Consider the following 555,364-nt stretch of genomic DNA (forward strand, 5'->3'; position numbering starts at 1 on the left):
TGCTCATGGAGGTACAGAAAAATATTCAAGAACTCAGAAACTAATTTAAGACAGAGATTCAATCATTAAGAAATTCCGTATCTGAAATGAGACATACAATGGACGGATTTAAAAGCAAATCAGATGTAGTAGAAGAGATGGTAAATAGAATAGAAATTAGAAAAGAAGAATACAAAGAATCTGAGGTACAGAGAGAAAAAAGGATCCTAAGAATGAAAGAATATTGAGAAAACTGTGTCACCAATCCAATTGGAAAAATATCCGCATTATAGGGGTACCAGAAGAAGAGAGAGACAAGAGGGGATAGAAAGTGTCATTGAGGAGGTAATTGCTGAAAATTTCCCCATCTGGGGAAGGAAATGGTCTCTCAGGCCATGGAGGTGCACAGATCTCCCAACACAAGGGACCCAAGGAAGGCAACACCAAGACATATAGTAATTAAAATGGCAAAGATCAAGGATAAAGACAGACTTCTAAAAGCAGCTACGGAGAGAAAAAAAATCACATACAAAGGAAAGCCCATCAGGCTATCATCAGACTTTGCAACAGAAACCTTACAGGCCAGAAGGGAGGGGCATGATACATTTAATGCAATGAAGCAGAAGGGCCTGGAACCAAAAATACTCTACCCGGCAAGGTTATCATTTAAATTTGAAGGAAGGATTAAACAATTTTCAGATAAGCAAAAGCTGAGAGAATTTACCCCAAACAAACCACCTCTACAGTGCATTCTGGAGGGACTCCTATAGATGGAAGTATTCCTAAGGCTAAATAGATGTCACCCAAGGATAGACAAAGAGTACAGAATATGATTCATAACATACAAAGAATGAAGAAGGAAGAAAAAGGAGGAAAACAAAATCTTTAAGTTGTGTTTGTAATAGCATACAAAGTGAGTTAAATTAGACTGTTAGATAGTAATGGAATTACACTCGAACCTTTGGTAACCATGAGTCTAAAGCCTGCAATGGCAATAAATACATACCAATCGATATTCACCCTAAATGTAAATGGTCTGAATGCACCAATTAAAAAGACATAGAGTCACTCAATGGATAAAAAAACAAGATTAATCTATATGCTCCCTACAAAAGACTCACTTCAAACCCAAAGACATACACAGACTGAAAGTGAAGGGATGGAAAAAGATACTTCATGCAAATAATAGGGAGAAAAAAAGCAGGAGTTGCAGTACTTGTACCAGACAAAATAGACTTCAAAACAAAGAAAGTCACAAGAGACAAAGAAGGACATTACATAATGATAAAGGGGTCAGTCCAACAAGAGGATATAATCATTATAAATATATATGCACATAACACAGAATCACCTACATATGTGAAATGAACACTAACACAATTAAAAGGGGAAATGGAATGCAATGCATTCATTTTACAAGACCCCAGCACACCACTCACTCCAAAGGACAGATCAACCAGACAGAAAATAAGTAAAGCAACACAGGCACTGAACAATGTATTAGAACAAGTGGACCTAACGGAAATCTACAGCACACTCCATCCAAAAGCAACAGGATACACATTCTTCTGAAGTCCACATGAAACATTTTCAAGAATAGATCATATACTAGGCCACAAAAACAGCCTCAGTAAATTCAAAAAGATTGAAATTGTACCAACCAGCTTCTCAGATCACAAAGTTATGAACCTAGAAATAAATTACACAAAGAAAATGAAAAAGCCCACGAACACATGCAGGCTTAATAACATGCTCCTAAATAACCAATGGATCAATGACCAAATAAAAACAAGGATCAAGCAATATATGGAGACAAATGACAACAATAATTCAACAACGCAAAATTTGTGGGATGCAGCGAAGCCATGTTAAGAGGAAAATACATAGCAATACAGGCCTTCCTCAGGAAAGAGGAACAATCCCAAATGAACAGTCTAAACTCACAATTAACGAAACTAGAAAAGGAAGAACAAGTGAGGCCTAAAGTCAGTAGAAGGAGGGACATAATAAAGATTAAAGCAGAAACAAAGAAAATCGAGAAGAATAAAACAATAGAAAGAATCAATGAAAGCAGAAGCTGGTTCTTTGAGAAAATAAACAAAATAGATAAATCCCTAGCCAGACTTATCAAGAAAAAAAGAGTGTCTACACACATAAACAGGATCAGAAATGAGAAAGTAAAAATCACTACGGGCACCACAGAAATACAAATAATTATGAAAGAATACTATGAAAAATTATATGCTAATAAACTGGATAACCTAGAAGAAATGGACAACTTCCTAGAAAAATACAACCTTCCAAGGCTGACCCAGAAAGAAACAGAAAATCTGAACAGACCAATCACCAGCAACAAAATTGAACTGGTAATCAAAAAACTACCTAAGAATAAAACTTCTGTACCAGATGGTTTCACTGCTGAATTTTATCAGCCATTTAGTGAAGACCTAATACCCATCCTCCTTAAAGTTTTCCAAAAAGTAGAAGAGGAGGGAAAACTCCCAAACTCATTGTATGAGGCCAGCATCACTCTAGTACCAAAACCAGGCAAAGACACCACAAAAAAAAAGAAAATTACAGACCAATATCCCTGATGAACATAGATGCAGAAATACTCAATAAAATATTAGCAAACCAAATTAAAAAATACACCAAAAGGATTATCCATCATAATCAAGTGGGATTCATCCCAGGGATGCAAGGATGTTACAACATTCGAAAATCCATCAACATCATCCACCACATCAACAAAAAGGACAAAAGCCACATGCTCATCTCCATGATGCTGAAAAAACATTCGACAAAATTCAACATCCACTCATGATAAAAACTCTCAAAAAAATGGGTATAGAGGGCAAGTACCTCAACATAATAGAGGCCATATATGACAAACCCACAGCCAACATCATACTTAGCAGCAAGAAGCTGAAAGCTTTTCCTTTAAGATTGGCAACAAGGATATCCACTCTCCCCACTTTCACTCAACATAGTTCTAGGGGTCCTAGCCACAGCAATCAGACAACACATGGAAATAAAAGGCATCCAGATTGGCAAGGAAGAAGTCAAACTGTCCCTGTTTGCAGATGACATGATATTGTACATAAAAAACCCTAAAGAATCCACTCCAAAACTACTAGATCTAATATCTGAATACAACAAAGTTGCAGGATACAAAATTAATACACAGAAATCTGTGGCATTCCTACACACTAACGATGAACTAGCAGAAAGGGAAATTGGGAAAACAATTCCATTCACAATTACATCAAAAAGAATAAAATACCTAGAAATAAACCTAAGCAATGAAGTGAAAGAAAGTACAAGACGCTCATGAGAGAAATTAAAGAAGACGCCAATAAATGGAAACACATCCCATGCTCATAGATAGAAAGAATTAATATTGTCAAAATGGCCACCCTGCCTAAAGCAATCTAGAGATTCAATGCAATCCCTATTAAGATACCCACAGCATTCTTCAGTGAACTAGAGCAAATAGTTCTAAAATTCATATGGTACCACAAAAGACTCCAAATATCCAAAGCCATCCTGAGAAGGAAGAATAAAGTGGGGGGAATTATGCTCCCTCACTTCAAGCTCTAGTACAAAGCCACAGTAATCAAGACAATTTGGTATTGGCATAAGAACAGACCCATAGACGAGTGGAACAGAATTGAGAGTCCCAGTGGGGAAATGACAGCCTCTTCAACAGCTGGTGCTGGCAAACTGGACAGCTACGTGTAAGAGAATGAAACTGGATCACTGTCTAACCCCATACACAAAAGTAAACTCGAAATGGATCAAAGACCTGAATATAAGTCATGAAACCATAAAACTCTTAGAAAAAAACTTAGGCAAAAATCTCTTGGACATAAACATGAGCAACTTCTTCATGAACATATCTCCCTGGGCAAGGGAAACAAAAGCAAAAATGAACAAGTGGGACTATATCAAGCTGAAAAGCTTCTGTACAGCAAAGGACACCACCAATAGAACAAAAAGACATCCTATAGTATGGGAGAATATATTAATATATCACAGGTCTGATAAGGGGCTGACATCCAAATTATATAAAGAGCTCACACACCTCAACAAACAAAAAGTAAATAAGCCAATTAAAAAATGGGCACAGGATCTGAACAGACACTTCTCTAAAGAAGAAATTCAGATGGCCAATAGGCACATGAAAAGATGCTCCACATCGCTAATCATCAGAGAAATGCAAGTTAAAACCACAATGAGGTATCACCTCACACCAGTAAGGATGGCCACCATCCAAAAGACAAACAATAACAAGTGTTGGCGAGGTTGTGGAGAAAGGGGAACCCTCCTACACTGCTGGTGGGAATGTAAACTAGTTCAACCATTGTGGAAAGCAGTATGGAGGTTCCTCAAAAAATTCAAAATAGAAATACCATTTGAGGCAGAAATTCCACTCCTAGGAATTGACCCTAAGAATGCAGCAGCCCAGTTTGAAAAAGACAGATGCACCCCTATGTTTATTGAGCACTATTTACAGTAGCCAAGAAATGGAAGCAACCTAAGTGTCCATCAGTAGATGCATGGATAAAGAAGATGTGGCACATACACACAATGGAATATTACTCAGCCATAAGATGAAAACAAATCCTACCATTTGCAACAACACGGATGGAGCTAGAGGGTATTATGCTCAGTGAAATAAGCCAGGTGGAGAAAAACAAGTACCAAATGATCTCACTCATCTGTGGAGTATAAGAACGAAGCAAAAACTGAAGGAACATAACAGCAGCAGAATCACAGAACCCAAGAATGGACTGACAGTTACCAAAGGGAAAGGGACTGGGGAGGAGGGGTGGGAAGGGAGGGATAAGGGGGAAAAGGGACACTATGATTAGCACACATAATATAGTGGGGGGATATGGGGAGGGCTGTACAACACAGAGAAGAACAGCCGTGATTCTACAGCATCTTACTATGCTGATGGACAGTGACTGTAATGGGGTATGTGGTGGGGACTTGGTGAAGGGGGGAGCCTAGTAAACATAATGTTGCTCATGTAATTATACATCAACGATACCAAAATAAAAATAAATAAATAATCCTAGGAAATATCTAAGGAGTAAAAATAAATAAAAATAAAAAATAACAATGAAACACTGGGTGGAGTGACGTTACAGAATGCACTTGAGGGCTAAGCCGACAGATGACCGAAAGGGAAATAAAGGGGAGGGAAAGCCTGAGATAGACCAGAGTGGTGGGAGCTGTGCCACGCCTCCAGGTGGTCTCGTACACATGTGATGGATTCCTGAAAGGGAGGGGGGTTGGAAAAACATTTGTAGAAATGATGGCTAAACATTTTCCAAATTTTATGAAGACTATAAACTCACAGATCCAATAATCAGTGACCCCCAAGCACATGTGACAGGAAGAAAGCCACAGCAAGGCACATCATGATCAAATGATGAAGGGAAATACTGAAGGTGTCCGGAGGGAAGAGAAGACAGTGCATGCTATGCACAAAGCAGCTAAGATAAGGATGAGGGCAGATTCATCATAGAAATGAAACAAGCTAGAGTGTGACGAAGCTACATCTTTAAAGTGCAGGGGGGAAAAATCAACCTAGAATTCTATACTCAGTGGAGATATCTCTCACAAACGCAGGTCAGATAGACTTGAGATACACAAAAGCTAAAGATTTATCACCAGCTAACCCACACTACAAGAATGCTGAAGAAAGTCCTACAGAGAGAAGAAAGTGACAGCAGATAAAAATCTAGATCTCCACAAAGAAAAGTGTGGAAATTGTAACTGAGTTGGGGTAAATGTGAAGACTGTTTCTTATTGCTTAAAAGATAATCAACTGATTATTTAAAAAATGACAATATACATTGGATTTATAACATAGGTAGAAGTAAAATGTGTAACTAGATAGCACAGGGGCCAGGAGGGGGAAATGGAAAGTTCTTACAGTATATGGGAAGTGGCAAAAGTCACCGGAAGGTGGAATGTGATAAATTAAAGATATGTACTATAAACAGTAAAGAAACTATTTAAATAGTCCAAGAGTTATAGCTAATAAGGCAGCAAGGAAATCATAAAAATTCTCAACAAATCCAAAAGCAAGCAGAAAAAGAAGGCAAGGGGAACAAGAAACAATGGTGCTCATAGGAGGCAGACAGCAAGGCAGGTCAGAGCCCAAGCATGTCACTAGTCATATTAAATGTAAATGACCTAAACACTCCAATTAAAAGAGATCATCAGCTTGTATAAAATAGGACCCAATTATATGCTGCCTACAACAAACCCATCTTAAATAGAAAGACTTACGTTTTAAGTAAAAGGACAGGAAAGGATATGCAGTATAAACACTAAAGAAAGCTGGGTGCCTATATTTATATTAGACAAAGTAGATTTCTGAGCAAGAAGTATTGCCAGAGATTGAGGGGGTTGTTTAAAAGAAGGTTAAACTTATAACAAAGGCTGTGTCAAGACCAGGCCCTGGTAGAGAACAAACGAAGCCTTGACATATGGGATGGGGACATCTGTGTGAATGTCCCCGAATATCTTACATTTCCAGGCCCCCAGTCCCAAGACCTGAAGAAGTGATGCTGATAGATAAGATCTCCTCCTTGAAAAGACACAGTGGCCTTCCCTCTCCAGACCACTTACGACACCTTTGGGGGCTGTCCCCCCCATCATACCACAAGGCCTGTGGCCTGAGTCGAAGTCACAGCCTGACCTAGCAGAGTGCTGCTGTGGGCCTGAAAAGGGGACAGCATCGAATTCCAAAGGAGCTGTGCAGTGGATTGAAGCGCGCTCTTCAGAAGATATGTCCGGGAGGCAGACACTGCCCTGAAATGTGAGGCTCCGTGTCCCAGCAGGTGGACCGCATGGGTCCAGGAACCAACAGATGGGCGTGACCCGCAGGACCCACGGGGATCTTGGGATCCTCCTCCCTGAAGCTCCAGGGAAGGTCCTGGACACAGGGACACAGGTGCAGCCCCACTGAGCTGAAGGCCACAACCACTGCCAGGGCACTGTGGCTGCTGTGCTTAGGACCCAGAAGAAGCTGCACATGGAAGGGGAAAAGGGACCGTGTCTGTAGAAAGCCTGAGGGCTGTTGCCCACCTTCACTTGGAAGACAGAAAATGTTCCTAATCAGCTGGTTCTGTACAAGGAGGTTTCCCGGAAAATGGTGAAAATGCCTCTTATGGATTGAACTGTGTCCTCCCCAAAAAGACATGTTAGAGTCCTAACCCCCAGCACATCTGAATATGACCTTCCTTATTTGGAAATAGGGTCATTGTAGATGTAATTAGTTAAGATGAGGTCACACTGGAGTAGGTTGGACCTTTGATCCCATAGGACTGGTGTCTTTATAAGGAGAAAAGACACCCAAGACAGAGACACAGAAGGAACACCGTGTGACCATGGAGGCAGAGATGGAGTGACGTGACTGCCATCCCAGGGACAGCAAGGGTGGCTGGCACCAGCAGAGGTTAGGAGAGAGACCCGGAACCAATTCTCTGCTGCAGAAGCTCCAGAAGGACTTGACCCTGGTGACTGACACCTGATTTCAGATTTCTGGCCTCCAGGGCTGTAAGAAAATGAATCCCTGTTACTTTAATCTACCCCATCTGTGGCACTTTGTCACAGCGGCCCTAGGAGGGCAACACAGTGCCAGGCGGCTTCTCTTAGTCATGAATTACATCGCAAGGGATGGATGAGCTAAAGAGAGAGCTGTTAAACTTCTTAGAATTTAGAGAAAATACTTCCAACCTAGAACTTATTAGGTTAAAAAGTGAAACATTTTTTTCATTTCTAGTCTCCCCAGCTTGCAAAAATTTCTCAGAGTAAGACAGGGCCTCTGGGCAAAGATCCCAGTCAGAGCCCCACCAGTGGAATGTATTCTCAGGGTGAGAGTGAGTTAAGGATGCGACTGTAGGACTTCTCAGTCAGACCACCAGAAGACGCGAAGCCATATCTCCTAGACCCTCCCAGCTGGACAAAAGGGCTTCTGAGGAGCTGGGGGACACTGTTGACAGCACCCTGTCTTGCTGCTGAAGCAGTGGAGCTTGCCCTGAAGAGAGCCCTGGGTATGAATCTAGTTTAATGGAGTTAGTTTATTATTTGATACATAGAAACCTACATGGTTTTTAAAGGAGCCGTACAAACTTGACCAAAAGAGACAGAGATTATTCAGAATGAGACAAGAACTCTGGGCTTCAAAATTTCTGGAGGCAGGAAGCAGGTCCAAAACCTGGGCCTTTCCTTTAGGAAGGGGAGGATGACTGGGGAGAGAGCCAGGAAGCTAGAGGGTGGGGTCAAGAGCCTCCGGGGACAGCCAGCCAGGAACACTGCCGAAGGGCTTGGACGGTCTCCAGTCTGGTCCGGGGGTGATCCTGCTCCAGTGCGCGCTGCTCTTGGCCATAATCACTGCACACCTTCTCTTCTCTTTCTTTAAAGAAGGCTGTATTTGGATTTTACCAGTTTTTCTACTAACATCTTCTTTCAGTTCCAGCAACCGGTTCAAGGTACCACATTGCACTTGGCCGTCTTATCTCCTTAGTTTCCTGGGGTCTGTGGCGGTTTCTCCGTCTCCTTTCCTCATGACCTGGACAGTTTTGAGGAGTACTGGCTGATTTTGTAGAATGTCTCTCAGCCGGGGTTTGTCTGGTGTTCTGTTGTGGTTGGCCTGGGCCTCTAGGTTTGGGGAGGAGACCACAGAGGTGACATGATCTTCCCGGGCCTCATGGCAGAGGCACATGATGTCCCTGTGACTGTCACTGGTGGTGTTAACCTCAGGCTCTTGGGTTAAGATGGTGTCTGCCATGTTTTTCTACTGTAAAGTTGCTATTTTTCCATACTCTACTCTTTGGACTACATGTTGCACAGGCATGTCTGGTTATTCAGGAATACAGTGTTTAATTTTCACATATTTGTAGGTTTTCCAACTTCCTTTCTGTTACTGATTTCTAATTCCAAATTTTTTGTTAATTCTAATTTGTGGTCAGAGAACATGCTCCGTATGATTTAAATCCTTCTAAGCTGACTGAGACTTGTTTTATGAACTAACATATAGTCTATTCTGGAGAATGTTCCATACACCCCTGAGAGCAATATATGTAACCCTGTTGCTGGATGGAGTGTTCTCTCAAAGTCTGTTAGATCTGGTTGGACTATCATGTCATTCAAATATTCAATTTCTTGTTGATTTTCTTGTCTAATTGTTTTATCTACTACGGTGAGCAGTGTACTAAAGTCTACAAATAATATAGCTGAATTATCCCTTTCTCTCTTCAATTCTGTTGGTTGTTAGCTGCATGTATTTTAGGACTCAGTTATTAAGTGCATATATGTTTAGAATAGTCATATATTATGTGGATTAACCCTTCAATTATAATGTCTCATTAATGTACATTGTATGTGTAAGGAAACAGCTCATAGGTCTCTGCACTGAGAACCCACACAGGGGGACTGCGGCTGAAGAGGGACACCCAAGGGACCTCGTCTGTACCTGGACCTGACTTAGATGCGAGGTCCTGGGCTTCAGGTCTGAGCCCGTGCTGAGCCCATGCTGAGACGGAGTATCCGTGGTCTTGGGAGGGGCTGTGGGGCAGACTGTGGCAGGCTGCTTACATTCAGAGCCGCTGTGGCCCTCCTGGTGTTCACGCACTTGGTACGCCCCTTCCACACTGACTCAGCTTGGCCGTATGACCTGCTGGGCTGTCAGGATATTAGTCGGGGGTGGTCCACTGGGGCTCTTCTTCCTGTAAAAGTCTCTTGAAAACCAGCAGCAAGACAGTCTGTTCGATGAGGAGACACCACTTGGAAAGAGGTGCTGGAGAATGGGGGTCAGTTTGGATATCTGGACCCAGCTGAGGTCCCAGCAGCCACATGAGCGCCTGGAGCCGTACACGTGGAGAGGACCCACCCTGCCCAGCCCGACCCACAGGGTCATGAGAACAATCATTGCTGCTTCAAGCCCTGAGGTTGAGGCTGGTTGGTTTCACAGCAGCAGAGACAGGAAGCCCCTTGTCCTGCACCCCGCCCGTCTTCAGTGTCTGCCTTCCTAGTGTGTATCCCACTGTCCAAAATTACAGTCACTCCCTTGCCACCCACACTCTTACCATGTTTTTTGGGCCAAGCCTCACTCCTTGTTAGATGAAATGATCTGTCAACTTCATACCTGCATCCAAGCAGATAAGCTTTGCTAGAGAAAAATAGAAAACGACACTCACTCCCCATTCTTGGGTTGCTGCTCCGCCTCTTCCCTGATGCTGTTCCCATAGGGATACCCCCACCCCAGGTAAGCCCCCATCTCCCTGGACATGGGAATCTCCCCTGTAGTTTTCCAGTCCCCATTCCTTTGCAGGCCTGTCCTCGGCCCACCGCTCTGTGTCAGGGCCGGGGCTCCCCCTGTGCTCTTCTCTGCCCACTGTATGCCAGGGGACATCAGTACCTTGGCCTGACATTCCTCTCATCGAAGGCTCCAGATCTGTGCTTCCTGCCCCTACCCCTTCTTCCCACTGCCTCCCTGCCTTCTCAAGATCTTCTGGACTCATAGGTCCTAAATCCTCAGTCTCTCTTCCCCGTGACCCCCAGAAGCCCTGACTCACCTTGAATTACTCCCTTTCCAGCCTGCATCCAGCCTGCGAGCAAATCCTGTGGCCTCAAAATGTGGCTCAGACTTGCCCACGATTCCCCCAAACCCACCCCCCCACAGGGTCCCGGCTGCGTTTCTGTCCCTGAACAGCGACTGCAGCCTCTTGGCCTTTGTCCACTCCCTCCCCAGGTCACAGTGCGTCTCTGCCCAGACCTCCCAGTGGTCTCCTGCTCTTCCCACGGAAGAGAACCTTACAGCTTCTGTCTCCCCCTTGTCTTCTCTGCCACCGCCAGGCAGGCAAGTCTCCTGCAGCTTCTCAGGCACATCCATCTTGGTCTGCTCCGTGCCCCCCACACTTCCTGTCCCCCTGCCCAGAATGACCATCTGACCCCACCTCCTTGTGTCAGCTCAAATGCTGCATCTCCCCAGGCCTAGCTAGAGGGACCCCAGCCCACCTCCAAGCCGCTGTGGCAGTGTGAGGAGGGGCAATCTGTGTCTCCCTTACACTGTACTGACAGCTTCAGGACAGGGACTTTGCCGGCCTGAGTGAAACTTAACCCCCAACTCAAAGCTTTGCCAACCAATCTGAGTAGCCTCCTGGGACTCCGGGGGCTGGCAGGCCCTTCTAGCCCCTGTCCGAAACTCGCAGGCAGCTTAGGCACCCCAAGCCTGGCTCAGCCACAAGGCACTAATCCAGCCAGCCTAGTCCCATGGCCCACACCCCACACTGCTCACCTCCCTCCACTACGTAGTCCTCCAACCTGTCCCAACTCTGCCACCGCCAGATTCTGCTCACCTTCTCAAGCCTATTCCCCTGGTAGAGCCTGGGCACTGCCACTCTGGGGACAACTTGGGCCCCATCTTCTGGGGAGCAAGGGTTCCCTGCATTTGTGCCATGAATGACAATTGTACCCTGAGATTGCTTAAAGCAACTCCAGCAGCCTGTGGGCCCTGATCCAGAGACAGGCGATAATGCTGGTGTGGTCACTGGGACTGGCCAGCCTTGGGATCGGGAGATGACCAGTGGGTGGCTCTGAGCCATGGTTTCCAGCAGGCCCAGCTTCATGGCATGACTGGGGTGGTCACACAGGGCCCCAAGCTCAGAAGGGCCCTCACTTGGTTGAATGCCCGATTATCACCATCTGGAAATTTCAAATAACTCTTAAAGAAGGGGTTCTGTATTGTCATTTTGCATGGGACCCTGCTAATAATGCAGCTGGTCCTGGTTCCAGGGACATTCAGCTAACAAAATGCCCTAAAGCCTGGGTCATTAGCATGGCCCAGAGGGAAAATGCTGACTGGAAGAGCCAGGTGCACAGTGCCAGGCACCACTCCCGGGTCCCCATGGCCCACTGCCTTCTCTGCTCACACTGCAGCTCCCAGCACCCAGGAGATGAGGACGCTCACAGAAGAGGACAGAACAGGACTGGGGTTCCAGCAGGCACGCAGAGCAAGCTCGAGAGTCCCCCCAGAGGTCCTTGAGCTCCCTGGGAGCTCTGCAGCAGCAGCTTTGGGGAGAGTCTGATCGGGACGCACCCCCCAGTACAGGGCTTGACCTGAGGCTGCCCTGCATCTGACTGGTGCAGGACCAGGAACAGGCACCCGAGCCAGACGGGGCCAGATTCGGGTTCCTGGATTCCACTCACTGGTCAGCACTTCCTAGGCCAGGTGAGCAGCTGCTGACCAAGACAGGCAGTTTGTGCTCCACGTGTCCCGTGATGGAGCCACCCTCCTAGAGGCCTGGCTGCTTGTTACCCTCGCTCCTACTGCTACCCCCAATCTTCTACCCCAAACTCCCAGGTTAGCTCCCTGAGGCCCTGGGAAGTGTGCCCTGCGGAGCGCGCTCCTCCCACCCCCAGGAATCTACCCGTCTGGGAGCAACAAGCAGCTTTATTGAGAGGCAGGCCAGTGGTCAGGGGTGGGTGGAAGGAAGATGGAGGGTAAGGGAGAGTGCTGGCCTCGGCTGAGGTGCCGGTCCCGGGGTCACACGTCCAGGTCGGACTGAGAGCCCGGCTCGCCGTAGGCGCGGGTCTTGCGCAGCACGATGCCCGGGCTGAAGGCGGCCCCCGGCGGCCGGTGGCGGACCACATGCCGGTACGACGCGGCCTGGCAGTCGAAGTAGTTAATGTTGAGCTTCCGGGCGATCTGACGGCCCAAGTATTCCATTTGCTTTGGGAACGGCTGCAATCAGTTGTCGCCTGGACAGGCCTCCCGTCCCCGTGCCAGACCCGCAAGTCAGGCCCTGCGTGAAAGCCCGAGACCTGGACCGCGAGCATCGCCCACTGCCTGCGAGATGGCCGCACCCCAGGACCCTTTGAACCAAGGAGGGGTGGGGAGCGCGTCTGGGTCTCCGGGGCCGGACCCACCTCGTAGCGCTCTGACAGGTGTACCAGCACCAGAGGCTCCAGTTTGTGGCCAGACAGAACCAGCTGAAAGAAGCACTTTCCGTACGCTGGCGACAGGCGTGCGACTCAGGCGGGGGTCCCGGGGCGGGGCCAGGGTCGGACGGGACCAGGGGCGGGGAACTCCGGGCGCGGGGCTGGGCAGTGCCGGTCTCTCCCCGCTCCCGAGTGGCCTCCCCAGCACAACCCCGGGGGTCGGCAGCCCGCCCCGGTCGTCACCGTCGGAGCTGAGCGCCAGGCGCACGTAGACCAGGTGCAGGGGGCCCCGACACACGGTGCGGCCCTGGATGGAGAAGTGGTACATGCCGCGCGTGTGGTTCAGCACCAGGCGGCGCCGCGGCAGCGACGAGATCACGAGCCACAGGCCCACGCCCATGCCGTACGCGGGGAACGCCCATGTCTCCTGCTTGTGCACCTGCGGGCGCCGCGGGCACCTTCTGAGCGGCGGCGCGGCCGGGGGCGGGACCTTGACGGCGGGTCGGGTCCCCAGGGGAGGAGGGCCGTGGGGGGCGGGCCCAGAAACCCAGACCTGGCTCACGAGGCCGAGGCTGACGAGGAAGAGGCAGGCGACGAAGAGCAGCGTCCCCTTCCACAGCGTGTCCAGGTAGTACTCGAGCACGAAGACTGGGGGCGGCGCGCCGGAGACGCGTGAGGACCGCCGGCCCCGCTCGCCGCCCGGGTGGGCAGGGCTCGGGCTTGGCCGGAGCGGCCCGGCCCGCTTTCCCGCCCGGCCCCGCCCCCCGGCCCGGCCCCGCCCCCGGCCCCGCCCGGCCCGCCTCGTTCAGGGCCCCGGCACCTGCGGCGCTTCGCGCGCACCTTGAGGCTGCTGCTGCGTGAATGGGTAGGAGCTGTTGCTCCTGAGGCGCTTGGCCAGGTGACGCTCGGTGCAGAGGAGCCCTGGGGCCCAGAGCTGGAAGCCGCCGGAGGTCATGGGCAGGCTGCCGATCCCGCCCTTGGGGGCCCGATCAGGCGCAGGCGGTCAGCTGGGTCTCTGATGTCACCGCCCACTGCCCAGAGTTGCGGTCGTACTTGAGATACGAAGCCTCCAGGGTTGCGGTCCAAGAAGGAGCAGGAGCTTCGGGGGACCGCGCCCACGTTCTAGAAGCTCTGTGCGGGAGCGGGGGGTTGGTTCTGGAAGGCGCCGTTCTGTTGACTACCCTTCTCTGGGGACGCCCCTGGCCCGGTGAGCGTGCACTTCCTGGCCAGTACCACCCCACTGGAGATCTCCTGTGGGGCCTGGTTCCTAGTCCTTGCCTGAAAGGTGGGGTGGCGGGACCCCCAGGTCTAAGCTGGGGAGAAAGCTGTCATGCAGGCACCCCACACCAAACCCCGTGACCGAGCAGGGCCTCCCTATCGCACCTCTGACCCGGCCAGAGCCTTATGTGCAGCATGGACAGCTCACCTGTGTTCCCGGGTGTGGGGCAAGCCGTGAGCAGGAAAGGCGAAGGGCAACTCGGGAGCTCTCGGGGGCCACCCTCACCCCCATGGAGGCTCTGGGCCAGCTCCAGCCCTGGATGGCACTATCAGGTACAATCCCTGTCCCCTCACCCCAACCCCAAGGACCACACAGTTCTTAAAAAAACGTTTTATTGTACCAAAATGTTCAAACATCCAAAACTGGGTAAGGGGGCAGGGCTGGCTGGCTGAGGGGTCTGGGGCATACACCACCTAGCTGGGGCAGGGGAGGCTGGTGAGCAGCTGTTCCAGGCACCACTGGACTTCGTTCTGGCCACGGTAGGCCCGCTTCAGGCCCCGGGGAAGGCAGCGGCAGGATTCCAGGTTGAGGTACAGCAGGCCTGGGCAGCTGCTGACCACAGAGCTGTGGGGGCAGGGCAGGCCATGAGGAGTTGAGCCACTGGATCCCAAAAGACACAGGCCTCCTCAAGGCTGAGCCAGGTGAGGGAACTCGCCAGATGCTGTGACTGGCTCTGCCACCCAGAGCCACTGAGGCCCAAGCCCAGTACCCTTCCTCTCTCCAAAACCAATCCCAACGGTATGCACTCCCCTTTCAGAGCCAGGAAGTCGGAGAGCCAGGCAGGACAAGGACGCAAGCCCTACTGGCTCCAGGGGACTGGGGAAGTGGTGCTGACCTGACCGTGCTTGGTGTAACCCGGGTGCCCCTGAGGTTGAGTGAGCACAGGGCTGAGTGTGAGCCCCCAGGGGTGCCTGAGAAGGCAGCGAGGGCCTGTTCCAGGTCCTTCTCGATGAAGCCCTGACCACTCAAGTCCAGTTCCCGCAGAGTGTGGCACCACTTCCAGGTCAACAGGGGACTGCCCTCTTTGGAGAGAGTCAGCCGGTCTGACGTGCCATAGAGGCCCAGGTGAAGCTGCTCCAGCTCTGGAGGTGAGAGGAGCAAGCATGAGCTGTAGGGTGGGCCAGGGTCCCCACATCCCACCTGCCCAGCCACCACCCAGGGAGAGCTAACCCTGACATGGCAGATCATGCAGGACAGCAGGAGTGATGCGAGCACAGCCGCGAAGATCCAGCAGGCGCAGGTTAGGAGAGCCGTGGAGCAGGCGGCCCAGGGTCTCATTGCTCACAAAGTTGCAGGTGGAACTGGCAAGGCAGAGCTCCTCGAGGCTGGGGAAGCCTGGGCCAGGGGTCACCACTCGCCCAGAAGGCTTGGGCAGCCACATCAGGTTCAGTAGTCGCAGTACCTGGGAACAAAGCCCAGGCTGCAGATGGGGAAGGGAGTGACAGGTGGGCAAGGTGGGGCGTCTGATACCTGCAGCTGGGGACAGCCTTTCTGCAGAGCCTCTACAGGCAACTGAAGGGGCGTGCTGTTTCGGCTGATACCAGTGCTCACCTCCAGGACCTGGAGCTGGGGGCAGCAGCTGCCCTGCAGAGGTGGGGTGAACACAGAGTCAATGGCCTGGCAGTCACTGGCTCGGCATCCAGCTCTGATCTTGCCTGTCACCAACCTACCAGCAGTGTACCCAAGATGGCTGTTGTCTGGGAGCTGTAGGTCAGCCACAGCTTGCGCATTCGGGGCCCCACCTCCTCCAAGAAGCTCACCACAGCTGTGGACTCCACCTGGGGACCCAGCACAAGGGCACCTGTCGTCTCGGCCCAAGCTTCTTCAGGGCTCCCGGGGACGCAGGGCTCACCATGGAGTGCTGTAGATCCAGGCTGTGAAGCTGGGGGCAGGCTTTGGCCAGCATGACCAGAGTGTCAGGGGTCACACCGTGGCAACTGGAAAGCTTGAGGAAGGTAAGCCGAGGACAGGACTCGCTGACCAGCTGTGGACGACAGAGGGCCAGCAAGGGTTCTAAGAGGGCCAGCTGCGGTCCACAGGGAAGAAAGCCGATGGCCGGCCCCATCCTCGCTGTGCTGCCTCAGTTACACCCTTTCCACCCACGCCAGGCCTTCCCGGGTGCTCCCGCCTGATACTTCCCTGCTGTCGGAGACGACAGAAAAAGAGAACCGGGCAGGCACCCCCATGGGGCAGCGCTGGGCTCCATGGCACCTGGCCCGCTCCCTGGAAGTACTGGGCGACCCGAGTGTCATGGCTGGTGTGCAGGGCAGCCGTGAGCTCTCACCTTCAACACGGGCTGTACCTGGGACTTCCAGTGGGTCAGGGTCAGCCTCTGGAGCTGTGAGAACCTGGGCCGACAGACAGCAGAGGCGAAGCTGCACAGTGGTCCCACGCTGCCCCCTCGGTCAGTGTCCTCCCCACCCATCGCTTAGGCTCAGGGAGACAGGAAGGGGCCCTTGGCCATCCACACACCACATGGATGGAGTGAGGGGATAAGGAAGAGGGTCCTTACCGATTGGGTATAAACCACGCCAGGGACGCAAGGAGGTTCTTCTCCGCCTTGGCCCCTCCCTTGGGGGGTCGGCCAGCCAGCGGGGGCGACAGGGTCACTGTGTGCCAGAGGGTGGGCTGGGAGGCGGCCTCGCGCCAGCGGCGGCACACGCGCGCGGCCCTGGGAGAAAAACCTCTGCTGAGGGGTCAGGCCTTTCGTGGCGGGTGCCCTGCCACCGGCCGCTGCTATGGGGCCCTCTAAGAGGACGGACCTGCGTCCGCAAGTCTCACAACGCTGCGGACACCTTTCCCAAAGGCGGGCCTCTGGGGCACCAACTGGACCCTCAGGGCCTGAGCTCTCCCGCTAGCGGGTGTGCGCGCTCAGACGTTTTCGCCCTCTGCTCCCGCCTCGGCCAGCCGTGGGCAACAGGTCAGTCGGCCTGAGCCACGCCGCGGCGTCTGATGGGCCTGGGGTACCTGCCGAGGAAGGGCATGGGCCCATCGGCCGCCACTAGCTGACCGAAAATTTGCAGCAGGATTTCCAAGGGGATGCGGTCGCCCCAGCCGGGGTCGCGCTCCTTCTGAGGCGCAGGCGCGGGCCTGGTCTTGGCCGCCGCTGCGCGGGGCCCGGGGCGCAGCGGCCGCTGAGCGCGGCGGGCGACGCGCCTCTGCGCGCGGGTGCGGACCGGTCCCGGGCCGGGCAGCACGAGCAGCGCGCTGTCCGAATGCAGCAGGTGGTACCCTGAGCCGCTGGGCGCCAGCCGGTCCCACCACCAGTCCTCGGCCGACCGGGCCCACGCCCCGGGCGGCGACGTGCCTCGGAACCTGCGGCCGGCCCGCCGGGTTGCGCCGGGAGCCATGGCCGACTGCTCGCGGCGGGGGCCGCCCCGGCGGAGCGGAAGGGGCGGTGCCGGAGGCGGAAGGGGCGGGACCTCCCCTCCCCCACCGCGTCGGCCCCGCGCTCGCCTCCAGGGGCGGGGCTTCTGGCGGCGGGCCTTGTGGTGGGCGGCCCCGCGCCCCACTTCCCCGAGCGGGCTGGTGAGTTGGAGTGCCCGCTGCGGCGCGGCAGCGATCTCATGCCCCTCCGGCGCTGGGCTGGGCCGGACGCGGTGCCCTCAGTCGGGGAGGGGCGGGTGCTGGGCCGGGAACCCCGGGAGGCCCGTCGCCGCCCCCCTGACGCACGAGGGGCGGCGCCGGGGCTGCCCCTCCAGCCAGTGCCCGGCTGGGCTCTGACCGACGGTCCTGCTTCTCGCTGAAGTCTCGGACTCCCAGGTGGGCGCAGCAGCCTCAGAAGTGTGCGAGGCCCATGAGAGGTGCCCCTGTCCCCGGGTCCGGGTCCCTATGTCTGTTTTGGGGTGAGGGTGGTGCTGGTCTCGGCAACTCAGGCCCGAAGAGCCGAACCCTCTTGCAGCATCCTCCCCCGGAGCCGGGGCGCCTGCTTCTCCGACTGCTGGCCTGGCTGTGCTTCTGGGTATGCTGCTGGCCCCCCATCCCACGGCACCCTCCGTGTCCCTGGTCTTGGCAAGCTGGCCGTCTTCTGGCTCCACTTCCGTGTCCTTTCCTCGTGATCCCGCATGTCTATCTGTTCAAGCTAGAAGAGGTCTTCAGATCCCAGAAGACGGCAAGTGTCTTCTGCACATTTAGGTGGCGATAAAGGAGCTGTCGGTGGCCTTCGCCCCGTCCTGAGGGGCCCAGTCTTGGGCTGAATGGCAGCACCCCCGTTGGGCTGTCTGGTGCTGACCCACGTGCTGGTCGCTCTCTTTGGCATGGGCTCGTGGGCTGCCATCAACGGGATCTGGGTACAGCTGCCAGTGGTGGTGAAGGACCTTCCCGAGGGTGAGTGGGAGTGTGCAGGGAGGCGGGGCAGGTGGGCCCAGAAGGTGAGCTGCAGCTGCAGTTTGTCCCCTGCATCCTGCCCCTGACGTGGTCTCTTCCCTTCCCCACAGGCTGGAGTCTCCCCTCGTACCTCACTGTGCTTGTGGCACTGGGCAACCTGGGTCTGCTGGTGGTGACCCTGTGGAGGCGCCTGGCTCCGGGCAAGGGCGAGCGGGCCCCCATTCAGGTGGTACAGGCGCTGAGTGTGTTGGGCACAGCCCTGCTGGCCCTGCTGTGGCACCGTGTGGCCCCCGTGGCAGGGCAGCCTCACTCTGTGGCCTTCCTAGTGCTTGCCTTGGTGCTGGCGCTGGCCAGCTGTGTTTCGAATGTCACTTTCCTCCCCTTCCTGAGCCACCTGCCACCTCCCTTCCTGAGGTCCTTTTTTCTGGGCCAGGGCCTCAGCGCCCTGCTGCCCTGTGTGCTGGCCCTGGTGCAGGGCGTGGGCCGCCTCGAGTGCCCACCAGCCCCCACCAGTGGCCCCCCCGGGCCCCCCCATGACTTCCCAGAACGTTTTCCTGCCAGCACCTTCTTCTGGGCACTGACCGCCCTTCTGGTAACTTCAGCAGCCGCCTTCCAGGGTCTCTTGCTTTTGCCATCACCACCGTCCTTACCCGCGTCGAGCCCAGGGCCTGGCCCGCGGCCAGGAGCCCCAGGAGTGGAGGAGGAGGAGGAAGAGGCCTTGCCACTGCAGGAGCCGCCTAGCCAGGCAGCAGATGCCACCCCTGGCCCAGACCCTGGGGTCCATCGGCTCCTCTCCGCCCACAGTGTCGGCCTGCTGGGCCTGCTGGCCATCACCAATGCACTGACCAATGGCGTGTTGCCTGCTGTGCAGAGCTTTTCCTGCCTGCCCTACGGGCGCCTGGCCTACCACTTGGCCGTGGTGCTGGGCAGCGCTGCCAACCCCCTCGCCTGCTTCCTGGCCATGGGCGTACTGTGCAGGTGCACAAAGGATCCCAGGCCACTTGAGGGGTGGGACTTAGGGATGGGGGCCAGGCCCTGGTACAGCCAGCCCTGAGCTCCTGCTCCCCCCTCACAGGTCTTTGGCAGGACTGGTCAGTCTCTCTGTGCTGGGTATTCTCTTTGGGGCCTACCTGATAGCACTGGCAATCCTGAGCCCCTGCCCACCCTTGGTGGGTACCACTGTAGGCGTGGTCCTTGTGGTAAGTGCCCTGGGAACACTGGAGGAAAGAGTGGCAGTTGCAGGGTGGGGCTTGCCCTAGAGCAGGGGGCATCTCATGCTCAGCCAGCTGTTATGTCCACTCTTCCAGGTGCTGTCATGGGTGCTGTGTCTGGGTGTGTTTTCATATGTAAAGGTGGCCGCCAGCTCCCTTCTGCATGGTGGGGGCCGGCCAGCATTGCTGGCAGCTGGTGTGGCTATCCAGGTGGGCTCCCTGCTTGGGGCTGTCGCCATGTTCCCTCCCACCAGCATCTATCATGTGTTCCGCAGTGGGAAGGACTGTGTGGATCCATGTGGCCCCTAAGCCTGGGCAGGTGAGGGCAGGGTGAGGTCCCCACCTCAGGCTGGGGCTGCCACACAGCCCCCAGGCCCGAGGCCCAGGGAGGCCCTCCGCACGCACAGGTACACTCATGGACACCTGCACACTCCACAGAGGCCCTGGCACTCAGGCCAGGTGGGGACCAGAGCCAGGGCCTGGCTGGGGCTGTGGACTTGACCCTTGCCCCGGAACCTATGTGGGATTTGCAAAATAAAGCAGTTTTATTCCATGAGTCGGAGTTGTTAATCCTGGAAGTACATTACCCTGTATAGATAGACCTCCCTTGAGCTGGATTGGTGGCCTCCAGTGGGGACCTGCCACCCCTAGGCTGCTCTCATAGACCCTGGTGTTATTCCATGAGTCCAGGACTCCTGCCCCCACTTATTGCTTCTTCCTCTAGAGAATGGCTGGAGTCTGGGCCAAGGACCCCACAGACTGCCATGGCCAGAGACAGCATGGTGTCTGTCCAACGGCAGCCTGTCCAGGATCACCAGCTGATGGCGGGGCCTCCTCCCCGCAGGGTCACTGCCCCACAAGCACCCCAAGGCCGTGTGGTGGGCTGAGTCAGCTGGGCGTGAGGGTCAGGCAGAACAGGCTGTCTTGTGGGTGGGTACTGCCAGGGGATTTACACCAGGGCCTTGTTGCAAGATCTGGGCACAGAAGATGCTCAGCAAGTGGGACTCTGAAGAGGCTCGGGGGTAGGTTTCCAGGAAGTCTCAGGAACCTTCTGCTCAAGAGTGTTCCCCACTCCCCAGAGCCACCAGCGTCTACTTTGCAGCTCCTTCCACAATCAAAGGCCCCAACCCTTTATTCAGGCAGACGTGGTAGCAGCTGCCTTTTCTTTGGGCTGCTGGCTGATGGCTGGGGGCCTTGGGAAGACCATGCCTGCCCCGACCCCGGGGCAGCAGTCAGGGCCTCTGTGGGGAGCAGGGCCTCAGAACCAACCACGGCCTGTCTGGCTCTCGTGCTTCAAGGCCTGGAGGACCAGAATGAGTGCCTGAGCCAGGCAGGTGGGCTGGGAGGACTTGAGCAAATTATTCAGTTGGAGACTGCAGTGGGCTGGGGCTTCCACCACATCTTGGCCTCCTGGGTCCCCAGGGGAGGCAGGGCACCTAAGCTGTGGTTCAGTGTGACTGGCCTGTCACCATGACCCTTTTCTCAGACAAGAGGCCCTGCCTCTGCAGGGGGCCCTGTCCGCAGAGACCAGGGGGTGTGGGTGCTGAGAGAAGTGGCTTCTGCCCCACTGCCAGTCCCTTCCTGGCATTGTTCTGGTCTCCAGATGCCTTTTTTGAACTTCAGAAGTTGCCTGTCCTTGATTTGGCCTGCATGTGGGCCTTTGAAGGCCTTGTCTTCCTCCCCCTTCATCCTCCCACCTTGGCAGGACCAGCTGAGCAGGAAGGAGCTCCCGACGACAGGGAAGGAATGCAGGCCTTGATCACGGTGCCTCTGGTCTGGGCCTCCATCAAGCATCCAATGGGCCATGGTCCCAACTGGCTTGGACACAGCCCAGCTCTGAGGACGGGAAGCCACCTGCCATACCCTAGCTTCCCAGGGTGCTGACTGGGGGGTGGGGTTTGGAGCCCAGGGGCTGCTGGACTTGGTTGCCTGCCTTTTGGGGTTGGTGGCTGCTCTTGGTGGTGGTGAGTGGAGAGATTCAGGGGGCAAGGAATAGGGGTGGGGTGCGTGGTGTGGCATGGGCTTCATGCCTTCCCCCCACTTTGACATTCATCCGCCATTGGCATCCTCCACCAGGCCCACCTTAAGGTGCAGCTGGTAGAGCCACGTCCCAGGTCCCACCTGCCGCCCCCTCTTCCAACAGGTGATGCCGGGAGGCATCATAGACCCTCTGCTCTGCCCCGTGTGTGTGTGTGTGTGTCAGGTATGCCAGGCCTGAGGGCCACAGAGGAGCAAGGGGGCACATGGCCCGGAGCCCAGGGTAGGGGGCCAGGGCAGGAGGGGGGCGCTCTGAGGAAGCCACTGCCCTTTGAACTCACCAGGAACTTTCTATCAGTGCCCCGCAGGAAGCAAGGCCAGGCAAGATGACAAGGGGAGGAAGAAGCTCAGGCCAAGTCCTGGAGAGCTGCCCACCCGGCACACCCTCCCTCGAGGCTGAGGCCAGTCGCCAGGCCCTGGGCACTCCTCAGGAGGTAGGCAGCCCACCACACCAGGCCCCTCAGAGCTGAGCCTGCTCCTGTACCTTGTCAGGGCTGTTAAGAGGCTCACAGCCTTGCCCAAGGGTCTCAGATCTGGTGCTGGGAGAATTTGAAGGAAACCCCAAAAGTGAGGCAGTGGTCAAATCAGGGCCTAGGCCACCTGGCTGTCCCCAGCAGGCAGTCCCCTGGGTGAGAGTAAGCTTGAGCCACAAGGCCCACCACCAGGAGCTGGCACTCCAGTGCCTCAAAACCAGAGAAAGGCTAGCCAGGGTGTGCCATGTGGCATTTCCCAGGTGTGTGGCTACTTCCCTGAGCCAGAGCACAAGTCTGAGTGCTGGGACAAGGCTCACCTGGCTGTGGCTGAATGGCAAGGTAGAGGCTTCACTTTCCTTCAGTCCTGGGGTTCTCAGCCCTGCAGAGTCTGAAGGCAGGTGTGCGTTCAGTGTGGCCGAAGGCATGGTGACACCCGGTAAAAGAATGGTGTCCCTCTCCAACTGCACCTGCTCAGAGTACCCCCTGCCTGGCCTGGGAGCACAGGACAGTGGTCCTTTAGGGGCCCCCTCCTCTCCATTTGAGCAGACCTTCTAGCTTCTCTGACACCAGAAAATGGGGGTGGGAACAGCAGGCCCCAAGCCAGGGATGGATGCAGGTCATCAGTGACCCCCACGTCAGCCACCTGGGCCATGCCCACCCTTAGAGCACCTGCTGCCAACCTCCATGGGGCCACCTAGGCATCCCCCACCCCAAGCACTGGCCTCGTTCTTTCCACTGTGCCTTCCAGGGGGCTTGAATGCCACTAGTGCTGTGGTGGGGTGTTCATTCTAGGAGTCCCTGTCCCCTCTCTGGGACCGGGGTGGTGACCCAGGTGATCCAGTCATGGTTTCCATCTTCCTGCCCGTGGTGACTGAACTGGGGAGCAATGCCTGTGTGGGGCAAATCAGGGGCCACCATGATATCCATTTGGGGGTATCGGCCATCCCAAGAGCTATAAACACCACCCTGACTGTTCAGGAGCACCCGAGAGTGAGGGCACCCAGAGGCAAGCAGAACAAGAGGTGGAGAGAGGCAGAGCCCTGACAACATCTTAGGGTCCCCCAGACCCAGCTGCGTCTGAAGCTAGACCCCGGGGACTTCCAAGTTCTGTGGGCCCACAACCCCTTGCTTGTTTAAGCAAAGGTAAGTTGGTTTCTGTCTGTCGCAGCTGAGGGAGTGGTGAGGACCTCTCTCATCCCCTCCCAGAAGTACCTGTGACAGCTCATGCCTTTGGACACAGGCCACTGGTCCATCTTCCCCTGCCTGGGGGAGAGTCAGTCATTCTCTTGGTGACTATCTGTCACACACCCTGTGACCCCTCTCTTCCTAGATTCCACCTCTAGATCCTTAGCAGGTGCTCCCCCAATGGCTCCTGAGCCGCAGGGAGAGTTCTCTGGGTGTCTGACCCCCCAGAAGAACAGAGAGCCAAGCCAGGTGGAAGCAGGCAGCACCATCCTCAGCTGACCAGCCAGACAGGGCCCTTGGGGTGTGTCGGGAGCCGGTCCGAACCGCCAGCCTGATGACACAGTGCGGGCAGTCGGAGGGCAGGGGCTGCACTGTGGCCTTCCCAGGGGAGTACCCCGACACCCCTCCTGCTCAAAATGCCCCTCCTAATAAATGTGCTTATTTCGGTTTCAATTCAAGCTGCCCTTTCAGGGAAGAGGCCATATCCAATTCCCCCTGAAAATTTTAGATACTGGCCCTAAAGGAAACTGGAAAAAACCACCACTGCCCTTGTGACCACCCCCGATGATGGGAGAGTGAGACCCCATGAGAACTGGACCCAAGTTTATGGGGGGAAAAGATACGGAAAATTTACCTGGGTTGAGGTTCCTTCCCCCGCCACTACATGGCCTCCAAATAATGTACTCAATGATTAATGGCAACAGGTGGGTACAGAGAACAAATGCTATTCTTTGGCTAGCCCGCCAAAGAACAACCTGGCAAACTGTAAAACAAATGAGAACGGGGCATTACCTAACTCCAGATCAGAAAAATCTCCACTGTAAGTCTTACTGAAAAACGGGTCCAAGGCGCAGTCCATAAAATTTGTCCCTGCCCGCCAAAAGGTCATCATGTCCTTTTAGAGACAGCCTCTTTTTTTCCTACCAGAGATGAAGAATGGGAGTATAACTATGAAAGAATGAGGGCCCTACATAAAAACAATAGAATAGTGAGCTTTAGACAGTCATCTGTAAGGAAACCAGGAGTCTGGCACCTACCTGACCTTTGTGAGATTTTCTGTGGCCACAATAACTAAAAACCAAGCTTACTTAGAGACAAGTTAACAGCTAAGACCTGCCAAACGATGTAATCTCATTCTCCAAACTCATGTAACCGTGCTATGTGTCAATTAAATGATTCATATCTGTACTTTATGTAATCAAAGAGTATAAAACAAGCTGCTACTTGTCATTAGAGGCCAGGCTCAGCTTTGGCCAGTGTCCGTGTGCTCACTCATCCGTTCAGTTGCCGACACCGTCCATCCTTCAGGGACTCCTGGACTCCCTGGAGCTGGACTCCGGCAGAGGTGCTCTCAGGGGGAGTCCAGGGGTCCCCAAGGGGCGGGGGCTCAGGACAAGCTGCAGTCGAGGAGCCGGGCAGCTGTCCCGTGGAGTCCTTGGTGTGAACGGGGCTGGGCCGCCGTGTCAAGTGGTGGCCTGGCTGGCTGGGTGGCTCTTCTAAGAGGTGGTGGTATGGGGCCTGGTCCAGGGCTTTCAGCACGACGAACATCAAGTTTCTCTATTCTTCTGAATCAAGAGCCACCGTCTTCCTCCCCAGCCCACCCGCCGAGCCAGAAGTCAGCCCAGCTCAGCCACCACTGGACACCCCCCTCGTCCCCCCATCTCCTTGGATTTACTAGAGGCCCAAGGGCTCTGGGTGGGTGGGGTGGGAGGTGGTCTTGGGAGGTGCAGTTGCCGTCAGAACTGGGACCAGTTAAGTGGAGAGTCTGAGGGTCAGGAGACCCAGGAACCCGGAGGGACTGGGGCCTAAAGACTGGCGGGATGAGCGGTGCAGGTCCTGGAGTAAGTGGAGACGGGCGTGGGGTCTGGGAAGGTCACCTGGGGCTGAGCAGAACAGGGTTCCTAGCGGGTCTGGGAATCCTGGGGACTGGAAGCCTGGTCACTTGGGGATGGGACCTGGGATCTAAAGCAAGTCCAAGACCTAACAAGCAGAGTGGATTACTGGTGTCTCTAAGGAAAGCTCTGTGCTATTTGGAGCACACCACTCCAGGATCTAATGTATGAGGTCGGTTCCTGTCATTGTCTTTAAGCTATTTTACAACTTTGTATTTGTAGATGACGGATAGCAATGTAAACAATTCTTTTCTGTAGACCTGAAAATGAATTCCAACCCCTGGAGGTTTGATTGATTTCCTCCCCAAGTCATAGAAAAAGCCAGTTTTGCATCCATTTGTAATTTAATTTCAATATTCCTTTTTCTGTATAGATTTGTGATCCTTAGTCTTCTCTGAAGCAGCTGTAACATTCCTGGATTGGTCATTAATTAATGACTCAAATAAAATCTTGGGACATGTGTTCATGTACAAGGAATACTCAAAACTAGCAGCTGATTTCTCATTGGAAATCATGCAGACAGAGGTGGTAGGATGACATATTCAAAGTGCTGAAAGAAAACAACTGTTGATCAAGAATTCTATATTCAGGAACACTATCCTTCAAATATGAAGGAGAAATTAAGGCATTCCTAAATAAATTAAAAAGTGAGAAAATTTGTCACTAACAGATCTTCCCTATATGAAATACTAAAGGTAATAAATACTTAAATCCATATAAAGAAATAAGGAGCACTATAAAGGTAACTACACAGATAAACACAAAATTCAGTATTAATGCATTTATTTATTTGTGACTTTTTATTTTCCTATAAGATTAAAAATATAACTGCATTAAAGCAATAAGCTATGTTGATGGATTTATAACATAAGAACATAGAGTTTGTATGACAACAATAGCAGAAAGAAAGGATAGAATGGAGATATAAGGAGTGAATATATAAGAGCAAAGTTTTTGTGTATTATTGAAATTAGGGTGGTATTAATATGAACAAGAATGCTATAAATTAGATGTTACATTTAATTCCAGGGAAATCACTAAGAAAATAAATAAAAAATATATAGCATGAGAAATGACAAGGAAATTAAAATGGTATAGTGGAAAGTATCTATTCAGCACTGAAGGCAGTAATGGAGGAACAAAAACATGCAAGACACGTAAGAATGGCAGATGTGAATCTTACCTAATCAGTCATTACATTGAATTTAAATGGACTTAACTCCAATCAAAAGGCAGAGAGATTGACAGTGTAGACTTAAAAAATAAAACATGATCTAATTTTATGCTGTCTATAAAAGGCATTTTAGATTAAAAAATACAATTAGATTAAAAGTTAAAGGATGTAAAAGGAGACTCCACACAAACAGTAACAGAAAGAGCTGGAGTCAAAGCAAACAAAATAGACTTAAGGGTAAAAATTGTAACTAAAGACAAAGAAGGACATTTTAAAATGATTGAAGGGTTAATCCACATAATATATGACTATTCTAAACATATATGCACTTAATAACTGAGTCCTAAAATACATGCAGCTAACAACCTACAGAATTGAAGAGAGAAATGGATAATTCAGCTATATTATTTGTAGACTTTAGTACACTGCTCACCGTAGTAGATAAAACAATTAGACAAGAAAATCAACAAGAAATTGAATATTTGAATGACATGATAGTCCAACCAGATCTAACAGACTTTGAGAGAACACTCCATCCAGCAACAGGGTTACATATATTGCTCTCAGGGGTATATGGAACATTCTCCAGAATAGACTATATGTTAGTTCATAAAACAAGTCTCAGTCAGCTTAGAAGGATTTAAATCATACGGAGCATGTTCTCTGACCACAAATTAGAATTAACAAAAAATTAGGAATTAGAAATCAGTAACAGAAAGGAAGTTGGAAAACCTACAAATATGTGAAAATTAAACACTGTATTCCTGAATAACCAATGGGCCAGATAAAAAATCACAAGGGAAATTAGAAAACACTTCAAGGTGAGTGAAATGAATACACCACATACCAAAACCTACAGGATGCGGCAAAAGCAATGTTTAGAGGGAAATTTATAACAATAAACTCCTATATTTAAAAAGAAAAAATTCTTAAAAACCTTAACTTCCACTTTAAGAAATCAGAAAAAGAAGAGCAAACTAAACCCAAAACAAGCATAAAGAAGGACATGATCAAGATGAGAGCATAAAAAAAATCAAATACAGACTACAAAGTCAGTAGAGAAAATCAACAGTTGGTTTGAAGATATGTTTTAAATTGACTAACCTTTACCTAGACTGACCATGAAAAACAGACAGGATTCAAGTTACTGAAATCAGGAGTGAAAGAGGGGACATTGCTACTGACCTTAAAGAAATCAAAAGGATTGTAAGGGAATATTTACAATTGTATGCCAAAAGATTAGATAACTTAGATTAAATGGACAAATTTCAAGAAAGTCATAAAGAACTAGAACTGATTCAAGAAGAAATAGGGAATTGGAATAGACTGATATTAAATGAAGAGATTGAGTAAGTAATCTAAAAACTTCTTGCAAATAAATTTCTATTCACAGATGACTTCACTGGTGAATTCTAGCAAACATTTAAAGAATTAACACAATTTCTTCACTTACAAAAAATAGAAGAAGAGGGAACATTTCTCAACTCATTCTATGAGGCCATGTTACTCTTTCACCAAAATCAGACAAACTCATCACAAGAAATGAAAACTCCAGACCAATATTCCTTATGAACATAAATACAAATATTCTCCACAAAATATTAGCAAACTGAATGCAGCAGGATCTAATAAGGAGTATATACTCTGAACCGGTGGGATTTATCCCATGAAGGAAAAGTTGGTTTAAGATATGAAAATTAATCAATATAGTACACCATATCAATAAAATGAGATAAAACCACATCTACCTCAACAGACTCAGAAAAAAAGCATTCAGCAAAACCATCACCTTTCATGGAAGAAAAAAACCTCAACAAACTAGGATTAGAAGAGAAATTCCTCAACCTGATTGATAAAAGGCACCCATGAAAAAACCATAACTACCATTACATTCGATGGGAAAAGACCAAAAGATTTCCCCATAAGATCAGGAACACGATAAAGATGTTTGCCTTCTCCTTCTATTCAACATTGTAATGGGGGTCCTGGCCAGGGTGGTAAGGTGGGAAAAATAAATAAAAATGCATCCCGATTGGAAAAGAAGAGGTAAGTTATCCTCTCTTCTCAGATGACATAATTCAGTGTATAGAAAATCATAAGGAATCCACAAAAAAATATTAGAACAGGAACTTGTTACAAAACTTGGTTGAAAAAAATCAGAGAAGACTTAAGGAAATGGAAATATATCCCATGCTCATGGATCAGAAGACTTAACATTGTTAGTAGGGCAGTACTCCCCAAACTGACCTACAGATGCAAGCAATCCCTAACAAAATTCTACCCTGGCCTTTTTGCAGAAATTAAGAAGCCGATCCTAATATTCATTACTAAAGGCAAGAGACCAGAGTAGTCAAAACAGTATTTAAAAAGAATAAAGTTAGAGAAATCACTCGCACTTCACAATTACAAAACTTACTACAAAACTATACTAATCAAGACACAGTGATCCTGGGGACTGACACCAGAACAGTCACATAGATCAGTGCAATAGGACTGAAAGTTCAGAACGGAATTCTTACATTTATGGTTAATTGATTTTTGACAAAGTGCTGAGACAATATTGAAAGAGTAATCTTTTATACAACTAGATATCCACTCACAAAAAAATGAAGTTGGATCCCTACATCACACCATATACAAAAATCATCTCAGTATGGATCATTGATTTAAATTTAAGAAATTGTTAGAGGAAAACATAGGAATAAATCTTTCCAACCTAAAAGCATGAGCAAGAAAGGGAAAAATAGGTAAATTGGACTTTATCAAAATTAAAAATTTTTGTACTTCAAAGGATACTATCAAGAAAGTGAAAGGACAATCAATAAAACAAGAGAATATATTTGTGAATCATCTGTCTGATAAGGGACTTGTACCCAGAATCTACAAAGAACTCTTACAGGTCTAATAGCCCAATTTAAAAATAGTAAATAACTACATAGATATATAACTAAATGGGTAAAATAACTATTAAAAAAAGATGTTCAGCAGGTGGAGAAAGACACGTATCAAATGATTTCACTCATCTGTGGAGTATAAAAACAAAGAAAAAACTGAAGGAACAAAACAGCAGCGGACTCACAGACACCAAGGGTGGACTAACAGTTACCAAAGGGAAAGGGACTGCGGAGGATGGGTGGGAAGGGAGGGAGAAGGGGGAAAAGGGGCATTACGATCCGTACACATAAGGTAGGGGGTGGGGGGCCACGGGGAAGGCAGTATAACACACAGAAGACAAGTAGTGATTCTATAGCATCTTACTACACTGATGGACAGTGACTGTAATGGGGTGTGTCGGGGGGACTTGATAATAGGGGGAGTCTAGTAACCATAATGTTCAAGTAATTGTACATTAATGATATAAAAAAAAAAGATGCTCAGCATCACTAACAGAAAATAGTTTGGCAATTTCTCAAAATGCCTAATGCAGAGCTTCTATGTGCTGCAGGAATTCCAGCCCTAGGTACAATCAACTGGGTTTTAATACATTAGCAGAGCTGAGCAACTATCACTATTATCTTACTTCTAGAACATTCATCATCCCCAGAAGAAGCCTCATCCCCATTAGCCATCATCACCCCTCCCCCCTCCCCCAGCTCCTGGCAACCGTGAATCCACTTTCTGACTCTAAGGACTTGCCTGTTGTAAACATTCCGTATGAATGGAATCACACACTATGTGGCTTTCTGTGATTAATGTCTTTCACTTTGCACATTGTCAGGGCTCATCCATGTTGTAGCATTTATCAGTACTTCATTCCCTTTTGTTGCCCAATAATATTTCATTGTATGGGTAGGTCACATTTTATTTATTTACTTATTGATTGATAGACAATTGGTTTGTTTCCATTCTTTGGTATCATGACTACTGCTGCTATGAGCATTTGTATACAATTCTTTGTGTAGACATGTGTTTCCATTTCACCTGAGAGTGGAATTACTGGGTCATGTGGTGACTGTATATTCAACATCATGAGGAGCCGCTAGGCTGCTTTCCAAAGGGTCACCAATGAGGGTCCCACCTTCTCTCAGGATGCCTTTTATATCTAAAACCATCTCAGAGATTTCCCAGGGGTTTGTTTCATGTGCTGTTACTGTAGAGAGTCCAGCCAGAAGGGATGCTCAGTCTTCCCTAGGTCAAATTTGTACAGGCAAAATGGTGGTTAATATATACATTCTATAAATCACCATCTCCAAGAGAGGTCCCTAGAGATCTGTCAGTGTCTGCACAGTCCCACAGTGCGTTCTGACCTTGAAAGATTGACCAAAACTCATGCAATAGTTCTGTTGCATTTTCTGCATTGTTGGAGTCCTGCTGGTGCTTTGTGGGACAGTCTTCGGTAGTAGGGGTATCATGTCCTGCCAAAGCATCAGTTATTATTTAAATGTCAGCTCTGCCCTTTCTGACTTCTCTAATTTGAATCTTGCATTTTATAGACCAAGGTGTTCACCCTGGGATACACATCAGACCCACTAGTGGAATTTTACCAAAATATAGATGTCAGCCCTGCTCCAGACTTGCTGAATTGCTTTATTGCTATTTTTGGTATACTTTGGTGTATTTTGGCACTCAATGTATATTGTGCCTCAGGATTATTATGTTATATATCAAAATTGTTTCTACTGTAAAAATTAACATCCATATTTATACATCAGATGTTACATTCAGTGTCTTCTCTGAGGACAGGTTAAAACATTGTCCTTAAAGACGTATTGTCTGGTTTTTTAAGTTGGTTTACTATCTTTGCTTTGCACATCACAGAAACAGCTGCTTTTCTTTGTCAGTTGCATTTTTCTTTTGCGCCCTCACCAGACTTGTGGAAATGCTGGCTAGTAAATTAGCTACACCCAGAGCCTCTGTCGCCTGTTTCGCCTGAGGATCTGCAATCATCCACAGGTGGGAGATGGTGTGTCCACCAAAGGCAGCCCCAGAGCCCCTAGAAAAGGTTGGAACCAGGCCCTTCAAACTGTGATCTTGGCCACAGCTTCTGCTGGCATCACCCCAACGGCCTTAGGCCGCTTCTGGGGCTAAGGCCGCATTTTCCGCCTCTCTTGAAAAAGAAGATGGTTCCATGGACTATTTACCCCAAACCCAGCAGACCAGGAACTGATTATAGGACGATGTTGTTGCCAGGCAGCTGCATCTGGGGGGGGTCTCTCCCTGCGCACGAGGTAAAACCTCCACCTGGGTCGGGGAGGATTCTTGACTGACTGGGAACAATTCTTAACCAGGATGGACAAGTGTAAGGAAGGAAGGAATCCATTAAAGTGAGAGCAGCAGTGAGTGGCAGCACCACGCAGGCAGCAGAGAGTGAGGAGGAGCAGGGGAGGGAGAGGGAAGCCCACCGAGCTCCTGCCCAGCACAGGGCGGATCTCCTGCCAACTCCGGAAGCCGGGGTCACCTGGCATCTGGTTTCCACTTGGATCTGCACAGCGTGGGGACTAGCCCCTACTGCCCCAGGATTTGGGGGAGCTGTGGGGCATGGGATGGAGTGAAATTATATTCTGGGTACTTCCCAAAGCAAAGAAAGGGTATTTCCAGGCAGGCCACTAAGGAGCATGACCGTACAGCTGCAGCCCTGCCTGGGTCACCCGGTGACGGGAACCTGCAGGCCCAGATCAGAGATGTCAGTGACCCTTCCCTGCTTGTCTCAAGTAGGAGAGAGAGACTGAGACTTGTGCTTAAGTCTAGAAAATTGAATGAAATAGCAGAACAACAAAGACGCCACCGGGAGAGCGCAGAGACAAAGCGCAGTGAGTGAGCAGCAAGGCTTCGTTTAAGGCGAACTATACACTGAAAGAGGGGATCAGACACACTCGAGGGCTGAGGAAATCCTTAAAAAGCATGTAAGGCCTTTTAAGGGTTTCAAGAATGGGGCAGAGGACCAGAGGTGGGAGTGGGACCTACATGCGGTCTTAATGTAGGGCAGGGACAGGGGACAAGCATCATGATCGATTTTTCAAAAAAGCCGAGATATAAATGGCATACGAAGAACAGGAGGGGCTCTGTCTTAAGGCCAAGATTCCATTTTAAAAATCCGGGAGTGAGGAAGTAAGATTCCTAACATGTTCCTCTGTAATCAGCCAGCAGCCTATCTTAAGGCAGGGCAAGCAGTCGTAACTGTCATGCCCCCAGTGCTTGAGGGTGACCACCGTCCTGGAGAGGAACAGGATCCGTGACTTCCTTGTGTTAAGCTCACTGACTGTGGATGAGGGCATAGAGTCCCTCACTGGAGAGGCATCACGAGACCACAGGTCACGCCTGCAGCCCCCCCACTCTGCCCCGCTGCCCACTGCCGCATTCTTGGAAACCTTAAAAGACAGAATCCCCAACCTTTCGGTGCACCTTCTCTCTGAGGCTGCCCACACGCCCCTTCCATCGAATGTGTATTTTTCATATTTTATTAAGGTATCATTGATATACATTCTTATGAAGGTTTCACAAGAAAACCAATGTGGTTACTACATTCACCCTTATTATCGAGTCCCCCCCATACCTCATTGCAGTCAGTGTCCATCAGTGTAGTAAGGTGCACAGAGTCCCTATTTGTCTTCTCTGAGCTACACTGCCTTCCCCGTGACCCCACACACACCATGTGCACCAATCATGACACCCCTCAATCCCCTTCTCCCTCCCTCCCCACCTGCCCTCCCCCACCCCTTCCCCTTTGGTAACTGCTAGTCCCTTCTTGGATTCTGTGAGTCTGCTGCTGTTTTGTTCCTTCAGTTCTGCTTCGTTGTTACACTCCACAAATGAGGGAAATCATTTGGTATTTGTCTTTCTCTGCCCGGCTTATTTCACTGAGCATAATACCCTCTAGCTCCATCCATGTTGTTGCAAATGGTAGGATTTGTTTCTTTCTTATGACTGAATAATATCCCATTGTGTATATGTACCAGCTCTTCTTTATCCATTTATCTACTGATGGACACTTAGGTTGCTTCCATATCCTGGCTATTGTAAATAGTACTGTGATAAACATAGGGGTGCATATGTCTTTTTGAATCTGAGAACTTGTTTTCTTTGGGCAAATTCCTAGGAGTGGAATTCCCAGGTCAAATGGTATTTTTATTTTTAGTTTTTTTGAGGAATCTCCGTATTGCTTTCCACAATGGTTGAACTAATTTACATTCCCACCAGCAGTGTAGGAGGGTTCCCCTGAGTGTGTACTTTTTAAATAAAGCCTTCTCACTGCAACTTCCTGTGTCTTATCTGTGCGCTCTTCCAGTGGTGAGCGTCTTTGCTATTTCATTCTGTTTCCAAGTCTGTGCTCTGTCTCCACTTCACTCCTAATAAGCAGGGAAGGGCAGCTGAGAGCTCAGAACAGGGCCTGCAAGTTCCCGCCGCCTGGGTGACCCGGACAGAACTGCAGCAGTGTGACCTGCTCTTAGTAGCCTGCCTGAAAATCTACTTTCTTTGGGAAATTCTCAGAACATAATCTCACTCCATCCTGTGCTCTGCAACTCCCCCAAATCCTGGGGTGGTAGGGACAGCAGGCGACCCTGGCTTCAGGAGTCGGCAAGGGAATCTGCTCTAGGCTGAACAGGAGCTCAACAAACTTTCTCTCCTTACCCTCTGCACCTCCCTGTTTTCAGCCACCTGGAGGGCCACTGCTGTATGCTACCACTCTCACTTTGATGGATTCCTTCCTTACCTATCCTCGTCTGACCCGTTTGTGAATTCTTCCTTGATCAGAATCAAGAGCCCCCGCTTGGGCTGAGTTCTCACCAAGCACAAAGGGAGATCTCAGGTTGGACTGCCCAGCAACAGGCTCGTGACGTCCGTTTCTGGTGAGCAACATCATGTCGTCACCCGTCCAGTCAGTCCTCCAGAGACACTGTCAGAGAAACTTAGCACAAGGAATTTCCTGAACCTGTTCCCCCAGACGGTGTTTACCCTCAAGCTGTGGGGACACATCATTGCCGGGAGCCATGCTACTCAAGCTGTGTAGCGAAGCTCAGGCTGGAGGAAGACCCCCCATAAGGCAGGGGCCTTCGCAGCTGGCTCCCTCTATTACCCACCTTGATTTTGTTATTTTCCATTATACTACTGGCTTTGTTTTTGCTTGCATTGTTGCCAAAGACTAAGCTAACTTCTGCTAAGCAGCACGGAAAAGATGAGAACATAAGTTTCCCAGGAGCTTTTCAGGACGGTGCTCCTGAAGAATGGAACACGCAGGGGCCCAGTGGCGGTCTTGGCATAAAGTACCAAAACCTGCTGTTAGTCAAACATTGACCACCCCATTTCCACTGAGATTGCCCCCCTTGTTTACAGTGCTAGTGAAACTAGTGATGGAAAGTTTTACAGAAATAGAGTCATGAGAAAATATTGAATAGAATAACCCTGTTGACAATTAATCGTCTCATGTTTTCTTCCGTCTAGTACTTCTATAGTTTGTTTTTCTTCTTTCCTAGTTACGACCCTTTACTAGAATTTGTGCCTCATACGTGAAATTAACAAGTACCATAATTCTCCAGAAAGTAAAGATACCTCAAGACAAGTGCTGGGCCTGGAAGCCACAGAGCATAAATCTGCCAAGAAGTAAAAAACTAACATTTTCAAAGAACATTACTTCTCTCTCACTTACCAGCTTTACATCTCCCCGTATGGCCCCGGAAGACGGCTGGTTAGCCAGAGACGGGTAAGATTCCTCAAGGGAGGGACAACCTAAGACAGGCACAGTCGCAGGGGGGCCATCAGATGAGAAAAAGGGGGCCAACAGAGGCGAGGCTCAGAACCTCACCCCCCCAGTTTTGAGAGAAATCTTCTACACCTGTGGATGTTTTGTTGCCCTTGTTCAGCTTGGATTAAGACCTGGTCTGTAGGCACAAACCTGATCATATACACCTGCCTTCTTACAGTTCTAAATCATGCTTTATATTTATATCTTGCATTTACCTACTACATCAACATTTTATTAGATTCATATATAAAGTATAAAAATCAAATGAATAATCATACACCATATTTGACATGATTGTTTATAGTTTAAGGTTTGTAGTAAAACAGAAATAGTTTCTATGATATGAATGCCCTTGCATTGTTCCCCATGTAAGAACTTGTTTAGTCCCTGCAGTAGTGGAGCCATGGGGACCTGTGTAGCATATGTCAGGGAGATTTTGGTATCCACACAGGAGAAAGAGAAATGTAGATAAGAAGGGAAAATTTAGTTTGCTGCCTACTGTGCCCTATAAAGGGGTATATGGTGAACATATGAGTTTATGATTTTAAATTAATTATAAATTTATTAAAGCCTCTAAGAATATTTTTGTGGGAAAGAATCCTAGCTAACTGTGGCACTAGGTGACCTGTATTTCACCCTGAGCTGATAGACTCCATAGTCATTGCTACATACTGCACGCTCCTACAGTCACATGCACTACTTAGAAACTGCATTGCACAGAAACATAAAACGCAATAGAGTACATGTTGATAGGAAAAGTTTTGGTCAAGGAACAGAAAAACAATCAGCTGTCTAACGCTTGACCAACCACGAATAGATTAGAAAGGAAAAGAAAGAAAAAAGCTTGCCTATACTTATTAACCAACTGCCTATACTAATGAATCATCAGAACAATAAAAAATAATCATATCCTTGGGCAAAATGGTATAAATAAGGCTGTCATCGACACTTTGTCGAGAGACCACCTCCATCTGACTCCGTGTCCTGTCTCTCCAGGCGCCGACTCCATGCTGCACCTTCGGGCATCCCACCCCTAGGCTGGAGCTGGACTTCCGCACATCATTCAAGACTGCTTGCCCTGCCTAAGACAGAATCGGTTGTTGGCTAATTACCATAAAATACTTTAGAAATCTCATCTCCTAACTCCCTGGTTTTTAAAATGGAACCTTAGCTTTAAGATGGGGTCCCTCCTGTCCTTACTATACTGTTTGTATCTTGGCATTTTTCATCATAGGCAGGAAAAATAATCACGATGCTTGTCGCATGTCCCTGCCCTGCCTCAGTGTGAGCAGAAGGACGGGTCACTATGGTCATCTGTGTGAATGCTCTGATGTTGTCAATGTCCTATTTCCTGGGAACATGAAGAGGCCCTTCCTTTCTCCCCAAGGTATGTGACCGTACCAATTCAGTAGATGCTGTGTGTACTGAAATGCTGACCTTTTGAAATGACAAAGGTTCCCACCAACTCACCTCCCTGACCCTGAACTTCAGAGACTCTTAATGAGCGTCCTTACTGTTCATGGCACTACAGATATTTGCACAGGTTCAGTAAGAGTCTATTCTCTTTTTTACTAAGATGTAATTGGAAAAATTGGTTATGTGCCTGAGGCCTTGTGAAAGTGTTGCTCATTAACCACGTGATGATCATCTCCTTTTAGTGAACCTGGGTTGGCTTTATGGAGTCAGTGCCAGTAAAACCCTCCTTGCATTGCAGATTCTGGACCTTACAGAGGTCAGGAAGGTCTCTTCCTAGCAGGTCCCGGAAAGCAGAAATTCACACAGATTATATGTACTGTGTTTATCATATTGGGATAGAAAATAATAGAACTTTAGAAAGCTTTTGAAAGTCCAACCTGAGATATCCTATGAAAACTTCTAGCAAAGCAAACTTACAGTGGTGTGTTTGGTATAAGAACACTTGCTAGATCCAAGAATACTCTACCTGGCAAGATTATCATTTAAATTTGAAGGAGGGATTAAACAATTTTCAGATAAGAAAAGCTGAGAGAATTTACCTCCCACAAACCACCTCTACAGGGCATTTTGGAGGGACTGTTATAGATGGAAGTATCCCTAAGGCTAAATAGATGTCACCAGAGGAAATAAAACCACAGCAAAGAAAGTAGAACAATTAATTACTAAACAGAAGCAAAATCAAATCAACTAGCCCCAAAGTCAATCAAGGGACAGACAAAGAGTACAGAATATGATACCTAATATACAAAGTATGGAGGACTAAGAAAAAGGAGGAAAAATAAAAAGAACCTTTAGGTTGTATTTATAACCTCTGCATACAAAGTGAGTTAAATTAGACTGTCAGATAGTAAGGGACTTACACTTGAATCACTGGTAACCATGACTCTAAAGCCTGAAGTGACAATAAGTACATGCCTACTGATAATTACCCTAAATGTAAATGGTCTGAATGCACCAATCAAAAGACATACAGTCACTGAATGGATAAAAAAAACAAGACCCAATTATATGCTGCCTACAAGAGACTCACTTCAAACCAAAAGACATACACAGACTGAAAGTGAAGGGATGGAAAAAGATATTTCATGCAACTAATAGGGAGAAAAAAGCAGGAGCTGCACTACTTGTATCAGACAAAATAGACTTCAAAACAAAGAAAGTAACAATAGACAAAGAAGGACATTACATAATGATAAAGGGGTCAGTTCAACAAGAGGATATAACCATTATAAATCCAACACAAGATCAGCTACAAATGAGAAACAAACACTAACAGAATTAAAGGGGGAAATAGAATGCAATGCATTCATTCTAGGAGACTTCAAGACACCACTCACTCCAGAGGACACAGCAGCCAGAAAGAAAATAAGTAAAGTGACAGAGGCACTAAACAATGTGGTAGAACAGATGGACCTAACAGACATCTACAGAACACTCCATCTAAAAGCAACAGGATACACATTCTTCTCAAGTGCACATGGAACATTTTCAAGAACAGATCATATACTAGGCCACAAAAAGAGCCTCAGTAAATTCAAAAAGAGTGCAATTGTACCAACCAGCTTCTCAGATCACAAAGGTATGAAACTAGAACTAAATTACACAAAGAAAACGATAAGGCCCACAAACACATGAAGGCTTCACAACATGCTCCTAAATAATCAATGGATCAATGACCAAATAAAAACAGAGATCAAGCAATATATGGAGAAAAATGACAACAATAATTCAACACCACAAAATCTGTGGGATGCAGCAAATGCCATGCTAAGAGTGAAATATACTGTAACACAGGCCTACCTCAGGAAAGAAGAACAATCCCATATGAACAGTCTAAACTCACAATTAACAAAACTAGAAAAAGAAGAACAAATGAGGCCCAAAGTCAGAAGAAGGAGAGACATAATAAAGATTAGAGCATAAATAAATAAAACTGAGAAGAATAAAACAATAGAAAGAATCAATGAAACCAGAAGCTGGTTCCTTGAGAAAATAAACAAAATAGATAAACTCCTACCCAGACTATTCAAGAAAAAAAGAGAGTCTACACACATAAATAGAATCAGAAATGAGAAAGGAGAAATCACTATGGACACCACAGAAATACAAAGAATTATGAGAGAATACTATGAAAAATTATATGCTAACAAACTGAATAACCTAGAATGGCCAACTTTCTAGAAAAATACAACCTTCCAAGACTGACCCAGGAAGAAACAGTAAATCTGAATAGACCAATCACCAGCAATGAAATTGAATTGGTAATCAAAAAAGCTACCTAAGAACAAAACCCCTGGATCAGATGGTTTCACTGCTGAATTTTATCAAACATTTAGTGAAGCCCTAATACCCATACTCCTTAGTTTTCCAAAAAGTAGAGGAGGAGAGAATACTCCCAAATTCATTCTACAAGGCCAACATCACTCTAATACCAAAACCAGGCAAAGACACCACAAAAAAAGAAAATTACAGAGCAATATCCCTGATGAACATAGATACAAAAATACTCAACAAAATATTAGCAAACCAAATTCAAAAATACATCAAAAAGATAATCCATGATCAAGTAGGATTCATTCCAGGGATGCAAGGATGATACAACATTTTCGAAAATCCATCAACATCATCCACTACATCAACAAAAAGAAGGACAGAAACCACATGATCATCTCCATAGATGCTGAAAAAGCATTTGACAAAATTCAACATCCATTCATGATAAAAACTCTCAACAAAGTGGGTATGGAGGGCAAGTAGCTCAACATAATCAAGGCCATATATGACAAACCCACAGTCAACATCATACTTAACACAGAGAAGCTGAAAGCTTTTCCCCTAAGATCAGGAACAAGACAAGAATGCCCACTCTCCCCACTTTTATTCAACATTGTTCTGGAGGTCCTAGCCATGGCAATCAGACAACACGAATAAATAAAAGGCATTCAGATTGGCAAGGAAGACGTTAAACAGTCCCTGTTTGTAGATGACATGATATTGTACATAAAAAACCTTAAAGAATCCACTCCAAAACTACTAGATCTAATATCTGAACTCAGCAAAGTTGCAGGATACAAAATTAATACACAGAAATCTGTGGCATTCCTATACACTTAACAATGAACTAGCAGAGAGAGAAATCAGGAAAACAATTCCATTCACAACTGCATCAAAACGAATAAAATACCTAGGAATAAACCTAACCAAGTAAGTGAAAGACCTATACTCTGAAAACTACAAGACACTCATGAGAGAAATTAAAGAAGATACCAATAAATGGAAACACATTCCATGCTCATGGATAGGAAGAATTAATATTGTCAAAATGGCCACCATGCCTAAAGCAATCTAGAGATTCAATGCAATCCCTATCAAGATACCAACAGCATTTTTCAACAACCTAGAGCAAATAGTTCTAAAATTCATATGGAATCACAATAGACCCCGAATAGCCAAAGCAATCCTGAGAAGGAAGAACATGGGTGGGGGGGATTAACGCTCCCCAACTTCAAGCTCTACTGCAAAGCCACAGTAATCAAGACAATTTGGTACTGGCACAAGAACAGAGCCACAGACCAGTGGAACAGATTAGAGAGCCCTGATATAAACTCAAGCATATATGGTCAGTTAATATACAATAAAGGAGCCATGGACATACAATGGGGAAATGACAGCCTCTTCAACAGATGGTGTTAGCAAAACTGGGCAGCTACATGTAGGAGAATGAAACTGGATCACTGTCTAACCCCAAACACAAAAGTAAACTCGAAATGGATCAAAGACCTGAATGTAAGTCATGAAACCATAAAACTCTAAGAAGAAAATATAGGCAAAAATCTCTTGAATATAAACATAAGCAACTTTTTCCTGAATGCATCTCCTCAGACAAGGGAAACAAAATAAAATATGAACAAATGGGTCTACATCATCCTAAAAAGCTTCTGTACAGCAAAGGACACCATCTGCAAAACAGAAAGGCATCCTACAATGTGGGAGAATATATTTGTAAATAACATATCCGACAAGGGGTAACATCCAAAATATATAAAGAACTCACACGCCTCAACACCCAAAAAGCAAATAACCCTATTAAAAAATGGGCAGAGGACATGAACAGACACTTCTCCAAAGAAATTCAGATGGCCAACAGGCACATGAAAAGATGCTCCACATTGATAATCATCAGAGAAATGCAAATTAAAACCACAATGAGATATCACCTCACACCAGTTAGGATGGCCAATATCCTAAACACAAACAACAACAAATGCTGGCAAGGATGTGGAGAAAGAGGAACCCTCCTACACTGCTGGTGCGAATGTAAATTAATTCAACCATTGCGGAAAGCAATATGGAGGTTCTTCAAAAAACTCAAAATAGAAAAAAGCATTTGATCCAGGAATTCCACTCCTAGGAATTTACCCTAAGAATGTAGGATCCCATTTTCAAAAAGACATATGCACCCCTATGCTTATCGCAGCACTATTTACAATAGCCAAGAAATGTAAGCATCCTAAGTGTCAATCAGTAGATGAATGGATAAAGAAGATGTGGTACATATACACAATGGGGTATTATTCAGCCATAAGAAGAAAACAAATAATACCATTTGCAACAACATGGATGGAGCTAGAGGGGATTATGCTCAGTGAAATAAGCCAGGCGGAGAAAGACAAGTATGAAATGATTTCACTCATCTGTGGAGTATAAGAACAAAGGAAAACTGAAGGAACAAAACAGCAGCAGAATCACAGAACCCAAGGATGGACTAACAGTTACCAAAGAGAAAGGGACCTGGGAGGATCGGTGGGAAGGGAGGGACAAGGGGGGAAAGGGGGCATTTGGATTATCACACATAATGTAGTGGGGGGACATGGGGAGGGCTGTACGACACAGAGAAGACAGGAGTGATTCTACAGCATCTTACTACCCCAATGGACAGAGACGGTAATGGGGTGTGTGGTGTGGACTTGATAATGGGGGGAGTCTAGTAACCACAGTGTTGCTCATGTGATTGTATATTAATGATACCAAAAAAAAAAAGAACACCTGCTGTGCCCATGTAAGTAACCAGAGCACGCTTACCGAGATAAGCCTCATTGTATGGCCTGGCGTGATCTTTATTTGAGACTTTCCTTTTTAGTAATAAGGATTGGGGGAGATACTAATGAATATTTTAAATTTCGGAATAAACACAATGTATTGCTGGTATTTCCAATGGAAATTGTTGGGGGCCGCCTTCCATGTTACCTGATTCTGGCTCCCTCGGACCCCGCCTTTCACCCTCCTCGAGGCTCTCACAGCTCTGCAGGCCGCAGGTGGCCGACAGCAATGCAAACATTTCCTCTTCATAGATTTGCAAATAAACTAAGTCTAGTGGAGATTCAATTTTTTTTTCTTCCCTGGAAAAAGCCAATCTCCAATCTCCATCTATTTTTAAATTCATTTCAGCCTTCCTTTACTCTATATAAATTTGTGGTTTTGGAACTTCTCTTTTGAACTTACAATCACTTTCCCTGCTCTCTCTTTAGTTACTAGGTTGAATAAACCTTTATCACACTACTATTTTTCTGGGGCTGCTGGAACAAATTACCACAAACTTGGTAGCTTACAAGGACAAAAATGTATTCTATCACAGTGCTAGAGGCCAAGTCTGAAATCAAGGTGTTGGCAGGGTTTTTCCTTCTAGAGGCTCCTCGGGGGAATCTGTTCCTAGGCTCTCCCTTGACCCTGGTGATGCCAGCCATCATCAGTGCCGCTGGGCTCGTGGCCCCACTGCTCCCTCTCTGCTGGTATCTCCACATGGGCTTCTCTGTGTCTCGGATCTCCTCCCTTCTCTTATAAGTGAAGCCATGCAGGTGTTCCCCTCCTCAAGCCCCTCAGACTTCTCAGTAACAAATCAAGGGGAATCTGAGTCCCTCCATGGTATGTGGACTGGCAGAGATTCAGTGAGGAGAAGTTGTAACAAGGATGCCAGTCCTTGGATTTAGGGCCCATTCTCATCTAGGATGCGCTCATCTAGAGAACCTTAGTTTAATTACATCTGTAACAACTCTGCTTGCAAAGAAAGTCATCACACAACTCAGAGTCTGCGACCTAGATGTCTCTTCTCGCGGGAGGTATTGCTCGGCCGTCACACACACACATGGACTGTGTCTGGGGTTTGAGTGGAACAGGGGTAGTGGTCACTTGGGGAAGGTGTTCTTTGTGCTCTGGGGCCCAGCAGTCCTAGTTTTGGGGAATTGACTCCACACAGCACCACCAGTGGCAGGTACCCCCGTTCATCCCGGGGCCTTTGTATGCAGTGACATGCAGAAGGGGCCCCGCAGCTTGGGACAGCTCAGGCCCATCCTCTGACCTTTGTTGTGAACACAGGATAGACCTTATTCCTTTATTCGTTTGGGGACTGGGACATGACTACATCTTGTTTCCAGAGAGTGGACAGGAAAGCCATCCTCCCACCCCTGTCCCCTGCAACAGGACACTGGTGGCCCAGGCTTCCAGCAGTGTGGTGCCTGAGCTCTCGTGATCCAGCTCCTCCTAGCTTTGCTGTTGTCACTCCTCACACGCTGGAGGTGTCCACATTGGCTACACTGTCTCTGGGACCTGTTTCCTTAAACAATACGGAGCAGGTGGGGAGGCTGAATGTGTGCGACTGGGCACATTTCAGAAAGCCTGGCAATGGGAGGGGTTTAAGATGTGCTGTGTCAGGCCCTGGCCTGGACACCACGGGCACTGCACTGAAAACAAGAAGCCAAGGCCCTGTCTTGGCAATGTGGGCAGAAAACCTGGGAGAGCTGCTGTCTGCATTTGTTGAGGGTGTGGAGCCCCGAATCTGTTACACTGGGGAGGAGGGAACACGATTCTGGGTAAGGCACGCTGCAGCAGAAGAGGCCTGGGGTGCTGTTAGATAGTCGGAGACCCTGGGATAGTTGCAATGAGCAGGTACCCCTGGGCTGACCGGTGCGCAAGGAGAGGCCATGCAGGAGGAGGCGGGGCCGTGCGGGAGGGCGAGAAGCCTGTACTTTACTCAGAAGGAAGGTTTCTTTCTCCCCGACAACAGCCCAGCCGATAAGCAGCAAAAACACTGACAAGCCCTTCTCCTCCATGAGGGGGGCCGCCTCTTTCTTTTTTCTCTGGACTTGCCAATAATTTTGCACTAATTTGTCCCACGTTGTAAGCTTCTGTTACTCCCAAATAAACCCATTTTTGCTGCTAAAATAGCTGACAGTTTTATTTGTAAGGTTCACGGGGAACCAGGAGAGTGCGGAGCCATGACTGCCAGAGGAGAACACCCGCAGCCAATGGTGCCACTGGCGGGTGAACGGAAGGAGGAGAGGCCTGCGAAGGAGAGGCCGTCCGCCCTGCCTAGGCAGGGATACCCTTCGCTGTCCTGCCGCCTCTGCTCACCTTCAGGGCGGCATGCAGCCCTGTCCCGCAGCAGCGGGCACACCCGGGCGCTCAAGGGCATTGCAAGGGGCGAGGCGCTACATTAGCTCCCGAGTTACAACCTCATTTTGCAGCGAGGAAAGCAGGACCCGAAAGCTAAAAATCCACCCTCACCTGCGCAGGTCCTTGGCTCCAGCACGCTCCGCGCTGGCGCCCCTGGGGCCCGGTCCCTCTCCGCTTCCGCCCGTGCAGTTCCTGGGACCCGAGTGCTGACTCCCCGAGCTCCCATCCGGGCGGGAGAGGCCCCGCCTCGCGCCCCGGCCCCCGCAGCCCCGAGACTGCGCTGCCCCAGCCAGGGAGCTAGGCCGCGGAGGGCCGCCAGGGGGCGCGGCACGCCCCGGACGAGGCCCTCCGGTTCCGGCCCCGCCGGCGTGCGCGCGTGCGCACTGCGCCCCCCGCCGGGCCTGCGCACTGCGCAAAGCGGGATCGGAGCCGCGGCAGGAGGATGTGGCGACCGGTGAGCCTCCTGCCGACGCGGCCCCGCGCCCCTTCCCCGCCGGCCGCCCGCCCGGAACCCTCAGGGCCCTCGTGGGAGCCCGTCCCAGCCCTCAGACACCCTGGGTTCCGACGCCCTCGTAGGCCCCGGGCCCCGAAGAAGCCCCCCAGGGACACCGCCCGCCGCGCAGCGCGCCCGCTCCTCTCAGGGGCAGGTGCGCCGCGGGCAGCCTCGCCTCGGCGGCGGCCCGTCCCCGCTCCCTGGGCCGGAGGACGCCCTGCCTACCCCGTTTCCTGCGCCGTGCCTGCCTACACCCCTCTCCGCTGCACCCTCGGCCGGCGCCCCGTCTTTCCTTTCATCTGCCCCCTCGGGAGCCCTTTTCCCCTCTGGTCACCAGCCCGCCCCGGATCCCTCTGCCTCTGAGGAGGCGAGAGGACCTTGGGGGTGCTGCGGGCGGCAGTCTGGGGGGCTCTGACCCCCGTTCTGCCCGGAAAGCCCCCCTCCCTCAGGCCTTCCCCGACGCCGTGCCCGCCTTGGCCCCGCGGCGGCGGCTGGCTTCGCAGCCTGGTTCTCGGCCGGGCCTCCCGGGCTGCTGCGTATCTGCCCTGAGGAGCGGCACCCTTCCAACTGGGTATCCTGATCGTTGACCCAGGTCCTACCCGCCCCCCAACAACCTGGCTCTTTCCTCAAAGGATTCAGCGGCATTTCCAACGTGGAATTTTCTGTACAGCCTGTACTTTTCTAGTAAGCTCAGCCTTGTAGGCTTAGGTATTAATAGTACAGACGAATTTCCACGCACTGCTGGGACCCGCAGTGAGCAGTTCCCTTGCATGAGGGCGCCTTATGGGCCGGAACAACAGCAGTGTGGGCCCGTGAGTCAGCCTTTGGTGCAGCGCTTTACGGTCCACAGACCTTTCGCAGGTTCAGGTCACCTAATTTCCCGGACAGCCCTAGGAGTGGGTGGGCGGTGGCGTGGGGCCCGCAGGCTTCTGACTGGTGACTGGTGCTGAGGGTCACAGACTCTTGGAAGAGAAAAGGGCAGGGCATTCATGGTCCTCCGAGCACCTCCGCCTCCTCGCCAGGAGAACCTCTCTGCACTCTGGTTTCCTCCCCCAGTGAGGTGCGGAGAGCCGCTGGCTGCCCGGGTTCCTGCTAGCCTGGTGTGGTCTTCGTTTCCGGCCTCATCCTGAGGTTCTGCCGTCGCTTCTCACGTGGCTGGCTTGTCTGCAGCAGCCCTTCGTCTCTCTCTCTCACCATTCGCTGTGTCCGATCTGCAGGGCGCTAGAGAAACAGACGGCCCAGCTTGTGCCTGAACCGTGAGCACACAGGCTCGTGCTCTGTGTTCAGGGGCACACTTTTGTGAGCTTTGTACTACCTGTTTGAGTGTCAATCCTTGGAGCTCTTTTTTGCTTCTTTATAGGTTGCTGGCTGAGCCCCGGATGGGTGCTCTGTTTCTGCAGGCAAACTGCACCCACGCCAAGAGAGCACAAGAGTTTGGGGTGGAGGAGGCTCATCTTGTCCAAACTGGAAGGCTTTGGGTGGGAGGCTGTTGGGACAAGTGTAAGCCTCGACTGTCCCAGGCAACATGAGCCGGGTGGTCGTCTTGGGGAGGCACCGGTGTGTGGGAGCATCTCACACAGCCCTGTCTGTGCCGTTTCCTGCCACGCTCCGGTGCTCCGGTATGGTTTGCGTTATATGGGATGTGGTGGAAATCACCCTGGACTGGTTCCTGGGAGGTCTGGCTACAGGCTCTGCCCCATGTTTATAGCTGTGTGACCTCTTCGGCCTTCAGAGATGTCTCCTGTGTGATGTCGATGGTTTGAAGAGCATGGCGTCCCAAACTGGCCGGAAGGGCCCAGGCGCCTGCACAGCCCTGTGTGCCCCGGCAGGGCCTCTGGGGCTGTTGGCACATGGCCTCGTCCTCGGGGTCCTGCCCAGGGCAGGGCTGCTGCTGGGGCCGCCGCCCTCTCCTGCCTCACTGCTGCCTTCCACCTGTGGCTCGGCTGACTTCCTCACTTGAGCCATGTGGTGTTCTAGTTCGTTCTGTGCTTTAGCCACTGTTTCGCAATTCAGTAAGCATTGGAGTTTCTGCTGCTTCTAGCAAGCACGGGATGCTAGTTCCTGGAAGAACAGAGATGATTGAGAGGTGGGCCATGCTCAGTCTAAGGGAGTCTGTAAACTGACAGTCCCATGCCTGTGCAGTAAGGGCTGTGGGACAGACATGTACAAGGTGCAGAGGTGGGGAGGGGCAGTGGCAAGACAGGAGCGGTGGTGAATTGGTGGGCGGAGGGTGTTCCTCATTCCAGGCAGGACGGCTGCCTGGAGAGCAGCCTGGGTCTGGCGCTGTGGTCCGCCAGAGGGATCTGTGTCAGTGGCGTGTGAACAAGGAGGTAGTGCCGGGAGACGAGTGGAGGGTGACCAGATAAACCTATGCCATGGTGGCTCCTCAGAGAACTGTTTCTGGGGCTGTGGTCAGCGGTGGTCACCCTTGTGGCCTTGCACCCTCTGAGCCTGTGTACACGAGGGCACTCAGCACCTCGTGGACTGTGGTCTTCAGCTTACCCCCCAGACCCCCTGACAGTGGGGTGGCATCAGGAGGTGGGGCACTGCCAGGGCCTCATGCTTTAGTATAAAATGATTCAGATATAGCATGCTCCTCCATAAAGGTTTTCATATGAAAATGATATTTAAAGTTGCTGGTGCATACTCACTAACCCTTGCATATCAGTGACTCCCCAGGACAATGTGCTCTGTCCTGGGCTGTCAGGACCCCTCCATGGGGGTGGGGGGAAGGTGTCTCACTGCAGCCACTATGGGACTGGAAAGGGAGTTGACTGAGACGCAGCCCGCCTTGGGTCCTGGCTGTGCCAGCAGTTCCATCTGGGGGTCATGTGTGGGGTCTTTTGAGAGGCAGGTGCACAAAGAAGTTGTACCCACAAAATGCCAGGCCCTGAATGAGGTGCTCCGTTTTCAGCTTTGCAAGGTGGGCACTGTCATGTCCATTTCACACATGAAAGGTGTCCGAGGAGTGGAGCCCCCAGGCACAGGGGAAGGGCATGGGGCAAGCAGACCAGGCCAGTCTCCTCCAGCATGGGGCTCAGCATTCAGCTGGGTCGGCCCTGCCCCATCTGTATATTCTGTGTTGTTCCACTGGGCCACCAGAAAACCTGAGCGGCCCCTGAGGGCTGGTGCCTGGCCAGCATCACACAGACTTCTCTGAGGGTGAGTCCTGAGTCCCCACTCTGTGTGCTCCCCCGAGCCTCCCTAGTGGACCTTGGGCCTCCTCCAGCTGGCAGGACCGCGGGGCTGAGCTCTGTCTCTCTGTCATACCAGTGTGGCCCTCACGGGGGTGTGGGCAGCCCCTGCTCTGGGAGTGGGTGCGCCTGGGCTCCTGCGTGTTGCCCCCTCCTCTTGCTTCAGCTCAGGGACTCATGGCCTCTGCATGGCGAGGCCCTTGCTGTTCCTGCCATTAACTGGCACACCCACTGGAGTAACTCCTAGACCTCCTTTCCTCCTGAGTGCTAATGGCGTGGGATAATCACTGCCCACCAGCTTCAGCCATGTCCCTCCTTCACCACAGGGAATCAGGGAACCCACTGGAGCTGCGAGCACACATGCCCGTCCACTCTGCCGGTACCCTCCCGCTCCATTAGCCACAAGGCATTCCTGCACGGCCTGTGTAGAACCCAGCTCTGGGCTTCTTCCTGTTGGCAGTGGTCTCTCTCATCTTCCAGTCCATTTTTATTCCTTCGGTAAAACCAGGAGGAAGCTGACAGTCTTCTAAGAGGAATAGTTCAGTTCAGCCCTACCAGCAAGTACGCACTTGGTGTCAGACGGGGAGGGCCTGGAGGAGCAGGGCTGTCGGGAGGACGGCAAGGGCACTGGGGACCGGTGGACAGTGTGGCGCGCCTGGGGGAGGGCGGCCTCAGTGGTACCTCCACCAAGCCTGCACCGCAGCATCACTGCGCCCCGTGGGCTGACGGCCCCTCCCAGAGCCCTGCCAGTGCCAGCTGACCTGCGTTCCAGTAGTGCTGTAGTCCCTGCTCTGCAGACAGAAACTGAGTCACAGGGCGGGAGCAGCTCACCCATACTGCACAGCTGGCAAGTGCTGGGGCCGGACCCCAGCTCCGGTCCCACAAGTCTGGGTCTGGAGTCTGCGCCAGGTTCCAGCCTGGGCTCTACCCAGCCTCTGGGGTGGGTTGTCCCTGGACCATTTGCAAGTGAGCCAATATAGTAGACGTTGTGATAATCCCTAAACTCGCCCACTCACTCCCCACAACAGGACACGTTCACACAGCCGGGGTAATTTCACGGTGTCTGAAATACTAACAGTCATGCCCTGAGTCCGATCCACACTCTGGCTTGCCTGCAGGCCCAGCAGTGCTGTGAAGGCTCTTCCTGTCAGGCCGAGGCCGCCTGGGCTGCGCTCTGAGCTTGGTGTTGAGTCTGTCCAGCCTCTGGGCTGTGATACTCCTACTTTTTTTCTTTTTAAACCTCTTGTCATGAAAAGTTGCAAATATTTGCAGAAGTAGAATTGATAGGACGGTGCCTAGCTCCAGCAGTTCCCACCTCGGATCCAAAACGACTGTTTGGAGGTTGCCCCACACTCTGGCCCTGTTTGGTGGGGTGTTCTCAGGGTCACAGTCATGGATGTCAACCCCCTGGGGCAGGCCGCTGGCAGCTGTTGTCAGCTCTCAGTCAGTGGCTTGTGGTCTTGCTGGGAAGGCCAGAACCACGGCTGAACCCTCACTGGCCAGAGAGGCGGGCAGCGCGGTCCCCAGCCCTCAGGTGCCAGCCTCGGGGTCATCTCACATGTTCCAAGTCTACATGGCTCCATCACCCAGGCCCCTCCCTGGGCCTCAGCTGTCTGGACACCTGCCCCTGCCTCCTCCTGGGCTGATTGCTCCTTTCCTGGAGGAAAACTCAGGGGCCCCTTGGGATGCCCCGACTGGTTCCAGCTCACTTTATTGCCCACCTGTTTCTTTCTGGGCAGCCCCTTCCCCACCTCTGAGCACTTACTGTTTTCTAGCCACACAAGCCTGTCACCCTCTCAGAAATGCCCTGTCGTCTCCTGGCTTCAGGCCTTTACTGACGCCATGTCCTCTGCTCAGAAGACCCTCCCCAGTGTCTGCGTGGAAGTCCCATCCAAGCCAGCTCTCAGGACCCCTCCTTCGCTCATACCCCAAGCTGCCCGGCTGCCCCTTGGCTCTGCCTGCTTCCGTCTGTGGCCCCTGGTCACACGCTGGGCCTTTTGGGGAGAATCTGTAGTAGATGTGGAATCGGGTGATGAGTATGGTGGGGGGTGTGGAGACCTCCTTGGAGAGAAGACAGGCCAGATGAAGCCTGGCAGTTTCATCTGGGGGCAGGGGACACTGCAGCAACAGGCAGGGCCCTTCCTCCCAACACACCTGCTGTCGTCACAAGCCCTTGTGGAATGTAAGGTCGGAGGTGGTCGGGGTCTCAGCCTGGAACCGTCCATCCTGCAGGCACTTAATGTTCTAAGCAGCTGTGGCCACAAGCTGGTTCTCAGGGCTGCCTCCGCTGTTGTGTGTGCCATGCTTGTGGCCTGTCAGCCTGTGCTGCTTTGGGGCACAGAACGCCTAAGCGCCCTAGGTCCCATCTGCCCCCTGCTCGTCCTTGGCTCCTTTCCCGCCTCCGCGGGGCCCTCCTTGAGGATCCGCACTCACTGGGCAGCTGCGTCAGCCGGGTTCTCACTGGCGCCTGCTGCCCTCTTGGGACGCCAGGTCACGGACCTTCTCCGCAGACTCCTGCTGCTGGCAGGCCTTGAGAGAGTTTTCAGGGCTGTGTGCTTTGGCCGGAAAGTGAATGGGAAGTGAGTTCCTTACTCAGCTCAGGGTTCAAAAGAATAATGTTAGTATCTATGCTGTGGGTTATGACTTACTATGCACAGTTTTTTTCCCTAAAAACTGAGAATACAGAGTTGGGAATTTTGCTGTTCAAGAACTCTTAAAACCTCCAAATTCAAATAAGTGGGAGACTGTTAATCCCACTCCTAGGACACCAAATGCAATGGTGTTTCTTTCCTATATGTATAACAGTAACATTCTGCAGAGCAGTAAGACTTGTGTAACTGCGTTTGGGTTCCCAGACCTGAGTCTTGTGTGTGAGTCTGTGGGTGGGGGTCTTCCTACACACACACCAAGCAGTTCTCAAACACGAGCAGGGTATCCAAGAACTCACCTCTGACCCTTTTTGCCTGGAGGAGACGGCACCAGATTCCCCAGGTTAAGGGCTCTGTCCTGCGAGACTTTCCTCCACCCCTGACTCCAGGCACAGTTCCCTGTGCTTCTGACCTTACCAGCTGCAGACTGGAGGCTCCCACGACCTCCCTGTTAGGTTTGGTTAATGTACTAGAGTGGCTCACAGACCTCAGGAAAACACATTTACCAGTTTAGTAAAGGATATCATAAAGGATACAGGTTAAGCCCAGTGAAGAGATGCACAGCGCAAGGCCCCCAATGAAGGAGCTCCTGACCCCCTGGGGCCTGGCTGGGTGGCTCGTGGAGGTCCTCCTGTTCCCGGAGCCTAGAAGCTCCGTCAGGATCCAGGCGGGCAGAGAGATCAGCTCCTCGGGGGTGTTTGTGAGGGCTTCAGTCAGTCATTGTCGTGATTGACTTAATTATTGGCCATAATGATTCAGCCTCCAGCCTTGGCGGGGGACGGGGTGAGGGGGATCCTAAAGTCTCATTAACATGACAAGACACCCATTTCACCTTTAAGACTGCAGTGCTTTCAGGAACTGTGGGTGAGAACCAAATATACCTGGGAAATACATATTTGGTCATGAATGACCAAATATGAATTTCTTATGACTCAAATCACCGAGATCAGAGGGAACAGTATAGTAAAAAAAAAAGAGATCGGGAGACCAAGGTTGCTGGTGGGCGGAGCAGAGCCATGTGCTGTCGCTGCAGGGAGGTGCCGCCTCGGCAGGGTCTCCGTAGCTCTGAGACTCTGGGCTCCCACCTGGTCTTCCCTGCCCCCTTCTCCAGGTGGCAGCTTCCCAGGTCCCCACCTCTGCGGCTACGTACGTGGAAGTCCTGTGTGTTCACTTGCTTTCCAAACAGCAGCCCACACATACGGGCTGTTTCTCCTGCGTTGCGTCTTCTGGCTCAGAGTCTGAGATACTCTTTCTGACTGTGTGATGAAGCATTCTTGACACCAGTTCTGAACTGCGAGGGTCTTCCTGAGGCTTCTGGCCAGTGGTCGGAGCAGCAGGCAGGGACTGTCGGGACCTTCAAGGGCGGGTCGTTTTAGCAGTAGCCCCCTGTGAACTGTGTGCAGTCTTCTCCACATGGTCCTTTGACCCCAGCCTTGCTCTTGAGAGGTGGAATCATTGCATCCCAGAGTCAAATACATGGGCCCACCCCGTGCATGCCCCTGGAAGTGCTGGCATTCCTGGGGAGCATATCAGGGTGCAGGTAGCAGGAGGCACAGCTTGCCCCCCAGCATCAGGCTTGTGTGATGTCAGCTTGGCAGAAGGCCAGGCGTGCCCGTGTTGCCTGACCCTGTGCCATTTGCTCACTTTGCAGTCACAGCTTTGCCGCTTACACTGCGCTCTGCTGCAGAGCGGGATGAAACCGTGGCTGCTGCCTGCCGCCCTCTCCAGGAGACACCTGAGGGCCCTGCCTGTGAGAGGGTGAGTTCTCGTTAGCCATGGGGCCCTGTGGGCACATGCCTCTCACCAGGTAGGGATGGACAGCCTCCGCTGTGGGCCTGACACTGGATCTTTTTTGTAGCCCCACCCCAAGATGGGGTGCGTTGGCTCCTGGTGTGGTGCCCTGGGACCCACAGCCGTCAAGGTCCTGCCCTGGGATGAGTCCCAGGGATGGCTGCCTGCAGGCCCCAAGGAAAACAGGAAGGGTTCAGAGTGAAGGGGTTGGGGCCAGAACAGGAGGTGAGAGCAGCATGAGGTGCAGGGGGGGCTCCAGGCGGGAGGCCAGACAGGCTGGCAGAACAGCAGGTGAGCTGCTGAGCATGCGGGCTGCTCGATGTGGGGCAGACACGTGGTGCTTGTTGGGTGCCCTGGGTTCCCTGTTTTGAGCCCTCCCTCATTCAGTATGTGTCACGTGCTACCCTTTGTCTGCAGTCCGGTTGGGCTGTCAGCAGGGTGGACCGCAGCTGTGGCTCTGTGTAGTGTGTGTGCCCTGTGGCTTGAGGACACAGCCCTGCCCTTTACCCACCCGCCTCCTGTCCAGTGCCCTGTACACATAGAGGGGAGACAGCAGAGCCCCAAACTCTCTGCTGGACACAACTCTCCTTGGGGCAGTGGGGGCAGGAAAGAGGAGGGGAGGCAGCTGCTCCGGTGGCCACAGTGCTGACCTGAGGTAACCTGCAGAGGCTCATGGCCCAGCTGCGGGTCCCTGGGCTGTGGGAGCACACGCAAGCCCGCAGGACAGAGGTGGCAGGTGAAAGGTGACCTGGGGGTGCACCTCCGTCTCCCTCCAGGTCCTGGAGACCCCGGCCCCTGTGGAGGAAGGCCCTCTCCGCCACAGTGATGGGGATGCCCCTGCTCCTCGGCATCCGCTATTTCACGGCGGAGCCTCAGGAGAAGAGGCGGATGCGGCTCATGGCAGACGGCATCGGGCGCTTCAGCAGGCAGGAGGGGCTGGGGAGGGCGGGGCTGCAGGGCCCACTACGGGGTGACAGGTACACGTGGTACAGTGTGGGTGAGCCCCCACAGGCCCTGCAGATCCTCCTTGGCCTGTGGGGCGAAGGGGCTGCAGGGGCCCAATACCACCCCTACCTCACACTCTGCTGGCTGGTGGGCAGACGAACAGCTGCCTCCCCTCCTCCTTCCCACCCACACTGCCCGAAGGAGAGTTGTGTCCAGCAGAGTTTGGGGCTCTGTTGGGGGGCTGCCGTCTCCCCTCCATGTGTACAGGGCACTGGACAGGGTGCGGGTGGCAGCTGATCCTTCACATCCAGGGTGCCCTCATGAAAGGCCCTATCTCCTGGTATGGGACCCTGGGCAGTAGGCCGGCCTTCCTCTTGAAACATTCCACCAGGGATTCTTGCTCTTGGTCAGGTCTAGGAATTCCCACAAAGTCCTAAGAACCAGCTCTTGGCATTGAGTGAATTTCACTTTACCCAGACCTACTGTTGGGCTCGGGGGTGCATGTGATTGCCTGGGGAAGGGGTCCCCATACACCCTGGAGGGGGTGTCCCACTCTGAGCACCCGCAGCCCCTTCTAGGTCAGCTACTCAAGGACAGGTGCAGGATAGCCAAGGTTGTCAGGCACTTAGCCGGAAGGTTCACAGTTCATGCCAGCGACGGCTGCAGACAGGTGGGTAGCTCAGTGCTTGCCTGCCTCCTGCCGTGAGGACACGGCAGACCCGCTCCCCCCTCAGCTCACCGGAGCTGGCTGCAGCCCTGCACTGCCTCCCTGGGTGGCCAGCCAATGGCCTGCCCAGAGTGCTGGGTCGCCTTTATGGCAGGTTCCGGGCAGTGGCCAGTCCCCATAGTCCTGAGGTTGAAGAGGGCAGAGCCTGGGAGTTGGCTGTCTTCCCTCCTGCGGCCGTGCACTGTGTGGGGACCGCACAGCCTGGGTCCAGAATGCACCCAGCATATCTGGGCCTGTCTCATCTTTCACCTCACATGTGGTGCTGTTCCCCAGTGTCAGATGCCCCAGCAGCAGGGCATCCCTCCTGGGAAAATGTATCTTCACAGTTCGCTCTCAGAGACTGAGCTGGGTCAGAGGCAGTGGGGCTAGAACTATTATTTCCCCAGCAGTTTGCACCTTCTCTTTAGCTCCAGACCCTGACAGTTGCCAGGACAGGCACGCCCAGTGGAGCTTCCCGGGCTGCGTGCTGGGTGGCTGCAGGGCCTCTGCGGACTTGGGGGCATACAGTGCATCCTGGACAAGGGGCAGCGTACGTGCCAGAGCTGAAGGAGCAGGGGCAGGTAGGGGGTCAGGACCAGCTCGCCACAAGAAGAGTCGGGAGCTTGCTCTGTAGCAGGAGAACAGACGTCAGGGTGTGCCATGTGCCCAGATGCTCAGAGACGGGGCTTGTGGGAGTCTGCACCAGGGCCCCTGTTTCTTACCCCCCACCACTTACTCAACTTTTTAACTTTTTAAAATCCTTTGGGCTTTGCTTTCTCTCTTTTTTTTTTTTTTGTGGACACAATTACCAATGTCCAGAAGAGCTGGAAGAATAATACGAATAACTTTTTTCTTCTCAAAATATTTGCAGTTGTCAACAAGCTCCTTCATCCTGAAACTTTTAGTGTGCCTCCTAACCCAGGGCACTGCCCTCCAAGCACAGGCAGGGGGCCGACACGTGGCCCTTCAACCCGAGCAGGTGCTAGGTAACCACCTTCCAGCACAGGGCGCTACCCAGGGGCCATCTCTGATCTCCCCCAGTCTGGAACAGGCCCTCCGCTTCCTTGGCACTCATGGCTGAAAGAGGCTGGGACATGGCCCTCAGGCCCCGTGTCTGCCCAGGACATCCGACGCCAGCTGCAGTGTGGAGTCCCCACAGCCTCCCTCAGGCTGATGGCCCCAGGATGGCTCACAGACCTCAGAAACATGCTGTGCTGCGATCGCAGCATTAAGATGGCAAAAGGAGACAGCAGAACCAGGCTGAGGATGCAGCAGGGCGACGTCCAGGAGGGCCCAGAGGGCCTGAGATGTGTTATCGCCCTGCCATGAGTGTCACAGGACGTTGGGATCGTCCCCCCGAGCTTCGGTGTCACACTCATCACACAGGCACCGTCAACTAAATCGTTCACACTGTGATCAGATTCAGTCTCCAGCCCCATCCCTTCCTTGGTGGGGCTGTCCCGGCTCGGAGCCCCCAGCTCTGGTCACATGGCTGTCTGAGCCCCTTGCTGAAACTCTGTGGGCTTGGAGGCCAGCAGCGGGACAAAGGCCAGGCGCCTCTTTGGGTGAAGTTGATTCTTCATGACACAGTAACTCTGGTGCATTTGGAGGCTTACAGACCAGTAATATTGTACAGCAAGGGTCAGCAAAACTGGGCGGGTGAAGCTTATAAGTAGAGCTTTCTTGGAAAGGCAGCCACACCCACATGCTTTCACCGTGACAGCAGAGTGGAGACCAGAGGGCCCCAAAACATAAAGTACTTACTGTGCGATCTTGTAAAGGAAAAGTGGACTGACTCCTGGGTAAATGGTCCCTTGATTTGGTTTGTTCCGTGACTAGTTGCATCTTGGCAAGAACAGCCCAGGAGGGGTGCCGCGTCCTGGTTTGTCCCGGGCATGGGATTGCGGCCTGTCTGCTCAGCCTCACTGGGTCTCCTGCCTCTGACCTGGGCCAGAGTCTGCCTGCCCCTCAGGGTACTTACCGGTCGGTCTCCTGCCGTAGGGGTTTCTCGCCTCCCTGTTCACTCTCGTGTTCATCTGGCCTCACGGCTCTTGTTCCACGGCTCACCATCTGCTCGTGTTGCTGCTCTTCTGCCACTAAGACCAACCGTTCCAGGCTGGCTGGTGGGAGCCCCTTCAACCTGACTTCTGTGACCATTTTCTTTTCTCTTTTTTACGTTTCTGTTGTTTTAAACCACTAAGTTTGTGGAAATTTGTAATGGCAGTCCTAGGAACCCAATATAGATGTCTGTTGGATAGCATTGAGATGTTGAAATGACAAGTGAATTTGGATTTTGGGGAAAAGATCTGTACTGGAGATACAAAATTGTAAGACCTTAGTAGAGGTTATGTTTAAAGCAGTGAGAGTGGTTGAGATCCCCAGGGAGAAAATGTGTCAAGAAGAGAACAGGTGTGACCATTTTCTTTTATCTGCAACATTTCATTCTAAAACCTTCTAAGCACACACTGGGGTTGGGAAGGCTGCACAGTGAGCCTAGTTCTTGCTATCAATATTTTCACGTCCTTTTGATGGGTCTCCACTTCTTGAGCATTTTACTCGGTCTGGTACTATTGGACGCCCCGGGCCCATTTCCTCTCTCCCAGCCGTGCACTGGCCCCTCCCCAGGGAACCTAGGTCCTCAGGGCCCACGAGGGCCCACCATGCCACCACCTTGGGCTGCCCGCTCCTGGGCCCTCCAGTGGACGGGCTGGGGATGTGCAAGGTCTGTCTGCAGCTGTGGGTGCTTGGCCTTGGCTCACGCAGTGCACCCCACTTCCAGCACAGGACCATTCTCGTCCTCTCCTGTGCTTGTGACTCCCTACTCCGGCTGGGGGAAACCTGGCTCCCTTGTCTTTAGTGACTCACTCCATGAGTGACCCTGGGTGTAGCTGTCACCCCCACCACCCTCACTGTGGCCCCTTTGAGACCTTGTACTGGCTTTTGGAAGGAGGGAAGCCCTCCACTGTGTCTCCAGGGAGCACCATGCTTGCCTGGCCGTCCGCACATGCCCTTCTTCACAGACAACGCTGTGGGCTGTGCGGGGCTGAGGTGAGTGGGACACAGCTGGTTGTGGAGGCTGGCTTGTCAAGCACCAGGCATGGGCTCCTCGTTGCTCTAAGATGTCCCCCTGGGCTGCTGGCTGGCATATGCCCAGCCAGTGCTTCTCGCCTTTTTTTTTTTTTAACATTTTTGTGGGGGTTTTTTGGTATCATTAATCTACAATTACATGAAGAAAATTATGTTTACTAGGCTCCCCCCTTCACCAAATTCTTCTCGCCTTTTAATTCTGGCCCTCCTGTAGTGGCAGGGAGAGGCTTGGCCTGGCCCCGTGGCTCCGTGCCTCGCAGGGGCTTCTGTCACGAGGAAGAGACCCACACCCCTCTCATAAAGGTCCAGGCCAGGGCCTGGGGTCTGCAGCACTGGAGGCCTGGATTCCAGTCCTGGGTTCTTCTGTCCACAGCCTGGGGTGTGGGGCAGTGGGTGAGGACCCGGACCTGCCACCAGAAGGGGATGCAGAGGACCATACCCTCGGCTGGAGAGCTTGGGAGCCCCAGCTCGGGGACCAGCTGTCTGGGTGTCCCCATCCCGTGTGTGGAGCAGGACCCCGTTTAGGGGGGAGCCTGGAGCGAGGGCGTGTCCTCAGGCACTGCAGCCGGCTCTGCTGCCCATCACAGCTCTGCTAGGTTTCGGATGGACTTTGTTTTATAATGAACGCTACAAAAGGATGAAAAAGAAACCATGCCTGGGTGTTTGGGCCTGAGGCCTCCATCCTGCTCTGGCCCCCCATCTGGCTTGGGCACCCACTGGTACCTGTTCAGGGACTGAGGGGTGACGTGGATACAGGCTGCCTGTGCTGCTGTCCAGGAGCTGAGACTGACCCGCTGGCAATCCTGTCCCAAGAGCAAGGAGGCTGGACCAGAGTTGGTCCTCTGCCCCGACCGTGTGCACCTGACTGGCAGAGGCTGGCAGGGGCGGGCTAGGCACAGTGGTGTGTGGGACTGAGAGCCTGAGGGGGGCTGAGGGCGGCCTCTGCCGGCAGGTCTCTGAGGATTGGCCTTCAGATTTCGCTGGACTACTGGTGGTGCACAAACATCGTCCTGCGAGGGGTGGCAGAGGTTTGTCTTGCATCCTGGGCCCCAGCCAGGCCTGTCTGCAGTGTGGGGGTGGGGAATGCCCTGGAGGTGGGTGTTGGGAACCTGAGGAGGCACCCACCCACCCTGCCCTCCCCTCTATGCCTGTGGTCAGAGTAGCCCAGGGTACTTGGAGGTGATGTCTGCATGTCACCAGCGGGCAGCTGATGCCCTCGTGGCCGGGGCCATCAGCAACGGGGGCCTCTATGTGAAGCTGGGCCAGGGGCTCTGCTCCTTCAACCACTTGCTGCCGCCTGAGTATGTCAGGACACTGCGTGTGCTGGAAGACAAGGCCCTCAAGCGCGGCTTCCAGGAGGTGAGCTCTGGAGCACCAAGGCTGGGAGCTGGGCCTTGGCTGTGGGCCCTGCCCCTCCAAGAACCCTCTCCTGCCAGGTGGACGAGCTGTTCCTTGAAGACTTCCAGGCCCCGCCACAGGAGCTCTTCCAGGAGTTTGACTACCAGCCCATAGCCGCTGCGAGCCTGGCCCAGGTGCACCGAGCCAAACTGCATGACGGCACTGCCGTGGCTGTGAAGGTAGGTAGGCCTCCCTGCGCTGTGGGGGTCTGTGGGGCGGCCCAGCCCCCTGAACAGCCCCAACGCAGGTGCAGTACATCGACCTGCGAGATCGCTTCCACGGGGATATCCACACTCTGGAACTCCTGCTCCAGCTCGTGGAGCTCATGCACCCCAGCTTTGGCTTCAGCTGGGTCCTCCAGGTACCCACAGCCCACATCTGGGGCGTTCTGCAGGTGCCAGGGTGGGCTGGACCCCGGCCTGAACCCCAGCTGCTCCTCTGGCCCCCAGGACCTGAAGGGGACCCTGGCCCAGGAGCTGGACTTCGAGAATGAGGGCCAGAATGCTGAGCGCTGTGCGCGGGAGCTGCGGCACTTCCGTTACATCGTGGTCCCCCGCGTGCACTGGGGCGTGTCCAGCAAGGTGGGCTGGGACACCTCATAGGTAGGGGTGCACGGGCCTGCAGAGCTCAGCATTCTTGCTCTCTCCCAGCGTGTGCTGACAGCCGAATTCTGCGAAGGCTGCAAGGTCAACGATATGGAGGCCATCCAGACCATGGGGCTGGCAGTGCAAGATGTGAGTGGGGCACGGGTGTGGGGCATGGGTGCTGAGTGCCCGGGGGTAATGATGCTGTGGGCCTCCTCCCCCAGGTAGCAGAGAAGCTGATCCAGGCTTTTGCAGAGCAGATATTTTACACTGGCTTCATCCATTCTGACCCCCACCCAGGCAATGGTAGGAAAGGCCCTGGGGAGGTGGGTAGGGACCAGGCCCGCGCAGCAGTGCCGACACAGCGCGAACTGATGCCATGTCCCCAGTTCTGGTGCGGAAAGGCCCGGATGGGAGGGCACAGCTGGTGCTGCTGGACCACGGGCTCTACCAGTTCCTGGATGAAAAGTAAGCAGGGGGCTGGAGGATGCTGGCCCTGCTGGCTCCGTGTGCTGGGCTCACTGCTGGACCCCACAGAGACAGGTCAGCCCTGTGCCAGCTGTGGCGGGCCATCATACTGAGGGATGACACGGCGATGAAGGCGCATGCAGCCGCACTTGGGGTGCAAGGTGAGGCCGGCGGGTGCGGGTGTGGGACATGCGGGGCATGTGGCCCTGGCTCAGGCCCCCCCAGACTACCTCCTGTTCTCTGAGGTGCTCATGCAGCGGCCAGTGCGCCTGGGGCAGCTGTGGCGCTCACACCTGCTGAGCCGTGAGGAGGCTGCCTACATGCAGGATATGGCGCGGGGCCACTTCGAGGACATCATGGCCGTGCTCAAGGCGCTGCCGCGGCCCATGCTGCTGGTGCTGCGCAACATCAACACTGTGCGCGCCATCAACACGGCCCTCGGCACCCCCGTTGACCGCTACTTCCTCATGGCCAAGAGGTGGGTGCTGGCGGGGTGGGGGGTGGGCCTGGGGGTGTGGCAGGGCCAGGACAGGTGATGGTGTCTCTGGGCAGTGCGGTCGGGGCCTGGAGCCGCCTGGCCAGTGCAGCATACCAGAGCGTCTACAGCACCAGCCTCCTGCGCCATGTCCGGGCCACCTGGGAGATGTTCAAGTTTGAAGTTGCCCTGAGGTGAGTGGGTGGGGGCGGGGCCGGTGGGCATGTGACTGCGGGTCCTTGCCCCACTAACCTGCAGCCCCTCGGCCCCCACTCCAGGCTGGAGACCCTGGCCATGCGGCTCACCACCTTTCTGGTTCGCATCTTGGTGCCCCTGGGCCTCCTGCCCGAGGCCGAGGGCCTGTACCAGTACCTGGAGACCTAGGGAGCCCCTGGGCAGGAGGGCCATTGGAGCACACCCGCCTGGAGGTGTGGACACCCCAAGACCTCGGCACTGGAGCAACTGCGGCCTGGTGGTGGGGAGACGCGCACAGTCAGGCCGAGAGGCCCACAATGACCACAAGCTCTTCTTATATCAAACATCTTTTTTCTTGTGTTTTGTACAAAAGGGGGCTGGGGGGAGCAGCGACAGCTTCCACAGGTCTAGAAGTGGGCAGTGACTCGGTCAGTCTCCAAGAGGTCATCCAGGATCTGTGCGGGGAGGGGGCTGGTGAGTGGGAGCGGCTGTGGAGGGCAGTGGGGTGGGGATGGGGCAGGCCAGTGGCACTCACGATGTCTGGTGTGGTGCCAATCTTCTTGGCCAGCTCGCTGCGCTCCATGGTGCTCAGGTACAAGTAGCGGTTGAGCAGCTCCCCGTCCAGGACGTTCCGGACGGCGTTCTGCAGGATGCGCCGGTCCACGTGGAGCATCCTGGGGGAAGCACGTGTGCACAGTTCAAGGTCAGGGCAGACCCAGGGGTGGGCAGGGAAGCAAGCAGAGGTGTGCTCACCGGAAGGCACGGGGGTTGAGGCCAGCGTGGTGGGGCAGCATAGTGGTTAGCGCGTTCTGCAGCATCAGCAGCCGCCGGTAGGTCTTCTCCTGCATGGGCAGCAGGAGCCCAATGCCGCCGTCCAGGGTGGCTAGGGAGGGGCAGCGTGAGCACCAGGCTGGCCATGCCACATGCCCACCCACATCCAGCTCTGCACTCACCGAACCACGTGATATGCTTGTTCTCCCACACAACTGACTTCTTGCTGGGCCCCTCGGCAGCTCCCCGGCATGGGGTCCTCCAGAAAGTGTTCACATGGGCACCCACATGGAAGTCAGCTCGGCGCAACAGGCGCATGCCCCCGAAGCTCTCCTTGGCTGGGCAGGAAGAACTGCGGTCACTGCCCGCCCAGCCTCCTGACCAGCAAGGAGGGCACGGGTAACACTCACCTTCTGGCAGGTACATGTACACCATGAGGTTGCGGTCACGGTCAGACACTGGGGGGAGCAGAGCCTAGAGTCAGCACCCACCCGGAGGCCCCAGGAACCTGCCCCAGGGCCTATGCTCACCCAGGAAGCCCAGCTGGGCATTGTCCACCATGAAGTCCACACTGTACACCTCCAGGGGCTTGGCGTCCCGGGACACGAGGCTCAGCGTCTTGCTGTCCTCCTGGTAGCGCAGCAGCGAGATGCTCTTCATGACGTCTGCAGCCAGGATGAAGTTCTTGACGCTGATCATCTGGTGGATGTAGAGCTGAGTGTCGATGAAGGCCATGCCCGTCAGCTCACTGGCCCGCAGGCTCCACAGGAAGATCTTCTGGCCAATGGCTGACACCAGGTGGCCGTTGCAATGGCACAGGGCGGTCACTGGCCCCTTCTGCTCCTTCTCATACAGGACCTTGAACTTGTTCTTGGTCAGGGGCTGGCCAGGCTCTGGCACCACCTCAATCACATCCATGATCAGGATCTGCCAGGGAGAGTGGGTGATGCTTGGGGATGGCACTGGGCTGCTGGGCACTGCCCACCCCCTCACAAGCCCCTTACCCGCCCACGGCACGTGACCTCCTCCCCCTGCATGAGGCAGGTCCCTGCAGCCACGTAGCCCTTGAGGCCGGACACAGTCTCCTCGCTGCGCAGTGACACCGTCTTCATGCACGTCACGTGCTCCCACTCCTCCAGCTCGATCCTGTGTGAGGCCAGTCAGGGTGCGAGCTGGGCTGGCCGCCGGCCCTCGCCCCCCACCCCACAGCCCCGGCCTCACCTGGCGTTGGGGACAGCCTCCCAGCTGACTGGGGAGATGAGCTGGATGGAGAAGGCCTCCTGCTGGGGATGGACGTACCGGTCATCTGCAGGGACAAAGGGGCAATGGGTCAGGGCAGGGGGGGCCCCAAGAATGGGCCCAGCTTGGGGTGGCTCACCTCTCTCAATGGTCTCAAACTCCTTCTCCTCGCCCGTCATGCGAGGGATGCGGGTGCACGGCGTGTTGGCGCTGGTGGCCACAGCATACACCTGGGGGGTGGTGGAGGGGCATCACATGCCAGGCATGGGACCAGAGAGGGTCCCTGGTCTGGAGATGGAGGGGCAGGGGGCAGCAGACCTTGGACTCCACGTGGTAAGCCACATAGTGGGCTGTGCAGCGCAGCGGGATCTTCCTGACGGGCCACGGGGCATCATAGGACAAGTAGGCAGGCAGGACACTGATCCTCAGCTCACCCTGGAGGCAGATGCAGGAACCAGTGAGGCACGGCACCCGCTGCAGGGGGCAGGCGAACCCAGGCCTCTGCGGGCTCCCTGGGGTCAGCTCTCAGTGCCGCTGCAGCAGGGGCATGCAAGGGCTGCTGGTCCAGTGGGGCCCTGGAAGGGCCACAGGTGCTGCCCCGTGCTTCACAGGCTTCCCACCCCTGATATCCTGGGCTCCTAGGCCTGGGGCACTGGTACCACGGCCGAGCCAGGGCAAGCAGGGGCCTAACCCAGAGGGCACTGGAGGCGGCAGGCAATGGGCTGCACATGCTGGCCATACCAGGGTCTGCACCGAGGGTGAGGCCCTGCCAGCCGGCTGTGTGCTCCACCCAGCCCTCGGCTCCCATGCCTCAGAAGTACAGCCGTGTTAGGATCACAAGTCTTCAGGGTGGCCCAGGGGCCACTGCTGGCATTTTGGGGACAGGGATGCAGACAAAGGCTGAGAGGGTAAGCACTTTGCCCAGTCACACAGCCCTAAGGGGCAGAGCTGGGGTCCAAGCCAGCAGAGTGGCCATCACCCCGGCTTCCCAGGGGCACATGCTCAGGGATTACAGTCCCCACTGCTGACTGCCCCATCCTCCCAATCTTCCCAGCAGTTAAGCTCCCAGTTTCACCTCCCGGCCTTGAGCCCCAACACCCTCTGAACACCCCCTGGCCCTCCAGGTGGAGCCTCAGATGTAGAGGGCCTCATTTCTGGGGCCCCCACACCTCCTGCCCTCGGCAGCCTTGGCGAGTGCGGGAGGGCATCGGGCTGGACCGTGGGTGGGCAGTACCGGCTTCGAAGGCTCCCTACCTGTCTGTTGAAGTACAGGAAGCCACGGGGGCAGTTGACATTGTGGAACGGGGCAAAGGAGTCAATGGGGCCATCGATGCCCATGGGATGCAGCCTAAGGGCGCCCCGACCAGTCACCAGGAGCCAGTGGGGTGAGGGGCCGCAGATGAACACCTAAGGGCAAGCCCTGTGAGGAGGCCACTGGGGCCCGGCCCCCTTCCCCACCCCGGGCCCCTGGGAAGCCACGAGCCTACCCCTGAATAGCCATAAATGTCCTCGAAGTAGCGGAACCGCGCCACTCGGCTCCGGGCTCCAGCCCCCTCCTCGGTGCTGCCGCCTTCTGCCTTCTTCTTGGACAGCTTTGGCTTCTTCTCCCGGAAGTTGATGTTGTGGGGAACCTGGGGGTGCTGCTGTGAGGGCCGGGGCCTGCCCCCACCCTGCTCTGCGCCGGCCCCACACCCAGCTCGGCCGGCCACCGTACCTTCTTGAAGCGGACTTTGAGGTTTCCCTGGCCAAGCTGCGAGTCGTGGGGGAAGGCCTCATAGATGAGCAGCTCCTGGTCCACATGCACCTGGCGGCAGTGGGTGGTCAGACGAAAGGGGCAGCAGTGCAGGGCCCCCACCAGGGGAGGGCCGGGACTCACCAGAAGGTAGGGCCGGCTCTGGCGGCTCCCTAGCGCCACCAGCAGCACCTCCTTGACGAGGGGCAGCTCGCCCTGGCGCGTGGCCTCCTCCTTCCGGGCCTCGCCCTGCGTGGTGGGCTGCCCGAAGGAGCTGTCCACCAGGACGCGCTGCCCCACGGGGAAGTTCTTCACCAGGAACACCAGCCGCCAGTCGGGGAGCTGGTAGACCTGGGGCGGGGGGTGGAGGTGAGCTGCGGGGCGGGGACCGGGGCTGGGGGGGCGGGGTGGGGGCGGGGGCGCCACCCACCTCCATGGCGCCGTTCTCCCGCACCAGCAGGCACCAGTGCGTGGGCTCCGCCCGGAAGGGCGTGGGGTCCCTGTCCGCGGGGGGCTGGCTGCTCCTGCGGGGCTCCTCCTTGCTGGGACTGAACAGGGAGCCCGAGTCCCCGTACAGCATCTCCTCCTCATCATCCACTGTAGGGCTGGGACGGCAAACGCGTCACGGGCAGCCTGCCGCAGCAACCCTCGCCCATCCGCGCACCGGCCCCACGCACCTGGTCTCCGAGCCCTGGCCCTCCGCCTCGGCTCCACCGCGGCCCCCCAGCTCGTCCCGGGCGCCGCCCAGGCGGCTCTCCGTGGTGAACATGCCGCTAAGGTCGCGGTACACGCAGAGCGTGATCACCTTGGACTGCTGCGGGCAGAGGAGGGGCGGGGCGAGCAGGGGGCGGGGCTCAAGGAGGGGCGGGGCTCGTGGTGGGGGCTCAGCGCACAGGGGAGGGAAGAGGGGCTTGCTTACGTGGTGCAGCGCCGGCTTGTGCAGCGCCAGGCGGTGGTGGCGTCCCCCGTATGAGTCACTCTTGAGCAGGAACATGGCGACCTGGCCCTCAGCACTCATTATGACCACGTAGGGGTCCGCCACCGCGCACTGCACGATGGGGGAGCCCAAGTCCACAGGGATGAAGTGCAGCTGGTTCACTGCAGACCCGGGATGATCAGCGCTGTGGGGTCGGCACGCATCCCCGGCTCCCCTCCCCTCCAACAGGACCCCACTTAGCTTGGCCAGCCCTGCCCACCTCCTTCCAACAGGCGGATGCCCAGTGGTGACACTTGCACGATGTAGCGACTGTCCCCGATGTTGCCAGCAAAGACCGTGGGGCCCTGTGTGGCGAAGCCACTGGTGTCCAGCTCCATGATCTCCTGCCCTGTCTGCAGGATCTGTGGGTGGCAGAGGATGAGGTGCACCGCGTACAGGGGGAACCCCGCCCTGGCGGCCAACCCGCCCCTCACCATGGTAGAGTCCTCCCGGCTCAGAATAAGGAACCCGTGTCTTCGTCCATCATCATCTCCTTCAGCGGCGCTGGGCTCCTGCTCTGCCCCCTCCCCCTTGGGGGTCTCTTCCTGTGGAGACAGAAGATTAGGAATCCCACCACCCGGCCAGAGGTGCTTGGAGAGTGAGGGGGAGCCCCTCCCCCTGGACAGACCCCACAGGCCAGACAACAAGCTTGTAAACATCCCTGCTGAATCAGCACCACAGAGGCCTGTCCTGGGCCCGCTGCCTCCAGGCGACCCACATGCACAGTCCAGGCAGAGAGCAGCCAGTCCCCGCGGCCTCACCAGTCCAGGGCACACCTACCTGCTCCTTACGCACAGAGGCAATAACTGTCCACATGTCATAGCAGCCAGGAAGTTCAAAGGTCGTCACCACTTGGGGCCGGATGCTCTTCTGGAATGACGATGGGGGTGTCAGCCTACCCAGGTCCCACCAGGAAGTGCCACCCCCACCGGCCCCCACGCACCTGCAGCACAGACAGGGCCCCATTCTTCCCGTAGCCGGAGCACACCACAATCTCCAGGTCTGGCTCCGGGCTGTTCTGAAACTGCACGGGGCTGGGGGTGACAACAGGATCCCACCTCTGCGCCTCGCCACCCCACCCCACCCCACCCTGCCCCTCAGAGCACCTCTTCAGAGAGGAAGGCAGGCTCGCCCATGGCTGCATTAGCACAGGGTCCGATGTTGAGGATGCTGTCACATACCTGCAGGCAGAGCACTGGTCAGGTGGGCCGCAAGGTGGGGGCCCCCCCATGCCCAGCCTCACCTCAAAGGAGTAAGTGGCCAGCTGTGTGCCTGACTGGGCCTCGCTGCCATACACCTCGATCTCATCCACCTCATCCTGCGGCACTGACTTGCCCCCTGCAGCACATGGAGAGCCTGTCTGAGCCCAACCTGGTGGCCAGCCCAACCTCACAGGCCGGCCTGGCCCTCCCCGTCCAGTCCTGGCCGCTGGCCCTCACCTGACCAGCCCACTGTGGCCTCCACCCGCTTCTTCTTGGAGGGGGGTTCCTCCTGTGAACAGGAGGGGACAGTGAGCGGCCCTGAACCACCCGTGTACAAGGGGGCAGTGTCCCAAAGGCCGCAGCACCCACCTTGTCTGCAGCTTCCCGGACGGCACTGGCTGGGGGCTCCTGCAGCTTCTCCGTGTACTTGAGGAGGAGGGAGTTGCCCAGGCGAGAGCCGAGGAACAGGTACCCGAGCTCCATGGTGACCATCTGAAGGAAGGCGGGCAGTGAGTGAGGGGTCAGGCACAGGGCGAAGGCCAGGCCCCACCCGACCCAAGTCCCAACTCACACTGGTGGTGAGGACGCTGGCGGCAGCCTTATCGAAGTGGAAGGCCCGGACACTGCGCATGCCATCGGTGACAAGGGTCAGCACGTAACTGCCGGCAAGGGGGACACTGAGCTGGGGACAGCGCCACAGGGCTTTGGGAGAACACACTGAGGGGGACAGGGCTCACTGAAGGGTGGGGAGACTCACATCTCACCGCCCTTGAGGGAGATGACCATCTTGTCGTACGAGATAAAGGCTGCCTGGGCGCAGTCAAGGGTGATCCGCACACCCTCCTGGGTGCCTATGAGGGGGACAGTCAGACAGACTTGGCAGCCCCCGCCCTCAGCCCTGCTGCAGCCTCCCTCCCGCTCCCCCCTTCCCCACCGCCACCTCCCACTCACGCAGGGGGAAGGCGGTAGTCCCGGCAGTGAGGCCGTTGAGAGCCACGCCGTACGGGGGCACGCTCTGGTTCAGGTACAGCAGTGAATTGACAGCGAAGATCACCACCCCACCTGGAGGCAGACACGCTGGTGGGCCGGGCTCAGAGCCTCCACACTACCACCCCGACCCACACAGCCCTCACCTATGGGTTTGGGCACAGCCAGGGCCTGGGTGCAGTCGAAGGGCAGGCTGGTGAGAGACCAGATGACGGGATGGACCTTCTGTGTGATGTTCAGTGAAATGGCTACGATGGAGCACGTGTCCTGCCGCACAGCCACCCGCCTAGACCACAGTGGGGGTTAGACTAGGGGGAGCCGCAGCACCCCAGGGGCTGGTGACCACCCCAGACCCCCTGTTCCGGAGCAGTCCCCTCAGCGGGACCTCACCCAGGCCAGGTCTGGTTGGGCTCAAACAGGATGAGCAGGGTGGGCTCATAGTAGCCGTGTAGGAACTGCAGGTCCACAATGTTGAGGAGCTTCTCATCAAGGGCCCGCACGTCAATGATGTAGCTGGGCAGGAAGCTGGACCTCTGCCTGGGGGCAGTGGGCTTCAGCAAATGGAGGTGGAGTTGGCAGGGACTCGGGTTCAGGCAGCCCCTCCTGCCCCAGCACTCACCCCTCGCCTACGAGCCCCTCGTGCTCCTCGGCCAGGCTCTCTCTGCGGAAGGGCAGGACCACCAGCCGCGAGCCGTAGATGAGCATGGCTGCACAGCGCCCGTCAGGGTCCACCCGCACCCTCGGTGTGTGCACGTTCTGCACGAACCCGTCCTGGGGACAGGGGGGCATCAGGGAGGCCCAGGGACAGGAGATCCCAAGGGAAGAGGGCAATGGGCTGGGCAGAGGGAGTGGGGCATGGCCCTACCCGCAGCTCAGGCTCCTCGAAGTAGTGCAGAGACAGGGTCTTCAGGTCGTGGGTGCCCGGGTCATACTCCACCACTGACAGCTGGGGGTGGCAAGTCAGAACTGTGTCCTGCCCATCAGCCCTGCCAGCACTTCCCCCAAACCCACCGCTGTGCACCAGGACCTCCCACCTGGCCTTCTGTACCCACTCCCCACCTGCAAGCCCGCTGCCCACCTTGGCATCCTTGAAGCTCAGAAGCAGGGCATCCCGCTTGGCACCTGCCAGCTGCACACTGGCCATGGACATGACGTTGCCAAAGAAGGAGAAGGAAGCCACCAGCTCCAGCTTTTCCCGGTGCTCCCGGTGGGCCTTCCCCTCTGGAGAGAGGCCAGTGGGTACAGGTCTGGACCCTGGGCCCCAGCCACCCACACCCCCACACCCACGGTGAGGGCAGCCATCCGTGTGCTCACCTGCGCTCCTGTCATTCTTGGTTAGCGCCTGGAAGAGGGAAGAGGGAGGTGAAGGGCTACACTGCTGCCACTGGACACCTAGACCCCACCTTATGGAGGGACAGTGGGAGACCACCACCCAGAGCTGGCCTTGCTACCAGGAGCTCTGGCTGAACCCTCACCACAGCGGGGACCATGCTACCAGGAACTTCTGGAGACAACTATGCACCCCCAACCTGATATACACAGACTTCCCCTGGGTCCCCAAGCTGGCCACAGGCCTCCTTCTCAAGAAGCCTCCTCACAGCCTCCCCAGCATCCCACCCCAACATTGGGGGCACTCAGGGCTAGAGGCTGGACAGAAGCTCCTCATGCACCCCCAAATCCACATGGCTGTGCCCCGACTCACCCTGGGGCCCAGCCATGACATGGGCAACTCCTTACAAGATGCATTTCCAGCCTGAGCCAAGGGCTGCCACCAGCTGCCAACTACAAGTGACCAGGAGGGGACTGTGAAAGAGGAGCCCTTGGCTCTGCTGACACCCAGGGTGTGTGCCCTCCTGAGCCCAAGCTGAGCACGCTGATGTGGAGGGCTGCGACCCTCGCCCTGCCAATGCCCTGTTGGTACATTCCCTACAGCAGTGGGGTGTCTGGACTGCATTATATAAACTGCAGGCCTAGCTTCTGCACCACACAGAGGGCTGGTGGTTGCCATCTGGCCAAGAGCAGTCACTCATTTTCCTTTGACAGAAAAAAAAGGGCTACAAGTTGCATTGCCTTTCCATGATGACAAGAAGCTGTTTTTCGCTACTAAGTAGTTATTTAAAGCAAACTAACCAAACTAACAAATGCATTTATATGCCATCCCTTCACAAAGCAAAGTTTAAGTAATAAATAAAAAAGCTCATTTTTGACAATACGTTTGTGCCATGGGGAAAGTATACTGGGAAGAGCTGTGGACAAAGGCCATGTAATTAACCCCACACAGAAAAAGGCATTTTATACACCTATTCCCTATTTCACAGCAACAAAACTCCAGACCCAGAGGACTTCATCAGCAAATTCCACCAAATGTGTCAGAAATAATGACAAACCTCAAAAACACTAAGCAAAGCCAAAATGAAACCGAAAACCCCACTGCTTGGGCTGATGGCAACTCAAACAGCATAGGCATCTCCATTCCCAACAGAGCAAAGACATGTGGGCAGGAAGTTACCCCAAACACATCAAAACATCTGCAAATGAGTCCAGCGACCTATGGGCTGGAAACTATACACAACCAAATGGGGTTATCCCAGGAGTGAACAATCAGTCTGCCACATGAACACCATCACTAAATTTGTCATGCCATCAAAATTAAGAAGAGGCATATGTTCTCTCAATTGATATAAAAAAGCACATGAGGATTCAAGATGGCAGCGTGAGAGGTGACACGGAGAATTCCTCCCAAAACCACAGTTAGAAAATGTAGTTAAATGACACAACTAGCCCTAAAACAGCAACCGGAAAGACGGCTGCGCCAGGCCGCGCGCGGACCTCGGGAACAGGGCCGACCTCACGGAGCAGGTGACGGACCGAAGCCTCGATCCTGCGGGACCCGAGCCCCGCCCCCGCCCCGCCCCCCCGGCGGGAGGAAGAGAAGCGGGGCGGGGCGGGGAGGGGGTGGGGCCCGGGGCTGCGGAGCACCCGGCGCTGGCGGTCGGCTCTGGGAGCAGAACCCCACACTGTGCGGTTGGGAGGAGGGGAGCCCCGCCGGCCGCTCGGGGACAAGGGAGAGGCGGGCGGCCTGGGAGGCGCCCCAGCGGGGGGGGGGGGGGGGTGGGGGGGGCTGAGGGGGCGGGGCTTGCACGGGGCCTGCTGTGCAGGGGGGGGGGGGCAGGGCTGCACGAGGTTGTGCGGGCGCCCCTGCCCCGCTGGTTGGGAGCCTCAGGCGCTGCATCCCCCCGGCTCGCTGCTCAGCTCCGAGGCCCCCCGTGACCCGCAGCCTGCCGAGCCTCCCTCCTACCCGCCGCACCGGCTCGCACACCTGCAGTCAGGGCGCTGGCATCAGGCCCCGCCCACGACAGCTGGAGACGCGGAGCACAGAGGCTCACACCTGGGTGCTCGGCCCACGGGCTCCGGCACCGGAGACGGCACCGCAGCCGGGAACCAGGAAACAGCTCTCTCCTCCCCCAGGCACCAGCTCCGCTCCCCTGCGACCCCCAACCTCCCTCCCCTGCGACCCCCAACCTCCCTCCCCTGCGACCCCCAACCTCCCTCCAGGGGCTGAGCAGCTCCAGAGACTGGAGCCTCTGGGCACTAGAGGGCACCACACAGAAATATGAAACGTCGAAACAACATGGTTCAGACCAAAATCTGACAAACCCCAAAAAAGGGCCAAAGGAAACTGAACTCACCAATCTTTCTGAGAGTTCAAAATAAAATTCATAAACATGCTCATGGAGGTACAGAAAAATATTCAAGAACTCAGAAACTAATTTAACACAGAGATTCAATCATTAAGAAATTCCATATCTGAAATGAAACATACAATGGAGAGATTTAAAAGCAGATTAGATATAGTAGAAGAGATGGTAAATGGAATAGAAATTAGAAAAGAGGAATACAAAGAAACTGAGGCACAGAGAGAAAAAAGGATCTCTAGGAATTAAAGAATATTGAGAGAACTGTGCGACCAATCCAAACGGAACAATATTTGCATTATAGGGGTACCAGAAGAAGAGAGAGACAAGAGGGGATAGAAAGTGTCACTGAGGAGGTAATTGCTGAAAACTTCTCCAATCTGGGGAAGAAAATGGTCTCTCAAGCCATGGAGGTGCACAGATCTCCCAACACAAAGGACCCAAGGAAGACAACAATAAGACATATAGTAATTGAAATGGCAAAGATCAAAGATAAACACAGACTTTTAAAAGCAGAGAGAGAAATAAGATCACATACAAAGGAAAGCCCATCGGGCTATCATCAGACTTCTCAGCAGAAACCTTACAGGCCAGAAGGGAGGGGCATGATGTGTTTAATGCCATGAAGCAGAAGGGCCTGGATCCAAGAATACTCTACCCGGCAAGGTTATCATTTAAATTTGAAGGAGGGATTAAACAATTTTCAGATAAGCAAAAGCTGAGAGAATTTACCCCAAACAAACCACCTCTACAGTGCATTCTGGAGGGACTCCTATAGATGGAAGTATTCCTAAGGCTAAATAGATGTCACCCAAGGGATAGACAAAGAGTACAGAATATGATTCATAACATACAAAGAATGAAGAAGGAAGAAAAAGGAGGAAAACAAAATCTTTAAGTTGTGTTTGTAATAGCATACAAAGTGAGTTAAATTAGACTGTTAGATAGTAAGGGAATTACACTCGAACCTTTGGTAACCACGAGTCTAAAGCCTGCAATGGCAAAAAATACATACCAATCGATATTCACCCTAAATGTAAGTGGTCTGAATGCACCAATTAAAAAGACATAGAGTCACTCAATGGATAAAAAAACAAGATTAATCTATATGCTCCCTACAAAAGACTCACTTCAAACCCAAAGACATACACAGACTGAAAGTGAAGGGATGGAAAAAGATAATTCATGCAACTAACAGGGAGAAAAAAGCAGAAGTTGCAGTACTTGTATCAGACATAATAGACTTCAAAACAAAGAAAGTCACAAGAGACAAAGAAGGACATTACATAACAATAAAGGGGTCAGTCCAACAAGATATAACTATTATAAATATCTATGCACCCAACACAGGATCACCAACATATGTAAAACAAATACTAACAGAATTAAAGGGGGAAACAGAATGCAATGCATTCATTTTAGGAGACTTCAACACACCACTCACTCCATAGGACAGATCAACCAGACAGAAAATAAGTAAAGAGACAGAGGCACTGAACAAAGTATTAGAACAGATGGACCTAACGGACATCTGCAGAACTCTACACCCAAAAGCAGCAGGATACACAATTCTTCTCAAGTGCACCTGGAACATTTTCAAGAATAGACCATACTCTAGGCCACAAAAAAGAACCTCAATAAATCCAAAAAGACTGAAATTGTACCAATCAGCTTCTCAGATCACAAAGATATGAAACTAGAAATTAATTACACAAAGAAAATGAAAAAGCCCACAAACACATGGAGGCTTAATAACATGCTCCTAAATAATCAATGGATCAAACACTTGAATGTAAGTCATGAAACCATAAAACACTTAGAAAAAAATATAGGCAAAAATCTACTGGACATAAAACATGAGCAAATTCTTCATGAACATATCTCCCCAGCAAGGGAAACAAAAGCAAAAATGAACAAGTGGGGCTATATCAAACGAAAAAGCTTTTGTACAGCAAAGGTTACCATCAGTAGAACAAAAAGACATCTTACAGTATGGGAGAATATATTCATAAATGACATATCTGCTAAGAGGTTGACATCCAAATTATATAAAGAGCTCACGCACCCCAACAAACTAAAAGCAAATAAGCCAATTAAAAAATGGGCAGAGGAGCTGAACAGACACTTCTCCAAAGAAGAAATTCAGATGGCTAACAGACACATGAAAAGATGCTCCACATCGCTAGTCATCAGAGAAATGCAAATTAAAACCACAATGAGATATCACCTCACACCAGTCAGGATGGCCACCATCCAAAAGACAAACAGCAACAAATGTTGGTGAGGTTGCGGAGAAAGGGGAACCCTCCTTCACTGCTGGTGGGAATGTAAACTAGTTCAACCATTGTGGAAAGCAGTATGGAGGTTCCTCAAAACACTAAAAATAGAAATACCATTTGACCCAAGAATTCCTCTCCTAGGAATTTACCCTAAGAATGCAGCAGCCCAGTTTGAAAAAGACATACGCACTCCAATGTTTATCGAGCACTATTTACAATAGCCAAGATATGGAAGCAACCTAAGTGTCCATCAGTAGATGAATGGATAAAGAAGATGTGGTACATATACACAATGGAATATTACTCAGCCATAAGAAGAAAACAGATCCTACAACAATTTGCAACAACATGGATGGAGCTAGAGGGTATTATGCTCAGTGAAATAAGCCAGGTGGAGAAAGACAAGTACCAAATGATTTCCCTCATCTGTGTTGTGTAACAATCAAGAAAACTGAAGAAACAAAACAGCAGCAGAATCACAGAACCCAAGAAGGGACTAGCAGTTACCAAAGGGGAGGGATGAGGGAGGGTGGGTGGGAAGGGAGGGAGAAGGGGATTGTGGGGTATAATAATTAGTTCATATGGTGTGGGGGGGGTCATGGGGAAGACAGTGCAGCACAGAGAAGACAAGTAGTGACTCTGTGGCATCTCACTACACTGATGGGCAGTGACTGCAGTGGGGCATGGGGGTGGACTCGATAATAAGGGTGAGTGTAGTAACCACATTGTTTTTCTTGTGAAACCTTCAAAAGAGTGTGTATCAATGATACCTTAATAAAAAAAAATTAAAAAAAAATAAAAGCACTTGATAAAATTCTGGATCATTCATGAGTTGCCCTCTGTGATCAGGACCAGCCCAGGACACCTGTTCTTCCTTGCCTGGTACAAGGTCAAATACACAGACCAACTGAACTCTGTATACATGCAAGACACAGAGTGTGAAAATCTTAAAAGATTTTAAGACATGGGAATGTAGTCACATGATCTGACATGATGCTGGAATCCGGGGAGGCAGGAGGGAGGGAAGGGGTAGAATGAGTAACAAAACTGATGAAAAGCCTCAATCTACAAATTCAAGGTCAGTAAATCCCAGAGCAGGATAAATACAAGGAAAACCACAACCAAGCACATCACAACCTGAAGACAGAAAACCAAAGACAAAAATTTTAATAGCAGCCAGAGGAAAAAAGAGACGCCATCTTCATCAAAGCTGACTTTCAACAGAACCATTCAAGCTGGAGACAGCGGAATAACGCCTTCAGGGTGCTGAAAGGAAAAAGTCAGTCTAGAATCCTAAGGCCAGTGAAAATATCCCTTGAAAAGGAAGTTGAAATAAAGACATTTCTCAGACAAATGAAAGTAGGGCAAAATTACTGCTGAGAGAAATTCTGCAGGAGCTACTGAAGAGCCACGTAACAGGAAAGGTCAGAATCCACAAGCCTGTGACGTACAGATGAATAAGGGAAAAGGAGTTTCCTGACAGTCAAAAGCCCGTTACTAAATGTAGAAGAAAGGCTAGGATCAAAATTGATCCTAACACAAATGATCGATGGATGCTGACACTACAAGATGGGAGTTTGAGGGATCAGACAGTATTTACACCCAGTCTCAAAGTAAGTCCCACAAGCTGCTTATCTGTTACCAAAGAAAGAACAGTAATGTTACGATGGGAAGCCTAGCCTATCACCTCGCCCGAGCCATCCAAGCCGGCACCAGTGATACCACCGGAACATCGACGTGCCACTTTTGCTACAAAGGACATCATTCAGACAAACGGACCTGATCTGGCTGGTCTGGCCAGTGTGGCCTTAGATCAGGGCCACTGCAGATTCAGAGCCCTGTTCTGGGGTTCTGAGCACAGTGTGCTCACCTCCAGGAGCTAAGTGTGTCTCCAGGTTCGGGAAAAAGGTGAAGGAAGAATGCAGCCACCACAGAAGGTTCTCCTGGGACTCAGGGTGAAGGCAGGAGCTCTGGACTACTCTTGAAACTTTTGTGTGAGTCTGAAATTACGTAAAAGTGAAATGCTAAAACCACCACAACGTACTTCAGGAGGCCTTATAACATATGTGGAAGTAAAACGGGGGGAAGGCGGTAAACAGGGCTCCAGAGCTTGGGGCTCGTGGGGGTAGAGAGTCAGCTGTAGTGAGTCAAGGAGGCCTGTGTGATCACTACTGTTACTAACTGGAAAATAATACAGAATGGGTAACTGAAGATCAATAGAGAGGATAAAATTAATAAAAAATACCTGCTTAATCCAAAACAAAACAGAGAAGGGAAAAGGCGGCACGGAGGAGCAGGAAGACACAGCCAGCCAGGGCTCCGACCCGGTGCCCAGGCAGCCACAGCAGGGGTGGCAGACACCCCATCAGACAAAACCTTCACGATAATAACACCCGGCTATTTGCTACTGAGACATTTTAAATATAAGGACACAAAGTTTAAAAAGACATTCGATGCAAGGACTTAACAAAAAACAAGAAAAAAGAAAGCTGGGGAAACCATGGTACTGTTGGACAAAGCAGACCTTCGGCCAGAAAGTATAAAATAAAAGGGACATTTCATGACAAAAAGTTCAGTTCAAAAGTAAAATATTTTTCTAAATTTGTCCTGCATGTACCTAACAAGGCAGCTTGAAAATACACACATACACACAAAACTCTTTTTGACAATCCTGCAGGGCAGGAGTCCCATCTTGTTCATCTTCAAAATCAGCTCAGTCGTTCCTGACTTCGGCTCTTTGGTATAAATTTGAGAATCAGATTAAATCTAACGAGAAACCTCTGAGCGGAAGGACGGTGGGTTCACAGGCCAATCTGGAGGGGCTGACACCTCGGCACAGAGACCCCACCCATGGCTGCAGCACATTTTCTGTCTCCTTGGGGCTTCTACTTGCGTCCATAAGGTCTATATGCTTTCCTCCCAAAGGGCACAGGGGCGGCCTTTCCCTGCCCTGGGGGGTGCGCTCCATAGCCCCTCAGCTTTTTGCAGAGTGGATGCCATACCTCTTACTCAGCCACCCTTGCTTCCTGCCTCCCCCAGAGAACTAGGAACCAGCTACACTGCCCACAGCTGGGCCGGCTGTCTGCTTCTGCGCCCTGTGCCTTCCCTCCCACCCCAGGAGTGAGCCATTCACTACTGCACCTGCCTGCCCTTGCACTGGACTCCTTCAGGAGATTCAAGATGACTTCAAGAGGGGGCCCACCACCCTTATGTTGAATCTGGGTTGGGGGCTGCCCCGAAGGGCAGGCTGTGATGGAAGGGGCACGATGCCCCCAGGGTCTGGCCCTTGTGACAACTGGCACCTTCCCCTTCAGTCTCCTGAGCTGGAGTAAGAAGCCCAACTACCTCAAGGCCACTAAGCTGCCAGGAAAACCAAGCCAGCCACGTAGGGAGAAAGAGGCAGAGGCAGCGAGACATGCCCAGCTTGCCTCTGGCCCTTCAAGTCACTTGGTTGGGGCCCAAACCTCACAGAGCCAAGGCCAGGCATCCTCATGGGCTCAACTGCGCCATCCCAACTGCCCACGGGCCCACAGATGCACGCGACCATGGCACAGGCTGTTGTCTGCTCCCAACACTCGGGCACACTCCAGGACCCCACTCCAGCCCCCCATCACCCCCACTGCAGCACCACACACTCTACTCTCCAGCACGGGAGCTGGTGAACCTTCCTGGAAGGACTAGAGAGCAAATACCTGACAGGCTTTGCAGCAGCATCTGACCTACTGAGCATCTGTTGGGATTTTTGGCAACTCTTTTCAGATGTAAAAAGCCTGCTTAGATCTCTGCCTAGAGCAGCTGGTGGGGCCAAGCCCTTCCTACTGGCTCGCAGATTGGCGCTCTCTCACTCTGAAGAAATTCTCTTTCCCTGTCATTTACAGGAAAAAGGAAAGAAAGAACAGTAATGGTACCATGGGAAGCCTAGCCTGTCACCTTACCCAAGCCATCCGAACTCACTTTTGTTTGGCATGAATCTTCCTCAGAGAGCTACATTCACTGCCACTAATGCTCCTGCGCTGGGCTCTGAAGCTGGCAGGCCTCATCCCTGCCCACCACCTGACTGCTGCCAAAAGTCACCAAGGGCCTCCGGACCTCAGGCCTCTCCTGGGGCTCGGCAGCGTGGCACCAGCCTCAGGACCCGCCCTCAGTGCACCACTGCCTTCCCGTGGCTGCCGGAACCCTCTCTGGCCTCCCTCAGGCTGCTCCAGCCGCCACCCTCCAACCCTTCAATGGTTGCTCCTCTTTTCCCCCGGAACTCCTAAGGTCCAGATGGCCATCATGTGGGTGACCCCAACCAGCTTCAACATCTGAACACCACCCACAGGCTGAAGACCTCAAATTTAGCTCTAGCCTAGACTCCACTGCTCAACTCCAGACTCCTGCCTCCAACCCCTCAACATCACCACCAGCTGCAGAATCGGCACCTCCACACCCCTGCAGCGGCCAGTGTCCAAGATGGTCCCCACAACTCCTGCCACCCAGAGCTCACGCCCGCACAGTCCCTTCCTGCTGCACAGAGCACAGCACAAGCACAGTGTGTCACTTCCGGAATAGTTTCAAAAAGACACCACGGCTTCTGTCTTGGTGGTCTCTCTCAGCCCTTACGATGGGGCAGGCTGCCCTGCGGAGAAGCCCATGCGGTGAGGAATGGAGGCCAACTTCCAGCAGCCATGAGAGTGAGTTAGAGCAGAAACCCCAACCCCAACGGGGCCTTCAGAGGAAGACAGCCCTGGCCACCACCTAACCACACATCATGAGAGCCCTGGCCGGGGGCCACCCAGCGGAGCTACTCCCAGCCTCCTGACCCTCAGACACTGAGACTTGCCTGCTGCTTTAAGCTTATAAGTTTTAACAAGTACTAATACTATGTCCCACATGTGCTCCTGACCCCTTTCCCCATCCCGACAGCCTTCTCCATGTCAGAAAGCAGCACCTTCAGGTGTTAGGCCAGAACACAGGCCCTGGCAAACCCTTGGTATTGCCCTAGCGCCTCTGCTCTTCACACCCACGCCCCATCTGTCGCAGCCTGCCTGCCTCCCAGCAGCCTCCACAGTCTCTTTCCAACACAGCAGCCAGAGTGACCCTTGTAAAATACAGGTCAGGTCAGCTCACTCTTCTGCCAAAATCCTACCCATTGCCAGAGTCAGGGCTCAATTCCTACAATGGCCCAAAAAGCCAACAAACTGATTACCACCCCCAAACCCCACCCCACCCCTTACCTGACCCTCTGTTCTCACCTCCTCACTCCCCTCTCCCTTGAGGCCTCTTGGCTGGCCCTTGAAAACCAGTCCCTACTGCCTGGAACCTCTTTGGTGGACCTCCTCACCTAATGAGATCTCACCTTCCCCAGGAGGCCGGGACCCTGCGTCTGGTTCCCGGCACCCCCGTCCTGCTCTTTCGCTCTCCGTGACTTTCACCTATAGCACATGATTTTATTGGCTGTGTGTGGCCTGTCACCCAGCACAACATGAGCACCATTAGAGTAAGTCTAGCTATAGTGCTCAGCAACATCTGTCAAGATGCCTATAAAGAACACTTAATAAATGTCTACTGAAGACAAATGAGGGAGTTCCAGGAGACTGTGAGCTCGTTTGTTAAAAAGGAAAAACGTAAAAACTTCCAAATTGTCTCTAAAAGTTGACTGCCTCAAGGAAGTGGGAACTTTATAGTAAGCTGGGGCTGAAAAACCAGTCTCAGATGTAGTAAACAGTAAAGATTTTATTTGCAAGATACCTTTCCCAATTTTGGCTGAAATTTTGACCAAAGCCAAATTTGCCCTCAAAACTGGCTTAAAATAGTATTTTTAATGACACATAGCCAGTCACAAAGCTCACTACACCGTCCCATCCATTCCCATTCTGCGCTTTACCACACGTGTTAGCACCCATATGCCACACAAACACGCACACCGTCCTGAGGCAGGTGCCCAGCAAAGCTCGCCACCTATGGCTGGCTCTCTGACCCCATCTCCCCATTGCATCAGCCCCTGTGCAAAATCCCTCTGTGACCCTTCCTGCTCTGTGGACGATCCAAACGCAGCCTGCTTTTCTCCCCACCCCTCTTCCAATGTACCCCAGTCCATTGCTGCATGCCCTCCCCACCCTCAATCGCTTCTGGCCTGTGCTCAGGATACCGCTTCTACCTGGAACAACCTCCACTCCCCGACCTGTGCCTCGCTGAGTCTTAATCCCCCTTCCAGAACAGATAAGCCACCTCTGGCAAGAGGGCTTCCTGGACCAACTGCCGCCCTTCCAACCGCCAAAGCACCCCTATTTCCTACTGATGGGTTCATCACACTTTCTTAAAACTCTTGCTAGCGGCCCCCAAACTAAACTCGGCCTCGTTCCTTTTGCCGGGAATGTTCTTCCCCGACAAAATCCCACCTTGCTTCAGGAAGGACCTCCTGACCAGCCAGCTGGAGGCACACTCCTCCCTCATTCCCTCCGTTCCCTCAGCTGCACTTGTTGCAGCCACAAGTGTGCCCCCAAGTGTGCATTATTTAGTGGATAATCTCATGCCCCCAGTTACTTGTAGGTTTGTTCAGCACTGTACCCCTACTACCTAGCACACAGTGTTCATACCATTTGCTGGAAAAAAAAAAAAAGGCAAGAGAGATGCGTCGGACAGGCCGCCATGCCCAGCATGAGGAGACCAGGGCAGTGAGGAGGGCGGGCTCCGGAGGGCCCACCGGGCTCGTCTGCCTTTGCCTCTCGGCCTGTACCTGGGCGCCCACTCCAGCCCGCAGTGAGAGACCGGAGGGGGGCGGCTGCACCCCGGCGCGGCCCGGGCCTACCTCGGCGTCGCGGTTGAGCCGGTACACGTAGAGCTGCGAGGTCCCTGCCACCACGAGGTTGCGCTCGCTGTTACTGAAGAAGTTGCAGTACATGGAGAACTCGAGGCCGGTGGGCGGGTGCGCCTGTTTGTACACGGCGTACATGGCGCCAAGCCCGAGCTGCGCGGGGCCGGAAGACAACCGGGTGAGCTGGGAGCCCGCGCACGACCGCCGCACACCTGGCAGTTGGAGCCGGCCCGCGGGGGACGCGCACGGCGGTGAACACGGCCCGGCCGGGCCCGGAAACTGAGCGCTGAGGTTCCGGGCCTCTGCGCCTGCGCAGCGCCGCCGCGCCGGAGCGGCTGCTGGAGCCACAGCGGCCCCTGGTGGCCCGGGTGGCGGGGCTGGGGCGCCGCGGAGGGTCTTGGCCCGGAAACCCTGAGAGGGAGGCGCAGCGTGGGGCCGCAGGAAGGGGCGCCCAGACACAAACCCGCCAAGTTATGCTCCGGGCGAGTGCCGCTGTGGACGCCCGGCTGGTCCGGGGGTCGCAAGAGTTTCCCCGAGAGATGATGGGCCCTGTGTTTGCTCAGCGTTCCTCCGCAGAGCGACCCCCAGCACCGAAACGCGCGCACTGAGGACACGCGGCCCCCGCGGGTACTGGGGCCACGTGTCTGCCAGCCCCTCTTAGAAGTGAGCTCCCAGGGCGGGCAGCATCCCTCACTGCTCCCTTCCCAGGTGGACCCAGTTGCCCACTTGGAGGACCCTGGAGTTAGGGGAACGGAACAAGTGCCATGCCACTTGCCAATGGGTTTCAGCCCCGGGCAAGGTCACTATGGATTCAATGTGACCAAAGAAATTGACAGCAAAACGTTCTTGGGGTGAAAGGGTTATACCCAACTTTATTTCCAGGTGACAGGTCAGTCACTAGAATCCCATTCGCTCAGAGCAAGTCTGTATGCAGCAAGCCGGTCTCTGTCTCTGGGACTCTCTGCCTGCACAGCCGTCCTCTAGGCCTCTGTCCTTGACACTGCCACCACTCCAGCCTCTGCTCCGCTCTCCTACAGCCTTGCAGCCGTGCCACCGTATGGCTCCCAGAGCACTGGGCCAAGCTCTTTATATAGAATCAACAGCCATGCACTGCCCACAGGTGTGCAGCGGGCCAGTCAACCAGGGCCAGGTGAGAATCCTGGCCACAGGAACTCTCTCATTTTATCCACACCATTGTAAAATATTTTTTCTGTCTACCAGCACAGGCCTAGTTTATTCTTTAACATGGTCTTCCTACTTCCAGTTACATTTGTCAATTAAGTAACATTGTATCCAGGTGTGGAAAAAGTGAAGTTACCTACAGCCAGAATTCTCACCTGGCCTTGGTCAGCTTACTCACTACACACGTGTGGGCAATACATTGTTACTGGCTCGTGCTCTGGGCTGCATGGCTATACAGCTGCACAGCTGCAGGAGAGCAGAGGCTGGAGTGGTATCAGCGCCCAGGACAGAGACTGAGACGGCTGCAGGGGCAGAGAGGCCCAGAGGCAGAGACCAGCTTGCTGCCTGCAGACTCACTCTGAGTGGACAGGATTGACCTGCCACGGTGGGAATAAAGTTGGGCATGCACCCTTTTGAGACAGGGACCGTGGGTTTAGGCAGAGTAGGGTGAGAGCCTCCAGAAAAAAGCAAAGCAACATAATTACAGTCAGAACAATGTAACAATGTGCAAAGAAGTCCCTATGGAAACTCTGTGTTAAGTATTACCCAAAGTCAGAATCACACTAATTCTCCAGGGTAAAGATGATACCAGGTAAAGACTAGGAATATAAACATTCTTCAGTGAATTCAGTTAAAACTTAAAAGGCCAGGAGCAACTTGGCCTGGAATATTTAAATGTTCCCCAGATAAAGAAAAGTACCTCAGCATAACCCATGACTTCATTGTATCAATTAGTTCATGACATTGTGAAATTTACCTTAGCCTGCTAAAAGGCCCAGCTTATTTTTTTATTTTTATTTTTTGGTATCATTAATCTACAATTACATGAAGAACATTGTTTTCTAGGCTCCCCCCTTCACCAAGTCCCCCCCATATACCCCTTCAGAGTCACTGTCCATCAGCATAGTAAGATGCTATAAAATCACTACTTGTCTTCTCTGTGTTGCCCAGCCCTCCCCTTCCCCCCACCACATTATACATGCTAATCGTAAGGCCCCCTTTCTTCTTCCCCGCTCTTCTCCCTCCCTTCCCACCCCTCCTCCCCAGTCCCTTTCCCTTTGGTAACTGTTAGTCCATTCTTGGGTTCTGTGATTCTGCAGCTGTTTTGTTCCTTCAGTTTTCCTTTGTTCTTATACTCCACATATGAGTGAAATCATTTGGTACTCGTCTTTCTCCACCTGGCTTATTTCACTGAGCATAATACCCTCTAGCTCCATCCATGTTGTTGCAAATGGTAGGATCTGTTTTTTCTTATGGCTGCGTAATATTCCATTGTGTATATGTACCACATCTTCTTTATCCATTCATCTTCTGATGGACATTTAGTTTGCTTCCATATCTTGGCTATTGTAAATAGGGCAGCAATAAACATAGGGATGCATCTGTCTTTTTCAAACTGGAGTGCTGCATTCTTAGGGTAAATTCCTAGAAGTGGAATTCCTGGGTCAAAATGGTATTTCTATTTTGAGCATTTTGAGGAACCTCCATACTGCTTTCCACAATGGTTGAGCTAATTTACATTCCCACCAGCAGTGTAGGAGGGTTCCCCTTTCTCCACAACCTCGCCAACATTTGTTGTTGTTTGTCTTTTCGATGATGGCCATCCTTACTGGTTTGAGGTGATATCTCATTGTGGTTTTAATTTGCATTTCTTGATGACAAGCGATGTGGAGCATCTTTTCATGTGTCTGTTGGCCATCTGAATTTCTTCTTTAGAGAACTAATGGGCTCCTCTGCCCATTTTTTAATTGGATTATTTGCTTTTTGTTTGTTGAGGTGTGTAAGCTCTTTATATATTTTGGATGTCAACCCTTCATTGGATCTGTCATTTATGAATATGTTCTCCCATACTGTAGGATACCTTTTGGTTCTATTGATGGTGTCCTTTGCTGTACAGAAGCTTTTTAGCTTGATATAGTCCCACTTGATCATTTTTGCTTTTGTTTCTCTTACCCATAGAGTTATGTTCATGAAGAAGTCACTCATGTTTATGTCCATGAGATTTTTGCCTATGTTTTTTTCTAAGAGTTTTATGGTTTCATGACTTACATTCAGGTCTTTGATCCATTTCGAATTTACTTTTGTGTATAGGGTTAGACAGTGATCCAGTTTCATTCTCTTACATGTAGCTGTCCAGTTTTGCCAGCACCATCTGTTGAAGAGACTGTCATTTCCCCATTGTATGTCCATGGCCCCTTTATTGAATATTAATTGGCCATATATGTTTGGGTTAATGTCTGGAGTCTCTGTTCTGTTCCACTGGTCTGTGGCTCTGTTCTTGTGCCAGTACCAAATTGTCTTGATTACTGTGGCTTTGTAGTAGAGCTTGAAGTTGGGGAGCGAGATACACGCCCCCGACTTTATTCTTCCTTCTGAGGATTGCTTTGGCTATTCAGGGTCTTTGGTGTTTCCATATGAATTTTTGAACTATTTGTTCCAGTTCATTGAAGAATGCTGTTGGTAATTTGATAGGGATTGCATCGAATCTGTATATTGCTTTGGGCAGGATGGCCATTTTGACAATATTAATTCTTCCTAGCCAGGAGCATGGGATGAATTTCCATTTGTTAGTGACCCCTTTAATTTCTCTTAAGAGTGTCTTGTAGTTTTCAGGGTATAGGTCTTTCACTTCCTTGGTTAGGTTTATTCCTAGGTATTTTATTCTTTTTGATGCAATTGTGAATGGAATTGTTTTCCTGATTTCTCTTTCTATTAGTTCATTGTTAGCGTATAGGAAAGCCACAGATTTCTGTGTGTTCATTTTGTATCCTGCAACTTGGCTGAATTCTGATTTAGTTCTAGTAGTTTTGGAGTGGAGTCTTTAGGGTTGTTTATGTACAATATCATGTAATCTGCAAATAGTGACAGTTTGACTTCTTCTTTACCAATATGAATTCCTTGTATTTCTTTGTTTTGTCTAATTGCCGTGGCTAGGACCTCCAGTACTATGTTGAGTAACAGTGGGGAGAGTGGGCATCCCTGTCTTGTTCCTGATCTCAGAGGAAAAGCTTTTAGCCTCTCGCTGTTCAGTATGATGTTGGCTGTGGGTTTATTACATATGGCCTTAATTATGTTGAGGTACTTGCCCTCTATACCCATTTTGTTGAGAGTTTTTATCATGAATGGATGTTGAATTTTGTTGAATGCTTTTTCAGCATCTATGGAGATTATCATGTGGTTTTTGTCCTTTTTGTTGATGTGGTGGATGATGTTGATGAATTTTCGAAAGTTGTAGCATCCTTGCACCCCTGGGATGAATCCCACTTGGTCATGGTGTATGATCCTCTTGATGTATTTTTGAATTCGGTTTGCTAATATTTTGTTGAGTACTTTTGCATCTACGTTTTTCAGAGATATTGGTCTGTAGTTTTCTTTTTTGGTGGGGTCTTTGCCTGGTTTTGGTATTAGGGTGATGTTGGCTTCATAGAATGAGTTTGGGAGTATTCCCTCCTCTTCTATTTTTTGGAAAACTTTAAGGAGAATGGGTATTATGTCTTCTCTGTATGTCTGATAAAATTCTGAGGTAAATCCATCTGTCCCAGGGGTTTTGTTCTTGGGTAGTTTTTTGATTACCATTTCAATTTCGTTGCTGATAATTGGTCTGTTTAGATTTTATGTTTCTTTCTGGGTCAGTGTTGGAAGGTTGTATTTTTCTAGGAAGTTGTCCATTTCTCCTAAGTTTTCCAGCTTGTTAGCATATAGGTTTTCATAGTATTCTCTAATAATTCTTTGTATTTCTGTGGGGTCCATCGTGATTTTTCCTTTCTCGTTTCTGATTCTGTTTATGTGTGTTGACCAACTTATTTTTAACTGTACCTATGTGCTGTTTTTCCTTCTCTAATCCTAATCAAGTAATCTGCAACCTGAGTAAAAGATTGATTTGGTAAGCAAGCCCAACTATAAACACCCCAGGAAGTCAAGAAGTAAGATTCTTACACACCCTTTAGCAAACAGGCAACAGCCCAGCCCACCTTTGGGGCAGGACAGGGAGTCTTCATTGGTGTGCTCCCAGGGGGAAGCTGCTATCCTGAGCAGGAATCAGAGGAGCAAATTTCTTCTGTTACTCATCAAAAATGAGCATTCTGGGACCACTCAACAAGTCGGCACCGCTAGCCCTTTACACCCATTCCTGAAAATTCTCAACTGCCTATCAATCCCCTTGACAACACACCATCCCAGGCTCTCTTGTCCCCTCCTGGTGTGAGCCGGGAGCTGTGTCCTCTCACTTTATCTCTAAATAAAAATCTCTGGTGCTCCTACCTTGAGTGTTTGCAAAGTTCATCCTTTGACTCCGTGAATAAGAACCCCGGTATCACTTTCACCCCAAGAACGTTCTACTGTCATTTTTTCGGTCTCATTGAATCCATACTGAACTTGTCTGGGGTGGAAACCCATTGGCCAGATAGGGCCACACACTTTAGAGTTAGCGACATGGACATGAAGTTAGACAGCCCTAACTCCAAGCCTGTTTTTCATGAGAGAGAAATAAGCCCTCGTCTGTGTAAGTATTGCTGGTTGTTTTGTTTTTTCTGCTATAAGTAAACAAGTTTGATCCTTATTGGAGGCCAGGTCCATCCGCTGCCCACAGAACCTGGCCAAATTCTGACTCTGCTCCCCAGGCAGGGCCTCCACGTTAGAGGAGGGGAGTAGGACCCGGCTGCACGGAGGTCCCTGAGCACAACTATCCAGACCTGGGGAGAGAGCTGCTTTCCCACTCATTGGCCTTTCTTGGCGGGAGACCTTCCCTCCCAGCGAGGCAAGCAGACCTCCGAAGACAAAAAATGTCTTTATTGAAGCGGGGTGGTGGGGCATGGAGGAGAGAGACTCTCGAAGGCCTGGTGCTCTCTGGGCTCCGGGCTGCAGGGTCAGGTGTGGCTGGTGGGTCCGAAGACCTGAGGGAGCTGAGCCAGGAGCCAGTCAAGAGTCCGAGAAGCCCCGGAGGCTGTCAAAGGGCGATGCTGTCCTCATACAGCGCCAGCAGCAGCAGGACGGTCCAGCCGCCCAGCAGGCCCGCGTTGTGCAGCAGGAAGAGGAGCCAAGGCCTCCGATCCCTCACGTTCAGCATAGCCGGGAGCTGAGGAGGAGGTGGGCGCTGGGTCAGCGGCCAGCTCAGCGCCCCTGCTCAGCTTCCCGTCTGGGTAGCCCCCGCCCGGCCTCGGCCCTGACCAAGTCACAGAGCGCCACGTAGAGGAAAAGGCCAGTGGCTACCGCCAGGATCCAGGCCTCGCTGTCCTCGCCGACGCCGACTGCGAGCGCCACGTAGAGGCCGGCGAAGGCGGTGAGCGCCGAGGCCAAGTTCAGCTGCAGCGCCCGGCGCACCGACAGCCCGGCGTGCAGCAGGGCCGCGAAGTCCCCTGCGGCGGGCGGGGCGCGTTCAGGCCGCAGGGACCCGCTCCTCCCCAGCCTGCCTGCCGCACAGACTCCGCCCCCGGGGCCCCGCCCCCAGCCGACCACGCCCCGGAGGCCCCGCCCCCAGGCCGATCTCGTCCCTCGCGGCTCACCCAGCTCGTGCGGCACCTCGTGGCAGAACACTGCCAGAGAGGTGGCCAGCCCGGTTTTCCAGGAGGCCGTGAAGGCGGCGCCCACAGCTAGCCCGTCGGCGAAGTTGTGCACGGCGTCGCCCAGCGTGACCGTGTAGGGCAGCAGCCTCAGCTCTGCAGGCAAGACGGGCGACGATCGGCATAGGCCTGCGCCCGCGCCTCCGAGCCCGGCCCGACCCAGACCCTTCCCTGGGCCCCCTGAGGGCTCACCTGGGCTCCGTCTCCGGGGCTCCGGGGTCAGCAGCTCTGGACTCTCCTCCGCTACCTGGAGGGGGGTTCACGTGGAAGAAGGGGCAGAAGTCCTGGAGGGGACCGGGAGTGAAGGCACAGGAAGGGGTCCTGGGAGGGGGGCTTCGCCTGGGGTGGGGACGTCGGGGTGGGGCCGACTCACCAGGTCTGCGCGCGAGCCCTCGTGGGACTGCTTGGGCGTCAGGAGCTCACTGGGAGCTAACTGCAGGGACACGCCGTGGCTGTGGCTGCTGTGACTGTGGCCGCCGCGGCTGCAAGGCCCGTCCTTTGGGTCCTGCAAGGACAACGACTCAGGCCCACTGGGCCTCCACCCCAACCACCCACTGCGTCAGCTCCCAGATGCCTGACCTCGGGGTCCGGGGGCAGCAGGAGGTTGACGAGGGTCTCAAACAGGAAGAAGGTGTAAAGGCCTCCAAGCATGACCATGAGGCGCCATGTGGGCTGTGAGCCAGTGCTGTCGCCGCTGTGGATGTGCAGACCCAGCACCTGTGGGGGCACAGGGCACGGGACCAGGTGCCTTAGGGCCTCCTCAAGGTCAGAGATGGTAAGGGGTGGGGAAGGGCCCCCGGAGCACAGGCCTGGAGGAAGGACCAGGTGGGGGAGTTCCTGGTGGGGAAGGGAGAGTGGGGGCTGGGGCCTGACCTTGGGTGTCAAGTGCAGGAGGGCATCACCCGTGAGCGCGCCCACGGCCAAGCTCAGGAAGGCCTGGAGGACATAGTGGGTGACAGCACTGCAGCTGGCGCAGGTCAGAAGCAGGAGGCCAAAAATGGCAGAGAGACAGATGAGCAGTGTGGCCAGCGAGCCATACAGGTACTCTGTCGGGGTGGGGTGGCGGGTGAGAGCCTCCCTCTCAGTTTCAGCCCCAGCTCCTGCTTCCCAGGGCCAGGCCTCTGGTCACAACAACCCTCGAAGCCACATCCTCTTTCCTTCCAGGCCCCCCATTTCCCTGTGACCCTTCTACTCTGATGCCTGTCGTAACCCAGCTCTCCCCACCCCTCCCCCAACCCAGTGGTCACCCCCTCCTCCTTGTGTGGCCCCACCTCCATGACCCCGGAGCCCCTGGGCACTTCCAGGCCAGCACTCCAGGGAGGCGGGCACTCACTCTCTGCTTGGCTGAGCTGGTCCTGGGTGGGGGACCTGGGCCGGGGGCGGCAGGCCCCACTCAGTTGCTGCTGGAGCAGGGAAGGGCTCAGTCGGGCCCAGGCCTCCTGGGTCACCCCAGCCTGCTCAGACAGCCCATATATAGCCATCACGTCCCTGGCACTCAGGCATACCTGGGTGGTGACAGGATGGGGCGGGTCAGAAACTTGAGCAGACCTGTGGGACCCCACCACTTCCCAGGACTATGGCGCATGGGCTGCTCACTGTGTCCCACACGCTGGAGCTGCCGTTAGGGGTGGCGAGGAACACAGGGCCCTGGTGGTCGGCCCCCTTTCCCGCATCACTGTGGTCACCGTGTTCACCATGGGTCTCACCACCCACCCCCAGGTGCTGCATCAAGGCCTCCAGCTCTGGCAGAGAGGACAGAATCGCAGGTGTCTGTGGGCCCAGCCCTGCCCTCACCAGGGCACTCCCCACCCTGTGGCCTAGCCCAGGCCTCACCAGCCAGCGTGATGTTGGGAGTCTCACTGCTGTGCTGCTGGAACACAAAGTCCACAAAGTACTGGGGGCTCGGCAGGGCGCGGAAGCACGACCCGCTCCTCACATGGTCCAGCAGGGCAGCCAGCACAGGGCCAGCTCTTCCGGGAGCCCCTGCCCTCGCTGCCTCCTCCAGCAGCTGAGGCAGGTCCACACAGGCCTGGGGGAGGAGCTGGGCCTCAGCCTTACCTGCAATGTGGCCTTCTTGCCCTCCATCACTGCCATTGCCCTTAGTGCCCCCTAGATGCCACTGACCCAAGGATCTGTCCCAACAGGACCCCAGACCAGCCTCCTCAGAGCCCCCACCTTTTCCAGCTTGCCTAAGACCTGGGCTGGCCCCTCTACCATGAGGGCCTCTCCCTGGGGTCATAGCCCTTCCCTTCCTGGGCTCCTCCCTCGGGCCCCAGGAGTATTTCCAGCCCCATCCCTGCCGAAGGGCCTTCCTGGTACCCCCAGTCCCCACCCCATTCGATGTTGAGCTTCCATCTGTGGTCCCCCAGCCTAGTCCAGCCTCCCAGGTGTGTTCCCAGGGGCCTGGGGGTGTCCTGAGGAGGCTCTACGGGATGTTCTGTTCTGCATCCTGCCTAACCCCCTAACTGGTCTCCCCTATCCTCACATCCCCCACTGCCCCCAGCCCTCACCTTTTTTGCAGTGGGTGGACCAGCAGCCCGGGCCAGAATCCTCTGCATCAGCCTGCTCAGGCCTCGGGTCAGGGCCTCAGGGCCTTCCAGCAGGGCCAGGAGGCGGTCAGCACGGGAGGCCCAGCGCCCAGCCCGGATGTCTGCACATGTGCCTTCAGGGTCGCTGAGGTAGATGGCGGCAGCGGCACTGAGGCGGGCAATGTGCCTGGGCTCTAGGACTGACCCCAGGGGTGTTCCTGGCCTATCAGGCCTGCCCAGGGCCAGGGCCTCATCCACAGACAGGCACTGTGAGCAGAGACAGGTACAGAGACCAGGTGCCCACGGTGGGGGAGCTATCCACTTCCCTGTAGGGCCCCCCACACTGATCGCTGCTCTCCTCCCCGCCCCCCGAGCTGCTCCCCTGCCAGCTGCTCTCACACACCCACTCGCCACACCCCCTCTCCATCACAGATATGCACACGCACAGGGGTCCTGGGCAGTGTGTCCCCCATCCCAGGATCGTTTCTTCCTGGGACCTCTGACAGTTTGATGGCCTGGGGGGCTAAAGAGGGAGGCAGCCCTGGAATCCTGGAGCTATGTGTCCCCTCGAGCCCAGGGTGGACACGGCGTAGAGGATGGTGGGCCTGGGCCTGCCTACCAGCCTGCGGGAAGGGCCAAGGTGCTCGGCCACCCGGCCTTGGCCCGCCTCCTGGAGTTTGCCCAGGGCCCTTTGCTGCCGGCCTCGGGGTGGAGCAGCTGGGGCTGAGGGACCCGGGTGGGGCCATTACCTTTCCACACGGCCCGCCGGCACAGTGCACACGGGCCACCAGTGTATTTAACAGGCCGCGCAGCACCTCACGGTCCAGAGCGCCCTGGCCTGAGGACAGCAAGGTCAGCAGCTGGGCAGGCTGGGCCCCGATCCCAGTCACCACCAGCATGGTCAGCAGCAGCCCTAGCTCACGTGGGCCCAGGATTGCCATGCTGAGACCCCCACGCGCTCGGTGGCCCGGGGAGGCTGTGCACACAAGAGGAGACTGCAGGCCGCTGGCCGCCTGGGACCGGACTGGGGCTGGGCTGGGGCCCGCCTGGCGGGCCAGCACAGGGATCTCTCCCAGGTATTTCCTGCAGGGCTCTGTGATTGGCTGCAGAGACATCGCAGGTTAACCATTCCAGCAGCGGATCCTCCCCACAACAAGGAGCAGCTGCCTGTGGGGGGCGAGGGCTGGGCCCCTTCCCCTGGATGGGGCGGCCTGGGTATCCACTAGCCTGCCTGCTGCCCCCAGAACTGTGGGGCAGGGCCACCCCATCTGCTTCCCCAAGGGCTGGGGTGTTGCCCCTGCAGCCCTCTCTCTAGGGGCTGTCCTCAATGAAGGGAGCCTGAGGCAGGGTGCACAGAAGTCCCCACAGTCCCACAAGGGCCCCATCCCCGACTTTCCACCTCCGCACACACCCCTGCCCCCCTCGTCCCAACCCCTTCCCTGCATGGCCTCCCTGGCTCAAGCAGCTTCGGTACAGGTGCACTGACACACACACGTGCGCACACACACGGTGCACACACACACCCACACCCCTTGGAGGTCCCAGTTGGAGGTGGAGGTACAGAGCCCTCTCCTCCTGGGTCCTGGACTGTGGTCTCTGAATTGGAGGCACATTGGAATCCAAGTGGAATCATGTCCTTCCTCTCCAAACCCTCCAGGGAAAATTCCCCAGGAAATGGCCAAAGCCCCAAGGACAAATGGAAGCTTGTGCCCTCTGCCTGCCCACCTACCTAGCAAGGGGGTCTTCAGCTCTGTAGGCAAGATCCCTGGGGCAGGACCCTGAGCTCTAGGCCCAAGGCAGTGGGGGAGGGCTGTGGCTCCCAGCCTTGCACCCCCAGCCTCACACCAGCCGCCCCCCCCCCCCCAGTTCCCTCTCTGGACTTTGAACCTTAACCTTGTCTCTGCCTGGTTGGCAATCTGGAGGAAGAGGCAGGCCCCGGAGCTGCAGGCCTTAGGGGAGTCTTGCCTTGAAGAGGGTCTGGGTGGGTGCCCCCCACAAATCTGGCTCAGTGGCCCCTGACGTTGGGCCCTGTTGGGTGTAGTTAGGACGAGGGAGTGGGGAGGAATATCTCCAGAGTTCCTGGGAGTCTAGTCCGGAGGCCTCTGTCCCCGAGCCTGTGGCAGCCAGCTGGGACAGGGCATCAGGCTGAGGACGGTGTCCTGGGCCTGAGGTCAAGCTCCTCCCCTGCTCTGCCCGCACACATGCTGGATGGCACCACGGTGTCCTGAGAGTCCCGGGGAGGGGCGGCGGCAGGAGGCACCCGCTGGGGGTTCAGGTGATTCCTGGCCCCTGGGTCAATGCGGAGGGAAACTGGAGAGATTTCAGGCACTTCTCACACAGTTCCAAAGACTATAAGCCCAAACTGGCCTTTTTCTGTCCCCACTGTGTTGGGCAGAAAGACAGATACGAGTGGGAGGAAAAGAGGGTGGGGTCCACCAAGAACGCGGAGTCAATCAGATAAAGCCAGAGAGCCATAAGGGACTCGGAGTGAACGCCCTTTGTAAGGTGAGTCCATTCGCTCTCTCTGAGTCAGGGCTGACCTTGAGACCCGCTCCAGCTGTCTCAGGTGAGATGGGGCAGGGACACGGGACAAACATCACGATCAATTTTCCTAAAAATGCCGAAATATAAACAGCATAATAAGAACAGGAGGGACTTATCTTAAGGCTAAGATTCCATTTTAAAAGAGACTTGGGAAGTGAGATTCCTGGCATACTCTTTGGTAGTCAGCCAGCAGCCTACCTTGAGGCAGGGCAAGCGGTCCTGACTGATGGGTTCCCGGGGCTCGGGGGCAGCCGCTGCCTTGGAGAACAGGAAGTTCATCCTGCAGAATCACCTAGAGGACCGACGACAGATGACGGCCTGCTGTCTCTCACTGGAGACCGACATCAGGAGATGGCCTGACCAGCCTGTGCCCCAACCCCTTCCCTTCATCCCATCCCTGAAAGCCTCGAAAGACCGAATCCCCAGCCCTGCAGGGCGCCTCCTCTCCGAGGCTGCCCCTCACTCCCCTTTCTTGGAGCTGTATTTTTAAAAGACTTTTTGCTGCTCAACTTACTGCGTTTTGTCTCCGGCTCTCCCAGTCGTGTCCCTGTCATTTTGCCATTTCATTTTGTTTTCCAGACTTTAAGCCCACGCCTTTGCTCTCTCGGTCCCACCTCAGGTGAGTGGGAGCGGCTCCTGCGAGCTCTGCTTTGACCCTGCAGGTTCCCCTCAGTGAGCCCCTCCTTCCTGTCTGCTTCATTCGAGTAAACTTGCCTTTGTCTGCCTTGACTCTGGCTGGTTCCTCCCTTGGAGCGGATTCAAATAAAACTTTGGCTCCACTTCACTACTGTATCTCTGCCCTTCAAATCTTTGTTGCAGCGGGACAAGGACCAAGGGGAAAACTAACCCCCCAACAATTGCACCAGGATCACTGGGCTAGCTAGAGCTGGAGCCTGGGGCCCCTGCTCCCTCAGGCCACCCGCTGCTCAAGGACCTCAGCCCAGCCATCCAGCCCAGCCCTTCCAGGTCCCCAGACCTGCTTGAGCCCTTGAAGGCCGGCAGTGTGGCTGGCACTCCCCTGGACAGTCCCTTGTACCTCAGCGGTGGCCCACATTCCTCTAGTGCTTGTCCCCTACCTCTCCCAGCTGACAATCCCCTTCCTAGCCCAGAGCAGCCAGAGAGCATCAGCGCCCTCCCACATCTGCCGGCTCCTCGCCTAGGGCCCCTCCCTCTCCAGCACCCCTGGGCCCTACCTGCTCCATTCCGTCATCCCACAAGAGCATTGTAATAGCTTATGTCTTAAAGGCCCATGTGCACAACAGCATTATTCACAATAGCCAAAAGGCAGAAACAGCCCGAGTGTCCATCAGTTGGTTGACTGTGATGCCAGAGTTCTCGTTTGCAGAGTCAAAGAATGAACTTAGCAAACAGTCAAGGTAGGAGAGCCAGGGAGAGGCTTTAATTAGAAATAAAATGAGAGGACAAAGCTCCTGGCTCAGGACAGGAGGGGACAAGAGAGCCCGGGATGGTGCGTTGTCTAGGGGATTTATAGGCAGTTGAGGATTTTTGGGAATTGAGCGCTTAGGGTGTGGACTTGTGCCACCTGCCCTGCCCTCAAGGTGGGCTGGGTTGTTGTCTGTTTGCTAGGGTTGTTTACAGTGAAGTCACAGGTTATGCTGAGACACCTTTATCTGCAGAACACTCAAACATTCCAGGCCAAGTTGCTCCTGGCCTTTCAACCTTTAACTGATCTCACTGAAAATGTCTATATTCCTAGTCTAGTATCTTTACCCTAGAGAATTAGTGTGACCTTGACTTTGCATAATGCTGAACATAGAGTTTCGATAGGGACTTTACATTGTTACATTCTTTTCTTTGACTGTAAATATCTTGCCTTGCTTCTTCCGGAGGTCCTCACCCTACTCTGTCTAAGCCCAGGGTCCCTGTCTCAATTGGATAAAATGTGGTCCATCCATATGATGGGACATTCTTCAGGCTTAAAGAGGAAGGGAATTCTGTGATGTGCTACCACGTGGACCAACCCTGAGGGCAGGAGGCTATGTGAAATAAACCGAACTCTAAAGGGCAAATAGCGTCTGATCCCATTCATGGGAGGTCCCCAGAGGAGTCAGATCCATGGAGACAGAAAGTGGATGGGGTGCCAGGGGCTGGGGGAGGGGTGGGGAGTCGGGTATGATGGGGGCACAGGTTCAGTTTGAGGAGATGGTAAAGGCCTGGAAATGGATGTGTGGATGCACATTGTATATGCACTTGATACCACTGAACTTCAAAATGTTTCAAATGGCAAGTTTTAGGTTGTATACATTTTATTGCAATAAAAAAAAATAAAAACAGGCTACAACAACCCTCACTGGTTCTATTCCATTTCACTGCCCTTAGCGGCAGGACTTGTGGGCTCTTGCAACAGCAGCCGCTCCCTAGCCTCCCTGCAGCCGCACCTCCCACCAGCCCCTCAGGGGCACCGGGAGCCCCTCAGACCAGACCCGGCTGCGCCTCTCTTCATGCCGGTCCGCCCAGCCGCACAGCTCCTCCGCTGCCTGGAGCCCCTCCTTCGGCCCCTTTCCTGGTCTGTCTCCAGCCGTCAAGTGTGGCAGCACCAGTCCTCGGACCTCAGGTGGAATTCCTGGCACCCAGCTTAGCCTTTCTGCCTGGAGTCACGGAACCTTCCTCCTGCACACTCCCTCTAGAACTCCGGCCTCTGGTGTCCCGCCCTCTCCTGGACAGTTCCGGGACTGAGAGACAAGTCCACTGTCCTGGGCAGCAGCTCTGGCCACACCCACACTGAGCACCGCTCTCCTGCGGGCATCCACATTTCAACAGGGGTTTCCAGGCCTGTCCAGCTGCTCAGGAGCCAAGCCTGGGCATAGTCCTGGAGTTCTTACTCCTTGCATCCAGCCCGGCAGCAAACACACAGCACAACGCTCGGCACGATCCACACCCCGGACCTGAAGGTCCCTGCTTAGCCCCTGGCTGGCCCTGGCCCCCCACACCAGGTGCCCTGTATCTGTCTTTCCCTCGTAGAACACACAGTGGGGGAATGTCTCTGTTCCAAGCCCCGCACTGGCGTCCGGGACTCGAGATCTTGCGCCCCTCAGCAGAGCTCATTTACTCCTCCTGGTCCTTCTGTTCAGTGTCAGCGGAGACCGTGACCTTGGCTACCCACGTGAAAGGCACCTCCCCCCTTGTGGCCTCCAATCTCATCATTGCCATCTGAAATACTGCACCCCTTTACTTCATTGCCTCTAGACACCATAGATATTGAGAAGCACCACTAAGAGAAAACTACAATAAACTGGCAGTGTCCCTTATCCCAATGCCAGTTGCTAAAATATGAAATATGCTGGGATCTGCAGCCCTGGTCTTGGGGTTTGATGCCTGCCCATGAGGACGTGCGTGTGACGGCCACAGAGCACCATCTTCAGTGCCAACAGCAGTCTGCCTCATAAATACCGGTAAACGAACCACTGCCAGCATTTGCATAGCACATCCCCCCTGCAGCCTGTTGCTATGAGGCCTTGGGTAAGGCTGGCCCAGGAGGTCCCTGTAGAGTTCATCTGCTACACCTTGGTCCCTGTCAAGGGGCATCCTTGGCATTGGGCAGGAGTACAACCTGCTGCCCACCCTCGAGTTATCTATCTACTGGGGCTCCAGGGAGCCACTGTACAAGGACAGGGCCCTGATGCGAAGGTCTGAAGCCCTGTGCTGGCCTGCAGTGTCCTCCAGGGCAGCGAGATGCAGGTGAGCTGCAGTCACACCTCCGAGCCTGGGCAGCAGAGGCACCTGCACCCAGCCAGCTGGGCACCCAAGCTGCCCAGGAATCCCATGAAAGGTGGGGGAGGTGTGAGCCTCCTCTGCAGTGAGGATTGAGCCACACCTGGCCCAGGTGGAGGCTCACACAGGCAGTGCCCCCAGAGGCTGCTGCCCCTAAACTGGCACTTAGGCCCAGAGGCATGCAGATATGCAGGGCTGGTGCTGGGGAGAATACAGGAGCAGGGAGGTCAGAAAGCATCTTTATTGTGGGGAGGGAGGGGATTACAGGGTCACGACACCATAGACAGACACACAGACAGGCTGCTATGGACAGCAAGACACATGCAGACCGTGCAGGGGCCAACATCCGAGGAAGCAGGAGGGCTGCTGTGGGAGGCTCCTCCCCAAGCCCAGCCTGGGCAGGGACCACGGGACTCAGGCGTGCAGGAACCGGTTGAAGGCATTGTAGGCCGACTCCAGGTCAAAGAGCATCTGGCGCACCTGGGAGTCGTCCAGCTCGTCAGATGCAGACATGCCGCTCAGCGTCTGCAGCCTGTGGGACACAGGGCCAGGCGCGAGGGGAGGAGCAGCAGCCGGGGCCAGAAGGGCCAGGGCTGCGGGCCTTCGGGGACACACTCACCACTGGCTGACCGTTTGGCGGCCCTCAAAGTCAGGGGGCAGGTGGCTCATACGGTGCATGGTCTCCATCAGCTCCCGCAGGTCAGGCTGGATCTGCAGAAGTGACACAGGGAGGGATCTGGGGCCCCTGCCCCTGCACCCCCCCATGCCCTCCCAGCACCTGTGCTCAGCCTCCCGCCCTGCCTGGGAGATGCACCTCATCCATGGCACGGATCTCCAAGCGCAGCTTGTCCATCACCGTGATGAAGAGCTGGGGGCGAATGTGTGCATGAGGCGACCTAGACCCAGGGGGCCGAGGGTGGGAGCCGCCTTGCCACCCACAGGCCTGATTCCTCTGGGAGGCCGAGCTCAGGTCAGCCCTGCCCAGGCCCCCTCTGGCCTCAGGAACCCGCTCTTCGTCCTCAGCCTCCCCACTCTACAACTTCGCTGTCCAGCAGTCACTCAGACCTCACCCCCACTCCTGAAGCCCTCTCCCTGCAGCTTAGCCCCCGGGGCAGCGAGCTGCTGTTGTTCATGGCCCTGCTTTGACTGGGCCTCCTAGGCATAGCCTATGTGGGTCTCAGGCTGGAGAGGAGCCTGGGGGGCTTCCTGGATGCAGCCAAGGGGGAAAGGTCTGCTCACCCCTCTTGTTCCCAGCTACAGGGGTCCCCCACCCCGAGTCTCAGTGCTGCGCAGCCCTGGAGACCCCAGGGCTCTGCACGTGTGGCCAGTGGTTGGCATTAGCTCCCCTGACGCCCCCCAGGACCCTGGGGCCATGGGGGCGCACCGAGACGACGTCGGCGATGCAGCGGTTGAGGTTGCCCTTGTCATCCTTGATAGTGATGGGCCGGTCCTCCTTGATCCTCTCCATGGCCAATGGGCAGTCCAGCTGAGAACAGGACGGTGCAGGGACCGGGCCTCACAGGGCAGCCCTGTGCCGGACAGGCCCACCGCAGCGGCACCCACACCTCCCACGTCCCGCCCCCTCAGAGTGCAGGGGCCAGCTCTCTCACACGGAACTTGCGGCAGAATTCATCAATGGAGCTGATCTCTGAGCCCTGAACCTGCCGGAAGGCGGCTTTGTACTGCACCAGGAGGCGGGAGCAGGCTGCAGTGTACCTAGGGAGAGGGCCAGGCTGATGCCCTCCCCTCCCTCGGCCCATCCAGACCAGGCAGCACCCATAGAGGGCTGGACGACAGGGCGAAGATGGACCTTCAGGGGCCAAAGTTTCCCTTCAGGTGTATGTGAGGAAAGAACTCTGGACGAGAATGAGTTGGGGGTGTGTGTGGGTGGGGGGGTGGCCAAAATATGTCCACCACATGTGGCCAGGCCTGGGCCATGCAGACTGGCCCCAAGTCCAATATTGGGCTGAGGCCTGCCTGGCCCCACCTGCCCTCTCCTGGAACACATTAGCTGTGCCTACACACCAGCAGTTCACGGTCCTATGCGGCAGGCCTGCTGCACTGAACAAAGGCCTCATGTACCTCCTGGGGGCCAGCCAGGCCTGGTCAGCAGCGTCTCACAGACAGACCCAACCTTCCTGCTTGCCTTCTGAAGATAATAACCTAGGACCAGGTTGGCGGACATGCGTGTACCCCAGCACATTTCAGTACCGCTGCTGGGACTTCCTGGTTGAGCCAGCACCGAGGCCACTAGTACCCAGGGGTGCCCTCCTTGCGCCAGGTGGGCATCCTCAGCCTGATGCGGGAGGTAGAGGCCCACATGGGCCGCCCAGCTTGGGCCTCAGACCTGCTCTTGCTTCCTACTAAGCACCCAGGTCCTGGAAGGAAGAAACAAGCTTCCAAGGACAGGTGTCTTGGAGTTCGGGCACAGGGACAGCAAGCTCACTCATTGGGCGTGACACAGTCCTTGATGTACGCCTTCTCCAGGGCCTGCATCGTCTTCACGACTGCAAACAGCTCTGCCATGTTGTCATACCTGGAAAACACGTCCATCAGGACACGGCCGCCAAAGGCGGGAAAGCAGAGGCCCCAGGGCCCAGGGCACCAGTCCTACTGGTGTGGCTAAGGCAAAGCTCCTCACCTGGCTGCCTCCTACCCTACTCCAGGTGGAGGCTTCTGGGGAACGTTTCCCCAACTTGACCCCACATACTCCTGACCTCAATGGGGGTGGGTCTGGGGGTTGGAGGAGGCTGCTCAGGGGAGGTGGGTTGGGTGGGCACAGGTATGTGTGTTGGGGGTGGGCAGCCTGCTGGTTGGACTTACTTCTCCCGTTCCCGTGCATTCTTGTACAGCTTCACTTCCTGTTGGAGAGGGGCGCAGTGTGTCAGCTAAAAGCAGCAGGTGGCTACCAGGTCCTGGAGACACTCACACCGGTATTTACTGCTAGCCAGTGCTGGCCAGGGAGTGTCTGTCACTCACCTCATACAGCTCCGGCTTGTTCCCAGGGGCTGCAACAGAGCAGGCAGAGAGCTGGCAGGCTGGCCGCAAGGATGGCCCCAAGTGGGCCTGGCCACCTATCCTGAGCACAGCCTCATTCCAACACCCTTCCAGAGTCCCCCTGTGTTAAATCCCAAAGAGCCCCGAGGAAACTGGAGGATGGGGATTCCAATCTTGACTCCCCCCATCAGTTTGTCAGGGGCTGAGCAGAGGGCATGGCTTGGGCCACGGAGCTCTGTGCCAGGCCTGGTCCCCCATGTCACTGCAGTTCCTTGGCTGCCTCGTTGCAGCGGGGCGACCACACCTTCCTTACAGCGCAAACATTTGTTATGTGCTTCATCACCCTTCCTTGGTTTGGTGACTCTGGGATGCCCAGGACCCCTGAAGTTCTGATCACACTAAAGCTGTCTGTGTCCAGCTGGCCCCTCCTGGGGCAGGTCTCTGGGGTCCCATGATAGACTACACCAGACCCTGGCCTATGGAGCAGACGCTTACAGACCCCCAGCCCCCAATGTCCAGCCACCACTCCCATCAGCCTCTGCAGAGAGGCTGAGAGCCTGGGCCCTCTGGGTCCCTGCCCAGCTTGGGCAGCACTCACCTCCCATGCCTGGAGTGACTGGGATCCCGTGAAACATCCTGTGGGCTCTGGTCGCAGCAGAGACTGGGGAGCAGAGCCGGGGTCGGCTCAGAGGTGCCCTCCAACACTCCTGAGTGCTGAGGTCGTGGAGAGCGTCCTCACCTTCCACAGAGACAGGTGAGAAACAGCATGAAGGACACAAGGCACTGCGGGCAGTGCAGGGGGACACCGGCCCTGCCCTGGAAGATGTCAGGAGGAAGCAGGTGCAGATAAGCACCTGAGGAGAGCGGACCCACGGCAAGGGGCGGTTTGTCAGGGCCGCTCTGAGCCAGGCACTCGGGAGGAAGAACAGGTGGCAGCTGTCACACATTCCACCTGGGGAGGAACGTTTGGGTAAAAGGAATAGCACACATAACATGAGGCCTGAATATAGGAACAAATTTCGAGGAGCAGACAAGCCTGGGACATAGTCAATGGGCTTCGAGTGAGGGGCATCCTTGGGAATGAAGATGGAGGGTAGGCGGGACACATATACAACATTGAAAGGTCAGGAGGAAGAGTCAGGGTTTATACTAACGTACTAATGCAGCAAGAGCTGTCCGAGGGCTGAAGGCTCTTGGGGCTCCCAGCTGGATAGGGGGCTGAGGAAGCAGGAAACCCCTGGGAGGGTCCTGCCCAGTCAGGAAGCAGATGCAATGGCTGGCCCAGCTCAAGACACACTTTGGAGGTGGAAACCACCAAACCAATAAAAGATTTGAAGTGGAGTGAAGATGAACAAGGAATCAAAATGACAGCCCTGTTTACCAGCCAAAGAACCATGACGTGAGATGGAGCAGAACAGCGGGGGGCAGGCTTGGAGGGCAGGCGCGCGCTCTGGTTCCCATGTGGTGGTGTGAGAGGCTCCCTGGGTGTGCAAGGAGGGGCGCGGAGGCGGCTGGCGGTCAGACGGGGCTCAGGCCGGCAGCGCTGGGCAGGGACACCCACCGCAGGGAGGGACGGTGTAAACAAGGGCTTCAGGGGCGGAGACAAAAGCGAACGCAGCCCGGGCTGCGGCCTGGAGCGGCCCAGCGTGTGCAGCTCGGGGAGGGGAGGTGGGATACGAGCCGCGAAAGGGCAGGTTAGACAGCCGATCTCCGCAAGGGAGGGGCTGCATCTGAACGGAGGAGTCGCAGGAGCCCAGGGGCGGGGCACGGAGGGGCGGAGGCGTGCCGAGCCCCAGTGCGCGGAAACGAGGAAGGAGTCGCTCCTACAGCGGAATCCCATTTAGCCACGAAAACGCACGCGCCCTGGCTGCCGGCGGAGACACGGCTGGGCCTCACAAGGCGGCATCGGGCCGGAAAGCCGGTTTCTAGAGGACGCCGCTGTCAGGCCACTGCCGGCCCGGGCGAGCAGTGGGGTCCGCGCCACCTGGGGCTCCCGCCGCGCTCGGAGGCGTCAGGGCCAGGAAGGCGGCTCCGGAACCCCAGGGCGAGTGAGGGGCCCGGGCACGAAGTGCCCCTGCAGCGTGGCGACACCCGCGGGCCTAGGCCAGAGCCGCCTGTTCCCACCCGGCCAGTTCCTGCCCGCCCCCCAGCCCGGAGTACCTGGGCGGGATCGGTCGGTCCCGGAGATGGCGGCCCCGCGTGCCGTCCGCGCCTGCGCGCGCCCTCCCCCGCGTGCCGTCCGCGCCTGCGCGCGCTCTCCCCGCCCGCTCACCAGGGAGTTTAATGCAAACACGGCCGCGGCGGCCCTGGTCTGGGAGCGGACGCAATGCCGTGGGTGCGGCTTGCGAGGGGGTAGAGGACCCCGGAACGAAAAGGCTTCATTCTCACACCGCCCACCTCTAAGTGGCCAGATCTGCCTGCAATTCCAGCGGGCTGTTTCCCTACAGCAAAGCAAACCTTTGGCGTCAGGCGGCGGCAGCGGCTTTGTTTATTAGGGGCTTGGGCGGCAGGCAGAGGGCAGGGGGCAGGGGGCAGGGGCGGGCCGCCCTCACAGGCGCCTGAAGAAGAGCTTGGGACCTCGCTCCAGTGTGCACGCGCCCGGGACTGGCTGGCTGCCCAGCATCTGGTGCAGGGTGTCGCGGTCCTCGGCAGAGAGGTGCCTGTTGCACAGCTGCAGCTCCTGCAGCTGCGTGGTGATCTTGCTCCATAGATCCAAGCCCAGGGGGCTCCGGACAGCACAGCCTGCAGAGGGGCGGCAAGAGCAGGCTTCAGGAAGCCGCTCTCAGCAAGCGGAGCCAGGGGAGCCCTGAGGAGCCAGTGCTGTTCAGGAGGTCCCGTGGGGCTCTCAAGCCTGTGTTTTTCTCTTCACCAATGGGACCCTCAGGACAACACGCTTTCTCTGAGGCCCCAAGGGCTGCAGCAAGGTGCACAACAAAACCCCAGGAGAGGCCTAATGACGCTCTAGGAAGGAACATATTGTCCCCAAGGGGCGGCCTGGGATGGTGAGCAACATTCCCTGGTGGTGGTGGGGCAGGAGGGATGCTGAGTAAAATAAATGCTGCCCCTGAACAGTGTTTATGATGGTATCTGGGTCTCTCCATCCATAAAATGGACACAATCGAGCTGCCTGTGAATCTCAGGACACTAGGCTGTCAAAGGCTTGCTCCTCAGAGAGTGCCCAGTAGGCTCAGCACTCGAGGGAGCTTGTGAAGGTGCAGATGCCAGGAAGCCCATTAGTCTGCTTTCAGGAGGTCTTCCTGGAGGAGCCAGCATAGCCCGTGGGGCAGAGGACGAGGAGCAGGAAGAACCCGGGGACTCCCATGTGCCTGCCGACGCCCAGCCCTTATCCTCACGGAGGCAAAGCCTAATGCTCTCCTGCCAGAGACCCCAGCTAGGTGGTCAGTCACCAAATGCCACCTCCCCAGAGGACAGTCAGCTTTGGTGGGGTACTGTGCCTAGGTGGAGCCAGAAGAACAAGTTAAGTCAAGCCACCGGCAGGGAAGTGTCAGAGCAGCCCCTGCCAGGAAGTGGGAAGATCCCTAGTGGCAGCGTTTGCCATCCTGACCTTGAGCTCTCTTGCGCGTGGCAATGACTAAGTCTCTGTGGAAGAGGATCACCTGCCGTGGTCTCCCTTCAAGGGGTAGGTGGAACAGACCAGAGGCAGAGACCCCATGCTCCTGCCTCATCATTTCAGGAGATGGGGGTTCAACCCACCCTTGCTGTCCGACTTGTGGCAGCAACACCCCTTTAGAGGCACCTGGGACTCAGGTCCCTAAGGAGAGAGCTGTATCACCAGCCCTGGCATGACATTTGTGGCCATGACACCTGGCGCTCACCTGACAAGCCAAGGAAGCGGAGGCCTCGAGGTCGTGCCTGGAGGGCAGACAGCAGCTCCTCCAGGCCGGCACTGCTGATCTCGGGGTTGGCAGACAGATCCAGCGAGACAAGAGAGGAGCAGAAAGAGAGGCATCTGAGACGAGGGGAGAAGAGGAGGGGGTCAGTGTCCAGGGAGGGGAGACCCTCAGCCCAGGGAAAGCTGCACCAGACAAACCCACACCTCTGCCTAGGTATTGCCAGGGGCCAGGACCACAGTGGCCGGGCCTGGGTATGCCTGCCTGGCTTGGGTGCCCCTCAGGAGCCAGCTGAGAGTCATGAGAGCAGTGGCTCTAGTGTGGGCTCCACAAAGGGTGAGAGGAAGGGACACATTGGAGGGAAAAGCTCACAAGAGCCAGGGGGCATGGGGAGGAAAATACGGAGGACTGCTAAGTTGGAAGGCAGGGAAGAAGCTGGAGGGAGCCCCATTTTGGGTCTCACTTGGGGAAGGAGCTGGCACCACCTCCAGGGCCCTTCCTTGCCTGAGCCAGCGTCCCCAGCCTCCCGGGCCTGGGGATGAGAGCCCTGCTGACTGGAGACGCGGGCGTTACCTGCTCAAGCCCCTTGCCGCCTCGTCGCCCAAGTGGTTCGCAGACAGGCTCAGGTGCACCAAAGCACAGCCTTCCTAGAGACAGCAGAGGCCCAAGTGGGGCTGGACGAGTGAAGCACCTGCTCTCTCTGCTTCTAACAGGTGGCCCCACACCCAGGCCAGACAGCCTTCTCCCTTGGGAATAAGGGGCATAGACTGCCTGACCCCCAAGGGGTTAGAAAGGAAGAGTGTCCCCAGAATCTGAAGGAAATGCCTCTTCCAGGCAGAAGCCACACTCAGCACACAGCAAGGCCCCGGCTCTGCCTGGAAGAGCCGCAAGAGGGCACTGGAGGCCTGGACACAAGGGGTGCATCCTGGGTCCCAAGTGCTTTTCATGCTGGCCAGGAATTCAGTCCATGGCGGGCTGATCTATAGAAAGCTTGCTCTACAGCGGCCCTCTTCCCCACCCTCTGCGTGCACCCTAGGCTTCAGCAGTAGGACCTCTGGCTTGGATGGTACCCACGTACCTTGGTCAGGTATCTGACCACAGGCTCCACAAGGCCTGAGTCACTCTTGCTGGCTGCCACAGAGCTGAGTTCCAGGTGTAGGAGGTTGTGGGTGGGCAGGCTCTGCAGGACCCGGGTTAAGGTGGTGGCACCCAGGATGTTGTAAGACAGGGACAGTGTCTTCAGGCACTTGGCTTCTGCCACCAGTGGCCAAAACTTCTGTTAGCCCCACACGGCCATCACCCAAGCCCTGCTAGAGTCCTGGGCCCCAAACCCTCATGATTCCTCTGGGGAAGCTGTCTGGAAAACTATCATCCCTGAGATTTTGTGCACATGGAAGACAAGGTAGGTCTTGCCTAGGTCTCCCAGTTTCCCTGGGTCCTCTGCCTGCTGCCATCTGAGGCAGGCCCTGGGCTGGGATGGCCCTGCCTGGTGGCGGGGGCTAGGGAGCACTCAGCTGTCCCAACCCCAGACCCCTCCCCTGCTGCTGCTCTTAGAGCCCTGGGCCCATTTCCTAGCCACCACCTCTGCAGAAAGTCCCCCTAAAGGATCCCCCAGTTCCCTTATTGACACCACAGGCTCTCTGCAGCCCTGGCGGGCTTATGACAGAACTGTCTTGGGCATATGGAACTCAGACCCAGTGAAAACAGTGGGGTAGGTCTCTGGCCTACAGTGTGGCTGGGCGGGGGTGTACCCTGTGGGGACACCTCTGAGCCCAGGCAGGTCCAGCTCCCACACATCACCTGCGTCATCCCAGAAGCCAGGCCTGACACCCAGGACCCCTCCTGCTCAAGGCTGAGCCCCTGGACACATACTCTGAGGGCGACTGGAACCCTGGGGCCAGGGAACAGACATGCCCATCAGCTCACCTTGGAAGGCGCTGCCCAGGGTCACCTGGTGGCTCAGGAAGCTGCGGCCTAAGCCACAGGCCTGGAGGTGCAGAGTGCTGAGCACAGGGCAGGCCCGCAGGATGGAGGCCAGGGCCTGGTCACAGCCATCCCCAAGGGGGTTCATGCTTAAGTCCAGGACTTCCAAGTTCTGTGGAAGACAACGGGTCCCCCCAGGATCTTGTCCCCTTCCCATCCCAGAGCTCTGCCCTGCACCTCCCCACCCAGTGGCAGGCTGAATTCAAAGGTTGTGACATTGCCCTGCTGCTTCCTCGTGTCTCTACCTGCAGGGCAGCCTGACCCAGGAGGCCTGCCGCAAGGTGCTGTAGGCCTTCAGGGCCCAGGTGATTGGAGGAGAGGTCAAGGAGGACCAGGCTGGGCATGGTGCCCAGGGCAGCCAGCAGCTCAGTAACACATCCATCTCCCAGCCGGTTCCCTGCAAGGCGCAGCTCCCGCAGCGCTGCATGCAACTTGAGGGCCCGCAGCAGGGGGCTGAGCTGGGCCTGGCGCAGGGCCAGGGAGCAGGCGCTGAACGACGGGCCCAAGCCCTGGCGCTCCATGGCCCGCAGCACCTGCTGGTGCTCCGCTAAAGGAGGGATATGGCGTCACCAGGGCTGGGGCCTCCCTGTTCTGCCCTGTGATCCCAGGGGCAAAGCGGGCCACCCCTCCTCACTCACTGGAGTGCTGCGGAGCCCACTCCCACAGCCTGGAGACCCAGCGCCACGTGAGTCCCTGTGCACGGCTCGTGGGTAGTGCTGACCCATCTCTGCTGCATCAGGCCCTCCCCAGCAGGGCCCTAACTCCCACCAGCCACCCATCTCACAGTCCACGGCCAGCTTCCCTGGCAGAGCCCAGCCATGCAGACTGCCTACCCGGGGCCCAGCGTCTGAGGCTCTGCTGGCTCTATGCTGTGCCCCCTGCACGTGGAACCATCTTCTACCCACCGCCCTGGGAGGAAAACCCCAGGAAAGTATGGCAGGACTGGGTCTTGGCTGATACCCAGGGTCCTGGGAGAGGCCTGGGGACCTGGGAGTGGCGTGGGCAGGGGACGTGTGCACCCGGCTCCCCTGCCCAGGCCACTGTGGGCTCTCCAGACCCTCACCTTGCTCCAGGCTCTGGCAGGCCCTGCGGTAGCGGTCGGTCAGCGGGGGCAGGTCCCACGAGGCCACCTCAGCCAGCACCTAGAAGGCAGCGCTGGTGAGCAGCCCCAGGAAGCACACCGCGCTCAGGGCCGCAGCTCTGGCCGCTCACCTCCTCGTTGCTCCGCAGGACATCAAGGATGGGGTCCTGCGGGGCCAACAGGGCCCCCTCCTTTCGCAGGGTGAGCCTTGGCATCAGTCCACAGGCCTGGTGGTAGCGCTGGGCAGCCTGGTTGGCCAACCACGCCACAGAGTGGGCCTCCTTGCTGTGGGGACAGACGGCACACTGAGCCCAGGGCTGGCCAGTCCCCACGCACGCCAAGGGAAGGCCTCCAGGGCCCCACCGCCCTTGCTGCGGCTCCACAGCTGCCTCATCTGGCTCCTCCTCTTCCCCTCCCTCTGCGCAGGACACGCCGAGCCCCCTGCCACCCAGCACATCTCCTGCTCCTGAGTTGTTGCTCGGGGCCACAGGGCCTGACCTGACCACTCTGGGAGTCCTGCCTGTCCGTGTGCAGGGCACCCTTGCCTTGGCCTGCAGCCTTGCCCCAGCTACCAGGCCTTCTGGCCAGCAGGAATGAGACAAAACCCAAGTGAGCCCTTCTCACATGGACCACCTGAAGTGCAAACAAGGGGGTCCTCACAGGAGGGAGCTGGGGCCAGGAAGGCAGGTGGAAGCTTACCTGTGTGGGACAGGGACTAGGAAAAGATTATCCTCTACCCGCACTCGCACCCGGATGGGAGGGGGCAGGGCTGGGCCCTGGTGGGGGGACAGGCTGTGTCAGGAAGAATAGCCTCCCACCCTCACTGCCCCCCCGGCAAACCCAGCCAGGGAGCCGGCTCTGCTCCAGGTGCACACACCTACCAAGGACTGGCCTGCCGAAGGGCTCTCCCTGCTGGGCCCCAAGGGCCTGGGGATGTCAGGGCTCCGTGGGGGCTCTGTGGCTGACCTGAAGTCTCTACCTGCCCTGGCCAAACCACTCCAACTCTTGAGATGGGGCAGCTGGCTCTGCCTGGCCCGGGCCTGAGGCCCGACAGTGCTGCTGCTGCTTGACCCCAAGGCCCTGTGCCTGGTGCTGTGGCCCCTGCCTTGGGGGCAGGGCGGGTGGCTGTGCACCACGTGTGAGTCGTCCTCCAGCCAGTCATCAGTCAGGCTCTGCTCAGAAATGAGTGCCGCCTGGGCAGTGGGGCTCTCGACTGGGTCCTGAGGGGGACCAGGCTCCAGGCAGTAGCTCTGGGCACTGCCCACACTGTGGGCAGTACAGTCTGCACTCCCTGCGGCTGCCTCTCTGTCACTGGTGGAGCCAAATGCCCAGGACTTGGCTTGTGGGGCAGAACGCCGGGGCCTCTTCTGGGTTGGCTGTGGGGTGCCCGTGCTGTCCCCGCCCTCTGAACCGCTACTGGGCAGTTTGTGCCTGCCCTTCCGTGGCCTGGCCACAGCTGGTGCTGCTTGCCCCGGGGAGACCCTGGCAGGGGCCTGGGACACCTCGGGGGTTCCTGGGCAGGGGCTCAAAGGAGGAGAGGTCTCAGCATCAAACAGATGGCCACTTGGGAGGCCCTGGAGAGCCAGGGAGCTGTGGGGAGCTGTGGGGAAAAAGGGTCCACTGTGAGGCAGGGCCCGGTACCCCCAGCAGCCTCACCAAGGCCTTGGAACCAGGGCCTGGGCGTCCCTAGGCCAATGTCATCTCCGGAGGCAGGAGGCCCATGCTTGCCTTGGCCGGAGGAGGCTGCCCGGAGCAGCTCTGCCATGGTGCTGGCCTTCTCACGGGTCTCGCTGTCCAGATCCTTGCGGTACAGCCTCACCCACTGCTGCAGTGTCTCCAGCGGGCTGTGGCCCTGTGTGGCACCCAGCTGAGCAGGGCCGGCAGGAGCACCCGCCACAGCAGCCCACACCCACTGTGTACACGTCCTCACTCACCTTCGCGGTTCGGAGGCCGACAGATGCCCCCCGCTCAAGGAGCAGCTCAGCGACCTCGAAGTGGCCACAGTTGAGGGCATCATGCAGGGGGGTTATGCCCTCACAGCCCTGGCCGCCCGGATCGTCAACCACAGCCCCCCTGTCCAGCAGGAAGCGAACAATGTCTGCAGGCAAGGAATGTGCATCAGCCCCCAGAGCTGTCGTCAGACCTTCCCTCAGTGTGTGCCAGCAGCCCCCCTGCCCTTGCTCACCCAGATGCCCATAGTTGCAGGCCTCGTGCAGGGGAGTCCAGCCACAGTAGTCCCGGGGGCTCAGCGGGTGGCCCTGTAGCCAAGGATGGAAGGAGCCTGGGCTTGCCCCGAGGCTCTGAGGCTTGAGGAGGGCCAGGGCCTCAGTCCCAGAACCCAGAGCAGGCCCCGAGGGTTTGTCCCCTGACCCTGGCCTAAGTCCAACCACTGGGCGAAGCGTTTCCAGAAGGCCCCTGCAGGGACTTGTGCGGGGCCAGCAGCCACGGGTGTGCCCTCCAGCCCCCATGCCCTGCCATGTCTCCCTGGGGCAGACAGTGTACCCATCAGAGAGCCCCTGCTATAGCCTGCAGGCTGGCAGGAACAGGGCAGCAGGCCCACCTGCCTCACGAGATCCTGGACGCGACCCAGATGGCCCTCGATGCAGGCTCGGTGCAGCAGGGTCTCCCCAACGTCATTGCGCCGGTTCCACTGTGGGCAATCACCCCAGGACAGGGAGCAGAGGTGTGAGGGGACCAGGCAACACTGGGGGGCACGAGAGGGAGACACACGCCCGCCCCACCGTCCTCACCTTACTTACCCTCTGCTGACCCAAGCAGCCCCGCAGCTCCTCCTCCTCCAGCTGCTGGGACCGGCCATCAGCCTCTTCCTCTGGAACAGAGGCAAGCCCACCGTTCCAGGTGAGCCAGGCTCCCTGCCTGGCCCCCAGGCTCCCCTGACGTAACAGCTCGGAAAGGGAGGGCCCGGTGCTGGCTCCTAATCCACTCCCACCCAGGGTCTCTGCCCACGGGGGATGCAGTGCTGACCTTTCTGACCACCTGTCGTCCACTGAGCACTGGCCTCTCATCCTGCACTCATACTGCACACATGCGCGCCCACCCAACCTCCTGCCTGCTCCATGTCCAGCCCCTCTGCACCTCCACTGCTGCCCTCTGCTCCCTCCTACACCACTGGCCTTTTCTAGAATCTTCTTCCTCATGGGCTCCTCTTACTCTGGCTGTGTTGGACGGCATCGCCTGATGTTCCTGCCTCCCCTACCCTGTGGCTCCCTGCACCCACACACCAGCCATACTCAGGCTGACGCTGCTTTAGGGCACAGCTGGGCCTTCCCACAACCCCTGGCCACTCACCTAGAAGTTCTAGAGGCCCTCCAAGTTCAAAATCGAACCTGTTCCTTCTGGCCTCAGGGAGACCACTCAGCCAGAATGCGTTGACTCCGTAGGCCCACCCGCCTCCCTGGCCCTGCTACCAAGGTGGCAGCAGTACAAACCCACCCAACCTCTCCCACTCCACCTTCCATGAGGCTGGCCATGCCCGCCTCGGGAAAACCTGCCCTGGCTGGAGGAGATGCCGAGTGCCTGTTCATGGAGGCCAACATGCCCGCCTCCACTCCCACCCTGCCTGCCCACTGCTCCACTTTAGGATGCTATTTCCCCAGGTCAGGCCCCATGCCACCCCCATAGCAGACATCGCCAGCCTCTGTCACCAGCCCCTCCAGGAAGGGTTACAGGACCACCTCGTGTTCCCTGCATGCAACTCCCTCTGTCTGCCTCACCGTCACTGGTGACCCTTCCTGTGCAGGGGCTGCCTCTTCCTGCCCCAAGGCCACGAGGGCCCGGGCCCCAGCCCGAGCCCTGGGCCAGCACAGGGAAGGCTTCACGGAGAAAACTCCAGGGCCAGCCAAGGCAGCATCAGGCCTCACCACTCTCCGAGAGCTCCACCTCACTGGCCTCTGGGGCGCCCTCCGTGCCCTCCTCGCCCTCCTCATCCTCCTCCTCTTCCGCCTCAGCCACACTCAGCTCCTGCAGTTTGGCTTCCGTGTCAGGGGCCTCCTGGGGCTGCAGCCTCAGCTGGACGGCATGGAGGTGCTGAAGGACCCGCCTCTGAGAAGCAGGGACGCTGACTCAGGGAAGGCCTGGGCACCAGCAGTCCTGAGCGGGAATGGCCTTGGGGAGCAGGGAGGGCAGGCAGGCTGCAGGGAGGTGCGCTTGGGGATCCCAGAGCGGGTGAGGGTGGGGGGTGGGCTCCTGTACCTGCAGCTGCCTCTGCTGAGCCTGCTGAGCACAGCTGAGAGCCTTCTGGAAGCATGGCGCCAACAGCTCGTAGGCATCGCCAGCCTCCTCACGGGACAGTGCGATATTCAACCAAGTCTTGGCCTCCTGGAGCAGGAGGGGAGAGGAACTCAGCGGCTGCCGCCTGCTGCACTGAGCGGACCACAGCCTCTCAGAAGCTCACTCCTGCTGCTCACGCAACACAGAGGGGCAGGCCCAGTGCAGGAAGCACAGAGCTCTGCATGCTAGGGAGTCCAGCTGTCCCTGCTGCTCACCTCCAGGACATCACCGCCACGCAGCCGTAGCTCCTGTTTATAGTGGTGCACAGCTCGGCGGTGGTCCTTCATGTCTCCCGAGGTGGCAGCCAGGGATACATGGATGACAGCCAGCTCAGGTCCTGGCCTGCTGAGCAGCTCTGCAAAATGCAGCTGGGGAGGCAGCAGCCGTGAGGCCAGTCCAGAGTGGCACCACCTCTCTCCTCCCACGCCAGCTGGACATGCACCTGCTTCTGGTAGGCCTCAGCTGCCTTGGGGAAGTCGCCTGCCTTGGAGAACAAGTCCCCTAGCTGTTCACAGATGCCCATGGCGCCCTGGGGGTCACCGCCTTCAGACTCCTCCAGCTGCTGCTGCAGCCGGACCACCGCCAGCACTGCCAGAAAGAGAACTGTGCAAGGGTGGCACAGGACAGCACTCTGACCCGGCTCTACCACCTGTGAGCCAAGTGTCCTCAGGAGGGCCAGCCACCCTCCCTGGGCCTCGGCTCACCTGCCAGTAAGGGGGTGGTACCCTGTGGGGCTGTGGCAAAAATCAGACAAACTCATAACAAAGCAGTGCCTGCCTCACAGCAAGAGGGGACCATGGCTGGATGCTACTTGTCAGTCTTCCAGGCCCCATGCACTGACCACTCCATCCCGAGAGGGAGGGACAGCTCCTCAGGTCCCTTTTCAGGCTCACCATACTTGAGGGTCTGGCATACTGCCACCTTCTGCAAAGGCTTCTGGGAGCCCAGCCTGTAGGCCTTCTTCAGGACTCTTTTGGCAGCCAAGAAATCCCCCAGGTCTTGGAGGACCTGGGGGCAAGGGCAGGTGAGGCTTGCAGACCCTAAGGCCTGAGCCCCCGGGGCAAGCCCAGGTAGCTGAGGGCACACCTGCGAGATGAGCACGCAGCACTCGCTCTCCATGCAGTCCCTCCTTAGGACGCGCGCGCACTCCCGGGCCCCCTCCAGACAGCGCATGGCCTGGGAGTGCCGCCCTTGGCGCCAGTGGATGGCACCCAGGTTGTAACGGGCACGGAACAGGTCTTCATAGAGGTGGTTCTGCCTGTAGGAGGTGACAGGCACTCGGTATACCTGCAGCACTCCTGCTCTAGGACAGCACAAACATGTACCCAACATGCTGGTGGGCAGCTGCTAATGCTACTCTGGGTCCCAGCCCCACAAGCCAGCCTGTGCCTCCCCCAGCCAGTGGCACAGAGCACCTCTGCTAATGGGAAATGACAGGGGCAGGGGGCACCCTCTCAAAATGCCCTTGGGAGCTGCCCACCCCAAGCAAGTGCCTCCTGGGGTGGAGCTAGGCCTTACTCAGCGAGAAAGATGCTCTTCCTGAAGTAGTCATTGCACAGGTCCACCTGCTGCAGACTCTCAAAAGTAAGGCCCAGGTTTAGGTAGAGCCGTGCCCTCATCTCACTCAGCTCTCGCTTGGCCAATGTCCCTAGAAAATGCCCCAGCAGATGCTTGGTGCCGCATCCCCACCTGAGATCTCCAGCTTCAGGCTGTCCAGCTTCTTTCCCATCCCCCCTTCCACCTCTCACTGTGGGTGCCAGGGATCCTGCTGCAAAGCATACAGGAGTGAAGAGCAATGACAAGGCATGGCTGCAGAGGACATGGGCCACAGGTCCCTTTGGGGGGACTTCTAAGGACATATGTCAGCTTCACAAAGTGGGGGCGCCCAGGCAGGTGGGACCCACCACACAGGCAGGTCAGGAGGCAGCCGTGGGGTATCAGGCCCCTGAGGGCACTCACCCTGCAGCTTCTCGTCCACGATAGCCAAGCTCTTCTCAAAGGCGGTCTGTGCCTGCAGCAATGCCTCCTGTGACTGCTGGTGATCATGGATGTCCAGGTGGGTGCGGCCAATGGTGGCCCAGGCCCTCTGCACCTCGATGTGGTTGGACAGAGAACAGGCCAGCTCCAGGTAGCAGTGCTGGTGCTGGGTGCAGAGAAATGGCCCCAGTGAAGCAATCCCCACTTCAAGCAAACGCCACATGCTCCTCCAACTTCAGGGGGTCCCCACCCTTGCCCAGGAGAGCTCCCCCAAACCCCCAGGGCAGGCCAAAGCCAGGCCTTGCACCCCCCCATCTCCTCTAGCCAGAAGCCTGAGCAATGGAGACTGAGCATCCCTCCTCAGAAAGAGAGCCCCACGAGGCGTGGGTCTAGGAGGGCTGGTGTAGCAAGGGTGGGCCCAGGCCGGATCTCCACCCACCTGCAGGGCAGCGGGGTAGTCCTGCAACTCCGCCAGCCGCTCTCCGACCTTGCGGTGGGCCACTGCGCGGCCGAGGGCGTCGCCGGCGCTTTCCAGGAGCTGCAGTTCCTGCTGATGCTCCCGCAGGGCCTCCGCGTACTGGCCTGGGCGAGCGGGCGCCGCAGGCTTCAGCCCGGGCGACCGTCCAGCCGGCTACGGCCGCTAGGGCGAGCGGACAGCGGCCGCCAGGCGGGGCGCTCAGCAAGGTCCCCTTACCCGCACCCACTCCCCGGGACCCCACCCTGAGTCGGGGGCGGAGCACGTACCATGGCTGGCCAGGAGCTCCCCGAGCTGGTGGCAGGAGGCGGCCTCCTCCCGCAGGTGCCCGCTCCTCTGGGCCTTGGCCTTAGCCTTGGCCAGCTCTGCAGAGAGGGATGGGGCCGGGAAGCTGAGCCCTCCGCCGGGGCGAGCCAGACCCGCTTCCGGCCCCCACGCGCGCCTTAGGGACTCACGGCGAAGTTCGCGCTCCAGGATTGCGTTGGGCCGCGGCGCGCGGGGATCCGGACTTCCCGCGCTCTCGGGAGCCCCGGCGCTACGCCCCCCGGCCCCGCCCCCGGGCTGCATGGGCCGCGGAGCATCCTGGGGAGTGTAGTCCAGTCGCCCGGGGTATCCTGGGAACTGTAGTGTGACGGGCGGGCGCCTAACCGGACTCATGCGGCCTCGCGGAGGGCGGCCATGTGGAGTCGAGCCTCTGGGGCTCCCGCCGCGTCCTGTCACTGACCCCTCGCACACAACCTTCCTGCACGTGCGGCTCTACCAGAGGGACGCACCGCCCTCACATGAGGCGAAGACGGTGTCTGGACGCACACGCCCGAGCAGCCGGGGGATTAAGGAGCCCTCGCGCCCTCCCGCAGACCTGCGGAACAGCTCGGATGCCGCCGCGCGGTCCCCACACACGGGGACTCAACCCCCGGTGCTATCGGGGGAAATGAGCAAAGTGCTGCTCCCTCCTTGTGCTTGCCGATTGTTCTTCTGGAAAACTCACTGTATGCGCCTTTAAAACTGCCAAACCATTGTGTGCTGAAAGGAAAGGAGTAGGATGGGGGCTTGGAGCACTGTGACCCGGATTTCTCACCTGCAGGATAGTCCGGTGGACGCCTGGGTGTGTGGACTTGGTGAATCCAGGCCCCAGACCTCTAAATGCTTGCGCTGCCCCCCACCACCTTGAGAACAAACACCTGTCACCTTGGAGCTCTCAGTCTCATAGCACCCCAGCCCTGGGCCCCTCGCGCCTCAGAGAGACCTGGAAGGAGCGGGAGAGGTCACGTTTATTTTCACTTTTTATTAAAGTATTATCGATCTACACTATTATGAAGGTTTCACATGAAAAACCAATGCAGTTACTACATTCACCCGTTATCATGTCCCCCCCATACCCCGTTGCAGTCACTGCCCATCAGTGTAGTGAGATGCCACAGAGTCACTATTTGCCTTCCCTGAGCTGCACTGTCTTCCCTGTGACTCCCCCCACACCATGTGCACCAATCATGACACCCCTCAATCCCCTTCTCCCTCCCTCCCCACCCGCCCTCCCCCACCCCTCCCCCCTGGTAACCACTAGTCCCTTCTTGGAGTCTGTGAGTCTGCTGCTGTTCTGTTCCTTCGGTTTTGCTCCATTGTTATACTCCACAAAGGAGGGAAATCATTTGGTACTTGTCTTTCTCCGCCCGGCTTATTTCACTGAGCATAATACCCTCCAACTCCATCCATGTTGTTGCAATTTGTAGGATTTGTTTCTTTCTTGTGACTGAATAGTATTCCATTGGGTATATTGTAAGATAAATTTTAACCAAAATAAGCAGGTGAGGAGAGGCAACAAAGGGACAGGCGGTTTATTTGAGTGCAATCCCGGGCGAGGCTCACCAGTCTGCACTGGGACAGGCTGGAGAAGCCGCACTCAGCAGGGCAGGCAGCGAGTTTTTAAAGAAGGCAGGGGGAGGCGGAGCTTAGATTTACAGCGGCGCGAGGATTGGCCAGCCCAAGGCACATTTTTCGGGTTGGGAGGGGGCAGCAGCCGGGGACTTTGGCACATCATCAGTGTCCGATCTGCTCACCTCTCCCCCCAGTGCCTCCAACCTTACATTCCAGCCTTTTGGTTATAATGGGCGCTGACTCAATCTGGCTACTTCTGGCTGAGGAGGGGCAGCGCAGGTAGCGTTGAGGCTGGTGGGAGGCCAGAGGCGGCTTGGAGGGAAGGCACGAGTACTGATGTACCCACATGGTCGTGTGCACTTCTACTGTCCGACCTCTCTATCGGTGGCTGGAAGTTCTAGCAGATATGTCGTCTTCGAATCTCAGGACAGATATATCTAGCATGATCACCGAGGTTTTGCCCCGTCTAGTACTGCAGTCCGGACAATGAGACAGACTGAGGCTTGTTCATAGCAGGCAGCCTGGGTGAGAGAATGGAAAGATGAGCATTGGGCGGGACAAGGGGGTATCTTTCTTAGGAGTGAGAAGGTAGGTAGGGGAGGTGGTGGTGGTGGTGGGGGACTTGAGATAAGAGAGTATAAGGGTTAGGGATGACCGGGTGAAGAGGGACTACAGCTTCATTGATTATCTGCAGGTCTTGAACAAGCTGGTAGGCCCTCAATGGCTTCTTGACTGGAAGGATTGGAGTGTTACAGGGAGAAGTAGTTGGTACCAGAAGCATTTGGGAAAGAAGATAGTTGATGATAGGTAGGATGCTCTTGCGATGGGCTTGGGAAATAGGAAATTGGGGTCTAGAAGGAGAGGAGCATGGGTCTTTGAGGCAGATGAGGACTGGAGCATGATGGCTCGACACTACAGGAGTAGAGGTGTCTCAGACTATCGGGTTAATGCCAGTCGATGGTACAGGAGGGTCTGTGGAGGCCTCAGGGCTACAACTTATATTGGCTAAGATGATGAGTGAGCTCAGTTGGGGATGACTAAGAGGCAGGGAGATAGAGGCACCACGCTTGGAGAGGAGATCTCTCCCTAACAAAGGGAAGGGACAGGATGGGATGACTAGAAATGAGTGGGTAAGGAGATGGCTCTCAAACGTGTAGGCTACAGGACCTGTCCCTAGAGGCTTAGAGGGGGTTCCCGTGACACCCACAACCGAGACCTGGGAAGGATGTAAACACCCGTAAAAGGAAGGTAAAACAGAGTAGGCAGCCTCCATGTCCACCAAAAAGGAGACGGACTTACCTGCTACCCACAGCGTGGCCCTGGGCTTGGCAAGGGTGATAGGGGTGTTCGCGTTTAGGCATCTTCAGTCTTCGAGTAGGCCCAGCAGGTCTGGAGGGGAGTCCCTCAGGGGGGCCTGCCTCCCACGAGACTCTGTCGTGGGGGGATGACTTTCCCCAACTGGGCACTCTACTTTCCAATGACCTCTCTTACCACAAACTGGGCAGGATTTAGTCGGCTTGTTGGTTGGATTGGGGTATTTCTTTGCCCAGTGGCCTTCTTGGCCACACCGGAAGCTCACGAGCTCCGGACTGATCTTTGGTATGATGAGACCCCTGTCCTGCTGGCCGCAGGGCCGCTTCAAAGGCTTGGGTTCGGGACACTGTCCTCCTCTCATGTTCTTCATCACGGGTATTAAAGACTTTAAAGGCCATGGTTACCAGGTCACGGAGTGGAGTCTGGGGTCTCTCTTTTGCCTTTTTAATTTACGTCTTATGTAACTAATACTTGTTCTGGTGAAATCTAGTTCTTTACTAGTTTAGGAGTAATAAAACAGTGACTATAAATGACAAAAGACTTACAAATGACAATGGTCAAAGATCTGATGAGAGCTTACTGTAAGACAGCTGACATAAGGAAATTTGGATATTTCTTTAACACAAAACATTCAGTAACAAAGTTTAGCATTATTCTCTTTGACAGTGCTTTCTAGGTAATTAAGCAGATAATTTTATATCAGATAAGCCAAACTGGCTTAATTCTTTCTCTAATGAGAAAAAAAAAAAGCTAAATTGGCTAAATACTTTCTCTAATGAGAAAAAATTCTTCTGACATGTTCCAGGGGCCCTCTGGAAAATATCAGAGTTAACTAGAGGTAAAAGCACCTTTTTGAATTTGATTTTGGGAAGCTGTTAAAGTTTTTTTTAAGGTATTTGTCTACATAGAATCATAAGTTACTATGAAACAATACTTATCTTTTTAACTAGAATGACAAAATATTTTGAAGGCAAATACAGGTTACACAGTTATTAGCAAAGCTTAGCTTTTATTTTTTTCATAATAAGATCTCATTATCTTAAATATTCAGACAACTCATTGAGACTTTAAGCATGATAACCTGTTTTGATAAAACAATTAGAGAACTTTGCAATCTTTCAACATTGAGAGCAGACTAACAGTTAAGAAAACTTTGTCTTTTTAACTGAAAACAAAATTCTAATTTTGCTGTGTACTTGATACTGAGACTTTAATTTTATGTAGCATGGCCATATTAAATTCTTCCACAACTTTTCTACAACTTTCTTTTTACATTGTGTTCTCCCTCTTAAATAAATAGCTGTACTTTAGAACAATTACCTTCTTTTACCCTCAACAAAACGAATTTCCATTCTTTATGCTTTCTCTTATTAAAACACATCTTTTTAGCAAGTAGAGATGTTTTCTTCTTTAAGTAGCTTTAATTAGACCTCAAAACCGTTAGGAACTTTAATTTTCAGTGAACACTGAGAAGTGGGCTACTGTAAAGCATTGCACTAGCATTCTTTAGATTAACAAATTCATGAACACACTTTATAATTGTTGACAGCATGTGCTTTACAGCATAATCTCTAAGCACAAAATACGTCTACTTAACTTAGCAAAACTTTAAGATTCTAGGTCACTACAAAAATTTTCAGGCTGCGGGCGGGCAGGCAGGCACACACACTGCAACACACAACCACTAAGGTGTTCACTTGCTACGCCCAGCTCACCCACTCCCAACAACCACGCCAGACCACTTACAAAACGGCGGGTGTGGGGAGGGGGGCAGGGTCGGGAGGGCAAGGAGGCAGGTCCGTGCTGGGAGGGGCCCTGGCCGTGGCTTCCGGAGCCGGAGGGCGGGAGGGGCGGGTTCCGGGCGGGGAAGGGGGGGGGGAAGGGGGAAGGAGAGGGGGAGGCGGGGGGTGCAGCCACCGGGAGAGGAGAGGAGCAGGACGGCGGCGTGGCGGGGAGTGCAGGACTCTAGGATGGCCGCCACACGGGGGAGGGCAAAGAACTTACAGATGGTGGCGGAGGGGTGGGGGGAGCGGGCTGAGGGAGGCGGGAGACCGAGGGCCTCCGGCGGATCTGAGAAGGAGGAAGGACCGGGCAGAGTAGGAGGCTGACAGTCCTTGACTGGAGATCGGGCCGGGGGAACCTGAGTCGCTGAACACTTAGCGTGAAGGTCTGGGCGGGAGCGCAAAGTCCAAGAAGCCTGCACACGCGGGATTTCACCCCACGCTCCGCTTCGGTGGCAATAATTAGTCAAGTCGGTGAGGAGGCCAAAATCGAAAGTTCCCTCAGGGGGCCAGTGAGATTGGTCGTCCAAGGGATACTGAGGCCCGGCCTCAGAGCAAAGGAAGACCAGCTTCCGTTTGGGGACTTCCCGGGACAAACGGAGCAGCCAGATTAGAAATGGGACCCCGCAGCGGGGTCTGAGCCTCTGCTTTCGAGGGCTGGTTCCCCATGTCTGCGCCACTCCCCAACTGATCCCGCTGAGAGGAGCGCCCAGCGTCCCAAGAGCGCCAAGTCAGGGGGGACGGCCTGGGGCCTGGGGTAGGGACGTCTCCCCCGCCGCAGGGCCAGGGGCGGGTATCCCGGATGCCCACAGCGGATGGGCTGGATGCCCCACCTGGACGTAGCTATGATTTCGGACGGACCAGGTGAAACGGAGTTAGGAAGGGAAGCAGACCTGGGGAAACGGAGGGACTCACCGGAAAATAGTCCACGCGGAGGAGAGCAGGCTGAGGTCCCGGATAGGGGAAGGAGGGGGCGGGGCTGCTGATGGCTGGTTGGGGCCCTGCGCTCAAGCCCCTTCCCGGGTTTTTTGGCACCAAATGTAAGATAAATTTTAACTGAAATAAGCAGGTGATGAGAGGCAACAAAGGGCCAGGCACTTTATTTGAGTGCAACCCCGGGCAAGGCTCACCAGTCTGCACTGGGACAGGCTGGAGAAGTCGGGCTCAGCAGGGCAGGCAGCGAGTTTTTAAAGAAGGCAGGGGGAGGCGGAGCTTAGATTTACAGCGGTGTGAGGATTGGCCAGCCCAAGGCACATTTTTCGGGTTGGGAGGGGGCAGCAGCCCGGGACTTTGGCACATCGTCATCGTCAGTGTCCGGCATGCTCACCCCTCCCTCCAGTGCCTCCAACCTTACATATATGTATCACCTCTTCTTTATCCATTTATCTACTGATGGACACCTATGTTGCTTCCATATCTTAGCTATTGTAAATAGTGCTGCAATAAATATAGGGGTGCATATGTCTTTTTGAATCTGAGAAATTACTCTTTGGGTAAATTCTTAAGAGTTGAATTGCCGGGTCAAATGGTATTTATACTTTTAGTTTTTTGAGGAACCCCCATATTGCTTTGCACAATGGTTGAACTAGCTTACATTCCCACCAGCATTTGTTGTTGTGTTGTTCAGTGCCTGTCTCCTTGCTTATTTTCTGGCTGGTTGATCTGTCCTTTGGAGTGCGTGCAGTGTTGAAGTCTCCTAAAGTGAATGTATTGCATTATATTTCCCCCTTCAATTCTATTAGTATTTGTTTCACATATGTAGGTGATCCTGTGATGGGTGCATATATATTTATAATGGTTATATCCTCTTGTTGGACTGAGCCCTTTATCATTATGTAATGTCCTTCTTTGTCTCTTGTGACTTTCTTTGTTTTGAAGTCTGTTTTGTCTGATACAAGTACTGCAACTCCTGCTTTTTTCTCCCTATTAGTTGCATGAATTATCTTTTCCATCCCTTTATTTTCAGTCTGTGTATGTCCTTGGGTTTGAAGTGAGTCTCTTGTAGGCAGCATATAGATGGGTCTTGTTTTTTTTACCCATTCAGTGACTCTGTGTCTTTTGATTGGTGCATTGAGATCATTTACATTTAGGGTAATTATTGATAAACATGTACTTATTGCCACTGCAGGCTTTAGATTCGTGGTTACCAAAAGTTCAAGGGTAACTTCCTTACTATCTAACCGTCTAACTTAACTCACTTAGTATGCTATTACAAACACAATCTAAAAGTTCTTTTTTTCTCTCTTCTTCATTCTTTATATATTATGTGTCATATTCTGTACTCTTTGTCTACCCTTGACTGACTGAGGATAGTTAATTTAATTTTGCATCTGCTTAACAATTGTTCTACTCTCTTTACTGTGGTTTTATTTCCTCTGGTGACAGCCTATTTAGCCTTAGGAACACTTCCATCTATAGCAGTCCCTCCAAAATACACTGTAGAGATGGTTTGTGGGAGGTAAATTCTCTCAGCTTTTGCTTATCTGAAAATTATTTAATGCCTCCTTCAAATTTAAATGATAATCTTTCTGGGTAGAGTATTTTTGTTTCGAGGCCCTTCTACTACATTGCATCAAATATCTCATGTCACTCCCTTCTGGCATGTACGGTTTCTGCTGAGAAATCTGATGATAGCCTGATGGGTTTTTCTTTGTATGTGATCTTTTTTCTATCTCTGGATGCTTTTAATTGTCTGCCCTTATCCTTGATCTGTGACATCTTAAACCTCCACGGACTGAGAGACTATCTCCTTCCCCAGATTGGAGAAGTTTTCAGCTATTACCTCCTCAATGACACTTTCTGTCCCTTTTTCTCTCTCCTTCTGGTACCCCTATAATGCAAATATTATTCCATTTGGATTGGTCGCACAGTTCTCTCAATATTCTTTCATTCCTAGAGATCCTTTTTTCTCTCTGTGCCTCAGTTTCTTCGTATTCATCTTCTCTAATTTCTATTCCATTTAGCATCTCCTCCACTATATCTACTTTTAAATCCCTCCATTGTATGTTTCATTTCTGATACTGTATTTTGTAATGATTGGATCTCCATCCAGAATTACTCCCTGAGTTCTTGAGTATTTTTCTGTACCTCCATGAGCATGTGTATGATTTTTATTTTGAAATCTCTTTCAGGATGGTTGATGTGTTTGGTTTCATTTGACCCTTTTTCTGGTGTTTGTGGGATTTTGGTTTGAACCAGGTTCCTTTGATGTTTCATATTTGTATGTGGCACCCTCTAGTGTCCAGAAGCTCTACTCTCTGGAGCTGCTCAGACCCTGAAACCATGTTGGGGGTTTCAGGGGTGTGACATTGGTGCCTGGGGGAAGGAAAGAGCTTCTTCCTGCTTCCCAGCTGCTGTGCCTGCCTCAACTGCCAGAGCCAGTGGCCAAGCACACAGGTGTAAGCCTCTATGCTGTGCATTTTTAGCTGCCATAGGCTGGGCTTCTCTCTGGCTGGCCTGACACCAGGGCAGTGGCTGCCAGTTTGTGAGTCAGTGCAGGCTGACATGGAGGAAGGCTCAGCAGGCTGCATATCATGTTGGGAGGCTTTGTAGCTGTGTAACCAGCCAGGGGGGATGAAGTGCCTGAAGCTCCTGAAAGTTCCCAACCTGCTGGGCAGAATGCACCTGTACAATTTTGTCCACTTGTCCTTTCTCCTGAGCAGTAAGCTCTGTGCCATCCTTGCCCCTTTAGCAGCCCTCTCGCTATTAGGAAGTCTCTCAGACTGCCCTTCTTTCTTTTGTCCCAGAGCAGCTGAATGTGGATTCCTGTTTTCCAGAAGCAGCTGGAATCTCAGTCTCTCCAGGTATTCTGCATGTCTTACCTCTCCAATCCCACCAGTCTCCAGAGCAGCATGCAATGTAGGTTCGTGCTCCCAGAGCAGATCTCCACGGCTGGGTGTTCAGCAGGCCCAGGCCTCCACTCCCTCCCTGCTCTGTTTCTCTTCCTCCTGCTGGTGAGCTGGGGTGGGGGAAGGGCTTGGGTCCCACCGGGCCACAGCTTTGCCGGGTCACGGCCTGCAGACTACCCTGTTCCGAGAGGTCTGTTCTTTCCCCCAGGTGTATGCAGTTTGGCACAGCCTTCTTTCCTGTTGTTCTCTCAGAATTAGTTGTATTAATTATAATTTTGTATTATATGTGGTTTCAGGAGGAGGTCTGTCTCACCTCCCACACTGCCATCTTTAATCCAGGACACATTTATTTTCTATGGAAATCGAAACCAAGCCAGTGGGATAAACCCCTCAGCCAGCATATGGACCTCTAGGCCTGTGTGGGAGGGAGTGAAGTGGAGGGCAGATGGGTCCCTGGGCCCAACTACGACTGTCTGGCCACAGGTTAGGGCAAGGCCAAGCCTGAGAAGCTGCAGGAAGCAGGAAGTTGGGCCCCAAGGACCCTCCTCTTCTCCTCAGGGGTGTAGTGCTCTGCTGGGCCCCCAGGTGGGCCAGGGGCAGGACAAGGAGGCCCTGAAGCCAAGGCGGCACAGGTGGGATGGGGGAGCCATGGACATAGAGATTGGCTCAGCTGAACAGGCGGCACCTCCCTGGAGCTGCTGGGAAGACCGTGACCAGGCACCCCTCCAGTAGCAGCATTCGCAGGACAGCCCAGAACAGTTTCCCTTCAGAGTGGAGCCAGCTTCTCTATGCCTGTTTCCCCACTCATCAGACTGGGATGTGTATACGAAGCAGTGCACAGTAGGGGCTGGAGGACCAGAAGGGGCAGTAGTTGACGCCTGGCCGGGCTAGTAGAGCTCAGGGAAACCCTTCCATGGAACTGTCTTCACATAAGTAAACACAGACAAAACATGGTTTGGAATTTTTTAAAAACTGTAGTTACATACAGAAAACATCCAACGAGAATGCAGACCACAAAAGTGACATGTAAGTAATTTCCGACAGTGGTAAAAACACCTCTCACTTTGTTCTTTAAAAAATTACTTTTATTGTGTTTGTCAATTTCACTTTGGGCAAGCTGAGGGATGCAGTGCCCATGTTGGAGATGGCAGAGGTGTGCCCCATGTCTGCTGGAGTGGCACTCTCACTCTTCCCGGCCAGGACGCCAAGATGGCACAGAGGCCTGCAGACAGACTACTGGTGTCTTCTAACAACATGAATGGCACATCCCCCAGTAAATCAGTGACACCAGTGACACACTGCAAGTTCTGTAGTGTCAGTTCCCAGCAGTGGCCAAGAGGCACCATACTCTCCCTGGGTGCCTGCTCTACCAGGCTGCAAGGCTCAGCTGTGGAGGTGACTGTCACGGGGCAGGGGCAGTGCTGGGGTTGGTGACCCTGGGATATATCAGCTGTCTTCTTGGGCCCTTCCACGTGGCTGGCCCTAGTACAGCAGAGCCCAGCCCCTCCTGTACCCCATTCCCCATACACAAGGTGGCCGGCCCCCAGACTGAGGAGGCATGTCTGAAGGCGCTCAGTCAACAGTAGTTTGCCCATCATGGCCTCTGGCAGCCACATACCTTCCCCTGAGGCCTCCCACCATGCTCCACCCCAGGAGAGCTGCCAGCGGCTCGCCTCTCTGCTGATACAGTCTCTCACACACACACCCAAACACAGGTGGACCTGGCAAGACCACCCCCGCCTCAGCTCCCCTCCCATGCTCACTTTGAAATCTAAAAACTCTACAGAGAGGGGTCTGTTCTCGAGAGATGCTGAAACGCAGTGCAGTGCCATCCCCAGCACACAGGAGACCCAACATGACTACATGGATGATGTTGTCCTCTGTGCCCAGCAAGCAGGGGGCAGCCCCTGCAGGCAGTGGGACTCACACAAGGGTGTGCCCCAAGGATGTGCTGGGGACTGGGGGGTCTTCCGTGGGCAGCAGGAAAACTAGGTGCAGCACCTTGGGGCCAGGCAGTCAGCCTTGCAGGAGGTGGTGGTCTGTGAGCCCCATGCCCTAGGCTGGGAACAGGAAGCCAGCCTTCTCAGAGCAATTTGGGAGATGTCCTGGGAGAGAGCTGGCTCAGATGGCCACCTCAGCCACCAGGTACGGGGTGAGGCTTGCACTCTATCCTACAGCTCATCTATCTTTCTCAGCCCCAACTTGAGGGCCAGGAGAGGGAGGAGCCCCCAAAGACAGGCCAGGACTGCAGCTCTACACTCGCAGTGCCCAGCTGCGGGGCCTGGACAACACATGACCCGGCCTGTGCACGGGGCAGTGCAGTTGGGGCATGAGTGCAGGGAACAGTTCTTTGGCATTGAAGCAATGGAAAGCTATCACAGAAGAGCTGTGTCCTCAGCAAAGGAAGGGGACTGAGCTCTCCCTTTCCCAGCAGCTCGAGGCCCCCAGGGCCTGCTCACTGCAGCCTCAGGGCCTGGGCAGAGCCCATCTCTGCAGATGAAAAACTACACTGCCCAAGGGCTGACCTTCTAGGCAGGCCCTGGATGCAGACCAGCAGCCATTCCCTGAGAGCAGCATGGGGCAGCCAGCCCACCCAATCCCTCAGCCAGCCAGGCCCGGTCTCCACCAGTGGGTCCCAGAGCTTTCCTCACAGGCTGGGGACACTGCACTTCTTAAGATGATTAAAGACAATAGATTCTCTTGCTAAATTTGCGTAACTTACAGAAGAGCCTATGAAGAGTTTTTTTCCCTGGGAAGAGAGAATTTCACCCTGCATTCCGAAACACCTGCTGAGCCTGGTGGCAGAGTCCTGCCTTCCTGGAGTGGCTGAGGGAGTGCAATGGGGCTGCAGCCAGACCCCCAACTGCCCGCTCTCCTGCCCAGGCCTACGACAGAAGGGACAGTGTCTCCAAGTCTCTCTTGGGGAGGAGGGGTGCATGGGGGTGCAGTAACAGGGACCAGTGGGCTCTGACCCCTAGGCCAAACCAAAGCCCCCATGCTGTCCAGTCACAACCATGCCTTCCCCTCGAACAAAACAGAAAGTAGGAAACAAGGGTGCCTTTTTAATTGCAATTACATATGCTGTCTTAGGTCAGCAAGCTCCCCTGAGCCCCGGCCCAGGGGCCCTGCACAGCCCAGAGCCAGCAGTGTGCCTCACTGCCCAGTACAGGCTGGGGCACGGCTGCTGTGCTTCGACCTGCTGCGTCCCCGAGGGGCTGCCATCTCCTCTGCAGGTGACCCAGCCTCTGGGGCACAGGACAGGGGAGGCGGGCGAGCGCGAAGTGGCAAGTGCTCCCACCTCTGCACTCACATGCAGACTTCGCCAGTGTTTGCTTTCGTTCCTCCTCCTCCTTTGCTAAAACGGTCAGGGAGCACTGCGAGGCCACTGCTGGGCAGGCATGGGCAGCACGGCGGTGCCCCCTACTTCTGTATCTGGAACAGGAAGAGCCGCAGGTTGATGTTCTTGGCGGCCAGCAGCTTGTTGCACTCCACGGAGTCAACGATGGGCAGCGGCACATAGTCCGTCTCGTTGCTCTCGTTGGTGAAGACGAAGTGGTAGATGACGGGGCTGATCTTCACGTCATCATAAGGGCCCTTGAGCAGCAGGAAGGAGCACTCGAGGGGCGCCGTGACCTTGCTCTTGAGGAGAAGCTGGAAGGAGAGGGTGCGCTTGCACGACAGGTTGGGGTTGCGCTCTGAGTCGTTGACGCGTGCCTTCAGGACCCAGGTCTGGTTCAGCACTGTGAACCGCGGCGTCTCGTAGTACAAGCGCGTGATGAAGTCGTCCGTGCGGTACGGCCGGAACTGGACCTCTGTGGAGACAGGCCGGGAAGAGCCAGCAGTCAGTGTGGGCAGGGCCGGGGGGTGGCGCCTTCCCTGCGGCCGAGGACACGGGCTCAGCCGGGAGGAAGGCAACTTACCAGGAGGACACTGCGTGCTCTACTTGTCACAAGGCAAATCAAACGCAATTATGGCAAATGGAGGCGCACACAAGCTTTGGGGAAACAACTACAAACAGAAGTAACACGCATTAGCTGCAGGGAGTCGAGGCTGCGAGGTGGGCGCTAGCCCCGCCCCTGCTGGCCTCCCGCCCCGCCCCCAGGGCCCCGCCCAGGCAGAGAGAGGCCCCACCCCAGGGGCGTTGGGTAAGCAGACACAGACGATGCAGATCTGAGTAACAAGTGTACTTTATTGGTTCCGATACAGAGCTGCTGGAAAGCCGGTGAGCGCCGGGCTAGCACGTGGCACTGGAGCCTGCACGGGACCTCCAGGCGGAGCGGCGGCGTGTGGCCCAGTGCTGGGCTCTGACGGCTGTCTCTGCAGGGCCCACCAGTCAGTGGGTGGCTCTGCCGGTCACACAGTCCTCTCAGCACAGCCTGGGGTCCATGGCCAGCAAGTCCCTCCACAGAGGAGGCCAGTCCTTCCTGCACGGACGGGGCTTCCTGCCCAGCCACCAGTCACAATGCTTTGGCCTGCCGGGACCCTTGAGGCCTGGCCTAGGCTATTTGTGCCACAGCACCCACCAGCGTGGCTGAAGCTGACACTAACCAGAGGCCATGGCCTTCTGCTGCTGAGGCCCTGGGGCCCTCAGCCTCTTGGGCCTGAGCAGGCCCACACCTAGCCAGGCCCAGTCCAGGCAGCATGGTGTGACTGGCTGCCCATGACCGCCCTTGGCACTCTAAGCTGGCCTCCTGGCGTGGGCTGGGTAGTAGAGGGCTGGAGTCTCCCTGAGGCCCCAGCATCAACAGGTGCTTCTCGCTGTTCTGTGTCTGGACCAGGCTCTGGCCTGGCGCCTGCTCCCGAGCATGTCCAAAGGCAGTGGCAGTGGCCAGGAGAGCCCACAAGATGCAGCAGGCCTGGGTGTGGTCCAGCTTGCCCATCCCTGGGCATCCACTCCCAGCTCTGCATTTTGAGCTGGAGACCCTCAGCTCATTCTGGAGCCCTGGCTCTGAGCATCTTCTTGCTGGCCTAGGAGGCCTGTGGCCAGTGCAGTGGCCACCTGCAGGCAGAACCCAACACGGCAAGTACTCTTGCCCCTGCCTCTGCAGGATAGGCCCCCAGCTCCCAGGCTCCCCAAGACACACCCACCTTCTGGTTAGTCCCCAACTGTCCCAAGGCTGTGCAGCCCCACACGGGACAACACCTTGCTAGAATGGGCCAGGGTGGGGAGGACAAGTGGGAGGGGCCTTTGTGAGAGCCATGCAAATGCCCCCAGGGTCCTGCCCCGGTCCCCCCGCTGCTCAGCCCCCTGCCCATCTTCTCCCCCAAGGCATCCTCCCATTTGCCAGGAGCTTGTCCAGAGCCCAGCCATCCGGCGCAGCCTGTACCTGTTGTTCCCCAGACTCCCAGCCATGGGCCCCCCAGCCTATGTGGCATGCAGTGGGTGGCAGGGCACCTCACCTGTGTAGCCGATCTTCTCAAAGCTGAGTAGGCTGAAGATGCTGTTGTAGAGCTGCATCTCCTTGCGGTGGCTCTGGTCCATCTCGTCCAGGATCTCCATCAGCTCGTTTCCTGTCTTGGTCGGGTGAGCACACGCGGACTCATGCACTGTCAGCTCATGGAAGGGGCCATGCCACGGGCAGCCGATACGCTTGTACTTGCACTGGGTCACCCTGGGGCAGAGGCAAGCACCCCAGTCATGGACTGCACTCCAGGGAAGAGGGCTGTGCCCAGCCCTGATTATACAGGAACTACTCTCTGAAGAACATACTTGCTGTGTGCCGGCCTCAAGGAAGGTGTGTGAGATGGAGAGAAAAGCTGCTGCAAATGCACGTGATGCCTACATCCACTGCTATAGGGTCTCTCCTGCTTGGCAACAGGGGCTAGAGACCATAGTCCTGAACTCTGCACAGCTTCACTCCAGATGAGGTGTGGTGGCCAGGCCCCACAGGCAGGCAGCTGTGACCACCAGCTGGGGCTGGGCTGGGATGCCAGTGCAACCTCACATCAAACCCCCAGAGGACCTGGGCTGGCCATGCTTTCCTGGGCCCCAGATGCCAAGGACAGTGTCTTAAGAGGCCACCACTCAGCTACAGAGAACCCTGGAGAGCTAGGGTGATGTTCAGATTCCACTGGGTACAGATCCAAGCCCCCCACCTCTCGTGGGGCCTCCTACCCACCCTGACTCCAGGGTCTGGGCCCTGAGCAGCTTCATGCTGGCCAAGCCCTGCAAGATTATTGCTGGGCTGTGCGAGCAGAACTGGAGCTCAGGCCACGTGTACCAGATAGACAGTCCTGCACACTGGGGCCTCACCCGAACAAGGGTGGCTTCCAGCCCCACCCTGGGCCTCACAGGGGCAGCCAAGCATCCAGCAGGTAGGCAGCCCAGGCAGTTACCTGTCCTGGCACTCCTCTTTCTGGTGCCTCTCCAGGAGGGAGCGGGGAAACTGACGCAGGCAGAAGCCACACTCCGACGGCAGCTCACTCACAGCTTTCTCCACAGCCAGGTTGCGGCAGCAGAGGCTCTTACTGATCTCGCAACGACAGTTGGGGCACGTGGCTTGCTCCTCCTTCAGCCGGGCATCTGCTAGTAGGTGGATAAAACAGCCAGCGCACATCAAGTGACCGTTAGTACACTGCGAAGAAGGAAAGGGAGATGAAGCTCACAGATCTGCGGGACTTGCACACACGCACGTGCCTGCCTGCCTTGCTGGCTCCAGTTCAGGCCAGGTTGGCCGTCTCGAGGGGCTCCAGCTGTAGGAGGGGAGGGTGCCAGCAAAGAGGGACAGGCGTGCTAGTGTTTGAGGGTCACTGCTCAGGAGATGGGCCTTTTCCCCAGAGCACTGCAAAGACAGCCAACTGGGTTCCTGTGAAGAGGTGGGCATCTTGAAAGTGGCCCTCGGTGGTGCAGAGGTTACAGATCTTCACTGAAGGAGGCCCACTGGCAGTGACTGCTTAGGCCACACTGGGGCTTGGAGCCTGGCCTTTTCTTGTCCCAGGGGCCAGGGACTATCCCAGAAGTCCTCTACAGGGCCTGACCTCATGATGCCTTTAGGATTACAGGTGTTTGACTGAGGCATTGCACTGAGCCAGCAGCTGTGCAGTGGGGCAGTTGCTACTGCTGCCCTGTGCTGAGGCAGGTGCATCCTCTTCCTGGCTTTCAGAAGGGCCATACATGCTGGGAGTTGGGGGCCTGGCTCAGATCGACCCTGGTCCAGCCCCTCCATTCCAGCTTTCCTTGGCCAGCACAAACGAGAAGGCAGCTGCCAACCACCAGTGAGGCTGGAGTCTCCAAAATCTGCTCGCACAGAGCTGTGGAAGGTGGGGAAGTCAAGCTGGTCCAGGACAAGGGTGCACTGACATTATGTGGCTGGGGGAGGCAGGCTCAGGGGCTGCAGGCCAGCCATGTTGCTGAGTTGGGTCACTAAGAGCCATGTCCTCTCCGTTTCTGAACCTGAAGATCTTAAGTCAAGATGCTGCCCATCAGCAACCTGCCTCTCCCACTGGGGGAGGTTCTTGCACCTGCAGAAGGTGGGCTGCCAGCTCAACTCCTATCTTGGGTCTCTCGCTGGTTCTATACACCCCCCTTATAGCACTCACTTGGTGCCCTTGATGGGCTGTGCATCTGGCCCTCCAGGGGCTCAAAGTGTTGGGAGAGGAGAGGCCTACACAGGAACCCAGAGGAATGACAGCAAAGACAAGCTGTCTCCTCGAGTCAGACAGAGGTTCCCAAGCCTGGCCCACATGGCAGGGGCAAATGAGGTGGTGAGGAGGGGCAGGTGCAGTGGTCCCAGAGCCCATGGAATCTTAGGGGCAAGTGGAGGGCCTAGGATGGCTTTGCATGCAGGGCTTGCCAACAGCTAACTGGATTCCCATTTGGACACACTCTCCCATAGCCTAGTGAGTGGGCGGGTAGGGCTTTCACAGCCACAGTCGCCTCCAGTGGCTAGCCTGGGCTTGCCAGCCATGGGAAATGTCCAGAAAGCATTGGGCCGCAGACTTCCATTGTGGTCCAGGACCCTTTGAGGGTGGGATGCAGAGGCTGGCTCAGTCTCCCAGGCTCACTGCCTGGCCATGCCTGTAACACGCTGGGTCCTTAGAAAAGCCAGCTTCCATCCTATCACTTCAGGAGTCTGGGCATCCTGGGCTGAGGAGCTGCGGGAGGCTGAGTGCGCTCTTCATTCCCATGAACCAGGCCTGAGGTCTGGTGAGTGATGGGATCTATGTGCTGAGGACCAACAGTGGGGGTGGGAATCGGGGACAAAAGCTTCATCCATGGAATCCATGGAATCCATGTCCACACACACACACCAGAATACCTGCACTCAAATATCAACTAAGTCACGTCAAAAGTTATGGCGTGCAAGATGAAGGGGGGCTGGCTGGGATCAGGCTTGGAGGCACAGGACCTGGCAGGGAGGGGCAGGCCAGCACCAGCTCAGTACTGGCTGGGCATGGGGAGTGAGCCTGGTCCCAGGATGGGTCAGGATGAGCTGAAGCCTGCCCAGATGGAGAAGAGTGGAAAAGAGCAAGTCCTCTCCACCTTCCAGGGATCAGTAGAGAAGCCAGAAATACAGTGAGGGAAGGCAGGGGGCACAGTTGAGATGGGTGCTGCACCCCATGGGAGGCACAGACCAGGGTCTGAGGGCACACCTCCAATCACAGCCTCCTCAAGGGCCTGAGCCTGTCAGAGGCCCAACTTCATCATACCACGGCCCCAGTGAGAGATCACAGCTTCCAGAGAGCTGGGAGGGAAGCAGCATATGCTGGCCTGACTGCTTGTTCACGGGGCGGGATAGACGCTCAGGGTGCTGAAGCCAGGCCAAACTGTGCAGCAGCATCACACTTGGTAAAGCCCTCACTGCTGCCCAGCACCACCAGTGAGGAGGCCCCTGGGCCACTGTGTGTGCACATCTGTACTTCCAGAGGCCTCCACGTGAGGGGCTGCCTGGGCAGGCCCAGCTCGCAGTCTCCCCCAGGCCCAATGGGCTACACAGAGCAGCCACAGCACTCCACTAGGTCCCGACCAGTGGAACTTCCTTTCTGTCTCTGGCGGACCTAGCCGGGAGTGTGGGCCTGAGGGTGAGAGGCTCGAGATGGAGCCTGGGATCTCCTGAAGGGCACCAAGGCAGCTAAGTGTGTGACTGACCTCCCAGCACCTCCCGGAAAGCCCACTGCCATACAGCAGAGGGGTGACCTACAGCCTCTCCTAGTGGGCCTCTCCTTAGAGCCCGGGGCTGCAGGAACACCTAAGCTCCCAGGGAGGCTCTTGGTCTCAGAGCCTCCAGACCCAACCCAGGCTCAGGTGAGTTACAGTACCATGGGGAGGTGGTGCTAACCCTACCCTGCCCTGGGCCTTGGAGGGAAGCCTGCAAGATCTGGGGAGAAGTGGGTCACTGCCCAACAGCTCAACTTGACTCAGAACTCACTGAGCCAGCAAAATGCTCCAGAGCACTGCTGGCCTGGCCAGGGAGAAGGTGATGTCCCCAAGGGACATTCTCTGGGTGGATACCAGGTGGGTGGCCCAGGCCCAGCCTACACCCAGCCCTGGAAGTCTGTCCAAACAGGGCAGTCACTATGCAAAAGCCCTCCCCACCATTCAGGTCCCCTTGGCCTCCCAAGCAAGATCCTGACTCCTGGTCGCAGGGCAGCATAAACAGCCTCCCCATGACCAGGTTAGACTGCACCTGCCCCAGTTGGCCTGCCCAGAATCCAGACCCCAGAGGACTCCGAACAGAGCTGTCTGCATATTGAGCCTCCGAGGAACAGTACCAGCTAGGGCAGGTGAGAATGGCCCACTCGACAGGCTTGGGCCAAGCTCCCAAGAACCTGGGCACCCCAAAAAACAGCTCCTGCAGTGCCCAGGCCAGGCTGCCCTCCAATCACCTGCCAGGAATACCCTGGTGGAAGGAAGGGGTAAGGAGAGGGCCCCACAACTGGGATGGCATTACAGGGCCTCTCCAGGGATAGATACTGGCTTAGACCTTGGCCCACAGGTCACCAGCAGCATGACCTTTGGCTGGTCACTTCACTCTCTAGGCCTCAGTTTCCTCAGGCACAAAGGGCAGTAACAGGACTGGCCTCATGGTGTGCTAAAGAGATGGGAGGGACAACACATAGGGTACTGTGCCTCAGCCCCCAGCACATGGTGGACACAGGAAATGCCTGCCAAGTGGTCAATGCAAGGCAGAGTCTGGCTGGCCCCTCAAAGGGCCCCTGCCTGTAATTTTAGCAAAAGCACCTCCCTCATCCCTGGGGTCCCCAGCTGGACCCAGGTAGTGGCCCATCCCAAGTCCTTCTTCAGGTGGCCCAGCAGTGAGCATTTGCACCTGCTGCCATTGCCCAACAGCCCCTCCCTCTGCCCAGTCACAGGCAGCTCCCCTGCACCCTGGCTGCACACGCCTGGGGCCCCCAGCTGAGCCAGGCTCTCTCCTGGGCTGAGGGGGAACTGAATGGACTGTCCAAACTCACAAGCAGGAGCTCTGATCTCCAGGCCTTGGGCTGTAAGCAGGTGTTAGAAAATGCCCCCTCCAAACATCTGAGAGGCAAGCCTTGGCCAGTAAGACTTACAGGCCCTTTTTCAAGCCTGGAATGCACAGTCCCCTCAAACTCTCAGGTTACCCCATACTCCACTCTTTCCCAGTCAGAGGTCTCCCCTCACCAGGCCCAGCAGAACCTCAGGGCACCCCACAACCTTGCACGTTCAGCCTTAAGCCTGCTTAACAGAGGCCTGGAAGGAATCACACAGTGTCCAAGGCACACAGCTATTTCAGGTGAGGTCAGGACTCCAACCTTCCACCAGGTTTCAGGTTTGAAGTCCTGGGCCAGTGGCTCCTGATATCATGCCAACCTCAAAGCCAAGACTTGAGTGGGAACTAGTCAGTCTCCACTAGTTCCCACTCCTGACCGGAGGGTCAGGCTGTTGCTCAAAACCTAAATGGTGCCTGAATGAAGTAAGTCAGATGACAAACTACAACCACGAAACCGTAACTTCTTACCCAGCTGCCCAGATACTTTCTCCTCCCTCTGCCCTTATTTTGGACTCCTAAGCAGAATATTTTCAAAGCTCTTTTTTGCTACCTTTCTCACCTCAGAGCACAAGCCAGCAGTCCAGGAGCAGGGCAAGGTGGTCGGTCACAGGCCATTTGGGTGGGTGGCCCCATTGAGGATTCCTTAAACATTCTGAACAGAGCCTGCAGCACCAGACATGCTGACAGCCACTGAGACAGAGGGCTTGGAGGCTCCTCAAGGCCCATGTCCACACTGGCCTGGGCCCAGGCAGAGACGCAGCCACCCCTGCTTCCTGGACCTTTTACCAATTTGACTGCCAATCAGGTAACCAGTCCCCATGAGCCAGGGCCTAAGCTGAATCCTGGCAGAGACAGGAGACCTTCCTGGGGGGTGGCGAGGAGGCGGGGGAGGTACAGCAAGACACAACCACCCCTTCTGCAGGGAAGACTTTGGCAAATGCCCTAGTCAGGTGAGGAGGGATCGACACCTGTAGGGTGGATAGAAGATGGGTACAGCAGGCACCGCCTTGGTGTGGTCCTTGAGGCGGAGGGAGGGCAAAGCAGGGGAGCATGCACTCAGGTGGAAGGGGCACTGGGGTAACAGGCTAGAGGAGCTGGGTTGCTGCCAACAGGGCCCAGGTGGCCAGTTGGGGCCCCATCCTGTGACAGAGAACCCCTAACTACTACTTTACCCTGATGGGGGTCACAGGGAACTCTTCTGGCTGAGAGCCCAGTAAGGGCGGGAACACTGCACAGCCCCTCTTCCCAGACGGTAGTCACGGCTCTGGGTCTCAGCTGATGCAGTAAGGTCAAGGCTAGGTCCGTCTTAGGGGGTACACGTTGGGCTTCGTGTGAACAGCTGAGGGACAGCCCAGGAGGGAGGTCAAGGATCACAGCTCCAGGAAACACCAAGGCTGTTTCCCCAGAATAGGTACTACTGTGGGCAGAGGGGCAGTGTCACAATGCCCTGGGGCTACAGGGCTGCTTCCAGCGCAGGTACCCACAGGTGCTGCATGTCACCCACTCATGCACAGATGTCCCTGCTGCATCCCCAGCCCCGTCCCCACCTTGGAGCCTGCTCAAGACTCTGGAAGGTGACAGCACACCTTGTCAGGTACCAATCACCAAGAACACACCTAGCACCCACACAGAGAACACTGAATCTGCCGTCTCTCTACCTGTTCTGGCCCTGACCTGACCTAACGCAGGCCATGGAGAAAGCCATGTGCATGAGTGCCTTGGTCTGACACTGGAACAAGTTTCCCAAGCAAGGGTGTGAAGTGAAGGGTGGGGTAGCCAGACCTATTCGTCATGGTCTGACTCGGGGGCAGGCAGATAACCCCATGGTGCGGTCCATGATTGCTCAAGATGTACCCTCACTATCACCAAGGCTTCCCTGGCAGCACTGAGGTAGGGTCCAGTGGCTGGAGAGCGAGCTCTCAAGTCACCATGTACCCAGCCAACCCCAGAGGCCCATGGAGTTGTCCTCTGCAGCCCCAGTGCCAGGCATAGCACATAGGCCTCAGCATGGCACCTATTCTCATCACCCCAGAACTGGGCACCATCTGAGACAGACCACAGATGCAAGGTGTGGCTGGTGCCTGTCCCAGTCATGTGTTCTGGTAGATTCAGGGAAAATGTCAGTAGGATCAGAGAGCAGAACACACCATATGCCACTAGCCCACAGAAGACAGTGAGTCAACACAGCTCACCAAAAGTGGCCAGCAGAAGCAGAGGGGCTGAGAATAGGCCAAGAGGTGATGGCCACCGGTGGGCCCCAACCAGGGACACAAAAGGTGTCTATGCCTGTTTCCAGGCAGTGCATATGGGGCCATGCCATCTGTGACCAGACTCTCATGGGGACAAACCCAGCTCTGATGCCCACCAGGCAATGGCTAGGCCTCCGATCCCTGCCCTCAATGTCCCCATCCAGGGTTGCTGTGAGGGTGAAGCAGGACACGGAACACAGCAGAGAGCTACCAAGAAGCCTTCCCTCCTTCCGCAGGCCCCTCATTCCCTAGCCTCAGCATGGGCATTGCTGTGCAACCATGCGCCCACACCTCTCCATCCATGGCAGGTCTAGAAGCCAAAGTGAGTTCTGACCTGTGGCAGGGCTCTAGTCAACCCTTCTAGAGCCAAGGGTTCTTCCACTGATCACATATTCTAGAGCTTTCTCCAGGCCTCTCTACATGAGAGAGAAAACAACTCCTTACCAAGGCCCAGCTGTCACTTGAGAAGAATGGAGACAGGGCGGGAGGCCAGGGGTCAGCATCAGTGGGTTCTCCTTGCTTAGTGGGCCTGTTCCCAGGGCAGCCACTGAGCAGAGCCCACCAGGCTGAGGGAAGGGCTAGGGCCAGGGAGGCCCCAGAGCCTTCACCTCACTCCCCATCACAGCTGCTCAGCTGCCTCTGGCCTGCCCTGGACAGAGCCCTGCGCCCAACATAGTGTGGGCCGGTTTGAACCAGCCAGGCTTGGCGACTGGGTCACCAGCAGCTCTGGCCAGAGGCAGAGCAGCAGTTCTCATGCTGAGTGGCCAGAATCCAGCACCACTGTGGCTGATCATGACGTCGGGTTTAGCTCCAGACAACTAACAGGAGGGTAGATGAGGAGACCCCCCCGAATTCCCCTGGCACTTCCCCACCATTGGCTTGGCTTCTTGGGTTCTTGTTCAAGGCCCAAGAAAAGATGAGCTCTTCTACCTGGTTGTGGGCAACAAAAAAAGGGCCAAAGGACAAGTCCTGAAGGGCACCCCGAAATCTGAGGGGGTTATGAGAAGCAATCTCCAGTTGGCACTGGGCAAGGAGATCTGCAGTATTTCTGAGCTTGGGCCTCTAGCCAGGACCTTCCCAAAGTCTAGGAGGGTAGGTTGAGAGCCAGTGCCCTTTCCCCAAAGAACTCAGCCCTCTTCCCTGCCAATGCCTTTCCTTCCCTCTCTCTGTCACCTGGGCATACTAGGAACCACCCAAACAGTCTCACTCCCGCGCAGGAAGGATTTGAAGATCCAAGGTGTGAGGAAATGGCAACCCAGGCTAACCCCGCACTGCTTATGACAAAAATGACAGCCTCACCCATGGCCCCCAGTTTGAGAAGCAGGGGGAAAAAGCCCCACCAGCCAAGTCCCGTTCCTGTAAGTGCAAAGAAAGGTAATAAAGAATCTGTCTCATTCCTCAAAGGGGCTCTTGGGGGAGGAGGATCAGAGGAGGGAGGGTTGAGGTGGAGAAAGGCAGAGAGACAAAGGAGAAAGCAGGACACTACACACTGCCTCTCCGGCTACAGCGTGACCCGGTCGCTGCGCGGTCCGCATGTAAGACCCATCTGGGCCAGGTACCCTCTCTAATCGTCCTGAACTGGTTACGGGCACTGGGTCCAACCACCATGCTAGACCTTCAGATGGGAGGACGGCGGACAGGCCTCCTGGCGCACTGGTGGCCTAGGAAGCGGGTCTGGTGTGGGTGAGGGGTGAGGCGGGAGCCTAGGCTGGGGAACAGCATGTCCAGAGGCCTGGGTTTGGACTGGCGCTGGAGAAGAGACCCAGACTGTAGCCTGGTGTGGGCAGTTCATCCAGACCAGAAACGAGGGGAAGGCATAGCGATTCTTCTACTCAGAAGAGGGGGCATGAGGACATGTGTGTGCGTGGGGGGGGTGGGGGGGGTGGGGGGTGGCTGCCAAAAGGGTAGAAAAGGAGCTCTTTAGTGAAATACCAGGGTTCCCGGGGCTCAGGAATGAGGGGAGCAAGTTCTGCGATGGGGTCGGAGGAAAAGGGCATCTGTCACTAGTTTTCTCTGCGGTCAGCGGGAGACGGTGGCACGGGGAGTGCAGAAGGGGCAACGAAGGAAGCTGAAGAGAAGAAACATCTAAGCGGGAAATAACAATTCAGACAGAAAAACAGCACAAGTAAGATGTTGTAAGCATTAAATAAAATCCTGACAGGAGAATAAGGACTTTCGGAACGGGCGCCGGACTCCCTACCGCTGGGCCCGAGGCTCGGGGCTCTGGCCTGGCCTCCGAGGAGACGCGGTGAACGGGGGGCCGGCCGCGGCGGGGCTGGAGCCGGGCCGGGTCGGGGTCGGGCCGGCGGCCCTACCTGGTACACGGAGGCCTTGGGCAGGTCCAGGCAGACGGTGCAGCACAGCACCGAGTAGAGCCGCTCCTCCAGCTTCCCGCTGCCCGCCGCTGCCGCCGCCGCCTCGGCCGCCTCGGCCGCCCGCAGCCGCTTCTTGGGCGGCGCGTCGGGGTCGCCGGCCGCCTCCTGCAGCTGCCGGACGCCGGCCAGGCCCGCCTCGTCCGGGAGCCCGGGCCCCGCCGCCTCGCCCAGCGCCGCCGCCGCTGGTCCCGCGGCCGCCCCGACCCCGACCCCGACCCCGACCCCGGCCGGCACGGCGCCGGCGGGCCCCGCGGCCGGGACTCCCCCGCCGGCCTCCTCGGCGCCGGACATCACAGCCGGCCGGCCTGGCGGGCAGATGCCGGCACGCTCCCGCGGCTGGAAGTTAGGGGCACCGCCGCGCGCTCCCACCGCCCTCTCGCTGCCGCCGCGACCCCACAGCCCCGCTCCCAAGCTGCCGCCTCAGTTGGTCCAGCCCGAAAGTCGCCCCACAGCCGCTGAGGGCACCGACCCCGGCACGGCCGCCATCTTTGTTTTCTCTGCGTGCTCCCACCTCCCATTGCCCCGCCCCCTTTCTTCCAGTCACGTGAGCTGCGAGGGGCCAATGGGAACACCCCTCAGGATAAGACGTATCAAAGGTCAGACCCAATGGGTGCGCGAAGGCGCCTGAAAGCCCGCCCCTGCAGAAAGTGGGCAGGAAGGGGCGGGCCCAGGGCACCCCGCCGCGTGTCGTTGCGGGGCGCGCCTTGGAGCGGGGAAGTTCTGGCTACTGGGTGAGCGCGTTGCTTCCGGTGGGTATAGGGCGTGGCCCGCAAGCCTCGAGTCACCGGGGACAGGAGTCAACAGTGGATTCCCACGTTGGCATACCTGTGCCTGTAGCTGGACACTCGGGCTTGGGTCGCGAAGCTCCGAGAAGCCGTGCCTGCCATCCCTCCTCTCCCTGTTGGGTAGGACCATATCGCTTCCTTAAGACTAGCACAGGGACTCCCCAAAGGAGGACCACGGATCCTGACTAGCCCACTGCTCTGCCCAATCCTATTTCCTAACCTTGGAATTGGGAGGTGAAGAGATGTCCATTGAGGAAACTGACGGTCTTAAGGCCTTGCCTTGCACAGGCGGGAGGGCAAAAGGTAGTGGTCAGGTCGGCACTGGGGTGAGGATGTGAATTTCTGGGAACAGCTCTGGTATGGCCCTCTTCTGCCCCCACCCGCAGGCAGCACCCCCTGAAGATCACTGCCCCAGAAAGCCACCTGCCAGGCCATACAAATTCCACCATGTTCCAGGAGAGCAAGGCTCCAGGACTATCCCTTCTCAGTCCAGGGGCCTTCCTGGCAAGGTTACCAGCAGGAAGCCAAGCTGGGTGAGACCCTGAGCTGGTTCTAACACATCCTCTTTCTTTGTTCAAGGAAACCAGCTGCTGCCCTGGGAACCTTAGGAAGCTCACAGGAGAACCCAATCACTCTCAAGAATGGGCAGATTCCACATTCCCGTTGAATCCCTAAGCTTTATTGGAGGCCAAGCCTCTGGATCCGCAACCATGGCCTGCCCAGAATCAGTCCCCAATGTGCCTGGGACCTTGTCCCCTTCATTCTGGTCTAGGCCAAGTTCCCACACTCACCCAGAGGAAGGGCAGTGCCCATCCAGTCACCCTGCAGCAAGCCCACTTTGGGAGGTAGCAGAGTGTATCTTTAGGGAAGGAGGCCTCAGGAGCAGACCTGTGGGAGGGGGAGGTGGTAGCCAGGACAGAGCCCTGCTTTGCTGTCTCTGACCATCACTCCCACTGCAGGCGCTGTGTGTGCAGGGCTTGGTGGTAGGCCCAACTGCCGGCGGCCAGGGCCCAGCAACAGACATCCTCCTTTGGCAGCAGCAGGAACTTGTCCTCCTCCAGCCGGCTTAGAAGGCCTGCAGCACCCAGCATCGCACCCCCCCACATTCCATAAGTGTTGGTAGTGAAAACGGCCACAATGAGGATGGTCACTGCGACCACCAGTACTACTGCCTGACCAGCTACAGAGCGGCCCTCGGCACCCAGGTGGTCACCAGCCACTGCCAGCACCATGCCTCCTCCCAGGAGTAGGTTGGCTGAGGAGCTGTCCCCATTCACCCAATGGAAATCGAAGGCTAGAAGAGGCAGGCCGATGACAGTGGCCACCCAGACTGCAGCAAGACAGTTTTCATCTGTGGCCAGCCCTGGGGCCAGCATGGTGGCTGCGGCCAAAGCCTGTAGCAGGAAGCCAGCAGCAGCCCCTCGACTTGTCTGTCAGGGGAAAGGAAGAGATGTAGTTAAAAGAGGCCTAGAACCTGCCTTTAAGCAGGGATGGTTCTGGTGGTCTCACAGAAGCCTGACCCCAAACACATCTCCCACCACCCTCTCTCTGATCTAGGACACTGGCTAGGTCCTTGGGGTTTGGGAGTGGGATACACCCCTGCCCGGCCCCGGGGTACTCACCTGGACAGTGCTCAAGGCTGCATGCAGAGACACCACTCCCAGCACCAGGTGAGAGAGGGCTGTGCTCCACTCACTCCACAGTTTGGGAGCCATGGTACCTCGGGGGCTTAGTGAACGTGGTGACCGAAAGGGGATCCTCAACTTTGGAAAGGAAGAAAAAACGCAGAAGCTAGCAACCTGGAGCCCTAAGGGTAGCTTTCTGGGATTCCCACGTTCCAGAGCTCCATTGCTTCCATTTCTGAGTGTTCGGATAGGCTCATTCGAAACTTCCCGGAGCTCTCAGGCCACTGGACTCAACTATGCGTAAGAAAAACTTAATTCGTCCGGGAAAAGAAGGGAGAAAGCGGCGCGGGGCCTGGGCTGGGTGGTCGTGAAGCCCTGAGGCCCTGGAACCCAAGTCTGGCGCGAGGCATGGGGGAGATGGGCACAGGGTGCGCGGAGGGCCCTCAGCCTGGTCCCTTTGCTAGGGAAGGCGCTGTCCTCGGAAGCCGCCTAGGATGATGCGCCTGGACCCTCCCGAAGGCCGAACTGCGCGACCCCGACGCAGCGCAAGCAGGAGGCCCGAGTCCGGCCCCGCGCCGCCTCCCGCCCAGCCCCGCCACGGCGCGGAACAACGAGAGGAGCGGAGGCTAGAGCGGCCGGGGCGGGGCCTGGTTGGAAGGCGCTCTGAGAGTGGAGTTGAGATCGTTAGAGAGGAGGCGTGTCGGGAGGCGGGGCCTCTGTCCGAGGACCGGGTCGAGTTTTTTCAGGGGTTTGGAGGAGTGTGTGGTGAGGGGTGGGGTTGTGGCTCCGAGGAAAGCGCTGAGGGAAGGGGCCAGAAGTAGCGTTTGGCTGTAAGGGGTGGACCCTGGGGCGGGGCTGTGAGGGGAGGGCCCGGGGAGGTGCCTATTACGGGAGGGGCATTGCACATCCCTGGGTGGACGGCAATGAGGGGTGAGAACCACGGAGGCCGGAGAAGAGGGCTGAGGGGTTCCTAGGAGTGGGGTGCGGCGACCGTGGGCGCCTTCATCAGGGGTCTCCGTGAAGTAGGGGTGAAGTCGCGGGGCGGGTGTCCAGGTGCGGCGCCGGGCATGCCAGTCTCAAGCACTCCTCTGGCGCGCGTGCCTTCCGCCCGCGGGAACCTGACCGTGGGGGCGGCCGCCCCGAGCATGCGCACCGGCTCTGCGACGGGCGCGGGGACGTGGGGCGGCGCGTAGCGGGGCCTTCTGCCGCCCCGCGCTCCCATGTACGCCTTCTACTCGCTGCTCATTTACATCTTCTACAGCCTCTTCCGCAGGGATGGCGGGGCTGTGGCGGCCGCTGACCCTGGGGACCCCGCCCAGGTGAGCGGAGGCGGGCGTAGCACGGCCGGCGAGCCCCTCCCTTGAGCGAATCCTGCAGGCCCGCGCTGCGTACGTCCCCAGGGCGCTGACTCTGGGGAGAGGGGCTGTGCATGAGGATCCCGTCTCTGTTCTGGTGTTGGAGGCAGAGACCTCAGCCCCAATCCTTTTGACCCATTCCCAGGGGGAAGGAGCTTCACAGGCTGCCTGCCTTCTCCTCAGGAGCCCCCCCTGTTCCCTTCCTAGAGCACCCGCTGCAAGCCCGGGGGTCGCCGCCGCCCCGAGCAGCCCGCGGCAGAACTGTGGACCAAGCTGACTAGCCTGGTCGGTAGGTGCTGTTGTGTCAGGAGCGATGCTTCCCCGGGGCCACGAGGGAACCCTGCCGTCCGAAAGGAGGGAGGGACCCGGCAGGTGTCTTCTGGTGGCCTAGCCTCCAACACGTGACCCGTGCGCCTGCCCCCCACCACTTGGCCTCACAGGCTGCCCCGAATCTGAGGATGGGCCCGGAGGGGGAGCCGAGGGCCGCCCAGCCGGGGTCACCCTGGAGGAAGCTCTGGTGCGTCTTGCTGAGTTCCTCTCAGTCCAGCTGGGGGCGGAAGAGAGCTTAGAGAGTCCTCCCGACCTGAGCAAGGTGAGCAGGCTGAGGTTCCTTGTCCGGCAGTCCTGGTCTCCGCGTCCGTGTGCCCTCCTTAGCCTCCTCTGCCCTGATTCTCATCTGCTTTACAGTCTGGTGATGTTCCCCCACTGCTGACCGTGACGGGTCAGCTCTTGGCCCTCTTGGCATGGATTCGGAATCCGAGGGGGAGGCAGGCAGCCTTGAGGGTGCAGACCCCCGCTGCCACTGGTGCGTAAGGTGTATTTGGGGAGGGAGTGAAATTCCCCAGATTCTCAGCGATCTGGAGTGCCAGGCCTCAAGCCCAGCCGTGCCCCCAAGGTGCCCCCTTTTTAGGCTGGACTTTGTCAGTGCTAACTAGGTCTGTCCCACCCTAGGACTTTCATCCCAAGAAGAAAGCCCTTCCTTTTCACTGATGGATGAGGCCCAGGGGCAGCAGCCCCTCCAGTTGGAGGAGGACCAGAGGGCTTGGCAGAGGCTGGAGCAGCTCATCCTTGGACAGGTGAGGAGCTCTACAGGCCGCAGACTCTAGGATGGCACTGGAGAGGTGCTCCACTGTGCCCCTCCCTCCTTTCCAGATGGAAGAGCTGAAGCAGCAGCTAGAAGTGCAGGAGGAGGAGCTGGGCCGACTGCGCCTTGGTGTGGTGAGGCCGCTGGGGACGGGGGCGGAGGGTGTGAGGGGCCCAGGCTTCCAGGTAAGTCCTGAGGCTTCCTTCCCTGCCAGGGGGCGACAGACTCAGAAAAGAGGCTTCAGTGTCTAACCTTGGAGAACGAAGCCCTGAAACAGAGCCTGAGCCTCACTCGGGACCTCCTGCTGCACTGGGGCCCTGGCCCCCTCACCAGGGCCCCCCAGGTATCCTGCTTCTTAGGTACTACTGTCCCTGCAGTCTGGGGGCCCTTGCCCAGGCCTCAGGATCCAATGCTTGCCAGAACAGAGGCCCAGGGCTTGCTCCGACCTTTCAGGGCCAGGGCCCAGGACTGTGGACAGGCTCTGGAACAGTCCGTACAAGTCAGCCCCATCAGAGACTGACCCCCATGGGAGAATCCCTCCACCCTGCCCCATGGTGGGCTCTTTCAGTCACCCACCCCAGGAAAGTCGAGGGACCTGGGAAAATAATCTCGAATGTAATCGGGAGGCATGAGTTTATGACCAGCTCTGCCTGCCCTTCTCCACTTGATTTTACTGCCTGTGAAATGGGGCCAGTGGAGTACCCCTCCCTGACTTCCCTCCTGGCTCCTGTAGGAGGAGACAGAGGCACTGGTGGTGCTCCAGGGCCAGCTTCAGGAGGCTCAGGACACCACAGAAGCCCTTCAAGTCCAGGTGGGCACTGGGCCCAGGGGCCAGGAAGGTTGGTGCACTGGGAGGGAGGCATCTGCGGAAGGGCCTGGTAAGTGCCTTTTTCCTCAGTGACAGGGATGGGGTTGGTGGGGGCAGCTGGGGGTGCAGGAGATGCAGCTCCAGGGTCTTCAGGGGGCCCTCCGGCAGCTCCAGCAGGAGACTGAGCAGAAGTGCAGAAGAGAGCTGCAGGAGCTGCATGGGCAACTGGCAGGTAAGGCCGTGGCCAGGGGGCTCATGGGAAGGCTGGCCACAGGGTCTTGGACTCTCCCTCACAACAGCCTTCCCCGGTCAGGACTTCGGGCACGCACGGCCAGCCTGCGTCAGGGTTGTGGAGACCTCCGAGGACTGGTCAGCACCTTAACCCAGAGCTGCCAGGGTTCCCTGAGCGAGGCCCAGGGCCAGGTCAGGACCACCCCCTCTCTTCAGTAGCACTGCTCTGAGGCAGCCCAGTCTCTGTTCTTGCCTTGGGGGAACCCCTGTTCTTCCTCCTTTCCCAGCCCCAGGGAGTTGTTTATTCTCATGAAGATTGTAGGGTCTGGAACCAAAACAGGTTGTGTGACCCCTGGGTATGATCTCAACTGCCAGGTTTCATTTCTGTCCTATGCAAGGAGGGGTGATAAGCCTTGCCCAGAAGTCCAGAGGAGATAGATAATGTCTTTAGCTGTAGTCCTCCTCAAATTCCAGGGCTCCAACCTAGGTGTACTGAATGACATCTCCAGGGACCCGAATCCACTGAAAGTTGTGGTTTACCACAGTCGGGTGGCTGCGTGGTGGCTCCGTACTGCCCTCAGCACCCCACCCCACCCCCAGGTCCTCTGCTCACTCCACCACTGCCTTCCTCACATCTCTGTTCCCCCAGGTATCCTGGGCCCTAGGCGCACTGTCTGCGGGAAGGGCTGGGACTCAGCCCCCTGAGGAGCAGCAGGGGCCCCCAGCTGGATGCCCAGGGCGGCTGCTGGAGCTCAAGGGTATGATATGCTTAGGGGGCAGTGGGTTGGGGTGGAGAGGCTGCAGGAACTGGAACCTCTCCATGCTCAGGGCCTGGGGGAGCCCACTAACCTGATTTTCACCCCAGGAAATATCCGTGTGTTGTGTCGGCTAAAGCCAGGGACATACTCCAGCCTGCTGAGCTCAGAGCCTGGCCCCGGGGGCACCGTTACCACCTGCTATAGAGGGCACCAGCGTCACTTCCGCTTGGACTGGGTTTTCCCTCCAAACGCCAGCCAGGAGGAGGTGATGCTCTGCCCTAGTGTCTGTGACCCTCCCTCAGGGTCTCCTGGAGTCCAGGAGAGGCTCTGGTTCCCCTTCCCTGTCTGCTGCCCTCCAGGAGGGAGAGTGGCTGGACTCCAGCAGGGAAGAGAAGGGAGCCAGAGGGCCTGGGAGGCGGGACTCGCAGCCTAGCTGGGTAGCTCCTTTCCTTCCAGGGTTCTCCCTCTGCATCCTCCCACCAAACTGCAGGCCCAGGGGAAACAGGTCTGTGGTTTAGACGGGAAGGTTGACATTTTCAAAATAATTTTTTACCAGGAAACTAAGGAGAATGAGCCTGTCTGAGGGGAGGGCCACTGCTCATGCAGCGCTGGCTGCAGAGCACCACTGGGGGTGCTGTATGGTGGGGACAGTGCTGGGGCCTTCGTCCCCTAGGCTGCACTGGCTGTGGGCTCCCTCGGTCCAGCATCCAGAGAGGGCTAACTGGGAGGGTAGCACCCCTCCTTGCTTTGTGGCCAGGAGGGTTGTGGGGGGCGGGTAGAGGGGAGCAGGCAAGCTTCCAGTCTCAGCGCTCTCCCTCTGCCCTGTGCAGACCCTGCTCCCTTCCCTCTCCCCTTTCCTCCACCTCAGACCCCCACCTCCCAGCTTCCTGGCAGCGAGAACTTCCAAACCTCAGGAAATGGAAGCTCAGATGTGGGAGGGGGTTAGAAAGGGGTAGAGTTGCCTCAGACAATGTCATGTGCCTGGTAGTGACTAGGGCTCCCTCCCCAACTTCTTGGGGCACCACAGCTCTTTCCCACCTATTCCTCTGTAGTCCCTGGCTGCAGCCCTGCACAGGGCTCCTGTGCTGCCTTCTGGGCAGCCCTCCGAGTCGGTCCTTTACAGCAGAACATTGAGCAGAAGAGCCAGGGATATCTGTCGCCTACTGCCCTGTGTCCCCTTCTCTGCAGCAGCATCACCACAGGCCCCTCACCAGTGCTCCCGGGGCTTCTTCCAGTTACGGAATCTTAGTGGTCTCACTGGCAATGCTGGATTCTACCCTCACTTCAAGCAGAACTGACAGCTCGTTCAGTTACTGGCCATGAAGGCTTCTGGGCAGGAAAGCTGGCCATGCCAGAAGGCTGCTCCTGGTGTTCACTTGCTAGCAGGATGAGTCCCAGCCCTGAGTTCCCATGAACTTGGGGGGGCACTATCCACCCTGCACACCCACGGACCCCTTCTGGACTCATCCTTTGTGTGCCAGGCACAGCTCTAGCCCCCAGTACACTGTCTCTCTTAACCCTTCCAGCAGGTGCCACCATAGTTCGTGCCACAGAGGGAAAACCTCTTCCCTGAAAGGACGATGAGACTTGCTCCCAGTCTCAGCCCAGAGTCTGGGCTCCTGTCTGTCACTCCCATCCTCCACTACTCCACATCACCTGCCCCCTCCGGTCACATCCCTTCCCTTCTTTGCTTGCCAAGTGGTTGTGAATGCCACCTTCTCCAGGGAGCCTCCTCTATTGGGAGATCCACCCTTCCACCTGCTCCTGCTCCGCTGACTATCCTCCCAGGGAATCAAGCTGTGTGCACACCTTACCCCAGGTCCTGGGGCTCAGGACTCCTCCCTCTCCTAGGTCTTCAGGGAGTTGGAGCCTGCTGTGCTGTCCTGCCTCCAAGGCTACAGTGTCTGCATTTTCACCTACGGTCAGACAGGGACCGGGAAGACCTACAGCATGGAGGTGGGAAGTGGGTGGACTCTGGGTGGCTCATGGGTCCAGGCTTTGGTATGTGAGCCCGATGTGGCACCCCACCCCATCTCCAGGGCCCACCTGAGGACCCCGGCATAGCTCCTCGGGCACTGCAGTCACTGTTCCGGGAGATGGGGACGGGAGGGCAGCACTGCGTGACCCTCAGCATGGTGGAGATCTACAATGAGGCTGTCAGGTCAGAGCCGCAGAGCTGCTTCCTCCATGCCTCCAGTCCCAGCCCCTGCCCCTAAATACCCTGAACCAAATCCTCTCCTTTCTCACCAGAGACCTCCTGGCCCCGGGGCCTCCTGAGCGTCTGGCTGTGAGGCAGGGCCCAGGAGGCCATGGGGGGATCCAGGTGGCAGGCCTCACCTCCTGGGATGTGCCCAATCTGGAGACACTGTACCAGGTAAGGCTGCCCAGTGGTACCTGCAGCCCCCTCCAAGGCCCTGCCCAGTGTTCCTACCTGTGGCATGGCCCCTGCAGGAGGCAGCCCTCTTGCCCCTCCCTCCAGATGCTGAGCCTGGGGAGGAGCAACAGGACCACTGCCACGACAGCCATGAACCAGCACAGCTCCCGCTCTCACGCTCTGGTTACCCTGACGCTGCATGCAGCAGCCCCACCACGGGGCCCAGGCACTGCAGGTACCAGGGCCCAGACCCGGGTCCTGTGGGAGGCCTCACCACACTCAAGTCCAGGGTTTTCCTCCACATCGGGTTTGCTCACCCCTGCAGGCACGCTTCACTTGGTGGACCTGGCAGGATCTGAGCGAGCCTGGAAGGCAGGGGCGGCTGGCCCGTCGCGAGGAGAGCAGGAAGGCGCCCAGCGTCTGCGGGAAGCCCGGACCATCAACCGCTCACTGCTGGCACTAGGAGGGGTGATGGCTGCGCTGCGGGCCCGGCGGCCCCACGTGCCTTTCCGCGATTCACAGCTCACACGCCTGTTGCAGCCAGCGCTGGGCCCCGGCGCCACTGCGGTTCTTCTGCTACAGGTGGGCTCTGGCGTGGGGCTTGGGGCGTGGTGCAGAGCCCTGGGAGGCAGGCTTGCATGCCAGGCACCGCCCACTCAGGTCCTGCCCACCAGTGTTGCACCCCTGCAGATCTCCACCAGGCCCGAGGATCTTGGTGAGACCGTGTGCTCCCTCAAGTTTGCCGAGCGAGTGGGTCAAGTGGAGCTGGGCCCAGCCCGGCGCCGCACAGCCCCGCGCTCGGGGACACCCTCCTCCCTCAGCACTGACACACCACTCACAGGGACTTCCTGCACTCCCACGCCATCCCCCGGTGGACCCCCAAGTCCTGGCCCAGACAGTGGCTCCATCTTGGCCTTTGCACCCCAGGAGGACCTGCCACTGTAGCCCTGCCCAAGGAGCCTTGGGTGGCGCCTCTGCAGGCAGAGGCAGCAAAGTCCCTACAAGTCTCCACAACCCCCAGAGTTGCGCCTACCCCACCACTGGTCCTGCAAGGAGTGTTAGGTCTGGGGAAATGATTCCCCCAGCTCCCACCTTATCACCATTTGCTGTTATCAGCACACAGCAGGGGATCCCAGAGCCCAGGGAGGGAGGCAGACCCTGGTCTGGCCAAGTGGTTACCAGTCAGTCTTGCCAACAAAAATCAGACTCGGCTAGTCAAAACGTTGTCGGTTCCTTTACTATCTATCTTCCTTGCTACCACCACCAAAACCCAAGTAGGTTTCCTACTCCCTATCCCTCTTCCCCAAAACGGTGCTACCTTCTAACAGTTGAGGGAAGACAGGACTTCAGTCACCATTAGGTTCTCCCTCCCCCAGCCTGCAGTGAGGGAGGGGAGGTGACATGGTGATGGATGGCTGGCTGGCTGGCTGGACGGACAGAGGGCCAGGAAAGGTGGAACCAGAAAAGGGACAGGAAGGGCTACTCTAAGCAGAGCCCCACTCTTCCCTGCCTTGCCTCTGGGGCTGAAGAGAAGCATGACTGACCACCAGGGCCAGGGTGGTACCCAACTGGACCACAGTCTTTAATGGGGTAGTCCAATAAACTGTGGGCTCCAGCATGGCTGGTGCCTGATGTCTCAAGACTACTGTGGCCACAGACACTTCTTGGTCCTCTTGGCCTTGGTTTCCCCTCAACAAGCCAGTGGTGGCAGGAGAGGGTGGGAGAGGAAAGCAGCCCTTGCTCCGGGGTCTCACAGGCTGTACCAAGAGAACATCCAGCCTGGGGTGGAGGCAGCCAGGTCCCGGGGTCGGCTAACCCACACATCATAGATGCTCTTGTTGGGTGGCACTCCCTGGAAGAGAGCATCTAGATCCCAGGGCAGCCCTGGGGGGCCATGGGTTTCAGGGGTCACCCCCCAGTAGGCTGGGCTGTTGGCAGGTGGGCACTGGGGGCAGGAATTGGGTGGGAGTGGGGCCAAGGGCATTGCCACATTGGGAGTATAGATGGGCAAGTAGGAGGTGGGCAGCTGTCCCCAAAGTGAGGCCCTGTGATTCCCACCGGACAGACCCCCAGGGTCTGGGGTACCCTGCAGTAAGTGAAGGGGCCAGGTTCGTGGCTCAGAAGTGAGGGGCGAGGGCCTGTTAGTTCCCCCTTGGGAACTCTCCCCTTCCATTCTCATGGGTGCAGCAAGGGGATGGAGGGGCCACAGAGGCCTTTCAGAGGGCAGGGGTGGTGTGTGCACCACCTCCTCTCCGCTGTGTACTGATGGACCTGGGCTGCTCCGTGGCGCCCCCTCCCCTGGGTCCCCCAGCAGAGACTTAATGCTGAAGCCTTCGCTGAGCTGTGGCTGGGGGCTGGGAGGTCGGTAAGGCCAACCGTGCAGCACATAGGGGCCCAGGTCCTTGACGAAAGCCCCCCGCGCACCCCTGCTCTGCCAGCGTCGGCACAGGGCTGTGTTCTGCAGCCGAAGCGCCTCGGCTGGGATCAGGCTCACGTCAACCGCCCAGAAGTTGCCCTTGGCCTGGGGCTTCGCAGGATCCTTGGGCACCTGGGGGGGTGGGTAGAGGGCAGGCTTAGATTGGGCCGCCCAACCCCAGATGCTCGGGAGTTCCTTCCCGGTGCTCAGACCCTCGCCCTGCCCCACCTTTCGGAAGCACCGGTTGGAGGAGAGGTTATGACGGATAGAGTCTTTCCAGCCCTCGTAGTCGTCCCTGAAGAAGGGGAACACGGCCTGGACCTGACGGATGATCTGAAACCACGGGGCGGCCGGCCGGGGCCATGAGCAGGGGCGCGGAGGGGGCGGCGGCACCCCTCCCCCACAGCCCGGCCGAGGGGTGGCCGGCGCCGCCGTCCCCAGGACACCTCTGCGCCCAAGGCTGAAGGGGAGACCTCACGGGCAAGGGTCCCGCCTGTGCACCTCGGCTATCTCCCCGTTGCGTCCAGGCCGGGCCTGGTCCCACTGGCATAACCGCGTCGGGCAGGGTCGGGGTGGAGGCTGGGGCCTGAACCTGGGAGTAGGTGGGGATGGGTCCGGGGAAAGGTCCGACGACCGAGTGTGAGGAGCGGGGGACCCTCTCACCTGGGCCAGCTTCAGCCTGCGGGAGGGCGCGGCCTGGATGACCAGGGCAATCATGGCCAAGTAAGTGTAGGGGGGCTTGTCATGCCGCAGGTATCTCTTCTTCCTCCTCCTTGGGGGCTGGGAGGGCGACTCCGCCCTGGGAAGTCCCAGCCGTGGGTTGCTGCACGGCCCCATGCAGGGTAGACGGGCAACGTGGGCAGGGGCCTGGCCCGGTGGAGGGCGCGAGGCAGTGGGCAGTGTGGCGAGGTAGGGCCGGGGCCTGAGGCCGGGCGGGGGGAGGCTGGTCGGGCCCTTTATCATTCGAATGGAAGGGGGAGGGGAGAGAAGGCCCAGAGAGGGAGGAATACGGCGGTGGGGGAGGGGAGCGGCCGAGGGCTGCCACAATTAGCTGGATTCGGTTAATCTGGAAGGGAGGGGCCGGGAAGATTCCAGTGGGGGCTGCCGGCGGCCACCTAGGCCTCTCTCCTCCCTCCTGGGCTGCCTGTGAGCCGAAAGGAAGAGCCCCTGGAAGGGACCCATGACCCAGGGTTACTTTATCCCGTCCGTCTGGGCTAGGTCTCAGACTCCCATTTAACAGACGGGGGAGTGATTTGCTCAAGATGAGCTGCGAAGGGCCTGCCTAGAGTTCAAGGCTGAGTAACTAGTAGGACCTGGGTGGTCTGGGAAGGCTTCCTGGAGAAAACCTCAGGAACAAAAGACAGGCACAGTTGATTCAAGGGATTTTCCCAGGGGCTGCTGCAGGACTCCACTGAGCATCCCAGGCCCTGGAGGCCACTTTCCTCCCCTCCTTGGTGCCTGTCAGCAGTGGTTTCTGGGGACAACCAGCCCTTATTCATTGTGCATCTCGCTGGCAGTGGGTGAGCCGACCTGCCTGGTCCCAGAGGTCTTCCTGGAGGTAAGCTTGCTTCCCTCTCCTCTAAGGGTCCTCTGGGCCTGGATGCTCTGGGATCTGTCCCCTCAGAGGATGCCTCTTGTTCCTCTGGAACACTTGGACAGTTCCCCTGGGTGGGTATATGCTGTAGGGGTTTACTGGACACCTCTCAGGGCCAGGCCCTGAGGATACAACCCCATGGTTGATGCCTGCCCACGGGAGCCTGCAATGACCACCTGGCTTCACCCTGGGAGGGAGAGAGTGCAGGTATGTTGTGTGTGGGGGCACAGGAAAGCCTTCCCAGGCAGTCACAAGCCCCTGTGGCTTAGTCTAGAAGTAGGGAGATGCTCCCTAGGTGGGTCAGGGCTGGCCTGAGGGGAGGGAGAACACTTTAGGGGAGGGAGTAGAGGCTTAGGTTAGGGAGGCTTGAGGGATCTGCACTCCCTGTTCAGGCCTGGCAGGAGCCTCTGAGGACTTCAGGAAGCACAGGGCCTGACCCAAAGGTATGGTCCTAGAAAAATGCTGATAGCTGCCCCGAGTTTCACCAGTCCTCCTAACTCCCAGACCCCCTTCTGTCCCCTCATCTTCCCTCAGGCCACCTGATCTGTGGCTCTGCCCCTCAAAGTCAATCAAGGCCTTGCTCTGTTCCCTACCCCAGAGCCCAGGTCCCTCCCCTCTCCAAACCTGGCTGTTTTCCTCAAGGGGGTATTAGGCCCAGGGCACTAGTGGTAGTGGTTGGCGCTAGTACCAGGACCCCAGACCCAAAGGCTAGAGGGACGTACTTTGTATCACTTTACTTGGAGAATTCAACTTTTCTTTAACATTGCCCCTCTCAAAGACACACATTATATACCCTTAAAGGGTTGAAATACGCAGTGGGTGCCTAGCTCGCACAGATGCACTGAGGGAAGGGGTGGGTGATGGGTGCACTAGAGGAGAAAGCCTGGGGCTTAGATGGATGATGTAGTGGACACCTTAGATGGATGATGTAGTGGACACTACGTTGTTACCCCCGCCGTCCCAGACTCTCTTCAGACTTCTCCTGGACTCCTCATATGCTACCTCAACTCCTTTCTGTTCCCAGGGCTCTAGGGGAGGGGGACCTTGTGTCTCATCAGGCTATTACTGCCTGTGGCCTCCTAGCCCCACTAGGTCAGCAAAGAGATCATTCCTGTGTCTTTTTAAGTCACCATCTCTTCTCCATTGATCCCCTACCTTGCTTCCAGGATAAAGCCCAGCTTCTTGGTTTGGCATTCAAAGTTCCTTGTGTGCTGACTACTCATCTCTAACCACACTTTCCCTCAGGCCCAACTAACACTACCTCAGCTGCTTCCAATTGCCCAATTCACCAAGTCCTTCCACTTTGGGCCTGCTGTTCTCTACTCCCATGATGCCTCTGCTTCGTCGGGTGAACTCAGACCCCTCCTTAAAGCGCCAACATAGGCCAAGCCCCCAGGATCCATTTGAGTACTTGCCCTTACTGCACCACCCGCGCTGAGGATGCAACGGAGCGGTTCGCAAGGGACAGTCCTCAGCGGTCCACTAGTCACTCAGGGTCCACTACCCCGGCTCCGGGAGTTTGGCCCCGCCCCCGAGCGGTTCGGCCCCGCCCCGAGAAGCTAGGCCCCGCCCCCGGCTCCCACGGGGCGCCGCGGCTTCCGGCTCTGGCTTGCGAGGGCCGGAAGTGTAGCGTTGCCATGGCGAGGACCGAGCGATGGGTCCGCCCCCGCGACGCCGGGAGGAGCGCCGGGCAGAGTGACCTGCAGACTGGATCTGATCGGCTGCGCGGCGGCAGCCTGCGCGAGGCGGAAGGTGAGGTGCGAGCTTCGCGGCCTGTGGCTGTAAAGGAGGCCAGGCCGGGCCGGGGGTTGTGGAGGGAGGAGGCCGGGGTTGGGGGGCAGAGAAGGCCGGCCAGGGGCTGTGGGGGAAGAGATCGGGCCCGGGTTTGGGGGCGAGGAGGCTGAGCTCGTGGGAGGGGGAGGGGAAGCCGGGCCGGAGGAGGTGGGTGAAGAGGCAAAGTAGAGCGGAGAGAAAAAAAAGGAAGATAAAGCGGGCTGAGAGGGAGACGAGAGAGGAGGCCTTAGAGTCTTAAGGAAATGTATCTGGCCGGCACACAGAGAGGCTGCACTAGGGCAGAATTTTGTCCAGGCCCCTCTTGGGCGCTGGTGGGTGAGGCCCAGGGCAGTGGGTCCTCAGGATCAGGAAGAGTTTCTAGAAGTGGCAGCTTGCGAAGGTCACCATCGAGGCCTTTCACATTTTACCCATACGTGCAGTTTCCTTTCTTGCGACTTGCTGCTCAGGTAGGCAGCACTAGAACTGTGTCCATTTTCAGCCAAGGCAGTTCAGGCCCACAGAGAAGTGAACTGCCCCAGCTTTATGTGGCTTTGGAGTTAGGCCAGAGGAGAAACTGTAGCCGCTCTGGGGCAAGTTCCTTAAGCTTTCAGGGGTTCAAGTGACCTCCCTTGTAGCGTGGGGATCCTGGGCCCCACCGCACGCTGGCACTAGGGGGAGAGATGTTAGCTAGTGTGTTCGAAGTGTTGGCCCTGTGCTGGTGCAGGAGGCTCTCCAGGCCTGGGAAGGGTGTCCATGACTGGTTTGAGCCCCTTGCTGTCATGGAGCAGAAGCTGAGGCTACTGTGGGATTGATTCCCATGGGTGTAAAGAGGAATGGCTGTATGGAGTCATTCCAGGTTAGGGAAGCAAGAGAAAGGCTAACCCTCCCAAAGCTCTAGGCCTTCCTTTTCTTCCTGGATCCCTAACATTGGGGTGGAGGTGGGGGCACAACACTGCTCTTCTCAGTCCCTGTCTTGGCATAGCAGTGAGCCCTTCTGGGCATCTTTGCATCCCAGGTGCATCCATGGCGGGATCGAGGTGTCCTGGGGTGTGAAGGGGCCTCGGTGCCCCTGGTCACGTCACCTAGTTCACCTCAGGGGCACCAAGGGGAGCCCCAGCATGGGGCGCTGGCTGCCTGAAGGAGCCTGCATGAAGGCATCGCCTTGTGATGGATGTGTGGCACTCGGCTGCCAGTTGCTTGCCCCTGTCCCCAAGCTCTTGCTCAGAACTGGGATGGGGAGCTGCAGCAGGTTCTCCTTCCCTCCTGATGCCCAGATGGATTTCCTCTGTTGGATGAGTGAGCCTCTCTCCTGGTTCTCCACTGGCCTATCCTGGCCTCATCCCTCACCTGCCTGGGGTGTGCCTGGACTCTGCTTTCCCCAGGAAGTTGCCAGGGCTGGCAGGCACCCAGAAAGGGGGCTTCTGTATTTGTGGGCTCAACGTTGGGGTCTGTGTTCCAGAGATTCTGAATCTCTGGTCATCCCCAATACCCTGTCTCCACTGTGTAGTCTCAGGTGGCCCTGCAGTGCTCCAGCACACCATCTCTGCCCCAATAGCACCCTGTCCCAGCACCACTGCTTCAGTCCACCTGTCAGCCATAGCAAGACATATGAGTGGCAGTCCCAGGCTCCTCTGTCACCTCCAGGCTCTCTCAAAACTTCTTCCTAAACACCCCTGATCCTAGCACTTTGCGTCCATCTCTTCCATCACATAGCTTGCCTCTGTGGCTCCTCACTCCCCTTGGGGTTACAGAGTCGCTCATGGCTGCTTCTTGGCTGTGTCTCAGTCTTCTTCCTTCTCAGCTTACCTAGAAGTGATTGATCTGAAGCACAACTTCATCCTTGTACTCTCCTTGAAATCCTTCCTCACAGAATCCAGAACATCACTTGCCTGCCTGTCTTCACAGACTAGTCCCCACCCTCTGCCTCCTGACCACTTTTCCACTCATGTCATCTTGCCACCAGACAACCCCTGGCCTGGGTGGTGATGGAGGGGGAGGGTGAACCTCTGCCCACCCTTCCAAGCTCTGTGGCCTCAGGCCAAGCCTCGCCAGCACAGCAGGCCGAGAAGGAGGAGGCAAGTCAAGCTCCCCAGACGCCCAGCGAGAGGGTCTCCTGGTGGAGGAATGCGGCTTCTGGTCTCTCTGTGAGGGCCGGTGTGGTCTGATGATGGATGTCAGATTCTGGGCTCTGTCCTTTGGCGGCTGTGACACGTAAAGATTTGGACAAACTGCTGCTGGCAGACAAGCACAGGGGATGTGGGGCCATGGAGAACAGGGCCTGCAGACGAGTCTTCAAAGTAGTTTCTGTGTGAAGGAGAGGGGTGTGTGTGGAAGGTGGAGAGATTGGAGTCGGTGTGAACGGTGAGGTCAGTGGAGATCCAGAGGCTGTGGACTCAGGCAGAGAACTGACTGACAGCTTCTGGGCCCCTTGTAGAGAAGGGCCTGTCGTGCCATCTACAGATGAGGAAGCAGAGGTAAAAGGTGACCGGTCCCTTCTGCTCAGTGCACTTTGCACCCAGAGTTGGTCCCCAAGCCCAGCTCCCAGCCACTGTGGGACCTGCTGCGGGAGGCTCCTGAGGTGCAGGAAGCAGGCCAGTGCCCAGCTGGAAGAGGTGGGCAGATGTTTGGGGAGATGGCAAGGTAAGCGGAGGCCAGGCCATGCAGGGTTTAGAGGCCACAGTAAGACTTCAGGGTTGTATACCTTTATTTTTTTACATCACACTCTATTGAAGTATAATTTACATACAATAAAATGCACTTATTTTGTGTACAGTTAGGTAGGTTTTGGTAGATATACTTGTTCTTGTAAACACCACCAAAATCCAGTTGTGGGGCATTTTGGTCACCCCCATAGTTCCCCCTTTCCCTCTGTGGTCAGTCCCCCCCTCTGCCTGGCCCCCAGGCAACTATTGATCTGCTTTCTATTTCTATGGATTTGGTGTTTCCTGTCTTAGAATTTCACGCAAGTGGAATCCTGTGGAACGAACACTTTCTTGTCTGACTTCTTTCACCAGACAGGGTGTTTTGGAAACTCAGGTAGTTGCCTGTATCAGTGTTCACTCGTTCTTGATGAGTGGTTTTGTGTCCTATCACGTGGATACACCACCAGTTAATCTGTACATGTACCTGCTAATGGACATTTTGGTTCTTTCCAGTTTTGGCTATTATGAATAAAGCTGTTATGAACAGTCATTGTACAAGATTTTGTGTGGACATAAGCTTTATTAATTTTTACGTTGAAATGAAAGAAATGATAGGCTGAAGTATGTGCTTAGCTTTATAAGACAGTGCCAAACTACTTTCCAGAATGGTTGTATCATTTTATATTCCCGGTTGTTCTGAGTTCTCTTTAAGTCAATCTTGTCACCCTTCTAAAGTTTAGCCATTCTCAAGGGTATGTAGTAGTAGCTCATTGTGACTTTAATTTGCATTTTCCTAATGATGAATAATATTGAGCACCTTTTTTTAATTTTTTAAATTTTGTTATCATTAATCTACAATTACATGAAGAACATTATATTTACTAGGCCCCCCTCTTCACCAAGTTCCCCCACACACATCCCAATACAGTCACTGTCCATCAGCATAGTAAGATGCTGTAGAATCACTACTTGTCTTCACTGTGTTGCACAGCCCTCCGATACCCCCCCTATATTATACATGCTAATTGTAATGCCCCCTTTCTTTTTCCCTGCCTTTATGCCTCCCTTCCCACCCATCCTCCCCAGTCCCTTTCCCTTTGGTAACTGTTAGTCCATTCTTGAGTTCTGTGATTCTGCTGCTGTTTTGTTCCTTCAGTTTTTCTTTGTTCTTATACTCCACATATGAGTGAAATCATTTGGTACTTGTCTTTCTCCACCTGGCTTATTTCACTGAGCATAATACCCTCTAGCTCCATCCATGTCGTTGCAAATGGTAAGATTTGTTTTCTTCTTATGGCTGAATAATACTCCGTTGTGTATATGTACCACATCTTCTTTATCCATTCACCTACTGATGGACACTTAGGTTGCTTCCATTTCTTGGTTATTGTAAATAGTGCTGCGATAAACACAGGGGTGCATCTGTCTTTTTCAAACTGGGCTGCTGCATTCTTAGGGTAAATTCCTACAAGTGGAATTCCTGGGTCAAATGGTATGTCTATTTTGAGCTTTTTGAGGAACCTCTGTACTGCTTTCCACAATGGTTGAACTAATTTATATTCCCACCAAGCAGTGTAGGAGGGTTCCCCTTTCTCCACAACCTTGCCAACACTTGTTATTGTTTGTCTTTTGGATGGTGGCCATCCTAACTGGTGTGAGGTGATATCTCATTGTGGTTTTAATTTGCATTTCCCTGATGACTAGCGATGTGGAGCATCTTTTCATGTGCCTGTTGGCCATCTGTATTTCTTCTTTGGAGAATTGTCTGTTCAGCTTCTCTGCCCGTTTTTGTATTGGCTTATTTGCTTTTTGTTTGTTGAGGTGCATCAGCTCTTTATATAATTTGGATGTCAACCCCTTATCAGATCTGTCATTTATGAATATATTCTCCCATACTGTAGGGTGCCTTTTGGTTCTATTGATGGTATCCTTTGCTGTACAGAAGCTTTTCAGCTTGATATAGTCCCACATGTTCATTTTTGCTGTTGTTTTCCTTGCCCGGGGAGATATGTTCATGAAGAAATCACTCATATTTATGTCCAAGAGGTTTTTGCCTATGTTTTTTTCTAGGAGTTTTATGGTTTCATGACTTACATTCAGGTCTTTGATCCATTTCAAATTTACTTTTGTGTATGGGGTTAGACAATGATCCAGTTTCATTCTCTTACATGTAGCTGTCCAGCTTTGCCAGCACCATCTGTTGAAGAGACTGTCATTTCCCCATTGTATGTCCATGGCTCCTTTATCGTATATTAATTAAACATATATGTTTTGGTTAATGTCTGGAGTCTGTTCTGTTCCACTGGTCTGTGGCTCTGTTCTTGTGCCAGTACCAAATTATCTTGATTACTGTGGCTTTGTAGTAAAGCTTGAAGTTGGGGAGTGAGATCCCCCCCACTTTATTCTTCCTTCTCAGGATTGCTTTGGTTATTCAGGGTCTTTGGTGTTTCCATATGAATTTTTGAACTATTTGTTCCAGTTCATTGAAGAATGCTGTTGGTAATTTGATAGGGATTGCATCAAATCTGTATTTTGCTTTGGGCAGGATGGCCATTTTGACGATATTAATTCTTCCTAGCCAGGAGCATGGGATGAGTTTCCATTTGCTAGTGTCCTCTTTAATTTCTCTTTTTAAGAGTGTCTTATAGTTTTCAGGGTAGAGGTCTTTCACTTCTTTGGTTAGGTTTATTCCTAGGTGTTTTATTCTTTTTGATGCCATTGTGAATGGAATTGTTTTCCTGATTTCTCTTTCTATTAGTTCATTGTTAGTGTATAGGAAAGCCACAGATTTCTGTGTGTTAATTTTGTATCCTGCAACTTTGCTATATTCTGGTATCAGTTCTAGTAGTTTTGGAGTGGAGTCTTTAGGGTTTTTATGTACAATATCATGTCATCTGCAAATAGTGACAGTTTAACTTTTTCTTTACCTATTTGGATTGGTTGTATTTCTTTGTTTTGTCTAATTGCCGTGGCTAGGACCTCCAGTACTATGTTAAATAGCAGTGGGGAGAGTGGGCATCCCTGTCTTGTTCCTGATCGCAGAGGAAAAGCTTTCAGCTTCTTGCTGTTCAGTATGATGTTGGCTGTGGGCTTATCATATATGGCCTTCATTATGTTGAGGTACTTGCCCTCTATACCCATTTTGCTGAGAGTTTTTATCATGAATGGATGTTGAATTTTGTCAAATGCTTTTTCAGCATCTATGGAGATGAGCATGTGGTTTTTGTCTTTCTTTTTGTTTATGTGGTGGATGATGTTGATGGATTTTCGAATGTTGTACCATCCTCACATCCCTAGGATGAGTCTCACTTGGTCATGGTGTATGATCCTTTTGATGTATTTTTGAATTCGGTTTGCTAATATTTTGTTGAGTATTTTTGCATCTACATTCATCAGGCATATTGGTCTGTAATTTTCTTTTTTGGTGGGGTCTTTCCCTGGTTTTGGTATTAGGGAAATGTTGGCTTCATAGAATGAGTTTGGGAGTATTCCCTCCTCTTCTATTTTTTGGAAAACTTTAAAGAGAATGGGTATTATGTCTTCTCTGTATGTCTGATAAAATTCTGAGGTAAATCCATCTGACCCGGGGGTTTTGTTCCTGGGTAGTTTTTTTTTTTACCACTTCAATTTCTTTGCTGGTAATTGGTTTATTTAGATTTTGTGTTTCTTCCTTGGTCAGTCTTGAAAGGTTGTAGTTTTCTAAGAAGTTGTCCATTTCTTCAAGGTTTTGCAGCTTGTTAGCATATAGATTTTCGTAATATTCTGTAATAATTCTTTGTATTTCTATGGGGTCCATGATGATTTTTCCTTTCTTGTTTCTGATTCTGTTGATGTGTGTTGATTCTCTTTTTCTCTTAATAAGTCTTGCTAGAGGCTTATCTATTTTGTTTATTTTCTCAAAGAACCAGCTCTTGGCTTCACTGATTTTTTTCTATTGTTTTATTCTTCTCAGTTTTGTTTATTTCTTCTCTGATCTTTATTATGTCCCTCCTTCTGCTGACTTTAGGCCTTATTTTTTCTTCCTTTTCCAATTTCGATAATTGTGATATTAGACTATTCATTTAGGGCTGTTCTTCTTAAATATGCCTGGATTGCTATATACTTTCCTCTTAAAACTGCTTTTGCTGTGTCCCACAGAAGTTGGGGCTTTGTGCTGTTGTTGTCATTTGTTTCCATATATTTCTTGATCTCTATTTTAATTTGGTCGTTGATCCATTGATTATTTAGGAGCATGTTGTTAAGCCTCCAGGTGTTTGTGGGCCTTTTTGGTTTCTTTGTACAATTTAGTTCTAGTTTTCTTCCTTTGTGGTCTGAAAAGTTGGTTGATAGAATTTCAATCTTTTTGAATTTACTGAGGCTCTTTTTGTGGCCTAGTATGTGGTCTATTCTGGAGAATGTTCCATGTGCACTTGAGAAGAATGTGTATCCTGTTGCTTTTGTATGTAGAGTTCTGTAAATGTCTATTAGGTCTATCTGTTCTAGTGTGTTGTTCAGTGCCTCTGTGTCCTTACTTATTTTCTGTCTGGTGGGTCTATCCTTTGGAGTGCATGGTGTGTTGAAGTCTCCTAAAATGAATACATTGCATTCTATTTCCTCCTTTAGTTCTGTTAGTATTTGTTTCACATATGCTGGTGCTCCTGTGTTGGGTGTGTGTATATATATATAATAGTTATATCCTCTTGTTGGAGTGACCCCTTTATCAGTATGTAATGTCCTTCTTTATCTCTTGTTACTTACTTTGTTTTAAAGTCTATTTTGTCTGATACTAGTACTGCAACCCCTGCTTTTCCCTCCCTGTTGTTTGCATGGAATATCTTTTTCCATCCCTTGACTTTTAGTCTGTGCATGTCTTTGGGTTTGAGGTGAGTCTCTTATAAGCAGTATAGAGATGGGTCTTGCTTTTTTATCCATTCTGTTACTCTGTGTCTTTTGATTGGTGCATTCAGTCCATTTACATTTAGGGTGATTATTGAAAGATATGTACTTATTGCCATTGCAGGCTTTAGATTCGTGGTTACCAAAGGTTCAAGGTTAGCTTCTTTACTATCTTACTGTCTACCTTAACTCGCTTATTGAGCTGTTATATACACTGTCTGGTGATTCTTTATTTCTCTCCCTTCTTATTCCTCCTCCTCCATTCTTTATAGGTTGGGATTTTTATTCTGTGCTCTTTTGTGTTTCCTTTAACTGCTTTTGTGGGTAGTTGATTTTATTTTTTGTCTTTAGTTAGTAGTTGGTTGGTTAGCTTTCTTTGCTGTGATTTTATTTTCTCTGGTTACATCTGTTTAGCCTTAGGAGTGCTCCCATCTAGAGCAGTCCCTCTAAAATATCCTGTAGAGGTGGTTTGTGGGAGCCAAATTTCCTCAACTTTTGCTTGTCTGGGAATTGTTTAATCCCTCCTTCATATTTAAATGATAATCGTGCTGGATACAATATTCTTGGTTCAAGGCCGTTCTGTTTCTTTGCATTAAATATATCATGCCATTCTCTTCTGGCCTATAAGGTTTCTGTTGAAAAGTCTGATGATAGATGATAGCCTGATGGGTTTTCCTTAGTAGGTGACCTTTTTCCTCTCTCTAGCTGCCTTTAAAACTCTGTCCTTGTTCTTGATCTTTGCCGTTTTAATTATTATGTGTCTTGGTGTTGTCCTCCTTGGGTCCCTTCTGTTGGGAGTTCTGTGTACTTCTGTGGTCTGAACGAGTATTTCCTCCCCCAGTTTGGGGAAGTTTTCAGCAATTATTTCTTCAAATACACTTTCTATCCCTTTTTCTCTCACTTCTTCTTCTGGTACCCCTATAATGCAGATATTGTTCCTTTTGTATTGGTCACACAGTTCTTTTAATATTGTTTCATTCCTGGCAATCCTTTTATCTCTCTCTGCATCAGCTTCTCTGCGTTCCTGTTCTCTGGTTTCTATTCCATCAGTGACCTCTTGCATCTCATCCATTCTGCTTTTAAGTCCTTCCGGAGATTGTTTTATTTCTGTAGTCTCCCTGTCTACTTTGTCCGTTAGGTCTTGTATTTTTCTCTGCAGCTCCATCAGCATGGTTATGACCTTTATTTTGAATTCTTCTTCATGGAGATTGGTTAGATCTATCTCCCCAGATTCCTTCTCAGGGGAGACTGTCTGGGTTAATCTGGTCTGTAGCAAATTCTTCTGCCTCCTCATGGCGATAGAGGTAGTTGTGGGGAGCTGGCGCATGTGTTGGCTGGGAGAACGTCGTTTCTTGCTTGTTTGTGGCCTTCCTCTCCTTGGAGAACGGCGACCCCTAGTGGCTTGTGCTGGGCAGCTGCATGCAGAGGGAGTCTGATTCTTGCCCAGCTGCTATGGAGTTTAGCTCCGAGGTTGCTGTGGGTGTGGCCTGCCTTGGGCTGCTGCTCCACTATGGTGGAGTGGCATTGGAGGGGAAACGGGTAGAGGCTGTTTATCGCTTTGAGGGATCTCCAAGCTGCCCTGCTGCCCAGGGGGTTAGAGTGCCCAGAGTTCTCCGGGAATCCCAGCTGCTGGGCTAAGTGTCCTGGGATGCTTCCGTCCAGCTGTGGGGTCCCTGTCCCTTTAAATCTTTCAAAAAGCACTCACTTTTCTTTGTCCCTGGGGCGCCAGCTGCGGGGACCCACTCACTGGTCTTACTGTCCTGTTTCCCTGGTATCCAGCACACCATGCGCTGTGTGTCTGCACTCCAGTGCGGATGGCTGGGGCTGGGTGATTAGCAGTCCTGGGCTCCCTCTCCCTCCCGGCTCCAGCTCCTCTCCACCCGCCGGGCGCTGGGGGGAGAGGCGCTCGGGTCCCGCGGGGCTGGGGCTTGTATCTTACCCCCTTTGTGAGGCGCTGGGTTCTCGCAGGTGTGGATGTAGCCTGGCTGTTGTCCTTTATCTTCTGGTCTCTCTTTTAGGGATAGTTGTATTTGTTGTATATTTTCAAAAATATATGTGGTTTTGGGAGGAGATTTCCACTGCTCTACTCACGCCGCCATCTTGGCTCCGCCCCCCTATTGAGCACCTTTTTATGTGCTTATTTTAGTTTATTTGTATAGCTTCTTTTATGAAGTATCTGTTCAAATCTTTTGCCCTTAAAAAAAAAATTGGTTGTTTATCTTATCAAGTTTAAAGAGTTCTTTATATATTGAGGATATATTTAGGACTGGCAAGTCCTTTGCCAGATATATGTACTACAAATGTGTTCTCACAGTCTGTGGCTTGGCTTTTAATTTTTTTACCAGTATCTTGAATGGCAGACACTTAATTTTAATGAAATCTGATTTGTGAGTTTTTTCCCTTTATGGTTTGTGCCGTCTTTTATGGCATGGATAGAGGTCAAGGATCATTGTCTTCCATATGGATAGCCAGTTGTTGTAGCACCATTTTTTAAATTGGTATACACCATTATATTGGTTTCAGGTGTACAACATAGCGATTCAATGATTATATACATTACTAAATGCTCACCATGGGAAGTGTTGTTACCCTCTGTCACTATACCAATATATTACAGTATTAATAGGCTATATTTCCTATACTGTACTTATATTCTTTAACTAATTTATTTATAATTTGAAGTTTGTCCTTCTTTATCCCCTTCACCTTTTTCACCTGTCACCCATCCCTGTTCCCAGTGGTAACCAACAGTCTGTTGTGTGTGTTTATAAGTCTGTTTCTTTGTTGTTTGTTTTGTTTTTTAGAATCCACATAGTGAAATCATATGGTATTTGTCTTTCCCTGACTTACTTCACTTAGTATAATACCTAATAGGTCCTTCCAAGTTGCTGCAATTGGTAAGATTTCATTCTTTTTTATGGCTGAGCAATATTCTATTGTATAAATGTACCACATCTTCTTTATCTATTGATGGACACTTAGGTTGCTTCCATATCTTGGCTACATTGGGGTTTGTATATATTTTAGAATTAGTGATTTTGTTTTCTTGAGGTAAATTCCCAGAAGTGGGATTGTTGGGTTGTATGGTATTTCTATTTTTAATTTTTTGAGAAGCCTCTGTACTGCTTTCCGTAGTGGCCGCACCAGTTTACAGTCCCACCAACCATGTGCAAGGGTTACCTTTTCTCCACATTCTTGCACTTGTTATTTATTGTCTTGTTGATATTAAACATGACTGGTATGAGGGGACATCTCATTGTGGTTTCAGTTTGTGTTTCCCTGATGTTTAGTGTATTTTCATGTGCCTGTTGGCATCTGTGTGTCTTCTTTGAAATACTGTCTATTCAGGTCCTCTCCCCATTTTTAAATCAGATTTTTTTTATGGTATTGAGTTATATGAGTTCTTTATATATTTTGGATATTAGCCCATTGTAAGATATATCATTTGCAAATATATTCTCTCATACAATAGGTTGTCTTTTCATTTTGTTCATGGTTTTCTTTGCTCTGCAGAAGCTTTTTAGTTTGATGTGGTTCCACTTGTTTATTTTTGCTTGTTTCCCTTGCCTGGAGGAACATACCTAAAAAGAAATGACTGATTCTGATGTTAAAGAGCTTATGCTTTCTGTTCTTTTCTAATTTTATGGTTCCAGGTCTTATATTAGCCATTTAATCCATTGAGAGCTTATTTTCGTATATGGTGTAAGACAGGTCCAGTTCCATTCTTTTGCATGCTGCTGTCCAGTTTTCTCAGCACTATTTATTGAAGAGACCGTCTTTTCTCCTTTGTATATTCTTGCCTCCTTTGTTATAGATTAATTGGCCATATAAGTATGTTTTATATCTGGGCTCTCTACTCTGTTCCATTGATCTGTGGGTCTGTTCTTGGGCTGGTGCCATACTATTGTTTTTTTTAACAAGAGAACAAGTCCATGCTCTACTTTTCAATGAGTTTTAATCCTTCAGGGATATAGCATTACACAGATCCTGTGTCGAGTGCCTTAGCAGGAAGGTTGTTTTGAAAGTTGGCACAAACCATCCACTGTTTTCATGAGCACAAGTTACCTTTTTCCACTGGTTTTGTTTTGTTTGCCACCAGGAGTCCCTGTACTGTTTTTTGCTTTGTGCACATAAGCACATCCCTTGACTACACAGAATTCAGTTTCATTGGGAGCATGCACCCCTTCAATTTTAAGAAGAGCTCTGTGCTCTCTCTGGTTCTAGGGACCCACCTACAGCCAGCAGAACTGGCCTTGGCCCACAACCTTCCAGACACATTTTTGGTTTAGAAGTCCTGTTCCCAGCAGACTCCACAGGCTCCAGGATGGCAGAAAGACTGCCAGGCTGGTTTGATTACTAAAGATTTGTAGTATAGTTCGAAATCTGGGAGCGTAATACATCCAGCTTTCTTCTTCTTTCTCAAGATTACTTTGGCTATTCAGAGACTTCTGTGGTAACATACAAATTTTAGGATTATTTGCTCTCGCCCTGTAAAAAATACCATTGGTATTTTGCTGGTGATTGTATTGAATCTGTAGATTGCAGTAGAATGGCTATCTTAACACTATTAATTCTTTCTATTTATGAGCATGGAATATCTTTCCATTTGTGTAATCTTTCATTTCTTTCATCACTGTCATACAGTTTTCAGAGTACAGGTCTTTCACCTTCTTGGTTAAATTTATTTCTAGGTATTTTATTCTTTTTGATACAATTGTAAATGGGATTGATTTCTTAATTTCTTTTTCTGTTATTATTTATATATATAAATCAATAAATTTATGTACATTGATTTTGTATTCTGTGACTTTACTGAATTCACTTATTAATTCTAATAGTTTTTTGGCTCAGCTCCATTTTTTGAAGACCATCCTCTCTCCATTGAATAACCTTGACATCTTTGTTGAAAATCAACCAATAGTCTATGTGTGGGTCTGTTTCTGGATTCTCTATTCTCTTCATTGATCTTAGGATAATATTCCTTAGGATTTATTTGATTATTGTAGCTTTATAGGGTAAATTCTCCAACTTAGTTTCTCTTTTTCAAATCATTTGGCTCTTCAAGATATTATGCAGTTCTATATAAATTTTAGAATTAAAATGGTCAATTTCTAAAGAAAGGCTTCCTGGGATTTTGATTGGTATTGTATTGAAGCTATAGATCTATTGGGGGGAGAACTGACATTTTAACAATATAGAGCATGGTATATTTCTTCATTTATTTAGGTCTCAGTATTAATTATCTATTGCTGTATAACAAATTACCCTAAAAACATAGTGGCTTAAAACAAGAAACATTTGTTACCTTTCGGTTGCTATGGATCAGGAATTCAAAAGTGGCTTAGCTGGGTGGTTCTGGTTCAAGGTCTCACGTGGTTGTAGTGAGGACAGTCAGCCAGGGCTGCATCCTCTGAGGGATAGACTGGGGCTGGAGTATCAGCTTACAAAGTGGTGCCTTCACATGGCTGTTGGCAAGAGGCATCAGTTCCTCACATAGAGAGGAGCCTTTCCATTGACTGCTTAAGTGTCTCAAAACATTGCAACTAATTTCATCCAGCACCAGCAACCCAAGAGAGAGCTAGCAAAAGGCTGCAATACCTTTTATGACTGAGTCTCTGAAGTTACACATTGTCATTTCTGCTTTTTTAATTTGTTTTTTAGAAGTGACTAAGTCTAACCCATACTCAAAGGGGATGGGATTAAGCACTGCCTTTTGAAGGGGGTGTCAAAGTATTATATCCTTTGTGATACTAATTTTGTACATTATTAACATCTCAAATTTTCCGATTTTTTGTTGTCAGTACACAAATACACAATTAATTTTGACATACTGTCCTTGTGTCCTACAACCTTGCTGAATATTCGTACTTATTCTAGTAGCCCAATTGTAGATTCCTAAGGATTTCTGTATGTCTTGTTTTTCTACATGCCTTCTGCATCTAAAGAGTTTTAATCTTCCTTTCTTTGCTGTATGCTTTTTCTTTCTGCTTTAGTGCACTGGCTAGGACCTCTAGTGCAGTGTTGGATAGGAGTGGTGTGGGTAGATATCCTTACCTTGTTCCCAATCCTAGAGGGAAAGTGTTCATTCTTTTCCCATTAGATGTGATTTAACTGTAGGTTTTTTGGAGATATTCTTTATCAGGATGAGGAATCCTCCTTCTGTTGTGAATTTGCCAAGTTTTTTTTTTTCCAATCATGAATGGATGTTGAATTTTGCCAAATGTTTTTTCTGCTTCTGTTGATTTGATTGTATTTTAAAAAATGGTAAACTGTACTGATTTTGCAAATGTTAAACCAACCTTGCATTCCTGGAGTAAACTCCTCTTGGTCATGACATATTACTCTCCTTATATATTGCTGGATTCAATTTGATAATATTTTTATTTACTTTTAATTTTGCTCACCTTAAAAGTAAAACTGTTAGTTACTATACCAGCAAAAATGGGTTTATCCTCTATCAGCAGAGAATTGTAATTCAGGACACTCAAGCTACAGCAAAACCACAGGCAAGTCCTAAAGAGCAGAGGAAAGGAGGCTCCTTTATAGAGAAAGAGGGAGGTGGGGGGTGGGTGTTCTAGGCAAAAGCCCACTGGGGGAAACTGGGAATCCCATTTGTCATGGCTCCTCATTGACTGAACTGTAGCAGTCTCTTGTTGGCTAGTCTGTTGCTGGGTGAGGCAGAACCTCTTCCTTCTTCCTGGAGTAAAGTGGCTCAAGCAATATGATTTTCTTCACCAGAGACCTGAGATTTATGGGGTGGTGGTGGGGTGGGGTTGGGGGAGTTGGGCATGAGAGAACTCCTGCTGGCATCTGCAGTCCATGTCAGTGAGGTTTTTCTTTACTAATTTTCCCAATTTTTTTTTTTTTTTTTTTTTTTTTTTGAGAGGGCATCTCTCATATTTATTGATCAAATGGTTGTTAACAACAATAAAATTCAGTATAGGGGGGTCAATGCTCAATGTACAATCATTAATCCATCTCAAGCCTAATTCTCGTCAGTCTCCAATCTTCTGAAGCATAACGAACAAGTTCTTACATGGTGAACGAATTCTTACAGAGTGAATAAATTCTTACATGGTGAACAGTACAAGGGCATTCATCACAGAAACTTTCGGTTTTGATCATGCAATATGACCTATAAACCATCAGGTCAAATATGAATATTCATTTGATTTTTGTACTTGATTTATATGTTGATCCCCCATTTCTCCTATTATTATTATTATTTTTATTTTTAATAAAATGCTGAAGTGGTAGGTAGATGCAAGATAAAGGTAGAAAACATAGTTTAGTGCTGTAAGAAGGCAAATATAGATGATCAGATGATCAAGTGTGTGCCTATGGACTAAGTATTAATCCAGGCTAGACAAGGGCAGCAAGACATCCACGGATGCAGAAGATTTCTCTCAAAGCAGGGGGGGTGAGGTTCTGAGCCTCACCTCTGTTGATCCCCAAATTCTCACCTGATGGCCCCCCTGCGACTGTGCCTGTCTTAGGTTGTTCCTCCCTTGAGGAATCTTACCCGTCTCTGGCTAACCAGTCATCTTCCGGGGCCATACAGGGAAATGTAAAGTTGGTAAGTGAGAGAGAAGCCATATTGTTTGCAAAGGTTAGCTTTTTACTTCTTTGCAGATTTATGCCCTGTGGCTTCTATGCCCAGCACTTGTCTCGAGGTATCTTTACCACCTGGAGGAATTATGATACTCGGTAAATTCGATATGAGGCACGAATTCTATTTAAGGTTTGTAATTAGGAAGGAAGAAGAAAAGCTATAGATGTAGCATATGAAGGAAACTTGGGAGGATTGATTATTTCTTTGACATATCTTCTTGTATAGTACCTTAAGTATGTATAGGTTTTAAACTACTAACTAATTTGCACACACATATTAACATAATAGGAATACGGTGACATAAACAAAGCAAATCTATAATTACCAGCCATCTCCAGTGAAGCCAAGAAAACCATTTAGGCACCCTAGGCATTTGTGAAAATTTATCTATGATATGATGGATATTGTCCAACTGTACTTGAACCATCAGACAAATTAAAGCAGCCCATTTCTGGGATCTGTTCACATCCCATATGTTCTTTTAACCATAGATAGTCTATAGTCATGAGATTTTGGGGTGCTACAACTTGCACCCCTCCCAACTCCTGGTTGAGTTCCAACAGTACAGATCCAGTCAAATTCGTTGTCTCACTGTATGCACATGCCAGCCTAGACATCTCCCTCCTCCTTCTTATGGCAAGTCCAGGAGACGGTGGGCTGGATGCAGCCACAACCGCAGCATCGTCCGGATCCCTGTGGAGGCTTTTTGATGATCATCCCCCGGCACGAGTCCTCCAGAGAGTGCTGATGCCGGAAGCTCCTCCTCATATCGTATCTTAGTTCATTTTCTGGGTATCCAAGCTAGGCCTTGATCTTCTGCGTAGAAACAAACAGACCCTTTGCCCACACTTTGACATGCCCTCTATACCACTGTGCAGAACTCATTGGAGGTCAGCACACAGTAACTGCTTTTTTTTTTTTTTTTTAATTAAGAGAAAGGAATATTATCAGAAAAGAGTACCTCCATAGCTGATCATCTGACACCCTTTAAGTGATCAACATTAAGGATATTTAAAGCATGCGTTGATCTTTGATTTACCAATAGTTTTATCCTGTTAAGGAGTAATCCCCCTTTTCTTTCTTTCTTTCTTTTTTTTTTTTAAATTTTTAATCTACACTTACCTGAAGAATACTATGTTTACTATGCTCTCCCCTATATCAGGTCCCCCCTAACAACCACATTACGGTTACTGTCCATCAGCTTAGCAAAATGTGGTAGAGTCACTACTTGTCCTCTCTGTGTTGTGCAGCCCACCCTCCCCTTTCTCCCTCCCCCCCATGCATGCTAATCTTAATACCCCCCTTCTTCTTCCCCCCCCTTATCCCTCCCTGCCCACCCATCCTCCCCAGTTCCTTTCCCTTTGGTACCTGTTAGTCCATTTTTGGGTTCTGTAATTCTGCTGCTGTTTTGTTCCTTCAGTTTTTCCTTTGTTCCTATACTCCTCAGATGAGTGAAATCATTTGGTATTTCTCTTTCTCCGCTTGGCTTATTTCACTGAGCATAATACTCTCCAGCTCCATCCATGTTGCTGCAAATGGTTGGATTTTTCCACTTCTTATGGCTGAGTAGTATTCCATTGTGTATATGTACCACATCTTCTTTATCCATTCATCTACAGATGGACATTTAGGTTGCTTCCAATTCTTGGCTATTGTAAATAGTGCTGCGATAAACATAGGAGTGCATCTGTCTTTCTCAAACTTGATTGCTGCGTTCTTAGGGTAAATTCCTAGGAGTGGAATTCCTGGGTCAAATGGTAGGTCTGTTTTGAGCATTTTGATGCACCTCCATACTACTTTCCACAATGGTTGAACTAATTTACATTCCCACCAGCAGTGTAGGAGGGTTCCCCTTTCTCCACAGCCTCGCCAACATTTGTTGTTGTTTGTCTTTTGGATGGCAGCTATCCTTACTGGTGTGAGGTGATACCTCATTGTAGTTTTAATTTGCATTTCTCTGATAATTAGCGATGTGGAGCATCTTTTCATGTGTCTCTTGGCCATCTGTATTTCTTTTTTGGAGAACTGTCTGTTCAGTTCCTCTGCCCATTTTTTAATTGGGTTATTTGTTTTTTGTTTGTTGAGGCGTGTGAGCTCTTTATATATTCTGGACGTCAAGCCTTTATCAGATCTGTCATTTTCAAATATATTCTCCCATACTGTAGGGTTCCTTTTTGTTCTATTGATGGTGTCTTTCGCTGTACAGAAGCTTTTCAGCTTAATGTAGTCCCACTTGCTCATTTTTGCTGTTGTTTTCCTTGCCCGGGGAGATATGTTCAAGAAGAGATCACTCATGTTTATATCTAAGAGGTTTTTGCCTATGTTTTTTTCCAAGAGTTTAATGGTTTCGTGACTTACATTCAGGTCTTTGATCCATTTTGAGTGTACCTTTGTATATGGGGTTAGACAATGGTCCAGTTTCATTCTCCTACATGTAGCTGTCCAGTTTTGCCAGCACCATCTGTTGAAGAGACTGTCATTTGGCCATTGTATGTCCATGGCTCCTTTATCAAATATTAATTGACCATATATGTTTGGGTTAATTTCTGGGGTCTCTAATCTGTTCCACTGGTCTGTGGCTCTGTTCTTGTGCCAGTACCAAATTGTCTTGATTACTATGGCTTTGTAGTAGAGCTTGAAGTTGGGGAGTGAGATCCCCCCTACTTTATTCTTCTTTTTCAGGATTGCTTTGGCTATTCGGGGTCTTTGGTGTTTCCATATGAATTTTTGAATTATTTGTTCCAATTCATTGAAGAATGTTGCTGGTAATTTGAGAGGGATTGCATCAAATCTGTATATTGCTTTGGGCAGGATGGCCATTTTGACTATATTAATTCTTCCTAGCCATGAGCATGGGATGAGTTTCCATTTATTAGTGTCCCCTTTAATTTCTCTTAAGAGTGACTTGTAGTTTTCAGAGTATAAGTCTTTCACTTCCTTGGTTAGGTTTATTCCTAGGTATTTTATTCTTTTTGATGCAATGGTGAATGGAATTGTTTTCCTGATTTCTCTTTCTATTGATTCGTTGTTAGTGTATAGGAAAGCTACAGATTTCTGTGTGTTGATTTTGTATCCTGCAACTTTGCTGTATTCCGATATCAGTTCTAGTAGTTTTGGAGTGGAGTCTTTAGGGTTTTTTATGTACAGTATCATATCATCTGCAAATAGTGACAGTTTAACTTCTTCTTTACCAATCTGGATTCCTTGTATTTCTTTGTTTTGTCTGATTGCCGTGGCTAGGACCTCCAGTACTATGTTAAATAACAGTGGGGAGAGTGGGCATCCCTGTCTGGTTCCCGATCTCAGTGGAAATGCTTTCAGCTTCTCGCTGTTCAGTATAATGCTGGCTGTGGGTTTATCATATATGGCCTTTATTATGTTGAGGTACTTGCCCTCTATTCCCATTTTGCTGAGAGTTTTTATCATGAATGGATGTTGAATTTTGTCAAATGTTTTTTCAGCATCTATGGAGATGATCATGTGGTTTTTGTCTTTCTTTTTGTTGATGTGGTGGATGATGTTGATGGATTTTCGAATGTTGTACCATCCTTGCATCCCTGGGATGAACCCCACTTGGTCATGGTGTATGATCCTTTTGATATACTGTTGAATTCTGTTTGCTAATATTTTATTGAGTATTTTTGCATCTACATTCATCAGGGATATTGGTCTGTAATTTTCTTTTTTGGTTGGGTCTTTTCCTGGTTTTGGTATTAGGGTGATGTTGGCTTCATAGAATGAGTTTGGGAGTATTCCCTCTTCTTCTATTTTGTGGAACACTTTAAGGAGAATGGGTATTATGTCTTCTCTGTGTGTCTGATAAAATTCCGAGGTAAATCCGTCCGGCCCCGGGGTTTTGTTCTTGGGTAGTTTTTTGATTACTGTTTCAATTTCTTTGCTTGTAATTGGTTTGTTTAACTTTTGTGTTTCTTCCTTGGTCAGTCTTGGGAGGTTGTATTTTTCTAGGAAGTTGTCCATTTCTTCTAGGTTTTCCAGCTTGTTGGCATATAGGTTTTCATAGTAGTCTTTAATAATTCTTTGTATTTCTGTGGAGTCTGTCGTGATTTTTCCATTCTCATTTCTGATTATGTTGATTTGTGTTGACTCTCTTTTTCTCTTAATAAGTTGGGCTAGAGGCTTATCTATTTTGTTTATTTTCTCAAAGAACCAGCTCTTGGTTTCGTTGATTTTTGCTATTGTTTTATTCTTCTCAATTTTGTTTATTTCTTCTCTGATCTTTATTATGTCCCTCCTTCTGCTGACCTTAGGCCTCATTTGTTCTTCTTTTTCCAGTTTTAATAGTTGTGATGTTAGACTATTCATTTGGGATTGTTCTTCCTTCTTCAAGTGTGCCTGGATTGCTATATACTTTCCTCTTAAGACTGCTTTCGCTGCATCCCACAGAAGTTGGGGCTTAGTGTTGTTGTTGTCATTTGTTTCTATATATTCCTTGATCTCTATTTTGATTTGTTCATTGATCCATTGATTATTTAGTAGCATGTTGTTAAGCCTCCATGTGTTTGTGAGCCTTTTTGTTTTCTTTGTAGAATTTATTTCTACTTTCATACCTTTGTGGTCTGAAAAATTGGTTGGTAGAATTTCAATATTGTGGAATTTACTGAGGCTCTTTTTGTGAGCTAGTATGTGGTCTATTCTGGAGAATGTTCCATGTGCACTTGAGAAGAATGTATATCCTGTTGCTTTTGGATGTAAAGTTCTATAGATGTCTATTAGGTCCATCTGTTCTAGTGTGTTGTTCAGTGCCTGTGTGTCTTTACTTATTTTCTGCCCGGTGGATCTATCCTTTGGGGTGAGTGGTGTGTTGAAGTCTCCTACAATGAATGCATTGCAGTCTATTTCCCTCTTTAGTTCTGTTAGTATTTGCTTCACATATGCTGGTGCTCCTGTATTGGGTGCATATATATTTAGAATGGTTATATCCTCTTGTTGGACTAAGCCCTTTATCATTATGTAGTGGCCTTCTTTATCTCTTGTTACTTTCTTTGTTTTGAAGTCTATTTTGTCTGATATTAGTACTGCAACCCCTGCTTTCTTCTCACTGTTGTTTGCCTGAAATATGTTTTTCCATCCCTTGACTTTTAGTCTATGCTTATCTTTGGGTTTAAGGTGAGTTTCTTGTAAGCAGCATATAGATGGGTCTTGCTTTTTTATCCATTCTATTACTCTATGTCTTTTGATTGGTGCATTAAGTCCATTTACATTTAGGGTGACTATTGAAAGATATGTACTTATTGCCATTGCAGGCTTTAGATTCGTGGTTACCAAAGGTTCAAGGTTAGCTTCTTTAGTATCTTACTGCCTAACTTAGCTCGCTTATTGAGCTGTTATATACACTGTCTGGAGAGTCTTTTCTTCTCTCCCTTCTTATTCCTCCTCCTCCATTCTTCATATGTTGTGTGTTTTGTTCTGTGCTCTTTTTAGGGGTGCTCCCATCTAGAGCAGTCCCTGTAGGATGCCCTGTAGAGGTGGTTTGTGGGAAGCAAATTCCCTCAGCTTTTGCTTGTCTGGGAATTGTTTGATCCCACCATCATATTTAAATGATAGTCGTGCTGGATACAGTATCCTTGGTTCAAGGCCCTTCTGTTTCATTGCATTAAGTATATCATGCCATTCTCTTCTGGCCTGTAGGGTTTCTGTTGAGAAGTCTGATGTTAGCCTGATTGGTTTTCCTTTATAGGTGACCTTTTTCTCTCTAGCTGCCTTTAAAACTCTTTCCTTGTCCTTGATCCTTGCCATTTTAATTATTATGTGTCTTGGTGTTGTCCTCCTTGGATCCTTTCTGTTGGGGGTTCTGTATAATTCCATGGTCTGTTCGATTATTTCCTCCCCCAGTTTGGGGAAGTTTTCAGCAATTATTTCTTCAAAGACCCTTTCTATCCCTTTTCCTCTTTCTTCCTCTTCTGGTATCCCTATAATACGAATGTTTTTCCTTTTGTATTGGTCACATATTTCTCTTAGTGTTGTTTCATTCCTGGAGATCCTTTTATCTCTCTCTATGTCAGCTTCTATACGTTCCTGTTCTCTGGCTTCTATTCCTTCAATGGCCTCTTGCATCTTATCCATTCTGCTTATAAATCCTTCCAGGGATTGTTTCACTTCTGTGATCTCTTTCCTGACATCTGTGATCTCCTTCCGGACTTCATCCCACTGCTCTTGCATTTTTCTCTGCATCTCATCCCATTGCTCTTGCATTTTTTTCTGCATCTCTGTCAGCATGTTCATGATTTTTATTTTGAATTCTTTTTCAGGAAGACTAGTTAGGTCTGTCTCCTTCTCAGGTGTTGTCTCTGTGATCTTTGTCTGCCTGTAGTTTTGCCTTTTCATGGTGAGAAAGATAGTTTGCAGAGCTGGTACACGTGACCGCTGGAAGAGCTTCCCTTCTTGTTGGTTTGTAGCCTTTTCCTGGGAGAATAGCGACCTCTAGTGGCTTGTGCTGGGCAGCTGTGCGCAGACAGGGCTTCTGCTTCCTGCCCAGTTGCTTTGGGGTTTATCTCCGCTGTTGCTGTGGGCTTGGCCTGGCTGGGGCTGTTCCTCCAAAATGGTGGAGCCCCGTTGGAGGGGGAGCAGCCAGGAGACTATTTATCTCCGTAAGGGGCCTCTGTGCTCCCTGCTTCCCAGGGGGTTAGAGTGCCCAGAGATCCCCAGATTCCCTGCTTCTGGTCTAATTGACCTGTCCTGCCCCTTTAAGATTTCCAAAAAGCACTCTCCAAACCAAAACAACAGCAGCAACAATGAGAGAGGGAACAGAAACAAAGAGAAAAATAAAAAGGAAAAAACAAGCGATTTTTTTTTTTTTTTTTTTTTTTGTCCTCAGGTGCCGGTCCCAGGCACCCGCTCACTGGTCCTGCTGCCCTGTCTCCCTAGCACCAGGGTCCCTGTCCTTTCAAGGCTTCCAAAAAGCACCCACCCACCGGTCCCACAGGGAAGGAACGCTCAATATTCTTTGTCCTCAGGCACTGGTCCCACGCACCCGCTCACCAGTCCCGCCGCCCTGCCTCCCTAGCACCGGGGTCCCTGTCCCTTCAAGGCTTCCAAAAAGCACTCGGCAAAAAGAGAGAAAAAAAAGGGGAAAAACGCGATTTCTTCCGTCCTCAGGTGCTGGTCTCAGGCACCCACCCACCGGTCCCACAGGGAAAAATGCGGGATATTCTTTGTCCTCAGGTGCCGGTCCCAGGCACCCGCTCACCAGTCCCGCCGCCCTGCCTCCCTAGCACCGGGATCCCTGTCCCTTTTAGGCTTCCAAAAAGCACTCGCAGAAAAGAGAAAAAAAAAAGGGGAAAAACACGCGATTTCCTCTGCCCTCAAGTGCCGGTCTCAGGCACCCGCCCACCGGTCCCGCAGGGAAAAACGGGGGATATTCTTTGTCCTCAGGCGCCGGTCCCAGCCACCCGCTCACCAGTCCCGCCACCGTGCCTCCCTAGCACTGGGGTCCCCGTCCCTTCAAGGCTTCCAAAAAGCGCTCGCCAAAAAGAGAAAAAAAAAGAAAAAAGGGGAAAAACGCGCGACCTCCTCCGTCCTCAGGCACCGGTCTCAGGCACCCGCCCCCAGGTCTCGCAGGGAGAAACGCGGGATATTCTTTGTCCTCCGGCGCCGTTCCCAGGCACCTCCTCACCGGTCCCGCCACCCTGCCTCCCCAGCAACGGGGGCCCGTCCCTCTAAGGCTTCCAAAAAGCGCTCGCCAAAAAAAAAAAAAAAAAAAAAAAACTGCTCCGGTTTCTCTCCACCCGCCGGGAGCCGGGGGGAGGGGCGCTCGGGTCCCGCCGGGCTGGGGCTTGTATCTTACCCCCTTCACAAGGCGCTGGGTTCTTGCAGGTGTGGATGTGGTCTGGATGTTGTCCTGTGTCCTGTGGTCTCTATTTTAGGAAGATTTTTCTTTGTTATATTTTCATAGCTCTATGTGTTTTTGGGAGGAGATTTCCACTGCTCTACTCATGCCGCCATCTTGGCTCCGCCCCCCAATTTTCCCAATTTTTTAACGTATAGTTGACAATATTAGTGTCGGGTGCACAGCATAGTGATTCAACATTTTCCTTAGTAGGTGACCTTTTTCCTCTCTCTAGCTGCCTTTAAAACTCTGTCCTTGTCCTTGATCTTTGCCATTTTAATTATTATGCATCTTGGTGTTGTCCTCCTTGGGTCCTTTCTGTTGGAAGTTCTGTACACTTCCATGGTCTGATTGATTATTTCCTCCCCCAGTTTGGGGACGTTTTCAGCAATTATTTCTTCAAATATACTTTCTATCCCTTTTTCTCTCTCTTCTTCTTCTGGTACCCCTATAATGCGGCTATTGTTCCTTTTGGATTGGTCACACAGTTCTCTTAATATTGTTTCATTCCTGGAGATCCTTTTATCTCTCTCTGCGTCAGCTTCTGTGTGTTCCTGTTCTCTGGTTTCTATTCCATCAGTGGCCTCTTGCATCTTATCCATTCTGTTTATAAATCTGTCCAGTGATTGTTTCATTTCTGTAATGTCCTTCCGGACATCGTCCCATAGCTCTTGCATATTTCTCTGCAGCTCCATCAGCATGGTTATGAGCTTTATTTTTAATTCTTTTTCAGGGAGACTGGTTAGGTCTATCTCCTTCTCAGGGTTTGCCTCTGTGATCTTGGTCTGTATCAATTTCTTCTGCCTTTTCATGGCGATAGATATATTTGTGGGGAGCTGGCACGTGTGTTGGGTAAGAGAAAGTCCCTTCTTGCCAGTTTGTGGCCTTCCTCTCCTGGGAGAACAGCGGTCTCTAGCGGCTTGTGCTGTGTAGCTGCGTGCAGACCGGGCTTCTGATCTTGCCCGGCCGCTATGGAGTTTATTTAGCTCTGCAGTTGCTGTGGGCATGGCCTGCCTCAGGCTGCTGCTCCAATATGGCAGAGCCATGTTGGAGGGGGAACAGGCGGGAGGCTGTTCAACACGGTGAGGGGCCTCCGAGCTGTGCTGCAGGGGTTTGGGCGCCCAGAGTTCCCCGGGATTCGCAGCTGCTGGGCTGTGTCCTGTGGCACTTCCGTCCAGCTGTGGGGTCCTTGTCCCTCCAAGACTTTCAAAAAGCAGTTGCTTTTCTTTGTCCCGGGTGTGCCAGCTGCGGGGACCTGCTCACAGGTCTTACCTGTTTCCCTAGTATCCAGCACCCCACGCATGCACTGTGTCTGTGCTCTGGTGTGGATGGCTAGGGCTGGGTGATTAGCAGTCCTGGGCTCCCTCCCCCTCCCGCTCTGGCTCCTCTCCTCCTGCCCGGAGCTGGGGGGAGGGGCGATCGGGTCCCTCCGGGCCGGGGCTTGTATCTTACCCCCTTCGCGAGGCGCTGGGTTCCCGTGGGTGTGGATGTAGTCTGGTTGTTGTCCTGTGTCTTCTGGTCTCTCTTTTAGGATTAGTTGTATTTGTTGTATTTTCAAAAATATATATGGTTTTGGGAGGAGATTTCTGCTGCTCTACTCATGCCGCCATCTTGGTTCTCTCCTTCACTGAAGAAAGGCATTCTTTCATTCTTAGAGATCCTTTTCTCTCTCTGCCTCAGCTTCTTTGTATTCCTCTTCTCTAGTTTCTATTTCATTTATCGTCTCCTCCACCATATCCAATCTGCTTTTAATTCCCTCAGTTGTGCTGTTCAACGATTGGATCTCAGACCGGAATTCATTCCTGAGTTCTTGAATATCTTTCCATACCTCCATTAGCATGTTGATGATTTTATTTTGAAGTCCCTTTCAGGAAGAGTCATGAGGTCTAGTGTCCAGAAGCTCTACTCTCTGGAGCTGCTCAGCCCCTGAAGCAATGTCGGGGGTCGCATGGGAGTGGTATTGGTGCCTGGAAGGAGGAAAGAGCTGTTTCCTGCTTCCTGGTGGCCATGCCTGTCTCCACTGCCTGAACCAGTGGGCCGAGCACACAGGTATAAGCCTCTGTATTTTGCGTTTGTAGTTGCTGTAGACAGATCTTCCCTCTGGCTGGCCTAACACTAGGGTAAGGCTTGCCGGTTTGCGAGCCAGGTGGGGCTTGCTGGGAGAAAGGCGCAGTAGGCTGCCTATTGCAGAGGGGGTGCCTGGAGTTGTGTAGCCAGCCAGGGAGCTGGAGCACCTGGAAATCGTGAAAGCTCCCAACCTGCTGGGCAGAGTGCACTCAGTCATTTTGTCTACCTGTCCTTTCTCCTGAGCAGTAAGCTCTGTGCAATCCTTGCCTGTTTAGCAGCCCTCTTGCTAAGGGCTTCCTTGTTAGGACGTCTCTCAGCCTGCCTGCCTTTCTTTTGTCCCAGAGCAGCCGGGTATGGATCCCTGCTTTCCACAAGCGGCTGGAATCTCAGTCTCTCCAGGCATTCTGCCTGTATTAGCTTTCCAACCCCCTAATCACAAGAGTATCATGAAAGCACCATGCAGTGTAGGTTTGTGCTCCCACAGCAGGTCTCCGGAGCTAGGTGTTCAGCAGGCCCAGGCCTCCACTCCCTCCCTGCTCCGTTTCTCTTCCTCCTGCTGGTGAGCTGGGGTGGGGGAGGGTTTGGGTCCTGCTGGGCCACAGCTTTGGTTCGTTACCCTGTTCCATGAGGTTTATTCTTTTTTCCAGGTGTGTGCAGTTTGGTGCAGCCCTCTTTCCTATTGCTCTTTCAGGATTAGTCATATTAATTATATTTTCGTATTATATGTGGTCTTAGGAGGAAGCCTCTGTCTCACCTCTCATGGCCCCATATTTAATCCTCTCTCCCAGGTATCAAATTTTATAAAAAAAATTTTATTGAATTAATAATGGAGATACTTCTTTAAATGTGTCAAGTTACTGTCTAGAAATAATGAACATTGACCCTGGCCTTCATACCATATGCAAAAAGTAATTTGATTTGAATCACAGCCTTAAATATAAAAGCTAAAACCATAAGGAATACAAAAATTATAAAAGAATATCTTTGTGTCCTTGGAATAGGTAATATATTTCATAGGAAGGACACAAAAATACTAATCATAACAGGAAAAAAAATGATACCTTGGACTTAATCAAAATTTAGAACTTTTTTCCAGCTTTCTTGAGATAAAAAAGATAAATAACATTATATAAGTTTAAGGTGTAAATGTTATGACACATGTATATATTATGAAATGTTTATCATAGTAAAGTTAGTTAATACATCCTTCACCTTATAGATACAAAAAAAAAAGAAGAGAAAGGGCAGAGAGATGTGGCCTTGAGGAGCTGGGTGGGCACCCCTCCCCTCTGCCCTCTGCTATAAGCAGAATAGTCGTCCCACCAGCCTGATAGGGCTGGTCTCTGAAACAACGTTCTGACGCTGTGCCAGGCAATGGTCATGTGACAGCTGACCTGTTCTACTCCCGAGTGATCCTGGTGGGCCTCCATTAATGCCTGTGTCATGAGCACAGAGCAAAGCCTCAAGGAGCCTGACATCACCACTTGGGTACACAGCCCAGGACCCAGTTGGCCAGCTGTTCTGAGAATGCCCTCCATAGCAGTGTCCCCTGGAACAGGTTCAGTTAAGGATCTCAGCACATTCCTGTGGGGGCAGCACCTGAAGTGGGATGAACAGTGGAGGGCGTGGGGTCTGTGGATACCCCCATGGCAGTACGAGGTGGTCCCTGTGGCTCTACACCTTCCCCATCACCTGGCCTCTGTCCCATTGGGACTGCACCAGTGTGTGTAGAGTTTCATGTGTTTCCCTGGTGACGAAGGACCTGGAGTGCCTTCCTGTGTGTTTATTGATGTGAAGTGGCTATTCTTTGACCCATTTTCTTGTGCTGTTGAGTAGTTCTTTTCATGTCAATTGCTGTGTATTGCCAGTACCATTTCCCACTCTATGGCTTGCCTTTTCACTCTTTGGATTTTTAAACTTTGAGATCATTGTAGATTCAAATAACAGTTATAAGAAATCGTTTAGAGAGACCCCTTGCAAAATGCCCCAGCTCCCTGGAGGTCTATAACTGTAGTATAGAATCTCTTCTGGGACACTGACATCGACACACTCCACTGATCTTTTCAGATTTCAGTTTTCCATGCACGTGAGTGTGTGTGCACAATTGGTCTTATCACACATACAGATTTGTGTGACCACTGCAGTCAGGGTGTAGAACAGCTCCATGGCAAGGAATGGCCACCTCCTCGGGGCAGCAGGGTCTTAGAAGGGCCCTGCCCCCCATGCCTAAACTGTTACTGTTTCAAGAATGTTGTCTAAATGGAGTCACATCATGTGTGACTGTTAGAGATGAGAGCCACCCAGGGTGTGCGTGTCCATAATTGTTTCCTTATTTTTTTTTTTGCCAAGGAGTGTTCCATTGTGTGAGTGTACCAGAGTTTAGTTAACCATTCACCCATTGAATGACATTTGGGCTGTTTCCAGTTTGGGGCTATTATGAATAAAATTGCTGTGAAATTCATGTGCAGCTTTTTATGTGAACTTGAACTTTCATTTCTCTGGGGTGAATGTCAAAGAATGCAGCTGCTGCATCGTATTGTAAACATGTGTCAGCTTTTTTAAGGAACTGCCAAACTGTTTTCCAGACTGGCTGTACCATGTACTTTCCTGCCATCCATGTGTGAGGCCCATTTTCTTCAGGTCCTTGCCATTCTGATGGGTGTGCAGTGGTCTCTCGCTGTGGAATAGTTGGCATTTCCCTAATGGCTAACACTGTTGAGCATCTTTTCATGGGCTTTTTTGCCAACTGTACATCCTCTTCAGTGAAATGTCTATTCATGTCTTTTGTCCATTTTCTAATTAGATTATTTTCTTCTAAACCCTGAGTTTTGAGGGTTCTCTATGTTTGCTGGGCAGAAGTTTTGGCTGGGGCTCTAGTTTACAAATATGTACTACATACAGTCTTTTTGCTTTCTTCACAGGGTCTTTAGCAGAAAAAAACTCTTAATTTCAATTAGTTCTAATTTGTCATTTATGGACTGTGCTTTTGGTGTCATCTTTGTAGAAGTTGTCTTGCTTCACCCTTTCCATTCGGATGTCCTGATATGCTCCAGGCTGGGGATCAAGAGAAGATTTTTTTACATGTGGCTATCTGACCCAGCATCATTTATTAAAAACTGCTTTTCTACTGCTCTGTAGTGTCATAAATTGAGTGTCGCACATACATGGGTTTGTTTCTGGACTTTATTCTCTTCCACGGTAATACCTCAGGGTCTTACTTACCAAACTTCATTACAGATCTTGATGTTTAATAGTGTGAGTGCAGTTGACCTTGACCAGCTTAGGGATTAGGAGTACTGACCCCCCCCCCACCGTCAGGCAGGAGGTCACGTGTAACTGCTGACTCCCCCAAGATTTTACTAAGTTAATACTGTTGACAAGAAGCCTTACCGATAACATGTACAATTGACTAACACATATCTTGTATATGTATTATGTACTGTATTCTTACAGTAAAGCTAGAGAAAAGATGACTGTGCAAGTCAAACCTGTGCTATTCAAGGGTCACCTGTGCCCAATGCTTGTGCTTTTCTAGGAGTGCCCTATTCTTGGCCTTTTGCATTTTATATAAAACAGGGAATTAATTTGTGAGTTTCAAATATAACTGCTGGGATTGCATTGAATGTAAGATGGATATTTGGGAGAAATCGCACGTTTGCAGTTCTGAGCCTTTGGACCCAGGAGCCTGACGTGCTAGGTGTGCGCCCAGTCGTCTCTCATCCCCGACTAGGGTTCTGTGGCTTTCTGTGCCGAGGTCTTGCACATTTTTGTTAGATTTAGTTTTAGACACTGATGCTTTTGGATACTGTATTATAATAAATGGTATAATTAATAATTTTTCATTTTCTGATTGGTACTGGCATTTATAAATATAATTTATTTTTATACATTAACCTTGTATTTAATGTGCTCCATTTTTATATTACTTCTAATAGATTTTCTATAGGATATTTCAGGTTTTTACCACATATATGTCATTTGTAAATAATGAGGTTCTTCTACCCTTCCTATCCTTATTCCTTTTATTTCCTTTTCTTGCCCAATTGCATTGCCTAGAACCTTTAGTACAGTATGAATAGAACTAGTGACAGCAGACACCCTTGTCTCATCCAGTAGGGTTTGCTGTTGTTTTGAAATAGGTTGAGATGACCGCCATGCTGATGGGAAGGGTCTGGAGGAGGGAGAGAGGGATCCTGGAGGGGCTGGGGCACAGGTGGGCATGGGTCTCTGTGCTGTGGGATGGAGCATTGTGGCAGGTGGGTTCAGTGGCAGGCACATGGGTTGTTTGAGGAGTGGCTGCCCTTTTCTTATGGCTTCTGTCTTCTCAGAAAAGATACCCGCAGCTGAGTGTGAGGATGAAGGAGAAGGGGCAAGGAAGCTGGAAGATTCTGGAAGCATTAGGGCCATCAGTGGGGCCTGCTTGTCTGAGTGTGGTCCTCAGTCAGCAGCCCTGCTGGTACAACCAGTCAGGTGGCATGCTGGGCTGGGGTTTTCCACCAAGCAGTGTGGCAGGAGGGCCATAGAGTGCTGATGACTGCTAGTGGCTTGAAGCGGAGCCCCCACAGTGCCCTGCGTGGGGGCTCTGGGGTGCTGGAGTCAGGGTTGCAGGACAATCTGGGAAGGGGTGGCGGCCAGAGGGCTGGTGGTGAATTGAAGCGCCAGGGTGGGCGTGGGGAGGAGTACTGGTGGTGACAGGGTGGGGGGCATAACTGGGGCAGATAATGAGGTCATTGTCAGGAAGAAGGGGTCAAGACTGAGGGGCAGGGAGTTGAAGGGTGGTCCGGGAGAATAGAGTCCAGCAGGAATGCAGACCTGACACAGGAGGGAGGGCAACGCCCACAGCAGGGGTGGGGAGGGCCGGCGGTGCAGCTGATGGCTCCTGGCAGCCGGACTCAGAGAGCGGGGAGGGGGCTGCCTGCCTCCATGAGGAACAGGGTGTGGGTGCCCCACTTCAAGGCCAGGGGGCCCAGGTGGGGAGAGAGAAAGCAGCCCCCAGGGAAGGCTGGCTGGACGGGAGCAGGGGGCAGGGGAGCCGGGTTTGGCTGAGTGAAGGCCAGCGGGACGGGGTTGAGGACGGGGGTGGGGGGGTGGTCGTTGCTGATGACTGGCTCCAGGGGAGGGTTTCAGGATTGGGGGCTGGAGAGCATGGGCTGGAGCCCCCTCCTCTGTGCTGCCTCTCTGGTTAAGCCCGTCTCTTGTCCCCCTCCCGCTTGAGCCGAGGCTCTCAGGAGATGGGTCCCCACATCCTCACCCACAGGGGCTCCTCCCTCCACAGGGACTGTTGCTGAGTCAGCAGTGGTCATCTAATTCCTTTTCTTTTAAAAAGAAAAAAAGTTGTTCTTTTGAGAAAGGTCACCCACATCGCCCTGCCTGCAGGGCAATATCTTAGGCTAGCTGTGGGATTTAAGGCATCCACGATGCCTTGGGCACATCCTTTAGGAGTGGGACCCTGTAGCTTTCCAGGCGGGCCTTCCATTTGCACCTCTGCTGGCCGCTCGCTCCGGATGTGCTCTCCTGGGCGGCCTGGCCCCAGCCTTCCCTGGACACTGCTTGGTGACATGCTAAGGCATCCATGGATGCTGTAAACCCCACAGCTAGTCTCAGGGCCTGCCTTCCTGTGTGTGCCCCTCCCCTGACATCTGATACCCTGTCTGCTCTCATCTTGTCACCCCTGTCCTGTCCTGTCCAGGACCCTCTGGGTGGTTGTGCAGGTCCCAGCCTCTCTCCTGCAACCTCTTTACACCCCACCCCCAGATTTGTCTGAAAGCAGCTCCCACCGCTTAATGGGCAGAGACCAGCTCCTCGGCCAGACACAGAAGACGCCCCAGGAGCCACCCACGCTGCTATCTGTAGCCCTGTCCTTTCAGGTCCACCTGGCAACCAGCAGGTGCGCTCCCGCCTGCCGTCCCCCAACAGTTTAAAGTTGTTTTGAACAGGTTTATCTTCACGTGTTCTCAAAGTCAAACAGCAGAAATGACCCAGAGCACTTGTCCCCCACCCAACTGCCTCTCTTCTTCACCCTGCTCGTGACCTCTGTTCATCATGTCTTGTCTATTTTTGTTATGTTTCTAATGTAGATATAAATGTTCTTATTTCTATTTCTTTTCTATCATATGCAGGTTTCATTTTTCCTTTTTTTTACCGAGCAAACACTACTTCTTCCCGCTCTTGCCTTCGTAGTGCAGGAGAGGCTTCCTCTCCAGGCCTATTGAGTGAGGCCCCTTTTATGGTCAAGTGCTCTGTGTCACGAGGGCTGCCGCAACCAGGAGCTGATGGGGGCGCTGGGGGACCGGGCGGCAAGGTGTGTGCCCTGGCAATGGCACTGTGTGTTCACATGGTGTCACAGAGGTGAGGGTGCTTGTGGCAGCATCCCAGGTCTCCTCCCATGGTCTCTGTGCCCGTGGGGTGGGCTGCCTGCCCGCCTGCGGCAGTGCTTGGCCCCAGCCTCCCTGTCCTCGCTGCCGCACCTCCTCAGCCCACCCTGCCCACTGCCAGCTCTCAAGCTCTGTTCAGAGCCTGTGGGGAGCAGGCGAGGCCCTGCCATGGGCTTACAGCAGGGCCGCTTCCTCGCTTGTCTGGGCACAGAACTGCCCCCAGGGTCCCCTGTGCCCCACCACTGATGCACATCCTGTTCCTCTGCTGTTCCCACCTATCCCCTGTCCCCACCCCAAGAGCAAAGCTAGGTCAAGCAGGGAGCCAGGAGGGAGGTGTGCTGGCCAAGTGACCAGAGCACGCACACAGCGGAGTGCCCATCGGGACACATCGGAGGGCAGGCGGGGCTGCTCTTCATGGTCTTGTCCTCTACTTGGTGTGTCTGAGGATCTCTGGGCATCTAGCTCCTCCCTGACTGGACGGTGCTGGCCACAGGGCCCCTGGGCCTCAGCTGGTCGTGCTCCCTGACTGTGCCTGGCCTTGCCTCCTCAGCCCGTCACAGACACCCAGGGTCCTGTTGCAGGGTCCAGGTGTGGCTGAGGAGACAGCAGGGGCCATGCCCTCTAGTGGAAGAGACAGGATGAGACACAGGGCCAGCCGGGGAAGCCTCCCGGGCTTGGAGCCATGGGGGGACTGGAGTCTTCCAAGGGGAGCCAAGCCGGGTGGGGGCTGGGTGCCCTTGCTGCCCCATGATCTCAGGTCACAGTCCTTGCCCTCATGCCCTCTCTGTTTGTGCAAAGAAACAAGCATCTGTATCCATCCTCAACACCTGGGCAGTGTCACCTCCACCCTGGGCTTTCGGTGACCAAGTCACAGCCCTGGCCCTTGGCAGATAGATGGCCTCATCTTGCTGCTGTGCAGGATGGTAATGCACACATCATTTTCCCAGGGTGAGGGGCACCCAGCTGCCCAGCTTTCACTATTGTGGACAGACAACAGATAAAGCAGTCTTTGGATTGCAAGTTGTAGTAACCCACTCCAACAAGCCAAGCAGGATAGGACCTACAGCCCCAGAATCAGGGGAAAGGTGTGCCCTGGGCCTGATACAGGGGGGCTCCCCAGCCTCCATCCCCTCTCCCTCAGCATTCCTCTGAGACCCCTTCATCCCTTCCTCCCTCTCTGAACATGGCATGGCCTCTCTGGGTGAGGAGGTGGTACTTACCGCTCCTCGCAGGCTCTGGGCTTCTGCCACACCATCTCTGATTCTCACACAGATCCTGAGGTGGACATGAGAGGCAGTGTTGTGAAGTGGGTCACAGGACTCCAGGTCCAGGCATGGCCTCAGCTTCCCCATGTGGAAAATGGGGGTAATGATGGGACCTACTGGCGGAGAGCTGTGGTAGGCGTTATGGAAGGCTGCTGAGACCCTCAGGCCAGCATGGCTCTGTCCGGGCCTGGATGGGGTCTGGGCATGGGTTCCTGTCCCCAAAACCAGGTGTCCAGTACTGCACAGTTGCTGCGGTCCTTCCCCGGGCCTCTCCTGATCTCAGTTCCGCACTCCATGCAGCTTGCTTGGGCACGGAGCCAAGACCTGGGAAAAACTGCCAGGTTATCTGTTTGATATTCCAGGGAGGCTTGGGGCAGATTTGTGCACCAAGGCAGAGCTGCCCTGCTCAGCCCGCCTTGTTCTGGGTGTGGTGTGGTGGCCGTTCGGACAGACTCCACTGAACGCCTTGTCCTTCCTGGCTCAGCCAAAGGGCAAGTCTTCTAGCTCCGGTGGACTGTCCCTGGGCTGAGTGGCTGGGAGAAGGTGACCGACTGAGGCTCTGGGGGGTAGCAGGAGGATCCAGGGGGCCAGGGGCTTGGAAGTTCAAGGCTCAGTCTGGGAGGAGCCAGGCACAAGACACTGTCATGCCCCCTCGACGGAGGCTCTGCCAGATGGCGGCGCCCCCTGCCGCAGGTCTCTGGGACTCCCTGGGCCCCCTCAGGCTCAGCTTGGGTACAGAAGAGGCAGTCAGGGCTGCCCACGGTGACGGAGACCGCCCCGAGGAGACCGGGGCCTCAGGAAGGCGGACCCACGAGAGTCGGGGGCTGAGGACCCTCGTAAGCTGCCACAGCCCAGGCCAGGACACTGGCTTCTCTGTGCGCTGCCCAGGGCACTGGGGGCCCTCTCTTCCCGCCGCAGCCAGAGGGCAGGGCTGGTGGAGAGGCGTGTTGAGGTTCTGGGTCCTGCTGTGTGGTGGACTTTCACAGACGGCCTTCAGGATGCGTAAGCCAAGAGCAGCATGTACTCAGTTTGAAAAGCTGGTTGCTATTTTAGGTTGTTTTCTGTAGAATGTAGGCATCGGAATCTCTTCTATAAAATGACGAGGTGGATGGCATCTCCTAAACCCCATCAACCCAAGGAAGATCAGTTGTGGCTGTGCAGTCGGCACCCATCCGGGGAGGTGAAGCCAGTCCCTGAGACTCTAGGAGCCCACTCTGCTGGGGAGCCTTGGCCCTTGGGGGATCCTCCTCCCTATGGGAGAATAACAGGGGTTCCTTTCCCATGGCTGGAGACTGGGGGCCTGGCAGAGTAGGCTGTTGGGGTCAGCTCCCTGGCAGGCCCAGGTGATGGCAGAGAGGTGGAGGTCCCACCCTGTAGCCATGTGTGTATGAGGGCAGTTTGCCAGCTGGTGGAGGGGCATGAGGGGCAGGAGCTGTGAGCAGTCAGTGCATGGAGAGGGCTGCCGTGGGGGCGAGGTCCGTGCCATGCCGCAGGTATGGTCTGGGACCCACCCCCACCCTCGTGGATGGGGAGCTGGCGGGCTGCCTGTAGGACCTGGCTCCTGGCCTGTCTCATGACGGGGGAGCTGTCTTTCAGAGGGCAAAGCTGGGCTCAGGCTCCCCAGACGGGAAGTCTGGGCAGCTCATGTGTGCCCCGGCAGTTTGCATAGGTGGCCAGCTGGGAGCAGGCTGCCCAGAGCAGGAGTGCTGCCTAGAAAGCTCTTCACTGGGGCCTCCTGGTCCCCTGTCCCATCCCCAGGCTCGCAGGGAGGACCCTGCTGGAGCAAAGTCCAGAGCAGGTCAGACTTGTGAAAGGCGGCTCCCAGGTACGCTGGCTGTCCCCGAGCAGGGCTGATTTGATGTGGCCCGAGTCAGTTCCTTCCAGAAGGAAGGGGGCACTCACTGAGACGTCCAAGTGCAGGTCTGGGTCTGTATCTAGATGGTCACAGGGCCTGGCCGAGTGAAAATTGGGACTCCTGGTGGGCACCTGTGTTAGAGTACAGCCAGGGCCATTCCTGAGGTTAGTGCCCCTGCCGGGCCGCCCGCCTGCCTGTCTGTCCCGATAGATCTCAAGCTCGGCAGGCCTCCTGTGCTTTTGTCTGCATGACAGGGGCTTTTACTGCAGCCCAGTGTGGCTGGGCATTGACGGGCCTGGGCTAGGGAGCCTGGCGAGGAGGAAGCCCAGGTGTTGACTGGTGAGGAGCTGGGGTGCTGGTCAGGACAGGCTGTGCTCTCGGCCCTCAGAAGCTGAGGGGGGAGCCCGAGGCTCAGGAGGCAGGACCTGTCCAAAGGAAGGCTGTAGCCTCCCCAGTCCTTGCAGGGGCTCTGGGGGTGTCCGAGAAGGTGACCTTGCCTGACCCAGCCTGGAGGCGAACAGGTCAGCAGTGCTGTGGGAACCAGGACCTCAGGATGCTGCAGGGAGCACCCCCCAGGGGCCAGCCCCTGGTTCTGAGGGCAGCTTCATGGGGAGGCTGCTGCCAGCCTGGACGGCCCTTTGTGGGGACGCTGATTTGTCAGCCAGAGTTGGGCAGACCAAGCCTCTGCCAGCACTGTGGACTAGCAGGGCTCCCTGCAGGCCGAGGGTGGGGCTCACACAGGGCAGGGCCCTGGTCGCACCTGCCCACTTGCTCCGCCCCCGGGAGCCAGCCTTGAGGTGTTTCCTGTTCCCCTACAGGCCAGTGGGAGCTGCCTGCTTCCTGTTGCTTGATCAGCATCTCCTCTGAAGGAGAGGTCCTTCTGAAGACACAGTGGCCAGGCCTGCTGCTTGTAGAGTCTGAGCCCCAGGCACTGAGGTCCAGGTCCCCAGGACTGAGCACATGCCCTGCCCTGGCCTCTTTGGTCACGGAACCCGCCCTCTGGCTACACCTGATCCTTAGCACCAATGCACTGACCCTGGAAAACAGACAGGACAGGGGAGGGGGGACCAGACCAGGCCATGGCTGCTCCCAGGGTCCCTCAAGCTCCTGAGGCCTGAAGGTGAGGGGGGCTTCTAGGGTCCCAGGGGCCTCTGCCCATTGCCCTGTTCTCTCTTCCCCCTTGGCAAGGTGCCAGGAAGCTGCGACTTTGTTATCTGGGTAATTGCTTCAGACCCTGGACTGAGCTGCCCAGGTCCCAGGCTGCTTCCCATAGGCTGTGCACCCTGACCCCAAGAAGGAGTGAGGCCCTGCCCATTGAGTGGCTGAGGTGCCAGGGCTCCTGGGAGGCGAGCCACAGGCACCTTCTCTACACTGTCCTTTCTGCATGGGGCTCCTGCCCTTCAGGGCTGCCTGGGCCTGGTCACAGCATGGGGCCTCTTGACCCAGCCTTGCCAGGGGCAGAGGGAACTGACCTTTAGGGAGGGGATGCCCCCAAGGGTGCCAGTCCAGCGAGCTGCCCCACCCTTCAGGCCCAGCCTAGACCCCGTACTCCCTCACCTGGTGTCCCGGGCAGCCCCCCTGGTAGGCAGCCCCCACCATGGCTGAGCACCTAGAGCTGCTGGCAGAGATGCCTGTAGTGGGCCGGATGAGCACACAGGAGCGGCTGAAGCATGCCCAGAAGCGACGCGCCCAGCAGGTGAAGATGTGGGCCCAGGCTGAGAAGAGCCACAGGGAGAGGCCACGGAAGGAGGTAGCGGGTGGCGTGCCGCGGAAGCGGGTCCTCTTCCCTCCCAGTGTCACCCTTCTGGAAGCTGCTGCCCGAAATGACCTGGAGGAAGGTGAGTGTGGCTGCGTCCCAGGGCAGTGCACGGCTGGCAGCCCTGTCCCCTGGTGCAGGTGTCTTGAGACCTCCCAAGGGAGCAGCCCCTTCTTACAGAGGCCTGGGGTCTGGCCTGGCTTCCTCAGCCATAGGCCCCAAGTGGCGGGCAGTGCACACAGGGTCCTGCTGTAGAGGGGATGCTGATGGGGGTAAGGCAGGAGCACGGCACAGGCCCACAGGAGCTGGAGAAGTTCCAGGGGCTGGGCTCAGGTGGGCTGGGGGTGGCCTGCAGGCTTCGTTGCCTCTTGCCAGGGTGCTGGGCGATGCTCAGGGGAAGGCTGACCACCGTGTGGGTCCTGGGTTCCCACCTCTGTAAGGTTGGACAGTGATGCCCACCTCAGCAGGTTAGTGCTCAGGAAACTGGGCTCCCCACACAGGCTGGCCCCCTTGATGCCCATCCTGGGCTCTGCCTCGGGCCACTTCTCCATCAGAACCTCCCAGATGCAGTGACAGGCCTGGGCGCATGGGGTGAGCAGTGCCTGCAGGCAGAGCAGGTAGGGGCGTGGTGGGTGTTCCCCAGGCCAGGGCACGAGAGTGTGCGAAGGAGGGTGTGCCCCTGCTGCCTGCTGAGCACAGCCTGGGAGGGCCGGGCCACGGGAAGGTCCCAGGTGACCTTGGTGAGAACCTGGGCCCGCATGGGAGGCTGAAGAGGCGTGGACAGGGGTCGGTTGTTCTCCTGGGGAAGTCCTGGAGGGGCAGGTTGGGGACACTGCAGGGTGCAGGGGGCCTGCTGAGGGGGTGCCAGCACCCGGGCGAGAACGGGAGCATTTGAGGCCCAGTGGGGACCTCCCCCCCACAGGAGGGCCGCTTTGGGAGGGACGGGTCCTGCCAGGGCTGGGAGCAGGGGCTGCTGTGTGTGCCCCTGAGTTCCGGCGGTCCTCCTGTTCCTGTACTGCTGCTTCCTCGCCATTTCCTGCTCTCCTGGGTGCAGCCTGGTGGTCAGCCCCGTACCCTTAGGCACTGGGACTTGACCAGGACAGTGCTGGCCGTGGTGGAACCTTTATCCCTGCATCCTGACCACACCTCCCCACTTCTTCCAGTCCGTCAGTTCCTCGAGAGTGGGGCTAGCCCTGACCTGTGCAATGAGGATGGCCTGACGGCCCTGCACCAGGTCAGCGTGCTGGGGGTGGCTGGGAGTGGCAAGGATCTCGAGCCCAGGCTCTGGAGCTCAGGTGCATGGTCCGCAGAGCTGCATCGATGACTTCCGGGAGATGGCGCGGCAGCTCCTGGAGGCCGGGGCCACGGTCAACGCCTGTGACAGTGAGTGCTGGACGCCCCTGCACGCTGCGGCCACCTGTGGCCACCTGCACTTGGTGGAGCTGCTCATTACCAGGTAGGGCCTGCTGGGAGCAGGTGTGGCCAGAGTGGGCATCTTTGTTGGGGAGAGTGGTAGCTGGGACCCAGGGTGGGCAGGCCCTTCCTCGAAGATGGTAGTTCATCCTGAGAGACATAGCCCAGGTGTGTCCTGTGCGGGAAGTGCCCTTGGCCTTTTAGCCTCTTGTGTGCCCACCTAACTTGGCTGCTGGAGATCAGGGCCTGGGCAAGGGCCGAAGATGCTGAGACCCCTAGGGAACAGGCATGTGCTCGGGCCAGTGTGGCCTCCTGCCTGCCAGGCTCCTGGCCTGGGTGTGTCCTCCTGTCTAGTGCCATGAGGCGTTTTGGAGCTCCTCGAGGGCAGGCCTTGACCTCCAGCTCAGAGAAATGCCATTCTGGTCAGCAGTGAGGGTGGAATCAACAAGAAGGACAGGGTACCTGAGCATAGGTGGGGCCTTTAACAAGGAGGACCAGGGCAGGGCTCCTGAGCAGCCACCTTGGTAAACATGGAGGACCATTGGCTTCACGAGGATCCAGGGGTCCTCTCCATGGCCTCTCCCCTCTGACCCTACTAGTAGGACACATGGTCAGGGGCTCTATCTGTCCTTGGAGTGGTCCAGGTGTGGATGGTGGGCATGCAGGTGGGTGGCAGTCCCCCCACCTCACATAAATGCCTTAGAGTGGTTGGGGTGGGTATGCAGCATTCGGGGCAGCTGGGGGGTATGCACAGGCAGCCCCTAGCCCCACTCCACTCCTCCACAGTGGGTACCCACCCTTGTGTTCTAGGCTCCCCTTCAGCCCCCTCTGGCCCCCATTACCCCTGCTGTGCTCCTGCCTCAGCCCTGATCTCTGGGGCCCTCAGAGTCCCAGCACCCACTCCTGGCAGGTGGGCCTACTGGTAATGGTCATGGGAGCAGGAATGAGGAGCTCAGACACTGGTGGAGACTGCAGGATGGCCTGCCTGGCATGAGAACAGCCCAGGGCTGAGGGGCAGCTAGACAGGTCCAAGGGCATCAGGCTGGGCCTCCTCCATATCAGCCCCACGCTGTCCTGGAGGGCAGCCCTAGGCTGAGGGCCTCTGAGAGGGTACTGCGGGTTTCCGTGGGTGGGAGGAGGAGAAGGGTCCTGTGGCCAGCAACACCCCACCCGTAACTCGCTGCAGTGGTGCTGACCTCCTGGCGGTCAACACTGATGGGAACATGCCCTATGACCTGTGTGAGGACGAGCAAACGCTGGACTGCCTAGAGACAGCCATGGCCAACCGTGGTGAGTGCAACCCCATCATCCACCAGGGGTGGTGCCAGGGCTGCCAGTTCTGAGCCTGCTGCCCTGCAGGCATTACCCAGGACAGCATCGAGGGGGCCCGGGCCTTGCCAGAGCTGCACATGCTGGACGACATCCGGAGCCTTCTGCGAGCAGGGGCTGACCTCGATGCACCCCAGGACCATGGGGCCACGCTGGTGAGGATGGGGCCCCTGGGGTGCGGGCAGGGGAGGCCGCTGCTGCTGGAGAGGCACTGGGCCTGGGACTCAGGGCTGGGTGGTTTGCCCACAGCTACACATCGCTGCCGCCAGTGGGTTTAGCGAGGCGGCTGCCCTGCTGTTGGAACACCGGGCCAGTCTCAGTGCCAAGGACTGCGATGGCTGGGAGCCCCTGCACGTTGCCGCCTACTGGGGCCAGGTGAGTGGGGGTGGGGGTAGCCGGGGTGCAGGTGGCCCGTGGCTTCCAAGCCTTCAGCAGCAGCCCAGGCCCCTGGCCCACAGGTGCACCTGGTGGAGATGCTCGTGGCCCACGGGGCGGACCTGGACGGGAAGTCCCTGATGGATGAGACGCCTCTTGGTGAGCTGGGGGCTGCCTGCGCCTGGTGGAGGGGATAGGTTAGGAAAGTGTCCGTGGCCCCACCCATTTCTCCTCAGACCTGTGCGGGGATGAGGAAGTGCGGGCCAAGCTGCTGGAGCTGAAGCACAAGCATGACGCACTCGTGCGTGCCCAGGGCCGCCAGCGCTCTCTGCTGCGCCGCCGCACGTCCAGTGCAGGGAGCCGCGGGTGAGCTCCAAGTGGGCTGCCCAGGGCCCTGCTGGCTGCCCCACCCTCAGCCTCTCTAGCTGTGTCCCCGCCCTGCTGGCTGCCCCACCTCCAACCATCAGGCTTGGCCTGTCCTGCCGGCTCTGCCCCTGGCATCGCCTGCCCTGCTGACGTTGGCTGGCAGGCCCAGGTGCCTGCAGGAGTTCAGGGCAGAGCACAGGGCAGGCAGCGCCCTTCCTCCCACCCTCCCTGCCCTTCCCTAGGAAGGTGGTGAGAAGGGTGAGCTTGAGCCAGCGCACCAGCCTGTACCGCAGGGAGCATGCCCAGGAGGCCATCGTGTGGCAGCAGCCGCCACCCACCAGCCCGGAGCCCCCGGAGGAGGATGAGGACGGCCAAACTGACACGGAGCTGGGCCCGCCGCCCGCGGAGGTGGGCTGGAGCTCTGCATGCACTGGGGGGCGCACGTCTCCGCTGCACCGGCCCTTCACCTGCTTCCTGGGCTGTTGCCCCATGGTGCTCAGCCGCTGCCCCCACCATCGTGTGTCCCTTGACTACCGCACAGCCCAGGGCCCGAGGCCAGAGAGGGCCCTCCTGATGGCCTCTGGGGCCTGTACTCCCCCAACAGGAGGAGGACCCTGAGGTGGCTTGGCCACACAACGGCAGAGTGGCAGCCCCCCCGGGGTGGCACCTGTACTCCAAGCGGCTGGATCGCAGTGTTTCCTACCAGCTGGGCCCCCTGGAGAGCACCATCCCTGAAGCCCTGGCCCCGGCTAAGGCCTGCCACACCCTGGCGGATCTCAAGCGTCAGCGAGCTGCTGCTAAGCTGCATCGTCCCCCACATGAGGCCGACCAGCCTGTGGACACTGAGACCCCCCAGCCAGAGAGCAGCCCCAGGGCCGGCAGAGACCCACCCCCGCTCAAGCTCGCAGCTCCTCCGGGGGAGCCTCCCCCAGAGAGGAGGCCATGCTGCCGGCTCACGTGAGACATGAGCCACACAGGACCACGAGGTCTGCCACAGGCTGCCTCAGGCCTCCACTCTGGGGACCCCATATGTGTCCTGGTACTGCTGTGGGTGGGCAGTCAGCTTCCCTGTTCAGGACGCCAGCCCCCTGGCTCAGGGATGAACATGTGGCAGAAGCCATACCTGAGCGGCTTGGCTGCGAGACCAGTTCATGCTGTGACTGTTGATAAAGGGCTGTTCTGCCACCTGCCTTGTTGTCTGTTGGCCGGGCCACTGTCCCCGTGGTGGGGAGCTGTCATGTTGCTGGGCCTGGGTGTGTCTGTCCTTGCGAGCACCTGCCTGAAGCCCGGAGGTGCACGCTGGGGCTTGCTTATGGCAGCCCAGCCCCTGCGTGGGAGTGCGGCCCCCCCAGCCTCTTGGCTGCCCCTTTGTGACTCTGTGCTTTCCTGAGGACAGCAGGGAGTTTGCAAGGACACTCCTTGTGGGGGCAGGGATCCTGGCTGGGAAAGGGGGAGTGTTTTCCGCAAGGCTGTTGGGCCAGAGCCAGGAGGACACACTGGCCCGAGGCCTCAGAACCTCCGTGGGGGTGGTGATGGGGGCGGGCCGCCTGTTCCTGGCATGCAGCCCTGATCCTGGGGCCTGGCTGCCAGCTTCCGCCTGGGCTGGCAAAGGGGGCCAGCAGTTGGCCACTTAGGAGGCTCTGAGCTGGTTGGACATGGTGGGTCAGGGTGACAGGGAGGGGCCCCTCAGGGTCCTCACGTGGTAGGGCTGAGGGCGCTGCCAGCTCATCTGTCCATGGCAGTTGCTGGGTGGCATGGGCCTGGGTCACTGCCTACCTGCCTGGGACCCGGTTGGCCCAGTGTGCATGGGGCCTGCCCACCCGAGCATCTGGTTGGAGGGGTGTCGGCAGGACCGAGGGAAGGCCGGGGTCAGCTGCTGGTTAAATTTAGTGTGTGGGGCAGGGCACTGCCCAAGCTCCACCTGTTACCACGACTCCACTTAAGCCCTGCTGCCAGGGAGGCGGGGGCTGGCTCCTTCTGGGGTCAGGCTCATATCAACTGTGCCCCAGAGCCAGAAGGGCAGGCCTTTTCCCCTGGGGGACGAGGTGGCAGCAGAGTCAAGAGGTGCAAGGTGAGACAGGCCAGCTGTTGGGGCTCTGGCTGCTTCCTCTCCAGCAAGGGTAGCGGAGCCCAGGTCCCCTCAGGCCGACCAGCAGCCTGCAGCCCAGCTGGAGGGCTGACTCTTCGACCCTCAGGCTAAGATGCCTGCTGTTGGGCAGCCTTGGGCATGGCCTATCAGTTTCTTGCAGGGCCTGGTAGGTGGGGCCCTGAGGGCTTATCACGGCTTGCCTTCCACTCTCTCCACCAATCAAGAACAGCAGGGAAGGGGCGCTTAGTCACCCTGTCTGTGGGCCCAAGGGCAGCTCCAGGCTGGCATGATGAAAGGGCGGGACAACAGCCCAATGCTGTGGAGGGCCCTCAAGGGCCCTCCCTCTCCCTTCCCCCCTCCCCCCACCGTACCCCAGTCCAGAGACTCTGGCCTCGGCACCACCGACTGGGGGCCAAGGTCCAAGCACAGGGCTCTTGCAGCCTCCAGCCGGCTAGGACGTGGCCACCAGCCCAGGAGGGGCCCTGTGCCTTGCTCCCCTCCCCCGACACCTCCAGGATTCCCCAGGCCTGGCTCAGTTACCTGGGAGACAGGCTGCTGGCCCGAGCAAAGGTGGGGGTCCCAAGAGGTTTAGGCCGCAGCCAAGCCCTTCTGCGGTAGACCTTCTCCCTCAGAGCTGTTCCGCCGCTCTGCCTTCAGGGTGCTCAGCCCACCTCCCCTCCCCCAGGCCCTGGTCCTCCGGGCTTCTTAAACCTTCTGTCTGTCCCTACCCGCTCCGTGGGTCTCTTGCTCCCGGTCATGGGGACACTGGGCGGCACTGGGCCTTGCCCCAAGCCCCGCCTGCCTCCTCACCCACTCCCTCTGCCTCCCTGGGGCAGAACTGTGCCCAGATGGGTGGGGCGGGATGGCAACCCCAACCACCTCTCTAGCCTTTTCTGTCCCTTTCAGTGGGGCCAGCAGGCTGCAGCAGAGAAAGTGCCCTCGCACCTACATCCCCGACCCAGACTCCCCGGGCCCCACGCAGCTCTGCAGAAGCCTGGACCCGGCGCCCCTCCTCCCTCTTCTGTACCCTGCCACCTCCTGAGCCTCCCTACTGCCTGGTCCGAGCAGGATCATGGCCTTGAAGGCAGGTGGCCGCAGCCCTGCTGCTGTGAATGGACTGCAGGAGAAGGTGCTGACACTGGATACTATGAACCCGTGTATTCAGAGAGTGGAATACGCAGTGCGCGGCCCCATTGTGCTGCGCGCCCTGGAACTGGAGCAGGAGCTCCGACAGGTACAGTCCTGGGCCCCACGGTGCTCTCCAGCTTCACCTGGGCCCCTGAGGCGGCCCCGTGACCAGGGAGGCCCGATCACAAGGGAGTGGTAAGGCCCACCTGCCCCTCCCTCCCAGGGCGTGAAGAAGCCCTTCACTGAGGTCATCCGCGCCAACATCGGGGATGCTCAGGCCATGGGGCAGAAGCCCATCACATTCCTGCGCCAGGTGAGGCTTGGCACTGCCCTGGCGCCCCTCCCCGGTCAGCCCTCGTGCCCTGGCCTCGGCATTCCCTCCTCCCCTCAGGTCTTGGCGCTCTGCGTCCACCCAGACCTTCTCAACAGCCCCGATTTCCCCGAGGATGCCAAGAGAAGGGCGGAGCGCATCTTGCAGGCCTGCGGGGGCCACAGTCTGGGTAAGTGCCGGCGCCAGAACCGGCCCAGGCCCCGGGGAGGAGCGAGGCCCCGGGGAGAAGGGACCAGCCCGCTGGAAGGGGCGGGTCTCTTCCGGAGGGCGGTGCGGGGACCTCACGTGTCCTCCCTCCCTCCGCCCCGCCCGCGGCCCAGGGTCCTACAGCGTCAGTTCCGGCGTCCGGCTGATCCGCGAGGATGTCGCGCGGTACGTCGAGCGCCGCGACGGAGGCATTCCCGCCGACCCCGACAACATCTTTCTGTCCACCGGGGCGAGCGACGCCATCGTGGTAGGCTGGGGCCGGGCCGGACGGCACCGCGGTTCTCCGTGCGCCGCTGGTCGTGCCGCGCTTGTCCTGGCCCCGCCAACCTCGCCTCCAATCCCGCCCGCAGACCGTGCTGAGGTTGCTGGTGGCCGGCGAGGGTCGCGCGCGCACGGGCGTGCTCATCCCCATCCCTCAGTACCCGCTCTACTCCGCCACGCTGGCCGAGCTCGGCGCCGTGCAGGTGGACTACTACCTGGACGAGGAGCGCGCCTGGGCGCTCGATGTGGCCGAGCTGCGGCGCGCGCTGCACCAGGCCCGCGACCACTGCCGCCCGCGCGCGCTCTGCGTTATCAACCCCGGCAACCCCACGGGTGCGCACCGCCCCCACCCCCGCCCCGCCTCGCGCCCCCACCCTGCCACGCCGCGGTCAGCTCGCCCCCACCGCGGTGCGCGCAGGGGGCGATGCGCGCCTTCTGCTGACCCCGGCCGTGCCCCGTCCCCTGCGCCCCAGGGCAGGTGCAGCCCCGCGAGTGCATCGAGGCCGTGATTCGCTTCGCCTTCGAGGAGAGGCTCTTCCTGATGGCTGATGAGGTGCTGGCAGGGGCGCGCATGGGGGTGGGGAGAGGGGGGCGGCAGTGGGTGACGTCGCTCGCCCCTCCAGGTGTATCAGGACAACGTGTACGCCGAGGGCTCGCAGTTCCACTCGTTCAAGAAGGTGCTCGCGGAGATGGGGCCGCCCTACGCGGCGCGGCAGGAACTTGCCTCCTTCCACTCGGTGTCTAAAGGATACATGGGCGAGTGCGTGCGCGCTGGGCGGGCGGGGCTCGCGGACCCCAGCCACGGCCCAGATTCCCCTTCCCGACCCTACCTTCACGTCCGCCCTCGCCTGGCAGGTGCGGGTTCCGTGGCGGCTACGTGGAAGTGGTGAACATGGACGCCGCGGTCCAGCAGCAGATGCAGAAACTGATGAGCGTGCGGCTGTGCCCGCCGGTGCCGGGCCAGGTTCTGCTCCACACGGTGGTCAGCCCGCCTGCACCGTCCGACCCCTCCTACGCGCAGTTCCAGGCGGTGAGCGGGAGGGGCCGAGGGGGTCGGGGGCTGCGGGCTGCTGCGCTCTCGGCCCCGCCTGACCAGCCCTCCCTCCGCGGCCGCAGGAGAAGCAAGCGGTGCTGGCTAACCTGGCGGCCAAGGCCAAGCTCACGGAACAGGTCTTCAACGAGAGTCCTGGCATCCGCTGCAACCCGGTGCAGGGAGCCATGTACTCCTTCCCGCGCATGCAGCTGCCCCCGCGTGCGGTGCAGCGTGCTCAGGTCTGCGCCCAAGGGGGCAGGCGGGGGTCCGATGGCCCGGGCCTGAGCCGCCCTGACCACCCTGCCCTGCCCGCAGGAGCTGGGCATGGCTCCTGACATGTTCTTCTGCATACGCCTTCTGGAGGAGACCGGCATCTGCGTGGTGCCCGGAAGCGGCTTCGGGCAGCGGGAAGGCACCTACCACTTCCGGTGAGGCCCAGCCCATGTGCAACCCCCTTCCAGCCCCCACTCCCTTGGTTTACTACCCGTCTCCCTTTTAGGATGACCATTCTGCCCCCCATGGAAAAGCTGCGGCCCCTGCTGGAGAAGCTGAGCCAGTTTCACGCTAAGTTCACCCACGAGTACTCCTGAGGCTCCGTGCTGGAGGACTGACGGGGTCTGGGGCCCTGGGGTGTCCCTGGGGCCCTCTGGACTTGCTACTGCTGCCTGTGGGGCTGGGCCCCTTCCTCTCTGCAGGCCTTAATAAAGCTGTGAGACAGCCTGAGTGCTCAGAGGCTGTGCACATACTGTGTGTACCCCCACCCCGACCCTTTTTATACACTCCTGCCTTTCTGTGCTGGTCATCCGTGCAGGACAGGGGACCCAGCCCTGGGGAGCGGTCAAGGAGGCTTCTAGAGAAGGCGACTTTTCTGCAGATGTAGTGCCCACTGGTGGGCTGGGTGTCTGCTGTGGTTTCTGGTTTTGGGGCCCAGACTGACAAACATTTAGTAACAATTAGGAAGAGTAAGGGGTTGTACCTCGTTGGTGAACCCCGAATTTTTAGGGGTGGGATGGGGCTGGACAAAGAAACATGGGCACAGGGCTCCAGGGTGGCCCCATCCAGGAAAAGCCTTTCCTAAGGAAGACAGGAAAGTATGTCTCGTCTTTGGTCCTCTTCCTGTACTGCCCACCTCTTCCCTGGCAGCATGGTCACCATGAGTTGGCTGGGTGGGTGGGCAGCACAGGACACAGCCTGAAGCAGGGCTCAAGGAGGAAGTCCTGGCTTCCCAACTGGCTGCGCCTGGAGCAGGGATGGGGAGCACATAGGTCTCACTTGGCCCATGTTGAGTTGTGTGGTGAATGTGTGACACCCTTGGGTGCAAATGCAGTCCCTGGGCTGGGAGGCAGTTAGATGGGAGGTCCCCTTCCTATCTGGGGCACTTGAGGGCAGATGCAGGGAGAATGCAGGTGAGATGCCAGGAAGAGGCCCTTGGGGACAGATGGGCTGGAGGACCCACGGCTGGGGGCTGTGTCCTTGCTGGTGGAACTGCCTCCTGCTGAAGCCATCCAGGCCAGGCTGCCTGTCACCGTGGTGGGGCTGCTGTTGTCGATGGACCTGGGTGCAGCTGTGCAGGATGTGGCCCTGGCCATGCAGCTCCTGGAGCTGACGGAGCTGGGGGTAGGCAATACCGTGCAGGTGGTCGCTTAAGAGCTAGGGGTGAGCTTCCAGACCTTGTGCCCACCCTGTCCTGGCCCCTGCTCTTTCTGCTTCTGGCTGTCACCCACTGGCTCACTGCTGCCCTGCCCTGGGCTTCACCTGCCTTGCAACAACTGCCCCCCTACACTCTGCACCTCCTGCAGGGCCTGCTGGCTAGTCCTGGGACCTTGTGGACAGTGGGCTTTGTGTTCATTTACAAGCTGGGTGAGTGAGGCCTTGAGTCAGGCAACAGGAGGGATGGGGTTGGGGCAACTCCAGGTGGGGCCACAGGAGTGCTGGAACCGGGGTGGGGGTGCTGCCATCTTTCTGGGTTCTGCGCTTGGACCTGATCTCTGGTCCTCCAGCTCCAGAGCCACACCCCTCTGTGTGGGTCTCTCTGAACCTTGACTAACGCCCAGTCCCAGCTCCTGTGGCCCAGGACAGAGGCAGGGCAGGGGCCGGAGGGTTAGTGTGCGAGGGCCTCCGAGAAGGGAGGCAGGCTGCACCTGCTCACTCTCCCCACAGGTGAGCAGGGTGCCAGCAGCCTGTTCCCACCCCTCCTGGTGGACCAGCGCATCTCCACTTGAGATGGCACTGTGGAAGTGTGCCGTGGCCTGCTCTATTGCCAGCTCGTTCCTGGGCCCTCCTGCTAGCAAGGCACCAGTGAGCCCTCCCCACCTGTCCACCCCTCAATCTGTCCCACACCTCCTGACCTGCCTGATCTCCTCACCCCAGAAAGCCACTGTCCCTGCTGAAGTCAATGCTTCAGTTCCATCTTGGGGACCTGGCCTGCCAGCTAGCCCTCTTCTTTCAACTGGATGCCCCTGGGGGCCGACTGGGCCCTGGTACAGTCCTGAGAGGTGAGGGGCTGGCCACAGGGGGTGAGGAGCCCAGAGTCCTGGGCCCTGCTGACTTTGGCCCTCCCAAGGGCAGCCTAACTGAGCCTGTGTCTCCAGCACTTCCTGGGGGGCCTGGTCACAACTGCCACCTTTACTTTGATGTTGCGTTGCAGTCAACTGGCACCCAGTGAGTGCCCTGCAGGTGACAGGGCATGGTGGGGACACTGAGGGGCTGCAGGGACGGGGTCCAAGAAGTCCTGGCCTGATTCCTCCTACCCTCCCAGGCCATACACTACAGCCTCCAGTCCACTCTGGAACTGCCGGGGAAGCTGCTGCTGGGCATGCCCGCTGGAGCCCTGGCAGACAGCCTGGGGCTGCACCTCTGCTTCCTCCTCTTTCTGGCACTCTCAGCCATGCCTGCTCTGCACCATGGCCTGGCTGTGTCTGTCTGGGATGTGTGGCACACAAGGCTGTTCTCAGACTGCCTGCCGGGGGCCACCCTGCCAGAGAAGAGGATCCTAAGAATGACCTGAGCATCTTTTATTCTGTATTTTGGGGCTTCCTTGCCCCTACACTGTCGGTGGTGAGTCACCTTTCTGGCAACTGATGCCCCCTTTGCCTTCAGGAGCAACTACACCTGGCCCTCCACACTGTGGCCATGCAGCCCCTGCTCACACCCACCCTCCCATGTAGGGCAGGTCAGCGGCCCCACAGCAGGATCTCCTCCGTGGCCAAGTGCATCAGGGCCGGGAAGCTCAGATGCAGGTACTTCCTCCAGAAGCGCCGGTCCCGCCCATACACCTGGGCTGGGTAGCGAGGGCTTCCTGCAGTGCAGCAGGAGGTACAGCCCTGAGGACTCTCAGCCAGTCAGGCCCCCCACCCTACCTGCATCAGGGCCAAGCCTCCCAGGCCCTTACCAATGCCATGAAAGACACGGGCCACAGCCCTGCCTGAAAACTGCTGCTCTGGCCATGTGGACAGGAGGCGGCGGATGTCCTGGCGGACCTTGTCCTCCCAGGCCTGGAGCTGCAGGTGGGGGCGCGTCAGGCCAACATGAGCTTCCATGGCACCGTATTCCACGTGGCCCACCATGGTGCAGGGAAGGAGGCAGGGTGTGCGTGCAAGCATGTTGCTGCCTAGCTTCACCCCAGACCCACGTCCCACCCGTGACCCCCCAGGAGGAGCTGGCACTCACCCCGACCTCTCCTGGCTCTGGCCCCTGCTCGTCCTCCATGGCCCCCAGCCCCTCTTCCTCCCTGAAGTAGTGGCTGAGCAGGGCCTTGAGCCTGGCACTGCGCTCTTCGTCTGGCTGCTCCAAACAAGGCCCACAGCTGGGGAAAGCCACGCTGTGGTGGGACGGGCATGTCAGAGGGGGCATGGGGAGGACAGGGGCCAGGGCCCGCCCATCCTCTCCAATACCTGTGAAAGGCACCGTAAGTCTGGCGCAGGTAGGCTAGAGCCTCCCGCTCGCGGGCCTGCACACGGCTGTACAGGAAGTGGCAGATCTCGTCCTTTTCCTGGGCTGTCAGGTCCCCAGGGCTGTGCAGGTGGAAGGCCAGCTCTCTGAACTCCACCAGCACCCCCGAACCCTGGGGCATGCCTGCCAGAGAACTCATCAGACACAAGCAGGCGGTGGGTGGGTGGGTGGCAGGCAGGGTTGGTGTAGGCGCACCTGTCCTGGGCTTTGGGCCCCACTGCAGTTGGTGGAGGGCCTGCCGCACACGGGCCAGCTCCCAGCCCATGGAGTCCGCCAGCTCAACCACATCAAACTCCACAGAGCAGCTTCCCCCTGCTGTGTCCTCAGGTGGCTGCCGGGCCAGGCATACAGCCAGGGGGGGACACCTATGCCAGGGGAAGAGACACGTGATTGGCAGCCCCAGTCCTCTTTCTCTGCCTCCAGCCTGGGGTGGGGTGTGCTTACCTGCTAGCCAGGGCATGGAGCTGGCCAGGGCCCCTGGGGCAGTGCAAGTGGCAGTGGGAGTGGGTGGGTGCCAGCAGTGCCAGCCAACGCTTGGGGTGCAGCTCAAGGTAGCACAGCAGGGTTTCAATGGCTGGGGGACAGAGCAGGACTTAGAAGACATAGGAGTGTGGGGTGCCCCCATGCCCGTCCCCAGCTCCTTACCCTCCTCAGGCATGTCCAGGGCCTGCACCAGCAGCTGCACTGGGAGTGCCCGCTTGTGGCCAGGGCACCGCACCATGTGCTCGTTGTGGGCCTGGGCCTCCCCTGGGGACATGACCTCAGCAGAAGGCTTTCCTTGGCTCTTGTCCCCCTCGGGCTTTGGGGGACGCTGGGTGCAGGTACAGGGCGGGAACAAGTGCTGCACCAGCGTCTTCACAGCCCAGAAGTCAGTGGCATTAGTGTGCACGTGTCTGCGCAGCTCCCGCAGGTCCTCACCCTGCAGCGAGCAGCTGTTAGTGTGCGCCCTGGCTTGGGTGGGCTTGGGGCTCTGGCAGGCGGGCACCAACCTGAGGCTGCAGGAAGAGGTGGCAGTGCGCAGGCTGCTGGTCCCGCCCAGCCCGGCCCACGGCCTGTACGTAGCTCTCGAAGCTGGGAGGCAGCCCCAGGTGCAGCACTGCCCGCACATCTGGCAGGTCCAGTCCCATGCCGAGGGCTGCTGTGGCTACCACAGCACGCACCCGACCCTCCGTGAAGGCCTTCCACACCCGCCGCCGCTCCCGGCTGCACAAGCCGGCGTGGTAGGCTTCAGCCACAGCCTTGGGGACTTGGCCTGCAGGAAGATGAAGATGGTGGGGGTATGGCAGGTGGGAATGAGGGTGCACGCAGGCCCACCCCACCTCACCTCTGGGGCCTGAGCCCTGGACCATAGGCAGGCAGGTGCAAAGCAGTGCAGCGATGCGCTCCGTGTCCTCTCGTCTATTGCAGTAGATGATGACAGAGTTCAGGGCATGAAAACGGTTGCTCTGCAGCAGTGTCACCAAAGCCTGGTGGGGGACAGTGGTCAGTGCGGACAATAGAAAGACAGAGCTTCTTCTGGGTCTGGTGTGCACACCTGCCTGGTCTGGGTCCCTGTCCATGGACACAGAGAGGTGCAGGTTGCTGGGGATGATGACTGAATCCCTGAGGACAGATTCCTCAGCCACACCCAGGTGCTGAGCCACGTCTCGGGAGGTGCTGCGTGTGGCAGTGGCTGTGAGGCCCAGGAAGCAGTGCACGCCCGCGTGTTCCCGTAGCACCTATGTGGGAGGCAGTGGTGAGTACACCCTCCCACCACCCCTGCCTGCTCAGCTACACCCTGAACAAGGCTCACCTTGCAGATGCGGAGGTAGCAAGGCCGGAAGTTGTGAGACCACTGAGAGAGGCAGTGGGCCTCATCGATGCAGGCGAAGGCGACTGGGGGCAGCCGAGACAGGCAGGCGGAGGCCCCAGCCCCAAGCAGCGCCTCGGGGGCCAGCATCAGCACCTGCACCTGGGCCGCCCAAGCCTGAGGAGGGCCGAGTCAGGGGCACCACCCAAGGGCCTGCCTGCCACCCCAGCCCAGCCCGCCGCCCAGCCCCTTCACCTTTCTCAGGGCAGAGTCTCGCTGCTGTCTGGCCATGCCTGAGTGGATGCAGGCCGCCTTCAGGCATGGGGGCAGGCCAGACACCTGCAGGCGAGGGAGCACAGCGCGCTGCAGGCGACGCGGCCCTGGTTCTTCCTCAAATGCTTCTCAGAGTTGCTCAGACCACCAGCTACCACTGTTTCCACCCCAAGCCCTCCAGGGAGAAAAATACCCAGATCCTGGGTTCTACAGCTAAGGACTGAGAGCCACCTGTGGATCTCAGCTCAGGGGCAGCGGCACACAGGCTCCAGGGGCGAAGGCCCTTGCTTCTGGCACCGATGTGCATGGGGGTGGGCCTGGGTTTGGCCAGCCTTGTCGCTGCTGCCTTTGGGCCACTGCCAGGCTTGGGGCTGCAGACAGAGCTGGTGAGCTGAGAAGCGCAGAGCTCAGCAGCTCCAGGGTGGGCCTGGCTAATAATTAGCATCCCAAAGAGATTAGAGAAGCCCGGGGCAGTTCTTCCTGGCCACCCACCTGGTTGTCCATGAGTGACAGGAGAGGAGAAACCACAAGTGTAAGGCAGGGGCTTCGCCGGGCGTAGAGCAGTGCCGGGAGCTGGTAACACAGCGACTTGCCAGCGCCAGTGGGCAGCACCAGTAGTGTGGACACACCTGGGTGGGAAAGAGGCTCAGTAGTGCCTCTGTGGGGCTGGGCCCCCTTTTTGCCTCCGACGCAAGCTCACCAGACAGGATCTGCATGACCACATGCTCCTGCCTCGGCCGGAAGGATCGGTGCCCCAGCTGCTCCAGTGCCTGGAAAACCTCAGCTGGTGTCTCTGTGGACACAGGTTTTGGTCAACATGGCCCCAAACTGATCCTCAGTAAAGGCTCTGGGCTGATAGGCATCTGCTCACCTACCACCTGCCCCGAGGGTCCCAGAGGGTAGAGTGGCAGCACTCTGTGGGGTGGGCAGGGCGCCTGGGATACACGCTGCTCCATAGGCACCATCTGCTCAGGCCCAGCAGGCTCTGTGCCTTCCTCAGCCACTGGGAGCAGACAGGAGAGAGGGCAGTGAACCCCAGGCAGGGCTGGTCTCATTCCAGCAAGGCCACTGGCTGTAACTTCCTCTCCACACCATCACTCACCAAGGAGTTGGCAGTAGGCGGTGCCCCCACTCTGGGCTACTTCCTCCAACGTGGGCAGGGTCTGCACGGTATCCTCATTCTTACCACCCACCTTTTGGGCAGCAAGGACAGATTCTAGGCCAGAAGTAAGGTTAGTAAGGCCTTTCGTTTGAGCCACAAATGCCCTTCCTGAAAGACTGCAATGCCCGCCCCAAGCAGTGCTGGCCCAATCTCCCATCCAAGGCAGAGGCCTCACCGGGGTGGGGGCACTGGGATGCCCAGTGGCCGTGCTGCCCACAACAGAGGCAAGAATCCTTAACTGTGGCTCTGGGCTGACCACCCGCAAAACACTTCGCTTTCTTCTGCCACTTCTGCTTCCACACCTGAGGGGCCACAAAGGGTCACAGGACAGGAGGCAGGAGGGATGAGGGGAGTGCCTGCCCCCATCTCACCTGCTTGCGGAGGAGCCTGCCATGCAGGGCCTGGCCCCGCACGTAGCGTTTGTGCTTCATGCTGAGCCGCACGTAATTACCCCCTCTCCCGATGGCTGGCCTGGAAGGGATGCACAGTTGGGCCATGTCCAAAGCCCTCCCCCCGGGTTCAACTCAAGGCGACCCCGCTGGGAGGCTGAAGCTGTGGTACCTGGGGGCTGTGGGGCTGCTGGGAGGCTGTGCCTGCCTGGGATCCCCTGGACAGCCTTCTGCATGTGCCATGGCCCCTGCTCTCTTAGATGGGTGTCCCACTTGGTTGCCATCCTGCTGGTCCTGTGCAAGGCTCCCTTCTACCTCCTCACGCTGTCTCTGCTTCTTGTCTTGACTGTTGCCATGCTGGGGACTCCCTACACTGACTCCAGCTGCCTGTAGGGCTGGAACCTCTAGGCCCCATAAAGGTGCCTGAGGGCCCATGCTGGGCCCAGGGATGGTTGGGACACCTGAAGTCGGAGGCTGCAACTCCTCTGCACCCAGGCCAAGCTGGCAGTCCTTAGAAGCCCCCAGAAAATCAGAGGCCCTGTCATGACACCGCTGCAGCCAGCCGGGGTCTAGGGAGCCCAGCTGCAGGCTCAGGGACTCCCGCAGTTGCTGGAGCCGACCTGGCTTCAGCTGGGGCCTGGGAGGCTGGGGGGCCACCGCACTGGCTTCTTCTGGAGAGCTGGGGACAGCCTCTGCACCTGGTGGTCCTGGGGAGGCCATCTTGGACAAGAGTCTTCGCGGAGGTCGGGGTATGCGCCCCATGGGTGGTCCAGCCTGGGGTGGGGGGGGGGAGCAGACCAGCAAGCAGAAACTGGGACCTCTGGGCTGCAGCGGACTCTGACACCGCCGGTCTCCACCTCGACGGCGAGGCAAGGTGAGACCAGGTGGGAACAGAGGGAGCTGAGAACACAGGCTGGGTCTGAACTCTTCTCAAGGGCTGTGTCCTCCTGGTCGATGCTGGAACTGGGAGTGTGTGCGCAGGGGTGGGGAGGGTAACAGGAAGGGGTGTCTGATGATCCTGTCCCTGGGGTGACGGCAGCTCTGAACCCACTGTGGACATGCAGCCTGCCCAGCCTCACGCTTACCTGCAAGGTGCCCTTTAGATTGGCCTTAAGCCTCAGGCCATAGTCCTGGACAGATTCCTGGGGACTCGGCCCTGGGTGAGGACGGGGACTCCGAGTCGCAGCCCGATTCAGGTGAGACCCCCAGCAGCTGGACTCCGGCACCTGCAGGAGACAGTGGGGTCCCAGGCCAGGAAAAGGCTGGTGTGCCGGACGGAGGGGTCTCCAGTCCCGCTTCCACCCTGCCCAGTGGTCTCCACAAGTTCTGAGCCTCACGGAGACTTGGCCACGCCACGACTCCTCGTGGAGGCTGGGTGTCGGGGCTCGGATACCTCCGCCGCCGCCGCGGAAAGCGACTTTTCGGGGCCGCGGAGCCCGACGTCGCCGGCCTTGCCCAAGGCCTCTTTCAGGGCGCGGTATTCCCGGTAGAGCGCTGGGGGCCGGGAAAAGGGGTCAGCGTCGGATGGGCTCGCTGCACCTCCGCCGCTGCCTCCGTCCCGCGCCCTCGCGCTTACCGCGGGTCTCCTCGGGCGCGGCCTCCACGTCCTCCTGAGAAAGGACAGCGTCAGCCAGGGGCCGCACCCTCAGCTCCCCGCTCCCGGACAGCCCGCACCTGGCCTGGCCGACGCCCGCGCCTCCGCTGGAAAGCGCGCTCCCACGCCTGCAGTCGAGCTCGGACGTCCCGCAGCCGCTCCATGGCGGGCGCAGGCCGAGACCCGCGCCCCGCGAATCTCCCGCCCCGAGGGCGACGCCAGCTGCCAGCCAATGGGGGTGCTCGGCGGGGCTGCGCGGCGGCCGCTCTGCCGGGACAGCCAATCCGCGGAGCCCTAGCGGGGCGGCCAATGGGGGGCGCAAACGTCATTGCGGTGCGCGGCGGCGCTGGGCGGGACGCAGCGGGCGGCGAGGCGGAGCCGGAGGCGGCGGCGGCGGTGGCGGCCGTGGCGGCAGTTGGGCCGGTGGTCGCGGGCCGTCGCTGGGGAATCCAGTGGCGCGGTGAGCGTCGCGGCCCTGCGTGGCCGCGAGTAGCGGGTGCGTGCGCTCGGGGCGGCGCCGCCCGGGAGGCGGGGGCGGGACCCCGGGCAGTGCGGCTGCAAGTGGGAAAGGACTAGGAGCCCGTGCTGGGCTGAGCGACCTCCGGCCCCGAGGGGCAACACGGCGGCTTCGAGGGGCAGACCCGCCCGAGCGGCGGAGGGCGTCAGGTTGAGCGCTTCGCGCGGCTCGTGGCCGGGAGCAGCCGGGCGGGGGCGTCCTCAGGGAAGCGCCGGGAGCCGCGGCGGGCTGGCGGCAAGGGGGCGGCGGCCACCGCAGAGGCTCCTTCCACGGGGACCACAGTGGCTGCTTCCGTTTCCTCTCGTGAAAGGTGCTCGGTGGTCTGTCCTGTCACAGCGAGGTACGGATCTTCCTCGAGAGATTTGTCCCCAGGCAGAGCGAGGCCGAGGGTTGGCGTCCAGGGATTCTCAGGAACCCGTGCCTCGAGGACTTATGTATAAGCCCGCAAAAGCTGGGGCTCTGGGGCCACGCTGGCCGCCCTTCCCCGAGCTCATCACCCAAGTTGTGACCCTGGTCGAGCAAGGCCTTGGTCTTAGTTTTCTAAGGTTTCAGGGGGATGATGGAAAGCAGTTTGGAGGATGTGTCTGGCACACAGTCTGCTAACTGTCGTTGCTGCTGAACTCAGCAGCAGAACTGACACCGAGGTACCCCGTGGCCTCAGGCATCTTCTGTGTCCCCATTTCGGCTTAGGTGGCCCTTCAGCAGCTGCCTCTGTCTAACAATCCCTGGCCCAGGGCCTTTGGAATTCCGAGGGTCTGAGACCTGGTCTCAATATGGTTCTCCAGGGAACACGGAGGTGTTTATAGACAGGTGGCAAGAACCTCGGTGGGTGAGGTTTGCTCTCTCCGTTTGTGTAAATCTCCAGGGTCTCCATGCTTGGCAGTATTTCTGGATGATAGTAGGATTGGGAATCTTGTTGAGATCTTTGGTTACTCATGCAGAGTCAATGTTCCCTGGGTTCCAGTCCCTTTTACGTGACTTTGTGTTTATTAAGTTACATTTGTGCTTGTAATCCCTCTGCCGTGCGGAATCCAAGGCAGCCTGCCAGAGCCCCTCAGGAAGGTGGAGGAGAGAGAGATGTTCATCACCTGCCTCTGTCTGGCCCCCTGGGAGTAACCACCACCTCTAGTGCTTGTGTGTTGGGGAGGGGCCTCTACTTTGCTCTGCTTTTGAGAACAGGAGTATGTTTGCTAAGAGGTTTTATGATTTGAGAGGCCTGAGGTATAAGTGACAGGGCTCTTGCAGAGCAACAGCCATCAAAAGCACACCCAGTCAAGCCTGTCACCTCTGGCGCTGTGCCGTTTATGTACTGCTTGGTGGTCTTTTCCTCTAAAGAAGCCCCTATACTTCCAGAGGGCAGTGACTGAAGATTGGCCTTGTTTCCCTTTCCTGGCTGCCCAGTCAATTGTTAGGCACCTAGCACTTGCTCTTCAAGTGCCATTGTCCTCTACTCGGTACCAGCTCTGTGCCAAGCACCATGCTAGGCGTCCCCACTGCCAGTACATGGAATGGGCTTTGGCTAGGCAGTGGCCTGGGGTCTGCTGTCCTCACTGAAGGGGCCTTCCCTTGCAGGTGGCCTCCCAGACGGCCCAGCGCCATGCACACGCTTATGTTCCTGAGCACACGGCAGGTGCTCCAGTGCCAACCAGCTGCCTGCCAGGCCCTGCCCCTGTTGCCCCGAGAGCTGTTTCCCCTGCTGTTCAAGGTGGCCTTCATGGACAAGAAGACTGTCGTGCTGCGTGAGCTGGTACACACATGGCCCTTCCCGCTGCTCAGCTTCCAGCAGCTGCTGCAGGAGTGTGCTCACTGCAGCCGAGCCCTGCTGCAGGAGCGGCCCAGCACAGAGAGCATGCAGGCTGTGATCCTGGGACTGACAACCCGGCTCCACACCCCAGAGACTGAGGCCAATTCGCAGTCCCTCTGCAGGTATGGGCTCACCCGAGGGGTCCTCAGGCTTAAGGGGGTGCAAAGAGGGTCCCCCAAGAGGTTTCAAGCTAGTGCAGGAATGGGCACATTGCTGCTGTCCCAGGGTGGCTGGGAGTGGGTGTGTGGGCTGTGCTCCCTTGCCTCCTGCCTCAGCCCACCTGTGCTCCCAGGAAGCATGCACTGCGGGTACTGGACATGACGGGCCTCCTGGATGATGGTGTGGAGCAGGACCCTGGCACCATGAGCATGTGGGACTGCACGGCAGCTGTGGCCCGCACTTGCATTGCACAGCAGCAGGGCAGGACTGTGGAGTCCCAGGTGGCTCCTGTGCCTGTGGAGGTGCGTGTGGATCTGCGGGTAAACCGGGCATCCTACGCGTTCCTGCGGGAAGCTCTCCGCAGCAGTGTGGGCAGTCCGCTGCGGCTCTGCTGCCGGGACCTGCGGGCTGAGGACCTGCCCATGCGCAACACAGTGGCCCTGCTTCAGCTTCTGGACGCGGGCTGCCTGCGCCGTGTGGACCTGCGCTTCAACAACTTGGGTCTGCGCGGCCTGTCCGTCATTATTCCGCACGTGGCCCGCTTCCAGCGCCTGGCCAGCCTGCGGTTGCACTATGTGCATGGGGACTCGAGGCAGCCCTCTGTGGATGGCGAGGACAACTTCCGTTACTTCTTGGCCCAGATGGGCCGCTTCACCTGTTTGCGGGAGCTCAGTATGGGCTCATCTCTCCTCTCAGGGCGGCTGGACCAGCTGCTCAGGTGAGGGGCCCCCACGACTGCCCTGTCCCTTCCCTGACCCTGCCTGTTTGTGACTCCTTGTGTCCTCTACAGCACTCTGCAGAGCCCCCTGGAGAGTCTGGAGTTGGCTTTCTGTGCCCTGCTGCCTGAAGACCTGTGCTTCCTGGCACGGAGCCCCCATGCTGTTCACCTCAAGAAGTTGGACCTGAGTGGCAACGACCTGTCTGGCAGCCAGCTGGAGCCCTTTAAGGGTCTGCTGCAGGTGGCAGCAGCCACGCTGCTGCACCTTGAACTGACTGAGTGCCAGCTTGCTGATACCCAACTGCTAGCCACACTCCCTGTGCTGACCCGATGTGCCAGCCTCCGCTACCTCGGTCTCTATGGCAACCCACTGTCCATGGCAGGCCTCAGGGAACTCTTGCGGGACTCGGTGGTGCAGGCTGAGCTGCGCACAGTGGTGCACCCCTTCCCTGTGGATTGCTATGAGGGCCTGCCCTGGCCACCGCCTGCTTCTGTCCTGCTGGAGGCCTCCATCAACGAGGAGAAGTTTGCCCGTGTGGAGGCTGAGTTGCACCAGCTGCTGTTGGCGTCAGGCCGTGCGCATGTGCTCTGGACGACAGATGTCTATGGGCGCCTGGCAGCAGACTTTTTCAGCCTGTGACATCCAGGCTCTGGCTGAGAGACAGGTGCCCTGGCTGGGGTCCAGGAGGCCCCCTCCCTGCCTTGGATAGACATCTGTCACTGGGACCCTGGTGGAGGCCTAGAGGCCTGACACAAAGGCACTGGTCTCTGATTCCCTTGCTCCTGGGTGCAATTTGAGCCTTTCCATGCTTTTTGCAGCTCTGTGTGCAGATTGCCTTGCACCTGCTCCCGTGACTGGCTGAGTGTTTGTGGACCTGGGGGCTGGATTACAGGCCTGCTTGGTTTAGCTGCACTTGGTCCTGTTTGGAATGTTACTGGGGCTCCAGCTGTGAGCTGAGAGGTTGTCCTCTCTGGGCTCTTCTCAAGAGCAGACTGCTGTGGGGTTGAAGCTGGGTCCCCATGCACCCAAGGGCCTCACAGTTCTCCCTTCTCTGGCACCAGGGGACCAGCTGTCGTTGGCTGGGCTTTGGGGTCAGAGGGTGTCATTAAGGTACAATGTGCAGTGTGTTTGGAACTTAAATTTGTGGCTGTTTTTTCTGTCCTAATTGGTCAGAATAACTTATCCCTGCCTCTGCTGTCTCTCCCAGCATGACCACTGGGCAGCAGCAATTTTCCAGTCTGTTGCCCCTTCTGCTTCCCTAGGTGCCTCCACCAGCTTGGCAGCCCATGTGGGCACCTCTGCAGTCGGTGGTTCCTTCACCCTGGGGAGGCCTATCATCCTCCAGCGCGGTGGGGCCAGGGTCAGGCCCTGCAGAGCCAGAGGTTGGGTGATTCTGGAAGGGGTCGTTTCTAGAGGGCCTCACTGGGGGTGTTGGGAGCCTCTCTGGTCACCCTCCGTTCGCACCCGAGGGCTTCTCTTTGAGGAGCGGAGGTTCCGCAGGAGCCTGCTCACCAACCCTGGGCCCCACACACGTCTCGCCGCACACTACGCAGCTTCCACCCTTTACTGGTTGCGCCGGCGCATGCGCGAGGCGAGTCCACGGGACGTACGTCATCAGCTCGCGCCGCGCGCCTTGCCCCCGCCCCTCAGCCGCGGATCTTATAGTCGGCGGGCGGCTGCAGCGGAAGCTCCTGCGCAAGCCCGGGCGCCCCGCCCTCGGCCACCTCCACCGGGCCCTCGGCGAAGAGTGGTTTGGAGCGATCGATGACGAACATCTCGTGGCCCCTCTCGTCGCGAAGCTCCTCGAGCTGCGCGAAGGTGCAGGGCCCGTCCGAGTAGTCGTTGACGAACAGCGCGCCCTCTCCCGGCGGCCCCGGCGACTTTTTCCGCCTGCGCCGCCGGCGGCAGATCAGGGCCGCCAGCAGCAGCGCCGTGAGCGCCAGCAGCGCGATGGCCGCCGCCACGACTGTCTGCGTGGCCAGGCCCAGGGCGCGGAAGGCCATGCTGCCCGCTTCGTGCAGGATCTCGTGGCTGACAGTGCCGGCGGCCGGGGCCGGCGGAGGCGCCGACTGCAGCCGCTGCTGTTGGGACAGGTTGACCAGAAGCTGGAAGGGCACGCGGGCGGCGCCGCCGGCGTTGGAGGCCTCGCACTCGTACCTGCCAGCGTGGGCGAGGGTGATGTTCGTGAGGAAGAGCATGCCGCTGCCCGTGTCGGAGGCCGCATGCCCACCCGGGCCTGGTGACCCGCCTTCTGGCCGGGCCTGGCCCAGCGGCTGCCTCTCGCGGGGCTGGGCCATCTTTCTCCAAGTCACCAGGGGCTGTGGATACCCGGAAGCCTGGCAGGCAACCCGCAGGTCCTCACCCAGGTTGGCTGTCATCTCCAGCGGCTCCACATGCACGGAGGGCGGGATGCAGATGAGGCTACTGCCAGATACATCCAGGAGACTCTGAAGTGCCAAGCGCGGGGGCTCTGCACACGTGATCTTCCTGTCCCTAGAGCTGAGCAGCCGCTGGCCCCTCTCCTTGATCCAGGCTCCCAGCCAGTGCAGGGCACAGTCGCAACGCCACGGGTTCTCTGTGGACAGAGCAGTGGTGGGTAGGTGGCTCAGGAGAGGCCCCAGAACAGCTGGACAGTTGAGACTCTGTTGGCCAGAGCACTTCCCACAGAACTGGGGAACCTTGCCACCCATTCTCCGACCGAAAGCTCCTTGGAATTTGAGCACGCTCTCATACCGCCCTTTTAGTTCTGTGAAGGCACATTCCAGTTGACTTCACTGATCTCTTAAAGCCCCTGTTCCTCTGAAGTCTCTCCTTACAAGTCCCACTACTTTAGGGGAGCCTGGGTGTCACATAGACATCCCACAAGAACTAAAACCTTGCAAATCTTGCTGGCCTTGTTTTCAGATGCTGTCACTTGGAAATGACCCCCGTACCCAACTTCCGACCCTGACCTGGTCTCATCTTTCCAGTGTTTGCCGACCTGCCGTCTGATGGGTCCAAAATATTCAAGCCCCTCACCTGTCTGTTCTGTTCAGGAACTTCTACCTTTTCTGTGTTTCTCAGACAGGGTCCCTGAGATATGCCCCTACCAGCCTGACCCCTAACAGCCTTCCACCATGGCTGCCGGTGGTGGCATGGCCCTCCAGACCACTGCCGGATCGACTTGCAACTCAGAGTCACTGTCATTAAAGCCCCCTCTATGCCTGGGCCTGCTTGGTACTGACACCGCTGTGGCAAAGGAAGATACCTTTACGTTAGTCCCCTTGTCCCCAGAAAGAGGTACCTGTGAGGTGCAGGACCTGCAGGCTGGCCAGAGGCTGCAGGGCCTCATGGCTGATGGTACCCAGCTGGTTCCTGCTGAGGTCCAGCAGTGCTAGTGAGGAAAGCCCAGCCAGGGCATGGTCCTCCAGCAGCTCAATGCTGTTCTCCTGAAGGTGCAGCTCCTGCAGTCGCTGAAGCAGGGGTAGGTCATTAGAGAAAGGGGCCCTGGGAGACAGGCCCCATCTTACCAGGCTAGACTGGGTTGACCCTTTCACTTCAGCCAGGCAGGGCAGCTGGAGGTACAAGAAGGCCCCTTCCCTTCTTACCAACCCCGCCTCCCTGCTCCCTCACCCTCACCGGCAGGTGCAGGAAGGTGAAATCCAGCAGCCGCACCAGCTGGTTGCCAGCCAAGTAGAGGGCACGCAGCTGGGCCAGACCGGCAAAAGCGCCGACACGCAGGCCCCGCAGCCTGTTGCCAGTGAGCGCCAACTCGAGTAGACGCGACTGCGCGTGGAAGGTGCCTGACTCCAGGGCACGTAGGCTGTTGTTGTGCAGGTAGAGACGGCGCAGGGTGGCGAGGGGCGACAGGACGCCGGGCTCTAGGTGTGCGATGGTGTTGTCTTGCAGGAAAAGCGTCTGTGGACCGGAGGGAGTGCATTTACCCCACTGAGGGAGACTCCCTCTTAACTAGGGGGCAGCAGCACCCACCAGGACGCTCACACACGTCCCTCCGTGTCGCGGGCACCCCATCCCGTGGCCGGCGGCCCCACGTCGTGCCCACCTGCGTCCCAGGAGGGATTCCGGGCGGGACGACGCGCAGCCGCAGCGCGCCGCACTCCACCGTGGCGCTGTAGCAGCGGCAGGCAGCCGGGCAGCCGGCGGCGCGGGGCGGGAGACCGGGCAGCGCCAGCAGCGCCAGCAGCAGCAGCGGGGACGCCGCCGGGGCCATCTCTCGCGGGACTGGCCGCAGACCGCGGAGCCGCGGCCTCTTCGCAGTCTGGCCCCAGATGGGATGTGCCTCCTGAAACACAGGGTGGCGGGCTGCCCCTAACATTTCAGAGCCAGCAAAGAGCATAGAGCGAGGCCAGAATTCTGCGCCTAATTTTTGAAAAGTTACAAATCAGTTCAAGAAATTGACAGATAAAACGTTGGCTTTCTTCCTTTACAAGAGAAAGATCTGGGGCATCCGGTTCCAACTTAGAATTTCTGATGTTCTCTGAGTCTTGCTACCCAGGCCACGCGGGGAGAGCCAACCCCACTTCACTCCCTTCTTCCATCGCATCTCTCCCTGGCACTGTGAGGGGCTTCCTGCTATTGAACATGGCTTTCTGGATTCCATTGCCCTCTACACCCTAGCAACCAGCCACTCCTTGAGAAACGGTGCAAGGTATAGGCTTGGGAACGTGTGGGTGGTGAGGCCCAGGGCCTGGTTACCCAAGCATGGGTTAGAAGGGGAAGAGTAGCCTCTGGGAAGACATGTTCCCTTGTCCACATGGACCCCTGCCCCCGTGGAGGCTGGCATGAGCCCTTGTAAGGCCCAGAGCAGAAGTCCCTTCTGTGCCCACAAGGCCTAAGGTCCCATGCTGCCAGTGTCCCGGTCCTCACCTGACCTTGACCCAGCATTAACTCTAGTCTTTCCACCCCTAGAAATCATGCTCTGTCTCCACGCTGGACTTGCTGTTGTGACACCTGTTGATGGGGGACATGGGCAGAACTGGTCTCCCAGCCACAGGAAAATGAAGGCATGGCTTTGTCCAGCTACTACCCCAGCCCTCCTAGGGGCAGGTATGGGTGGAACAGCTTTACTAGAATTAGGGCTTCTACTCAGAGAGATCTGAAAACTTGTCAGAGACTTGGGGGATGAGACAATAGGAAAATCAGTTCAGAAGCCACGGGCCTGTTTTCCATGCTGGCTCCCAGAAAGGGGCCTGTCTTTGGGAGTAGGTGGAGCCCTGGAATGGCTAGGGTGCGAAAGAGGGGCCTTGGGCTGCAACTGGGTTTTAAGTGTAGTTTACCAAGTGGGCTATGGGAACAGCTGCCTTGACTGCAAAGGAACATGTAATGTATTAGGGGTTTATATACTTGCAGCCGTGATCCTGGAGAAATGGGAAAGCTTGGGTCTAGTTAACAGGCACGAGACCAGTTTTAAAGGTGGAGACCAGGACTGAAATGTCAGCCAGTCTGGCGCCAGGGATGGCAGAACTGAGGATGTGCTGTCTCCAGCTCCACCTCAAATGTTCCCCACTCTTAACACCTACCTGTTCACTAGGTCTCCCCTGCTAGCAACTGTGAGTCAGGTGGAAAGGTACTAATTGGCTTTGGTGTTTAGATATTGTTCTAAGTTGTAACTCACATGATTATTTAAAGCACTAGAGATACGCAGGCACAGCAAAAGTTTAATGGAATAGATCTGACCCAGGCAGAGGCAGTTCCCTGGTGTCTCAGGATGCATGAACTCCAAGAAGCTGGGGGCATTCTCTGGGTTCCTGGGATCCATTTTCCTGAGCAAAAGGGCTGGCCCAGGGCTCCCCCACCCATCCTCCAGGCAGCAACGCCTCTCAAGTAGAGAGGTTCTTGGCCTTCTCAGGCCTCAAGGCACTGCTGTTCACACGGATGCCCCTAGATGCTGATCTGTGTAGAAGGGCCCAGCTTGGCCTGGGATGCGAGGGGAAGCAAGCCCAGGAATTCTTTCACCCTTCGGACAACCCTCTAATCCGGCTGGGCAGGGGGTGGGGCGTCACACACAGGATTCGGCGACTGCTGTCACTGCCTAGGGCGCGCATCTGTGCGGGGCTTGAGGGGAGAGGAAAGAAACCCTGTGACCCCCTCGGGTGCCTCCATCCCCCGCGACGTCCCCTGTACCCCCCCTCCAGAGCGCCCCCTCCCGGGCAGGGCCTGGTCCCCACCCGGTCGGCCCCCACTGCCACCCATCGTCCGCTGACCTTGGGCCGGGCGCCCCCTCACCTGACGCTCCCGCGGCGCGGCTCCCCGCTGAGCCTGCGGCGGGCGGGGACGGGACGAGGGGCGCCACTCGCGCACGCGCACTGGGGCCCCGCGCCTCCCCCTGTCCACCCAGGCCTGGCGCCGCGAACGCGGGCCGAATCTGAGGACGCCTCAGAACCCGGGTGTGGAGAGAGAGGGTCCCGCTACCTGTCCCTCCCCGCAGGAGGGGCTCAGGCCGCTGTAGCACCACGGACAGCGCCGGGAAGGCGGGGCCGCGGCGCCCTCCTCTGCGCACGCGCACTCGGCCGGTGCGCGGCTCTCCGGGTGGGGCGTGCGCAGCGACTCGGGCCGGAAGCACCGAGGCGCCGGGGGCGGTGCCCGTCCTCCCGCTGCTCAGAGTGGCGGGGCGGCTAGCAGAAGCGGGGTCAGATCCATGGTAAGGGCGAGGCGGCGGCCTTGCCAGCACACGTGCGAGGGCAGCCCCGGAGCGCCGGGCGCGTACTCGAAGCAGGCGCTGAGCTCAAAGGCCAGGGCGGATCGCACCAGGCCTACGCCGCCCGCGCGCTCTGGCGCCGGGTGGTAGAGGCGCCCATTGGCGGCAAGAGGCAGCAGCCGCGCCGGTTCAAAGGGTACGGCCAGGGCCTCGCCGCCGCCGCAGTAAGAGAGGAGCGGGGGCCACGGGCCCGCGGCCAGAAGGTGCGTGAAGACCACGGGCCGGTCTTCGCAGCGCAGGAAGTTGCGCTCCTTGCCGCAGAGTGAGAGGAAGGGGAAGGAGGTCTCGTAGCGCCCGCTGCGGTTGGGTCTCAGGCGAGAGAAGAAGGTGACCAGGAACTGCGGGTCTAGGAGGGCAAAGAGCTTGGCTGTTCACCATGCCGGGCTCCCGAGGCCCTGCTTCCCTAGGTAGGAGGCTCGCCCTGGCTTCAATCGAGGCAGTAGGGCTCTTGGAAGCAGGACTCCCACTTTTGTTACAGGCCGCCCGCCAGGGCTTTCCAGAAGGAAAGTGGAGGAGGAGGGCGCAGCAGTACCTTTGAAGCAGGTGGTGAAGTTCTTCATTTTGGAGTCATCCAGGAAAAGCTGCAGACAGAAGAGCAGGCCGTGGCCCTAAGTTCCGGCTGGGAACCCGACAGAACTGGCCTCAGGGCAGGGAGGCAGGAGTGGGCCTGTGTTTGCTTTCCTTGCTCGTCTTGTGCACACCACGTGCAGAAAAGCATGGAAGGTCAACCTGGGGCCCCTGCTGACTACGCCGCACCCTGGGCGGTGCTTCCTCGTGCACAGGTTCCCGGGCTGGCGTCCCTTTCCCGCGCCTCTTTTCTCTTCCTTTTAAGTTTCTAATCGTATGTGCCATCTCTGCAGAGGCTACCTGACTCGTTCTTTCTATATATGTTGGTTGCCCCTGCCAGGGCTTCCAAAACTGGCTTGGCGGCGAGTAGCTGGGGGCCGCAGGGCGGGGCAGGACTTGGGGATGCAGAGTGCGCGGGGAGCAGCCACTTGTTTGAGGCTGGTCGCTGGGAACCTCTCGGGCTGGGACCGAGCTCCCTTATCTCCAGCGTGCCACTCGTTTATCACGGTCAGGTTCACTTACCTTAGACCCAGTCCCCCGCTTCAGGCCCTCAAACCACAGGTGTTTGTCCTCCCCCGCCCCTGTGGGGTCCCGGCCCCACCCCCACCCATCTTATAGCCCCGCCCCATCGCGGGCACCTCCATCCGGCCCCGCCCTCTCGGGGACGCCCAGCCTCTGGCCCAGCCCGACTCGCGTAGGCCCGGCTCCCGGCCAACCTGGCCCTGATGATCCACGTAGTAAAAGTACTCCCGCGTCCGGGGCTCCGGGCTCTGGCCCTGCGTGTAGGAGACGTCTCCGTTCCCACCGCAGGCTCGAGACCCGCGGAATGGCGCTAAGGCCAGGGCCCGGGCCCTGAGCGATCCACACGGCGGCCACATCCTCCCGTTGTGCCGGAAGCGGCCGTGCGGTCACGCGGGGATGGCGCGCGCGAACACGCGCCCCCGGATGGCCGCGGTTTCGCGCTTTGGGTTCCGGCGGCCGTCGCGCTGCTCGCCCGGTTGACCACGCCCGCTTCTCTAACCCTGGGTAGCCCCGCGCCCTGGGCCCGCCCTGCTGTGCGATAGGGGAATGCTGATGTGAGACGGAAACAGGCGAGTTCCGGAGTGGGGAGAAGGGCTGGGACGGGGCGTCAGGTGGGGTATGGCTGCCCCTCCTCCCTCGGAGGCTGGCCGCTGGCACGTGGGTGAAGCACCCGCACTTGCCTGTCTCCTCCACCGTCCCTTAGAAAGCCAGCTGGGTCGGACAGCCTGCCGGTCTACTTAGGTGCTTAATAAAGACGTGGTGAATAATCACTCGGCCTAGAAACCTGTGCCAGGCTGGGGGAGGGCGGGTCAGAAAAAGACACTCCCCCACCTGGGCTTTAGTATGAAGTCCTATATTCCAGGGGGAAGCAGCTGGTTCTGCCCCGTCTACCTGGAGCCTCCTCCCAGGCCCATAGCCTTGTCCCCATTCCCGAGAAGCACAGTCTTGCCGTACCATCCCCCGCCACTCCCCCAATCCTCCCCAGTCCGGTCCACCCAGGTATCCATACCCGCAACCGGCTGGGCGCTGTAGTGCCCTGCCCTGCCCCCAACCCATACCCGTGCAGCTCCACTGCCGCTGGAAGAAGGAACGGGAGGCTACACGCAGTGACCGTGACTGGCAAGTATCCATCTGTATTTATTCACACAGTGTTGTCACTTCTTTAGTCCACGCGTCAGAGTGGGTCTGTGGCCTGGCTGCCCCGGTTCAGGCCCCGAGACCACCCGACTGAGGACACTACCCCAAGGGAGACACCCAGGTGTCAGCAGGGCTGGGCTTTTGTTTTTAATAAATAAAAATTCAACTCTAAAAAAAATACATATATATAAACGGGAGAAATTAAGTTTTACAATAATTGGAACTCAAAATTCCAAAATGGAAAATGTACAAACTGAGAATCTGGGCAACCCCAACCCCAGCTCTGGCCATGCAGAAGGGCAGTCCTGGGTGTCCCTCTGGTCCCCCAGACTCCAGCCTCTTCCCTTATCTGCTGTAGACCCCGGATGGGGATGGGGCAGGGTTTGGTTTTTGGTCAGAAGCCAAGAAAGTGAAGAAAATGAAAGAATACTAACTTGCTCTGCACAAAGGTTGGACGAGGACTTTTCGAGATCAATAGCATCTGGGTTAAAACTATGTCATTAGCAAATTTAGTTCTTAAATCTTTCGTTCTATTTATATCTCTATTCACAGGCAGGCTGATGTGCAGGATAGACTCTGAATTTATAGTTATACGAAGAAAAAATACTCTTCCCCTCCCCCACCCTGCCCCAAGAATGCCTACCCAACCCTGCCCCCACCATAGAAGACTTTGGTTTGGGGGTCTCCCATCACCCAGGCCGAGCCTCGTGGGGGCCTGGCTCTGGTGGTGAACAGCTCGATGCCTGGAAGCCCCCAAATTCCCGGCAGTCACCACGTCGGAGGCCACTGGTGGCAGGGATGTGGAGAGTGGGGTGCAGGAGCTGGGGAGGGCAGAAGCTGCGGGCCAGGAGACAGAGAAGGCCGAAGGCCGAGGCCAGAATCAGGCAGCTCACCGCGGGGAAGGGTGGCTTGTGCTCTCTGGCCGGCCCGGGAGGGGCAGTGTCACTTGGCTCCAGGGCGTAGAAGGCACTTTCTCGGGACTGACCCGCGGCCCGGCAGTGGGCAGGGCGGTGCCCACGAAACTGGCCACGAAGCAGGGGGCCAGAGGCGCCCTTCCCGCAGGCCCTCTGCCCTGGCTGCACCCTCAGGCCCAGGGCCTGGGTAGGGGAAATGGGGGAGTTTCAGGGCTGGGGCCGTCATGGGCGGAGCCTGGCATGCTACCTCCGCGGCTGGGGCGTTCCCTCCCTCCTACCGCGTGCTCCCGAGCCCGGGCGCACCCGAGCTTCGGCTCTGTCTCCACTCTCGGTCCTTCGCTGCCTACAGCTATAGCACGCCCTCCATGAAGCTGGTGTCCAGGTGCTGGATGAGCACGCGCAGGAAGGACATCTCCTTGCGAGTGTTCTCGAAGATGACGCGCGGGTCGTCCGAGCGGCAGCGCAGGCAGTTGGGTGCCATCACCATGGCCAGGTTGCTGACGTCCATCTTGGTGATGGCCACGTTCGCCGGCTGCACGAACACCTGCTCGAGGGGAGGGGGCAGGGGAGGAGAGGAGGGTAGGGGCGGGGCGGGGCTCGAGGGGAGAGCCCGGGGCGGGACTCGAGGGGCGAGCCCGGGGCGGGGCTCGAGGGGCGTGCCCGGGGCGGGGCTCGAGGGGAGAGCCCGGGACGGGGCCCGCGCGCACCTGGAGGAAGCGGATGAGGTAGCACAGCACCAGGCGGTTGATGCGAGGCAGGGCGTGCACTACGGCCACGGCGGCCTCGGGGCTCTCGTAGTGCGCGATGCACTGCTCGTAGAACTCGTGCGGGATCAGGGGCTCCTCCAGCTCCCGGTACCAGAGCTTCAGCAAGGACGCTGCGAACACGGTGGGGCTCAGCGGGGCCCCGGCGGAGCTCGGTGGAGTGGAGTACCCGCCTGACCAGCGGCCAAGGGCGTGAAAGGGGCCGTGTGGGCAGGGACAGCAGGCGGCGTGAAAGGCTGGACCCGACTGCAAAGGGTCCTCTGGGCCGAGGTGGGCCGCGCGGCCCAGGCCCTAGTGTGCTCATGGTCCCGACGGCCTGGGGGATTGTGCCAGGAGTGACGGGCGAAATACGACTTCTCAAATGGAAGTTTGTGCAGCTGCGCTGGGCAGGCAAGACAGGAGGGAGGCATCCGGAGACTGTCCAACGGGCAGGCTGATGTCTGTGCTGGAAATGGCCCGGGGAGCCCCGGCAGCACTAGGGGAAGTAGGGGGCGCCCAGCTGCCTGAACTGCCTGCAGCCAGCCTGCTCCTGCTGCCAAGGGGGCTGGGGGCTTACCAGGGACATGGGGGTCCTCCAGGCCGGTAGGCACCTTCCACTGGTCCACCTGTAGCTTCAGGGCGTTCACTTCATCGATGTCCCCAGGGACTCTGTAGAGCACAGGGCAGGTCTCAGGGAGGAACTTGCTAAGGCTGAGAGGTCAGGGCTACTTGTGTCTCTGCTGGCCGCTCCCATGCAGATGCCTTCCTCCGCAGGGCCACTGAAACCCAAACCCTTAAGCCTCGGTGCCCCCAGCTGTCCTGGGACCTGGATAGGTGGGTCACGACAACAGGTGACTGGCCAAGTGCCACCCCTCTTGGGATGGGGCCATCACCCCATTCACAGGTGACAGCTGCTTGCTGGGGACGCCGTGTGGCTGCGTCTTCTTAGGCTCCACCAGGTGCTGTCCAAGTGCCTTCTGGGCCCTGGGTGGCCATTTCTGCAGGGGCACTGTCTCTGGCTAGCCCTCCTGACTGGGTCTGGGGCACTCCCCTGACCTGCCTCCTAAGGTCGGGGACCACCCTACTGCACAGTGGCTGCCCTTTCCTTTGCCTCAGGCTGACCCTACTGGTCCACATGCTGGCCTCTTGGGGGGCTTCTTGGGCTGCTTTGAGCCAGGGCATGGGTCTTCTGACTCCACTGTCCAAGGCTGGGGCATGGAAGTAGGCCCAGTGGGCCTGGTGCCCAGTGGCCCCTGCCTGCCTGAGATACACGATGGTGACACCTGAGGCCCCCACACCCAGGTCCCAGGTTGCGGGGCACCTGAAGATGCCTTCTGTCTGGTCACCGTTGAGTGCCAGCACCTCCTCAGACAGCCGTGTCTGTACCCAGGGCAGCTGCCGGTCAGGGTAGTGCTCCTTCTGCATGCTCATGACCTCCTGCAGTGCGCTGCCAAACATGGACGGGCTGAACACAGCGTTCTTGGCATGTCGAATCTCCTCCACGTTGGGCTTCTTCAGACCCTGCAAGGAGAGCCCAGCTCTGTCTCGGCCCTCCCTCCTCCTGCACTCCCCAGGGCCACCCCTGGCTCGGCTGCCCTCTCCTATCCCTTTGTCCTTGCTTCCCTGTGAACTCCAGGCTTTTGCCCAGTGAGAGCTGGGGGCACCCCCAACTACCTGGTGCCTGAGTCACCAGTGGAGCATCGTGCTTGGCCACCTACAATATCCTGAAGCCTCAAGTCTCCCCACTGGTCACACAGGAGGAAGGTGGAGTGACTCCTGGACAGGCTAGTCTGGGAGCTGCCCTGGGTCCACAGAGGGGAGAGGCTGGTGGACATTGGTTACGTTAGCTTACCCGGAGGGTGGAGGGAGTAAGGAGGGAGAAATCTGGGGCGGTGCAGACAGCAGCTTCTCCAAGTCTGACTGTAGCCAGGCTGGAGCAAAGCATTAATGGGAGATGAGGCTAGGCTTAGGGACACTTAGGGGGCAGCTGCCTTCAACACAGGCGGGCAAGGGTCAGGCACAGGAGGGCCAGAGGGGCTTCCTGGAGACTGGTGGGCTGAAAAGGAGGAAGAGGCAGGGGCACAGACACTAGCAGGGGAGCACAGGAGGTGAAGATGGCCAAGAGTAGCCTGTCACAGGGCCAGGGAACAAAGTCCAGCTATCTGGTGTGACTGAGGCCTCCCTCAGTGTGGAGGGCACTGCTGGGATTGCCTGCCTTTCTGCCCACCCTGAGACAGGCTCGACTGTGGGGTGGCATCTAGCCCTGGTTGCCAGTGCTGGGAGAAGCCCTGGCTTGCCTGGGCGGGTGGCCCACTGTGAGTGGAGGGGCATGTGGTAGTCTTCTGGGCCTGCCTGCACTCCAAGGCCGGGCCTCCCCTGGGTCAAAGGCAGCCTGCTGGGGGCAAGGTCCCCTCCAGCGGGGTGGTCTTTTGGCCCTCCCATGGCCATGTCCACCCTCTGCACCTCACCACTCCAACCAGACAGTGTCAGGTCTGGGGCAGCTGGTGTCGCTGCTGAAGTGTGCCCAGTTACCTGGCTGGTGGCCTGATACCCTGGCCCATCCACATGCCCCTCTGCCTGAACCAGCTCCCAAACCTGGGGTACAAGCTGTGCCCAAGGGTTTCCCTGGCTACTGCCTAGGTGGGTTTCATGCAGCACCCTCTGTACTGTGAGCTGTTTCCCTGCTACCGCCTGAAATGTGCAGGCTGACTGAAGGTGAGCAGGGCCCTCCCCAGGATGTGAAGGCTGCCTACCCAAGCATCCCCACCTCCTTTGGACCCTGTCTAGGTGCCACCAGTGCAGACTGTCCACCCTTGCCTGCTGTCCTGGGAGAAGTTCATACCTTCTTGGCCCCAGTCAGGGCTGCCTTCTGCAGCTTGTGGTAACAGTACTTGGCATATGTGCTTATGGCCACCCCTGGAAAAGAAAAGGTGCTGGTTGGCTTGGCATGGATGTGTGGGAGCAGGGGCTGCAGGTCAGCCAGTGACTAAGAGAAAGCAGCCAGGGAGCAGGAGAGGAAGCTCCCTCAAGAACTCTGGGGGTCCAGGCTGGCCTGTCCAGGCTCCTGCCCACCCCTTGCCCAGGTCAGTGGGTCCTCACTTTCCCAGGCTATGTCCTTTGGAGCAGAAACCCACATGGAGAGGCAAGGGGAACTTCTCTCGCCTCCAGAGGAGCCAGGCCAGGGAAGGAACCCCTCTGCCAGCCCACCCACCTACCCCTCCCAGCGGCCAAGAAGGGCAGGCTTAGCATGAGGCTTATTCCCCCTGAGAAGGCAAAGACAGGACAGGACAGGACCTGGCCTAAGGCCTGCAAACCCCATGCTGTCTTCCCCAGCTGGCCCTGGCAAGCCCCCAAAAGGGTCATTTTTATGTGCAGCAGGCCTGGAGGTGCTCAGTGCCCAGAGTGGTGGGCCAGCACTGGGGGAGGGGTTTGGGGCTGGCTGGACATCAGACCCAGCTCTTCTGCAGCCCTGCCTCCAGCTGGGGACCCTTGGAAGCCCTAGGAGAGGGCCTCAGCCTACAGGGCCCCATGCTTGCTGTCTAGGGCTGCCTGGGCTGAGGTCAGGGGACAAGTGTGGACAGGCTGCCTTGTATCTTCAGCCTTGGTGTCCCTGGGAGGGCAGTGCTGCAGGACCTCCTTTGAGCTTAGCCCCAGGGTTGATGGCGGAAAGGAGGAGGCTGGTCTCTTTCCTCAAGGGAGGGGACTTTCTAAAACTCTGCCCTGCTGTCAGATCTAGTTGGTGGTCACTGGCCGATTGCCGGGCTGCCATTCCTCACCCAGGCGGCTCTCCAGATACAGAGACGAGGGAAGGAGCAGCAAGTGGGGAGCAGACCCCACCCGGTGGATCTGAAGTGGGTGGAGCGTCTTTCCTGGCCTGGCAAAGGGAGGGAAGGAGAAGCAGAAGCGGGACAGAGGACCCACAGCGAGGCCAAAGCTGAGGAGCTGCCCAGGCCCGCGTGGCACAGGCAGGTGACCGATGGACAGCCAGGCTGGAGCACATGCGTCCAGGATCGGGCCTGGCTCCTCCTCCGGAAGGCTCTGTCCCTGCTGGGCCCACCTGCCCCAGCACCCGCTGCCCCCCCACAGGGAGGCTTCTGGGCCCATCTGAGGTCCGAATGCCTGAGTCTTCTTTTAAAAGAATTAGTTTCTGGGGAACATCTGAGGACCTGGGGGTCCGTGACGATCTTTCCATTTCTGATTATCACAAAATAGTTTTGTCATTGTAAGTGGTAAGGGGATTCTTTTTTAGAATGATCAAAATGAAAATAAACATTTCTCAGAGATGTTAAACACTTTAGAATCTGTTTCAGGTCCTTAAGGACCCACAGGCCCTGGCAGTGAATCCTTGCCAACAGCCCCTGGTCAGCCAGCCTGACACACACCTGGGACCTTCTGCCATAGGCTGATGTGGCCCCTTGTTCGGGGAGCAAGTGCTTTAGCAAAGAGGGTCTGGGCTGGCTCTGAACACTCAGAGCCCAAAGAGGGCATGCGGCAGGCAGCAGCAGCCTGGGGCTGACTCACTGCCACACTGGGGGCATGCTTCACCCTCCCTGGGGTGTGCACCCTCTGCCCCTTGTCCTGTCCCAGGCTGGCCTCCCCAACAGGCGGGGTCTGAGGGCCCAGGCCGAGGCTGACACTCTCAGCCAGAGACCTTAGCCACGAGATACAGGCTTCATGTGCTGCTGGGTAGGATGGGGAGGGCGGCATCTGTCTAAGGTGCCCGTGAAGGGCAGACCTCAGAGTCTCATACTTAGTAAGGGCAACATGGCTGCTGACGTCACAGCTTCTGTGGGCAGAGTAGGGGCTGACAGCCTGGAGGCCCTGGACTCTTGGGTGTTTGCTGAGCGCCTTCAGGGATGGGCAGTGTCCATAGCCAGCCCAGGGGAACCTTCGCGGAGGTGTGGGGTGCTCTGCTCCAAGCCCACTGCCCTGTCCTGGCCTCACCAGAATGCCCGTACCTGGTTTTACGGTGTGGGGGAGACAGTGGCCCATGTAGGGGCCAAGAGGCAGCTCGCCCAGAGTCTGTGCTCCTGTGCCCACCATGGGGCCTGGTGCTTCCGAGAGGGCAAGCCTTAGGTTTCCCAGGCTGTCTGGAATGTGCCGCCTCCGCGTGGACCTGCGGGGTGTCGGAGGTCCAGCTCCCCCCTCCCCACCCACCTATATCTGGCTGCAGTGTCCTCCCCGCACCCCCCCAGGTGCCCCCTGCTGCTGTGACAGGACATTGGCGACAGCCTCAGGCAGGAGCTCAGAGCTCTTTCCACTCCTGCCCCAGATGGCATCCTGGACAACAGCTGCCCCTCTCCTGCCAGGGGTAGCATGCAGCCATGGAGAGAGCCTTCTAGAGCAAGGGGTGTTGAGGGTGAGGGTCTGAGAAGAAAAGGCGTTGGGCAGGTGCCAAGGACGCGATGTGCGAAGGTTGGGGGAAGTGGCCAGGAGGGGAAGCAGCCGTGGCAGCAGTGGGATCACCAACTCTCCCCAGTGGGAAGGGCACAGCCTCGGTTAACAGGGCTTCCCTAGAGCTTGGATTGGGGTGGGCACCTTGAGCCAGGGCCCAGGGCCCAGGAGAAGGGCAGGGATTGTGGGTAGGCTGAGAAGCCCCTGGTCTGTGCTAGGGGTCCCAGTAGGGAAGCAAAGCCAGGCTACACCCACTGCTCCAGAGGCGGTCTGGAATGGAGGTCGGCCAGGCAGTGCTTTCCACAGGGCACTCCTCACCCTCACTCACCTGGGTGCCTCCTGTAGCCTCAGCCAGTCCTCACACCCCTCCCCGCCGAGAGCCAGGCATGCAGGTTGGTTGTAAATTGTTCTGAGAACCGTGGGGAAGGCACGGGGCAGGTGTGTGGCCTCTCCCCGGAGCCCCATCAGTGACCTGGGGCCTCCAGCCGGCTCAGAAGGCTGCAGGCCTGATGGTTAGTGCTGTGTCCCACCCCCGCCCAGCCCAGAAGCAGTTAGAGAGAGGAGGCCAGGCGGCCGAGGCCGGAGAGCAGAGCTGTGTGCACGCAGCGAAGGGGCTGCGGGGGAGGCCCTACCATCCGGCTCCTCAACATAGGGCTTGGGTTTCTTTCTCAACTTGGACCTCTTCTTAGCGTTCCTTTCCAGGAGCTCTCTCATGTGCTGTGTCACTGGGGAGCAAAGAGAGCGTGAGGACAGGGCACGAAGCCGGAGTGCGCGCCCACGGGGTCCCGATGTGGCCGTGAGCAGGCCCTGGCCAGCTGGGAAGGGCTGATATCCCTGCTGGGCTCCTCGAGGGGAGACAGGGCCACCGGGCCAATGCCCAGCTCTGGTGCCCTGCAAGGGACCGCTTCCTATTCACCCCATCGCTGATGCTGCGCGCCTGTGCAGATGGCCTGTGGGAGGGTGTGTGGCCCATGTGGCTGGGGAAGGTGCTGGGACCCTTCTGGGCACCGCCAACCAGAAGGTCAGCTCTCCAAGTGCTGGAGGTGGGCAGGAAGGTGCCCCTGCACAGTGGGGGTGGGGGTGGCAGCCAGCCAGCCCATGACTCTCTGGCCCAGCATCTGGCTGTTAAAGGACTGCCTTCAGGGGTCCACGATCCTGAGCGAGTGGAGGGACTCCCTTATGGTGCTGATTTAGGCATACCTCCCACCCTGCATGGAATAACCTGGCACTGCTGGTGTGGACCCCTCATTCCCCTCCATCCTGTGCTCTCTGGAAGGAAGTTTCTATGCCTAGCCCACACGACGGTGGGAGTTATGCTCTCCCTGCCTGATGGTCAACCATCTATGCACATTATTTGTAATTCTGCTCCATGGGTGATACCTATCTAATGATTCATTTATATTAGTATGGGCTTGGGAGTATTCACTTTTGATTATAATGAGTATGACTTTATTTTGTTGCTCAAATTGCTCCAGCTTTGGCCACTGGAGCTCATCCAGTGTCCTGTGTCCTGTCACATGCCCCACCGTCTCCCCGTGTCCCCTCCAGCACACCCGCACTTGGGGCACTGCGTCTTGCAGGGAATGCACCAGCCCAAGCACTGGCTGTGTCTCTAAGGAGCTCTGGTTCCTTGTAATGGGAAATACTGTCGGAAACCCAGGGCTGGGTATCACGTGTGCTCACTGCCCCTGGGCCCTCCTGGCTGAGAGAGCAAAGGGAGACGTGTGTGAAGTCCTTATGCATGTACATCTCTACAGACGACTCCATACGACACCTCCAACTCTTATCTGTCATCACATGGATCCCTCTAGCCTCTTCTCTATTCTCTGCAACTGTTTTATCTTTGCATTCTCTTAATAGTGTCTTTGGAAGAGCAGGAGACTTAATTTGGAGGAAGTTCAATTTATCAATGTTTTTCTCTTATAGATAGTGCTTTCTTTTAATGCCCATATAAAAACACCTTTATCTAATTCAAGAAAACAGATTTTCTGCTCTGTTTTGTTCTAGAAGTTTTATAGTTTTAGGTTTTGAATTATGATCCATTTTCAGTTAATTTTTGTATATAGTTCAAAGTATGGGTTGATGCTCACCTTTTTTCGGGTATCCAAATATCCAAATTGGATATCCAACTCTCCTAGCACCATTTGAGGAAAACACTACCCTTTCTTCACCAAACTGCCTCCGCATTTCTGGAAGCGTGTTGCCCTGTGTCTGGGGCTGCTTTTGGACTCTGTTCTGCCCACTGACCTACTGTTCACCTGCATGCCGACAGCTTTATGACGAGTCATGCAGTCGGCTGCTCTTAGTCCTTCCACTTCATTTTTCTTTATCAAAGGTACTTTGGCTATTCTAAGGGCTTTGTACTTTCTATGAATTTTACAATCAGCCTGTTAGTTTTTAAATTAAAAAAAGAAACTGAAGATTTTGATTAAGGTTGAATTTATAGATAAAGTTGGGTGGAAGTGACATCATCATGCTCACTGAGTCCTCCGATTCACACACAGTACATCTCTCCATTAACTTTGGTCTTGACTTTCGGCAATGTTTTATAGTTTTTAGCATAAAAGTCTTATACATCTTTTGTCAGCTTTATTCCTAAGTTTATCATATTTTTAATGCTTTATAGTAAATGTTACTTTTAAAATATCAGTTTCCAATAGGTCGTTGCAATTATATAGAAACATTAATTTTTATATATTGGTCTTACATACTGCAACTTTGCTAAACTCTTCTATTAGTTCTAGTAGTATTTTACAAATCGGTTATCTGTAAATAAGGACAGTTTCACACTTCCTTTCCAATTAGGATGTCTTTAATTTCTTCTTCATGGACTTTGCACCGGCCAGGCCCTCCAGCATGATGTTCAGTAGATGCAGTGAGGCTGGAGGTCCTGGCCTTGTTTCTGATCTTGGGAGGAAAGCATTCAGTCTTTTACCATTAGATGTGATGCTGGCTACAGGCTTTTTCTTCCCCCCATCCTTTACCTGCAAGGAGGCTGTATTGTAGATTACAAAACCTGAAGGACAAGTTTGTACAGTGACAGGAAGTGCATAAACCAGAAGCCTCCACTCTGCACCTGGAGAGACTTGGAGTCATAATGCGTGGGGATCGATTTAAAGACCTTTTGTACCCACTACTGATAAAACATACTGGGAAGCTGAAAAGAGTTTCACAGTGGTAACATAAAATTCCACAATACTGGATTAGATATTAGAAATGGTGAATTACACTGTCCCTCTGTCCCAGTGGTCTACAAACTTGATATATGCCTTTAAACAAACAAAAAAGTTCATTAAGTTGAGAAACAAGTTTGTGGCCCTAAGCAGCACTCTTTTATGTTGCCTTCTCTACTGTTTTTGTGATTAAAATTCTGCAGTTCTAACAAAGATAGTGAGTCTGATATATGATAATGTCTTTTTACTGCCCTTGACAATTACTTTTGAACAAAGAACATAAGGACATATAATTAGAAGAGGTGGGATATTGTTGGTGCGGCTACACCATTCAGACTAGGTGAAGGGCATACAGTGAGCCCTGGAGTAGCTTTTCTGGAAGGGCTGTGGGGCTCGTCTTCCTGCCTGTTCCAGGAGAACATACTCTCAGAGTAGTTAAGCAGCTAATATAATTAGGCTGGAGGTATTTACTGATAATAAAAAACAAGGGCACAAGGTCTTCCTTGGTGTCATCTTGCCACAGCCATGTGGGCTTGTTGGACTCCGTTAGGGTTCTGTAGTTCTTCAGGCAGTGGATTCTTCCTTGCTGAGAACAGCCCTTAGAGAATGCAAGCTCTATCTGCTGGAGGCATGGCTGAGTTCCTGATTACAGGCCTGTTGAACAGTTTCCGTCTTCCTTATGTCCCACTTCAAAGCAATGACCAGTGTTTTGGGGTCTCCCTTGATAACCACCTCCAAATGCTGACTGGAGAAACCCAGCTCCAGAGCAGGCCTCTCCGCAGTGCAGTGAAGGTCTGGCTCTTAAGTGCGACACTGGAGTAGTCCTCTCTGCTAGTACCTGTGTCAACAGCATCCCTCTTGGCGGGTTGGACCTTCACTGCTTGGACAGGATGCTGCCTTCCTTTTCCAAAGTCTGGAGGTAAAGCTCTAGGAGCTGCTTGGACTGATGGGCTTCCTCTCTCTGCTCAAGGACCTGCTGGAGGGTGTTCTGGACTTTGGCACAGTTCTTAAGCCAGGTCTGAACCTGGCACATTAATGAGCACTTGGAGGTCATCCTCTCCCAGGATGAGGATGCTGGATACATTTTCTTTCAACTGCCTGGCCACATTCTCCACTTAAACCCCTGCCCCACTGTCAGAGTTCAGGAGTCCTTTAATGTAGATGAAACTAAGTGGTACCTCTATCTGCATTGCTGTATGTCCACCTCTCATTACCAGCCAAGACTACACATTCAGTGTTGGGAGATAGACACAGAAGTAATCATCTTTGCCCACCATGGTGCCATCCTCTTCCAGGACCAGAGGCTTATCAGTGGCCAGGCCACAGTCCGTGCCCTTCAGCCCTTGAGGCAGCCTCACCATACTGCTCGTGGCCATGTCTGTGACTTTGGAGCCTGGGTATCGCTGGGTTCCAGATCCCTCGTACCCCTGGCCACCACCATCCTCTTCAGGGAGGGACTTAAGGCTGCTTTGTTTTCATTGTGGTAAAATGTAAACAAAAATACTGCCATTTAAACATTTTTAAGTGTCCAGGTAAGTGGCATTAAGTATAATCACAGTATCTGCAGCCATCGCCGCATCTATTTCTAACATCCTTCCATCACCCCAAACAGACTCTGTTCCCGTTAGTAAGCAAGTGCTCATTTCCCTCCCCTAGCCTCTGGGGCCCTCTAATGTACTTTCTGCCTCTATGAATTTGTCTACGTTAGGTATTTTACATAAGTTGAATCGTACAGTATTTGCCATTTTGTGTCTGACTTCTTTTACTTAGCATGATTTTTCAAGGCGGATCCGAGTTGTTGTATACATCAGAACTTAATTCCTTTTTATGGCTGAGAAATATTCCATTGTATCGATAGAATACCTTTTCTTTATCCATTCATCTGTTGGTGGACCTTGTGTGGCTTCTACTTTTTGACTGAATAGCGCTGCTGTGAACAATATAATGAGCTGTTGAAGGGCGCTTTTCATTCTTGTGGGACTGGAGCACTTTTATATATGCCTTCTATCAGGTTGGAGAGGTTCCCTTTTTTTTTAATGTTTCAAAATGTTTTTATTTGCCAAATGCACTGAGATATTAGGAATAGTATTAGATGAGTTTTCTGGAGGCAGCTTGTCTTTCCTTTTTATTCCCATATGATAATTGGTTGTATTTTATTCAGTGTATTACACATGTGGGTGTGAATAAAATGCAACTTCTTTTGAAAAAAGAAATGAACAAAGAATATATGTTGTCAACTTGTCTAAAACATTTTCCATGTTCTGACTCACTTTTCTTTGTATTGGCATTTCAAGGTATTTTGTTTTTTTAATTTGACCATTATAAAAACCTTGACAACTTCACTGAAATCCCATGAAAATAATATAAACAACTGTAATGTAAAGTGAAAAGATGGTAATAGCCATCAGCTCTGTGGTGCTTCTTGTCAGTGTTCCTAATCAGGTATAGACTCAAAAACCCCATATTAACTTGACTTTTTGACCTTTAGTTTTACTTTGGTAGAAGTTCTTTAGAGAAGCAATTTCTTTCTCTTTACGGATTATTTTTTTGCACTTAGAAGCAATTAATGGCCGTACTTGATAGGACCATCTGAGAGTGGTACAGGAGGAGGACAGTCGTGACAAACTTACAGATCTGTGAGGTCCCAGAAAATTTAAAGGCTTGAGGCTTGAATCTTGTGGAATGTAGCTTCATTTCCCAGAGAGAAATGGGAATATACATGTGCTTATGTTGTTTAAAATAAATTGACACAGGTTCATAGAAGACATGAAAAGGTCGCCTTTTATTCCTAGTTTTAGAGCTTCTATAGGAATGGAATGTTGGATTTTGTCAAATGCTTTTTTTGTACTTCCTGAGATGATCATACAGTTTTTTAATCCTGATATGGAAAATAATATTAATTGGTTGATTTTCAAATGTTAAACCAACCTTTCATTCCTCAGATAAACCTCACCTATTCAAGATGCATTATCCTTTTTATATATTGCTGGATTCAGCTTCCTAAATTATTGTTAGCAGTTTTTGTTCTGTGTTCAGGAGGGACACAGAACTTCCCTTTTTTAGTGTCCTTTTATAATTTTGCTGTAGAATATTGGGAAATACTCCTGCCACTTCAGTTTTCCCAGTGAATTTGTAAAAAATTGCTACAAAACCAGTAAAATGTTTGGTAAAACTTAGTTGAAGCCACTTGGGCCTGGAATTTTCTTTGTAGAAAGGTTTTTAAGTACCAATTCAATTTCTATAATAGATATGATTTTTCTGGTTATCTATTTCTTACAGAGTGATTTTTGGTGGTTTGTGTCTTTCAAAGAATCTGTCCATTTATTCTAAATTGCCAAATTTGTTGGCATTAAGTTGTTTATAGTATTCCCTTATTTCTCCCTTTTTTTCTTTGAAGAAGCAAAACTATCTTCATTTACAGATGACATTATATTGTGGGTAGAAAATCCTAAGAAGTCAATAAAAAAGCTACTGAAACTAATACACAAGTTCAATCGGGCCATAGGATACAAAACAATATACTAAAATCAATTGTATTTCTACATACTAAAACTAACAGCTTGAAAATGTAATTACGAAAATAGTTGCATTCACAATAGCACCAAAAAGGATATAGTACTAAGGAATAAATTTAACTAAAAATATTCAAGACCCATACACTGAAAATTAGATACGTCATGCAAACAAAAAGGAGGAAAAAAAAGCAGGAGTTGCAGTACTTGTATCAGACAAAATAGACTTCAAAACAAAGAAAATGATAAGAGACAAAGAAGGACACTACATAATGATAAAGGGGTCAGTCCAACAAGAGGATATAACCATTCTAAATATATATGCACCCATCACAGGAGCACCAGCATATGTGAAACAAATACCAAAAGAATTAAAGGAGGAAATAGAATGCAATGCATTCATTTTAGGAGACTTCAACACACCATTCAGTCCAAAAGACAGATCAACTAGAAAGAAAATAAGTAAGGACACAGAGGCACTGAACAATCTATTAGAACAGATGGACCTAACAGACATCTACAGCACACTCCATCCAAAAGCAACAGGATACACATTCTTCTCAAGTGCACATGGAACACTTTCAAGAATAGACCATATACTAGGCCACAAAAAGAGCCTCAGTAAATTAAAAAAGATTGAAATTGTACCAGCCAGCTTCTCAGACTACAAAAGTATGAAACTAGAAATAAATTACACAAAGAAAATGAAAAATCCCACAAACAACATGGAGGCTTCACAACATGCTCCTACACAATCAATGGATCAATGACCAAATAAAAACAGAGATCAAGCAATATATGGAGACAAATGACAGCAATAATTCAACACTAAAATCTGTGGGACACAACGAAGCCCATGCTAAGAGGGAAGTATACTGCAATACAGGCTTACCTCAGGAAAGAAGAACATTCCCAAATCAACAGTCTAAACTCACAATTAACAAAACTAGGGAAAAAAAAGAACAAATGAGGCCCAAAGTCAGTAGAAGGAGGGACATAATAAAGATTAGAGCATAAATAAATAAAATTGAGAAGAATAAAACAACAGAAAAATCAATGAAAGCAGGAGCTGGTTCTTGGAGAAAATAAACAAAATAGATAAACCCCTAGCCAGACTTATCAGGAAAAGACAGTCTACACACATAAACAGAGTCAGAAATGAGAAAGGAAAAATCACTATGGACACCACAGAAATACAAAGACTTATTAGAGAATACTCTGAAAAATTATATGCTAACAAACTGGATAACCTAGAAGAAATGGACAACTTTCTAGAAAAATACAACCTTCCAAGGCTGACACAGGAAGAAACAGAAAATCCGAACAGACCAATTACCGGCAACAAAATTGAACTGGTAATCAAAAACCTACCTAAGAACAAAACTCCTTCACCACTGAATTTTATCAAACATTTAGTGAAGACCTAATACCCATCCTCCATAAAGTTCTCCAAGAAGTAGAAGAGGAGAGAACACTCCCAAACTCTTTCTACAAGGCCAGCATCACTCTAATACCAAAACCAGGCAAAGACACCACAAGACACTCTCTTTTTTGTATCATTAATGTACAATCACATGAACAACACTGTGGTTACTAGACTCCCCCCATTATCAAGTCCCCACCACACACCCATTACAGTCACTGTCCATCAGCGCCTATAAGACACTCGAGAGAAATTAAAGAAGGTACCAATAAATAGAAACACATCCCATGCTCATGGATAGGAAGAATTCATATTGTCAAAATGGCCATCCTGCCTAAAGCAATCTACAGATTCAATGCAATCTCTATCAAAATATCAAAGGTATTCTTTGGACTAGGACAAATAGTTCTAAAATTCACATGGAACCACAAAAGGCCTTGAATAGCCAAAGCAATCCTGAGAAGGAAGAACAAAGCTGGGGGAATTACACTCCCTGACTTCAAGCTCTACTACAAAGCTACAGTAATCAAGACAATTTGGTACCGGTACAAGAACAGACCCATAGGCCAATGGTACAGAATAGACAGCCCAGATATAAACCCACACATACACGGCCAATTAATATACAATAAAGGAGCCATGGATATACACTGGGGAAATGACAGCCTTTTCAACTGGTGTTGGCAAAACTGGACAGCTACATGTAAGAGAATGAAACTGGCTTAGTGTCTAACCCCATACACAAAAGTAAACTCAAAATGGATCAAAGATCTGCATCTGAGACATAAAATCAACAAAACTCTTAGAAGAAAACATAGGCAAACATCTCTTGGACATAAACATGAACAACTTCTTCATGAACATATCTCCCCGGGCAAGGGAAACAAAAGCAAAAATGAACAAGTGGGACTATATCAAGCTGAAAAGCTTCTGTACAGCAAAGGACACCATCAATAGAACAAAAAGGTACCCTACAGTATGGGAGAATATATTCATAAATGACATCCAATAAGGGGTTGACATCCAAATTATATAAAGAGCTGATGCACCTCAACAAACAAAAAGCAAATAAGCCAATAAAAAAACGTGCATAGGAGCTGAACAGACAGTTCTCCCAAGAAGAAATTCAGATGGCCAACAGGCACATGAAAAGATGCTCCGCATCACTAATCATCAGAGAAATGCAAATTAAAACCACAATGAGATATCACCTCACACCAGTTAGGATGGCCAACATTCAAAAGACAAACAACAACAAATGTTGGTGAGGATGTGGAGAAAGGGGAACCCTCCTACACTGCTGGTGGGAATGTAAATTAGCTCAACCATTGTGGAAAGCAGTATGGAGGTTCCTCAAAACACTCAAAGTAGAAATACCATTTGACCCAGGAATTCTACTCCTAGGAATTCACCCTAAGAATGCAGCACTCCAGTTTGAAACAGAAATATGCACCCCTATGTTTACCACAGCATTATTTACAATGGCCAAGAAATGGAAGCAACCTAAATGTCCATCAGTAGATGAATGGATAAAGAAGAGGTGGTACATATACACAATGGAGTATTATTCAGCCATAAGAAGAAAACAAACCCTACCATTTGCAACAACATGGATGGAGCTAGAGGGTATTATGCTCAGTGAAATAAGCCAGGCGGAGAAAGACAAGTACCAAATGATTTCACTCATCTGTGGAATAAGAACAAAGCAAAAACTGAAGGAACAAAACAGCAGCAGAATCACAGAACCCAAGAATGGATTAACAGTTACCAAAGGGAACGGGACTGGGGAAGATGGGTGGTAAGGGAGGGATAAAGGGGCAAAAGGGGCAAAAGGGGCAAAAGGGGCATTACGATTAGCACACATAATGTAGTGGCGGCAGGGATATGGGGAAGGCAGTATAATACAGAGAAGACCAGTAGTGATTCTATAGCATCTTACTACGCTGATGGACAGTGACTGTAATGGGGTATGTGGTGGGGACTTGATAATAGGGGGGAGTCTAGTAACTATAATGTTGCTCATGTAATTGTACATTAATGCTACACCAAGAAAAAAACTACAGTAAGACACCACCTCACATGTCAGAATGGCTACTACCAAGAAGACAAGAAATAACTAGTTTTGGCAAGGATGTGGAGAAAAGGGAACCCTAGTACACCATGGGATTGCAAATTGGTGCAGCCACTATGGAAAGCTATATGGAGGTTTCTCAAAAAACTAATAATACAATACCGTATGACCCAGCAATTACAGTTCTGATAATATGCCTGAAGAAAATGAAGACAATAATTGGAAAAGATATGTGCACCCCTACGTTTATTGTAGTGTATTTAGAATAGCCAAATATGGAAGCAACTGAAGTGTTCATAAATAGAAGAATGGCTAAAGAAGATGTGGCACATATACACAATGTTATTCAGCCATAAAAAAAACCCCTGCCATTTGCAACTACTTGGATGGACCTAGAGGGTATTATAATCAGTGAAATACACCATGTAGAGAAAGACAAATACCATATGATTTCACTTATTTGTGGAACATAAAAGCAAAAGAGAATGAACAGAACACCAGCAGACTCACACTGAGGATTGGTGGTTGCTGTGGGGAAGGGTTGCAGTGGGTGGGAAGGGTGAGGGGGATAAAGGGGCGCAGAAATGCTCAGTCCTAATGTAAGCTGGTCGTGGGGATGGAAGTGCAGCCTGGAGAATACAGCGAGTGGTTTCGTGACATCTTCCTGTGCTGACAGACAGTGACTACACTAGTGGGGGTGAGGATTTAATACTGTGGGGAACTGCTGAACCAGTGTGTTGTACACTTGGAACACATGAAAGAATGAAATACGGGATTTGAGTCCGAATGCTCTCGGCCCAGAACCTAGGCTCTGACCTACCCCGCCTGCGGTTGCCTTCTTCCTGAACAGACTTCAGCAGGTCCTTTTGTTTTTGGCTTCAAGGTCACCCCTTCTCCAAACCATTCCTAGAGGAAGCTGGCTCTACCCACTCTTGAGCTTTTAAGGGTTTGCTATCTGCTTCAGCTTCTTAGTCTTTCCATTGTCTGCTTGGGACCCACCTTTCTTGGTGTACCAGGTCGGTCTCCTGCCACTTGTCCACATGCTTCTCGGCTTCCAAAACGTCATTGTTCTTGCCTTTCCACTCTGTCTTTGTGGGTTTTTCTTTTGTATTGTGATAAAATATATGTAGCATGAAACTCACCATCTGAACCGTGTTTAATTGTACGGCTCAGTGGCATTAAGCGCATTCCTGCTGTGCGGCGACCACCACCGGCATCTGCTCACCATCCCAGGTGGAAGCTCTAGACACTACACAGAGACTCCCCAGTTTCCCCACTTGCAACCCACCACAACCACCAGGAAGAGCCTACTTTCTGACTGATTCTGACAACTAGGAACCCCATACAAGTGGAATCATACAGTATTTGTCTTTTTGTGACTGGCTTATTTCACTCAGCATAATGTCCTCAGGGGTGACCCATGTTGTAGTGTGTGTCAGAATTTCCTTCCTTTTTTAGGCCGAATAATATTCCATATGCTCAGACCACATTTTGTTTATCTGTTCATCCACCAGTAAACACTTGAGCTGCTTCCAGCTCTTTTCTATTGCGAATAGTGCTGTTATGAACATGGGTGTACATATATCTCTTTGAGACCTTGCTTTCAATATTTTTGGGTATATACTCAGAAGTGGAATCACTGGGTTCTACAGTAATTCTATGTTTAATTTTTTGAAGAACTGGGGGAGACCCCTCTCCTGTATTCAGTTATGAGAATCTCCAGGCTTCCAGAATCTACCCACCGCAGACGGCTGAAGAGCTGCGTGGTGTCTGTGCTTGGCACACCTTCCCTGGGGCCACCACTGGCCTGCAGCTGCAGCCCATTGCTCTGTGCACACACTCTGGCCCCCAACACTTGGGCTGGGCAAGGCCCTGGCCAGACCACGTCGGCTGGTCGCTCCCACAGAGCAGTCTGCGGCCTGTCTGACTGAAGACAGTGTGCGAGCATGCTTATGCATATGCATGTGCGGTATTTGGATGTGTATTTCTAGACACTGGTTCTTTGACTGTGTCCTGTGGACACCTACAACTGCTGGGGTGGCAGATGGCCTGCTGCATATGCAGGTGCTGCGCTGGACCTGTCCCTGTGCGCACTCAGCCTGGCCTCAGACTCAGGCAGGACACTAGGTCAGCTGCAAAGGTGCTGCCCGGCTGGCATGACCTGGTTCAGACACACCTGACACATGGCCTTTCGGAGCCCTGGGCAGAATCTGTCCCTGCACTCAGCCCCAGGCTGCTGTCAGCAGGTGGCTACCACTACTGGCCCCAACCTTTGACCCCTTGGGGCAGCTACGGGTCAGCTTATATTGTGGAGTCCCAACGGCCTGCTGGTCTTCCCAGACCCAGCGCTGGGCACACTCTAGTCCCTGAGCTTCTCCTGGCTCTCAGGAGCCGCTCTGTAGGCCTTATCTCACCCCCACCCACACAGATGGCCTGAACCAGCTGGGGCAGTCCCCCCTCCAGGCAGCAGGATGGCTGCGAGCAGATGCAGGAAGTGCCCCTGGGCTGACTGTGGCCGCCAGGTCTTGCCTCTTTGCCCCTGCCCTCGACAGAGGCCTCAGAGGAGAATGGACACTGGCTGGCAGAGACACAGATGCCACATATCTCATCCACGCCCCTCTACCTGTTGCCCTAAGGCTGGGGACCCTGTGCCATGATACCTGTGGCTCTTCCCAGGGCCTCAGTGCCAAGGAGGGGGTCCCCTGAGGACCCCATGTCTCAGTGGAGACCTAGGATGTAGCTTAGGAGACACTTGTGTCTGCTTGGAGGTGCTGCCCTTGTCCCCACATACCTGCTGCCCCCAAGGTGTCACCCGGTGCAAGCCAGGAAGCTCTCACATGGCCCTTACCTGAGTTGGCAGCAGAGCCCAAGGTGCCCGGGGGTCCCATACAGTGGGCCTTACCTTTGGTGTCATTGACAGGGTCCATGTGCCGGTAAATGTAGCCTTCCAGGTAGGAGTGGAACTTGGGTGTGGGTGGGAAGAAGGCCAGGCAGATGGCCATGAGCTCCCAGCCACGGGCCAGGCTCTCGAGGCGGAAGTTCTCGGTGGTCTGCCGGCACAGCTGGATGTAGAGTTCATCTCGCAGGCCCTGCACGCTCCAGCCCTTGGTGGCGACCTCCAAGGCCACGTGCAGTGGGTCCGCCTTGGCGCGCCGATCGCCCATGTACATCTGGATCAGCTTGAAGATCTCGCAGGCCTCCTTCTTCACATGGCGGTCGCTGGTCACAATCATGGGCTTCTTGATGGACTCGCTGCTCCAGGCTAACATGTTGGCGATGGACACCTTCCGCCGGAAGAGGCCCTGTGTGTGCGTGTTGAAGTGCTTGGAGGCCCAGTTTTCTATGTCGGTCTCTGAGGATGGCTTGCGCAGTGTGAATGTGGGGAACACACAGCTGGTGCTGGGCAGCACACTGCGGGCTTGCCGGCTGCTGTCAAACTGGGCACAGGAGCCAAGGTCCTCGGACTGAGAGGACAGAAGGGCCCCAACTCGGTCAGCCAGCCAGCAGGGAGGGGTGGCCTCCCCTGCTGCCCCAAGCGTGCTGAAGGGGCCAGGCCCAGGGCGGGCTGGGCTGGGTTTCCCACCTCGCGCCTTGCCTTTTTCTGCCCACCCCTTAAACACATGCTAGGATCCTCCTTGTGCAATACGGGGCGGGCTCAGAGAGGCTGTTCTTGCAGGCTCTCCCCTTCCAGGCCTGCCCCTGGGGCCAAGGACTAGCGGCCAGCACAGGCATGCAGACAGGGAGCCATGCGTGTGCTTCATCAGCTCTTGGGCTACTGCAGCCCCAGGCAGTAAGGTTCTGAGTGACCAGCGCCTGACTGTGCTTACATGGGCCTCCCCACGCAGGATCCTGGGACTCGTGTGGGTGCCCCACAGGGGATGGCAGGGCACTGAGTGCCTCCTGCTGGCCTCGCTGCTGCTGTTTGGCTTCTGCTGGTTCACTGAATTTCCTGCCCTTCCCCATGCTGTGTCCTGCTTTCCCTGAGAGAGGCCTTGGGCTGAGGCCCTTCTGAAGGAGGAGTTTGCCTCAAGACCCCCCGGCCTCCCCAACAGCCTCAGTATCTCTGCCCAAGGCCTGTCACTTGGATAACAGTCCTTCCTCACCTGGCACTCTTAGGGGCCTCCTTTGGGGGCTTCTGTCCCCTCTGTCTACAAGGCAGGTCCTCGCTGCTCACTCTCACCCTGGGCCTCCCCAGGCTGACTCTTCCTGTCTGCTATGGACAGAAGTGCTGCTCTGATTGTGCAGCCTAAAGGGCGTGAAGGTGGCCCTGCCCTGGCAGACCCTCAGCCTTGGCTTCATGCAGCAGACTGGTGTGAAAGGTCAGGGGTGAGGAGGTGAGAACGAGGACGTCAGCACATACCAAATCCTGGGGCACCAAGCTCCCAGCACACAGTCTGGACAGAAGGCACACACAGACTCAGTGGACATGCCAGGCTGGCCTCTGTTTTGGCTCCAGCTGCAGCACACAGTCTTGGGAGACACCTGGTGCCTGCTGAGCATGTGTCCTGGCCCCAAGGCCAGCTGTCCAGCTTCGCTGCATGCAGGAGTGCAGTTTGGGGAGGACTCTGAGCTGGGGTGCCTGACACTCCCCCTCACAGCTCCTCCCCTGGGAGTCCCTCCCCGTGGGGAGGACAGAGATTCAGGAAGGCGGTGGCTGGGTGGCCACCTGCCCGTGCCCCCTGCCTCTGTGGCTCAGAATCAGGACATAGCCTCTGGCCCCCAGGCAGCTTCCCAGGAGCTGGCCGAGACTCACGGGGAACCAAGGAGAGGGAGCCTGCATGCCCGTTAGGGGCTCTGAGGACTGCACTGGGTCTCGGGATCACCACCTGCCCCCCGCGCCCCCCGCCAGGAGACCCCAGCCGCGTGTCCCTACCTGGGAGGGGTGGAGGTAGGGCTCTGGGGAGGCCAGGTTGGTCTGCACAGAGACGCTTTTCTCCAGCAAGATCTGGGGGAAGGCCAGCCTCTCCAGGGCGCCCCTCTGCCAGTGCCTGTTCTCCTGCTGGGCCAGCGCCTCGTCCTCGCTGAAGGCACGCACCACCGGCCCAGGCATGGGCAGCGGCACAGCCCCGTCACTCTCGTAGCCTGAGCCGTCCTGCTGGGAGTCCCAGCTGCCCCTCTGTCTCATGTGGAAGTGGGCCTGCTGTGCCTCCCAGGCCAGCCGTGCTTGTGCCAGGAGGGGCTCAGCCACGCTGTGCACCCCATCCACCTCGCCCACCTTGCCCTCCATGTGCTTCGTCAGGCCCAGGCTGGGCCCACATGGGGGCCGCTCCTCCGCCAGGGGCTGCTCACCAAGCAGGTCCCGGTCCCCAGGGCCTTCCGTGGACGAGGTGCTCGGGGCATGGCAGAGAGAGGGGTTCCTGCTCTTCCTCTTGCGTGAGCCCGGGGAGCAGCCTGTTGAGGACATGGTGTCCTGCTGGCTGCACCAGGACATGGCATCATCCTGGGCCTGTGGCAGGGGTGTGGGAGTTTGGGCGGGCCAGAGCCCAGGCCCCTCCATGCTGCTGTAGTCCCCAGACATGGCCCCGAGGCGCTGTTCCCGCAGCAGGCAGGGGCTGGGCTGCAGGGAAAGCACACCCCGGCTGGGGGTGGCTGCGTACTTGCTCCGTGAGCCTGAGCGCAGCGTGGGGCTTGGGCTGGCCTGCTCCACGTACACCAGCTGCCGCACGTACTCCTTTCCTGTAGGGCTGTACTCCAGGTTGAGCAGGCGCTCGGAGCCCTTCTGTCGGGTGGCTGCCAGCTGCTGGTAGGGCGAGGCGGAGGCTGGCTTAGGTGATGGCTTGCGGCCTGGAGACCGCTGAGGGGAGCTGGCCTGGTAGCCCCCGCCAGCCTCATACTGCATGTCCATGGGGGGCTCATCATAGATGGGGGCCTGGTACTCCATGGGGGGCTCCTCATACAAGGGAGGCTCATAGGCATAGCGTGGGGAAGAGGGCTGCACGTCGCTGGCAGGCTTGCAGGGCTGGGCCAGCAGTGGCGAGCAGCTCCCCAGCTCAGCCCTCTTCAAGAAGGGCGATGGCCTCCGCTCAGGGAACAAGACGGGGCTGTCTGTGTCAGAGGTGAACGTCTGCAGGCTGGGCGAGTGCTGCCCACCTGAGGGTCTGCGGGAGCGGACCCCAGGCTGGCTGTCCAGTGGGTAGCCATTGCCCTGGGGCGAGAGGAAGCTGGGCTCCCTGTCGGCAACTTTGATGAGTATGCGCTCCTTGGTGCCTGAGTTCCACCGGAGTGAGGAGGTCCTGGAAGGGGACAGGCCCAGGTCACCGGGGGGAAGTACTGGGGGGCACAGGGTACCTGAGGGAGGTCCTGGGCGGGGGGGGGGGGGGTGTCACAGGTTACCTGGGGGATATCCGGGGGGGTCACAGGTTACCAGGGGGAGGCATGAGTCTGGTTCCACTGCCAGCCTAGACCCATTACCCACCTGCCCTGTCCTCAAAGGTATCTAGAGTCAGGGCCCAAACACCTGGTCATTTCTGTGTCCTCACATCCTGCAATGCAGAGAGCAGTATGCCGGGCCTGGTACTTGCTGGGGGCTCCCAGTCAATGGCCTATGCACCCCTCCTTTCTGACCCCGGGCAGAGCACCCCTCACATACCTCTTGACTCATCCCTGCAGCATTCCCCTTTAGGGGGTGTTCCAGGGAGCTTCCCCCAGGCACCTACCTGCCCCTGCTGCTGCACATCATGAAACTCCCTACAAGGGCCTCTCCAGGGTGTCTGCTCTAGCCCCAGCTTGGCACCAGGTACAGAATTATTTCTATCATGGAGAGCCGGGGGTGGCCTCTCTGAATCGATTCTGTACAAGTGTTCCCCTGTAGTCCTCCCTTCTGGGCCCAGCGCCAGCCCATGACCCTGCCGGGCACACCATGCACACCAGCGTCTGGGCCCTGAATCTCAGCCACACAGGCTCTGCAAGCTCCACAGAGTCTGATGGCGCTCCTGGGGCTCTGCCCTCGGACACAGCACTCTCCACCTGGACGGAGGTGATGATGCTGTCCCCCAGTGCCTTCCAAAGCCCACAGCAGGCTGGGGGCGCCCACAGTCCTGGGAGCTGCAGAGCCTGAATCCTGGCCTCTTCACCTAGTGGGAGCCATTGTCCTTGAGTGGCTGGCCTCTTCTGCGCCTTCGTTGGAGGCAGTGCGCCTGGGGCACTGCAGGCAGGATATGCGGCCTCCACACCCCTTCCCCATGCTCCCTCTGCAAGAGGTCAGCCTGGTGTCCCATAGGTGTGTCTGGCACACCAGGGGCTTCAACTAGAGTCCAGGAGAGATTGGTAGGGCTCACCTCTGCCACCTGCTCTCTCTTTCAGACAATTTCTAGATGCTTTTAGGGATCTTTTGTGTTTAGTATTCAGCAGATTTTCTCAGAGGTTGGGAGTCGCAGCACTTTTGCAATCTGTGGCTTGACATCTTTTATGATTTTTGGAAACTCTTGAACATTATCTTCTCAAATATTACTTCTATCCCACTTCCTCTCTACTGCGAATCTATTATAGACCTTTTCATTGTGTGCCATATAGTTCCATTAATTTATTTATTTATTAAGGTATCATTGATACACACTCTTATGAAGGTTTCACAAGAAAAACAATGTGGTTACTACATTCACCCTTATTATCGAGTCCCCCCCATGCTCCATTGCAGTCACAGTCCACCACAGATCCACTATTTGTCTTCTCTGAGCTACACTGTCTTCCCCGTGACCCCACACACACCATGTGCACCAACCATGATACCCCTCAATCCCCTTCTCCCTCCCTCCCCACCTGCCCTTCCACACCCCTCCCCTTTGGTAACCACTGGTCCCTTCTTTGAGTCTGTGAGTCTGCTGCTGTTTTGTTTCTTCAGTTTTGCTTCATTCTTATACTCCAGAAACGACGGAAATCATTTGGCACTTGTCTCTCTCCGCCTGGCTTATTTCACTGAGCATAATACCCTCTAGCTCCATCCATGTTGTTGCAAGTGGTAGGATTTGTTTTCTTATGGCTGAATAATATTCCATTGTGTATATGTACCACATCTTCTTTATCCATTCATCTATTGATGGACACTTAGGTTGCTTCCATTTCTTGGCTATTGTAAATAATGCTGCCATAAACATAGGGGTGCATCTGTCTTTCTCAAACTGGGCTGCTGCATTCTTAGGGTAAATTTCTAGAAGTGGAATTCCTGGGTCAAATGGTATTTCTATTTTGAGCTTTTTGAGGAACATCCATACTGCTTTCCACAATGGTTGAACTAATTTACATTCCCACCAGCAGTGTAGGAGGGTTCCCCTTTCTCCACAACCTCGCCAACATTTGTTGTTGTTTGTCTTTTGAATGGCAGTGATCCGTACTGGTGCGAGGTGGTATCTCATTGTGGTTTCAATTTGCATTTCTCTGATGACAAGCAACGTGGAGCATCTTTTCTTGTGTCTGTTGGCCATCTGAATTTCTTCTTTGGAGAACTGTCTGTTCAGCTCCTCTGCCCATTTTTGAATTGGATTGTTCACTTTTTGTTCATTGAGGTGCATGAGCTCTTTATATATTCTGGATGTCAACCCTTTATCGGATCTGTCATTTATGAATATATTATCCCATGCTGTAGGGTACCTTTTGTTTTTATTGATGGTATCCTTTGCTGTACAGAAGCTTTTCAGCTTGATATAGTCCCACTTGGAAATTTTTGCTTTTGTTTCCCTTGCCCGGGGAGATATGTTCATGAAGAAGTCGCTCATGTTTATGTCCAAGAGATTTTTGCCTATGTTTTTTTCTAAGAGTTTTATGGTTTCATGACTTACATTCAGGTCTTTGATCCATTTTGAATTTACTTTTGTGTATGGGGTTAAACAGTGATTCAGTTTCATCCTCTTACATGTAGCTGTCCAGTTTTGCCAGCACCAGCTGTTGAAGAGACGGACAATTCCCCATTGTATGTCCATGGCTCCTTAACCATATATTAATTGACCGTATATGTTTGGGTTAATGTATGGCGTCTCTATTCTGTTCCACGGGTCTGTGATTCTGTTCTTGTGCCAGTAACAAACTGTCTTGACTACTGTCAATTCGTAGTAGAGCTTGAAGTTGGGGAGCGAGATCCCCCCCCACTTTATTCTTCCTACTCAGGATTGCATTGGCTACTTGGGGTCTTTGGTGTTTCCATATGAATTTTTGAACTATTTGTTCTAGTTCATTGAAGAATGTTGTTGGTAATTTGACAGGGATTGCATCAAATCTGTATTTTGCTTTGGGTAGGATGGCCATTTTGACGATATTAATTATTCCTAGCCAGGAGCATGGGATGAGTTTCCATGTTAGTGACCTCTTTAATTTCTCATAAAAAGTGTCTTCTGGTTTTCAGGGTAGAGGTCTTTCATTTCCTTGGTAAGGTTTATTCCTAAGTATTTTATTCTTTTTGATGCTATTGTGAATGGAATTGTTTCCCTGATTTCTCTTTCTATTGGTTCATTGTTAGTGTATAGGAAAGCTACAGATTTCTGTGTGTTAATTTTGTATCCTGCAACTTTGCTGTATTCCGATATCAGTTCTAGTAGTTTTGGAGTGGAGTCCTTAGGGTTTTTCATGTACAATATCATGTCATCTGCAAATAGTGACAGTTTAACTTCTTCTTTACCAATGTGGATTCCTTGCATTTCTTTGTTTTGTCTAATTGCCGTGGCTAGGACCTCCAGTACTATGTTGAATAGCAGTGGGGAGAGTGGGCATCCCTGTCTTGTTCCCGATCGCAGAGGAAAAGCTTTCAGCTTCTCGCTGTTCAGTATAATGTTGGCTGTGGGTTTGTCATATATGGCCTTTATTATGTTGAGGTACTTGCCCTCTATACCCAGTTTGTTGAGAGTTTTTATCATGAATGGATCTGAATTTTGTCTAATGCTTTTTCAGCATCTATGGAAATGATCATGTGGTTTTTGTCCTTCTTTTTGTTGCTGTGGTAGATGATGATGGATTTTCAAATGTTGTACCATCCTTGCATCCCTGGGATGAATCCCACTTGGTCGTGGTGTATGATACTTTTGATGTATTTTTGAATTAGGTTTGCTAATATTTTGTTGGGTATTTTTGCATCTATGTTCATCAGGGATATTGGTCTGTAATTTTCTTTTTTGGTGGGGTCTTTGCCTGGTTTTGGTATTAGGGTGATGTTGGCTTCTGAGAATGAGTTTGGGAGTATTCCCTCCTCTTCTATTTTTTGGAAAACTTTAAGGAGAATGGGTGTTATGTCTTCTCTGTATGTCTGATAAAGTTCCGAGGTAAATCCATCTGGCCCCGGGGATTTTTTCTTGGGTAGTTTTTTGATTACCACTTCAATTTCTGTGCTGGTAATTGGTTTGTTTAGATTCTGTGTTTCTTCCTTGGTCAGTCTTGGAAGGTTGTATTTTTCTAGGAAGTTGTCCATTTCTTCTAGGTTTTCCAGCTTCTTAGCATATAGGTTTTCATTGTAGTCTCTAATAATTCTTTGTATTTTTGTGGGGTCCGTTGTGATGTTTCCTTTCTCGTTTCTGATTCTGTTGATGTGTGTTGATTCTCTTTTTCTCTTAATAAGTCTGGCTAGAGGCTTATCTATTTTGTTTATTTTCTCAAAGAACCAGCTCTTGGTTTCACTGATTTTTCTACTGTTTTATTCTTCTCAATTTTTTTTATTTCTTCTCTGATCTTTATTATGTCCCTCCTTCAGCTGACTTTAGGCCTCATTGGTTCTTCTTTTTCCAGTTTTGATAATTGTGACGTTAGACTATTCATTTGGGTTTGTTCTTCATTCTTTAAATATGCCTGGATTGCTATGTACTTTCCTCTTAAGACTGCTTTCGCTGCGTCCCACAGAAGTTGGGGCTTTGTGTTGTTGTTGTTATTTACTTCCATATATTGCTGGATCTCCATTTTGATTTGGTCGTTGATCCATTGACTATTTAGGAGTGTGTTGTTAAGCCTCCATGTGTTTGTTAGCCTTTTTGCTTTCTTTGTACAATTTATTTCTAGTTTTACACCTTTGTGGTCTGAAAAATTGGTTGGTAGAATTTCAATCTTTTGGAATTCACTGAGGCTCTTTTTGTGGCCTAGTATGTGGTCTATTCTGGAGAATGTTCCATGTGCACTTGAGAAGAATCTGTATCCTGCTGCTTTTGGGTGTAGAGTTCTATAGGTGTCTATTAGGTCCATCTGTTCTAGTGTGTTGTTCAGTGCCTCTGTGTCCTTACTTAGTTTCTGTCTGGTGGATCTATCCTTTGGAGTGAATGGTGTGTAGAAGTCTCCTAAAATGAATGCATTGCATTCTATTTCCTCCTTTAGTTCTGTATTTGTTTCACATATGCTGGTGCTCCTGTGTTATGTGCATATATATTTATAATGGTTATATCCTCTTGTTGGACTGACCTCTTTATCATTATATAATGTCCTTCTTTATCTCTTGTTACTTTCTTTGTTTCGAAGTCTATTTTTTCTGATACAAGTAGTGCAACACCTGCTTTCTTCTCCCTATTGTTTGCATGAAATATCTTTTTCCATCCCTTGACTTTTAGTCTGTGCATGTCTTTGGGTTTGAGGTGAGTCTCTTTTAAGCAGCATATAGATGGGTCTTGCTTTTATATCCATTCAGTGACTCTATGTCTTTTAATTGGTGCATTCAGTCCATTTACATTTTGGGTGATTATCGATAGGTATGTACTTATTGCCAATTCAGGCCTCAGATTCGTGGTTACCAAAGGTTCCAGGTTACTTTCCTTACTATCTAAGAGGCTAACAACTCACTTAGTATGCTGTTACAAACATAATCTAAAGGTTCTTTTCTATTTCTCCTCCTTTTTCTTCCTCCTTCATTCTTTATATATGAGGTATCAAATTCTGTACTTTTTGTCTATCCCTTGATTGACTTTGGGGATAGTCAATTTAATTTTGCATTTGCTTCGCAATCAGCTGCTCCACCCTCCGTACCGTGGTTTTACTACCTCTGGTGACAGCTATCCAACCCTAGGAATACTTCCATCTATAGCAGTCCCTCCAAAATAGACTGTAAAGATGGTTTGTGGGAGGTAAACTCTCTCAGCTTTTGCTTATCTGGGAAATGTTTAATCCCTCCTTCAAATTTAAATGATAATCTTGCCGGATAAAGTAATCTTGGTTCCAGGCCCTTCTGCTTCATGGTATAAAAGACATCATGCCCCTCCCTTCTGGCCTGTAAGGTTTCTGCTGAGAAGTCTGATGTTAGCCTGATGGGCTTTCCTTTGTATGTGATCTTATTTCTGTCTCTGGCTGCTTTTAACAGTCTGTCCTTATCCTTGGTCTTTCCCATTTTAATTACTATTTGTCTTGGTGGTGTTGTCTTCCTTGGATCCCTTGTGTTGGGAGATCTGTGGATCTCTGTAGCCTGAGAGACTATCTCCTTCGTCAGAGTGGGGTATTTTTCAGCACTACTTCCTCAAAGACACTTTCTATCCTTTTTTGCCTCTCTTCTTCTTCCGGTATCCCTGTAATGTGAATATTATTCCGTTTGGATTGATTACACAGTTCTCTCAATATTCTTTCATTTTTAGAGATCCGTTTTTCACTCTGTGCCTCAGCTTCTTTGTATTCCTCTTCTCTAGTTTCTATTTCATTTATTGTCTCCTCCACCGTATCCAACCTGTTTTTAATACCCTCCATCATGCTCTTCAATGATTGGATCTCTGACCTAAATTCATTCCTGAGTTCTTGGATGTCTTTCTGTACCTCCATTAGCATGCTGATGATTTTTATTTTGAACTCCCTTTCAGGAAGAGTCAAGAGGTCCATATCATTTAAATCTTTCTTGGGAGTTGTATTAATAATTTTACTCTGGACAAGGTTCCTTTGGCATTTCATGTTTGTATATGATGCCCTCTAGTGTCCCCAAGCTGTAGTCTCTGGTGCTGCTGAGCCCCTGAAGCAATGTCGGGGGTTGCAGGGGAACGGTACTGGTGCCTGGGGCAAGGAAAGAGCTGTTCCCCTCTCCTGGCTGCTGTGCCTGTCTCCTCTTCCTGAGCCAGTGGGCCAGGCACACATGTATAAGTTTTTGTCCCAGAGCAGCTGGATATGGATCCCTGCTTTCCACAAGCAGCCGGAATCCCAGTCTCCCCAGGAACTCTGCCTGTATTAACTTTCCAACCTGGTAGTCATGCGAGTCTCATGAAAGCATCATGAAATGTAGGTTTGTGCTCCCAGAGCAGATCTCCGGAGCCAGGTACTCAGCAGTCCCAAGGCTTCCACTCCCTACCTGCTCTGTTTCTCTTCCTCCCGCAGGTGAGGTGGGGTGGGGGAAGGGCTGGGGTCCCACGGAACCACGGCTCTGGTACGTTACCCTGTTGGCTGAGGTCTGCTCTGTTCTCCAGGTGTGTGCAGTCTGATGCCGTCCTCTTTCCTGTTGCTCTCTCAGGATGTTGCGCCAATTAAATTTTCTAACTGTATCCAGTTTTAGGAGGAAGCCTGTCTCTCCTCTCATGCCGCCATCTTTAATCTGCCAACTTTTTTTTTTTAAAGCACCTTAGACCAGTATTCCACATGGGCTCTTTACGATTAAATTAGGTTAAAATTTTTTTGACAAAAGAAACACAACATAAATCATTTTGTGGATTTCTTATTGCATCACATAAGATACAAACAGTAATTCCTTGGTGTCATCTAATCCCAGTACATACTCAATTTCCCAGTTGCCCCAGGTCAGGGATTTTTTTAAAAATTCATTTTATTATCCTCCTCCATTCTTTATATGTTAGGTGTTTTATTCTGTACTCTTTTGTGTTTCCTTTGACCACTTTTGTGGATAGCTGATTTTATTTTCTTCCTTTAGTTAGTATTTAGTGGGTCTGCTCTCTTTGCTGTGATTTTATTTTCTCTGGTGACATCTATTTAGCTTTAGGAGTGCTCCCATCTAGAGCATTCCCTTTAAAATACCCTGTAGAGGTGGTTTGTGGGAGGTAAATTCCCTCAACTTCTGCTTATCTGGAAATTGTTTAATCCCTCTTCAAATTTAAATGATAATCTTGCTGGATACAGTATTCTTAGTTCGAGGCCCTTCTGTTTCATTGCATTAAGTATATTATACCATTCTCTTCTGGCCTGTAAGGTTTCTGTATTGAAGTCTGATGGGTTTTCCTTTGTAGGTGGTCTTTATTCTCTTTCTGGCTGCTTTTAATACCCTGTCCTTGTATTTGAATTTGCCATTTTAATTATTATATGTCTTGGTGTTGTACTCCTTGGGTCCCTTGTGTTGGTAGATCTGTGGGCTTCCATGGTCTAGAGAGTATTTCCTTCCCTAGTTTGGAAAAATTTTCAGCAATTATTTCTTCAAAGACACTTTCTACCCCTTTTTCTCTCTATTCTTCTTCTGGTACCCCTATAATGTGAATATTTTTCCGTTTGGATTGGCCACACAGTTCTCTTTATATTCTTTCATTCCAAGATATCCTTTCATCTCTCTCTGCCTCAGCTTCTCTGTCTTCCTGTTCTCTGATTTCTGTTCCATTAACAGTCTCCTGCACCTCATCCAATCTGCTCTTAAGTCCTTCCATTGTTTGTTTCACTTCTGTAATCTCCCTCCAGACTTCATCCCTTAGCTCTTGCATATTTCTTTGCAGCTCCATCAGCATGGTTGTAACTTTTATTTTGAATTCTTTTTCAGGAAGATTGTTTATATCTATCTCACCAGGCCCTCTCTCACGTGTTTGAGGGAATTTGGACTGGACCAGATTCTTCTGCCTTTTCAAGGCAATAGAAGTGATCACTGGCAAGTGGTGCATGTGTCGGCTGAGAGAACAAAGTCCCTTCTTGCTTGGCCGCCTTGCCCTTCTGCTCTGTGCTGGTTAACTGAACATATGAGCAGCGTCTGGTTTAATCCCCTGAGCTGACGTGGGTGGGGCAGCCCTTGGGATGGCCTCGGGCACTGCTGGGGGTCACAGGCACACAGCATGTGTTCTGCAAGAACAGCGCCCCTTCGTGCCTTCTGGACTCTGTGCTGGCTTTCTGTGCCTGTGCCAGGCAGCTGCATGCAGGGGGCAGCCTCTGGGTCTGTCTCGGTTAGCTGCATGCTGGGAGAAGGCTCTGTGTGGTTGCTGTGGGCGGGGCTGCTCCCCAACTGGTCCACAGCAATTGGCATGTCAGCCGGTTTACTTGCAGCGCTGGTGGCGGGGAATGAACAGCAGGCTGCTTATTACCATGAGGAGCTTTGGAGCTGCATTGCCACCCAGGGGGTTAGGACACCTGAAGTACCTTGAAGTTCTGAGCCTGCTGGGCTGAGTGTGCTGGGATGATTTTGTCCACCTCTTAAACCCTTGTCCCTTTAAGACTTTTAAAGCACCCACTTTTCTTTTGTCCCAGGGCAGCCAGCTGTGGGGACCTGTTCACAGTGTTAGTCTTGGATTTTACTTTTCCATTTCTCTAATATCCAGTACACCATGCACTGTGTGTCTGTGCTCCTGGTGCAGGTCACTAGGGCTGGTTATTCAGCAGTCCTGTGCTTCCACTCCCTTCCCGCTCTGATTCTTTTCCTCCCACTGGTGAGCTGGGGTGGGGGGAGTGCTCGGGTCCCGCCAGGTCATGGCTTTGTATCTGACCTTCTTGTACATGAGATGCTGAGTTCTTGCAGATGTAGATGTAGCCTGGCTGTTGTACTGTATCTTCTGGTCTCTCTTTTAGGAATAGTTGTATTTACTGTATCTTCAAAATATATATGGTTTAGGGAGGAGATTTCTGCTGCCTTACAAATGCCACCATCTTGAGAAATCCCTTGTTGAGCATTTTTGCATGTGCATGCATGAGAGATGAGTCTGTAATTTTCTTTCTTATGTCTTTGGTTTTGTAACTAGGGTAATGCTGACCTCATATAATGAATTAGGAAGTATTCCCTCTGCCTCTATCTTCTGAAAGAGATTGTAGATAATTGGTATAATTTCTTCCATAATGTTTCATAGAATTCACTAGTGAACCCATCTGTACCTGGGGCTTTTGTTTTGGAATATAATTAATTATTAATTCAATTTCTTTTAACAGATATAGGCCTATTCAGGTCTCTTTTTCTTTGTGTGTGAGCTTTGGCAGATTGTGTCTTTCAAAAATTGGTTCATTTCACCTCAGTTATCAAATTTGTGAGCATAGGGTTGTTCACAGTATTCCTTTATTATCTTTTTAATATCCCTGAAATCTGTAGTAATAGCTTGTCTTTCATTTCTGATATTACTAATTTGTGTCCTCTCTTTTTTCTATATTGATTTCTTCTTTCAGTTTCATTGATTTCTAATCTAATTCTTATTTCTTTTCTTCTGCTTACTTTGGATTTAATTTGTTCTTCTTTTTCTAGTCTCCCAGAATGGATGCTTGGATGATTGGTTTTAGATCTTCTTTTCTAATATATACATTCACTGATGTAAATTTCCCTCTACACTGCTTTTGCTGCATCCCACAAATTTTAGTAAGTTGCATTTATATTTTTATTTAGTTTAAAATATTTAAAAATTTCTCTTGAGATTTTCTCTTTGACCCGTGTGTTATTTAAAATCTGTTGTTTAGTCTCCAAGAATTTTGGAGGGTTTTCCAGCTGTATCTCTGTTAGTAATTTCCATTTTAATTCATTGTGGTTTGACAACAGAGATGATTTCTATTTTTTTCAACTTGTTAAGGTGTGTTTTACGGCCCAGAATGTGATCTATCTTTGTGAAATTACTTGATTTTTTTTAAGTCTTATATATATGAATCATATTTATTGAAGTCAGTGTCTGGAAACTCCAAAATACAGATCTCTTGTGGGTCTGTTTCTGTTTTTGTTTTTAACCAGTCCTGGTCATTTTAGACTGAAATTCTGGTGACTGTGTATAAAATTGTAGAGATATAATTTATAAACTGTAGAGAAAATTTGAGGCTTTGGTTTACTTTTGTTTTTACAGGCATTTGGGGTGAGGGCAAACCACCTGAATCCCATCTGGGATGGAGCTGACCGGAAGTCAGGCTTGCGTTCTGAGGGCTGGCCCACTACGACTCATGCTATTCCTAGGTATAGCCCTTTAGGATCCCACGTGGTAACATGGAATGTTAACGAGGGTTCTTCTTTGTAGCTCCTGAACTCTGATGTTTGGACCTCCAGCCTGTGGAACCACCCAAAGATCTGTTCCGCTTCTCAGACTCCTATTGTCCTGAGGGAGAGGCAGTGTCACACAGCCTGGGCTGCACTGATCTCCATACTTTGGCCCTCAAGTCATTGCTCCTCTAATAGATCTCTGATGACTTTAAAAATTTTGTCTATTTTGTTCTTGGTGTGGAGGCTGGTCTCAGATAAGTTCATTTACCATTGCAAAAAGTTGAAGTTCCAAGTGTCTTTAAGAAACCAGTTGTGTAGTTTAGTCCCTCTGTCTCCATCTTCTGATCATTGCTGGGCCTTAGTGAACAAGGCTATGAGTCCCATTATTGGGGGTGGGTGAAACAGGACTTGGAGAACAAGGGTCAGCCATGGAGACCAGGGTGAGAATGAAAAAGCCCATGCTAGCTGGGAGACAGCCTGGCTCCAGTATGTAGGTGGCATGGCCGACTCGGCACAGCCAGGATCAAACCTGCTGCCAATGACAGTGCCCAGCAGCTTTGCCTCACCACCTTAAGGAGTAGTCAGACAGTGGCAGGACATAGGATGCAGGCTACCATTCCTGGGAATTCTGCTCCTGGTTGCCAGAGGATGTGGGGGAGTAGAGGGTGGTACTGTGCCGGTGCCATCAAACCCTCAGGACTGGCTTTGGAGTATGAGTGATCTGGGACTGGAATCAAGCCCACTGCTCTCTGTCTGTAGGACTTGGGAAAATCACCATCCCTGACGAAGTCCCCATCTGTTCTTAGTAGATTAAGTAACAGTGTACATGGAATAAAGTTCTGAGCTTAGTACTGACATACAGGAAACCCTCAGGAAGTGAACCATTATTTGTGCACATCTTTTCACTGCTAAGCAGTGAACAGTTCCCATGCCAGGCAGGCCCTCCATGGGGGCTGTGATGTAAAGAATGACCCCTGCATAATGAGGGTGCTGAGGGCTGTGGCCCAACATGGCACCTCATCAGCCTGTCAAGTGAAGGCCATCGATGTCATGCTACAAGACGAGACAGGTGGGAGAGACAGGTATCCAAAAGCACGCAGGAGGCCTGTTGGTCAGAGGACATATCTACTGTAGGCCCTGAGAGTGGTTCCATCTAGTTAGGGCAGATATGGGAGAGAATGAGGCAGGAAGAAAGAAGACTTGTGGTCTTGCCCTCTACCATGCAGACAGCACCCCTGGGCTGAGGGGCAGAGACCAGTGCTACAGGGCATCTGTGTACTGAGCACCTCCATAGAAGTCTCTCATTTCATCCGCAGGGCAGGTCCAAAGCCCATGCAGGCACCTGAGTCTTGAGTTCTATTTCAAAGATAGGGAAATGAGCTCACAGGGACCACAAGATGGCCCTTGACCATAGACAGCAGACACCCAGCAGCCACAAGGGGCCTCAGGCGAGTCTTCTGGTCTGATAAGACCTCTTTCTAACCCTGTCCCTCCAGCCTCACCCACGCGCTCACTGTACAGGCAGCATCGCCTTGCACCTCCAGGCCAGGCCCTGTAGAGTCTTTCCATAGCCCCCTGTCCTATTTCCCCACCTGACCCCACTGCTGTAGGCTGCTCTCAAGAGCCCTCTCCTAACCCTCACCTCCCATTTCCAGGCGCTGCTGTCTGCTTCTCATCCAGAGACTGTTAAGCTTGTCCCACCCTGGGACCACTGAGTGGCCCAATGGCCCTGCCACTGCAGCTGCCCTTCCACCAGCCACCCTTGCCTGCCCTCAGACCTCTGCTTCTTTTGGCTCCCCAAGGTCATGAAGCCTGTCCTTCTCTCACATGTTCTCTTACTCCCCATCCATTCTGCTGGGGTGGAGCCATTGAGGCAGAGAGATACCATCCATCCTGAAATAAAACTGGACTGATATGGTTGTTCAGTGTACTCCTTCAAAACAGGGAGGGGGAAGGAACTTCCACTGCCCTGGAAAGCTGGAAGTCAGGTAGGCAGGTGTAGGGACAGAGGTTTCCATTCAGCTCAGGCTGTTTTTCCCAAGGCCTATTTTCAAAAGAATGGAGAACATTGCACAAAACCAAAGTGGGAGGAAGCACTGCTCTGCATTCACCTCCTCAGGGAAGTGGGTGCTCTGTGCAATGTCTGGAAAGAGCAAGAGAGAAATGGACACCTGGACCTGATGACAGGGGTTGTAAGTGCAATTCAGAGGCACATCATATGAACAAGAGGTACGTGCACCTGAAGTTATGTTTGAAAAGAAACTGAACTATCCAGTCTTCCGGCTGTCCTGCAAGCCTTCGGGCCCAGAGATGCCCCTCTGTGCCTGGGCTGGATGGGCTGTTTACTGGGTATCTCCATCACCACTCCTGGTTTAGGGCCACCAGCCCCTACCCTGTGCAGTGTGCAACCTTGTGGGTGGCGTGTGCTGTGCCTGGACAGGCGGCTTCATGCTTTCCTTCCTCTTTACAGACCCAGTTCACAGTGCCTAGGGGTGGGATCAGCATCTGTCCCCCAGTCTGTCCATAAATGTTTTCTGCTCTATCTGGTGACTGCATCTACTCCTACAATGTGTTCTCATATCCAACTCATGGGGCTGGAGGAGGGCTGGGTCACCACAGACCAGGTGGGCACATGAAACTACAATGTGGGGGCCTTTCATTGGCAGCACGCTGGAGCACTGTTCAATGCATGGGAGACACCGTGTCTGGAGACCTCTGCCCTGGCCAGTCAGCCACCCAGATCCTGCTTTACTGATGAGGATGAAGAAGCAGAAGGAGGCTACAAAACACACTCTCAGTGACACAGCCACACAGCTGGACCTAGGGGGGCTCACATACCCTTCCATGTCAACAAACTCAAGTTCAACTCTGAACTGTATCAGCAAATGGCCAGATCCCCCTCAGGCCTTCAGGTTCCTCCCCAGCACTCAAGGAGGTCTGTGCTGGGAGCACGCAAGACACCCAGAGGCATGACACACTGCCTAGCCCCCCAAAACTAGCAGAGGAGGCCCCTGCTCCAGCCTGGACAAATAAATTGGCCAAGGGATGGCTCACGCCCAGCCTGACTGATGCTATGCCGCAGGGTCTCCAGGGGGTCGTCTCTGGAAACTCCCAATACCCAGAAAGGCCAGCCTGGGCCTTCCATCCCTGTAACTAACACCATTTTCCCTACTTTGCCCGGAAAGTACTCTAAGGCATGGCCCAGAAACCCCAGGGAGAATGCACACTGAGGACCCCAAGGGTCTTGCTCCTCTGCAAGGAGCTGAGGGTAGCACCACAGGCTCTCAGCTCCTCAAACCGGGCAGTGCCTTCAATGCAATCCCTATCAAAACATGTACAGCATTCTTCAACGAACTAGAACAAATAGTTCTAAAATTCATATGGAATCACAAAAGACCCCGAATAGCCAAAGCAATCCTGAGAAGGAAGAATAAAGTTTGGGGGATTATGCTCCATGACTTCAAGGTCTACTACAAAGATACAGTAATCATGACAATGTGGTACTGTCACAAGAACAGACCCATAGACCAGTGGAACAGAATAGACAGTCCAGATATAAACCCAAACATATATGGTCAGTTAATATATGATAAAGGAGCCATGGATATACAACAGGGAAAATAACACCCTCTTCAACAACTAGTGTTGGCAAAACTGGACAGCTACATGTAAGAGAATGAAACTGGATTATTTTCTAACCCCATACACAAAAGTAAACTCAAAATGGATCAAAGACCTGAATGTAAGTCATAAAACTGTAAAACTCTTATAAGAAAACACAAGCAAAAATCCCTGGAATATAAACATGAGCAACTTTTCCCTGAACGCATCTCCTTGGGCAAGGGAAAGAAAAGCAAAAATGAACACATGGGACTACATCAAGCTAAAAAGCTTCTGTACAGTAAAGGACACCATCAGCAGAACAAAAAAGAATCCTACAGTATGGGAGAATATATTTGTAAATGACATATCTGACAAGGGGTTAACATCCATAATATATAAAGAACTCACATGCCTCAACAACCAAAAAGGAAATAACCCTATTAAAAAATGGGCGGAGTATATGAGCAGACACTTCTCCAAAGAAGAAATTCAAATGGCCAACAGGCACATGAAAAGATGCTCCACATTGCTAATCATCAGGGAAATGCAAATTAAAACCACAACGAGTTATCACCTCACAGATGGTTAGCATCAAAAAGACTAAGAACAACAAATGCTGGCAAGGATGCAGAGAAAGGGGAACCCTCCTACACTGCTGGTGGGAATGTAAGCTAGTTCATCCATTGTGGAAAGCAGTATGGAGGTTCCTCAAAAAACTAAAAATAGAAATACCATTGGACCCGGGAATTCCACTCCTAGGAATTTACCCAAAGAATACAAGTTCTCAGATTCAGAAAGACACATGCAAGAAATTGATCCAAGATGGCGGCGTGAGAGGTGAGAGACAGAACTCCTGCCAAAACCACATATAGTACGAAAATATAGTTAATACAACCAATCCTAAAACAGCAACAGGAAAGAAGGCTGCACTAGACTGCATACACCTGGAGAACAGAGCAGACCTCATGAAAGAGGGTAACGTACCAAAGCCTTAATCCAGCAAGACCCAAGCCCTTCCCCCACCCCAGCTCACCGAGGAGAGGAAGAGAAATGGAGCAGGGAGGGGGTGGAAGCCTAGGACTGCTGAACACCCAGCCCTGGAGATCTGCTTTCAAGCACAAACCTACATTGCATGGTGCTCTGGAGATTAGTGGGGTTGGAAAGCTAAGACAGGCGGAATACTTGAGAGACTGAGATTCCAGCCATTTGTGGAGGACAGGGATCCACATCCAGCCACTCTGGGAAAAAGGAAAGGCAGTTTGTCTGAGAGGCTTCATAGCAGTGAGAGGGCTGCTGAAGAGGTGGGGATTGCACGGAGCTTGCTGGACGGGAGAAGGAATAAGTGGACAAAGTGGTCTGGGTTGGGAACTCTGAGGAGCTTCAAACGCTCCATCCCCCTGGCTGGCTACTCAGCTCTGAGGCCCCCCACTGTGACGTGTAGCCCGCTGCGCCTTATTCCTGGAAGGCCTTTCATTCCTTGCAAACCACAGTCACTGTGCTGGCGTCAGGCCAACCTGAGGGAGGCCCCGCCTACAACAGCTAGAGACGCTAAGCACAGAGGCTTACACCTGTGTGCTGAGCCCACTGGCTCTGACACTGGAAACAGGCATTGCAGCGGGGAAGCAGGTAAAAGCTCTTTCCAACCCCCAGGTACCAGTGCCACTCACCTGGGACCCCCAAACTCACTCCAGGGTCTGAGCAGCTCCAGAGACTAGAGCTTTGGGCAATAGAGGGTGCCACATACAAATATGAAACGTCAAAGGATCCTGGTTCAGACCAAAATCTCACAACCCCCAGAAAAAGGGCCAAATGAAACTGAACTTACCAATCTTCCTGTAACAGTTCAAAATAAAAATCATAACATGCTCATGAAGGTACAGAAAAGTATTCAAGAGCTCAGGGATGAATTAAGGACAGAGATTCAATCATTAAGAAATTCCGTATCTGAAATGCAACATACAATGGAGGGATTTAAAAGCAGATTAGATGTAGTAGAAGAGACGGTAAATGGAATAGAAATTAGAGAAGAAGAATACAAAGAAGCTAAGGCACAGAGAGAAAAAAGTATCTTTAAGAATGAAAGAATACTGAGAGAACTGTGTGACCAATCCAAATGGAACAATTTTCACATTATAGGGGTACCAGAAGAAGAAGAGAGAGAAAAAGGGATAGAAAGTGTGACTGAGGAGGTAATTGCTGAAAACTTCTCCTATCTGGGGAAGGAGATAGTCTCTCAGGCCATGGAGGTGCACAGATCTCCCAAACAAGGGACCTAAGGAAGACAACAACAAGACATAAAGTAATTAAAATGGCAAAGATCAAGGATAAAGACAGATTTTTAAAAGCAGCTAGAGAGAGAAAAAAGATGGAATACAAATGGAAACCCATTAGGCTATCATCAGATTTTTCAACAGAAACCTTACAGGCCAGAAGGGAGTGGCATGATATATTTAATGCAATGAAGCAGAAGGGCCTGAAATCAAGAATACTCTTATCTGGGAAGGTTATCATTTAAATTTCAAAGAGGGATTGAACAATTTCCAGATAAGCAAAAGCTGAGACAATTTACCTCCCATAAACCAGCTCTACAGTGTATTTTGGAGGGACTGCTATAGATGGAAGTATTTCTAAGACAAAAGAGCTGTCACCAGGGGAAATAAAACCACAGCAAAGTAGAACAATTACTAAGCAGATGCAAAATCAAATCAACTACCCCCAAAGTCAATCAAGGGATTGACAAAGAGTAGAGAATATGATACCTAATATATAAAGAATGGAGGAGGAAGAAAAAGGAGGAAAAAAAAAGAACCTTTAGGCTGTGTTTGTAATAGCATACTAAGTGAGTTAACTTAGACTGTTAGATATTAAGGGAATTACCCTTGAACCTTTGGTAACCATGAATCTAAGGCTTGCAATGGCAATAAGTACATACCTATAGATAATCACCCCAAATGTAAATGGACTGAATGTACCAGTCAAAAGACATAGAGTCACTGAATGGATAATAAAACAAAACCCATCTATATGCTGCAAGAGACTCACTTCAAACCCAAAGACATACACAGACTGAAAGTAAAAGGATGGAAAAAGATACTTCATGCAACTGATAGGGAGAAAAAAGCAGGAGTTGCAGTACTTATATCAGCCAAAAAATTAGAGCAACCTAAGTGTCCATCAGTAGATGAATGGATAAAGAAGATGTGGTACATATACACAATGGAATATTATTCAGCTATAAGAAGAAAACAAATCCTACTGTTTGCAACAACATGGGTGGAGCTAGAGGGTATTATTCTCAATGGAATAAGCCAGTTGGAGAAAGACAAGTATCAAATGATTTCACTCATCTGTGGAGTATAAGAACAAAGAAAAAACTGAAGGGACAAAACAGCAGCAGACTCACAGAATCCAAGAATAGACAAACAGTTACCAAAGGGAAAGGGACTGGGGACTGGGGTGGATGGGTGGGAAGGGGGGGATAAAGGGGAAAAAGGGGCATTACGATTAGCACACATAATATAGGGGTGTGGCACAGGGAAGGCAGTATAGAACAAAGAAGACAAGTAGTGATTCTAATAGCATCTTACTATGCTGATGGACAGTGACTGTAATGGGGTGTGTGGGGGGGACTTGATAACAGGGGGAATCTAGTAACAATAATGTTGCTCATGTAATTGTATATTAGTGATACCAAAAGTAAAAAAAAAAAGCTAAAAATAAAAATAAAAATGTATGTTAGATAAATGTTAAAAAAAAATGTCATAGCACCTCTATGTTTATCACAGCACTATTTACAATAGCCAAGTTACGGAAGCAACCTAAGTGTCCATCAGTAGATGAATGGATAAAGAAGATGTGGTACATATACGCAATGGAATACTATTCAGCCATAAGAAAGAAATTAATCCTACCATTTGCAACAACATGGACAGAGCTAGAGGGTATTATGCTCAGTGAAATAAGCGAGGCAGAGAAGGACAAGTACCAAACTATTTCCCTCTTTCATGGAGTAAAACAATGAAGGAAAACTGAAGGAACAAAACAGCAGCAGACTCACAGACTCCAAGAAGGGACTAGTGGTTACCAAAGGGAAGATGTTGGGGAAGGGCAGGGAGGGAAGGAGAGAGAAGTATTGAGGCGTATTATGACTGGCACACATGGTGTGTGTGGGGGACATAGGAAAGAGAGTGTAGCACAGAGAAGACAAGTAGTGACTCTGTGGCATCTTACTACACTGATGGACAGTGACTGCAGTGGGGTATCTCAGGGGCGGACTCAATAATATGGGTGAATGTAGTAACCACATTGTTTTTCATGTGAAACCTTCGTAAGAGTGTATATCAATAATAGCTTAATTAAAAAAAAAGGCAAAAAACCCCAGAAAAAAACTGGGCAGTGATAAGGTTCTTCCAGGGCCAAATAAGCCTGGAGCCAATGAGCCTGTCAGTGGCTGTAATAATCTCTTTTCATGTGCACTGGCCAGTGCAGCACCGTGTGCTGTGCATGTTTAGCTAGTTGTTTCCTGCTGAGCCAGATTATTTTCCATCTTACCAAAGAGCTGCCAAGAAAACTACCAGGTCAGGAGACAGAGTCAAATCTGAGACACTGGGTTCTACCTGTAGTGAAGTAGTTGGCCATCTGCACTGTAATCCCGGTAAATCTCATAGTCCTTCTCAAGGAACACTCCTGGTGGTGAAGAACTGAAATACAGCAAAAGGAAAAAAAAAGTGAATGTAAGCACAATAATTTTAAATTATGGTACACTGAAAACAACATACTCTCAAGAATATGGATGTTGCCCTTTTAGTTTCTGAGGAAGGACCCCAGTGTCCTTGCTCCTATGTTCAAAGCTGTCCCCTTCATCAAGTCAAACAGGTGCTTTTGCTCTAAGCCACCTCCCTGCAGTACCTGTCATATGACCTGGATGGAATGGACTGGAGACCCATTTGCCCTCCAGCCGGGACAGCCCCACTGCAGCCTTATCCAGAGGCTGGATGGCAGGCCAGGACACCCACTACACTGTCCTGGATTTTAGGACCTTGGATGACTGGAGCCAGGGCTACTATTCTAAGGGCATAGTGGTGGGGTTAGTAAAAATCACAGTTGACCAGGCACCACGAGATGAACTAAGAAGGAAGCTGAGTGAGAAATACCCTTATGGGGATAAAAAGCTCTGTAAGGATGGGGGCTTAGAATACAGTAAGCACTCAGTATGTGGGTGATTAACTGGCAGATGTTCAAAACATGTGATCAAATTAACATCTATTTATGATTTAAAAACTCTCAGTAATCCAGAAGTGGAAGAAAATTTACTTAACCTGATTAAGAAGAACCTTATTTAACCCAAGACCTTTCAAAAGGCTGAAAGCATACCCATTAAAGTCAGGATAAGAACATCCACTCTCACCACCAATATGTATTTTGGAAATGCTAGTCAATGCAGTAAGAAAATAAAAAGAAAAGCAAGAGGTTTAAATATTTGAAAGAGACAAAATTATCATTAGTTGTCAACCTAGAAAAACTAAAAGAATCAACTGAAAAATTATTAGAAGTATTAAGACACTGGTGATGTAGTGTCCACTTACATACTACGTGAAATCAGTGACTTTAATGTATGTTAACGGTAACTAGCTAGAAACAAAGTTCACTGTCACAACGAAAATAAACAGAACGATCAAAATAAAGTCCAGGCATACATTAACAAGGAATATGTTGAACCAATATGAACAAAACTGAATTTTTTACCAAAGTACATAAAAGAACCTGAATATGTAACAGAGAAGCAAATAATCTTGGGAAAAAATAATAATTTTAACGATGTAACTTCTTTCTAAATTACTCAATAAATTTAATGTAATCCTAATAACATTTCCAACAGGAAGGAATGATTTTTAGAAGTTAGAATGTTTGCAGAGTTAAACCTCCAAAACTAAACATCTAAGAATAACTAAGGAAAAAATCAGAATTGATAATAGGAGAGATCACCTGTACCCTCAGAAGTAAACTATCATAACTACATAATTAACACAATATGGCACCCACGGAGGAATAGGCAGATTCTGGACGGCAACAAAAAGCGCAAATGTTGACCCAAGTGTATGTAAGAATTTGGTAAACAGGAACCAAAACTTTCACATCTGGCAAGCACACTAGTAACAAACCATGTGTCTGCAATGGGCCCATAAGCACCACTCATGCCAAGCTGGGATGCAGCTGTAAAAACGTTGCCAGAGCATCTAAAAACTTCATGGGTAAATGCATAAAACTGACTGCAGGCAGCATCAAGTAAGGTTTAACATTTTTTTCTTCTATGTGATTACATGTATTTTCTACAAGTAATGTGCCTCGCTTCTCTAATAAAAATGTCATTAAAAAAGAGTTGAATAAATGGCTAATGCTAACATTGGCTGGTGGTCAGTATCTTCAAACATACCATTATGCCACAGAACACAAAGCTAGAAAGGTGGGATGCGATACATGCAAACCCATCTACGACATACCTATTCCTCGGCTTATGTCAGTCAGTGATCCCCTCCTCCTACTTTGGACTAGTCTCCAAAAAAGAACACAGGTCCTGCAAAGGCACACTGGTCATTGGCCAGTTACAGCCACCACCCCATACACCCCTGTGGCTTTGTCACTTGTGCCCAGGCCAGGCTGATACATGGTTCACTTCAACATCCTAGAGGCACTGTGGACGCCTGTTGGATTCAATGGTGTCGTGGGTCTCTGGGCCCTCAGGGGCTCTGATGTGTCCATCTCCATTACTAACCCCAGCTACCAGTGCCCAGGTCTTCCCTCTAGATTGCTGTCCACTGACCAGAACACCAACTCCATGTAGGGCCTGGGCTGGCGGCAGGAACACAAAGCAAGTGAGACAGACAGTTCTGTTCCCACAGAGCTCGCTCATTCACGGTATGGAGTCCACCATGGAATGAGCCAGAACCCCAGGCTGCTGTAGGACCCAGACAGGAAGCAGCCCCAGAGAGGGAGGCCAGGAACAGCTCTCTGAGAGGGACATGTGATGAGGAAACAGGAGACTATGCAGGGGGATCACAAGGGGGATGACTTTGGAGTCTCCCAGGAACTGAGGAGGACCCTGTGTGGGGCAGTGAGTAATGAGTGTGGTTCAGTGAGCTGGATCACACAGGACTCCCGGGGTTGACCAAAATGGAAAGCCTGCATGTCACTTTAGGCAAGGAGTCAGCAAACTACAGCCTGTGGGCCAAGTCCAGCCCTCTGCCTGTTTTTGCACAGCCTATGAGCTAAGATTAAGTTTAATATTTAAAATTTTTGGGTGTGTGAAATGTGAAAATTACGTGAGATTCAAATTTCAATGTCTATAAATACACGTTATTGGAACACAGTACCATGTTCACATTTGTGTTGCCTGTGGCTGCTTTTGCGCAAGAGCAGAAGACTTGAGTAGTGATAAGAGCACATGGGGCTGCACTGCTGTCACTGCTGCTTACCACAGCACAGAATGAGTGCCACAGTGTCACACACACCGCCATTCTGAGACATCTTTTTTCTTTATGTTTTTACTACCAGTGCATACCCATAATGTCACAATAAGAAGAGAAAGTGGACCTTGTAGGTTAGGGTTTAAGGCATGGAGTGTGGGCTGCTTATTGCTGGGTCCTACAGACCAGGAGAGCACGGTGCCTGCTATGATACACAGCTATGTGACCAGAGCACGACAACACTGCCAGACAAAATACTCCTCACAATGTGCTAACTTTAGCCACAAAGTTTAAATGGAAACAGAGGATCCGAAATGGAAATCTCACCATAGCATAATCATTTCACAAAATAAAAATGACTCACACACACACACAAAAAAAATGAGTGACACCAGTCTCCAAGTGGCTCATTTGTTAGTCAGTCAAGGAAACCTGTCTACTGATGAGCTAATTAAATAATGTTGACTGCAACAGCTGAAATTATGTGTTCAGAGGTAATAGCTTGCTTCACTTTAGCCTTCTGGCAAGAACAGTGAGGGCAACATTAACATGAAATAATTCATATGGTTTCCTGGGCCCTTGATGGCCAACAGATGCTGTTGCTACATCTCAGCAGCTGTTATTTTATTCAAGGGGTCATTGCTGAGTTTGAAGAGAAATTAGCCTCTATAAATCACCCATGTGGAAGAAGTAAACCTGAGATATTTTCAAAAAAATTGAGAAAACAGCTAATTCAGTATAAACTGAAGTGGAATCTACTAAGACATATTACAATTGATGATGCTAAATTTACAAAGCATGTAGAAATGAAAGGTGTTTAAGGCGATGGTTCTTTGTTATATTACTCATTAGCAGGTATTCTGAAGAACATACTTGAATCTATCATGAATTCTGAAACAGTAATATCAACAGTGAATGGCATTTACTATCATAGACTTTGGCCTCATCAGTTCCATGGATTTTGTTAGAAACAAGCTAAATATCCTGACTTGCCCTTTCACACAGCAAATTCAACAGCTTGGCAAAAGTTTTATTGTGATTTAAAAAAATTCAGGGCTGAGACTAAAATTTTCTGAATGAGGAAAATGTCTCTCAATCACTATTATCAAATACTGAATGTGTGTTTTCTTTCTTTGGCAGACTTAATGATGTTTCTTAATGAACCGACATCCTAAAATCACAAGGCAAACAGCACTTATATGCAAAAGTTACACTGCAGTAGTCATTTTGATAACTGCTAATGTCTGAGTTGCAGTAATGTCAAGCTGTCAAAAAGTAAACCAAGAAGCAATATCTCCATTCCCACACAAACTTGCAGCAGAGACGTTTTCTAACCTCTAATCACAGTTCCAGCAGGACTTTTCAGACCTCAATGTAAGTTTAAGTGCAAAGGAAATTTCCTTGTTTAAAAATCCATTTACTGATGAACTTCCATCTAACCTTCAGTTAGAATTGGCTAAACTGTGATGTAACTATGTGCCAAAGGCAAAGATCAAGAGGAAAATCTAACTGAATTTTTAATGAATGCCAAAAGATAAATATGCATAATTAAATTCATATGCTCATGGACTGATATCAGTATTTAGCAGTACCTGTATAAAAAGATACCTTCCAAGATGAAATATGTAAAATCTCATTATAAATCATAACTTATCAACATCTGTGACTGGTTCTGATAGGAGGGAACGGTGACTCCCTCTGTCTCATCCGAGCGTACACTGAAAACCACACTGCACTCCCGCTACTCCCTGAGAATCCCAAGAGCTCTCCCTCCAGGACTTGGCATCTGGAGCCTCCTCTGCTGCAAAAGCCTTCCCTCGGATTTGACATGGCTTATCTTAACATGATTAACGTTACTGCTGAAAATAAACCGTAATGAGGAGAAAACTCAATCAACTGAACTTGACCCAGAATTGCAAAAGAGGTTGGATGTTAACAGTTATAAAAACTGTACTCCATCTGTTAAGAATAGCTAAAAAAAGATCACATTAGAGAGATTCTCAGGATGGCAGCTTGAGTAGGGTGGTGGAAATCTCCTCCCAAAACCAAATTTATTTTGAAAATATAGCAAATACAACTATGCCTAAAAGAGAGACCAGAAGCTACAGTACAACAGCCAGGCTACATCTACATCTGTGAGAACTCAGCATCTCACAAAAAGGGTAAGATAAAAAGCCGTGACCCAGCGGGACCCAAGCACTCCCCCCACCACAGCTAACTGGTGGGAGGAAAATACTCAGAGTGGGGAGGGAGTGGAAGCACAAGCCTGCGAAATAACCAGCCCTAGTAATCTGCACTGGGAGTACAGACACACAATACATGGTATACTGAATATTAGAGAAACGAAAAGTAAAATCTGAGACTAAGATTGTGAACAGGTCCCCACAGCTGACTGCCCTGGGATGAAAGAGAAAAGTGGGTGCTTTAAAACTCTTAAACGGACAAGGGTTTAACAGTGGACAAAATCATCCTGGCACACTTAGCACAGCAGGCTCGGAACTTCAAGGAACGTCAAGCATCCTAACCCCCTGGGTCGCAACGCAGCTCCGAAGACCCTCACGGCGATAAGCAGCCTGCCGTTCATTCCTTCCCACAGGCACTGCAAGCAAACCGGCTGACCTGCTATTGCTGCGGAGCAGCTGGGAAGCAGCCCCGCCCACAGCAACTGCACAGAGTCTTCTCCCAGTGTGCAGCTAACTGGGTGAGACCCAGAGGCTGACCGGTGCACGCAGGTGCCCGGCACAGACAGCAGAGACAGCGCAGAGCCCAGAAGGCACAAAGGGGCTTTATTCTTGCAGCGAACACACGCTGCTTGCCTGCAACTCCCGCCAGTGCCCTAGGCCATCCTGAGGGCCGCCCAACAATGGCAACTCAAGGAATCAACCCAGAGGCTTCCCCCTGCACCCAGTTGACTGGCACAGAGAGAAGAAGCCGGTGCAAAGTCCAGAAGGCACGAAGGGTCACTGTTCTTGCAGGAGACACACACCACTTGCCTGCAACCCCTGCCATTGCCCTAGGCCATCCTGAGGGTCACCCCGCCCATGGCAGCTCAGAAGATTAACCCAGAGACTGCTCCCTATGTGCAGTTAACTGGCATAGACAGCAGAGAAGAGCAAGATGAGCAGCAAGCAGGAAGGGATTTTGTTCTCCCAGCTGACACATGCGCCACTCGCGGGCAATCACTTCTATCACCATGAAAAGGCAGAAGAAACTGGTTCACTCCAAAATCACTCAAACGACAAAGAGAGGGCATGGTGAGACCAAAAGCACAAATCTTCCTGAAAAAGATTTCAAAATAAAAGTAATAACCGTGATGATGGACCTGCAGAGAACCATGCAAGAGCTAAGGGATGAAGTATGATGGGAGGTAACAGAAATGAAACAAACAATGGAAGGATTTAAGACCAGACTGCATGAAGTGGAAGAGACTATTAATGGAATAGAAATCAGAGAACAGGAATACAGAGAAGCTGAGGCACAGAGAGATAAAAGGATATCTAGGAATGAAAAAATATTAAGAGAACTGTGTGGCCAATCCAAACGGAACAATATTCGCATTATACGAGGACCAGAAGAAGAGGAACAAAAAGGGATATAAAGTGTCTTTGAAGAAATAATTGCTGAAAATTTCCCCAATCTAGGGAAGGAAATACTCTCTCAGGACATGGAAGTCCACAGATCTCCCAATACAAGGGACCCAAGGAGGACACCACCAAGACATATAATAATTAAAATGGCAAAGATCAAAGACAAGGACAAGGTATTAAGAGCAGCCAGAGAGAGAAAAATGATCACCTACAAAGGAAAACCCATCAGGCTATCATCAGACTTCTCTACAGAAACCTTACAGGCCAGAAGAGAATGGCATGATATATTTAATGCAATGAAACAGAAGGGCCTCAAACCGAGAATACTTTATCCAGCCAGATTGTCATTTAAAGTTGAAGGAGGGATTAAACAATTCCCAGATAAGCAAAAGTTGAGGGAATGTACCTCCAACAATCCATCTCTACAAGGTATTTTAAAGGGACTGCTCTAGATGGAAGTATTCCTAAGGCTAAATAGATGTCACCAGAGAAAATAAAATCACACCAAAGAAAGCAGACCTACCAAATACTAACTAAAGGCAAAATAAAATCAGCTATCCACAAATTTAGTCAAGGGAAACACAAAAGAGTACAGAATAAAACACCTAACATATAAAGAATGGAGGAGGAAGAAAAAGAAGTGAGAGAAATAAAGACACATCAGACTGTGTTTATAATAGCATAATAAGTGAGTTACAGTTAGATGGTTAGATAGTAAAGAAGCTACCCTTGAACCTTTGATAACTACGAATCCAGAGCCTGCAATGGCAATAAGTACATATCTATCAATAATCGCCCTAAATGTAAATGGACTGAATGCACCAATCAAAAGACAGTAATAGAATGGATAAAAAAGCAAGACCCATCTACATGCTGCTTACAAGAGACTCACCTCAAACCCAAAGACATGCACAGACTAAAAGTCAAGGGATGGAAAAAGATATTTCATGCAAACAACAGGGAGAAAAAAGCAGGTGTTGCAGTACTAGTATCAGACAAAATAGACTTCAAAACAAAGAAAGTAACAAGAGATAAAGAAGGACATTACATAATGATAAAGGGGTCAGTCCAACAAGAGGATATAACCATTATAAATATCTATGCACCCAAAACAGGAGCACCTACATATGTGAAACAAATCCTAAAAGAATTAAAGGAGTAAATAAAATGCAATGAATTAATTTTAGGAGACTAAAACACACAACTCACCTCAAAGGACAGATCAACCAGACACAAAATAAGTAAAGACAGAGAGACACTGAACAACACACTAGAACAGATGGACCTAACAAACATCTACAGAACTCTACACCCAAAAGCAGCAAAAACACATTCTTCTCAAGTGCACATGGAACATTTTCCAGAATAGACCACATACTAGGCCACAAAAAGAGCCTCAGTAAGTTAAAAAAGACTGAAATTCTGCCAACCAACCTCTCAGATCACAAAGATATAAAACCAGAAATAAACGGTACAAAGAAAACAAAAATGCTCACAAACACATGGCGGCTTAAAAACCTGCTCCTAAATAATCAATGGATCAATGAACAAATTAAAACACAGATTAAGCAATATATGGAGACAAATGAAAACAACAGCACAATGCCCCAATTTCTGTGGGGCTCAGTGAAGGCAGTTCTAAGAGGAAAGTATATAGCAATTCAGGCCTATTTAAAGAAGGAAGAACAATCCCAAATGAATAGTCTGAAGTCACAATTATTGAAACTAGAAAAAGAAGAACAAATGAGTCCCAAAGCCAGCAGAAGGAGGGGAATAATAAAGAGAAGAAATAAATAAAATTGAGAAGAATAAAACAATAGAAAAAAAACAATGAAACCAAGAGCTGGTTCTTTGAGAAAATAAAAGATAGATAAACCCCTAGCCATATTTATTAAGAGAAAAAGAGAATCTACACACATAAACAGAATCAGAAATGATAAAGGAAAAACTACTAAGGACATGACAGAAATACAAAAAAATTATTAGAGAATACTATGAAAATCTATATGCTAACAAACTGGTAACATTGAAAAAATGGACCACATCCTAGAAAAATACAACCTTCCAAGACTGACCAAGGAAGAAACAGAAAATCTAAACAGACCATTTACCAGCAGCTAAATTGAATTGGTAATCAAAAAACTACCCAAGAACAAATATCCCAGGCCAGATGGATTCACTGCTGAATTTTATCAGACATTTAGAGAAGACATAATACCCATTCTCCTTAAAGTTTTTAAAAAATAGAAGAGGAGGGAATACTTCCAAACTCATTCTATGAAGCCAGCATCACTCTAATACCAAAACCAGGCAAAGACACCACACAAAAAAGGAAAATTACAGACCAGTATCCCTGATGAATATAGATGCAAAAATATACTCAACAATATATTAGCAAACTGAATTTAAAAATACATCAAGAGGATCATACACCATGATCAAGTTGGATTCATCTCAGGGATGCAAGGATGGTACAACATTAAAAAATCCATCAAGATAATCCACCACATCAACAAAAAGGACAAAAACCACATGATCATCTCCATAGATGCTGAGAAAGCATTTGACAAAATTCAACATCCATTCATGATAAAAACTCTCAACAGAAATGGGTATAAAGGGCAAGTACCTCAACATAATAAAGGCCATACATGACAAAACCCACAGCCAACATCCTACTTAACAGTGAGAAGCTGAAAGCTTTTCCCCTTAGGTCGGGAAGAAGACAAGGATACCCACTCTCCTTGCTTTTATTCAACATAGTACTGGCCGTTCTAGCCACGGCAATCAGACAACACAAAGAAATAAAAATGCATCCAGGTTGGTAAGGAAGAAGTCAAACTGTCACTATTTGCAAATGAGATGATATTGTACATAACAAACCCTAAAGAACCCACTCCAAAACTACTAGAATATCTGAATTCAGCAAAGTTGCAGGATACAAAATTAATACACAGAAATCTGTTACATAACTATACACTAATGATGAAGTAGCAGAAAGAGAAATCAGGAAAACAATTCCATTCACAGTTGCATCAAAAAGAATAAAATATCTAGGGATATACCTAAGCAAAGAAGTGAAAGACCTATACCCTGAAAACTGTAAGACACTCTTAAGATAAATTAAATAGGTCACTAACGAATGGAAATTCATCCCATGCCCTTGGGTAGGAATAATTAATATTGTCAAAATGTAGACTGCCTAAAGCACTCTACAGATTCAATGCAATCCTTATCAAAACACTGACAGCATTCTTCCACAAACTGGAACAAATAGTTTTAAAATTCATATGGAACCACAAAAGACCCCAAATAGCCAGAGCAATCCTGAGAAGGAAGAATAAAGCAGGGGTGATCTTGCTTCCCAACTTAAAGCTCTACTACAAAGCCACAGTAATCAAGACAATTTGGTACTGGCACAAGAACAGACCCACAGACCAGTGGAACAGAATAGAGTCCAGATATTAACCCAAACATATATGGTTAATTAATATATGATAAAGGAGCCATGAATATACAATGGGAAAATGACAGCCTCTTCAACAGCTGGTGTTGGCAAAACAGGACAGCTACATGTAAGAGAATGAAACTGGATCGTTGTCTAACCCCAAACACAAAAGTAAATTCAAAATGGATCAAAGACCTGAATGTAAGTCATGAAACCATAAAACTCTTAGAAAAAAACAAAGGCAAAAATCTCTTGGACATAAACATGAGCAGCTTCTTCATGAACATAACCCCCCATTAAATGGAAACAAAAGCAAAAATGAACAAGTGGGACTATTTCAAACTAAAAAGCTTCTGTACAGCAAAGGACACCATCAATAGAACAACGAGGTACCCTACAGTATGGGAGAATATATTCATAAATGACAGATCTGATAAGGGGTTGACATCCAAAATATATAAAGAGCTCATGTACCTCAACAAACAAAAACCAAGAAATCCAATTAAAAAATGGGCAGAGAAGGTGAACAGACACTTCACCAAAGAAGAAATTCAGATGGCCAACAGGCACATGAAAAGATTCTCCACATCGCTAATCATCAGAGAAATGCAAATTAAAACCACAACAAGATATCACCTCACACCAGTTAGGATGGCCACCATCCAAAAGACAAAGAACAACAAATGTTGGTGAGGATGTGGAGAAAGGGGAACCCTCCTACACTGCTGGTGGGAATATAAATTAGTTCAACTATCGTGGAAAGCAGTATGGAGGTTCCTCATAAAACTGAAAATAGAAATACCACTGGACCCAGGAATTCCACTCCTAGGAATTTACCCTAAGAATGCTGGAGGCCCAGGTTGAAAAAGACATATGCACCCCTATGTTCATAGCAGCACTATTTACAGTAGCCAAGAAATGGAAGCAACCTAAGTGTCCATCAGTAGATGAATGGATAAAGAAGATGTGGTACATATACACAATGGAATATTATTCAGCCATAAGAAGAAAACAAATCCTACCATTTGCAACAACACGGACGGAGCTAGAGGGTATTATGCTCAGTGAAATAAGCCAGGTGGAGAAAGACAAGTACCAAATGATTTCAGTCCTCTGTGGAGCATAAGAACAAAGAAGAAACTGAAGGAACAAAACAGCAGCAGACTCACAGAACCCAAGAATGGACTAATAGTTACCAAAGGGAAAGGGACTGGGGAGGATGGGTGGGAAGGGAGGGATAAGGGGAAAAAGGGGCATTATGATTCGCACACATAATGTAGGCAGGCGGGGAGACACTGGGAAGGCAGTATAACATAGAGAAGACAAGTCATGATTCTATAGCATCTTACTATGCTGATGGACAGTGACGGTAATGGGGCTTGTGGTGGGGACTTGATAATACGGGGAGTCTAGTAACCATAATGTTGCTCATGTAATTCCACATTAATCATACCAAAATAAAAAAAAAAAGAAGAAATGTGGAATGCCTGTATTGATATAAGTAGACTCTGGAGCAGACTCTTACTAGGAACTAAGAGGGTTATTTCATGATAATGGGATCAATTCACCAAGAGGACATAACAAGTGTAAATGTTCATGCACCTAACTACAGAGCTGTAAAACACTCCTGGATATTTACCTGTGAGAAATCAAAGCATAGATCTGTACAAAGATTATGCAAATATGCACAGCAGTTTTCTAATAGCCAAACCTGGAAACAACCCAAATGTGAATCATGAAGAGGCAGCTCCACACAGTAGAACACTACTCAGTAGTGGGTAAGGGACGAGGCTGTGGAGACATGGACGACCTGTCAAAACAGTCATGCTGAGTGAAAGATGACAAAAGAATACATACTGTTTGATTCCACTTCTATAAAATCCTACAAAATAAACACTGGTCTACAGTAATAGGAGGCGTATCAGTGATTCCTTGGGGATGCATGGTAGTATAGGGAGGGTCCAGGGGCAAAAGGGAAGACAAAGGAGACTCTCAGGGGTGGAAGGTACAGCTGTTGCGATAGTGGTAGTGTCATGGTTGGATATACACACCAAAACCTATCCCGACACTGTGCACACGTCGTGTGGCCTGTCCATTTCCCTTCTGAGAACAGGGAGGCTGGAATGTCAACACTGAACAGGAGGATTTTTTCTTTTCTTTATACTTTCCTTGACTAATTCAATGTTTTTTCTGAAAATTTGTTGGGGACAGGGGTGGGAAACAGTAAAGCTAGTTCGAATTTAAGAAAAAGTCCCATACCTGCTTCATCCCACAGCCTCCACCCTCAGGAAGAAAAGCTGTCAACGGGTTGTTTCTGTCCTTATGGTGGTAGTGGTGGATGGTGGGGGCCATCCTTTTACAAATCTAAGTGGTAACCTAATCAAGACCTACATCAAGGACCCACTGGGTGTAGGGCTGGCCTCTGAACCTGCAGCGCATCAGAGCATCTGGGGCCCTTACTGCTCCTGACAATGCTCTCCCCCGAGAAGATCCGACAGTCAGCTCAGTGCTGTTCTCAGTGCTGCCCTGGAAGCCCACCATGGCGATGGGAGATTGGGCTCCCTGGGATGCTGTGAAAGGAAAGGGCAGGTGGGGATGGATCCCTGCAGGGGGAACGGCAGCAGAGAGCAGGTGTAGGTCTGCCCTGGAGGTGTGGGTGACAGAGCAGAGTCTCCTGCAAGAGGCCGAGTCCCGCTGCAGCCTGGAGGCTGCCTGTGCTGCTGCTCGGCAGACCCGTAGTCGCCTCAAGCCTGTGCAGGGTGCCCAGACCAAAGGTCAGATGGAACCTTGGATCCGTGCAGTCTCTCTCTGCTGCCCCCAGGGTGTAGAGGACCTCTGTGTGCAGAGTGGGGAGGGGTGGCAGCAGTTGGCCACCCCAATCCAGTCCTATTCTGCAGAGCAGTTGTGCCAGATGGGGTCCTCTTCTCAGGTTTTTCCTTTTCCTAAAGGGATTTTCTGCTTAAGAGACAGTGCTTCCCAACCCACACCTCTCACAGGTGATCCTAAACTGTAGGCCTGATGCTGCAGCTGCCATCACCTTGGCCTGCAGACACAATGTCTGGTGACGCCTGCACCTCTGGATTATCAGGCCAGAGAAGGGATGGGAAAGGCCCCAACAGGAGGCCCCAGCCAGGGGATGGGAAATGCAGAAATGCACCATGTGTGGGCCTCTGTCTCCGGCCCCGACCTGCCTGATGGGGACCTTGGAAACCTGTGCCAGCCCAGCTCAGCAGGGGAATGGCCCTTCTTGCCCTGCTGTCCCACCAGGAGAGGGCAACCAAAGCAAGAAATTCAGCCAGTGGTTCCACATGCTGGACACTGAATTAACCTCATTTTCCTTCTCAGCAATCATCAAGGTTAAAGAAACAATAACAGGCAAAACCAACTCAGAAGACAGGGGAGGCAGACCTACAGACCCCTGGGGAGGACCATGCACAGGACAGCTGTCCTGCGAGGGCACGGCAGCAGGCTCAGATCTGTTGTGTAAGCAGATGTACTAAGTGCCTGTCCACACTCAGGGTCATGGAGGTCAGATGAATCCTCAGTGGAGAAGACAGGCCGAGAGGCATGGTAGTAGCTGCCCTGGAGAGAAGCGAGAGGATTGATATGGAAAAATCAGTATGTTTAACAACTTCTGAAAAATGTTAAGTTGAATGATGTGATAAAGCTGTTTTTGCAGGTTAAAAGAAATTAAATATTAGTGATTCATATGGTTTAATCTGTTATTAAGGGCAAATTTATAAGAAAAACCTCAATGAGAGAGACAGATGGGGTAGAGGTTGATTTTAGAATCTCAGTACATTAATGGAGAAACAAGTAAAAAACACAAAATTCTTTGTTTTCAACAAGACAAAATTTTTAACAATATTACTGAATAAAGAAAGACATACTATTCAAATGACAGCAACATTGACACACTCTACGTCAACAGAGAGAGTGAAGAGGATCAACAACTTTGGCCAAACAGAACCAGTAGGTGCACATGGGGTGGCAGGCTGAGTCCCCTGGGGCGCAGGGGCCAGACGGTGGAGTCCAGCACCACGTGCTTTTGAGAGCAGACAGCAGACCTAATTAAAAACAAAGGTAGGCAAAAGTGTATTACCAGACAAGGGAACAGGAAGGACTTAGACCAAGAGGGCGTCCCGTGGAGAGTGCTGCGGAGAAGGAAGTACTCTGAGGGGAAAGGGGGCATTCGAGGAGACGCAGGAGGCCGGACCGGACACCCGGCTCTCACGGCAGAGACTCACAGAAAAGAGAAGGCTAAGAGTAAGTAACTGATACAATGAAATCCATAAATGAACATGGATTTTCACACTCTTCAACAGGGAACATTATTTTTCAAGTGTCCACAGAATATTTTCAAATTTGATCAATTACATAACAAAAAAGCCCAATAAATTTTAAAAAGCAGAAATTTTAGACTTCATTCCTTGGACACAATATAATGTTTAGAGTAAATTGCATAATTTAAACAATGCCATACTCTTGAAAATTTAAACAAAATTCTAAGTACAGCTGGGTTCAGGGCTGCCTAGTTGTTGAGTGTGGCGACCCTTGGCAGCTGAGTGGCTGAGGGAGTGGAGGGAGCGGCAGTGGGGTCAAGCAGGGCCTGGTGTCTGAATTGGGGCCCTTTTCCTGAGAACAGGGCCCAGACCCACTGTCAGGATGGGGGCTCAGCACTCGGCAGATTCTGGGCTACCCAGAGGCCTGCTGACTGGGCCTCCCAAACCCGAGGCAGCTGGAGCCACCATGCTTACCCACTACTGCAGGGCCTCAGGCAGCAGTCCCGCTGACCTCTGCCTCACCTGCATTCACACAGACCTTTCCAAAATGTACGCAGCACAGGACAAGTCCACCTGTACCCAATCTGATCTATAACCTACAGGGAGGCAGCTTAACAGCCATACATGGGATGTCATGGAAGTGCCCGGTGCATGTATGTGTGTCCTGTGCCACAACCACCAGGGAAAAGGATGGCTCTATTGTGCAAACTTGGCACCCACAGGAAAACACCTCCATAAGCCACAGGAAAGCTGCTTATTAAAACCAAGGAGACTTATGATAGGTGGCACTCCATTTTGTAATGCGGCGGGATGCTCTCAGCAGAGACACTCTGACCTGCCATGAGCAGAAGTGGTGGCTGGTAAGGAGCCAGCGCAGCCCCAGGTGGGAGGCGGGTCAGACCTGGGGAGAGCGGTAGGGCACCGGACCCAGCCGACTTTCAGAAATGAGGGGAAACATGGTATATTTTCTGACCAAGGTAACAAACCTACCATTTACAGATTCTCCAGAGGAGAAAGAGAGGAACCACCGAAGAACCAAGTAGGGATGAGGTAGGTGTCCAGCCAGGGGCAGAGCGCCTCCAGGGGTGCATGTGGCGGGAGGGGGACAGAAGCGGACTTCAGACTCCTGGGAGTCAGATGTGCTCGTGAGTATTTTAAGTACAACCACAGGAGAAAATTCCCACAGAATAAGAGGACAGATAACTTCCTGACCAGTGGGGGGGAAAATAAAACAGAACCCACTCAATCTTGAAGAAGGCAGAAAGAAGGAGAAAGGCAGCCCATGCGTTCTCTGTAACGGGACCAACCAACAAGGTCACAGATTCATGCCAGCAACAGAGGACATGAGGTAGCTAAAACCCAAAGACTGCAGACCTTGTGAGTGCACAGGAGCGGCATGAACACAGGGCCTGGCGTTCACAAAGGACAGGCTATGTGCCAAGGGGTCAGGGCTCCTCAAAACACGAGTCAGTGGGATCAATGGAAACTCCACTTGGACTGCCTGAGAAACCAGAACTCCAAAATTTACATGGTGGAATGAAAGCCCACAAACTAAGATGAAAAGGGGATCCCTCCTGGCCCCCCTCAAGAAAGGTCACTCCAGAGAGATCTAGCCTCAAGAAAAATCAGGGCTTGAAAGAAAATATCTTTGGACCCAGCCAAGCAAGTACTTTTTAAACAAAACATTAAATATATAAACCACAAGGCAAAAAAGCCTGATAAATTTGGTTGCATTAAAATCAAGGACACTGGGCAGGTGACAGAACATAAGATTCTCAAAAAATTTGAAACCAATGAGGAATCGGCATCTGGTACATACAAAGGACTCCTGGGAACTGTCACAGGAGCAAGCTGTCCACTCCAGGGCAAACATGAGTGAAAAGTATGAGCAGGCAATTCACATAGGAGAAAACTCAGAAGTCTTGTGCACAAGCTCATGAAGGATGAGAATGAAAGCACGGGGGTAGTCCACCCATGACTGATCAGATCGGCTGGCCTCTCATCCCGCAGCACAAAGCCCAGGACACCTGGAGGTGCAGGGCTGTCGTGCGGGTGGGGAGGTAACACCAACTGCATGGAATGGCAGGATGGGGCTTAAGAATACACCCACTCAGAAGGTGTGCAGCCTATAGCCCACCTCTCAGAAGAATACACTCGAACAGCAAGACACACCCGGACACACAGTGTGAGAGAGGAAAGTGTCACGAAAAGCAGGTCCTGAAAGGGCATCAAGGCGATAAACTAAATCCTTTTGCTGTATTAGTGATCTCAGTAAGCATGACTGCAATCATCCTGCCACATGAGACAGGTGCTTGGAATGGATGAAAAATAGACCAAAGTGGATAAAAAGCACATCCAAAGTATACTGATAAAGATTACAGTTTGGGAAAAGATGTTTACAGGCAAATAAGAATCAAAGAGAAATAGGGCACTATGTTAATATTAAAATACACCCAAGACAAAAATATTATGAAGGGTAAAAGGAATTCCACATGATGAGAAGAGGAAAATTCACAGGGAAAACACAACTCTAAATTTAGGTGCAACTAATCTGTAGCTTCAACACAGAGGAAGCAGCAATGAACAGATTCTAAGGAGAGACAGACAGATTCCAACCAAGCCAGCAGGAGCGCCTCACCTCCCAGGTCGGGCGGGCAAGGAATTATTGAGAAACTGAGTGATGATACAATTAACAGGTCTGATTTAATAAACATACAGAGAATCCTAGACCTAATAAACAGAGAAGAGAAATTATTTTTTAAGCAGCCATAAAATCATTTACAAAAATTCAGGATCTAGGCCACAAAGCAAGTCTTAAAAAAAAATGCATTCTGACTAAAATGAAATTAAGTTAGCCATCAAGAACAAGAATGAGACTACCCTATAGTTTTAGAAATGAAGACATTTCTAAGTTACAAATGAGTCAAGGAAGAAATCATATTAAAATTAGAAAACATTTCAATTTTCACTGTCAAAACAATGAAAATTCTACATATCAAAAATTGTGTAATAAAACTAAGGCACGTTTTGAGAGAAATTTATGACTTCATTCAAATGAAACAGTGAAAATGAATGAGTGGAGCTTCCAAAGCAGTGATAAAAGAATGGGAAAATAATGTCAAATGAAGACAAGAGAAAGTACAGAACAGAGGGTCACTAAAGCCAAAAGTTGGTCCTTTGACAAGATATACTGGAAATCCCATACAAAACCAAAAGGGAACACATGCACCTCACCTTAGAAATGCAGAAAATATGGCTATATAGGAGCAGAATTTCGAAATACAAAGAACACTACAATGTAGCTTCAGTCAACAGATTTGTGAGCCCAGTGAAATGGACCATCTACCAGGAGGGGTCTCTTCTGGAGGCTCTGAGCGGGGCTTCCCCAGACCTGCCTCCTGCTTCTGCCCTCCAACTGGCCTCTGTCATCACACGCTGTTCCCTCTGTGTCTGTCTTCCTATAAAGACACCGGTCCTCTTAGATTAGGGCCCTGACTCCAGTGTGACCCCAACTCAAATAATTACATCTGCAGCAATGCGACTGCAAATAAGGTTGCATGCAGAGGTCCTGGGGGTGAGGACTCCAGCATACCTTTCTGGGGGACACAACTGAAAACACAACACCACTGTCGACAGACTGGAAAATATACTTGGTAAGTCACTACATCAGTCAAGATAAAAAGCCTAAAAGATGCAGGGCACCCAAACCGGGCGGCCAGCGTCCTGGCACTGCAGGGGTGGCCTGCAGCCTGAGTGTGGGAACAAAGGTGGCAGCACCACCCCCAGCCCAGCCTCATTCTGGAAGTCCTGGCTGGCTCCGCAGGTGACCTGGGAGGTGGTGTGCATGTGCGTGTGTGAATCTTTAATGAGATTGATGACAGTGCAACGAAAAGTGTAAAAAATAAGGCTGTCATATAACAATCTGTGTGTATATACCGGTAACAATCAGAAAATATGGCTTTAAGAGATACAAGTTATAAAAGCCAGAGCTATAAAACTGATAATCAAGTACCTAGAAATAAACCTTAAAACAATGTGCAAGTCCTCTGTGGAGAAAACTATAAAACACACCATCTTCATACAGAGGAGCTGGAGGCTGAACCAGATAGTGGCCAGTGACTGTCAGTCACAACAAGGCAACAAAGCCCTCATGAAGACCCACCAGAAAAGCGTCTGCCCTACTTCGTGGCCTCCTCACCTCGGGGCTTCCCCACACAGGGAGCCAGATGCCTCCATGCGCCTCCCCAGAGCCAGGCCCCACTCCACAGTGACAGAAGCTCCTTGACTTGGGACCTGGGTCTGGGCGGCTCTTCATTCGGCTGCTGACTTGTACCCTTTACTACCCTGGTAATAACGGGTAAGTGTGCTTTCCTGGCCTGTGAGCTGTTCTGTCAAGTCAGTCGAACCTAAGGGGTAGGGCGGGGGAACCGCCAGTCCATAGCTGGTCAGAAGCACGGATGACAACCTAGGGCTTACTACTGGCATCTGCAGTGGTGGTGTGCAGGGCAGTCCTTTAGGAGGGAGCCCTTCGCCTGGGGAATCTGGTGCCTTCAGCGCACACAGCGTCAGAACTGAGCTCAGTTCTCAGACACCTGCTGGTCCAGAATTGCTCGGTGTTGAGGGTGGAAGCCCCTCCCCTGCCACACACTGGAATTGGCCCAGGAACCCTCACATACCCCCTCCACCACCCTGCCTCTGTCCTACCGTCACTCTCGCTTGCCAGTGGCCAGAACCAAACAATCTGTTATCAGCTAGAAAATGCTGTCTCGAAAGGTGGCGCAGGGCGTCCCTCACTCACTGTCCCCACCAGAGGCTGCCCAGCGCAGTCTTGGGGCCGAGACACTGGTGGGGGAGACAAGCCCCTCTTTTCACGGCAGAGGAGCTGCCCTGCCGAATGGAGAAGGGGCACTGACGGGGCAGCGGGGTGGTGGGCACGGCACCTGCTCAAATGCTCAGGCCCCGCCTGATGCCCCCTCACTTGCCCCCTGCCCGCCTCACCTGCTACTTTCTCCCTTCAGAGCCCCAAACACGGCCTGCCGGCCCGCCCTTGCCACAGACTCCTGCACCCTCTCGCCAGCGTCCGGCTCGGGCTCCAGGGAGGAGCTGGTGCTGCCATCGCGGCTGATGCTGCTGCCCCGCCCAGGGCTGTTGTCTGCCGAGGCGCGTGGGGACTCGGTGTTCTGCTTCAGGGTCTGCAGCTTGGCCAGCGGGATGATGTCGCAGTCCTGTGGCCGGTGCCACACAGTACGCTGGGAAGTGGCGTTGTAGTAGTAAAAGCGTGATGTGTTGGGATCGAAGAGCTCCCACCACTGGTTCTCGCTGGTGCGCTTGATGCGGACGCCAGCAGGCGGGTCCCACACGCACTCGCCTGTGACCAGGTTGGCATACATGTGCTCGCGGGTGCGCGGCTCAACGATCTCCACCCACTCCAGCCTGGGAAGGAGAAGAGCAGCGTCAGCGGAGGGGCACTGCCGCCGGGACAGGCAGAACGGAGGGAGGAAGCCACCGCGGAGACCCCAGGGCAGGCCGCCCACCCCGGGAGCAGTGCCCGTCTGTTGGGCAGCTGTCCCCCAGCTGCTAGGGGGCCAATTCGCTGCGTGTGTGTGCAGAGGCGAATACCCAGGCCCTCACATCCAGCATCAGACCCTTCTCATATCTGCCAGCTTCAAAAGCAAGAAATCCTGTCACTTATAAAATAAAACCAACTCAAACCAAAGTCCCACTCCTGACTCTCTAAACAGTGGTTACTGCCCCGCACTGGGGTCCCCCCAAGGGTCTTGGGACCCTCCATGGGCCCCGCGTGGAGGGCCTTCCTGTGCTCACAGGGCCCACGTGACACCACTGCCATGCCCCTCCCACCCGGCCGTGTCCTGCAGGACGCCCTGGCTGCTCTCAGCCTACACAGGCCCCCAGCGAGGGCCACCACCCTGTCGCCTGCAGCAGGAGTGGACACTCCCAACTCCACACCAGGCAGGCTGCAAAGGGGTGTGGGGCCCTCCCTGGCTCGATGACTTGGCATCCATCTTGACAATAAATTTTTTAAATTGAAGGGTGGAAACAGTGTAAATTGAAGCTACATTCAGAACAAGGCAATTTTAGTGCCAGTATGTTTGATATCAGGCTGTGTTCCAACTGGCATCTGGCATATACACGCTGCTCCCAAGTTTCCACATGAGTAACATCCCTTTAAGTGCCACAGCCTGCTCTGCAGTGTGGATGCCCCGCACCTGCACATCTGCCCGTTGCTTTGCACTCCTGTGATGAGCCCGGCCTGGTCCTCACCACCACTGGGGGAGGTCAGTGGTTTCCAGGACAAACAACATTAATTCCAGGGGCATGGAGAGAAGGGGAGGAGAGGCCTGCAGCTCTCCCTGCCTGCTCCTCGCCCTCTACTCCAGGCACACGGTCTTCCAGGTGGGTGCACAGGGGGGCTTGGGCTGAGGGCTGGGCAGGCGGTGCCAATGACTTTCCTCACACACATGCTCATCCTCCCAGCACCTCAGCCCTACCCTTTGAGACCAGAGCTGTTCAGGGCCATTGCTCCATGCGGGAAGGAGAGAAGGCAAGACCCAGCAGGAGGACAAACTCTGTGCCAGTTTGGTCCCAGCAGTGGTGGCCCCCCACAGCAGCCGGCAGGCTCTGGGGCCTCTTTCTGGACCTGCAAGTGCTTCCAGAAGACTGGGCTGGGTGAGCCCTGGGCCCATGTCTGGACTGGGAGTGGGCCTGGATGTGGGCACCGAGAACGGCACAGTGATACTAGGCAAGGCACAAAGCGAGGCCAGCTTGCCAGGCACAGGATGTGGGCTGGGGCTTGACTGTGGAGGGCCTACGAGGTGATTCGTAAGGAAGCCAGGAGTAGAGAACTGGGAGGCAGCACATGGAGCCAGGGGAGGGCGAGAGATGAGGAAGGGGCAGAGAAGGGGTGCCCTGCAGATGGGGGAGGCCAGAGGCGGAGAGGCCAACACAGAGACCCAAGAAGCAGCAGCAGCAGGGCTTATGAGGAGGGGGAGGCAGCCCCCAACTCGCCTGAGGAGCGGAGGAAACAGGAGCAGGTGGGAGGACGCAGAGGGGCAGCCCTGCGGCCAACAGGCAGACAGCAGGAGCTCTGCTTGACTGGCTGCTCCAGGCAGGATGCTGGGGTGCCGCAGGGCACGTCCCCAGCTCACAGGGGGGAAGCATGGGGCCAGTACAGGGCAAGAAACTCTGCCCTTCTCACCAACCTCACTGGGCACCCAGTCTCGCTTGCCCCAAGAGCCTGCCATTCCTTCTTCCCTCGACTGCCCTGCCCACTGAGTAGCCCCACTCCCGGGCACCCTCACCCCTTCTCCGTGCCTGCCCACCCACCTCATGGCCCCAAGCCTGGTAAACCAGCACCCTGGAGTGCTCGGGCTGGTGGGGCCTCCACAAACAGTGCTTGTCAGTCGTAATGGCTGTGCCCCTTTGGGCACAATGGATAACCCCCTCCCACTTCTGACTTTTCCTTAGAAACTAGTCTGCTCAGCTGCTGTCACAAAACACTACTGACCAGGCGGCCCACAAACAACAGACTCTTTTTGGGGGTTGATGGATTGGGTTATTTTTTGTTGCAGTATAGTTCATATATAACATTATATTGGTTTCAGGTGTATATCTATACACATCACTAAATGCTCACCACCATCGTTCCATCTGTCATCATACTAAGATTTTATAAAACTTTTCACTGTATTTGCTGAGCTGTACTTTCATTCCTGTGACTTATTTATTTACTTATTTAGTTATTTCTTTATTTATTTTAGTACCATTAATGTACAATTACATGAGCAACACTATGGTTACTAAACTCCCCCCATTATCAAGCCCCCCCCACACACCCCATTACAGTCACTGTCCATCAGAGTAGTAAGATGCTATAGAGTCACCACTTGTCTTCTCTGTGCTGTACTACCTTCCCCCAGCCCCCCACCTACATTATGTCTGCCAATCAAAATGCCCCCTTTCTTTTTCCCCACCCTTCTCCCTCCCTTCCCACCCCTCCTCCCCAGCCCCTTTCCCTTTGGCAACTGTCAGTCCATTCTTGGGTTCTGTGATTCTGCTGCTGTTTTGTTCCTTCAGTTTTTTCTTTGTTCATATACTCCACATATGAGTGAAATCATTTGATACTTGTCTTTCTCCACCTGGCTTATTTCACTGAGCATAATACCCTCTAGCTCCATCCATGTGGTTGCAAATGTTAGGATTTGTTTTCTTCTTACGGCTGTATAGCAATCCATTGTGTATACTTATCACATCTTTATCCATTCGTCTACTGATGGACACTTAGGTTACTTCCATTTCTTGGCTATTGTAAATAGTGCTGCGATAAACATAGGGGTGCATCTGTCTTTTTAAAACTGGGCTGCTGCATTCTTAGGGTAAATTCCTAGAAATGGAATTCGTGGGTCAAATGGTAAGTTTATTTTGAGCATTTTGAGGAGCCTCCATACTACTTTCCACAATGGCTGAACTAATTTACATTCCCACCAGCAGTGCAGGAGGGTTCCCCTTTCTCCACAGCCTCGCCAACATTTGTTGTTGTTTGTCTTTTGGATGGTGGCCATCCTTACTGGTGTGAGGTGATATCTCACTGTGGTTTTAACTTGCATTTCTCTGATAACTAGCGATGTGGAGCAGCTTTTCATGTGTCTGTTGGCCATCTGAATTTCTTCTTTGGAGAACTGTCTATTCAGCTCCTCTGCCCAGTTTTTAATTGGATTATTTGCTTTTTGTTTGTTGAGGTGCATGAGCTCTTTATATATTTTGGATGTCAACCCCTTATCGGATCTGTCATTTATGAATATATTCTCCCATACTGTAGGGTACCTTTTGTTCTATTGATGGTGTCCTTTGCTGTACAGAAGCTTTTCAGCTTGATGTAGTCCCACTTGTTCACTTTTGATTTTGTTTTCCTTGCCCGGGGAGATATGTTCATGAAGAAGATGCTAATGTTTATGTCCAAGAGATTTTTGCCTTTGTTTTTTTCTAAGAGTTTTATGGTTTCATGACTTACATTGAGGTCTTTGATCCATTTCGAATTTATTTTTGTGTATGGGGTTAGACAATGATCCAGTTTCATTCTCTCACATGTAGCTGTCCAGTTTGGCCAACAGCAGCTGTTGAAGAGGCTGATATTTCCTCATTGTATATCCATGGATCCTTCATCATATATTAATTGACCATGTTATCTTTGGGTTAGTATCTTGACTCTCTATTCTTTTCCACTGGTCTATGGGTCTGTTCTTGTGCCAGTACCAAATTGTCTTGATTACTGTGGCTTTGTAGTAGAGCTTGAAGTCAGGGAGAGTAATCCCCCATGCTTTATTCTTCCTTCTCAGGATTGTGTTGGCTATTCGGGGTCTTTTGTGGTTCCATATAAATTTTAGAATTATTTGTTCCAGTTTGTTGAAGAATGCTGTCACTATTTTGATAGGGATTGCATTGAATCTGTAGATTGCTTTAGGCAGGATGGCCATTTTGACAATATTAATTCTTCCTACCCAAGAGCATGGGATGAATTTCCATGTTAGTGTATTCTTTAATTTCCCTTAAGAGTGTCTTGTAGTTTTCAGGGTATAGGTCTTTCACTTCCTTGGTTAGGTTTATTCATAAGTATTTTATTCTTCTTGATGCAGTTGTGAATGGAATTGTTTTCCTGATTTCTCTTTCTGCCTATTCATCGACAGTATACAGGAGTGGAACAGATTTCTGTGTATTAATTTTATATCCTGCTACATTGCTGAATTTAGGTATGAGTTTTAGTTGTTTTAGAGTGGATTCTTTAGGGTTTGTTATGTACAATATCATGTCATCTGCAAATAGTGACAGTTTGACTTCTTTACCAATCTGGATGCCTTGTATTTCTTTGTGTTGTCAGATTTCCATGACTAGGACATCCAGATCTATGTTGAATAACAGTGGGGAGAGTGGGCATCCCTGTCTTGTTCCCGATCTCAGAGGAAAAGCTTTCAGCTTATAACTGTTAAATATGATGTGGGCTTTGGATTTGTCATATATGGCCTTTATTATGTTGAGGTACTTGCCCTCTATGCCCATTTTGTTGAGAGTTTTTATCATGAATGAATGTTGAATTTTCTCAAATGCTTTTTCAGCATCTATGGAGATGATCATGTCATTTTTGTCCTTTTTCTTTGTTGATGTGGTGGATCATGTTGATGTATTTTTTAATATTGTACCATCCTTCCATCCCTGAGATGAATCGCACTCAATCATGGTATATGATCCTCTTGATGTATTTTTGAATTCAGTTTGCTAATATTTTGTTGAGTATTTTTGCATCTATGTTCATGAGGGATATTGGTCTGTAATTTTCATTTTTTGTGGTGTCTTTGCCTGGTTTTGGTATTAGAGTGATGCTGGCCTCATAGAATGTGTTTGGAAGTATTCCCTCTTCTATTTTTTGAATGGTACAACATTTGAAAATCCATCATCATCATCCACCACAACAACAAAAAGGACAAAAACCACATGATCATCTCCATAGATGCTGAAAAAGCATTCTCCTATTTTTAAGGAGAATGGGTACGATGTCTTCCCTAAATGTCTGATAAAATTCAGCGGTGAATCCATCTGGACCGGCCATTTTGTTCTTAGGTAGTCTTTTGATTACCGATTCAATTTCGTTGCTGGTATCTGGTCTGTTTAGATTTTCTGTTTCTTCCTTGGTCAGTCTTGGAAGGTTGTATTTTTCTAGAAAGGTGTCCATTTCTTCTAGGTTATCCAGTTTGTTACCATATAGATTCTCATAGTATTCCCCCATAGTTCTTTGTATTTCTGCAGTGTCTGTCATGATTTTTCCTTTCTCATTTCTAATTCTGTTGATGTGTGTAGATTCTCTTTTTCTCTTAATAAATGTGCCTAGGGGTTTATCTATTTTATTTATTTTCTCAAAGAACCAGCTCTAGGTTTCATTGCTTCTTTCTATTGCTTTATTCTTTCTCAATTTTATTTATTTCTTCTCTGATCTTTATTATGTCCCTCCTTCTGCTGACTTTGGGACTCATCTGTTCTTCTTTTTCCAGTTTCAATAATTGTTACTTTAGACTATTCATTTGGGATTTTTCTTCCTTCTTTCAATAGGCATGGATTGCTGTATACTTTCCTCTTAGAACTGCCTTTGCTGCATCCCACAGAAGTTAGGGCATTGTGCTGTTGTCATTTGTCTCCATATATTGCTTGATCTGTTTTAATTTGTTAATTGATCCATTGATTATTTAGGAGCATGTTGTTAAGCCTCCAGGTGAGCCTTTTGGTTTTCTTTGTATAATTTATTTCTAGTTTTATACCTTTGTGTTCTGGGAAGTTGGCTGGTAGAATTTCAATCTTTTTGAATTTACTGAGGCTCTTCTTGTGGCCTAGTATGTGGTCTATTCTGGAAAATGTTCCATGTGCACTTGAGAAGAATGTGTATCCTGCTGCTTTTGAGTGTAGAGTTCTGTAGATGTGTTCTAGTGTGTTGTTCAGTGCCTCTGTGTCCTTACTTATTTTCTGTCTGGTTGATCTGTCCTTTGGAGTGAGTGGTGTGTTGAAGTCTCCTAAAATGAATGCATTGCATTCTATTTTCTCCTTTAATTCTGTTAGTATTTGTTTCACATATGTAGGTATTCCTGTGTTGGGTGCACAGATATTTATAATGGTTATATCCTCTTGTTGGACTGAGCCCTTTATCATTATGTAATGTCCTTGTATCTTGTTTCTTTCTTTTGATGTCTATGTTGTCTGATACAAATACTGCAAAACCTGCATTTTTCTCCTTATTGTTTGCATGAAGTATCTTTTTCCATCCCTTCACTTTTAGTGTTTGTATGTCTTTGGGTTTGAAGTAGGTCCCTTTTAGCAGCATGTAGATGGGTCTTACTTTTTTATCCATTCTATTACTCTTTGTCTTTTGGTTGGTGCATTCAGTCTGTTTACATATAGGGTGATTATCTACAGATATGTACTTATTGCCATTGCAGGCTTTGAATTCGTGGTTTCAAAAGGTTCAAAGGTAGCTTCCTTATTTTCTAATCATCTAACTTAACTCACTTATTATGCTATTATAAGCTGAGTCTGATGATTCTTTATTTCTCTCACTTCTTTTTCTTCCTCCTCCATTCTTTATATGTTAGGTCTTTTATTCTGTACTCTTTGTGTTTCCCTTGACTGATTTTGTGGAGAGCTGATTTTATTTTGCATTTAGTCAGTATTTGGTGGTCTGCTTTCTTTGCTGTGGTTTTATTTTCTCTGCTGACATCTATTCAGCCTTAGGAGCACTTCCATCTAGAGCAGTCCCTTTAAAATACACTGTAGAGATGTTTCTGTGAGGTAAATTCCCTCAACTTTTGCTTATCTGGGAATTATTTAATCTCTCCTTCAAATTTAAATGATAGTTTTGCTGGATACAGTAGTCTTGGTTCCAGGCCCTTCTGTTTCATTGCATTGAATACATCATGCCACTCTCTTCTGGCCTGTAAGGTTTCTACTGAAAAATCTGATGGCAGCCTGATGGGTTTTCCTTTGTAGGTGATTTTTTTTCTCTCTCTGGCTGCTTTTAATACGCTGTCCTCATTGATCTTTGCCGTTTTAATTATTATATGTCTTGGTGTTGTCCTCCTTGGGTCCCTTGTGTTAGGAGATGTGTGCACCACCATGGTCTGAGAGACTATTTCCTTCCCCAGACTGGGGAAGTTTTCAGCAATTATTTCTTCAAAGACACTTTCTATTTGTTTTTCTCTCTCTTCTTCTTCTGGTACCCCTATAATGGGAATATTGTTCTGTTTGCATTGGCCGCACAATTCTCTTAACATTCTTTCATTCCTAGAGATCCTTTTATCTGTCTCTGCTTCAGCTTCTCTGTATTCCTGTTCTCTGGTTTCTATTCCTTTAACAGTCTCTTGCACCTAATCCAGTCTGCTCTTAAATTCTTCCATTGTTTCATTTCTGTTATCTCCCTCCTGAATTCATCATCCCTTAGCTCTTGCATATTTCTCTGTAACACCATCAGCATGGTTATGACTTTTAAAAAAATTTTTTTCAGGAGCATTGGTGATTTCAGTCTCACCAGCCCCTCTCTCTCATGTTTGAGGGATTTTGGACTGAACAAGGTTCTTCTGCATTTTCATGGTGATGGGACTAGTTGCCAGCGAGTGGCACGTGTGTCAGCTGGGAGAACTAAGTCCCTTCCTGCTTGCTGGTCACCTTGCCTGTACCCGCTGCCTGTGTTGATCAACCCCACATAGGGAGCAGCCTCTGGGTTAATTTCCTGAGCTGCCATGGGTGGGTCGGCCTTCAGGATGGCCTAGTGCACTTGTGGGCGTCGCTGGCCCATGGTGCGTGTTCACCACCAGAACAGAGCCCCTTCATGCCTCCTGGACTCTGTGCCCATCTCCACTGTCTGTGCTGGTCAACCGCGCACAGCGCATAGCCTCTGTGCTAGGGCACTGGCAGGGTTTGCAGGTGAGTAGCGCATGTTCTCTGCGAGAACAAGGCCCCTTTGTGCCTTCCAGACTGTGCTGGTCTCTGCTGTGCTGGTCAACTGTACGCAGCAGGTAGCCTCTGGGTCTGGGCTGGTTAGCCGCGTGCAGGGAGAAGCCTCTGTGTAGTTGCTGTGGATGGGGCTGCTCCCCCCGGTCTGCACAAATAGCGGGTCAGCTGGTTTGCCTGCAGTGCCAGCAGGGGCAGAATGAAAGGCAGGCTGCTTATCACCATGAGGGGCTTTGGAACTGTGCTGCCACCCAGGGGATTAGGGCACCTGAAGTTAAGGTTCCCAGCCCGCTGGGCTGAGAGTGCCAGGATGATTTTGTCCAGCTGTTAAACCCTTTTCCCTTTACTACTTTTAAAGCACCCCCTTTTCTTTTGTCCCAGTACAGCCGGCTGTTGGAACCTGTTTGCAGTCTTAGTCTCAGATTTTGCTTTTCTGTTCCTCTAATATCCCGTACACCATGAATGTGTGTCTGTGCCCCCGGTGCAGGTCACTAGGGCTGGTTAATTAGCAGGCCTGGGCTTCCACTCCCTCCCCACTCTGATTCTTTTCCTCCGGCCGGTGAGCTGGGGTGGGGGGAGTGCTCAGGTCCCGCTGGGTCATGGCTTTGTATTTTACCCTTTTCTGTGAGATGCTGAGTTGTTGTAGATGTAGATTTGGCCTGGCTGGTGTACCGTATCTTCTGGTCTCTTTTAGGAATAGTTGTATTTGCTTTATTTTCAAAATATATATGGTTTTGGGAGGAGCTATCCACCACCCTACTCATGCCACCATCTTGAGAATCTATCTAGTTTATAACTGGGAGTTTGTCCCTCTTAATCCTGTTCACCTGTTTCACCCATCCCCCATCCCATCCCCTATGGCAACCACCTGTCTGTTCTCTGTGTTGAGTCTATTTCAGTTTTATTTTGTTTTTTAGATACCACACATATGTGAAATCATATGGTACTTGTCTTTCTCTGCCTGGCTTATTTCACTGAGTAATACCCTCTGTATCTATCCATGTTGCTGCAAATGGCAGGATTTCATTCTTTCTTGTGGCTTAGTAATATTCCATTGTGTATATGTACATCTTCTTTATCTATTCATCTTTTGATGGACACTTAGGTTGCTTCTGTATCTTGGCTATTGTAAATAATGTGCAATGAACATAGCTGGGCTTGTGTCTTTTTGAATTAGTGATTTTGTTTTCTTGAGGTAAATTCCCAGAACTGAAGCTACTGGGTCAAATGGTATTTCTATTTTTAATCTTTTGGGGAACCTCCATACTGCTTTCCATAGTGGCTGCACCAATTTACATTCCCACCAGCAGTGTGTGTGGGGGGGGTTCCCTTTTCTCCGCATCCTTGCCAATACTTGCTATTTATTGTCTTCTGGATAGTGGCCATTCTGACTGGGGTGAGGCAATATTTTATTGTGGCTTTGATTTTCATCTTCCTGATGATTCGTGATGTGGATCACCAAAAGTACATCTTTTCACATACTTGCTGGCCATCTGTATTTCTTCTGTGGAATATCTGAATGTCTATTCAGGACCTCTGCCCGTTTTCGATAGGATTATTTGGATTTTGGTGTTAAGTTATATGAGTTCTTAATATATTTTGGATATTAGCCCCTTATCAGACACATCATTTGCAAATATACTCTCCCATTCAGTAGGCTGCCTTTGTACTTTATTGATGGTTTCCTTTGTATAGAAGGTTTTTAGTTAGATGTGGTCCCCCTCGTTTATTTCTGCTTTATAAACCACATACTATTGTGTCTCACACCTCTGAAGGCTGAAGCCTGCCTTCTGGGTGCCCGCATGGCTGCATCTGATGAGAGCTCACTTCAGTGCTGCGGAGAGGAACGGCGATTCTCTTGACTTCAAGTGCACTGAGCCCGTCGTGGTAGCCCCACACTCACAGCTAATCACCACCAGATACTGTTCACATGGTGGGGTGAGTTTCAACATGAATTCTGGACGGAATACAACCAGGCCGTAACAGAAACAATTTCAGATTTTAAGAAAGTCCAAAAAACAGCATTTGTCCAGACTCCACACATGGCTGTCCCTCAGCACACACCCAAGGGGCTCTGCCAGACAGCGCCTGAGCTCTCACTCTCCTGGGCACGGCAGCACTGCGGCCCCTTCTCCAGAGGATCTTGGGGAGATGTTTCCACCCATTATTTTAGCCCCCACTGAGGACCTGTATGAGCAATCACTGGAGTTGGCCAAGCGCTGCTCATTGGCTCCCTCACCCCACCTGTCAGCTGGATTCTACCCTGAGGGCCGTGTCACAAACAGCAGCAGTGGTTGTGGAACATGGAGGCAATGGGGTACTACCTTTTCTTCTACTTTTCTGTATTCTCCAAGTTTCTTCCAAGATTCACAGATTACTTTTGTAACTGGGCCAACACTGAAGACACATTATCATCTTCAAAATAGTAATTTTCAACTTCAGCTTTCAATAAGACCTTCAGTACCAGTCTTTAAAGTTCTAAAGATCCAGCAGACAATGAATCCATCAGCACCCACACACCTATGGCCGGCGCAGCCTTGGCCTCAGACGAGCCACCCACAATCTTCCTGGGACGAATTGTGATCAATGCTGTGTGCAGGGTGGGGAGCAAGTGTTTTAATGTGAATCCAATGACAGGTAAGAACCTTCACAATTAATACCTAAACAAGGTTAACTAACTTTTTTGAAAAAGCCACAAGTGTTTATGTGTACACATTTGCACAGGGCATTACTGCAAGGTCAAAGCCAAGTGTGGAAAGGGGCTCCCTAGGAGGAGTGGGTCTGGCACAGTCTTACATCTCCCCCCACCTTTCTTACCTATCTAATTTAAAAAAAGGTTTATAATGGAAAACTTAAAACATTTACAAAAATAGTGGTGTAATGAATTCCTGTTTAAGTTTTTTCTGATAATTAATGAGGTCAAGCATACTTCCCATACTCATGAGCCACTTATATTTCTCATTTACTAGAAATAGTGTGACTTTTAAAATTTTACTGTAAGCCATTAAAATTTTTTTCTAATGAATTTGTAGGAGTTGCATTTTTAAAATATATCAATTCTCAGTAGTAACTTCTCTGGTTATGTGTTACAAATCTCTCCTATCTGTGGCTTGTCTTTTCACTTCCTTTATGGTACCTTTTGATGAAAAGTTTTTAATTTTAATGTAGTTGAGTTTATAAATCATTTTTCATGATTTCTCCTCTACCTAAGAAATCTTCTCTACTTATAGATAAGAAATATTCTCCTATAAATCAATTTGCTAAAGTTTTATAGCGTTGCCTTTGGAGTCATTAGCCTGCATAGACTGAATTTTGTTTGCTGTGTGAACTTCCATCCCCCGCATGAGTCAGCAGGGCCTCAGGAAGGCTGGTCACACAGCACCTTGCCTTCCCACAGTGTTGGTGCCCGTGTCCCAGCTCCCTGCTGGTTCTGCTTGTCAATGCATTTATTGCTTTTGTAGTTTTTCCATCTTTGAAGATAAACCTAAACAAATTTGTTTAGGTGTGTCTGTTTTTGAGTCATATATTCATTCAAGAAAACTGTATTCTTTGTGTGCTTAGCTTCTTTCACTTACAACTGAAACAAACTCATCGATGCCAGTCTGTCAAGCTGCAGCTGGTGTACAGTATTCCACTGGGTAAACTTGCCACACTTTTTTTTTTAAATGGAGGTTGTGTTTATTAGCATTACATTTTACTATTATACATGATGTCTTATTGTTTGGGCATATTCATTAAGTATCTACAATGAATACATCTATATATGCATATTAACAGGGCTAAAATTGTATTAGTCTTAGTAAAAAAATAGATACAATCATTAGAATTAAAATGCTAGTTTTTAAAATAAAGTACATTATTCAAATTAAATTGAGAAAAATTGGATATGAGACTGTTTATATATGCTGATTACTATGCTTTGACTTGACTTATTTATTGAAAAATGTCAGTTACATGAGGGTTAATATGGGCACACTAATTACTGCAGTAAATAACTGATTAGATTGTTCTAATATTGACTTATATAAATGTGTTAGTTTTAGAAGAGGGGCTAAGAGGATCAAGATTCCATGTGGAGAAATATTTCATATAATGTATGTCAGTATTTAAAAATGTAGTCTATTATTCTGCATCTGCAGGCTAGCCTTTCTCTGCATCTGCAGCCACAGGGTCCTTCAGGTTCCCTTCCCAGGGCAGTTTCCCACATGACCACTGCAGCAGGCAGTAGCCAAGGATTTCAAGGTCACTTCGTCTGGACAGAGCTACTCCCTTGTGGGCATCCAAGCTGGTAAACTCTATTGTCCCATTATGGCCTTTCCTAGGATTTTCCTGATAGTGTTTGTGGTTCCCATTAGGACAATATCTGTAGGCAAGTCCATAATCTGCAAGATAAACCTGATCTGGATTTCTGTAACCCAAAAGTAGATTTGCTGCCTTTATATCACCATAAACATACTCATTTTCATGTATAAATTCCAGTACATCCAACATTCGGATACCTAGCTGCAGGACAGTTGACTTTTTAAAAGTACCATTCTGTTCTGAGATCTTCTGCAGATCTTTTCCTACTCTTTCCATTACCATAAATGTGTAACTTCTTCCCTTGAATTCAGTAAGACCAGATCCATAAAACAATGGAATTCCTAAATAATCAAGTTGTTTGAGTTCTATCCATTTTTTGATACAGTCTATTTTTGCAAATCTTTGATAAAATGGTGGCATTACTTCCCGTTGGCAGGGAGCCCGCCCGGACGGGGCCTGCAGCGCGGGCGGGCGGGGAGAGCGGGGCGCGGGGTTGCCGGGTCCCTCCCGGACCCCAGGGCTCGGAGCTGGAGAAGGCCAACCCCGGCCCTCGATGTGCCCGCCGCCAGGCCGCGCGCGACGCCTCCGAGCGACCTTGCCACACTTTTGAAAGTCGGTTCTACCACTGATGGGCCTTTATAGGCTGTTTGCCACTTGGGCCTATTTCTCAGTCCTGCTGTGAGCATCCTTATCCACGAGCCTTGACAGTGTGCAGAGGCGGGACGCTGGGCACGGCACTGCCTGCTCCTCCACATCCTGGCCTGGCTGCTGTCTTTCGATTTTTGCATCGTTACGTTCATAAATTATTTTCTGTTTCTGGAGTACAAACACATTTTATTTTGTGCACTACTTTTACAAGCAATCTTGCTAACTTTTTTTATTGTCTCTAAACATTTATTGTAGATTCACTTGCTAATGAAGAAGGAACACACCAGTTGTCATCGGTGTATGATGTAACAGGATGATCTACGTAGGAAACACAAACTACTTGGCAGAGAAATGGTGAGAAAAATGTATTCTCCTTTTGTTTCCTTCAGTTTCACTATGATGTATATCCAGGTCTGGGCTCATTTTTAATTATTGAAAGAAAGGGTTTGGGGACTCATGGATCTGGCATCTTTAAACTATTCTAGAGAATTCCCCACCATCATCTTTCCAGAAGCTCTGCCTCTTTCTGGAGCTCCCACAGAAAGCCTGCCAGGCTGGGCAGAGCAGCCTGGTCCTCGGGTGGCCGCCTCCCACCCGTCTCACCTCCCACCCACCATGTCCTTTCTGCCATTCCTCTTTCCTCGCCTTTGGTTCTCTCTTTGGCCATGTTCAATCTTTTGATTCTTTTCCAAGCCTCCACTGGCATTCTTTAGGTTTCCCCTGTTCCCTATTCACATTCACAAGTTTTTCTGATTTCTTTAAACACAGCTATTTTGTGTCTGAACATTCCAACAGTGGCATCTTTATGGGTCTGCTTCTGCTGGGGCTCGTTTTCCTGTGGGTTTAACCTCTGGCTCTGGATTAGCCTGGGGCCCCATCCCTGTTGACAGTGCGAAGCCCTGAGCGCTCTGCTTGCCTTCCTTCCCCAACCCTTGCTGCCTCTGCTCCATGAACGGCCCAATACCTGCCACACAGAGGACCTGGAAGGCAAAGGGATCCCTTACAGTACCTTTCCCTAGAGACCCTCTGTCAGTGCATGGTTGGACCCCTCACCCCAATTCCACTCCCACTCTGCCACGCTTCCATCAACGGACTTTTTGGACCTCCGGAAACGGGCAGATACCCCTTGCTACAGGCCCTCCACATGCCCTTTAGGGAGTCACTGCTTCTCTGGGAGTCACTGTCCTAAGTCTCGGCCCGCCACCATGACATGCTCACCATGGGGAGGTGCTCGATGGAAGGGGGTGGGAATCCTCTCTCTGCATGCTGCACCCCACCACCCTCTCACCAGCAACCACACTGGGCTGCTCTGAGCAGAGGCCACAGGGGCTCTGCACCCACTGCATGCTGCTCACCCTGTGGAAAGAAGAGCAGGGTGTCCAGTGACCAGACAGCTGGAGGGACAGAGTCCAAAGAGGGCATCCCAGAAGTACATGGACGGGAGGCAGACCTGTTGATAGTGCTATCAGGGTGAGGCTGGCTCTGGGGTCTCTGAGGACACATGTGGCTTCTGATCACTAGTGACCCTGCAAGGCCAGTTTCTGCAGAAGGTGGGGTAGGAGCCCCCAGTGTGCACTCTGGGGTCCTTGTTGTCTCCCAGGCCTGATCTCTGTGAGCATCAACCTGCCAGTCCTGCCAAAATCTGCCCCTAACAGCCCAAGGCACCAAGCAGAGCCACACCAGCCCTGCTTCCCCACCCCAGCCTTCTCTGATGTGAGGTGTGTCCTGGCCCAGCACGAAACCCTCTGACCCTGTCTTCACCTGCGTGCATCATCCAGCTAGCAGACAGCTAGCCATCCTCCATACCGAGGACAGAGAAAACTTCCAAACCTGAGAATTGGGCCATTTTGCCTGTGAAAGCCTCAACGGCAGGCGCTGCTCCGGGGATGGAATGCACTCCCAGAGAAGCTGACAGCTCTCACCCTCAGTTTCCGACCTGGTCGGGCTCAGCTCATGGAGATTCAGGTGCCTCCTCTTGAAAGGTGCATGCTTGGAGGCACCATTCCCATGGGTTACGGAACAGGAAGGGGCTGCGGGGGCGTCAAAGAAGACAGCTGCTGACTGAGGGCTCTCTCCACGGCAGGAGGAGGAAGCAGCACAGGCATGGAGACAAAGAAGCCCCAAGAAAGTCCCTGGAGGCAGAGGCCTGGAGGGCAGGAGGGCAAAAAGGGAGTGCACCAAACTGGACATTCTAGGCCATAAGAAGCATGCTGTAAATACACTTTCAAATAAGTTTAATGGTTATTATTCTCTGACTAAAGAACAGCATTTGCTCCTCTTTTAGCTCCTGTGTGTGTGTGGGCAGGACCCCCAACTTTTTCAGGAGAATGTTCTGGGTGCCTCCGGGGTTCACAGCATTGAACCAAGACCCTCGGGAAGCTTGTGAGCAGAGAATGCATGTAGGAGCCCCAGTACAGAGTAAGGCGGGGACAGAGTGCAGCTGGGGCCGGGCCCACAGTGGGCTCTTCCACCCAGACTCCCACCAGGCACGGCAGGGAGAGCAAGCTTTGTGCAGACTGGAGGAAAGGCCTCCTCCAGGAAACAGTGCTGTCCATGACCAGCACTCAGTGGGCGCTGCACAATACGTACATGCTCGGTCACCAGAGAGAGACAGAGAAACTGCTGGAACTGCTCCTGGAGGCATCAGGGCAGTCCACTGACACCATCAGAGCTGAGTCTGAGGAGGATGTATTTGGCAACAGTACTTAAAATGAGTTGGAAAGTAAAAAAGAGGCCAGTTGGTGACAGGCAGAAGGGTACAAGACGATGGTTTCCCAGGTCGGGCTGAGATGGCGGTGCAGACACCTGAGCGCCGTAAGCTGGCCTGCAAGCATCTGGACCCGCGCTGGAGTGCTAGGCATGGTGTGTGCTCAAGTCAACGGAAAGGGACCTTCTCCCCAGTTCTTAGACAGGTTATTTGCAGACAATATTCTATTCAAATGAGTATTTTCTGAATGGACTTAATGAGTGTCAAGTATGTGTCAGACAATTTGCCAGGTGAAAGAGACATGGGTGCAACCAAGCACGTTCCCTGTCCCCCGGATTCTTCCAACAGGGGACCTGGGCCACTCACTGGGGAACACACAGTCTTTTCAACAAGTGGTGCTGGGGCATTGGGTATCCACATGCAAAAGAATGAAGCCAGACCCCTACCTCACCTCACAAAACTTAACTCAAGATGGATCTAAAGGCCTAAAACTAAGAGCTGAAACTGTAACTCTCTGAAGAACAGACGGTGGTAAGGCTTTGACCCTGGACTTGGCTGTGGATTCCTCGATCTGATACCAAAAGCACAAGCAACAAAGAACAGACAGACAACTTCATCAACATTAAACACTTCTGTGCTACAAATGATACCATTAAGAAAGTGAAAAGACAATGACAGGATGGGAGACAATGTCTGCACATCATAGGTCTGATAAGGGACTGGTATCCAGAATATATAGAACTCTTACACCTCAGTTAGAAAACAACAAATAACCCAATTAAAAATGGGCAAAAAATCTGAACAGACATTTCTCCATAGAAGATACACAATGAGCCAATAAGCACATAAAAAGGTTCTCGACATCATTAGCCAGGTGCAAATCAAACCACAGTGAGATGTTGCTTCACACCCACTAGGATGGCTATAACAACTTTTTTAAACCATGATAACAGCATTAGAGAAAATGTGGAGAAATGGGAACCTTTATGTATGGACGGTAGGAAAGTAAAATATAGTATAGATACTTTGGAACAAAGTTTGGCAATTCCTCAAAAAGTGAACCATAGAGTTACAATGCCACTCAACAATTCACTTATACAAGAGAAACAGAAATGTGTCCACAAGGAGACATGTACATGGACATTCACTGGGGCAGCACTCACCAAGAGCCAGCACACGGAACCAACCCAGACGTCCGCTGCCTAAACAGGTATGCATGTGGTGTGTCCAGACAACAAAATTATTAATTACCATAAAAAGGAAGTCCTGACACCTGCTCTAACGTGAACTATCCTTGTCCAGTACAAACATCCATATTGAAAGGTAGACTAGTGGTCGCCAGGGGCTGGGGGAGGGGGCATGGAGTGAGTACTGATGGGAAATGGTTTCTCTGTGGGATGGTGAACACATTCTGAATGTAGACAGTGGTAATGGTTGCACACCCTTGTAAATGTTCTAAAAATATCAACTGTACATATGAATCTCACGGCATGTAAATTATCTCAGTTGAAAAAAGGATAGCCATTGGAGGGGAGCTGCCAACTGTAGGGGAAGCGGAGAGGCAGGGGACACAGGAGCCAAGACTTCCTAGAGGGTGGCTGGTGTCGAGGAGCAGAGTGTGAGCTCCAGAGCTGGCCTACTCGGACAGGCACAGAGGCTGGCAGAGTATGAACTTTGGTTGCCATCTGAGTCGGCACAGGCTGGGTTAGCAAGTGCCCATCCCGGCCATTGCCAACTGCTGGCACTCTGCACGGGCCCCCATGGCATCTGTGCCTGCCCACCTCAGTGCCCCAGCAATCCCTGTTCTTCCCTTTGCTGCCTTCCTGCACAGGAAGCCTGAGGTTGCCAGGCCAGCAGGCCTCTCCAAACTTGTACTGATGGTGGTGCTTTGGCAGGACCTCAACTTTCCTCAGATTTTACATTACGGGGCCAGGAAATGCTACCGAGGACAATGGGGGCCAGCTGCCAGAGCTGGATGGACAGCAGAGGAGAAGAAAGCCTCACACCAGCACAGATTTACATGATACCTGCCCTGACGACCCACCCTGAGGTGACTCAGAGAATGACACTGAGTGGAGGGGGTGGAGCACAACGGCCATGAAGGCTGAATCTGCGCAAGGGACACACATGTGCACTGTTTCTGCTCTTGTACCCTTTCTCTAAGTGTGGAATTATTTCTAAATAAAGCTAAAAGTTAGAGAAATAAAAGTGATGAACTGCGGCTACCTGCCTTGGGGTGTATCGATGCCCAGAGCAGACACTGGAGTTGGGCCTACCCACAGGGCCTGCAGGGTGGCCAGCCTAGGCAGCCATGTCCACAGGCACGAGGAGAGACCCCTCTCTCTGCAGCATGTCTGTGGCAGCAGGTGGGGCCACTCCTCGGGACAGGGTCAACACCAAGCCAACTGCAAGCTCACATTGCCTCTGAAGAGAAAGCGGTGCGCCACTGCTGTTGTGTGCAGGTGCAGCAGCAGCCACCCTGCCACAGTGACAGGGGAGCCATGAGGTCTTCTCTGGAAGAAAGGATGTCCCACCCAGTGTGCTCGTCTCTGAGGACTGTTTCCTGCTGGGTGCCTCTTACAGGTAGTGCTGGTCATAAGAGCACGTGGAGCTTCCTGCCCCTCAGTGACACTTTCCTGTATGCGCGCCTCACTTCAGTACAGGTCTGCAGGAATGAGGGGCAGAGCCTCTCTGGGGTATGGACCCCCCTGCTCCATTCCCATCCCAGTGGATATCAGGTCAGGGCCCTCCTAGAAGAGGCCAGTCCATGGACACAAATTCTGCTATTCAAGGGGAAATAAAACAGGTTCAGAGCACCAGGTGGGGGCACACCTGCCAGCTGGCCAAGAGACTGCAGGCCAGTGAGACACCCTTCTCTGAGGCCCAGAGGAACAACTTCTCCTTACCGCATGCTGGACCCTGGAACCCGCGACTCCTGCATGCCAGAATCATGGCTTTCGCACTCGTAGTCCTGTGTCTGGGACATGGCAGTCTTTCCCTGGGGACCCAGGCGTCAGCAGGTCCTAACAGCCCCTCCAGCTTTAGTCGTCAGTTGGGAAGGTGCCACCCTGCAAAAGGGAGAAGTCTGAGCATGTGAATTCAGAAAACACTATTACACTTACAGGTTCAGGATGCAAAGAGGCCCAGCCCAGCTGCTCATAGCCAGATGAGCCTAAGAGCTCTGGGACCAACCCCTGAACCCCAGCCAGGACGTGGCCCCTGCCCAGCTCATGGGAGGGCACTCAACGCCCTGCCAGCTGGCCCTGGTGAGCTGTCTGCCACCTCCGAGGGGCAGTGTCCTCGGTGTCCTATGGGGACACACACCCATCACTCTCCTGAGCCACGTGCATGACGCGCTCGGACTCACTCCAGACAGGGCGTAACTGATGGACATACAGAGTGACCTGATTTATGACAAAGAGTAGGCTTTTCAAAAGTAGTGTTGTGTTGACTAGATATACTCCTTGAAAAATATGAACCTTGACCACTACCTAATCAAATACACAAAACCCAATTCAAGATCAACTGTAGATCTAAATGTTAAAAGGGAACAATAAATCTTTTAGGAAAAATGTAGAAGAAAATCTCTGGTCTTACAGTAGGTATAGATACCTCAATCAGACATAAAAACTACTAATCACAAAAGAAAAATTAATAAACTGGACTATAATAAAATCAATAACCTTTGTTCATCAAGATACAATTATGAGTAAAAAAGGCAAGTCCAGAATGGAAAATATTTGCTAATCAAATAAAGCACAATACATTATATATACATATGTGTGTACATAAATGTGTATTTAATCTGATCAAGGACTAGTCCCAGAACATGTAAAAGAAATTCCTAACAATAAATAAGAAAAAGGCAGATAATAAAATGGAAAAATGGACAAAAGACTTGAACATACACTCTACAAAAAAGAATATTTAAATGGCTAATAAACACAGAGAAACATGCTCGACTTCATTAGTCATCCGGTAGGTAAATGCTAGCTAAAAGTATAATAGGCTACTAATGCACCCACTGACAGCTACAATGGAAAAGGAAGCCCATCTGTGCTGGCAACGGTACGGAGGCTCATCCAGGGCTGTGGGAGCCTGGGAACCCATTATGGACCACAGCTGGTAGCACTTCCTAATGCTGCACATACACCCCTGGTCCCACACCCAGGGCTTCACTTCCAACAATGCAGGCCACTCAGGAACACATGTAGGCTCACTAAGACCTGCACACACTGTTCACAGAAGTCTTGATCACAGCGCCAGAACAAAAAACTGCCAAACATTCATCACAGTAGAATGGACACGGTGCACACAACACGGGTGAAGCTCCCAAACAGTGTGAGAGACAGTCAGACAGCTGGATGCACACAGAGCAGTGATTCCTTTACAAGAAGTTCAAAATCAGACAGAAGCAGTCACCTTAAGGCCTGGTAGTGATGGGAGGGGACCTCCTGCACTGCTGGTGGGAAAGCAAACTGGTGCAGCTGCTATGGAAAACAGTATGAAATTTTCTCAAAGGACTAAAAATGGAAGTGTCAAATGGTCCAGCAATTCCACTACTGGGAATTTATCCCAAGAAAATAAAATCACTAATTTGAAAAGGTATGTGCACCGCTATGTCTACCACACATCATTTACCATACCAAACATATGGAAGCAACCAAAGTGTCCTTTAACAGACTACTGAATTAAGAAGAGTCTGGCATATACACACAATAGAATATTGCTCAGCCATAAAAAAGAAGGAAATCTTGCCAATTGTGGCAATATGCAAGGACTCAGAGGGTATTATGCTGAGTGAAGTAAGTCAGAGAAAGACAAATGCAGTGTGATTTCACTTACATGTGAACTCTAAAAAAACAAAACATGAACAAAGAAAACTGAAACAGACTCATAACACAGAGAACAGACTGGTGGTTGCCACAGTGGATGGGATGCAGGATGGGTGAAATAGGTGAATGGGATAAACAGGGACAAACTCCCAATTATGAAACAAGTTAGATTGGGATTAAAGATGGTGGCATGAGAAGGGAGACTGAAACCTCCTCCCAAAACCACATATAACATGAAAATATAGCAAATACAACTAATCCTGAAAGCAACAGGAAAAAGACTGTGATACACTGCCTACACATGGGGAAAAGAGAAGATCTCACAAGAAAGGGTAAAGTAGCAAAGCCGCAATCCGTTGGGACCCAAGCCCTTCCCCCACCCCAGCTCACCAGCAGGAGGAAGAGAAATGGAGCAGGGAGGGGGTGGAAGCCTGGGACTGCTGAACACTCGGCCCTGGAGGTCTGCTCTGGGAGCACGAACCTACATTACATGGTGCCCTGGAGATTAGTGAGGTTGGAAAGCTAAGACAAGCGGAATACTCAGAGAGACTGAGCTTCGAGTCACTTCCGCAGAACAGGTTGTCACAGCTGGCTGCTCTGGGACAAAAGAAAGGCGGGCAGTCTGTGAGATTTCCAAACAATGAGGGGGCTGCTAAAGGGGCAAGGACTGCACAGTTTGCTGCTCAAGAGAAAGGTCAGGTGGACAAAATTCTCTCGGCACACTCATCCCAGCAGGTTGGGAACTTTCAGAAACTTCAGGAACTCCACCCCCCTGGCTGGCAACACAGCCCTGAGGATCCCCCACTGTGATACACAGCCTGCTGCTCCTTCCTCCTGGCCAGGACCAGCTCACAAACCTGCTGCCCCCACCATTCCACCAGGCGAGCTAGAGGGTGACCCCGCTTAAGACAACTACAGGGGCAAAGCACAGAGACTCCTCTTTGTGCTCTTGGCCCACTGGTCCTGGCAGTGGAGGCAGGCACTGCAACTGGGAAGCAGGAAAGAGCTCTTTCTTCCCTGCAGGCAGCAGCACCGCTCACCTGTCACTCCCACTATCGCTCCAGGTGTGGAGCAGCTCCTGACAGTAGAGCTCTGAGGCACTAGAGGGCACAGCTTACACCAAGTTACTATTCCATATTATTTATTACAAATATGAAACATCAGAAGAACCTGGTATAAACCAAAATCCCACAAACACCAGAAAGAGGGCCAAGTGAAACTAAAATCACCAATCTTCCTGATAAAGATTTCAAAATAAAAATCATACACATGCTCATGGAGCTACAGAAAAGCATTCAAGATCTCAGGGAGGACTTCAGGAAGGAGACAGAAACTTTGAAAAATACAGTATCTGAAATGAAATATTCAATGGAGGGATTTAAAAGCAGACTAGAAGAGGTGGAGGAAATGGTAAACGGAATAGAAATTAGAGAACATGAATCCAAAAAAAATGAAGGAAAGAGACAAAAAAGGATCTCTAGGAATGAAAGAATAATAATACAACTCTCTCTGACCAATCCAAACGGAACAATATTCACATTATACGGGTACCACAAGAAGAAGAGAGAAAAAGAGATAGAAAGTGTCTTTGAAGAAATAATTGCTGAAAACTGCCCCAATATGGGGAAGGAAATAGTCTCTCAGGCCATGGAAGTGCACAGATCTCCCAACACAAGGGACCCAAGGAAGACAACACCAAGACCTATAATACTTAGAATGGCAAAGATCAAGGACAAGGAAAGAGTATTAAAAGCAGCCAGAGACAGAAAAAAGATCACATACAAAGAAAAACCCATCAGGCTATCATCAGACTTCTCAGCAGAAATCTTACAGGGCAGAAGAGGGTGCCACGGTATATTTAATGCAATGAAACAGAAGGGCCTCAAACCAAGAATACTCTACCCAGCAAGATTATCATTTACATTTGAAGGAAGGATTAAACAATTTCCAGATAAGCAAAAGTTGATGGACTTTACCTCTCATGAACCATCTCTACAGTGTATTTTAAAGGGACTGCTCTAGATGGAAGTACTCCTAAAGCTAAATAGCTGTCACCAGATAAAATAAAACCACAGTAAAGGAAGTACACCAATTAATTGGTAAGCAAATGCAAAATTAATTCAGCTACACACAAAGTCACTCAAGGCACACACAAAGAGTACAGAATATGAAACCTAACATATAACGAGTGCAGGAGGAAGAAAAAGAAAGGAGAAAAAATAAAGCATCTTTAGATTGTGTTTATACTAGCACAATAACCAAGTTAAGTTGAATTGTTAGATGCTAAAGAAGCTGCCCTTGAACCTTTGGTAACCACAAATCCAAAGCACGCAGTGCAGTGGCAAGAAGTCCATAGCTATTGATAATCACCCTAAATCTAAATGGACTGAATGTACCAATCAAAAGACATACAGTTACAGAATGGATAAAAAGCAAGACCCATCTATATGTTCCCTACAAGAGACTCACTTCAAACCAAAAGGCACGCACAGACTAAAAGTGAAGGGATGGAAAAAGATTATTTCATGCAACTAATAGGGAGGAAAAAGCAGGTGCTGCAGCACTTGTACCAGACAAAATAGACCTCAAAACCAAGAAAGTCACAAGAGACTAAGGACATTACATAATGATAAAGGGATCAATACAACAAGAGAATATAACGATTATAAATATCTATACACCCAACATAGGAGCACCAACAGATGTGAAACAAACACTAACAAAATTAAAGGGGGAAATAGAATGCAATGCATTCATTTTAGGAGACTTCAACACACCACTCATTCCAAAAGACAGATCAACCAGTCAGAAAATAAGTAAGGAGACAGAGGCACTGAGCAACACATTAGATCAGATGTACCTAACAGACACCTACAGAACTCTACACCCAAAAGCAGCAGGATAAACACTCTTCTCAAGTGCACATGGAACAGTTTCCAGAATAGATCACATACTAGGCCATATAAAGAGCCTCAGTAAACTCAAAAAGATTGAAATTGTACCAACCAACATCTCAGATCACAAAGATATAAAACTAGAAATAAATTGAGCAAAGAAAACAAAAAGGCCCACAAACACATGGAGGCTTAACAACATACTCCTGAATAATCAGTGGATCAATGACCAATTTAAAACAGAGATCAAGTAATATATGGAGACAAATGAAAACAATAACAACACTACAAAATTTGTGGCATGCAGTGAAGGCCATGCTAAGAGGGAAGTATATTGCAATACAGGCCTATCTCAAGAAAGAAGAACATTCCCAAATGAACAATTTAAACACACAATTAATGAAACTAGAGAAAGAAAAATAAATGAGGCCCAAAGTCAGTAGAATGAGGGACATAATAAAGATCAGAGAAGAAATAAATAAAAATGAGAAGAATAAAAAAGAAAGAATTTATGAAAGCAGGAGCTGGTTCTTTGAGAAAATAAACAAAATAGATAAATCCCTAGGCCAGACTTATCAAGAAAAAAAGAGTCTACACACATAAACAGAATCAGAAATGAGAAAGGAAAAATCACTACAGACACCACAGAAATACAAAGAATTATTAGAGAATACTATGAAAAATTATATGCTAACAAACTGGATAACCTATAAGAAATGGAAAACTTTCTTGAAAAAATACAACCTTCTAAGGCTAACCCAGGAAGAGACAGAAAATCTAAACAGACCAATTACCAGCAATGAAATTGAACTGGTAATCAAAACACTACCTAAGAACTAAACCTCTGAACAAGATGGCTTCACCACTGAATTTTATCAGACATTTAGAGAAGACCTAATAAGCATCCTTCTTAAAGTTTTAACATACATGCAAAAATACTCGACAAAATATTACCAAACCAAATTCAAAAGTACATCAAAAAGGTCATCCATCATGATCAAGTAGAATTTATTGCAGGGATGCAAGGATGATACAATATTCGAAAATCCATCAACATCATATACCACATCAACAAAAAGGACAAAATCACAGGATCATCTCAATAGATGCTGAGAAAGCATTTGACAAAATTCAACATCCATTCATGAAAAAACCTCTCAACAAAATGGGTTTAGAGGGCAAGTACCTCAACATAATATAGGCCATATACGACAAACCCACAGCCAACATCATACTTAGGAGGAAAAGCTGAAAGCTTTTCCTTTAAGAATGGAAAAAAGACAAGGATGCCCACTCTCCCCACTTTTATTCAACATAGTACTGGAGGTCATAGCCGTGGCAATTTAGACAGCACAAAGAAATAAAAGGCATCTAGATTGGTCAGGAAGAAGTCAAACTGTCACTATTTGCAGATTACATGATATTGTACCTAACAAACCCTAAAGAATCCACCCCAAAACTACTAAAATAGCTGAATTCAGCAAAGTTGCAGGATACAAAATTAATACACAGAAATCTGTTGTATTCCTATATACTAATGATGAACTAGCAGAAAAAGAAATGAGGAAAACAATTCCATTCATAATTGAATATAAATTAAAATACCTATGAATAAACATAACCAAGAGGTGAAAAGCCTATACCCTGAAAACTACAAGACAATCATGAGAGAAATTAAAGAAGATACCAATAAATGGAAATACATCCCATGCTTGTGGATAGGAAGAATTAATATTGTCAAAATGGACATTCTGCCTATAACAATCTAAAGATTCAATGCAATCCGTATCAAGATACCAACAGCATTCTTCAATGAACTAGAACAAATAGGTCTAAAATTCATATGGAACCACAAAAGACCCTGAATAGCAAAGCAATCCTGAGAAGAAAGAATAAAGTTGGCGGGATTATGCTTCCCAACTTCAAGCTCTACTACAAAACCGCAGTAATCAAGACAATTTGGTACTGGTACAAGAAAAGACCCATAGGTCAGGGGAATATAAAAGACAGTCCAGATATAAACCCACACATATATGGCCCATTCATATATGCTAAAGGAGCAATGGATATACAATGGGGAAATGACAGCCTTTTCAACAACTGGTGTTGGCAAAACTGGACAGCTACAAAGAAGAGAATGAAACTGGATCATTGTCTAACTCCATACATGAAAGTAAACTCGAAATGTATGAAAGACCTGAATGTAAGTCATGAAACCATAAAACTCTTAGAAGAAAACATAACAAAAATCTCTTCAATATAAATATGTGCAACATTTTCCTGAACACATCTCATCAGGCAAGGGAAACAAAAGCAAAAATGAACAAATGGGACTATATCATACTAAAAAGCTTCTGTACAGCAAAGGACACTATCAACAGAACAAAAAGGCATCCTACACTATGGGAGAATATATTCATAAATGACATATCTGACAAGGGGTTAACATCCAAAATATATGAAGAACTCACATGCCTCAACACCCAAAAAGCAAATAACCCTATAAAGAAATGGACAGAGGATATGAACAGACACTTCTCCAAAGAAGAAATTCAGATGGCCAACAGGGACATGAAAAGATGCTCCACATCGCTAATTATCAGGGAAATGTAAAATTAAAACCACAGTGAGATATCACATCACGCCAGTTAGGATGGCCAACATAGAAAAGACTAGGAACAATAAGTGCTGGTGAGGATGTGGAGAAAGGGGAACCCTCCTACACTGCTGGTGGGAATGGAAACTAGGTCAACCATTGTGGAAAGCAGTATGGAGGTTCCTCAAAAAAACTAAAAATAGAAATACCGTATTACCCAGGAACTCCACTCCTAGGAATTTACCCAAAGAAAACAACTTCTCAGATTCAAAAAGACATATGCACCCCTATGTATATCACAGCACAATTTACAATAACCAAGATATGGAAGCAATGTAAGTGTCCATCAGTAGATGAATAGATAAAGAAGATATGGTACATATACACAGTGGAATACTATTCAGCCTTAAGAAAAAAACAAATCCTACCATTTGCAACAACATGGATGGAGCTAGAGGGTATTATGCTCAGTGAAATAAGTTAGGCAGAGAAAGACAAATACCAAATGTTTTCCCTCATTTGTGAAGCATAACAACGAAGCAAAACTGAAGGAACAAAACAGCAGCAGACTCACAGACTCCAAGAAGGGACTGGTGGTTACCAAAGGGGAGAGGTGGGGGAGGGCGGATGGGGAGGGAGAGAGAAGGGAATTGTGGGGTATCTTGATTGGTGCACATGGTGTGTGTGGGGTCATGGGGAAGGCAGTGTAGGTCAGAGAAGACAAATAGGGACTCTGTGGCATCTTACTACACTGACGGACAGTGACTGCAATGGGGTATGGGGTGGGACTCGATAATAAGGGTGAATGTAAGAACCACATTATTTTTCTTGTGAAACCGTCATAAGAGTGTATATCAAAGATACCTTAATAAAAAATGTAAAAAAAAAAAGAGTAAAATGGGCGGAGCATCTAAATAGACAGTTCTCCAAAGAAGAAATTTAGATGGCCAACAGGCACATGAAAAGATGCTCCACATTGCTAATTATCACGGAAATGCAAATTAAAACCACAATGAGATATCACCTCACACCAGTTAAGATGTGGCCAACATCCAAAAGACTAGGAACAACAAATGCTGGTGAGGATGGAGAGAAAGGGGAACCCTCCTACACTGCTGGTGGGAATGTAAATTAGTTCCACCATTGTGGAAAGCAGTATGGAGGAGGTTCCTCAAAAAACTAAAAATAGAAATAGCATTTTGCCCCAGGAATTCCACTCCTAGTAATTTACCTGAGGAAAACAAGATCCATATTCCAAAAGACATATGCACCCCTGTTTATTGGGGCACTATTTACAATAGCCAAGATATGGAAGCAAAGTTAGTGTCCATCAGCAGATGATTGGATAAAGAAGAGGATAAAGATGGAGAAGATGGAAGAAGATGTACATATACACAATGGAGTATTATTCAGCCATAAGAGGATAAAAAATCCTATCATTTGCAACAACATGGATGGAGCTAGAGAGTCTTATGTTTAGTGAAATATGCCAGGCAGAGAAAGACGAGTACAGAATGATTTCACTCATTTGTAGAGTATAAGAACAAAGCAAAACTGAAGGAACAAAACAGCAGCAGAATCACAGACTCCAAGGGACTACTGGTTATCAAAAGGGAGGGGTGGGGAAGGAGGGAGAAGGGGATTGAAGGGCATTATGATGGCACACATGGTGTGTATGGGATCACGGGGAAGGCAGTGCAGCACAGAGAAGACAAATAGTGACTCTGTGGCATCTCACTACACTGACGGACCGTGACTGCAATGGGGTATGGTGGGGGGGGACTTGATAATAAGGGTGAATGTAGTAACCACAATGTTGATCATATGAAACCTTCATAAGATTGTATATCAATGATACCTTGATAAAAAAAATAGGCACAGGAAAGAAAGTACAGCCCAGGGAATATAGTAAAAAATTTTGTGATATCTTTGTCTGATGACATTTGGCAACTATGGTGGTGAGCATTTAATAATGTAATTGTTGTACACCTGAAACCAATATAATGTTGTATATCAACTATGTCTCAATATTTAAAATTTATCCATAAGTACTTCATATTTTTTATGTCAACAAAATATAAAACCACCAATTGTTTGTTGCTAGCACAGAAATATAATTTGTTTTTGCATTTCAGTCTTGTACCTGTAACCTTGCTGAACTCACTTATTATTTCTAGTCATTCCCCCCTCTTTTTTTGCAGATTTCATTAGAATTTCTGCATAGATGGTCATATCAATAGAAAACAATTTTATTTCCTCATTCTGAATCTGGATCTTTTTCTTGCCCTACTGCACTGGTTAAAGCCTCTAATATGATGCTGAATAAAATGCATCAGAGTGAACATACTTGCCTCATTCCTCAATCTTAGGGGAAAGCCATCCACTTTTTCACTATTAAATGTGATGTTAGCTATAGGTTTTCCAAAAATGCCCTTTGTTAGGTTGAGGAAGTTTCTTTGAATTCCTATTTTGCTGAATTTTTAAAAATCAGGAATGGACACTGGATTTTTGTCTATTGAAATGATCATGGTTTTTATGATTTCATAACAAATGATTTCCACTGGTTACTTTCTAATGTAAAACTAACCATGCATTCATTGGACATATCCCAGTTGATCATGGTATATTGTCCTTTTTACATACTGTTGGATTTGATTTGCTAAGATTTTGTTAGGAGTTTTTGCATCTTTGCTCGTGTGGGAGATTAGTCTATACTTTTTTCTTCTTGTAAGTGTTTGTCTGGTTTTGGTATCAGGGTAATACACCAGAGTAAGAAAATTAGTTGAAAAGTATTCCCTCTATATTTTCTGGGAGAGTTTGTATAGAATTGCTATTATTTCTTCCTCAAATGTTTGATCAAATACATCAGTGAAACCACATGGGCATGTAGTTCTTGGTTTTTTTTTCTTTGTTTTGTTTTTTGTGGAAAGGCTTTAAATTGCAAATTGAGTTTATTTAATAGATATAGAACTAACCCAATTTTAAATTTCTTTTATTTTCTTTATTTATTTTTATTTTGGTATCATTAATATACAATTACATGAGCAACATTGTGGTTACTAGATTCCCCCATTGAGTCCCCCCCACATTCCCCATTACAGTCACCATCCATCAGTGTAGTAAGATGCTTTAGAATCACTACTTGCCTTCTCTGTGCTATACTGCCTTCTCCGTGCTTAAATTTCTTCTTGAATGAGCTTTAATGGCTTTTGTCTTTCAAGGAATTTGTCCATTTCATAGTCATTGTTGAATTTATTAGCATTAGGTTGTTATACTATTTATTATCCCTTTACAATCATCAGAATCTGTAATGATGTTATCTGTTTTCTTCCCGATATCCATCATTTGTCTTGTCATTTGTTGATTTTACTCTGTTAAAAAGACAGCTTTTGTTTTCATCAATTTTCTCTAGGGTTTTTCTGCTCTGATTAATTTCTACTTTTATCTGTATCATTTGCTTCCCTTGCATTCTTTTGGATTTCATTTGTTCTCCTTTTTCTGGTTTAAGGTAGAAGATGAATTCAGTGATCTGCAACCTTTTAATAAAACTTTAATCCATTTTTGGCATTTAAGTGTTATAAAATTTCCCTTAGTGTGCAGCTCTCATGACATCCTGTAAATTTTGGTATGCTGCATTTTCATTTTCATCTAATTCAAAAGCTTTCTAATTTCATTTTTTAGTTTCTCTTTGACTCATGGATTATAAAGAAGTTATTTACTTTTTCAACAGCTATTGATTTTCCAGATATTTTCACTGGATTCTAATTTAATTATTTCATTTTGAAATACCTTTACCTGGTAGTTTTCTTTGCTCTGAAATTAGTACAATTGATGTTATTGTAGCCTACAGCTTTCTTTCCATTAGTGTTTTAAATTGTATATATATATATTTTTTCCTTTTGGTGTCATTACTATACAATTACATGAGCAACATTATGGTTACTAGAGTTCCCCCATTATAAAAAGTCCCCACCACATACCCCATTACAGTCACTGTCCATCAGCGTAGTAAGGTGCTATAGAATCAGTATCAACTGCATATATTTTGCTTTCTTTTTACTATTAACCTATTTGTCTTTATATTTAAAGCGGTTTTATTGTGGCTAGTATATATTTGAGTACTGCTTTTTTATGCTATCTGACAACTTCTGCTTTGCAGTAAAGGTGTTTAAACCATCTGAATTTGTGATTGTTAGGTTGAAATCTACCATCTTGCTACCTGTTTTTAATTTGTCCCATCTGTTCTGTTCCCCATTTCCTTTTTCTGCCCTCTTTTGGATTATTTTATGTGTTTCAGTTTTAGCTCCACTGTTGACTTACCAGCTCTATGTAATCCATTGTTTTGCTATTTTAGTAGATGCTTTGGGGTTTATAGTGCCCATACTAATTTATCATGGTCTGCCTTCCAGTGAAATTGTACTATTTCAAGTACCAGTTTGCCATTTCTCCTCTCCTAGCCTTTGTGCCATTTTTGTCATATATTTTGTTCTACATATGTTGTAACTCCCTCAACTCTGCTGTATTACTTTTATTTAAATAATAAGAAAGCATCCTATATATTTACCTATGTAGTTACCACTTCCACGGGTCTTCATTCTTTTGTGTAGATCCAGATTTCCATTTGGCTTCATTTTCCTGCAGCCTGGAAGATTTCCTGTAGCATTTCCTGCAGTGAAGGTCTGCTTGTGACGAATGCTTTCAGCTTTCATGTGTTTGAAATATCCTTATTTCACCTTTGTTTTAAAAGATATTTACACTGGTATAGACCTAGGCTAACAGTTCATCCAGGCCTTGCACATGCTGCTCCACTCACTTGCATCCTTTCCAAAGAAAAATGTGCTGTCATTTGTATCTTTGTTCCTCTGTATGTGATGCTTTTTTTTCTGGCTGCTTCATCACTGGTTTTTGAGCAATTTGAGTAATTCGGGGCAATTTGATTCACATTTCCTATGCTTAGGGTTTATTAAGATTGTTGATAAAGATTTATAGTTTTCATCAAATTTGCAAGCTTTTTGGTTATCATTTCTTCAAACAGGTTTTCTGTCCCTCCCTTCCCTTTTGAGAACTCCAATTACACAAATATTATCCCTCTGCCACATATCCCACAGCTCAGTCATGCTTTTTTTTCTTTTGTTTACTTTTCTCTCCTTGTTTTAGCATTGGTAAGTTCTTATTGCTTTGTCTTCAAGTTTACTGATCTTTTCTTCTGCAATGTCTAATCTGCTATTATTCTCATACAGTGTGTTTGCATTCAGACACTTTAGTTTCAACTCTAGCAGCTTAATTTGAATCTTATTTCAGTCTTTACCTTACCATGTCTCTTCATAATGTGCCCAGTATTTTCTTTAGCTTTTTGCACATATGGATATTATTATAATAACTTCTCTAATAACCTGTCTATTAAATCTAACATATGAGTCAGTTTTGATTCACTTTTCATTGCATTATGGGCTGAATTTTCCTGTTTCTTTCAATGCCTGGTAATTTCTTATTGGATACCAGACTTTGTGAATCTTACCCTTTTGGCAACTGTATATTTTTGTATTCCTATAAATATTCTTGAGCTTTGTTTTGGGCTATAGTTACTTGGAAACAGTGTGAAACCTGTGGTTCTTGCTTCTAAGACTGGTTAGGGTAGCATTTATTCTAGGACCAAGTATTCTCCACTGAATAGTCCACCCAGTGCCCTGAGAGTTATGAGGGTGTCCAGCCTGCCTGATGACATGGCACTCTTCACGGTATTGTGAGAGTTCTGAGTTCCTCCCTCTGATCCTTCTGGGCAATCCTTTCTGTGGTCTCTGGCAGTCTCCTCATAGCCACCTGCTCTTCAGCACTGCTGAAAAGAAGGAAACCCTCTCATGCCTCTGAGCTGACTGCAGCTCTCCGCTTTCTGCTTCTTCCAGCAAACTTCAGTCACCTCAGTGAGGGAGTCTGACAGGTTCCATATCCTTACAACAAACCTACCAACTCCCCTATTGCCATAAGCTTCAGATATCACCAGGCCGATTGTGTTTGGTTCTCAGCTCGCAGGAATCGCTGTACTTTGTTGGCTCATACCCAAAGTTTAGAAAATCATGGTTCATAACTATTGTCCAGCTTCTTATGGGTTCCAGTTTGGTGGGTAAATCTGATCCCTGTTACTACCTCTTGAGCACAGGTTAAATAAAGTCCAAGTACTTCTGCTTACAATTGCATAGTTAGTCAATATAAACTATTATTTAATTTGTGTCCTCACCAGAGGGTACTCTCCTTGAGGGCAGAGATATTTTTTTGGTTAACCACTGCATCCTTGACACAGAGTAACAAATCAAACATTCACTGAATAAACACATTTTTCAATCACCTGGAATGTATTTTGGCACACTGTATAACTCAGGACTTAAAATGTTTGTGCTAGATTACATACTGCATGATTCCATGTATATGATAGTCTGGAAAAGGTAAAACTATATCGATGGCAAAACGATCATGGCTGTCAGTGATTCCGGGGAGGGAAGGAGGCTGATGGGTGGGCACTAGGAACTTCTTTTAGGGTGGCAAAATTTTTCTGTATGATACTGCCATTGTGGATACCTTATACTATGCATTTCTCAAAACCCATAAAACTTTATAGTAAAAGAATGAACCTTTCAGCCATAAGAAGAAATCAAATCCTACCATTTGCAACATGGATGGAACTAGAGGATATTATGCTCAGTGAAATAAGCCAGGCAAAAAAAGACAAGTACCAAATAATTTCACTAATTTGTGGAGTATAACAAAAAGGCAAAACTGAAGGAACAAAACAGGAGCAGACTCTCAGACTCCCAGAAGGGACTAACAGTTACTAAAGGGAAGCAGGTGGGGAGGGTGGGCGGGGAGGGAGGGAGAAGGGGAGTAAGGGGCATTACGATTGGCACACATAATGTAGGCAGATCATGGGGAAGGCAGTACAACACAGAGAAGACAAGTGGTGATTCTATAGCATCTTATTACGCTTATGGACAGTGACTGCAATGGGGTATTGGGGGGACTTGATAATATGGGTGAGTGTAATAACTACAATGTTGCTCATGTGCAACTTCTTAAGACTGTATATCAATGATACCTTAATAGAAAAAAAAAGAATGAACCTTAATGTATATAAACTTTTTAAAAATAATTTAGGAGGCCAAAGGTTATCAGGATGGAATGTAGCACATGACAAAGCAATCTAACTAGATTGCAAATGTCTGAAGCAACCTCACTTGAGGGGGTGGGACAGAAGGTTCTGACCAGCCACCGTGGAAATGAGTGGAGGATGTAAAACCAAAGGCAAAAAGAACTACACATAACATGTCTCCAGTTGGTGAGTACCAGCTAAGAACTCTGAAACTCTGTGTGCACTGGTACTGAACGATCAGGCGAAAGGATGGCAGGTGGTGGGAGGCAGCTTCTCACTGCTGGGGCAGAAAGCCACATATCAGCAAGGGGATGAGGCTGGGATGACCCGCGTGGTGATGGATCAGAGCTGGAGACATCAGGAGAACTCATTTCTAGTGTAATACAGATACAGATGGCTACATCTAGAAGGATTTATATACTCATGTATATAAGTACACAAGTCAGTATACACAGGTACATGCCCTTGCTCTGTCAGCTGAGAGGATCTCAAAGCAACAAGAGCCCATAGCAACTGGCACACCCAGTGCCCAGATCTTGGCTCTACAACATTCTACAATAAGAGGAATCAGGAATCCTTGCAGAAATGGATGAAATGATTGGGGCAGGAAACAGGCAAGATGAGCCTGGAGGATCCTGTAGAGCCAGAAAGGAAGAGCTAAAATGGAAACAAAACCCCACAGTGATGGGGCCTAAGGCCCAGCGCAGCCACTGAAAGCGCACCGGTGACCAAAGCTGGACAGAGCGACTTGAGGAGAAAGAAGCAATACTGGATTATGACCCAAAGTATAGAATAAATATCCATAAGTCCATACTGATATAAATACATCAATAAAGTGGGGAGATCAGACAAATTTCCCCACAAAAGAACAATCTAAGTGGATACTCTGCCCTCAAGAAGGGGAACATGACTCCACGGCAGCCTTCCTTCTGAAGCTGCAGGGGGACGCCTGGCAGACATGCCTTGGCTAGGAGGGTGCCCATCCCGAGGCCACTCTAGCTTGGCATGATGCTTGGACAGCCCCTTTCTCACCCCTCACCTTTCTGCCCTCACTCCCCTCCTCCCACAGCAAGGAAGGTGGGCTGGGCGTGTACCAGGGATCTGGCTCACTTGCCGAGTCTTGTCCTGGCACTGGCCATTTCCTACCCAATTTTTCCAGAAACTTGATGTGCCTTTGTGATGTGCAGCCACCCCTCCTTAGCTCCAGGGAGGTCTGGCCTTACTTGTCCCTCTGCAACTTGGGATGTTGCCTTTTCTCTGAACTCCAACACCTACCAAAGCCCACATCAGGTCTTCCTGCAGCCCTCCGGCCCTGGCACCTTCTGACTACTTTTCTTGTTTATTTTTCTCTGCAAAGTATGTTCTTTCCAAGTAGTCAGTCCTCCAGTGACTAGTTCTTTCCAGCAGCATACATCCCCCATTACCTGCTGTTGCTCCTGGGGCTCTCACGTTTGTAATGGTTTTGTCTTTAATTTCCTCTCAGCTTTGCTAGCTTTCTCTCCTTCTGCTAACTTGTCTTTTCTTTGAACTCTTTTCTATTTATGTATTTTTAAGTATACAAAGAAGTTTCTAAAACTTTTTTCTGTTTTCTGGGTTATTTCTTCTTTTAAATGTTTTCTTCACCAGCTGTTTAATTGTACTTACTTCCTTTTTTCTACTCCTTCTTTTAGTGTCTGGGTAAGAGTTCCATGCTGGCTCCTGATTATTGCTCATCTTTAAGGAAAGTGCAGCCTCAAATCAGATGTGTCATTCCAGAATGCTCTACTGCCAAATTTTCTTACAGGCTCTGCTCTGGAAATATGTTTCTGGTGTTAGGACATTTTTTTGGTTGCAAGTGACAGAACCTGATTCAAACTGAACAGAGAGATCTGTACCTCCCCTGGTAGAGCTGTTTGGGTTGAGACCCTACAAAGGCAGGGCTCCAGGAGGGCCTCACGGTCACCTCGTCTTGGCACTCTCTCAGGCTGGCTGTCCTTTCATGCAGGTCAACCCCCAACACCAGTAGTTTCTTCCCCTGGTTCCAGCAAGACAGTCTCCTGAAGGCTTCTGTGCAATAGCGGGGCCTCATCCACAGCTGGTGCTCGGCAGTGGGCGCATGGGAAGGCGGGCTCCACGGGCACACAGCAGGTCCCCACAGCAGCTCCTTCAAGGCAACTGTCTGCCTGTGGGATAATATGCTGAAGCCAGTCCTGGGACAGCTGGGGCCTCTTCTTGGCCACAATCAGTGGCCAGCAGGACCCGAGGAGCAGCCAAAGGTCAGCAGCTGCACACTGAGCTGCTGTTTCCCTTCACTTCTTCCCCATGTCACCCTTAAGAGGCTGGCTCTCATGGAAAGTGCAGGCTGGGCACCTGAGCCTCTCTCCTTCAGCTCATCTTCCTTACCAGATGCCCACCCACATCTGGTTCCTCCTAAGGCCCACCCGAACCACAGATCCTCTTCTGTCAAGTCAGTGTCCTCAGCGGTGCCCCTGCAAGTCCTCTTGGTTAGGCACAAACTCAGCCCTGCTCAGAGCCCTAGCTGTCACTCTTCCCCATCCAGCTAACATCCTCCTCTAGCCACAGCTATTCCTTAGATTCATTGTAGATTATATCTTGTTTCCTATTTTTCATTCTTACTGTTCATTTCAGTGAGCTGCAAGGAGGGAAACAGAATAAATAAGCCTTTACTCAGCCATCGTTTCCAAGAGGCCCAAGCACCATTCTCAATGCTGTTTTTAATAAGTTTTCCAAGTTCTGAACAATGAACACAGCTCAGCTTCATGTTCTGAAAGCTGGAGGTACAATGCCCCATTCTCCTGCTCAGTGCCCAGGACGGGTTGGCATTTCTCATTCACTCCGCCTGCCGGAGCTGTTCTCATCTACCCCACACAGTGCGTGGGCCACATTGCTACTGCTAAAACTGTGACCCATCAGCAAGGCACAGAACCAACTTGTAAGTCAGGACTAGCTTTTTAAAACTTTTTGGGAAAGGATGTCACACCACATTACATGCAGGAAGGATACTTGTTTGGAGCCACTTTTTTACAAACGAATAGGGGGGTGTTGGAAACCTGCCACTATGGGGATAGCACTTGGCTTCTGTCTGGCTGTGAGAGGTCACATGACAGTCAGGACTCATAGACCCCCTGGACTGTGCAGCCCCTGCTCTGCTCACACGCCTATCATTTAAGTGAGGCTGCGCCCCCATGATCTCACTGTCCTGGGTACCCCTCTCCAACAAAGCTACAACAGGGGCCCTTGTGGGACCATTTAGAGAGAACAAAATATACCATGTGTTCACGAGTTAGTGTTCAGAGCAGAGATGCTGGCCTGTGACCAGAAACAGCCCGATACCACGGTCCTGGCTTGTTCTCCAAACCCTCCACAGCATGGTGTGGCCTCACTGGGCTCTGAGAGAAACAGGGGTGGCTGTGAGGGGGCTTGGTGATGGGAGGATGGCAGCTCTTGCTCCTGCAAGGCTGCCCTGATGCAAATGCAAAGCCTCCTCCAGCACCCCAGCCCACAGCCCCCCAGGTGGTGGGAAATACTGCCCAACTGCTTCAACTCTACATGGCAACTTGGGGGTTTCAGCAAGGGAGGGTCTGGGGATGGCACAGTGATCTCAGCACAAGGACAGAGGTAGACCTGGGTCTTCATGAAGGAAGGAGGGCACTAAGGCACTTTGTGATAGAGTATATGTTTTTCTTATTATTTAAATAGTAAGTAAAGAACAATTGTTGTAATGGTTTAAAATGCACTAAATTAGAATGATGCCTCTGTTCACTAGTGCATATCCAGAGCTTAGACCTTTGCTCAGCAAATCAACAAACACTAAATAAACTGGCTGATTTCATAACAGAAGTCTCCTTTTGAATGAAAAAATGGCTTGAAAGTGTGACAGGGGCTGGGAGAAACGAGTGCTAGAAGAACAGCTCACCTGTCACTCCTCTTGTGCCACCACCAGCAAGAGCATGCCTGGGGCGCACACAGACCCCAGGAGGCTGGGGTCCCCTCAGGCCACAGCTGTTAAAAGGAGGTTAAAAGGCTGCCCTGCTGCAGGTGTCCCGGCCTCCCCCCAGCGGCTGCCTCTGCTCTCAGGCACTGATGGGAGCTTCCCCTTCCTGGCAGTGGGACTGGAAAGCCATCCTCTGCACAGGCTGTCTCTCCCACCCTGCCCTTACTTTGTGTCCTTTCTGTAGTTGACACTCCCCTTTTGTCTTCTGTACTTACTTATGAAATTGTACTGTCAATAGAACAGAATGTTTTAATTTGTTAGGAGTTTCTGCACCATTTCTCACTAAGTCCTGAAAGCTATATTTCTCCAACTGAGGCCCCACCACCACCCATTTCCAGTTGGGTTGTGGGGTGGAGATGGCAAAACCTGTTCTCTCCCTATGTCTGTCCCTGCTCAGTGCCTTCATGTGGGCCTTTAGAAAAGAATCCTCTTCACGGCTTACTGATGTGGATCTCATGCCTCTTTCCATAAGTAATGTAATGGGGGGCTGGGAAAGGAAGCCCCTGGCCCTAGGCTCAGGCTGCCACCTTTCATGGATGTCATCTGCACTCTGTCCTGACCAATTCCCCACAAAATGGTCCACGCAGCCCTGCCTCCAGGCGTGGGGGCCAGCAAATACATGAGGAAAATCCACCCCTCTACCGCGATGTGACAGCTGCCCTTGCTGCGTGCCCCAGGCTTGGGGCAGCTGCACCTTGAGGTGCTCATTAAGTGGCCACTCAGCTGCCCTCCTCAGTCCCATCCCAGATGATAGTGTTGCACACTAGCCAGGACTTCCTGTGCCATGAGCAGGGTAGACAGGATGGGCTGTGGCGAGGGACACACCCAAGCAGGACTCTGTAATTGGGGGCCCCACACTGCCTCTAGGCCTCCAGCCACTCCCCCAGGCCCCAGGGCAGCTGCTCACTTCTCCCCCATCCCACAATGCTGGGAAGTTCTGGCCATGAGTGGGCAGAAGTCTCCTGATTCCAACTTCCCACGCAAGTTTTGGAACAGAAGATGCACTGTGCTGGCTCCAAAGGGGTCTGTATAGAGAACTAGCCCCAGAAAACTGCAATCTGCTCCGGGTGCCCAGCAATGCTCCTCACCCTGAAGCTTCAGCACTTCCAACCCCATCTCTTAGGGGCAGTTCTGCACAGGTGAGCAGGAAGGGAAGGGGCCATGGCAGGAAGTGTGTCCTCAGATGGTGCTGAGCACCTGAGACACTAACCAGCACCTCCATCCACTGGTTCTCCTCCAGCCAGAAAATATCAAAGACAGGAGCCATCTCCCAGGGGACCGCTAGGACCACTCGCCCCACTGCCATGTCTACCCATAAGGTCACCTGTGACCCTCATGCCCAACCACCTGTCCTCCCACTTCCACGCAGGAAGCTCGGGGCCAACCTGGTACATCCACTCACTTGCAGGAAGCCTGCCCTCTTGAACATCAACCCACCACCTCCCGAGTCCTTACCGAGCCCGAAGGGTGGCAGCTGAGCAGACGTCCTGAACACAAAATTTGCCAGTTTTCATGAAAGGATAAACCCATGCTGCAGAACAGAGCCTAGCAAGGGGGCAATTCACCAGGGAAGCGGAGCATTTTGCCAGCAGCTACAGAGGGTCTGTGTCCACATGGCAGGAAGCTGACCAACAGAACTGAGAACAAGGATGAGTAAGGAGCACTGAGGTCAGCCAACTATACTTCAGAAAGAGGAGGAGAACAGTCATTTTCCAGCACAGAAGCAACAGCAGGACTTCCCGCCCACAGACTCTGACCCTGAGGGGGGAGTGACCCAGAGGGGAGAGTGAGGGGTGGGGGGAGTGACCCAGAGGAGGGGTGACCCTGAGGGGGGAGTGATGCGTGGGGGAGAGTGACCCAGAGGGGAGGGGGAGGGGGGGGGGGGAGTGACCCAGAGGAGGGGTGACCCTGAGGGGGGAGTGACCCAGAGGGGAGACTGAGGGGCGGGGGGGGAGTGACCCAGAGGAGGGGTGACCCTGAGGGGGGAGTGACCCAGAGGAGGGGTGACCCTGAGGAGGTAGTGACCCAGAGGGGGGAGTGACCCAGAGGGGAGAGTGAGGGGTGGGGGGCAGTGACCCAGAGGAGGGGTGACCCTGAGGGGGGAGTGACCCAGGGGGGAGTGACCCAGAGGGGAGAGTGAGGGGTGGGGGGGAGTGACCCAGAGGAGGGGTGACCCTGAGGGGGGAGTGACCCAGGGGGGAGTGACCCAGAGGAGGGAGTGACCCTGAGGCTGAGTGCTACAGATCAGGGAAGCACCACAGTACTTACTATACTGGCCACTGGCCAAAGTCCATGTTCAGTGTGTTCCAAGAATAAAATGACATTTTTAGTTAATATAATGACAGGTCAGTTCAACGAGTGGTTATGTGAGTCACTCTCAGGCCCAAAAGGAGAAGAGGGGTGGTGAGTGACTATGGGGCTTCAGGACGATTCACTGAGTGTGGGTAAAACTAATATTTCAGAATACCTCGCCTGGCTTTAGAGCATCTCCATATGAACAGGTGTTCCTAAGGGGTGGGGAGAACTGGTTCATCTGAACCTGAAAGGTTGGGGGGAGCTTCGCTTGCCTCTCCTGGAGCAGGAACGAGATGGCTGGACCAGTTTGTAAGCCATAAGCAAGTTTTAAACTTATTTCTCCCTTTAACTGAATTCGGTTTTAGAGGTTTTGCCCCAGGATTTCCTGCCCCCAGAGTTACATCTGGCATAGTAAGCAGGGTCTCTGAACATGAAATCTGTCTAAATGGGTACAACTTTTGGGAAGGCTGCCCCTAGAAATGGTGGGGAGATGCCTGGAACCGCACTTGCGCCTGGTGGGGAGGCCCAGCGAATGCAGCGGCAGAGGGTGCAGCTTCAGCTGTTACTGTCCCCCCATCTGTGCGGCTTCCAATTTGGGAGCCCCTAGTGGGGAACTGCTCTAGGGTAAAGCACCTCCTAGAGGGGTGGCGCCTTCCCCAGAACTGGGGAAAGATGGAGACACCAGTAGCTGCAGAATTGGCCCTCTGTGAGTTGGAAGACTGTTTGGATGTCCTAGGAGGCAGTGTAGCAGCTGGCACTGTAGGGTCTCTTTTCATCGTGATAGTGGGCAATGCTATCGAGGAGAAAGAGAGGATTATGGAGAGGGTTAGCAAGGAGAGAGAGGGACTTAGGCAGGAGAGAGACACACTTCAGCATCGCTTAGAGGAGCTGGGCGATAACCTATGGGATGCTGTTAAGGAAGAGAGACAGTTATTGAAAAGACAGGTCACACTCCTTGAGGATTCTTTGGCAGTGGTGAGGCGGGAGGCAGCAGGAAAACCTGTGTTGCAGGAGGTCATGGTAGAGGTGGGGTAAGAGCAGTGCCTTCAGCCCCAGAGATGGAAGAGCAGCCTGGGGGTAGAAGAGGAGGAGGTGAGGCTATGGGCCAATCTGCAGCAGAGGCCATCACCCAAAGTACCAGCCTCTCCTGTATTAAAGGCCCACATGGCTGTAATTAAGAAAATAAAAATGAAACAACTGTGGGCTCTTCAGGGGGAGGGGCCACCCCCTCTCCAGGTTGTGGAGCACTCCATCCTCTGCCCCTATACCCAGGATGAACTGGTGGACATGAGCATCCAGTACAGGCAGAAGCCATTGTAATCTGTGCATACATGGCTCCTCTGTCTCTGGGATATGGGGGTGGAAAACATTGTTAGGTCGGGTACTGGGATGAGTAGAATGGCTTCCCTCACGACTCACCCTTCCCTCCTGTAGCGGTTGCAAAATACCCATAACGTGAAAAAACCAAAAATGCCCATCACGCTTCAGAGAATCAGACACTCCTGGAATGGCAGACAGCTGCCATCAGGGAAGTTTGGCCTAATCAGAGTGATTTACCATATTTACCACCTCGGTGCAAAATGTACGTAGAGCTCCAACACATAATGGGGGAATTCTGGGTATGAAAAATATCATCTAGAGATTAAATATGGCAGCATGAGAGGTGAGACAGAGGCTTCTTCCTAAAACCGCATACAATTTGAAAATATAGTTGGTGCAACTAATCCTGAGAGAGCAAAAGGAAAGAGGACTGCGCCAGACTGCATATACCTGGAGAAAAGAGTAGAACTCACCAAACGGGGTAAAGTACCAAAGCTGTGGCCCGGCAGGACCCAAGCCCTTCCCCCACCCCAGCTCACCAGTGGGAAGAAGAGAAACAGAGCAGGGAGGGAGTGGAAGGCCTGGGACTGCTGAATACCTAGCTCTGGAGATCTGCGCTGGGAGCACAAACCTACATTTCATGGTGCTTTCATGATACTCGCGTGATTTCAGGGTTGGAAAGCTAATGCAGGCAGAATTCCTGGAGAGACTGAGATTCCAGCTGCTTGTGGAAAGCAGGGATCCATATCCAGCTGCTCTGGGACAAACACTTATACCTGTGTGCTTGGCCCAAAGAATCAGGCAATGGAGCCAGGCATACCCACCAGGAAGCAGGAAACGGCTCTTTCCTCCCCACAGTCACCAATATCACTCCCATGCAACCCCCGACATTGCTACAGGGGTTGAGCAGTTCAAGAGAGTTTAGCTTCTGGACACTAGAGGGCGCCATATACAAATATGAAAGGCCGAAGGAACCTGGTCCAGAGTAACTCCAGAGAAAGATTTAAATGACATGGACCTTATAACTCTTCCGGAAAGGGTATTCAAAATAAAAATCATCAACATACTAATGGAGGTACGGAAAGATATTCAAGAACTCAGGAATGAATTCCAGTCAAAGATCCAACTGCTGAAGAGCACAATGGAGGGTATTAAAAGCAGGTTGGATATGATGGAGGAGACAATAAATGAAATAGAAACTAGAGAGAGGAATACAAAGAAGCTGAGGCACAGAAAGAAAAAAGGATTTCTAAGAATGAGAGAATATTGAGAGAACTGTGTGACCAATCAAAATGGAACAATATTCACATTATAGGGATACCAGAAGAAGAAGAGAGAGAGAAAGGGATAGAAAGTATCTTCGGGGAGGTAATTGCTCAAAACTTCCCCAATCTGGGGAAGGAGATAGTCTCTCAGGCCATGGAGATCCACAGATCTCCCAACACAAGGGACCCAAGGAAGACAACACCAAAACATATAGTAATAAAACTGGCAAAGATCAAGGATAAGGACAGACTATTAAAAGCAGCCCAAGAGAGAAATAAGATCACCTACAAAGGAAAGCCAATCAGGTTAACATCAGACCAGAAGAGAGTGGCATGATGTATTTAATGCAATGAAGCAGAAGGGCCTGGAACCAAGATTAATTTATCCGGCAAGATTATCATTTAAATTTGAAGGAGGGATAGAACAATTTCCAGATAAGCAAAACCTGAGACAGTTTACCTCTGACAAACCATCTCTACAGTCTACTTTGGAGGGACTGCTGGAGATGGAAGTGTTCCTAAGGTTTAATAGCTGTCATCAGAGGTAATAAAAGCACAGTAAAGAAAGTAGAACAGCTAATTACAAAGCAAGTGCAAAATTAAATTAACTATCCCCCAAAGCAATCAAGGGATAGATAAAGAATACAGAATATGACAACTAATATATAAAGAATGGAGGAGGAAGAAAAAGAAGAAAGGAACCTTTAGATTGTGTTTGTAACAGCATATTAAGTGAGTTAAGTTAGACTCTTAGATAGTAAGGAAGTTAACCTTGAACCTTGGTAACCATGATTCTAACGCCTGCAATGGCAATAAGTACATACCTATCGATAATCACCCTAAATGTAAATGGACTGAATGCACCAATCAGAAGACATAGAGTCACTGAATGGATTAAAAAACAAGACCCATCTATATGCTGCCTACAAGAGATTCATGTTAAACCCAAAGGCATACACAGATTAAAAGTGAAGGGATGGAAAAACATATTTCATGCAACGAACAGAGAGAAAAAAACAGGAGTTGCAGTACTTGTATCAAACAAAATAGACTTCAAAACAAAGAAAGTAGCAAGAGACAAAGAAGGACTTTACATAATGATAAAGGGGTCGATCCAACAAGAAGATAAAACCACTATAAATATCTATGCTCCCAACACAGGAGCACCCACATATGTGAAACAAATACTAATAGAATTAAAAGGGGAAATAGAAAGCAATGCATTCATGTTAGGAGACTTCAACACTCCACTCACTCTGAAGGACAGATCAACCAGACAGAAGATAACTAAGGAGACAGAGGCAATGAACAACACAATAGAACAGATGGACCTAACAGACATCTACAGAACTCTACACCCAAAAGCAACAGAATACACATTCTTCTCAAGTGCACATGGAACACTGTCCAGAATAAACCACATACTAGGCCACAAAGAGAGCCTCAGTAAATTAAAAAAGATTGAAATTCTACCAACCAACTTCTCAGACCACAGAGGGATAAAACTAGAAATAAATTGTACAAAGAAAGCAAAAAGGCTCACAAACATATGGAGGCTTAACAACATGTTCCTAAATAATGGATCAACAACCCAAATAAAAACAGATCAAGCAATATATGGAGAAAAATGACAATAATAATTGAACACTGCAAAAATCTGTGGGACGCAGCCAAGGCTGTGCTGAAAGTATACTGCAATACAGGCCTACCTCAAGAAAGAAGAACAATCCCATATAAGCAGTCTAAACTCACAATTAATGAAACTAGAAAAAAAACAACAATTGAGGCCCAAAGTCAGTAGGAGGAGGGACATAATAAAGATCAGAGAATAAATAAAATTGAGAAGAATAAAACAATAGAAAGAATCAATGAAAGCAAGAGCTGCTTCTTCGAGAAAATAAACAAAATAGATAAACCCATAGCCAGAATTATGAAGAAAAAAAGAGAGTATACTAACACAAACAGAACCAGAAATGAGAAAGGAAAAATCACTACGGACATCACAGAAATACAAATAATTATTAGAGAATACTATGAAAAATTATATACTAACAAAATGGATAACCTAGAAGAAATGGACAACTTTCTAGAAAAATACAACTTTCCAAACTGACCAAGGAAGAAACAGAAAATCTGAACACATCAATTACCAGCAATGAAATTAAACTGGTAATCAAAAACCTACCTAAGAAAAAAACTTCTGGACCAGATGGCTTCACCGCTGAATTTTATCAAACATTTAGTGAAGACCTAATATTCATTCTCCATAAAGTTTTCCAAAAAATAAAAGAGGGAATACTTCCAAACTCATTCTATGAGGCCAGCATCACTCTAATACCAAAACCAGGGAAATACCCACAAAAAAAGAAAATTACAGACCAATATCCCTGATGAACATAGATGCAAAAATACTCAACAAATTTTTAGCAAACCAAATTCAAAAATACATCAAAAAGATCATCCACATGATCAAGTAGGATTTATGCCAGGGATGCAAGGATGGTACAACATTTGAAATTCCATCAACATCATCCACCACATCAACAAAAAAGAGGACAAAAACCATATAATCATCTCCACAGATGCTTAAAAAGCATTTGACAAAATTCAACATTTATTCATGACAAAAACTATCAACAAAATGAGTATAGAGGGCAAGAATCTCAACATACTAAAGGCCATATATGACAAACCCACAGCCAGCATTATACTTAACAGTGAGAAGATGAAAGCTTTTCCTTTAAGATCGGGAACAAGACAAGGATGCCCACTCTCCCCGCTTCTATTCAACATAGTACTGTAGGTCCCAGCCACGGCAATCAGACAACACAAAGAAATAAAAGGCAGCCAGGAGAAGAGGAGCCAAGATGGCGGCGTGAGTAGGGCAGTGGAAATCTCCTCACAATAACATATATATTTTTGAAAATACAACAAAAACAACTATTCCTAAAAGAGAGATTAGAAGATACAGTACAACAGCCAGGCTACATCTACACCTGCGAGAACCCAGGGCCTCACAAAGGGGGTAAGATACAAGCCATGGCCTGGTGGGACCCAAGCGCACCCTCCACCCCAGCAACTGGCGGAAGGAGTCAGAGCGGGGAGGGAGTGTGAGCCCAAGAGTGCTAAATACCTAGCCCTAGTCATCTGCACTGGGAGCGCAGACATACAGTGCATGGGGTGCTGGATACTAGGGAAATGGAACAGTAAAACCTCTGAGCGGATTCACACAGCAGGCAGCCTTGGACAAAAGAAAAGTGAGTGCTTTTTAAAAGGCTTAAAGGGAGAGGGACCCCACAGCTGAATGGAAGTGTCCCGACACACTCAGCCTAGCAGCTGGGAATCCCAGGGAACTCCGGGTGCCCTAACACCCTGGGCGGAAGCGCAGCTCTGAGGCCTCTCACGGCGATAAACAGCCTCCCGCCCATTCCCCCTCTGGAGCAGCCCCGCCATAACGGAGCAGCCCCACCATAACAGAGCAGCAGCCTGAGACTGGCCACGCCCACAGCAGCCACACAGAGTCTCTGCCGCAGCTGCCCGGGCCAGACTCTGAGACCCCGATGGCATGCAGCTGCACAACACAAGCTGCTACGGGTTGCTGTTCTCACAGGGGAGGAAGGCGACGAGCTAGCAAGAAGGGATTTGTTCTCCCAGCTGACATGTGCACCAACTGCCAACGACTACCTCTATCGCCATGAAAAGGCAGAAGAATTTGATCCAGACCAGAATCACACAGACAGCCCCTGAGAGAGAACCTGGGGAGATAGATTAAACCAATCTTCCTGAATTCAAAATAAAGGTCATAACCATGCTGATGGAGCTACAGAGAAAAATGCAAGAGCTAACGATAAAGTTGGGAGGGAGAATACAGAAATAAAACAATCTCCGGAAGGACTTAAAAGCAGAATGGGGGAGGTGCAAGAGGCCATTAATGGAATAGAAACCAGAGAACAGGAACACAGAGAAGCTGAATCAGAGAGAGATAAAAGGATCTCCAGGAATGAAACAATATTAAGAGAACTGTATGACCAATACAAATGGAACATTATCCACATTATAAGGGTACCAGAAGAAGAAGAGAGAGAAAAAGAGATAGAAAGTGTCTTTGAAAAAATGATTGCTGAAAACTTCCCCAAACTGGGGGAGGAAATAGTCTCCCAGACGATAGAAGCCCACAGAACTCCCAATAGAAGGGACCCAAGAAGTACAACACCAAGACACATAATAATTAAAATGGCAAAGATGAAGGACAAGGACAGAGTATTAAAGGCAGCCAGAGAGAGAAAAAAGGTCAGCTACAAAGGAAAACCCATCAGGCTATCATCAGACTTCTCAATAGAAACCTTACAGGCCAGAAGAGAATGGCATGATATATTTAATGCAATGAAAGAGAAACAGAAGGGCCTTGAACCAAGAACACTGTATGCAGCACAATTATCATTTAAATATGGAGGAGGGATTAAACAATTCCCAGACAAGAAAAGTTGAGGGAATTTGCCTCCCACAAACCACCTCAACAGGGTATTTTAGAGGGGCTGCTTTAGATGGAAGCACTCCTAAGGGTAAATAGATGTCATCAGAGAAAATAAAATCACCACAAAGAAAGCAGACCAACCAAATATTAACTAAAGGCAAAAAATAAAATCAACTACCCAAAGAAGAGCGCAAAATAAAACACCTAACATAAAAAGAATGCAGGAGGAGGAATAAGAAGTGAGAGAAATAAAGAATCATCAGACTGTGTTTATAATAGCTTAATAAGCAAGTTAAGTTAGATGGTAAGATAGTAAAGAAGCTAACCTTGAACCTTTGGTAACCACGAATCTAAAGCCTGCAATGGCAATAAGTACATACCTATCAATAATTGCCCTAAATGTAAATGGACTGAATACATCAATCAAAAGACACAGAGTAACAGAATGGATAAAAAAGCAAGACCCATCTACATGCTGCTTACAAGAGACTCACCTCAAACCCAAAGACATGCACAGACTAAAAGTCAAGGGATGGAAAAAGATACTGCATGCAAACAAGGAGAAAAAAGCACGTGTTGCAGTACTAGTATCAGACAAAATAGACTTCAAAACAAAGAAAGTAACAAGAGATAAAGAAGGACATTACATAATGATAAAGGGGTCCATCCAAAAAGAGGATATAACCATTATAAACATATATGCACCCAATACAGGAGCACCAACATCTGTGAAACAAATACTAATAGAATTAACAGGGGAAATAGAATGCAATGCATTCATGTTAGGAGACTTCAACACTCCACTCACTCTGAAGGACAGATCAACCAGACAGAAGATAACTAAGGAGACAGAGGCACAGAACAACACACTAGAACAGATGGACCTAACAGACATCTACAGAACTCTTACACCCAAAGGCAGCAGGATACACATTCTTCTCAAGTGCACATGGAACATTCTCCAGAATAGACCACATACTAGGCCACAAAAAGAGCCTCAGTAAATTAAAAAAGATTGAAATTCTACCAACCAACTTCTCAGACCATAAAGATATAAAACTAGAAATAAATTGTACAAAGAAAGCGAAAAGGCTCACAAACACATGGAGGCTTAACAACATGTTCCTAAATAATCAATGGATCAATGACCAAATTAAAATGGAGATCCAGCAATATATGGAAACAAATGACAACAACACAAAGCCCCAACTTCTGTGGGACGCAGCAAAAGCAGTCTTAAGAGGAAAGTATATAGCAATCCAGGCATATTTAAAGAAGGAAAAACAATCCCAAATGAATAGTCTAATGTCACAATTATCAAAACTGGAAAAAGAAGAACAAATGAGGCCTACGATCAGCAGACGGAGGGACATAATAAAGATCAGAGAAGAAATAAATAAAATTGAGAATAAAACAATAGAAAAAATCAGTGAAACCAAGAGCTCGTTCTTTGAGAAAATAAACAAAATAGATAAGCCTCTTGCCAGACTTATTAAGAAAAAAAGAGAATCAACACACATCAACAGAATCAGAAACGAGAGAGGCAAAATCACATTGGACCCCACAGAAATACAAAGAATTATTAGAGAATACTATGAGAACCTATATGCTAACAAGCTGGAAAACCTAGAAGAAATGGACAACTTCCTAGAAAAATACAACTTTCCAAACTGACCAAGGAAGAAACAGAAAATCTAAACAGACCAATTACCAGCAACAAAATTTAAGTGGTAATCAAAAAACTACCTAAGAACAAAACCCCCAAGCCAGACGGATTTACCGCGGAATTTTATCAGACATACATACAGAGAAGAAATAATACTTATTCTCTGTAAAGTTTTCCAAAAAATAGAAGAGGAGGGAATACTTCCAAACTCATTCTATGAGGCCAGCATCACTCTAATAACAAAACCAGGGAAATACCCACATAAAAGAAAAATTACAGACCGATATCCCTGATGAACATGGATGCAAAAATACTCAACAAAATATTAGCAAACTGAATTCAAAAGCACATCAAAAGGATCATACACCATGACCAAGTGGGATTCATCTCAGGGATGCAAGGATGGTACAACATTCGAAATTTCATCAACATCATCCACCACATCAACAAAAAGAAGGACAAAACCACATGATCATCTCCATAGACGCTAAAAAAGCATTCAACAAGATTCAACATCCATTCATGATAAAAACTCTCAGAAAAATGGGTATAGAGGGCAAGTACCTCAACATAATAAAGGCCATATATGACAAACCCACAGCCAACATCATACTGAACAGCGAGAAGCTGAAAGCTTTTCCTCTAAGATCAGGAACAAGACAGGGATGCCCACTCTCCCCACAGTTATTCAACATAGTACTGGAGGTCTTAGCCACAGCAATTAGACAAAACAAAGAAATATAAGGAGTCCAGATTGGTAAAGAAGTCAAACTGTCACTATGTGCAGATGACATGATATTGTACATAAAAAACCCTAAAGACTCCACTCCAAAACTACTAGAATATTGGAATTCAGCAAAGGTGCAGGATACAAAATTAATACACAGAAATCTGTGGCTTTCCTATACACTAACAATAAACTAATAGAAAGAGATATCAGGAAGACAATTCCATTCACAATAGCATCAAGAAGAATAAAATACCTAGGAATAAACCTAACCAAGGAAGTGAAAGACCTATACCCTGAAAACTATAAGATACTCTTAAGAGAAATTAAAGAGGACACTAACAAATGGAAATTCATCCCATGCTCTTGGGTAGGAAGAATTAATATTGTCAAAATGGCCATCCTGCCTAAAGCAATCTACAGGGTCAATGCAATCCCTATCAAAATATCAACAGCATTCTTCCATGAACTGGAACACAGTTCTAAAATTCATATGGAACCACAAAAGACCCCAAATAGCCAAAGCAATCCTGAGAAGGAAGAATAAAACAGGGGGAATCTCGCTTCCCAACTTCAAGCTCTATTACAAAGCCACAGTAATCAAGACAATTTCGTACTGGCACAAGAACAGACCCACAGACCAGTGGAACAGAATAGAGAGTCCAGATATTAACCCAAACATACAAAGTCAATTAACATACAATAAAGCAGCCATGGATATACAATGCGGAAATGACAGCCTCTTCAACAGCTGATGTTGGCAAAACTGAACAGCTACATGCAAGAGAATGAAACTGGATCACTGTCTAACCCAATACACAAAAGTAAACTGAAAATGGATCAAAGACCTGAATCTAAGTCATGAAATCATAAAACTTAGAAAAAAACATGGGGAAAAATCTCTTGGACATAAACACGAACAACGTCTTCATGAACATATCCCCCCAGGCAAGGGAAGTAAAAGCAAAGATGAACAAGTGGGACTATATCAAGCTGAAAAGCTCTGCTCAGCAAAGGACATGATCAGTAGAACAAGTAGACATCCTACAGTATGGGAGAATATATTCATAAATGACATATCTGATAAAGGATTGACATCCAAAATATATAAAAAGCTCACACACCTCAACAAACAAAAAGCAAATAATCCAATTAAAAAATGGTCAGAAGAGCTGAAAAGACACTTCTCCAAAGAAGAAATTCAGATGGCCAACCGACATATGAAAAGATGCTCCACATCGCTTGTCATCAGAGAAATGCAAATTAAAACCATAATGAGATATCACGTCACACCAGTTTGGATGGCCACCATCCAAAAGACAAACAACAACAAATGTTGGTGAGGATGTTGAGAAAGGGGAACCTTCCTACACTGCTGGTGGTAATATAAATTAGTTCAACCATTGTGGAAAGCAGTATGGAGGTTCCTCAGAAAACTCAAAATAGAAATACCATTTGACCCAGGAATTCCACTCCTAGGAACCCTAAGAATACAGCAGCCCAGTTTGAAATAGACTTATGCACCCCTATGTTTATCGCAGCACTATTTACAATAGCCAAGAAATGGAAGCAACCTAAGTGTCCATCAGTAGATGAATGGATAAAGAGGTGGTACATATACACAATGGAATACTATTCAGCCATAAGAAGAAAACAAATCCTACCATTTGCAACAACATGGATGGAGTTAGAGGGTATTATGCTCAGTGAAATAAGCCGGGCAGAGAAAGATAAATACCGAATGATTTCCCTCATTTGTGGAGTATAACAACAAAGCAAAACTGAAGGAACAAAATAGCAACAGACTGACATATTCCAAGAAGGGACTAGTGGTTACCTAAGGGGAGGGGTAAGGGAGGGGTGGGGGAGGGTGAGGGAGGAAAGAGGGAGAAGGGGATTGAGGGGTATCATGATTGGTGCACATGGTGTGTGTGGGGTCACGGGGAAGACAATGCAGCTCAGAGAAGACAAATAGGGACTCTGTGGCATCTTACTACACTGACGGACAGTGACTGCAATGTGGTATGGGGGACTCAATAATGAGGGTGAATGTAATAGCCACATTGTTTTTCTTGTGAAACCTTCATAAGTGCATATCAATGATACCTTAATTAAAAAAAAACATGTCCAGAACTTCAATAAAAGAGATAAAGAAGAATGAAGATAAAATTGAAAATTAAATACTGAAAATTTCCACATTCCAAGATCCCATCGCCACCCCCGTTACGACCTGGGTAGAAGCCCACCCCAACTCTATCATTTACTCATCTCCTGAGCACTCTCCTCACTTCTTCCCTGGACCCCAACAGGCTGTCCTCAGCGGCAGCCAGCAGGACCCTGTTAAAGACCAGTTGGACAGTCTCACTCCTGGATTCCAACGTCCCTTTGCTCACCTGCCCATTCACTCACCAACTCCTGCTCACCCTGCATACTCTCTGGCCCAGCCCCTGGGCACCTTGGCAGCCTCTCAGGCACAGAAGGCTCACTCCCTCTTTGCACTAGCTACTCCCTCTGCCAGGAATCCTCTTCCCCCATGTACGGCTTCCTCCTTTAACTGATCCAACTCTGCTCAGATTCATCTTTGTAAATGAGGCCTACCTGACCCCTACTGAGACTAGCACCCCCACTTCCAATCTCCACTATTTCTCTGCAGCACTGATATCTCTTGACATTAGGCAGAAGTCACTTGTTTATGCTTACTGCTTATGACTGTCCTCTGTCAGGGCAGGGACCGGCCTATCTTCTTCACTGCTGTGTACCAGACCCTAGAATGATGCCAGGGCAGAGATACTTTCAATGAATAATGTTTACACCCTGAGGTCAGAGAGTACACATGACATGAGAGGAAATAACCAGGGTTAAGAAGGAACATTCTGGACAAGACACCTGGACTTGTGCTTACCACTATGTGACCTGGGCAAGTCGCAGCCCTCTGGCTTGTTTCTTCATCTATTAAATGAGACCAAGAGTACCACCACATGGATGGTTCAGAGGCATAAATTATAAAAAACAGAATGTGTTCAGAACAGCATATGGAATATAAGCATCAGATTACAACAATGATAATAGGCAACACAAATCTCCAAATACTTTTCCTAGACTTTATGGACAGTAACAGCATCTTAGACAAAGCAATGTTCAAACTGCTGAGCAAGCTGAAAATGTCAGCTAGGTACATTAGGGAAAATCATTTTCACAGCCTTTTTTTAACCTCTTCAAGGAACTCAACAAAGCTAGTGAATTCTTGGCCCCCTGAAAACCAAAAAAGTAGAGGATAGAAAGAAGTTAATTTGTTGACGCCCCATTTCTTCAGAAAGGATTTTTTTTTTAATGAATGCACTACAGTTTTTTAAGTGTGTAAGTCTTATTGCTCATTTAGAAGTACCGACCCCGTGCAGGAAGAGAGCACACGTGCACGTCTGCATATACACACTCTGGACACATGCGCTGCTGGGCAGACTCTAAGGCAGCCGGCACCCTCCAGGGAAGGGGCCTGGCTGGCTAAAGGGTGAGGGTGCGAGAGACTTTTCACTGTGTGCTCTTTAATACCTTTTAAATGTTGAACAACTGTTCAAAAGGAAGAATAGGAAAATTTCTTAAGACTTACTAGCAAAGAAAAACCTGGAAATGAAATTAAGAAAAAAAATTCCATTTATACATTAGCAAGAATAAATTTAGCAACAAAGTTAGCAAAAGAAGTGTTGAGACTTGCATGCTGAAAACTACAAAACACTGTTGAAAGAAATTACAGAAGACGTAACAGTAAGATATTTCATGTCCATGGATGTTCATCTTAACACAGTTAAGGAGGCAAAACACTCCAAATTGATCTACAGATTCAACAGATCCCCATCAAAACTGCACTTGATTTTTTGCAGAAATTGATAGGCTGAGCACGAAATTCATACGGAAATTCAAGGTACCAGAAAACTCAAAAAACAATCTTGAAAAAGAAAAATAAAGTGGAGGACCTGCACTTTCCAACTTGAAAACTTACTACAAAACTACAGCAATCATGACAGAGTAGTACTGGCCTCAGGACAGACATACAGGCCAGTGAAACAGGGTGAGAACTGAGAAATAAACCCTCAAATTTACAGACAAATGGTTTTCAACAGGAACACTTATAAGACAGTACTAAAGAGATAAACCAGTTATCAAAATGTCAGAATAGACATTTCTCCACAGATGACATATTAATGACCAATAAGCACATGAAAAGATACTCAACATCATTAGGCATCAAGAAAATGAAACTCAAAACCACAATGAGATACCACTTCATGCCTACTAGGATGACTGTAATTAAAAAGACAGACTATAACATGTGTTAGAGAAGATGTGGAAAAATTGAAACCTTTATACACTGGTGATAGGAATGTAAAATGGTGCTGCCACCTTGGCATTGCTGCAAAAATAAAAGTCACCATAAAACCCAGCTATTCCACTCCTAGGTATATACCCAAAAGAAATTAAAACATGTCCAAACACTTGTTCATGAGTATGTACAAACACTTGTTCACAAATGTATACAAACAGCAGCATTATTCATAACAGACAAAGTAAAAACTCAAATGTCCATCAACAGATGAATGGATAAGCAAAATGTGGTAGTCATGCGATGGAATTATTACTCAACTATAAAAAGGAGTCCAATTTTGATATGTGCTACAATGATACACTGAGACCAGGGCACTAGGGCCTGAGAGCACATGCCTGTGCCAGCAGCTTGCGACACCCCCTCCTATGCTCTCCACACCCAGCCCATGAAGCCTCCCTGACCCGACACCTCTGCTGACCCCTGAGCCTCTGCCATGCCCTCGCCTAGACCTGTTTCCGTGCTTCCATCTCCTCCAGCTCACTTCCCTCATGCCAGCCAGGGTGATTCTTCGAAAAGCATTAGCAGTTCAGATGAGCTCTTTGATGGCTCCCACAGTCAAGGGATCAGCAGGACGCCTGCTGTATTCCATCTCCTACAGTGCCCTGGGCTCCTGCCCCATGGGGCCTGCTGCCCCAGGACTTCCCCAGGAGCTGACCTCCCTCCACACTCTCCATCCATAGTGCAGCTTCGGGCTCATTCTCACTCCTGTGGTGGAGGTGGGGAGATGCTCCTGACTCATCTACATGGGATGCACCAGCCCTTACAGCCCCATCCTTCAGGGGATGCACCACAGTTGGCCACTGCGTGTTTTTTCCCTGCACCAGACCCTGAGTGTCAGGAAGCATGGGCCTCACCCCTACATTCCCAACCCCCCAGCACCATGCCCAGCACCCTGTAAAATGGATAACAGGAAAAGTATGTCCACCTGAACCAACTCAACAATGCTGCTGGTGGCACCCCCTCCTCCTAGACCGGAGACCCTGAGGTGCTCAGAAGGAAGCTGGTACCTGGCACAATGTTGCCTGGCAACAGGGCAGCTGGCTTCTCCAAATACCTACTGGGGCCCTACATATACCAAGTTCATGCCACTTCCAGTTTGTAAATTCTTAACAATGGTACTCCTAAAGGACTACATAGCTGATGTGAAATGAAACCTGTATCATGTGTTGCATCCTTTGTGAAGGCCACCACACCAGGGTCAGAGGGGCACTGGGTGGAGCCCCTGCCCCAGGGTCGCCCAGCCAGTTGGGCAGTGTCATCAACAGACAGGTAGTCCAGACTCTTGCAAATTATTTATCACTTAAAATACATCAGAGTGACCCGGGGTGAATAACAATTCATTAGGTTCTGATGTGTTCCTGGAAGGAAGTGAGTAGGTGAAGCCAGAGCTGAGACACCACTGCAGACCCCCTTGCTGGGCTTCCCTGCACCCCGGCTGTGGTGTGTACGGTTCAAGGTGAGGGGTGCACCCCTGTGGGTGTGCAATATAGTAAGTTATAAGAAATACATATTTAGTCATTCAAATGACCAAATATGTATTTCACTGGTATATTGATTTGGTCTGTATCCACAGTTCCCAAACACAATGCAGAGTCTTAAATCTGAATGTTCATGAGAGACTTCTGGACCCCACCATGGTCAGGGGCTAAAGGCTGAATCAGCCAATGGCCAATAATTTAGTCAATCATATCTATGCAATGAAGCCCTCACAAAACCCCTGAGAAGAGCTTAGCAGTCTCCAGGATTCTGCTTCTCCATCAGAGAGTTTCTACATGTGGGGAGCCAGATGCCTCCACATGCCCCCGAGCCAGGCACTGAGCTCCACAAGGACCAAAGTTCCTGTATTTGGGCCCTTGCCCTGTGTCTCTCTTCACCTGGCTGTTAATGTGTATCTTTTACGGCAGCCTTTATAAAACTGGTAAACCTAAGTGTTTTCCTGAGTTCTGTGAGCCACTCTGGCAAATTAATTGAACCTAAGGAGGTTGTTGGAACCTCCAACTGTAGCTGGTAGGTCAGAAGCACAGGTACCTTGAGCTTGTGACCAGTGCCTGGACTTGGGAGTGGAGGACAGTCTTGTAGGACGAAGCCCTTAACCTGGGGAATCTGGAGCTGTCTCTGGGCAGATAGTGTCAGAATTGAACTGAGTTCTCCAACACTCTGCTGGTGGTTGAGAATTGCTTGGTGTTACATGTTGTAGAAAGATCCTGCTCTCTTTCTCTTTTTCATATACACACACACACACAAACACACACATTGGAATTGGGTCTGGGAACCTGTAAGGAGTTACACTGTTATACTGCTGTATACTATTACTACAGTGTGTAATATTATTATCCATGTATATAAAAAAACAACAACGCTACTACAAAGCACCAGATATCAAGATAATTTGGTACTGGCACAAGAACAGACCCATAGATCAATGGAACAGAACAGACAGTCCAGATATAAACCCAAGCATATATGGTCAATTAATATTCGATAAAGGAGCCATGGATATACAATGGGAAAATGACAGCCTCTTCAACAACTGGTGTTGGCAAAACTGCATGTAAGAGAACAAAACTGGATTACTGTCTAACTACATACACAAAAGTAAACTCAAGATGGATCAAGGACCTGAATGTAAGTCATGAAACCATAAAACTCTTAGAAGAAAACATAACAAAAATCTCTTTAATATAAACTTGTGCAACATTTTCCTGAACATATCTCCTCAGGCAAAGGAAACAAAATAAAAAATGAACAAATGGGACTACATCAAACTAAAAAGCTTCTGTACAGCAAAGAACATCATCAATAGAACAAAAAGGCATCCTACAGTATGAGAATATATTCGTGAATGACATATCTGACAAGTGGTTAACATTCAAAATGTATAAAGAACTCACATACCTCAATACTCAAAAAGCAAATAACCCTATTAAAATATGGGCAGAGGACATGAACAGACACTTCTCCAAAGAAGAAATTCAGATGGCCAACAGGCACATGAAAAGATGCTCCACATCAATAATCATCAGAGAAATGCAAATTAAAACCACAATGAGATATCACCTCATACCAGTTAGGATGGCCAACATCCAAAAGACAAACAACAACAAATGCTGGTGAGGATGCAGAGAAAGGGGAACCCTCCTATACTGCTGGTGGGAATGTAAATTAGTTCAACCATTGTGGAAAGCAGTATGGAGGTTCCTCAAAAAACTCAAAATAGAAATACCATTTGACCCAGGAATTCCACTCCTAGCAATTTACCTGAAAAAAACAAGATCAGACTCAAAGACATATGCACCCCTATGTTTATAGCAGCACTATTTACAACAGCCAAGATTTGGAAGTAACGTAAGTGTCCATCAGTAGATGAGTGGATAAAGAAGAGGTGGTACATATACACAATGGAATATTACTCAGCCATAAGAAGAAAACAAATCTTACCAGTTGCAACAACATGGATGGAGCTAGAGGGTATTATGCTCAGTGAAATAAGCCAGGCAGAGAAAGACAAGTACTAAATGATTTCCCTCATTTGTGGAGTATAATGACAAAGCAAAACTGAAGGAACAAAACAGCAGCAGAATCACAGACTCAAAGAAGGGACTAGTGGTCACCAAAGGGAAGGTGTGGGGGAGGGCGGGTGGGAGAGGAAGAAAGAAGGGGATTGTGGGGTATCATGATTGGTGCACAAGGTGTGTGTGGGGTCAGAGGAAAGAGGGTAGCACAGAGAAGACAAGTAGGGACTCTGTGGCATCTTACTACACCAATGGACAGTCACTTCAATGGGGTATGGGAGGGACTTGATAATAAGGGGGAATTTAGTAACTACAATGTTTTTCATGTGAAACTTTCACCAGTGTATATCAATACCTTAATAAACATATATAATTAATTTAAAAAATAAAAATAAAAACAAAAAAACAGCAACCGGGTGGCAGTCCAAGCTCTCAGCTTTGCAAACATGCCCTCCCACTCATCTCTGACCTTCCATCCTGCATCCCTGCCTCACTACAGAGTGCTGCTGCAAGTCCCCCGCCACACCTAGTGTCTCCTGCCCCTTCCTTTACCTGGCTAATACCTTGAGACTCAGTCACACGGAACCCTCCCTTCTAGACAAGACCCTCTCCTCCAGAAAGCCTACCTACACTATGCTACCCCTGGGCTAGGCTACCAGCCACCCTGGGGGTCTCCCCAAAGCCCCACACTTGCCTCTACCACTGCTGTCCATGGGAGGTTTTCACTATCCACTCCCTGCGTCCCCTGCCAGAGACCTGCTATGTCTCCATCTCGAGGCACCTAACTGGCAAATTGCTGGCACTTAGGTGACAGGACAGACCGGGAACAAGGCCCGGCAAACACAGAACCAGACATCAAGTTCTGCCAAACCAAGAGAAAAGGGCTCTAACCCTAAGGGATGCCCATCCTGGGTCCCAGCAGCCACAGGCAGGGAGGCCCACACTATTCCTAGATGGTTGCCTGGTTTTCACACATCCCTACAAATGAGGGGCTCTCAGACCCCCCGTGTTACTCCCTCCCAGCTTTTAGGCCACCTCTTGGGCTTTTCAGAGTTGGGTGAAGTAGGAATCCTAATACCATAGCTAAATTCTGAATACAAAATAAAGGACCCACACCACTGCAATTAAGTAGAAAAATGATGTCTATAGAGTCCAGAAGCTGCTTCACCATTCTTAGTGACACATGCAATCTGATTCACAAATAGCGTGAGACCTGTGGGCTGGAGAAATTTGTATTGTGTATGCTTCATCACAGTTCTAATTGCTAGGAAAAACATGCTGGCTGCCCCGGAAATTCCAGGAAATTGTTGAAGGGACTGCAGTCTTAGGGACAGTATTACTGTAAAGCTCAACCACTGAAGGATGCAACAGCTGGTTCCTCTGCTTGGTGCTGGGGTCTCCGAGCTTCCAGAAAGGACCAAGAGAAGCAGAACAGACAAAGGAATGCAGCCAAATAGGAAACTCGGCTCCAAGACAAGGAGCTGGGTGAGGAGCTCTCAAGCCTGAGCCCTGGCACCCTGGGCTGCCAGCTGGGACAACAGCTCTCTGTTCACACTGCGGCCCACAACACTCGAGGGCCGCCTTGTCTTTGACCAGTCTACAAGAGGATAGAAAACATGCTCTGCTGACATGTCAGTTGCTCGGTGCTGAAATTAATTTTTTAAAACTTTATGCACATATAGCACTCAGTAACTTACAGGACCCTCTGAAACACCGTCACACTTCAGCCTCACCTGATCTACACGCGAGAGCTGGAGCTCAGATGTTAACTGATTTATCTGATCGATTGCACCAACTGCACCACTCAGAGACTGAGTCAAAGTTTAACTCCAGCCGCCACCACTGGGACCAACACTGCATCGCTGCTCCTAGCACCTGCGCAGCTGAGCAGAGCCTTTCCACCTCACTCCCATGCGGCCCACTGGACTTACCACAGCCCCAAGGCCCCCTGTAGACCCCCACCTTGGAGTGATCTCTCCCGAAAAATCCTAGTCACTTTTAAGAGCTTTATTGAGATATAATGCACACACCACACAATTCATCCATTAAAGTATACAAATTTAGTATATTTTTCATGTATTAAAGATATGCACAGCCTTTACCACTGCCAATTTTAGGATATTTTCATTACATTAAAAAACCCCACACCTCTTAGCTGTCATCCTCCAGCCCAAGACAATTATGTACTTTTTGTCTCTGTGAATTTGCCTACTCTGGACATTTTATATAAATGAAATCATACAATTATATGAATTTTTGTGTCTGGCTTGTTGCCCTCAGCATAATGTTCAAGGTTCATCCACATTGTAGCATGTGTCAGTACTTCATTTTTTTAATTGCCAAGTAATATTCCATTGTGTGAATAGACATTTTCTTTATCTACTCATCTGTTGATAGGTATTTGGGTTTCAACTTTTTGGCTTTTATGAATAATGCTGCTATGAACATCATGTACAAATTTCTGTGGGGATGTGTTTTCCTAGTCAGTCTTATCCATAAGAACATCTGAAAGTTGAAACAATTTCAAATGAGAAACTCATTTAATCTGATCATAGTATATTATTTTAAATGTAGATAAGTAGACAATTGGGAGAAATAAATGACCAAAGAAAGTGCAGAGTTAAAGACATTAAGAAATAAGAGCAAAACCTGATTTAACAGAATAAGCAGTGATGAAAAGAAAGAGGTGCTATTTCTAGGATATTTCTATATCCTACAGCACATCTGTCCCACCTGCAAACTTATTTGTAACTGCATAAAATAGGATTTTCACCCATGTGGGCTGGTTAGATAAATTACAGCATCTCCATTTAGCAAACACAACACAGCCATGAAAAAGAATGAACTGGAAACTGTACTGATGTGGAATTAGTTCCCAAACATATTTAGTTTAAAAAGGCAAGGTTCAGAAACTGTTTGAAAAGGGTAGGAAAAAAGAATACATACACGTTTGCTTTCACAGCTACAAACTCTCTCAAAGATACAGTGGGTGCCTCCAGGGAACCAGGCTCCTGGGTGCAGGAACACAAGGCCACACTCAACACCCTCCATTCTTTCCAACCTGGAATACCTGATCCACTCCAATTTTTCACCTTTTTAGAAAACCAAAATAAAGAGACTCTAAGAGAATAAAAAAGTTTATACTTAGGAAAGCACAAGATGGGAGGCCTTGCGTAGTTGGAAACAGCCAACATAGGGGAGACGGATGCATAAAGGAGTCGCTCTCGTGTCAACCCTCCTCTGGGGCGGCTCTCACCCAAATCCAGCCATCTTTACCGATGTGAATGAGCAAAGAAAATGTTGCAAGGAGACACTGAGAACAGCAATGTCTCTGTTGCCCGCAAGGACTTCTCCATGCAGAGGGGAGATAACTTGTGTTCACGCAGTGACCAAAGGCATGACTGAGCACCAGGGAAGGCAGAAGGAGAACTCGCAGGGCCAGGCAGGTGGAGCTCCTGCTGGGAAGGGTCAGTGGAGATGAAGGGGTGGCCTAGCTGTGCTTGCTTTGTGGGGAGGAGGGAACTCAGAACGGAGCTTGGCCTAGCGGCACTCAGCTGGCATCACTGGGGAGCAAGAGCGCAAGTCAGGGGCACAAAGGCTGCAGAGAGCAGTCTAAGAGGCATGGGGAGCCTGGGAGGGGTGCAGGGCAGGGGAGCCCCCGGCTGCACCCACTCTGGGCCTGCTCCTCAGCCAGCACTGGCAGTGGAGCTGTCCTGGGCTTTGCAGGAGGCTGAGCAGCAGTCCTGGCTTCCACACACTTGATGCCAGTGGCTCCCCATCCCAGCTGGGGCGACCAAAAATGTCTCTAGATAAATCACTCTGGGTGAGAAGCACTGCTCTTCACATGTCGCCTGAGCAGCTGTGTGGAAGACAGAGGGGACAGAGCCCACCCAGGAGGCACAGCCATAATGCAAAAGGGACATGGCACAGGCCCTGAATGGCTGGTAGCCTTAGTGACAAAGGAAGAATGGATCCGGTAACTATATATGAGCAGGACCTGGAGCAACAGGATGTGGTGGGTGGCGGAGGCCCCAGGACGCCAAGCCTCCAAGTGGCAACCAAGCAGATGAGGCCGGAAATGAAGAGGGACAAAGGGTCTGGGGAGCCTTAAGACATTCTGCATTCGGAAGCTGGCTCTATTGTCCAAGGTCAAGGGGAGAAGCCTGGCTGGCACCTTTACCATGGGTGAAATGCCCAGACAAGCACAAAGCAGTATCATTTTCTCCCTTTGGGGGTGGGGGTGGGGTCACGTTATCTCCAATTATTTGTTCACCCCTTTTCTCTAAGAAGGCTGTATACCCAACATGCTGCCCCTGCCACAGGACTCCCACTCCCTCTATTCCCTCCTCCTGGTGGCTGGGCCATGTGACCTGCTTGGGCCCATGGAACCTCAGCCACCAGTTCCAAGATGAAGCCTGAAGAGACACTGAGTCTCTGCTACTCTGCTGCCCTAAGACCAGCATGTCCCAAACAAGGGCTACTTCCTTATCTTCTCTTACTCCTTACCCAGCCTTATAATCCCCACAAATCACACATACTGCGCCTTCCTGCCCTTGCTCCCAGACTGTGGAGCACCGTCTGTCTGTGATGCAGCGATGTCCTCCCTCATTCCCCCACTCACCTCCTACTGAGCGAGGTTCAGCTCAAAGACCACCTCTTCCTTGAAGCCTTCCCTCACACTGCAGCCCTCTGCAATCATTATCCCAGTGAACTTCAAGAGCAAACTTTTTCTGGAAATGAGCCAGAGAGTAAATAATTTAGGCCTTCTGGGCCATACAGCCTCTGTGCCAACTCTGCCAAGTCAATTTTGCCAAAGCAGCCACAGAGGATTTAAGAATGATGAGGGTGACTGTGTAAGAACATAGTAATTTATCCTCCATTTGCCCCATGGTCCCAAGCACATAAGCCGGTGAGAATTATGCCAGGGCCTGCCTGGGGCTCTACTGGGTTTACCCTGCCTAATCTCTAAACATCCCAACCCTCCCCCAAAGCAGCAGGCCAAGCGGATCCTCAATAAAAGGCACCACGCTGCTGCCCCCTCTCTCTCTGTCTCTGTCTCGCTGCTGTCTCTCTGTCACTCTCTCTCTCTCTCTCTCTGTCTGCTGCTCTGCTCTCCCTCTCTCTCTCTCTCTCTCTCTGTTCTCTGCTCTCTCTGTCCCGCTGCTCCCTCTCTCCCTCTCTCTCTCTCTCTCCCTCTCTCCCTCTCTCCCCCCACCCCTCCCTCTGGGGGCAGCCACTCTTTTTAGATAATAAAATCTCTTGCGTGGGCCCGTGTCTCCTGAGTCGTCCTGGGTAAGGAGGGTCGTAGCGAGATACCCTTTCATTGGTGCCGTGACTTCGGATGAGGCTCTCCCACTGACTTTGCTCTTCCTCTGGGAACCCTCACTGCCCGATCCTCCTCCACGGGCTCACCGTCCACTTCCCCGGTCGCTCGTCTTCTCGCCCAACACCGGCCTTCAATTTGGTGACTCTCCCCTTCATGGTAGTCTTAAATGTCCCTTTGGAACCTGGGAAGTGACCGTTGAGTGTCCAGCACCCCCAAGGGCTCCTCTGGGAAAGGGGCACCCCCAACCACGACTTTCAGAGTCACGGTTGATCCCCATAGTCGACCCTTCTCTGCCTTCCCGTGGTGAGAATCCTCATCCATGGAGGCCTGGTCTCTCTTTATCTACGTTTCTACTCGACTCGAAAACTCCTGGTACCAGGTACGGAGCCTCCCCGGCGTTTTCGCCTCGACCCCGCAGTTAGAGGTGGTGACGACCCCCTAACTGTGCCTGGTCTTCTCCGCGACCTTCTCAATCGCTCAGGGATGTCTCAGCGACTTCTGAACGGTCTCGTTCTCACCATGGGATCCGGCCCCTCCGTTCCCGTAGATTCACCGCTAGGGTGCTTATTCAATAATCTAAAGCCCCTCCACCTCACTCCAGACCTCAAACTTGTTCGCTACTGTAATGAGATGTGGCCACAATATCCCTTAGACAATCAGTCTAAATGGCCTCCAAATGGCTCTTTAGATCCTAAAATTCTCCGCAACTTATACAACTTCTGTGAGCGTACAGGCAAATGGAAAGAGATCCCATATATCTAGGCTTTCTCCTACCTCCGAACCCAGCTCTCTGTCTCCCCTGCAATCCTAAATAACTACTACTTGCCTTAAAGTCCACACCCCTAAGCTTTTATCACGTTCCCAAATATCCTCAACTGCCTATAAAACTCCTAGACAAAGCACCACCACGGGCTCTCTTGTCCCCTCCTGGCTCACGCCAGGAGCTCTGTCTGTCCTCTCACTGTATCATTACATCTCAATCTGTATGTTTGTGTCTAAGTGTGTAAATGAAAGATATTTTCCTACCTCCGGATGGTATTAATAAGAATTGATTTAAAGACAAGCACTTGTAAGAATTGGGCATTCTAAAATTTCCAGAAAATTCTAATAGAAGATATTAAGCATTAATGCTAATTTAACTTGAACTGAATAGACATGTCCTTATGGTTATCAGCTGCCTAAGTTTACCTAAAGTCATTTAAGTTGATGGTATCTGTTAAATCTTTCAAAGAAAAATGCTTAAAGTGAAGTGTAGCTTTGTCTAATGTGAGTATTTAAGCAAGTGCTTTAAAACTTCTAACAGCTTCCCAAAATCAAATGCAAAAGGGTGCTTTTACCTCTAGTTAACTCTGACATGTTCCAGAGGGCCCCTGGAACATGTCAGAGGAATTTTTTCTCATTGGAGAAAATATCTGGCTAATTTGGCTTATTTACCTGCTTAATTACCTGGAAGGCACTATCACAGAGAATGATGCCAAATTTCCCTATGACAACTGTCTTACAGTAAGTTGTAAGTCTTGTCATCTGTAGTCACTGTTTTATTACTCCTAAACTAGTAAAATAGATTTCAGCAGAACAGGTATTAGTTACATAGGGTTAAGTAAACTAAGGAAGAGAATTTTGTGGCTTTTTGTTTCACATGTTGTTGATAAAGTGTTTTAATCTTTTTCTCCTAAGCTGACAACAGTTTAGTAAATGACTGCCTTTATAAGCAGAATTGAAACTTTATCTTTCTCTCTACCTGATCCCTCCAGAATTTAAAAACTCTCAGTGACTATTTTTATATTTCATGGCAGTATGTTTATTTGCAGAAGTTCAATAAGAATCTGCTTTCCTTGTAAGAGGACCAATTAAAATCACTGGTTATACTACCAAGGCTTTGACTGGAACGTCATACCTGAGAGACACGTGTGTAAACTCAGATATGAACAGACAGCTTTAAGGAACTAAGGTTGACTTTTAACGCCAACAAAGCCCCTTAGAAGAACTGGCCTGGTACCTTGCTTACAGGGTTCCCAGCAGCCTTACCAGATGAGTAAGGAAGGTCACTTCCTGGGAGGTGCAGGAACCTCAGGAAGAGAGGAATTCACCCAGATCTACACGTACTGCAGGCACAAGCTGATGGCAAGTCTGGCTTGGCTTTCTGGCCTCAAGAAGCCCTTAAAAGTTCAATCTGAAATTCCTTACAAAAAGTTCCAGCAAAGCATATTTAAAAGAACCTATGTAATCAATTGCTCTTCTTGTTGCACCTATGCAAATAATCAGGCCAACTGTTAATTATTTTCTTAACCTGGTTACTTCTAATAAAAATGAGGGTGATTTAAGAGAAAAGTATTGTTTCAATAATGCAACCTTATCTATACTAAATCCTAATACTAGTCATTGAGATGTAAACTCGATCCAGAATTCTAGTTTCCCCATGATACCTGGCTATGATTCTCAATTAGACTCTTAGATATATTTCTAGTTCTCATATTCAGCCATGCATTCTTAATCTCGTCAAGTTTGTCCTTCCAGAACGGAAAATCCAACTCCAGATGTTGTTATTTAACCTAATAAAACAATTTGTTCTATCTTGCCTAGAAGCCACAAAACTGCAAATAGTAATAGAAATGAAACCCAGAATAGAAGTGCCAGCCTTCCGAGGCCCTCTCAACTGACCAGTGATGGAGACCTAGCTGCACCCCTTACTGCGCCCCCTCTCAGCATGAAGCAGCCAGAGCGGTCGTCATCCCCTTTCCCTAGCAGCAGCTAGGGTCTCCATCTGTAGAGGGGAGAATGAGACAGGGACCATAGGCTTTAGAGTAAGGTGAGAGCCTCTGGAGAAAGCAAGGCAGGATATCTGCAGTCAGAGCAATGTAAAACTACATGCTAGGAAACCGCCCCCCTGCTAAAACTATGTTGAACATTAAGCTCTAAAATCATTCTTCAGCGAGATCAGTTAATGTTCCCCAGATAAAGAAGAGTAGCACATGTTTTATTATGCTAATCATTGTAATCGTGTATAAGATTCACTTTAGCATACTAAAGGCCCAGGCCTATGTGCTGTCTTTCCTCCTCCCGATCCGAGGAGGTAATTTTGCAAACTGAGCAACTTAGCATGACCCAGCTGTAGACGGAATAGTAAAAGGCAGGATTCTTTAGCAAATAGACAATACCTCAGCCCACCTTGGGAGCTGAGCAGGCAGCCTTTTGATATGCTCCCAGACCAAGACGCCGGTATCCCAGAGAAGAATCAAGGCAGAAAATTTCTTATGTTAAGTTAATTTTTAATATTCAGAGAACACTTAACAAGTCCTTCCCCAAGGCTTTAGGGATAGTCCCCACCTTTTTTGACAGGCTCTAACACAAGACTTCAAATCCCTTACTTTCTCGAGCTCCACCCTCCTTCAATATGTAGATGATCTCCTCCTGTGAATTCCCTCCCTATGAACCTCTCAACAGGATACTATTCTCCTTTTAAACTTTCTCTCAGAACACAGCTATCGAGTTTCACCCTCCAAAGTTTAGCTGTCTGCCCCTCAACTCACATACCTGAGAGTTCAGCTCTCCCCGGGCTACAAGGCCATTACCATAGACAGGAAAAAACTTCTCCAAACCATGTCCATTCCAAGACCGTACACAGTAATCCTTTCCTCACCAACTGCGGTTAAACTACAGGGTCTTCCCCATTGGATACACAACTCCTACCTTAAGCCATTTGTTTTAGCTTATTCCCCTCCCACCGAATCTCCCACAGGTTTCTACTCCACCCTGACGGGACCTCTTACTCTCCGCATTTCGTGCTGCTCATCTCCGCTACCACTCATCACTGAAGAAGCTTCTGCCAGCACAGAGTCCTAAGACCTCCCTTACACCCGCCGTGCGTCATGCTTCAGGGTTATTAACCCTGGTCTCAACACTTACTCTCTCACCAGACCTATCTTCTCAATGCCAGCCTTTCCTCTCTTTCAGACTGTCCAAAAGATTGCACCATCAAAAATTCCCTTTGCCCTACAGGTTGCTTTGCTGCCTACACATATGTCCCCCCAAAATGCTATTAATTCAGCCACCCTATGTAAACATAGCAATCAGCCCAAATGCAAAAAATTTCTGACCAAACCTTTAATCAGCTTATATTATAGGATTACCAACCCCTCTCCAAAGACGATCCTTACTGAACCTGGAAAATGCCATCACCACTGCAGACCAAGGGCTCATCTGAGGACTGTCCCCCATCAATACAAAAATGAACTTCATCGCCCCTAATCAGCAGGAAGCAATTACTGAAGACTGACCTTCACCCCTTCCCAAATCCTCTACCACTTATAAAACAGAAAAGGGAGGAATGTAAGAATATAGTAATTTATCCTCCATTTGCCCCGTGGTCCCAAGCACATAAGATGGTGAGAATTATGCCTGGGCTTGCCTGGGGCTTGCTGGGTTTACCCTGCCTAATCTCTAAACATCCCAACCCTCCCCCAAAGCAGCAGGCTGAGCGAATCCACAATAAAAGGCACCACGCTGCTGCCCCCTCTCTCTCTGTCTCGCTGCTCTCTGTCTCTCTCTCTCTTCTGCTCTGCTCTCCCTGCTCTCTCTCCCTCTCTCTCTCTCTCTCTCTGTTCCGCTGCTCTCTCCCTCTCTCTCCCTCTCCCCAACCCCCCTCTGGGGGCAGCCACTCTCTCTTTTAGATAATATAATCTCTTGCGTGGGCCCGTCTCCTGAGTCGTTCTGGGTAAGGAGGGTCTTGGCGAGATACCCTTTCGGACTGTATTTCAATAAAACATTATTTACAAGACAGGCAGGGGGCCTACCAGTGGCTGTAGCTCACAGATCCTGGTCTGGAGCACTGTTCAGCCCTTAAGCATAGAAGGACTCGTAGTCTTACGAAATTTTCTCCTTTTCAAGCTCCTTGAAAGAACAGTTGTGCCACTTGTCTGTGGTGTTACAATATACACACAACTAATTGGTCACAGATCAGATGTTCAATGAAGAAAGTACTGAATGAATGCTATGTAGCAAACCTTTGCATAGAATATTGAAAAAATATTCCTAATGCTGAGTATTATGGAATATTATGAATATTATATAATACTTCCGACGGAATTCCAAAGACTTCAAAGAAAAGCAGGGAAATGCCACACTAAATGTTAAAATAAGAAAGCTTGGTTAATGTTAAACCATTCCATGCAATGGAGCATAGCAATAGCCAATTAAGCTCTTTTCCCAACACATAAACTGTGTCAAAGACCAGTATGAGTTTACAAGTTTAGTAACAAGCTCATGAATTGTGGTGTCGGGAGGGAGATACAACTTCATGTTATCAGAACTCCTCGACATATGATGATAAAATTCATTTATTTCAACAACATATTTTGGGGATTGAACAGGATGGTGGACACTGTTGAGCAACTCAACTTTCAGGGAAAGACAAAGTCCTGCAAAATGCTAGTCCCAGGAAGTCTGAGATACGAGCTCGGCAAAATGGGAGAGAACCAGGACTGTAGGTCCAGGTGAGGAGGTCCATCTCAGCAGGGTGGAGCATGCAAAGGACAGGAGTCAGAGTCAGACATGACCTCAGGGAGCAGGGAAGAGCCAAAGTCAGGGGCAAGTCCCAGAGGCAGGTGATAGATGGCACAGCGAGGCAGGTACAGGAGGCGGCAGAGACAGCCAATAACTGAGAGTGTGGATCTTACCTGGGGGATCAAGAAAAGTAACAGAAGAAGGAGCCTGGAGGCAGGTGGCCAATCCAGTTCGGCTCTGCCAGAAGGCACCCCCAGGACCTGCCCTGCATGAATGGCTGCACACCAAGGCTGGACTCGGAGACAGGAAACCCACAAAGCCAACTTTGAAAGGGAACATGTAAGACCCACAACAAATGACCAAATAACCACAGGTCAGTGAACAAGCATAGCAAAGGGGTTTTGCTAGTAAAACCAGATGTCTCACTATGAAAACATAATTACACAGGCTTTTTTCTAAAGCACCAAAGAACCAAGTGGAAGCCTAGCAAGACACTGAACCTGCTGTCACTAAATACTTCAAGGACAGCCCAACCTAGCACAACTGTAGGACAGAAGGCTGGGATGGACTTCTTAAATCTATCTTTAGATACTTTGAAATTTGCACAAAAGCTGCTTCATTACCATTTGTTCTGAACATTAAACATTTTAATCCTAAATCCCACAAATGCCCAAAGACTCTACTTAGAATGGAGGGCTTTCTTTCCTTAGTTCTTGTGTCACATAGATAAAGGAGACGAGATGTAGTTATCTAGGGTAAGCCTAAGATACTTTCCTAGATCTGAGAAAGGGAGTCATCTCCTTGGGAAACATAAGGAATTTTTCCACTCTTCTGAAGCAAATTAAGTCTTATTTCTTCCAACAGCTTAGCAAGACAGAATGCCATAGCACTGGTAATCCCATTTCTCACTTTCTGTTGCTTATGTCCTCACTGTCACTAAAAGTTTGCTAATAAATTATCTTTTCCATTACAAGGGTAACACTGTATAACAACAATGGCTTCAGTAATTTAATTCAAACAGAATTACCCAAGAACGGCTCTAAGTGTCATCCTCAATCATGCCACCCCAAGTACAGTAAGGACTACGGTATTCTAGACTTGCTCATTAGCTTTTTTTTTTCCAAAAACATTTCCTAAAACAGTTCTATATAATAACTTACCTAAGTACATAAGATTGGTTCGTTTACCTTTTAAAGACTGTTTTTCCGAATATGACCCCACACTACCTGTGTAAGAAAAGGGAACCACAGACTTCGAGTTAAGGTAAAACTAAGAGGTGATGCTAGGGGCCAACTGAAGAACCAACCACCCAGCAAATGCACCCTGGAAACCCAGTATTGCCAGTGACAGCAACTGCTGCTAGAACACTTAGATGCACCAGGCACAAAATGTCCTGCAGTCTTACTTCACCAGGTCCTCACAACCACCCTGGGAAGCGAATATTATTGGTGCCCCCATTTTACAGATGAGAAACCAAAGGCACAGAGAACAAAGCCAGTAAACGTAAGAATCACATCACAGGCAGGCAGCGTGACGCCAGAGCCCACCCTCTCCATTCTGTTCTCCAGCCTCCTGGCAAGGCAGCTGACTAGACAAAGTGCAGGTACCGAGGCGACCTGTCCCCCTGCTCATTCCCTGACCAAGCGTCTGCGGGCCATTAAGTCTGCGCCCACGACGCTTTATGGAATGCGTTTCCTTACTTTATAGTCACACCTCCGATCAAATCTCTTTCCCCTCCCCCCGCGAGTAGAAGCACACCTTGCTCGCGGCGAAAGAGGAGCTGCTGCCCGGAAACCACCTGCTGTTTACAGAGGCACGAAACGCACAGGGTTCAATTCCCCTCGCTGGCTTCAAAGACAAATCTCCCATTGTCTGCACCAGGGAAGGAGCACGAAGCCTGGAAACTGTGTTTCGCAGAGGTCACTGGAGGTTTGGTTAAACGAGGCAGTGGGGGGCTGGGAGCAGGAGGTGGGGGCGCCGCATTTTTGCCGCTGAGGGTTGCGCAGCGCACACCGCAGCTGCTGGTGGGAGCAGCACGTAACACCGCCCCAGCTGCCGCGGCCTCGCAGCCGGCTGCGCGTTTTAAAATAAAAGACGTCCTGACCCCAGGGACCGACGGCCCTTGGCACTGGGCGCACTGCTCCGCCTACACCACTCCCACGACCGGGAAGCCACCGAGGGGACTGCAGCTCCGGGAAGGCGGCCCGAGAGCGGGCGCGGAGAGCCGGGCGCCCAGCGCGCCTCGCCGCAGAGCCCAGGTCCGCGCCCGGCGCCCGCACTCGGGCCTCCCCTGGGCCAGCACACACACACTCACACCCACATTCACCCTCGGCGGGGCACGCTCACACTCACACCCACACCCTCCCTCAGGCCGGGCACGCTCACGCTCACGCCCACCCTCGGCCGGGCACACCCACCCTCGGCCGGACCCCCACGCCCATCTCACACCCTGCCCCCGGCACAGCCTCGGCCTCGCGCCCCGGCACCCCGCCCAGCGGGACCCAGCACACCGCGCCTCCTCCCCGGCCGCCCCTCCGTAGCCGCGGACCCGGATCCTCGCGAGGCCTGGCGGGGACCGCAGCGCCGGCCTCTCCGCCATCTTCCCGGCCCGCGCCGCCCACCTCCCGCGCTCTCACCGGCGGGCTGCGCACGGTCCGCGCCGCCACAGCCCCTCATCCCGAGGGGGCGCGAGCTACCCACGGCTCGCCGCCGCTACTGCCCTCAGTCCGCGTTTTCCGTCGCTGCCGCCGCGGCCGCCGCCAGCCCAGTGCCGCGGCCCGCGTCCTCCCGTCACCAGCGCAACCCCCCGCCTCCAGCCCCGCCCCCGCCCCCGCGCCGCCGCCAGGGGGCGCCGCCAGGAGCGCGGTGCGCGTGCGCTCGCGCGCGGTGCGCCGGGAGCCGGGGCTAGGCTGGGCCTGGCTCCACCCACGTGGCCAGCGCGGGCGGCCGAGGGGCGCCCTGCCCACGTGACAGCGACACCCCGCCCCGACGCCCCTCCCTGGGAGCCAGCGGCTACTTCTGTCCTCGCGGTGCTGTGTGGCGGACGTGCCGTTGCATCCGCTGGGTTTGGTGTAGTTCGCCGACTCCAGCTGTCTTGGATCTGCTGAATCTCAAACTCCCCCCTCCGTTCTCGGGGGAAAAGGGAGGTTGTCAGGCATGATCTCTTAAAATCTTGGCTCTCATTCCCGTCGTGCCCGCTGTGACTTGTTAGATAAACTGGACGGCCTGTGTCCTCCGTGTCTCTGGCTGTTTAATTTTTGCCCTGTCATCTCAACTCTTGGTAACTCTGGCTCTGCATTTTATAATCTGTGTTTAGGCTGTTCTTAAAGCTTTTTAAGATTACTACCTGGTTTCTAAAAATTGTATTTCTGGCAAAACGGAAGCTAAGTAGCCTGGCGCTCCACCACAGCAGGACACAGACGCCCGCACCGCCCAGTCCGCGGCCGCACCCTGGATCCCGGCGTCGCAAGGTGCTGCGCAGGCCTGAAAGCTCAGCCTCCAGTCGGACTCGTTACGCTCCCTGCCCTGCCGCTCCCCGCTTCCGCGCCCCCTGCTGGAAGGAGCTCTCCTCGCCATCCTCGCGCCCCTACGGCCCGTCTTCGCACCCACACCCGCACACGTGGGCGAGCTGTCTCCGCGCTCCTTCCTCTCTCAGCTTCCTCTCCAATGTGAGCATCTGAGAAAACCCAACCTGGATGAACCCAAGCCTTTCTCCTTAATGGTGACTACTGCAAAAACATCACAAAAGTAGACTGGCTGGCTTCACTTTTAACTTAAAAAATGAACACTACACAAACCCTGGCGATCTCGTGATTTTTCTCTTAGGAGGATAAATCCCCCACTCTAACATGACGTGTGAGTTTCTCAGGCCTCTCTAATTAAGCCTCCCAGATAAAACCAAAACTTCTCTTATTCCCGAACCGAAAGGCCCACACATGTACATCCCCACCTTCACCCCTGAAAACGTGCAGCCCTGTTAACAGGCTCCCACCTAAGGCGGTCCTTCCTCTGGAGAACTGAACTCACTTCCTCTTGCGTCCTCAAGGATTTTGCTCTCTCTCCTGCATCATCTATCTTTCTCTCTTTAATTTTTGTCCATGAATGTACAAACACCCTGGTATTTCTCATCTTAAGTACAAAAGGCCTTCTGACCTCTGCGTCCCCATCTCAGGCCCACTCAGATCCCCTGGTGACTACGTTTCTTAAAATAGTACCTACACCTCACCGCCATATTGTTTTTATCTCACTCTTTCCTCCTCCAATTCCATGGAAAGTGTTCCTGTTTGGAGTACTCCGTGCTGAATCCGACATGGTTTCTCCTATTGCCATCTGGTGCCATCACGGACTGCCAACGTCTTGAGTCTGAATTGCCTAAATTTATTGATGGGAGTGCTGATGTGCGAGTCCAGGTCTCAGAATGTAATTGGGTGAAAAAGTTTGGCATCTCTGCGTCCATACTGTTGTTTCCTTTGCTGCCTTAGTCTTTGGGCCAAAAGGAAAAAAAACTGCTCCTGCAGTCCCATGCACAGCCTTGGTGATCATCAAAAGAAACTGTGCTCACAGTTTGAGATTTCTGCAAATAGCTCCTTACCCAAAGCTCAACTCCTCCAGGAGATAGGGAAATATGTATGAAAATAATGATTGCTTTGTCAGAGAGCTTTAGGAACATCATGAGCAGACCTAGGCCAGTGAGAGTAAACTAACCACAGACACAGAGTTTCTCAGCTCTCCTTGGACACTGGCACCCAGATGTCTGCAGCCTTCAGTCACCCCTTAAGTTCCCCTTCCTGCTCACCCTTCACTGACATAAAACAAGCTTGCAACCAACCCTGAGTTAAGATGGGGCTTTAGAACATGAGTCCACCATCTTCTCAGTCTTCTGGGTTCCAAATAAAGTTAGTTTCCTAGCCCCAACACCTGTCTCTCCACTTACTGGCATGTCATATGGTGAGTCTGGACTCAGTAACAAGAGGACATGACTTTGTGTGTCATCTGCTTGTAACAGGATGTCAGTGTTTTGACTGAAGACAACAGGTGTTATATGTCCACACATTCTAGAAAGTTGCCAAACATGTATTCAGGTCTTTCCAGAGGCGACCAAAGACTGTGCTACAACCCTTTCCCTTTCTAGATGAGCTAGGTAACCTAGGTAAATGAGTGGATGAGGTTTTCCTTGAAAAAAGATGGAGACCTACTACTGTGAATATCTTTCCATTTCCATTCTCCTTCCCCACCCCCTGCCAAACATAGGTTTGAGCATTAAAAAAATGGAAAAAACCTCAGTATGGAAAAGATGTGTTAGGGGGAAATCCAAAATAAAACCAAGATGGAAATTTTAATATTCAGGTGAAATTGAATTCAAATGAAAAACATTACCAAGGGCCAGAGAAAGTTATATTATGTTAAGCAAGAGACTACAGATAATATTATTAATATTAAAAATAAAACCATGAAAAATATGGCAACATGAGAGGAGAGACAGACACTTCCTCCTAAAACTGGATAGAATTAGAGAATATAGTTGGTGCAACTAAACCTGAGAGCGCAACAGGAAAGAGGATGGCGAAAAGAGCAGACCTCACCGAACAGGTAATGTACTGGAGCTGTGGCTCTGCGGGACCTGAGCCCCTCCCCTACTCCAGCTCACTGGCGGGAGGAAGAGAAACAGAGTAGGGAGGGATTGGAAGGCCTGGGACTGCTGAATACCTAGCCCCAGAGATCTGCACTGGGAGCACAAACCTACATTTCATGGTGCTTTCATCATACTCTTCTGATTATGGGGTTGGAAAGCTGGGACAGGTGGAGTTCCTGGGGAGACTGGGATTCTGGCCACTCATGGAAAGCAGAGATCCATATCTGGTTGCTCTAAGACAAAAGCTTATATCTGTGTACTCAGCCCACTGGTTCAGGCAGGTAGAGACAGGCACAGTAAACGGGAAGCGGGGAACAGCTCTTTCCTCTCCCCAGGCACCAATACTGCTCCCCTGTGACCCCAACATTGCTTCGGGGTTTGAGAAGTTCCAGAATGGAGCTTCTGGACACTAGAAGGCGCCATATACAAACATGAAACACCAAAGGAACCTGGTCCAGAGTAAAATTATTAATACAACTCCAGAGAAAGATTTAAATGATATGGACCTCATGACTCTTCCTGAAAGGGAGTTCAAAATAAAAATCATCAACATGCTAATGAAGGTAGGGAAAGACAACCAAGAACACAGGAATGAATTCGAGTTGGAGATCCAATCATTGAAGAGCACAATGGAGGGTACTAAAAGCAGGTTGGATATGGTGGAGGAGACGATAAATGAAATAGAAACTAGAGAAGAGGAATACAAAGAAGCTGAGGCACAGAGAGAAAAAAGGATCTCTAAGAATGAAGAAAGACTATTGAGAGAACTGTGTGACCAATCCAAATGGAACAATATTCGCATTATAGGGATACCAGAAGAAGGAGACAAAAAAGGATAGAAAGTGTCTTTGAGGAGGTAGTTGCTGAAAACTTCCCCAATCAGGGGGAGGAGATAGACTTTCAGGCCATGAAGATCCACAGATCTCCCAACACAAGGGACCCAAGGAAGACAACACCAAGACACATAGTAATTAAAATGGAAAAGATCAAGGATAAGGACAGACTGTTAAAAGCAGCCAGAGACAGAAATAAGATCACATACAAAGGAAAGTCCACCAGGCTAACATCAGACTTCTCAGCAGAAAACTTACAGGCCAGAAGGGAGGGGCATGATGTATTTAATGCCATGAAGCAGAAATGCCTGGAACCAACATTACTTTATCCAGCAAGATTATCATTTAAATTTGAGGGAGGGATTAAACAATTTCCAGATAAGCAAAACCTGAGACAATTTACCTCTGATAAACTATCTCTACAGTCTATTTTGGAGGGACTGCTGGAGATGGAAGTGTTCCTAAGGTTGAATAGCAGTCACCAGAGGTAATAAAACTACAGTAAAGAAAGAACAGCTAATTACTAAGCAAATGCAAAATTAAATTAACTATCCCCAAAGGCAATCAAGGGATAGACAAAAAGTACAGAATATGATACCTAATATATAGAGTGGAGGAGGAAGAAAAAGGAAGAGAAACAGAAAAGAACCTTTAGATTGTGTGTGTAACAGCATACTAAGTGAGTTAAGTTAGACTCTTAGATAGTGAGGAAATTAACCTTGAACCTTTGGTAACCACAAATCTAAAGCCTGCAATGGCAATAAGTACATACCTATCAAAAAGCACACTAAATCTAAATGGTCTGAATGCACCAATCAAAAGATATAGAGTCACCACTGAATGGATAAAAAAACAAGACCCATCTATATGCTGCTTACAAGAAACTCACCTCAAACCCAAAGACATGCACAGACTAAAAGTCAAGGGATGGAAAAAGATATTTCATGCAAACAACAGGGAGAAAAAAGCAGATGTTGCAGTACTAGTATCAGATGAAATAGACTTCAAAACAAAGAAAGTAACAAGAGATAAAGAAGGACATTACATAATGATAAAGGGGTCAGTCCAATAAGAGGATATAACCATTATAAATATATATGCAGCCAACACAGGAGCACCAGCATATGTGAAACAAATACTAACAGAACTAAAGGAGGAAATAGGCTGCAATGCATTCATTTTAGGAGACTCCAGCACACCATTCACTCCGAAGGACAGATCCACCAGACAAAAAATAATTAAGGACACAGAGGCGCTGAAAAACACACTAGAACAGATGGAACTAATAGACATCTATAGAATTCTACATCCAAAAGAAACAGGATACACATTCTTCTTAAGTGCACATGGAACATTCTCCAGAATAGACCACATACTAGGCCACAAAAAGAGCCTCAGTGAATTCCAAAAGATTGAAATTCTACCAACCAACATTTCAGAACACAAAGGTATAAAACTAGAAATAAATTCTACAAAGAAAACAAAAAGGCTCACAAACACATGGAAGCTTAACAACATGTTCCTAAATAATCAATGTATCAATGAACAAATTAAAATAGAGATCAAAGAATATATGGAAACAAATGACAACAACAACACAAAGTCCCAAATTCTGTGGGATGGAGCAAAAGCAGTCTTAAGAGGAAAGTATATAGCGATCCAGGCACACTTAAAGAAGGAAGAACAATCCCAAATGAATAGTCATCACAATTATCAAAACTGGAAAAAGAAGAACAAATGAGGCCTAAAGTCAGCAGAAGGAGGGATATAATAAAGATCAGAGAAGAAATAAACAAAATTGAGAAGAATAAAACAATAGAAAAAGTCAATGAAACCAAGAGCTGGTCCTTTGAGAAAATAAAAAAAATAGATAAGCCTCCAGCCAGACTTATTAAGAGAAAAAGAGAATCAACACACATCAACAGAATCAGAAATGAGAATGGAAAAATCACAACAGACTCCACAGAAATACAAAGAATTATTAAAGACTACTTTGAAAACTTATATGCTAACGAGCTGGAAAACCTAGAAGAAATGGACAACTTCCTAGAAAAATACAACCTTCCAAGATTGACCAAGGAAGAAACACAAAAGTCAAACAAACCAATTATGAGCAAAGAAATTGAAATGGTAATCAAAAAACTACCCAAGAACAAAACCCCCGGGCCAGATGGATTTACCTCGGAATTTTATCAGACATACAGAGAAGACATAATACCTATTCTCCTTAAAGTTTTCCAAAAAATAGAAGAGAAGGGAATACTCCCAAACTCATTCTATGAAGCCAACATCACCCTAATACCAAAACCAGGCAAAGACCCCACCAAAAAAGAAAATTACAGACCAATATCCCTGATGAATGTAGATGCTAAAATACTCAATAAAATACTAGCAAACCTAATTCAAAAATATATCAAAAGGATCGTACACCATGACCAAGTGGGATTCATCCCAGGGATGCAAGGATGGCATCGAAAATCTATCAACATCATCCACCACAGCAACAAAAAGAAGGACAAAAACCACATGATCATCTCCATAGATGCTGAAAAAGCATTTGACAAAATTCAACATCCAGTCATGATAAAAACTCTCAGCAAAATGGGCATAGAGGGCAAGTACCTCAACATAATAAAGGCCATATATGACAAACCCACAGCCAACATCATACTGAACAGTGAGAAGCTGAAAGCTTTTCCTCTGAGATCGGGAACAAGACAGGGATGCCCACTCTCCCCACTGTTACTCAACGTAATACTGGAGGTCCTAGCCACGACAATTAGACAAAACAAAGAAATGCAAGGAATCCAGATTGTTAAAGAAGAAGTCAAACTGTCACTATTTGCAGATGACATGATATTGTACATAAAAAACCCTAAAGACTCCACTCCAAAACTACTAGAACTGATATTAGAACACAGCAAAGTTGCAGGATACAAAATTAACACACAGAAATCTATGGCTTTCCTATACACTAACAATGAACCAATAGAAAGAGAAATCAGGAAAACAACTCCATTCACAATTGCATCAAAAAGAATAAAATATCTAGGAATAAACCTAACCAAAGAAGTGAAAGACCTATACTCTGAAAACTACAAGGCACTCTTAAGAGAAATTAAAGGGGACACTACCAAATGGAAAAAACTCATCCCTTGCTCTTGGCTAGGAAGAATTAATATCATCAAAATGGCCATCCTGCCCAAAGCAATAAACAGATTTGATGCAATCCCTATCAAATTACCAGCAACATTCTTCAACCAACTGGAACAAATAGTTCAAAAATTCATATGTAAACACCAAAGACCCCAAATAGCCAAAGCAATCCTGAGAAAGAATAAAGTTGGGGGGATCTCACTCCCCAACTTCAAGCTCTACTACAAAGCCATAGTAATCAAGACAATTTTGTACTGGCACAAGAACAGATCCACAGAGCAGTGGAACAGATTAGAGATTCCAGACATTAACCCAAACATATATGGTCAATTAATATTTGATAAAGGAGCCATGGATATACAATGGGGAAATGACAGTCTATTCAACAGATGGTGCTGGCAAAACAGATGGAGAATGAAACTGGACCACTGTCTAACCCCATACACAAAAGTAAATTTGAAATGGATCAAAGACCTGAATGTAAGTCATGAAACCATAAAAGTCTTAGAAAAAACATAGGCAAAAATCTCTTAGACATAAACATGAGTGACCTCTTCTAGAACATATCTCCCCGGGCAAGGAAAACAAAAGCAAAAATGAACAAGTGGGGCTATATTAAGCTGAAAAGCTTCTGTACAGCAAAAAACACCATCAATAGAACAAAAAGGTACCCTACAGTATGGGAGAATATATTTGTAAATGACAGATCCGATAAAGGCTTGACATCCAAAATATATAAAGAGCTCACCCACCTCAACAAACAAAAAACAAATAATCCAATTAAAAAATGGGCAGAGGAACTGAACAGACAGTTCTCCAAAAAAGAAATTCAGATGGCCAACACACATGAAAAGATGCTCCACACTGCTAATTATCAGAGAAATGCAAATTAAAACCACAATGAGGTATCACCTCACACCAGTAAGGATGGCTACCATCCAAAAGACAAACAACAACAAATGTTGGCAAGGTTGTGGAGAAAAGGGAACCCTCCTACACTGCTGGTGGAAATGTAAATTAGTTCAACCATTGTGGAAAGCAGTATGGAGGTTCCTCAAAATGCTCAAAATAGACTTACCATTTGACCCAGGAATTCCACTCCTAGGAATTTACCCTAAGAATGCAGCACTACAGTTTGAAAAAGACAGATGCACCCCTATGTTTATTGCAGCACTATTTACAATAGCCAAGAAATTGAAGCAACCTAAGTGTCCATCAGTAGATGAATGGATAAAGAAGATGTGGTACATATACACAATGGAATATTATTCAGCCATAAGAAGAAAACAGATTCTACCATTGGCAACAACATGGATGAAGCTAGAGGGTATTATGCTCAGTGAAATAAGCCAAGTGGAGAAAGACAAGTGCCAAATGATTTCACTCATCTGTGGAGTATAAGAACAAAACAAAAACTGAAGGAACAAAACAGCAGCAGAATCACAGAACCCAAGAATGGACTAACAGGTACCAAAGGGAAAGGGACTGGGAAGGATGGGTGGGTAGTTAGGGATAAGGGGGGGGAGAAGAAAGGGGGTGTTATGATTAGCATGCATAATGTGGGAGGTGGGAGAAAGGGAAGGGCTGTTCAACACAGAGAAGACAAGTAGTGATTCTACAGCATTTTGCTCTGCTGATGGACAGTGACTGTAATGGGGTTTGTGGGGGGGACTTGGTGTATGGGAGAGCCTAGTAAACATAATATTCTTCATGTAATTGTAGATTAATGATAACAAAAAAAAGAGAAAGAAAAGGGGTATTACTCCCTGATAGGATAAAACTAACTGAAAATCAACGATTAATGCATGCTTTACATATCCTTAATTTTGATCTTTCAAACGGTGTCAGATGATCAGCTATGGTAGTACATTTTTCTGATAGTATTCCTTTCTCTTAAAAAAAAAAAGCAGTTCCTGTGTGGTGATCTCCAATAGGTTCTTCACAATGGTATAAAGGTCATATCAAAGTGTGGGCAAAGAGTTTGTTTGTGTTTATACAGAGGATCAAAGCCTAATTTGGCTACACAGAAAATGAATTAAGATATGATATGAAGAAGAACTTCCAACATCAACATCCTCTGGAAGAGTCATTCCAGAAGATGAACATCAAAAAACTTCAACAAAGATCCTGGTGCTGCTGCAGTTGTAGTTTCAGTCATCCCACCGGTTCCTGGACTTGCCATTGGAATGAAGAAGGAGATATCTAAGCTGGCCTGTGCATACAGTAAAACAACATATTTGACTGGACCTATACTGTCAGAACTCAACCAAGAATTAGGAGAAATGCAAGTTGCAGTGCTCCAAAATCGTGCAACTACAGACTATCTACCGTTAAAAGAACACATGGGATGTGAACAGTTCTCAGGAATGTGTTGTTTTAATTTGTCTGATTTTTCTCAAACTATTCAAATTCAGTTAGACAATATCCATCATATCATTGATAAGTTTTCACAAATGCCTGGGGTACCTAACTGGTTTTCTTGGTTTCACTGGATATGGCTGGTAATTGTAGGTCTGCTTTTGTTATGTAGCTGTATTCCTATTATGTTAATGTATGTGCACAATTTAATTAGTAGTTTAAAACCTATACATGCTTATGTTATTCTACAAGAAGATATGTCAAAGAAATAATCAATCTTCCCATGTTTTCTTCTGTCTGCTACTTCTACAGCTTTTCTTCTTCCTTCCTAATTACAACACTTTAGTAGAATTAGTGCCTCATATCGAAAATTATCGAGTATCGTAATTCTTCCAGGTGGTAAAGATACCTCAAGACAAATGCTGGGCATAGAAGCCACAGGGCATAAATCTGCAAAGAAGTAAAAAGTTAACCTTTTCAAACAATATGGCTTCTCTCTCACTTACCAACTTTACATTTCCCTGTATGGCCCCGGAAGATGACTGGTTAGCCAGAGACGGGTAAGATTCCTCAAGGGAGGAACAACCTAAGACAGGCACAGTCACAGGAGGGCCATTAGGAGAGAAATTGGGGACCAACAGAGGGGAGGCTTAGAACCTCACCCCCCTGTTTTGAGAGAAATCTTGTGCATCCGTGGATGTTTTGTTGCCCTTGTCTAGCTTGGATTAATACTTAATCTATAGGCACACACATGATCATCTACATTTGCCCTCTTACACCACTAAATTATGTTTTCTACGTTTATCTTGCATCTACCTACCACTGCAGCATTTTATTTAAAAAAATAATAATAATAAGGGAGAAATGTGGGATTCACATATAAATCATGTATAAAAATCAAACGAATAATCATATCTGACTTGATTGTTTATAGTTCATGATGCGTGATCAAAACCGAAAGTTTCTGTGATATGACTGCCCTTGCACTGTTCACCATGTAAGAACTTGTTTGTTATGCTTCAGAAGATTGGAGACTGTTGAGATATAGGCTTGAGGTTGATTAATGACTGTGTATTGAGTCCCCTATACAGAATTTTATTGTTGTTAACAACCATTTGATCAATAAATATGAGAGATGCCCTCTAAAAAAAAAAGAGAAGGAAATCCACCTTATGTATTCTTCAGCCACTATAATCTTGATTCTTAAATTGGATAACCTCAGTTTAGGAAAAAAAATATTATAGGCTCATTTTATTTAAAAATATAGATGTGAAGTTCCCACATAAAATATTAACTGAATGCAAACAAATATACAGAATGCTTAAGAATATACAAAAATGTATGAATGACAACTGAAAACTCTTATCAGTACAGTTCACTCTATCATTGGAGTAAGGATTAAAAATCACATCTCACAACTGTTGATAAAAGTCAACATCTCTTTATTATAAAACATTTTCAACTGAGAATACAAAATATATTTTATTAATTTGATAAAGGCTATATACCAAAACTCCATACAAAGTATTTTCAAGTGAGAATCTTTGGTTGCAAACCTTTTTCAGGAGCAAGAAAGGATGCTAACTAATGGCAGTGGTGCAGGGGGGCTGCTCATTCAATGATACAAGGCAAGGGAAAAAAAAGTCTAGGCATTAGATGAGAATAACCTGCAGTCCCAAAAAGTGAAGATAATATGAAACTCTATACAGAAAATATATGGAATCAACAAACTATAAGAATCAGTAAGTTCAATAAAATCAACTTACAAACTCAACAATTGGTCCTCTACAATAGAAAAAAACAACCAGAAAATAGGACAGAAAGTAAGATACCCTTCACAACATTAACAGGAGCTATAAACAGTTGATGAAAAATACACCTTTTAAAATAACGCTTTATAAAGAACACTTAAAAACTGCATGAAAGGCATTGTCCAAGGAAGATTTTAGAGTGAATCTTCAGGTTGTCCAGGAATGTGGAGTACAAGGGAGTCTTTTATTCTCCCAGCATGCTTTTCCAATAAAAATCAGGAGGATTTTAATTTCCAAGTCCTTTTTGAGAAAGCTACATTAATGCAATGCAAATCAGAACACATAATCACTGTAATGAACAACAAATCAAAGTACTTTTGCTACATAAATCAACCTGCTTATTATTGTACAGCAATGCTTCACATGGTGGTGCTTCTGGCTTCTCAGGTCCCTCAGTCTTCTGATGCCTACTTGCCACAGGGGCAGAAGAGCTGCTGCAGGTCCGGGCACCACCAGCTGCTGCTTTTATGCAGGCCCCACACAGCCAGAAGCACAGCCTGTCGCATCTTGGTTTTGCCTCAACAGGAACAGGTGTGCTTGGCATGCTGGCTGATTGCAATAACGGTCCGGTATTTACTGAAGATTTGGACCTTCTCAGTGCTTCTAAGGCCATGTCTCCTCCAACTAGATGAACAAGGCATCTTAAAGGAGCTCTGTGTGGCTCATCTCACCTGTCATCCAGGTGTAATATGGAGGTTTCTGTTCCTCAGAGATCACGAATCAGTTTCATTATCCAAACTTCACACTTCCCTTCCCTCATGTAAGAACTGAGGGTGAGATCTTACACAGGCTGTGGCTGAGTGAGGGTCCATTTCTGCTCAGGGGCATGGCGGAAGGCTATCCAGGGACATGCTCACCAGCCAAAGTCTGCTTTGCTTTACAGACTCTGATTTTGCCCTTGTATTGATATGTCACCTGAGCTCCAGGAAGTGGACACAGAGGACCAGAGGACTCGGACACGAAGAGGAGCCCTGTGGGGGCCAATTGGGTTTTGGCACTCCCAGTGTTGCACACCTAGGATTGCATCCCTTTTTGGACACAAGCTTCAAGGGAAGTTGGGGAATCAGGGAATCAGAACATGGGAAGTGGGTCTTGGGACTCGAATTTCAGTGGCTCCATCCCCACAGCAGGAATCAGATCACACGTTCAGATACCACTGCTGACTCTCCAGCCACAGCTGCCTGTGGACAGTGCCTGGATGGTGTCTGAGCATGTCTGGCTCTTTTCATGTCCATTTTCTTTTCTAGAAGGGTTGGAGTCCAAGCTGAATGTAGATTTCCTCAAAGTTTCTCTGAAGAGTGATCAGGTTTCTGCTCACTAAATTAAAATCCCATTCTCTTGCCCTCTTGGGCAGTAAGTTTAGAGTTGACAGAGGATTAAAGTGACTCCAAACTATTCAATAACACACCTATAGTCTCTTGTTCTGTCCCCACAGATGGCCAACCATACCCATTATGAGAGTCTGGATGTAAGTCTGGGCAGAGGAAATCCCAGGGCAAAATACTTCAAAACCGAAATTAGTCAAAGAGAGAAATAAAGTTTAAATCCCGTTTATTGCTTACAAACAGCAGTCCAGGGCCATCTCTCTTTCCTGCTCTGACCAAAGTGAGTCAGCACTCCCCCCAACCTCTCAGGTTCAGATAAACCCTCAGTAGCCCAGGTAATAATTACCCATTGATATGGAGATAAACTTTTCCCACCCCTGAGGAATGCCTATTGATATGCAAATGACCAAAGCCATACTTCTCTGCAGCCGCGGTGATGCAGATACACTAAGGGCAGGGGAGATATTCTGGAAATATTACAATATTACCCACACTAGGCAAACAAAGAGCATGGGTTTTGGGGTAGGACAGGTCTGGGTTCACTTATGTGATCATAGAAAATTCGTGTACCCCCCAACCTTAGTCTTCTTACCTTTAAATAATTATGTTAATACCTACCTGGTGCATGTAGGGCACTTGGCACAACCTGGCACTGTGCTCAATGGAGGGCAGCTATTATTACATCACAAAATGGATTTTACCTAGTTAATGTCCTATGGATACATTATCTTTGTGAACTCTGAGTGCTTAGGAGGCAACTGTTTCCTTAAGTTAGGGACAAGACCCAGGTTCTGACATGTAGCTTCTGGGCTCATACTGTGTGTGGGTAAAACTGTAACATTTCCAGGATATCTCTCCTAGTTTTAGTGCATTTGCATATCCTCTGGGGTGGAGAGAAGTTCATCTGCATGTCACTGGGTAATTACCTGGGCAACCGAAGGTGTGTCTGAACCTGAGAGGTTAAGGGGAGGGGCCAGCTTGCTTGCTTGCTTCCTCCAGAGCAGAGGGGAGAGAGACGGTGCTGGACTGCAGTTTGTAAGAAATAAATGGGTTTTAAACTTTATTTCTCCCTTTAACTGATTTCGGTTTTTAGAGGTATTTTGCCCTGGGATTTCCTCTCCCCTAACTTACGTCTGGCAACAGTTGGCAGGGTGCCTCTGAACCCTAAATCTGTCATAATGGGTGCAACCTTTGGGAGGGCTGCTCCTGTGGATGGTGGGGAGGCCCCAGAAGATGCAGTGGCAGAAGGTGCCGCTTCAGCTGTTATTATCCCTCCAGATGTGGGGCCTCCAAGTTGGGAACCCCTAGTGGGGAACTGGTCTAGGGTAAAGTACATCTTAGAGGGGTGGGGCCTTCCCCAGAACTGAGAAGGGTCGAACCACCGGAAGCTGCAGAATTAGCCCTCCATGAGTTCGAAGACTGCTTGGAGACCTTAGGGGGTCATTGTAGGGTCTCTTTTCCCCAAGATAGTGGAAAATGTCATACAGGAGAAAGAGAGGATTATGGAAGGGTTATCGAGGAGAGAGAGGGACTTGGGTGGGAGAGAGACACGCTTCAGCATCGCTTGGAGGAGCTGGGCGATAACCTATGGGATGCTGTTAAAGAGGAGAGACAGTTACTGAAAAGGAGGTCATGCTCTTAGAAGACTCTTTGGCAGTGGCAAGGGGGGAGGCGGCAGGAGAAGCTGCGTTACAGGAGGCCGTGGGGGAGGGGGGGAAGGAGTGGTGCCTTCAGCCCCGGAGATGGAGGAGGAGCTGTGGTTGGAGGAGCCTGAGGGAGAAGAGGAGGAAGCCATTCCACTGGCAGATCTGCTGCCTAGGCCGCCGTGGGAGGTACCATCTTCTCCTGTTTTAAAGGCCTGCCCGGCTGTAACTTAGAAAATAAAAATGAAACAACTGCGGGCTCCTCAGGGGGAGGAGCAACCCCCTCCTGAGGTTGGGGAGCCCTCCATGCTCCGCCCCTATGCCCAGGAGGAGCTGGTGGACATGAGCGTCCGGTATAGGCAGAGGCCATCACATCTCTGCCCACATGGCTTTTACGTCTCTGGGATATGGGGGTGGAAACCATTGTTGTGTCAGTACCGAGATGAGTAGAATGGCTTCCCTGACGACTCACCCTTCCCTCTGGCAGCAGTTGCAAAATGCCCGTCAGGCCTCAGGGAATCACACTCCTGGAATGGCTGACAGCTGCCATCAGGGTAGTTTGGCCTAATCAGGGTGATTTACCATATTTTCCCAGTAGTTGGAAAACGTTTGCAGAGCTCCAACAGGTACTGCAGAAACTGGGTATGAAAAACATCATTGATAATATGGACCCCCAGGGCCCTGATGAGGAGGTGTTCACTGTAGGAATGAGAACCTGGTGCCGCACACAGCTCCCACATCTCTCCTTGGGTCCCTAGCGAATACTCTTGCCCCCCACCTAAGGCAACACATAAGGGAGGCTACTTGTACTAGAGCAGATCTGGGGGAGGTTGAAACAATAAGGGCATGGAGGGAAGTACAGGCCACGAGTGAAAGGGGAGGTGCAAGAGGCCCCGTGAAGGTGTCGAGGACCCAGATGTGGGTTGATTTGATAAAGGCTGGGGTAGTGAAAGAAAATCTCGATGGGCAGCCCAACAGAATATTGTTATAACGGCGGCACCAATTAAAGCCAGAGCAGCAGTTCCATCTGCTGAGGTCCAGGAGAGGAAACCAGAGTTAAGGCCTCATGCCCGGCCTGTGTCCCTGCAAAACTTCATGGGAGACAGTACTCAGGATTCGCCCAAGCCCTCACCCCCACAGGAGAATGATTGGGCATCGTGGTTTGACTGAAGGGGGGGTTGTCAAAGTCCCCACCTTGGGGGACATGGTGGGGACCAGAGGCCACATGTAGAATTAGCAATTCATTGGTCCCTGTGAATGTGCAACGTGTCCTGGAGCTGGTAGACACAGGAGCTGAGTGTTCTCTGATTCATGGCAACCCTGAGAGTTTCCCCAGGCCCCCTGCTGTGATAGATGGCTATGGGGGTGAGGCAGTTAGAGTGAAGAAAGCCCAAATCCCATTGAGGATAGAGCATTTACCCCCAAAGGAGTATACTGTGTGCATTTCCCCCATCCCTGAATATATTTTGGGGGTAGATATCCTGCAGGGCCTGTGGTTACAGACCACTGCAGGTGAGTTCAGACTGAGGGTATGTGTGGTAATGGCAGTTCTGAGGGGACATACTAAGCACCCACCTGTAGCTCTGTCTCTACCTCAGCGGGTGACAAATATTAAGCAGTATAAATTGCCAGGAAATTGGAGAAACTCTATGGGAGTTGAAGAGGGTGGCCACCATAAAGCCCACTCATAGTCCTTTTAATTCCCCAGTGTGGCCATTGAAAAAGCCAGACAGCTCCTGGTGTATGACTGTGCACTACAGGGAACTGAATAAAGTCACACCTTTGCATGCTGCTGTCCCCTCTATAGCAGACGTTCTGGACACCCTCCGCCATGAGCTGGGAACGTATCATTATGTCGTAGACCTTGCTAATGCTTTCTTCTCTATTGACGTAGCACAGGGAAGCCAGGAACAGTTTGCCTTCACGTGGGAAGGCCAGCAGTGGACATTCACTGTCCTTCCACAGGGATACCTCCACAGTCCCACCATCTGTCATGGACTTGTAGCCCAGGACTTGGCCACATGGAAGAAACAGCAAACAGTGCAGTTGTATCACTACATTGATGATATTATGCTCACATCTGATTCTCTTTCAGATTTAGAAGGGGCAGTTCCTAGACTGTTGCAACGTCTACAGGAAAAAGGATAGGCTGTGAACAGTATTAAGGTTCAGGGACCTGGTTTGTCTGTGAAATTCTTGGGGGTTATCTGGTTGGGTAAAAATAAAGTTGTTCCTGAAGCAGTTATAGACAAGGTCCAGGCTTTTCCCACCCCTACCACTGTGGCAGTATTACAAGAGTTTTTGGGTCTTTTGGGCTACAGAAGAATATTTCTCCTGCACTTGGCACAAATTCTGAAGCCTTTATACCGGTTGGTACAAAAGCACATCAGGTGGGCTAGGATGAGATGTGCAGCTGCTTTTACTGCTGCCAAGCAGGCACTCAAGACCTTGAATGCTATGGACTCATCATGGCCCTGTGACTTAGATGTTCATGTAACTGAAGATGGTTATGGATGGGGTCTTTGGCAGTGGCTTGAATGGACATGCCAACACTCCAACCTATTGAATTCTGGTCACAACTATAGAATGGAGCAGAGGTCCGGTACCCCTCGACTGAGAAGCAGCTGCCTGCTGTGCACCATGCCTTGCTGGCTATGGAGCCCATTGCCAGAACAGCTCCCACCAAGGTGATAACCACCTCTCCCATCGCGGGGTGGGTGCAAGACTGGACCCAAAGGCCATGGAGTGGCGTGGCACAGTCACCTACACTGGCCAAATGGGACACATATTTACAGCAGCGCAGTGCCCTCTCTACTAGCCCCTTAAGTAGAGAACTCCAACGCTTATTGGGGCCAGCGACCTAAACCAGTGGAAAGCAGGAAGAACTTGCTTCTGAGCCATTGGTAGACAAGAGTCCTTATCAGGAGGGAAAAGCCCCTATACCTGAAGATACTTGGTACACAGACAGTTCCAGTAGTGGGCAGCCCCCGAAGTGGAGGGCTGTGGCTTTCCATCCCAAGACTGAGACAATATGGATGGAGGATGGAGAGGGGATGAGCAGCTAGTGAACTGAGTTGTGGGCAGTATGGCTCGTGATCACCCAGGAGCCCTCCCCCATAGCTGTCTGCACTGACAGCTGGGCCATCTATCGGGGTTTGACCCTGTGGCTACCGACATGGTATCATGCCAACTAGATGGTTGGTCACTGGCCCTTTTGGGAGCAAGAGTTGTAGCAGGACTTATGGGCGTTTGGCCAGACCAAGACTGTTACTGTATATCATGTGACTGGCCATTTGCCTTTGGCATCCACAGGGAATGATGACGCAGACACATTGGCCCAGGTGTACTGGCTAGAAGGAAAGCCTGCCTCTGATGTGGCCCAATGGCTATACCAGTGTTTGTTGCACACGGGGCAAAAGACAATGTGAGCTGTAGCCCATAGGTGGGGCTTGCCATTGACCTTTGAGGAAGTCAGCAGAGCCCGGAAGGAGTGCCTTATGTACTCTGAGAGGGACTTACACCAAGTCCCTCAGCAACATGGGACAATAGTAAGAGAGCCAATACCCCTTGTCAGGTGGCAAATAGACTATATTTGGCCTCTGCCCATATCAGAAAGATATTGGTATGCCGTGACTTGTGTGGACGCAGCTACTGGACTATTGGTTGCTTTTCCTGTATGTTGCACAGATCAGGAAACCACCCAGAGGGGCCTGGAGCATCTCTTTGCAGCCTATGGCTGGTCGCAGGTGATTAAGGGTGATCAAGGCACCCACTTTACTGGACATGCATTACAAGAATGGGTGCAGCAATTAGGAATAAAGTGGAAATTTCATGTACCATATAACCCTACCAGGGCAGGCATGATAGAGAGGTTTGTTGAAATCTGGCCTGAAGTCAAACACCAATAGTCTATGTGGTTGGTCAGTTCATTTATGGACAGTGCTGCAGTGTTTGAATGTAGCAGCCAAGTAAAGGAGCCTTGAGCGCTGTGGATATGCTCACACACCTTGATGCCTCCCCTATACAGTTGTACTTCCAAACCAAAGTTACTGAAGCCAGGATATGGCCAGCAGAACAACACCCTGCTGCCAGCCCCTACTGCATTAAGCCCTGGAGACACTGTTGAATGGACCTGGCCCTGGACATTTTGACACAGGGACCAGCAATGGCTGGCCTTCTGGCATCTTGGGGGAAAGGCCTGGAAGATGGCTTCCTGTGTATTCCTGGAATAACAGCTGAATGGCCCCCAAAAATCACTGTAGTGTACCCAAAACGTCCAGGAGGTAAGAGCATCTTGCAGGGAAGTTTTGTTTTATCTTTATGGCCAGTGCATGCACCTCCCATAGCCCTGTATATCGACCCATCTGTAACTCCCACAGGGAGGCGGGTGAAAGTCTGGTCATTAGACCAGGATGAGATCCCATTCCTGCCACTGTTTTATCACCAGACCACTGTCTTGCATGCATCCTACCTGATGGACAAGATCTGCCTATGCTGGTATCATTAAAACACGTATCTTATCGTCCTTAAGGTTATTTTCTCCTACAGTCCTTGTGGCCTGAATGCGCTCCCTGGCTGCAGCTTCCGCATGATGATTGCTCTGAACCCTCGGCTACTGCCTCCCCACGGAATGGACGAGCTGTGGACTTAATCTGCATAAGACTTTGAACCTAGCTGAATCCTCCAGCTGGAGGATTGTCATAATTTTATTTCTGTTGCTATTCTTATGTCATTAGTCTGGTCACAATGCTCCAGTTTTCTCATCCAGGGACCATTGCAGAAGAAGGTGAATTAGTGGATTGTAAAGTGAGATTTCTGGATGAGTGGCCTATGGGTAAAATTGTAACATTTCCAGAATATCTGGCATGGCTTTAGCGCATCTGCATATTCTCGTGGGTGGAGAGAAAGTTCATCTCCAGGTCAATGGGTAATTATCTGGGCAACCTAGAGAGTGTCTGAACCTGAAAGTTTAAAGGGAGGGGCTGGTTTACTTGCTTGCTTTTTCAGGAGCAGAGGAAAGAGACGGTGCTGGACTGCAGTTTGTAAGCAAAAAACGAGTTTTAAACTTTTTTTCTCCCTTTGACTGATTTCTGGTTTTTAGAGGTATTTTGCCCCAGGACATCCTCTCACCGGACTTACAGTGTAACTATTATCTTTAACCATAACGATCTAGAAGCACTCTAAAGATATTTACTTTTCCTACCAGAAAAACCAAAAAAAACTTTAACATACATTCCCTATTTCTCATTCTCTACGAACCCTAACAGTCCTCATCTACATTGGGGTCCCCAGGGCCTCACTCCACGAGGGTTTCTAGGGAACCCAGCCCTGTGGGTCCTACTGCCCTTACCACCAAGGACCACCTGAACAGTTGTCAGTCCCCAAGATGTCACTGTCCTCTTCAATTTCCCAGGCCTTTCTACATGACCAGCAGCAGCAGCCTCACTGGCACCAGGGCCGCCTCTTACGCGACAGTCTTTCTGGGTCTCGGGACCATCCACACACCCAATCTTGTTCACGCAATCCAGGCCATCCTGCCGCAGTCGGCGGCATCTCGGGACGCCCCACGGGCATTTCCCGGCCGGGCTACGTGTTCTCTCAGGGCCACCTGGGCCAGCCCGCCTGTCAGCAAGTCCGAGGGCTCCCTATCGACTTCTCTGCAGCCTTCGTCGCCAACAGCCAGGCCTGCCCGGCCGCCTCTGCAGAACCTCTCCGGCCCGGGGCCGCAGCCCTCACGGACACGCAACCCGCGGGGTCAGCACGCCCGTCCCGCGCCCACAGCACGTTCTCGGCGCTCATGAATGAAGCCGCCACCTTCAGGAGCTCGGCCGCCGCCGCACTGCAGCAGTGGGATCGGCTGCCGTCCGCGGGGAAGGGCCGTGGCTGATCTGTCCGCCCTGCGCCCCAGAACCCGCGCGGCCGGGCCCAGAGCACCAGCCCCCGCGCCTCGCAGGGCGCTCGCCTCTCCCACGGGGCGCGCCGAGGTCGGGGCCGCGGCAACCACCGAGTCGCCGTCCTCCCTGCACCCCAGAGCGGCCCGAAGGCACGCGGACCCATCCCGGGGGCCGCTTCCGGCGGCGCGGGGCCTCGGGCTCGGCCCCGTCGGGGTGGCTTGCGGGCGCCGAGCGGCCGCCGGTCCTCGGCTCAGGGCTGCCACGGCCGTGGAGCGGGGCCGCTGCCGGCAGCAAGGGACTGAGCGGCTGCCGGTGGGAGCGCCGGCACTGAAGACGCAGGAGACAGAGACCGGGTCGGAACGTGAGAACCTGCTTCTCTAGGTCCACCTGCCGAGGGAGCGACGCGCCTCCGGTTGAGACGCAAGCGACGGGGGGCAGCCCCTGTCCAGTTCGAGTAGGATACGGGCCCATGGAAAAGGGCAAAACCTTGCTAAGGCTTCAGGAATGTAAAGGAAAATAGGATGCAACGTTTAAACAATGTAACAACGTATAGGGAAACTCCTCCCGAAACCCAGTGTTATGGAACAGTTTGCTGACCATAGCCATATGACATACGAGTTTAAAGTAAGTGACCTTTAATGTAATTGATTAAAACATAGCATTCTGGAGTGAACCACAGATAGCGTATCTCCCTCGCCGATGCAACGTAAGCAGGGGCTTATGCTAGATCCGAGCTCATAAGCAGCAGCCTCGCCCCTCCTGGCGTGGGCTGGGAGGTCTGTACTTTCCTTTCTATGAGTAAAAACCTTTCCTGCCTGGCTATCCTGAGCCTTCGCGAAGTTCCTTCTTCCTCCGCCCACAAGAGCCCCGGTATCAGCATGGCCGCTGCCGCACCGGCATCCACCTGATCCACCGAGGCCCTCGAGCACCTTTTCAAGTGCATCTTGGCCATTTGCCCGTCTTTGCAGAAATAGCTACCCAAGTCTTTCGCCGACTGTTTATCTTTTTATTGAATTGTAAGAGTTATTTATATGTTCTGGATAAAAGTCCTTTATTTCAGATGTGGCTTGCAAATATTCCCACCCTTCCACGGGTTGTCTTTTCACTGTCTTTTGACAGTATCATTTCAGCACAGAAGTCTTAATTTTGATGTGGTGCAATGTTTCTATTTTTGTTTTGTCACTTGTTCTTTTGGTGTCTTTTTCAAAGAATCTGCTTTTGGTTTTATTCATCCATTCTATTCTTTCCTTTTCCCAAAGTTCATTTTTTCCTATTTTATTATTTCCATTTTCTTTAGATTTAATATTTTTTGTCTAGCTCTTTGAACACAACTTTCTAACATAGTAATTGTGATTAGTAATTATTAAAAGACAGTAAATTATTTGCAAAAGTGTAGAATACAGTGAAGGCTGGACTTAGTAATACACTGGTGTTTCAAGCTTTTAGGTACCAAGTTGAAGAAGGTAGTAAGGTAAAGGGGGAAAGGACGGGCACTGTAATGTATGGGAGGGAAATGGGACAAAAAGAACAAAATTCAGGACAAATGGAAGCAAAAGGCAGCCCTTCTGTCCTCGAACTTCAAGAACTTTAGTAAGTATGAGAGCAGAAGCAGGTGTTGTAGTCTGCCTATAGGAACCTTCTGCATGTCAATTTGTCTTGCTTTGGATCACATGGATTTAGAAAAGATATTTGTTATATTTTTAAGTTTTCTTTAGAATTTTTATTCCAAAATCATTTTAAACTTATAGGAAAGGTGCAAAAAATGCAGAGAACTCCCAAATAACTTTTAATTCAGATTCACCAGTTTCTAACTTTTACCACATTTATCATTTCTTTCTTTTCCTGAACCATTTGAAGGAGATGGAATATGTGGCTTGAAAAGATGTCTTTCTTTAATTCCCTTCCTGGCATTTGATCTCTCATTGTTTGTTTGTCTTTCCTTTTTTGGGGTTGTGGGGTGGCTGGGGTGTGTGTGTGTGTCCATTTTCATTCTTAGTTTCGCAAGATCTGACTTTAGGTGTTTTCAGTTATCTCCAAATGCTTGAGAATATTCGCTTCAGTTTGGGGTATTAGTTTTCTTCTGCCCCCTTTGGATTCTACCTGCCTTGGTCTCCCTGGGTTCCGACTTCATCTCCTCAACTCGGGGAGACTGCTCACCATCTCTCCACAAGCAGATGGATTTCTTTCCTCATTTGTCTTTACAGACGGTATAGCCCTCTGGAGCTCCAGCTCTGGACAGAGGTCTGGGTTCCCACTGTCACCTTAGAGTCATGCAGGCCTCATGTGTCACCTCCATGGAGGCTGTAAATAGGCCAAGGCCCCCAGAGCTGCCTTAGCATCAGTTCCTAGGTTTGAATGTAACAATGTCACACTTTCACTTCTCTCTCTTCATCTTTAGCCCCTGGAGTGTCCCTTCTCTCTCTCGGTGCCTAACCATGAATTTTCCTGCTAAGATTCTCGCCCTACACTGCGTTAACAGGCAAAGGCAGGCAGGGGGTTGGAGCCCCCCAAACTCTGCTGCACTGGTGAGTGCTCCCACCAGGCACAGACAGGAGATGTGGGCCTCTCAAAGGGAATGTCACGATGGGGCCCTCCAGCAGCTCAGGAGAGAGAGTAGTTGTGATTCACCTGGTGTGCTTCATGAACAAGTTGCAAGCAGGTGTCCTGCATCAGTGTCCCACATTTATATGTTGTCTTCAGATGACAAAGTGCTTCCATGACAGTTTTCCTTTCTTCCCTCTGGTTCCTCCTTACCCTCTCTCCTTCCTTATTTTCCAGATATGTTCCCAGCACCTATCTGTAACACGTGCTGGAGATACAACCACGCATAAGACAGAATCTGTGACAGCAAAGAGCTCTGGTCTAAATAGGAGAACCAGACAGACAGAGTAAAACAAAACAAGAGCTGTGGAATGGGTGGGTAGAAAGATGATGTTGTGGGATACGAATGTAGAAGAGTTGCTTTTCCTGAAGGATATACATTAAGAGGGGCAAGTATGGTCCTCCCCCCTTATCCACAGGGGATATGTTCTAAGACTCCCAGTGGATGCCTGAAACTGTATATAGTACCAAATCCTATACATATTATGTTTTTTCCTACACATACATACATATGATAAATTTATAAATTAGGCACAAGAAGAGATTAACAGTAATTGATAATAAAATACAACAATTATAACAATATAAGCAAAGTTATGTGAATGTGGTTGCTCTCTTAAAATATCTTACTGTGCTGTCCTCAGCCTTCTCTTGTGATGATGTGAGACAACATGCTCACATGAAGAGAGGAAATGGGTGAATGATGTAGATGTGTGATGCAGTGGGAGGCCACTGCTAACCTTCTGACAGTAAGTCAGGAGGATCGTCTGCTTCCAGACCACTGACTGCAGGTAACTGAAACCAACATGGAAAGCAACACTGTAGATGAAGGGGAACTACTGTATTTTTATCCCCATTTTAGAGATGAGGAAAAATACCCAGAAAGATGAAATGCTGTACCAAAGTCACAGGGTTATGCCCTAGGTAGAAGGGGACTACAACACAGGGCTTCAAAGTCTGGAATAGCCCACAGAGACCACACTGGGGCTGGCCAAACCCACACTTACAAGAGGTTCTGTGCTTAAGAATTCCAGTAATATTACAGGAGAGACAGAACATGAACAGGTGGACAGGTCAAGCAAACCACATAACAAGTATCAACCAAAATGCAGAAGTGGCCCCAAACTCCCTAAAAGAAACAGTAAGGATAGGAGCAGAGATTAACTGAGGAAGGTTCCTCGAAGGGGTAATATTTGCATTGGGCCAAGAAGAAATGAAGAGTGGATTAGAAAGAAAATTCCTCCAGGTAAGGTCTCAGAGTTGAAAGTCAGCCTGTCGACCAACCCGTAGCCAACATTACACTTAACAGCAAAAAGCTGAAAGCTTTTCCTTTAAGATTGGAAACAAGACCGGGATGCCCACTCTTCCCATTGTTATTCAGCATTGTACTGGAGATCCTAGCCACAGCAATCAGACAACACAAAGAAATAAAAGGCATCCAGATTGGTCAGAAAGAGGTTACACTGTCACTGTTTGCAGATGACATAATATTGTACATAATAAACCCTAAAGAATCCATCCCAAAACTACTAGAATAATTGAATTCAGCAAAGTTGCAGGATACAAAATTAATACACAGAAATCTGTTGTATTCCTATATACTAATGATGAACTAGCACAAAGAGTAATCAAGAAAACAATTCTATTCACAATTGCATCTAAAAGAATAAAATACCTACAAATAAACCTAACCAAGGAGGTGAAAGACCTATACCCTGAAAACTACAAGAAACTCATGAGAGAAATTAAAGAGGGCACGAATAAATGGAAATACAACTCATGCTCATGGATAGGAAGAATATTGTCAAAAGGCTACCCTGCCTGAAGTCATCTACAGATTCAATGCAATTCCTATCAAAATACCAACAGCATTCTTCAATGAACTAGAGCAAGCTGTTCTAAAATTCATATGGAACCACAAAAGATCCTGAATAGCCAAAGCAATCCTAAGAAGGAAGAATAAAGCTGGGGGGATTACACTCCCCAACTTCAAGCTCTACTACAAAGCCACAGTAATCAAGACAATTTGGTACTGGCACAAGAACAGACCCATAGACCAGTGGAAAAGAAGTGCCCAGATATAAACCCACACATATACCACCAATTTATATATGATAAAGGAGCCATGGATATACAATGGGGAAATGACAGCCTCTTCAACAATTGGTGTTGCCAAAACTAGACAGCTACATGTAAGACAATGAAACTGAATTGCTTTCAACTCTATACAAAAGTGAACTCAAAATGGATCAAAGACCTGAATGTAAGTCATGAAACCATAAAACTCTTAGAAGAAAACATAGGCAAAAATCTCTGAATATAAACATGAGCAACTTTTTCCTGAATGCATCTCCTCAGGCAAGGGAAACAAAAGCAAAAATGAACAAATGGGACTACATCGAACTACAAAGCTTCTGTGTAGGAAAGGACACCATCAAGAGAACAAAAAGGCATAGTACAGTATGGGAGAATATATTTGTAAATGACATATCCGACAAGGGGTTAACATTCAAAATACATAAAGAGCTCACATGCCTCAACAACCAAAAAGGAAATTGTAAGGTTGGAGGCACTGGGGGGAGGGGGGAGCATGTCGGACACTAATAATGTGCCAAAGTCCCCAGCTGCTGCCCCCTCCCAACCCGAAAAATGTGCCTTGGGCTGGCCAATCCTCGCCCCGCTGTAAATCTAAGCTCCGCCTCCCCCTGCCTTCTTTAAAAACTCGCTGCCTGCCCTGCTGAGTGTGACTTCCCCGGCCTGTGATAGCCAGATGGGGGAACATCACCCAGGAATGGTGCTCAAATAAACTGCCTGGCCCTTTGTTGCCTCTCGTTGCCTGCTTATTTCAGCTAGAATTTATCTTACATTTGGTGGTGAAAAACCCAGGAAGGAGCATGAGCGCAGGGCCCCGACCGGCCACTGACCCAGGACCTCAGCCTGCTCTCCTCCGCGTGGACTATTTTCCGGTGAGTCCCTCAGTTTCCCCCAGTCTGCTTCCCTTCCTAACTCCGTTTCACCTGGTCCGTCTGAAATCGTAGCTACGTCCAGATTTGGGCATCCAGCCCATCCGCTGTGGGCATCTGGGATACCTGCCCCTGGCCCTGCAGTGGGGGAGACGTCCCCCCTGACTTGGCGCGCTTGGGACACTGGGCACTCCTCTCAGTGGGATTAGTTGGGGAGTGGCACAGACATGGGGAACCAGCCCTCGAAAGCAGAGGCTCAGACCCCGCTGCGGGGTCCCATTTCTAATCTGGCTGCTCTGTTTGTCCCGAGAAGTCCGCAAACGGAAGCTGGTCTTCCTTTGCTCTGAGGCCGGCCTCAGTATCCCTTGGACGACCAATCTCACTGGCCCCCTGAGGGAACTTTCGATTTTGGCCTCCTCACCGACTTGACTAATTATTGCCACCGAAGCGGAGCGTGGGGTGAAATCCCGTGTGTGCAGGCTTCTTGGACTTTGCGCTCCCGCCCAGACCTTCACGCTAAGTGTTCAGCGACTCAGGTTCCCCCGGCCCGATCTCCAGTTAAAGATTGTCAGCCTCCTACTCTGCCCGGTCCTCCTTACTTTCAGATCTGCTGGAAGACCTTAGTCTCCCACCTCTCTCAGCCCGCTACCCCCACCCCTCTACGTCACCATCTTTAAGTTCTTTGTCCTTCCCCGTGTTGCGGCCATCCTAAAGTCCTTTGTTCCCAGCCACGCCGCCTTCCTGCTCCTCTCCTCTTCTGGTGGCTGCACCACTCCCTCCCCCTCTCCTTCCGCCTTCCCCGCCCTCTTCCCCCACTGGAACACGCTCCTCCTGCCCTCCGGCTCCAGAAGCCATGGACAAGAAGCTAAAAAAGAAAGCAATTAAATATCAGTAACTCAAATCTTTATATCAGTTTGTCTGTGTATATGTTTTATATGAAGAGTGTTGCTAACTGTAGTTGTTATGTCTCAATTTGTATGTTTGTGTGTCTAAGTGTGTAAATGAAAAATATTTTCCTACCTCCAGATGGTATTAATAAAAATTGATTTAAAAACAAGCTCTTGCGAAAATTGGGCATTCTAAAACTTCCAGAAAATCTAATAAAAAATATTAAGCATTAATGCTAATTTAAGTTTAACTAAAACGGACATGTCCTTATAGTTATCAGCTGCCAAAATTTACTTAAAGTCATTTAAGTTGATGTTATCTCTTAAACATTTCAAGAAGATGCTTAAAGAAAAGCTTAACTTGGTCTAATGTTTAGTAAAAGTTTTGTAAGTAATCTAGCATGGTTGCTAAAAATAAGTAAGCAAGTGTAGCAAACAAACATCTTAATACTGTATTAATGTATAACAGTGTATATATATATATACACATATATATATATACATACATATATATATACATATATATATACATATACATACATATATATATGTATATATATACATACATATATATATATATATGCAAACAGCCTGAGAATTTTGTGGTAACAAAAATTCTTAAAGTTTGCTAAGTTATATAGACATTTTGTGCTTAGTGAGAAATTGTGCTGTAAAGCTCATGGTTACAGAAATTATAAAATTTGTTCATAAATTTCTCAAAGAATGCTAGTGTAACAGTTTACAATAGCCTGCTTCTCAGTGTTCACTAAAAATTCAGGTACCTAATGGCTTTAAGTTCTAATTACAACTACTTAAAGTAATAAGGAAAACATTTCTGCATACTAAAGAACGTGTCTTGATAAAAGAAAGTAACTTTGTTCTAAAGTACAGCTGTTTATTTAAAGAGAGAACTCTAAATGTAAGAAGTTGTAGAAAGCTTGTAGAAGAATTTACTATGGTCATGCTATATAAAATTAAAGCAAATGAGTCTCAGTATCAAGTACACAGCAAAATCAGAGTTTTGTTCTTAGTTAAAAAGACAAAGTTTTCTTAACTGTTAGTCTGCTCTTAATGTTGAAACATTGCAGAGGGTTCTCTAATTGTTTTATCAAAGCAGTTTCTCATGCTTAAAGTCTCAATGAGTTGTCGGAGTATTTAAGAAAATGAGATCTTAATATTAAAAGGACTAAAAGTTTAAGTTTGCTAACAACTGTGTAACCTTTATTTGCCTTTGATGTATTTTGTTGTCATTCTGGTTAAATGGATAAGTATTGCTTAATGGCAACCTATAATTCTATTTAAGCAAGTGCCAAAAAAAAATCAAATTCAAAAAGGTGCTTTTACCTCTAGTTAACTGATATTTTCCAGAGGGCCCCTGGAACATGTCAGAAAATTTTTTTCTCGTTGGAGAAAGTATTTGGCTGATTTGGCTTATTTATCAGACATATAATTACCTGCTTAATTACCTAGAAAGCACTGTCAAACGGAATGATGCTAAACTTTGTTACTGAATGTTTTGTTACAGAAATATTCAAATTTCCTTATGTTAACTGTCCTGCAGTAAGCTCTCATCAGATCTTTAACCATTGTCATTTGTAAGTCTTTTGTCATTTGTAGTCACTGTTTATTATTCCTAAAGTAGTAAAGAACTAGATTTCAGCAGAACAGGTATTAGTTATATAAGATAAAGTAAACTAATGATGATTTTGTAGCTTTTTGTTTCAAATATTGCTGATAAAGTGTTTTAAGCTTGTTCTCTTAAGCTGACAACAGTTTAGTAAATGATTATCTTTATAAGCAGAACTGAAACATTTATCTTTCTCTCTACCTGATCTCTTCAGAATTTAAAAACTCTCAGTAACTATTTTTATATTTCACGGCAGTATATTTCTTTGCATAAGTTCAATAAGAACCTGCTTTCCTTGTAAGAGGACCAATTAAAAATACAGGTTATACTACCAAGGCTTTGACTGGAATGTCATACCTGAGAAACACATGCATAAACTCAGATATGAACAGCTTTAAAGAACTAAGGTTGACTTTATAAAGCCAACAAAGCCCCTTGGAAGAACTGGCCTGGTACCTTGCTTCCAGGGTTCCCAGCAGCCTTACCAGGTGAGTAAGGGACGTCACTTCCTGGTAGGTGCAGGAACCTCAGAATGTCTTGTGGACCTCGAGAAGAGAAGAATTCACCCAAATCTAAAGGTACTGCAGGCAAAACCTGATAGCAAGTCTGGCTTGGCTGTCTGGCCTCGAGAGGCCTTTTAAAGTTCAATCTGAAATTCCTTATAAAAAGTTCCAGCAAAGCATATTTAAAAGAGCCTATGTAATCAATTGCTCTTCTTGCAGCACTTATGCAAATAATAAAGCCAAGTGTTAACTATTTTCTTAATCTGGTTACTTTTAATAAAAATGAGGGTGATTTTAGAGAAAAGTTGTTTCAATAATGCAGCCTTATCCATACTAAATCCTAGTACTAGTTATTGGGACATAAACTAGATCCAGAATTCTAGCTTCTTCAAAATATCTCACTGTGATTTTCCAGATGTTTTAGTTTTATCCTATCATTTCAATTAAAGTTTTACTACTTCTAGTTCTCATATTCAACCATGCATTCTTAATCTCATCAAGTTTGTCCTTCCAGAATAGAAGCGCCAATCTTCCGAGGCCCTCTCAACTGACCAGTGATAGAAACCTAGCTGCACCCTTTACTACACCCCTTCACAGCATGAAGCAGCTGGAGCGGTTGTTGCCCCTTTTCCCTAGTAGCAGCTAGAGTCTCTATCTGTAGAGGAGAAAATAAGAGAGACCATAAGCTTAGGCAGAATAAGGTGAGAGCCTCTGGAAAAAGCAAGGCAGGATGTTTGCTGTCAGAGCAATGTAACTACATGCTATGAACCCCGCCCCCACCATGACACCCCTTGTCAGCCACAAGTAGCCAGATCAAGTCATCGCCCATAATGACCAAAAGGCTGGAATGTAAGGCTGGAGGCACCAGAGGGGGAGGGGTGAGCAGATCGGACACTGATGATGTGCCAAAGTCCCGGGCTGCTGCCCCCTCCCAACCCGAAAAATGTGCCTTGGGCTGGCCAATCCTCGGGCTGCTGTAAATCTAAGCTCTGCCTCCCCCTACCTTCTTTAAAACCTCGCTGCCTGCCCTGCTGAGTGTGACTTCCCAGCCTGTGATAGCCAGATGGGGGAATATCACCTGGGAATGGTGCTCAAATAAACTGTCTGGCCCTTTGTTGCCTCTCATTGCCTGCTTATTTTGGCTAGAATCTATCTTACAGAAATAACCCAATTAAAAAATGGGCAGAGGAGCTGAACAGACACTTCTCCAAAGAAGAAGTTCAGATGGCCAACAGGCACATGAAAAGATGCTCCACATCGCTAATTATCACAGAAATGCAAATTAAAACCACAATGAGATATCACCTCACACCAGTTAGGATGGCCAGCATGGAAAAGACTAGGAACAACAAAGGCTGGTGAAGATGTGGATAAAGGGGAACCTGGTGGGAAAGTAAATTAGTTCAACCATTGTGGAAAACAATATGGAGGTTCCTTAAAAAACTCAAAATAGAAAACCATTTGACCCGGGATTTCCACTCCTAGGAATTTACCTCAACAAAACAAGATCAGATTAAAAAAGACATGTGCACCCCTCTGTTTATCGCAGCACTATTTACAACAGTTAAGAAATGGAAGCAACCTAAGTGTCCAGTAGATGAAAGGATAAAGATATGGTACATATACACAATGGATTATTATTCAGCCATAAGAAGAAAACAAATCCTACCATTTCCAACAATATGGATGGAGCTGGAGGGTATTATCCTCAGTGAAATAAGCCAGGCGGAGAAGGACAAGTACCACATGATTTCCCCCATCTGTGGAGCATAAGAACGAAGCAAAACCAAAGGAACAAAACAGCAGCAGACACACCCCCCCCTGAAGAAGGGACTAGCGGTTACCAAAGGGGAAGTGTGTGGGAGGGTGGGTAGGGAGGGAGGGAGAAGGGGATTGAGGGGTATTATGATTGGCACACATGGTGTCGGGGTGTCATGGGGACTGAATAGCATGGGGAAGACAAGTAGTGATTGTAGCATCTTATGATGCTGAATGACAGTGACTGTAATGGGGTGGTGGTGGGGACTTGATAATATGGGTGAATGTAGTAACCACAATGTTTTTCATGTGAAGCCTTCATAAGAGTGTATATCAAGGATATCTTAATAAAAAAAGAAAACAAAATGGCCTGTCAGCCTGTCAGGGCCATCCCACTGTAGAGTTAAAGAGTCCAGAGTTTTTCAAACATCCCAGTGAAACTCTCTAAATAGAAGTTTATTGCTCAAGTCAGTCAACAGGGGAACACAGATTAAAACCATGGATGCCACCATATTCCCACTAATATGTCTAATAAAACCTGATTCTATTGAGTTCTGGCTAGGACTCAGAGGAAGTAAGCTCTCATACATTGCCCATGGGAATGTAAAATGGTACAGGCACTCTGAAAAACAGTTAAGTAGTTCCTTAAAAAGTTAAACATAAGCTTACCATACAACCCACTCTACTGATCCTGGCTATTTACCCAAGAGAACTGAAAGGTTAGGTTCAGAAAATAACCTTTTTTAAATGTTTACAGCAGCTTTATTCATAGTTACCCCAAACTGGAAACCATCCAAAACCCTTCCGTGGGTGAATGGGTCAACAAACTGCTATATCTATACAACAGAATGCTACCTGGCAGTCAACTATTGGTAGTGCAATGTCACGGATTAATCTCCAATACACTGTCAAGTGAAAGGTGTCAGATTCAAAAGGCCAAACATGGAACGAGTTTGAAAATGTCAAACTATAAGGTGAGAAAACCAGTGGCTTTCAGGGGCTTGGAGTGAAAAGGGCTTCACTAGAAGGGGATTTTAGGTGGTGGCTACATGACTATATGTCTTTGTCAGAACTCATAGGACTGTACACTAAAAAGAGTGGACTTTATTGTACATACACTATACCTCAATAAGCCTGACACCAATAGTTACAATTTTCAAAAGGAGAGCTACTTGGCAGCCCCCTGAGGTGCTCTCCTTGGCTGAACTGTGCAGCTCTCTAGGGTGAAAAAAATAAGCTTTCGTGTAACAACTGCAAACATTGGCACTCTAAAGAGAAGGACTCCTACTTGCAGTTACGCTGTAGGCTGGTGGTGGAGATGACAGACCATCTTAATGGAATGTAAGGCCTGAACTGGCCCAATAGGCAAGATTCTCTGCACACACCTAGAGGCATGTGTAAAGGTCTGAAACTAGATAATCTCAGCTAGAAGCCTGGGTTTAGACAGGAAGGCAAATACAAGACAAAATATTCCTGTTGGATTGACACAGAACTGAGCAAGGGCACGTTTCATAGTGTCCATATGTTCACCTTGAGTACCTGATGGTGACCTCAGCACACAGGTCACCTTCTAGCACAATGGTAACCTCTGCCAACTTTATTTTCCAGAATGAACCCTATTATGTTTACTTACAAACTTAATGACTTAATAGTGACCGAAACTGTTTTGCTAGTCAATTTTCAGACCTTCTTACTTGACTTTCATTATGAGATTCTACCCAACATAAATGAACTGCCAAACTTGTCCCACATTAATCATATTAAAAATGTCTTTCTTGGAAAGTATTTTTGATATGAATAAATCTCTTTCAGATTTATCATTTAAACGGGGTTTCTCTCCCACCTGCATCTGCTGATCCAGTGCAAGCTATGAGCTCCAGTTGAAGGCTTTCCCATGCAAAGGCAATGCAGTCTCTCCCCAGTAAGAGCTACCTGATGTTCATTAGGGACTGAACCTTGACTAAAGCCTTTCCCACATTCATGATGCTTATAGGGCTTCCCCCAGCATGGATTTTCTGATGTTCAGTGGGTTGTAAGGTGGGACCAAGAGGTTTCTCACATTCATCACACCCAACAGATATCTCACCAGTGTGAACCATCCAGTGCAGAATAAGGTTTGTGCCGTGGCTGAAGGCTCTGCCATGTCCATCACACACAGAGCTCTTCTCTCCAGTGTGACTCTGTCCACATGGCCTAAAGCTAGAGCCATGAGCAAAGCCTGGACCACGTTGTCTGCACACATGTAGCTTCTCCCATGTGGACCCTCTGATGCTGAGTGAGGGTTGACCTCTGGCTGAAGGCCTTCCCACACTCACCACACTCATAGGACTTCTCTCCTGTGTGAGCTCGTTGGTGCAAGGCAAGTTGTGAGCTCTGACTAAAGGCTTTTCCACACTCAATGCACTGATAGGGTTTCTCTCCAGTGTGAACTCTTCGATGCTGAGCAAGAGTTGAACTCCGACTAAAGGCTTTGCCACAGTCATTACACATATAGGGTTTTTCTCCAGTGTGAATCCTTACATGTTCAATGAGGTGAGAGTTAAAACCAAAGGCTCTGCCACATTCATTACAGACATAGGGCTTCTCTCCTGTGTGGACCCTGTGATGGAGGAAAAGGTTCGAGCTTTGGCTGAAGGTCTTCCCACACTGACCACATCCATGGGGCCTCTAGCCAGTGTGGATTCTCTGATGCTGATTTAACTGTGGGCTCTGGCTAAAGGCCTCCCCACATTCACTACATTTGTAAGGCTTTTCCCCTGTATGAATTATACGATGTTGAATAAGAGTGGAGCTCTGACTGAAAGCCTTCTCGCACTCACTACACCCAAAAGGCTTTTCTCCAGTATGGATTTTTTTGATGGAGGAGGAGGTGGGAATTGAGACAGAAAGTCTTCCCAATTCATTACATTCAAATGACTTACTTCCAGTGTGAACTCAATGGTGCATAACGAGGCTCGAGCTGTGAGTAAAGGCCCATCCACACTGACCACATTCATAAAGATTTTCCCCATTGTGACTTCTCTGATGTCTAGTTAGATCTGAATTAAATTGGAAGGTTTTGCTGCATATATCACATTGAAACGCTTTCTCTACTGTTTTATTTCTTTGAAGTCTAGCAACATCATAGTTCAGAGTCAAGTTTCCATCAATTGTGCCACACTCCTGGGTTTTTTGTCCTGGAGGTCTTTCCCTACACAAGACAGGTTCATTCCTAAAAACTCCCTTATGAAGATGGGGTTTCTTCAAACTCTGCTGAACCGAAGTCCCCAGGCGTCCTAGCTCACCATCATGATCCCAAGCTTCCTGCAGCCCAGGTGCCTGTGCATCACCCTGTGAGAATCCTCTTGATATCAGTTGTGGGGTTTTTACTTCTTTAGAACACTTCTGGTTTAGAATGGATAGTTCCTTCTCAGTCCCAATCTCAGAATCTGTTACACAAAGCAAAGGAATTGCTAGAGACATCCATCAAGGATAATACCTACACTGTGTTAAAAGAACCTATAAATTGTTACATAAAAGTAGATGTTCCAATAGAAAAATAAGTGACAGGCAGAATTCAGAAGTAAAGACAGCCAACCAACTGTATGAAAACACTTAAGTTTATCAGTAATCAAAGAAATAAAAATTAAAACTTACTAAAAAGTAATTTTTCACTAGAGAATTAGCAAATTAATCCATTCAACAGATATTTTGAAAGCCAGGCATGTGCTAGGTAAAGAATACCAGAGTTAGGAAGACAAATAAGTCTCTTTCCTCATGAAGGCTACATTCTATTCAAGCAGATAACAATGCAAGTAAATTTTCAACAAGGATAATAAATCATGCGACATGGAACCTACACAGAAATTTGTGGGACTACATCATGGGCTCCAAGCTAGTCTATATGGTCAGAGAAGAAAAGTTCTTCTGGGACAGAAGCAAGGTTTAATCTAAAACCTGAAGATGATGCATTCAGTGGCAGACACCAAGGCCTGGATGGGACGTAAGACAGAATCAGTCACATAAAAAATTAAAAGAATCTCAGCACGGCGCTGCAGAAGATGGGGCAGGAAACAGACTGTGAAGGCACTACAAACAGCTCAGAGACTTTAGACTTTAAATAACAGAAATAATCACACCCACTGTTGATGAGAATGGAAACTGTCTTTTACTATTGGTGGAACTATAAGCATAACTTTGAAAAGGGAAAGCTGGAAACATGTAAGAAAAAACTGACATATTACCTATCTTTTGCCCCCAAATTACTCTTCTAGGAATTTACCCTAAGCAGATAGTCATATGCAAAAAAGAAATGACAACTATGACAATCACCGAAGAGCTCTCTATAACTCTGGGGAAACACGAAATAACCCAGGTGTCCAAAAGATAGAGGGCTGTTCAACCAATTAGACCACTCATGTAATGGAATACCATCCTGCCATTAAAATTATGTCTTAGAATATATAATTTAAAAGTCCATGATCTATTACAAAGTGAAAAATCATATTCTCAAATTGTATGTTTAGTACAAACCAACTTTTATTGAAAACATGTATGTGAAATACCTTCCTTACATGGTTAATCCAAGTTACTGAAGTCATCTGAGGAAGGATTTTAATTACTGAGTTTTCCTTCACGTTTATAGGATTATGTGGCTAACCTTTTCTTGCATCAATTTTGATAAACCGTCTTTCTAGGATATTTATATATTTTAGTTCAATGATAAAAATTTTGGGGTTCAATGTGTTCAAGATACCTTTTTATTAAGTGCCTGTAGTTTGTGTGTTGATGGCTCCTTTTTTCATTTAGTTATTTCTTCCTTTTCCCTTTTATTCTTGATCAGTTACATCCAGAAAATAGAAAAAGGTGATATATGCTCCAATTCCATTTGTGAGCATAATTCAACTTTGATACCAAAACTGACAACAGTATGATGTCATGTCAATCTCATTCAGTTATAGACACAAAAACCCTAAACTAAACCTCAACAATCCAAAGCCAGTGATATATAACAAGGATAAAAAGTTTTGTTTATTCTGGAATGCAAGGTTATTATATTATGAGAAAACTCAATCATGTAACTCACTACACTTACAGAAAAGCAGATGAAAATCATGATGACGAAAGAATTTTTTATAAGATCCAATACCCATTTCAGATTTTAAAAACTCCAAACTCTTAGAGGACTAGGACCAGAATGAAACTTCCTTAATATAACATGGGATTGGTATGGTGATATAATGAGTCATAAGAAATACTTAATTGGTCATACATATGCATCTGGAGGCTGAATCAGCCAATGGCCAGTGATTTAGTCAATCCTGACTATGCAGTGAAGCCCTAACAAAAACTTGAGAAGAGCACAGTTCTCTCGATTCCAGCCTCTCCACTGGAGAGCTTCTATGCTTGGGGCACCAGAACACTCCCACATGCCACAGAGCCAGGCCCTGAGCTCCATGAGGACAGAAGCTCCTTTATTTGGGACCTTGCCCTGTGTATCTCTTCATCCGGGTGTTAACTTGCGTCCTTTATGGAATCCTTTATTAATAAGTGTTTTCCTGAGTTCTGTGAGCTGCTCTAGCAAATTAATTAAACCTGGTCATTGAAACCTCCAATCTATAGTCAGTAGTTCAGAAGCACAAGTAACTGCTTGGGGCTTGCCACTGGCATCTGGAGTATGGGGTGGAGGGCAGTCTTATAGGCTGCCCCTTAACCTGGAGAATCTGGTGCTGTCTCCAGGCAGATATAGTGTCAGATTTGCGTTGAGTTCCCATACACCCTGCTGGTATTTGAGAATTGCTTGGTGGTGTGTGTCTGGGTGAAAGGAAGGAGCAACACACAGCAGCAATTCACCGGGGAATTCCGTTTTATTAGGGAAAGGTGCTGGGTTATATAGGAAGGGGCATAGGGTGATTGTGGTGTTACTTCTACGGGGCTGGTGGCTGTTGGCTAGGTGCTGGGATTGGGAGGGGGGCGAGAGGTGATTGGGCTTCAGGTGGCGCCGGCGGGAACCGAGGACCTGGAAGAGAAGCCGGAAGTTTGCCATCTTATGGGTGGGGGCCCTTCATTCCCCCCTTTCTCCTCTATGGGGTTGTGGACATTGCTTTCTCTCTGGCTGCTTCCTGCTGAATGGTGGGGGGGGGGCGGAGAAGGGAGTGAGGGCTTGAGGATTGGGAGGAAAGGGTTGATAGGACTCCCCACAGTAAGGATGAGTAGATGTGGACTTCTTCAGGTTGGAAATCAATGAAGGTTCCGTCTAACCATAGGTTGAGGACCTGTTGATTCCAATGGTGCCAAGAGGATATGGGTGTCAGGAGCCAGGCGTCTGCGGCCATTGTTTCCAGGAGCAGTTTCCAGTGGAGAGAGGGGTCCATCTCAGCATGTGGTGAGGAGGTCACGTGAGGATGAGGGATCTTCTGTGGCCAGAAGCTGGTAGTTCCTGAGTAAAAGCTGGTTGAAAGCTTGATTAGAGATTTTTCCAACTTGGGATTTGATGAACTTTATTATACAGGGTAAGAAGAGACAGGCGAGAAGAATGATTATTATGGGGCCTGCAATGGGCCAGAGCTAGGTGAGGAGGGGGTTTGTTAGTATTGAAGAGAATGGGTTGGAATTGGAAGCAGAGTGGAGGCTGGAGGCAAGGTCAGTGAGTTTGGTGATGTCAGTTTCTACAATGCCGGATTCGTTGATGTAATAGCAGCACTCTTCTCGAAGGAAGATGCAGGTGCTGCCCTTTTCAGCTGTAAGCAGATCTAGGGCCCGCCGGTTTTGAAGGGTGACCTTAGCTAGCGAAGTGACCTGTCTTTGGAGAGAGGCCAGGGAATTGGCAGTGGATGTCAGGGCTCCCTGAGGTTTGGCGTTGAGATCTCTAATTGCCCATAGAGAGTGACCCAAGGCTCCTCCAAAAATCCTGCCCCAATGGCTGAGGTGGTCAAAGAGATACCGACCATGATGGGAAGGAAAGCAGCCCTTTTTGTGTGTGAGGGCAAGGGAAGTTGGAGCTCAAGAAATTCTGCCATGCTGTAAAGAGTAAGCTGTGGGATTAGGGTGGAGAATGCAGGGTGTGCTGGAGTTGGGAGGCAGTGAGTTGAAAAGACTGCCATTACACCAAAAGAAGTGTCCTGGTTGTGTAAAAGTTTTAGAGTCGGAGATGGGGGTGTAGATAGAGAGACAGTGAAGTGCACTGGAGGGGGGAGGGGTTGGGCCTACACAGTGGTGGATGATGAGATTGTTTGCGTATTCTGGTTCCCATAGGGGTATGTCTGCCAGGGGACAGAAGGGTTGTCTTTCTGTGTGAAAGGAGTAATTGGAAATATTAAGGGGCACAGCGGCTAGTGATGCGCACAAGAAACAATTGGCGGTTTTGAGGGTGTGGTTGAGAAAGATGGTGGTGTCCTGAATGAGCTGTAACCAAGAGTAGGAGGAATTGGAAGAGGGGCAGGGGTGAGAAGATAAAGAGGCACCCTCAAGAGTTTGGGTAATGACCTTTTTGGAATGTCTGATATCGGATGCAACTTGAGAGATCTGGGAATGAAAGGGAACATACTCTCGAGAGATATGAAGGGTACCGTGGGGGGGTCGAGGACCTCCCATAGTAAACTGAGACTGTGACTCCGGTGGCCCATCGAGAGTCCTAGGGATCTGGGATTGATAAGGAGAATGAGCCATTTGGATATTTCATTAAACGGTTGGAGGAGTAATACTGTGGGTACTGGAAGTTACCCATGTAGTGAATGGCGCAAGACCAGTAGGGGCATCCCCCGTAGGTGTCTGGCCATTGCCTGCAATAGGCTTGTTTTTGGTCATAGAGGAAGCAGAGGTGGGGAGAATAAGGGTAGCTGCTAGTGAACACTTCGGTGGAGGGAGGAAAGTGGAGGTACAAAGGCTCAGAGCAGCCTTTCAGAGGGCAGTCTGATGTGGCAATGAGGGCAGTAACTTTTGTTTGATGCTGTGTGTAAGTCTGTCTGACTTTGAATCGCCATACAAAGTAGGCTGAGGTGGCAGGGAAGACAATAGAAATGAGGAAAAAAAGCGAGAGAGCAGTAAAGGAGGAAAAAAATCATGATTCGGGTATGGATGGCAAAGGGGGTGAACGGGAGATGCGGAGTTTCAAGGGATCAGAGGGATGAGGCGTGGTAGAGTAGACAGCATCTTGGGCTGTATCCGAAGGACTCTGGATTGTGACTGATGGGTCTTGGGTGTCCAGAGAAGGTGGGTCCTGGGTGTTTGGTTTCAACCTGGAGATATGAATCCAAGGGGTGACAGAGTTATCAGGCAGTGAGAGCTTGGGGGCCAAGGGGGTGGTGAGAATAACTGGGTGTGGACCTTCCCATTTTGGGGTGAGAGGGGGCTTATTTTCTGGAGGTTTATAAAACACTAGTTGACCGGGCTGTAAGACAGGAGGATTTTGAGAGGCAGATGGATCAGGAAGGAGCCAATCCTGATATTTCCACAATTCAGTGCGGAGGAGAGAGTGTAGTGGAAGGGCCATATTGGGAGGAATTGGTCCTTTGTGGGAAGGGAGCCCCGGGGGTAGAATCGGGCAGCCGTACATGATCTCAAAGGGTGACAAGAAGGAAGGTTTCTTTGGGAGGGCCCGAATGCGGAGTAGAGCTAAGGGAAGTAAGCAAACCCAGTCAAGGTGTAGTTCTAGAGATCGTTTGGTCAGGATGTCCTTTAGAGTCCTATTGGTTCTTTCTACTTTTCCCGAAGCCTGTGGTCGATACGGACAATGTAAATGCCAGCGGAGCGAGAGTGACTTGGAGAGGTTCTGGATAATTTGGGCAGTGAACTCAGGGCCATTATCTGATTGGAGGGAAGTGGGCATCCCTAACCTAGGAAAGATCTGGGTGAGGAGGATAGAGGCAACCCCGGACGCTTGTTTGTTAGTGGTGGGGAAAGCTTCGACCCATCCTGAAAATGTATCTACTAACACGAGTAGGTATCTGTTACACCATACGGGGGGCATGTTAGTGAAGTCTATTTGCCAATCTGTGGCGGGGACATTACCCCTTGCTTGATGAGCTGGGAAGGGTTTGGCCTTGAGGGGGGTATTAGGGTTAGTGCATTGGCAGATGGTGCAGCTGCGGGTGATTTGGTCAAGTAGGGTTTTGTCTTCAGGAGAGAGAGAAAAAAAGGATTGTAAAAAATGGATCAAGGATTGGGGACTAGGATGGAACAGATCATGTAAGAAGCGGAAGAGGGACTCTTTGTCCTGGGAACAGAGGGTGTCTTGTGATAAGGCTAAAACCTTAAGGGCAGACGGATTGTTGTCTGGTGTGTCTTTTGATAGGGTAACTGACAGGGCTACTCTGTCAGCTTTGTTGTTACCTCTTGCAGTGGGGGAGTCATCCTTTTGATGTGACTTGCAGTGGACTATGCCCAGTCGGTGTGGGAGTTGTGAAGCCTCTAGTTTAGTTATTAAGGCTGAATTAGTGATGGAATTTCCTTTTGTGGTGAGGAGGCCTCGTTCTTTCCATACTACCGCATGAGGCAAGAGAATGTGGAATACGTATTTAGAGTCAGTGTACAGTGTGAGAGACGTGTTGCGGGCCAGAGTGCAAGCTCTGGTGGCTGCAATGAGTTCGGCCTGTTGATTGGTTGTACCGGGGGGTAGGGCTTGTGCCTCAATGACATCTTCAAGGGAGACTACTGTGTATCCTGCGTAGTGGCTGCCCTCATGGTTAAAGGAGGACCCATCAGTAAACCAGATGAGGTCGGAGTGTGAGAGGGCTCCTTCGGAGATCGTGGAGTGGCACGGAAGGAAGCTGTGAAGGGCTTCCAGGCAATCATGCAAGGGAGTGTGAGGAGAGTCGGGCAGAGAAAGAAGAGCAGCCGGATTCAGGGGCGGGCAGGGGAGGAAAGAAATGTCTGGATTTTGAAGGAAAGAGGATAGTAAGGTCAGGAGTCTGGAGGGAGGGAGATTCTGTAAACTTTTGTAGGTTAAGAGGTCCTTTAGGTGATATGGGGACAGAATGGTAAGGGGTGCCCTGAATGTTAGTTTATGAGCTTCTTTCTGCAAGAGCTGTCCAGCGGCTAATGCCTGTAGGCAGGGGGCCCATCCCCGAACTGTGGGGTCTAATTGCTTGGAGAGATAAGCTACTGGGGCAAAGGATGGGCCATAATATTGGCCTAGGACTCCTAGAGCTTGACTGGAACTCTCACGAATGTATAATGAGAAGGGCTTCAACAAATCAGGAAGATGGAGACCTGGGGCTTCCACAAGGGCTTGACGGAGCTTAATGAAGGAGTGTCGGGGTGAGGAGGATAATGGTTCTTCAGGGAGGCCCTTGCAGAGGTCATATAGGGGTCTTGCCAACAGGGAGAAGTTAGGGATCCACTCTCTAAAATACCCAGCCAGACTTAGAAAGGAAAGGATTTCTGTCTTGGTTTTGGGAACAGGCAGGTCAGAGAGGAGCCGTTTTCTGTCTAAGGTAATGGACTTTCTTTGTTGAGATAGAAGGAATCCAAGGTGACAGAAGGGGAAGAGATTTGAGCTTTGATGGGGGATACTCAGTAACCTCTGGAAGCTAGAAGGTTAAGTAGAGAGGCAGTGTCAAGTTGAGACTGTTCCCACGAGGGACTGCAGAGTAGAAGATCGCCCACATATTGTAATAAGGTGGACTCAGAGTGATCATGATGAAACTGTTTGAGGTCCTGAGCTAGGACCTGTCCAAAAATATGGGGACTATCTCGGAAGCCTTGTGGCAAAACTGTCCAAGTGAGTTATTCAGAATGTCTTGTGTATGGGTCCGTCCAGGTGAAGATGAAAAAATCTTGGGAGGAGGGGTCCAGAGGGATAGAAAAAAATGTGTCCTTGAGATCTAGGACTGAGAAGTGGGATGCTGAGGCAGGGATTTGTGATAAAAGGGTGTGTGGATTTGGAACTAAGGGATGGATAGGGACAACGGCCATGTTGATGAGGCGAAGGTCTTGGACAAGGTGGAAAGATCCGTTGGTTTTTTTAACAGCTAATATGGGGGTATTAAACAGAGAGTGAGTGGGTCTGAGGTAATTTTTGTTTAAGAGATCTTGAATGATGGGTTGGAGGCCTCTGAGGGATGAAGTGGTTAGGGGGTATTGGGCCTGACAGATATACTGAGAGGGGTCACGTAATTTGATAGAGGCAGGGGGACATAGAGCCACGGAGGGGCTTGTAATCTCCCAAACTTTTGGATTTACAGGGTGTATGAGGGCGGAACCGGAGCTTTCATTGGGTAGAGGGGTGTTGTCGGCTATGAGGGCCGTCAGAAAGGGAGTACTGGGGGCTGTGGGAGTGGATATAGTTATGGAAACGTGGAGGAGGGAAAGGATATCCCGACCTAGTAAAGGGATGGGACACTGGGGCATAACTAGGAAGGAGTGGGAGAGAGGTATGGGATTGTCTAGGATTGTGCATAAAAGGGGGGGGGGGTTAATGGGAAAATCTGTTTACCTCCTACCCCAACTATAGGAGTAATGGCTGGCGTGGTAGGGCCCCGGTATTCTCGCAAGACTGAGAAGGTGGCTCCTGTATCTAGGAGGAAGGAGATGGGGCGACCGTCTACTATTAAAGTAACCCTCGGCTCCTGTTTGGTGATGGAAATGGTCGGGCAAGAAGCCCCCAGGTCCCGTCAATCTTCTTCTGCCAGCCCCACTATGGTGGGCTTAGGATGGGGGTTGTTTGTCCAGTCTCCCCTTTGGGTGGTTGGGCAATCAGACTCCCAGTGGCCCTTTTTGTGGCATCTGGGGCATGGGGTGGTAGGAGATCTGGGGGAGAGGCACGCCCTTGACCAATGTCCCTCTTTTCCGCACTTGAAACAAGCTCCGGGGGTGGGGGCTTGTTTGTAGAGGGGCGCCCAGGTTGTGGTTTTATTAGCTGGGCCAACATTTGGAAGTTGGCCTGATCAGCCTTTTGTTTATGGCGTTCTTTCTCCTCCTCCCGGTTATGGAAGACTTTAAAGGCCACTGTTAGGAGCTCAGTCTGTGGGGTAGCGAGGCCCTGTTCTAACTTTTTGAGTTTAGCTTTAATGTTGGGGTAGCTTTGAGCTAGGAAGTATGTCATAAGGACATGTCTTCTGTCAGGCATTTCTGGGTCCAGGCTGGTATACTATAATAGGGCTTGAGTGAGTCTGTCTAAGAACTCAGAGGGAGTTTCCTCCCTCCTTTGAATTATGTCTTGGAGCTTTTGAAAATTGACTATTTACGAACTGCCTTTTTCAGACCTGCTATTAAGCAGGAGGTGAAAATATATCAAGAGCGGAGACCCACGGCGATGTTATAATCCCAGTGTGGGTCTTGTTCAGGGACAGCGGTTGGGCCAGGGGGATAGGTGGGGTCAGTCCTGTGGGTTTCAGTAGCGTGCATTTGGGCAAAATCCCAAACTCGTCTACGCTCTTCAGGGAGGAGGGTATTGGCCAGGAGCATGAAAATGTCATGATGCGTGAGGCTGTAAGACTGGAGGGTCCATTGAAACTCCCTGATGTATGTCGTGGGATCAGTGGAAAAGGAACCTAGGCGTTTCTCAAGTTGGGCTAAATCTCCTAGGGAGAAAGGGATGTGAACGCGCACGATGCCTTTGGGTTAAGCCACCTCCTGGAGGTGGGTGATAATTTTGGGAGGCCCGCGGGACCATGTCTGAAAGGGACTGAAGGTTTCTGGCTCAGTCTGTGGGGGAGAGACAGGTGATAGGGGCAAGGACAGAAGGGGCTCCTGGGACTTAGTTAGAGGGGGGCTGAAAGGCTCAGGCTCAATCTGCGGGGGGGGAGGTGAGGGGGACGAAGGTGGAGGGGGTGAGGTGGAGGCGACAGCGGTGGTCGAGGAGGGGCGAGGAGTTGTTGTAGGAGAGGAGGGGGAAGGGAGAGGACGGGAGGCTTCTGCAGGGGAGTAGGTGGAGGTGGCGGCGGTGTTGGAGGGTGGAGGGTTTGTAGGAGGGGGAGGGGCCGAAGGGGGAAGCCTGTATGGTGGAGGCTCGTCGGCCGGGTCAAAGGTAATAGAAGAGGGACTGGGAGTGTGGGGAGGGGAGGGAGACGTCTTGCAGGCTAGAACTTGGGGTGGGGAGCAGGTGGTGCAGAGGCTTGGATTTTGAGCTAGGAGGTGAAAAGCTTCGATATAGGGAATCTCCTTCCATTTTTCAGGCACTGGCAGTAGTTAAAAAGATCGCGAGTGATGTTAGGATCAAGAGTTCCCCCTGTGGGCCATTGGCTGTGATTGTCTAGGGGATTTGTCGGCCAATCTTGGGTGCAGTATTTATAGAGAAGTTTTGGTTTTATATCAGGCGTCAGGGAGAGGGTAGCCAGATGCTTGAGCAGGCATTCAAGAAGTGAACTTTCAGGGAGGGATGAGGAGGCTCCCATGGCTGAAGGACAGAGGAGACAAACAGGGGAAGACGAACGGAGATCCTCGGACTGGAAGCAGACCGCAAGGAGACAAAGGGCGTCCCCGATGATCCTTGGTGGTCTGCGGAAACTCGTACATGAGTCGGAATTTCTTAGGAAGTGTGGGTCGTCACCCAGACTTCCCTAAGAAGGCAGAGTGCCGGAGTCACGAGGTACCTAGTACTAGGAATTTTTGGCGGAAGGAACGGAAGGAGGAGGCTGGGAAAAGGGAGCGTTCTCATCCGCAAAGGAGTCACCTCGTTTATGGCTGTCAGAGGAGGGGCCTGAGGGTCCACCGCAGCCGTGAAGGCCTGAGGCAGGGAGAGTTCCCTCCTCATCCCCGAGCGTCAGGGCCTTGCTGGACGATCACGGTCCATGGCGCTGCGATAGCTCGGTGGAGAGCGGCCCGCTCCGGGGGAAAACTTACCCAAAGGCCAGAGAGGAGTGGTGAGTGTGAGGAGCCAGTGTCGGAAAAACAGGACGAGGGCAAGCTGCTGCTGGTGTCGGGGGAAGACAGGGCCCAGTTGTGGTGTCCCGTCTCCCAGGTTTCAGCACCAATGAAAGGAAGGAGTGACACACAGCAGCAATTGACCAGAGAAATCCGCTTTATTAGGGAAAGGTGCTGGGTTATATAGGAAGGGGCATGGGGTGATTGTGGTGTTACTTCTACGGGGCTGGTGGCTATTGGCTAGGTGCTGGGATTGGGAGGAGGGTAAGAGGTGATTGGGCTTCAGGTGGCGCCGGCGGGAACTGAGGACCCCGAAGAGAAGCCGGAAGTTTGCCATCTTACGGGTGGGGGCCCTTCACTGGGAATACCCATCCTCCCCCAACACACATGGGAATCGTGTCTGGGAACCCAAAAGTAGTTGAATTACTGCTGTTTGAAAAAACGAGGTATCTACAAAAACACTATGCTGTCAAACAATGGAAGGTTCCATATTAAGGTGGATATGCCATCACTTCCTACTCAGCATTGTCTGGACCAAAGCAGTAAGACAAAGAAATACAATGGATAAGGATTAAAAAGAAAAAATATGAAACCGTAATACAGAAAAATGAAAAAAAATCTACAGATAAATTACCAGAAATAATAATACATTATCAAGTTTGCTGAATAAAAAACGCAAGTTATTACTTAAATTTCTATGTACAGAAAAAGTTAGAAATAAATAGCTAGAAAGTCACAATTAAAAGACATCATTCAAGCCTGAACAGAAAACCACCCAGATGCCCATCAGCAGGAGAATGGATGAGTCGTGGCCCAGCTGTGCAGCCGAACAGTGCAGGGCCATGAAGGAGCTGCACTGCACAGCCCAAGGTGGGCCTCACAGACATGACTGAGCAAAAGAACTCAGAAAAAAGTGAAAATACACTGTATTTTCCATCTACATCAGGTTCAAAACCAAGGAAAACTTGGTGGCTACTTCTGGGAAGAGGAGCAATTAGAAGGGGCATAAAGGGGAATCTGTGGTGCTGGTAATCCTTTGTTTCATAATCTGGTGGTTACAGGGCCTGGTGGGATCTTTGAAAATTCAGTAAGTGATATAGTTCCAAGTAGTAAGATTTTATGCATGTATATTTCAATAAAAAGTGTTTTCAAAAAAATGCATATTTCAATAAAAAAGTGTATATTTAAAAAAAAAGGGCAACCTAGGTGTCCATCAATAGATGAACGGATAAAGAAGATGTGGTACATATACACAATGAAGTATTGTTCAGCCATAAAAATAAAAGAAATACTCCCATTTGCAACAACATGGATGGATCTAGAGGGTATTAGCCTCAGTTTTTTAAAGGAAAAAAAATGATATACTGACCTGGCTTTAACATAAAGGGGAAATTAATTTACCACTCCCCCTGCCCAAAACAAAAAGAGCAAGACAGATACCATCTACATTAGCATTGAAAAAATATCAAACACCCAGGAACAAATCTAACCAAGGATATCAAAAACCTCCTCATGAAAAATTACAACTCATTATTGAGTAAAATTGAGACATAGATAAATGAAGAGATATAACATGTTCATGTCTTGGACTATTCAGATTGTAAACATACCCATTTCTCCTCAAACTGATTTAATGAAACCCTGATCAAAACACCAACATTTTATTTAAAGATTATAAAATTAACATAGAGATGCAAAGAATCAAAACAAATGTTGGTGAGGATGAAGGCAAAAGGGAACCCTTCTACACTGCTGGTGGGAATGTAAATTAGTTCAACTACTGGGGAAAGCAGTATGGAGGTTCCTCAAAAAACTAAAAACAGAAATACTATTTAACCCAGTAATTCCACTCCCAAGAATGTACCTGAAGAATATAAGATCCCTGATTCGAAAAGACATATACACCCCTATGTTTATTGCAGCACTATTTACAATACCCAAGATATGGAAGCAACCTAGGTGTCCATCAATAGATGAATGGATAAAAATGTGGTACATATACAGAATGGAGTATTGTTCAGCTGTAAAAATAAAAGAAATCCTCCCATTTGCAACAACATGGATGGATCTAGAGGGTATCAACCTCAGTGAAATAAGCCAGGTGGAGAAAGACAAATACCAAATGACTTCACTCATTTGCAGAGTATAAAAACAAAGCAAAACAGAAGGAACAAAATAGCAGAAACTCTGAGAAGGGACTAGTAGTTACCAAAGTGGAGTGGTTGGAGAGGGTAGGTGGGGAGGGAGGGAGAAGGGGATTAAGTGGCATTATAATTAGCACTGTCAATACAGGTAGGTCAGGGGGAAGGCAGTATAGCGCTGAGAAGACAAGTAATGACTCTGTAGTATCTTACTACATTGATAGACAGTGCCTGCAATGAGGGGGTGAGGACTTGATAATATCAATGAAGGTTCCCTGTAACCATAGGTCGAGGACTTGTTGATTCTAATGGTGCCAAGAGGACACAGGTGCCAGGAGTCAGGCGTCTGCGGCCATTGTTTCTAGGAACAGTTTCCAGCAGAGAGAGGGGTCCATCTCAGCATGTGGTGAGGAGGTCAAATGAGGGTGAGGGATCTTCTGTGGCCAGAAGCTGGTAATTCCTGAGTAAAAGCTGGTTGAAAGCTTGATTAGAGATTTTTCCGACTTGGGATTTGATGAACTTTATTATACAGGGTAAGAAGAGACAGGCGAGGAGAATGATTATTATGGGGCCTGCAATGGGCCAGAGCCAGGTGAGGAGGGGGTTTGTTAGTATTGAAGAGAATGGGTTGGAATTGGAAGCAGAGTGGAGGCTGGAGGCAAGGTTGGTGAGTCTGGTGATGTCAGTTTCCACAATGCCGGATTCATTGCTGTAATAGCAGCACTCTTCCCGGAGGAAGACGCAGGTGCCGCCCTTCTTGGCTGTAAGCAGATATAAGGCCCGCCGGTTTTGAAGGGTGACCTTAGCTAGCGAAGTGACCTGTCTTTGAGAGAGGCCAGGGAATCAGCAGTGGATGTCACGGCTCCCTCAAGTTTGGCGTTGAGATCTCTAATTGCCCATAGAGAGTGACCCAAGGCTCCTCCCAAAAACCCTGCCCCAATGGCTGAGGTGGTCAAAGAGATACTGACCATGATGGGAAGGAAAGCAGCCCTTTTTGTGCGCGAGGGCAAGGGAGGTTGGAGCTCAAGAAATTCTGCCATGCTGTAAAGTGTAAGCTGTGGGATTAGGGTGACGAGAATGCAGGGTGTATCGGAGTTGAGAGGCAGTGACTTGAAAAGACTGCCATTACACCAAAAGAAGTGTCCTGGTTACGTAAAAGTCTTAGAGCCGGAGGTGGGGGTGTAGATAGAGAGGCAGTGAAGTGCGCTGGAGGGGGGTGGAGTTGGGCCTACACAGTGGTGGATGGTGAGATTATCTGCGTATTCTGGTTCCCATAGGGGTATGTCTGCCAGGGGGCGGAGGGGTTGTCCTTCTGCATGGAAGGAGTAGTTGGAAATATTAAGGGGCACGGCGGCCAGCAGTGGGCGCTGTAGTGATGCGCACAAGAAACAATTGGCGGTGTTGAGGGTGTGGTTGAGAAAGATGGTGTTGTCTTGAATAAGCTGTAACTAATAGTAGGAGAAATGGGAAGATGAAGAGGCGCTGTCAAGAGTTTGGATAATGACTTTTTCGGAATGTCTGATATCTGATGCAACTTGAGAGATCTGGGAGTGAGAGGGGACATACTTTTGAGAGATATGAAGGGTACCGTGGGGGGTCGAGGACCCCGCGTAGTAAACTGAGGCTGTGACTCCAGCAGCCCATCGAGAGTCCCAGGGATCTGGGATTGATAAGGAGAATGAGCCATTGAGATATTTCATGAAATGGAGGAGTAATACTGTGGGTACCGGGAGTTACTCATGTAGTGAATGGCGCAAGACCAGTAGGGACATCCCCCGTAGGTGTCTGGCCATCGCCTGCAATAGGCTTGTTTTTGGTCATAGAGGAAGCAGAGGAAGGGAGAATAAGGGTAGCTGCTAGTGAACACTTCGGTGGAGGGAGGAAAGTGGAGGTATAAAGGCTCAGAGCAGCTTTTCAGAGGGCATTCTGGTGTGGCAATGAGGGCAGTAACTTTTGTTTGATGCTGTGTGTAAGTCTGTCTGACTTTGAATCGCCATACAAAGGAGGCTGGGGTGGCGGGGAAGACAAAAGGAATGAGGAAAAAAAGCGAGAGAGCAGTAAAGGAGGAAAAAGTCATGATTAGGGTATGGATGGCAAAGGGGGTGAATGGGATTTTGGAGGAAAGAGGACAGTAAGGTCAGGAGTCTGGAGGGAGGGAGAGTCTGTAAACTTTTGTAGGTTAAGAGATCTTTTAGGTGAGGTGGGGACAGAATGGTAAGGGGCGCCCTGAATGTCAGTTTATGAGCTTCTTTCTGCAAGAGCTGTCCAGCGGCTAATGCCCATAGGCAGGGGGCCCATCCCCGAACTGTGGGGTCTAATTGCTTGGAGAGATAAGCTACTGGGGCAAAGGATGGGCCATAATATTGGCCTAGGACTCCTAGAGCTTGACTGGACCTCTCATGGATGTATAATGAGAAGGGCTTCGACAAATCAGGAAGATGGAGAGCTGGGGCTTCCACAAGGGCTTGACGAAGCTTAATGAAGGAGTGTCGGGGTGAGGATGATAATGGTTTTTCAGGGGGGCCCTTGATGAGGTCATATAGGGGTCTTGCCAACAGGGAGAAGTTAGGGATCCACTCTCTAAAATACCCAGCCAGACTTAGAAAGGAAAGGATTTCTGTTTTGGTTTTGGGAACGGGAAGGTCAGGGATGAGCTGTTTTCTGTCTAAGGTAATGGACTTTTTTTGTTGAAATAGAAGGAATCCGAAGTAAGTGACAGAAGGGGAAGAGATTTGAGCTTTGACTGGGGATACTCGGTAACTTCTGGAAGCTAGAAGGTTAAGTAGGGAGGCAGTGTCTAGTTGATAATCTTCCCACAAGGGACTGCAGAGTAGAAGATCGTCCACGTATTGTAATAAAGTGGACTCAGAATGATCATGATGAAACTGTTTGAGGTCCTGAGCTAGGACCTGTCCAAAAATATGGGGACTATCTCGGAAGCTTTTTGGCAAAACTGTCCAAGTGAGTTGTTCAGAATGTCTTGTGTATGGGTCCGTCCAGGTGAAGATGAAAAAATCTTGGGAGGAGGGGTCTAGAGGGGTAGAAAAATGGGTTTTTGAGATCTAGGACTGAGAAGTGGGATGCTGAGGCAGGGATTTGCGATAAAAGGGTGTATGGATTTGGAACTAAGGGATGGATAGGGACAACGGCCATGTTGATGAGGCTAAGGTCTTGGACGAGTCGGAAAGATCCGTTGGTTTTTTTTAACAGCTAATATGGGGGTATTAAATGGGGAGTGAGTGGGTCTGAGGTAATTTTTCTTTAAGAGATCTTGAATGATGGGTTGGAGGCCTATGAGGGCTGAAGTGGTTAGGGGGTATTGGGCCTGACAGATATACTGAGAGGGGTCACGTAATTTGATAGAGGCAGGGGGACATAGGGCTACGGAGGGGCTTGTAATCTACCAAACTTTGGGATTTACAGGGTGTATATGGGCGGAACCGGAGCTTTCATTGGGTAGAGGGAGTCGTCAGCTATGAGGGCCATCAGAAAGGGAGTACTGGGGACTGTGGGAGTGGATATAGTTATGGAAACATGGAGGAGGGAAAGGATGTCCTGTCCTAGTAAAGGGATGGGACACTGGGGCATAACCAGGAAGTTGCTGGAGAAAGGTATGGGATTGTCTTGGATTGTGCATAAAAGCGGGGGGGGGTTAATGGAAAAATCTGTTTACCTCCTACCCCGACTATAGGAGTAATGGCTGGCGTGGTAGGGCCCCGGTATTCCCCCAAGACTGAGAAGGTGGCTCCTGTATCTAGGAGGAAGGAGATGGGGCGACCGTCTACTATTAAAGTAACCCTGGGCTCCTGTTTGGTGATGAAAATGGTCGGGCGAGAAGCCCTCGGGCCCCGTCAATCTTCTTCTGCCAGCCCCGCTACGGCGGGCTTAGGATGGGGGTTGTTCGTCCAGCCTCCCCTTCGGGTGGCTGGGCAATCAGACCCCCAGTGGCCCTTTTTGTGGCATCTGGGGCATGGGGTGGTAGGAGATCTGGGGGAGGGGCATGCCCTTGACCAATGTCCTTCTTTTCCGCACTTGAAACAAGCTCTTAGGGGGGGCTTGTTTGTAGAGGGGCGCCCAGGTTGTGGTTTTATCAGCTGGGCCAACATTTGGAAATTGGCCTGATCAGCCTTTTGTTTATGGCGTTCTTTCTCCTCCTCCCAGTTATGGAAGACTTTAAAGGCCACTGTTAGGATTTCAGTCCGTGGGGTAGCGGGTCCCTGTTCTAACTTTTTGAGTTTAGCTTTAATGTCGGGGTAGCTTTGAGCTAGGAAGTATGTTATAAGGACATGTCTTCTATCAGGCATTTCTGGGTCAAGGCTGGTATACTGTAATAGGGCTTGAGTGAGTCTGTCTAAGCTACGTCCCAGAGGGGGGCGATAATTTTGGGAGGCCCTTGGGACGGAGTCTGAGGGGGACTGAAGGGTTCTGGCTCAGTCTGTGGGGGAGTGACGCGGTCCAGCTGCGCCTAGTCCAGCAGGTCTTGAAGTGCGGAAGGGGGGTCAAAGAAAATAAAGATAGAAAGAACTGGGAGGGCTGACACTCCCATGCGCGGCCAGCCAGCAGCTCAGCTGCTTGCTTCTGCCACTCCAGTTGGGCTTGAATTCATGACTCTGAGGTTAAGGGTCTCATGCTCTACTGACTGAGTTACAGCAGGGCTTTAGTTAGTTGCTTATGGAATGTATAAACAGAATGTTCTTTGTTCTTCATTCTTGCCACATTGGCAAGTGGGGGAAGGGCATAGCTAGAAACGGGTGGTGTTTCTACACATCTTCAAGGTCTCTCTATATTCAGAGTGAGGAGTCTTGGCTCGTCTTTGAGAACAAGATATGTTTTTGTGGACAGATAACTTCCAAGGACTGCACCGGTTGTTCTCAAGCTTGTGCTTTCCCATGCTGCATTCAGACATGGGGGAAGGTACTTTCCCATTCTCCCTACAAACATGTGAGAAGACAAAGGCGGTCCCCAATAGGGGAGAAACAGGTGATGAGGGCAAAAATGGAGGAGGCCCCCGGGACCTAGTTAAAGGGGGGCTGAAAGGCTCAGGTTTAATCTACGGGGTACGAAGGCAGAGGAGGTGAGATGGGGGAGGAGATGGTGGGGGAGGAAGGGAGAAGGGCTGTTGTAGGAGAAGAAGGGGAAGGGAGTGAACGGGAGGCTTCTGCGGGGGCAGCGGCTTGCAGGCTAGGAGAACTTGGGAGGGGGGCTGGGGAAGAAGGAGGCAGAAAGCTTGGATATAGGGAATCTCCTTCCATTTTTTCAGGCACTGGCAGTGAAGAGATTGCCAGTGATGTTAGGATTAAGAGTTCCCCCTGCAGGCTATTGGTTGTTATTGTCTAGGGGGTATGTCGGCCAATTTTGGGAGCAGTATTTACGGAGAAGTTTTGGTTTTATATCATGTGTCAGGGAGAGGGTAGCCAGATGCTTAAGCAGGCATTCAAAGGGTGAATCCTTAGGGAGGGATGAGGAGGCTCCCATGGCTAAAGGACAGAGAAGGAGACAAACAGGGGAAGACGAACAGAGATCCTCAGACTGGGAGCAGACCTCAAGGAGACAAAGGGCGTCCCCGATGATCCTTGGTGGTCTGCAGAAACTCGTATACGAGTCGGAATTTCTTAGGAAGTGTGGGTCGTCACCCAGACTTCCCTAAGAAGGCAGAGTGCTGGAGTCACGAGGTACCTAGTACTAGGAATTTTTGGCAGACGGAACGGATTTTGGCAGGCAGAATGGAAGGAGGAGGGGGGAAAAGGGAGCGTTCTCATCCACAAAGGAGTCACCTCGTTTATGGCTGTTGGAGGGGGGCCTGAGGGTCTGCAGCAGCTGTGAAGGCCTGAGGCGGCGATTTATGGCTGTTGGAGGGGGAGGGGCCTGAGGGTCCGCCGCAGCCGTGAAGGCCTGAGGCGGGGAGAGTTCCCTCCTCATCCCCGAGTGTCAGGGCCTTGCCAGACGATGACGGTCAATGGCGCTGCGATAGCTCGGGGAAGAGTGGCCCACTTTAGGGGAAAACTTACCTAAAGGCCAGAGAGGAGTGGTGAGTGCGATGAGCCAGTGCCGGAAAAAGAGGATGAGGGCAAGCTGCTGCTGGTGTCGAGGGAAGATGGGGCCCAGTTGGGGTGTCCTGTCTCCCAGGTTTTGGCACCAATGAAAGGAAAGGAGCAACACACAGCAGCAATTCACCGGAGAATTCCGCTTTATTAGGGAAATGTGCTGGGTTATATAGGAAGGGGCATGGGGTGATTGCGGTGTTACTTCTACGGGGCTGGTGGCTATTGGCCAGGTGCTGGGAGGGGAGGGGGGCGAGAGGTGATTGGGCTTCAGGTGGCGCCGGCGGGAACTGAGGACCTGGAAGAGAAGCCAGAAGTTCGCCATCATACTGGTGGGGGCCCTTCACCACCCATCGCGGCCAAGGCTGAAACCACCAGAGTGCTGCTTGGACGCGCCTGGGCCCAAGACCAGCCCGGCCTCCTGTCCTGCCCGCCCCTCCAGAATTTCCACATCCGCTGTCGCAACGCGGTGACTCTTGCCCGGCAGCCCGTAACCCGCCGAGAACACAGGCACCTGGCTGCTGGGGCCGCACACGCAGGAGCACGTGGGCGGCCAAAGCCAGCGGAGCTCAGGTGTAAGGGGCAGGGACAAGGTCGGGCCCAGCTGCGCAGGCGCGGGACGCCCTTCCTCCTCCCACATCCAAGACTAAGGGGCAGGAAGCCGCTACCCCGAGGGCCCGGGCACCTCCGGTGCTGCTCTAGGACCACAGGATGACCCAGATATCTGTGGTCCGCGCCGCCAACTGATGTGGAGGTGCGCTGTTGTCTCCTTGTGGTTTTGATATGCATTCCCCTCCTGATTAGTGCTTTTGAGCATCTCTTCAAATGCTTATTGGCCATCTGTATATCTTCTTTGGAATAATACTGCTGGGAGGAAGTCGGTTCAGAGAAGCAGGGAAGTCAGAGTACAAGGTGAATTTGTTAAAGCGAGAATGTCAGGGAATGACAGGACAGAATGATAAAGGAAGGTCATTGAACTGCTGCTCAGCATGGGGCACATCCCCTGCCAACTCCTTAAGCCAATGTCACCTGGCGTCCAGTATTTCCTTGGATCTGTACTGGGTGGGAACTGAGTCTCCACCACCCCAGGATTTGGGGGAGCCGCAGAGCCCTGGCTGGAGTGAGATTATGTTCTGCAAACTTCCTAGAGGCAAAGAAAGACTTTCACGCAGGCTGCTAAAGAGCATGACGGTAAACTGCAGTTCCTTCCGGAGCACCCAGGCGACAGTAATTTGCAAGTCCAGATCTGAGATCTCAGCAGCCCCTCCCTCCTTATCTGAAATAGGACAGAGTGAAGTTTTTTGATAGGGAAAATTTACAAGGACAGAACCTAGCGGATGGCTCCACTCTGTCTCGCACCCCTCCCTCCTCAACATAAACACTACAAGGACAGTAATTTACGAGGTGGCTCCTCTCTGCCTCGCCCCCCTCCTCAACCCAAACAAAAAAAAACACTCCCTTGGTTTCCCCATTCTGCCCAGCACCGGGTCCCAAGGTTCGTTCCCTAAACTCCCTCCCCCTTGCCTGCTCGCTTGCTGTGTACTTAGGAATGTTACAGATAAGGAAGCAGAAAGGTATAAATTGCTACCTTTTCCTTTGTTCGGGGCTCAGACTTTTTGGGAGATTACTCCCCTCTGAGCTCCCCACGCCCCCCCCCCCCCGTGTGAAATAAAGCCTCAACACTCCAAGACCTCCGAGTGCCGCTTGGTTTTTTCTGTCGGTGATCCAGTCCAGCCTTTTTTTCAGTATTTTCCCTAACAGTTTAAACTTAAATCCGGAGGATTAGAATGAAAAAACAAAGTAACAAAGACATATACCACTGGAAAAGCGCAGAGACGAAACGTTGTAAATTGAGCAGTGGGAAGTTTTTTTTCAGGCAAAAAGGTGCATGCTGGAAGAACGGGGACTGTGGGCTACCTCAGAGAAGAGGAGCTGGAAGGTCTGAGTTTTATTTAAGGCTACCCACTTAGAAAGTATGGGTGACTTCAAGGAGAGGTGAGCCCTGAAAGGATTTTTCAAAAATATGACAAAGGGCTAGGAATGTAGACTTGTTAAGTGGTTGCAAAATGTTCATCTTTGATGAGACATTAAGTCTTTTATCAGTTTTCCAGGTAATTCTGCAAAATTAACACAAGAAATGTATTGCTCTGATTCCTCCCCAGAATAACAGAACAAAAAGGCATGATTAACCCAATAAAAAACATGGGCTATGCTAAGATACTTTCCTTTATCTGGGGTATATCAAACATTCTAAGCCAAATTACTGCTGGCTTTTTGAACTTTAACTGATAATTAATGTGACCCTGACTTTTCTTAATGTTTAACAAGGAGTTTCGGTAGGGGTTTCTTTGCATAGTTACACTGGGCTGACTGTCATTATCTGGCTGTAGGTAAAATGGTAATGTTTCCAGAATACCTCGCCTGGGGTGCATCTGCATATCGACAGGTGTTCCTCAGGGGGTGGAGAACCATAAATCTCCCTGTCAGTGGGTAATTACCTGGGGGACTAAGGGCTTATCTGAACCTGAGAGGTGAGGGGGAGGACTTCCTTGTTTCTGCCAGCCTGAGAAAGACGGCTCCAGACTGCAATTTGTAAGCATTAAACGGGTCTTAAACTTTATCTCTCCTTTTGACTGATACGGTTTTAGAGATATTTTGCCCCACGATTTCCTCTCCCCAGAGTTACATCTTTTGGTAGGGATTTCTTTGCATATGGTAACATTACTCTGACTGTAATCATCTTGCCTTGCTTTTCCCGGTAGCCCTCACCCTATTCTGTCTAAACCCACCCTCACTTTCTGTAAGTGTGTAACTTTCAATAGAACTTTGACTCTGTTTCTCTACTGTGTCTCTGCCCTTAAATTATGTTGCGGCGGGGACACGAACCGAGGAAAATAAACAACGCCCCCGTGACGGCTGTGCGAGCCGCCTGGTCTTGGCAACTGCCCAGCGTCCAGGCCGGGCGCAGAGCAGGACCCGGGAAGCCCGCGCAGAACCTTGCCTCCAGTGGAGCCACACTCTGGACCACAGAGTGCCGGTCCTCCCGGGTCCCTAGAGCTGCCGGAAGTGCCTGTGGGTCGCTTCCGTCAGGCCCCGCGTCGTCCTGCAAGGCCGCTGGCTCGGACCGTTCGTCAGGTGCTGCGTTGGCTCGGGGGCCGGGGCTGCCTTTCGCGGGTGGGAGCAGGGGCGGCTGGCCGGAATGGGACCCTGGAGGCCGGTGGCTTCCCCTGGGTACTGATGGGTGAGGACTCGAGCGGGCCGCTCGCCGCTCCTGAAACTGGCCAGGCAGCGAGGGAACGTCCGAGCGGTTGGCGGCGGGTGGTCGTTGACCAGCGTGCGGGGCCGGCCTTCTCGGGAGAGTGGAGTCCGAGGAGGCCGTAGACGGAGCCCGGCGCTCCTTCGCACCGACCCCGCTGCGCCGCGAGGCCCTGCGCCTTGGGGCCGGGGGCTGCGCTGGCCAGGCTCCGTTCCAGCGCGCGGTGCGGCCGTTCGGGCAGAGCGCCCTCCTCCTGCAAGCGCAGGCGTGTGGGCCGGTCACCCGACGTGCCGTGCCCGCTGTGCTGCTCCTGTTCTTCCGCGTCACAGCCCCTTTCTCCATACCGCCGGTACCTCGGCTGCCTCGCGCCCCTCAGGCCCACCTCCCGGAGGTTGTTCCCCTGTGCTGTGGCGGAAGAAGTGGGCCTCAGCGTAGATAGGCCTGGGTTCTGGTTCCAACTTGGGACGCTGCGCTTGAGCCTCGGGCTTCTTCCTGGTGAGGAGAGGATAATAGCCTCCCCAAGTGCCTTGGACGGTGGCTGCTGTCTCCGTGTTCTGTGGACGGTTTTCCCTCATTCTTTCGTTATTTAAAGAAATATGTGTGCGCCCCTGTTTTATGGTTCTCTTCCTTCCCCCCACCTCGTCTCCCTTCCTGGCCAACTCCAACCTGCCCTCTTCCCAGGACCCCTCTGCCACTTGCTCCCAGGGCATCACCTATCACATTGACTGTCACCGGTGCTTCAGGCTTTTAGCGCCTGGTAGGTGCAGACCGTGTCCTCATTCATTGGTCCCAAGGACTTGGGAGTCACTGGGCTTTTCTCTCCTCCCGACCCAGGCATTTGCAGCTGGGACGCCTCCTGCAGGTTGGCTGATCAAAGAGGAAAAAGCAGCAGTGTCTGCCATGGGGGCTACAGCTCCATACCTGCATCACTCAGGTGACAGTAACAGAGGCCGGGTGAGTTTTCTGGGGGCCCAGCTCCCCCCAGAACTGGCAGCAATGCCCCGGCTCCTGGGGGACCTGGACAGGGGAACATTCAGGAAGTTGTTGAAACTTGTGGTTAGCAGCCTGCAAGGAGAGGACTGCCAGGAGGCTGTGCAGCGCCTCGGGGCTGGTGCAGACCTGCCGGAGGAGCGGTTGGCCGCACTGCTTGCTGGCACACACACCCTGCTCCAGCAGGCACTCCGGCTGCCCCCCACCAGCCTGAAGCCCGATGCCTTCAAGGACCAGCTCCAGGAGCTCGGCATCCCCCAAGACCTGGTCACGGACTTGGCCAGTGTGGTGTTTGGAAGCCAGCGGCCTCTCCTCGACTCTGTGGCCAGGCATCGGGGGGCCTGGCTGCCCCATGTCGCCACCTTGCGGTGGAGGGTGGATGTGGCGATCTCCACCAGCACCCTGGCCCGCTCCCTGCAGCCAAGTGTCCTGATGCAGCTGCAGCTTTCGGATGGGTCAGCCCACCGCTTCGAGGTCCCCGCAGCCAAGTTCCAGGAGCTGCGGTACAGTGTGGCCCTGGTCCTGAAGGAGATGGCTGACCTAGAGAAGAGGTGTGAGCACAGATTGCAGGACTGAGGGACTGCCAGGCTTGTGGTCCCTGGGGGGCTTCTGGCAGGCAGGGAACTCCAAGGCAAAGCCTGCCTTCCCAGGTGGCACTCTTCATGTAAAGTACATATGATGTTATTCTCTGTTTAATTGAAAAAGACAGCTGTATCTTCATTTTTTGGAAGTAAAGTACTGTAGAAACATGTTCCTCTAAGTGGGTGTCAAACCAGACCAACCCCTGGCCATTGGTCTGGCCGCTGGTGGGGGCACCTGCTGCTCCGGTGTGGCCGTGCATCTGGTCCCCGTCTGAGGTCCAGGCCGAGGTCTTTGTGCCGACACCATGACGTCGCTCAGCCTCTGAGGTCTCTGCCCATCTGCTTTTGTGAAGCCTTTGTTTCAGTGTGGACATTTCATTCTACTGTCTTAAATCCCTGACTTGGGGGAGTCAACATTCTAGTGGTCAGGGGAGACATTTCAAAATGCATAATAAATAACAGATGGAGCTTGTTAGAGGTTGATAAGTGATGCACACATTAGAGCAGGTATGGGTGACAGGAGGCAGGGTCACGGGACTGGGTCACAGGGGGCCTCCTTGAGGACATGGCAAAGACTTGAAGGAAGCAAGGGAGCGCAGCGACCTGAAAGGTGGGGACTTTGGGCAGAGTGGGCAGTGCATGGCTGCAACCGGTAGTGTCTGTAAGAGCTTTGGCTCAATCTTGAGTGAAATAGCTGTGGTCCAACAGTTGTCTTAAAATAGTAACACTGGGTGCTGTCTTGAGAGCAGAGTGTGGGGCACAAGGGTTGGGGTTGGGAGCCTGGTGGGGAGGCCGTTACCACAGTGGAGTTGGTGGCAGGGGAGGGGGGCAGGGGCCTTACCCAGGTGCCTCTAGGGTGGTGTCTCAGGCAGCTGAGGCTACCGTAACAAAATGCCACGGACTAAGTGGCTTAAACAACAGAACTGTGTTTCCTCAGTTTTGGAGGCTGGGAGCCTGTGGTAGGGTCCTGGTGAGGCCTGGCTGACAGGCCTGGCTGGCAGACCTTCAGTGCACTGTGTGAAGGAGAGAGCTCTTCCATTTGAAGGGCACCATCCTGTCAGATCAGGCCCCACCTGTAATGCCCTCATTTAATCTTAGTCACCTCTCTGAAGGCCTGTCTCCAGACACAGTCACACTGGAGGTTAGAGCTTCAACATGAGTTTGGGGGGCGGGGGGCACAATTCCATCTGTAACAGTGGGAGTGTGCAGGGGAGAGGGGAGCAGGATCCTTGCCCAGGTGCCCCTCGGGTGACAGTGTGTAGGGCCCCTCCTCTGCACCCTCCCAGCATGACTGCACCCCAGGTAGGGGCTTTGGGATCCTGCTGTCTGCAGTGGTTTGCCATCAGGCTGAGCTCTCTGCCAGGACACCAGATCACAAGCCTTTAAGGATAAACAGGCCCAAGAGGCATGCAGGAACTTCCTCTGAAAACAGCAAATGAGCTTGGATGCCCAGCTGACATACTCGCACATCCATGTTAGAACCCCTCCCCCCCTTCCCACCCCACTGCTCCATGCCAGGCTCCGTCTGTCAGCTCCCACCACCTCAGTTAAGGCCTCTCCGAGTCAGGGTCGAGGCAACTTAGCTGCAGGTCAAGTGCAGGGAAAGGGGGAGGCTGCCCCTGGAGGCTGAGGATGAAGTGGAGGCTGCTGTGTATTTGGACCAGGCTCCCAGGTAGAACCCCCCAGGTGGGGGCCAGTCCTGGCTCAGCCAAGGGCACAAATTTGCTCTATCTCCTTCAGCACTGGTTGGCATCCTAGGGCCCTGCCTCTCTGATTACAGGAGCTGGACTAAGCTGTCCAAGCTGCCACCCGGGCCCCAGAAGGATGTTACAGGTAAACTGTGCCATGTCTGCTTCAAATGACGGAAGCTTTCTATGCTATGTACTTCTATCTCAGATGTTAGCCATGTTTAGGGGATATATACTTATGATAAAATTGGAAAAAACCCAAAAGTTAAAAAAAAAAAGGAACTTAAAGTGCTTTGGCCCCTAAACAGCCACAGATACCCTCTTGGCTGGGCTCCTTAACTTCCCCTGGGTGTCTGTCTTTGTGTTCATATAACTCTTCTTAGTAGTAGGACAGTCCTATGTAATGGCTGTAAAACATGCCACCCCACGAGGGGATGTGCTCTATCTTACTGAGGCATAACAAGATGCCACAGAGTGGGCCACTTAAACAGAGACATTCATTTCTCGAAGTTCTGGAGCTGGAAGCCTGAGATCAGGGTGTCAGCACAGCACCTCTTTGGGGTTGCAGAGCCCTTCCGGCTGTGTCCTCACAGGTGGAGGGGGTGAGGGAGCTCTGGGTCTCTTTGTGAGGGCACCGACCCCATCATGGGGCTCCCCCCTCATGATCTGAGCTCATCCCGAAGTCTCCACCTCCTAACCGATCACACTGATCATCAGCATCTCACCACGTGAATTCTGAGGGGCACAGTCATGCCATGGCAGCTGTTGTGTTTTTTTTTTCTTCTGTTAAAATTCAGTGATGGTAATGGTGAAATCACTTGATGTATTAAAACTGCTTAGATGTAGAAATAGATGTGGCAGAATGTGATTTTAAAGCTCCCGATAGTGCTAAACTGTGACCTAAAATACATTCTGAACACGTATAAGATCCCCCCAAGGATCAGGCAGTGGAAATGCAGCCGTGAGCACAAACGAGTAACAGGTGTGACCAGCAAATGCAGTTCCAGGCACTCCCGCCAGGCACCAGGCTGAGCACTGCACGTTGCTAACTCATTAACGCGGGTAGTGTGAGGTGTCTTGCTTCCCTGGTGACAAAGCACAGAGAGGAGAGGCTGTCAGTGGATGGGGCCTGATGTTCTGTTCTCATCAGCCTTTTCTCCCCACCTGGATGAGGCTTCCCTGTTGCAGTGAACTCCATATGCTGACTTTTGAGCATGTGACCATGGAGGGTGGCAGGAGGGGCAGTGTTACCCCTGGGAGACTTCAAGAGGCTCTCCCTGCTGGTCCCCAAGTGAGGACACGTTTATGGTTGAAAGTCGCTGAGATGTAGGGGCTGCTATTGTGCAGGGCTACTGGAATTTGGCAGATGGAATAATGGAGACCTGGTTCTGAGCCTGGCCTGTTTGCCCAGCAGGGTTCTGAGCTCCACTGCCATGTAAGGGCCATGTGGCCAGGACCCCTCGCTCTACATCACACACCTGGTGACAGTGGATAGGCACCTCGCAGGCCGCCCTGGTGTTGGCATCCACAAGGAGTGTACACGACTCCTTCCCAGGGGCCCCAAAGGAGGACAGGGCTGTCACTCAGAACTTAGCTCAAGCCTGTCAGTAGCCCCTGCGGTAGGGGGTGTTTTTCCATCCACAGATGGGCTAACTGAGGCTTGGAGGTGCATGCGTTAGGTAGTGGGTGTGCACTGGGATTCACACACCCGTTCTCTGCCTGCTGGCCCAGAGACACCCAGTCCTTTTACCCCCAGCCAGGGTTGCCTGGCTGTTTGTTTCCACGGGCATGCTGGTGTGTCTACTCTGCCAGTTGACTTTGCAGGCCCTGGAGAGTCAGAGAAGAGTCAGCAGGCTGGGAAAACCCTTGACCCTCTGGAGGCACAGAATCTGACCGCATGCCATCTCCCATCACCAGCTTCACCAGGTTCCAGGTAAGTCGGCATACGCTCTGCTCGGTCTCCAGCCCCCATACCTGCCAGAAGGTGCTGTCTGTATCTTTTACCATCCAGTCAGTAAGAGGATCAGAACACTGTTATCTGCTGCCTCCCTGACTGCTTGGCAGAGCCCCTGTAGCCAGACCTGCATTCAGCTCTCAGATGAGCCCTTGACATCTCTTGATACTGGAAATTCTGGGTTCGTCCCTGGTTGTGAAGGCTCATCAAGGTGGGACACAGGTATATAGCAACACGTCATGGCACAGGTGGCTTTCATGGGAGACACAGGACAGGGAGTGGGCTATTCCTGGAACTGCTGGCTTCTGGAACTGGCACAGCAAGGGAATGAAGGGCAGCCAGCATTAAAAGGGCATGCAGGACTTGAGCCTCGCCATGGGAGCAGGGGGGCAGACACAATCTGACTTGAGAAGACTCCTCTGGCTGTGGGAGCAGACTTACAGGCCAGCAGGGGTGGCCCTCCTTACCCCATCCTCTCAGGGTTGGTAAACTTTTCCATGAAGGGCCAGAGAGGGTATTTTAGCTTTCTAGGTCCTAACAATTCTGTTAGCTCAGCCATTAGGCTCAAAAGCAGCCAGAGATGAAATGGTGTGACTATGTTCTTACAAACTGTTTCACTGGCATTAATTTCATGTGTCACTAAGTACTTGTTTTCAACCACTTAAAAGCCACTCTTACCTCCAGGGCTGCAGAGCCGGAGACTGGTGGGTGGTGGCTATAACTACTCTGACTGTAAGCCACACTCCTTGGGGATTTATACACAGGGATGTATAAACCCACCTGGGCCCTGCCTCCCCCCACTTTATTTGTGAAGCTTCCAGAGAGCTCAAAATAGTTCCAATCCAATGTCTAAATTAAAGCTTTATCTGATAATTGAAATAAAAAGCAACTTCAGGTAAAAAATATGGATTTAATTGGCCCCCCCAAAGAGAAATCCAGCATATTTTAAAACCTACTCTGAAAACAAGAGTTCTGGAAACTCTTATAGTGAGTTTACTGTTGTATTTACTGAAGCCCAAATTGGGAAATGCAGCTGGAAAGTAAAAGAATATTCCAGACCAGCACTGCTCTCAGGCAGCCCTCCTCACCCCCCTCCACAAAAGTGCCAGCACATGACACATGCAGATGCCCCTCACGGGTCCTGGAGCCTCAAGCCCATGCAGTAGTTTGCATTCAAAGTGTCTCGCCAGCCAGGCCCAGCAGTATCGCACTTCTCACACGGCACAGCTAAGAAAGGACTCCTCCTAAACTGCTGCAGTTGATCTTAACTGGAGTGTAGGACTTTAGGTTTGTTTCTACTGAAGTCTCTGTTCCATGGGGACATTTAAGTAAACAAACTAAGCACTAAGAAGAAAAATAATCCTGCAAAGACTGGAGGACACAAAGCTTTCACCCAAGTGAATGAGAACAGCAAGTGTGGAAACCTGGCTCTTGTAGCACGAGGAGTGAACATATGTGCCAGCTGTGCTCTGACCAACTTTATTCGTCACCCTGAAATCTGACTTCAATATGGTCTTTCAGTGTCAAAAATAGTCTTTTGTTTTTTCACCCAACCACATACAAAATGTAAAAATCTTTCTTAGCTCTTAGGCCTGTCAAACAGTAAACTGAGATACATTAAATTTTTTAAGTCTGGGCAAAAAACAGTCTAGAAACAGGCAGCACTAAACTGAGAGTGGTTAGTTCTGTGCCCGCAGGTACTGGGGGCAGGTTTCCAAAGAAAAGACAGAAAAACAAAGCAAGGAAATAGTTTGGAAATAGCTTAAGCACTTGCCTTATTTGGGAAAACCTCATGGCTGTTTGTAACTGGTTCTTAAATTCTTTTCTCCAATGGGGCCCATTTACAGGAATTGACTGGCTTTGGTTTCCATCTGCTGTGTGCTTACCAAGGCATTCAAAGCCACCCAGCCAAGTGGCCCATGTTTGATTACTTTTAACAGGCTGCATACAGGCAGGCAGCAGACTGCATTTAGCCCCACAGGCCCTAGCATGCCAGCCCTGCTCTACGTCCATGTCAGCACAAAAAGAACCCAGGTGATGAAACAGATTTAAGGTTGGAACCTCTGGCCCCATATAGCTGGCCTGCAGTTGCTGTTGGGGGAAAGAAGCATGCCCAGAGCAAAATCTGCAAGTCCACTTTCCTCTGTCCCATCCATGACCCAGGAAGTAGCTGAGAGAGGATTCCCTTCTAAGGAAGACAGTGACGAAACTGCCTAAGGTGTGTGGGCTGGAAGCAGGTGGAGCTGGGGACCTTTGGAGAGGCTCTTACAGCACATGGCAGACCAGGTGCCAGAGGATGGCAGGAGGGTGGCATGTCCAGGACCTGGACTGGTCTCACTGCTAGGTGCCCATAAAGCCTAAAACTTGTCCAGATCTGAAGGCAGTGACGACCTGATTAAGCAGCACAGTGAGGGAGAAAATGCTCATCGTACCTGCAGTTTACAAAGTTCCTGGTCCTCTTGCACTGACCCAGACTCGAGTTGAGTGGAGTGGGCTGGGAAGACAGTGTTTTTGTGCTGTCCTGGCACCCAGGAAGGAACATCCAAAGGTGCAGGTGCAGTTTGGGGGACAATCTTCGTCTTAAGAACCAGCACTGCGGCTGGCGATCAGGCTGACCCCGTAGGGCTGAGATCCGCATCCAGGTGTTGGAAACAAACTCCTGTGGACTTGACCGTCCTGAATTGCTGTTCCCAATGCCAGAACTCTGGAGCCTCCCTGTGCACAGGGTCCCAGCACCTATCACTGGATACAAGCCCACAGCCTGCTGCTGGGCTGCACCACACATGGTGGCTGAGGTGACAGTGTCACAGGGACCCACCCACAGGCTTAACTAGTGTGCTGGTGAACCAAATCAACTGTTGCATAAATCATGAAGTGACCTATGTCCCTCTGAGTTACCTGTCTGCACATGGGAGAAGTGGGCCTCTCCATCAGGATGGAGGTCTCTCTGGCCCAGATTCTGCCCATGATTACTGGCAAAGACTCCAAGGACCAGCAGGTCTTGAGTGGGTTACTGGGAAGTAACTTGTGTCTGAATAAGACTCCTGGTCCCGAGGCAGAGTTGGAATCACACCACAGGTGGGCCTCATCCTGGGCTTGGAGGCCTCAATTAGATGCTCTGTGAGATAAAGTGAAAGATGTGGCCCCCATCTGTCAGATTAGCCAGTGCTGATAAGAGTGTCCAACTCACGCAAAAACTGAGCTAACCAAGTCTCAGCCAAGCCTCCAGTTCAAAGCCGAGAGACTGTTGGGAGAGGCCATCTTCCCTACACGTTCAGTGTGCTAAGTGCTGACTGGCCCTGTCCACTCTTTACCTGGGCTGCTGGCAGAAAACCCAGGGGATGAGCAGTGACCCCACCCTGCCATCTGCTAGTACAGCAGGCTTGTTCACCACTCACTAGAGGCAGTGGGCCCCCATCTGTCTCTCAACTGATGCACCCAGTGTACACTGTCAGGGCCCCTGTGTCACTCTGGACGTGAGAACCAATGTGCCCTCGCCAACATGCCAATCCTGTGGCGCATCTGCTCCATGTCCAGCCAGCCTCCATGAAGAGGCAACAGGCTCACCTGTCAGCTTGCAGACCCTCCTACATCTGGCAGTTTCTGCAGCAACAGGAGGCATATTGAGAAAACCTGGTAGGCAGCGATACAGCATATGTCCTGGTCTCTGGGTGGGCCCAGTGGGCTAATGAGCCACTCCTGCTGAGGCCCAGGCCTACAGTTTGGCTGAAGATGCTGGCTCTGGGTCTCAGCACAGGAGGGGAGGGGAGTGACGCCAAGCAGCTGCTCAATTTCACAGTTCAGTCCTTACAACCAACCTGTACAGAGCTCAGATGAGCAGACAGGCTGGGATTTCAGGGAGAGAAGGTGATGCCAGAAGGCTCCCGGGACAGGCACTGTTCTCGAGCACCCACACAGATCTGGGCTCAACAAATGTCAACCACACTGACCAGCTGCCGAAGAGATGGCACTGGGGCTCTTGATGGGGTATGAGATTTAAGGGACAGGAGTCAGGTGAAGGCAGAGGGGATTCTAGGTAGCCCTCTTCTGGATTCGCACTGATGCACTAGCAACAGCCATCCCACTGCAGCCAGTCTGCGACTGTGCTTACAGGCAGACACAGGGAACTCCCCTAACCCACTCATCCAGCAGGGCTCAGAGGGCTTTCCTCATTCCCTTCCTCATGCACAGGCCCTGGGATCCTCCCTCTGTGACCTCAGGACTCTGGCATGCGCACTCTGATGCTGGCACCACAGGCTCTATCAAACAGGACAAGGTCAACCATTCCAGCAAATGAACACACTTCTATGAATTTGGACACCTGAGAGCAATTCTGAATCTTTCCCAACATTCTAAGTTCTTGTCACTATAATAATCTCATCTAAAGTAAATTAAGGCTTTAGGTTTGTTTACATTTACACGTTTATATAGGTGAGTGGTCTATCCCATGTGAGTTTTCTGATGCTGAGTAAGCCTTGAGCTCCGATTAAAAGCTTTACCACAATCATTACATTTATAAGGCTTCTCGCCAGTGTGAATTCTTTGATGTATAATTAGATGTGAGCGCCATCTGAATATCTTCTCGCATTCATTACATTTATGCAGTTTCTTCACAGTATTAACTTTCTTTCGGCTCACGTGGGTAGAACCATCAAGGGTGTTCCCATATTCGTGGTACCACTGGGCTCGAGTGTGTATTCTCTGGTGTTCAATAAGATATGAGCTCCTACTGAATGCTTTCCCACACTCACTACATCCATAGGGCTTCACTCCAGCATGAATTATCTGGTGTTGGAAAAGGGTTGAGTTTTGACTGAAGGCTTTTCCACATTCGCTGCATTTATAGGGCCTCTCCCCAGTGTGAACCCTTTGATGTATTGTGAGCTGTGTGCTCATACTGAAGGCCTTACCACATTCGAGGCACCCATAGGGCTTCTCTCCCTTATGGATCCTCTGATGGTAAATGAGGCTTGAGCTCTGGCTGAAGGCCTTTCCACAGTCACTGCACTCATAGGGTTTCTCGCCAGTGTGAATTCGTTGATGCTGAATTAGGTGTGAGCCCTGGACAAAGCCTTTCCCACACTCATCACATTTAAATGGTTTTTCTCCAGTGTGAGTTCTCTGGTGGCGAATAAGCCGTGAGCTACAACCAAAGGCTTTTGCACACTTGTTGCATTTATAAGGTTTCTCTCCGGTGTGAGTCAGTTGATGCTGACTAAGGCGGGAGACCCACCTGAAGGCCTTCCCACACTCATCACACTTGAATGGCTTCTCTGCAGCATGGATTCCCTGATGTATGACAAGGCTGGGACTACCTGGGGTTCTGGGGATTTGAGGTTTCTCCCCAGTGTGTATCCGTTGGTGCTGGGCTAGTGTTGAGCTCTGGCTAAAAGCCTTCCCACATTCCTGGCATGGGTAGGGCCTTTCCCCAGTATGAGTCCTCTGGTGTCTGACCAGCTGAGACTGCTGGCTGAAGGCCTTCCCACACTCCCGACAGCTGTAGGGCCTCTCTCCTGTGTGGACCCTCTGATGATGGATGAGGCTAGAACTCTGACCAAAGGCTTTTCCACATTCCTCACACCTGTAGGGCTTCTCTCCAGTATGAATTCTTTGATGCTGAATAAGTTTTGAGCTCAGACGAAAGGCTTTTCCACATTCAATGCATTTGAATGGTTTCTCTCCAGTGTGGATTCTCTGATGCTGAGTCAGCTGTGAGCCCAGCCTGAAGACTTTCCCACATTCCTCACATTGGTATGGCCTCTCTCCATGCCAGTTACTTTGATGTCTCCCCTGTAAGCAATCAGATAGCTTTTTTTGGCACTCACAGCATCTGCTAAGTTTCTCCTGTGTATTAATTTCAGGATGCATAGCAACATCTGAAGTATATCTGAAATTCTTGCCACACATGTGGCACCTCCAGGGTGAACCTCCAGCAGTACCTTCCTGACTTTTACCAGGCTGACAGCCCAGATGGCTGCTGCTCCCCAGCTCACCATGGTTCTGGGCATCCCTTTTGGGAGCCACAGTCCCTGTGCTCAAGTGGTTTTTCTGGAAGAGGGAACATGGCTTACTCTCTGACCAGACTTCAGAGTCAGAGGTGTATCCCAAAACAGGACTCAGTGGAAAATCCTGTGGAGGGGTTTTGACCATCGCTGCACAGGATTCTGATTTTAGAGTGTCTGTGTCCTCACAGGCCTGCTCAAAGGCACGCTCGCCATCAGTCCCAACAGCAGAATCTGAAACAAACAGGAAATAATATGCCCCTTGCTCAGAGAAAGGACAAAGTCTGGGCATGGTCACACCCCACAGGGATGGCACTATGAGAATTCAGTGCCTTCATCAGTTCTCAAAATTTGGTTTCATCCACTCCTTTGACTTTATGCATTCATTCAACTACTGTGTACTCAGCAGAATGCTAAGAGCTGCCCTTCCAGATGGGGGACACATTGGCAGAGGTTCATTCTATAGGGAACTGACATGAGGAAAAACCCATGAGGAAGCAAAGTGAGCCTGAGAGGGTGGCAAGTTTGACAAGAGGCAGAATTAGGTTGAAAAGTCAGGGGGGGGGGAGGGATGACACAGCTGCAGGCCCTGCCCTCTCCTGCCCCTCTGGGCCCATCCTTGGATATCTGCTGTACCAGCCAGGAACAAACAACATCTGTGGGCATTTACATTTTTCTAACATGTTCCACATTATTCCCATCTATGAGCTGTTCTGCTGCCCTGTGCCCTCGGGGTTCTGAGCAGCTCCAGGTCTCATGGTGGGGACGTCTTCTTTGTTGCTGCCAAACAATGGGCACCATAAAGACTGGTACATATAGATCCACTGAACTACCTAATTTTGCCAACTCAGGCTGGCTTTTCTGCTGTGGTGCCCTCTTTGAAATCTCCCCTGCAGCTTAGAATTATTTATTGGGGGGGCTGGATTTTAACTGGACCAGCCTATAGCTATACCTCCTTCCAGAAAGGATTGGAAAGGAAGGCAGGGTGTTCAACTATGGAGCCAGGGGTGTCCAGGGGCTGGGGCTAAGGCCTCCAACACTCCTGCCCACACCTCCCATATAGCAGCAGAGCAGGACAGTGTCTCTCAGAGACCCAAAACCTGTTCTACGAGGGCACCTCCAGGCAGAGCCTTAACAGTCATGATTCCGGTTCTCCTACTTGCTCCTGGGTCCTGCCCTGCTGCGGCAGGGACCGTGGAACATGGCAGCCAACAGGGAGGGGATTCGTTTCTGTGGCCGAGACGTGGGTACACCAATCTCCCTAACCAAACTGGACAACATTTCTGCCAGGGAGCTCAGATAAGGCTGCGGCAATGGCATCTCCCCAACAGGGGTGTGGCAGGAGCCCACACTATGAGGTGGCAGGGCCCGTCACAAGCTGACTGTGCCCCCCCCCCAAAAGATGTGAAGCTCCAACCCCAATACCTCAGAATATGACCTTATTTGTAAGCAGGATCACTGAGATGGAGTTAGTTAAGAGGAGGTTATACTGGAGTAGAGGGACCCCTAAGCTGTATAACTGGTGTTGCTGTGAGAAGATAAGACACAGCAGGAGGCCACATGACGAAGGACTGGAGGGACATGGCCATAGCCAAGGAATACCTGGAGCCACCAGAAGCTGGAAGAGGCAGGAAGGATCCTCTCATAAGGTTTTTCAGACACCTGGCCTCCAGAGCTGAGAGGATAAATCTCTGCTACCTTAAGCCTTCAGTGTGTGGAGCTTTGTTACAGCAGCCCCAGTAAATTAACATAGCTGTGGAGCCTGATGTGAGAGGCTGGGGTCACCCAGCGCCCCAAGAAATTACAGAGAGCTGCCAGCAGCGAGGAGGGACTGTCTGAGAGACAGCTGATGTTCACCTGAAAGGCTGCTCAGATCCAAACAGTGCTTCCCTTGGATCGGTAAGTTTGCACCTTTACTTGATAAGAACATGAGTGAAACTAGAAACTGAACAGATCTGGCACAAAAACAGTTTTTTTTTCCTATTACACAGGTTTTGTGTCCTTGCTTTCTGTGGTTCAGTCTCTCTCAAGGCAGCCCCATGACTGGTACATGCTTCCATCAATGGGCTACTCCATGGCCCATGGTGTCCCCAGGCAGCCCAGTTAAGTCACTGGGGCCCACCTCCAGCCTCCCAGCTGCAGTCCTTGCTGGGCATGGCTTCTCTGAACCCCTCCTCACTCCTCTGCCCAGAGGCTTCTCTGCCACAGGCTCAAGCCTCACCTGTCCAGGAGGTCCTTGGCACCTCTCTCCCCTCTGCTCCCTGAAGGTCAAGGACCCAAGGCTCTTGCCCCTGCTCCAACCGGGAGATCAGCTCAGGCTTGAAGACCAGGAATCCTGCTGTGGGGACGGCAGAAAAGAAGACCATCTCAGTGTGGCTGGCGGCACAGCACAGGGACTCAGTGCCCACTGGTTTCCTTGGGCACAGGCAGAGCCTCTGAGGCTTGATGCATCGGTGGGGAGGGTTTGGGCAAAGCGGCCCTCTCTTTCTAGATCTTTCCAGCTCTTGAGGGTGAGCAGCAAATGATGCCTGGACTTCCAGCCCATCCCTGTCTACAGCAGGGCCATGATCTCCAGGGGATCCTGTCACTAAACAGTCCTCAAAGAACAGGCTGGCTCTACCCCAGGGAGAGGGAGGCCAGGCACTGCCAGTGCTCCCCTCAGCAGAGGTGGGTAGTCCCTCGGTCCTTCTAAGAGGTGGAGGTGGGTAGGTAACAAGGCAGAAACAGCAAAAATAAACCAACATATGAAACGGCTCTTAAATTTGAAGGCGCTAATGTCCAGTCCTCACCTGGTTGCCCCCAGCTTCATATCCTTGCACAAAGTCTGGAGCTTTGGCAGATTGGGCAGTGGTGGAGACCTGCAGATGCCCACTTGGCACCCACCTTGTGGGGACACCAGCCCCTTGCTCTGGAGAAGCAGAGCTCCCAACCCACCCAAGGGCCACCCAGGCCCTCTGGTTGGAGCTCCCTTCAGGTTTCTGGCTGTGGGGTTGAGAAGGGCAGGCTGAGAGATCCTGGAGGCAGAAAACCTCAGGTATGGGCAGGACCCCATGCTCAACAGGAAACACATGTTCTCTCCAAACACACATGGAACATTCAGAGAAACATCCTCAGCCAGCCATGAAGGGAGCCACCCACCAAAACCAAGTGGACATGAAAGTAATCACAAAAGTGGGTCAAGCTGTGAGCTACTTGGAAACTAATGAATGACTAAGTAGCAGCTGTATTTACCACAAGTCAAAATTTGTAGGATACAGTTGAAGCAGAACTTGCAGATAAAATTTTACATTTTCAAACATGTTTATCAGAAATGAAAATGGTAAAACACAAATGATGTGAATATTAAATTCAAGCAGTCGGGAACAAAACAACACAGCAACAAAACAGAACAAAACAACAAACACAAATAAACAAACAGGAAGAAATAGATAAAGGCAGGGCAGGATTCAACTAAATAGAGAAAAAAAGGGAAAACAAACTAACAAGGACCCTCCACCCCTTGGACCCCTCCCCTACACAGAGATCACCAAGACCAAGATCAGGTTCTTTGAAAAGGCGGATGCAGGTCCTGTGGTGGAACTGGGGAAGGTCAACATAGTGAAAAAATACCGCTAAAAAATAAAAAAAGGGAACGTATCAAGAGACTAAAAACAAAAAGGATAAGTATTATGAATACATAAATTTCCTAAAAAATGGAAAATCTAAAAATTATGTCAATTTGTAGAAAACTAGAAATGACAAAATTAGCAGAAACACACAAACTTAACAGACCACTAAGCAAGAGATATAAATGCTAGTGCAAGATCTTCTTTCCCCAAGCACCCAAGGCCCAGATGATTTTACAGTAAGTTCTCCCCAAAACCTGAAGTTTCAATTAATTTTATTGATGTAAATTTTAAAAGATAGCAAATCCAGAAGCCAAAGAAGATCACAAAAGCTGCCCAGCTCATTTTATGAAACTTGTATGCCAAATGCCATTTGCCAAAAATGCCAAAACTATGTATGGGTAATTCACAAAAAAGAAACATATAAATCCACTTTGCTTATGAACAGGGATGTATAAATCCAAAATACAATTTTGGCTAGCTGAGTCTAAAAGGGCATCAAAATTCATATGTAAAATTATTACAATTTAGGTAGGGTTTACTCCAGAAATATAAGAAAACATGTCAATGTAATTTACTAAACTAACAGACTCAAGAAAAAAAAATCTTGAGTATCAAAACTGGTGCAGAAAATTTGAAATTCAATATTTATTCACCATGAGAAACAAAATTCCTAGCAAACTTCTTTTGGTTCATAACTCCAGGTGCTCCCTTTAAAATCAGGAACCAAACAGGCATCCCCACAACAGTCCTAACAACACTGGTATTCTAGACACTGTGAAAGGTCAGGACACACAGGGTCCAGGAGAGAAAATACCAAACTCTCATTTGCGAGCCCCTCCTATAAAAATGTAACAGGGAATAAGCAGGGAGTTCAGGAAGTTGTCACATACAAGATTAACCCTCCAAAAGCCAACATTTCTGTGCAGCAGTAATCAGCTAAAAATACAGTAACATAAAAAAGATACACTCTGGACAGTGATAATGGGGTATGTGGGGGGGACTTGGTGAAGAGGGGAGTCTAGTAAACATAATGTTCCTTATAGAATTGTAGATTAATGATACCAAAAAAATAAAATAAAATACACTCACAAAACAACCAACACTAAAGCATGTAGAAGACCTAATTCCAAGTACACAGAAGGCAGTGGAATAAATGGAGACATATTTCATGTTCTTGGATAGGGGCAGTCAGTATCCAAAAGATGCTAGTTCTCTTCATACTATCCACAAATTCAAAACACTCCCAATAAAAGGTCCAGTGTGACTTGTAAGGAACTCAAACTTATTGCAAGTTTATGTGAAAGAATTACCCTATTACCTATGAAAAGGTAAATGAAATTTAAAAAATAAAAAGGGGGTTGAGTTGGCCCATGAAAGCTGAAGGAAGAGACCAGAGCTTGGAAATACCATCACAGAGGAAAAAGGCAGCTCCACAAACCAACAGAAAAGGATGGATCATTTGCAGGTGATGCTGGGGAAATGGCTGCGTGGACAGAAATAAAACAGGATTCTTTCTTAATTCCACACACAAATGTGAGAGCCCAGATATAAAAGAGGAAAATAAACTATAAAATCCAAAGGAGGCAGGCCGTCTCGATGACCTTGGAGTAAAAAAGAACTTTTTAAAACTTCAGACACACAACCCATAAGGCAAAAACTGATGGGCTCCATTAAAATCTGACCTCACAAGGTTAACAAACATGAGAGAACGGGAAAACATTTATAATGCACAAAACTGATGCAGTGTTATCATATTTGATGTATTCTAAAGCAGACTTAAAATCATTTTTGTATCTCTACACTTGGGTCCATCTTGCAACCGCTGTCCTCAGTGCGGTGGTGGCTGTGACCCACCGTCCTGCCTGGGCCCAGGCACCGGGCCACGACCACTCACACTGCTGTTGTTTCAACTCAGTCACCAGCATGGTTGTGCAACACAGCTGTCTCACCCTCTTTGCACTTTCTTCAATAAGGTGACCCTGTGACTTGGCTCTGAAGTGACAAGTCCTGTACAGCAGGAAGCTGCGGACAAAAAGCGGGTGGGCGCACCTCTGAGGTTGGAGAATTATGTGGAGCAGTGACTGAATTCAGCCACTGTTAGATCAGTATGTGCATACCAGGCCTAAGGACAGGCCTGGCAATGAAGCCACTTGGCTTGTCACCAAGATCCACACAGAAGGAATGACTGCCCCACCCTGAGCAAGAAAGGCTGAGTGTCAGCTTCACCAGATGGAAGAAAACCCTGGCAACACTTAGGCTGCATCACCCACACTCTCGATGGCCCCAAAGACGCCATCAGAAGAAACCATGGACACAGACACCAAATGCAGCATAAGTGACGCTCTGAAACATGGCCAAAGTGAAACCATCTTGGTTAAAGCCAGTTTAAAGTAAGTTACTGGGTCACATTCCTGGGCTGTAGTCATGAGCAGGGAAAGACCTTTATCTTTGTGGTGTTAGGGCAAGAGACAGAGAATGCAAAACTGCTTTGTGCTGAAGAGAAACACTGAGATAAGAACTCCATGCTTGCCTGCTTTTCTACACACAAAGATCTGTGCTCTTGAAGTAGCCCCTTCCCTGATAAAAGGTAGCCTGGGGTGGGGAGTTGGTGAGTTCGATTGAGCAACTGCCCACAGCTGCCCGAATGTCACCCACAGCTCCCTAAGTAACCCCTTAATAAAACTCATTGACTCTCCAAGCTGGACTTGTCCGAGTCATTCTTTGGCCCATTGGTTCAATAACAATTTGTGGGGAAGGCATTACCTTTATGTCCTCCACAAAATCCCTCTAACACTGAATTGCTGGAGGACGCAAAGGGACAAGAGGAACGCCCTGGCCAATGTGCTCTGTGTCTTCACATTTTTATTTCAGGACACATGATAAGACATGTCTAAATGGGTCTAAAAGGACTCTTAAAATATTCCTTCAGTTTTTCTTTTGCTCTTATACTACACAGATAAGTGAAATCATTTGGTATTTGTCTTTCTCCGCTTGGCTTATTTCACTGAGCATAATACCTTCTAGTTCCATCCATGTTGTTGCAAATGGTAGGATTTGTTTTCTTCTTATGGCTGAATAATATTCCATTGTGTATATGTACCACCTCTTCCTTATCCATTCATCTACTGATGGACACTTAGGTTGCTTCCATTTCTTGGCTACTGTAAATAGTGCTGCGATAAACATACGGGTGCATCTGAAGGACACTTAAAATGTATAAAATGAAAAACTTAACCAAGAAAATTTGTGTTGCAGTATAATCAGAGCAACACTCTACCTCTTAATGGTACATAAAACATGGATGTGTTTCACTATGTATGGCATCAGATTCAGTGATATCTAATACGAGAAAAAACACTACCTCCAAATCAATAAAGCCCAGCAACCCCCACAGAAAACAAGCCAAGGCTCTGAGCAGACCCTTCAGTGAAGAAACCTGGCTCTTCACCTTAATGAGTGAAAAGATGCTCAGGGTCAGCAGTTATTAAAGAAATGCAAGCTCAAACCAAGACAGGCCCTCACCATGTGCCCATTTGCCTGGCAACCCACGAGAAAGCTGGGCCTAGCAGGGCTGACGAGGACAGAGGGGCACAGGTCTGGGCCGGGATACAGAGAAGCACCTGGTTGACCACCTCACCCCTGCCTAACCCCCGCTCTTGGCTCCCCCAGCTCAGATGCTCTCTCGCTGGTCCAGCTTGCTCATGTTCTGTGGCGCTGGAGATGGTTTGGTACGATCCACGTAATGGTACACCTTATGAGAACACAAACCAGCAACACAGGATGGGAAAGGAAGACTGACAGCAGGCAGGAGAGGTAAGTGGCCCCCAGGGCATCACTGCCTCCCTGGCTTTGGCTGTTCAACCATCTCCTTGGATCCCACAAGCCAGTAATTTTCCTTTTATTATCTGAGCTATGTCTAGTTTGGATTCTATTTCTTACAACTTAATTATTAGCTCAGGCAAAAAGGAGGCTTTATTAGCTTCCAGAAGTCCACCTGCCCTGTGAGGACTGAATTATGTGACAAGTAGAAAGATTGGAACCTGCCTGGCACATCAAGACCTCTCCCAGGGTAGCTCCTGACACACAGATTCACAGGCCACAGGCCCCTATTTAGATTGGAGGGCCTGAACACACAGCCTCCAGACCCCCAGCCTCCGACGGATGCCTGGCTAGGAAGGTGCTGACCGATGGTGCAGGGGGATGGGTCCCAAAGTGCCATCTCACCTAGTCCTGCCACACTGCTGTGGTTCTCCAGCATCACCTCCTTGTAGAGGGCCCTCTGGCCAGGGTCCAAGCACTGCCATTCCTCCCGTGAGAAGTGCACGGCCACATCACCAAATGTCACAGACTCCTGCAAAGACACACACCAGCACCCCAGGGGCTCCTGGGTGCCAGCCCCATTCTGGCACTGCATCACGGCATGTCTCAGGCACATGACCACAGTGTTGGGCAAGACAATCACCAGGCCCCTTTGGCTCTAAAATCGGGGTGGGGAGGCAGCAAGGAGGGGGGAACCCACACCATGGTGATCTACAACCCTCCCCCAAGAGCCTCAGGCAGACCCCAGTCCGGGCAGGAGTTTAGTCACTACGTTGAGGATGGGAATGCCTAAACCTGGAAAGGGCCATAGCAAAGGGCCGAGGGAGGGTATAGGTCAAGGCCCAGTCGGTAGAGTGGGTTCCCAGAGAAGGTAAGGGCCCTCAGAGGTAGAGTGAAGGAATGGAGGCAGGCATACTCCTACCATGAGGCTGGGTGGGTGGGCTTCCATGTGTCCTGGCCCAGAGACCTGTTGGCAGTTATGAAAGGGTCAGAGGTCAGGGTGCAGCAGGTCTGCCAGGCTAATCAAGGTTACTGTGTTCTCTCATCCTTTATCTACAACCCCAGATGTTCTCTGGCAGGGCCAAAGTGGTCACAACACTTGAAAATCTGGCCCCCTGAAGCTCCAGTCATCTTTCGGAGTGTGTGATGTGTATGAATCACTCCACAAACATGTAAGGGGTGTTTACCTCGTGTGCCAGGTGTTTAACTAACCAATGGAGATGCAGCTGTGAACACTACGCAAGGACTTTGCCTTCATGAAGCAAAGTCTACAGGAGGAAAAAGTCAAATTAACCACATAAATAAATGCAAAATTACAAACTTGATAATGCCGAAGTACAGGGGACTCTTTGACAGGTCACTTTCCCCAGAAGCGAACTAGATGAAGGTGACAGAGATGGAGAGGGTACTCCAGGCAGCAGAAGCAGCATGTGTGAAGGGCCTCAGGCATGCAGGAATGGGGCTTTATAAGCCAGTTGGGATGGATCATGGACAGCAAGGGTAAGTAAGTAAAGTGTGACTAGAGGCTGGAGTACACAAAAGCCAGAACGATAGGCTGTAGAGAAAACAAGAACCTCGGCCCTCCCTATATAAATTTGGTCCCTTCCCAAGGCATCCACCAGGGAGGTATGAATGAGAAGAGGGCTTCCTACGGGGGCTTTTGGCTGAAAGCGTCTTGTGGGTGGAGGCCCCAGGCCGTCTGCAGAGCGAGGCTGCCTGAAGCAGCAGGGACTCCGGGACTTCGGTCACGTGGGCCCCCTCCTGGCTCAGGCCAGGAGAAATTAAACTTCCAGCATTGACTTTTGGGTCCCCAGTACAGAGGGCAGGTAATGGGCGGCAGCCAGAATTCAGACAAACAGCTTGCCCCACCTAAGGCTCAGCCCTTTTTGTCAGTGTCATTAAATCCAGATCTTCCAGGCAATAAGTGAGGGAAAAAGGGCCCTGGAAGGGGACAGTTACACAGAAAGGAGAAACTGGAACCCCCCGAGCAGGCCTAGACGTGGCAGGAAGGCCGCGACTGGAGCCCGCTGGCAGCCAGGCTGCCACAAAGCCGGGCCTGCGGGGCTCCGCCAAACGCCTCCCACCTCCGCAGTCCCCGGCCGCGTCTCGACCACCGCCCCGTACAGGAGCCCACAGCCTCTCCAAAGCGCCGCGGCATCCGTGCTGCGACGCCAAGAAGCTAGGGAGCGCGCGGCTCGCAGTGCCGGAGGTGTGATGCGCTAGCAGATCCGCCGGTCCTCAGCCCGAGGGCGAGGAGAACGCAGGGACACCCTGACTGGAGTCCGCGCCCGCCGAACCATCTCACCCTTCCGGAGGCCCGCCCGAGGCTCGGTACGCGCGGCGACGCCGGAAACGAGCCTCGAACCTGCGCCCCTTCTAGCCTGCAGACTTCTGGTCGCTCTGGGCAGCTCGGAGGTCAACATCTCAGTGGTTTCCAAGACCGCTCCCCGGGGCGCCGAAGGGGCGGGGCCATAGTGCGAAAGAATCGCATGGCCAGGGGCGGGGCCAGGGGAAGGGCGGGGCCTAGGGTAGGGCGGGCCAAAACACAGAAGGACTGGAGGTCCGGGCGGAGGCGGGGCTCAAGTGAGTATCCGGGGGCCGGTACAGACCCTTGCTGACTGCGAGCACTTCGCATCACAAGGCCTGGGCTTTTCTGCCGCAGAATGCACCCTCTGGGCACCCAGGCCCTGCCCCGGGGCGGGGAAGGGTCCAACCGCCTGTGGAGAGAGCCGGTGTTTCCCGGTGGGCGGGGCAAGTGGTCCTGGTGGAGGGTACCGCAGGGGCGGGGGCAGAGAGGCCTGGAAAGGGCCGTGAGCCGGGCGCCTACCCTGGCTGTGGCGCGGGGTTCGGGGAAGCGGGACGGCCCAGGGCGCTGAGAGACTCGATGCGGTGGGAAGCCACGGACCCCAGGGCTACCTGCCCGGGGTTTCTTCCAGATACACATACTGCGCTGTGTATCGGTCGCGTGGGCCCCCACCTGGCTCTGGCCAGGAGGAATGAAACTGCTTGCATTGACTTTTGGATCCCCAGTACAGAAGGGCAAGTGGGGAGCGGGCTTGCCCCACTTCCTTAGGAGCCCGAGACGAGTGGTGGCGGACCTGCCCGGGTTCGGAAGCCCCTCCCTTCGGTGGCCCGGCTCCCTGCAATCTCGGAGAGGACGCCCTCGGCGTCTCTGGGTTCTTCAACTCCCTGTGGCTCCAGTTCTTGGCGCTCTTCTCGGCACCAGGCAGGAGGCGGGGACCGCGGGGCACAGAACTCCGGGTCCCCGGCACAGCCATGAGGAAATACGGCACAAACCAAAGGAAGAAAGTGGACATAGCTTTCCAACCCTGCTCCTAGCGTAGGTCCTAGGGAAAGACTGATTTGCCCTGCCCGGGGCGCAGAGGGACCAGTCTTTCCCTCCCAGGGCCACGGGCCTCGGCGCCCCATCCTGCGCCTCCGCATCTGCGAACTAGGCTCTGCCATTCCCACATTCTCTCGGGGTCCCGCTCAGGGACGAAGAGACGAGTAAATGGAGGTAGGGCTTCTCCGTGATGGGGAAAGCCTCAACAATTTTGGTTTCTTCCAGTTCAGTGGTTTGTAGCAGAACCTAACATTTAGGGGAAGTGTGCTGCCTGAGACTAAAAGTTTCCAAGCCTCTGCTGCAGACCTATGTATATATCAAGTGCAGGTAAACTCTGGAGGAGAATGGCTACCAGTGCGGAGTATTAATAGGAAACTAACTGCAGGAAGTGAGGGCATGCGCTGCGCCCTCATGGAATTAATGCCATGGAGATGCCTGTTAGTGCCTCTGGGGACAAGAACTGTCATGTGGATTGCTCTCCAAGATGCATGGACAGGAGGGAGTTTTCGTGCTGCCAGGACTGTCTGGGAACGACAGCGGTGAGCTAGCTCTGTGATGGCAGCAGTGCTTGAAAGGGTCTTTTAGGCAGGGAGTGAGGGTAGGAACGTGTGCTGTTGCCCAGTTTCTTGTTCCAATGCTGCCACTACCTATCATGCCAGCTGCATGTTTCAGGGACAGCCCCCAGTACTAAGGGGGGGTTGCCCTGCTGTTAGGCAGGAAAATAGATATGAGTGGGGTGGAAAGAGAATAAGGCCAATAAAGCCCACTAGAAGGGACTCAGAATTAACCAGTTAAAAATAGAAAGCTCAGAAGACCAGGGGCAACTTGGCCTAGAAGTTTGAATACTCCCCCGATAAAGAAAAGTATCTCAGCATAGCCTGTTTTCACTGTGTCGATTAGAACATACCGTTGGTAAGATTTACTTTAGCTCCTGCTAAAAGGCCCAGTTTATTCAGGAAGAATTCTATTTAAAAAACTAAGATAGCAGTTTAATCAAATGGACAGTGGCTCAGCCCACGTTGGGGGCCAGGGCAGACAGTCTTGATTGATACGCTTTACAGACAGAAGCTGATATCCTGGAAAGGAATCAAAGCAGTCTATTTCTTGTATTAAGTAAAAAAAAAAACCAAAAACTTAATGTCTTAACAAAAATGAATATTCTAGGACAATTTGGCAGGTCTGCACCTGGCCCTTTATCACTCTCCTGAAAGTCCTCAACCGCCTATAAAACCCCAGACCCTAAACCTCTCAGTGCACTCCTCTCTGAGGTCATCCGCACTTTCTAAAAGCGTAACTTTAATAAAACTCTTTCTCAACACTTCAGTGCACTCCTCTGAGGTCACCTGCACTTCTAAGTAACTTTAAAACTTTTGCTCTGCTTTACTACTGTCTCTGCCCTTCAATTCTTTGTTGCCAGGGGGGCCAAGAATGAAGGAAAATGCACAATGCTCTCCACTCTCCTAACACTGCCTCTCATGCCCCTCAGGGACCAGGCTTCCTATGGATCCTCACTGTGGCCCAGGTCCCAGCTGTGGGATGCCCAGCACCAGTGGAGCCATGCATGAGTCTCAGGGGAGCCCCACCAGCTACATTCCCACCTGGCATGGAGTCCGGCCTACCCTTGGGTAGTGACTAACTCCTTCCCCCAATTTGCTTATCTCATTGATAACAATGTGTCCCTGGGGGGCCCTGAGTGTACAACACCCTCCCTCACTGCACGTCCAGTTCCCTGTGGCCATATTCCCTCCTCTTCCTGATCATTCTGGGCTGGCCTGGCTTCCTTTCCAGCTCCAGCTTGGGCTGTGCAGGGTCTGGTGCTAAGAAGGCCTGGCTGTGGCTACATCTGTGGCCGTGTCCCTTTGCCCAGATACTGTGGACACTGCACATACCCTAGAACCTATATGCACCAGGGAATAGTGGTCAGTAGTGACTGGGGAGTGGGGCAGGGACAGTGGGGAAAGGAGCCAGGCTAGGTACCCAGCCCCACCTTCTGACCTCCCTGTTCACCTGGGCCTTTATTCCTCAGCCCAGGTGGCCACCTGATCCCACCATTCTCCCGAAGGCTGCCAGAGCTGCACACTCAGGCTGAGCCCCCCAGGGAACCAGCCTTCCTTAGTAACAGCCTGCCCCTCCCCTGAGACCATCTCCACCTGGCTTGGGTCTGGGTGGTCTGCTCCAGGCCTCCAGGGTGAGGGTTGATTGGGGTCTCCACCTGTTTCTGTTCTGGGGAGCTGCTGAACAAAGTCACTCACTAAGCTGCCCTCATGGTGACCTCTCTCACCAGCAGGCTGTGGGGCCATTTCTCCCCAGTGAGCAGCTTCTGCTGACAAGCCTGAAGGCAGGTCACCTCCCACCTGGCTGGGGCTCCTGAAGCTGCTCTTAGTGTGCTCCTTGCCCCTCAGACCAGAAAAGCATATTTTAGCTTATCTTCATGAATTGGCATGTCAGCCTTCTCTCTCCTCACCCTCACCCTGCCCTCTCACTTTCTTGGACCTTCCAGCTAGGCCTCCTTAGTGACTGGACTGTTCCCAGGGAAGTAGGAACCTTGAATTCCAGGAGCCTGTGACCTTCATTCACTTCAGATGGTCAATGTGGCAGTATCTGGGCCTGGGGCCTCTGCAAGGTGTCTTCCTGGGCTGGTGCTGTCCCATTGTCATGGGGCTGCAGCCCCCTCCTCTGCAGCCCCTGCTTCTCAGAGCTGTGACCCCAGAAGGCAGTCTGCAATGCCCCTGAGAGCCCCGTCACAGGACATCCTGCTTGGCTGCCCCAAGTCAGCTGCTTCTCAGGCCCAGGGCTGCTGTGCTAGACTTCTGAGCTCTGGCTATATACATGTCCTCTTCTCCTGGCCCTTGCTGGGGACTTTCCCAGCCTGACTCCCAAGGCCCTCTCTGGCCCTCTCACCTGCTAGCCGCAGACCCAGACCTGGGCTGAGCCTGGAGCCATCCTGGGGTCACATCATGAGCTGCCATGTGCTCTTTCCCTTCCCAGAAGCTGGCTTTTCTGGTCACCAAGCCCAGTGTCACACAACTGGGGTGAGAGTCCAAGCTTGGGGTTGGGTGTTGGCAGGTGCTGCACCATGGAGACTCAGATACCTACTAGTAGTGCAGGGAGGCAGGATTTGTGGGTGCCTGCTGTACTGCAGCATTTCATGCAGCCAGATCTTCCAGCAGAACTTGGCCCATCCGTCCATTCACAGCAGCTATGGGCAGCACATAGAGAGGTGATCAGATTCTGGAAAGACTGGCTGGTTTCTTTGTATTTGCTCTGAGATGGACCATCTGTGACTGTAATCTGGGACACCCTCAGGATTGCTGGTGTCCCATTAGGGCAGCCTGCCTAGCTTCAGGTATCTGACCAGTGCACACAAGATGGTTAGTGAGTTCACAATGAAAGAGAAAGCACATCAGGTAGATTTCAGGTATGTTCAATCAGTGTTGCAGGACTCAGCCAAAACTCCCCGCCCCCCCCTTTCCACACTGCCCATCTCAGAACCAGGCAGCAATGTCACTGAACCAAACCAACCTGGGTCTGCTTGCCTGCCACACAGCAAGGTCAAGCACTGACATCGGGATGTGGCAGGCACCAGGCAAGAAGGGGTGGCTAATGCCTGAGGTCCAGAACTCCCCAGTTGGCTCACAAGCAGAGTTTTAGAGGCAACATTATGGGAAGAACTGCCAGGTGAGTTATCAGCCCGTGCCCACCCCTGATGAGCAGCAGTGAGGTGACAAGACTGTCACAGGGGTCCTAGTCCTCAGGCTCCATCCAGCCTGGGGCCTACGTGCTTGTGGTCAGGAGGAGACCCATGGGAGGGAGGAGTATCTATGTTCCTAAAAAACATCTCAAAGATACTGAGTGGAGAGTTATCTGCGGCCCGGAGGGGAACTGAGCCCACATCTGTGTGGTTTGCAGCCTCCCATCTTCTGTAATCTAAGCCCCACACTCTGGGTCATGACCGGGGAATCCAGGATGCTTTGTTCCCCAGGAGTCTGAGGGGCTTCTCCCAAAGGGGCTCCTTGTGAGGCTGTTACATAATGGAGACATGCTTTGCCCAAGCTAATGTAGTTTTGATCTCCTTTAGCCACAGCTGAGCCCCCTCTTCAGACTTTCTTTGTCCAGGTTTGTGATTTTTGGTCATTCCTTCATGCAACAAGCTTTAGCTGAGAACTGAGTATCTGTCAGGCTTGCATAAGTGTTCCTCAAAACCTGAGCCACATTAATTAAAAACACACAGTCATATTCAAGCCCTCAGCTTGGCTCGGGGCTGGTGGCCTCCTTTCTGGCACACATTTTCTAAGATGCTGCAGAAGCCTGCCAGCATTCTTTGGGTTCCTGGGTTGGGGTGAGGCTGAGGAGGAGTCACTAAGATGACCTCCCTCACCAGCAGGCTGTGGGGCCCTTTCCACCCTGCGAGCAGTTTCTGCTGAGAGGCCTGAAGGCAGGTCACCTCCCACCTGGCTGGAGCTCTGAAGCTGCTTGGGAGGGCATGCAGACCCCACCCCAAGTCCTGGCCTCAGCTGCCACCACCCTTCCTGGCTTATCTGGAAACTCTTGGTCCACCTATGACTTCCAAATTTCCCCATGCCAGGCACTGTGAGGGTTACAATAGTGCGGCTAAGTAGCTCTCCCACTAGGTGGCTGGAGCCTGGGCAAACAAGGTCTGATTTTGATCAATCCTAGTAATCATCAAAAATCCAATATACCCTTTTTTTCTGATCACAAGTCAGTATTTGGAAAACACATGAGCACAAAAAGAAAAGAAAGCCCACCCACACTCCCCACCACTTGGTCATTGGAGCCTGTGCATCCAGACTTGGCTGGTTCATAAATGCTGCCCTCCCAGAGTTGGGGCGGGGGCCTGCTCCAGCCCACCTTCCCCTTGCACCTGCCTTCAGGCTGCCAATCACAGACAAGCACGCAGCCCAGCACAAAGACCCCAGTTTCTTTCTGTGTAGTTCTTATTTTTCTTCTTTCCATCTTTCTGATTTCACCAAACGTGTGTTGCCTTTATGGTTGGGGACAAGTTATTTAAAACCCAATTAAATACAATCTCTTAAGGCCATGTGTTCGCAGAGGGGCACAGGCCCTGGCCTGCACGCACCTCCCTCGATAGATACTGGAGCTGCTGTGCTTGGGTGGAGGTCTCCGGGGTACTGTTTTCTGTGGGGCTTGAGCCTCCTGAATAGCTGCCACTTAGTAAAGCGATGTCGCCATAGGCATGTTAATGCAAAGCCTGGTTATGATGCTGAGGTAATGTTTGGCAGGTGAGTAAAATGAGATATGGAGAGTGACTTGAGAGGCTTGGTAGGTCATCTGTGTCCAGACAGCACAGACTACAAATACACAGGAGAGCAGAACCTGTCACCATCAGCCAGACCCCACAGGGCTGTCTACGGGCAGGACCTGCCTGGACCAGTGCCAAGACATCTGCCGTTCTTACCCCGACAAGACAACCAGAGCATCTCAGAGGAAGATATGAATTCCCACTCGACACACACCACTGTCCGCTGCTAGGAGGGGGAGGTCACCACAGCTGGTGCTTGTGTCCACCTACCTGGAGAGTACATGTCCTCAGGGAGGGGCCGCCTGGTTAGAAGGGGAAAGAACTGCTTTTAGTTCTACTTTTGGGATCAGGAAATGTCTTCAGGCAGATGAAACAGTGCTGGGTCGAAAAGAATGGAGCAGGGAATATAATGAAGGGGAGGGGAGTGTAACCCACGAGGGCCTCTAGGGAACCACATCTAACTGGCGCTGGCGGCCCAGCAGGGCCGTTCGTTCCTCGGATTTAGAAAAACGCCTGCTGCCCCCCGTGCCCCTTGCCGCAGTCAGGCCCCCTTCTCCCTGCTGCTCAAACCAGCCAAGGCCGTTGGGTGCGGGCCCCTTGACCGAGAATTTCTCCTCAGGGACCCGCGGGGCCTCTCAGCCACCAGGTTTCGGGGCAAACGGTCAGTCCCGGGAGGCCGTCCCTAGCCCCTTCTCCGTCACAGCCCTCCCGCGACCTCGGCTGCTGGCTCCGGTGTTTACGCCTCTACCACACCGAGGACTGGCTTCCGTTACAGCGTGTGCCCCCCGAGGCCAGCGCCGCGGCACCCACGGGGTATCCTGGGCGCGAGGAGTGCCCCGGACACAGGGACCTGCCCGGCTCCCGACGGAGAAGCTGCTGCCCAACCAAGGTCTCCGCCGCGGAGAACCGCCGCGGGCGCATGACGGGGGCTGACGGGCGTCGGGAGGCGGGGGTCTGGGCGCGCGGCCGCAACGGGCCGGAACCTGCCTTCCCGGCCCCCTCACCCTGCGCCTCAGCTCCGGGGCCGCGAGGCTCGGGCCGGCCCGCAGGCCTCCCGCCGCCGCGGAGGACACAGGGCCCCGGGCCCTTCGCCCACGCGGGCACTCCCCGAAGCCCAGGACCAGAAGAGGCGAGGGGCGGCGCTCCTGCGGCTCAGACCCCCGCGCGGCCACCAGCGCCGCCTCTGCGGGCCGCAGCTCAGCCAGGTGCGGGCCGGAACACCGCGCTCCCCGCCCTCGCCGGCGGCCCCGGCGGCGCACCGCGGGGCACAGGCGGTCCGGCGCGGAGGCTGCTTCCGGGCCGCTCCGGGAGGCCAGGGAGGCGGCGCACGTCAGGGGCGCCCCCGAGCCGCGGGGCCGAGCGGCGGGAGTTCTCGCGAGAGCCGCGGGGCCGAGCCCGGGTGAACCCGGGCGCGGGGTCCCTCCTGCTGTCAGGTCGTCGTCGGGCGGAGGGCGCAGAACCAGGGCGTCGCAGCGGGGCCCAGAGAAAGGCCAGAGGAAAAGTCGAGCATGTTCCAGGCAATCAGGTTCTACGGCAGCGCCCCTGCCCTTTTTAAAAAAACTTTTTATTTTGAAATAACTAAAATCACAGGACGTTGCAAAGGTAATACAGAGAGGTCCCTTTTACCGTTCACCCACTTCCCCCCTTTAAAAAAATCTTCACGGTCGTGTCTTTCAAAATTTTCTGAGACTCGCAGTAAAAAATGCTTACAGTGTGACCCAGCACACGCATAGAGCTGTATTTATGGTTAAATGCATATGCTTATATTAACTTAAAAGTTCACAAAACCATTTACTCTTAACGTGAACGATGAAATCTCAAATCCTTGTCTTTAAATGCCTTCTCATCAATGCATGGACAGTGACTGTGAAGGGGTATGTGGGGGGGACGTGGTGAAGAGGGGGGCCTAGTAAACATAATGTTCTTCATGTAATTGTGGATTAATGATACCAAAAGAAAAAAAGAAAAAAAAGAAAAATGCAAAAACAGGGAGTACACCTTTTCGAAGACAGAGGGAACATTAACAGTAGCTGAAATCAAGGCCACAAAAGTATGCGTTATCTGAAAAGAAAACATTAAATTTAGATATGGTTCGATAGTTTAAACAAATATTTCATGTTTGGAAACAAAATAACAACCTACTACATAACTCTTGGGATAAAGAGAAAAATATAGGACACTACAAGATACTTAGAATTTTCCCTCATGATTTTGAATGTATACGTGAATTCCTTTTTATTCCAATTTTACCCCAGGAATTAGCTTGACTTTCCTTTTCTCCCTGGGGATATATTCTTGGATCTCATGCCTCCCACAACTTTTGGAGGTCGGAAGACCTCCCAAGAATTTTTACTACTTCCCATGCATACTTTTAAAAAAGACATTTTCAAGTAGAGTATACAGAAAGTAATAGCAAATACCTCCAGCACACAGCACAGTGAATGTTTACATCCTGAACACCCTATGAGACTAGTAGCAATGTCAGCTAATTTTGGGTGGGACCTTGGAGCCTCCTGGGCTCCCTTCTGGTCACCCAGACCACCTCTCTTGTAAGCCCCCAAGTGTGGCCACTCTGTGACTTCCTCAGCCCTGGTGATTCTTGTAGGTGCACTTTATGCCCTTTGTGTGCCTGATAGGAAAAAAATTTACAAGGACAGCAGTCTAGCCCGGGTGGCTCCCTTCTGCTGCTCTTCTGAGCAAAGACAACAGAAACTGCCTTAACTTCCCCACCCCTTCACTGCCGCACTGCCAGGTGCTCACTCCCTAACCTCACTCCCTAAACTTACTCCCTTGCTTGCTCATTTGTTGTGCACGTAGAAATGTTGCAGAAACGGAAGCAGAAAGATATATATTGCTCCCCTTGCCTTTGTTTGGGGATCAGACCTTGGGAGATTACTCCTCTCTGAGCCCGCCGGTGTAAAATTAAAACCTCAACACTCCAAGACCTCTGAGTGCCGCTTGGTTCTTCCATCAGCGATCCAGTCCAGGTTTCTCGGGTTTTTCCGTGACATGCCCTCCTTGCACTTCACCATGACCCTACGAAAGATAGACGATATTACTGCTTCAAAATTATAGGTGTTGGGAGCAGTGTTGTCATTTGTCTGAGGCCAGCTGATACTTGGGGTGGGGAGCCAGCTGAGCAAGACAGAAGAGGGTCACGGTTACTTGTGTTTATACCATATGTGACAAGAAATGCTTAAAGAACAATTTTAAAAAGGAAATAAATAATTTCTAAGAATAAAGTTTGATACAGGGCAGAGATGACCTTGGATGGCATAACAGAAGGCACCCAACTAACCAGCATGAGCAAAAAAGGCCCTATCTGGGGACAGAGGCAGGTAGGCCCCTCTTGAAAGCCCAAGAACCCCATGCCCAGAGCGGCGGTCCCAACCGTCAAGGCCGCTGTCATGAGATGACCCAGATCTGTGGAGTCCCTGCTGTGTGCCAGGCTTCATGGCCTCACGTGGAGGCTGACATTCAGGCCAGTGTGATGAGCTGAGTAACCGGTCTCTGGTTGGTGTGGGGAAGCTGGTCAGAACCCCTGTCTTTGCAAGGACAGATGCACCGAGCATGAGGCAGGGGTACAATAAACATCACATGGACGTATGCACCTCCTGGAGCCCTACCTCTGGCTGCCCTTGAGTCTCTGCCTGCAACTTCCCAGTAGGAACTCAGGAGGATCCCACCTGATTAACAGCCCCATCCCCCAGTACCACTTCTTGAGCCTTCCCTGGGCCCAGGGCCCCCAGTGGGCTCACAGCTGCCAGATACCCCCTGGGGCTGGGCTGGCATTGCTGCCCATCTCCCCTGACTGTGGCACTGACCATCTATCTACCTGTGGGCAAGGCCCTGTACACATGCCCTGCAGTGGACCTGGTCAGCCTCTTTCTGGCTGTATTGAGGCCCTTGGCAGTCAGCTACAAGGCAGAGAGTGGGGGCCCTGACCTGCTCTATACCCCATTCCAGGAACCTGTGGGACCATCTTGGGGACCCCATAGCCCTTGTTTCCAAGCACTATCTCCACCTCCGTCCCATTCTCCTTCTGCCCTTTTTGCGCTTGGGCCTGTCATGTGCTGCTCCCAGAACCCTTCACGCTGCCCCAAGGAGGTCCAGGTGCCCCATAAGCCCCCCATGGGCTGTGCTACCTCCCGATCCCCCATCCCTGCCAAACTGTTGCTTCTTGGGGCCTTATGCACCACTCCCCTCTTGCTCTCCTGTGGCTTCATTTTGTTAGGCAGAAAAACAGAAATGAGTGGGATGAAAAGGAGAGAGCCCCCCGCACCCTCCCCACCACCACCAAAAATGACTCAGGAAGTTGATCAGATAGAGCCAGAGAGCCAGAAATGACTGAGAGAGTTAATCAGATGAAGCCACAGGGTCCAAGAGTGACTCAGGTAACGTGTCCAGGGTCTACCCAGATAAGAAACATGAGAAGCACAGGCAGGGCACAGCCAATGTCCTATTTCAACAATCAGAATAAGCCTAGAGAGCTGAGAGCTGTCAATCAAGGACCTCTCTGCCCTGCCAAAACCACATAAAAGAAGCCTCAGAATGAGCACCAGGGCCTGTCTCACCTTGGGCAGGCCCGGTCTGTTACTCTCTTTAGAGTGCATTAAAACTTACTTTACTTTCTTGACTTTGGTTTCTCGTCTCATTGTATCTGACTTCCCTGCCACACCGAGCAGAGTTCCTTCCTTCCTAACAATATGGGCCCCCCTTCCTTCTGCCCCCAGTCACCTTCTCATGATGTAGTTCTTGTTACCACCCCTCCTGGGCCTCCCTGACCACATTAGTGTCAGCAGACACCACCACAGAATCCTGGGCGCAAGTTTATCCGCGAACTACCGCCATTACCCCCTCCCTGCCTTCTTGGCTTTTCTTCCATAGGCCTTACCTTTACACCCACAGCGCTGATCAGAGGCTCCCCCTGACCCCACCTGTGGACAGCTTTATCTCATACAAGGGTCCAACCTCCATTTCTGCTGACTCCAGGTACCCTTTCCTGAAGGACCCCCCCCCGACCGACCCCCTAACTCCCCAGGGGCATGTCTCCAGGAAACCCCCTCTCTCTGCTTGTGTCCCGCTGGAGGCTCCCTACCTGGGTAAACTTGCTCTTTATCTCAGACCCCCCACGACCCTTCACTAGCTGCTCTCCTCGGCTCCAAACCCATTCTTGGCAAAGTCATCGTGTTCCCTCACGCCCCAAGCCATCCGTCCGGTCAACCTCCCCTCTCAGCGGCTGTGACCCCCGCCCACCGTCGTCTCCTCCTTCGCTCCGTTTTACCCTCCCCGCTTCATGGGAGCTTCCGCTCCTCGACCTGCCGGAGACACGCGTGTAGCCTAGGGGAGCAAGGCTCTCCTCCCTCGGGGTCTCCCTGGTCTCAGCTGAGATGCCCAGACCTCTGCTATCGCCCAGTCTCTCCGCGGCTCCCATCTCGACCCCCCCAACCGACGCCCTACGACCCGCCCTGGTCCCTCCAAGCAAAGACCAGGAAGCCCTCGGCTCTCTCCCGACACCCACATCCAGGTACGGCCGCTGTGACCTCTCTGAGGGCCCAGCAGTGCACAAAAATCCCCGTGTCCTCGGAGCGGCCGCGTTGGCAGGAGTTGGGCATCTGCCATCTGTCGTTCAGACCCCGCCTTCTCACTCTGAGCCACCACGTCTCCGCAGTCAGTCCACCCCTTTCCTTAAAAGGGGCTCCCACCCTGCAAGGGAGCCCTCGCCATACAAGGAGGCCCCCAGCAGGCCAAGACTGGGGCCCCGCGACTCCGCGCTGGGAATGGATCACTTTGTCTAGGGCCGCTAGACCCTGGACGTCACTCAAACTATCGGAGCCTCCTCAGCCACTCAGCGAGCGACGCCAGGCGCCCCTCCAACCTCCTCGCGGGCCCTCCAACACCACCAACCCACGACCATCTGACAGGATGGGCAAACTTCCGGGTAGGACGGGCAGGGCGGGCCCTGGCACCCCATTGCACCTGCGCGGAGGACGCGAACGGGAAGGGGAGGAGGCTAGGCGTTGGCAGCTATGGGAAGACTACAAGTCCCGGTGCGCACTGCGCTCGCAGAGCGACGCCTGCCCGGAAGGTCAAGAGGCTCTCGGCCCCGCCCCGGAAGATAAGGCGGCTCGCAGGCGCTCTGGCTCTTCTTTTGGCCGCGCTCGGCAGCAGGTAGGATGATTTTGCGGCGCCTTGGTCTTGGTGGTATCCGCCACCATCCGCCTCCTTTTGCCGCCCTGGGGCCCGCGAGGGACCCCGGCCGACTCCTGATAGAGCGCTGGGGCTCATGGTTGGGGCCGGGGGCTGGGAGGTGGCCTGCGCCTAAAGGGAGGAGCCTGTGGAGCTGGGGCCTTGAAACCAGGGTGGCGGGGTGTCCGGGCAGCCAGGGTGCTGACAGTGAGCCGCTCTCAGACCACCGCCATGGGCCGCGTGATCCGTGGGCAGAGGAAGGGTGCCGGCTCTGTGTTCCGCGCTCATGTGAAGCACCGCAAGGGCGCCGCGCGTCTGCGCGCCGTGGACTTCGCTGAGCGGCACGGCTACATCAAAGGCATCGTGAAGGTGCGGGGCGTCGGCTGGGTCGGTGGGGTACCCCGCTGGGACAACTGCTCACTCCGTTCTCGGCTCGCAGGACATCATCCACGACCCGGGCCGCGGTGCGCCCCTCGCCAAGGTTGTCTTTCGGGATCCGTACCGGTTTAAGAAGCGGACCGAACTGTTCATCGCTGCCGAGGGTATCCACACCGGCCAGTTCGTGTACTGCGGCAAGAAAGGTAAGCCTTGCGCCTGGAATGGAGGATCGGGGTCGGGAGGGGACGGGGTTTCTTGAGGAGGCTCACACCCTACGTAGTGGGAGAGATGTCCAGGAAGAAGTCTCACATGTTGAGAACTGCTTGGCCACGGGTACCCAGTGCGTGCCCAGAGAGCTGTGGGAGACGGCTGGACCTTGAGTGCTGTGCTGGCCCCTTGGGGGGCAGGGGAATTTACAGTTGCACTGACTAGCAGTAGTCAAGACAGACCACCGTGTGTTGACTGCCTGTGCTGCGTCCCTGTGCAGCCCAGCTCAATATTGGTAATGTGCTCCCGGTGGGCACCATGCCCGAGGGCACCATTGTGTGCTGTCTGGAGGAGAAGCCTGGTGACCGGGGCAAGCTGGCCCGAGCCTCCGGGAACTATGCCACTGTCATCTCCCATAACCCCGAGACCAAGAAGACCCGAGTGAAGCTTCCCTCAGGCTCCAAGAAGGTCATCTCCTCGGCTAACAGAGCTGTGGTTGGTGAGTGGAGGACAACAGTTGAATTAGACCTGGGCTCTGCGTGGTCCAAAGCGTGGACTTTCTATTTCTAAGCTTGGGCGTGCTCTCTTGCCCCTCAGTTACAAAATCTGTAACGTGCACGGTAGTACCTAACTCAGTGCTGGTTGGGAGTTGAATGATAATTGGGATTAACTCACTGGGACCTGTCAGGCTGGCTTGTCTGCACTCTTGCATAACCTAGATTTCTGATTCCTGCCCTAACATCCATCTGGCTAACAGTTTTCTCAGAGATGATATCTTTAAAGTCACCCAGTTAGGTGCATTAATGAACCCAGATTTGTTAACTTTGTGGTTTAACAACACCTTTGAATACCTGTAGCAGATCCAGTTCTGTGGGGGGATGGGAATGGGGGGGCACTCTTGAGGATTTGTTCACAAAATAAGGAAAATGGGCTGGGATGTGGTAGGGTGGGTTAGCTGTCCTTGTTGGAGTGGGGTTCAGAGGACAAGTGACACTAGCATCAGACCCAGTGAAAAGGGAGGGCTTCCTTAGAGAATGATGGGTCGAGGCATGTATTCCAGATATGTTGGCTGCCTGTGGAACTTAAGAAACTTGGTAACAAGACAGAGTGCAAGGGTGGGGCACTGGCAAGGACCCAGCAGGGGATGCTGTGCCTGATGGGAGGGTCCTGCAGTGCTATGGAGGGTGTGATGCACCCCTCTAAAGTGCATGATCTCCCCAAAAGGTGTGGTAGCTGGAGGTGGCCGCATTGACAAGCCTATCCTGAAGGCTGGTCGTGCCTATCATAAGTATAAGGCAAAGAGGAATTGTTGGCCACGTGTCCGGGGTGTTGCCATGAATGTAAGTAGCCCAGAATTGGGCAGTTGGGAGTATTGAGGGTACAGGGGTCATGAGGCTGGGTGGACAAGTCCCTTCTTGGAGTGCCCCCTCCCTTGTGTGTAAGGCAACTGTGGTAGTATGAGGGTCTGGGTGATGGTCTCTAGGTACAGGCCTGTTGGTCCTGCCCTTCTCCAAGCTAGGCTGAGGTAGATTGGGGCTATCCCCATATCAATGCTCTCTGTTCATAGCCTGTGGAGCATCCATTTGGAGGTGGCAACCACCAGCACATCGGCAAACCTTCTACTATCCGAAGAGATGCTCCTGCTGGCCGCAAAGTGGGTCTCATTGCTGCCCGCCGGACTGGACGTCTCCGGGGCACCAAAACTGTGCAGGAGAAGGAAAACTAGGGTTGGGGGGTGCTCAGTAAAGCCTGTTTTTGTGCTACTAAGCTGTGTTTGCCTGTGATTTCAGAGGGAAGGGTCCCTGCTGGTAGGACTGCCGTGTATCTCCTAGTACAGGCAGAAGGAGGGTGAAGTAGAGGAACCAGGGAACAGTATGGGCCCTGGGAGGATCCCTTCATACCTTGACTTCTGTAACTCCCTGCTACAGCTCATGGAGCAGAGAAGCCCACCCCCAAGGAATGGAGGCCCCACACCTGCACTCATCACCTTGTCTTGAGCACTTAGTCTCGGTGAGGGTTGCTCCTACGGCCACAGGTTGGAGGGCAGGGAAGCTCTTCTGAGATGGGAGGACCAAGATGGAGTCTGGCTCATCTCCCAGAAAAAAATGGGCATCCTGATCAGTCACAGCCTGTCACTTCCCAGACTGATATCCTAGTCAAAGTTAATAGAACCAGGGTGGACAGGACAGTAAGCAAGGTGGCTTGGGACTGAGACAGGAGTGAGTGGAAGCCCAGTCAGTGCCTTAGGACCTGGACACAAGCTTCACAGGAATCAGCCAGAGCCCCTAACCCCTGTGGCTCCCCTGTGAGCTACTGCAAAAACAAGCTGCTGTGCCGAACCTCTGGTGGCAGGTAATTAGGGGACAGTGGGGGTAGATGGCAGGCTGAGATGGTATCTTCCCTCTATAGACTAGGTGGTAGGTTCTTCACTAGAGTCTCTGATAACCACCCTTTTGAGGGTCATGCATGAGAACTGGTCACCTCAGGGCTGTTTTAAAGAGACTGCCTGCAGCAGGGTCCCTTTTGGATGATAAGGCCTTGCTGTGCTGTCATGTGACTCCTTGCTGTCAGTCTATGCTTGGCTGTAGTGTGAATTACTTCCCCCAGTTCTTGGTCTTGCCTTCCTGGGCCCCACCTACCCTTGGACACCCACCATGCCTAGGCAGTAGCCCTAGCAGGACTAAGACCTCTATCATGGGTAGAGAAGACTGGAAAATGTTTCATTCTGAAGGAAAGAGTTAGTAGGTGTGGTGGCCTAGACCCTAACCTGCCACTGCTGTATACTGCATCTTTCCAGGTAGTGTCCTGGGACCTTGGCCAAGGGAATGGCCATCAGGGAGGGTTTGCTCCAGGAGCAGTCAGGTACCTAAGGTGGCCCTTTCTCTAGTTAGAGTGGACATGGCCCTACTTACAGGGATTGGGGCTCAGGGCCCTGGGTTAAACTGAAAAGGGCTGCTGCAGTAAGATCGTCTTCACTTAGCTTTCTGGGTGATCACATGGCCCTGAAGAAGAATGTGCTTATCTGCCTTTTTCTGTAAAGGAGAAGGCCTGGTCTTTTGTTGTTTGCAGTATCTCTAGAGATTCATTAGGAAGAGATTTTCACTGAAAAAGAGAACTGCTCCGCTCTGCTAGGTCTGCGAGAATTAGTTACCCAAGCCTCTCACCATTGCCTCCGTTCTGAAACGTGGGCCGTAATTCCAGATTGCCACCCGGTGGCCGCTTTCCCAGTTTACAGTAATGCATTTACGTCAAGGAGGCCGACTACTGAGACGTGTAGTGCGTTTCCCAGAGCGGCCTGAGGGCGCCTTCAGCTAAGACGCAAGGCGCTTACGTCACATCCGGCCGGCTCTCCTGGGCCGGGCGTGTGGGGCGGTGCGAGCGCAATAGGCTGGCGGTTTCTCTACGCTGAGGTGAGTGTGGGCGAGGGGGCGGCGGCGGCGGGCCCTCCCTCGCAACCGCAGTGATGTTTGGTGCCGAGGTCCGCCCCGGCGCTCTCCCGGCGGGATCCCCTACCCTTGGTTTCCCCCAGGCCCCAAACCCCTATTGGTTTTGCCCTCCTCACTCCAGCCTTGTGTCCCTCTGTGCGTCCAGCCACCCTAGAGTCCCCTCATCGGTCCCACGCGCGTCCCGGCGTCTCCCAACCTGACTCCAGGTTGCCCCACGGGACTGCGTTTACTCGCGAGATGTCTGCGACCCTCGTAGCCCGGGGACCCGAGGCCCTCCGTCTTGCGAGTCCTCCCAGCCCCGCCGACAGCAGCCGGTCCCCGGCAAAGTCACCCAGACACCTCAGCCCCCGTGAGCTGGGTCTTTCCCTCGCAACGGGGTCCAGGGTCTGTTGGATTCCCTTCTCTCCGGACCCCCATCCCCTGCGCATGTTCCCCCACCTGTTCTTTTCCTGTTGCGGGGTTCCCCCACCCCCATTTCCCTCCTCATTTGTCCTTTAGCTCAGGACAGTTAATGCCAACACAGTGTGTCAACTCCCAAATTAGGCGCCCACCCCATATGTCCCTATGCCCCGTGCAGGTGCCCCTTCTGGCCTGTAGCCAATTCCCAAAATGCTGTCCCGTTGCATGTACCTTCCTTTCTCCCCACCCGTTGTTGGCTTCTGGCGCTCCATGGACCATCTCCCTGCAGCCAAATTGTTGTTTCTCTTAGAGGCCTTTATTCGGGGTTTGGAATCTTTATTTACCCCATGGTTTTGCTCCTTTAATATATATTTCAAAAAATCTTTTCTGAAAAAACTTTAGAATAAAATACAGAAATACCAGTGACTGGGATTGCCAGTTTCATTTTTGCCACATTTGTTTCAGGCATTTTTATTTTTTTAATCTGTTATAGTGAAATTACTTTTTGACTCAGTTCCATTCCCTTCCTCAGGCAACCCCTATTTCGAACAATATCCTTTCAACATCTTTTTGTTTGTTTTTTAGTTTTGTGGAATGAAATAAAATTTTGTGGTTACCCGTGGGGGTCCCACAGGCAAAGGGCTATTTGAGCTGCAGAGGGTCAGGTCAGTCAGGGCTCCAGTTGTGCTGTGAAGACATCCTGCAGCCCTTCCTGCCTGTGTCAGCGGACTCAGAGCCCCTCACCTCCGCCCACGATCAGAGAAAAACTGGCCTGTAGGGCTTAAAGGAAGATAAACTGTTCAGTTCTCGTGTCACTAGTACAATCCTTTAGGAGAATAACTAGCAGTCCTCTCACACAGAGGTAGCGTTGGAATGTTCATTGCTCTTTTAAGACACTGTCCTGATGTATTAATTGACACCTCTCTTCCCTGCTCCCACCCCCTGTTGCAAAAAAGTAAGATGTTCCCAAACAAGGGGCTTTGGAGCAGTTTATTAGAAATGCTGATAGGCTGCTCTTGGGCCACAGTCCTCAGTAAGACCCTGAATAAACTCTTTCTTAAATACAACGGTCAACAGTTTTATTGGGGTATAATTGACAAATAGGACTTGTATATATTTAAGGTATGCAACCAGATGTTTTGATATATGTGTACCCTGTAAAATAATCACCATATTCAATCTAATTAGTATATCCACCATCTTATGTAGATGTCTGTATTTTTGTGGTGAGGACATTTATAATCTACTCTCTTGGCAAATTTCAAAATATACAATACTGTTTTGTTAACTTCAGTCAGCATGTACTACATTGCATCTCCAGAACTTACTCATCTTGACTACTGGAAATCTTTGCTCTTACCAACATCTCTCCCTTTTCCCCAACCACTATTTCACTCTCTGCTTCTATGATTTGGACTCTTTTAGATACCATATATAAGTGAGATTATGCAGTATTTATCTTTTTGTGTCTGGCTTATTTCACTTATAATCCCCCCCAGGTTCATCCGTGTTGTTGCAAATGGCAGGATTTTCTAATTTATGGCTGAATAATATTCTACTGTATATACATGCCACATCTTTACCTATTCATTCATCGATGGACACTTAGGTTGTTTCCATGTCTTGACTATTGTGAATAGTGCTGCAGTGAACATAGGAGTGCAGATGTCTCTTTGAGTTTCAGATTTAGTTTCCTTTGGACATACACCCAGAAGTTGGATAGCTGAATTATATAGTAGTTACATTTTAAAATTTTTTGAAGAACCTCCATACTGTTTTCCAGAGTGGTTATACCAATTTACATTCCACCAGCAATGCACAAGGGTTCCCTTTTCACTACCTTCTCACTGACATTATCTTTTGCTTTTCCATGACAGTCAGTCTAACAGGTGTGAGGTGATACCTTGTTGTGGTTTTATTTGCAGTTGCCTCAATATCAGTGATGTTGAGCACCTTTTCACGTTATCTATTGGTTTGTCTTTTTTGAGGCATGTCTGTTCAGGTTCTTAACCCATTTTGTATTGGGTTATTTGGTATCTTTGCTGTTGAGTTGCATGTGTTACTTATGTTTTAGATTTTTAACCCCTTATCAGATCTATGATTTGCAAATACTTTCTCCCATTCCTTAAGTGCCTTTTCACGCTGTTGATTTTTACTTTTGTTGTCAGCTTATTTTCTTATACCTCTATGTACCTACCAGTATTGTTGTATTTTAAAATTTACACCCATATCATGCTACCGATATTCTACACTTAAAGGTTTTACGCAACCTTGTAGGTTTTCTGTCTCCATGTCATTGATGTGGTACTACTTTGACTTTGTTCCCCAAAGACAGATATTGAGCTGGTTTCCCTTTTTTTTTCTTGTAAACAGGCATGTGGTAACATTTTGTGTGTGTATGTGCATTCTTTTCTTTTTTTTAAACTTATTTATTTTATTTTGGTATCATTAATCTACAATTACATAAGGAACATTATGTTTACTAGGCTCCCCCTTTCACCAAGTCCTCCCCGCAAACCCCATTACAGTCACTGTCCATCAGCAGTAAGATGTTGTAGAGTCACTATTTGTCTTCTCTGTGTTGCACAGCCCTCCCTGTGACTCCCCCCACATTATACATGCTAATCGTAATGCCCCCTTTCTTTCCCCCCCCTTGTCCCTCCCTTCCCACCCATCCTCCCCAGTCCCTTTCCCTTTTAGTCCATTCTTGGGTTCTGTGATTCTGCTGCTGTTTTGTTCCTTCAGTTTTTTCTTTGTTCTTATACTCCACAGATGAGTGAAATCATTTGGTACTTGTCTTTCTCTGCCTGGCTTATTTCACTGAGCATAATACCCTCTAGGTCCATCCATGTTGTTTCAAATGGTGGGATTTGTTTTCTTCTTATGGCTGAATAATATTCCATTGCGTATATGTACCACATCTTCTTTATCCATTCATCTACTGATGGACACTTAGGTTGCTTCCATTTCTTGGCTATTGTAAACAGTGCTGCAATAAACATAGGGGTGATTCTGTCTTTTTCAAACTGGACTGCTGTATTCTTAGGGCAAATTCCTAGAGGTGGAATTCCTGGGTCAAATGGTATTTCTATTTTGAGCTTTCTGAGGAACCTCCATACTGCTTTCCACAATGGTTGAACTAATTTACATTCCCACCAGCAGTGTAGGAGGGTTTCCCCTTTCTCCACATCCTCACCAACATTTGTTGTTTGTCTTTTGGATGGTGTGTATGTGCATTCTTAGCAAGCGTTTCTATAGGGCACATACCTGACTGAGGGTTTGCAGGGTTTCAACTCTACCAGGTAGTGCCAGGTGGATTTCCAGAGTGACTGTACCAGATCATAGTCCTTTAGGACTCACAGAGTCTCCATGTTTCCTCATGTCTTCAACATTTGATATTCTGAAGCCTTTTATGTTTATCCCAACTATGGGCAGAGAAGTCTTGTTCTCATTTACATTCCCTTAAGGAATGACATTGAAAATCTTTTCAGATGTTTATTGGACAGTATGATTTCTTGGGGGATTGTTTGGAGGTTCCAGCAGGGGAGTGCAGCTACTCGTACACCCTTGGCTGAAAAATGATCCTCCTCAGGGAAGGCAGTCCTCTTCAAGTGAGCACGCAGCTTCCAGAGGGACACACACGGAGGGAGGAAGGGTTCACCCACCTAGCCAGCCAGATAGCCGAGTCAACCGTAGTGATCAATGGGGTGACAGATGTTGCAGCCAGATCACCCTCAGTTTGATTTCTTTATCTGTGATTTACTAGGTCACATCCTATGTTCATTTTTTATTAAATTGTCTTTTTTTTCTTGTATTTTTAAATATATTCTGCATATATATATATATATTTTTTATTCTGTATATCTTTCACATATATTTGCAAATATCTTCTTTCACTCTGCTGCTTGTCGTTTAATTGTGTGTTGTCTCATACAGAAGATTATTTTGAGGGAGTAAAATTAAGACCTTTGTGGACTGTTTTTTGCATTTTATTTTCTTATAATAGCTATAAACATTTTTTCCTGTTTATAAAATCCACCTGAAATGTGTTTTGTGTGCTATAGGAGGCAGGGGTTTACTTTACTTGCCTGTGGGAAGTCATTTGTGCCAGCACCATTTGTTGGATGGTGTACCACCCTTAGCAAATGATAGGTGTATCATTGATGTATTAGGGATCTGTTCCATGTCTTCTTCCCTAAGTGTATTACCTCACTGTTACCACTGCAGCCTTACACTAAGTCGGTATATGGTAGGGCATACTCTTTTTGCCCACCTTAGTTCTTTCTTCGCATTGCCTTGGTTCATCTGTTTAGAGTCATTTTGTTAGATTTTATGTTATTTCTGTTGTAGTTTTTACTGCACAGAATCAATAGATTCATTTGAGGAGAATTTTTTATGGTACTGAGTTCTCCTGTTTATGAACATTGTTTCTCTGTAATTCTTCTTAATGTCCTTCATTAATTTTTATCATTTTGTCCATAAAGTACTTAACATGTATTTTGTTAAACTTTTTAGGCATTGTATAGTTTTGTAGCTGTTGTGAGTGCCAATTTTTGATTGCTGACTGCTAGTATGTAGCACTACTTACTAGTCTATATTGACCTTTATATAGCAGTCCTGCTGAACTCTTATCCCAACAGTGGGTTGGTACTCTTGACTTTTCTATGTAGCTGACTTACCTTTCTTAAGTAATGGCAATTTCTTCTATTCTCTTCCAATCACCACGGGCTGATTTCTTTTTCTATTACTTGTTGCGGTGGTCAGGATCTTTTGTACAGTGTTGAATACAAGTGTGAAGGAACATCCTCATCTTGTCACTGGCTCTAGTATTTCTATTTTGTTATTTTCCTATTGTTTTGGACACAGACTTGAGTGCTTAGAACCCAGGGTCTGGGACCATACTGTGAGAACCACTATTGTATGTATGGTATATGTAGAGTTATGTCCTTTTTGTTCTTAATAGAATTTTCTTTTTCATCTCTTCCCTGCCTTACCCATTTTGGGACATGTTTATGGATTTTATCAGCATTTTCAAACCACCAACGTTGGGATTATTTTCTGTTTCTTTAAATCATGTTTTCTTTATTTCCTTTTATTTTTCCTTGAATTACTTTCTTATTCTTTGATTACTTGTTGAATGTTTAGGTTACTTCAGTCTCTCGTATTAAAGTAAGAAAATTAAGGATGCACATTTCTCCTTAGGTATTCTTTGTTTCCAGTTTCACTTTAGTTTCCATTTCTCTCTTTTTCTTGAGGGGTTGGGGTACTTTTTTATCATGTATTTCTAGTATAACAACAGTATGGTCAGAGAATGTTTTGTCAAATGATACCAGCTTTTGGAATCTGTTGAAACTGTCTTTATTGCCTGGTATGTGGTGTTTTTTTAATACTATTCAGTGTACATCTTGAAAAAAATGTGCATTCTCTATGTTTTAAGTAAATATTCCCTGCTTTTTCTACTCATTTCTGAGGTAGGTGGTGGTAAATCTCTCATTCCAGGGGAGGGTTTGCCAGTGCTGCTTTGTTATTTTGGGTTGGTTTTTTTTACTTTTGGTATTTTGAGAGTTTGTTGGTAGATTACTTCTCTTTGGTGATTTTTCCTTTTGTTAATATGCAGTGTCCATTTTTGTTTCTGTTAATGGTTTTTTGCTTTCGGTACAGTTTTTAAAATTTTAATTTAATTTTATTTTATTAAGGTATCAATAATATACACTCTTATGAAGGTTTCACATGAGCAATATTGCGGTTACTACATTCACCCATATTATCAAGTTCCCCTCTATACCCCACTGAAATCACTGTCCTTCAGTGTAGTAAGGTGCCACAGAGTCACTAGTATAACAATGTTGCTTTACTAGAAGACTAGACGTCTTCTCTGTGCTACACTGTCTTCCCTGTTTCCCCCCCCCAACACCATGTGTGCCAATCATGATACCCCTCAATCCCCTTCTTCCTCCCTCATCACCCACCTTCTCCCACCCCTCCCCTTTGGTAACCACTAGACCCTTCTTGGAGTCTGTGAGTCTGCTGCTGATTGTTCCTTCAGTTTTGCTTCATTGTTATACTCCACAAATGAGGGAAATCATTTGCTACTTATCTTTCTCCACCTGGCTTACTTCACTGGGCATAATGTTCTCTACCTCCATCCATGCTGTTGCAAATATGGTAGGATTTGTTTTCTTCGTATGGCTGAATAATACTCCAGTGTGCATATCTACCACATCTTTATCCATTCATCTACTGATGGACACTTAGGTTACTTCCATGTCTTGGCTATTGTAAATAGTGCTGCAATAAACATAGGGGTGCAAATGCCTTTTTGAATCTGAGATCTTGCTTTCTTTGGGTAAATTACTAGGAGTGGAATTCCTGGGTCAAATGGTATTTCTATTTTTAGTTTTTTGAGGAACCTCCATATTGCTTTCCACAATGGTTGAACTAATTTACATTCCCATCAACAGTGTAGGAGGGTTCCCCTTTCTTCGCATCCTTGCCAGCATTTGTTGTTCCTAGTCTTTTGAATGTTGGCCATCCTAACTGGTGTGAGGTGATATCTCATTGCGTTTTTAATTTGCATTTCCCTGATAATTAGTGATGTGGAGCATCTTTTCATGTGCCTGTTGGCCATCTGAATTTCTTCTTTGGAGAAGTGTCTGTTCAGCTCTTCTGCCCATTTTTAAATCTGGTTATTTGTTTTTTGGGTGTTGAAGTGTGTGAACTCTTTATATATATTGGATGTTAACCCCTTATCAGATGTCTTTTATGAATATATTTTCCCATACTGTAGGATGCCTTTTTGTTCTGCTGATGGTGTCCTTTGCTGTACAAAAGCTTTTTAGTTTGATGTAGTCCCATTTGTTCATTTTTGCTTTTGTTTCCCTTGCTCAGTACAGTTTTAATTGGTTTAAATATCAGCAAGCCACATGTAGCAATGCATATGTAGTTCACAAGCATCACACTGAGGGATGTAGATGGCATTTGATAAAGCTCACCAAAGTCATAGCTTATCTGTGTGGTGTGAGTAGAGACTTACCCTTGGGAATCCGGGAAGGAATTAGTGCCTGTAGGGCAGGAGGGTGGACCTCACTGCTGCATCTGTGGGCATAGGTCCTTTGTGAACTGCCCCTTGAGCTATGTGTTCAGGATTTGCTGACTCTTCTATATAAATATCATGCTTCAATAAAGAGCTTTGACGCTGATGGACAGTGTCTGTAGTGGGGTGTGTGTGGGGGACTTAGTGAGGGGGGAGCCTTCATGTAATTGTAGATTAATGATAGCAAAAATAAAAAAATAAAAAAATAAAAAATAAAGAGCTTTGAAGTACAGGAAAGATGGAGAGCTACCATGGCTTTTTTTTTTTAATTAAGGTATCATTGATGCAGTCTTATGAGGGTTCACATGAGCAACATTGTGGTTTCAACATTCGCCCATTCAGCTCCCCCACCCCACTGCAGTCACTGTCCATTGGTATAGTAAGATGCTATAGAGCCATTACTTATCTTCTCCATGCTATACTGTGCTATGGCTTTGTTTTAATTAGTGTCCAGTGTGTATTATATTCAGCCTTTCTGTGTTATTCTAGGTTACACAGGTGCATTTTTTGTATCTAATTGGAAAGTCTTGTGCTTCTAGTAGGAGAATTTCATCCTCTGCTTATTTGCCATTATCCATCCACTGGACTTGTTTACACTAGTTTTGTACTTTTTTTTTTTACTTTCTGTACTCTGTCTTTGCTCTCTGTTCTTTCTGTTGGCTTTTTTTTTTAATTCCTTTTTCTCCTTAACTCTTAATATGTCTTTATTCTCTTATATGAAGTGAATGTATATCTCTGTCCTCCTGAACTAGACGGCTTGGGTGCCAGGAGCAGGGCGGGGCAGGTGACTGAGGCATCCTGCGTTGTGTGTACAGTGATGGCAGGGCAGCCCCAGGTAGGCAGCAGAGTGCACCTGGGAGGCCAGCTGTGGCCTGATGGGGGCGAGTGGGGCCCTGAAGCTGCTTATGTAAGGGGCAAGTCTGGGCCTCCATGTGTTCCTCTCTCTTCCCTCAGTACACAAGTGACTAGCTCCTGCCTACCACCCCTAGGAAGCCCAGGTACCAGGCAATGGCAGCTTTGCACCAGTCTCCCCTGCACCAGGTGAGTGTCCATCCTCCCTGGGAGGTGTGAGGTCTCCACCCAGAGCTTTCCTGCCTGATCTGCGTCAGCAAATACTGTTATGAGTGTCTGCTCTGAGGTGCTGAGCAGAGGAGAGGTGACTCTGTGACTCCCTCAGCCTCCCTTAGTTGGCTGGCTTATTGGCCAAAGGGGCAGGCCACTCCCTGGGTCATGCTGGTGGGGGGGGTGAGGTCAGACCTGCAGTCACCCCTATGCTGATGCTCCTAGTATGCCCCTGCTTCTGTCCCCATGACCTCTCCTGAGCTGCACCTGACCTGCAGCATCCCCTGTCTTTTCAGGCCAAGGTGACCTTTGAGGATGTAGTTGTACTCTTCTCCCAGGAGGAGTGGAGCCATCTGGGCACTGTTCAGAGGGGCCTCTACAGGGATGTGATGCTGGAGACCTACAGGAGCCTGGTCTCCCTGGGTAAGGCTGCCCACTGAGACACAGCTCAGGGAACAGCCCTGGGGACTGTGGCAGGGGCTGGGCTGGGGGACCTCACCCTGTGGACCTAGAGACAGGCGTCGTTGACCATGGTTCCAGGCAGGCCTGGTCTGCCCAGAGGATGGGCTGGGTGGGTGTGGGTCAACCTTTCCTTCCTATGAACTCGTGGATAAGACTGTCTCCCTGCCCCAGGCCCAAGACAGACCCCTCCCCAGGGGGAGTTATGCGCTTCCTGGTGGAGAGACCCCCTGTGCTCATATCTTCATTTTCATGACCACCCCCAGCCCTCCAGTGAGTGTTCAGACTTCCCATCACTGTGCCTGTGCCCCCCCCGCCCCCTGCAGTCCTGGGCAAGACTGGTGCAGTCCTGCATCCTTGGCACCAACCCCAGACCCCATCCTTTTCCCAGGAGCTGAATGTGCAGGTGCCAAGCCTGGGGTGATCACACAGCTGGAGCGAGGGGATGAGCCGTGGGTCCTGGATATGCAGGGCGTTGAGGGGAGAGAGCGACTGATAGTCAATGGCTCAGGTGCGTGAGGGGTCTGCTTCCCTACCTCAGTTACTGAGAAGCATTTGTTGGGTTCAAGGTGTGTGGTTTAGTCAGGAATTTGGAGGTAGGTGCATCAGGAGCAGCATGGCAGCCTGGGAGTGCCCTCTGCTGAAACCCAGGTCCTCTCTGTCAGCCTGGGTGCCTCGTTGGGGTGATTCTTGGGATGAATCTTCTTGGAGGGTGAGAGAGGGTAGTATTGACAGAGGAGAGGGCATGTGTTTGGCCCTCTGCCCTCATGAGGAGGTGACTGGTTTACCTACCATGGATTTTGAGGTGGATTGGCTGTTGTTTGGTGGCCTTAGACTCACTTCTTTGTCAGATGTCCTCCTTGACTTCCAAGGCCCCTCCTTGCTCTGGTTTCCATGGTGCTGTGAAACCTCCATCTTCTGTTCCTTTGTAATGAAAAACAGGCATTCTACACTCTCATTCAGTCAGGTTTTATGGGCAGAAGGCAGGCAGTAAGGGCATGGATATTAAGTAGTTTAGACCTAGGTTTAAATGTTTGCACTGCTACATGACTGCAGCCCAGAGTGAGGTCTTCAAGCCTCTGAGCTCAAGGCTCTCTGCAAAGTGTTGCACCTTTGGAGATGACAGAATTGGTATTCCACAGGTGGTCAGCAGCACCTTCATACCTTCTTCTCAGCATCAGAACAGGTGACCCTGAGATGTTGTGTTTGTTGTTTCAGCTCATGGGACCAGGACTGAATATAAGGAGTTGACATCAAGGGAGATGCTTGATGGGGAAGAACTGGATCAAGTCAGGGGAACTATTCCCCAAGGACCTGAGGCAGGAGAAGCCCATGAGCATGTCAGGGAGCCAGAGGAGAGCCTGGACAAACCTGTGGAGCAGAGAGATTCCAGGCCAGTCACATTGACTAATGAGGAGAGAAGCCAGGAATCTGGAGGAAGTCTCAGGCTGGGGTCAAGCCCCATCCCTGATCAGAGACCCCACAGATGTGATATATGTGAGCAGAGTTTTGAGCAGAGATCTTACCTCAATAACCATATGCGTGTACACAGGTCAAAAAAAACAAATATAGTTCATGATTCTGGGGAAATCCTTAGGGCAAATTTAGTTATTAAGGAAGATCAGAAAATTCCTACTGGGAAGATACTGCATTATTGTGGTTACTGCGGGAAAGCCTTCAGGTACAGTGCTAACCTTGTCAAGCACCAGAGGCTTCACAGTGAAGAGAAGCCCTATAAGTGTGATGAGTGTGGAAAAGCCTTCAGCCAGAGCTGTGAGTTCATCAATCACCGAAGGATGCACTCAGGGGAGATCCCCTACCGGTGTGATGAGTGTGGGAAGACATTCAACCAGAGGCCCAACCTCATGAAGCATCAGAGGATCCACACTGGGGAGAAGCCATATAAGTGTGGCGAATGTGGAAAACACTTCAGTGCCTACTCTTCCCTTATTTATCACCAGAGAATCCACACTGGAGAGAAACCCTATAAGTGTAATGACTGTGGGAAAGCCTTCAGTGATGGCTCAATCCTTATTCGACATCGTCGGACTCACACTGGGGAGAAGCCTTTTGAGTGTAAAGAATGTGGCAAAGGCTTTACCCAAAGTTCTAACCTTATCCAACATCAAAGAATTCACACTGGAGAGAAACCCTATAAATGTAATGAATGTGAGAAAGCCTTCATCCAGAAAACCAAACTTGTTGAACATCAGAGAAGCCACACTGGAGAGAAACCCTATGAATGTAATGACTGTGGCAAAGTCTTCAGCCAGAGCACACACCTCATCCAGCATCAGAGGATCCACACAGGAGAGAAGCCCTACAAGTGCAGTGAGTGTGGGAAGGCCTTCCACAACAGTTCCAGACTCATCCATCACCAAAGGTCACACCATGGAGAGAAACCGTACCAGTGCAGTGATTGCAAGAAAGCCTTTAGCCAGGGCACTTACCTCATCCAGCACCGGAGGATCCACACAGGGGAGAAGCCCTACAAATGCAGTAAGTGTGGGAAGGCCTTCAGGCACAGTTCCAACATGTGCCAGCATCAGAGGATTCACCTCCGAGAAGACTTCTCAAGGTGACAGTGGAGGAGGGCCCATGAATTCTGTGCACTTCCTTCACATGACCCACCCCATTCCTTTATTTGTTATCCACACAGTGTTTTTACAGTTGAAAGGGCAACTTCTAATTAAAAAACCTCTTAAACCAAAAGCAGTGCATGTTTCTTTAAGAGAAATTGAGAGAGAAAGTTAAAAAGGAGAAGCTCCCGTAATCATCTTCCACTTTGAAAAAGAGAATTCGTCACTGCTGATTTAGTATAAGTTTTTGCTTTCAGACACTAAAGAGCATTTTTAAAAGAAAATTCTGCTATGCTCCTCAAACACCTAGGATCTTCATTTTTGCTGTTTCCTCAATACCAGAAAATTCATACAGGAAAAAATTCTACATATTTACATATTTTTATGTATTATAAGTCTAAAAAAATTAACATTCATACTTTTCTGTGTCAATAGAGTTGATAATTACCTTTTTGTTGTGGTAAAATACAAAATTTACCATTTTAACCATTTTTAAGTGCACAGTTGAGTAGCATTGAATATATTCACAGTGTTGTGTAACCACCATCACTATTTCCAGAACTATTTTATTATCCCAAATAGAAACTCTACCCATTAAGCAATAATTTTCCATTTTCTTTCTCTTCTAGTAGCCGGCAACTTTTATTTTCTGTTTCTATGAATTTGCCTAGTCTAGTACCTCACATAAGTGGAGTAATATATATATTTTTGCCGTTTATGTCTGCCTTATTTCACTTAGCATAATGTCCTCAAGGTTCATCCATGTTGTAGCCAGTATCAGAATTTCATTTTTATGGGTGGAATAATACATCGTTTGTAGATAACATTTTTTCATTCTCCTGTTGATGGACACCTATGTGTTTCTATCTTTCAACTGTTGTGCATAATGCTGCTATGAACATTGATTGATGTACAAGTATCTGCTTGAATCCCTACTTTTTTTTTTTTGTACTTTTGGGTACAATCCTAGTATTGAAATAGCTGGATCATATAGTAATTCTGTGTTTAACTTTTTGAGGAATGGCAAGCTTTTCCACAGAGCTGTGCCATTTAACATCCTCAGTAGCAATGCATGAAGATTCCGATTTCTCTACATCTTTGTCAACACTTGTTATTTTCCATTTTTTGATGATAACCATCCTGATGGGTGTGAAGTGGTTTCTCATTGTGTTTTTAATTTGCATTTCCCTAATGACTAATGATGTTGAGCATTTTCTTGGTCATTTATATCCATCCATGACTTTTGCCCATTTTTAAATTGGGGTCTCTGTTTTCATTGTTGAGGTGTAGGAGTTCTTTATATGTTTTGCCTAGTAATCCCTTTCTGCAAATAATTTCTCATTCTGTGAGTTGTCTCTACTCTCTTGTGTCCTTTGATACACACATTTTAAATTTTTATGAAGTTCAGTTTTCTTTTGTTGTCTGTGCTTTGGGTATCATAGCCAAGAAATTGGTAAATTCAAGATTGTGAAGATAAGTTCCTCTCTTTTCTTCTTACAGTTTTATAGTTTTAGGTCTTATGTTTTGGTGTTTGATCTATTTTAAACTAACTTTTGTACATGGTATAAGGGTCCAGTTTCATTCTTTTGAATGTGAATATCCAGTTTTCTCTACAACATTAAAAAAAAAGACTTTCCTTTCCCTGTTTAACTGTGTATTATCTCAGGCTGCCATAACAAAATGCCACAGGCCAGGTGGCTTAGAAAACTAATTAATTTCTCATAGGTCTGAAGCCTAAGAAGTACAAGATCAAAGTCTAAATTCCTGGTGAGGGTTCTCTTCCTGGCCTGCATACAATGGCCTTGTTGTGTCCTCCCATGGTGGAAAAAAAGATCTTAGGTGTCTCTTCCTCTTCTAAGGGTACCAGCCCTATTGGGTTAGGGCCCCTCCCTAATGACTGTATTTAACCTTTATCATCAGTTCACAAGCCCTGTCTTCAAACAGTAGCTTCAACATGTGAATTTAGGGACACAAACATTCAGTGTATAACATGATCTTGGTTCCCCAAAATAAAAAAAAATCAGTTAACCACATAGCAAAGGTTTATTTTTAGACTCTCTTCCTTTGGTCTGTATATCTTTCCTTATGCGAGCATCCCTCTATTTTAATTACTGTAGCTTTATAGTAAGTGATGAAATCAGGAAGTGTGAGTCCCCCAACTTTATCAAGACTTTTTGGCTATTGGGGATACTGTAAGATCCATATGAACTGTATGATGGGTTTTTCTATTTCTGCAAAAACTGTCATTGGGATTTTGATAGGGACTGTACTGATTCTATAGATCACTTTGGGTAGTATTGCTGTATTATTAATAATATTAAATCTTCCAATTCATGAACATGGGATGTCTTTCCATTTGTGTATGTATTGTTTAACTTGTTTCAGTGATCTTTTGTACTTTTCAGTGTACAGTCTTTTGCCTCCTTGGTTAAATTTATTTCTAAGTATTTCATTTATTTTAATGCTATTGTGAGTGGAATTGTTAATTTCTTTATTGGGTTGTTTTATTGTTAGTGTATAGAAATGTAACTAATTTTTGTGCCTTAATTTTGTGTGCTGTGACTTTGCTGAATTAGTTTGTTAGTTATTAAGGGTTTTGTGTGTGTGTGTGTGTGTGTGTGTGTGTGTGTGTGTGGTGCGCCCATGCAGTCTTTGAAGTTTTCTACATATAAGATCATGTCAACTTCAAAGATAATTTTACTTCCAGTTCGGATGTCTTGTGTTTATTTTCCTTGCTTGATGGCTCTGGCTAGAACTTCCTGTACTGTGCTGAATAAAAGTAGCAAATGTTAGCATCCTTTACTTGTTCCTGATCTTAAGTTCTTCAGTTATTCCCCATTGTGTATGGTGTTATAGAACTATGTAACTTTTATTATGTTGAGGGAGTTTCCTTCTATTCCTAGTTTATTTAGTAGGCGTTTTTTTTTTTTATCATGGAAAAGTATTTAGTTTTGTCAAAAGCTGGGTATTTTTTTCACATCAGTTGAAATGACCAAGTGTTTTTTTGCTTCATTCTGTTAAGTTGATGTGTGGCAATAATTGATTTTATTGTATTGACCATCCTTGCTTTCCAGGAATAAATCCTATTTGACCATGATATATAATCCTTTTAATATGCTGTTGAATTTGGATTGCTAATATTTTGTTTCAGATTTTTACATCAATATACATAGGGGATATTGGTCCATAGTTTGTGTCGTCGTCCCTCTGATACCAGGGTTATGTCAACCTCATAGAATGAGTTACGAAGTGTTACTTCAATTTTTGGGAAGAGTTTGAGAAGGATTGGTGTTTATTCTTTTTTTGTTTTTTCTCATCCCAAAATGATGGAGATTCTTTATTTAAATCAGCAAACTTGGATTTTTCAAAAAAAATTTTTGAATTCTTCACAAATTTGTATGTCATTCTTGCACAGGGCCATGCTAATCTCTTTATCATTCCAGTTTTAGTATATGTGCAGCCAAAGTGAGCACAGTGCTTTTTTAAATTTGTTGGTAGAGTTGATTAGTGAAGCCATCTGTTTTGGCCTTTTTTTGGGGGGGAGTTTTTTTTTTTTACTGATTCAATCTTCTTGGTAGTTATAAATGTATTCAGATTTTTATTCGTGAGTCTGTTGGTAGAATATATTTCTAGGTATTCATCTGTTTCACCTACATTATCTAATTTGTTGGTGTACAGTTCATAGTATTCTCATATAATCCTTTTTACTTCTGTAAGGTCAGTTGTCATTACATATAGAAATGTCCTCATGTTCATTTCAGATTTTAGTAATTTGAATCTTCTCTGTTTACTTAGCCTAGCTAAAGGCTTCTCAATTTTGTTGATTTTTTTCATTGAGCCAACTTTTGATTTTGTTGATTCTCTGTTTCTCTGTTTTCTAATTCATTTTATCTACTCTGATCTGTGATAAAATTATCTTCCATTATCTTGGGTTTATTTCTTTTTCTACTTCCTTAGAATGTACCGTTGTTACTGATCTGAGATTTTTTTTAAATGTATGCATTTACAACTATAAGTTTCTCTCCAAACACTGCTGTCACTACATCGCCTAACTTGGCACATTGTGTTTTTATTTTCATTTGTCACTATACATTTTGTACATTGTCTTGTAATTTCTTTTTTGACCCATTTGTTAAAAATTTATCTTAATTTTCCAGGTTTATTTTTTCCCTGCTGTTGATTTGTGACTATTCCATTGTGATCAGAAGATACTTTGTATGATTTTAATCTTTTAAAATGTATTACAGCTTGTTTTGTAAACTATCATATCATCTGGAGAATGTTCCATGTATTCTGCTGGTAGGTAGAGTGTTCTGTGTATATAAAGTCTAATTGTTTTAGTGTTGTCCAACTCCTCTGTTTCCTTACTGATTTTCTGTCTAGTTCTGTTATTGAAATTGGAGTATTGAAGTCTTTGGTCATTATAGAACTGTCTTTTCTTTTTCAAATCCACCATTGTGCTTCATATATTTTGGGGACTCTGTTGCTAGGTGTGTATGTGTTTATAATTATTATGTCTTCTTTTGTGTCAAACATTTCATCAATATATAATGTTCTTTGTCTCTTATTTTTTTTGTTTCAATGTCTATTCTGATGATACAGTCACCTTAGCTCTCTTTTGGTCTCTATTTTTATTCATGAGTCTGTTGGTAGAATGTATTTCTAGGAATTCATCTAGTTCACCTACATTATCTAATTTGTTGGTGTACAGTTCATAGTATTCTTATGTAATCCTTTTTACTTCTGTAAGGTCAGTTGTCATTACATACAGAAATGTCCTCACGTTTTTTCCATTCCTTTACTGTCAACCTCTCTGTGTCCTTATATCTAAAGTGAGTCTCTCATAGTCTGCATGCAGTTGGATCCTGACATTTTAAAATCAAATCTGCTAGCCTTTACTTTCAGTGAGATAATTTAATCCATTTAACATTTATGTAATTACTAATGAAGGATATACTTCTGTCATTTATCTGTTTGTCTAATGTATATCTTGCTTTTCTTCCTCAATTTTGGTTACTGCCTGTTTTTTGTTATTAGTGGATTTTTATTTTTTTTGGTAGTGTGCCATTTTAATTCCCTTCTTTCCTTTTCTGTATTTTTTAAATTATTTTCCTAGTGGTTACTTTGGGAATAACATTAACATCGTAAGGTTATAACAACCTGGTTTGAATTTTAATACATAAACACTCTTCTTATACATCTTTGTCCCTCCTCCTTTATGTTGTTACTGTCACACATCACATTTTCTTTATCTATTATATGCCTATTAACAGAGATACGTAGATATATGATTATTGTTTTATGCATTTGCCTATTAAATTATGTAGGAAAGAGAAGTTACCATAACACAACTACAGTAACACTAACTTTTATATTTACCTGCATAGTTAATTTTACTAGTATTTTTTCTTATGGCTCTGAATTACTGCCTCATGTCCTTTCATCTCAGCCTGAAGGACCCCATCAGTATCTTTTTGTAAAGCAAGTCTGCTGTTAATGAATCACTCAGCTTCTTAAAAGTCTTCAATTGCCTTAAATTTTCCCTCATTCTTGAAAGCTAGTTTTGCTGGATATTAAATTCTTGGTTGGCAATTCCCACTTTCAGGCTTAAAAGTCCATCATTCCATTATATTGTCTCCATTATTTTTGAGAAGTCAGCTGTTAATCTTACTGAGGATCCTTTGTATTGAGTCATTTATTTGTTATTGCTTTAAAAATTTTCTTTCTTTGGGTTTTGAAAATTTGACTATACTATGTCTCAGGGTAGATCTCTTAGTTTATATTCTGTTTGATTGAGTTTCTTGGACACGTGTATTCATGTCTTCTCAGGTTTCAGAAGTTCTTGGCCATTGTTTCTTTAAATATCTTTTCTGCCCTTTTCTCTTCCTACTTGGAATCCTGTAATTTGTATGTTTGTACATTTGATGGTGTTTCCATAGGTTTCTTTGCTCTGTCATTTTTATTCATTCTTTTTTCTTTCTGTGCCTCATACTGGATAATTGCAGTTGTCTTCAGTTTATTGATCCTTTCTCTGTATCCTCAGGTCTTCTATTGAATCACAATGAAAATGAGTTTTTCATTTCAGTTACTGTACTTTTCAGCTCCAGAAATTGATTCCTTCTTATAAGTTCTGTCTCCTTATTAATATTCTCACTTTGTTTATAAACCATTTTCTTTGTTTCCTTTAGTTTTTTTTTGTCCATGGTTTCCTCTACGTCATTGAACATACCTAAGACTGTTGACTTCTAGTGTTTGGACTTCTTCAGAGATGGTTTTTGTCAACTTTTGTATTCCTTGTGATGGGCCATGCTTTCCTGTTTCTTTGCATATTTTGTAAATTTTTGTTGAAAACTGGGCATTTTGAGTATAGTATTATGTGTGGTATCTCTGGAATTCTGTATCTCCCACCCCTTAGCAATTGCTGAATCTTCCTTGTGGAGGACTGGAATGCAGGTCACTCTCCACATGGCTGCATGGCATGGGGCTAGGAGATGAGCACAGTAGGTGCTATGCTGAACATGGAAATTCATTGAGATTTGCTGAAATTTACTACCTTCGTCTTCAAGCTCTCTTCTGAACCCTGCAAGTGTTTTGACTAGACTCCAGAGCTCCAAAATAGTTACTGCAGATAGTCCCTGCCAACTCAGTAGTTGTTCAGATTGAGGGACAGATTCCTGGAGTTCCCTATTCTGCCATCTACTCTACTCTGACATCACTCCCTAATAATTGTCTTTATAATAGCAACAAAATTTCTATTTAATTGACATAGTTTATGAAACATCATTGGATGTATGTTATTCCACAGTGATTAATTTCACATTAGTAAGGCCTTTAGTTTCTTTTAAATTATGTCTTTAGAATATATTCCTATAACAGGATAAACTTTTTAAAGGACATTGTTGTATATATATGCAAATGGTTTCCAGAGTGATTGTCACCAGTATATGCATCACCAGAACTGAGTCATTGAAAAACCATTTACTTGCCTGCCAGGATACAAAATTGAGTAGAGCATAATCTGATTTCCACATAATCTCCCTGCACTGCACATTGTAATTTTAACCTCTGCTTGCTAATTAAATAGGTATGACTTTAGTTAGTATTACATCTGACTGTCTGATTATGCAGGAAATCTGCACTTCTTTGTGCTGGTTTTAGTGGGTACCACCTCTTCTTTTTCATCCTTTGCCCTATCACTCTCATGGGGTTAAGAACCTCTCCTCTGGGCGTCCCATCATCGTATCAGCATGGGTGTCCCCTGAACCAGTGGAACCCCAAGGGACTGGACTCCTTAAAGGGAGCCCTGAAATCATGGTTAGGAGGGCAGAAGAGGCAGGGAGGTGTGGCAAGGCAGTACAGTCTGAAGCTTATTTAATGGGATAGTATGCCTAGAAACATAAAAATATGGTGGTTATTTTCATTGTGCAGAACTAGAGAAGATACAGTTTGGCAGGTTTTCTTGGCTGTTTGGTTTTGGCTCTAGAGGGCTGGTAACTTGAGTTGGTGACACTTGCACAGAGGCCAAGTGTCTAGGGATGCAGTGAGAGCATGGGCAGAGGGCCCCACTGGTTCTACATATTTCCACTGGGCCATCTTGGACAGTTAATCCTTGGTGTCTGGTGGGCTGACTCCTTGCAGCTGACCTGTTGTCTCGGCTCACAAGATCATAAAATGAGTTGTCTGCCAGCTGATAGGGCCTTTGGGAGCAATGTCATCTCAGATCATGGGCTACATTTTTTTTAAGGTATTGATACACAATATTATGAAGGTTTTTCCAACATTCACCCATATTATCAAGTCCCCCACACACACCCCATTGCCATCACTGTCCATCAGTGGAGTAAGATGCTGTAGAGTCACTACTTGTCTACTCCGTGCTGTACTGCCTTCCCCGTGAGCCACCTACATTATGTGTGCTAGTCATCATGCATGGGCTACTTTTTAATAACTTTTAATAGCTCTAGGCAGCTAGCAGTGAGTCAGGAGAGTCAGCTGCTGGGTGAGAGGGTCACACAGCTGAGGAGCCTTGAGTAGACACCCCTGGTAAAGGAGTTGTAACATCACCCACTCTGATGGCAGTGGGAAGGTCAGGTGGGGCCACATTCACAGCATGCATGTATGGTGCTCATGTCCTCAGTCTTTGTGGGTGGCCCTGTGCACACCCTTGGGACAGAGAGATCCAGGCAGGAGATCACATCTGAGCCAGAGGACCACTGGGAGCTGCTGGCTTGGGCCTTCCCACCCATCCTCAAGGGCTGGGCCAGTCTGCAGATGTCCCCCAGGGCTTTGGCCTCTCATGCTGAGGGAATGAGGCTTTGCCCAGTGCCAGCCACACCTGACCTTGCCTGTGCCAGTATCCTGCCAGTGTCGGGAGGGCACAGGCTAGAGCCTCTACAGGAACCGTTGAGGCTGTGGAGAATTGGGTGCCCTCTTGTGAGGGGTGAGCAGCTCCCTTACCTGCTATGGTGGCTGTACCCGACCAGAGTCATGCCTAACAACACATGGACCTCAACAAACTGAGCAGGTCTTTTCTGCAGTGATTTCACTTGATTTTAGTGCTAAGCCTGTGGCATGGGTGGTGATATTCTTACCTACAGATGAGAACTTGAGGTTCAGGACGGGGACTTGACTGAGCTCACAGAGCAGTTGGATGCAGGGCTGGACTCCAACCTGCTTTTAACCACCTTTGCAGAAAGAATTAACCTTACCCCAGAGGGCTGGCCCCTGCCCTTGGTCCTGGGTTATCAGAATGGCCTCCCTGATGGTTGTCTTTACCTGTGGCTGTGAGCCACGCCAGGTAGTCTAAAACTGTGACTTACAGTGGGGGCTCTGGGCCATGCAGCATCAACTCAAACTTCTGGAGGCTGGAGACTGAGGTCAGCCACACAGGTGGCCAGTGATGTTGGTCACTGAGCCCCAACAAAATCTCTGGACTCCAAGGCTCAAGTGAGCTTCCCTTGGCAGTACCTTGTGCACATTGTCCACATTAGTGCCAAGAAAGTAATGCTCTCCATGACTTTGCAGGGAAAAGACAGCAGCCCTGCATTTGTGGATTTTGTACCATGGAATTACTTGGCCAATTTTTATCCATTTCCTGTAATATACTGTAACCATATGTGTATCAGCTTTCAAGTTGCGTTCTGAGTCACTGTAGCAGTCTTGAATCCGAGAGACAGCGTGAGGACCCCCAAACTTGCAATTGGAGTCAGAAGTGAGGGCAGTTGTGGGCACCCCTTAATTTCGTACGACCTCACTTAAATTTCTCAGCTTGCAACTTTTCTGCATGAAACCAAGTGTTTCCAAACTCAACCAGATGGGCTACTGTAGAGACCTCAGTGCTGCCCCCACTTCCACCCACTGTGAAATACTTCTGGGCCTCCACCACTAGACCTTTGTGCATGGAGTGGTCTCTGGTGGCCAGAGCACCCCCAGCCTGTCCTCCAGGAGGGCCCCTGCCCCTCTTACAGCTGCCTCTGGGCGGCCTGGGCCCTGGGGTGCAGTCATTTTCCTCCAGGAGAGCTGGGTCATGCTGTTATGTCCTTGAAAGAGGTAGGGTGTATTGTCAGCAGTGCACAAAAGCACCCACTTTCCCTCAACTTGACAGCTCTGTGTATTACAGTATAAACCTTCCTTAGGAAGAAGTAGCATATTTCTGTGTAATTAGTGCAATTTGGCCCTTTCCAAGCCTTCCTGACTCTATTTTCCCATATTGGGAATTGCCAACTCATGTCCTATGGCCACTTTGTGCAGATCCTTATGTCAAGGTTACTGATCTTCCTATGTCCACAAAGGTGTCCAGTTGTTACTTTTTTATTGGGAAATAAGTCAAATTATACATAGCACACAGAAATAAGTTCAGGTGGACTAAAATGTTTTTCACTTGAATAGAACGAAGTGTCAAATTCTTGGTAGTTAGGAGAAATAATATAGATTGATTTAAATACATAAAATGTAGACATCCAAAAAAGGTAAAAACAAAACAAAACAAAATAAGTGGAGTGTTGCTGACAAGTCAGAGGTGGGACATAATGGCTGAGAAGGGTTAGGGTTAGGGTTAGGAGGACCCCAAAGGTCATTCTGACCTGATGCACTTCCAAGAAAGAGAGACTGGCCTCGTGTTCCAACAGGTCATGTGCTACTTCTTGCTTTTTAGAGAGGTGAAGGGCAGTGCGTGCTGGGGTCTTCTCCAAGGAGAGGGGTGCTGCAGCTCACCTCCCAGCACCTGAGCCTGCATGCTTATCTATGGGTCAGTGGCAACTGACAGCAAGAAGGGGCTGAAATGGTACCAAGTACACTTCACTTAAGAAGGCAGGAAAGCCCACTGATGGACAGTGGCTGTAATGGGGTATGTGGTGGGGACCTGACTTGCTAATAGGGGGAGTCTAGTGACCATAATGTTGTTCAAGTAATTGTACATTAACAATACCAAAATAAAAAAACGAAGGCAGGAAAGCCAACTGTATGTTTTGGAAAGATTTCTCCAAGAACGCTTAGGTTATCTGTAGGATTTAGCAATCCAGGATGACCTGCACTCTGTATCTTAAGTTGTCCTGTGATGCGTATAAAGGGTCTTTCCAAACAAGTATTTCTATACACTGAATTTGACTCTTATTCTTGACTGGAGTATGACTTGTGCCTTATTCCAATCCTTCCACGAGTGGGAACTGTGCCGAGTAGTGGGGGGCACTCTGAGTGGCAGCCACTGAGTCAGATGCCAGCTGTGGACTGGCTTAGTGTGGGGTGGCAGTTTGCCTTTGTGGGGAATTTGTAAGTTAAAACCTCGCTGGTCTCTGAAGTAACACTTCTGTCAAGTCTGGAGCTTCACTTCAGGTATTCTGGCTTCTCAGCAGTCAACCCTCTGAATCTCCCTGTGACCTCGGATTTCATACATCTCTGGAGTAACACTTGTATCGTCTCAGCTCCAGGGAAGGGACACCTCAGTGATCTTGCCTCCACTCAACCTTAGTGATCGCAGCTACACCAGGTGCTGCTGGTTATGTGAGCCCGTGATCACAGCTGCTGTGTGACACGCACCAGCGACGTCAGTTCACCAGCATCTCGTGAAGGGGAAAAACAAGCCTTTATCCGCACCACAGCTGTGGACCTAATGACTGACATCCTTGATCTTGCCGGAGAAGCTGATATTTTCAAGAGGAAAGAACTTGGAGTAAACCAGGTTCACCACAGTTATGATGATGATGAATACTATAGTCTCTTGGAAACAGGATTTAAAAAATTAAAACACCCTCAAACATAGGAACAGAAATAAAGATAAGAGCTATTTGAAGTAAGAGAAATTTGTTTTAAAAACTTGTGCTACAGAACTGTCTTTCTAGTGACATTTTTTTCTTTGGAATCCCATAATGTGTTAAGAGGCACCTACCTGGTGTAGCAGCTGTGAGGTCCGGGCTCTGAGCACAGAGCTCCTGTCCTGCGCCCAAATGGGGCCAAGAGGCCATAAGGGTGGGTTTTAGGAAAACATGTTTTTTCCAGTTGAATTTCCAGTAAAAATTTAGGACATCCTTTCTGATCTTAAAGTACTGAATAAAGGACTTTATATCATTTTATCCACACAGCACTTTAGTGTTTGAACAGAATACTGAAAACAGTCCAATATTCTACATACAATAGAATAATCATTGTTATGTAGGAAAGGCATGTGACGTTCTAAGATAAATCAGTGGAGTGTGAGGAAGTTTTATTACTCCAAATAAACTGTCTAATGCTGAAGAATGAATGAATTATGGCTGTCCTGACTATATTTCACCATAATTGTGGGATTACTCTCCACTGTGACTTCAAGATGTTGAGAAAAATAAAACAGGTGTTCGAGGTTTGTCCACAGGACACACACTCACTCCTGCTCCTCGGAGTTACTCTGTGCCACAGGGTCACTGAAGGGCCCCTGCAGCCCAAACGGGGGCTCCTCTGGGACGTGAGGCTGCCCTGGGCCAGGTGCATCCCGGCGGCGCGGTCCCGGCGGCGCGTGCACCTTCTGGTGCTGGACCAGGTGCCCATGCTGGCTGAAGGCGCGGCCGCACTGCGCGCACTCGTAGGGCCTCTCGCCCGTGTGGGTCCGCAGGTGCTGCACCAGCACCGAGTACTGGCTGAAAGCCTTTCCGCAGCGGCCGCACTCGTAGGGCCTCTCGCCCGTGTGGGTCCGCAGGTGCACGATGAGCGTGGCCTTCAGGCTGAAGGCCTTGCCGCACTGCGTGCACCGGAAGGGCCTCTCGCCCGTGTGGACCCTCTCGTGCTGGACCAGGGACCTGCGGGCGCTGAAGGCGTGCCCGCACTGGCCGCACACGAAGGGCCTTTCGCCAGTGTGCACGCGCTGGTGCTGGGTCAGGTGCGAGTGCTGCACGAAGGCCTTCCCGCACGCGTAGCACCCGTAGGGCTTCTCGGCGCTGTGGATCCGCTCGTGGTTCATGAGGGTGGAGCGGTGCCCGAAGGCCTTGCCGCACTGGCCGCACTCGTACGGCCTCTCGCCCGTGTGCACACTATGGTGCTGGATGAGCACCGAGCGGTCGCTGAAGGCGCGGCCGCACTGGCCGCACGCGTACGGCCTCTCGCCGCTGTGCGCCCGCTGGTGCTGCACGAGCGCCCTCCGGACGCTGAAGGCGCGGCCGCACTCCCCGCACGCGTGCGGCCTCTCGCCAGTGTGCGCCCGCTGGTGGCTGCGCAGGACGGTGCTGTGGCTAAAGGCCTTCCCGCAGAGCGCGCACACGTACGGCCTCTCCCCGGTGTGGATGCGCTGGTGCTGGATCAGGTGCGACAGCTGCGTGAAGGCCTTCCGGCACTCGGGGCACTGGTGCGGCTTCTCGCCCGTGTGGATCTTGTGATGCTGCGCGAGGTCCGAGCTCACCCGGAAGGCCTTGCCGCACTCGCCGCACTCGTAGGGCTTCTCGCCCGTGTGGATCCGCTTGTGTTTGCTGAGGACCGAACTCTGGCTGAAGGCCTTGCCGCACACGGCGCACACGTACGGCTTCTCGCCCGTGTGCGTCCGCTGGTGCTGGAGCAGGTGGGAGCTCCGGCCGAAGCTCTTCCCGCACTCCACGCACCTGTAGGGCCTCTCCCCGCCCGCGGGGGCCGCGCACCCGGGCGAAGGCTCGCCGGGGTTCGGGGCCCGGGCCTCGGGGCCAGCCCGCCCGGGGGGCGCTCTCTCCGGGACCGCGGCTACTGCGTCTGGGGCCAGTGGCTTCGGATTCGAGCCCCTCTCTTGGGTCTCGCCCTCGTCCTCCACCTCTGAAAGGAATCCAAAGCGGAAGCGTCAGCACACGACCTGCCCGAACCGCAGGGCAGGCGCAGCCGCGTGGGTGCTCCGCTGGCGCGGCGGGGCCGGCCGGGGGCGGTCCCCGAAGCCCAAGGCTGGGGGCTGAGCAGCAAATGGCGAGCCGGCCCCACCAGAGAAGCCGAAGCCTAGGGGGCCGCCCGCCGGGCCCTGTGACTGCGCGCACAGTGGGGCTACAGTCCAGGCCGCCGGGCCGCTGCGGCCTCCTCTGCGCTGAGGATGCACCGGAAGCAAGAGGACACAGGCAGTGGGCGTCTGCCTCGCCTCGGCTGCAGACGCGGCCTGTGGATGTTACCGTGGCGGGGCCGGGCGCTTTGGGGACTGTGGGACGGGACGGCAGGGATGCTGAGGACTGTAGTGTTTTTTGTTTTTTTTTTAGATTTTATGAGTGTAGTATTTTATTCAGTACAATTCCATGGGATTTAATTAACCTAATTTAGAATTAGATGAAGAAAATTTATTTTTTTTGTCAGTAGCCAAGGTGAGAAAATTCAGGTTCTTTCACTAAAGGACAAGAATCTTGAATAAAAGTTATAGATGTATGTAATTAGACATGTTAAGCTTAGCATGCCGTAATGACAGGAACTGTAGTTTTTTTAATCTGGGAGACTAAGCCGGTGAGATGACAAAACGCCACTCACACGCCAAGACTTCACGAGGGGATCGGCTGTGCTCATAGGGCAACCATCACGGACAATGGAGCCAGCCTCAACCAGGGCGGGGGGCACCCAGTGGCCGACCGCACAGCAGCAGGACGTGCGGTCAGGCCCTTTATGCTTCTCTTTCCTGGGGGACAGGCCAGCAGCCCGGTCTCCCCGTGAGCTTCCTGGATCCCAGTCCCCGCCCTGCAGCTGGGGACACCAGCCCCACTCAGAACACCACCACGGCCCTAGAAACCACGTCCTACACCTCAGTGAGGCACCAGGAGCAGCCCTGTGACAAGTGCTGGGGGGCCAGCAGCCCTTGGGAGAAGCAGATTTACAAACGCTAGCCCAGAGAAACGGACACTGGGGCAAAACCTAAGTGTGTGCGTGGCGACTGCGCCCTCCCTTCTCCTCTCCAGGGCAGGCGGAGTCACTTGGGTGAATGGTTCACTTGGGTAAGAACCAGGCACTCTCAGCTCAGGAAGACCTGCCGGCTCTACCCCCACCATCACAGAGCTACAGAGACGGGCCCCCAGGTGGGGGTCCCTGGTGGTGCCTCCCTGCCTGAATCTGCTGGTGTCTCGTTCTGGCATCTACCAGAGGAAGCGGACTGAACGGCAACCGCATTCTCCAGGTGTGCTTTATCTGTAAGGATTTTAAGGCCTCGTTTCCAGTACAACAGCTTCAGTTGTTATCTGAAGTATAGAGTAGCAAAGAATGTTTCGTGTGACCGGGTAAAGAAAAAAAAGCAATTCTGCCGAGACTAATTTTTAATTAAAAGAACCCCTCCCCGGTGTTTTGCAGAGACTGTATTATATGATGAGAACATACATTCTGCATCAGAGCACCCTGGGAATCTCTCTGCTTCTGGTGAATTATAAGCACTAACACCTTCAGGGATTGCACTGGATTAAAAAGACCAGACATGCACATACCCCATGGACAGGATGAACTGTCTTGCATATGAGCTGTCACGTGGTCACGTTTGAGGTCTTCTGCAAAGAAACAAGAGTTGAGGTGACAAGACTACAGGTCTCCAGACAGTGGAAAAATTGTTTCCTTTGCTGCTGTAACAACTAAGTGCAATTCACTGAGTTAAAAGCCCAGAACAGAGATGGGCAGGCGCGGCTCCCTCCGCTGCTAGCGCACTGCCTCAGGCTGACGGGGCTCCTGCTCTGTGCACATCACTGATCTCTCCAAGGCCTGTGCAGGGGGCTTAGTAGGTGCTTCTGTGCAAAGACTCGTCTCCAACCTGCCCACACCCTTGGAGAATTTCACAATCTCTGGCATCAAATCTCAAAAGCATTTGTTAAAGATTCCATCAGGTGAAACCACAGCTGGCTTGGCTACCAGGGAGCTCAGGTCTGGGTCAGAGGTAGCTCTATGTGACTGCAGTCAGCAAACAGTTGAAGTTCAGTGCAAGATTTCCACAAAATAATGCTGTCTTTTTTTAACATTCACTGGAAAATTAAATTCCTCTGGGCTGGCCCATTCAGTCTCTGATGACATGTGATCTTACAGGACAGTAAGAGGCAAGCTGTCTGTAAACCTGGTGCTCCACCTACACAGTGCCTAAAAACACGGTGGAGAATGCCAGGCCTGAGACTTGGAAGCTGATCAGCCAGAGGTGCTGTGCTGTCCCATACACCCTGAGGGGGGCCACATCCTGCAGGACAGGCTGACTGAGGTTTTCCCAAGACTCAGATGTCATCTTCCTGCACTGGACATCTTTGCCTAAAGCAACTGAACACTGCCTATGGGGCTGGATCTATCTGCCATTATCTTCCCTTTTATAATTTTCTCCATAAAGGTTCTGCACATTTTTGTTAATTACTGGATACTTTCTATTTCCGATGCTACTGTATGTAAATACTTTAAGAAAAAAATCACACATTTAAAACAAATATATATATATATATATATATATGTAAGATGTTGGATGTGAACTAAACTTATTATGTTATTTCATAATATATAAGTCAAATCATTATGCTGTTTACCTGAAACTTATACAGTGCTATATATTAATTATATCTCAGTGAATCTGGGGAAAAAAACCACACCTTTGCTGCTGACGAAGAAACAAAACTGATTTTGTAATCAATCTTTTTCCAAGAAGACATCATAGGAATGACAAACAACACTTTTCTTCTTTCCCTCCAATTCTTACAGCTTTAGTTTTGTTACTGTCCTGTTATTAGTTTATCTTGCCTGATTCCACATGTGGGGCCCCCAGGACAATACTATAGGACCGGGGGATGGATTCCAGGGTTGTATCACTAGCAACACCTTTGCTCCAAGCATATTCCCTGCATAACTAATTGGCTGTAAGGCAATTTTGGCATAAAACATGAAATAATAAAAAATTGGGCATTATAAAGGACATAAACATGAAAAACAATTAACAAAATTAAAGATTTTACTGTGAAATACAAAATATTTGAGTACATTCAAAACATATAGTGTAGATTCCTGGCAATACTGCCAAATAACATTTTGTGGATTGTACTTAAGCACTTGTCTTCAAAGTCTTGTTCATAGTATTAGCAAAGGGCTTATTCAGCAAAACTTTCTCTTTTCCTCACTAAAATTTCTTCCTCTATTAAGAGAGGTATCAGTTTACAAATACTAGGATGCCCATTTGTAACCAAGTTTGTATAAAAGCCTCCTACACTGTTGTTCATTCTTGGCAATTTGTCACCTGTGTTCACAGATCCTCCAAACTTCTGTGGGAAATGTGGAAGAAACACTAACGCTTTACTGCATTTGTAACTTTGTTACCATTATAACTGAGGTGTCATTTCCTAGTGCAGTACAGTATGGAATCTGGCTTTATGTTGTATTTTATGTCAAGTTGATATACACAGTTGTTTTCATCCGCTGTTCAAGACCAGCACATCCACCTGTTAGTGTACAGACCATGACTCCTAAAAAATGAGTCCTTTGTCAACAAAAAAATGAAACTGAACTGGTCAACCAGTTACTTTCTCTTTCAGGGAAAAATTGCCTTATTAATGATAACAAAATAAAAAAAATTGCCTTAAGGCCAATTAGTTATGTGGTGAGCATGTCTGCAGTGAAATTCTTGTGTCAAAAATGCTCACAGTGAGAACAGCGGACACAGTGTGGATGGTGAGCAAGCTCATGATGTTCTTCCTCTCAGGCAGCATTTTTTCAACTCCCACCATAAGTAGCAGGTTAAGGACTTCATTCTACGCTTAGCATGCTTTGCTGTTTTCTAAATCGACCAGGAAGCCCTCAAAATCAGAATGTTCCGTAAGGACGGGGCCTCGGCAGGGGCAGAGTCGGCACACTCACTGCCTGCCCTGGGCACCTGCCTGGCTCAGCGCAGGCCTGGATGCAGGCTCCTTTGCCAGAAGAGGCCCTTGATGAAGCCCATTCCTGCTGTTTCCTGTCAGCACCCACAGCCGGTGGACCTGCTTGGCCCTCGGTGAATTGAGAGCCAGCTCTGCTCACCCACCTGAGTGGCCACGGCCTGGGCCTCTGCTCTCCTGAGACCCTGGCCTGCCCAGGACCCACGGCTCTTCTCCTCGCTCTAGCTGGGAGATCAAGTCCGGCTTGGATCCTGGAAGTCCTGCTTGTGGGGAGGGAAGTCCTCTGTCTATGCAGCATCTGTGAGTGCCCCCACCCCACCCGCACAGCCTGCAGGCATGAGACAGACAGGACTGACCTCCCTCTGGAGCTGAGGAGCCAGGAGGTGACCCCAAGGCTCCCACCTGATGAACGCCCCCCCCACCACCCCTGGCCAAGCACAGACACAGACAAGTCGTACTGCGGGGCCATACCCAGTGAGACCACATTCCCGTAGGTCTCCATCATCACATGTCGGTAGAGGCCCCGCTGAGCAGGTCCCAGGTGGTCCCATTCCTCCCGAGTGAGGAGCACAGCCACGTCCTCGAAAGTCACCTTGGCCTGCAATGACAGGGGCTGCTGTTGGACCGAGTGTCCACATCCAAGACAGAGTGGGTGCCAAGTGACATGGCTTTGAGGGAGATGCCCTGGGAGCAAAGGTGGCGACAGGAAGGGGCCACAGATTTCAGGGGTGCAGAGACACTCAGCTGCCACTGGTGGCCTGGGTCTGGGAGAATTGTGAGAAAATGAGGAGGCACCACACAGGCTGGGGACAGCTCACCTGGGATCCTGCTGGGAGGGGCAGGAGCCTGGCTGCTGCCATGGCCCAGTCCCCTGGGGTGTCTGAGGAAGATGGGAATCGGAGGATCCTGTGGGGCCAGTAAGAGAAGAGGGCACATGAGGGACCCAGCCTCGTCCCGGCAGACCCACTTTGGGGGAAAGGACCCCATAGCCCAGGAGCTACACAAACACAGGGTTCCTGGGCTCTCTGGGACATCTGAGATGCCTGGGGACACTAGTGCATCCTGGGTGCTCCAGCCCAAGGCTATGCTCTCCAGGCCCCGGGGGGCCTTGTGGTGAGTGGGTCGCACCTGTGGCTGGGGGTCCAGCAAGGCTCTGGGCTGTTGGCGTGGCTCGCCGCCCACACACAGGCTGTCGGGTCTGGTGCAGGTGCCAGGCCAGCTGCCTCTAGAGACTGTCCCCCAATGAGGAGAGGGCCCTGCTCAAGGCCCACAACCTTGTGGGGCCCCACCCCAGGTCCCTCATGCTTGGCTTGACCATGACACTCTGGTGGGCTCATGGATACCTGGGCACACTGGTCTTACCCCTGAGGCCCTTGAGCTCTGATGCAGCAGGGGCTGCTAGCCCAGTGATGGCTCCACCAGTGGTTGGCAATGGAGGCATGAAGTGCACACTGGGTTCTGGTGAACTGGGTCCAAAGTGATCCAGGGATCTGGTCTGAACACCTGATGTGGAGGCCTGGGTGTGGGCAGGTTCTGAGGACCTATCAGACAAGTAAAGCTGAGGTATATGTCTCACCCAACTGCTGGAAAAAGTTGAGGGGCAGAGTTCTCCTAGTGGGGAATGGGTTCACATCTTCTGGAGTGCCAGGGAGTCTGCAACTGACACAGATGTCAGCAGACCTCATCAGGAAACACAGTAGACAAAATCGACTGTATGCAGCCACTTTCTCGTGTGGCTGAGCAGGCCATCTGCTCCCCCCGAGCTCGACATCTCTGTGTGATGTCCTATGGCAACCCAGATACTTAGACCCAACTCTGAGCCTGTTTCTGTCCCCAGCTCAGCCTGCACCTGTACATGAAACCTGATCCTGAAGCCACCTTTCCTCACCCTCTCTTCTAATCCTCCCCCTCCAAGACACCCAGAGCCTGGCCCCACTGCAGCACAGTTGGGAACCTTCCCCCAAGGGAAGAATGACTATCCTCAGCTCCAAACCTTCCCAGCCCTTCCTCGGCTCCCACAAGGCCATCTAAAGCCCTGCCCAGGCCTGCCTTCTGCAGGAGAGGCTCCTGTCCCTTGGCCGCCACTGGCCACGTGGCTTTCTCACAGGCCCTTCTGACCTGTGCCTTGGGGGCTTCTGCCCCCCCCCCTTCCTGTCCCCACAGAGCTGCCAGTAGTCCAACATTGGTTGAATGGGTGAATGAAAATAGAAGAGCAATGAAACCGTATTTACACCCTTTCTCAGGAAAGCCACCTGGCACTATTGAGGCTCAAGTCACATATGCTGTTTGACAGCAGGTACCCCCCTGGGATGGACACAGGCTTAAAGATGGTATACCTCAGGCAGGTCACACATCCCCTAAGAGTTAGGCTGTGCAAAGTGGTGGGCTGGGTAAGGGAAATGAGGGGGTTCAGGGGACATGTCAAGGGGGCTATTTCATAAACAATGATCCCAGGGTCATGAAGGGTACACTTTGTCACACCTCAAAAATCACACCCCTGCTGAGGGCCTCACTTGGACAAAGGAGGACTCAGCACCGCATGACCCGAGACAGATACTGCTGGACCATGCGCTGTTACCTCATGAAATCAGATTAACCCAAGAACCGGGCTGTCAGCACATGTGAGGCATGGAGTGGGTGGGGAGGGAGAAGGGGGAGATTTCCACCCGGGTGAGTCCTAGAAAAGCATCAAGATAGTATCCCTGCCTAGGGTATCCTTCACATCCCACCAGGTAAAGAAAGCACACACAGAGCACGTTTGTTCCAGGGCCTGATGTGCCCCCCTCCGTTCACATGGCGAGATCCTGATTGCCAGTGTGATGCTGTTAAGAGGTGGGGCCAATGGGATGAGCTTAAGTCATGAGGGTGGAGCCCCCACAAGGGAATCAGTGCCCTTACGGAAGAGACCCCACAGAGCTTCCTTGTCCCCTCCGCCATGGGAGGGCATAGCCAGAAAGAGGTCTGCAACCCCAGAGAGGTGCTGAGCTGGCACCCTGATCTCGGACTTCAAGCTCCAGAACTGTGAGAAATGAGTGTTAAACGCTACCCAGTCCGTGGTATTTTGTTATAGTACCCAATGACTAAAGGCACTTGCACTCTGATAAAAACTGAACAAATTTAAAAAGTGGCACTAACTAGTTTTTAATCTTTCTTTATGTGTACTTTGGTAAGATAGGTCTGGCACAGGTCTGTGATGGATGCAAAAACATGCAAAACATTGCGGGCCTCAAACTGAAACCGCCAGACAGTTCCAACCCTAACCTAGAGCACCAGCACTGGCTTTTAACAAGCCACCACTCGCTCACTGCCCCCCATGATTCTGATGCCCAGCTCCAGGCTTTGCCCCATGAGAACAACACAGTTCAGACAGGAAGGGAGCACAGGTGGGCATGACAAGTCCTGTTCAGATGGCTCTCAGAGCCAGAATCACCACCACCCACGGTCAGGACAGACTCGGAGGAGCCAACTGGGGAGGCCAGCTCCCCCAAGGCAGGGGTAAGTGCAAACCGCACCAGCAACCTCCCAACCACGGGTCCCGTCATTCTTCAGATTACAAGTTTTGTTTTTGCAAATCTCCCCAGGAAATAACCTGAACAAATCAGAACAGATCAGTGTTCTGAGCACCAGGGGTCACTTCCTCTTCATCTAACGGAGCCCCACCCTACAAATGGAAGCACCTTCAGAAGAGGCAGCCCTGAGCCACTGGCAAGCAGGAAGCACAATTCTGCAACCTCTGGAGTAAATGATCATAAATACACATCCAAACCGATAGCCTTAGACACATCAAAGCCACCACATTTTCAGAAATGGACCAGTGATGCACAAAAATTTAACACATGACAAAGGCTGCTTCCCAAATCACGGGGAAGATGAATTACTCAATAGGTAGTGTTAGAAATGGCAAGATTTAGAGAAAAAGAAAAAAATGAAGCTAAATTCCTAATTCTCCCCACACTAAAATGAATTCCAGATGGACCCAACCTTTTACAAGTACCAGAGAAAAACGAGAATTCATTTTCAAATATAATTCCGCAGCAGGAAATGCCCTTTAAACATAGCACAAATCAAAAGCCTGTAAGAGTGAATAATTTGACTATTGAAATCTATCTGAAAAAATCCCAAACCAGAACAAAATGCCATAAGCTTAGTCAAAAATGGCAATTTAGGAATATTTTCAACATACCTAGAGAAGAATGCGAACTGGAAGATCACAAAGGAAATACTAAGACTAAAACCCACACAGTCTCGACCTCACGCCTCTGGGGGAGAAAATGGCAACTGGTGACAATTGGAGGGATCCAGCTCCCCGAGACACGGGACGCAGCCCTTCCAGGCAGTGGCTGCGACCTTCGCTTTATTTTTTAGACTTGCTTGCATTAAAAAAATTACTGCATATTATTTTCAGGTAAAATATTAAAAAGCAAATGATAAACAAGGAAAATGTTGGCAAACTACGTTAGAAAACGTTGGTCTTGCTTATTAAAAAGGGGCTGTTACAAAGTAACAGTGAGAGGACTGCACGCGCTCGGGAGCCCAAGAGGGTGAGAAATTTGGGAGCAAGTACGTTCGGGCAACAAGGCAGGGGGCGCCGATCCCCGGCCCTCCAACTCGGGGGGCCCGGAGTCCAGGAAAGGGGTTCCGGGAGGGGCGCGGGGCCCGGGGAAGGGGCAGAGGGGGGCCCGGGAGGATTTCGAGATCCGGGGAAGGGGAAGCGGGGGCCCGGGTAAATGGTGGGGGGCCTCGGGTGGACGTAGGGGCCCGGGGAAGTGGCGAGGGGTTCCGGGAGGGGCCCGGGGACCAGAGACGTGATGGGAGGCCGAGGAAGTGGCTGGGGCCCCGGGGGTTACCGGGAGGGGGTCCGGAGTCGGGGTGTATCAGGAGAAGGGCGCACGGGGTATGGCAAAAGGTTGGGGGGCGGGAGCTAGGAGTGAGGTCCGGGGAAGGTATAGAGCCTGTCCTCGGGGAAGCTCGCGGTCAGTGTGGAGGACACGCCGACTCCGGCTTCCGCGAGTGGAAAGAATCCCTGCTGACGGGGAGCCACCCAAATCCCCTACTCACTTTCCACGCCGCAGCCTCACGCACAAAGGGGCGGCCGCCCGCAGCGCACTCAGACAAAGAGGACGCCCCGCCCGGTCTGGGCATCCGCCAATCACTGTGGGCCACGCCTCCTTTTGCAACGCCCACACCGCTGGCCACCAGTCCTAGAGTGCGACACCTCCCAGTCTGGCTGTCGGCCCCGCTTCCCCTGCCCTGCCTTTTCTCCTGACTGACGATTGTGCTGCGCACTCGAAGGCCAACGAGAGCTGAGGCCTCCGCCGCGCCTAGAGAGGCCAAACCGCGTCCCCGGCTTCAACAGGCCGCACTTCCGGCAGCCCTGCGGAATCTTTCGGTGCAGACCTGGAGCCTCAGCGTGGTGGGTTCTCCCGTCCCTGTCGCTCCGGGCTGCGGGGCTCTGCCCCGGCGGGTCCCTTCCTTGCTTCAGTGGGTGCCACCCCCTCCGAGGCGTGGCTTCTCGTTGTTGTGCCCCAGACCGGGCAAGGGCCTGGCGGTGGTTGCCCGCGTGATGGTGACCGCTTGTTCCTCCACCTGCTCTGCTCTTTACGGACTCCAGGGGCGGGTTTAAGCCGCGCGCCTAGGAAGGCCATGGGCGGCGCAGACCCCCAGCCCGGGGGGAGACTTAGGCAGCCAGGACTGGAGTACCCGAGGAGTATGGTTCGGCGACTTGAAGAAGCGATTGGGAGCTGGAGGAAGAGCTGGCAGTCTCCCGTCTCCTGATACACAGCCCCTGCCTCCCCAAGGACGGGCCATTGCCCTTCCGTCTGGCGCGTGTGGCCTGGGGCTCCGAGGCTCTCAAGAAGAGTTCAAGACGGGAAGGACAGGACGGCCCAGAGGCGTCGGGGAAGGCGTGCGGCGGAGCCGGTGCCCTGTCCGTGGTGGTGGAGAAGAGGTTATGTATGATCGGGAGGCCTGAGGAGGGCAGGCAGTGGGGAGGAGGTGGCAATAATTCAGCCCGCAAGTGGGTGCTTCCACGAGTGTCCTCTTACCCGTGTGGGGCAGAAGTTCCCACTTTGTGGAGAGTGAGCTCAGCTTCCCACCGAGAGCTCCGTCTGCCACGCACACCCGAGTGTAGCAGGGTCCCCTCGGCTCCTGAAGCTCAGGACCAAAGTCGTCTGAGTTTGGCCCCATTATTGGACCGGTCCGATGGTTTTGCCAGTTGACAGGTTGAAGTAATTAAACAAGGAGGAGTTAGGTAAGGGTGGCTCTAATGCCTTGGTAGCTAAGCAAACTGTATCTAAGCTTTCCAAATAAGGCAACTTTTTAAGCTATAGCCAACCAAACGAGTTCCTTGCTTTGCTTCTGTCTTCTCTTTAAAAACCTATCCCCTTGCGCCTGTTGGCACAGTGCCCATAACCACTTTCAGTTTGGCACTACCTAAATTCCAGGCCATTTTGGGTCAAACTTAATTAAAATTTAATATGCTTCAGTGTAGCTTTCAACAACGAGTGAGTCCTGCCCCAGCAACGTTGGTCCCCACAGAGAACGGATGCTTTTACGACCTCAGCACACCAGTTTTCTTTTTTACCCTACACATTTTATTTTGCAAATGTTCATTCATAAAGGTTGAAAGAATAATGCAATGAATACCTGTTGTTAATTTAAAAATGAGACTGTCAGTTATTTTACCAGCACAAAAGTGGGTTTATTCAGGAACACATTTACACAAAACCACAGGCAAATCCTGAAAACAGCAGAGGCGGCTCCTGTACAGAAGAAAAAAAAAGCGTTGAGGGGGCTTTTGTAAGAAAAACGCCCATTTGCGGAAGCCGGGAGTCCCACACGTGTGGTTGCTCGCTGGCTGATTATGGCAGCCTCTCATTGGCCGGACTGTTGCGGAGGAATAGGCTTTACCTGTTGGAAATGCAAATAATTCGGTATTGAGGGCGGGACAGCTTCCCTTGCTGGTCTCCTGGTCCCATTTTAGTGAGGTTTTTACCTTTTCTTAGTTTCACGCTGTATACCTCTCTTAGATGCAGTACTATTGTGATAGTTTTTCTAGCAATTCAACAACTAGCATTCTTCTCCAGAACATCTTTGTGTGTAGCTCTGCCACCACCTTGCCACTCTGCTTCAACAAAAGCATGGTATTTATTGAGTGCCTCTTGTGCTAGTCGCTGTTCTAAATGCTGGGGCAACATCAGCGAACAAGACAAGAAACATTGCTAACAAATCCTTGTTCTCGTGGACTTTACATGCGAATGGGGAAAGCAGGCCATACCCAGAATCAGTGTTAATCACAAAGTGTGTCCAGAGGTGGGGAATGCCATGAAAGGTCTGGGCAGGTGACACTGCTACTCCCACAAGTTGTGACCTCACACCCTGGTTCGCTGGGTAGCAGGAGAGAGCTATAGACCCACGACTACACCTTCCTCTAGATCCTTCAGCTTCACTGATTCCTGATTATATTTAGCACCCCGACAAAGGGTTCCCACTTCTCCTGCAGGACACCTACATCATCACAGAAAACAAAGGGTTTTTGGTCCATCCTCATAGGCTCCAGCTCATGACCACAGGTCCCAGCTTGTCTTAGCTCTCCCCACTTTGCATCCATCTTCCCTTCCCAACTGCCTGTTCTGCTCCAGCATTAGATGCAAAGACAGTATTCTGCAGGAATTGTTTGTGTTCAGTTGTGTAGGGCCAATCATAACAAGTGGTGTATATCATGCATACAGTTTTTATCTCGTAGTGGTTCTGCTTCTCTAAGTGAACCCTAATCCAGTGCATCTATAACACATACACAAGTGCATGCACACACATGCTCTATTTGTTAAAGCAGATGGAGAATCAAACATTTAGTCACCCTATTGTAGCTACTTCTGTTTCCTTTATTAACTTTTCTAAGTGGATAATGAATTCAAGGCCTTTCACCAACTCCAGTTAACTCAATTAACTGCCACGATAATTATTAGTTACTTTTAAAATGACCAAACAATCCCACCAATCAGAGGGAGACCTTGAGCTTGGCTGACATCCTTGAACCTGCCCTGGTTTTAACCACACGGTTCCTTTGTTTTCTTGGCTTGTAGGTATGGACCAATCCCCTCAGGACCCCTGACTGCTCTTGGTGAAGAAGAAATCAGAGGCCAAATCTGGACTTATAGGGGTGCACCTGAAATTTTTGGTGCTTTCGGTGCGTTGTTAGAGTACTGAGCTGAAACTGTCCTTTTGAAGCTGTGGTGCCGGAGTCCAGCTCTAGCCAAGGGGTGGGATGCCCGAAGGTGCAGGACGGAGTCAGCGAAACAGTGAGGGAAAATTAGGAGTCAGACATGGAGTCAAGCTGGAATCATCTCCTAGTCACAGCTCCTAGTGAGTGTGCCAGTAGTGGTTTTATTTATATGATTATTTCCAGACATTTACCCTTTGATCAATAATGTTACAATCTTTATTTATCCTTTGATCAGTGATGATACAATCTTATTTCCTTTCTTTCATATTCCAGGTGACTACCCTTAATTGCAGACAGCTGACATCTCTATTTCCTGATTCATGCAATTCTTAGTATGATTATTTTTGGACACTATCTCATTTTTATGCAGAGCATGTTCACCAGAATACATGATGGGAAAAGGACAGGTGCAAGAGTTCAATCAAAGTTCACTGACTAATAATTCACATTACAATTCTCATCTTCTAAAGGCCTAATACAATAAATACATTTAATTTTTCTGTACCATTTATTCCACGTTTCTGTCCACACTTTATGTGCTTGACGTGTCCAAAGACACTAAGGTTTCTTTCCTCTTTTAATCCTTTCCCATGAGACAGAACTAAGTCAAACCATCTTATAATCAATCCACTACTACAAATTCATATCTTCATCATATACTCCTTCATAGGGTACTGTGGGTAACAAAGTAAACTTCTCTATATTGCTCATGAATTTTCTTCCTCTAGGGAGATACCAAAATCTTCCTCCTATGAGATAAGCGGGGCCATGTGGTCCTGCTACAGTGGGAACAGCTCTATTTATTTTATCTAGGCCTTTATTAGCCTCTTGCATCGGGGCTTTTCCAAGAGCCTGGATCCATGATTTCCTTATGCTGGATTTTCTTAAAGAATTCCTCATTACACACATTAGTGCTATTACAAAACGGAGGGCATAATTCTTGAGGCTTTCCTGTAATTATTAACCTTTTACTTTGTTCTTTCTGCATCTCATTTTCTTTCTGTGTTCCATTATGTTCCTTAGAAATATTCTGCAAACCTGCTGGGAAATCAGTGTCCCCATCAGTTATGGTTAACTTATCAAAGGAAAATTAAGCTCTGGGTATGAATACAGGTAAGAAAATAGCCGGTATTATTACAGCTATCAAGAATGTTAAGGCAGGTAATAGAGAGAGCCAGCTGTGAGGACCCCTGCTTTGCAGGAGCCCTCCTCGGGCCTGGACTTTGTCAAAACAGCCTGAGTAGCATTGCTTCTGCCACTGTGGCTATGTTGGCTTTTGACCAATTAAACGTATGTTACTGTCTCAGGATTAGCACTGACTGTGTTCAACTGAAATCTGTTTACACTGTTTACAGTAGCTCAAAGAGGTGTTTTTTTTGTTTTTTTTTTTAAGGAATAAAAAGTCCAGAAGGAGGCTGTCTAGGCCCTGCGATTCCAACAGGTCTCTAGGTTACCCCTTTATTTCTTATTGACCATCTTAATGTTACCAACCCAAATTTTGGGTTCTTTTGCCTGGCATCATTTACTCGCAAGACTGGGTTCAGTTTAGCAGAGCAGAAACTTCAGTCTCTGGGCAAAGAACAGAGAAGGGTGAGTTTTCCAAATGCCACCTTCTTCCAGAAGGGAGGAAAGTGAGGATTTCTTGAGGGGTGAGGGGGCATGGGTGGTAGGAGCACCATCTCAACCTCAAGAAGAGGACAGAGTCCCGGAACTGCTGGAGCGTGTGCAGTCCTTCAGGCTTCTTTGTGCTGGCCTGAAATGTGCCTAGCAAGGGGCACCTCTCTCCCCATGGCGAGGATTTTAGTATTAAAATGAAGGTATAATGAGCTGGAAGTAGGTTAAAGGTGAAGCTCAGCCAGCTTCTTCAGTTTTCCTGATTCCAGCTGGTTCTGTGTTTGGCCTTCCTGGTGGTTATCACCGACCTGGCTCGGTTCCTATAAGCAAGCCCAGCTTCAGATAAAATTCTTAGCTTTTAGTTCTTTTGTTATCTTATTCATAAGCAGACTTGGGTGACAATTTTTCCTCCTCTATGTCCCGCTGTTCATTCTTGAGGGGCAATGGATGTAGGTCCATCTCACCTGGCCCTGGATGGCAAGCTCACTACATACGTGTTGAGCCATGCATTGTCATTGACTTTATATAAAGAACCCTGCCCAGTGCTCTGTGCCACTTGGTAGCACAGCTACAAGGCTGCAGGAGAGCAGAGCAGAGGCTGGAGTGGTGGCAGCACCGAGGACAGAGGGCGAGAGGACAGCTCTGCAGGTAGAGGGGCCCAGAGGCAGAGACCAGCTTGCTGCGTGCAGACTTGCTCTGAGTGAACAGGATTTTAGTGACTGACCTGCCATCGTGGAAATAAAGTTGGGTATGACCCTTTCACCCCAAGAACGTCCTACTGTCCTTTCTTTGGTCACACTGAATCCATAGTGAGCTTGCCCAGGGCTGAGACCAATTGGCAAGACAGCATGGAGCCCATTTGGTGTGCGTGGGAGGTCTCAGCTCTTATCAAACACCTCAAGGGCATTAGGTCAAGGCTTCTGTAGCTCTTTAGGGGAAGTCCTGTGACCGTGACTTACACCTAAGCTAAGGTATCATCATTACTCTTGCCTAACCTGCTTTTCCTCTGCTCCTGCACATACCCATTGCCTTAATCATCATTAACTATCTAATCCAATTCCCACACTCTGACATGGGGGGCTCAGGGCCAACAGAGGAAAAACAGTTCTGAGGGGCTTCACCAAGGAGGCAATACGTGTTCAGTTGCAGTGACATGTGGCTTTTATTGTCATTCTGTGGCTATTGTTTCTGCCTTGTGGTTGCAATACAGCTGCTCCTTCTCTAGCATCACATCCACATTCCAGACAGAATGGGGAAAAAAAAGAAAGACAGAAGCAAACCCTTACTCAGTCAACCCCATTGTAAGAGCTTTTTCAGAACTAAGCTCAGTGACTTACAGTTCTTTGACCCAAAAAGTGTGTTACAGGACCATCTCTAGCTCTAAGGGGTCCTGGAAAATGTAGCTTTTCAGCTGGGAACAGAACCATGCTGAACAAAACTAGGGTCTGTCTTTAAGGAAGAAGTGGGAATGAATATTCCATAGGTAACCAGTTGTTGGCCATAGTCTATCCCACAGTTCTCAAAGTATGTATTTTAAATTACCACTAAGGCCTTCATCTCCATCAATATTTGTGGGTCTAATGATCATGGGAAAGCCTTCCATACATAGCTATTCTTTCTTTTTCATTACATAATCCACTCTGGAGAAGTCCTGCATCAAATATAGAAGGATAAATTTTACTGCATAAAGAAAAATCCCAAATAAGCAAGGGGGAAAAAAAAAAAAAAGACAACCCTTTAATTGGGAAAAATATTTGTGACTCATTTTATAGCAAAAGGGCAATTAAAAAATATACTTTCCATTAATCATTAAGAAAAGCTAGGCAAATAATATGGACTATTTGCAGAAAAGGAAATATAAATGGTTCTTAAAACATCACTTGTATAAGAACAAAGCAAAAACTGAAGGAACAAAACAGCAGCAGACTCACAGAACCCAAGCATGGACTGACAGTTGCCAAAGGGGGAAAGGGACTGGGGAGGATGGGTGGGAAGGGAGGGAGAAGGGGAATAAGAGGCATTATGATTAGTACACATAATGTAGTGGGGGGGGCACGGGAAAGGCAGTACAACACAGAGAAGACAAGTAGTGACTCTATAGCATCTTACTATGCTGATGGACAGGGATGGTAATGGGGTATGTGGTGGGGACTTGATAATAGGGGGAGTCTAGTGACCATAATGTTCATGTAATTGTACATTAATGATAGCAAATAACAAAACAAAATCACTCATAATAAGGGAAATGCAAATTAAACCTCTCCTGAGCACCTTTCCCACATGCCTCTGGGAATGTTAAGTGCTCACTGGTATGTCTAAGTACCTAGAAGAGGACCTGGTGAACGGTGGGTTTGCATGTACAAATGAGCAAATGCAGGGATGCAAGACATTGATAATAAACAAACACCCTCAAATACCACCACAGGAGCTACAAATCTGGATGACTTCTAGGGACACCAGCCTGGCAATATTGGTCCACCTCGCAAAGGGACATGCTTTTTCATCCAGAAGTTCCTCTTCTGGGAACTGACCCCACGGGTCTGATGGCTGTAGGAAATGACTTATGTGTGCCTCCCCTGGTCCTTTGCTGGATGTCAGGAGGATTTGAGGAGACGGGGCCTGTGCCCACTCGTGCTGTCCAGGACGTGACTATCCCTGTCTTCAATCTGTCTTATCACCTGTCTTCCAGTCTCCCAACTTTCTTTATCCACTCAACACAGTTACTACCAAGTGTTGGTTTCCAACCGACCTGCAGACTTATCAGTTGTAGCTGAAAACCGACCCCCAGATTGTGAAAGCATAATATGGTGTGAGGAATAAACCTATACTCTAGTATAAGATGTCATTGAGAGATGAGACTACTGCTAGTTTCAATTCATAAAATATGAAAATTATAATTTAGAAAAGATAATTCATAAGATGCACCATGACCTACTAAACATTCACACATTTTAGATGAAGAAAATATAAGTATCAATACATATATCTGAGTTATGGGGAAGCACATACATGTTTCTGAAATGACAAAAGCAACTCTGACTATGCCTGTTATATGGTTTTAATTAGTATTTTAAAAACAGTCCATGTATATTCATTAGTATCTAAAAAGAATACTTAAACACAACGCACAAAGCACAAAGTCATCAGGTAAATCCACTCCATTTTTTGCTCAAGAAATCTTGCATCACAATGCTGTGCTAGATTTAGCCAGGTTTCGTGGAAAGAAAGAGTGCCTTTTACTTTGCCTGAAAACATTATCACCTCACCAGGAGAAGCATGTGTGAGTTTAAAAATAGAACACAAGACCTAAGTGTACCTCTGCTTCTGTGCCTTAGAACGGAAATGTTTTACTTACGACACCCAATATCTAAGGAAGATCTAGACACATGCTTGGCAATCCAGCTTCGTTTTGTTTTATTGCTTAACTCTCCCAAAGACTATGGAGGATTGGTAGGAGGAGGTCAGAAGGAAAGACTCAAAAGGGAGACACTGATGGAGAAGGGAGGAGTAGAGGCACTGAGGACCTTGAATCGGGGAGAGAAAGAAGATAATCCGGAAGAAAAAGAAATGGTGGACATTCAAGATGGCGGCATGAGAGGTGAGACAGAACACCTCCCAAAACCACAAATAGTACAAAAATATAGTTAATCAATACAACTAACCCTAAAACAGCAACAGGAAAGAAGGCTGCACCAGACCGCATGCAGACCTCACGAACAGGGTGACGTACCAGAGCCGTCGCGGAGTGGGACCCAGGCCCCTCCCCCGCCCCAGCTCTCGCAGCAGGAGGAGAACTGAGCCGGGGAGGCGGTGGGCGCCTGGGACTGCTGGACACCAGGCCCTGGAGGTCAGCTTTGCGAGCAGAAACCTGCACTGTGTGGTGCTCTGGAGGCTCGGGAGCTGGGACAGGAGGAGTGCTTGAGAGACTGACATTCTGGCCGTTTGTGGAGGAGGGGACCCCCACCCGGCCGCTCGGTGTCAGCGGAAGGCAGGCGCTCCCAGAGGCTTCCCGGCAGCGAGAGGGGGGCTGACGGCGCGGGGTTTGCACAGAGCCTGCTGCCTGGGAGAAGGGATGGCTGGACGAGCTTGTGCGGGCACCCCTGCCCCGCTGGTTGGGAGCCTCAGGCGCTGCATCCCCCTGGCTCGCTGCTCAGCTCCGAGGCCCCCCGTGACCCGCAGCCTGCCGAGCCTCCCTCCTACCCGCCGCACCGGCTCGCACACCTGCAGTCACGGCGCTGGCGTCAGGCCCCGCCCACGACAGCTGGAGACGCGGAGCACAGAGGCTCACACCTGGGTGCTCGGCCCACGGGCTCCGGCACCGGAGACGGCACCGCAGCCGGGAACCAGGAAACAGCTCTCTCCTCCCCCAGGCACCAGCTCCGCTCCCCTGCGACCCCCAACCTCTCTCCCCTGCGACCCCCAACCTCCCTCCAGGGGCTGAGCAGCTCCAGAGACTGGAGCCTCTGGACACTAGAGGGCACCACACAGAAATATGAAACGTCAAAACAACATCTCACAAACCAAAATCTCACAAACCCCAAAACAGGGCCAAAGGAAACTGAACTCACCAATCTTCCTGAAAGGGAGTTCAAAATAAAATTCATAAACATGCTTATGGAGGCACAGAAAAATATTCAAGAACTCAGGAATGAATTTAAGATGGAGATTCAATCATTAAGAAATTCCATATCCAAAATGAAACATACAATGGAGGGATTTAAAAGCAGATTAGATGTAGTAGGAGAGATGGTAAATGGAATAAAAATTAGAGAAGAGGAATACAAAGAATCTGAGGTACAGAGAGAAAAAAGGATCTCTAAGAATGAAAGAATATTGAGAGAACTGTGTAACCATTCAAACAGAACAATGTTCGCATTATAGGGTACCAGAAGAAGAAAAGAGAAAAAAAGGGATAGAAAGCATCATTGAGGAGGTAATTACTGTAAAATTCCCCAATCTCAGGAAGGAGATAGTCTCTCAGGCCATGGAGGTGCACAGATTTTCCAACACGAGGGACCAAGGAAGACAAAATCAAGACATATAATAATTAAAATGACAAAGATCAAGGATAAAGACAGACTTTTAAAAGCAGCCAGAGAGAGAAAAAAGATCACATACAAAGGAAAGCCCATCAGGCTATTTCAGACTTCTCAGCAGAAACCTTACAGGCCAGAATGGCGTGGCATGATGTATTTAACGTGATGAAGCAGAAGGGCCTGGAACCAAGAATACTCTACCCGGCAAGGTTATCATTTAAATTTGAAGGAGGGACTAAACAATTTTCAGATAAACAAAAGCTGAGAGAATTTATCTCCCACAGACCACCTCTACAGTGCATTCTGGAGGGACTCCTACAGATGGAAGTATTCCTAAGGCTAAATAGACGTCACACAAGGGATAGATAAAGAGTACAGAATATGATTCATAACATACAAAAAATGGAGGAGGAAGAAAAAGAAAAAGGAGGGAAAAAAAAGAAACTTTAGGTTGCATTTGTAATAGCACATGAATTGAGTTAAGTTAAACTGTTAGATACTAAGGAAATTACCCTTGAACCTTTGGTAACTACGAATCTAAAGCCTGCAGTGGCAATAAGTACACACCTATTGATAATCACCCTAAATGTAAATGGTCTGAATGCACCAATCAAAAGACACAGAGTCACTGAATGAATAAAAACAAGACCCATCTATATGCTGCCTACCAGAGATTCACTTCAAACCCAAAGACATACACAGACTAAAAGTAAAGGGATGGAAAAAGATGTTCCAGGCAATAGGGAGAAAAAAGCAGGAGTTGCAGTACTTGTACCAGACAAATAGAGTTCAAAACAAAGAAAAGTCACAAGAGACAAAGAAGGACTTTACATAATGATAAAGGAGTCAGTCCAACAAGAGGATATAACTATTATAAATATCTATGCACTGAATACAGAATCACCTACATATGTGATACAAATACTAACAGAATTAAAGGGGGAAATAGAATGCAATGCATTCATTTTAGGAGACTTCAACACACCACTCACTCCAAAAGACAGATCAACCAGACAGAAAACAAGTAAAGACACAGAGGCACTGAACAATGTATTAGAACAGATGGACGTAATGGACGTCTACAGAACACTCCCTCCAAAAGCAATAGGATACACATTCTTCTCAGGTGCACACGGAACATTTTCAAGAATAGATCATACACTAGGCCACAAGAACAACCTCAGTAAATTCAAAAAGATTGAAATTGTACCAACCACCTCAGATCACAAAGATATGAAACTAGAAATAAATTACACAAAACCAAAAAGCCCACAAACACATGGAGGCTTAATAACATGCTCCTAAATAATCAATGGTTCAGTAACCAAATTAAAAACAGAGTTCAAGCAATAAGGAGAAAAATGACAACAATAATTCAACAGCACAAAATCTGTGGGACACAGCGAAGACTGTGCTGAGAGGGAAGTATACTGCAATACAGGCCTACCTCAGGAAAGAAGAACAATCCCAAATGAACAGTCTAAATGCACAATTAAGGAAACTAGAAAAGGAAGAACAAATGAGGCCCAAAGTCAGTAGAAGAAGGGACATAATAAAGACTAAGCAGAAATAAACAAAATGTAGAAGAATAAAACAATAGAAAGAATCAATGAGAGCAGGAGCTGGTTCTTTGAGAAAACAAAATAGATAACCCCCTAGCCAGACTTATCAAGAAAAAAAGAGAGTCTACACACATAAACAGAATCAGAAATGAGAAAGGAAAAATCACTACAGACACCACAGAAATACAAAGAATTATGAGGAATACTATGGAAAATTATATGGTAAACTGGATAACCTATAGGAAATGGACAACTTTCTAGAAAAATACAACCTTCCAAGGCTGAACCAGGAAGAAACAGAAAAACTGAATAGACCAATTACCAGGAAAGAAATTGAACTGGTAATCAAAAAACTACCTAAGAACAAAATCCCTGAACCAGATGGCTTCACCGCTGAATTTTATCAAACATTTAGTGAAGACCTAATACCCATCCTCCATAAAGTTGAAGAGGAGGAAATACGCCCAAACTCATTCTATGAGGCCAGCATCACTCTAATATCAAAACCAGGCAAAGACACCACAAAAAGTGAAAATTACAGACCAATATTCCTGATGAACATAGATGCAAAAATACTCAATAAAAAATTAGTTAACTGAATTCAAAAATACATCAAAAAGATCATACACCATGATCAAGTGGGGTTCATCCCAGGGATGCAAGGATGGTACAACATTCGAAAATCCATCAACATCATCCACCACATCAACAAAAAGAAGGACAAAAACCACATGATCATCTCCACATTTGCTGAAAAAGCATTTGACAAAATTCAACATCCATTCATGATAAAAACTCTCACCAAAATGGGTATAGAGAGCAAGTACCTCAACATAATAAAGGCCATTATAACAAACCCACAGCCAATATTATACTTAACAGCAAGAAGCTGAAACCTTTTCCTTTAAGATCGGGAGCAAGACAGGGATGCCCACTCTCCCCACTTTTATTCAACACAGTACTGGAGGTCCCAGCCACGGCAATCAGACAAAACAAAGAAATAAAAGGCATCCAGATTGGCAAGGAAGAAGTCAAACTGTCCCTGTTGGCAGATGACATGATATTGTCCATAAAAAACCCTAAACAATCTACTCCAAAACTACTAGACCCAATATCTGAATTCAGCAAAGTTGAGGGATACAAAATAAATACACAGAAATCTGTTGCATTCCTATACACTAATGATGAACTAGCAGAAAGAGAAATCAGGAAAACAATTCCATTCACTATTGCATCAAAAAGAATAAAATACCTAGGAATAAACCTAACCAAGGAAGTGAAAGACCTACACTCTGAAAACTACAAGACACTCATGAGAGAAATTAAAGAAGAAACCAATAAATGGAAACTCACCCCATGCTCTTGGCTAGGAAGAATTAATATTGTCAAAATGGTCATCCTGCCTAAAGCAATCTACAGATTCAGTGCAATCCCTATCAAAATACCAACAGCATTCTTCAATGAACTAGAGCAAATAGTTCTAAAATTCTTATGGAACCGCAAAAGACCCCAAATAGCCAAAGCAATCCTGGGAAGGAAATATAAAGCAGGGGGAATTATGCTCCCTGACTTCAAGCTCTGCTACAAAGCCACAGTAATTAAGACAATTGGTACTGGCACAAGAACAGACCCATAGACGAGTGGAACAAAATAGAGAGCCCAGATATAAACCCAAGCATATATTGTCAATTAATATACAATAAAGGAGCCATGGATACACAATGGGGAAATGACAGCCTCTTCAACAGATGGTGCTGGCAAAACTGGACAGCTACATGCAAGTGAATGAAACTGGGTCACTGGCTAACCCCATACACAAAAGTAAACTCTAAATGGATCAAAGACCTGAATGTAAGTCATGAAACCATAAAACTCTTAGAAAAAAACATGGGGAAAAATCTCTTAGACATAAAGATGAACAACTTCTTCATGACCATATCCCCCCAGGCAAGGGAAGTACATGCAAAGATGAACAAGTGGCACCATATCAAGCTGAAAAGCTCTGTTCAGCAAAGGACATCATCAGTACAACAAGTAGACATCCTACAGTATGGGAGAATATATTCATAAATGACATATCCGATAAAGGATCGACATCCAAAATATATAAAGAGCTCACACACCTCAACAAATGAAAAGCAAATAAGCCAATTAAGAAATGGGCAGAGGATATGGAACAGACACTTCTCCAAAGAATAAAATCAGATGGCCAACAGGCACATGAGAAGATCTCTCACATCCCTAATCATCAGAGAAATGCAAATTAAAACCACAATGAGATATCACCTCACACCAGTAAGGATGGCCACCATCCAAAAGACAAACAACAACACATGTTGGCGAGGATGCGGAGAAAGGGGAACCCACCTACACTGCTGGTGGGAATGCAAATTAGTTCAACCATTGTGGAAAGCAGTATGGAGGTTCATCAAAACACTCAAAATAGGAATACCATTTGACCCAAGAATTCCACTCCTAAGAATTTACCCTAAGAATGAAGCAGCCCAGTTTGAAAAAGACATATGCACCCCTATGTTTATCGCTGCACTATTTACAATAGCCAAGACATGGAAGCAACCTAAGTGTCCATCAGGAGATGAATGGATAAAGAAGATGTGGTACATATGCACACTGGAGTATTATTCAGCCATATGAAGAAAACAAATCCTACCATAGTTGCAACAGCATGGATGGAGGTAGAGGGTATTATGCTCAGTGAAATAAGCAGGCAGAGAAAGGCAAGTATCAAATGATTTCACTCATCTGTGGAGTATAAGAACAAAGAAAAAACCAGAAGGAACAAAACAGCAGGAGACCCACAGAACCCAAGAATGGACTAACAGTTACCAAAGGGAAAGGGACTGGGGTGGATGGGTGGGAAGGGAGGGATAAGGGGGAAAGGGGGTCATTATGATTAGCACATATAATGTAAGTTGGGGGGCACAGGGAAGGCAGTACAACACAGAGAAGACAAGTAGTGACTGTATAGCATCTTACTACGCTCATGGACAGTGACTGTCATGGGATATGGGGGGGACTTGATGATGGGTGGAGTCTAGTAACCATAATGTTGTTCATGTAATTGTACACTAATGATAGCAAAATTTTAAAAAATTAAAAAAAAAAAGAAAAAAGAAATGGTGGACAACCAGCACTGAAGTACCCTTCAATAAGAATCCTATCTCCCATAAAAATTTTGAGAGCTTTGTTAATATTTCCTAAAAAGAAGGTGGTAAATGGGCAAAAACAAAAAATTAATCTTCTTGATCCAAGAACTAATCAATGACTTTGGAATTTTTTCTCTGAGAGAAATGGCAAAATCAGCAGTGTTTCACTAACACGGTAAAATAATTTTTCTCAATTATTCTTTAAGAAATGGTGTCCTTGCTTCTTCCTGCCTGTGATGACTGTTGCTCGGTTTTGGAGATGGTCAATACGGTTTCAAAATATTAAAATACTCCTCTTCTTTAGCATTCATGATGCAAAAGTAATGAGGTTAAAACAGAAACAGTTTTGATTAAAAGCATATTGCTTCATGTTAATATATTTAGTGGATGGCGTTGACCTTTCAATTATAAGACACATACATAAATGAGCTAAATAATAGGTCATCTGGCAAACAGATGTTCTATTGAAGTTTATAAAGCAGAAACAGCTAGGAAACATGCTTTTGATGGCTAGTGAAATACTTCACAATAGAGGAGCAAAGCATTTTTCTTATTAAAATGACAGTCTTTTTAAAATGAAGTCATAATAGCAAGTTTCTTACATATACATATTAATAGTAAAGTATAAACATAATTAAACATTTTTTTTCCCCAGAAATCTGGTATAAGTTTTTGCTGTCTTAAACATATGTGTATTTTAAGGGATGGTCAGAAATAAATACCATTTTTGTTAAATTAAGTGTTTATATCTGTCAGAAATTTAAATTGGTTAAAAATCTTAATGAACAAGCCATAGTTTGGCTTTTCTGTGAAAAATAAATACAAGGCATTATTTTTTGAAATCCAACAAGAAAATGCACCTTTTACATAAAATATAGCTTTTAATTTTCTAAAACTGTTCATGTCAATTGACTAAATGCAAATGAAGACATGAAGATAATGGATTCTTCTGTATTTTATGTGCCAATTTTCCAAATGAAGATGTTCAATAAAAAAACACTCCTTGTATAACACACACAGTTTCTACTACTTCTACCAAGAAGTATGTAATCACTAGATACTTTAATTTCCATTAAAGTCTATTATACATAAAAAAAAAAAACTGACCCCCAACTGCACATTCATGGACGGCAGGAGGGTCTCAAGAAAGGGGCGGGCAGGCCACTCCAGAATGGTAAGTGGCGGGTGTAATAAGCAAGGACACGTATGCACAAGGCTTGTCTTGAGCGACGCGACACCAGCGGGGTTGCCGCATGTCCCATCGAGGTGGCCTCAACACCAGGCACTGCCTCGAGGCTGTGTGGGCTGTGTGGCAGCTTCTGAGGCAGGGAAGGCAGGCAGAAGGCACACTCAGGGGACGGGGGGCGGCGAGGCGCCTCTGATTCTCCGTGGGCTCCCCCGGCAGCAAGTCCTGCCCTAGGCTAGGTTCTGGGAAGCGCACAGCGACAAAGCCGACAAGCGCCTTCCGTGAAAAAGGCCGTCAACGCGCGGTAGGGTGGCTGCGGGCAGAGAGCGGCTGGGTTTGGGTGGTGAGGCAAGAACATGCCATGAGCAGCACCACGGTCACCGACGATGGCTGCCCGGGGGCGGTGTGCTAGGAGTTTGCAAGATGGTGGCATTTTGGTATCAGTGACCACTCTGCATTTGGGGCATAAAGACAGAATTCTCTCTTGCAGTTTGTTTGGCTACCGTTCACCCAGGAATGGCAGGTTAAATACTTACTTATTGCCTCTGTTTACCAGTTTTCAAAATAATGAATCTGTTCTCTAGCATTTTCCAGAGGTGACCAGTTAGATACTTTTTTCTGTTATCATTTGAACTCATAGATCTTGATATATTTGCTGTGTTGTAATCCATTGCAGTTTTTAAAATGGATAGTCATGCCATCTCATCTTTGGCTAGTGGGAACCTCTTTCAGTTTGCCCTGCGTGTCTGACACGAGCCCTGGGATCCCTAACAGCTTCCACGATGTCTGATATGACAGGACGTCCCAGGCTCACCTCCCATGACTGGGTCCTTAGACCTGGAGGCAGCACACTTCTCCCGAGGAGGCCGGGTCCATCTCCGCGAGTGTGGTGTTCGAAGCGCATGCGGGGCTCCCGACCGCTCGCTGCTGCTAGCCTGGTTAGGACTTCCAGTCTTTTCAGAGGATGAAACTAGGAAATATTTTTTAAGTGTAAAAACACATTAGGAGTTCACACAGGTATTTCTAATTCAAATATGGGGCTAGGTATTAATTTCTGATTTATTTTTTTCTTTTATTTCTTGGGCCCTAATTAACTTAACACAATTAGTTCTTTGCCTCATTTGCGTTTGGGACGCGGACGGCTCCCTTTTGCTGAGCTCCTTTGCATTTGGACGCCCTAAGTCACAAACAACTGCCTCGTGAATCTCCTCGGAGGAGGGTGTCATCAGCGTAGTGCCTCCTGTGCCCCCAAAGGTGGATGCAGTTAGGGTCTGTCTGCCAGGGCTGTGTGTGACAGCAAGTCTCCTGAGATACCCCAGAAAAGCTACATTTTCCTCTAGAGGTGGTGGCAAACTGACTGAAGGGCTGCCGAGACAAGTGCGGAACAGGACATAGCACCCCAATCTGGAACAGAAAACACTCAGCAGTCCCTGACTGGATGGAGTCAGTGATCCCAGCAGTGCTGGGTGTGGGGACCTTGCTCACTGGACCCCAGAGGCACCATTCACTCTTTCCAGGTTAAGGACAGATCACACTGGGATGTAACTGGGAGGCTGGGGGAGATCATCACTTACATGGCCCTTGTATAAGGGGGGTTCTCAAGCCTTGATTGCTCTGTTTTAATTTATGTTGGGTTGTATTAGCTGGGGGTCCATGGGGTGTCCCATGTTGTCAAGCCAACTCGTAAATGGCAAAGACATCATCCGATTTCAGTTTGTGGTACACTGGGTCAGAGCACCTCTGCCTGCCTGGGCTACTTCAGGGCAGGGGTGCCACTCATGGGAAATGTAGGCAAACACTCTGATGGTCAAGGGAGGCATCCCTACTTGTCCTCTATTTTTAGACTCAGTGGCTCTTTTGCAATTACAGGGATCCCTGTTTAGATTTAGTGGGATCCCTAGGAATACCTGTAATTTGACAGCCATTATCAAGTCTGTGAAGGTTTGCCAAAAGGTGTATTTCATCAGGACTAAGCTCAGAGCCTACATCACTGAGATGGAAAAGCCTTTTATTGTTTTAATTTGATAAGTCCTTTAAGTAAATTCTGAAGTTGCAGTTGGGTCACAATGTGGACCTCTGTTTGTTTCTCATTACACACCGTTTCTTTTCCTTTTATGGGGAGGAGGGGTCACTGGATATACTTCAGGGGTCCTCTCTACTTCACTCACGAAAAACTTCCTGCCGTACTGACGGGGTCACCTGCCTCCCCATGGCAATGGCTGCTTTACAGGGTTTAAGGACCCCAGGTTTAACTTTGGTTCGGATTCATCCTTCAGCTCTGCTTTTCCCTAGTACTCTGAGGGGCGGGGTCTCTGTTGTGACAAGAGGTGGCAGCTGACGCAGCACCAGTATTTGATGGGCCTGCTGAATGGATCCCCGTCTCTGGAGCGAAAACCCCGGCATGCCACCTGACGCCTCCCCATACACCTGCTCTTCCACAAGTGACTGTCCAGTGGACACTACAGGCTCTGCCCTGAGTCTGGAGTCAGTTGCAGCTTTGTCCAGACACACAGGTAGGTCTGGGGCCATACACAGTGCAGAGCCTCTTTAAGGAGGCCCCAGTCCCACAGCCCATCCCCAAACACCAGTTAATTATCAACACTGCTGGCTCAGGTCAGCTAAATCTATCAGAGACTCCGCTGGACTTGACGCAGCACAGGCGGCAGATGTGCACACTGGCCCGCAGGCAACAGCCAATTCGTGAGACAAAGCAGGAACGGGCAGGCCTAGGTGGTGCCCTGGAGACATCCTGCTCACAGCGCCCATTCCAACTGCTATAGTTGCTGTGGAGGTGGATGGAACCTACGCAGAATTTGGTTCAGATGTCAAGACTGATGGCGCCACATACACACCACAAGGGTATGAAAGCTTATTACCTACATAACTGAGGTCAGCAGGGCAGGGGGGTCCAAGGTGGTTTGAGAGCAGGAGGCAAGAATGCTGACCTGGGTGAGCACTCCCATGTTCAAGCAGGAGCTTTAGTGGTCTGAATCTCCTGCCAGCACCAAGGGAGGGTGCCCAGGTGTAGGCATGCAGCAGGGGGAAGGGAGAAGAGGTGAGGTTTACACAATGTCAACAGTCAAAACATCAAAAAACAGGCTACAGCTGCTCGCTCCTCCACCAGAATATGCAGTAGCTCTGGACAGTCGCTGTGCCACTGCTGCCTGCTGGGATTCTCAGCCTCCTGTGTTGGGGCAAAGAGGGCCCCGGGGAACACAGCGCCTCAGCCCCACACTGTGTCCCTACAATGTGCTAGGTGTGGGAATTATGTGGGATTCCATTATCTTGTTTCCTTTCTCAAATTTGCATTTTCTAGAATGTTAATTTCAAAATTAAAAAATGTTGGGGGAAGCTGTGTCTGAAACCAGGGTTACTTCCAGGAGCATGTCGGTACAGCGTGTGCGTCCACCCCGCACCCGGCGATGGGCTTCCTGGTGGTTCCTAGTCCCTCTGTGGGGTTATCAGGGTGGTGGCTGGAAGCAACCAAGGAGGGAGTGGAGGGGGCACTCCAGCTCTCTCACTTGTTTGGTGATTTTAGCCCTCTTAAAAATACCATGCTGAGACATGTAGTACCCAGGGTAAGGAAGGCAGGGCTCCATGGACAAGAGATTTGGGAGCAAGGTTCAGATCCATCTCAGCTGGAGATTGTGATGGGTTTTGCTCCCTGTCTGCCCCATTTTCCCCTTTTTCTCCCCAACCCGTTTCCCTACCAATATAAACCTAATAACTTAAAAAATTAAGGGTCTTTTCAGAAAAATAATCAATCCACCTTGGTAAAAAAAGAAGAGGGCCTCGTATGGCCTCCCAAGCTGCCCCCACAGGTGTGGCCACGTCCTGCTGAGGGGCCTGGGCCCATAAGGACTTTGCAGGTTTCCTCTACACATGGAAACTCAGCAGTTGTTTCCCAAGAAACATGCTGCCATGAAACTCGAAAGAAACCAGTTGTGGTTGACATAAATTTGCTTTTCAGGACTACTTCTCATTGGAAACATGACATCCAGAAATTAAAATTCCTCAGGCAGGGGACAGTGTGCCCCAAGTCTGGCCAATTCTGCCCAACTGCCAGCAGGGCCAAGGGACCCAGGAGCTTGACACTCACCCCTTCCTGTGGATAGCCAAGCCTTGCCGGGCCCACGGGTCTCCCCACGCTGTAACAGCTATGCTCGCTCAATGCCCACCACACTGACCCCTGTGAGGGTCCCAAACACCATGGGCTCAAAGCTGAACCCTTTTGCTCAGGGTCTTTGCACCAGTGTGACAGGAAAAACAACTTTTGCTGTTTCTTCTCAGGCACTTAACAGTATGACAACCCTGCTCACACCAAGTCTGAATGTTTGGATAAGGCCCTGAACCCAAGTTACCACTTTGCTTTCCTCAGGGCACCTTTAACAGGTGCCACCACCCTGCTCCCCAGCCTCCACTGGCTGATGGCCTGGGATGAGGACTGGCTCACTGTGCCTTGTCCCCCGAATCTTGTGACTTCCTTTGTGTGGGAGCACTGAATCTGCACCTTCAGCATAATGTCCCCAGTGCCTTCACTTCAGAAGAGAGCCTGGGTGCTGAGGAAACTGCCTGCACCGCGGTAGTGGCTGTGGGGTCACTGGTCCCCTGCCGCAGCAAGTACTAGTCTGAGTACTCTTAACTCAGGGCACACCTATAGCCCAATGACTCCTCACCACCCCTGGTCATGCTGGTACTTGTTTCCCTCCAGTCGTTGCTCCAACATCTCAGTGCGGCCTTGACTGGCTGAGCCTCTCGCCAGCCCACCAGTCTGCCTTGCTGCTCTGTGGAGGTCCTGACCAGGCGGTTCCCTCCCACCAGAACATCCCCTCAGGCTGGCTCGTGGTAACTTGTTTCCAGCTATATTCCCCATGAAGGGAGCAGAGTGTTTACTGACGAGTGGGATGATCAATCCAGGCTGGCAGGAGAAAGGTGAAGCCAGAGGGTCGCCTGGTGGCAGGAAAGCAGTAGGGTCAGCAGACTGGAGGTCTCCACGAGGTGGGAGGGTCGGAGCAAGGTGCCACCAGAACCGCAAGTGGCAGCTTCCCCTCAGGGTGTCGCCTCGGGAGAGGGGGGTTGTGTGTGTGGGGGGAACCTGAGGGGCAACAGGCCACTTCTGACAGTCCCTGGTGTGAGGGCAGGTCTGCATCCTAGCCCACCCTGACCTTTGCCTCGACTCAATTCTCCTACTTCCTTCTCTTCAAAACTCCCCAAAGCTCTCATTCGCAGCTGATGGCTCTACTTCCTTCAAAAGACAGGAGCCAAACCCTTAACTTCCCACCCTAACTACCTGCCTGACCACATTTGTGTTTCTTCCTTTCCTCCTGCAACAATGCAGGCGGCGCCTCTCCATCCTCTCCAGGATGTCAGGTCAAGACCTGCTGGCTGCTGTTCAGGGACCTCCCTAGGGACAGATATGCAGCTTCTGGGCTGAGGTCCCTCTGTTGCACAGCTCTGGGAAACTGAGGAGGTGGCCAGCCCCTCGGGGCATTTGGCAGGAGTCCCATAAATACCTGATGAGTGGACCTGGGAGAACACTGAGCCAGGGAGCTCGTGGGAACAGGATGGGCTTCCCTGGGGCTGACAGCCTGGACTGTGGAGCACAGGACTAGAGGCTAGGACAGAGCCGCACGCACTTGTGCAGCACCCGAGGAGGCAACATGGACGTTGAGTGACAGCGGAGCCCTGAGGAGAAAGCACACTCTGGGCAGCAGACAGGCACAAAGGAAACAGAGCAGCAGAGGAGTCTCGTGTCCAGTGACTGGACAGCAGGGACAAAAAGGGGAGGAACTGGGGATAGTGAGTATGTGCCACCTGAGAGAGGGTGATGGCAAGCAGACCCAAAACCCTCTGAACCCACTCTGACATGAAGACCCAGATCACAGACAGTGACAAAGGGCTCACTCTTCATGACTAATCACCAAATAAGACTTACTGTGGGAACCATGAACCAAGTGCAGTTTACTTTTCGGGTCATGTCTGGTTACAGTAATCAACTCTACTCCCAAATATGCAGCCTCTATAGTCTTTCCCCTACTGACAAACAAGGCATCTGACAACCAAATGTACAAACAAGAAAGAAATGAGGTCACGTGAGGTGGAGCAATGGAGGGCCAGGAGGGTCCCGGCTCTGCAGACAGAGGGACGCAGGATGGAGGGCAGCTGAGTGGCCAGGCCTCATGCCTGGGAGGAGGGGCCGGGGTAGCCAGAGAGGAAGCCGTCCGGCTTCACTGCCTGGTGTGGACCAGCTGGTGCTTGACCAGCTTGGACCGCTGACTGAAGGCCTTTCCGCAGGCAGCACACTCGTGGGGCTTCACACCGGTGTGGATGCGCTGGTGCTGGATGAGGACGGAGCGCTGGCTGAAGGCCTTCCCACACTCATGGCACTTGTAGGGCCTCTCGCCGGTGTGGATTATTTGATGCTGAATGAGGTGTGAGCTCTGGCTGAAGCCCTTCCCACACTCGACACACGTGTACGGCTTCTCTCCAGTATGAACTTTCTGGTGGTGAATGAGGTTTGAGCTTCGGTTGAAGGCTTTACCACACTGGTTACATTCATGGGGTTTCAATCCATTATGAATCCTCTGATGCTGAATGAGAGTTGAGCTCTGGCTGAAGGTCTTCCCACACTCAGTGCATTCATAGGGCTTCTCTCCCGTGTGAACTCGCTGGTGCAGGATAAGGTTGGAGCTGCGGCTGAACGTCTTCCCACACTCGTGGCACTCGTAGGGCTTCTCACCTGTGTGCACACCCTGGTGCTGAACGAGGGCTGAGCTGTGGCTGAAGGCCTTCCTACAGACACCACATGCATAGGGCTTCTCTCCCGTGTGGATTATCTGGTGCTTTCTGAGCACTGAGCTGTAACTGAAGGCCTTTCCACACACATCACACACGTGCGGCTTCTCCCCAGTGTGGATTCTCCGGTGCTGAATGAGGCTGGAGCTCTGGCTGAAGGCCTTCCCACAGTCAGGGCATTTATAGGGCTTCTCTCCTGTATGGACCCTGTGGTGCTTGATGAGGTTGGAGACGCGGCTGAATGGCTTGCCACATTCACTGCACGTGTATGGCCTCTCCCCCGTGTGGACCCTCTGATGCTTCCTCAGATGCGAGCTCTGGCTGAAAGCCTTCCCACACTCCCCACACTCAAATGGCTTCTCACCTGTGTGGACCCTGTGGTGTTTGATGAGGTTGGAGCTCCGCCGGAAGGCCTTCCCGCATTCACTGCACACATACGGTTTCTCCCCAGAATGGACCCTTTGGTGCTGGACCAGGTTGGAGCTCCGCCGGAAAGCTTTCCCGCACTCCCCACATGCATAGGGCCTCTCGCCTGCATGGACCCTCTGGTGCTTTTTGAGGCTGGAACTCTGGTGAAAGGCCTTCCCACACTCACTGCATGCATAAGGCTCTCTGCTGTGGTCACCCCTGTGCCTCATGAGGTCCGAGTGTGCATGGAAGGCTTTCCCGCACTCCTCGCAGGTGTAGGGCTTCTCGCCCATGTGACACTGCAGATGACTTTTAAGAAGTGAGTTCTGGCTGAAGGATTTTCCACACACGCTACACATGAAGGACTTCTGTCCAGTGTGGGTTATCTGATGCTGTATGAGATCAGGGTTTCCTCTGAAGGTTTTCCCACATGCATTACATATAAGCGGGCTTTCAGCTGGGCAGAGTGCCTCATGGCTAGTTAGGCTTGCACTGTGTTGGAAGCTGGGGCTGCACACATACACACCTGGCCTCTCTCCCATAGGCATTGCCTGGAAGGTCCCTGGGCTTGGGCTCAGACCAAAGCTGCTCTCAAAATCACCACAGTCCAACTCTTTCTCCCCCAGGGGGCTCCAGAGAGGCACAGCCACTGGTGTGAGGCACCCCTCTGGGCAGAGGGGCTGTGCCTGCCTCTTGTCAGGAGCCCCCCACGCCCTTCCCAGTGCTCCATCACAGGGCTCCCCAAGCCCAGGACCCTGGGAAGCATTGCTGGAACTGTTTTCTGATATTTCTGCCTGTGATTCCAAATCCTCAGGAAGTTCTTCCTTCTGGAGAAACACCTTGCCCTCAGTCCTGGTGTCCCAATCTGAAATGACAAATACAGTCACTTGGAGGGAAAGAGGAAGATATACAGAGAGGAGTCTGGGCGTGTGGGACCCACTGGGGGTGGTGGTCCCCAATCTCTTGAGGGGGCTGCAACTTTCAGAATCAGCATTCTGTCTCCCTGCCTTGTCTGGACACTTGTCCTTGGAGCTACCAGTGATCTCAATGCAGATATTTGCTCAGCCTGTCTGCCTGTCATGCCCATTCATCTGTGGTTCACTGTGTGGCACCCTGGCTGAAAACCATGCATGCTCGCCCTCTGCACGGAGCCTGCACCAGGCCTCTCCTGCAGAATGTGCCTACGTGGCCAGCTTGCAGACATGGGTGCTCTGTTGTTCTCCTGCTGAACCCTGGGCAGACCTGTCATCATAGGCTGCACATGGACGACCATGTTTCCAATGGGAGCCCCAGAGCCCCTCCAGGTCAGAAGGCCTGGCTCTGGAGCCCTGAGGGCATGTCCACATGTGGCTGGGCTCCCAGAAGGAGAAGGCTGCCACAGGAAACGAGGGTCTGGACAGGGTGGCCCGGGGCTTGTTATGCCCTCTGTTGACCGCAGCAACTGATCCAGGGAGCCCTCCACCCTCTTCTGGCTGGATGTGGGGAAGGAAACAGAGGGGCTGACATACACAGGAAGCTGCAGTTTCCCACGAAGGGTCAGAGGGCCCATTCTAGGCTTGGTGGCTGTATGGTCTGTCACATGGTCTGTTTTGCTATAAGCCTTAAAGAACCCCCAAACCGTTCTTTGCTTGCAGGCCTAAAAAAGCCATCAGCTAGCTGGATCTGGCCTGGGGGCCATAGTTTTCTGACCCAAGATGAAGACAAAGTCACTGGTGTGGCTCAAGAGTCGGGGACAATGGGAAATGGTTTTTGAGCCTGAGCCACTGCTGACCTGGAGGTCTTTTATTGAGACAGGAAACAAAAGTGAGTCTGGTGGGTGAGGATGGTGAGAGCTGTTAAATTTGATGTGACTCTTCTCAGTAACCTAAGAACTATCAGAAAAAATAAAATTCCTCTTTTGAAATAAAATACAAAACCAGAAATATGGTTTCCCTTAAGAAAATCTTAAACACAGTAAAATTTGGGTAAAAAAGCAAAGGAAAAGATTTGAAGGCAAGTGAAGTTGCTTGGTTTTCACTACCCCGACTGTGACACCAAGTGGAGAAGAGGGTGAGTACTCTGAGGCCTTCTAGAACATGATAAACCTATTAGTATTTCACAAGAGAAAACACTCACTAAAGACCCTTATGCTTAGTGGCTTCCAGGTTTGTGAAGAACAGCTTAGGTGAGTATGCAAGTCAAAGCTATGCTGTGTGAATGCCACGTTTCCATGGCTCACTGGCTGTTGCTGGTGGCTCAGCAGTGACCTCACCGAGCCATCCTCCTTATGGACCCCAAGTGGCAGTGCACACTTGTATGGAGGCTCCACTAGTCTTCCATCTCTCCCAGTGGCTTTTGTTTTCATTTTACTTAAAAAAAATTTAAGTTGAAATCCACAAACATAAAATTAACTGTTTTAAATGAACAACTCAGTAGCATTTAGTACATTTACAGTGTTGTGCAATCATCACCTCTATGTAGTTCCAAACATTTCCACCACACCCTCACCTCTCTCTTATAGTTTATTTATCTCCATCTCTCTCTCTCTCTCTCCCCAGTTCCTGCCAACTGTCACTCTGTATTTTGTTTCCATGCATTTACCTATTCCTGACATCTCATATGAATGGAATTGTTTATGTGACATTTTCACTTAGCCTAATATTTTTGCAGGTTCATCCACACTGAAGCATGTATCAATGCTTTATTCCTTTTAATGGCTTAATAATATTACATTGTGTAGATATACTACATTTTGTTTATCCAGTCATCCAACGATGGACATCTGGGCTATTTGCACCTTTTGGCTACTGTGAATAGTGCTTCTACGAACATGATATACATATGAGTACCTGTCTTCAATTCTTTGGGTATGTATCTACCAGTGGAATTGCTGGGTCATATGGTAATGCTGTTTAAGCTTTTAAGGAGCCACCAAATTGTTTTCCACAGTGGCTGTGGCATTTTACATTCTCATCAGCAATACACCAGGGTTCCAATTCTTGCACATTTCTGGAAACACTGGTTATTCATTTTAGAATTACAACCATCTTAGTGAGTGTGAAATAGTAATCTATTGTGGTTTTGATTTGCATTTCTCAAATGACTAATGAATTATAGCATCTTTTCATTTGCTTCTTGGCCATTTGTATATTTTCTTCAGAGAAATGTTTATTCATGTCCTTTGCCCATTTTGAAATTGGGTTGTCTTTTGTTGTTGAATTCTAAGACATCTTTACATATTATAGGGACTAGACTCTTGCCAGATAGACGATTTGCAAAGTTTCTCCCATTTTGTAGGATGGCTTTTCACATTCATGATAATGTGCTTAGCTGTCCAAGAGTTTTTGTATTTTGATGAAACCCAGTTTACCTATCTTTGTCTTTTATTACTCATGCTTTCAGTGTCATATCTAAGAATCCACTGCCAATCTCAAGGTTATGGAAGGTATCACCTGTTTTCTTCTAAGAGTTCTATGATTTTAGTTCATGTATTTATGTTGTTTGACTATTTTGAATTAACTTTTGTATGTGGCATGAGGTACAGATCCAAGTTCATTTTTTTGCACTTGGGTATCCACTTGTCCCAGCACCACCTGTTAAAAATCGATTGATGTGTGGGTTCATTTTGGACTCTCAATTCTATTCCACCGATCTATGTCAGCACCAAATTGTTCTGACTACTGCAGCTTTGTAGTACGTTTTGAAACTGGGAAATATGAGTCTTCTGACTTTGTTCTTTTTCAAGCTTGTTTTGGCTACTTGGGAACCCTTTTAATTCCACATGAATTTGAGGATTGACTTCTCCATTTCTGCAAAAAAGGCTGTTAGGATTTTGATAGGGACTGTACTGAATCTGTAGATTTCTGGGACAGCACTGACATTTTAACACTGCTAAAATCCAATCTGTGGGTATGGGATGACCTTCCAATTATCAGGGTTTTCTTGAAGCTGCTTTGGCGATGCTTTATAGTTCTCAGCAAACAAGTCTTTTGCCTCCTCTAGGTGGGATCATGTTTTATGCAAATAGAGACAGTTTTACTTCTTCCTCCCAATTTGGATGCCTTTTCTTTCTTTTTCTTGCCTGGCTGCTCTGGTTAGAGCTTCCAGTACAATGCTGAATATCACTTGTAAAAATGGGCATGTTTTTTGACCTTAGGGGAAAAGCCTTTAATCTTTTACTTCTGTGTATGCTGTTAGCTGTGGGATTTTCATGAATGCCATTTATCATGTTGAGGAGGTTCTCTTGTATTATGAGTTTCCTGAGTGTTTCTATCATGAAAGGGTCTTTGATTTTGTCAAATACTTTTGAAGCATCAATTGAAATGATTATGATTTTTCTTCCTCATTCCATTAACATGGCAAATGACACAGATTGGGCTTTTGTGGAACCACCCTTGTATTCCTCTGTTACATTCACTTGGTGATGGGACAAAATACTTTCAATATGCTGCTGCTTTCAGTTTGCTAGTATTTTGTTGAGGATTTTTTTAACAAGTAAGCCATAAAAGATCTTGACATGCAATTTTCTTCTCCTGTGTTGTTTTCATCTGGCTTTCCTTCTCCTCTATATTTTGGAAGTCTGAGAAAAGACAGTATTAATTCTTGATATGTTTCATAGAATTTACCAGTGAAGCCCTTTTCTTTGTTGGGAGGTTTTTAAGTTACTGACTGAATCTTTGTTACAGGTCTGTTCAGATTTTCTACCTTTTCTTGAGTCACTCTTGGTAATCTTTCATCTAGGCCATCTAATTTGCTGGGGTATAACTGCTAACAGTATTCCTTATACATCTTTTACTTCTGTAAGATGAGTAGTTATGTCATTTTCATTTCAGATTTTTGTTATTTGTGTCTTCTCTTTTTTCTTTGTCAACTCAAAGCCCTGTCAATTTTATTGACCTTTTCAAAACACCAACTTTTATTTCATTGATTTCTTTCTTTCTTTCTTTTTATTACACTCTATCTCTGCTCTAATGTTTATTATTTCCGTCCTGTTGTTAGGGTGGGATTACTTTGCTCTTCTTTTTGTAGTTCCTTAAGCTGTAAAGTTAGGTTACTGATTTAATATCTTTCTTCCATTTTAATGTAGGTTTTCACTGCTATAAATTTCCCCTTTGGCACTGCCTTTCCTGAATCCCTAAGTTTTAATATTTTGTGTTTTTGTTTTCATTTGTCTGTAGGTATTTTCTAATTTCCCTTGCGATTTATTCTTTGACCCACTGGTTAAGAGTGTGTTTTATTTCTACATATTTGTGAATTTTCCGATTTTTCTGCTGTTATTGGTTGGAGATGATTCTTTGCCTGATTTCAATCTTTCAAAATTTATTTAGACTGGTTTTGAAGCCTAACATATGGTCTATGATGGAGAATGTTCCATGTGCACTTGGAAGAATATGTATCTTCTCCTTTGGGTGGAGTGTCTATTAGGTCTATTTAGTTTATAGTGTTGTTCAAGTTCCCTATTTCATTACCAATCATCTGTCTAGATGCTCTATCCATTTTTGGAAGTGAGGTATTGCAGCCTTCAACTATTATTGGAGAACTATCTATTTTTCACTTAAAATCTGTTTTCTTCCTATGTTTTGGAGCTCTTTCTGGTATATGTTTGTAATCACTTTATCTTCTTGATGAATTGACCCTTTTATCAATATATGCTTTTTTCTCTCACACATTTTTTTACTTTGATATTAGTACAGTCACCCCAGCTCTCTTCTGGTGACTATTTGAACACAATATCTTTTTTCACCTTTCATTTTTAATGTATTTGAGTCTTTGGATCTTCTTGAGCAAGCTTCTTGTAAACAGCATATAGTTGGACCATGCTTTTGTCATTCTGTTAATATCTACCTTTTGACTGGGGAGCTTAAACAATTTTAAGTAATTACTTACAAGGAAGGACTTGCTTCTGCTACTTTGTTATTTGTTTTTGGTATTTTTTACCTTATTTTATTTTATTTTCTTTCTTTATTTTTTATTTTGGTATCATTAATCTACAATTACATGAAGAACATTACGTTTACTAGGCTCCCCCCTTCACCAAGTCCCCCCCACATACCCCTTCACAGTCACTGTCCATCAGCGAAGTAAGATGCTGTAAAATCACTACTTGTCTTCTCTGTTGTACAGCCCTCCCTGTGTACCCCCACACCCACACTATACAAGCTAATCGTAATACCCCCTTTCTTTTTCCTCCACCCTTGTCCCTCCCTTCCCACCTATTCTCCCCAGTCCCTTTCCCTTTGGTAACTATCAGTCCATTCTTGGGTTCTGTGATTCTGCTGCTGTTTTGTTCCTTCAGTTTTCCTTTGTTCTTATACTCCACATATGAGTGAAATCATTTGGTACTTGTCTTTCTCCACCTGGCTTATTTCACTGAGCATAATACCCTCTAGCTCCATCCATGTTGTTGCAAATGGTAGGATCCGGTTTTTTCTTACGGCTGCGTAATATTCCACTGTGTATATGTACCACATCTTCTTTATCCATTCATCTACTGATGGACACTTAGGTTGCTTCCATATCTTGGCTATTGTAAATAGTGCAGTGATAAACATAGGGGTGCATCTGTCTTTTTAAAACCGGAGTGCTGCATTGTTAGGGTAAATTCCTAGAAGTGAAATTCCTGGGTCAAATGGTATTTCTATTTTGAGCATTTTGAGGAACCTCCATACTGCTTTCCACAATGGTTGAACTAATTTACATTCCCACCAGCAGTGTAGGAGGGTTCCCCTTTCTCTACAACCTTGCCAACATTTCTTGTTGTTTGTCTTTTCTATGATGGTGATCCTTACTGGTGTGAGGTGATATCTCATTGTGGTTTTAATTTGCATTTCTCTGATGACAAGCAATGTGGAGCATCTTTTCATGTGTCTGTTGGCCATCTGAATTTCTTCTTTAGAGAACTGTCTATTCAGCTCCTCTGCCCATTTTTTAATTGGTTATTTGCTTTTTGTTTGTTGAGGTGGGTGAGCTCTTTATATATTTTGGATGTCAACCCTTTATTGGATCTGTCATTTATGAATATATTCTCCCATACTGTAGGATACCTTTTTGTTCTATTGATGGTGTCCTTTGCTGTACAGAAGCTTTTTAACTTGATATAGTCCCATTTGTTCATTTTTGCTTTTGTTTCCCTTGCCTGGGGAGATATGTTCATGAAGAAGTCACTCATGTTTATATCTAAGAGATTTTTGCCTATGTTTTTTTCTAAGAGTTTTATGGTTTCATGACTTACATTCAGGTCTTTGATCCATTTTGAATTTACTTTTGTGTATGGAGTTAAACAGTGATCCAGTTTCATTCTCTTACATGTAGCTGTCCAGTTTTGCCAACACCAGCTGTTGAAGAGGCTGTCATTTCCCCATTGTATGTCCATGGCTCCTTTATCTTATATTAATTGGCCATATATGTTTGGGTTAATATCTGGAGTCTCTATTCTGCTCCACTGGTCTGTGGCTCTGTTCTTGTGCCAGTACCAAACTGTCTTGATTACTGTGGCTTTGTAGAGCTTGAAGTGGGGGAGCGAGATCCCCCCCCACTTTATTCTTCCTTCTCAGGATTGCTTTGGCTATTCGGGGTCTTTGATGGTTCCATATGAATTCTTGAACTATTTGTTCCAGTTCATTGAAGAATGCTGTTGGTAATTTGATAGGGATTGCATCAAATCTATATATTGCTTTGGGCAGATGGCCAAGATATTTTGGCCATTATTTCTTCAAATATTCTTTCTGCCCCTTTCTTTCTTGGACTCCCAAGATGTGTATGTTAGTTCACACGTATCCCATAGGCCTGTTGGGCTCTGCTCACTTTTCTCTGACCTTTTTACTTTCTGCTCCTCAGACTGGATAATTTCAATGGTTCTATCTGCAAGTTCACTGATTCTTTCTATTGCCTACTCATATCTGCTGTTGAAACCCTTTAATGCATTTTTCATTTCCATTATTGTATTTTACAGTTCCAGAATTTGTTTTTCATAATTATGTAAATATAAAATTGTACATTACAATTATGTAAGTTTAAAATAAAAATTATATTGGTATTCTCATTTTGTGTAGTTGACCTTTGAACAACAAAGGTTTGAGCACTGCAGGTCCTTTTATACATGGATTTTTTTCAATAAATACATTGGAAAATTTTCTTAAGATTTGTGACAAGTTGAAAAACATTTTTTTTCCATAGCACATTTGATTCTAATAAAGTATAATACAAGTACCCTACAAAATATATGTTGATCAGCTGTTTATCATCAGTAAGGCTTCTAGCCAAACACTATTAATAGTTATTTTTTTGGGAATTCAAAAATTATACCTTGATTTTCAACTGTGGGGAGGTTGGCACCTCTATCTCCAGTCCTAAGACCCTTGTTGTCTAAAAGTCATTGGTACATCACTTACCTGATTTCTTTTAGTTCTTTCAGCACTTTGAAACAGTCTGTCACGTATCTGTGCTCTTTCAGGGACACTTCTGCCAACTAATATTTTTCCTTGGAATGGGCTAGACACCATAGTATTCTGCTTCTTTTTATTCTTTGTGATTTTTTTGTTGTTGTTAAAAACCAGGCATTTGAATTTATCCTATCCCTTAGAGTCTGTGAATCAGAGTCTCTTCCTCCTCTAGGGTTTGTTATTCTTGATTGTTAAAGGCTACAGTCATTAGTCACTTAGTGACTTTCCAAACTATTTTTGCAAAGACTGCATTCCTTGTCATGTGTGGTCACTGAGGTCTCTGTTTCTTTAGCTTGAGTTCAGCTCGTGTATTAAGAGATTTCTTTGAACTCTGATAGTCTAAGAAAAGTCATATACCTCCTCCCAGTCTTTGCAGATTGGCTCTGTGCTGGGGCTCTACTTTAGCACTATACCTCTGACAACTTTCTGCTTTCTGAGCCTAGTGATCAACCAGAGATGAAGCTATGGTCTTCATAGTTTTTCTGAGCGCACATCCCATCCTGGGCATGTACGCAGCTTGCTAAATTCCCCAACATACAAGGGTGCTTTTGAATGCCCTAATTTCCCCAGCTTTCTCTTCTAGGCTTTAGATGGTTGAATGTCCTGTTAACTGATATCCCAGGGGACTGTGGGGTTTTAGTTTGCCTTACAGTATTTTTGAGCCCACTGCTTTTCTGCCTTAAGTTCTGAGTTAGGGAAAGTCAGCACTTTGAATCAATTCTTCATCCAACTCCACACAAGTCAGAACAGACAGAATAATCTCTGAGTAAGGTCTGCTTTGCTCTCTCTGCAGCCAGGGACCAGGGTCCCTACAGGGAATACAGGCAGCTCACTTCAAGACTGCTGCCTAGTCAGGGAGTGTTTGGGGCATAAGCAAGTGAGAGCACTGTAAAGCTTTCCTACCATTTTAAAGTTGTCCTTTTCTTGATTTAGAATTCCCTTGGTTGCTGTAAAACTGACTTGTTTCCAGATTTCTGAAAAAGCTGGTCCTGGCAGTTTTTTTTTTTTAATGTTTATGTGGAAGAAGGGATGTTTCCCTATATCAACATTTTGCTCTGCTTTTTAAACATGAGCCACCATCAACCTATTTTTTTTTTTCCCAAGGAGCAAGGTCCTGGCATCCCTCACCATTCTCTGCTAGTTGGTCAATATTCTGCCTCTGCCTGGGGGAGTCAGCCAGCCTGTCTCTCAGAGCCACTTCATGGGACCTAGTCACGTCTCTCACCCTAATCGTCCCCCTGCCCCAGCACACCTAGAGCTGCCCTGCATGTCTCTGCCTGTTGGGGGAGGTCATGGGGAGGATGCGACCGCTGGTTCATCGGTGAGCTGGACCAGGCCATCGGGGCTTCTCGGCCCAACTCTGCCCTTGGGACGCACACTCTTCCCTGCTCTCAGTGGTTGGCTCTTGGGCACAGCCTTGGAATGGTATGGTATTGAGACCACCTGAATGGTATATGTGACTGAGCCCAGTTAAGGTTTCTACATAAACTTTCTAAGATTTGACAGGTGGTTGTAGAAATCTTGCAGCCACTCAAGATAAGCCTTTTAGATTCCCTTACTTATTAAATCTGTCACCCACCCAACTGGAGCAGTCTGCCTCTTTATTTGGTCTCTTCTTGCCCTGCATATGCGGGGGCCGGTTTCAATTACACCCAGGAAGCTCCTGGGGCTTGTGAATCAACACTGCATTTAGCCCAGCCTTTGGCCACACAGGGTCTGCCAGGGTACTCTGCCCAGATATTCTGAGTATAATGGTAGCTCCCACGGAGGTAACAGTCCCTCTTGTAAAACAGCTACCATCAGATCCCAGTAAGGAAAGCTAACACTGAGGAAGCATCCTGATCACTGCTGAGAGGTCATAGAAGAGGTGAGTTTAGTGAGGGGGGTCTTCAGGAAGGACCCTCTGGAAGGGTTTTAAAGGAAATGGGAGCAGCTGTGAAGTGCAGCCAGGAGGGAGCAGGGCGAAGGCCTGAATTAGGGCAGAGCCCTGAGGGTAGGGAACCAGCATCAGCTTGGTGGTCGGGCTGGGCTGGTGCCTACCACGTTTCACCCCTTTGTGTCACGTGGGATACTGTCCTGCTCAGGGCAGCAGGGAAGCCACGACCCAGGCCTACTTCCTCTCCGATCTTCAGCCTTGGCCCCTAAAGTCCATAAGGTACCCTACCCCTAATGACGACATACGTACTTCCTGGGGTTAAGTGCAGGGTGATATGGACAAAGTACCTCCAGAATAAGGGCACCAGTGGGGAACTCACTCCCAGTACCTGGCTGCTGATGGTGAGGGCTGGTTCCTGGCTCAGTTATGCCATAGCGGAGGGGACCACAGAATGAAGATCCAGGATGGGTCACAGCAGGAGCATCACTCACACAGGCCTGGGCTTCGGGGATCCAGGGGAACAGTCCAGGAACCGAGGGTTCCATTTCTGCCTCTTCGGGGCGAGCTCGGAGGCTGGGCATGGCTGGAATCTGGAGACCAGCAAGGATGCAGGTTAGTGTGCAGAGGCGCTAGCTCTATGGACCCATCCTCCCATCAGGCAGGGTCTCTTCCTCCATGCCAGCAGCCTGAGACCCTAGGAGGGCCTTGTGCAGGGTCTCAGATTCCACACTCCCTTATCCACAAGGACACAGACTCATGACCAGAGCTACAGATGGGAAGAGGCAAGATGCTGACTCTACTGCAAGGGGCTTATACAATGTCCTGTGGGCATGACCTGAAAGGGCCCAGGCCTTCCATGAAAGAAGAGCCCGCATGAAGCCTGCACCTGCCGCAGGGCCACCCCTCTGGTTTCTGACACAGTGCTCTGAAGGTGAACCACCAGACCCACTCACAGGGGAGCAGGAGCTCCAGAAACTGGGCAGCTGGGGCAGCCTGTGCTACAGATGTGCACACAGTCATTGCAGTGCCTTCCCAGTGCTCAGTTCTAACTGAAATGTACCCCCAGCAGCATCCACAGTGGCTGTCCTCCCACTGCACCAGTGGCTTCCTTCTGTACCTACACCAACTTCCTCAGTTAATTTGTCTTGCCCTGAGGCATCAACACCCCTTATCCTGTAAAGACTCCCAAACTTGGGCTCATCTCCAGCCCTAACTGCTCCCTCTGACTAGGAGATGGGAGATTCCCATCTGGACACATCTTGGGACTCCCATATGGACCAAGTTACTGATTCCTCCCACCCTCCCACTGTCCCATCTCTGCAAATTCACTATGCCCTGCCCAGTGGCCCACCTAGGAGGGGGTTACACCACCCAGCCCCTTATTCACACTGCACTATTGACAAGAACCAATGACCCCTCTACCCTTTGCTCTGCTTTTTAAACATCAGGTGGAGACAAGGCAGGAAATGTTGGCAGAAGCCCACTGTGGCCACTGCCTGCGAACCTACAGACAGGATTTCTCCTGATGGGCACATGGTTTCAGTTTCCCAAACACCTACCACATGTCAGGGTCTGTTCTGGGGATGGTGCAAGGGTAAAGGAGTGACCACTGTCTTTGTGGATCTCAGTGGGGAGACATGATAGCAGATCCATCAGTGAGATAGGCAAGTGTTCTGTGCATAGAGAAGTGTAAGCCCTGACAGTGTTTTTTTCTTTCCTTTTTTTGTAATGCAAGTGCCAGACCTAAGCTTTGATTGCCAAGGTGTCCACTTCAGAAAGGGCTATCTCAAACACACTGCCAGCCCTAGATAAAAAGCCAGGCCACCTCCTTCCACTGAAGCTCTTTTGTTTTAGAAATCTTGGTTGATTATAACTGACCATTTGGGCCACTTGTTTTTTTTCTCCTCTTCTGGCATTTTAAATTCCCTGTTTCAAATTCACCAATAAAGGGTGAGTCCAGGAAACTGGAGGCCCCCTACCCAACTTGGCCCCAATAAAACAGAACCTCAGGCCTGTGCTTTTTTTTCTCTACTGGTTGCGTGGCCTTAAGTATGCTGTGTAATTCATAGGTCTTTTAAGTAATTAGCCTTTTTTCTTCAAACCATCTCCTGATGGTTGTTAAAGAGCATCTTGCAATCATAGTAAGAGCTGGTCCAACACAACGCTGGTTATTGACAGGCTGAGACTGGCACCAAACACAGATAGAGCAGAGGAGGGGCGGAGCCCTGGGGGGCATTTAAACCAGGCCCAGAGAAGGGAGCTTAGGCCATGCCTGGTTAGAAAGGTGGGAAAAGGCAGGGGTGAGGGGGGGCAGGTGTGTAGATAAAGCTCAGAGGCAGGATTACTGGGAGACAGGCTATAAGAGACCTCGGTCTCCTGATGAAGGTGATGTACTGGGCCCACGCTTATGGGAGACAGAATAAACAAAACATTTCAGGAAGATTAATGTCACAGATGCTCAGAGGTTGGTGCAGATGAGATTCGAAAAATGAAGAGCAGACTGAAGGCACCCATCCAAGTGACAGCAGATCAGAGCAGATGCTGCTTCCATGAGGGGTGGGGGAATATCCCCTCTCCCTCTCCCAAGGGAAGATTGAATCATCTGCAATATTTTTTCACTGAATTTCATCTTAAAATTATCGGAACTACTATCATTGAATAGGGGCACAGTCACATAGCTCAAAATTCAAAAGGTAAAAAGGACTTCTAGTGAAACATCTCCCAGCCAGCCACCCAGTTCCCCTCCCATTTCTAATGTGCCTTCTAGATTATTCTAAGATTACACAAGCAAACATGTATATGTTCCTTTGCCTTTTTATTATAGATTTTATCAAACTATGCTCATTTTACATCTTGTTTTTCTCACTTTGGTTTATGTGGGATCTTGCCCAGGACAACATAGATGAATCTGTGGAAGACAGAATGCCACCCATGTCCACGTCTTAATCCTGGAACCTATGGATGCACTTCGCTACAAAGCAAGAGACTTTGCAGAAGGAATTAAGGTTATGGGGCTGGATTATCCTAGTGGAATCGACCTAATTACATGAGCCATTGCTGACTCTGAGACTCACAGGTAATGTGCAAAGACTGGGGCCTCCTGGAGCTAAGGACAGTCAGCAATGAAACTACTTCAGCCCAACAACCTCAAAGCATTTTGCCAAGAAGCTTGGAAGCAGATTCTCCTGGCTAAGGGCTCAACCTGGTGCTGAGCAGAGACAAGTGCAAGGATCAGAGCTTCCCGTGCACAGCGGGCACCCACAGGATGGGCACAGCCCCTTCCTTCCGCAGCCCTACTCGCACGGCGGAGAATGAACTCCTTCCTGCGCGGCGCCTTCTCCACCGGAAGGTGAATCGACCACCGACGGGGCCTCCAGGCAGGGCTCCTGGCGCCGAGCGACAACCCACTCCACTCGCGGCTCTGTACAGCTCCCACGTTCGCCGAGTTCCTGGGGCCCCTCCTCCACCCCGGCCCGGGCTCCAGGCCTCAGCTCGCCGCGCACCTGCCTCACCGCTCTGCGGCAGCCTCGCCACGCGGACCCGCAGCCAGACTCGGGGCAGGGCTGCTCGGCCTCCGCTGGGCATCCTACGGAGAGCGGGGCTTCGACCCCGCTCCACAGCCCGCGGCCCTCCGCGCACGGCTCCCACGACCCGCCGCCCGTCCGAGACGAGAGGGCACCCACCGCGGGGGCATCGGAGTCACGCGGGGGAACGGACGGCAGCGAAGAGGATTCTCCCGCGCGAAGCCCCCACCTCCGGTGGTCACTCCGGGAAAGGCGCGCACCCCTGGCCTCAGCGGCCGGCCCCGAGGCCCGCGCCGGAAGTCCCGCCCGACTTCCGGTACGCGGGCCGCCCATCTCGGGCCCGCGCAGTCGCTCTACGCGGCGGGAGGCCAGAGGGACTCGGTAGGTTACCAAGGCCGCTGCCGTCCGGGATGCCGACGCGGTGGCGGCTGCACGCGAGCAGGAAGTGCCGCTGAGACGCGGCCTAGACTCAGGCAGCCGGATGCGGAACAAGCCCCGGAAGACGCGGGGCCGCGCGCTCTGTGGTTCGGGAGGCTGTTGCGCGTGGCTGCAGTGCGGGCGGCCTGAGACCGGGTCCTATAGCAGATTAAACAGTGAGTGCGCAGTACGCAATAAACTGCTGACCAAAACCCCTTAACTATGTAACCTTTGAGTCAAAAATGATTCTATCTGAAAATTAGACTTTATAAAGCGACGAAAGCAAACTTCATCCTCTGGGAACCCAGTGTACAGTGTAAACTATGCATTATTCACTGAATATTTTTTCAGAAAAAAAATGCATAATACATACATTGTATTAAATACCATTAAAGAAGACAAAGCATTCGTCTTAAATCAGTTGAACAATACAATTCTTTGCACCAGCAAGAATGTGACTTAAAAACGAAACGTCTCCGAAATAGCGAAGACGACAGAATACTCGAGAATTTACGAAGATCTCAAAGCTTCTGTGGAGAACACTTTGAAACTTAGTAACAGACACAGATGGTCTGAGTAAATGCAGAGATTTCTTGCTCTTGGATGGAACAGCTTAATAATTCAAAGATGTAAAATTTCCTCCATTTAACCTATAGATTCACTGCAATCCAATTAAAATTCTATTTGGATTTTTAGTAGGAAATCCAGAAAGTCACTGAGGAGACAAATCACCCAACAAAGGGATTGGGGAGATGTAAGAATTGACACGGACGCGAGCTGCCCAGCAGAGAGCTCAGTGTTGGGCTTTTGTACAGGTGGAAATTAGTTGATGATAAAGGGGAACCACAATCAAGGGCAGAAGGATGGGTTTTTTAGTAGTAGGCGTTGAGAAAATGAGCTCACTCAATGGAGGAAACCAGATCCCTGCCTGACAACTCACCTAATGGTAGTCTAAACGGAACGAAAGACTTAAATGCGAACATTAAATAGATGAGATTAGCAGAAAACAATGCACAGGAAATACTTTTGAAACCCTGGGATGGAAGAGATGCTATGCTGATTAGCCATCAGAGAAATGGAAATGAAATGACAATGAGATACCCCTTCACACTGCTGGGCTGGAAAAGTTAGAAGCCTGGATAACACCAGTGATAGCCCTGAAGGTTCATGTATTTCTCATGAAAAGTCTCGAGTTTATATGGCAGGTTCCCCTAGACTGTGGTCAGGTACCCAGGAGCCTCTCTTGAGGATATTCTGCCAGTTGGCTTGGAAGGAAAGAGGAGAACAGATAATAGGGATGACAAGCTGCTTCTGCCACAATTTTTCCATGTGGTGGCTTGCTGTCCCAGGATGCAGCCCCTAGCCAAAAGGAGCAACCCAGAGTCCTGTCCAGTCCCTCTGGCAAGGTGCAGTCTCTCCAAAGGTCTTATAACTATTGTAATTAGAGGGCAAGTTGCCTGCCATACTTCTCAACTTTCAGTGTAGAGGAGAATGGGAAATAAACTCTGCTGACAGTGTCCAAGAGTGATCTAACATGTGGTTGTTGAACACACTGAATAATTATTTCAAATGCAAAGTTTTCACACATGTGTAAGCCAGCCTATCAATCAACTCTGTGCAGGGTGTGCTGTCCTACAATGGGCACCTTCACATGAATGCTGGGGGCCCTCTCCCTAGCAGGGCAGGGAGCTCTGGAACAATGCCCTGGTGCCCAGATCAGCTCTGTGGGGAGCTCCCTGGGCCCTGCGCCTCACCAGGTCTGACTGAAACTCTGGGGAGTCTCCTCGTCAGGAACCCCATGCCTGTCTTCAAGGAATGTGAAGCCACCTTGGCTGGGCCTGCCCAGCTGTGCAGGGGCTTCCTGACAGCTGGGGGTCTCATCAGCTTCCTGTCTGCACTCTCCCATTCAGCTCCACATGAAGAGGCCCCACCTAGACATGGGTTTAAGCCTGATGACTCTTCTTTTTTTTTTTATTAAGGTATCATTGATACACAATCTTATGAAGGTTTGACATGAGCAACATTGTGGTTACTACATTCACCCACATTATAAAGTCCCCCCACATACCCATTATCTTCTCTGTGCTGTACTGCCTTCCCTGTGACCCCAACTACATTATGTGTGATAATCGTAGTGCTCTTTAATTCTCTTCTCCCACCCTCCCCACCTGCCCTCCCCACCCTCTTTCCCTTTGGTAACTGCCTGTATTTATTTATTAGCCTCTATGTGCTCACCATCCCCCTCATCCTCCCGACCCCATTCCCAGCCTCCAGGACAAGGAGGCATTATTGAAGCCACATGCGCTGCCAAGCTCGGGTGTGAAGGATGTGCCTGACTTTGGCTATTCATCTATCAAATATTTACAGAAATTACCTACCTCATGTAAGACAAGCCTCCCCCCACCCCCGGTGGGCAGGGCCATCTCATGGGCATTAGATCTATGCAGTCACAGGGTTCTGTGCTTGGAAGGGCTGGTGCTTAGTTTAATGCCGGAATGACCCCTGTTATCTGGCTAAGAACTCTTAGTATTTGGGAGGAATGTGGGTGTGAGTAAAACTGTAACAGTTCCAGAGTATCTCGCCTGGAGTTAGAACATTTGCATATCCTCGGGTGGAGAGAAGTTCATCTCCATGTCAATGGATAATTACCTGGGCAACTGAGGGTAGGTCTGAACCTGAGAGTTTAAGGGAGGGGCTGGTTTGCTTCCTTCTGGAGCAGTGGGGAGAGAGACGGCGCTGGACTACAGTTTGTAAGCAATAAATGGGTTTTAAACTCGATTTCTTCCTTTGACTGATTTTGATTTTTAGAGGTATTTTGCCCTGGGACTTCCTTTCCCCGGACTTACACCAGGAGTAGTTATTTATTTGTTTTTTTTCTGTGTGTGTGTGTGTGTTTTTATTAATTAATTAATTAATTTTGTTGTCATTAATGTACAGTGACATGAAGAATATTATGTTTACTAGGGTCCCCCCTTCACCAAATCCCCCCCACAAACCCTATTACAGTACTGTTCATCAGCATAGTAAGATGCTGTAGAATCACTACTTGTCTTCTCTGTGTTGCACAGCCCTCCCCGTGCTCCCCCCCACATTATATATGCTAATTGTAATGTCCTCTTTCTTTTTCCCCATCCTTAGCCCTCCCTTCCCTCCCTTTCTCCCCAGTCCCTTTCCCTTTGGTAACCGTTAGTCCATTCTTAGCTTCTATGATTCTGCTGCTGTTTTGTTCCTTCAGTCTTTCTTTGTTCCTATAGTCTTTGGGTTTGAGGTGAGTCTCTTGTAAGTAGTATAGAGATGGGTCTTGCTTTTTTATCCATTCTATTATTCTGTGTCTTTTGATTGGTGCATTCAGTCCATTTACATTTAGGGTGATTATTGAAAGATATGTACTTATTGCCATTGCAGGCTTTAGATTCATGGTTGCCAAAGGTTCAAGGTTAGCCTCTTTAGTATCTTACTGCCTAACTTAACTCACTTATTGAGCTATTTTAGACACTGTCTGGTCATCCTTTATTTTTCTCCCTTCTTATTCCTCCTCCTCCATTCTTTATATGTTGGGTGTTTTATTCTGTGCTCTTTTGTGTTTTCTTTAACTGCTTTTGTGGGTAGTTGATTTTATTTTTTGCCTTTAGTTAGTATTTGGTTGGTTTGCTTTCTTTGCTGTGATTTTATTTTCTCTGGTGACATCTGTTTAGCCTTAGGGGTGCTCCCATCTAGAGCAGTCCCTCTAAAATACCCTGTAGAGGTGGTTTGTGGGAGGCAAATTCCCTCAACTGTTGCTTGTCTGGAAATTGTTTAATCCCTCCTTCATATTTAAATGATAATCGTGCTGGATACAGTATCCTTGGTTCAAGGCCCTTCTGTTTCATTGCATTAAATATACCATGCCATTCTCTTCTGGCCTGTAAGGTTTCTGTTGAGAAGTCTGATGATAGCCTGATGGGTTTTCCTTTGTAGGTGACCTTTTTCCTCTCTCTGGCTGCCTTTAATACTCTGTCCTTGTTCTCGATCTTTGCCATTTTAATTATTATGTGTCTTGGTGTTGTCCTCCTTGGGTCCTTTCTGTTGGGAGTTCTGTACACTTCCATGGTCTGATCGATTATTTCCTCCCCCAGTTTGGGGAAGTTTTCAGCAATTATTTCTCCAAATACTCTTTCTGTTCCTTTTTCTCTCTTCTTCTTCTTCTGGTACCCCTATAATGCAGATATTGTTCCTTTTGGATTGGTCACACAGTTCTCTTAATATTGTTTCATTCCTGAAGATCCTTTTATCTTTCTCTGCATCAACTTCTATGCATTCTTGTTCTCTGGTTTCTATTCCATCAATGGCCTCTTGCATCTTATCCATTCTGTTTATAAATCCTTCCAGAGACTGTTTCATTTCTGTAATCTCCCTCTGGACTTCATCCCTTAGCTTTTGCATATTTCTCTGCAGCTCCATCAGCGTGGTTATGAGCTTTATTTTTAATTCTTTTTCAGGAAGACTGGTTAGGTCTATCTCCTTCTCAGGGTTTGCCTCTGTGATCTTGGCTTGTATCAATTTCTTCTGCCTTTTCATGGCGATAGATATATTTGTGGGGAGCTGGCGCGTGTGTTGGGTAAGATAGAGTCCCTTCTTGCCAGTTTGTGGCCTTCCTCTCCTGGGAGAACAGCGGCCTCTAGTGGCTTGTGCTGGGCAGCTGCGTGCAGACCGGGCTTCTGATCTTGCCCAGCCGCTATGGAGTTTATTTAGCTCTGCAGTTGCTGTGGGCGTGGCCGGCCTCAGGCTGCTGCTCCAATATGGTGGAGCCGCATTGGAGGGGGAACAGGCAGGAGGCTGTTTATCGCTGTGAGGGGCCTCCAAGCTGCGCTGCGGGGGTTCAGGCACCCAGAGCTCCCTGAGGTTCGCAGCTCCTGGGCTAAGTGTCCCAGGGCGCTTCTGTCCAGCTGTGGGGTCCCTGTCCCTTTAAGACTTTCAAAAAGCACACTGTTTTCTGTGTCCCGGGTGCGCCAGCTGCAGGGACCCGCTCACAGGTCTTACTGTCCTGTTTCCCTAGTATCCAGCACCCCATGCATGCACTGTGTCTGTGCTCTGGTGCGGATGGCTGGGGCTGGGTGATTAGCAGTCCTGGGCTCCCTCCCCCTCCTGCTCTGGCTCCTCTCCTCCTGCCTGGAGCTGGGGTGTGAGGCGCTCGGGTCCCACCGGGCTGCGGCTTGTATCTTACCCCCTTCGCAAGGTGCTGGGTTCTCGCAGGTCTGGATGTAGCCTGGCTGTTGTCCTGTGTCTTCTGGTCTCTCTTTTAGGATTAGTTGTATTTGTCGTATTTTCAAAAATATATTTGGTTTTGGGAGTAGATTTCTGCTGCTCTACTCATGCTGCCATCATTGTTCTCTCTCCACCAGGAGTAGTTTTGTCAGGATTCCTCTGAACCCAAAATTTATCATAATGGGTGCGACCTTTGGGAGGGCTGCTCCTGTGGATGGTGGGGAGGCTCCAGCGGATGCAGCAGCAGAGTGTGCCGCTTCACCTGTTACTATTCCCCCAGCCATGGGGCTTCCAACTTGGGAACCCCTACTGGGGAACTGGTCGAGGGTAAAGTACCTCCTGAAGGGGTGGGGCCTTCCCCAGAACTGGGAAGGATGGAAACACCGGAAGCTGTAGAATTAGCCCCCCGTGAGCTGGAAGACTGCTTGGAGACCCTAGGGGGCCATGTAGCGGCTGGCACTGTAGGGTCTTCTTTCATCAAAACAGTGGAAAATGTTATACGGGAGAAAGGATTATTGAGAGGGTTAGTGAGAACAGAGAGGGACTTAGGCGGGAGAGAGACACACTTCAGCACTGCTTAGAAGAGCTGGGCGATAACCTATGGGATGCTATTAAGAGAGACGGTTACTGAAAGCCAGGTGATGCTCCTAGAAGACCCCTTAGCAGCAAGGAGGAAGGCAGTAGAAAAAGCCAAGTTGCAGAAGGTCATGGGGAAGGGAAAGAGTAGTGCCTTCAGTCCCAGTAATGGCACAGGAGTTGGCATTGGTGGAGAAGCCCGAGGGAGAAGAGGGGGAGGTGGGGCCACTGGTGGATCTGCTATCCAGGCCACTGCCAGAGGTACTATCTTCTCCTGTTTTAAAGGCCTGCCCAGCTGTAATTAAAGAAAATTAACACAAAACAACTGCGGGTTCCTCAAGGGGAGGAGCAGCCCCCTCCCCTGGTTGTGGAGCACTCCATGCTCTGCCCCTATGCCCAGGAGGAGCTGGTGGACATGAGCATCCAGTATAGGCAGAGGCCATCAGAATCTCTGCCCACATGGCTTTTACATCTCTAGGATATGGGGGTGGAAAATGTTGTTGTGTCGGTACCGAGATGAGTAGAATGGCTTCCCTGACGACTCACCCTTCCCTCTGGCAGTGGTTGCAAAATGCTCATCACACCTCAGGGAATCAGACAGTCCTGGAATGGTGGACAGCTGCCATCAGGGTGACTTACCACATTTACCCAGTAGTTTGAAAATGTATGCAGAGCTCCAACAGGTACTGCAGGAACTGGGTATGAAAAACATCATCTATGATATGGACCCCCAGGGCCCTGATGAGGAGGTGTTCACTGTAGGAATGAGAAACCTGGTGCCGCACACATCTCCCACATCTCTCTTTGGGTCCCTAGTGAATACTTTTGTCCCCCACCTAGGGCAACCCATAAGGGAGGCTATTCGTACTAGAGCAGATCTGGGGGAGGTTGAAACATTAAGGGCAAGGAGGGAAGTATGGGCCACGACTGAAAGGAGAGGTGCAAGAGGCCCCATGAAGGCCTCGAGGACCCAGGTGTGGGTTGATTTGATAAAGGCCAGGGTAATAGAAGAAAAACTTGATGGGCAGCGCAAAAGAATATTGTTAGAACTGTGGCACCAATTAAAACCAGAGCAGCAGTTCCAGCTGCTGAGGTCCAGGACATGGAAACCAGAGTCAAAGCCTCATGCTGAGCCTGTGTCCCTGCAAAACTTCATGGGAGACAGTACTCAGGATTTTTCCGAGCCCTCACCCCCACAGGAGGATGATTGGGCATTGTGGTTTGACTGGGGGGGTGTCAAAGTCCCCACCTTGGGGGACATGGTGGAGACCGGAGGCCACATGTAGAATTAGCAATTCATTGGTCCCTGTGAATGTGCAACGTGTGCTGGCGCTGGTGGACACAGGAGCTGCGTGTTCTCTGATTCATGGCAACCCTGAGCGTTTTCCCAGGCCCCCTGCTGTGGCAGATGGCTATGGGGGTGAGGCAGTTAGAGTGAAGAAAGCCCAAATCCCATGGGGGATAGGGGATTTACCCCCAAGGGAGTATACCTGTGCATTTCTCCCATCCCTGAATATATTTTGGGGGTAGATATTCTGCAGGGCTGTAGGTGAGTTTAGACTGAAGGTACATTTCATAAAAAGGCAGTTCTGAGGGGACATACTAAGCACCCACCTGTAGCTCTGCCTGTATCTCGGCAGGTGACAAATATTAGGCAGTATAAATTGCCTGGGGGCACAAGGAAATTGGAGAAACTCTAAAGGAGTTGGAGAAGGTGGACACCATAAAGCCCACTCATTGTCCTTCTAATTCCCCAGTGTGGTCAGTGAGAAAGCCAGATGGCTCTTGGCATATAACCGTGGACTACAGGGAATTAAATAAAATCACACCCTTTTTGCATGACCCTGTCCCCTCAATAGCAGACATTCTGGACACCCTCAGCCATGAACTGGGAATGTATCATTATGTCATAGACCTTGCTAATGCTTTCTTCTCTATTGACGTAGCACAGGAAACCCAGGAACAGTTTGCCTTCACGTGGGAAGGCTGGCAGTGGACATTCACTGTCCTTCCACAGGGATACCTCCACAGCTCCACCATCTGTCATGGAGTTGTAGCCCAGGACTTGGCCACATGGAAGAAACTACAAACAGTGCAGTTGTATCACTACATTGATTGTATTATGCTCACATCTGATTCTCTTTCAGGTTTAGAAGAGGCAGTTCCTAGACTGTTGCAACATCTACAGGAAAAAGGATGGGCTGTGAACAGCACCAAGGTTCAGGGACCTTGTTTATCTGTGAAATTCTTAGGGGTTGTCTTGTCGGGTAAAACTAAAGTTGTTCCTGATGCAGTCATAGACAAGGTCCAGGCTTTTCCCACCCCTACCACTGTGGCAGTATTACAAGAGTTTTTGGGTCTTTTGGGCTACTGGAGAGTGTTTATCCTGCACTTGGCACAAATTCTGAAGCCCTTATACTGGTTGGCACAAAAGGGCATCAGGTGGGACTGGGATGAAACATGTGCAACAGCTTTTACTGCTGCCAAACAGGTAGTCAAGGCCGTACAGGCCTTGAACATCATGGACTCATCAAAACCTTGTGAACTAGATGTTCGTGTAAACAAAGTTGGTTATGGATGGGGTCTTTGGCAGCGGCTTAAATGGACACGCCAACCTATTGGATTCTGGTCACAACTATGAAAGGGAGCAGAGGTCTGGCACACCTTGATAGAGAAGCAACTGGCTGCTATGTACCACGCCTTGCTGGCTACGGAGCCCGTCTCCAGAACAGCTCTGATCAAGGTAATAACCACCTATCCCATCGCAGGGTGGGTGCAAGACTGGACCCAAAAGCCATTGAGTGGCGTGGCATAGACACCTGCACTGGGCAAATGGGGCACATATTTACAGAAGCACAGTGCCCTCTAAACTAGCCCCTTAAGTGGAGAACTTCAATGCTTTTTGGGGCCGGTGACGTAAACCAGTGGAAAGCAAAAGAACTTGCTTTTCAGCCCTTGGTAGCCAAGACCTCTTATCAGGAGGGTGCTTGGTACACAGACTGATCCAGTGGTGGGCAGTCCCTGAAGTGGAGGGCTGTGGCTTTCCATCCTAAGAATGAGACAATATGGATGGAGGATGGAGAGGGGAAGAGCAGCCAGTGGGCTGAGTTGTGGGCAGTATGGCTCGTGATCACCCTGGAGCCCTCCCCCATAGTTGTCTGCACTGACAGCTGGGCTGTCTATTGGGACCTGACCCTGTGGCTACCGATATGGTACCATGCCAACTGGATGGTTGGTCACTGGCCCCTTTGGGGACGAAAGTTGTGGCAAGACCTATGAGCCTCTGGTCAGACTGAGACTGTTACTGTGTATCATGTGACTGGCCATTTGTCTTTGGCATCCCCAGGGAATGATGACGCAGACACATTGGCCCAGGTGCACTGGCTACAAGGAAAGCCTGCCTCTGATGTGGCTCAATGGCTATACCAGTGTTTGTTGCACACGGGGCAAAAGACAATGTGGGCTGTAGCCCATAGGTGGGGCTTGCCATTGACCTTTGAGGAAGTCAGCAGAGCCCGGAAGGAGTGCCTTGTGTGCTCTCAGAGGGACTTACACTGAGTCCCACAGAAACATGGGACAATAGTAAGGGAGCCAATACCCCTCATCAGGTGGCAAATAGACTATATTTGGCCTCTGCCCATATCAGAAGGATATTGATATGCCGTGACTTGTGTGGCCGCAGCTACTGGACTATTGGTTGCTTTTCCTGCATGTTGCACAGATCAGGAAACCACCAATAGGGGCCTGGAGCATCTCTTTGCAGCCTATGGCCGGTCGCAGGTGATTAAGGGTGATCAAGGCTCCCACTTTACTGGCCATGCATTACAAGAAGGGTGCAGCAATTAGGAATAAAGTGGAAATTTTATGTACCATATAATCCTACTGGGGCAGGCATGATAGAGAGGTCCAATGGTTTGTTGAAATCTGGCCTGAACTCAGACACCAAGTCTACGGGGTTGGTCAGTTCGCCTATGGACAGTGCTGCAGCATTTGAATGGGCAGCCACATAAAGGAGCTTTGAGCCCTGTGGATATGCTCACACACCTTGATGCCTCTCCTATACAACTGTATGTGCAAATGAAAGAAGAGTTATTGAAGCCAGGATATGGCCAGCAGAGCAACATCCTGCTGCCAGCCCCTACTGCATCAAGCCCTGGGGACACTGTTGAATGAAGCTGGCCCTGGACATTTTGAAACAGGGACCAGTGATGGCTGGCTCTTCTGGCACCTTGGGGGAAAGGCGTGGAAGCTGGCCTCCTGTGTATTCCTGGAATAACAGCTGAATGGCCCCCAAATGTCATGGTAGTGTACCCAAAACGTCCAGGAGGTAAGAGCATCTTCTGAGGAAGTTTTGTTTTATCTTTATGGCCAGTGCATGCACCTCCCGTAGCCCTATATACTGACCCATCTGTAACTCCCACAGGGAGGGGGGTGAAAGTCTGGTCAATAGACCAGGACGAGATCCCACTCCTGCCACTGTTTTATCACAGGACCTCTCTCTTGCATGTATCCTACCTGTTGGACAAGATTTGCCTATGCTGGTGCCATTAAAGCATGTATCTTATCATCCTTAAGGTTTTATCCTACAGTCCTTGTGGCCTGAATGCGCTCCCTGGCTGCAGCTGCTGCGTGATGATAGCTCTGAACCCTCAGCTACTGCCTCCCCAACGGAATGGACGAGCTGTGGACTTAATCTGCATAAGACTTTGAACCTAGCTGAATCCATCGCCTTGAGGATTATCATGATTTTATTGCTGTTGCTATTCTTATGTCATTAGTCTGGTCACAATGCTCCGGTTTTCTTGCCCAGTGACCATTGTGAAAGAGGTGGAAAGAGCAGATTTTAAGGCGAGGTTTCTGGAGGGGTGGCCTGTGGGTAAAATTGTAACATTTCCAGAGTATCTCGCCTGGCTTTGGTACATTTGCATATCCTCAGGGGTGGAGAGAAGTTCATCTGCATGTCAGTGGGTAATTACGTGGGCAACCTGGGCAACCGAGGGTGTGTTTGAACCTGAGAGGTCAAGGGGCGGGGCTGGCCTGCTTCTTCTGGAGCAGAGGAGAGAAGGTGCTGGACTGCAGTTTGTAATAAATAGATGGGTTTTAAACATTTCTCCCTTTGAATGTTTTCGGTTTTTAGAGGTATTTTGTCCTGGGGTTTCCTCTCCCCGGACTTACAGAGACCCACCAAGACACTGATGAAAATGCCCTGAGACAGGCAAACTTTGAGGAAAGAGTGAAGGGCTCCTGGGACCCTCCAGCTCCCTCCTCCACTGCCTGAGCAAAGTAAGGAGAAAGGAAACGCCTGCAAAACGTTTCTGGAATTTAATTTAGTAACCCCATGTACTGGCAAAAGCCAGACACCAGAATTAACAAAACAATCCTGTATTTACAAATATACTCCTGACCCCCTCATATGGAGCAGATCCTGGCTCAGCTCCATGGCCACCATCTGGGAGGTTAAGTACTTGGGCAGCTTCTTGGGTGCAAGTTTGAAGGTAAGGGTCCTTCTCAATATGCTCTGCATGCCCTTCCCCAACCCACAGTACCCCTGAACCCCAAGCCCAATCAGGCTACAACAGAAGTTCATGGAGAGCAGACCATGCAAACCGGTGTCGACTCTATCAGTTTAATGAGCAGCGAATAATGTCCACACCTCAAGTATCGACCACCTCAAGTTCTTGCCTGTCATAATGCCATGCAGCGTGTGGTAAGAATTACTGATACATAGAGATCTGAGGCATAGGCTTTACCTACCCGCTACCTAGCACAGGTAGGAGAGAACTATGAGGAAACACCTGTTCCCCCACTGCAACAGCAGCCTCCCAGGGTGCCCTGAAAATCCCCTACTGTTCTTCCCAGCATGAGGTCAAGGAGTGCCACCAGACACAGCGGCTGTCTCTAGCAGAAGCAGGAATAGGGAGTCTTGGGAATGCGTCAGCGGACTGAGCAGAGCCTGAATCGCTGGACTGCAGAACAGTGCCAGCCAATGTCATCACCTGTTCCTAGGACATTTCAGGCCTGTGCCACCAGTGTGGGCCATGGTTGGTGTCTTAGAAGATTGGACATCTGCTGGCATTGGCATGAAACTCCTCCAGAAAGTTTCTTTCCATTGACAAGAAACTGAATGTCCTTCTCTTCTCAACTTCAACTAATTTACTCAATTTAGGAGCCAGGAGGCAAAGTTAGCTGCTCTGCACCAGAAATTCAGTGTCGCACAGAGAAGCTGTGCACCACCTGAGCAGTCTGGCTCCTGACCAGTATCAACAACATCAAACAAATTGGGTAACAGAAAAATTTATGAGTGGAGTCAAGGACATTAATAACTATGTAAATAAAACTGAATATAATTGGGTGATGTACTTAACTGAAAACTAAAACAATCCAAACTGATCACAGGAATTATTCTTAAAGACATTTTAGCCATAGAACCTAAAACAGAGGATTAGGATAAAGGCTGAGATTCTTAATTCAGTAAACACTTCCACTATAGGTGAAGATGGAAGAAAGGAAAACAAACACTTCCTCCTGGGTGGCACTATCATACAGCCTCAAGGAAGACACTATCATGCCTTCCGAGTCCTTTTTTCTCTTGAAAGGATGCCAAAGAGATCCTTGGAGCAAAAACAGTCAAATTTTTTTCTTCCTAAAAGTTCTTTGTCTAGAAACATAAGTTGCACCTGGACCAAGTGTTCCAAGGCCCTCAGACTGAAGCCAGGAGAGCCAAGTGAGGGTATTCCAACTTCAGGGGCTGCGGTTTCCAGTCACCTCAGGAGAAGGCAGACATTCCCACTGGGCAGTGACCATAAGCAGAGGCTCCCACCTTTGGGCCATTTCTCATTTTCCTTCCTTGGTAACACATCTAGAGACCCACCTACCCAACTGCACTTATGTAAACATAAAATCCACCACTTAGAATTGGTTGGACAGCCTTGGGCCTCCCTGCCAGCGGTGCCTTAGCTCCTGGGGTGCTGCCTGTGGCATGGACTCTGGAGCACTGTAGGTGTGTGGGTGGTGGGGCCATGCAGCTCCAGGACCACCACCAAGCAGCCTCTCTGTGCCTCAGTCTCTGTGAAATGAGATTAATAAGAGCATCTGCTTCACTGAGTTGATGTGAGGGTTAAAGGAGAAGGTCCACGCAAAGTATGTATCACAGTGGCTGACACATGTTAAGGTAGGAAAGTAAAGTTTCACTGACTGAATTAGAATTTTTTTCAGCACATGAGAGCCATTATTATTAAGGTAAACTCTTTCCTGTTTACAAAAAATAGTGAAAGCTATTTGTGGTGCAGTGTCTTAGGAGGAGCATCACCAAGAGGCAGACCTTGCAGTCAGCTTTTCATAGTCCTGACACAAGTGCAGTCTACCACCACTACTGTGTGGACAGCAGCCTGAAAATAAGGTTGGAGTCCTAGCTCAAGTCAACCTAAGGAGAAAAGATGAGTCAGCTTCAAAGAGAAAGCTCCATTAGCAGGAAGAGAGGTGGAGTGATTTTCCTCATGAAGAGGATACTATAAAGGAACAGAGTGCTAAGTAGTGAGTGACTCACCACACTTCCGTTCTCTTTTACTTCCTTCCCTGATCCCTCTACACAGAGCACCATTCCGCTCGAGCTTAACGCCAAATCTTAACTGATCAATCCCTTCTGAAGGGTTTGCACATCTGGCATCCACCTTGCTCATCAGACTCTAGAGCTACTGTCGACTGTCAAATTTCAGTTTCTAGAACTGTCTCTCACAGACTGTTTTTCTTGACTTTCGTATTAATAACACCACTTCAGCCTATGATGATGCTCATCTTCTTTCCTGCACAAAAAAAGTAGAAGAAAGTGCTATAGAAGTTCTGGGGAACGGGGTTCTAAGTGAATCAGCGTGAATTGGGCACAGAGGCAGCACACGACATGGGTCGCAACTCTGAAGACCGTGCTTGGGAAAACAGCTCCCAGAATATGTGTCATCTCAAACATCAGGTGGGAGAACCAAAGGAAGCCAGGACACTGCAGGTCAGTATCACTCCAGAGCAGGACAAAGGCGCCTTCATAGCCCGCACATGCGAGTGCCTAGGTCGACTGTCTCCAGGGTCATCTACCCACTGAGAGCTGCTTAGTGCCATGAGCCTGCCTCACCTGGAGTTCTGTCCTCTGGCAGCAGGGGGACCAGCCCCCCTCACTGGAGGCTGCCCAGGGCTTGCCTGCCGTGGAACAAGGGCAAGCTCCTCCTTCCTCACGTCCTCTCCCTTAGAAGCTGACATGGAGTATGCCGACCGCAGGTTTAAGAAGGGAACCGTGCCACTATATGTCTGTTTTTCCTCTTGTTCTCCCAAATCACAGGGTTCTTTCTTTCCAAATTACCTTACAGAAAATCCCACTTTACACATGTCATCTGAATTCTTAGCAGGATGTCAACAGTTTGAATCTACACATAAGCCTCACTTCTTTCCTTAACTGCTTATGTGTCCTGGCCCGCGGGACGAACGTGGAGTGTGCCGGAGACGCCTGCAGAAATGAGACAAGCAAGAGACACAAAGAATGACCAGCAAGACAGGATGTCTGATCAAGCTGGCGAAGTTTATTGTTTACAGGCTCAATTTATACAAGTAGCAAGTAAGGGGTGGGTCAGGAGATAATTGGACCTTAGGTGGCGCTGGCGGGGAGGTGTTTTCACACATCCTCAAGGTCTCCCTATTTTCAGAGTGAGGAGTCTTGGCTCATCTTCAAGGACAAGATATGTTTTTGTGAGCAGATAACTTCCAAGGACTGCACCGGTTGCTCTCAAGCTTGTGCTTTCCCATGCTGTGTTCAGACGTGGGGGAAGGGACATAGCTCCCAACACTTATGCTCAGTTTCTCTTCTGTGTGGATTATCTGAAGCTGAATAGGATAACACTCTTGAAGTTACAGGTACTGTATCCCTCACAATAGGACAAAAACATGTTTAAAGAGGCCCAAACAAACAAGCAAATTAAAAAAAACTGACCTGATTCCATCACACTTGGAAAATGCAGGGACCCCACTCTTCATGAAGCTGAACTAGATGATGAAGTTGAAGGAAAAGCAAAACAAGTGGCTAAATGGAAAACCTAAGTTCTGGTGTGATAACAACACTACCTTAATAAATATATTTGAGTTATGTTTGTTTGAAGTACTCACACCCTCTGGATGTGAGGGAAGGCACATTACCATGGAACTTTTACAACATAATTTGACACCCTTTCATTAGCAGCTCATTTAGACGCAGTCAAATCCCCGAAGAGCTGACTTTCCAAAATGGGTGTCATGACATGAGGGTTTCTCATCAGTAAATGTCTCCTGATGTAAAATGGTGAAGAATTTCCCAGGTCAAGCTGAGTCAGGGTGCAGCATTGGCTTCATGATGCCCATTGGAAGCTGCTCTTGCAGGCCTTCTCTCCCGCATGAGCCTCAGGGACTCTCATGACTACGGAGAGCTACTCTAGTTGAAGGCTCTTCCACAGTCACTACACCTACATGGCCTCTCTCTGATATGAGTCCTCTGGTGTCAAATGAGGTGAGAGCTTTGTCAGATGGCTCTTCCACAGTGCTCACATCCACAGGGCTTCTCTCCAGTGTGAACTCTGATGCTGAGTGAGAGAGAATCATGCACTGAAGGCCTTCCCACATGCAGTATGGTCATAAGGTTTCTCTCCAGAATGAGTTCTCTGATGCTGAGTGAGGTGGGACTGTCTGCTGAAGGCGCTCCCACATTCCTTACACTTGCATTTCTCTCTGCTATGAATTCTCTGATGAGGCATCAGGTTGGAGCTGTGATGAAAGGCTTTCCCACACTGATTACACTCACAAGGTTTCTCCCTAGAGTGAACTTTCAGGTGTTGAAGATGAGATGGATGAGCAGTGAAAGTGCCCCCACATCCCTCACACATGTAGGGCTTCTCCCCTCTGTGAACTCTGATGCTGCGGGAGAGCTCCACCTGGGCTGAAAGTCTTCGCACACTCAGGACACCCGAAGGATTTCTCTGGATGGGTGACCCTCCGATTCTAAGAACGGGACTCTCCTTGGGCACTTCTGCGGATTCATCGGTCTCAAAGGATCTTTCTCCTGGCTGGAAGCTCTGGAGGCTAAAGAGGTCCATCCTGTATTGAAAGTTCTCTACATGTGATGGCTTCTGGTGGTGACTCTCCCTTCCAGATGCTCCACAACGTCTGACAGGGCCTGAGTGTATAGGCACCTTCCTCCCCTGCACCGAACTCCTGGCCATTCTCCTCTGTGGGGGTTTTCCCATGTGTCATTGTTGCTGACCTGAAATTGCTCTTCTGGGAGAATTCCTTAGGCCCGTCCACTGCGGATTCTCTCCTTCCACTCTTTAACTTTCCCTCGGTTTTACTTGTCTCTTCAAAGTTGGGTTCCTTAGAAATGTCCCTTATGTGTCCTGATCTTGCTCTCTGGGATTCCATTTCTTTAAAAAAATTTTTTTTTATTAAGGTATTATTGATATACACTCTTATGAAGGTTTCACATGAAAAAACAATGTGGTTACTACATTTATCCATATTATCAAGTCCTCACCCACACCCAATGCAGTCACTGTCCGTCAGTGTAGTAAGATGCCACAGATCCACTATGTGCCTTCTCTGTGCTGACTGCTCTCCGCAAGACCCCCCACACCATGTCTACTACACATAATACCCCTCAATCCCCTTCTTCCTCCCCCACTACCCGCCCTCCCACACCCTCCCCTTCGGTAACCACTAGTTTCTTCTTGGAGTCTCTGAGTCTGCTGCTATTTTGTTCCTTCAGTTTTGCTTCGTTGTTATACTCCACAAATGAGGGAAATCATTTAGTACTTGTCTTTCTCTGCCTGGCTTATTTCACTGAGCCTAAAACTCATCCATGTTGTTGCAAATGGCAGGACTTGTTTTCTTCTTATGGCTGAATAATATTTCATTGTGTATATGTACCACATATTCTTTATCTATTCATCTACTGATGGGCACTTAGGTTGCTTCTATATCTTGGCTATTATAAAAAATGCTGTGATAAACATAGGGGTGCATATGTCTTTTTGAATCTGAGAAGTTGTATCCTTTGGGTAAATTCCAAGGAGTGAAGTTCCCAGGTCAAATGGTATTTCTATTTTGAGTTTTTTGAGGAACCTCCATATTGCTTTCCACAATGGTTTAACTAATTTACATCCCCAGCAGCAGTGTAGGAGGGTTCTCCTTTCTCCACATCCTTGCCAGCATTTGTTGTTCTTAGTCTTTTTGATGCTGTCCATCTGAGATTCCATTTCTTTGGAGATGTCCTGCTTTGGAGTCAATTCCTTTTTTTCCCATCCTAAATGAATAACTTGAAAGAATGAAGAAAAATGAGCTACTTGTGTTTTACTAAGGAAGAATTAGAGCATAAATAGGAACATTTATATGAAACAACTATATGCTAGGAGGACACTGGATTCTCAAAATACAAAAACACAAAATGACCACACAAAGAAGAGGAGAGGGAGGAGAGGAGAAAAGCATGCAATCACAGCCATGAAAGCTGGCATGGGAAGGAAGGAAAGAAGCCCAAGGCCAAAGGCTGCATAGATGGAGCAGGAACAGTGAGGCATGACCTCAGGTGGAAGAGCTCTCAGAAAGGTAAAGAGGGAGACTGGAAGGCCACCACTTCTGCTGATCATGCCACTGCTTCATACTCTAAAAGCAAGGTATCTTCTTATGGCCTTATAGTAGGTATACAAAGTAGTAGATAATAGGAAAAACCATTCGATCTGAACAACTTGATTTCACAGAAGCAAATTAGGGGAAATAGAGAAAAACAGAAACAAAGAAGCAGCGTACTCACTCAAACAGTAGACATGACACAAGGCAAAGAAGCCCAATATGTGCAAGAGTACATACCACCTATTCCCAACAAATAAAATGCCTGAAAATCCATAGAAACGATGGTGATACACCGAATTCTGAAACCCACTGAAAGGAAATTTACCAAAGAAACAAACCCAAAACAAACAAAGCCAAACAAAAACGCTGAATGGTGCATGCCGACTGTTGAAGCACAGTCTAGGTCAGAAGAGTGAGAAGGTAGTCCCATTCTGAGACACAATGAAAGCACATGGGATCTTAGTTTTGTAAACAGTGGTTATTATTACAGCTGTAACAGGCTGTCACCTTTCAGATTGTTCGGCCAGCATGGAGACTGAGCCGAAATGTTGACTGGAAGGGCTAAGAAGTCTTAATAGCCTTCAGTGAAGTATTCACATTACTTCAAAGGGATTTCTTTCAATACTCAAAATATGAAAGGCAAAAAGCAACAATAATTTATTCTAGAAACCCAGAAGCAGCCTTAAGGGGTAGGTTGTGGATGGTAAACACCCCAAATTCCTGTGGCTTCTTCGGGGAATCTGAGGAATTAAGAGTCCGCAGCATCTCAGGACTATAGTTAAAAAAATGATCGTCATCAAGATGTGACAGATTTCAAAGTTGAAAAGCACAAATGAGAAGATTCCTCAGTAGAGAGAGTGACTGATGGATGAACTCTGCTGAGGACACCCCTTCCTGTCAGTGAGTCTGTGGCCAGGCCTCCTTTGGCTCTGCAGAATTTAATGTGTGTACTGCTTACACTTGCTTCTGCCATCTTTTTGGTCATCTGTCCCTTAGTCCCATCTCACCACCTTCCTCTTCCCTGACCACCCACTCACATCAGGTGCCACATGGAAGTGGCAGCATCCTGGCCACTAACATACCAGGCTATGGCCTCTTTGCCCATGCAGGTGCCTTAGCCAGGCACCTAAAACCCTTACTCTTTCCCACATCCGGTCAGTCTCACTGTTCCTCCAGGCCTGTTTCAGCATCCACTCCCTCCACCATCCCTAGTGGCCCTGCCAGAGTTCAGGCCTTCTTCATTAAAAAACAAACACCCTGTACATGTGTCCATTAACTTTATCAACAGATTTAAAATATTTTTTTGAAGTAGTTCTAAGCTTATGAAAAAAGTGCAATAGTATCAAGACTTTCGCCCTTAAATGATTCTCCCATATAACCACTTAACCACAATTCCACAGCCAAAATTAGGATATTAATGTATATGTTACTACCATTCAATCCCCAGATCCCATTCCATGTTTGCCATTGTCCCAGTGATATTTCTGATATCCATGTTGAAGCACACATTCTCACTGGCTCCTCGGTCTCCCAATTCTGACCTTGAATACATGATAAGCAGGCCACCCCTCTCTGTGGGTCTGCCTGATGTCTCCTGTCACCAAGTTTCAGTGGGTGCATTTCGGCAAGATTATCACAGAAGTCTTCTTAGGGCCTCCTACCAGGATGCACACAGACTGCCCTTTCCCTATTGAATATCGCTTTGTTGTCTAAAACCATGTAGCCATATATGTAAGAGTTTATTCCTGGGCTCTCTCTTCTATTCCACTGGTCTATATGTCTGCCTTTATGCCAGTACCGGTTTTAATACTGCAGCTTCCTAGAAAGTTCTGAAATCAGGAGTGTGAGTCCTACAACTTTCTTTTTTTTCAAGATTTAAAAAATTTTTTGTGGCTATTTGGGGTCACTGATATTCCACATGAATTTTAGGATAGGCTGTTCCACTTCTGCAAAAAAACACTGTTGGGGTTTTGATAAGTACTCTTTAGACTGCTTTGGATAGTACTGAAATCTTTACAGTACTAATCAATGAACGTGGGATGTGCTTCCCTTTATTTGTGTTTCTAATTGCCAGCAATGTTTTGTATTTTTCATTGTACAAGTATTTCACCTTCTTGGTTAAGTCCTAAGTTTTTTATTCTTTAACGCTATTGTAGATGAAATAGTTTTCATAATTTCCTTTTTCAGATTGTTCATTAGTGTATAGAAATGCAAATAATTTTATGTGTTGACTTTGTATCCTGCTACTTTGCTTAATTCATTTATTTGCTCTTTTTGCTTTTAGCACCTTGTATATATAGGCTGACTGCCTTCTGGCCTCCAAAGTTTCTGATGAGAAGTCTGCTAAATATCTCATTGAGGGTCCTTTGCATATATGATGAACCGCTTCTCTCTGCTCCTTCCATTTTCATCACCGCCCCAGTGAACACAGAAGACACCAGCAGAGAACCTTCGCAGACTCCCTCCATGGCATTGGCCCTGACCGCCTCCCTGCTGAGACCAGTTCCCGGCTGTGGCACTGAAATCCAGTCCGCCTGACCCAGCAACCTACCAGGAGGCGTTTTAGCAGGGGGTGGGTGGCCCAAGGGAGTGAGAGGTTAGGTAAGATGTTTGCCATAGGATTGACCAGTGTGACGGAAATGGCCAGTCGGGTACTGGGGTCAGATTCCTGCCCTTGGAAACAACTGACCTTTCTATTAGGCGTGCTGACCTGTACTTGTAGGAGAATCATTCGTTGAAGTCCGAGAATGTGTAGCTGTTTCCCACTTCCCTTCCTCATCTGGTGGGAGGCCTGCTGGACACGCCGGCGGTCGGGCTTACGGCGGTGACTACAGCTCCCGCGCGCTCTTCCTCCTGAGCCTCGGGTGCGCGGGCCAGGGTCGCGGGGCCTGCCGGCGGGGTCCCGTCCTGCTCCCGTCAGCACCCTCCGGGCCCGCCCCACTCAGCCGTGCCGCGCGGGGCGCACCGAGCTCGCCTCTGTGGGCAAGGGGGCTCGTAGCCAGCCTCCGGTTTCCCCCGAGTCTTCACTGCCGCAATAGACAGGGCAGCCACGTATTTTTCGTCTACAAACGCAGCAGCCACGGGCCCTGCCCTTCCGTTGCCCCAGGTCCGAAACCTTGTTCTCTGCCAACCGTAAACATGGCCCTGGAGCTCGCTCCCCGCCCAGCGTTCCCAATAAACTAGGAGGCGGGAGCAGGGAAAGGGGTTCCCGAACATCCCGTGCCCCCAACACACAGGGTCCTGAGGTCCCTTCCGTCGGAGGTACAGCAGAGCCCCTGCCAGGTCAGGATCCGAATTAGTGGTTCCAGTGAGTTCAGAAATAATTGGAGTATTACTAATAAATGTTGATCACCTTAGGTTTGAAGCAAGTCGCAACTGAGTTGAGTGTTCTGGTCTCCTCTCTACACCTTGTGTGAGGGGCTGAAGCAGTTTCAGACATAAAAACGACACAAAACTCTCTGTAAAGTTAGGCCCAAACCCTAGTCACGTACAAACTTCTGAGAAACTAAAGGAAAAGATATAAATCCCATGAGAAACAGGATGTTCGACTAACTCCAGGCTATTTTTCTGTACATTGCTTTGTTAGAGACCAGCAGTATCACACGTTTTCTGCAGCAGGTGGGCAAAACAGGATGCTTAAGCCCCCCAAACATTAAACAAGGAATATAGCTCGCTGAATTTAGGCGAAGGTGGAAAAGTTGGAAAAACTAAGCAGGCTGCGGTAAAAATGCTTAAAAGGTTGTTGTAACAGGGGCTCGGGCTGCAGTCGGAGAGCTTTGCTCCTTGGCAGTTGCCAGCCGGCTAAAATAAAGGCTCCCTTTTTATAATCTACTCTTCTGTGAGGGCCTGTTTCCTTCCTCCTGCTCTGGCGTGCCCGATCTGAGACCCACAACACTTGTAATCTCAGGGGCGCATCTACAGGGAACCAAACTCCGTATGTTTCTAACAGGGTTCATTCTTAAGAGTCTTCCTTTCAAGCTCGGGTCACTTCATAATGTCCCTCCTTGCCAACTGCACTTTAAGTGCCATGAGCAAGAACTGAAGATAGCATGGAACACTGAACAATATTCATATTATCATGCTTTGTGACAAAATTGCAAAAGCAAGTAAACTACTGGAATCTTCTTAGCTTTGGATAATTACACTAGATATCTCATGAATTAGCCAACTGGATGGGAGGGTGTGGGTAAAATTGCAATATTTCCAGAATCTCTCGCCTGGCCTTAAATCCATCTCCGTATCAACAAGTGTTTACAAGCGGGTGGAGAGCTGCTCTCGCCTTAGTCCATTTCATATCAATAGGTGTTTAGGATGGGGGGAGAGGTGAGTGCACCCCGGGAAGAAATGGGCCAGCGGGAGCAGCAGGAGGGGGACGAAAGGAGCCAGGCTTCTTGTAAGCCGTGAACAAGTTTCTCCCACTTTATTTTTTTCCCCCCGACTTATTTCAGGCTTCATCAGTTTATTCACCCTGGGTTGGAACACATGCTTTACCTCCGGAGCTACAGAGGGACAAACCAGAATCTCTGAGGATCTCGAAAAAGCCCAGGGGCTTCAGGCATGTGGACCAGGCTCTTCAATGAACCCACCAAATAGTCAATTTCAGCGGGGAGTTCAGATTAGTTTGGAAGGAGGTTGGTGGTGTTGAGTGGGATTGCCCAGAGCCTTGAGAGGCAGGAGAGATGGGAGGGAGCAGGAAAGGAAATAGGATGAGGGGAGGATGGGCTGTCTCACCCACTGGTTCTGATTCTCTCTCACAGCACACAGACCTGTTTCCTCCTACTCTCTGCTCCAGGCTCAGGTTACCTTCAAGGATCACATTCCTTATACTTGTTAGGGAGAGTTCGGTTCGGTAACGCAGGGAAGTCAGAGCACAAGGTGAGGAAGGAATTCATTTAAGTGTTAGGGAATGACAGAATATAATAGTAAAGGACGTTCATTGAACAGCTACTCAGCATGGGGCACGACCCCTGCTAAATCCTTAAACCAGGGTTACCTGGCATCCAGCGTCTGCTTGGATCTGCACGGTGGGAACTGAGTCCTCGCCACCCCAGGCTTTGGGGAAGTCGCAGAGCACTGGATGGAGTGAGATTATGTTCTGCGAATTTCCTATAGGTAAAGAAGGGAGGCTTTCAGGCAGGTTAATAAAGAGCATGACTGTAAACTGCAGCTCCTGGTCACCCAGGCGACGGTAATTTGCAAGCCCAGGTCTGAGCTCTCAGCAGCCCCTCCTTACTTGTCTGTGATAGGATAGAGTGAAGGTTAAAGCCAGAATTCGGAGGATTAGAACGACCAAGTAATAAAACACTTAACTACTGTAAAGGCACAGAGACTGGGTTTAAGTGAGTTTATTTAAGGCAAAAGCAGCACACTTGGAGAAAGGGAAGTGTGGGCTGCCCTAGAGAAGAGGCACCCTTGAAAGGTTGGGAAAAGATTAAAAGGATACACACCTAGAAAATGCGGGGGACCCCAGAGAGAGGAACGCCCCCTGAAAGGTTGAAAAGAGAGAGTTTAAAAAGGTTACGCACTTAGAAAGTGCGGGCGACTTCAGAGGAGCGCGCTGAAAGGCTGGGGGTTCCCCCTTTTAAGGATTCCTTAGGAATGTGACTAAGGGCTGGGGGTGCAGACTTGTTAAGTGGTCTTTGAATACTTAGAATTAATTTAACACAAGGAACTTCCTGCTCTGATTTCTCCCCGGGTCTGGGAGATCAAACAGGCTGCCTGCCCAGCCAACAAGTTGGGGTGAGTTATTAACTGTTTGCTAAAGGGTAAGTAACTTACTGGGTATTAAAATACAATCTTTAAGATGGAATCCTTCCTGCCTTTTACTATGTTGTTTACGGCTGTACCTGCATGCTAAATTAGTTGCCTAGGTTACAAACTTCTTAATTAGGGCCAGAAGGAGAAAAAAACAGCATATAGGTAATGGTAAAAAAGTAAGCTGGGCCTGCATGATTAACACAATAAAGACACGTATTATGCTGAGGTACCTTCCTTTATCTGGAAAATACTCAAACATTCCAGGCCAAGTTGCTCTTGGCTTTTTGAGCTTTAATTGATTCCATTTTCCTGCCTAATATACTGAAGGATATGGAAGATTTCTTGTAACATACCTTGTTTTAGAAAGATCACTCTTGCCCTAAGATAGTTCAGGAAAGGAAGGAGGGGGTGAAAGGGCAGAAGAGAGCACTGAAGCCCTGCGGGGCGTCCTCTGGCTGTGGAGGTCGGCTGACCCCGTGGCCCCGGACAGGGAGGTGGCATCCTGGTCTCCACAGGAACGAGGGGCGAAGCGGATCGCGGGCTGGGGCTCGCCGTTGCCTTCCCTCCTGCACACCCAGGCCTCCAGCGGGTGCCGCGGGCCTGCAGGTTTCCGCAGCCGCTCACCCACGCCTCGCCGGCCTCGCCCGGCGGCCCTCGGAGCAGCACTGCGGGACGTGGTGGGTTCCCGACGCGCTCTCGCTGGCTTCCGCTGCGCTCAGAGGCAGAGCAGGCCCCGGGCCCCTCCGCCCTCGCCGCACACCGCTGCACTGCCACGGCGTCCCTCCTGCTGCCCACCAGCCCAGCAGGCTCCGCACGTGTCGCTCCGCGGAGATTTTCGCCGTTCACCAGCTGCCGTTTCGGCCGCTAGTCTCGGCTTCCCTGCGCGGCGGCTTCTCACATTTGCTCACCTGCGTTGCTCACCCCGCTGCAAGGTGAACTTTTAGGTCACATTCCCTCTTCCGAGGGGCTGTCCTGGCGTCCAGAGCGGTGCCCGCCCACGCCGCCTCGGAAGGTCCGCCTTAGGCGCGCGCCCGCGCTGTCCCGGGCCCCGCGGAACGCTGGGCCGCAGGCGCATTTCCGGAGGAGCGGGTTCCGTCGGACCTGGGCCCAACGTGATCTCCGGCTGTGACTGCGGCGCATGGCGGTGAGCGGTGCGGCCAGAGCGCGCGGGTGGGTAGGCCTTGGGCTGGCGGCCCCCGTGACCCTCGCGCTGCCCCCCTTTCTTCAGTCCCTAGGGCATTCTGTTTGGGAGGCCTCAGCGGCGCCAGGCCCAGGTACCGCCCGCGCGCCGCGCGTCCCCTGGCTCCCCCGGGCCGCCTCCCGCACCCCGAGCCCTTCGACTGTGAAGTCCCATCCAGTCTGTCTGCTTAGGGAACACTACGTGCATTGACGCCGCCTCCAGGCCGCACCCCGCAGGCGGTGAAGGCGACGCATCCTCTAAGAAACCGAAACCGAAGAAGAAAAGCCGGAACGGGGTTTCTCTGACGAATGGAGGCAGGAAGGCCTCAGCAGAGCCGGCCGCAGAGGAAGCCCCCTTAGGCGCAGAGGCCCAGGCAAGGGCAGGCCCCGGTCGGGAATGGTAGAGCCCCCGTGTGCATTCTGCGTGCAAGTCAGCGGGCGGCGTGGCCGCGGATTTGCGGGTTTAAGGCAGGGAGGGGAATGGGATGCGGAGGAGGGAGGTTTGGGGTCCCCGTGCGATTGGGCTGCAGGCGGCCGGGACCTTGTTCTCTCTCACAGTCACTCTCTCCAGGCGGAGCAGCTGGCCTGGGAACTGACCTGGTGCGTGGAGCAGCTGCAGCTGGGCCTCAAGATGCAGAGACCCAGCCCTAAACAGAGTGAGGGGCCCTTATTAGAGTTGGGGAGAGGCGAACTGTGAATTACCTTTGCTGTAGGGTTACAGGAGGTTACTAGTCCTTTATTTTTGTCTGCAGAAGAGCAGGCTGTTGGGGCTATCCGTATCCTGCGCAGCCAAAGAACGCCGCTCCCACGGAAGAGACAGCTGATGCGCTCCTTGTTTGGGGACTACAGGGCTCAGATGGAAGCCGAGTGGCAGGAGGCCCTGCGGGCCCTCAGGACCGGTGAGGAGCTGGGAACCGGTTGATTAAAGACTGCCTAGTTGTAGTGGCTATAGAGGAAGAGCCTAAGGAGTTCCTAGGAGAAACTGAGGGCAGTAGGGCTGGCATGGGAAGGAGGTTGGCTCAGGAAAGCCTCGGGGAGCAGGGAGAGCCTGGATCACAGGAGCACAGAACTCGGGCCAGGACCTGGGAGGCGGACAGTTGGTGAATCTTTCCCTGATTCTAAATGGGGTGTAATGCTTCCGGGTGTGGGAGGATAAAGCGACGTTGTAATTTTGAGAAGAAAATCAGTTAATTTATACAAAGGAATTGTGATTGTATGGGCACAGTTAATGTTAGCGGTTACTATTCAGTTCTGACACTTCTTTTCCCTCCGCCACAGCAGCCCACGCAGCCCGGGTGCAGCCTGTAGGTGAGGCGGCCAGAAAGAAGAGTGGAAGGGTCTGCAGACCTCACCTAACAGGGGGAGCCAAGGCCACCACAGACACTCCTGATGAAGAGTTTAGGTTTAATTTCTTTTAGCCTGGAATATTCTCCCTCCCTGGGTTTTGTGGGGGCTTGTCTTGGGTGCAGAGCCTTTCCATGAATGGTGTGTCAGACGTGTGGAGTTGGGTCTTTCCCTGGCTCGTCAGTGAATCTGATGTCATGGCTGTTGGGCAGATGTGAGACCAGCCTACTGGGCTCTGTCAGACAAGCACAAGACCCCACTTGTACATATTCAGATGAAATGTCCCTCCTGCCAGGAGAGGGAGGTCCATTTAGAAAAGCATCTACAATAAACTGAGGTGGGTGTTCAGCGTGCTGTAGAAAGAATATTTTACTCTTTGTGATGACATTAAACATTTGTTGGATGAAGATCGGGGAAGGCTGCATAATGGTCACTAGTGCTCACTTACGAAAGGATGTCCAGATGGTGGAGTGCTTTATGAATTATGTCACATCACCCTAATGAAACTGCTTTTAATGAAAGTGGGTGAGTACGTGTGTGAGCTAACCATCAGTGTTAGATGAAGTCCAGGTGTGGTGGATGTCTCGCACGGTTGGGTTCAGGCTCTCACCGCCTTGTTTATCCTGTGTCTGTTTTGCTTCATTCCTGAGCAGGTGTCCTTGGAGTCAGCAGGGCCCCCAGTAGGACAGGCTTTGTTCATAGAAGCAGAGAGCTTCTGGCCCTTAACAGTCCTGGCCAGAGCCCTGGATTGAGCCTCAGTGGATGACCTGTCTAAATGTTTGCCACGCAGGATGGGAGTCCCAGGCCTTCTGCTGCATTGAATCGAGTTTCCAAGTGTCTTAATCCTCAGTCGCTGTGATGCCATCTTTTCTGGTGTCTCCCAGACTTGAATCCCAAACTAGGTAGATCCCTGCAGCCTGACAGCTCCACTTGCATGTTTCATAGGCAGTTCAAACCTGACATGTCCAAAACATCTGATTAGCCCTTACGTCTCCTTTCATCCTGTGCTTTTCAGTGCCCCCCCCGCCCCCAGCTGAGTATGCCGTAAACATGGGTTGTCCTTTAATGCTTTTTTTCACACACATATATTCAATACTTTAGCTGGTCTGTGAGCTCTGTCTTCTCAAGTCTCAAATCTTGTGCTCTTTGTGGTAACTGCTGGACATTGTGGTCTGTGTCCAACTCTTACCTGGCTGCTGCATGAGCCCCAGGTTGTCACCCTTATACCTGTGCTTGCTTCCTGTCTTCACTGCAGCCAGAGGGATCATCCCTGTGTGTCAGGTCCTGTTTCTCTGACCCTGTGACTGTTGCATTTAAGATACAATGTGAAGGCTGGTGGGTGAGGCCCCACATGGGACCTGCACAAATTTAGGCTCCTGACCACGTCTGCGGTGACTGCCTACCCCTGTTCTGCCTTGCTGGCTTCTTGTCTGTGGCTGAAGTAACCGCACAATCCTGCCTCAGGGTCTTCAAGCCTGCTGTTCCCTTTGCACATTGGTCTTCCTCCATATGTCAGCATGACACTTCTGGGAGAGAAAGCAGCTTTGATTGAGAAAGTAATTCCTCCTTGTATTACTTTGAGGCAGGAGAAGGGGGACCCAGAGTTGAGTGCTGTGTAATGTTGGGCTTCACAGAAAGTCCACTTTTAGCAGGGCTCAGACTTTGGGGTACATGGCACAGAGGGGCCTGGGAACAGGAACCCTTTGAAGACAGAGATGCAGGGGTATTGCCTGGTCTCTGGGGAGGCTGTCTGACCTGCCGCCCTCCCCATCACAGACCATCTTTCCACTCGGATGCGCCTCCTTTCACCCCCACCCCCACCCAGTGGTGATATTGGTGATGTTGGCTCTGGCCTCAGTTCACCCCTTGTAAATTGGGTAGGTGGAGGTAGTGGTGGGCGAGGTTGACTGGAGGCTGTGACTTACTCACTGTGTGGTCTTAGGCCAGTCCCAGCTTTGTGGCTTAGGAGGGTGCGTGGTTCTGCAGCTCACCCATAGTTCCTGCAGGGGTGCTGGTGCCCAGCCTCACTGAGCTTCCTGACCCATTCCCCCAGCTCAGGGACCCTATTTCTTCCCTAGCTCTTACTCCTTTCCAGGGGCTCTTGTCCCCACCTCCTGCCTGCTGTGCCCCAGGGCCTGTTCTCCTTGAGTCCTCCTCCCCCTACGTACTCCTCCTTCCCTCTTGGGCTCCCTTTACTCTATCCAGTATCTCACTCGTCTCTCTGGAGGTCGGCCTCCTGCCTTTAAGAAGCTCCTCGTTCTGCCCCCCTCCACCCCCAGCCCCTTGTTCCTTCCCTGGGCCCCGCCCAGTCAGCTCTCACCTTCCCTCTTCAGGTCAGCTATATCTTGGGTCTCTAGCCCTGGCCCTGTGGTGGTACCTGGAGGAGGAGGAGCTGGAATGGAGACCCAGCCTCAGTGTGCTGGCTCTGGCCAGTGCTGACCATAGCCACGGGGCTGCCCAGTTTCCTCCTGCAGCTGGGAGCTGCCTATCTGTGAGTCCAGCTGAGGTTCAGGCTGTGCATCAGTGTGTGTGTGGTTCTGGCAGGGCCGCGGCCTGGGATGGCATTGAGAACTCTGGATAGGCTCCGGGTGGTGCAGGCTGGCAGGAGCAATGTGCGGGTTCCACTGCTCCCACTTCCTTGGGTGCACTGTGCCAGGTGTCTGGTTGTGCTCGGGGCATCCCTGAACATTGGAGGAGGAACCTTGTCCTCACAACTCCCTGAGCACCCCTTATCTTTTGTGTAGTTAAGGAAGAGACCAAGGGGTCAGAATGGATGCTATTTTATTAAATATATTATACATGATGGTTGTTAGTAAAATAGATTGTTTTATAGACTTTTATTGGCACCTGCTCTGTTCTCTGTGGCTTGTTCCAAGGACTATTCCTTCCAGTATAGGGGGCCTTCTGCCTTACTTGAGTTTTTCCCAGATGCCTGGATAGGTTGGGCTAAACCCACCATCCCTTAAGTTTGGGAGCTCCATCAGTGGCCACCTGTAACTGCATACATTCCAGCTATCCTTGTGCCCCCAGGAAGCCCCCAGCCTAGTCTGTTACTTGCTGTGTCCCTGTGGAAATCACCATAAGCTGGTTCCCCTGGCCTGAACCCTCTCCAGACGTGGGCCCAGCTGGCCCCTCCCCTCTGGTCGTGTGGACCCCACTCGTGGGGAGCTTGAGAAACAGGTGACACACAGATCCTCTCCCTGTTGTCTGCCTTGGAAAGAAATGCTAGCTCCCCACTCACCATTCACAATAATGAATGCCAGAGGAGTAGAAGATCTAAAGGTGTAAACTAACCTCCAGAAGTGCCGGGATAAAAATAGGAAAGCATGTTCAAGAGTGAAGCGTGGGGAACACTTTTGTAACTGAAGAAAATAGAGACAGTAAAACGAGAAAACCTGACAGAAGAGTGGTTCACAAAATGGAATGTAAATTGAGATCACCACACACCTTGAAAGAGTTGTAGAATTTTATAGTACATTCCTTCCCCAGGCTTGGCCTGTGTTTCTGTGACAGTGAAGTGAGAAGAATTTCCCAGTCAGATTCCTCAGAGTCTCTTGGGTCCGGGAGCAGGTGGGAATGACCAAGTCAGGTGCTCCTGACGCCAGCCAAATCTTTCCTCCTGGGTGTGGTAGGTTTTGGTGAAAACAATTATGAACACAACTCCAGATGTGTGTAATTATGAAGGAAAATTACATAATTATGTGGAAGATGAGGGAGCACAGTTACTTTTGTCAGAGCTCTGTTCTGGGATCTTGAAAAAATACAGCCAACATTAGATTTGCAATTAGCCGCAGTGACCAAGTGGTACACTCTGTCTTCTGCATGACAAGTTCTTGACACCATGGGGACTGAGGGACAAACTCCACTGGAAATTCTAGTGCACAAGGATTTTCCCACAGTTTAGAGTTATCGCATCGTGCCAGGTATTTTCTTCGTCAAAAACATCTCCTAAGCACCACTGTTAGCCTGATGTACCAAGGGGGAGGTGCCGCTGGGAGATGTAGTACTGCGCAAGGCAAGTGAAGTCATCTCAAAAACTGAAATAACCACTGTGAGAAAGTATGATGCTAACTACAAGGAAGAACAGTTAAATTCTTAACCGTCAACTGTAAAGACAGGAATAATTGTGCAACACAAAATTTTGTGGGGATCAGAATATGGTATGCAACACCTCAAAAAATTAAAACTATTAAGAAAGTTATTCATGTATATATATTTTTTCTGCTAATATTTTCTTTAAAGTTATTTTATTAAGATATTATTGATATACACTCTTATGAAGGTTTCACAGGAAAAAATGTGGTTACCACATTTACCCGTATTATCAAGTCCCCACCCATACCCCAATGCAGTCACTGTCCATCTGTTTAGTATGATGCCACAGATTCACTATTTGCCTTCTCTGTGCTACACTATTTTTCCCTGTGACCCCTCACACCATGTATACCAAACATAATACCTCTCAATCCCCTTCTCCCTCCCTCCCGACCCATCCTCCCACCCTCCCCTTTGGTAACTGCTAGTCCCTTCTTGGAGTCTGTGAGTCTGTGCTGTTTTGTTCCTTCAGTTTTGCTTCATTGTTATACACCACAAATGTGGGAAGTCATTTGGTACTTGTCTTTCTCTGCCTGGCTTATTTCACTGAGCGTAGTACCCTCCAGCTCCAACCATGTTGTTGCAAATGATAGGATTTTTTTCTTTCTAATGGCTGAATAGTATTCCATTGTGTATATGTACCACATCTTTGTCTGTTCATCTACTGATGGGCACTTAGGTTGCTTCCATTTCTTGGCTTTGTATATAGTGCTGCGATAAACATAGGGGTGCATATGTCTTTTTGAAACTGGGATCCTGCATTCTTAGGGTAAATTCTTAGGAGTGGAATTCCTGGGTCAAATGGCATTTCTATTCTCAGTTTTTTGAGGAACCTCCATACTGCTTCCTACAATGGTTGAACTAGTTTACATTCCCACCAGCAGTGTAGGAGGGTTCCCCTTTCTCCACATCCTCACCAGCGTTTGTTCCTACTCTTTTCTATGTTGGCCATCCTAACTGGTGTGAGGTAATATCTCATTGTGGTTCTAATTTGCATTTCCCTGACAATTAGTGATGTGGAGCATCTTTTCATGTGCCTGTTGGCCATCTGAATTTCTTCTTTGGAGAAGTGTCTGTTCATGTCCTCTGCCCATTTTTAATAGGGTTATTTGCTTTTTGGGTGTTGAGGTGTGTGAGTTCTTTATATATTTGGGATATTAACCCATTGTTGCATATGTCATTTACAAATATATCCTCCCACACTGTAGGATGCCTTTTTGTTCTGCTGACGGTGTTCTTTGCTGTACAGAAGGTTTTTAGCATGATGTAGTCCCATTTGTTCATTTTTTATTTGGTTTCCCTTGCCCAAGGAGATGCGTTCAGGAAAAAGTTGCTCATGTTTATATTCAAGAGATTTTTGCCTATGTTTTCTTCTAAGAGTTTTATTGTTTCATGACTTACATTCAGGTCTTTGATCCATTTTGAGTTTACTTTTGTGTATGGCGTTAGACAATAATCTAGTTTCATTCTCTTGCATATAGCTGTCCAGTTTTGCCAACACCAGCTGTTGAAGAGGCTGTCATTTTCCCATTGTATATCCATGGCTCCTTTATCATATATTAATTGACCATATGTGCTTGGGTTTATATCTGGGCTCTCTAGTCTGTCCCACTGGTCTATGGGTCTGTTCTTGTGCCAGTACCAAATTGTCTTGATTACTGTGGCTTTGTACTAGAGCTTGAAGTCAGGGAGTATAATTCCCCCAGCTTTATTCTTTCTTCTCAGGATTGCTTTGGCTATTTGGGGTCTTTTATGGTTCCATATTATATATGCATTTTTATGTCGTTTGTAACCAATAGCTATTGTCATCATTCCTAACTGAAACCTTTTGCCATGGCCTTGCGCACCCAGCCCAGCTCAGTGGATGCAAGGATGTAGCTCATCTCACTGGCAAATAGCTATTGGTGAGGCAGAGAGAAGGATTGCCTTCTCAGGGGAAAGGCCCAGAGCCAGGACCTGTCAGAGCCAGGAGCCCTGGACTGTGCTCTTCTGGGATTGTGTGGGTGAGGTGGCTACTTGCTGCAGCTGCACTCAGGAGCTGAAGGAATGATTCAAAGGCAGTTTAATGGAACCAGTCAGGGGGTGACCACAGCCTCACCCCCTGAAGACAGTGACAAAGAGAAGCAAGTTGGTTTGTTTCCTACCAGCAGCTGCACTTTTTTCACGATCTGACAGCTTCCAGATAAGCTGTGGTCACGCCCTCCAGGGTCAGGAGCAACATTCATCCCTCAACAAGGTCGCCAGCCTAAGGCCCCACTGTCGATGGGCTGGAGGGCCAGGAGGGCCTTAAGCAAGAGCTCCTCCCACCAGCAGAGCCGAGCAGAGAACAGGCCACCGGGCATCCACACACCCCCATGGCAACTGCGTGTGGCCACAGTCAAGTTTTCGAGCCCTGGGTAGTGGCTATGCAGGCCTGGGCAGAGGCCCCAGGACAGGCCTCCTTGGGTGCCCCCTACGAGACACCAGAGGAAACCCAGGCCCAGCGTAGGGAGGACTCCACACGTGTCAGAGCACGATAAGGAAAGTATTACAGGGAGCTTGCTTCTGGACAGTGCTGGGATGCCCCAGTGTTATGAGTAAGGAGCTACGATTCAGCCCTCCACAGCCTGGAGGTGGCACTCCCCGAGAGCTGGGCATGCCTCTGCTGTGCCCTGGCCATGGGTTGGTGCTTTGAAGTGGGATCACTCTGGAATTTCGAATCTGAAAGTTTTATTTTTGGAGCAGCGGTTGAGGCAGATTCCACAGTTTGGAGTCATACTGGAACTTGAATGACACTAAGCCAAGACTCACCCAGAATTAACTGAAGCCGTTAGCCAAGCAAAGGGAGTTTCCAGAGAAACATAGAGATCCACGGCAAGCCTGTACATTGAAGAGATAAATTCTGATCCCAATAACCCCCAAACACCAAGTGTCCTCCTATTTGAGCCTGAGATGGTCTGGCACCTGGCGTGGGGCCCTGGGCAGCACTGCTGAGCCACTGACTGCCCCAGTTCTCAAAGGCAGAGCGTTCATGCCTTTCTCCTCCTCAAGCAGCTGCACAGACAGCTGGGCCCCAGGGGGCCCATTTGAGTTCATAAACACATGCTGAGCACAAATGCTTTTGCCCTGAGATGGCTGCTGTCGCTGCCTTTTATAAACAGCCACTCTTCCCCTAAACATTAAAAATTCTCAAAAGCCTTCTTCCAGTGCCTTGACGTCTGGGACCATTGGTGTTGCCTGTGAGCTCCAAGGCAGGACAGAGCTGGTGATGCTCTTCAGGAAGGCCTGCTCAGAGGCCGGAGCACAGGGAAGCCTGCCATGTTATCCCCAGGATAATCTCCCGTGGATTTATGAGCAGGACCTGGGTGACTTCCCAGGATCGCTCCTGGACACTTACGTGCCTGTGCTGGGAGGAGCATGACCAATTGCACATGGCCCAGCCGACGTACAGCCAAGAGTGCCCTGGGCATCCACAGCTCTGGCTGACACCCCCCGCCCCCCAGGTGGGTGGGAGGCAGCTGTACCCAAGGTCTGCAGATGAGGGGGTTGTCTAACACACCACATGCTTTCTACCTGCGGAGTTTTATTGACATCTCTTGGTGCTGCCCCTTCAAATGTCTTGACTGCTGTGCCACACCAGTGCGGGGCCTCTAGAATGTCTCAAGTCAGTACCTTGGGCCACAGTTGAGTGTTCCCAGCCCTGGTCCACCCAGGTGGGGAACAGAGTCACCTGTGGGCCCTTGTGCCCCAGCCCCTGGGCACACAGTCCTCCATGTCCTCACCCTGCCTCTCGCCTCCCTCCTTTTCCTCCAGGGCCCTCAGTCAGCCCTGGGTCACCCTTCCTCCCACTGCAGGAACTTCTGCCAAAACTGTTGCCCCCATGGGGGCCCCCTTCACTCTCCCTCCACCAGCTTTTCCTCCTGTGTCAGCAGGCATGTGATCGCCACCTTGGGGTGCTCCTTCAGGTGCTCAGCACCAGCTCCTACCTTTGTGCAGAGAAGGTCCTGCTTGGCCAGCCTGGGACCCTCAGATGTCACCTCCTTTGGCAGTGCTGCTGGCTCCACCATCTGTCCAAGCCTCTCTGACACTTTCTGCAGTGGGCACCCCTAATCCCCAGCTGGGCTCTATTCCTTCTCCATACAAGGTTGCCTTCATCCAGCTACACTTCCTCTCAGAAATGTTTCCTCCATGAACCTTCCTGAGATACCCGACTTCTTGGAATTCCTGGGGCTTCCTGTTCTCGGTCCCAGAACTTGGGCCCACCCTACTCTCCTTCCCCAAACCACTCACCTGGGCCTGGGTTCCCACCCTACCCTGCTGCCTGGACTGGGCTGAGGTTGCTCTGCATACCTGCTGCTCACTCTCCCAAGCTCCTGCATGTCTAAACTGGAACCTCCCATCTCCTGATGACTCAGCAGCATGGGTGGAAATAGTCCCTCCCTCCTCTGAACTGCATGGCAGGTTTTGGAAAATATCACCTCCCACGAATCTCCGTGATGGAGGGCACTTGGCACAGGGTCCTGAGGGGCAGAGTATCAGAGCTTGCAGGAAGAATGTTCTTTGTGTCACTGGGGCCAAGTAGTGGGGCCCGGAGGCCTGGGTCACTTGTTAGGCTGCTGTCCTCCCTCCACAGGGAAGGAGGGAGCTGTGACGAAGCCACCGATGTCTGAGAAGCTGCATTAATCCTTCCCCAGATGGGAGAGAGGGGTCTTTGAAGCACCAGTTCCTGGGCTGCGGGTGCTCAGCCACTGCAGCTCATGGTAGGTATGAAGTTTAAAGTGGGCGCAGAGTTCTGGATGCTCAGGACTGAGGACTTTGTGTCCTGAACTGCCTGGTCCCCACTTGTGGGTAAACTGTACCTGCCCTGATGGGTCCGTCCTTATTCACAGAAGGCAGAGAAACATGTGGGTCCCCCCAGCAGTGTGGGGACAGAGGCTGTGGCCAGGGTACAAGGAAGGCCCTCCAATCAAGACTGACCGAGACTCACAGAGCCTGTAGTCCACAGAAAAGAAATGCTGACTTCACCAGGCTCATAGTAACTAGTGGAAATCCTCCACGAAAGAGATCATAAACTGAATGTGCACATTTTAAAGCGAATATGCAGAGGTAAGATAGGATCTTGCCAGATGTGGGGTGTTCAAAGGAATCCCCCTCCTCTGAAGCAGACATTAGAGAGGAATAACATCCTATTCTAAAGCCCACCTCTTTGTCCAAGACAGCAAATGTGGTTTTGTAAAAGAGCATTTGGCCAGGAGTCCAGGGACCTGGGCTCCCGCCCCCAGCTGGGATGGAAATCTGGAACATCCTCTCACGTTTCTGCACCTGGATGAGGTGCTGACTGTCACCTTCCCAGCGTCAGGCTCAGGGGTCCCAGCATCTGCGGTGCAGCAATGCTCACCCCTGTCCTGGCACCACATGTCACCCACAGACGCACCTCGCGGTACCTTGCCTCTGCTCAGGGCACCTGGGTTTGCATGTCTGGGCTCCACAGGAAGGGACCCTCCAGCAGAAGCATTTGGCCAGGAGGCCGAAGCAGACCTGTGCCCAAAGTACGAGCAGGGGTGTGTCCCTGTCACAGCAGAAGCAGCGCAGGTGCAAAAGGAGCTTGCAGATGGTGGGGGCTCGGCCTGGTGGCGGTCAGGGTGGGGACAGGGTGGGGACAGGGTGTGCAGGATGGAGTGAATCCACGCCCAGGCTGAGCAGGCAATACAAGGCAAAACAGACCAAGACCAAGGTCCCTGAACAGCGCCGGTGCAAAAGCCCTTACAGCAAATTAGCCAAGGACTGGTCACTGGTGTGTTTGTGACCAAAACGCATCCATTTTCTTGGTAATTTTCCCACCCACCTTTTTCCTGCATTATCTCTGAGCAGAGAGAAGTCCTTATGCACTTTTCTCTGTTGGCTTCTGGTTCAGCAGACTGATGTCACTACATTTCACGTTCTGTGGTTTCCCGTAAGAACCCTGTTCTCTGATGCAGGGCCTGGCCCTCCCTCCCTGATGAGCTGCCACTGGCGACTTGACTCAGTCCTGCAGGGGTAGCCACAGCACCCTATTTCCCCTGCCCCTTCTTGCCTGGTACATGCTCAATAAAACATGCCAGGAAGAGCAAGTGGGCAGCAGAATGCCTGTGCTGACGGAACCAGCCAGACAGCAGGACAGACTTGATTTCCCCCAGAAGCAAAGTGTGGGTGAGGCACGTAAGGACCAGGAAGGTGTGCTGGTCTTCCCCTGGGCCTGAGGACAGCGTCTGGGGATCTGCGGCACAGCAGGTGATCATGACACAGGACAGTGACTCAGGAACAGGGGCCCTGCTCTGAGGGACTTTGAAGCAGTTGCTGGGCATGGTGCTCGACCCAGAAACTCCCCAAAGCCTCGCTCAGACCCACAAGTCCTCCTTGGGAAGGGCTGTGACCTGCCCATGTGATCAAACACCTGGAAACCTGAAGCCACAGAGAATCTGAGCCTGAGACAGACTAATGAAATACATCAGAATACCACACAGCTCTTAAATGGAATATATAAAGCAATACAGAAATGGAATATATAAAGCAATACAGACGGTCTGCAAATACATTGCTAAAGTAAAAAAGAAAACCGGTGCAAGCAGAGCTTTGGGGTAGATGGCATGCTAACTGCCATTTGTACAAGACAAACGGGAGGGACACACATCAGTCTGAGGATCCCCAGGAAGGTAGGTGAAAGGCAGTAGCTGTCCTCAGAGAGGGGACCTGGGGATCTGGAGAAGGAAATCATTTTCATTGTATATGTTTTTGAAATGACATTTTTTAATGTGCATATATCACTTAATTTTTAATGTGAAAAATTTCATTAATTTGTTTAGCACAAGTTTATTCAATATCTTTTGAAATGCTAAGTACTATGTAAGATCTGGGGGCTGCAAAGATGCAGAGATGACCTCTACTCTTCCCCAGATGGAGGACACATCCCCTTTCGGATGCAGGCATAAATGATATAAATTCACACGCAAATTCCTATCCAATCTGTCACAGGCAGGACACCTGGGCATAGCCTGGTGCCTCTGACATTCTCTCCCACTCACAGGTCAGTAGGGGTCACATGCCAGGGCTGCCTTTTAGCTGTGTTTTTAGGCACCTGTGGCCTCAGATTGCCTCATATACCTGTTGCCAAGGTTTAGTTTTAACAATGAATCAGTCTTAAGTCATGAAGCTCTGAATACCTACTAAACTTTTATTTTGTACAAAGTGAATCCTTTTAAAGGGTTTAGAATTGAAATTGGTTTTTTCTGGTTTTATGTGTTGTTTTAGATTCAACATGTGTTAAAAATAATTCCTAGTGGAGTTTTTACCAACTCCCTAAAATTGAAAATGACTTTTTCTTGTCTCTGGTGCTCTTCCATACCAATTTCTTAATCCTATAGAATTTAAAAGTAGCAACTATTGACCCTTACTATCTCACTTCCCTTCTAAGTTCACGGGCAGACACAATGGTTGGTGTCCGGCATCTCAGTCATCCAGCTCACCCTGGCTTACCTCATCTGTGCTGCTTATTCTGGTGACTTATTACTATTTATATCCCTGACATTTGAGCCATGAGTATTCCTAAGAGTAAAAAAAGAAAAGAAAAGGAATTTAGAGGACAAAGTTTGTCTCTACAGAAAGGTGAAGGTGGCCAGGCCTGTCTACCTCACGATGCTGCCTTTTTCCTTAAGGGCAGTTGGCCTTGTTAGCAAGCTCTTCTCGCAAGTCAGGAAGGTAAGATGAGTCAGATGTAGGTATTTTTGCTACAGAGCTTTAGTAACAAGAGTTTTCCATGTAAGAAAATGTCCAAGGCCTGATGCTTGTCATAGTAAGAAAACCAAGTGGCATCTTTCCCCACTACTCCAAACATGGCAGATGTTTTATGGCCTTTAAAGCTACCATGTTCTTTCTGCTCCAGCTGATGCTGAGGTGAACTTAGCGATTTTCAGGGACTCTGTCGTTAGATACCCCCACGTCTGATGTGGGCCAACACAGATCACCTCTGAGAAACTCTGAACCCAGCAAAAATAAGCAGCAAGGGAGCCCTCTTGAATATTTAAGGTGTCCTGACCCATCCTTGCACCAGGAGGCATTTGTTCTCCAACCATGGGGACAAGCCTGAGTCTGGCCATCCTGCAGATAGCAGCCTGCCTGGCTTCTGCAGAAATTTGTTGTTGTTGTTTTTTAAGTACTTGTTGCAAACTTTTAAGAAATTGTAATATTTTGGGTAAAGTTTGCATTTCTGATGTTCTCTGAAAATAGGAAGCTGGGCAATTCAGCACCTGCATTCCTCACAGAACAATGGGGTGTAAGGAGCCGCTGCCTCTTCCCAGGTCCCCAGGCCCCCACGGCCCTATACCACTGCTGCCCAGCCACATGGCCAGCAGCTCGCCTCCTGGGCAGCAGCTTACCGCTGTTGAACAGTTGGCCAGGGACTAGGGTTCACACTTGTCCCTTAGAAGAGAGTAAAACTAAAAGGATATTGTTTTGAACACATTTTATCTACATGAGCCAACCAATAATGAGAATCTTCTATATTAAAAAAAACCTGATTGTGGGTCACAGCACCCTATTTCATAATGGCAGAGAACCTCACTTCCCTGAGTTGGTTCTCTAGCTCCCTGTATGGCACGTATGTCATGAGGCATGTCATCGGCACAAACTTACAGATGTTCCATATGTTATCTCGCCAACCCTGACCAACTGTGAGGGAATTCCTCCCAGGGAAGGTCATGGCCATACTCTCTTTTTTAAAAGGTAAGTGTTCCTGTCACCCATTAGAACTGTGCCAGCCTTCTCTCTGGAACCAAAGCATTCTTGATGAAAGCAGAAGATCAAGAATGGCAAGAACGAAGCTGTAAGACAGAATCGCAGGAGCTTTTCCCTAAAACACCGGTTACGAGAGGGTTGAGCTGTGAGCTGTTGCTCAGGGGTGCAAGGAAGAGAGGCATTGTCTGCAGAGATTTGTCAACAGTAAGAAAACTGGCTACAGTTTGGTCTGGTTTCATTACGACCACGTGCCACCAATGTCAACAGTAAAATTCTCCTCCTGTGCCCATTTCTGGAGTGTCTCTGCAGGCCCACAGCTTGGCACAAGACCTGGGTGTGTGTCTTGTGGAAAGCTGCAGGAATTGGGAGTATCTGAACCGGGGAGGAGAAGGCAGAGCCTACAAATGCCTTTTACACGTTGGAAGAAGTAGCTCTGCTCTCTGATGCTCCAGGAGGCAGGTTAGCACCAGTGAGTGGCGGACATTTGTGCACAGCCTCAGAGCCTGCTAACAATGTGACTGTCCCATATGGTGTGAGGAGCAGAGGTCCCATCCCTGAGAGTCTTCAGACAGAGTCTTAGTGGCACCTACCAAGGACACAGCAGACACCCCAACTCCTCCACATGCAGGAGGGTGCGAGGCCAGACTGCAGGGATGTGCAGACAGGCCCTGGGGGCACTAGCACTAACTAGATGACCCTCACAGTTCTTGCCTGTCTGCTTTCAGCAAGGGAAGCTGAATCTAACCTCGTGACTCTCATGGGAGGGAACACGCCCATCATCTCATCATGAGGCCCTGGTTGGCAGGACCACATTATATCTGTCCTTGTCATGGGCTAATGGTTGGCATGTGGCTTTGCACAGGACACTCAGCCAATTTTCTTGTGGAGCTGGACTCACCTGCTTTTCTCTGGGTAGAGTTCTACCAGGCCGTTGGGAAGCTGTGGCATGTGCAGTACAGAACCACAAATCTGGATTTGGCTGGAAGGAATCCTGGAGCCCAAGACCTCCCTGTTCAAGGAGTGGAGGCTCCAAAGGGGGATGGAAGGGACCCCGATGCCTGTTTTACGTTGAGTCTAGAGCCCCACTGTCCAGTGTGAGTGCCTGGGAGGAGGCGGGTCCGAGCTGCGAAGTGTGGTCTGGGCATGCACAGTGCATGCTGGGTTGTGTGAATGAAGAAATGCAAAATTTCTCATCAGCATTTATACTGAGTACAGGTTAAAATGAGAATGATTCAGATATATTTGGAAAAATAAAATGCATTGTTAAAAATGGTCTCATATTTCTTTTTACTTATTTTAATGTGGCTACTAGAAAACTCAAAACCACCCCCGTGGCTCACATTCTATGTCCTCTGGGCAGTGCTGACCTAAACAGAACCCGTGTCTGCGTTTTTCTTCTCTGAGGTCCTCTGCAGAATGCTAGACTGTTTAAACGCATGGTCATACTCTGATTTTAATTTTTTTCTTTAAGAAGATAAAATAATGGCACAGAACAGAGAAAAAGAAAACTGAAGGACAAAGGGTTTGCTTCTGTTTATAATCAGGGTGTTTGAAGTCCCAGACCTGTATTTATAAAAGTGTGGATGTGTCTGGGCTGAGTGTGTGTTGACCCAACATTCCTTCTCTGGCCTGGAGAAAATGGATCAGAAAGTTCACTGTATTTGTAATAGGCTTGTCTTCAGGAAATCAATGTCTCATTTTCCTGTTTGATTTCCCATAAGTTTCTATCATTCCTAACTGGACCAGAATCATCTGTAATGTAACTAAGACTTTAAAATGCAAGAAATCAGATAAATACACATTCCACAGAAAATGGAGTTGGTTTTGCAAAGTATAACAACATCCATGAAAGTATTTTAGCAACTGTTGCTATTGTCTCAAACCCTGGGAACTGTTAAGGATTAAGTCTTTCTTTTTAAAAGGTCTGTGTAAAGGCCCCTCCAACCCCCATACTCAAGGGGCTGTATGAGTTTCACCAGCAGTCATCAAGAAGCATTGGAAATGGACCTTTTTTCCCCGAAGATGAAGTGACCTTAAAACACCAGTTTCAAGCATGAGGTGTGAGTTTTTGCATGTTTGATTACCCATTTCTGGGATGGCATTACTCACCAAATTTTACCTTTGTAATTTTCTGTTTGAGCCCCTAGAAGCTCTGCATATTTTGTTTCTTCCTCCTGTATTTCTAGATGAAATTGGCATTCTGGGTGAATGCTGTTCACCTGATCAAGGTTTAAAAAAATGGAAATAACTAGAAATTCCACCATAAGAGGAAAATCAAATAGAAATTGTGCAAAAAACTCCCAAAGTTCACAGTGCTAAACTGCTTCCAAACTAACACTCATTTAAAAATAACCACCTTCTTGGAAATTCATCCCATGGTCTTGGCTAGGAAGAATTAATACTGTCAAAATGGCCATCCTGCCTAAAGCAATCTACAGATTCAGTGCAATCCCTATCAAAATACCAACAACATTCTTCAATGAACTAGAGTAAATAGTTCTAAACTTCATACAGACTGACAAAAGACCCCAAATAGCCAAAGCAATCTTGAAAAGGAAGAGTAAAGCTGGGGGATTATGCTCCCCAACTTCAAGCTCTACTACAAAGCCACAGTAATCAAGACAATTTGGTACTGGCACAAGAACAGACCCATAGACCAGTGGGACAGACTAGAGAGCCCAGATATAAACCCAAGCATATATGGTCAATTAATATATGATAAAGGAGCCATGGATATACAATGGGGAAATGACAGCATCTTCAACAGCTGATGTTGGCAAAACTGGACAGCTACATGCAAGAGAATGAAACTGGATCATTGTCTAACCCCATACACAAAAGTAAACTCAAAATGGATCAAAGACCTGAATGTAAGTCATGAAACCATAAACTCTTAGAAGAAAACATAGGCAAAAATCTCTTGAATATAAACATGAGCAACTTTTTCCTGAACATATCTCCTCAGGCAAGGGAAACACAATAAAAAAATGAACAAATGGGACTACATCATGCTAAAAACCTTCTGTACAGCAAAGGACACCATCAGCAGAACAAAAAGGCATCCTACAGTATGGGAGGATATATTTGTAAATGACATATGCAACAATGGGTTAATATCCCAAATATATAAAGAACTCACACACCTCAACACCCAAAAAGCAAATAACCCAATTAAAAAATGGGCAGAGGACATGAACAGACACTTCTCCAAAGAAGAAATTCAGATGGCCAACAGGCACATGAAAAGATGCTCCACATCACTAATTGTCAGGGAAATGCAAATTAAAACCACAATGAGGTATCACCTCACATCAGTTAGGATGGCCAACATAGAAAAGACTAGGAACAACAAATGCTGGTGAGGATGTGGAGAAAGGGGAACCCTCCTACACTGCTGGTGGGAATGTCAATCAGTTCAACCATTGTGGAAAGCAGTATGAAGGTTCCTCAAAAAAATCAAAATAGAAATACCATTTGACCCAGGAATTCCACTC

At 50.1% G+C, this 555,364-nt stretch overlaps 28 protein-coding genes, 10 long non-coding RNA genes, 1 other non-coding gene and 2 pseudogenes across 106 annotated transcripts; 17 read left to right on the forward strand and 24 right to left on the reverse strand.

The window, feature by feature from the left end:
• Positions 1-12,438: 12,438 nt before the first annotated feature.
• TMEM249 (transmembrane protein 249) lies at positions 12,439-14,452 on the reverse strand. The gene is made up of 7 exons (XM_073220608.1): positions 14,369-14,452; positions 14,124-14,220; positions 13,783-13,947; positions 13,496-13,590; positions 13,186-13,381; positions 12,931-13,016; positions 12,439-12,733 (listed from the first exon to the last, which is right to left on the reverse strand). The coding sequence occupies exons 1-7, from the start codon at positions 14,450-14,452 to the stop codon at positions 12,548-12,550; spliced, it is 909 nt and encodes a 302-aa protein (XP_073076709.1). The 3' UTR covers positions 12,439-12,547.
• Positions 14,453-14,536: 84 nt separating this feature from the next.
• Positions 14,537-17,614, reverse strand: FBXL6 (F-box and leucine rich repeat protein 6). Of its 5 annotated transcripts, none has more exons than XM_037023360.2 (9): positions 17,189-17,614; positions 16,734-16,892; positions 16,506-16,569; positions 16,074-16,205; positions 15,892-15,999; positions 15,773-15,805; positions 15,392-15,623; positions 15,057-15,303; positions 14,537-14,785 (listed from the first exon to the last, which is right to left on the reverse strand). In XM_037023360.2, the coding sequence occupies exons 1-9, from the start codon at positions 17,569-17,571 to the stop codon at positions 14,635-14,637; spliced, it is 1,509 nt and encodes a 502-aa protein (XP_036879255.2). In that variant the 5' UTR covers positions 17,572-17,614; the 3' UTR covers positions 14,537-14,634. The 5 variants fall into 5 exon arrangements, with proteins under 5 accessions (XP_036879255.2, XP_036879254.2, XP_036879258.1 ...); XM_037023359.2 differs by having other exon boundaries at positions 15,692-15,805; positions 17,189-17,611; XM_037023363.2 differs by having other exon boundaries at positions 15,692-15,805; positions 17,453-17,608.
• A 21-nt stretch (positions 17,615-17,635) lies between these two features.
• Positions 17,636-20,311, forward strand: SLC52A2 (solute carrier family 52 member 2). Of its 5 annotated transcripts, none has more exons than XM_037023391.2 (6): positions 17,662-17,749; positions 18,123-18,182; positions 18,356-18,547; positions 18,658-19,525; positions 19,623-19,746; positions 19,855-20,311. In XM_037023391.2, the coding sequence occupies exons 3-6, from the start codon at positions 18,418-18,420 to the stop codon at positions 20,065-20,067; spliced, it is 1,335 nt and encodes a 444-aa protein (XP_036879286.1). In that variant the 5' UTR covers positions 17,662-17,749; positions 18,123-18,182; positions 18,356-18,417; the 3' UTR covers positions 20,068-20,311. The 5 variants fall into 5 exon arrangements, with proteins under 5 accessions (XP_036879287.1, XP_036879286.1, XP_036879285.1 ...); XM_037023390.2 differs by lacking the exon at positions 17,662-17,749 and adding an exon at positions 17,750-17,983; XM_037023392.2 differs by lacking the exon at positions 18,123-18,182 and having other exon boundaries at positions 17,636-17,749.
• A 24,152-nt stretch (positions 20,312-44,463) lies between these two features.
• ADCK5 (aarF domain containing kinase 5) lies at positions 44,464-60,452 on the forward strand. Of its 5 annotated transcripts, none has more exons than XM_037023354.2 (15): positions 44,464-44,578; positions 52,111-52,217; positions 53,027-53,176; positions 57,941-58,016; positions 58,147-58,347; positions 58,425-58,565; positions 58,634-58,747; positions 58,836-58,967; positions 59,037-59,120; positions 59,195-59,276; positions 59,360-59,438; positions 59,508-59,599; positions 59,664-59,916; positions 59,991-60,107; positions 60,192-60,452. In XM_037023354.2, exons 1-15 carry the CDS (start codon positions 44,567-44,569, stop codon positions 60,295-60,297), a joined length of 1,746 nt encoding a protein of 581 aa, XP_036879249.2. In that variant the 5' UTR covers positions 44,464-44,566; the 3' UTR covers positions 60,298-60,452. The 5 variants fall into 5 exon arrangements, with proteins under 5 accessions (XP_036879249.2, XP_073086438.1, XP_073086439.1 ...); XM_073230337.1 differs by having other exon boundaries at positions 58,246-58,347; XM_073230340.1 differs by lacking the exon at positions 44,464-44,578 and adding an exon at positions 45,558-45,677.
• CPSF1 (cleavage and polyadenylation specific factor 1) lies at positions 60,440-80,058 on the reverse strand. 3 transcript variants are annotated; one of them, XM_037023339.2, is made up of 35 exons: positions 79,780-80,058; positions 68,330-68,357; positions 68,094-68,236; positions 67,881-67,961; positions 67,635-67,786; positions 67,406-67,552; positions 67,162-67,301; positions 66,980-67,090; positions 66,786-66,879; positions 66,600-66,687; positions 66,398-66,520; positions 66,266-66,317; positions 66,070-66,164; positions 65,933-66,007; positions 65,770-65,850; positions 65,607-65,696; positions 65,261-65,371; positions 65,047-65,188; positions 64,770-64,948; positions 64,528-64,664; positions 64,281-64,455; positions 63,995-64,201; positions 63,833-63,922; positions 63,606-63,749; positions 63,373-63,525; positions 62,437-62,553; positions 62,258-62,348; positions 62,101-62,185; positions 61,884-62,025; positions 61,410-61,806; positions 61,290-61,337; positions 61,062-61,217; positions 60,862-60,991; positions 60,644-60,782; positions 60,440-60,563 (listed from the first exon to the last, which is right to left on the reverse strand). In XM_037023339.2, the coding sequence occupies exons 1-35, from the start codon at positions 79,921-79,923 to the stop codon at positions 60,516-60,518; spliced, it is 4,335 nt and encodes a 1,444-aa protein (XP_036879234.2). In that variant the 5' UTR covers positions 79,924-80,058; the 3' UTR covers positions 60,440-60,515. The 3 variants fall into 3 exon arrangements, with proteins under 3 accessions (XP_036879234.2, XP_036879236.2, XP_036879235.2); XM_037023341.2 differs by lacking the exon at positions 65,933-66,007; XM_037023340.2 differs by lacking the exon at positions 65,933-66,007 and having other exon boundaries at positions 65,770-65,860; positions 66,008-66,164.
• A 5,679-nt stretch (positions 80,059-85,737) lies between these two features.
• SLC39A4 (solute carrier family 39 member 4) lies at positions 85,738-92,211 on the reverse strand. 3 transcript variants are annotated; one of them, XM_073230343.1, is made up of 14 exons: positions 92,112-92,211; positions 91,796-91,889; positions 89,803-91,664; positions 89,036-89,320; positions 88,359-88,554; positions 88,122-88,267; positions 87,859-88,030; positions 87,399-87,571; positions 87,105-87,242; positions 86,899-87,030; positions 86,718-86,772; positions 86,469-86,621; positions 86,134-86,321; positions 85,738-86,041 (listed from the first exon to the last, which is right to left on the reverse strand). In XM_073230343.1, exons 3-14 carry the CDS (start codon positions 90,166-90,168, stop codon positions 85,913-85,915), a joined length of 2,133 nt encoding a protein of 710 aa, XP_073086444.1. In that variant the 5' UTR covers positions 90,169-91,664; positions 91,796-91,889; positions 92,112-92,211; the 3' UTR covers positions 85,738-85,912. The 3 variants fall into 3 exon arrangements, with proteins under 3 accessions (XP_073086444.1, XP_036879248.2, XP_073086445.1); XM_037023353.2 differs by lacking the exons at positions 86,134-86,321; positions 92,112-92,211 and having other exon boundaries at positions 89,803-91,855; XM_073230344.1 differs by lacking the exons at positions 88,122-88,267; positions 89,036-89,320; positions 89,803-91,664; positions 91,796-91,889; positions 92,112-92,211 and having other exon boundaries at positions 88,359-88,444.
• A 3,344-nt stretch (positions 92,212-95,555) lies between these two features.
• On the reverse strand, positions 95,556-100,598 carry VPS28 (VPS28 subunit of ESCRT-I). Of its 2 annotated transcripts, XM_037023364.2 has the most exons (11): positions 100,487-100,598; positions 99,485-100,251; positions 98,925-99,065; positions 98,309-98,337; positions 98,153-98,190; positions 97,776-97,865; positions 96,940-97,045; positions 96,714-96,815; positions 96,144-96,197; positions 95,949-96,040; positions 95,556-95,809 (listed from the first exon to the last, which is right to left on the reverse strand). In XM_037023364.2, the coding sequence occupies exons 2-11, from the start codon at positions 100,164-100,166 to the stop codon at positions 95,599-95,601; spliced, it is 1,545 nt and encodes a 514-aa protein (XP_036879259.2). In that variant the 5' UTR covers positions 100,167-100,251; positions 100,487-100,598; the 3' UTR covers positions 95,556-95,598. The 2 variants fall into 2 exon arrangements, with proteins under 2 accessions (XP_036879259.2, XP_017532782.3); XM_017677293.3 differs by lacking the exon at positions 100,487-100,598 and having other exon boundaries at positions 95,556-95,861; positions 99,485-100,464.
• A 144-nt stretch (positions 100,599-100,742) lies between these two features.
• Positions 100,743-112,698, reverse strand: TONSL (tonsoku like, DNA repair protein). 3 transcript variants are annotated; one of them, XM_073230341.1, is made up of 26 exons: positions 112,439-112,698; positions 112,253-112,348; positions 111,948-112,090; positions 111,491-111,674; positions 111,050-111,179; positions 110,618-110,834; positions 110,425-110,539; positions 109,974-110,119; positions 109,747-109,899; positions 109,454-109,579; positions 109,123-109,303; positions 107,992-108,071; positions 107,802-107,891; positions 107,427-107,499; positions 107,176-107,339; positions 106,970-107,093; positions 106,123-106,841; positions 105,941-106,017; positions 105,373-105,526; positions 105,224-105,302; positions 104,406-104,707; positions 104,104-104,272; positions 103,256-103,431; positions 102,751-102,824; positions 102,163-102,296; positions 100,743-101,068 (listed from the first exon to the last, which is right to left on the reverse strand). In XM_073230341.1, the coding sequence occupies exons 1-26, from the start codon at positions 112,638-112,640 to the stop codon at positions 100,875-100,877; spliced, it is 4,302 nt and encodes a 1,433-aa protein (XP_073086442.1). In that variant the 5' UTR covers positions 112,641-112,698; the 3' UTR covers positions 100,743-100,874. The 3 variants fall into 3 exon arrangements, with proteins under 3 accessions (XP_073086442.1, XP_073086443.1, XP_017532775.3); XM_073230342.1 differs by having other exon boundaries at positions 108,001-108,071; positions 112,439-112,696; XM_017677286.3 differs by having other exon boundaries at positions 110,618-110,789; positions 112,439-112,695.
• Positions 112,699-113,803: 1,105 nt separating this feature from the next.
• LOC118973369 (uncharacterized) lies at positions 113,804-118,323 on the reverse strand. Its single transcript, XR_005062673.2, has 2 exons — positions 117,869-118,323; positions 113,804-114,379 (listed from the first exon to the last, which is right to left on the reverse strand). It is a non-coding gene; the product is annotated as an uncharacterized lncRNA (long non-coding RNA).
• Positions 118,324-123,843: 5,520 nt separating this feature from the next.
• On the reverse strand, positions 123,844-136,412 carry ZFTRAF1 (zinc finger TRAF-type containing 1). 8 transcript variants are annotated; one of them, XM_037023388.2, is made up of 6 exons: positions 135,835-136,412; positions 127,439-127,607; positions 127,138-127,327; positions 126,202-126,413; positions 124,722-124,809; positions 124,477-124,613 (listed from the first exon to the last, which is right to left on the reverse strand). In XM_037023388.2, the coding sequence occupies exons 1-5, from the start codon at positions 136,183-136,185 to the stop codon at positions 124,760-124,762; spliced, it is 972 nt and encodes a 323-aa protein (XP_036879283.1). In that variant the 5' UTR covers positions 136,186-136,412; the 3' UTR covers positions 124,477-124,613; positions 124,722-124,759. The 8 variants fall into 8 exon arrangements, with proteins under 8 accessions (XP_036879278.1, XP_036879280.1, XP_036879283.1 ...); XM_037023383.2 differs by lacking the exon at positions 124,722-124,809 and having other exon boundaries at positions 123,844-124,613; XM_073230357.1 differs by lacking the exon at positions 127,439-127,607 and having other exon boundaries at positions 127,138-127,376.
• A 924-nt stretch (positions 136,413-137,336) lies between these two features.
• TMEM276 (transmembrane protein 276) lies at positions 137,337-138,498 on the reverse strand. Its single transcript, XM_037023401.1, has 2 exons — positions 138,302-138,498; positions 137,337-138,109 (listed from the first exon to the last, which is right to left on the reverse strand). The coding sequence occupies exons 1-2, from the start codon at positions 138,392-138,394 to the stop codon at positions 137,624-137,626; spliced, it is 579 nt and encodes a 192-aa protein (XP_036879296.1). The 5' UTR covers positions 138,395-138,498; the 3' UTR covers positions 137,337-137,623.
• On the forward strand, positions 138,393-146,556 carry KIFC2 (kinesin family member C2). 8 transcript variants are annotated; one of them, XR_001850473.3, is made up of 19 exons: positions 138,393-138,604; positions 139,566-139,623; positions 139,867-139,948; positions 140,100-140,251; positions 140,347-140,464; positions 140,611-140,735; positions 140,812-140,877; positions 140,958-141,086; positions 141,477-141,554; positions 141,669-141,783; positions 141,865-141,974; positions 142,432-142,540; positions 142,648-142,805; positions 144,392-144,496; positions 144,580-144,701; positions 144,791-144,914; positions 144,992-145,149; positions 145,240-145,496; positions 145,605-145,820. XR_001850473.3 is itself a non-coding variant. In XM_037023344.2 (19 exons), the coding sequence occupies exons 1-19, from the start codon at positions 138,393-138,395 to the stop codon at positions 145,857-145,859; spliced, it is 2,535 nt and encodes an 844-aa protein (XP_036879239.2). In that variant the 3' UTR covers positions 145,860-146,104. The 8 variants fall into 8 exon arrangements, 7 of the variants coding, with proteins under 7 accessions (XP_036879239.2, XP_036879242.2, XP_017499181.3 ...); XM_037023344.2 differs by having other exon boundaries at positions 145,020-145,149; positions 145,575-146,104; XM_037023347.2 differs by having other exon boundaries at positions 145,020-145,149; positions 145,605-146,104.
• A 99-nt stretch (positions 146,557-146,655) lies between these two features.
• On the reverse strand, positions 146,656-148,692 carry FOXH1 (forkhead box H1). The gene is made up of 3 exons (XM_017643699.3): positions 147,994-148,692; positions 147,559-147,663; positions 146,656-147,462 (listed from the first exon to the last, which is right to left on the reverse strand). The coding sequence occupies exons 1-3, from the start codon at positions 148,291-148,293 to the stop codon at positions 146,665-146,667; spliced, it is 1,203 nt and encodes a 400-aa protein (XP_017499188.2). The 5' UTR covers positions 148,294-148,692; the 3' UTR covers positions 146,656-146,664.
• A 1,833-nt stretch (positions 148,693-150,525) lies between these two features.
• On the forward strand, positions 150,526-191,657 carry PPP1R16A (protein phosphatase 1 regulatory subunit 16A). 5 transcript variants are annotated; one of them, XM_073230354.1, is made up of 12 exons: positions 150,526-150,676; positions 186,052-186,353; positions 186,807-187,071; positions 188,153-188,223; positions 188,300-188,445; positions 189,589-189,692; positions 189,762-189,886; positions 189,981-190,106; positions 190,190-190,265; positions 190,343-190,472; positions 190,715-190,880; positions 191,077-191,657. In XM_073230354.1, the coding sequence occupies exons 3-12, from the start codon at positions 186,831-186,833 to the stop codon at positions 191,431-191,433; spliced, it is 1,542 nt and encodes a 513-aa protein (XP_073086455.1). In that variant the 5' UTR covers positions 150,526-150,676; positions 186,052-186,353; positions 186,807-186,830; the 3' UTR covers positions 191,434-191,657. The 5 variants fall into 5 exon arrangements, with proteins under 5 accessions (XP_073086455.1, XP_017523183.2, XP_073086454.1 ...); XM_017667694.3 differs by having other exon boundaries at positions 186,052-187,071; XM_073230353.1 differs by having other exon boundaries at positions 150,661-150,681; positions 186,052-187,071.
• LOC108386048 (large ribosomal subunit protein eL33 pseudogene) lies at positions 162,159-162,493 on the reverse strand (annotated as a pseudogene).
• Positions 182,131-193,242, reverse strand: LOC108401631 (uncharacterized). 2 transcript variants are annotated; one of them, XR_012128639.1, is made up of 6 exons: positions 193,102-193,242; positions 191,596-192,345; positions 186,791-187,061; positions 185,281-185,364; positions 183,496-184,496; positions 182,131-183,388 (listed from the first exon to the last, which is right to left on the reverse strand). It is a non-coding gene; the product is annotated as an uncharacterized lncRNA (long non-coding RNA). The 2 variants fall into 2 exon arrangements; XR_012128640.1 differs by having other exon boundaries at positions 191,596-192,348; positions 193,102-193,237.
• GPT (glutamic--pyruvic transaminase) lies at positions 192,995-196,251 on the forward strand. 2 transcript variants are annotated; one of them, XM_037023265.2, is made up of 12 exons: positions 192,995-193,131; positions 193,468-193,795; positions 193,913-194,002; positions 194,081-194,189; positions 194,341-194,474; positions 194,578-194,821; positions 194,962-195,041; positions 195,112-195,248; positions 195,344-195,518; positions 195,605-195,760; positions 195,837-195,949; positions 196,021-196,251. In XM_037023265.2, the coding sequence occupies exons 2-12, from the start codon at positions 193,634-193,636 to the stop codon at positions 196,109-196,111; spliced, it is 1,491 nt and encodes a 496-aa protein (XP_036879160.1). In that variant the 5' UTR covers positions 192,995-193,131; positions 193,468-193,633; the 3' UTR covers positions 196,112-196,251. The 2 variants fall into 2 exon arrangements, with proteins under 2 accessions (XP_036879160.1, XP_036879159.1); XM_037023264.2 differs by lacking the exon at positions 192,995-193,131 and having other exon boundaries at positions 193,400-193,795.
• Positions 196,252-196,550: 299 nt separating this feature from the next.
• On the forward strand, positions 196,551-198,548 carry MFSD3 (major facilitator superfamily domain containing 3). Its single transcript, XM_037023140.2, is given in 9 exon segments — positions 196,551-196,612; positions 196,940-197,187; positions 197,190-197,381; positions 197,682-197,739; positions 197,741-197,797; positions 197,799-197,819; positions 197,892-198,037; positions 198,090-198,182; positions 198,248-198,548. Coding segments are annotated over 9 exon segments (1,158 nt in total). The 3' UTR covers positions 198,529-198,548.
• On the reverse strand, positions 198,520-205,008 carry RECQL4 (RecQ like helicase 4). The gene is made up of 23 exons (XM_037023253.2): positions 204,760-205,008; positions 204,662-204,695; positions 204,479-204,579; positions 204,171-204,311; positions 203,258-203,859; positions 203,068-203,167; positions 202,872-202,998; positions 202,637-202,750; positions 202,406-202,537; positions 202,235-202,327; positions 202,027-202,163; positions 201,517-201,600; positions 201,265-201,438; positions 201,011-201,190; positions 200,797-200,938; positions 200,462-200,724; positions 200,118-200,391; positions 199,917-200,046; positions 199,668-199,837; positions 199,415-199,595; positions 199,191-199,341; positions 198,913-199,021; positions 198,520-198,844 (listed from the first exon to the last, which is right to left on the reverse strand). The coding sequence occupies exons 1-23, from the start codon at positions 205,006-205,008 to the stop codon at positions 198,627-198,629; spliced, it is 3,906 nt and encodes a 1,301-aa protein (XP_036879148.2). The 3' UTR covers positions 198,520-198,626.
• Positions 205,009-205,026: 18 nt separating this feature from the next.
• LRRC14 (leucine rich repeat containing 14) lies at positions 205,027-208,786 on the forward strand. 2 transcript variants are annotated; one of them, XM_017667691.3, is made up of 4 exons: positions 205,027-205,139; positions 206,769-207,122; positions 207,293-207,877; positions 207,950-208,786. In XM_017667691.3, exons 2-4 carry the CDS (start codon positions 206,794-206,796, stop codon positions 208,515-208,517), a joined length of 1,482 nt encoding a protein of 493 aa, XP_017523180.1. In that variant the 5' UTR covers positions 205,027-205,139; positions 206,769-206,793; the 3' UTR covers positions 208,518-208,786. The 2 variants fall into 2 exon arrangements, with proteins under 2 accessions (XP_017523180.1, XP_017523179.1); XM_017667690.3 differs by having other exon boundaries at positions 205,047-205,175.
• A 642-nt stretch (positions 208,787-209,428) lies between these two features.
• Positions 209,429-214,227, reverse strand: LRRC24 (leucine rich repeat containing 24). 3 transcript variants are annotated; one of them, XM_017667688.3, is made up of 5 exons: positions 214,104-214,227; positions 211,921-212,160; positions 211,497-211,775; positions 211,162-211,330; positions 209,429-210,453 (listed from the first exon to the last, which is right to left on the reverse strand). In XM_017667688.3, exons 2-5 carry the CDS (start codon positions 212,086-212,088, stop codon positions 209,525-209,527), a joined length of 1,545 nt encoding a protein of 514 aa, XP_017523177.2. In that variant the 5' UTR covers positions 212,089-212,160; positions 214,104-214,227; the 3' UTR covers positions 209,429-209,524. The 3 variants fall into 3 exon arrangements, with proteins under 3 accessions (XP_017523177.2, XP_017523173.2, XP_073086453.1); XM_017667684.3 differs by having other exon boundaries at positions 211,921-212,237; positions 214,104-214,217; XM_073230352.1 differs by lacking the exon at positions 214,104-214,227 and adding an exon at positions 213,493-213,636.
• On the forward strand, positions 210,105-211,086 carry LOC118973358 (uncharacterized). The gene is made up of 2 exons (XR_012128638.1): positions 210,105-210,244; positions 210,783-211,086. It is a non-coding gene; the product is annotated as an uncharacterized lncRNA (long non-coding RNA).
• Positions 213,516-216,447, reverse strand: C2H8orf82 (chromosome 2 C8orf82 homolog). Its single transcript, XM_037023267.2, has 4 exons — positions 215,859-216,447; positions 215,108-215,156; positions 214,104-214,921; positions 213,516-213,932 (listed from the first exon to the last, which is right to left on the reverse strand). The coding sequence occupies exons 1-3, from the start codon at positions 216,018-216,020 to the stop codon at positions 214,476-214,478; spliced, it is 657 nt and encodes a 218-aa protein (XP_036879162.1). The 5' UTR covers positions 216,021-216,447; the 3' UTR covers positions 213,516-213,932; positions 214,104-214,475.
• LOC118973359 (uncharacterized) lies at positions 214,702-215,437 on the forward strand. Its single transcript, XR_005062641.1, has 2 exons — positions 214,702-214,902; positions 215,054-215,437. It is a non-coding gene; the product is annotated as an uncharacterized lncRNA (long non-coding RNA).
• Positions 216,448-217,885: 1,438 nt separating the features above from the next.
• On the reverse strand, positions 217,886-349,821 carry ARHGAP39 (Rho GTPase activating protein 39). 8 transcript variants are annotated; one of them, XM_073230346.1, is made up of 13 exons: positions 349,148-349,336; positions 340,305-340,413; positions 297,490-297,651; positions 278,425-278,859; positions 259,262-259,345; positions 238,905-240,264; positions 236,934-237,495; positions 224,485-224,577; positions 221,301-221,374; positions 219,780-219,979; positions 219,036-219,127; positions 218,423-218,592; positions 217,886-218,259 (listed from the first exon to the last, which is right to left on the reverse strand). In XM_073230346.1, the coding sequence occupies exons 3-13, from the start codon at positions 297,567-297,569 to the stop codon at positions 218,065-218,067; spliced, it is 3,345 nt and encodes a 1,114-aa protein (XP_073086447.1). In that variant the 5' UTR covers positions 297,570-297,651; positions 340,305-340,413; positions 349,148-349,336; the 3' UTR covers positions 217,886-218,064. The 8 variants fall into 8 exon arrangements, with proteins under 8 accessions (XP_073086447.1, XP_073086446.1, XP_073086449.1 ...); XM_073230345.1 differs by lacking the exon at positions 349,148-349,336 and adding an exon at positions 341,000-341,149; XM_073230348.1 differs by lacking the exons at positions 340,305-340,413; positions 349,148-349,336 and adding an exon at positions 349,528-349,821.
• On the reverse strand, positions 226,843-236,925 carry LOC140848067 (DNA fragmentation factor subunit alpha pseudogene; annotated as a pseudogene).
• A 17,665-nt stretch (positions 349,822-367,486) lies between the features above and the next one.
• On the forward strand, positions 367,487-375,628 carry LOC140848068 (uncharacterized). Its single transcript, XR_012128641.1, has 2 exons — positions 367,487-374,730; positions 375,041-375,628. It is a non-coding gene; the product is annotated as an uncharacterized lncRNA (long non-coding RNA).
• A 1,513-nt stretch (positions 375,629-377,141) lies between these two features.
• Positions 377,142-378,857, forward strand: LOC140848069 (uncharacterized). The gene is made up of 2 exons (XR_012128642.1): positions 377,142-377,819; positions 378,259-378,857. It is a non-coding gene; the product is annotated as an uncharacterized lncRNA (long non-coding RNA).
• Positions 378,858-381,701: 2,844 nt separating this feature from the next.
• ZNF251 (zinc finger protein 251) lies at positions 381,702-402,106 on the reverse strand. The gene is given in 4 exon segments (XM_017667775.3): positions 381,702-382,355; positions 382,357-382,400; positions 382,403-382,930; positions 401,863-402,106. Coding segments are annotated over 4 exon segments (1,470 nt in total).
• Positions 402,107-402,651: 545 nt separating this feature from the next.
• Positions 402,652-406,461, forward strand: COMMD5 (COMM domain containing 5). Its single transcript, XM_073220624.1, has 3 exons — positions 402,652-402,657; positions 404,392-404,601; positions 405,557-406,461. The coding sequence occupies exons 1-3, from the start codon at positions 402,652-402,654 to the stop codon at positions 406,286-406,288; spliced, it is 948 nt and encodes a 315-aa protein (XP_073076725.1). The 3' UTR covers positions 406,289-406,461.
• A 1,856-nt stretch (positions 406,462-408,317) lies between these two features.
• Positions 408,318-432,591, reverse strand: ZNF7 (zinc finger protein 7). 4 transcript variants are annotated; one of them, XM_073230359.1, is made up of 6 exons: positions 429,804-432,527; positions 424,287-424,331; positions 423,770-423,929; positions 422,563-422,751; positions 418,159-418,275; positions 414,327-416,171 (listed from the first exon to the last, which is right to left on the reverse strand). In XM_073230359.1, exons 1-6 carry the CDS (start codon positions 429,855-429,857, stop codon positions 414,376-414,378), a joined length of 2,361 nt encoding a protein of 786 aa, XP_073086460.1. In that variant the 5' UTR covers positions 429,858-432,527; the 3' UTR covers positions 414,327-414,375. The 4 variants fall into 4 exon arrangements, with proteins under 4 accessions (XP_073086462.1, XP_073086460.1, XP_073086463.1 ...); XM_073230361.1 differs by lacking the exons at positions 414,327-416,171; positions 422,563-422,751 and adding an exon at positions 408,318-409,066 and having other exon boundaries at positions 429,804-432,591; XM_073230362.1 differs by lacking the exon at positions 422,563-422,751 and having other exon boundaries at positions 418,159-418,272; positions 429,804-430,153.
• Positions 432,592-435,030: 2,439 nt separating this feature from the next.
• LOC140848072 (uncharacterized) lies at positions 435,031-437,929 on the reverse strand. Its single transcript, XR_012128645.1, has 3 exons — positions 437,510-437,929; positions 436,883-436,925; positions 435,031-435,533 (listed from the first exon to the last, which is right to left on the reverse strand). It is a non-coding gene; the product is annotated as an uncharacterized lncRNA (long non-coding RNA).
• A 128-nt stretch (positions 437,930-438,057) lies between these two features.
• Positions 438,058-440,529, forward strand: RPL8 (ribosomal protein L8). Of its 2 annotated transcripts, none has more exons than XM_017654669.3 (6): positions 438,058-438,159; positions 438,400-438,546; positions 438,617-438,758; positions 439,043-439,261; positions 439,987-440,102; positions 440,330-440,529. In XM_017654669.3, the coding sequence occupies exons 2-6, from the start codon at positions 438,409-438,411 to the stop codon at positions 440,486-440,488; spliced, it is 774 nt and encodes a 257-aa protein (XP_017510158.1). In that variant the 5' UTR covers positions 438,058-438,159; positions 438,400-438,408; the 3' UTR covers positions 440,489-440,529. The 2 variants fall into 2 exon arrangements, with proteins under 2 accessions (XP_017510158.1, XP_017510159.1); XM_017654670.3 differs by having other exon boundaries at positions 438,141-438,159; positions 438,371-438,546.
• A 1,492-nt stretch (positions 440,530-442,021) lies between these two features.
• Positions 442,022-453,933, forward strand: ZNF34 (zinc finger protein 34). 3 transcript variants are annotated; one of them, XM_017654665.3, is made up of 5 exons: positions 442,023-442,172; positions 450,655-450,741; positions 451,059-451,185; positions 451,613-451,732; positions 452,440-453,933. In XM_017654665.3, the coding sequence occupies exons 2-5, from the start codon at positions 450,709-450,711 to the stop codon at positions 453,801-453,803; spliced, it is 1,644 nt and encodes a 547-aa protein (XP_017510154.2). In that variant the 5' UTR covers positions 442,023-442,172; positions 450,655-450,708; the 3' UTR covers positions 453,804-453,933. The 3 variants fall into 3 exon arrangements, with proteins under 3 accessions (XP_036879124.2, XP_017510154.2, XP_036879123.2); XM_037023228.2 differs by lacking the exon at positions 442,023-442,172 and adding an exon at positions 447,765-450,535; XM_037023229.2 differs by lacking the exon at positions 451,613-451,732 and having other exon boundaries at positions 442,022-442,172.
• Positions 453,934-457,170: 3,237 nt separating this feature from the next.
• LOC118973374 (U6 spliceosomal RNA) lies at positions 457,171-457,273 on the reverse strand. Its single transcript, XR_005062681.2, has one exon. It is a non-coding gene; the product is annotated as a U6 spliceosomal RNA (small nuclear RNA).
• An 8,050-nt stretch (positions 457,274-465,323) lies between these two features.
• Positions 465,324-476,340, reverse strand: ZNF250 (zinc finger protein 250). Of its 3 annotated transcripts, none has more exons than XM_037023223.2 (7): positions 476,126-476,340; positions 472,430-472,608; positions 471,886-471,973; positions 471,539-471,665; positions 471,214-471,327; positions 468,668-468,727; positions 465,324-467,042 (listed from the first exon to the last, which is right to left on the reverse strand). In XM_037023223.2, exons 1-7 carry the CDS (start codon positions 476,207-476,209, stop codon positions 465,655-465,657), a joined length of 2,040 nt encoding a protein of 679 aa, XP_036879118.2. In that variant the 5' UTR covers positions 476,210-476,340; the 3' UTR covers positions 465,324-465,654. The 3 variants fall into 3 exon arrangements, with proteins under 3 accessions (XP_036879118.2, XP_036879117.2, XP_036879122.2); XM_037023222.2 differs by having other exon boundaries at positions 471,214-471,330; XM_037023227.2 differs by lacking the exon at positions 476,126-476,340 and adding an exon at positions 475,251-475,646 and having other exon boundaries at positions 471,214-471,330.
• Positions 476,341-476,342: 2 nt separating this feature from the next.
• Positions 476,343-480,733, forward strand: LOC108393683 (uncharacterized). 3 transcript variants are annotated; one of them, XR_001852297.3, is made up of 3 exons: positions 476,343-477,014; positions 479,152-480,404; positions 480,685-480,733. It is a non-coding gene; the product is annotated as an uncharacterized lncRNA (long non-coding RNA). The 3 variants fall into 3 exon arrangements; XR_005062630.2 differs by lacking the exon at positions 480,685-480,733 and having other exon boundaries at positions 476,418-477,014; positions 479,152-479,431; positions 479,565-480,600; XR_001852296.3 differs by lacking the exon at positions 480,685-480,733 and having other exon boundaries at positions 476,419-477,014; positions 479,152-480,600.
• A 17,064-nt stretch (positions 480,734-497,797) lies between these two features.
• Positions 497,798-514,083, reverse strand: ZNF16 (zinc finger protein 16). Of its 5 annotated transcripts, none has more exons than XM_017654652.3 (3): positions 512,859-514,083; positions 509,744-509,945; positions 497,798-499,924 (listed from the first exon to the last, which is right to left on the reverse strand). In XM_017654652.3, the coding sequence occupies exons 1-3, from the start codon at positions 513,210-513,212 to the stop codon at positions 498,084-498,086; spliced, it is 2,397 nt and encodes a 798-aa protein (XP_017510141.2). In that variant the 5' UTR covers positions 513,213-514,083; the 3' UTR covers positions 497,798-498,083. The 5 variants fall into 5 exon arrangements, with proteins under 5 accessions (XP_017510141.2, XP_017510143.1, XP_017510142.1 ...); XM_017654654.3 differs by having other exon boundaries at positions 513,109-514,077; XM_017654653.3 differs by having other exon boundaries at positions 513,039-514,077.
• A 7,583-nt stretch (positions 514,084-521,666) lies between these two features.
• On the forward strand, positions 521,667-524,225 carry LOC140848071 (uncharacterized). The gene is made up of 3 exons (XR_012128643.1): positions 521,667-521,859; positions 523,316-523,443; positions 523,692-524,225. It is a non-coding gene; the product is annotated as an uncharacterized lncRNA (long non-coding RNA).
• Positions 524,226-527,660: 3,435 nt separating this feature from the next.
• On the reverse strand, positions 527,661-537,588 carry LOC140848073 (uncharacterized). 2 transcript variants are annotated; one of them, XR_012128647.1, is made up of 3 exons: positions 536,858-537,588; positions 535,741-535,853; positions 527,661-527,981 (listed from the first exon to the last, which is right to left on the reverse strand). It is a non-coding gene; the product is annotated as an uncharacterized lncRNA (long non-coding RNA). The 2 variants fall into 2 exon arrangements; XR_012128646.1 differs by lacking the exon at positions 527,661-527,981 and adding an exon at positions 529,826-530,433.
• On the forward strand, positions 537,537-541,830 carry C2H8orf33 (chromosome 2 C8orf33 homolog). 4 transcript variants are annotated; one of them, XM_017648095.3, is made up of 6 exons: positions 537,537-537,648; positions 537,733-537,778; positions 537,876-538,057; positions 538,255-538,339; positions 538,436-538,582; positions 538,962-541,830. In XM_017648095.3, the coding sequence occupies exons 1-6, from the start codon at positions 537,643-537,645 to the stop codon at positions 539,099-539,101; spliced, it is 606 nt and encodes a 201-aa protein (XP_017503584.3). In that variant the 5' UTR covers positions 537,537-537,642; the 3' UTR covers positions 539,102-541,830. The 4 variants fall into 4 exon arrangements, with proteins under 4 accessions (XP_017503584.3, XP_017503583.3, XP_017503582.3 ...); XM_017648094.3 differs by having other exon boundaries at positions 537,592-537,778; positions 538,965-541,830; XM_017648093.3 differs by having other exon boundaries at positions 537,599-537,778.
• Positions 541,831-555,364: the final 13,534 nt, after the last annotated feature.

Source organism: Manis javanica, chromosome 2, assembly GCF_040802235.1.
Source record: "Manis javanica isolate MJ-LG chromosome 2, MJ_LKY, whole genome shotgun sequence".
Classification (NCBI taxonomy): domain Eukaryota; kingdom Metazoa; phylum Chordata; class Mammalia; order Pholidota; family Manidae; genus Manis; species Manis javanica.

Coding starts and splice junctions, on each gene's coding strand:
- ADCK5 (XM_037023354.2), top strand. Junction 59,277..59,359: donor TGACCCCCACCCAGGCAATG/GTAGGAAAGGCC, acceptor CCATGTCCCCAG/TTCTGGTGCGGAAAGGCCCG. Junction 59,600..59,663: donor AGCCGCACTTGGGGTGCAAG/GTGAGGCCGGCG, acceptor AGGCCCCCCCAG/ACTACCTCCTGTTCTCTGAG.
- CPSF1 (XM_037023339.2), bottom strand. CDS start 79,923: ATGTACGCCGTGTACAAACAGGCGCACCCGCCCACCGGCCTCGAGTTC. Junction 62,026..62,100: donor GAGGCTGTCCCCAACGCCAG/GTGAGGCCGGGG, acceptor GGCCTCACACAG/GATCGAGCTGGAGGAGTGGG. Junction 61,218..61,289: donor GTACATGTACCTGCCAGAAG/GTGAGTGTTACC, acceptor CTTCCTGCCCAG/CCAAGGAGAGCTTCGGGGGC.
- VPS28 (XM_037023364.2), bottom strand. CDS start 100,166: ATGGGATTCCGCTGTAGGAGCGACTCCTTCCTCGTTTCCGCGCACTGG. Junction 97,046..97,775: donor GACTGTGTCACGCCCAATGA/GTGAGCTTGCTG, acceptor CCCTCTCCCTAG/GTACACTGCAGCCTGCTCCC. Junction 95,810..95,948: donor CGCCAAACGGTCAGCCAGTG/GTGAGTGTGTCC, acceptor GACGACTCCCAG/GTGCGCCAGATGCTCTTTGA.
- FOXH1 (XM_017643699.3), bottom strand. CDS start 148,293: ATGATAAAGGGCCCGACCAGCCTCCCCCCGCCCGGCCTCAGGCCCCGG. Junction 147,664..147,993: donor GCAGGCTGAAGCTGGCCCAG/GTGAGAGGGTCC, acceptor CCGTGGTTTCAG/ATCATCCGTCAGGTCCAGGC. Junction 147,463..147,558: donor CCAACCGGTGCTTCCGAAAG/GTGGGGCAGGGC, acceptor CCACCCCCCCAG/GTGCCCAAGGATCCTGCGAA.
- ZNF16 (XM_017654652.3), bottom strand. CDS start 513,212: ATGGGCGGCCCGCGTACCGGAAGTCGGGCGGGACTTCCGGCGCGGGCC. Junction 509,946..512,858: donor GCCGCAGAGCGGTGAGGCAG/GTGCGCGGCGAG, acceptor GCTGGTCTCCAG/ATTCCAGCCATGCCCAGCCT. Junction 499,925..509,743: donor CCCTCACCATCAGCAGCCAG/GTACTGGGAGTG, acceptor TTGTCATTTCAG/ATTGGGACACCAGGACTGAG.
- PPP1R16A (XM_017667694.3), top strand. CDS start 186,831: ATGGCTGAGCACCTAGAGCTGCTGGCAGAGATGCCTGTAGTGGGCCGG. Junction 188,446..189,588: donor GTGGAGCTGCTCATTACCAG/GTAGGGCCTGCT, acceptor AACTCGCTGCAG/TGGTGCTGACCTCCTGGCGG. Junction 189,887..189,980: donor AGGACCATGGGGCCACGCTG/GTGAGGATGGGG, acceptor GTTTGCCCACAG/CTACACATCGCTGCCGCCAG.
- FBXL6 (XM_037023359.2), bottom strand. CDS start 17,571: ATGGCTCCCGGCGCAACCCGGCGGGCCGGCCGCAGGTTCCGAGGCACG. Junction 16,893..17,188: donor CCCATGCCCTTCCTCGGCAG/GTACCCCAGGCC, acceptor TTTTTCTCCCAG/GGCCGCGCGCGTGTGCCGCC. Junction 14,786..15,056: donor GTTACACCAAGCACGGTCAG/GTCAGCACCACT, acceptor CTGCCCCCACAG/CTCTGTGGTCAGCAGCTGCC.
- ZFTRAF1 (XM_037023381.2), bottom strand. CDS start 136,185: ATGTCCGGCGCCGAGGAGGCCGGCGGGGGAGTCCCGGCCGCGGGGCCC. Junction 127,328..127,438: donor GGAGCCAGCAAGGCAGGCAG/GCACGTGCGTGT, acceptor TCCACCTACTAG/CAGATGCCCGGCTGAAGGAG. Junction 126,414..127,137: donor AAAGAGGAGTGCCAGGACAG/GTAACTGCCTGG, acceptor CCTCTGCCCCAG/GGTGACCCAGTGCAAGTACA.
- TMEM249 (XM_073220608.1), bottom strand. CDS start 14,452: ATGGGGGTGAGGGTGGCCCCCGAGAGCTCCCGAGTTGCCCTTCGCCTT. Junction 14,221..14,368: donor CCCCACACCCGGGAACACAG/GTGAGCTGTCCA, acceptor CCCACCTTTCAG/GCAAGGACTAGGAACCAGGC. Junction 13,017..13,185: donor CCTGGCGCTCAGCTCCGACG/GTGACGACCGGG, acceptor GCCTGTCGCCAG/CGTACGGAAAGTGCTTCTTT.
- RPL8 (XM_017654669.3), top strand. CDS start 438,409: ATGGGCCGCGTGATCCGTGGGCAGAGGAAGGGTGCCGGCTCTGTGTTC. Junction 438,547..438,616: donor ACATCAAAGGCATCGTGAAG/GTGCGGGGCGTC, acceptor CTCGGCTCGCAG/GACATCATCCACGACCCGGG. Junction 440,103..440,329: donor TCCGGGGTGTTGCCATGAAT/GTAAGTAGCCCA, acceptor CTCTGTTCATAG/CCTGTGGAGCATCCATTTGG.
- SLC39A4 (XM_073230343.1), bottom strand. CDS start 90,168: ATGTCTCTGCAGCCAATCACAGAGCCCTGCAGGAAATACCTGGGAGAG. Junction 87,572..87,858: donor CCAGCTCAGCCAAGCAGAGA/GTGAGTGCCCGC, acceptor CCACCCCGACAG/AGTACCTGTATGGCTCGCTG. Junction 86,773..86,898: donor AGGGCTCGCGCGCAGACCTG/GTGAGTCGGCCC, acceptor ACCCCCCTCCAG/GTAGCGGAGGAGAGTCCAGA.
- ARHGAP39 (XM_073230348.1), bottom strand. CDS start 297,569: ATGTCCCAGACACAGGACTACGAGTGCGAAAGCCATGATTCTGGCATG. Junction 259,346..278,424: donor CTGAAGGGAGAAAGTAGCAG/GTGAGGCGGGCA, acceptor GCTGTATTTCAG/TTCTTCACCACCAGGAGTGT. Junction 240,265..259,261: donor GGCCAACTACTTCACTACAG/GTAGAACCCAGT, acceptor GTCCCCTTCCAG/GACCTCCTCACTCCGGTGGA.
- C2H8orf33 (XM_017648093.3), top strand. CDS start 537,643: ATGGCGGTGAGCGGTGCGGCCAGAGCGCGCGGGTGGGTAGGCCTTGGG. Junction 537,779..537,875: donor CTCAGCGGCGCCAGGCCCAG/GTACCGCCCGCG, acceptor CTGTCTGCTTAG/GGAACACTACGTGCATTGAC. Junction 538,583..538,961: donor CCTGCGGGCCCTCAGGACCG/GTGAGGAGCTGG, acceptor CCTCCGCCACAG/CAGCCCACGCAGCCCGGGTG.
- COMMD5 (XM_073220624.1), top strand. Junction 404,602..405,556: donor TGGCTCGGACCGTTCGTCAG/GTGCTGCGTTGG, acceptor CTCCCGACCCAG/GCATTTGCAGCTGGGACGCC.
- TONSL (XM_073230341.1), bottom strand. CDS start 112,640: ATGAGTCCGGTTAGGCGCCCGCCCGTCACACTACAGTTCCCAGGATAC. Junction 110,120..110,424: donor ATGCCAGACCCTCAAGTATG/GTGAGCCTGAAA, acceptor TCTTTCTGGCAG/TGCTGGCGGTGGTCCGGCTG. Junction 106,842..106,969: donor GGCAGCCTCCTCCGGCCAAG/GCAAGCATGGGC, acceptor TTTTCCCCACAG/CTCCCCACAGCTCCCTGGCT.
- TMEM276 (XM_037023401.1), bottom strand. CDS start 138,394: ATGGCTCCCAAACTGTGGAGTGAGTGGAGCACAGCCCTCTCTCACCTG. Junction 138,110..138,301: donor CAGCCTTGAGCACTGTCCAG/GTGAGTACCCCG, acceptor TTCCCCTGACAG/ACAAGTCGAGGGGCTGCTGC.
- RECQL4 (XM_037023253.2), bottom strand. CDS start 205,008: ATGACGTTTGCGCCCCCCATTGGCCGCCCCGCTAGGGCTCCGCGGATT. Junction 203,168..203,257: donor AGCAGCCCCACAGCCCCCAG/GTACCACAGCTT, acceptor CATCCCTTCCAG/GCCAGCCATCGGGAGAGGGG. Junction 199,838..199,916: donor CTCCATGCCCTGGCTAGCAG/GTAAGCACACCC, acceptor CCCCTGGCATAG/GTGTCCCCCCCTGGCTGTAT.
- GPT (XM_037023265.2), top strand. CDS start 193,634: ATGGCCTTGAAGGCAGGTGGCCGCAGCCCTGCTGCTGTGAATGGACTG. Junction 194,190..194,340: donor CTGCGGGGGCCACAGTCTGG/GTAAGTGCCGGC, acceptor CCCGCGGCCCAG/GGTCCTACAGCGTCAGTTCC. Junction 195,950..196,020: donor GAAGGCACCTACCACTTCCG/GTGAGGCCCAGC, acceptor TCTCCCTTTTAG/GATGACCATTCTGCCCCCCA.
- LRRC14 (XM_017667691.3), top strand. CDS start 206,794: ATGCACACGCTTATGTTCCTGAGCACACGGCAGGTGCTCCAGTGCCAA. Junction 207,123..207,292: donor AATTCGCAGTCCCTCTGCAG/GTATGGGCTCAC, acceptor CTGTGCTCCCAG/GAAGCATGCACTGCGGGTAC. Junction 207,878..207,949: donor CGGCTGGACCAGCTGCTCAG/GTGAGGGGCCCC, acceptor TGTCCTCTACAG/CACTCTGCAGAGCCCCCTGG.
- ZNF250 (XM_037023222.2), bottom strand. CDS start 476,209: ATGCCCAGACCGGGCGGGGCGTCCTCTTTGTCTGAGTGCGCTGCGGGC. Junction 472,609..476,125: donor GTGAGGCTGCGGCGTGGAAA/GTGAGTAGGGGA, acceptor CTTGTCTGATAG/GTCCTCAGAACCTGCCCACA. Junction 467,043..468,667: donor CAGTTCATCCTGTCCATGGG/GTATGTGCATGT, acceptor GATTCCTTTCAG/AGGTGGAGGACGAGGGCGAG.
- C2H8orf82 (XM_037023267.2), bottom strand. CDS start 216,020: ATGTGGCCGCCGTGTGGATCGCTCAGGGCCCGGGCCCTGGCCTTAGCG. Junction 215,157..215,858: donor ACGTGGATCATCAGGGCCAG/GTTGGCCGGGAG, acceptor TTCTGTCTGCAG/CTTTTCCTGGATGACTCCAA. Junction 214,922..215,107: donor CTTCACCACCTGCTTCAAAG/GTACTGCTGCGC, acceptor TTGCCCTCCTAG/ACCCGCAGTTCCTGGTCACC.
- KIFC2 (XM_073230351.1), top strand. CDS start 139,525: ATGTACGCCTTCTACTCGCTGCTCATTTACATCTTCTACAGCCTCTTC. Junction 141,087..141,476: donor CCCTCACCAGGGCCCCCCAG/GTATCCTGCTTC, acceptor TGGCTCCTGTAG/GAGGAGACAGAGGCACTGGT. Junction 145,150..145,239: donor ACGGGGCCCAGGCACTGCAG/GTACCAGGGCCC, acceptor TCACCCCTGCAG/GCACGCTTCACTTGGTGGAC.
- SLC52A2 (XM_037023392.2), top strand. CDS start 18,418: ATGGCAGCACCCCCGTTGGGCTGTCTGGTGCTGACCCACGTGCTGGTC. Junction 19,526..19,622: donor GCCATGGGCGTACTGTGCAG/GTGCACAAAGGA, acceptor CCCCCCTCACAG/GTCTTTGGCAGGACTGGTCA. Junction 19,747..19,854: donor CTGTAGGCGTGGTCCTTGTG/GTAAGTGCCCTG, acceptor CCACTCTTCCAG/GTGCTGTCATGGGTGCTGTG.
- LRRC24 (XM_073230352.1), bottom strand. CDS start 213,636: ATGGATCCCAGGAACCCAGAGAATGCCCCCAGCTTCTTGGAGTTCATG. Junction 211,776..211,920: donor GAATCCCTCCTGGGACGCAG/GTGGGCACGACG, acceptor TCCGGTCCACAG/ACGCTTTTCCTGCAAGACAA. Junction 210,454..211,161: donor GCAGGTCCTGCACCTCACAG/GTACCTCTTTCT, acceptor CTCTGTCCACAG/AGAACCCGTGGCGTTGCGAC.
- ZNF7 (XM_073230359.1), bottom strand. CDS start 429,857: ATGAAATGCTGCAGTACAGCAGGCACCCACAAATCCTGCCTCCCTGCA. Junction 423,930..424,286: donor CCCACCCACCCAGCCTCATG/GTAGGAGTATGC, acceptor GCTGGCACCCAG/GAGCCCCTGGGGTGCTGGTG. Junction 418,276..422,562: donor AACATGGATGGAACTAGAAG/GTATTATGCTCA, acceptor CCGTCCCCACAG/CAGGATTCCTGGTCTTCAAG.
- ZNF34 (XM_017654665.3), top strand. CDS start 450,709: ATGGCAGCTTTGCACCAGTCTCCCCTGCACCAG. Junction 451,186..451,612: donor CAGGAGCCTGGTCTCCCTGG/GTAAGGCTGCCC, acceptor TCCTTTTCCCAG/GAGCTGAATGTGCAGGTGCC. Junction 451,733..452,439: donor ACTGATAGTCAATGGCTCAG/GTGCGTGAGGGG, acceptor TTGTTGTTTCAG/CTCATGGGACCAGGACTGAA.